General features: G+C 39.4%; 4 protein-coding genes across 4 annotated transcripts; 3 read left to right on the top strand and 1 right to left on the bottom strand.

Annotated features, from left to right (window-relative positions):
• The first annotated feature begins 2568 nt into the window (after positions 1-2568).
• LOC111168245 (inositol polyphosphate 5-phosphatase OCRL-like) lies at positions 2569-7294 on the top strand. Its single transcript, XM_089904104.1, has 6 exons — positions 2569-2732; positions 3432-3552; positions 3648-3809; positions 5011-5750; positions 6865-6981; positions 7086-7294. Exons 1-4 carry the CDS (start codon positions 2582-2584, stop codon positions 5114-5116), a joined length of 540 nt encoding a protein of 179 aa, XP_089760230.1. The 5' UTR covers positions 2569-2581; the 3' UTR covers positions 5117-5750; positions 6865-6981; positions 7086-7294.
• A 165865-nt stretch (positions 7295-173159) lies between these two features.
• TEX13D (TEX13 family member D) lies at positions 173160-178628 on the top strand. The gene is given in 5 exon segments (XM_089904103.1): positions 173160-174662; positions 174664-175102; positions 175105-175695; positions 175698-175982; positions 175984-178628. Coding segments are annotated over 5 exon segments (1740 nt in total). The 5' UTR covers positions 173160-174345; the 3' UTR covers positions 176092-178628.
• Positions 178629-187854: 9226 nt separating this feature from the next.
• SH2D1A (SH2 domain containing 1A) lies at positions 187855-209165 on the top strand. Its single transcript, XM_022561851.2, has 4 exons — positions 187855-188120; positions 200864-200927; positions 205547-205691; positions 206699-209165. The coding sequence occupies exons 1-4, from the start codon at positions 187984-187986 to the stop codon at positions 206737-206739; spliced, it is 387 nt and encodes a 128-aa protein (XP_022417559.1). The 5' UTR covers positions 187855-187983; the 3' UTR covers positions 206740-209165.
• Positions 209166-215556: 6391 nt separating this feature from the next.
• Positions 215557-569228, bottom strand: TENM1 (teneurin transmembrane protein 1). The gene is made up of 28 exons (XM_022561862.2): positions 568829-569228; positions 543846-544084; positions 509973-510125; positions 485260-485459; positions 483899-484109; positions 479014-479115; positions 477157-477351; positions 473293-473493; positions 398397-398582; positions 394808-394954; positions 383358-383574; positions 366018-366137; positions 359287-359548; positions 350612-350879; positions 336538-336681; positions 328842-329091; positions 320619-320639; positions 315224-315456; positions 288198-288352; positions 255794-256160; positions 253869-254379; positions 242571-242743; positions 241184-241419; positions 229102-229398; positions 222630-223017; positions 220565-221785; positions 219841-219983; positions 215557-216645 (listed from the first exon to the last, which is right to left on the bottom strand). Exons 1-28 carry the CDS (start codon positions 569065-569067, stop codon positions 215887-215889), a joined length of 7638 nt encoding a protein of 2545 aa, XP_022417570.2. The 5' UTR covers positions 569068-569228; the 3' UTR covers positions 215557-215886.
• Positions 569229-576716: the final 7488 nt, after the last annotated feature.

Here is a 576716-nt window from a genome sequence, read left to right as displayed (position 1 = left end):
TGGCATAGCCCAGTGGGTGAGCCTCAAAGGAGAAGGGATTTTTCATGAGGGAGGAGGAGAGGGAATGGTCTGGAGATGGCATTAGGACAAATAAGGACATCAGTCTTAAATTACATAGGGTGTGAAAGGCTATAAATAGCCTCTAGTTCAGAGGGCCGCAGCGGGAGCTAGTCTCAGGGCCCAGCCAGTTTGCAGGTGACTCTGATTTTCAGTCTGGATACACTAGAGCACCTGGAGGAGTGTTTTAGAAACTCCCAGTGCCTGGGCTTCACCCCCAGAGATTCTGTTTTCTTGGCCTGGGATGGGGCCCCAAGTGTCAGTATTTCCTAAAAGCGCCTCTGGTAATTCTAATGCATGCTTAGTTGAGAACTACTGAGAGATGCAGGGAGTATTCAGAGGAGAAATTGAAGATAGAGGAGTGTTTGCTGATCACAAAGAGGCCAGAGGGGCTGGAAGGGAGGAGAGTAGAAGGTTGGGTGGTGGGGGTAATTTGTCCTGTTTCCCATGCAACATGGTGAGAGAGCATCTAGTGTTACTTTGTAAAGCAATTTCTGGAATCTTTTGTCCGTTAAATGGGTCAGTTTATTTTTTATATTTGCTAAAATATATCTTCAAGGATTGTGGGACAGAGAGAATGTGTGTTCTTGCTCTAAGTCTATATCAGGTAGGAACTGCTCTTTTTTAATTTTTTTCTACTTTTAATATAAATTATCTGAGAAAGAGAGGACTACTTGTGCCCTGAAGGAGGTTTTCCCATCGTATCTTCAAGGCTGCTCTAATTGACAGTCCTTATTCATGCCCCCTCTTTTTTTCTCCACCTTACAGTGGCACCCCCGTTAATTTTCTTATTGGCGGTCCTCTTGGGTGCCTTCTTTTTCATTTTTTTCCTCTATGTTTATCTCTTTTCTTCTGATCACTAAATATCTGTGAATACAGAAACTTAAAGAAATGCAAAGAAAGAGAGAGTCAAAGGTTCAGAAGTGGATTTCTACCATAAGAAACTAGGATTTTCATTTTATTTTCTCACCTCTTTGTTATTTACAAGTGTGAAAGAGTCCAGCTTGGTAGTCATTAAATGCCTTCTGTCTGTGGAGTCTGACGTCATTGTTATCAATAAAGTGACCGATGAGCCCAGTTTGCCTGGGACTTTCCCAGTCTTAGCTTTCGAAGTCTTGAGTCCTGAGAAGCCCCTCAGTCCCAAACAACCCCGGGAGACCATTGAGAGTGTTGTGTTGGATAGCCGGTATGTGCAGCCTGCCTCTTGCCCTTAAGGAGCTTATAGTTTCCAGGGCCATGAGAAAGCAATAAATGTAATAAATCAGTTAAAATAAGAATGTAAACAAGGACATGGGTTTCCTGGGTCACCATATCCAGACAGTTGATGGTAAATAGAGGGCATTAGAAAAGGGAGACAGTATGTTATATACATAAGAAACTAAAGTCCCAGATAACTTTGCTTCTAATTATACTGTTTTCCAACTGACTGTACTTGAACCAGACCACTCCTGGACATGGGTCATTATGTTGTTTTTATGAGTTTATTCAAGACATACATTTTTCACTTGAGGTAAATGAGGTATAGATGCTTCTTTTCAGAATAATTCAAACCAATCCCATTATGCTTTTCTTTTTTAATTAACTTATAAGTTCAATTGCCTGGGTACAGTCTGTACCTAGGAACAAACCATCATATTTCCTTTTTTCCCTTCACTCTTCAGAGACTCTTACTATATGATTTGGATTTGAAGTGGTAGGAATTTCCAGCTAGGAGATGGGAGGAGGGTGGTTGAGGAATTGATCTTCTGCTAGATTTTGGAGGTTCCTACAGTGACATTTGAGCAATATATCAGAAAGTAGGAAACTGTGATTTCAGTACATATCATATCACTATATTGGGCTGCTCATTTACACAGTTCATCAGCCTTCATTAGATTTTCCTCTGTGCATCACCCCCAGCACCACCACCACACCCAATCCCTTGATCTTATAGGCATGCTTCACACGTTAGAGGTCTGGAATATTTGCAATCTGGACCTTCTCCTATTAAATTGGTAAGTTGAAAATATCCCAAGAAAACATTATTTTCCGTAGCTATATGTATATGGATTTCCATTCTTTTTAGGTGGCTGCAAAATTCGGATTCAGGGGGACTGGACCAGAGAGCGCCACTTTGAAATCCCTGATGAGGAACGCTGTCTGGAGTTCCTCTCAGAGGTCCTTGCTGCTCAGGAAGGTAACTCAAGCCTCAGCAGTTTTCTTTCTACTACTTGCATGGGACATGCTGTACAGAGGCAAGTGGCCATTAGCAAAGTACCTCACCCCTAGAGCCTTGATAGGCGATTTTTTTTTTCTTCAGGAATGGCCCCAGGGATAGGTTAGGGAATAAGTCTATTCAGCTTTAAGGACACTGAGTCAATTTCCAGAATCTTCAGTTTCATTCCTTGGACAGCTTACTGCAGACTGTAATCCTCCTCTGGTCCCAGATGATCCCAGAGCTGCCCTCATTTTCTTAGTCTCTTCCATTGTATTCAAGAATGGCGCTGGCCCCTGCACTTGAGTGCTGAGTGAATGGCCTTTGGTTATGGTATATTCCATTCAATGGAATAGTCATTCCATTCTGACTATGACCCTTATCTCTCCAGCGCAGTCACAACTTCTTGTTCCAGAGCAAAAGGACTCATCCAGCTGGTACCAGAAATTAGACACTGAGGACAACTCTTCTGTTTTTTCAGGTACTGAAAAGATTCTTTTTTTCCCTGGTTGCTATGATTATTGCAGAGTCAATAGATTTTATCTGGGCAGATAAGATAATGTGGATTAATGTCAGTGTCAGATACCTTCTCCTATGGAGTGGTTTTATCAAGTCCGTACCCACTGACTCATGTTCGCTCCTGATCCTTTCTGTGGCACATTAGCTCTTTCAGTGCCAGCTTAGCAGAGGGGTAAAAAGTGCAGGCTCTGGAGCCAGACTACCTGGGTTTGAATCCCCGTTCTCTGACTTACTAGTTACATGACCTTGGTCCAATTACTTTGACAACTCTGAGCTTCTGTTTCTTTTTCTGTAACATAGGAAGATTTTTAATAGCACCTACCTCATGAGGTCTTTGTGACAATTAAGTGAGATAATGATATAGCTCCTTACTATCAACCAGGCGTTGTGCTAAAAGTCTTCTATAAAGACTAGCTCTTATTATTCACGTTCTAAGTTAACGTAACTTACTGTCATTCTAGTTAATATGTCAGTGCTTCAGGGACAGATGTGCTTCTTCCCCCAATCTACGTTATCACTACTCTTATACCTTTCTGTTTGGTAACGCCACTGAGCAAATAGTGATCAAACCAAAACCGCTGATCAAAGCAAAGTCCTATCAATCCTGGATAAGTTGGATGTTATCTCTCCCCCCTTCCACTCTGGGTTCTGTGTCCTTCAGGGCTTCTTGGATTTGAGGATAATTTTTCATCTTTGAATTTGGACAAGAAAATAAATTTGCAGAATCAGCCTACAGGGGTTCATCGGGAACCGCCACCCCGACCGTCTTCAGTGAATAGAATGTAAGTCCTATGTTGAAACAGATTTCCCACGTGTGAGACACACATGGGAATTGTTTAAGGCAATCTCACTTTTGAATTCCTCATTTATTTGCTAGGCTTCCACGTGAAAAGGAAGCTTCTAACAAGGAACAGCCCAAAGTGACCAATACCATGCGGAAGCTCTTTGTACCAAACACCCAGTCTGGGCAGCGGGAGGGTCTCATCAAACACATCCTGGCAAAGCGAGAGAAAGAATATGTCAACATTCAGACTTTCAGGTTAGTCTCTCTTCTACTTACTGAGGCTAAACGTTAGTACATATAGGAAAAAATGGTCTTTGGGTATTTAAGGTATTAGTTTAATTAGCTTAATTCAGAATAAAAGCATAAAGAAAAGAATGGTGAGCTGATTCAAGCCCCTGTCTTTATGCTGGTCAATAACATACGTATCCAAAATAATGCAAGTGCTACAATTTCCCTTGGATTTTCTAATTACTAATGATACCACCTCTACTAACCTTTCTATCCACTCTTAGAGAACCAAGTCAAGCTCACAAGTACTAGAGAATTGTCTCCTAGTACATTCCATAAGCAAGTGTGTTTATCTGTCTGACCTGCTGAATTTCTTCTTGCCAATATTGGAAAATTAAGTCCGCCATTGCCACTAGACTTTAATTTACCTACTTTGGGAAGTTAACTGAAGGAAGTTTCACCCAAGCATCTTGATTGGGAGGTCTATCTTCGATTCTTTCCTCTATTATATTTTTCATTTCATCTTGGTGATATCCTCTTTTCTGGACTCACTACGTGTGGTGTGTGTCGTGTATCCCGATGTTCAAAGCAGCAACGCTTTTCTTTGTTATTTTCGAACAGCATGTACCCTTTTAGTCCAAGATTCCAGTCCCATCTGCTATCCCATTATGCCTCATTTATTCTAATTCAGTCATGACTATATCCCTATGCTGAAACCTCCAGATCTTCAGATTTCCCGTGATGCTTATATTTGTATGTAAACAGTTAAGACAGTCATGAGCTTTCCCTTCTGCTTTCCCCCTTAATACTATATCTGTCTCAACAGAATTTCCTACACAGATGTCCTTGTAATCCTTCGGGAAGTGAGTTTTTGGATTTAACTACAACTCCTTATGGAATAGTTATCCATGTTAGACATCCTTATAGCATGAAGATACCTCTTTCCCATCCACAAGCTCTCCCTTCAAATATGAGTTTGGATGGAATGTAATAGAAAGGAAATGTGGTAGAGCAATTAAACTTGTGTTTTTTAAATAGAGACTTAGTTCCTTTCTGTAGGTTTACCTGATGTAAAATTTGGAGAGAATAAGCCCACTGCCTTTGTCTTCTACAGGCAAGAGGGTTTGGTGTGTGTGTGTGGCAAAACAGTTTGAGAAATTATGTTGCTTATTGTGACCATCCACACTTGACCTTTGTTTTTAAATTATTTTTTGGTATCATGTATTAGATTCTTTGTTGGAACATGGAACGTGAATGGCCAGTCTCCAGATAGTGGGCTAGAACCTTGGCTGAACTGTGATCCGAATCCTCCTGATATCTACTGCATTGGGTAAAATGGCGTCTGGAAGTTCATTTTGGCTGTACGTTTGGTGTTAGTTTATGTGACATTTTGCTTTTTCCCCCCCACCATTTGTAAAAACCTACTGTAGACTATATGTGAGAGTTGACTTGTGGGTCAAATTTGTGAGATCATAAAGGAACAGATACCTAAATTGGTGTAAGGAAGCATCTAATCCTCTCAAAACCCATAGAAAACTATATACTTCATAGAAACTGAGATTTGAGGTTAATTCTAACAGTGACTATTTCTAGGATATATAAGCAAAGCTCTACTGTTATCCCTTATGGAGGTTTTTTTGTTTGTGTTTTGCATAGCCTGTGCATATACCTGTGGCGGGGAGTCTTTTGAAAAGAAAACTACTTGTCCTTACTGATCACCTGAGTCAATAGAGCAGTTCTCTAAAATTTATCTTTTCCGCATTGTTTCATCTAATGTCTCAGAAAATGGGACAGGAGGTAGTCAGAGATAATTATGGGATGTGTGTAGATCCGACATCCTCTTGTTTTCTCAGATTCTAAGAGCTGGACTTGAGCACAGAAGCCTTTTTCTACTTTGAATCTGTGAAGGAACAAGAGTGGTCCTTGGCTGTGGAGAGGGGTTTGCATTCCAAAGCCAAGTATAAGAAAGTAAGCCGCATTGAATTATCTTTTTTAGTATACAACTAAATAGAACTCACTAGAAGTTACTCTGTTATCTATAGCTTGTTCCAAAAGAGTGGTTTAATTGAATTCTTCCCCATGTGTAATACTGGGATAGGGCAGACTAATCCTTTTTATTCCTATTTCCTAGAAAAAAAATTCCCTAAGTTTCCCGATCTTATAGTTTCATTGCTTAGGTAGTTTTTAGGAGAAAAGAAGAATTTTATTGTCCTCATAGCAGTAATTAACTCAAATAATGACACATAAGATAAGTGATTTTTGCAATGAGAGTTTAAGATTGAAATTGTTCGCTGACATGGTCAGAACTGGATGCTTTACAGAAAAGCAGTTTGAAGCATGTGGGTGCATAGGGCAAGCTTTGGAATTGGAGCAAGAACAGGAGTGTTGTGGAATTTCAATGAGCTCGAAACTTGGTTGTAAGTCAAGAATAGAGTTGACTTTAGCAAGGTGGCCCAATTTGTTGGTCTCTAGAAGGCACGTGGTAGAAGCTACCAGAAGAGTTATTTTAATTATGGGGCTACCATACCAAGCCCTTTAAAAGGAGTCATTTGTCTAAGTAATTTTCATCTGCATCTTCTAGCAGCTGATATAGGTGATAAGACTCCTGAAGATGTTATTCCTCTCATATAGACTAATACACATTTCAGACATATTTCTAGTTCACAGACTTAAAAGTAAAAAGGATTGTTATTTTATACATTTTAATTTCTTAGGAAATTGTAAATCAGAAACTAGGAAGAAGAGGCAAAAGGAACAAGCTGGGATAGAGGCTTTGTCATTATTATTCGAATTTTTAATGCTGCCTACTCACGGTAGGCTAAAAAGTGATTAAAATAATGAATCTAGAGCTGAGTGTACTCGTTGTCTCCAAAGACTTTTAACTCCTACTGGTCAGAGCCAGATTAAAGCTTTCCCAGAGAAATTTTGTTTTCTGTTTATGAGGCCCACTGGGAAATTAGAGGATTTGGATTCAGATTAGGGCATGGTTATATCTTCTTGGTGGAAAATTAGTTGTGGGAATTCGATATGTGGCAAAGAGTGGTATTAACATGAACCTCTTCTAATTCCCTGCAACACATAGGTTCAACTGGTCCGCCTCGTTGGGATGATGCTCCTGATATTTGCCAGAAAGGACCAGTGGCGATATATCCGTGATGTTGCTACAGAAACAGTTGGGACTGGAATCATGGGGAAGATGGTGAGTTACTTTGGAAATGAGCTCAATTATGATTTATGTCCATGTGAAGTTCAGGTGCTAGTTGCATCTTTGTACTAACTGTGGATAATTACTCTTGCTAACAGGGAAACAAAGGTGGGGTAGCTGTGAGATTTGTATTTCACAACACTACCTTTTGCGTTGTCAGTTCCCACTTGGCTGCCCACGTGGAGGACTTTGAGAGAAGGAATCAGGATTATAAGGACATCTGTGCACGAATGAGTTTTGTGGTCCCAAATCAGACCCTCCCACAGCTGAACATCATGAAACATGAGTGAGTGGTTAAGTCTTCCTTAGCCTTTGAATAGTGGAGGTGAGAAGAGACTAAACGTGGTGAGAAGCTATAGAAATGTGAAGAGTGAAGAGATTATTGTTTAGGGATTGGGGTCAGGAAGAAGGGGGCGGGTTTGAGGAATAGCAGATGCATTGAGTCAGAGGAATTAGATTTGCTATCAGAGGAAAGGTTAGTTCTGTTAGTGGGCATCTAGAGTAATGGTAGAGGGGGGTCTGTCAGTTGACATCAGTTTTTATTATTTTTTATTATAAAATAGAAATGTTCATTGTGAATGTAATAAAAGGTAAAAGTAAAAAATCCCTCATTTCTTACCTCTGCTCTCCCCAGCCATTCCCTCCTTCCGAAGAAAAACACTGTGGACAATTCAGTGTGTATCCTTCCAGATCTGTGCTGTCCATTATGACAGCCAGTAGCCATAGGTGGCTGTTGGGCACTTGAAAGTAGCTAGTCCAAATTGAGATGTGCTGTGAGCATATACACTGAATTTAGTAGGGAAAAAGTGTAAAATATCTCAACTTTTTAAGTATTGATTACATGTTGAAATAACAAAAGTTTGCATATATTGAGTTAAATGGGATTTTTTTTTTAAAGAAGGCATTGGGGTTTTTTTGTTTTGTTTTTTTAATTTATTTTTGGCTGGGTTGGGCCTTCGTTGCTGTGCACGGGCTTTCTCTAGTTGCGACGAGCGGGGGCTACTCTTCGTTGCGGCGCATGGGCTTCTCATTGTGGTGGCTTCTCTTGTTGCGGAGCACGGGCTCTAGGCGTGTGAGCCTCAGTAGTTGTGGCACACGGGCTCAGTAGTTGTGGCTCACAGGCTGTAGAGCGCAGGCTCAGTAGTTGTGATACACGGGCTTAGTTGCTCTGCAGCATGTGGGATCTTCCTGGACCAGGGATCGAACCCGAGTCCCCTCCATTGGCAGGCAGATTCTTAACCACTGCCCCACCAGGGAAGTCCCTATCTCTTCTGAATAGTGCTGTTGTAGACTTTTCTCTATGCACACACAAACACACACATACTCATTATATAGGACTGTATTATCCTATTTATTGTGAATCTCTTTCCAAGCCAGTAAATAGAGATCTACATTATTCTTTTTACTGGCTGTGAATCATTAAGAAAAGGGGCTGTGGAGATTTAAAGACACCAATGGATAATGTGAAAGGTTAGTGAAGAATGGGACTTAATAAGGATAGAAACAAAAATCAGTTGAGGAATGGATTGTTAGTAGTAAATGGTTAGTTGTAAGGAAATTAATACTAGTAATTGAAATTCTGAGAGGGTGATGAGATTTGGAATAGTGGTTTGAGATGTGAATTAGTAGGAAAACAAAAGATAATTTGGGGGTATTAGGATCAGTAGAGAGTGGGGTAATTGAGGAAAGAGTAGGGAAAGGCAGTGCTGTTGGCCTCTTTCCATATTGTCTCAACAATTAGGATCATATAGAATTCTGTTTCACAGTGGTAAAACCAGACCTTGACATCAGTAATCCATTCTTCTGCCTCAGTTATTCTGCTATTGATTCCTTCTAGTGTATTTTTCATTTCAGTTATTGAATTGTTCATCTCTGTTTGTTTGTTCTTTTATTCTTCTAGGTCTTTGTTAAACATTTCTTGCATCTTCTCGATCTTTGCCTCCATTCTTTTTCCAAGGTCCTGGATCATCTTCACTATCATTATTCTGAATTCTTTTTCTGGAAGGTTGCCTATCTCCACTTCATTTAGTTGTTTTTCTGGGGTTTTATCTTGTTCCTTCATCTGGTACATAGCCCTCTGCCTTTTCGTCTTGTCTATCTTTCTGTGAATGTGGTTTTTGTTCCAGAGGTTGCAGGATTGTAATTCTTGCTTCTTGCTCTACGTCTGCATATTTATTTCTGTCCTATCCCTAGGTTCTTCAGAACCTTTCTTTTTTTTTTTTAGATTCCATATATATGTGTTAGCACATGGTATTTGTTTTTCTCTTTCTGACTTACTTCACTCTGTATGAGGTCCATGCACCTCACTACAAATAACTCAGTTTTGTTTATTTTTATGGCTGAGTAATGTTTCATTGTATATATGTGCCACATCTTCTTTATCCATTCATCTGTTGATGGACACTTAGGTTGCTTCCATGTCCTGGCTATTGTAAATAGAGCTGCAATGAACATTGTGGTACATGACTCTTTTTTTTTTTTTTAAGAAGATGTTGGGGGTAGGAGTTTTTTAATTAGTTAATTTATTTTTGCTGTGTTGGGTCTTCGTTTCTGTGCGAGGGCTTTCTCTAGTTGTGGCAAGCGGGGTCCACTCTTCATCGCGGTGCACAGGCCTCTCACTATCGCGGCCTCTCTTGTTGTGGAGCACAGGCTCCAGACGCGCAGGCTCAGTAGTTGTGGCTCACGGGCCCAGTTGCTCCGCGGCATGTGGGATCCTCCCAGACCAGGGCTCGAACCCGTGTCCCCTGCATTAGCAGGCATATTCTCAACCACTGCGCCACCAGGTAAGCCCCATGACTTTTTGAATTATGGTTTTCTCAGGGTATATGACCAGTAGTGGGATTGCTGGGTCATATGGTAGTTCTATTTTTACTTTTTTTAGGGAACCTCCATACTGTTCTCCATAGTGGCTGTATCAATTTACATTCCCACCACAGATTGTCTGTTTCTTCTTAACGTGAGTTTTGGTAGATTGTATCTTTCAAGGAATTGGTTCACTTCATCTGGGTTATCACATTTGTTGGCATAAAGTTGGTGGTGGTATGCCTTCCTGTGTTACGTTTTTAATGACTATCAGATCTATAGTTCTTTCTTTCATTCCAGATATTAGTAATTTGCATCCTCTCTCTTTTTTTTTAATTAGCCTGGCTAAAGGCTTACAACTTTCAGTGATCTTTTCAAGGAACCAGCTTTTGGTTTCAGTGATTTTCTCTGTTGATTTCCTGTTTTCATTTTCATTGATTTCTGCTCTAATTATTTTTTGAAATTAATTAATTAATTAATTAATTAATTAATTTTTGGCTGTGTTGGGTCTTCGTTGCTGCATGTGGGCTTTCTCTAGTTGTGGTGAGTGGGGGCTACTCTTCATTGCGGTGTGCAGTGGCTTCTCTTGAGGAGTACAGGCTCTAGGCGCACAAGCTTCAGTAGTTGTGGCACGCAAGCTCAGTAGTTGTGGCTCATGGGCTCTAGAGAGCAGGCTCAGTAGTTGTGGCACACGGGCTTAGTTGCTTCAAGGCACGTGGGATCTTCCCAGACCAGGGCTCGAACCCGTGTCCCCTGCATTGGCAGGCGGATTCTTAACCACTGCACCACCAGGGAAGTCCCTCTGCTCTAATTCTTATTATTTTTTCCCTTCTGCTAACTTTGGATTTAATTTGCTTTTCTTTTTCTAGTATGCTAAAGTGGAAGCTTAGATCATTGATTTTACATCTTTTTTATTTTCTAATATATGCATTCAATGCTGTAATTTTCCCTCTAAGCACTGCTTTTACTGTACTTTACAAATTTTGACAAGTTAGGTTTTCATTTTAATTTAGTTCAAAATATTTTCAAATTTCTATTGAGATTTCTTCTTTGACCCATGTGTTATTTGGAAATGGGTTGTATTTCGGAATTTTCCATGTACCTTTTGTTGTTGTTGTTATTGATTTCTAGCTTAATTCCATTGTAGTCTGAAAGCATGCATTGTATGATTTCTACTCTTTTAAATTTGTTAAGGTGTGGTTTTTGGCCCAGAATGTGGTCTATCTTGGTGAATGTTCCATGTGAGCTTGAAAATAATGTGTATTCTGCTGTTGTTTGATGAAGTAGTCTATAGATGTCCATTATATCTAGCTGGTTGATGGTGTTGTTGAGTTCAACTTTGTCCTTACTGAATTTTTGCCTGCTGGATCTATTTCTGATACAGGGGTGTTGATGTCTCCAACTATGATAACGGGTTCATCTATCTCTCTGTGCAGTTCTATCTGTTTTTGCCTCACTGGTTTGACGCTCTGATTTTGAACACATACACATTAAGGACTGTTATGTCTTTTTGGAGAATCAACCCCTTTATCATTATGTAATGCCCTTCTTTATCGCTGATAACCTTCCTTGGTCTGAAGTCTGCTCTGTCTGAAATTAATATAACTACTCCTACTTTCTTTTGATTAGTGTTAGCATTGTATATCTTTCTCCATCCATTTAATTTTAATTTATATGTGTCTTTATATTTAAAGTGGGCTTCTTGTAGGCAACATATAGTTGGGTCTTGTTTTTTCAATCCACACTATCTCTGTCTTTTAATTGTTGCATTTAGACTGTTGATATTCAAAGTGATTATTGATATAGTTGGACTAATATCCACCATATTTGTTACTGTTTTTTACTGTTATCCTTGTTCTTTGTTCCTATTTTTGTCTTCTCCTCTTTTTTGGCCTTTTGTGGTTTTAACTGAACATTTTATATAATTCCATTTTCTCTCCTTTCTAAGCATATCAGTTATACTTTTTTTTAAACTTTTTTTAGTGGTTGCCCTAGAGTTTACAATATACATTTATGACGAATCCAAGTTCACTTTAAAATAAGACTATACTGCTTCACATGTAGTACAAGTACCTTATAATAACAAGATAATCCTAATACATCCCTCCTGTCTTCTGTATTATTGCTGTCATTTATTTCACTTATATGTAAGCGTATACATATCTCATTTTATTGCCCCTCACTTCATTGCACTTCATAGATATTATGTACTTTAAAAATTGAAGGTTTGTGGCAACTCTTCATCGAGCAAGTCTATGGCACCATTTTCTCAACAGCATTTGTTTGTTTTGTGTCTCTGTGTCACAGTTTGGTAATTCTTGAAATATTTCAAGTTTTTTCATTATTATTATATTTGTTATGATGATCTGTGATCAGCACTCTTTGATGTTACTATAATGAGTTGCTGAAGACTCAGATGATGATTAGCATTTTTTAGTAATGAAATATTTTTAAATTAAGATATATACATTGTTTTTTTAGACATAATGCTATTACACACTTAATAGACTACACTATAGTGTAAACATAACTTTTATATGCACCGGGAAAACAAAAAATTTGTGTGACTTTATTTGTGTGTAGCTTTATTGCAATATATGCTTTGCTGCGGTCTGGAACTGAATTGCAATATGTCCGAGGTGTGCCTGTACACGCACACACATACACACAGGCATAATAGTTGAATACAGTGTTGCTATTATTATTTTGGACAAACTATTATATGTTAGATCAATTAAGAATAATAAAAATTAAAGTTTTAATTTTACCTTCAATTATTCCTTCTCTGATGCTCTTCCTTTCTTTATATAGATCTGAGTTTCTGACCTCTATAATTTTCCTTTTCTTTAAAGAAATTCTTTTAACATTTCTTGCAAGGCAAGTGTACTGGCAACAAATTCCCTCAATTTTTTTTTTTTGAGAAAGTCTCTATTGCTCTTTCATTTTTGAAGGATTCTGTTGCAGAGTACAGAATTCTAGATTGGTGGTTTTCTTTTTTTTTCACTCAACACTTTAAATATACTCACTCTCTTCTTGCTTGCAGTGTTTCTGAGAAGTTGGATGTAAATCTTGTCTTTGCTCCTTTATAGGTAAGGTGTTTTTTTTCCCTTTGATTTCTTTCAGGAGTTTTTTCTTTATCTTTAATTTTCTGTAACTTGAAAATAATATGCTTAGGTGTAGTTTTTTCGGCATTTATCCTGTTTGATGTTCTCTAAGCTTCCTGGGTCTGTGGTTTGGTGTCTGATACGAACTTGGGGAAATTCTCAGTAATTATTGTTTCAAATATTTCTTCTGTTCCTTCCTCTCTTTCTTCTCCTTCCAGTATGCCCATTATGCAAATATTACATCCTTTGTAGTTATTCCACAGTTCTTGGATATTGGGGGGTAGGTTCAATCTTTTTTTTTTTTTTGCGGTACGCGGGCAGTGGTTAAGACTTCATCTTCCAATTCAGGGGGCACAGGTTCGATTCCTGGTCAGGGAACTAAGATCCCACATGCTGTAGGGCGCGACCTAAAAATAAATAAATAAATTTTTTTTTTTTTTTTTTTTTTTTGCGGTACACGGACCTCTCACTGTTGTGGCCTCTCCCATTGCGGAGCACAGGCTCCGGACGTGCAGGCTCAGCAGCCATGGCTCACGGGCCCAGCCGCTCCGCGGCATGTGGGATCTTCCCGGACCGGGGCACGAACCCGTGTCCCCTGCATCAGCAGGCGGACTCTCAACCACTGCGCCACCAGGGAAGCCATAGGTTCAGTCTTTTATCTGCTTGCTTTTCAGTTTTGGAGGTTTCTATTGAGATATCCTCAAGCTTAGAGATTCTTTTCTCAGCCATTTCTAGTCTACTAATAAACCCATCAAAAGCATTCTTCATTTTTGTTAGTGTTTTTGATCTCTAGCATTTCTTTTTGATTCTTTGTTTACATTGTCCATCTGTTCTTGCATGCTGTCTACTTTATCCATTAGAGTTCTTAGCATATTAATCATTGTTGTTTTAAATTCCTGGCCTGATCATTCCTACATCCCTGCCATGTCTGAGTTTGATTATGATTCTTGCTCTATCTTTTCAAACTGTTTTTTTGCCCTTTAGTGTCTTGTAATTTTTTCTTGATAGCAGGTATGATGTACTGTGTAGAAGGAACGGCTGTAAATAGGCCTTTAGTGGTGTGGTGATAGGGTGTGGGGGAAGGGGACGGACTCTATAGTCCTGTATTAGATCTGTGGAAGAATGTTGCCTGCAATATCAGTAAACAAAAGATGCCATCAAACCTTCAGCCACTGCAGCCACCCTCAACTGTGCCCTCGAGGGTATTCAGGATAGAGGAAAGCAGGGTACTGGCCCTTAAGGTGCGTATCAAAGGAATGATTTCAATGAGCCCAGACTCTTACATTTTTCTATACTTAGAAAAGTGCTAAATTCATTAACTTGAGATGTCTGGTTTTCTTTAATTAACAGCAACCTTTTGATGTTCCAACTACCTGGTTTTTGTTGCAAAACCTCCTATATATCCTGGCTCCTCCCTTACCTCTTCAGAGCAGTCCCTCAGAGCTATCTAAGAGGCTGTCTTCTGGGTTTAAGTCCTCAGAAATTCCTCCAAATAAAACATAATTCTCACCTTTTAGGTTGTGCATTTTTTTGGGGGTTGACAGATCTCAGACTTTAAGGGAGACCTGTCCCTCTGGACTGTGAACTTCACATGTACTTCTCAGGGTTTTTTTCTCCCCCCTAGGTGGGACAAGATGGCTTGAGTGGACTGGAGTTGGGTTTTCCCTTTTCCCAGGTGGAAGGCTAGAGTTGGCTGTATTTATTTCCCTTCCCCAGGTCAGTTAGGCTCTGATAAAACCCCAGCAAGTTAGGCTTTAGTTATTAAATAGTTTCTCCTGAGGGCAGAGCTTGTTAAGGAGAAAAGAATGCTCCAGAGTATTTCCTTTTCCCCTCCCCTTGCTGGAAGCAGGAGGGGATTGTTCTCTGATATTCACTATGAGAGCCTGGTAGAGATCCAGGAGGTAAAACTCACAAAAGTCTGGGGGACTCCTGATGGCTGGGTCCTCCTGCAGTTTTAAGGATGACAAAAAATATGTTACAGATGAAGGAGCAAAGTAAAACCCTACAAGACCAAATAAATGAAGAGGAAATAGGCAACCTACCTGAAAAAGAATTTAGAGTAGTGGTAGTAAAGATGATCCAAAAGCTCAGAAATAGAATGGAGGCATGGATCAAGAAAATACAAGAAATGTTTAACTAACACCTAGAAGAACTAAAGAACAAACAGTGAAGAACAACACAAGAACTGACATGAAAAATACACTAGAAGGAATCAATAGCAGAATAACTGAGGCAGAAGAACAAATAAGTGAGCTGAAAGATAGAATTGTGGAAATAACTGCTGAGGAGCAGAATAAAGAAAAAAGAATGAAAAGAACTGAGGACAGTCTCAGAGACCTCTGGGACAACATTAAACACACCAACATTCAAATTATAGGGGTCCCAGAGGAAGAAGAGAAAGAGAAAGGGTCTGAGAAAATTTTTGAAGAGATTACGGTGGAAAACTTCCCTATCATGGGAAAGGAAATAGCCACCCAAGTCCAAGAAGCACAGAGAGTCCCATACAGGATAAACCCTAAGAGAAACACACAAAGACACATATTAATCAAACTAACAAAAATTAAATTCAAAGAAAAAATATTAAAAGCAGCAAGGGAAAAGCAACAAATAACATACAAGTGAATCCCCCAACAAATAACACACAAGGGTTATCAGCTGATTTTTCAGCAGAAACTCTGCAGGCCAGAAGGGAGTGGCAGGATATACTTAAAGTGATGAAAGGGAAAAACCTACAACCAAGATTACTCTACCCAGCACTCATTCAGAGTCAAAGGTGAAATCAAAAGCTTTACAGACAAGCAAAAGCTAAGAGAATTCAGCACCACCAAACCAGATTTACAACAAATGCTAAAGGAACTTCTCTCGGTGGGAAACACAAGAGAAGAAAAAGACTCACAAAAAAAACCCAAAACCATTAAGAAAGTGGTAATAGGAACATACATATCGATAATTACCTTGAATGTAAATGGATTAAATGCTCCAACCAAAAGACACAGACTGGCTGAATGGATATAAAAACAAGACCTGGGGCTTCCCTGGTGGCGCAGTGGTTGAGAGTCCGGCTGCCGATGCAGGGGACACGGGTTTGTGCCCCGGTCCGGGAAGATCCCACATGCCATGGAGCGGCTGAGCCCGTGAGCCATGGCCGCTGAGCCTGCGTGTCCGGAGCCTGTGTTCCGCAACAGGAGAGGCCACAACAGTGAGAGGCCCGTGTACTGCACAAAACAAAACAAAACAAAACAAAAACAAAAAAACAAGACCTGTATATATGCTATCTACAAGAGACCCACTTCAGATCTAGGGACACACACAGACTGAAAGTAAGGGGATGGAAAAAGATATTCCATGCAAATGGAAATCAAAAGAAAGCTGGAGTAGCAATATTCATATCAGATAAAATAGACTTTAAAATAAAGACTGTTACAAGAGATAAGGAAGACGCAGACGTAGAGAATGGACTTGAGGACACGGGGAGGGGGAAGGGTAAGCTGGGACAAAGTGAGAGAGTGCCATGGACATATACACACTACCAAATGTAAAATAGATAGCTAGTGAGAAGCAGCCACATAGCACAGGGAGATCAGCTCAGCTTGGTGCTTTGTGACCACCTAGAGGGGTGGGATAGGGAGGGTGGGAGGGAGACACAAGAGGGAGGAGATATGGGGATATATGTATATTTATAGCTGATTCACTTTGTTATAAAGCAGAAACTAACACACCATTGTAAAGCAATTATACTCCAATAAAGATGTTTAAAAAAAGAGATAAGGAAGGACACTACATAATGATCAAAGGATCAATCCAAGAAGAAGATATAACAATTATAAATATCTATGCACCCAACATAGGAGCACCACAATACGTAAGGCAAATGCTAACAGCCATAAAAGGGGAAATCGACAGTAACACAATAATAGTGGGGGACTTTAACACCCCACTTTCACCAATGGACAGATCATCCAGACAGAAAATAAATAGGGAAACACAAGCTTAAATGACACAATAGACCAGATAGATTTTATTGATATTTATAGGACATCCCACCTGAAAGCAGCAGAATACACATTCTTCTTAAGTGCACATGGAACATTCTCCAGGATAGAGCACATCTTGGTTCACAAATCAAGCCTTGGAAAATTTAAGAAAATTGAAATCATATCAAGCATCTTTTCCGACAACAGCACTCTGAGATTAGAAATCAATTACAGGAAAAAAACCGTAAAAAACACAAACGCATGGAGGCTAAACAGTGCACTGCTAAATAACCAAGAGATCACTGAAGAAATCAAAGAGGAAATAAAAAAATACATAGAAACAAATGACAATGAAAACACAGTGACCCAAAACCTATGGGATGCAGCAGAAGCAGTTCTAACAGGGAAGTTTATAGCAATTCAATGTCACCTCAAGAAACAAGAAAAATCTGAAATAAACAATCTAACCCCCTGCAGTTTTAAACTCTCAGACTTGGCCACACCGAGCTTCCAGCAATTCATCAATTACAGTTTAGGTTTCCCTGCTCAGCACTGGTTCCCACAGAAGTTTCTGCTCAGGTTAAGTTGTGATTCTCCTGCATTCACCCGTTAGTCTCTCCCATTTGGTGAGCAGCAGTCTGCCCTGTGACATCATTTCAGTCACGGATCTAAGAAGAGTTGCTGAGTTTTCAGTTTGTTCAGCCTTTTACTTGTTAGGTTGGAGAGGTGACTTCTAAGTTCCTTACATGTTGGACTGGAAACTGGACCTGTATTGTTAGTAATCTCTGAGATCCTTTAGGTCAGAAACTGTGTCTTGAACTTTGTCATAAACTCAGCAACTTACATAACGCCTGGCACATAATAGGTGCTCAGCTAATACTTGTTAAGTGAGAGAATAAATGAATGAAAGAATGAGTATTGGCAAAACAACTCACAGATGTTCTCAGCGAGATCTTCAAATGTTTTTTAGCCTCCTCATGAACTCCCCAATTCTTTGCCCAAATGTATAGTATCAAATATGGGAAAAGAACTATTTTCCCTCCTAGTGGAGACTTACAAGCTTCTTTCATGCTGGACTGGAAACTGGAAGTTTTGCTTTCTTAAGATTTTTTAGATGCCATTTTAAGATTGCTGCCCTCATTTATGTTTTTGTTTCTGATATTTTGTATGCCCTTGGTGTTTTTTTCCTTTTGATTAATTTTATTTATTTATTGTTATTGGTTTGTAACATTATATGTTTCATGTGTATAATATTACATTTCAACTTCTGTATACCCTACAGTGTGCTCACCACCAAGAGTTTAGTTTCCATGCATCAACACACAGTTTATCCCCTTTACCCATTTCACCCTCCTGCAACCCCCTTCCGCTCTGGTAATCACTACTCTGTTCTCTGTATCTATGTGTTTGTTTGTGTTTGGTTTGGTTTGTTGACTTACTTTGTTTTGGTTTTGTTCCACATCTGAGTGAAATTGTGTAGTATTTGTCTTTCTCCCTCTGACTTAGTTCACTTAGCATAGTAACCTCAAGGCCCAACTATGTTGTTACAAATGGCAAGATTTCACCTTTTTTAAATGCCTGAGTAGTATTCCATTTTGTGTGTGTGTGTGTGTGTGTGTATGTATGTATGTTTCTATACCAACCACTTCTTCTTTATCCATTCATCTGTCAATGGGCGTTTAGTTTGTTTCCATACCTTGGCTACTGTAATGCTGCAGTGAACATAGGGGTGCATATATCTTTTCAAATTAGTGTTTTTGTACTCTTTGGGTAAACTCCCAGAAGTGGAATAGCTGGATCATATGGTAGTTCTATACTTAAGTTTTTGAGGAATCTCTTTATACTGTTTACCATAGTGGCTGCAGCATGGTATTGGCAGAAAAATAGACACATAGATGAAAGAAACAGAATTGAGAACCCAGAAATAAACCTGCATATATATGGACAATTAATTTATGGCAGAGGAGCAAAGAACATACAACAGAGAAAGGATAGTCTCTTCAATAAATGGTATTGGGAAAACTGGACAGCCACATGCAAAAGAATGAAACTAGACCACTATCTCACAAAAATCATACACAAAAATCAACTCAAAATGGATTGACTTGATTATAAGACCTGAAAACATAAAACTCCTAGAAGAAAACATATGCAGTAGATTCTTTGACATTAGTCTTAGCAACATCTTTTGATTAATTTTTATTTTAAATAGTGTTTATCTTATTTTTCTTCTATTTCTCAATTTAACATACAGTAAAATTACTTCATTTTTGGTGTATAGTTCTATAAGGAGTCCATAAACCACTTTCTAGTGTCATTTTCTTGAGTCCCTCCCTCTCCACCAACTCCCTGGTCCTTTCTGGTTCCTAGGGCTCCCCTATTCGGTCCTCTGGCCAGAAAGCTGGGACTTTTGTTACCCTGTTCTGCCATGTACCTCTTGTGACTTTGTCCATATCTGGAGTAAAGAGAAAAAAAGCAATGGTAGTTTGCCTCACCCTTTTGGTACTACATCTTCCTGAAGAGGAAGGTTCCCCTCTCTGAGAGTGTTAGGCCTCCATGGGTCCCTGCTACTGCTACTGTCAGTGCTGTTTCCCCTGCCATCACAGGATTGCTTAAGGGTGCCAATTTTGTGGTACTTTGAATTCTTATTTTCCAAGATGTGTGGTAGCACTTACTGTACAGAGTTCTTAAATAGCTGCTCCATGCATTCTGTCCAGGTTTTATAGCTGCATTCAGTGACAGAGACAGAATGGAGTGTATACATCTTAGCAGGAATGGAAACCAGCCCTTGCTGTTTTTTTAAATCATTTGAGAAAATTTCCCTTTAATTTTTGGATCTAGAAATGTGACAATGGAGTGATGTAATTGACTCAAGGTATTAAAATCATCTATGAATTTCCACCTATATCTTAGTATTCATTGCATGTATATATCCAATCAACCCCCAGAGGCAGATTTACCTAGTTGACCCACAGCTGCTCATAGACACATGAAGAAGCTCAGCTGAGACCAGAACTGCCCAGCTGAGCACAGACTGAACTGCCAACCCAAAAAATTGTGAGCTAAATAAATGATTGTTATATTATTAAGCCACTAAGCTTTGGGGTAGTTTTTTTTTTTTAACATAGAAATAGCTGATTCTGTAAGCAAGTAAAACAAAAGCATTAATCCATTGTGCTGTCTGATTAAAATTTTTTTTCTGGGTGTTTCTGCATGTCCAAGTGTATGATGCACAAAACTTAAAAAATAGCACATCTAATGGTATCACTAATCATTTTGTGCACAGTAGAATATAATTCAGAAAAAAACGTTTTCCAGTAACTTAATTTCTAGCATAAACTTTGTACCTGGGATTTATAGCTTGGGCACATCTCAAAATCCTTCCATTTCAACTACTGAAAATTGTTGGCAGTCTATAAGCATCATTTCAACAAATTTTGTTTAGATTTTTGAACTCCATAGACCTAAAATTATGAGGAAGTTGAAAGCATTCCTGTAAAGTCTGTTGTTTTGAAGTTTGCTTAGTGAGAATCAATCTTTGGCTATCTCACTTGTCTCTAATACCTTCTTCTCTTTATAGTCACTACAATCTTTATCACTAAATTTGGATAGAACACGATTTATCATGGGTGTTGTGCATGGTTTTGAAAATTTTCTTCGTTATAAAATTTTGAGATGGAAAAGTTGACATTTAGCTTTTATTACAGCTTCATACACCATGAAGGATTTTCAAATAAGGCTTCTTCTTAAAACATTCATTATAATTAAATAATTAAAAATCAAATATAGTCCTTAAAGGCTATTTTGCTTACTGTTATGAATGCTAATACAAAAGACAACTCTACAAAGGTTAGAATATGGTATCTAATTTTTATTTTTGTCTTATACTTAATTAAAAAATTATTGGCTCAAAGAAGATGATGCTTTTAAAGTTATTTGGTCACTTCATTTTTCTTAATAATTGTGTTGACTTCATATATTTCCCTATTTAACTGTAAGTTCCTAATAATTATTTTGGTACATAAAATTGAAAGTTTTCATAATCATCAATAAGTATCATAGCATTTTACTCCTGCCATGATAAATATGCATTTCTACTTCAAATGACTGAGAGATTTCAACATATAAAGCATATAGGGAGATTTTTCATTCCAACTGACATCTAGAATGCTTACCTATATTTGAAAATAAATGTTTAGCTATTAAAAATAAATGCAGGTGATATTCTTTGTTCATTTTTTCTGACATTTGGAGACTGATTATAAACGATGGTAACATACAAGATTCCATTCTGCACGTGTTCCAGGATGGCAGAAGTGATATTGAGGTCGACATTTGGCCTTTAAAAGAGTGAGGCCATAGCTGAGAGATTTTGGCCAAATACTTCAGTACTTCCCTACAGTTGACATTCAGTAATTCCCTGCTCCAGAACTTTCCTGGATTATGTGACTTGAAACAGTTGTGGGATGATTTTTATCCATAGCAGCACACAGAGGAACGTCATAAAATCCTGCTTCATTCAGCTCCACTTCCACATAGCATCATGTGTTTTCATTAACACCCCATACCTGCCCCAAGAAACACTAATCTCTTCCATTTGTGAGCTGGGTTTTTTTTTTTTTTTACATCTTTATTGGACTATAATTGCTATACAATGGTGTGTTAGTTTCTGCTTTATAACAAAGTGAATCAGTTATACATATACGTATGTTCCCATATCTCTTCCCTCTTGTGTCTCCCTCCCTCCCACCCTACCTATCCCACCCCTCTAGGTGGTCACAGAGCACCAAGCTGATCTCCCTGTGCTATGCGGCTGCTTCCCACTAGCTAGCTGTTTTATGTTTGGTAGTGTATATATATCCATGCCACTCTCTCGCTCTGTCACAGCTTACCCTTCCCCCTCCCCATATCCTCACGTCCATTCTCTAGTAGGTCTGTGTCTTTATTCCTGTCTTACCCCTAGGTTCTTCATGACATTTTTTTTCTTAAATTCCATATATATGTGTTGGCGTACGGTATTGGTCTTTCTCTTTCTGACTTACTTCACTCTGTATGACAGACTCTAGGTCCATCCACCTCATTACAAATAGCTCAATTTCATTTCTTTTTATGGCTGAGTAATATTCCACTGTATATTTGTGCCACATCTTCTTTATCCATTCATCCGATGATGGACACTTAGGTTGTTTCCATCCCCTGGCTATTGTAAATAGAGCTGCAATGAACATTTTGGTACATGACTCTTTATGAATTATGGTTTTCTCAGGGTATAACTGTTCTCCATAGTGGCTGTACCAATTCATATTCTCACCAGCAGTGCAAGAGTGTTTCCTTTTCTCCACACCCTCTCCAGCATTTACTGTTTCTAGATTTTTTGATGATGGCCATTCTGACTGGTGTGAGATGATATCTCATTGTAGTTTTGATTTGCATTTCTCTAATGATTAATGATGTTGAGCATTCTTTCATGTGTTTGTTGGCAGTCTGTATATCTTCTTTGGAGAAATGCCTATTTAGGTCTTCTGCCCATTTTTGGATTGGGTTGTTTGTTTTTTTTGTTCTTGAGCTGCATGAGCTGCTTATAAATTTTGGAGACTAATCTGTCAGTTGCTTCATTTGCAAATATTTTCTCCCATTCTGAGGGTTGTCTTTTGGTCTTGTTTATGATTTCCTTTGCTGTGTAAAAGCTTTGAAGTTTCATTAGGTCCCATTGTATTTTTGTTTTTATTTCCATTTCTCTGGGAGGTGGGTCAAAAAGGATCTTGCTGTGATTTATGTCATAGAGTGTTCTGCCTATGTTTTCCTCTAAGAGTTTTATAGTGTCTGGCCTTACATTTAGGTCTTTAATCCATTTTGAGCTTATTTTTGTGTATGGTGTTAGGAAGTGATCTAATTTCATACTTTTACATGTACCTGTCCAGTTTTCCCAGCACCACTTACTGAAGAGGCTGTCCTTTCTCCACTGTACATTCCTGCCTCCTTTATCAAAGGTAAGGTGACCATATGTGCGTGGGTTTACCTCTGGGCTTTCTATCCTGTTCCATTGATCTATCTTTCGGTTTTTGTGCCAGTACCATACTGTCTTGATTACTGTAGCTTTGTAGTATAGTTTGAAGTCATGGAGCCTGATTCCTCCAGCTCCGTTTTTCGTTCTCAAGATTGCTTTGGCTATTCGGGGTCTTTTGGGTTTCCATACAGATTGTGAAATTTTTTGTCCTAGTTCTGTGGAAAATGCCAGTGGTAGTTTGATAGGGATTGCATTGAATCTGTAGATTGCTTTGGGTAGTAGAGTCATTTTCACAATGTTGATGCTTCCAATGCAAGAACATGGTATACTCTCCATCTATTTGTATCATCTTTAATTTATTTCATCAGTGTCATACTTTTCTGCATACAGGTCTTTTGTCTCCTTACGTAGGTTTATTCCTAGATATTTTATTCTTTTTGTTGCAATGGTAAATGGGAGTGTTTTCTTGATTTCACTTTCAGATTTTTCATCATTAGTGTATAGGAATGCAACAGATTTCTGTGCATTAATTTTGTATCCTGCTACTTTACCAAATTCATTGATTAGCTCTAGTAGTTTTCTGGTAGCATCTTTAGGATTCTCTATGTATAGTATCATGTCATCTGCCAACAGTGACAGCTTTACTTCTTCTTTTCTGATTTGGATTCCCTTTATTTCCTTTGCTTCTCTGATTGCTGTGGCTAAAAATTCCAAAACTATGTTGAATAAGAGTGGTGAGAGTGGGCAACCTTGTCTTGTTCCTGATCTTAGTGGAAATGCTTTCAGTTTTTCACCATTGAGGATGATGTTGGCTGTGGGTTTGTCATATATGGCCTTTATTATGTTGAGGAAAGTTCCCTCTATGCCTACTTTCTGCAGGGTTTTTATCATAAATGGGTTTTGAATTTTCTCTAAAGCTTTCTCTGCATCTATTGAGATGATCATATGGTTTTTCTCCTTCAATTTGTTAATATGGTGTATCACGTTGATTGATTTGCGTATATTGAAGAATCCTTGCATTCCTGGAATAAACCCCACTTGATCATGGTGTATGATCCTTTTAATGTGCTGTTGGATTCTGCTTGCTAGTATTTTGTTGAGGATTTTTGCATCTATGTTCATCAGTGATATTGGCCTGTAGTTTTCTGTCTTTGTGACATACTTGTCTGGTTTTGGTATCAGGGTGATGGTGGCCTCGTAGAACGAATTTGGGAGTGTTCCTCCCTCTGCTATATTTTGGAAGAGTTTGAGAAGGAGAGGTGTTAGCTCTTCTCTAAACGTTTGATAGAATTCGCCTGTGAAGCCATCTGGTCCTGGGCTTTTGTTTGTTGGAAGATTTTTAATCACAGTTTCAATTTCAGTGCTTGTGATTGGTCTGTTCATATTTTCTATTTCTTCCTGATTCAGTCTTGGCAGGTTGTGCATTTCTAAGAATTTGTCCATTTCTTCCAGGTTGTCCACTGTAGTGGCATAGAGTTGCTTGTAGTAATCTCTCATGATCTTTTGTATTTCTGCAGTGTCAGTTGTTACTTCTCCTTTTTCATTTCTAATTCTATTGATTTGAGTCTTCTCCCTTTTTTTCTTGATGAGTCTGGCTAATGGTTTATCAATTTTGTTTATCTTCTCAAAGAACCAGCTTTTAGTTTTATTCATCTTTGCTATCATTTCCTTCATTTCTTTTTCATTTATTTCTGATCTGATTTTTATGATTTTTTTCCTTCTGCTAACTTTGGAGTTTCTTTGTTCTTCTTTCTCTAATTGCTTTAGGTGCAAGCTTAGGTTGTTTATTTGAGATGTTTCCTGTTTCTTAAGGTAGGATTGTATTGCTGTAAACTTCCCTCTTAGAACTGCTTTTGCTGCATCCTGTAGGTTTTGGGTCGTCGTGTCTCCATTGTCATTTGCTTCTAGGTATTTTTTTATTTCCTCTTTGATTTCTTCAGTGATCACTTCGTTATTAAGTATTGTTTGGCTTCCATGTGTTTGTATTTTTTACAGATCTTTTCCTGTAATTGATATCTAGTCTCATAGCGTTGTGGTTGGGAAAGATACTTGATACAATTTCAGTTTTCTTATATTTACCAAGGCTTGATTTGTGACCCAAGATATGATCTGTCCTGGAGAACGTTCCATGAGCACTTGCGAAAAATGTGTATTCTGTTGTTTTGGGATGGAATGTCCTATAAATATCAATTAAGTCCATCTTGTTTAATGCATCATTTAAAGCTTGTGTTTCCTTATTTATTTTCATTTTGGATGATCTGTCCACTGGTGAAAGTGGGGTGTGAAAGTCCCCTACTATGAATGTGTTACTGTCAATTTCCCCTTTTATGACTGTTAGTATTTGCCTTATGTATTGAGGTGCTTCTATGTTGGGTGCATAAATATTTACAATTGTTATATCTTCTTCTTGGATCGATCACTTGATCATTATGTAGTGTCCTTCTTTCTCTCTTCTAATAGTCTTTATTTTAAAGTCTATTTTGTCTGATATGAGAATTGCTACTCCAGCTTTCTTTTGGTTTCCGTTTGCATGAAATATCTTTTTCCATCCCCTTATTTTCAGTCTGTATGTTTCTCTAGGTTTGAAGTGGGTCTCTTGTAGACAGCATATATATGGGTCTTGTTTTTGTATCCATTCAGCCAATCTGTGTCTTTTGGTGGGAGCATTTAGTCCATGTACATTTAAGGTAATTATCAATATGTATGTTCCTATTCCCATTTTCTTAATTGTTTTGGGTTCGTTATTGTAGGTCTTTTCCTTCTCTTGTGTTTCTTGCCTAGAGAAGTTCCTTTAGCATTTGTTGTAAAGGTGGTTTGGTGGTGCTGAACTCTCTCAGCTTTTGCTTGTCTTTAAAGGTTTTAATTTCTCCATCAAATCTGAATGAGATCCTTGCTGGGTAGAGTAATCTTGGTTGCAGGTTTTTCCCCTTCATCACTTTAAATATGTCCTGCCATTCCCTTCTGGCTTGCAGAGTTTCTGCTGAAAGATCAGCTGTTAACCTTATGGGGATTCCCTTGTGTGTTATTTGTTGTTTTTCCCTTGCTGCTTTTAATATGTTTTCTTTGTATTTAATTTTTGACAGTTTGAATAATATGTGTCTTGGCGTATTTCTCCTTGGATTTATCCTGTATGGGACTCTCTGTGCTTCCTGGACTTGATTAACTATTTCCTTTCCCATATTAGGGAAGTTTTCAACTATAATCTCTTCAAATATTTTCTCAGTCCCTTTCTTTTTCTCTTCTTCTTCTGGAAGCCCTATACTTTGAATGTTGGTGTGTTTAATATTGTCCCAGAGGTCTCTGAGACTGTCCTCAGTTCTTTTCATTCTTTTTCCTTTATTCTGCTCTGCAGTAGTTATTTCCAGTATTTTATCTTCCAGGTCACTTATCCGTTCTTTTGCCTCAGTTATTCTGCTATTGATCCCATCTAGAGTATTTGTAATTTCATTTATTGTGTTGTTCATCGTTGCCTGTTTCATCTTTAGTTCTTCTAGGTCCTTGTTAAACGTGTCTTGTATTTTCTCCATTCTATTTCCAAGATTTTGGATCATCTTTACTATCATTATTCTGAATTCTTTTTCAGGTAGACTGCCTATTTCCTCTTCATTTGTTAGGTCTGGTGGGTTTTTATCTTGCTCCTTCATCTGCTGTGTGTTTTTCTGTCTTCTCATTTTGCTTATCTTACTGTGTTTGGGGTCTCCTTTTTGCAGGCTGCAGGTTCGTAGTTCCCGTTGTTTTTGGTGTCTGTCCCCAGTGGCTAAGGTTGGTTCAGTGGGTTGTGTAGGCTTCCTGGTGGAGGGGACTAGTGCTTGTGTTCTGGTGGATGAGGCTGGATCTTGTCTTTCTGGTGGGCAGGTCCACGTCTGGTGGTGTGTTTTGGGGTGTCTGTGGACTTATTATGCTTTTAGGCAGCCTCTCTGCTAATGGGTGGGGTTGTGTTCCTGTCTTGCTAGTTGTTTGGTATAGGGTGTCCAGCACTGTAGCTTGCTGGTCGTTGAGTGAAGCTGGGTGCTGGTGTTGAGATGGAGATCTCTGGGAGATTTTCGCCGTTTGATATTATGTGGAGCTGGGAGGTCTCTTGTGGTCCAGTGTCCTGAAGTTGGCTCTCGTACCTCAGAGGCACAGCCCTGACTCCTGGCTGCAGCACCAAGAGCCTTTCATCCAGACGACTCAGAATAAAAGGGAGAAAAAGTAGAAAGAAAGGAAGGAAGAGAGAAAGAAAGAAAGGAAGGAAGGAAGAAAGAAAGAAAGAAAGGGGGGAGGGAGGTAGGGAGGAAGGAAGGAAGGAGGGAAGGAAGGAAGGAAAGAAAGAAGATAAAATATAAAATAAAGTTATAAAATAATTATTAAGAAAAAAAAATTTTTTAAAGAAAAAAAAAGACGGACGGATAGAACCCTAGGACAAATGGTGGAAGCAAAGCTATAGAGACAAAAATCTCTTACAGAATCATACACATACACACTCAGAAAAAGAGGAAAAGGTGAAAAAATCATAAATCTTGCTCCCAAAGTCCACCTCCTCTATTTGGGATGATGTGTTGTCTATTCATGTATTCCACAGATGCAGGTACATCAAGTTGATTGTGGAGCTTTAATCCGCTGCTTCTCAGGCTGCTGGGGAAGATCTCCCTTTCTCTTCTTTGTTCTCACAGCTCCCGGGCTCAGCTTTGGATTTGGCCCCGCCTCTGCGTGTAGGTCGCCGAGGGTGTCTGTTCTTCGCTCAGACAGGACGGGGTTAAAGGAGCCGCTGATTCGGGGGCTCCGGCTGACTCAGGCCGGGGGGAGGGAGGGGCATGGAGTGTGGGGCGAGCCTGCGGCGGCAGAGGCCGGCGTGACGTTGCACCAGCCTGAGGCGCGCCGTGCGTTCTCCCGGGGGAGTTGTCCCTGGATCCCGGGACACTGGCAGTGGCGGGCTGCACAGGCTCCCCGGAAGGAGGGTGTGGATAGTGACCTGTGCTCGCACACAGGCTTCTTGGTGGCGGCAGCAGCAGCCTTAGTGTCTCATGCCCGTCTCTGGGGACCGCGCTTTTAGCCGCGGCTCGCGCCCGTCTCTGGAGCTCCTTTAAGCAGCGCTCTTAATCCCCTCTCCTCGCGCAGCAGGAAACAAAGAGGGAAGAAAAAGTCTGTTGCCTGTTCGGCAGGTCCAGACTTTTCCCTGGACTCCCTCCCGGCTAGCCGTTGTGCACTAACCCCCTGCAGGCTGTGTTCACGCTGCCAACCCCAGTCCTCTTCCTGGGCTCCGACTGAAGCCTGAGCCTCAGCTCGCAGCCCCGCCCAGCCCGGCGGTGAGCAGACAGGCCTCTCGGGCTGGTGAGTCCCGGTCGGCACTGATCCTCTGTGCGGGAATCTCTCCGCTTTGCCCTCCGCACCCCTGTTGCTGCGCTCTCCTCCGCGGCTTCGAAGCTTCCCCCCTCCGCCACCCGCAGTCTCCGCCCGCGAAGGGTCTTCCTAGTGTGTGGACACCTTTCCTCCTTCACAGCTCCCTCCCACTGGTGCAGGCCCCGTCCCTATCCTTTTGTCTCTGTTTATTCTTTTTTCTTTTGCCCTACCCATTTACGTGGGGGAGTTTCTTGCCTTTTGGGAGGTCTGAGGTCTTCTGCCAGCGTTCAGTAGGTGTTCTGTAGGAGTTGTTCCACGTGTAGATGTATTTCTGGTGTATCTGTGGGGAGGAAGGTGATCTCCGAGTCTTACTCTTCCGACATTTTGCCCTCGTCCGTGAGCTGGGTTCTTTTTAGATTAATAAGCGGGACAGTAAGTGGGGAGTGCACCTGTAGTGTGGAAAGAGAGATCCTAGAAAGAGATGAACGAACTTGACTAAGAGAGGATATGAGAAGAACCAGGGAGGACTCTGGTTTTCTTTAGAGAATAGAAGGCTGCAGACGTAGGGCATCGTTTGAGTTATTAAACGATTGTTGGAGGTTACTCATTGTTTCTAATTTCCCCTAGGTATGGGTGTGAAAATTGTTAAGTTTTAAGGAGAACAGTGTTTGATGGAAGAAGCCACGTTAAATGTTGAAGAAAGTTGCTGAGGCAGGATCTCAGGAGCAGTGAGGAGGAAAAACCAATGGAATGATGATATTCTCTGAAACCAGCAAACATTCTTACTAGGCAGACTTTCCAGTTTGATGCCTTTATGGTTTTGTAAAAAGTGAGAATCAGTTTGCTATAACAAAGCACAAAAAGATGGGTTTCCTTCAAGCTCCTGGTTGTCTATTGCAGATTAAAAGGAAGGCCTGCTGAATGCAATGGGGTTTCCTGGATTGGATCCTGGGACAGAAAAAGGACATTAGTGGAAAAAACTGGTGAAACCTAAATCTGGAGTTTACTTAATAGTAATGTACCAATGTTGGTTTCTTGGTTTTGACAAATGTACCATGGTTATATAAGATAGTAACCTTGGGGGAAACTGAGTGGAGGTAAATGGGAATTCTCTGTACAAATTTTCTGTATATCTAAAATTACTAAAAAAACTTAAAAATAACTAAAGCTGGGGGTAAAAAAAGAAGGCTTCAATTTGAAAGAAGGATGCTGGGTTTTGGTAGAGAAGTGTTGCCTTTGGGGCAAGACAGACTCAACAGAGGTCAGATTAGAAAGATGAAAGGACTGCTCTAGTTATGGACTAGAAAGTAAGGTGATGGAACACAATTAAGGAAAGAAGTAGGCAGACTCGCATCGGGGTACTTAGTATAAATTTTAAGGAAAATATCTCAATAATAATATGCATATTATAATGAAATAGTAATGGTTGGCCTAATACAAACTCATTCTCTAACATAGGTTATCCTTTAGTCATTAGCCAATGTTCAGTTCACATGGAACTGACATTTGCCACCTTTGGTGAGAGTTACAGGACACCAGATATATTTCTTCCCTTCTTCCCTATAGATGTGAGCTGCAGTTAAACTCTAGTTTTTGAGTGAGACGGTTCAATTTTTTTCTTCTTAGCGTGTTGTTTCATAGTATCAAATTCTGCATTTAAAAAATTAAACAGCTTCAAACATGATCATAAACCACATCCACCTTTTTTTTTTTAAAACCACATAATACAAGAAGCATGCTTTGGTAATGAGACTAGGCCTTCTTCGTATCCCCTGAGTCTGTAAATGATGGCTGGGCCTTAGATCACAACTTCTTGGATTTCTGAATGGTTACTACGCGTGTAATAAGTCACAAGACATTCCACCACCTAGCCTTCTCTCTACTGCTAGGTGTGTAAATTGTGCCAGCCAACCAGTTTAGTTGCCTCACTCCCTTTTGGTAGACCTGGATAAGAAAGGTGGACTGGATAAGATTTTGGTTTTAAATAGTAAATAGTGTCTCAAGCCAGCTTAAGCAAAAAACCTATACATTGTCATTTACAAAAAGGAAATGGTGGAGGCCTCATGGTATCTACAGGCAAGAATGTAGGTGGGTCTCAGGTGGAAACTAGAACCAGGAACCAGAAAGCCAGCAAGGAACCCAGGAATCATACTCTCTTTTGGCCTCTCATCTTTGCTTCTCTTTGCAGAATGACTTTCTTGGCTTCTCTGTCTACACAGAGACTGACTATCTGACTCTAGGCCCCATGAAAAATTCCCCAGAGAGAAAAATCTGATTGGCTAACTCTGGCAGACACGACCCTTAGTCTAATAAACTGAAACCATGGAGGCAGAGTCACATAGTGTAAGTGTGGCTTCCTATCCATATAAGTAGAAGAATAGTACTGAGAGAAACAAGAAGTACTGTGAGCTATGCAGACACCTCAGAGGTTATCTACTAAAGGAATTGGTGATAACCATAATGCAGAGCAGAAAGCAGAGATCTGATTGTTGTGTGAAACCCACACAAGCACACAAACCATGTGGTATTGAACATCCTCTTAGAGTTAAGCATCAAATGTTGCTTCAATTCCTCAAAGAATATTGAATATTTACTTTGTGCATAGGTTTGTCTAAGTACCATGGGCAGAAAAGAAGTTTTAGATAAGGTCTCAGCCCTCACTTGAGTTAGGAAGATGTGTCTATGAGAAAATAAACCAACACTACAAGGGAGTATAATATTAAATATCAAGTAGTACAGATGTTAAGTTCTACTGGAGTTCATGTCTAGAACGAAAACTTTTTGTTTATCTTTTGATTCAAGGTGCATTTTATTAATGGGGCAAATACATACTGGTGTTAGTTTTATCTTATATAGTATGAAGACTGTAGGGGCTATGGAATGGCATAGGGTTAAAAGTCCAACTACTGTGTCTCAACAAGGAAGCTGTTTGAAGAAATCTGTGCAGCAGTGATCTAATTAAGCCCAGCACCTCCAGGTCCTGCCCCACCATAGGTGGGCCAAAAGACACAGTCTCATCTCCTCTGGTCATTTTTATGAACATTGCTCCACAAATTCCTTTTGAAAAAAGCAATATGCTATCTGGACTACCCTATTTGAGTGCAACTGCTCTTTGGAATACCGTATGATCAAGCATACCTTAGCATAGATTGGTTTATCTTATCCTAGAGAGTGGTAAACTTGGATGAGAAATCTGAAAAGATCTTGAGTATAGAGTATGGGCAATAGCCCCTTTGGGGGTCTGTGGTGGTGAATGATGAGGCGTAGAATGAGATGGTGAGAGGCCACTGGAAGTTACCTCACTTAGTTCAGCTTGTTGCCAAGTGTTCTGAAGTCTCCCCTAACTTCGGTTCCCAGAAAGCTTCTGTAAAAGTCTTAATGGCAAAGATTAAATCCTCTGTTGTCTTTTTCTTTTTTTTAATTTTTATTTTATGTGATCCTCTGTTTTCTTTTTAAAGTCCTATAAAGGCTTATACTCATACCAACTTTCCTCATTCTTGCAGAATCCTGTAAATAAATCTTCAGTTGACTGAAGGATCAAGATTAGGGAACATACTTCCGTCAGAAGAGCCAGTCATCTGTGTAGCCTCTTCCTCCCACCCCAAAATAGCTCTCTGACTGGTCTGATGCCAGGAAATTTCTTATTAGAGTCCTTGCTTTGGGGTATTATTAACCAAGCCTGGCTAAGATGGTGTTCAGTAGTATTTGTTGTAAGATATGGTGATGACATCAGGGATTAGCATGAATGTCTCTCAGTTTAATGAGATCAGATTACCCATATAAAAGATGTTACGTGGGGGAAAGCTGGTAAAATATGTCATGGTTCTATTTATTCTATGACAGTGTAAACATAGGACATTTTATAAGACCAAAATAGAAAGTAAAAACGGACCACGAGCACAATGTCAGAGAGAGGCTTACCACTACCACATCACATTGCTTCCCTTCTCTTCAATGACATCCTAGCCACCTGCCGATTGATGTCTGCTAATAAGACCAGTGGTGGAGGCTGAACAGCTCTGCCAAAGTGAAATATACAAAGCTACTGCTCATCCCTCCTCAGCTGTTCCAAACAAGTCATCAGAGGGTGGAAATAACTCAGTGGCTAGATTGCCTGCTTTGACTGGTTCAAAGCAATTTATCCAGATAAACCTTCCTATTTCCTCCATCATTCTGTGAAAAATACCATCAGAAAAGGTCATGCAAAGTAAATACACTAGGTTTTAAGGAAGTCTTTATATATTCCACTTTGAAGAAATATGTTTAAGGGAAACAAAATGAATTATGGAGTTTTCACTGCTGGTTTTAACACAAATCAACCATGTCTTCATCACCTGGTAATAACCTCACCTTTTGTTTCTAAAAAATTAGATAGTGGTTGTATATGGTGGAAAGTATGCTGATAAATCAAGAGGAAAAATTTGTAAATTTTAAAATGAAATATTGAGGTTAAAAAATTACACGGAGAACTTGGAGAACAACTTGACAGAATTCAAATCAACCTTTGTCATTTTATAATACAGTACAATTGACTCCAAGGACTGTGTGTCTGAACCAGATTAAAATGACTAGGCCCTGGAGAGAAGGGATTTGAATGCATAAGTACTTTTCTATGTCAGCCATATTTTTAGTAAAATTCTGAGAAGACTTTAAAGCTCACATTTGCTACTAAAATTTTTATTTTTTAGAAATGTAGCTCATGCAAATAAAGGTCTCTTTGGGCCCAAATGAACATTATTTTATGAGAGAAACTGTCTCTAGTTTCAAAACTATACCATAACATACCTATCAGTATAAGAAAACAGTTCAATTATTTTTTAATATTTGTCCAGTCAAAACGGCACCGTATCTGACTTAATTCCATTATAAGAATTTCAATACCCTGCTATTACAGTATTGATACCCTGCTGCTTTTATGGTATGCCTTATTTTACAATAGCAATGAATTCAGAAAAATACACATGGAAACAGAATCCTATTACCCTCCACTGATATTGTCTAATATGGTTCTGCTGATTAAGGAGACTGCTCAGTTACCCCTCCCCCCTTTTCCCTCTTTTGTCCCCATCCTCACCCCTGCACAGTTCAGTAAAGTGTACTAGACCAATGGGATGGGGTGGGAAAGAGTGAAAAATTGCTGAATGCAAACCACCTCAGGGTAGTATAAAAACACATTTCACATAAATGGAATCATATATGACCTTTTGTGTCTGGCTTCTTTCACTCAGCGTAATGTTTTCAAGATTCACCCATGTTGAGGCATGTATCAGTACTTCATTCCCTTATATGGTTGAATAATATTCCATTATGTGGATATACCACATTGTATTTATCCAGTTATCAGTCAATGTACATTTGAGTTGTTTCTACTTTTTGGCTATTATGAATAATGCTACTATGAAGGTTTGTTACAAGTTTTTGTGTGAATGTTTTCACTTCTCTTGGACATATGCCTAGGAGGGGAGTTGATGGGTCATATGCTATCTCTATGTTTAACTGACTCAGGAACCACCAAACTGGTTTTCACAGCAGCTACACTATTTTATATGGTCATCTGCAATGTATGAGGGATCCTATTTGTCCACATCCTCACCGACACTTGTTACTTTCTGTGTTTTATTTTATTTATTTTTATTTTTTGCGGTACGCGGGCCTCTCACTGTTGTGGCCTCTCCCGTTGTGGAGCACAGGCTCCGGACGTGCAGACTCAGCGGCCATGGCTCACGGGCCTAGCTGCTCCGCGGCAAGTGGGATCTTCCTTGACCGGGGCACAAACCCGTGTCCCCTGCATCGGTAGGCGGACTCTCAACCACTGCACCACCAGGAAAGCCCTCTGTGTTTTATTTTCTTTAATAGCCATCCTAGTTGGTGGGAAGTGGTGTCTCATTGTGGTTGTGGTTTTGATTTTCATTTCCCTGATGACTAAAGATGTTGAGCATCTGTTCATATGCTACTTGGCCATTTGTATATCTTATTAGGATAAATGTCTATTCAAGTTCTTTGTCCATTTTTTAATTGTTTTTTTGTTGTTGTTGCAGTTGAGTTCTAAGAGTTCTTTATTCTGAATACAATACCATTATCAGATATATGATTTGCAAATATTTATCTCTCATTCTTTAGGGTTTCTTTTCACTTTTTTGCTGGTATTCTTTGAAGCATAAAGTTTTTAATTTTAATGAAGTCGAAATTATCTATTTTTTTCTTTTGTTTCTCGTGCTTTTGGTGTCATATCTAAGAAAACATTGCTAATGAACATGATTTACTCCTATGTTTCCTTCTAAGAATTTTAAGATTTTTTTTTTTTTTTTTTTGCGGTACGCGGGCCTCTCACTGTTGTGGCCTCTCCCGTTGCAGAGTACAGGCTCCAGAAGCGCAGGCTCAGTGGCCATGACTCACGGGCCTAGCTGCTCCGCGGCATGTGGTATCTTCCTAGACCGGGGCATGAACCCGTGTCCCCTGCATTGGCAGGCGGACTCTCAACCACTGCGCCACCAGGGAAGCCCAGAATTTTAAGAGTTTTTGCTCTTATATTTGTCATTGATATATTTTGAGTTGATTTTTATATATGGTGTGAGTTAGGGGTCCAAATTCATTCTTTTGCATATGTCTATCCAGTTGTCTCAGCACCAATTGATGAAGAGATTATTCTTTCCCCATTGAATGGTTTTGGTACCCTTGTTGAAAATCAATTGGCCAGAGATATGTGGGTTTATTTCTGTACTCTCAGTTCTGTCCCGTTGGTCTGTATGTCTGTGCTTAAGCCAATAATACACTGTTTTTGATTACTGTAACTTCATAGTATTGAAACCAGGAAGTGTGAGTCCTCCAACTTTGTCCTTTTCAAGATTGTTTCAGCTATTCAGGGTCCTTTGCAGTTCCATATGAACTTGAGGATTGGCCTTTCCATTTCTTCAAGAAAGGCCGTTGAAATTTTAATAGGGATTGCTTTGAATCTGCAGATCACTTTGGATAGTATTGCCATCTTAAACAATATTGCCTTCCAATCCATGAATATGGGGTGTCTTTCCATTTAGTTAGGTCTTCTCTAATTTTATTCAGCAATGTTTTGCAGTTTTCAGTACACAAGTCTTGGACCTCTTTGGTTTAATTTATTCTTAAGGATTTCATTCTTTTGGATGCTATGGTAAATGCAAATGTTTTCTTAATTTTCTTTTTGGATTGTTCATTGCTAATGCATAGAAATACAATTGATTTTTGGATGTTGATCTTGTATTCTGCAAATTTGCTGCATTTATTAGCCTAAGTAGATTTTTCTGTAGTCTTCGTAATTTTCTGTATACAGGATCATGTCATCTGTGAATTAATTTTTCTTCTTCCTTTCCAATTTGGATGACTTTTCTTTTTCTTTTTTTTTTAAACTGTAGCTTTTTCTAAAAAATAGATTTATTTAATTAATTTATTTTTGGCTGCGTTGAGTCTTCGTTGCCGTGTGTGGGCTTTCTCTAGTTGCAGCGAGTGGGGGCTGCTCTTCGTTGCAGTGCGCAGGCTTCTCATTGCAGTAGCTTCTCTTGTTGCGGAGCACAGGCTCTAGGCATGTGGGCTTCAGTAGCTGCAGCACGCAGGCTCAGTAGTTGCGGCTCACAGGCTCTAGAGTGCAGTCTCAGTAGTTGTGGCGCACAGGCTTAGTTGCTCCGTGGCATGTGGGATCTTCCCGGACCAGGGCTCAAACCCGTGTCCCCTGCATTGGTGGGTGGATTCTTAACCACTGCGCCACCAGGGAAGTCCTGGATGCCTTTTCTTTTTCTTGCCAAATTGACCTGACTAGAACTTCCAGTACTATGTTGAATAGCAGTGGAGAAGAGATGTCTTTGTCTTGTTCCTGAATTGAGGAGGAAAGCTTTCAGTCTTTTACCACTGCGTATGATGTCAGCTGTGAATTTTTTATAAATGCCCTTTATCAGGTTGAGAAATTTCCTTTATATTCCTAGTTTTCTGAGTGTTTTATCCTGAAAGAGTGTTAAATTTTGCAAATTTTTTTCTGCATCAGTTGAGATGATTGTGTAGACTTTTTCCTTCATTCTACTAATGTGGCGTATTACTACATTGATTGATTTTCTTATGTTGAACTACCCTTGCACTTGTGGGATAAATCTCACCTGGTCATGGTTTATAATCCTTCTGATACACTGCAGAATCCGGTCTGATAGTATTTTCTTGAGGATTTTTACATTTATATTCATAAAGGATATTGGTCTGTAAATTTCCTTTCTTGTGATGGCTTTGTCTGGCTTTGGTGTCAGGGTAATGCTAGCCTCAAGAATTAGAAAGTATTCTCTCTAATTCTATTTTTTGGGGAGAGTTTGAGAAGGGTTGGTGTTAATTATTTTTTAAATGTTTGATAAGATTCACCAGTATTGACATCTGGTCCTGGGCTTTTCTTTATTGGAAGGTTTTTTTCCCCTTGTTTTTGTTTGTTTGTTTTTTAGGCCATGCTGCAGCATGTGGGATCTTAGTTCCCTGATCAGGTATCGAACCCGCACCCCCTTCATTGGAAGCACAGAGTCTTAACCACTGGACTGCTAGGGAAGTCCCTGGAAGGTTTTTGATTACTGATACCATTTCTTTACTTGTTATAGATCTGTTCAGATTTTCTATTTCTTCTCAAGTCAGTTTCAGTAATTTATTTTTGTCTTTTTTTTTTTTTTTTTTTTTTACTCGGGCCTCTCACTGTGGTGGCCTCTCCCGCTGCGGAGCACAGGCTCCGGACGCGCAGGCTCAGCAGCCATGGCTCACGGGCCCAGCTGCTCCGCGGCATGTGGGATCTTCCCGGACCGGGGCACGAACCCGCATCCCCTGCATTGGCAGGCGGACTCCCAACCACTGCGCCACCAGGGAAGCCCAGTAATTTTTATCTTACTTATTTTTTTAAGTATTATTTTTTAAATTAATTAATTAATTTTTGGCTGAGTTGGGTCTTCATTGCTGCACGCAGGCTTTCTCTAGTTGTGGTGAGCAGGGACTACTCTTCGTTGCAGTGTGTGGGCTTCTCATTGCAGTGGCTTCTCTTGTTGCAGAGCACAGTCTCTAGGTGCACGGGCTTCAGTAGTTGTGGCACGTGGGTTCAGTAGTTGTGGCTCGCAGGCTTAGTTGCTTCACAGCATGTGGGATCTTCCTGGACCAGGGATCAAACCCGTGTCCCCTGCCTTGGCAGGTGGATTCTTAACCACTGTGCCACCAGGGAAGTCCCTTTTAAAAGTGTTTTCAACATATGCATGAAATCTACTTTTCATTTCTGATCTTATCTTCCTTATTTATGTCTTCTTCCTTTTTTCCTTGAATAATCTCACCAAAATTTTGCCAATTTTATTAATCTCAAAAAATTTGGATTTGTTGATTTTTTCTATTTTATGGATAGTTTCTATGTCACTAGTCTGTATTTTTTTTGTTCTCTTTCTTCTGCACTTTGGTTTTTGTTTTAATTCATTGATTTTCAGCCTTGTATATATATACATATATACATATATATATTAGGCTGGGCTATGTAAAATTGTCTTTTTTATAGGAAAATGATGATCAAATATTGGCAGTTTGATGTGATTCATTCTAATACTTAAGGCTAAAAAGGTTTGCTGTAAGCAACATTTCCCACAAGTTAAAAAAAATGATATTACAAAGTTATTTATTGTTTATGAGTGCATTTATTGGTAGTAAAAGTGCAAGTCATACATGGGAAATATACACACCAATTTCAGGGTAGTAGTTACCTCTGGGAAGGAAAGGAGGTAAAGGGATATATGTGTAATATTTTATTTCTTACAAGGAAAACTTTAAACTATAAATAAAGATGTAAAGCAAATAAGGTAAATTATCAATATCTATTTAATTTTGTTGGTGGGACAATCCCACAAGATTTGATACTTTTTGTTATTCAGTTCAATGTATTTTCTTATTTTAATATAATTTATGATTTCTTTCTTCCTTTTTTAACCTTTGAGTTGTTTGGAAGTCTATTTTCAAATTCCTAAGCATATGGACATTTTCTAGTTATCTTTGTGTGCGTGTGTGTGTGTAAATAAAGAGAGAGAAAGAGCGAGAGATGTGGTAATACATCTACATTTGAGGAATCTGGGTGAAAGGTATATGGGAATTCTTTTTTAGCATTCTTGCAACTTTCTTATGTCTCAAATTATGTCAAAATAAAATGTTCCAAAAATCTAAAAAAAAAAGATTTGCCTTTTCTAGAGACTCATGCTGAAAATGAATTTTGCTTCACATAATATTAATCCTAAAAAACTTGTATTTTAAACTTTCTCCTTTTAGATCTTCCTTTTATAATACATTAAACAAGTAGATATGCTAAACTATTCCATTACTCATATTTGATATTCACTATACCTCATGACTATATGCAACTATGGCATATTGGGTTCTGTTGGTGAAATTAGCCTGTTTTTTTCTTATTGGGATAAATGTGTCATGTTACTAAATATTATTATTTGATTTTCACAAATCTCCATAAGAATTATTAATATCATTTTATATAGTCAATATTCACTTACACTTACCTATGTACTCATACGTATATATATATTTTTGATCATCATTTCTTTCTAAATCTCAGGTTGTTTGCTTTTTTTTAACATCTTTATTGGAGTATAATTGCTTTACAATGGTGTGCAGTTTCTGATTTATAACTAAGTGAATCAGTTATACATATACATATGTTCCCATCTCTCTTCCCTCTTGCATCTCCCTCCCTCCCACCCTCCCTATCCCACCCCTCTAGGTGGTCATAAAGCACCGAGCTGATCTCCCTGTGCTATGTGGCTGCTTCCCACTAGCTATCTCTTTTACGTTTGGTAGTGTATATATATCCATGCCACTCTCTCACTTTGTCACAGCTTGCCCTTCCCCCTCCCCATATCCTTAAGTCCATTCTCTAGTAGGTCTGTGTCTTTATTCCTGTCTTGCCCCTAGGTTCTTCATGACATTTTGTTTTCTTAAATTCCATATATATGTCTTAGCATATGGTATTTGTCTTTCTCTTTCTGACTTACTTCACTCTGTATGACAGACTCTAGGTCCATCCACCTCACTACAAATAGCTCAATTTCGTTTCTTTTTATGGCTGAGTAATATTCCATTGTATATATGTGCCACAACTTCTTTATCCACTCATCCGATGATGGACACTTAGGTTGTTTCCATCCCCTGGCTATTGTAAATAGAGATGCAATGAATACTTTGGTACATGACTCTTCTTGAATTATGGTTTTCTCAGGGTATATGCCCAGTAGTGGGATTGCTGGGTCATATGGTAGTTCTATTTTTATTTTTTAAGGAACTTCCATACTGTTCTCCATAGCGGCTGTACCAATTCATATTCTCACCAGCAGTGCAAGAGTGTTCCCTTTTCTCCACACCATCTCCAGCATTTATTGTTTCTAGATTTTTTGATGACGGCCATTCTGACTGGTGTGAGATGATATCTCATTGTAGTTTTGATTTGCATTTCTCTAATGGTTAATGATGTTGAACATTCTTTCATGTGTTTGTTGGCAGTCTGTATATCTTCTTTGGAGAAATGTCTATGTAGGTCTTCTGCCCATTATTGGATTGGGTTGTTTGTTTTTTTTGTTATTGAGCTGCATGAGCTGCTTGTAAATTTTGGAGATTAATCCTTTGTCAGTTGCTTCATTTGCAAATATTTTCTCCCATTCTGAGGGTTGTCTTTTGGTCTTGTTTATGGTTTCCTTTGCTGTGCAAAAGCCCTGAAGTTTCATTAGGTCCCATTTGTTTACTTTTGTTTTTATTTCCATTGCCCTAGGAGGTGGGTCAAAAAGGATCTTGCTGTGATTTATGTCATGGAGTGTTCTGCCTATGTTTTCCTCTAAGAGGTTGATAGTTTCTGGCCTTACATTTAGGTCTTTAATCCATTTTGAGCTTATTTTTCTGTATGATGTTAGGGAGTGTTCTAATTTCATACTTTTACATGTACCTGTCCAGTTTTCCCAGCACCACTTATTGAAGAGGCTGTCCTTTCTCCAGTGTACATTCCTGCCTCCTTTATCAAAGATAAGGTGACCATATGTGTGTGGGTTTACCTCTGGGCTTTCTATCCTGTTCCATTGATCTAGCTTTCTGTTTTTGTGCCAGTACCATACTGTCTTGATTACTGTAGCTTTGTAGTATAGTCTGAAGTCAGGGAGCCTGATTCCTCCAGCTCCATTTTTCTTTCTCAAGATTGGCTATTCGGGGTCTTTTGTGTTTCCATACAGATTGTGAAATTTTTTGTTCTAGTTCTGTTAAAAATGCCAGTGGTAGTTTGATAGGGATTGCATTGAATCTGTAGATTGCTTTGGGTCGTAGAGTCATTTTCACAATGTTGATTCTTCCAATACAAGAACATGGTATACTCTCCATCTATTTGTATCATCTCTAATTTCTTTCATCAGTGTGTTATAATTTTCTGCATACAGGTCTTTTGTCTCCTTAGGTAGGTTCATTCCTAGATATTTTATTCTTTTTGTTGCAGTGGTAAATGGGAGTGTTTTCTTGATTTCACTTTCAGATTTTTCATCATTAGTGTATAGGAATGCAACAGATTTCTGTGCATTAATTTTGTATCCTGCTACTTTACCAAATTCATTGATTAGCTCTAGTAGTTTTCTGGTAGCATCTTTAGGATTCTCTATGTATAGTATCATGTCATCTGCAAACAGTGACAGCTTTACTTCTTCTTTTCCAATTTGGATTCCTTTTATTTCTTTTTCTTCTCTGATTGCTGTGGCTAAAACTTCCAAAACTATGTTGAATAAGAGTGGTGAGAATGGGCAACCTTGTCTTGTTCCTGATCTTAGTGGAAATGCTTTCAGTTTTTCACCATTGAGGATGATGTTGGCTGTGGATTTGTCATACATAGCCTTTATTTGTTGAGGAAAGTTCCCTCTATGCCTACTTTCTGAAGGGTTATTAGCATAAATGGGTGTTGAATTTTCTCGAAAGCTTTCTCTGCCTCTATTGAGATGACCATATGGTTTTTCTCCTTCAGTTTGTTAATATGGTGTATCACGTTGATTGATTTGCGTATATTGAAGAATCCTTGCATTCCTGGAATAAACCCCACTTGATCATGGTGTATGATCCTTTTAATGTGCTGTTGGATTCTGTTTGCTAGTATTTTGTTGAGGATTTTTGCATCTATGTTCATCAGTGTTATTGGCCTGTAGTTTTCTATCTTTGTGACATATTTGTCTGGTTTTGGTATCAGGGTGATGGTGGCCTCGTAGAACGAATTTGGGAGTGTTCCTCCCTCTGCTATATTTTGGAAGAGTTTGAGAAGGAGAGGTGTTAGCTCTTCTCTAAACGTTTGATAGAATTCGCCTGTGAAGCCATCTGGTCCTGGGCTTTTGTTTGTTGGAAGATTTTTAATCACAGTTTCAATTTCAGTGCTTGTGATTGGTCTGTTCATACTTTTTATTTCTTCCTGATTCAGTCTTGGCAGGTTGTGCATTTCTAAGAATTTGTCCATTTCTTCCAGGTTGTCCATTTTATTGGCATAGAATTGCTTGTAGTAATCTCTCATGATCTTTTGTATTTCTGCAGTGTCAGTTGTTACTTCTTTTTCATTTCTAATTCTCTTGATTTGAGTCTTCTCCCTTTTTCTCTTGATGAGTCTGGCTAATGGTTTATCAGTTTCGTTTATCTTCTCAAAGAACCAGCTTTTAGTTTTATTGCTCTTTGCTTTCGTTTCCTTCATTTATTTTTCATTTATTTCTGATCTGATTTTTATGATTTCTTTTCTTCTGCTAACTTTGGGATTTTTTTGTTCTTCTTTCTCTAATTGCTTTAGGTGCAAGGTTAGGTTGTTTATTCGAGATGTTTCCTGTTTCTTAAGGTAGGATTGTATTGCTATAAACTTCCCTCTTAGAACTGCTTTTTCTGCATCCCATAGATTTTGGTCATCAAGTCTCCATTGTCATTTGCTTCTAGGTATTTTTTTATTTCCTCTTTGATTTCTTCAGTGATCACTTCGTTATTAAGTAGTGTATTGTTTGGCTTCCATGTGTTTGTACTTTTTACACATCTTTTCCTGTAATTGATATCTAGTCTCATAGCATTGTGGTCAGAAAAGATACTTGATACAATTTAAATTTTTTTAAATTTACAGAGGCTTGATTTGTGACCCAAGATATGATCTATCCTGGAGAATGTTCCATGAGCACTTGCGAAAAATGTGTATTCTGTTGTTTTGGGATGGAATGTCCTATAAATATCAATTAAGTCCATCTTGTTTAATGCATCATTTAAAGCTTGTGTTTCCTTATTTATTTTCATTTTGGATGATCTGTCCACTGGTGAAAGTGGGGTGTTAAAGTCCCCTACTATGAATGTGTTACTGTCGATTTCCCCTTTTATGACTGTTAGTATTTGCCTTATGTATTGAGGTGCTTCTATGTTGGGTTCATAAATATTTACAATTGTTATATCTTCTTCTTGGATCAATCCCTTGATCATTATGTAGTGTCCTTCTTTGTCTCTTCTAATAGTCTTTATTTTAAAGTCTATTTTGTCTGATATGAGAATTGCTACTCCAGCTTCCTTCTGATTTCCATTTGCATGGAATGTCTTTTTCCATCCCCTCACTTTCAGTCTGTATGTGTCCCTAGTTCTGAAGTGGGTCTCTTGTAGACAGCATATATATGGGTCTTGTTTTTGTATCCATTCAGCCAGTCTGTGTCTTTCGTGGGAGCATTTAATCCATTTATATTTAAGGTAATTATCGATATGTATGTTCCTATTCCCATTTTCTTAATTGTTTTGGGTTCGTTATTGTAGGTCTTTTCCTCCTCTTGTGTTTCTTGCCTAGAGAAGTTCCTTTAGCATTTGTTGTAAAGGTGGTTTGGTGATGCTGAACTCTCTCAGCTTTTGCTTGTCTGTAAAGGTTTTAATTTCTCCATCAAATCTGAATGAGATCCTTGCTGGGTAGAGTAATCTTGGTTGCAGGTTTTTCTCCCTCATCACTTTAAATATGTCCTGCCACTCTCTTCAGGCTTGCACAGTTTCTGCTGAAAGATCAGCTGTTAACCTTATGGGGATTCCCTTGTGTGTTATTTGTTGTTTTTCCCTTGCTGCTTTTAATATGTTTTCTTTGTATTTAATTTTTGATAGTTTGATTAATGTGTGTCTTGGTGTGTTTCTCCTTGGATTTATCCTGTATGGGACTCTCTGTGCTTCCTGGACTTGATTAACTATTTCCTTTCCCATATTAGGGAAGTTTTCAACTATAATCTCTTCAAATATTTTCTCCGTCCCTTTCTCTTCTTCTTCTGCAACCCCTATAATTCGAATGTTGGTGCGTTTAATGTTGTCCTAGAGGTCTCTGAGACTGTCCTCAGTTCTTTTCATTCTTTTTTCTTTATTCTGCTCTGCAGTAGTTATTTCCAGTATTTTATCTTCCAGGTCACTTATCCGTTCTTCTGCCTCAGTTATTCTGCTCTTGATCCCATCTAGAGTATTTTTAATTTCATTTATTGTGTTGTTCATCGTTTATTGTTTCCTCTTTAGTTCTTCTAGGTCCTTGTTAAATGTTTCTTGCATTTTGTCTATTCTATTTCCAAGATTTTGGATCATCTTTAGTAACATTTTTCTGAACTCTTTTTCAGGTAGACTGCCTATTTCCTCTTCATTTGTTAGGTCTGGTGGCTTTTTACCTTGCTCCTTCATCTGCTGTGTGTTTTTCTATCTTCTCATTTTGCTTATCTTACTGTGTTTGGGGGCTCCTTTTTGCAGGCTGCAGGGTCTTAGTTCCCGTTGTTTTTGGTGTCTGTCCCTAGTGGCTAAGGTTGGTTCAGTGGGTTGTGTAGGTTTCCTGTGGAGGGGACTAGTGCTTGTGTTCTGGTGGATGAGGCTGGATCTTGTCTTTCTGGTGGGCAGGTCCACGTCTGGTGGTGTGTTTTGGGGTGTCTGTGGCCTTATTTTGATTTTAGGCAGCCTCTCTGCTAATGGGTGGGGTTGTGTTCCTGTCTTGCTAGTTGTTTGGCATAGGGTGTCCAGCACTGTAGCTTGCTGGTCTTTGAGTGAACCTGGGTCTTGGTGTTGAGATGGAGATCTCTGTGAGGTTTTCACCGTTTGATATTATGTGGAGCTGGGAGGTCTCTTGTGGACCAGTGTCCTGAACTTGGTTCTCCCACCTCAGAGGGACAGCACTGACTCCTGGCTGGAGCACCAAGAGCCTTTCATCCACACGGCTGGCACAAGGTGGCCATCCCTGGTTTCACATCAACATGATCTCAGGCACAAACCTTGTTTTTCCATTTTGTCTTTAAGTTACTTGTTGAAACAACCGGCCCGCCGTCCCCATGACTGTCGTGGCTTCGGCCGCCGGGGCCCCTCCAGAGCCGGCAGCCTCAGTGAGGCCGCCCTCCCCTCAGGCTCCGGGGCAGTTCCGTGACGGCGGAGGGAAGAGACCCTGAGCCGTTTCCTTTAATTTTGAGAACTGTCAGTCCTACAGAGAAATTGACAGCCTGTATACCCTTTACCTGGATTCACTAACTGTTAATGTTTTGCTACATTTTCTTTCTTCCTCTCATTTTCTCCCCCTCTTTCTCTTCCTCCCCTCTTCTTCCTGTCTCCTCCTTTTTTTTCCTCTTCTTTTTCTCTTTCTTGTTAACACTAACCCAATTAAGAGTACATTGCAGATATTATGACACTTCACCCCTAATTCTTCAGTATGTATCTGTTGAGAACATAGACATTCTCCTGTATAACCACAAAATAATTATTACAGGATGCTAATGTTAATACAGTATTATTACCAAATATTAAGTCCACATTTACATTTCCCCAATTATTCCAATAATGTCCTTTACACATTTTTTAAAAATCCATGAACCACCCCAGGACCATCGTACATTTAGTTGTCCTGTCGTATCTTTCTTTATATGTATTCTGCTTGGGAATCATCGGGTTTCTTTTATCTGTTTATTGCTGTCCTTCATAGGTTCTGGAAAATTCTCAGTCATTACTTTCCTGTATATTGTCTTCGTCCCATCTTTCTCTCTTCTCTCTCTGGAACTCTTATGAAATACAGTAAATCCTCATTATTTGTGGATTCCATATTTGCAAATTCACCTACTGGCTAAAATTTATTTGTAACCGCAAAATCAATACTTTGTAGTGTTTTGTGGGCATTCGTGGACATGCGCAGAGTGGCAAAAAATTTGAGTCACTTGACGTGCTGTTCCCAGCTGAGGTCAAACAAGGTGATGCTCTGCCTTCTTGTTTCAGCTCTCCTGCTATAAACAGGTGTCCTTTTTTCAGCCTATTTAGTATCATGTTTCTTGCACTTTGTTTAAAATGCAGTGTTGATTTTGTTGGTTATTTCTACTAGTTCTTGCTCTTGGAGTCTAGTTTCCTTGTGTGCTTGGTCATCTTGGACTGTGTGTTGCTCATTGTATTTAATTTTTTTTGTAAGAATAATTTGAGATCAAGAGTTAAAGGTGTTTTCTGTTGGTGGGAATATAAGTTGATGCAGCCACTATGGAAAACAGTATGGAGGTTCCTTAAAATACTAAAAATAGACCCACCGTATGATCCAGCGATCCCACTCCTGGTCATAATATCCAAAGAAAACTCTAATTTGAAAAGATACATGCACCCCAATGTTCATTGCAGCACTATTCACAATAGCCAAGGCATGGAAGCAACCTAAGTGTCCATCAACAGATGAATGGATAAAGATGTGGTCTGTATATATTTATATTTATATTTATATACACACACACACACACACACACATAATGGAATACTACTCAGCCTTAAAAAAGAATGAAATAATGCCATTTTCAGCAACATGGATAGACCTAGAGATTATCATATTAAGTGAAGTAAGTCCGAAAGAGAAAGACAAATACCATATGATATCACTTGTACGTGGAATCTAAAATACGACACAGATGAATTTATTTACAAAACAGAAACAGACTCACAGATATAAAAAACTTATGGTTACCAAAGGAGAAAGGCGGTGGAGGAGGAGTAAATTAGGAGTTTGGGACTGGCAGATACAAACAACTAAATATAAAATAAACAGCAAGGTCCTACTGTATAGCACAGGGAACTATATTCAATATACTGTAATAAACCATAATGGAAAGGAATATGAAAAAGAATATATATATACATATATATGTATATATATATAGATAACTGAGTCACTTTACTGTACACCAGAAACTAACACAACATTGTAAATCAACTATACTTCAACTAAAAAAAAAAAAGAGTGCTTCCCTCGTGGCGCAGTGATTGAGAGTCCGCCTGCCGATGCAGGGGACACGGGTTCGTGCCCCGGTCCGGGAAGATCCCACATGCCGCAGAGCGGCTGGGCCCGTGAGCCATGGCCGCTGAGCCTGCGCGTCCGGAGCCTATGCTCTGCAATGGGAGAGGCCACAACAGTGAGGGGCCCACGTACCACAAAAAAAAAAAAAAAAAAAAAAAGAGTAAAGGCCTCTTCCTCCGAAGAGGATATGGATTTGTTTCTGTTAGGCACTTGGGGGTACCAGCAATATGGGACTGCCTTAAGTCTAGTTCAAGGATTGAAGTTCTCAGAATGACCCAGAGAGTCAGATTTGGGCTGTATCCCTATGTAAGGACTGTCCCAATTCTGGTTCACCGTTTCCCTGAGGGTGTCGCATTTTAGGGTCTAAGCTTATTGTGGGGAGAGTCTCCTGTTTGTGAGGGCTCTGGGCTTTGACTTATGTCCTGCTGCCACTTGTTCTGTGAGTTTCCAATGTGAAAATTTGAAATTTTTGGAATTGTCAAAAACCCCCAGGGAAAAAGTTCCTTTTGTTCTTATTCACCTCTCTGGTGAATATTTTCCCTTTACTTTTGGTCTGGTAGTTCCACACTGTCTTGTTGGGTCTTTTATGCTTTTAAGATGGTGATTTTTATATTTTTATCCAGGGTTTTCAGTTGTTTTCAGTAGGAGGGTTGTCCAAATAATCTAGCCCTCAATGACCAGAATTAGGAAGCTAGCATTTAATTCCATCCCATTTTATTTTCTATCTCTTCTGCAAGGTGAGAGCCATTCCTGTCTGTTCTTTCAGGCTCAATTTCTCATCTCCTGTATGTGAAGATATATTTCCACAAGAATAAGCAGTAGTTATAAGGCAAAGGACAGTTCCCCAGGGCAAAAAACCAAAAACCTGCAGAAACATAAGGTAACTGTAGTTCAACTACACCCAACGATTTTTGCAACACTTTACATTACCAAACAGAACTCAGTTCATCAGTCTAAAAACATCTTCATTCAGGTTGCTTCATAGTTTCCTTCAAGAACAAAGCATCTGGGCTTCCCTGGTGGCGCAGCGGTTAAGAATCCGCCTGCCAATGCAGTGAGAAGCCCATGCACCGCAATGAAGAGTGGCTTCCTCTCGCCTCAACTAGAGACAGCCCGCGCGCAGCAACGTAGACCCAATGCAGCCAAAAACCAAACCAAAACAAACAAACAAAGTATCATTATTTGCTTTGCATGTATGGAACTGAAGGGCCCGTTCAAGGGTTCTCCCCAACCTCTCCCCAGAAAGGAGCAGTTTGAACTAAAGATGGATTCACATTTCCAGTTTCCGAGCTCTGTGCTTGTTTTTTGTAAATAACAACCTTCTCAACTTTTATGTACCAATATTTTCAAAAAATTCCTAGGCCTCACAATTTGTTCTAGGCACCTTGCTAACTTTCCATCATAACAGGCAGAGTCCAACTGACTCTTTCCTCCATTGTTCATGTTCCCAACCTTGGATAGTTTAAATGGAACAAAAGTTGATAACCTGCAATGCTGCCTTTCATAAAAGCTGCCTGTTGCTGAATAGGTCTTGCCAACACATTTGTTTATAAAAAACAGGCACCTCTGTGGCAATATGTTATTCCAATGATGCTATTTCCATTCTACCAGTACATGCCAGAAATGCAATTGTTTTGGTTAATTGCCCTTAGTACAATGGAGTCAACTGTTTAGCTTTACATTTTTTGGTCTTGTGTTTTGGCTGGCTAAGAAGCCCAAGCTGAGGTGTTTACTGAATAGGAAGAATATGAATAAGAAAGAGGGTGGTACTTGAAGGGGCTCTCTATTGGGTTTTTGTTTTTGTTTTTGTTTTTGTTTATGCGGTACGCGGGCCTCTCACTGTTGTGGCCTCTCCCGTTGCGGAGCACAGGCTCCGGACGCGAAGGCCCAGCGGCCATGGCTCACGGGCCCAGCCGCTCTGTGGCATGTGGGATCTTCCCGGACCGGGGCACGAACCCGTGTCCCCCGCATCGGCAAGTGGACTCCCTGCGCCACCAGGGAAGCCCTCTCTATTGGTTTTAAATTTGAAAATTAGTGCTCACTGTCCAGCAAGTTTTCAGTCATTATTTGATATAAGTACAGGGTATTTCAAAGAAGCATCTTAAAATATTGAGTTTTAGAACAATTCGTTTTAACACGAGGAATTTTGTATAGTGGGCATAGATGGGAAAAGGAGGGAGAGTGTCTCTGTGTAATAGGAAATCCATCAGAAAAAAGGATGAAGGGAGGGAGGGAGGGAGTCAGCTCCTTCTTAGGCAAAGGAAAAGAATGGACAATTTGGTTAAAGCTGGCCACCTGCCTCCTCCTGTCCCTCCAAGTCTGTAGGGACATTAGTTGAGGATATTCTAGGTTATGACATGGTAACAAATAACTCCCAATGTTAGTGCCTTAATGCAACAAAGATGTATTTGTCTCTCATATCCAATGTAGGTCTGAGGGACTTCCTAGCGCAACTGTACCTCTATGTGGTAACTATTCCCTGCAGACTGATGGGGACCTTGCCATCTGATAATCGTACCCTCTTAAACATCTGGTTGTTTTAACCTTAGTTGATGTAATATTGGAAGAAAGAGAGTTTGAGGATCTTGCACAAGCAATTAAATACTCTGTTCCAGAAGTGATACATGCCACTTCAGCCCGTAAGCCACAGGCCAAACTTGTCATATGGCCCTGACCAAGTTCATGATGGATGGAGAAGTGTAATCTCCTATGTGCTTGGAAGGAGAGGAGAATAAGACATCAATGAGCGTGAGAAGTCTCTACCACAGAGGTGCACAACTGAGGCTCTTTCCCTGTCTTGCAAGTTATTGTGTCATAAAACATAAGTGGGAATGTATGGTTCTTAGCCACAAGATACAAGCCTGTCAGATGTATGGCTGTGGCACACGGTGTAGAGGAAGGAGCCATTTGTTTTTAGAAAAACTCACTCCCACTCCTACTGCCATTAGGATAAAGTCCAAGTTCTGATTTCATGGTTTGCAAGGCTCTCCACTACCTTGTTAAAAAGAAAAGCTCCAGGCCCAAAATAGCGTCACTTGTGCTAAGGCCTATGATACCAAACCTAGATTTAATGCCTAACATAATTGCAATTTTGACATTCACTGGAAATGTAATCTTCATCACCCAGTCTGGAACTTTCTGGTCAGCACTGACAAGGTCATTTGTCATGTGGGCTCTCTCCATCCCCTGGAGAAAAGACAGTTTATTTGTCTTCCTCACCAGGATGTGAGCTCCATAAGGGCAGAGACCACCACGTCTGTCTTGTCCAATGCCTAGCACATGGCTTAGCAATTAATGGGTGTTCATAGACGTTTGTGAATGAATTACTAAGTAAAGGAGTGAATGAATGTCAGACATTCTGTAACTCCTGATGTCAGGATTTTCCCGGTACGTCAGCCTCCAAAGAAATTGCTGAGTTTTCCTGGGAAGGAACTCCCACCGATTTTCTTGTTTAATTTGACCCATATATGCAGCACAATCTTCCAGATACACACAGGACAAAGCAGCCAAGTTCAGGGGTTGGAGGATGAGGCAATAGGGCAGTGGTGGTACTTGTGTTCCTGGTAGGTTAGTAGTATTGCCTGTGTAGATGAAGGCTAATTTTTTCATACTTGTAATTACAAAATTTTTTAGACAATTTCAACACAATGTAATAAATGTTATCATAAAGATATGTGCAGGAATCACTTTCTAGTGATTAGTTATTCATTTACACTAGTATAGTTATTCATTTACACTACCTACAGCATTTCCTCTTCATTTTGGGGCCCTCAGTGTCATGGCCATTGCCTCTTGCATCACAGAGATTTTTTTTTAATTAAAGTATAATTGACCTATGACACTATGTTAGTTCTAGGTGCACAACATAGTGATTCCTAAAATTTTTCTTAATATCACATCTGTCTGTCTCAAGTGGAATGCCAATTCCATGAGGACTGGTGCCAAGTTTTCTACTACTTTTGGAGGCCTCCGACTTTGCTGGTCCAGTGCTTACCAGTAGATAAAGCAGCAGCCCCAGGGGCTGATTGAAAGTTTGTGTGCAGGGAGATTGATTGAATGCTTTGTTTAGCTCACCTTGCCAGAGGTAGCAAAGTTTTGCTGTTGCTGATTGGTTGCTGATGATTTTGAGGCTCACTGGCAAAGATAACCGGATGAGAAGCATGCTCTTGCCCTTGTTTTATAGTGGTGTGGGGTGTCCTCTTGAGTGCAGGCACGGCCATATGCTAATACTGGGTTATTGTTATAACAACTCTGCTGTGGGAATAAAGTTTCTCCCCAGGTCTTTGTTATTCATTTTAATGTGTAAACATGTCAACTACAGAGTCTCCTTGGAAAATCCCACCAGCCACTTCTGAAAAGAAAAAGGGGCGCTTTACATCTGGAGGAAGAGATTACTCTTGTCGTACCCTCTGTATAATGAATGTCACAGTTTTGATTTTACTGTGCCTTTTAGTCTTCTCCTGGAGTTTAACTAACCATGAACCCCAGAGAACCTATTGTGGCTTCACCTAATAATTAACCCAGGTAGGACTGGTGCCCTCTCAGCTCTATAACAATCGGAATCCTGGAAGGTAATCTGTAAGCTGATACAATTCCCTTCCAGAAACCCTCCAATCCTGTCTCTTCCAGACCAGAGGCATACTGAACTACACTGTAGGTCTTGTAAAACAAAAATTCGAGGGCTCTCTGAGTCATGATTCCTTCAGTGACTGTTCTTTTGCTAACAGATCCTGTACCCTTAGTCAAGAGGTGACCGCCTGACCTGAAGTGGACTAATAAGAATCCTTCCCCAGAATTTTTCATACTAATATAGGACATGAGCTGTAAAGATATAAGCCAAGACCTGTTTAAAGCCTTCTTCCCTACCTTGTGTGTAGAAAAGGCAGACAGCAGGAGGTAGAAAAGTAAACATTCCAAGAGAAGCAGCGATGAGAAATAGAGAAATGGAGATCTAGAGATAGTGAGCGAGAGCCAGCTAATGGTATTCGTGTCCCTTCAGCCAGTCATCACTGAGGTCAGCTCCATCCCTGCCATTTATACATTTTTGGCTCTTGAGTCAATAAAGGTACTCCCCCACCCCCATTGCTTCTTTGGCTCCGGTTAGTTTGAGTTGAACTTCTACCACTTACAACTAAATGAGTCCTGATTAGTAAAGTGGTTTAAGCAACTCTCTCTCTTCTTCTTCTTATTTTAATGTGACTTTATGTCAGTGTTTCCCAACTCTTTTACATCACAACGCAAATGGAAAGTGATTACATTTGTATGGCACCTGGGGGTAAGCTGGAGGGGATTTGTGGGTGTCTATATGGGACAACATTCATTACTTGTTTGTATCATTCAATTACGGTAAGAAAAATGAATAGGAAATATTCAAGAAGATATTAAATATGTATGTCAAACTTTTAAGTAAAATATTTTCAAAAACATTTCATGAAAAACTTGAGGTTGCTTCCTTCAATATAACATTTTACATCTGGTGTTGTGCTTGAAATGATTATGTACAATTCCCTATCAAGATTTTAGTGATGACTCTTTGAATTCTTCCAGGTCACCACTGACAAGGAATTTTGTTCCCACAAGTAGGTGATAAAGACAGTTTCAACTGTGTTTTACAGTCATTTCCAAAATTTACAACAGTTGAAATTATCTTTAGAGTCTAACAGCTTTTCATTTTCTTTCACTGATAAATACTATGATGAAATATCTTATGATGACACAAATGGATTTCAATTGCAATCGAACCTTTTCATGTCGAGTGCGGTATTTCAAAATAACGATGATGCTACAATTCGCAGCACACACGTGCAGTCACATGTGGCTAACTTGGATGCAACTAAAAGGGTGTATCAAACAGATGTTAAGTATGTGGCATGTGAAGATATGGATTTGAGTACGGTACCTGGAGGCTGTGCCACCCAGCAGCCCCCCTCCTCACTCTCTCCCCTAACCTCCTTCAAATCCCTGTCTGGTGGTGCAGCACCTCCTTGGGTGCACTCAGCGAGAAACAGTGGAGCAGCCGGAAGTGCCCTCAGTGCTGGCTGCCCGTGAAGACTGTAGGACAAAATCCCAGATTCTGTTCTACAGGCTCTGTCTTCTGAAGGAAAAAAAGCTCTATCAAGGCTGCTAGCAGCTGGTGGTGACTGGCCTGGGGGCTCTGGCTCCCCCAAGCCCTGTCTGATTGCTCCAAACCCTGAGAAGATAAAAAATTCTTGCCCACTTCTCACCCATTGGCAGCACCCAGTGTGCCAAGGCCCGTCGGTTGGGAAGCTCTGCTTTATCTTTCACAAGAACTACACAAGAGGATAGGAGGAAGTCTCACCATTTTAGGCCTTCAGAAGAGGGGTGTCCCCTTGCATTGTCTCTCTCAACCCCTCTGTCTCTCAAGTCCCCCCAGTACTTGTTCTGAAGTCCCTCCAGCATTCTAACCCTCTTCCTCGAGAAACTTATCTCCTCAAGAGAAAGAGTTGCAGAGTGTTCTGGTTTCTTCATCTGAATGCAGATGGAGGCTTGCTACTACTCCGGCTTGACAGGCTCTGAGGCTGAGGCCTACGGGTGGCGTGACCTGCCCACACCTGAATATAACACTTCTGCTGCTACCCCCTCCAATACCCAGAGAAGCTTCTGTGCCTGTGCAAGCTTCAACCACCATGACACCAGGGATGGGGTTGGACTGCTGGACTCCTAGCAATGCCATGTTGTAGAAACAGCGACAATAGCTGAAGAAAACATTTCCTAGGTGGACCGAGCAGGCTTCCAGCTTTCTTTCCTCAAAGCAACAGAAACCAGCACTGACCCTTTGAAATGAATATGTAGCCCTGAGATTTGTTGAACTCTTGTGAGAGGACGCACCCTAGAGAGGGCAGAAGTGTATTCCAATGATAGGTAAAGTGAGGGGCTAGGGAGAATTTAATTAGAAAAGTAATAGAAGTTTAATTGTTTTACTTCACGCTAGATAAATGGTATATACTTTTTTTTACACTTTTAATTTGTTATTTTCCAAAACATAATTGCCTTAAGTTATTATTGGCTTCTGGCACAACTGGCCATAAGGGAGATGTGATGACATATTAAAGGAGTGGAACAAAATGGGCTGCCCTCTCTGTTAATCTTGCCTGTTGTGGACATCAAATCTCATTCCAAACCTCATTTTCTTTGGGAAGCTAGTCCTTGCACTGTCAGCTTCTTTAATCCTGGGTGTCCTTGGACAAGTAGAACAAAACTTTTGAATTTTTTTTCCTATTTGTTCATCTGCTCAGATGTATAGGATTTAGTCCACCAGCTGACCACTCAATGTACTGAAGTGCTCCCCATTCTGTGGCTCTGGCGTGCCTGGAGAACGTGAAGAAAAGAGCGAAGTACAAAGGAATGTTGCACCGAGTCAAGGTCCTGGGAGTTGCCTTCTTTTCTTCTCCTCGGAATTATAAATATCATTTAAGTCATGAAACTGCTACCCGGTAAGCAGCCAAGATACCGTCTACCGTCAGCGGGGCTGGTATTCCAGTTCACCAATTGTACTATTCATTTCTTGTTGACCCTCATGCTTCCTCCTCTATGCTCCCCTAAGCAAGTTAAGCTTTTCGCACCATAGCATTTAGCACCCTGCTTACTTTGTCTTCCCCACTATCCTAAAAGCTCCATGAGGCCAGGGCTTAAGTCTGCCTTGTTCTCCACTGTACTTGCCACACCTGGCGTAGGCTCTGCCTGGCATAGAGTCAGCATTCAATACATATATATATATTTTTTTAGTATTTTTATTTATTTATTTAGGCTGTGCCGGGTATCAGTTGTGGTATGCAGGCTCTAAGTTGTGGCATGCAGACTCTTAGTTGCGGCCTGAAAACTTGTAGTTGTGGCATGTGGGATCTAGTTCCCAAACCAGGGATAGAATCCAGGTCCCCTGCATTGGGAGCACAGATTCTTACCCACTGGACCACTAGGGAAGTCCCCTCAATATATATTTATTGCATGAATTGAACCAAACTCTATTTGGCTTGGTGACCCAAGAAAATACATTCCTTTCTCTAAGCCCTATCTGTAAAATGAGGGCTATGGGGTAGATACTCTCCAAGGTCCTTTCAAGTCCTGACATTTTAGGGTTTACTTTCCTCAAACCTCAATCCAATCCCAGTCACATTTCTAACTGATGACTTCACCTTCCATTTTGTAATCCCCAAATTGTCCAGTGAGATCTTGCAATATATCCTGTCCATTTCAAAATTAGTTTGCATAGCTGCCTCTTCCCCCTTTATTACCTCTTGTTTCAAAGAAGAAAGCTTTCTCCTTCTGGCCAAAGCTCACTCCTTCATCCATACTCTCTACCAATCCCTGCCATTCTCCTCTGGGAGCTTACTTTCATCCATTCATTCAATGAACATTTGTTGAGCATCTACTATGTGCCAAACCCCATGCTAGACACCAAGGATAGAACTATAAGTGTCTAAGCCCTACCTTCAAAGGCTTTATACTCTTCCTCTATCATATCTCTGCAGATGCTCTCAAATCTTTATCTTCAGCCTAGATACTTTTCCAAAGCTTCTAGCTTTTTTTTCCATACGGATGTCCCATCAATCCCTCATATTATATATGACATAGCCCAAACTAAACTCTTCTCCTCCAAACTGTTTTCACTTCTTGTTGATATTCTTACTTGTGTTAATAATTCTATCATGATTTGAGTCATGCAGATTTGAGGTCCCAGAGTTACAGTTGCCTTCCTTCTTTTTACTACCTGTGATAGGTGAATAATGCTCCTCACATGATATTCACACCCTAATCCCTGGAACCTGTGAATGTTGTCTTGTATGGCAAAGGGACTTTGTGGATATGATTAACAATCTTGAGATGGGAAAATTATCCGGGTGAGTCTGATATAATCACAAGTGTCCTTAAAAGGGAGAGGCTGAGGGAAAATTGACACAGAAGAGGAGAATGCCATGTGACTGTGCAGGCAGAGATTGGAGTGACACAGCCACAAGGCAAGGAATGCTGGCAGCCACCAGAAGCTGAAAGAGGCAGGGAACAGATTCTCCCTTGGAAACTTCAGAAAGAACCAGCCTTGCCTAAGCCTTGAATTTAGACCCATAAGACTCCTTTTGGATTTCTGGCCTCCAGAACTATAATAGAATAAATTTCTGTCGTTTTAAGCCACTAAATTAGTGGTAGTTTGTTACAGCAGTAATAGGAAATTAGTACACTGTCCTACCTCAAATCCACTGCTAAGGCCTTTTGAGTCTCCCTCTACCTGTCTTCCAAATCCATTCTTCCCCACAGCATGGCTACCACTAAGGCCCAGTTCAAGTTCTCATGACCTTTCCCCCATGTTACTGAAATAGCTTTCTAGCTAGTCTCCCTTTCTTTTTTTTTTAATATTTATTCATTTATTTATTTATTTGGTTGAAGCAGGTGGGCTCCTGAGTTGCGGCTCACAGGCTCCATAGTTGTGGCTCGTGGGCTCCTTAGTTGCGGCTCACAGGCTCCTTAATTGTAGTTCGCCGGCTCCTTAGTTGTGGCATGCATGTGGGATCTAGTTCCCTGACCAGGGATCGAACCCGGGTCCCCTGCATTGGGAGCATGGAGTCCTATCCACTGCGCCACCAGGGAAGTCCCTAGTCTCCCTTTCTTAAGTCTTACCTCCTCCGATTCATCTACCAGACGAATGATGTTTTTTGTTCTAAAAACAAAGTGTGGATCCTAGCTGTCTTAAGTATTCCAAATATTTTGGCTGTAAATCTCTACTTGAATACATCCAGAGACGAGGAGCTTCCTGACTTATGATATAGTCAAAACGATTATCAGATAACTCAAGTTGTTTGACAGTTATTCCTGTAACATTTATTAGCCGGAAGTCTACCCATCAGGCCATTCCTGGTTTCCAGCCTCTACTTCTGTCCTTACTGTGCAGTTCATTCGGCAAGGCTGAACTACCTTTCCCAGAATTTCCTTCCCTGTGTAGGGAAGACAGATTCTTGTGTGACATTTGCAAGGTGGAAATGAAGCAGTAGCCATTTTGTAGCTCATACATGTTGTTCATCTGTTGACTCACTTCATTGGTATGAGGCAGTCTGGGCCTGCCACTGCCCTACCTTCCCACGGATCTCTCTTCAGCATCTCCAACTCCTGGGACAGGTGTGTGTGTTTCTCAGGACACCCATACTACCAAAGTAAATGGTGACCAGAACTGACGTGGGTTTTGGTTTGTCCTCCCGGGCTTCAGCTTGTGCTTGTGGGTTTCAGCGTGTCCTTGCTCTACTGCATTTTACATCCATCTTCCCTTGCCAACTGCCTGCCCTGTGGACTTCAAGCTGGAATATCCGATGCAAAGACCACAGCCTGATAGAGATCCAGAGAATGCTTAATCAGCTTTCACAATTATATAATGTCAAATCTCTGCAGCAAACCCATATAACCTACATATATACAGATATATATGTAGGTATAGTGGCTCCTAGTGGCTAGGGCCACTCCTAGCGCCTCTGCTTCTTGAATTAAACCCTGACTGATGCACTCCCCCTGCTGGGACCATTTACTAGGGGATCATCCAGTTCCTGAGCTACAGTGTCAGCTCTGTCCCAGGCTCTAGGACCCACCCTGACCACAGGCCAGAGGGAATTCGGTGATGGTAAGCCAGCACTCTGACACTCTTCCTCAGGTCACTCTTGCTTCTGGGCCAGCCTCGAGTTCAGGTCCCACTTCTGATAACTGGGCAGCTGCCTTCTTCTTGAGACCCAGTCTCCTCCAGGTGTGATAACTGGGGCCTGAGTGAGGTACACTTTTGCTCTCACCACATTCTCACTGCAGCCCACATATGAGGCACTAAGAGGATAGAAACCACAGAAGCTTCTGAGTGGGGACTCATGAACCACATCTTTAGAAGCACTGTCATTGATTTACACAACTCCCATCTCCTTCGGCACTTATGTGTCTCCCCTTAAGTCAGATTCCTAGAAGAGGGAGTTAAGTTGGTCTAGCTTGGGTCACATGCGCATCCTTGTGATTGGCAGTACAACAGAATGCTAAGAGGTGCAGGGGATGCAGATCCTCGGTGGACAGAAGTGAGATGTTCATCACATGTCTGCCAGTTTAGTTTATCCCCAGACCTTCAGCTCAATCCAGAAGTTCACCTTTCCTCAATTATGTATATCCCATCACAGGGGGCCTAGCAAATTTCCAACTATAGCCCTTCCCAGTGCTGTTTGTGGACTACATTTTTTTTTTTTTTTGCAGTATGCGGGCCTCTCACTGCTGTGGCCTCTCCCGTTGTGGAGCACAGGCTCCGGACGCGCAGGCTCAGCGGCCATGGCTCACGGGCCCAGCCGCTCCGCGGCATGTGGGATCTTCCCGGACCGGGGCACGAACCCGCGTCCCCTGCATCGGCAGGCGGACTCTCAACCACTGCGCCACCAGGGAAGCCCTGTGGACTACATTTTGCTGTGTTCTCAAGGTATGAATTATTCTGCCTTTTGGAATAACGTAGAATAAGTCAATTCCTCTTTTATACAACATTCCTTTCAAGAGTTTAAAACAAGCTTCAGACTCTGCTTGACCTCGTTCCTTCCCTCTACCTTGGAGCCATCTCTTTTTCATGGTCTACTTTAAGTCTGCTTTTTGACAGCAGGAACTATACCTTAAGGCTTGGCACAGAGTAGGTGCTTAGTCATTGATCCATTAACGTGGTTTCTATACTAATCGCTCTCCTGGTCAGTCTTCTGGAGGCAGTCAAATTATCATTGGTTTCAGTCGTGCACACAGACTGGTGCAGAAGAGAGTTGGAGGGATTCTTTCTTTGGCTGGGATGCTATGCTTATCTGAACGTAGTCCACTGAGCTCAGACCACGTTTGAGAACATGATAGCAATAGCTCCATGATGACTGCTGAGCTCACTTCTACTCCTCACAAACCCCACAAAAAAAGTCCAGAAGCTTGCTTAATTGCATTTTCTTGAAACTGCTTCAAAGGGATGCACTGGCAGCAAACCAGTTGTGCCTGTGAAAGAAAACATCTTAGCGCCCACCAGCGTGTCTGCACCGATATGCTGCCCAGGAATGTTAATTCTAGAGAAATAAGGGAAAATGAGCAAAAAGAAGAAAGTAAAATCCCACAATTCTGCCATCCTGAGGCAACCACCATTAATACTTTGGGTACAATATAGTTTATAACCTTCCAGGTTTGAATTCTGACTCTGCTAATGCTTTTTGACTTTGGGCAAGTTTTTAACTTTTCCTAGCCTTAATTTCCTCATCTGAAAAACTAAGATAATAATGCCAATCTAGCAGGGCTGTCGTGAAGATCTGACAAGATAATTTATGTAAAGCACTTAACCCATAGTTACGCTGAAAATTGTAACTATTATTATTTTACCAGGTTATTCCAATTCCAAGTAACAGTCTTAACCACTCTTCTGATCTTTCTTGTGATGCTTTTCTTCCATAAAAAAAAGAATTGGAATATAGATGGAACAAAATTGGCCATAAGTTGATGATTATTGAGAACGTGGGTTCATTGTACTCTTCCCTCTACTTTCTATATGTGTGTGGGAGTTTTCCATAAGAAAATGTTTTAAAAAGACAAAAAACAGTAAGAAACCCTGAATTTAGATGTTGCCCCAATTTCTTGTTACAAACTCGTTTTCTACAGCTTAGGAGCTAGCAGGAAGGGACCTTGCAAGTTGGGGCTTGCAAGTATGAACTGGGGCCCAGAAGTAAGGGTATTTTGAGCTGTAAGTGTGTGCCCATGAGCATTAGTTTTGGATTGCATAGTTTATGGATATTGAGGTGAATGAGTGACTTTCTCCCTACAGGGCATAAAGCCTATGAGAGGTGGTCGGGGCAGTATAGAGGTCTGTGTAAAGAGGCTAATATGGTGGTGACCCGACTGTGATGTTGAGTAGTTCTTGCTATGAAGACCCTCTGGTACTGCCTAGTTGCTGACCTTCTTCTGTCTCCCTTCCATCCTGTGAGCTTCTCCCTATCAGCTCTGAGGGCCTATTGTTAACTTTTCAGGAATTTTGGGAACCAGATAATGTCACGTCAGTAGCTTGCAATTGGCCATGGTGGGAGTATTTATATGATGGAAATAAGTAAACCGTACGAGTCAGATTTGTTGTTGTTGTTGTTCTGAAGAGCTGGTTGTTAAATATTTACCAGTGTACCACCGACCAGACCATTCCAGTAAATTCCCTTTTTACTCAAATGAGCCAGAGTTGGATTCTGCCACCCCTCTCCTAGCTTCTCCGAGTAAAACAATTAGTAAAAAGGTATACCTCGAAGAGAGAGAACAGCTTGTTACTGCTGCTGCTTCGAAGAGCTAAACATGGCATGGGACTCTTTTAGAGTCGGTGACTCCGTAGATACCGTTAAAGTGCTTAATTTCCTTTTCTAATTGTCAAACAGCTCTTTGGGGGAATTCTAAGTGACAGGTACCAGCACTGGAGGCCTCAGAGAAGGCAAAATGCACAGCCTCTTCTTCTTTTTTTTTTTCACAGCCTCTTCTTGAACACCTCCAACCTGATACATTCCATGGTGTCATAACAAGCCTCTGTCCTTCTCTCTTTCCCTGTTCGCTGAGAGTGGAGGACTGGGTAGCACACGTCTCAGATTTAGTGGTTCACTGGTTCCTACTGTCATTTCCAGTTTTCTCTCTGGTTTTCGAATACAGTTTTCCTATGGCATTGAGGAGACCTGGGTTGTACACTTAACTTTGTCACTAACTCACTATGTCAACTTGGGCGAGTCGCATCTCTTGAGGTTGTGATCTATAAATTCACGCTGGGCTCTGGCATTCTCTAATTATGCTTGTTGCTGCTAGAGTAATGGGGCTACTACTGATTTCCCCCATCCCAATGTATGTTAATGTTGTCTAAAAGCTTATCTTAAACAAGTTTTTGAACTAGATGATTTTTTTTAGTGAGCTGAATTCACTGCTGTTCTAAAGGTTCAAATAACATAGAGTTACATAGAGTAAAATGTGAGAGTCCTTCATTCCTTCCCCATTCCCCCATTTCTCTTCTTAGAGGTAGCTATGGTTATTAGTTTGTGTGTTTCCATCCACTTCTATTAAAATGAATTTACGTACATACATAAATACATATACATGTATGCAGTACACACACAGGCAAATGGGATTATACTACACATCTTGGTTTATTACTTGCTTTCACGGGCTGAATCTGAGGATATCGAATCAGAACAATAGTGGAGACAAGGGACTCATCTTCAATGCCCCATTTCCCTCTACATGGCTATTTTGCTGTCTGATTTTGCTCTCCCCTCCAAGTCCCAAATCCTCTCACCCTCCCCCCTGACACTATAAGATAAGAATATTTGGCCTCCCCATCTGAGATTTGGGCAGAGGAAGAAGCCAATTGCCGATGATGTTAGGTTGGAATTTCTGTCACCATAGGGCATATATTGCAGGGTCTGTGATGCCATAATTTACTTAACTACTCCCCTATTGGGCACCCCTGTTTGCCTTCAGATTTTCACTATTACAATCTTGCAAAAAACATCCCTGTAAATATATCTTTATGCATGTGAGTGAATCCATAAGCTAAATTCCTTGAAGTGGAATTACTGAGTTAAAAGGAATTCACATTGAAAACTTTGAGAGATTATTACCAACTACACACTAAAAGTTATTATTTCATATACCACCAATAGCATGTGAGGGCCTGTTTCCTCACACATTACTGTCAATACTCGATATTCTCAATCTTCTTAGTTTTTGCTAACTGATAGACCAAGGATAATTTCATTTTAATCAGCACTTCACTAATAACTAGTGAGGTTGAACACCTGGTATTCATGACAAGTGATCACCTAGTTTTCATCTTAAGAATTGCCTGAGGGCTTCCCTGGTGGCGCAGTGGTTAAGAATCCGTCTGCCAGTGCAGGGGACATGGGTTTGAGCCCTGGTCTGGGAAGATCCCACATGCCGCAGAGCAACTAAGCCCGTGTGCCACAACTCCTGAGCCTGTGCTCTAGAGCCCATGAGCCACAACTCCTGAGCCCATGTGCCACAACTACTGAAGCCCACATGCCTAGAGCCCGTGCTCCACAACAAAGAGAAGCCACCGCAATGAGAAGCCCATGCACCACAACGTAGACCCCACTCGCCGCAATTAGAGAAAGCCTGTGTGCAGCGACGAAGACCCAACCAGCCAAAAATAAATAAAGAAAAACAAATTTTAAAATAAATTTTTAAAAACTCTTAAAAAAAACCCAAAACCATGAAGCTACAGTAATCTTAACAATGTGGTACTGTCATAAGTACACACATAGAGACCAAAGGAATAGATTTGAGAATCCAGAAATAAACCCATACATTATGGTCAATTCATTTTTGACAAGTCTGCCAAAACTGTTCAATGGAGAATAAATAGTCTTCAATAAATGATGCTGGGACCACTGGATACACACATACAAAAGAATGAAGCTGGACCCCTATCTTAAAACATATACAAAAGTTAACTCAAAATGGATCAAAGACCTAAATGTAAGAGCTATAAAATGCTTAGAAAGAAACACAGGTGTAAATCTTTGTGACCTTGGATTAGGCAATGGTTATTTGAATATGATACCAAAAGCACAAGCAACAAAAGAAAAAAAAGGAGATAAATTGGACTTCATAAAAATTAAAAACTTTTATGCTGCAATGGATAATACCAAGAAAGTGAAAAGACAATCCACAGAATGAGAGAAAATATTTGGAAATCATATATCTGATAAGCATCCAGAATATATAAAAACTCTTACAACTCGACAACAAAAAGAAAAACAACCAATTAAAATGTGCAAAGAAATAGACATTTTTCCAAAGGATGTATGGAAACAGCCAATAAGCACATGAACAGATGCTTGATATCATTAGTTTTTAGGAGAATACAAATCAAAACCACAATGGGATACTACTTTATACCCACTAGGATAGCTATATAAAAACAAACAAACAAACAAATCCGAGAAAATAACAAGTTGTAGCAAGGATGTGAGAAATGGGAACGTTCATACATTGTTGGTGGGAACTTAAAATGGTACAGCCGCTGTTGAAAACAGTTTGCCAGCTCCTCAGTAAATTAAACAGAATTACCAAATGACCCAACAATTCCACTCCTAGGTATATCTTTGAGAGATTTAGAAATATATGTTCACACAAAAACTTGTGTTTTTGGATAGCCCAAATGTCCATCAACTTATGAATAGATGAAAAAATGTGGTATATCCATACAATAGGAATATTTCAGCCATAAAAATGATGTATGTATTGATACGTAATACAATGTGGATGAACCTTAAAAACATTATGCTAAGTGAAAGTAGCCAGACACAAGAGGTCACACATTGTATGATTTAATTTACATGAAATATCCAGAATAGGTAAATCCATACATTTATGTCAGCGGTCCCCAACCTTTTAGGCACCAGGGATGGGTTTTGTGGAAGACAAGTTTTCCATGGACCTGGGGTGGGGGGATGGTTCAGAGGGTAATGTGAGCACTGGTTCAGGCAGTAATGTGAGGGATGGGGAGCTATGGGGAATGGCGGGTGAAGCTTCGCTTGCTCGCCCGCTGCTCACCTCCTGTTGTGTGGCCTGGTTCCTAACAGGCCTCCGACTGGTACTGGTCTGTGGCCCTGGGGTTGGGGATCCCTGATTTATGTAGATTGTGGATTTATGTAGAATGTAGATTAATGGTTGCAAGGGGCTTGGGGTAGAGAGGAATGGGTTACTTATTGGGATGATGAAATGTTCTGGAATTTGCATAGTGGTGATGGTTGCACAACATTGTGACTGTATTAAAAACCCTCTAATGAAAAGAATTGCCTGTTTACATCTTTTGACTATATTTCTATTGTATAGTTGGTGTTTTATTAATTTGTGGAAACTCTTTATATTTGGTGGATATTTATCCTTTGTTTTATATGCTGCAAATATTTTCTCCCAGTCTGTTGCTTGTCCATTAAATTTGTTTGCATTATTTTTTGCTGTACAGAATTTGAAAATTTTTACATAGTATGATCTGTTAATATTTTCCATTATGGCTTCTGAATTTGAAACTTAAGAAGATATTTTCCATCCCAAGATTATAAAAATGTTTTCAACATTCCCCTCTAATCTTATTGAGCTTTTTATAAAATGTAGATTTTAAAAGTAGAATTTTTATATGTTTAGCATAAAGTGGGAGTTTAACTTCATTTTTTTCAAATGGTCCCACACAATTCATTGAATAATTCATGCTTTCCCCACTGATTTGAAATGTTCCCTGTACATATTTTGATAATAACATTGAAAATGTAGTCGTCTTTCACACTTAGGTCTTTCGGAGATTCTTCTGTAACAACTGATGGTCAGTGTAGCCTATTCTATTTGAATTATAGACATAAAAACAATGATATTTATACCTATGCAGTTATTTTAACTATTTTCCCCACAAGGCACTTTTGTATCTCTTAAATTATTTGATTGTCTCAACATTTTTCATGGTGGGTGTATTTGTTTGCTAGGGCTGCCAAACCAGAATACCATAGACTTGGTGGCTTAAACAACAGAAGTTTTTTTTATCATAGTTATGGAGACTGGAAATCCAAGATCAAGGTGCCAGCAGGGTAGGTGTCTGATGTGGACTTTCCCTTTGGGTTGAAGATGGCTGCCTTCTTCCTCTGTGCTCACCCAGCCTTTCCTAGGTGTGTGCATGGGGAGAGAGAGAGAGAGAGAGAACTCTCTGGTGTCTCTTTTTATGAGGACACTAATGCTATCAGATCAAAGCCCTATCTTTATGACCTTATTTAACTTTAATTACTTCCTTAGAGGCCCCATCTCCAAGTACAGCAACCCTGAGGGTTAGGGTTTCAACATAAGAATTTGAGGGACACAAACATTCAACCCATGATATTCCATTCTTTGTCCCCCCAAATTCATGTCCTTCTCACTTGTAAAATATATTCATCCTACCTCAGTAGCCCCCAAAGTCTTAACTCATTTCGTCATCAACTCTAAATTCCAAAATCTCATCTAAATCAGATATGGGTAAGGCTCAGGTATGAGCATCCTGAGGCAAAATTCCTTTTCAGCTGTGAACCTGAGAAACTAGACAAGTTATGTGCTTCCAAAATACAGTGGGACAGGCATAGGACAGACATTCCCATTCCAAGAGGAAGAAATAGGAAAGAAGCAAGGAGTGACAGGTCCCAAGCAGGTCTGAAAGCTAGCAAATTCCATTAGACCTTGAGGTTTGAAAATAAGCCTGCCATCCAGACCAACTGGGGTTTGCAGTGTTGTTCCCATGGCCCTACGTGGTGTTCTCACCCCTGAAGCTCTGCTGGGTGGTGTTCCAGCCCCTGTGGCTCTGCTCCAGGTTGTGGCAACCTGGTCTGTTGAAACTTGAGAGGTGGGCCTACCCTCAAAAACTGAGGAGGAATCAAGTTTGTCCCCTGGGACTATGGTGGGAGTGGTGGCCCTATGATCTCTAGCCATTCTTCTCTTCTGTGGAGGGATAACACACGTTTCACAGTCAGGTAGCTCTATGATCCCACCCTATAGAACTCAAGAAGTTCAACGGCCTTCTTTCTTTTTTTTATAATTTTGTTTTTTTTTTTAAACCCCACATTTGTTTATTTATTTATTTTTGGCTGTGTTGGGTCTTCTTTTCTGTGCGAGGGCTTTCTCTAGTTGCGGCAAGCAGGGGCCACTCTTCATCGCGGTGCGCGGGCCTCTCACTGTCGCGGCCTCTCTTGTTGCGGAGCACAGGGTCCAGACGCACAGGATCAGTAGTTGTGGCTCACGGGGCTAGTTGCTCCGCGGCATGTGGGATCTTCCCAGACCAGGGCTCGAACCCATGTCCCCTGCATTAGCAGGCAGATTCTCAACCACTGCGCCACCAGGAAAGCCCGGCCTTCTTTCTTTTTGAAGCCTCTCTCCCCCTTCAGTGGGCACTGGCAGTGTTTCTGCTTGTCTAATCCAACATCTCTTTATTGAGTGATAGTCTAGCCACGCCGTACATGTTCTCCTCAGAACATCCATTTTCATATTTTGCAATATGAGGAGGGTGAGAATTTTCCAAATATTTAAGTTCTGATTCCTTTTTGTTTAACAACTTCTTCAATTTCCCTCTCCTCTCACATTTTACTATAAGCAGTCAGGAGGACCTGGGCCACACCTCCAACATTTTTCTTAGCAATCTCCTCAATTATATAGCCAATTTCATTGTTCATAAATTCTATCTTCCACAAAACACTAGAACACAATTCAGCCAGATTCTTTGCCACTTTATAACAGAGATCACCTTTCTTCTAGTTTCCAATAACCTGTTTCTTGCTTTCCTTCTGAGACCTCAACACCATGAACTTTAATAATATTTCTACTGACATTCTGTTCATGAATATTTATGTGTTCTCTAATAAGATGGAGGCTTTCTCTCCAGCTCTCCTCTTTTCTTTCTGAGCTCTCCCCAGAATCGCCTTTAACGTTCACATTTTTACCATCAGTCCCTTTAAGGCAATCTAGGCCTTTCCTAGTCTGCACCTCAAAACTCCTCCAGTCTCTACCCATTACCCAGTTCCATAGCCACTTCCACATTTTAGGTAGTTGTTACAGAGGTACCACACTTCTTGGTACCAAAATCTGTATTAGTCAGCATTCTCCAGAGAAACAGAAACAAACAACTGCCCTCCCTAATGTGGGTGGGCCTCACCCAATCAATTGAAGGCCTGAATAGAATAAAAAGTCTGACCTTTGTGTGAGTAACATAGAACTCCTCCTGCCTGAGCCTTTGAGCTGGGACATCTGTTTTTTCCTACCTTTTGACTCAAACTGAAACACTGGTTCTTCGTGGGTTTTGAGCCTGCTGACTTTCAGACTGGAGCTACACCTTCAGGTCTCCTGGGTCTCCAGCTCACCAACTGCAGGTCCTAGGACTTCTCAGCCTCCGTAATGGTGTGAGCCAGTCCCTTATAATCAATCTCTCTCTGTCATTCATTCTCTCTCTCTCTCTTCACACATACACACACACACACACACACACACACACACACACACACACACACTATAGGTTCTGTTTCTCCCGCAAACCCTGACTAATACAGTGGGTGAAGCAAGTATTATTAACCTCATTTTGGTGATGGGTAAGTTAAAGCCCAAGAGTGGTTAAGTCTTACTAAATAAAGATCATTAAATGAGTTACAAACTATGACTAGGTCTTTCAGGTCACAGCCTCTTGTCTACTCAGTATCCCTACTGAGAATGCACATGGTGAAGGTCATTGTACCTGCCTACATTTTATAGTGTATCAACTCTTCTGAAGCAATGAAACCTCCTCTCAGTTCCTTGCATTATATTGATACTGGATAGCAAAAGCCCCTCTCACTTTAATATCCCTTTGAATGCAATTTCCCTGTTTTGGGGTCAATGACTTGTCCCCCATAGAGAGTCCCAGGAGGCCTGACCTCTAGGGCAATACTTAAAAACATTACTTAGTAATTTTTCTTATTAAGAACTTACTTTTTAAGTACTTTCTTACTTAGCCCTTAGAAAAATACTTTATTCCTTTCTCCTTCCTTTCCTGCATCCATTCTACCTACTTTTGGCCAGAGGACGTCAATTTCATTTAGAGAGATTCTCTCTATATGTAATGGATAAAGTCTGGCAGGAATATTAAAGATACCTTGTCCTCTCCTAGCTCAGGAGCAGTGATGTGGACCCAAGCTGGGTCAGTTAGAAGCTTCCACTTGGATTTGGCTAGTGAGTAGAGTGATAGAGACTAGACAAAATGCTAAGCAGTTCTTGCACAACACCTTCTGGAGTTGCCTGGTTTCTGCCCTAGTTTCTGGAGAGCTTGGTTCGCCAGCCTTTTCTTAAGCCTTGTTTGCTCCCCTGTATCTATCCTTCAATTAAATCCCTCTTTTTTCCCTAAGTTAACCAGAATTGGATTTTGTTATTCACAACCAAAAATCCCCAATTCATATAGTAAAGGTGATTCATTCAGCAGATATTAAGTATTTACTATTTTTCAAGCACTGTGCTAGTCAGAGGGGAGGGCTTTCCAAGTGCTTAACAGGCTGATCTCTTTTTGTCAGTAAGAGAGAAAACCCGGGGTTAACTCTACATGCCTTCATTTTAAGTGCCAGAAAAGAAAGAGACTCTAGGAAACTCCCAGTGCTTCACTGAGAGTTAATTATTAACTACCATTAAATAAAGTTTAATAGAAACAATAAAAACATGAATGTTGGAATTGTAATACTTTTCTCTAACTGAAATATTTAGTTCAGAGCTGTAATAATTTTTAACTTTGTAATGAGTTTCTTTGGACGTCATATGTATTGTTATATTCTGGTGAGGTTTGAGTAGATCCCTGTTGCTAACCACTCAGGAACACAGTACACTGTGTTGCCTGTATGAGAAGTAGCTCCATCACAAAACAACGTTGATTATTTGAAGCATCTGTGCTTGTGATTTATTAATAGCCATGAGGCAAAAGATACTCAGTATTTCAGGCATTTAAAAGATGAAGGGGTAGTTTGAGGGAACGGGTGGTTTGGGGGAGTTAAATACTGATTCCTCTCTACTGCACCCCATGGAAATATACAGTTTAAGCTCTGATATTATCTTAAAGATCTTGGAATTCTGAATGCTGCTTCATTAATAAAGATTTTAGCAATTTTGGGGGCTTAGTAATTGGCTCCGACATGACCTTTTCATTGGAACATTTAGGCTCTCCTTTCAGATTCCAGACATAGAACTGGTGTAGATTCCTTGGCATAATTGATTTGGAGCTCAAATTTAAAGGCACTATTTTCTCTAGCAGAAGCATCTGAATTCACAGCTCACATATCTCCTGATCAGTGGCCAAGTGTCTCTTTGAACTGGACTTTGGTTTCAACTGCCTGTGAAAGAACATGACTCTCCTGATCGCCCACCAAGCATTCTTCTCATTGCACTTTCATGTGCCCTTGAAAGAGCCTATCTTTCCAACTGGCCCTCACATGGGTATGCCTTTCAAATTGGGTTTCCATCTCTCTTAAAATTCTCATTTAAAATGCTCTTGGTGACGTGAAGCTAATATTTATTACAAATCTTTGGTGTGGATTTTGTGGTATTTAATTTCTTTGTGTTCAGAGAAAAAACAAAATTAAAATTAATAAATTTGAAAAACTAATGCAATTTTGGAATGTCCTCTTCATCCATGACATTTTATTTTAGCAAAATTCATAAGGTGTACATTTCTTAACTCATACAAACCTTTCAAATGATGGGCCACATAATTCACTAAGAAAGGAAAAAATAACCAAGGCACCCTCCAGGGTCCCCAAAGTTAGTTTTGTCAATACAATGCATTCTAAATCACACCATCTTAAACATAGCCTGCAAATTTGGTGAAAATCTGTGTAGCTGTCTCCATACCACAAAGAAACAGACAAAACTGGATGTTAATTACATATAGATAAGACATAGGTAATCTGTCCAATCAGTGATGACTCTGGCCCTTTCTTCCTTGACTCCTGCTACTCCTTAGTAACTCCACCAGAGGGCAGGCAGTAAACGAGAAAGGAAAGGAAAGGCCTGGCGGTGAGGCCCTCACGACACAAGGAAGGACTCAAGCTACCTAAACCCATTTCTGTACTCACTCCCCCATGGTCCTGGTGGGTCTAGCTTATTTGAGTGAAGTTCTTATTTCAGATAGGGACACTGGGTCCAAATCATGGCTCAGTCAGTTCAGGTAGTCAAGAACTATTTATTGAGTGTCTGCTGTATGCGAGGCACTGTTTTAGGCACTGGGGATGCAAGACAGACAAAAACATTAGCTTCTGGAACTAACATTCTAGTATTGTATTTTCATAATCCCTGTGAGCCTCAGTTTCCTAATCTGTACCATGGGGGCAATAATACTAGTTTCTGTGAGCATTTAAATGAGATACTTACACATCTAATGAAGTTTCTGGATTTATTATAATTTACAGTTTGTATACAGCTTTGCATAGTGTTTATAAAGTTTTGTGTCTGGGACTTCCCTGGTGGTCCAGTGGGTAAGACTCCATGCTTCCAATGCCCAGGTTCTATCCCTGGCCGGGGAACTAAATCCCACATTCCACAACTAAGAAGTCTGCTTGCTGCAAGTAAAGATCCCACATGCCGCAACGAAGATCCTGTGTGCCGCAACTAAGACCCGGTGCAGCCAAAATAAATAAATAAATAATATAAGAAAGAAACATTAAAAAATAACGCTGCTTTAAAAATAAATAAATAAAAGTTTGTGTTCTACTTTACATTTTCATGAACGTTTCCCTATGAACATTTCTTTTCTACTCAGTATTTTAACAGTAATGTAATATTTCATTGTGTCAATTTATCATAATATTTAAACGTGACTCTGTTCTATTGTATACTTGGCTCATAGCAGGTTCTCAGTAAATATTTGTTGAAAGAAGACATGAATACCACACATTTATATTATTTGCATCTTTTCATTATCACAAATAATACTCTTTTTAGCTTCTGAATAATCGTTCTGGGAAAAGTTCTAAAAGTAGGGTTATTATATCAAAATGCATGACACAAGGCATGAATATTTTCATGATCCTCAATATATATTACCCTAATGCTGCCATGAAGACTGTACTAATTTACAATTAATGACAACCACATTGTGGTTTAATTTGTATTCTATAATTATTCATATTATCTAAGTTCTTTCATATAGTTACTATTTGGATATCCCTGTTGTAAAACTTATGTGTTTGGGCTTCCCTGGTGGCGCAGTGGTTAAGAATCCACCTGCCAATGCAGGGGACACGGGTTTGTCCCTGGTCCGGGAAGATCCCACATGCCATGGAGCAACTAAGCCCGTGTGCTACAACTACTGATCCTGCGCTCTAGATCCCGTGAGCCACAACTACTGAGCCCACATGCCACAACTAATGAAGCCCGCGTGCCTAGAGCCCATGCTCCACAACAAGAGAAGCCACTGCAATGAGAAGCCTGCGCACGGCAACAAAGAGTAGCCCCCAGCTCACTGCAACTAGAGAAAGCCTGCGTGCAGCAATGGAGACCCAACGCAGCCAAAAATAAATAAATAAAAGAAATAAATTTATAAAAAAACAAAAACAAAAAAAACCTTATGTGTTTGAGGGGCAGGACACTTTGGGGGGAAGACAGGGAAGACCCTACATGTAGGATGCTAATTGAGCAGGGCGAGCCTCAAAACTACCCCCTAAGCCATCAGGCCAGCAGGAGCAGAGAATGAGGTGACAGAGGAAGAGTGATGCAGAAAATAAATCAGAGGGACATTGAAGAGATATGTTACATTTTTGCCAAAGACTTACAGATGACAGATAAAGACTATTACCACAAAGGAGTACCTCTTTGTTACATCACAGCAGGGGTGGGGCTGTTTTGTGCAATGAGCACCTGTGACATTGGAAGTGAAGTCTGCAAACCCTGCTGTCTCAGTTGGACTTGAGAGAGCTGATGCAGCACTGGGCATGGAAATGTTGATGAATTAGTTGATGAATTGGGGCCTGGTTAGCAATGTGATTTGCATACCTGTGGTTTGGGGTTAGGCGTACCATATCTTTACCTCTTTGCCCTGACGAATACAATTGGTTGAGAGGTTGAAATTAAGCAATGAGCCTTTGATCTGAAATGGTTTGGTAAAATAAGCAATTATGTGGTTTTGAAAAATAATGTATTTTGAAATGTTTTCAAACCTACAGAAAAGTCACAAGTGCAGTACAAAGAACTTCCACATCCCTTTCATCTAGTTTCCTAAGTGTTAACATTTCACTGCATTTGTGCTCACTTGCTCTCTTTCTCCCTCTATAGTCCCCAGACTGACCCAGCAATGTTTCATTTTCCTCTCTGGTCCAGGATTCCATCCAGGAACATGTGTTGCATTGAGTTGTCATATCTTTCAGGCTCCTCCAATTTGATTTTTTTTTTTTTTGGCCACGCTGCGCGGTGTGTGGGATCTTAGTTCTCGGACCAGGGATCAAACTTGCACCCCCTACAGTGGGAGGTGGAGTCTTAACCACTGGACTGCCAGGGAAGTCCCCAGGGTCCTCCAATTTGAAATAGTTCCATAGTCTTTTCCTATCTTTCATGTCCTTAGCAGTTTTAGAAACTTCCGGTTTTACATTTTGTAGGATGACCCACATGTTTCCTTAGGACTAGACACAGGCCATGTTTTCTTCTCAGCGCATCACATCAGAGGGCACACAATGCCAACCTGTCCTGTCACTGGTACCATTAACCTTGATCACCTGGGGTCATGTTGGTGTCTGCAGGTTTCACCACCATAAAGACACTACTTTTTTCTCTTTGTAACTAGCATTTTGTGGGGAGATATTCCCAGATTATGCCAACGTCTTGTTCCTCATCAATCCTCCACCAGCCACCCTTAGCCTCCTGAATCAACCACTATTTGTCATGGTGGCCAAATAGTGATTTTCTAGTTCCATCAATCTTTCTACATTTATCAGTTGGCATTCTACTATAAAGAAAAAACAGGATTCTCTCCTGTTCCAACTATCTATTGCTGTGTATCAAAATATTCTCAAACTTAGTAGTTTAAAACAATAATCATTGATCTAGTTCAGGAATCTGCATCTGGGCAAGGTGATGTATCAACCAGTGCAGTCGACTGGGTCTGGAGGATCTACTTCCAAGGTGGCTCACTCACGTGGCTGACAAGTTGGTGCTGACTTTTGGCTAGGACCTCAGTTGGTCAGCCTGAACCACTACATAAAGCCTCTCCATGTGGCTGCTTGATTTCCACTGTAGCATTGTGACTGAGATTCAACAGCAAGCATCCCAAGAGAGTAAGGTGAAAGTGCTTGGCCTTTTTCTGATACAACCTCAGAAGTCACAGGGCTTCACTTTCATTGTACTCTCGTTTAAAGAAGTTACAAGTATCCACCCAGGTTCAAGGGGAGGGGACATAGCATTTACCACTCAGTGGGAAAGTTGTTAACATCACATTGTAAGAATGGCATGTAGGATAGAATATATTGTGGTGGGCTTCTTTGTAAAATACAGTCTGCCCCACTCCCCATTTGTTTATTCATTCGTTTATATCAATATGGACTCGTGGATTCCAATTTTATATAATCGGTTGTAATCCATTACTATCATTATTTATTTTGATGCTCAAACTGTCGCACATTTGACTATTGGGAGCCTCTTCCAAGGTGGTAGCTGTATTCTTTTGACATGTTGCCATTATTTTTTGCGCATTTTCTTTGGTGGAGGGTGGTACATATAAACCATGATCTGGGTACTTGGTGTGCTCATTGCTAACAGGCTGTCATTGCCTCTAGGTCCTCTTATAGATAGAGCTAGTCTGTAAGAGGGCCTAGAATAAACACACACACACACATACACACACACACACACACGTAGATAAATACATTTCCCCATCTGTCTGAGTATAAATGTTAAAAAAGCATGGGTTCATATCAAAACCTCCAATTTCAACTCAGAATCTTGGGGTTCAGTCTGGTCTTGCTCCTTTCCATGATTTTTCTATATTCTCCAACAGTAAGAAACCTGGTGTTTATTATCTTCAATATAATCCTCACTTATTTGCTCAATTAATATAACCAGTCTCGCAAATACACTAGCTTCTCTCCTCCACCTACCACCCCTGCACCCTGCCACCAGCACTCTGCATTCTCAGATATCAGCAGGCATGTTGCCAATGTGCTTCAATGTGGCATCCTATACTGCTTCAACAACCCATATCTTTGGGCACTAACAGGCACACCTCCAGTGCATCTCTGTGCAGCTCCCCTCTTCTCCCCCTTACCATCCCATGCCCTTGGGTGCCACTGGGGATAATACTGACATCCCTCCATACAGCACCTCCTGTATCCCTCCCTAGCACTATATCCTCAGGCACCAGCAGGCATACCACTGATGGGTCTCCACGTGGCAGCTCTCTTCACTGCCACTGACTCCTCCAAGCTTGGAAGGGAAGATGGAAAGGGAAAGTAAGCAACTGTGTTTTAACATGATTGAAACTGGCCAATACGTGGTCCAGAGTCCTCTGTCTTTGAACATCCACACTAGCTCCTTTTTAATCATTTAAAAATGCAAACTTGATCTTGCTGTTCTGTTTCTTAAAACCCTTGGATGATTTCCCGGCCCTAAGGCTAAAATCCAAAAACTCTAATATGACCTACAAGACCCTACATAATTTGACCAACCGCCTATTTTTTCCAGTATAATCTCTGTTTTATTTCTCTGGGTTCAGTCAGTTTCCCAGAGCAGAGTCTTCCAATCTCCAACTTGGAGTGTGTAAACTTTGGCTGCCAGTATTTTGGGGGAACTGAGCCAAGGAAAGGGCCCGGAGGTCTCAATGATCAGAATGCAGACTTTAACTTAATCCCTATTTTCAGAATGTCATCTCGTGCTTGGTTTAAGTGTCTCATCCTTTACTCAGATGGAGGAAGGGATCTGGGAACTAGCTGCTCCTTATAAATATGTTCAATCAGTCATCCTGATTCCAACTGCATACTCCCATTTTCAGAGATACCTGGTACATTTAATTCTTGAGACTTTTGGGGTTTGCAGTACAAATAGCTTCCTTAGGTTTCAGCTTTCTCTAGTCTGCTAAATCAGTTACTACTCGTTTATCCATTTTCTAGTTTCCACATTTTGTTCGAGGTAGGTGGGGGGAGGGTGTTGTCTTGCCTGTTGTAGCCTCTCTTCCCATTTCCTTTGTCCTCATGGTGTTTGGCCTTTTAATTCCTTTACTGTCTTTTTTGTGGGGGTCTCAGGAAGGAGCTAAGTGCATGTGTTCAGTTCACCAAAGTTAACTGGAAGTGGAGTTGTCTTAAATAGCAAACACACTGGTTCCTTTTAAAGCAGATTCCATGAACACAAATTGGATTTCATAGAATCATGAAATATTGTATTATAATTAGAAGCATTCAGCCCAGTGGTTCTTTTTTTTTTAATAGACTTGATTTTTTAGAGCAGTTTTAGGTTTACAACAAAATTGAGAGGAAGATACACACATGCATAGCCTCCCCCATTACCAACATCCTCCACCATAGTATTAGTACATTTGTTACAATTGATGAATGTACATTGGTTGACACATCACCACCCAGAGTCCATAGTTGACCTTAGGGTTCACTCTTGGTGTTGTGCGTTCTATGGGTTTGGTCAAATGTATGATGACATGTATCCGTTATTATAATAACAATCAGAGTATTTTCACTGCCCTAAAAGTCCTCTGTGCTCTGCGTTCATCTGTCCCCACCCCCACCTCCGGAGATCACTGATCTTTTTACTGTCTCCATAGTTTTTCCTTGTCCAGAATGTCATATAGTTGGAATCATACAGTATGTAGTCTTTTCAATTGGCTTCTTTCACTTAGTAATATGCAATAAGCTTCCTCCATGTCTTTTCATGGCTAGACAGCTCACTTATTTTTATTTATTTTTTAAAAACATTTTTAAAAATATTTATTTATTTATTTGGCTGCGTTGGGTCTTAGTTGTGGCTCACGGGATCTTCGTTGCCATGTGCGGGATCTTCATTGCGGCGTGTGGGATCTTCATTGAGACATTCAGGATCTTTAGTTGCAGCATGCGGGATCTTTAGTTGCAACATGCGAACTCTTAGTTGCAGCACGTGGGATCTATTTCCCTAACCAGGGATCGAACCTGGGCCCCCTGCATTGGGAGTGCAGAGTCTTAGCCACTGGACCACAAGGGAAGTCCCAGCTCATTTATTCTTAGTGTTGAATAATGTCCCATTGTATGGATGTACCACTCCTTGTCTTTTTACCACCAGGTACCTCTTTTATTATATATTCACCTTCCCTCACCAAATACCCATATTTGAAAAGAGTTAGACTTCCAAAACTCAGTTTGAGAAACTATGGTCTAGTCAGAGCCCTCATTTTACAGATGAGACTGAGCCCCAGAAAGGAGAGGTGATTCGCCAAAATCTCACAACTACTGATGGGATTCAGGGCAGGCCATCCCAAGATGTGCCACTTTGGCATGCGGATTATTTTCAGCTGAAAACAATCAAGGCCCAAAAGCCTCAGGAAGAACTTTTGAGCTCTCCTCTAACTAAAAGAATTTACATAGAGGACCTGTTCTAGGAAGGGAGATATCACCATGGATAACTACAGCATAATATGAACTAGGTGTGGAGGGCAGGGAGGAACCTAGCAAAGTCTGTTAAAATTTCCCTCTGTGTCCCACTGTTTCTGTTTGGCCCAGCAAACGTTTGTTTACAAACATTTGCTCTTTTTCATCTTCCTGTGAATTGCCTTCCTTCCCTTTGAAGTCCCAGACCCCTACCCCCTTCTCCTTAGTCCAGGATGACACATATACCCTATTTTACCTGACTGTCCTGTGGGCCTCATAGTCCTACGGAGCTCACATAGGCACAAAATTAAATCTGATTTTCTCCTCCTATTAATTTGTTTTATGTCATTTAAATTATTTGACCAACTAAAAGAACCAAGAGGGGAAGAGGGAAATTTTCTCCTCCCTGATACTAATGAGGGGCCACGTTAGGATGTGAACCCAGGTCTCCTGCCTTTTGCTCTAGTGCTCCTTTTAGATCTATGATATAAGATTTATGTTCCCCCAAACTGATAAGCAGGTGAGGGAAATCTTTCCTTCTGACTCCATGCAGTGGTTTTTTTCTCAGCAGTATCATTCGTGGCATTGAAACATAACTTCTTCTGGTGCCTAGGAGGAAAAACGGCCTCCCTCCCATCTTGAGGGCCACAGAGGGCTAAACACACTGGGAATCACTGGAGCTTTCTCAGGGCCCTGGGGGAACTGTTTGCTTGAAATGTAATAAAGGTTCCTCTCCACCAAACATGGAGAAAAAGCAATGCTGGAAACACGGCAGAGTCAGCGTGGGAGGTCTTGTCTCTCCTAGTCAACCAACCAATCATCAGGGATAGATTAGACTCCTACTGTGAGCTCTTCTATGCTAGAAGTTACCAAGGATACATAGGCTTTGCCCTGAAGGGATTTATGATCAAATTGCAGAGACAAAACGTTCCATCCTCTCAACCTCTCTGAAGGCACGGCCTTTGTCTCCCCCATTTCTAGCCGGCCTCAGTGCACCTGGCCTCCTTCTGGATACATGTTCGTTATCTATGGTTTGATTAAAGCTTCTTTGTTGCACTATTTCCTCTCCTACAAATGAGGAGGCTAACGATAAAACCCCTACTGTTTGTATAGGCTTTGTAGTTTACCTGATCGCAGTTAATCTTCTATCTTATCTTTTTCCTCAGCTGCTTTGTACACAAATGTTATTGATTCCCTCCAGAGGCAGCCATGTGTGGTGGAATAAACAGCATTAAAACTGGGGTTTTAGCACATACCCCTTCAACTAACTATCTGAGTGTCATTAGGCAAGATGCTCCCCCTCCCCGGGCCTCAATTTACCTACATGCAGAAGGAGGAAAGGGTTTGGATTCCACAGAATCTGAGGCCCCTTCCAGTTTCTAATTTGAGTGCAGCGCCATTGTGTGGTATTTGCTATGCGTGTTGTTCCAAACCAAAGGGCAGGGACAGGATGCAGTCTGATAACCAGGGACAGAGGAGGAGTGGTTGAGCAGCTTTGCACATTTGTGGGTGCCTCGCTCCCTGTCCTTAGATTTCCCAGGCTGTTTAAGTTCACGATCCCAGGGCACTGCTTGTCCGCCCCCTGCCATACACGCCATGCCATTCAGGGTTTCTTTCCCAGGGTCTGCTTTGAAGCCAGAGAAAGATTTTCAGAGCTCTCGAATCTTCTTACTTCTTGCCCTCTTGACATCTGAGGCCTGAAAAGAACTTGGGTTGCCTGCCTAGGCAGGCTTCCGGAGGCCACAGCCTTCTGTCTTCAGGGGCTGGGGGCAGGAGGATGCCCGAGCGAGCGCAGGCAGTCATTGTTTGGGTATTGACTCAAAGGAGCCAGAGACACAATGCACAGGAAAAAGGATGAGCTCATGACGGCTAAATGAAAAGATTCTTATCTTGGAAACAGCGGTTTCTTATGCAAAACAGGGGGCGGCAATGTGATTGTGCCCCACGGAGTACATTCAACAACAGGGATTTCAAATGAAGAAGCTGTTTTGCATACCTACGGGAGCGGCAATGGGCCAGATTGTTCATTAATTAAAAAGGGGGGGCGGGTGCTGAAAAACCCACGCTCGCACTTGCTGCTGAACCGAAATAATTCATTTGCCTTCCTCTCAGTCCCAGTTGATCAGCTGGGAGACAAATGTCGTTTTTTCAACCGTAGCCACCTCTGGAGAAGGGAGGGGAGGGCAGAGGGGGAGGGAGGACGGGAGAAGGTATGGGCGGGGAGGGGAGCGCGTCACAGATAACTGGAATAGCGGTGATCTCTCAACCATTTCCACTTGGTGGTGTTCAAATGTATTGTACAGAGGTGGGCGGCTTTTTTGTTGCCTTCTCCCCCCCCCCCCGCCCCCAGGAGATTTACCTTCCTAGTTCTGTTTGATTTCATGTGAAAGAAGTCTAAGCGAATCCCCATTGATGGGGTGGAGACGAAAGAAAAGAAGAGGGTGGGAAAGGGAGAGGCTAGGAATGTGTCCCTTAACTACGGTCCCCCTTTTTCCCCAACTCTGACATGTGGTCCCCTGAGTGGATGGACCAGAGCTGTGGCTGTCCCGGAAATTCCAGAATAGAGGTCACCCACTGAATGGGTAATGTCACAAGTGGAGAGCAGGGTTGAGTGTGGTTGCAGGTGGGAGGCAGTAACCCCTCCCACGTAACTTTCCTACCAGCCAGACTGCTCTCCTTCTACTGCACATCATCTTTTGATTTAGGAATAAGATTGGTTATCATTTATCAAGCACTTTCCTATACATTACTTCCTATGTTATGTCCTATCACTATGTTACACCTGGCGTCAGGCACTTTCACTTATGTTACTTATTTGAGCTTCTTAGTTACCCAGGGAGATAACTAGGTATTATTGCTCCTGTCTTAGAAATGAGGAAACTGTGGCTCAGACACATTAAGTGGGTCACCCAAGGTCACAGAAGTTGGAAATAACAAAGCTAGGATTTGAACCCACATCGGTCTGATGTCAAAACCTGTGCCCTAAACTACCGTGCAACGCTGACTCTCCTCCCTTTCCTCCATTCTTCCCTAAATAGTGTTTGCCCAACTGTTAATCAAAAGGCAAACCTCCCAAGGATGGCATTCTGGCAAGCAGGGCAAGGATGGAGGTCCTTCCTGAATGTGCGACATTCCCCCCAAAGACGCATACCTTCAGTATAGAAGACAAGCTAAGGAAGACAAGCTTGGTAGACCTTTTCTCTACCATAGGCTCACAATATGATTCATGTTTTTTAAAGTCCAGTTTATGGAGGTATAATTTTCATACAGTAAAATTCTTTCTAAAGTGCTGTTCAATGAGTTTTGACAAACATCTACTGTTGTGTCACCACCAACACAATCAAGATATAGAATATTTTCATTACCCCCCCCAGAAGTTCTCTGAGCTCCTTTGCAGTCAATCCCTTGCCCCTATACCCAACCTTTGGCAACCACTCATCTATTTTCTATTTCTGTAGTTTTGCCTTTTCCAGAATATTGTATAAATGGAATCATATCTTATGTATACTTTTGAGTTTGACTTTGTTTAGCATAATGCTTTTGAGATTCATCCATGTTTTAGTTCAGTCCTTTTTATTATCAAGTAATATTCCACAGTATGATTGCACTATAATTTTATACATTCATCAGTTGATAGACATTTGGGTTGTTTCCAGCTTGTAGTGATAATTAATAAAGCTGCTATGAATATTTATATACAGGTTTTTACATGAATATATATCTTCATTTCTCTTGGGTAAATAACTAGGAGTTGATTGCTGGTTATAGGGTAAGTGTATACCTAACAACAACAAAAAATCCCTGCCAAACTTTCCAAAGTGGCTGTACCATTCTGAATTCCCTTAGCAATGCATAAAAGTTCTAGTTGCTCTGCATCCTTGCTAATACTTGGACAGTCTTTTTAATTTTAGTGATTCTAATAGATGTGAATTTTAGCTGACTGTAGTTTGACTTTGCATTTGCCTAATGAGTGATGATGTTGAGGGTCCTTTCATGTGCTTATTTGCCACCTGTGTCTCTTCCTTGGTGAAGTATCTATTCAGATCATTTGCCCAATTTTTAATTGGGCTGTTTGTGTCCTTATGATTGAGTTTTGAGTTCTTTATATAGTCTGGGTATATGTCCCTTATCAGATGTGTGTTTTGCAAATATTTTCACCCAGTCTGTGGCTCACCTTTCATTTGCTAAGCCTACCTTTGGAAGAGCAGAAGTTTGTCATTTTGATGCAACTCAATGTATTAATTTTTTCCTTCTATTGTTCATTCTTTCTTTGGTTGTATCTAAGAAATCTTTGCCTAACCAGAAGTCACAGTGTTTTCTTTTTGAATATGTTTTATTCTAGAAGTTTTATAGATTCAGCTTTTACATTTATGTCTATGATCCATTTTGAATTAATTTTTATATATGTATATGATATGAGGTAAGGGTTGAGGTTCATTTTTTGGCACATAGATGTCAAGTTGTCCTGGTGCCATTTTTAAAAAATAAATAAGTTTATTTATTTATTTATTTTGGCTGCGTTGGGTCTTCATTGCTGTGCGCGGGCTTTCTCTAGTTGCAGCGAGCGGGGGCTACTCTTAGTTGTGGTGCGTGGGCTTCTCATTGCGGTGGCTCCTCTTGTTGCGGAGCACCGGCTCTAGGCATGCAGGCTTCAGTAGGTGTGCGGGCGTCAGTAGCTGTGGCACATGGGCTCAGTAGTCGTGGCTCACGGGCTCTAGAGCGCAGGCTCAGTAGTTGTGGCGCACGGGCTTAGTTGCTCCATGGCATGTGTGATCTTCCCGGACCAGGGCTTGAACCCATGTCCCCTGCACTGGCAGGCGGATTCTTTAACCACTGTGCCACCAGAGAAGTCTAAATTACACTGATTGATCTTCAAATGTTTAACCAGTCTTGTATTTCTGGGATAAACCTTACTTGGTCATGAGGTATTATCCTTTTTATGTATCGCTGAATTCGATTTATTGATAATTTGTTGAGCAGTTTTTGGCCTGTGTTCACAAAGGATATTGGCCTGTAGTTTTCTTATAACACCTTTGTCTGGTTTGGTATTTGTCTGGATTGGGTTTTGAATTGGAGTTATTTTTCAAGCGGAGGGACTGAATTTAGGGCTGGTCTGATGCAACAGTGTTATAAGAAGGCCAAGTTTCTCAGAGGCACTCAGTTTGCCTTCCTTTACTCTGCTGAGCCACACTACTGACCTTCCCACAACTGCAGATGGTGCTGCACCCTCAGTAGTCCCTGTGCTGCTCAGAGCGCTGGAATTTTCTGTCTCCCTTCTCTGCTCCATTTCCAAACCAACAACATGATGCACAAAACAATAGAGACCTGCTCCCTATGTGTAATATTTACCTAATCAGTTACATCAAACATCAGAGGCCCAAGAGACCCGTAGTCATATCTCTGTCTATGCTTTGGGTCAACTTGAATGTGCTCCAGGGGTGCCTGTGCACATGGTCACCAGGGTGCAAGGGATGTCGAGGGAAGATTGCATCCAGCTTGTGAATGGGAGCACTTTCAAATCATCACCTGTACTTAGCAAAGGTTTGAGAGTTCTCTGTAGTATCCTGAGTATTTACCAAGCATTCTGATGCTGAGTAATGATTACAGCTGTACATAAAATAGAAAGATTAGAGTCTCAGTTCCCTGCTTAATATGTAAATGTATCCAGTTATGTGTGAGTGCTTTTAATGAAGTAACTTGCGCTTCTGTTTCCTACACTGGGAGTGATCGATGCAAAAAACACTCTATAACCCCATCAGAAATTAGCAGCCCTTTGAAAGGGCTCTGTGGTGCTTGCCTGGCCTGGGGCTAGGAGGCAGTAGGAATGGGTTTTAGCCCTGGCTTTACAGTTAATTTCCACTTTTTTGGGCAACAGGAAGTAGACTGCCTTATCCCCAACTGAGCTCAGAGAATTGTTGGTGATGGATTGTGAAAGAACTTCACTCACTTATTTACTTTAGATTGGTTCTCATTCCAACATACAGGAATGGATAATAAAAATAGTAGCTACCACGTGCTGTGCTAAGTGCTTTGCTTATATCATTTCCTTCAATCATCATACCAGTCTTGGAAGAGACGAATTAATATACCCCTGCTTCATAGATGTAGAAACTGAGGTTCAGAGAAGATACGTCCTTTGCCCAACGTCACCTTGGTAAGTTAACAGCTAGGCTGGGATTGGAATTCAGATTTCCATGGCTATACCTCACTGTCTCCCAATACTGAGGATGCTGACATCTGTCTGAATTTTCTCACATACCCGTAACGGGATGAGCTTGGAAGGACAAGGAGCGTTCTGTGTGTCTGTGATGAGGACCTAGTTGCAGACAGTGACTAGGGTTGAGCACTTCTTTCTGCACCCTACCACACACACACTGTTCCCAGTCTTTCAGGAGAAGGGCCATGATTTGAAGTCCATCTCTTCTGAAGTCTGGCTTAAGAAGCATGAATGAGTTCCACCTGCTATCTCTGTAGCAGAGAAAGGTCTTTCTCTGCACAGGCCTCTCAGTGGCTGTGGGAATGCTGCTCTACTGAGTGTCTCTAATTGGAAAACAATTATATATAGCACTTATTAAGCACCAGACACTTCTCTAATCCCTTTATACATAGTAATTCCTAGAATCCTTATAACAGTCCTGTGAGAATCCTTATTATTCCCATTTCACAGATGAAAAAACTGAAGCACAGAGATGTTAAATAATTTGCCAAAGTCTCCCAGCTAATAAGAGGCAGCTCTGGGATTTGAACCCAGAGAGTTTGGTAACTCTAGACCTGTGCTGGTCCATGGTAGCCACTAGCCATATGTAGCTATTTAAGTTGAAATTTAAATGAATTAAAATTAAATAAAATTTAAAATTCAGTTTCTCAGTCATACCAGCCACATTTCAGGTGCTTAATAGCCACACGTGGCTAGTGGCTACCATATGGGATAGTGTATTTGTAACACATTTCCATCATCACAGAGAGTTATATTGTGTAGAACTCAGCTAGATTCTGTGCTTTTAAATGGCTAAAAGACATTTAAATGGTATGGCCCTCTCAGAGAACAACCTGAGTACAGCTCCCTATGTTCCTGGCTTGGTCTCCTCTTAACTTTCTCTCCAATTTTCTGTCCCATTCCCGCCCCCCACCCCTTTTTTTTTTAGCTTGACTGGTGAAAGGGGAGCATTTTCAGCCCCTTTAAAAACTCTGAGCTAAGTCTTATCTGCTGACTCACTCCCGCTGCCCCCTCCACCACCCCAACCAGGCTCACCTGACCTCAGACCCCTACTTAGGCTTTGATGTTTGAAAAGCCACAGCCTCTGCTCGGGACTCTGTGTTAAGCCTGCAGACCCCTCTGGAAGCCTCAAGTCATGGCAGTGAAAGGAAAGATGCCAAGTGGGTGTTGGCTGTTAAGCCCCTTGCTACTTCTGTCTCTAGACCTTGGCCCTTATCAAATCGGTGCTGCCTACAGGAGGAGAAAAAAATAAAGGAGCTTCCAAAGAAGTGTCAAAGTCTGTAGCAGCTCTCCTCCGCTACACTGATTTATAGGCAATACCACAAAATTCCTCAGGACTGGGGCCAGCAGCCAAGTGATGGACAGTGATTACCAAAGGAGATTTTTGTGGGTTTTCAGAGGCCTAACGAAGTAGGGTCCTCCTTATTAGCAGGTGGCTATCTATAGGGAAACAGACAAAACTCTATGTCCCTCCACCCCTAAAATAAATCTTCCTCTGGACCTTGCAGGAAGTCTGCGATGCTTCCTCCCCTTCAAAGTGAGTGTGCTGTTGACTTGTTGGCCAACACATCATGTCAACGTCAATGGGGCAGAGTGTTGCCTATTCTCCCCCCGCAGGGCCCTGAGATGAGGGTGGGGATGTTTTGATGAGTGGGGAGTGGTTTGCTGAAAAGTTATAAATACGCCAGACACACTCCAGTTACTTCTCTCTTTAGCCTGTGGTCCTGTCTGCAGGCTCAAATTCAGTTGCAAGGAAGGTTTGCAAGGGTTCTTCAGCAGCACAATGCCTCTTATAAATGGATATTTCTCAGGGTGTTCCAGGACCAGAACTTCGAGAATGATAATGACAAGTTTTCAAAAAGAACGGGGAGGCCACGGAATGGTTATCTGTGGGTAGGTCTTGGCATCTGTGGTTGATACAGCAGGTGCTTTGCTGTCATGTTGACAGGAGGTGAGGGAGCGTGGTGGCAAGTATCCTACCAAGTACCCAGCACCTGGGTGAGAGGTGACTTGGAAAGACTACGTCTGAGTCAGGGTTGTCCCCTCTCCTTGTTCTTATTCTTGGAAGCAACCTGTTGCCCTCATGTGTGTTGTTATGAAACCTTTCAAGGCGAGAAACAACAAGTGTTGGCAAGGATGTGGAGAAAAGGGAACCATCACGCACTGTTGGTGGGAATGTAAATTGGTGCAGCCACTATGGAAAACAATATGGAGGTTCCTCAAAAAACTAAGAATAGAACTACCACACAATCCAGCAATTCCACTGCTGGGTATTTATCTGAAGAACACAAAAACACTAACTAAAAAAGATACATGCACCGCTATGTTCATGGCAGCATAATTTACAATAGCCAAGATATGGAAACAACCTAAGTGTCCACTGGCAGATGAATGGATAAAGAAGGTGTGGTGTATATATATATATATATATACAATGGGATATTACTCAGCCATAAAAAAAACAAAATCTTGCCATTTGCAGCAACATGGATGGACCTAGAGGGTATTATGCTAAGTGAAATGTCAGACAGAGAAAGACGAATACTGTATGCTTTCACTCATATGTGGCATATAAAAAAAAAAAAATCAAACAAGACAAAAACAAAGGCATAGATACAGAGAACAGAGTAGTGGTTACCAGAGGGGTAAGGGTGAGGGTGAGGGCAAAATGGGTAAAGGGGATCAACTGTATGGTGATGGATGGGAACTAAATTTTTGGTGGTCAGCATGCTGATATACAGAAGGAGAAAACATAATGTTGTACACATGAAAAATATAATGTTACCTCAATAGAAAATAAATCTAGGGCTTCCCTGGCGGCACAGTGGTTGAGAGTCTGCCTGCCGATTCAGGGAATGCAGGTTCGTGCCCCGGTCCGGGAAGATCCCACGTGCCGCGGAGCGGCTGGGCCCGTGAGCCGTGGCCGCTGAGCCTGCGCGTCCGGAGCCTGTGCTCCGCAATGGGAGAGGCCACAACAGTGAGAGGCCCGCGTACCACACACACACACAAAAATTAAAAATAAATAAATAAATCTTAAAAAAAAAAAACCTTTTCAAAATGCCTTGCTGGCCCATCTGAATAGAAATAATGAGCTCTCATGCCTGATTGGTCAGCTGCAGTTGATAGAGCATTTTTGAGCCCTTGGTCTGTCTTTACTCTCACCTGCTGTCTAGGAAGTTGGGAGGATGACAGTATCATCTCCATTTTTTTTTTTTTTTTTAGCCTCACTGTGCAGCATGTGTGATCTTAGTTCCCTGACCAGGGATCGAACCCATGCCCCGTGCAGTGGAAGCAGGAAGTCCTAACCACTGGACCTCCAAGGAATTCCCCATCTCCATTTTTTTTTTTTTTTTGTGGTACGCAGGACTCTCACTGCTGTGGCCTCTCCCATTGCAGAGCACAGGCTCCGGACGCGCAGGCTCAGCGGCCACGGCTCACGGGCCCAGCCGCTCCGCGGCATGTGGGATCTTCCCGGACCGGGGCACGAACCCATGTCCCCTGCATTGGCAGGTGGACTCTCAACCACTGTGCCACCAGGGAAGCCCATCCCCATCTCCACTTTAATGGTGAGGAGATGGAGGCTGAGAGAGGCCTCAAGGTTTCTTTGCAAGGTAGTGTTTGAATGGTGCCTGACTGGAATCCCAGACATCTGGCTATCTTTCTGGTTCTCAAAGGTTCTAGTAAGCCCATCCTGCTGTCTCCTTTGCTTTTGGGAGAAGGTAGAGAAGTTTGGTTGCTGGGAAGGGGAGGCACCACAGCTGGCATGATGTGCTTCTTCATGGCATTGAGGTGATTATAGGGGTTGACAGCACTAGTAGCTTCTGTAGGCTCTCTTCTGCCTCACTTTTTTTTCCTTAGCTCCTCCCTTCTAGCCCAGTCTCTCTTTCCCTGGAGTCAGAAAGCCCCTCTAAAACCATGCAATCCAGATTGGGACTTGAACCCACGGTCTTTTAATTCAGATCACACACCTGGTCTCAGGACTTAATGAAGCTTGGGTTCTTTATGTCTCATCACAGAAAGAATTCAGTGAGAGACAAAGTGATAGGTAAGAAGTAGATTTATTTAGAGAGATACACATTCCATAAACGGAATGTCATCCATCTCAAAAGGCGAGAATGGCCCTTGGAGAAACACACTCCACAGAGTGCAGGCCATCTTAGAAGGTGAGAGGCCCCAAAATAGGGGGTGGCTAGATTTTATGGCCTGGGTAACTGCATAGGCTAATGAGTGGAAGGATTATTCCAACTATTGATATTTTGGGGGAAGGGGTGGGGATTTCCAGGAATTGGGTCACCGCCCACTTTTTGGACTTTTATGGTTAGCCTCTTCAGAGGCTGTCACAGCACCTGTGGGTGTGTCATTTAGCATATGTTACTGTATTACAATGAGCATATAATGAGGCTCAAGGTCTACTGGAAGTCGAATCTTCCGCCATCTTGTACCTAGTTGGTTCTAACCAGTTTTTGTCATGTCCTATGGCTATGTCATTCTTTTAAAGGTTGTGCCCTGCCCCCTTCCCTGCTGTTTCACCTCTAGCATAACCCACCTCCCACCACTGGCCAAAGTCCAGCGAGGACAGCACAGACGCAGGAATCAGGGCATGTTCTGTGCTGCCCTGTCTTCTGTCTTCCTGAGGTAGATGTCCAGCATGCCTTGCTGATTTCTGATGCTTATGGGGATTAAGCCATCCTTTCAGGACCGTGGGGTACTTGAAATGGCAGGTTAACAAATTTGAGCTTTATCTTGTAGGCAGAGGTTAGCTGTGGAAGGGTCGGTGTGCTGGGAGTTAGAAGGAAACTCTGGGGGAAAGGTGTGCTCTGGGATGTTGTTGTAGAAAGATAAGCAGGAAGCAGGAGCAGCTCTGCAGGGTAAACAAGGTGAAGGGGTCACCTCAGAGGGATGATCCAAGGAAGACTTTGTGCCAGTTAATCACAATAGCTGGTTCCCCACCTTCCAACAAATGGTTACAGAAAGCTGGTCACAGCTCTCAAGTGTGCTGTAATTATCTGTTTACTTGTCTGCCTTCCCAGCTTTTCTATGAGTTTTGAGAGCAAAGGGGCCTAGTTTTATTCCCCATTTCCTAGCACAGGGCAAGACCTGGAGTAAATGCTTGTTTGAATGATGGGAATTTCATAACTTTGCTCACAGATACTGCAAACAAATGCCCATCAAGGACTGCCAATCCTTAGCAATCTTTCCTACTTATATATTAGGCACCTGGGTAGAGCCATTGGGGTCCTGCTTAGTGGGCTGAAGTAGGCCTTGACTAGCCAGAGAATAGTTGGCTAAAATGGAGTCCTGGTGCCTGGCAGAGGTAGTTTTTTCCCTTAAGGGCCTGTTAAAAGTTATTCTGAGGCTTGTTAAAATGGTAAAGAAGACTTTCTTCAAGACTGTTGCAGTAGGGGAGAGAGACTGAACTCAACTTTTTTTTTTAAATAAATAAATTTATTTATTTATTTATTTATTTTTGGTTGCGTTGGGTCTTCATTGCTGCACGCGGGCTTTCTCTAGTTGCGGCGAGTGGGGGCTACTGTTTGTTGCGGTGCGCAGACTTCTCATTGCAGTGGCTTCTCTTGTTGCAGAGCACAGGCTCTAGGCGTGCAGGCTTCAGTAGTTGTGGCACGTGGGCTCAGTAGTTGTGGCACATGGGCTTAGTTGCTCCACGGCATGTGGGATCTTCCTGGACCAGGGATCGAACCCGTTTCCCCTGCAGTGGCAGGCAGATTCTTAACCACTGCACCACCAGGGAAGTCCCTGAACTCAACTCTTAATATAACAAGGACAAGTGGAGTTTAAAGCCAATGAGCAGGGTGAGGGGGTAAGTGGATGCAAAATTACTAAGAGGAATTTGATTAGATGTTGTTATGGACTGAATGTTTGTGTCTCTCCCATTCATATGTTGAGACCCTAATCCCCAATGTGATGGTATCTGGAGGTGGGGCCTTTGGGAGGTGATTAGGTTTAGATGAGGTCATGAGGGTGAGGTCCTCATGATGGGATTACTGTCCCTATAAGAAGAGGAAGAGAGGCCAGAGCCCCTTACCCTGACTCCTCCCTCTTCCCTCTTTCCCTCTCCCATGTGAGGACACAGTGAGAAGGAGGCCATCTGCAAGCCTGGAAGAGGGTTTTCATCAGGAACTGAACCTGCCAGCTTCTTGATCTTGGACTTTCCAGCCTCCAAAACGGTAAGAAATAAACGTTGTTTAAGCTATCCAGTCTGTAGTAGCTTGTTACAGCAGCCCTAGCTAAGATAGACTAAGGGTGAGGGAATTCTTGCTGAGCTGGCTTAACAGTATTATTACTAAAGGGAAACCAAAGACTTAGAAATCAAAGGTGAGGGGTAGGAACTTGATCAGACATCAAGGGTGATCAGGTATCTCAGGTGGGGGAATTTTCCGCTAAACTGACTTTGCAGGACTCTTTGCCAAAGACAGGCCAAGGACAGGGCTGAAGAGGAGGTCTAGTTGAAAAGAGGGCTTAGAGGAGCCTGACTAAATGTTGGTCAAGGAGGGAGTCTCTTTCAGGCCTAGTCTGCTGGGGCATAGCTTTGCTCATTATGTCTGGCATCTGCCACAGCACTGTGACCTCCATTTGCCCAGGCAAATTTTGCATGGGTAGGCACACCTGGTGGGAAACCTAAGCTGATGCCGGTGGTTGCCAGGTGGAGCCGTCCATTAGAATCACCTGCGGAGCAGCTTTAACAATACCTATGCCTGGGCCCCATACCTGCTAAATCTGAATTGATGTGGGGATGAGGCATCTATATATTTAAGAAGCTTTCCTGGTGACCTTCATTATCAGCCAGGTTGGGGACCCAGAGGTTTACACGATGGATTGACCAAGAGAGTGATAGAAAGGGAATGGGAACTGATTGTTGGGGAGGGGGTGGGGAGAATGCTGGAGGGGATACGATGTCTACTTTGCCCCCTCTCCCCATAGACTTGGGTTCTCTCCACATTTGCAGGGTGCCAGGAATTGTGTACTCAGCAAAATAGCAAAGTAGGTGAACAGTGTTTGTAACGTCTGCCACTTTTGCTTCTCAGGTCTTTGTTTTTTTCTTTAACCCCTTTAGAGCATCTGTTACCCCTCAGACATCTGGTACCCTCACCTTCTCTCTACTGTCTTCTTTCTGAAAGAAGCTGTTCACTAAGGTTCGTACTTTTGATGAGGCAGATTGGCATTTTTTAAAGGGGGCAGATCCAGAAGTTAAAGAACTGGATGTTCCAAAGTAGGAAATTCAGACATCTGAGAGGTGGCGGCAAGGTTGTGTGTGTGTGTGTGTGTGTGTGTGTGTGTGTGCGCGTGCGCGCGCGCGCGCTCACGTGTGTGTGTGTGTTCGTGTTCGTGTTCGTGCGTGTGTCCAGAGGTGGTGAGGGAAAGGCTCTCTAGTATCCCTACAACTGACACAGACATAGCTGCTTTCTTTTCCTGTGCCTAAGGTTGGCTCAGATACGTTGTCTATGCCCCAGATTCCTAGGACTTTCTGGGAGCTATCAGGCAGACTTCTATCTTTTTCCTAAAAGAACAGAAAAATGAAAGGTTTAAAGCTAAACACTGACTCTCAGGTAAGATGCAACCCTTACTGAAATAGCACTATGTCAGCAGAACACGGTCTCATTGGTTCATTATCAAGCAAGGTCAGGACATTATTTCTGGCAGCTTCTGAAAGCCACAGCCTGTTAGAAAAAAGTCTTCTTCCTGAGGGTTTAATATAGCTTGCTCTCACTTGCTCTTCTCTGGAGCGCACGTGCTCTCTCTTTTCTTGGGCCTCCTTTTAAAATGCTAATTAAATTTGTTTGATCTCTGTTGCCCCCACCCCTAGCTAATTTTGGAGATCAAGAAAGGGAGCTTGATATCTATAAAAGATGTGCCTGTTTTTCCACCTGAGCTACCTTTGTATTTCATTCTGTTTTATTACAGGAAATTGTGAGGGGGCCCTAAACACTAACATACATAACATTGATTGTATTCTGCATAACAAATTGGATTAGGATAATTACCACACAGATGTTAAAAAAAACGTTGAATGCAAATCAATGCAATTAGTCATGACTTAATATACTATAATTCACACATTGGAATGTCTTATTGTGATTATACTATTTTAGAACAAAATGCTTTAACAAAAAAAGAGGAAGAAAAGAATTCTTTTACTCTGGTGCTGCACGTGCTCTGAACGAGAAATTGTTTTATGCTAATTTGGAATTTCACTACTCAGAATTCTTATTAACTAATCAGATCCTTCAATTTCTCTTGCCCCCTTTTATATAGAGAAAGCTGCTTCTTTAGCAAGACAATTTCATGCGCAATTCAACTTAAATGCCACCATTATGAACAAAGGAATTTGCACACGGATGCTTTTGACAAACATGGCTTTAGAAAAGCAAGCCTTGGGTGGTGGGGGGCAGGGCCACCCCCCCACCACTGATAGCCCGGACCCTGAAACAAAGCAGACAGAAAGTAAGCAGTTGGAATGAATCCAAGTCAGCCAGCAAATAGGCGGATCTGTCACAAGGGCAGTAGGCTCAGAGCTGCCACAAAGGGTTGTACAGCTTGTGCCTAGCTGAGGGGGCCCATGGGGGCTGAACTCCAGCCCAGGATCCATGCACCAAGCTGCACAACCAGGTGACCCAAGGAAAGGATGCCTTTTTCCAATTCACACAAAGGTGCCTTATGGGTACAAGGCAGGAGTTTGGTCAAAGAGAGGAAAAAAATTCTCATGGCCAGAAACTACAGAAGCTGGGACCTCTGGAATCTGAACTGTGAACTTGAATATAATTCCTAAATTTTCTGGTTTATCCTACAGCACCCCCCCCACCCCCCTTGTTTAGAATTCCCCGAGATCTAAGTTTTACACTCTGGAGTGCTTGCTCTTTGTAATTGCTATCATGTCAAAGCTTTGCACACCCAACTGAGCTGGGGGACCCTTGAGGGTGTGTGTAGGAGGAATCATTTTCCCTCTATTCTTCTAGGTTCTTGGCTTAGACTCCCCACCCTGGAATAAAAACAGATTAACAGGAGAAAAACAAGTTTAATAACATGTGTACCTCTTGTATACCTGGGAGAGACCGGGAAAACTAACTCCTTGAAATGGGCCAAGCCACCACCTTAAATACCATCTCCAGCTAAAGACAAAAGATGCTGAGGGGAGGGTGGCCAGTTATGGGAGGATATCAGGAAGAGCACAGTAAATGAGGGTATGGTTGTTATGCAGATTGAAGTGACTGCCTTCTCCATTGATAAGCATTTCTAGAGATTTAGTCATCTGGTGGTACAAAGAGGGAGACACCCTTATAAATGGAGATTTCCCTTATAAATGTAAATGTCTGTTACAAAAGGGTACCTTCTGCTCAGTTTTTAGAGTTTTCCCAGTGTCTGCTGTTGAATAATCAGCCTAAAATAATCCTTGTGCTGAAGAGGCACATTTCGGGGTGGCAAATTGTGCTTCCCTTCAAGGGCTAGGCTTGTGTCATCATCCTGCCTGGAGTCTCCCCACCTAGAGTTGCCAGATTTAGCAAATAAAAATACAGGATGCCCAGTTAATTTGAATTCCAGGTATACAACAAATGCTTTTATAAACATACAATAAAACAAATATATCCCATGCAATATTTTGGACATATTTACACTAAAATTAGTGGTGTTTATCTGATATTCAACTTCAACTTGGTGTTCTGTGTTTTATCTGGCAACCCCACCTCAGCACGGAGCACAGAGCTTGTGGATTAAAATACATTTAGGCCAGTGGTTACCACATTGAGTGTGCACCAGAATCACTTGGAGGTGATTAAGACACAGACTGCTGGTTCCCACCCCCGGAGTTTCTGATTCAGCAAGTCTGGGGAGGTGCCCCCAAATTTGAATTTCTAACAAGTTCCCAGGTAATTGGGTGCTGCTGGTCTGGGGACCACACTTGAGGAACCACTGCTCTAACACAGCCTCAATAAATACATCCAATGGGAATGAAGCTCTTGTTGCCAAGTTGATACTAAGCAAGCAGAAAGCTTCGCAGACTGCTTGCAGCAGGTCTGGGGGCTCCCAGGCAGTGCTCCTTCAAGGGGAGTGTAGTCACCCGTGCTGCCCTCAGCTACCTCCCTGCATAATCCCTCTTGACTGTGCTAGGTTGATGATAAGCAAAATTGTGGTTTGGATTTGTTGCTTCTGGTCTTGTTTGTACCTACATCAACTTTAACTCCTCTACCTCTGTCCCTTCCTCTAGGTGCCAGTGTCTTTCCATTCTCTAAACCAGGGATGTGAAGACACTGATTCACTTTGAGGCTTTCTTCCTTTCTTCTGGGCAAGTCACCAGAATGGCCCTTTAGTTACAAAAATAGAGATGACTATATGCCCATTGTCATAGGATACTGACACTTGTCAGGGGAAATTTGTATAAGGAGTATCAGAATTTCTATTTGAGATTGAGATCCCGAATTTCTGACTGAGATCCTGACCCTTTCTACTTGAGGCCCAAAGTTATTGTAACATAAGTGGGATGGACTAGGGTGGCCCTGGCCCATTCCAGGGTTCGAGAAAGGGTAACAAAGCTCCAGAGATAAAAAGCACTATGAGGGTAGAAGGAGCCAGAACCAGGTGGCTGGCCTCTGCACTGGAGGTCCTGTGGTACAAGGGGGATTGGGAGACATTTCTGCCAAGTCTTTGAAGCCACTGATACCAAAATCTGCCTCAACATAGCCCCTCCCGGGAACAAAGTTAAGCCACAAGCAAAGATCCATGTGTATGAAAGAGTTGGAAGAGCTGCAGCCTACTTTATCTAGAAACATTTGTCTGGGGCAATCAAGTCCCATCATCCTTATGGGACATAACCAGCCCAGCAGTCAAGGTCGTATACAGTCATCCCTCAGTATCCATGGGGGACTGGTTCCAAGACCCCCACGGATACAAAAATCTCAGATGCTCAAGTCCCTTATATAAAATGGTGGCACAGTATTTGCATATAACCTAGCACATCCTCCCCTATACTTTAAATCATCTCTAGATTTCATATAATACCTAATACAATGTAAATGCTATGTAAATGGTTGTAAATACAATGTAAATGCTATGTAAATAGTTACCAAGGCGTTGCAAATTCAAGTTGTAGTGTTTGGTACTTTCTGGAATTTTTCTTCCAAATATTTTCAATACGTGGTTGGTTGAATGTGCAGATGTGAAACTCACTGATACAGAGGGCCAACGATCGTGGTCTCAGGGAGTGTGTCTGATACCCTGTGTTCTAAGGGACCCCAAGATAAAGGCTGAATTTTCTGTCAATATGGGCATATAAAAATTCAGTCATAATAATTTGAACACTGAAAGAAATGTTAAAATTTGTACTTTGAGTTGGTGAAGTGGCAAGTACTTCTTATGCATGATATATATATATATATGTTGTCACCTCTCTCTTTTGCTCTCATGGTAGACACTGTTATGTGATCACAGCCCTCTTTCCGATTGACCCTGGGCATGCCTTTTGTATCCTTCTGTTATTAGTTAGGGTGTTCTTGGTTGCAAGTGACAGAAAAACTTAAATCCTTATCTAGCACTTACTATGTGCCTGGCACAGTTCTAAAGGCTTTATAAATTTTCAAATTCACAGACTCTTTTAAATAAACCATAGAAGGTAGAGTTATTATCCCAATCTTACAGATTAAACCAAAAGGGGATTTTTTTTTTTTAGTATGGATTCAGGGGTGTCTCACAAAACCCAAGTGAATGTAAGTGAACTTCAGAGATGAACTGGGACTATGGGATAAATACTGCTTGGGTTCTCTCTCTACCACTTGTTTCTCTACCTCTTTGTACTGTGTTCATTCTTCTCTCTTATATTAGATCAGCTTTCTCTTTCTAGTCCATATGGAGGAAAATCTGGTGGCTAATACCACCCAAGTTTTATATGTTTTGAATCTGACCATCCAGAGAGAGAAACTGATCTCTCTCTTAATTCACACATCCTCTTGGAGGGAACTTATTAGTTCAGTTTGGGTTAGGTGTCCAGCCCTGGATTCAGTCTCTTGGGGATAAACTTTGGCTAACCAAATGTAACTCATAAGAGAGGGATTTACAAAACCATGGACAGAGGGCTGCAAGTCATGTTGTAGGAACAAGTAGTTCCTACTGATACCATGTGGAAAGACGAAGGAAAGGGAAAAGTCCTTGAAATGAAGTATACGGAAGACAATAGCTGTTCACAAAATCTTAACTCACCATTCCATCTGCCTTCTACCCAGTGATCAGAACTGGTACATGGTACTATTTGTCATCTCTCCTCTGACGTCTTCCCTTTAGGATAGGTAATGAATGTGGTCGCCTCATTTACATTCATTGCATTGGTCCAAAGGGAGGATCCTCATATCTGTCCCAAGTTGGCCCTGTTCTCTGCCCCTTTGGCCCTTTTCTGTTCATGTCCAATATTGCTTGATCTCACCCTGCAGGTGAACTCAGTCAACTGAATGCACTTTGAATGAGCTTTTCCTAGACATGGTGACAGAGCTGTTATGGACAAGGAAATTACCCCAGATAGGGATATGGCAATTAGAGGAGTGAGGCAGGGTGGACGTGTCATTAAGAACGTTTGTCTGTCTGGCAATTTAAGCAGGACCTCATAGGGTAATAGTTAGGCCCAGAAACTGAATTTTGTTAGAGATGCTTAGAGGTCAGTAATCTCCTGGGGATGGACTCATGCTAACCAGATTTAAATCACAAGCGATAGCCATCCAAAGCCAGAATTCCAACTTATTCATTTTCAGGGATACAGATACTGTTAATCAGACTGGAGTTGGCATGTCAGCCTGTCAGGCCAGATTTGAAAGGGAAGTTTAATGGTAGTAGAAGGTTGTTTGGGGAGAAAGGAATGAGAACTAGGGGAATTCCTTGAATTATCTCAACGGCATCTGCCATCCACCTGTGATAGCCCCACCCTAGGAACAGATCAGAGAACAAAGACTAAATACTCATATTTGTTTACGAGAATGAGCTTTTCTGGACCAGTTGAGCAACAATTGAGAGCTTCTTGTTCTTTGACTCACCACCTTCTAGATCTCCACACTAAGCTCTTCTTTGGTTAACACATCTATCCTCAGCTTCAGTCAAATTATCATGCAATAATTACCTCAAACAAGTGTTCTGAGAAAGGAACCTAGTTCTGCCGGATGATAACTGATGGTTGCAGCTAAAAATGTTTTCCAAGTCAACACGAGTTAAACTTAAGTAGGTTTCTTTTCCATAGGATTTCTCAGAGCCTTTAGTGAACTAACATGCACTGAGAATTTCTAATAGAAGGCTGGAGATCACAAATTTATTTGACCACTTAGTTGTATTTTTCAGAAGAAGTCATGACGGCAAGTATATTGGTTTCCTACCATTGCTGCTAACAAATCAGCATAAACTTCCGGGCTTGAAATGACACAAATTTATTATCTTACAGTTCTATAGTTCAGAAGTCCTGAAATCAAGGTGTAAGCAGGGCTTTGTTCCTTCTGGAGGCTCAAAGGGAGAATCTGTTTCCTTGCTTTTTCCAACTTCTAGAGGCCACCCACGTACCTTCTCCATCTTCAAGTCCACAGAATAGCAACTTTAAATCCCTCCCCTCTTTTTTCCCCTCTACTCTGCCATCACATCTTCTGACTCTGACACTCCTGCCTCACTCTTATAAGGACTCTTGTGATTCAGGATAATCTTCTCAAGATATTTAACTGAATTGCACTTGCAAAGTCCTTTTTGCCATGTAACCTAACATGTTCATAGGTTTTGGGGATTAGGATGTAGATATCTTTGTTGCGGGGTGGGGTGGGGGTCATTATTTTACCTACCACAGGAAACAATGGGAAACACTGGACTGTGGTATTAAACACGCAAATACAATCATAGTCTTTGGAGACTGTGCTAAGGTCAAACTTCATTGAATTTGGGGGAGTTCCTGACATTTCTCAGCTAACTGTTTAGAGGTTAGAATGGGCTCCTATACATCTCACAGAATTCTCAAAGGGTACTTACTACCTGTACGACCTAATGCTCTCTTCTTGCCGGGCAGTGGCAAAAGCTCCTGGATGGAAAAAAAGGAAGGGCTTGTGCACTGAAGAAGGGGACTTTCCCCAAGACTCCTTCCCAGAAACATGCAGTTCTCAGAGACCAAAGTCATGTAAAGGAATTCCATGGCAATGGGTTAAAGTTACTTGTTTAATCGAAAGTAGAGATAATCTATTATTTGAAATGGAAATTAGGGCTCCAGAATGTCTTAAATGAGAGTGTTACCACGCTGGGAAACCCCCTGCCGACTTGTGAGCCAGAAAGTAAGGCTGCAAGCAGGTGACCTTTTCATGCCACCCAGACATATTTGTGACAGGTGCTGCTCTGCGTTTGCAGAAATTGACACCCAAAGTTCTTCACTTTCCTGCAGAGAAAATTTGATCTCTTTTTCTCTTCCTCTAAAGATATTTTAACACATGATGGTAATAATTCTTGACTTTGATCTAGTTTCTATTGGGTATAGGGTCCCCAAAGCTAATGATGTCACCAGAAACCAAACTGAAGATGGAGTTACTGAAATTCCGTTAAACACTAATTTGACTACTTAAGCACCTGACTGTGCTAAAGATTCCATTGCAGGGCTTCCCTGGTGGCGCTGTGGTTGAGAGTCCGCCTGCCGATGCAGGGGACGCGGGTTCGTGCCCCGGTCCGGGAGGATCCCACATGCCGGGGAGCAGCTGGGCCCGTGAGCCATGGCCACTGAGCCTGTGTGTCCGGAGCCTGTGCTCCGCAACGGGAGAGGCCACAACAGTGAGAGGCCCGCGTACCGCAAAAAAAATATTCCATTGCAGAGGGCAAGTAACTCAGATTGTTGAGAAATAATTCCACATGAGGCTTTGGGTCTGCTTGGGAAAATACATGCCAGAAGTTCCCAGACATTTTTGCTCACCAAATCTCAATAGCCTTTTCTTCACTCCCATGTTTTTCTTGTTCCCACTGACTACCCTAACTTACTAGATTTTAAAAATATTTTGGCTCCAGTGACCAAGCCCTATGCTAGTTTTCCTTCTATCCCTTTGGCCACACCTCTTGTACTTCCCGGTTCTCTTTTTTTTTAAAAAAAATTTGTTTTTATTTTTGGCTGTGTTGGGTTGTCGTTGCTGTGTGCGGGGCTCTCTCCAGTTGTGGCGAGGGGTGGCTGCTCTTGTTGCGGAGCACAGGCTCTAGGCGCGCAGACCCCAGTAGCCGCGGCACGTGGGCCCAGCAGTTGTGGCTTGCGGACTCCCAAGCACAGGCTCAGTAGCTGTGGCGCACGGGCCCAGCCGCTCCGTGGCATGTGGGATCCTCCCGGCCCAGGGATCGAACCCGTGTCCCCTGCACTGGCAGGTGGACTCTCAACAACTGTGCCAACAGGGAAGCCCTCTCTCTTTTCTTCATTCAAATTATGAATTCTCCTGAAGACACAGTCATTGGCACTCTTCTCTTTATGTGTTCTTTCATCCATCCATCAAACATTTTTAATGTTTATTTATTTATGTTTGGAGACTTAAATTGCACTCTGGGGATACAGAAATGTATTAGATACAATCCTTCTGAGAACTCAAATTAGGGAAGGAGACGGACAGGAAATCAATGAACACAATATAGTGTAATATCTACTATGAAATATATGTGAAATCTTTTAATGGAAATCCATGGCAGAGGCATCTATATGTGTTTCCAAGTGGGACGCTTTCAGGTGCAAGTAACAGAAAACTCAAGATGACTTAAACCATAAAAACAAATATTATTTCTTATAAAAAGATATATCTAAAGGTAGAGAGGTCCCAGAATTGCTCAGTTCAGTAGCTCAAGGACCTCATTAAGAACCCAGTCATTTTCCATCTTTTCATCTGCTATCTTCAGCATATCCCTTGCGGAATTGCAAGATGGTTGTAGCAGTTCCACATATTACATGTAGAAATGATGGTGTTCATCTAAAAAGGGTGTTTCCTGCAGTGTGTTTAATTTTATGAGTAAGAAAACCCATCTTCCATACCCCCACCCAACTTCCCCTTGGGACCCATCAGCTATAGTTACCTAAGTCAATTACTGACAAGGGGAATGAAACTACCATGATTGGTTTAGATGAGTGGATCTCAACTTTGTCTGCATATGAGAATCACCTTGGAGAACCTTTTAAAAGCCCATGCCCCAGGACTTCCCTGGTGGCGCAGTGGTTAAGAATCTGCCTGCCAATGCAGGGGACACGGGTTCAAGCCCTGGTCCGGGAAGATCCCACATGCCATGGAGCAACTAAGTCCGTGCTTCACAACTACTGAGCCTGCGCTCTAGAGCCTGCGAGCCACAACTACTGAGCCTGTGTGCCACAACAACTGAGGCCCGCGTGCCTAGAGTCTGTGGTCTGCAACAAGAGAAGCCATCGCAGTGAGAAGCCCACACACTGCAACGAAGAGTAGCCCCTGCTCACCACAACTAGAGAAAGCCTGCATGCAGCAACAAAGACCCAACGCAGCCAAAAATAAAGAAAGAAATAAATTTATGAGATGCAGACGTAGAGAATGGACTTGAGGACACAGGGAGAGGGAAGGGTAAGCTGGGACGAAGTGAGAGAGTAGCATGGACATATATACACTACTAAATGTAAAATAGATAGCTAGTGGGAAGCAGCCACATAGCACAGGGAGATCAGCTCGGTGCTTTGTGACCACCTAAAGGGGTGGGATAGGGAGGGTGGGATAGGGAGGGTGGGAGGGAGACGCAAAAGGGAGGAGATATGGGGATATATGTATAGCTGATTCACTTTGTTATAAAGCAGAAACTAACACACCATTGTAAAGCAATTATACTCCAATAAAGAGGTTAAAAAAAAAGAAAGAAAGAAATTTATGCAAAAATAAATAAATAAAAGCCCATGCCCCAGCATGTCTTAGAGCAATCAAATCAGAATCTGACTGTAGGATCTGGACGTCAATGTTTTTAAAGTTCCCCAGATGACTTCCCTGTGCAGCCAAGGTTGAGAACCATTGGCCTAGACCACTCCCTCTGATTTTTTCCTCTGCAGCAGAGGCATGCCTAGCCTCCCTTAAGAGCACAAGTATCTGCTATAGGACAAAACTGGGATTCTGTAAGCAAAGAAGAAATGAGGAAAAGCTTTGTGGTAGGCAAAGCACAATGTCTGCCACAGTAACTAATCAACATTCATGATTTCAACTAGCACTTCTATGTGGAGACTTACGCTTCTGGTTCTGACTTCATCTGAGTTCCTGACCTATTTCAACTGTCTCCTGGCATTTCTACTTGGAGTTTTTGTCTGCACCTCACTCTCAATTTGTTCCAAACCAAGCGTTCCAGCCTGCTTTCCGTCCTGACGACATTATTTCCATCATGTGGTACCAGCATTCTCAGCGTACTTCAGGCTTAAATTCTTGGAATCTTTTCTTATCCATCCTATTTTTAAAGTCACCCTGGTTTTTTTTTCACCCTTAAGCTGCAACATTTTAATTCTACTCCATCATATCACCTTCTATCCTTGTTCAGGCTGCCCTACAGCACTGCATGCTTGCATTCTGTAACAGCTACCTAGCCGGTTTCCCGATTCCAGTCTTTCACTCTTTGGGTCATTCTGCATATCACTGTAGCTTCGTATTCCTAAGATAGTGCCTTCTGCATGTGATTCTGCCTTTTGATGGTTACAGATTCTTACCTGTTTTCAAGGCCCTTCAAATTTCAAGCCCTCCACATCTTTTAAGGCCTGGTTCAAGCCCTAGTTCCTCCAGGAAGCATTCCCTGTTTACTCCGATCCTCTTGCGTTCAGACAGCTCTTGGTTGAACTCCTGACTCTGCTACTTACTATCTATGTTTCCTGGGCAATTTGCATAACCTGAGTTACGGATTCTCATCTGTACAGTGGGGATGATACTAGTTTCTACCTTGTAGGGTTATTAGAAGGATTAAATGAGTTCCTTTTCTCCCTGCCTCTTTTCTGACCTCTTATGTTGCCTACTCTTTACTACATAACTTTGCCTTTTATTATCTAATGCCCTGTACCCTGGCCTCATTGTTTCATGGATATAAGTATCTTTTCTCCCCAACTTGATAGTAAAGCTCTTTTAAGGGCAGGCACCGTACTTGCCACTTGTCTCTGATGCCCTCTGAATTCTCCTATGGTACACTGAGCCAACACAGAAGGTATTCCACACATGCTTGCTAATTTTGTAAGTATTTAGTAGCACAAACTAAAAGTACTATAGGAGCTGGGAGGAAAGAACTGTTTGCAGCTTAAGGGGATGGAGCTTCCATACAGAGTTACTTCCTTTTTGCTACCTCCCTTCCTGTCAGCAACGTTCATGCTTGCTTCCCGGCACTGAGTTTCAAGCCAGAATCTTATTTGGATGGAAGAATCTCCACCCCAGTTTGTATTGCTTCCACCCTTGGGGCAAGGTGGAGGCCTGAACTGCTGTGGCACTGAACTTGCATTCAGCGACCTGTTCATCATATCAGTAAAGGCCAATGGCTTTGCCTTCCGGTAGGGTGGGTGGAGTAGTTTTATGTGGTAGTGGTATGATTTTTCTCCTTTGAATCTCTGTTTGGCTGTTGCCTCTGAGTGTTACCAAAGTTGTTGCAAGATGATACTGCAAATGGGGATTAAGAAAAGTGTGACTCTGGGAATTCCCTGGCGGTCCAGTGGTTAGGACTCCAAGCTCTCACTGCTGAGAGCCCGGGTTCAATCCCTGGTCTGGGAACTAAGATCCCACAAGCCGTGTGGCACGGACAAAAAACAAAAAAAACAACAAAAAAAACAACAAAAAAAACTGTGAGTGACTCTTTGGAGAAAAATGTGTCATGTACTTTGCTCTGTGGCTTTACACTGTTTGGTTTCTTTTGTTTAGTTGTTTGATTCTTTATCTCAATTGTGATATTCTCCTTGCATGGAACCCCGTTTGAACCTGAATCTACATAATTGGAAGTTGAGTTGAAAAAGCTCTGGGAGGAGAATTAGAAGACCTGAGTCTGTGTGTACCTTTAGCCAAGTTACTCCCTTTCATTGTGCCTCAGTTTCCTCATCAGTAAAATAAGAATAATGCCTGCCTTACCTATCTCACACTGGTATGGAGAGAATAAGATGATTAGCTGTGTGAGCACGCTTAGGAAAGTGAAAAGCCTTAACAGCTTAGGATGTGTTATTTTAAATGGAGTTTAAACACAATCTGGCTTCAGGGGAACATTCTTTAACCACTGGGAGTTGGTAAATTTGCTTGTGTGATTAAGCATAATATTTATATTATTGTCTAAAGGTATTTGATGGCTTCCGCAGCCTTTTCCTTACAGCGTTTATAGTTCTGCATGTGTGGTGGTGGTGGGCTTCTGGAACCTGTACTCTATATGATTGTACTTTGGTTAGATGTGATTTATTTAGAAATCCTCTTTTTTGCACTATAACTAAATCACACCCTGCCCTTTTCACTGTTTTTGCAGGTTTTAATGTCATAATTAAATTCATTTCAAAACATAATAATAACAGTGAACATTCTTTGAACACTTACCATGTATTGTAAACTGGCCTTAGTCAATTTAACTGTATCTGTGTTTGTTTGGAGATAATGGGAGCTGTCAAAGAAGTTTGAATTTGAGATGGGTGACGGTCTCACTTTTTCACAATCTCCCTATGAAGTTATAATGAAAGAAAGTCTTGGATGATGAAATTTTGTCATACACATTAACATTTATTAAATGAATATTCATTAATAGCAGTGACAAAATATTTCATGCAACCAGTTCTATAAGCTTGATAATGTCCCAGCAATTAATATCCCTGTCATTTAAAAGGCTTTGACCACAACATGCCTAAGAAAGGTCACAGAAAGAAGGTACAACCACACTTCAGAAGAAGGATTTTAAAAAATTATTCCTTTGGTTAACGTAAAATTCAGACAACATAAAATTAACCGTTAATCATTTTAAAGTGTACGATTTGGTGACATTTAGTGCATTCACAGTATTGTGTAAGCATCACCACTAATTCCAGAACATTTCATCATCCTCAAAGAAAATCCTATACCTATTAAGAAATCATTCCCTACTCACTTTCTCCCTCCCCCCTTCCCAGCCCCTGAAAACCACTAATCTACTTACTGTCTCTATGGATATACTTATTCTGGGAATTTCATATAAATGGAATAATGCAACATGTGGCCTTTTGTGTCTGGCTTCTTTCCTTAGAATAATGTTTTCTTTTTTTTTTTTAATAAAGATTTTTCCTTTATTCTGTGCTGTGCCTTTCAACTTGTCACAGTCTTTTTTTTTTTAAGGTCTAAAACATTTATATTAACATATTTCCATACAAATAACCCAAAGAAAGTTTAGTATTAGTTGTTTTTGTTTGTTTGTTTATACTGCAGGTTCTTATTAGTCATCAATTTTATACACAACAGTGTATACATGTCAATCCCAATCGCCCAATTCAGCACACCACCATCCCCACCCCACCGTGGTTTTCCCCCCTTGGTGTCTATATGTTTGTTCTCTACATCTGTGTCTCAATTTCTGCCCTGCAAACCGGTCAATCTGTACCATTTTTCTAGGTTCCGCATACATGTGTTAATATACGATATTTGTTTTTCTCTTTCTGACTTACTTCACTCTGTATGACAGTCTCTAGGTGCATCCACATCTCAACAAATGACTCAGTTTCGTTCCTTTTTATGGCCGAGTAATATTCCATTGTATATATGTACCACATCTTCTTTATCTATTCGTCTGTCAGTGGGCATTTAGGTTGCTTCCATGACCTGGCTATTGTAAATAGTGCTGCAATGAACATTGGGGTGCATGTGTCTTTCTGAATTATGGTTTTCTCTGGGTATATGCCCAGTAGTGGGATTGCTCGATCATATGGTAATTCTATGTTTAGTTTTTTAAGGAACCTCCATACTGTTCTCCATAGTGGCTGTATCAATTTACATTCCCACCGACAGTGCAAGAGGGTCCCCTTTTCTCCACACCCTCTCCAGCATTTGTTGTTTGTAGATTTTCTGATGATGCCCATTCTAACTGGTGTGAGGTGATATTTCATTGTAGTTTTGATTTGCGTTTCTCTAATAATTAGTGATGTTGAGCAGCTTTTCATGTGCTTCTTGGCCATCTGTATGTCTTCTTTGGAGAAATGTCTATTTAGGTCTTCTGCCCATTTTTGGATTGGGTTATTTGTTTCTTTAATATTGAGCTGCATGAACTGTTTATATATTTTGGAGATTAATCCTTTGTCTGTTGATTCGTTTGCAAATATTTTCTACCATTCTGAGGGTTGTCTTTTGGTCTTGTTCATGGTTTCCTTTGCTGTGCAAAAGCTTTGAAGTTTCATTAGGTCCCATTTGTTTAGTTTTGTTTTTATTTCCATTACTCTAGGAGGTGGATCAAAAAAATCTTGCTGTGATTTATGTCAAAGAGTGTTCTTCCTATGTTTTCCTCTAAGAGTTTTATAGTGTCCGGTCTTACATTTAGGTCTTGAATCCATTTTGAGTTTATTTTTGTGTATGGTGTTAGGGAGTGTTCTAATTGCATTCTTTTACATGGAGCTGTCCAGTTTTCCCAGCACCACTTACTGAAAAGACTGTCTTTTCTCCATTGTATATCTTTGCCTCCTTTGTCATAGATTAGTTGACCATAGGTGCATGGGTTTATCTCTGGGCTTTCTATCTTGTTCCATTGATCTATGTTTCTGTTTTTGTGTCAGTACCATATTGTCTTCATTACTGTAGCTTTGTAGTATAGTCTGAAGTCAGGGAGTCTGATTCCTCCAGCTCTGTTTTTTTTCCTTCAAGACTGCTTTGGCTCTTCGGGGTCTTTTGTGTCTCCACACAAATGTTAAGATGATTTGTTCCAGTTCCGTAAAAAATGCCATTGGTAATTTGATAGGGATTGCATTGAATCTGTAGATTGCTTTGGGTAGTAGAGTCATTTTCACAATATTGATTCTTCCAATCCAAGAACATGGTATATCTCTCCATCTGTTGGTATCATCTTTAATTTCTCTCATCAGTGTCTTATAGTTTTCTGCATACAGGTCTTTTGTCTCCCTAGGTAGGTTTATTCCTAGGTATTTTATTCTGTTTGTTGCAATGGTAAATGGAAGTGTTTCCATAATTTCTCTTTCAGATTTTTCATCATTAGTGTATAAGAATGCAAGAGATTTCTGTGCATTAATTTTTATCCTGCTACTTTACCAAATTCATTGATTAGCTCTAGTAGTTTTCTGGTGGCATTTTTAGGATTCTCTATGTGTAGTATCATGTCATCTGCAAACAGTTACAGTTTTACTTCTTCTTTTCCAATTTGGATTCCTTTTATTTCTTTTTCTTCTCTGACTGCCGTGGCTAGGACTTCCAAAACTATGTTGAATAATAGCAGGGAGAGTGGACATCCTTGTATCGTTCCTGATCTTAGAGGAAATGGTTTCAGTTTTTCACCATTGGGATGATGTTTGCTGTGGGTTTGTCGTATATGGCCTTTATTATGTTGAGGTAGGTTCCCTCTATGCTCACTTTCTGGAGAGTTTTGATCATAAATCGGTGTTGAATTTTGTCAAAAGCTTTTTCTGCATCTATTGAGACGATCATATGGTTTTTATTCTTCAATTTGTTAATATGGTGTATCACATTGATTGATTTGCGTATATTGAAGAATCCTTGCATCCATGGGATAAATCCCACTTGATCATGGTGTATGATCCTTTTAATGTGTTGTTGGATTCTGTTTGCTAGTATTTTGTTGAGGATTTTTGTATCTATATTCATCAGTGATATTGGTCTGTAATTTTCTTTTTTTGTAGTATCTTTGTCTGGTTTTGGTATCAGGGTGATGGTGGCCTCATAGAATGAGTTTGGGAGTGTTCCTTCCTCTGCAATTTTTGGGAAGAGTTTGAGAAGGATGGGTGTTAGCTCTTCTCTAAATGTTTGATAGAATTCACCTGTGAAGCCATCTGGTCCTGGACTTTTGTTTGTTGGGAGATTTTTAATCACAGTTTCAATGTCATTACTTGTGATTGGTCTGTTCATATTTTCTATTTCTTCCTGGTTCAGTCTTGGAAGGTTATACCTTTCTAAGAATTTGTCCATTTCTTCCAGGTTGTCCATTTTATTGGCATACAGTTGCTTGTAGTAGTCTCTTAGGATGCTTTGTATTTCTGCGGTGTCTGTTGTAACTTCTTTTTCATTTCTAATTTTATTGATTTGAATCCTCTCCCTCTTTTTCTTGATGAGTCTGGCTAATGGTTTATCAATTTTGTTTATCTTCTCAAAGAACCAGCTTTTAGTTTTATTGATCTTTGCTATTGTTTTCTTTGTTTCTATTTCATTTATTTCTGCTCTGGTCTTTATGATTTCTTTCCTTCTGCTAACTTTGGGTTTTGTTTGTTCTTCTTTCTCTAGTTCCTTTAGGTGTAAGGTTAGATTGTTTACTTGAGATTTTTCTTGTTTCTTGAGGTAGGCTTGTATAGCTATAAACTTCCCTCTTAGAACTGCTTTTGCTGCATCCCATAGGTTTTGGATCATCAGTGTTTTCATTGTCATTTGTCTCTAGGTATTTTTCGATTTCCTCTTTGATTTCTTCAGTGATCTCTTGGTTATTTAGTAACGTATTGTTTAGCCTCCATGTGTTTGTGTTTTTTACGTTTTTTTTCCCTGTGATTCATTTCTAATCTCATAGCGTTGTGGTCAGAAAAGATGCTTGATATGATTTCAATTTTCTTAAATTTACGGAGGCTTGATTTGTGACCCAAGATGTGATCTATCCTGGAGAATGTTCCATGTGCACTTGAGAAGAAAGTGTAATCTGCTGTTTTTGGATGGAATGTCCTATAATATCAATTAAATCTATCTGGTCTGTTGTGCCATTTAAAGCTTCTGTTTCCTTATTTATTTTCATTTTGGATGATCTGTCCATTGGTGTAAGTGAGGTGTTAAAGTCTCCCACTATTATTGTGTTACTGTCGATTTCCTCTTTTATAGCTGTTAGCAGTTGCCTCATGTGTTGAGGTGCTTCTGTGTTGGGTGCATATATATTAATAATTGTTATATCTTCTTCTTGGATTGATCCCTTGGTCATTATGTAATGTCCTTCCTTGTCTCTTGTAACATTCTTTATTTTAAAGTCTATTTTATCTGATATGAGGATAGCTACTCCAGCTTTCTTTTGATTTCCTTTGTCATGGAATATCTTTTCCATCCCCTCACTTTCAGTCTGTATGTGTCCCTTGGTCTGAAGTGGGTCTCTTGTAGACAGCATATATATGGGTCTTGTTTTTGTATCCATTCAGCAAGCCTGTGTCTTTTGGTTAGAGCATTTGATCCATTCACATTTAAGGTAATTATCAATATGTATGTTCCTGTGACCATTTTCTTAATTGTTTTGGGTTTGTTTTTGTAGGTCCTTTTCTTCTCTTTTGTTTCCCACTTAGAGAAGTTCCTTTAGCATTTGTTGTAGAGCTGGTTTGGTGGTGCTGAATTCTGTCAGCTTTTGCTTGTCTGTAAAGCTTTTGATTTCTCCATAGAATCTGAATGAGATCCTTGCTGGGTAGAGTAATCTTGGTTGTAGGTTCTTCCCTTTCATCACTTTAAGTATATCATGCCACTCCCTTCTGGCTTGTAGAGTTTCTGCTGAGAAATCAGCTGTTAACCTTATGGGAGTTCCCTTGTATGTTATTTGTCGTTTTTCCCTTGCTGCTTTCAATAATTTTTCTTTGTCTTTAATTTTTGCCAATTTGATTACTGTGTGTCTCGGCGTGTTTCTCCTTGGGTTTATCCTGTATGGGACTCGCTGCGCTTCCTGGACTTGGGTGGCTATTTCCTTTCCCATGTTAGGGAAGTTTTTGACTATAATCTCTTCAAATATTTTCTCTGGTTCTTTCTCTCTCTCTTCTCCTTCTGGGACCCCTATAATGCGAATGTTGTTGCGTTTAATGTTGTCCCAGAGGTCTCTTAGGCTGTGTTCATTTCTTTTCATTCTTTTTTCTTTATTCTGTTCTGCAGCAGTGAATTCCACCATTCTGTCTTCCAGGTCACTTATTGGTTCTTCTGCTTCAGTTATTCTACTATTGATTTCTTCTAGTGTAGTCTTCATTTCAGTTATTGTATTGTTCATCTCTGTTTGTTTGTTCTTTAATTCTTCTAGGTTTTTGTTAAACATTTCTTGCATCTTCTCGATCGTTGCCTCCATTCTTTTTCCAAGGTCCTGGATCATCTTCACTATCATTATTCTGAATTCTTTTTCTGAAAGGTTGCCTATCTCTACCTCATTTAGTTGTTTTTCTGGGGTTTTATCTTGTTCCTTCATCTGGTACACAGCCCTCTGCCTTTTCATCTTGTCTGTCTTTCTGTGAATGTGGTTTTTGTTCCACTGGCTGCAGGATTGTAGTTCTTCTTGCTTCTGCTGTTTTCCCTCTGTTGTCACAGTCTTTTTGTTTGCTATGTAATATTGTTAGGATAAAGCTGAGACTGGGAAGCATGGAGAAAGGTAACTGGAGAAAAGGAAAAGGTGAAGGAATCATTGCTCTGCACAGGCACAACTAAGGCACAGATTTCTTCACAGGACGCTGGTCCAGAAAGTCAGCATAATGTTTTCAACGTTCATCTATACTGTAGCATATGTCAGTACTTCATTCTTTTTTATGGCTGAGTAATATTCTGCTGTATACATATTCCACATTTTAAAAATTAATTTTTATGGAAGTATAGTTGATTTACAATGTGTTAATATCTGCTGTATAGCAAAGTAATTCAGTTATACATAATTTTTTTAACATCTTTATTGGAGTATAATTGCTTTACAATGCTGTGTTAGTTTCTGCTTTATAACAAAGTGAGTCAGCTATACATATACATATATCCCCATATCTCCTGCCTCTTGCTACATTCTTTTTTAAATATTCTTTTCCATTATGGTTTATCATAGGATATTGAGTATAGCTCCCTGCGTATATTCCACATTTTTTAATCTATTGATATGGCCATTTGGGTTGTTTCTACATTTTAGCTATTGTGAATAGTGCTGCTTTTAACATTCACATGCAAGTATTTGATTAAGTTCCTGTTTTTAATTCTTTGGGGTATATACCCAGTAGTGGAACTGCTGGGTCATATGGTAATTTTATGTTTAACGTTTTGAGAAACTGCCAAACTGCTTTCCATTGGACTGCCACATTTCACATTCCCACCAGCAATCTATGTGGGTTACCATTTCTCCACATCCTCACCAACTCTTGTTATTCATATACTTTTTAAATTATACTCATTCTAGTGGGTATGAAGTGGTATCTCATTTTGGTTTTAATTTGCATTTCCCTAATGATTAATGATGTTGAACACCTTCTCATGTGCTTGTTGGCCACTTGGATATCTTCCTTGGGGAAATGTCTATTCAGATCCTTTGCCCATTTTTTTCATTGGTTTTTTATCCTTTGGTTGTTGGGTTAGGCCTTTCTTGTTCTTCAATTTCTCCATTACTACCTTCTTTTATGGTTAATTGGTTTTTCTTCTAGAGTACAATTTTGATTCCCTTCTTGGCTTTTCTTCCCCTGTATATTTTAAAGTTTCTTTCTTTAGAGTTTACCCTAGAGATTACAGTTAATATCTAAATTTTATACCAATCAAGTTTGAATTAATACTAATTTCGTATTAATAAAATCAATAGTATACAAAAACTGCTCCTTTAAATTTTTGTGCCCCTGCGTTGTGTTGTTTTCACAAATTACATCTTCATATATTGTGTGCCAATTAACATGGCTTTGTAATTATTATTTTACACATTTTTCTTTTAAATCATATGGGGACAGAAAAGAATGATAAAAAGGAGTTAGAAATCATATATGCAATATCACTGGCTTTTATGCTTACCTATGTAGCTTCCTTTACTATTGTTCTTTATTTCATCATGTATCTTTGGATCATTGTCTAGTGCGCTTTCATTTCATTCTGTAGGATTCACCTTAATATTTCTCGTATGGCAGGTTTACTGGTGATGAACTCCCTCAGTTTTTGTTATCTGGAAATGCCTTAATTTTTTCTTCACTTTTCAAGGATAGTTTTGCTAGATGTAGAATTATTGGTTTACATTATTTTTCTTTCAAAACTTTAAATATGTCATCCTACTTCCTCCATGGTTTCTGAAGAGACATTGGCTATTAATCTTTTGAGGCTCCCTCATATGTGATGGGCTGCTTCTATCAAGATTCTCTCTTTGTCTTTTGACAATTTGACTATTATGTTTCTTGCTGTGAAGCTTCTTGAATTTATCACGACTGGGTTTAGTTAAGCTTCTTGGATGTGCAGATTCATGTTTTTCATCCAGTTTGGGAAATTTTTGGCTATTATTTCCAACATTCTTTGTGCTCCTTTCTGGCTCTACTCTCCCTCTGGGAATCTGTTTATGCATATGTTGGTATGTACTGGAAGGTGTCCCACAGGCTTCTTAGGCTCTATTAATTTTTCTTTACTCTTTTCTCTTTCTGCTTCTCTGACTGAATAATCTCAACTGACCTATCTTTAAGTTTGCTATTTCTTTCTTCTACTTCCTCAATCAGCTGCTAAACCCCTCTAGTGGATTTTTCATTTCAGTTTCCATTTGGTTTTTTATAATTTCTATCTCTTCATTGATAGTCTCTATTTATTGAGACATTGTTCTACTGGTTCCTTTAGTTCTTTGTCCATGGTTTCCTTAAGTCTTTGAGCATATCTGACAGTTCACTTAAAGTCTTTGTCTATTAAGTCCAACACTTAGGCTTTCTAAGGAATGGTTTCAAGTTTTTCCCTATGGATGGGCCATACTTTCCTGTATCTTTGCATTCCTTGGAAATTTTTTTTGTTGAAAACTGGGCATTTTGAATATTGTAGTGTGGCAATTCTGAAAAACAGATTTTCCACTCTACCCAGAATTTGTTGTTGCTGCCTGTTGTGGGTTTTTCTAAACTTTTCATAAAGTCTGTACTCTTTGTTATTTGTGGCCCTGAAGCCTCTGTTCTGTTAGTTTAGTGGTCAGCTGGTGTTCTGACAGAGTTACCTTAAATGCCTACAGCCAACAAAAGATAAAAGGAAGAAAAAATAATAAAGAAAGAAAAAGGACTACTCTCCTAGTCTTTGCAGGTTGGTTCTGTGTTGGGGTTCTCCTTCAATGCTTAGCCAGGCTGATTACAACTCTTAGTCTTTACTTCCTACTTGTATAGAGCCTGAAAGCTAGCCAGGCATTAAAGCTTAGGGTCTTCTTTGGCCTTCTATGAATATGCATCCCACGTAGGGCATGTGTATGCATTCCTCGATTCCCTGGTATACATGGGAGCTTGTTAAAGCCTTTATTCCCACATGTAGCTCCTTTCCCAACCTCTTCCTTCCAAGACTTCCTGGTCTATTTCTTGTTGCAAATGTTCCTTTTCCCAGACTGCTTCAGCTAATACCTGTACCTTTTTGAATGTTTTTGCCCAGTAAACTGCCCTAGCACTGGGAACTCAGAGTTGGGCAAAACAAAGGGTAGCTGGGCTCTGGTTCTTGAGAGAAATGCCTTACAGGTCAAGGCCCAATTTTTTGAGAATAAGGTCCGTATTGCTCCCTCTGGCATTAGCAATCTGCATCAGAGGTGCAGGCTGTGGTTTGCACAGCCACTGGTAGTCTGATGTGTGTGGGGGGGTGGGTGGGTGATTTAAAACAACACTGCACTCTATTACCACAAAGCAACCTCCTCTTCACATCTCTCCCTGGTTACTGTCAGTTTTCGATTTTGTATTCAAGAGTTCTTCAAAAGTTGATTTTGGCAGTTTTTGCTGGGTCATTAGTTGCTATTTAGGGAGGATTCTTATAGTCCTCTATTCGTCTATATTCAGTGACATTCCTCCCAGAAGCAGGATTTTTGTGCCTTATAGTAGACATTAGACAACCAAGAAAAAAATTTTAAATCAATGGCTGGAATAAGGCTCTTTAGATATTTTCAAGTCTTTCATTAATGGTACAGAGAGGTTACGAGATTCGTTAGATTCTTATACCCTGTTCATGCAAGGGTGGGAGTGTCTCTAAGATATTTTTTTTAACCAGTTAGAGCCAATTTTTATATTTATCATTCAAGTTAGCAGGCATCAATGAAACAAGTTTTTGACACTTGGTATGCTAATTACCAAAGTATAGGTTCCATGTCGGAGATATAGGTAACAGAAACACTTGTGGTCATCAGCTCTGTATAGTGGCCCTTTCTGCTATAGCTCTGGCTCCCTTCCCCCGTCTGTATCCTGATGAGGGCACATGACTGACCCTAGAAGTAAAGCTAAAACCTACTGTCCCATATGTAATATCACACTGTGTATGTAGAAGTGTTATAAAGTAGATGGCAGACATCGTACCACATATATTATGTTTATTTTTTTATTTTATTTTTTTTAATAAATTTATTTATTTATTTTTAATTTTTGGCTTTGTTGCTGTGCGCGGGCTTTCTCTAGTTGCAGTGAGCAGGGGCTACTCCTCACTGCGGTGCGCGGGCTTCTCATTGTCGTGCCTCCTCCTGTTTCGGAGCTGGGGCTCTAGGTGCACAAGCTTCAGTAGTTAGGGCACGTGGGCTCAGTAGTTGTGGCCTGTGGGCTCTAGAGCGCAGGCTCAGTAGTTGTGGCGCACGGACTTAGTTGCTCCGTGGCATGTGGGACCTTCCCGGACCAGGGCTCGAACCCGTGTCCCTTGCATTGGCAGGCAGATTCTTAACCACTGCGCCACCAGGGAAGCCCACATATATTATGTTTAATACTCACAACAACCCCATGAAGTAGTAGTATAATTATCATCCCTATGTCATAGAGTAGGAAACTGAAATTTAGGGACATAAAGTTATTTGTTTAAGAATGCCCAGCTAGTAGTGCTAGAAGTTGGATTTTAACCCAACTCCTTGAGACTCTACATATCTTAAGTATTTATGTCCAAAAGCATCTATTTTATGGTATTTTTTTGGTCATGTGAAGAATGCTTTTAAAAACTTCTGAACACCAAATGTTTTTAATGGTTGGAGGCTAGCCCATAGGTAGAATATGGTTGCCTGGCTTCATTACCTGCCTTTGGTCCTCTTACATGCTTGCCACATAGCAAGTCTCAGGTCCAAAGAAAGATTATGGGAAATGGGAGCACTGACCTCTGTTGGGGGGTGTCTGGGAGGATGTAGTTATGGCTTTCGTGCTTGTGTCGTCCTGCAATGGACGAGGAATTGGACTGGAGCATAACTTTCTTTTTCCCCTCTGCCCTGCCACTAGAGTACTGCAGTGCTTGCTGAGAATTTTTGTTCCTCTGGCCTGTCACAGGGCCCTAGGAGCATACACAAGATGAGATGCACTTACGTTTGATAGACATGGAGAAGGACAGTCTTTTAGGACAGACTACTAGTGATTGTTGACTGGAAATAGTTAGGAACATGAATTCAGTTTTGCTCTTGAAGTATCAGACAGGTATGTGTTCTCATTATGGTTTTCTGAATGGACTTTCCACTGACTGTGGAGAGCATATTCAGCTTTCTGGTAACATCTTCAAGTTAACCCCAACAGAGTTAACTTTTAAGAAGTGGCAGAAGACGTGGTCATCTACAGAATGAGATTTGAGGAAACAGCTGGCAGTGCATTACTCCCCCCAGTTCTGCTGCCAGCCGTTCCACCATTTCTCAATTTGCACCTAGCAAAATGCCAAATTTGGTAGATTCTACTAAAGCCTTTTCAGAATAGACCCCAGCCCCACCCCCGAAAAGTGACTTCTTTTCCTTTTCATCAACTTTTGGAGGGCAGACAACAGCACAGGGATTGTCAAACTTACACCGAGGGAAATGAGGACGTCAGGAATTATCCAGATGGCTTGAAATGAATGCAGGTGTGCCTGGAACTCTGCCATTGCTCTTCATCTTGAAATGGTAGTCAGTAAATGCACTTTTGGTGAACAATTCAAATTTTAAATATGCCAGTGGAATATGCTAGCTAAAGGAACCCAGCTATGAATCTGTTTATTCAGCAGATAAGTGTCCCTGTTTCTGAAATTTGCATTTTTATTTGGGTTCTTTAGATTCTTAAAGTGGTTTCAGAACTGTCATCACAAAAGAGAGTTAAAATAAGTACAAAAGCTTATTTAGATGGTGTGAGTTGTAGGGGACCCAGAAGGAGAGAAGAGGAAAGATTTATGCTGATGGGCTACGGGGTGCGTGTGTCTGCGTGTCTGTCTGGCAGGGAGAGGTAACTAACATGTTTACTCTCTGCCAGGCACCGTGCTAAGTGTTTTTCATGTATTATTTCATTTAATTCTGATGTCAACTCTAAGGTAGATACTGTTAGTCTCCTTTTGCTGCTTAGAGAGGTCACAGTACAGTAGAGATTTGATTCTAGGTCGCAGGAGACCCAGACCCAGATCCAGCTGTGTGACCTTAGGCAAATCACTTCTCTCAGGGCCTCAGTTTCCTCACCTGTAAAATGAAAGATTATCTTTTAAGTACTTTTAGCTGTGACAGCCTATGATTCTGCACCTGCGCTTCTTTCTACTGTTTTCTGGCTGTTGTTTCCTAAAGAGACAAAGGCCAGAAGTCAACAATGACCGACTTGCAAGTAGGAATATTTCAAAATGTAGCCTTACTGTACAACTGAGCTAGTGTCAGAGACAGCAGGTTACCATGGACAATATATTTGTTTAGGTTTTTGTGTTGTTATTAGCGGTGGTTTTTCATTATGTTGATATGAGTTCTCGACACTATTAAAATGCTTTTTTATCACCATTAGCTTTTGTTTTAAGAGAGATGGACACTTACGACATTTATAATAACTTTTTTCTTGACTAAATTTGGATTCCTTTAGTGCTTTTATTACCCCAAAGTGCTGTCCTTGTTAACTGGTATGATATAGATTCAGTCATTCAGCCACACAAATTAATTGAGCATCTGCTATGTGCAAAATATTTTTCTAGGTACTGGAGATATATCAATGAACAACAAAACCCCCCCACATTTCTGCCCTCATGGAGATTATATTTTAGTGGACTGGGCAAACAATAAACAAAATATAGTAGTTCATTGTACAGTATGTTAAATAAGTTCTATGGCAGAAAATAAAGCACGATGGGGGTTTGGAGTTCTGAGTACAGTTGCTTACTATCTCCCTGGAAAAATCAGTGCTGGTTCTCATCAGGGCTTAGGTAACAGGAAATTCTGTTAGGTAACAGGAAATTCTTAATTCCTAGGCAATTAAGCGTGGACCTTGGAGTCAGATAAACCTATTTGAATTCACAACTCTGCTCCCAGCTTTACGACCTTGGGCGAATAATTTTACTTCATTGAGCCTTGTATCACTCAGTGTTGAATTAGAGAAGCAGAACCATTAGGAGTGATATAAAACAGAGGATCTATCATGGGAATTTGACCTTAGACAGTTGTGGGAGCGGATTAAACAGTTCACATCAGGCCATTGCTTCCGCATTTGGTGTTGGGCCTGAAGTCAGCAGGACAGATAGTCAGGAAAGATGAATGTGAAGTAGAGGAGAGCAAGGTCAAACTAGAACTTATAAGGACCAGCTGGAACCCATGAAACAAACTGGAATCCACATCAATCTCTCATAGTGTTTTAAGTCTCCAAATTCGAAGATGGGGCTGTCCTGCAGGAGAAGGTGGTGTGCTTCATTATGGAACTAAACTCACACCTGGCCCCTGAGTCAGACGGGCTGAAGGAGGAGGCTTAGCAGTCGCTGGGGGCTCAGACACTGCCCCACTCCAAAAGCAGAGCCAGTAGAGAAGAGGCAGCATGCCTAGGCTGGAATAGCACCTGGTGCCCTGCCCCTACCATCTGGGCATAAGAAAATGATGGCTGCCACTTCACTTACATCTTTCAAATTTCATGCAAAATCTCTCTCATGGCCCTGATAAAATTATTTGGAATAAGGAAGGAAATTCTAGAGACCCTAGTTCCAGCTTAGCTAGGTTGACAGGATACGAATCCACCACAAGCCTATTTCTTAATTGGGATAATAATACCCAACTCATAGGATTGTTGTAAAAAAATTAATGAGGTAAAATTTGTGTAAAAGTATCTAGCGCATAGTGGGTTGTCAGTTTTCTTCCTTTCTCCTACCCTTTGGCCAAGGGATAGCAGAATTTCTGGCATCAGGGCCTGTGGAGAAGGTTTTACTGTTTTGGGGTTGTTTGGGTAGTAGTACTGGGGGAGACTGGGAGGGGGACTTTTTAATCGCTAAACAGTTATATCAGATTGCAAGCTGTCTGTTATGTCTACATTTGAGGTTGGCCCTGTTTGAGGATATGAAATGAAAGAGAAACTGAATGACCTGGACCACTGAAGATATATCCAGCATAGAAACATACACACATGCAATGAAGATGGATTGGAAAAGATCACATAAGTTGGTGGAAGGCCAATATTTAATTAAGTCACAGTCTAGGACTGTCAGAGCTGGTAGGGAATGATGGGGAAACCGAGGCTCAGAGGGGGGCAGTTAATTTGCTAAAGGTGTAACTTGTTTGACCCAGGAACATTTTTTACAGGATTTTTTTTTAGAATCGTGCAGAAACAGTTAAATACATTTTAAGGATGTTGTTGAAGACTCCATCCACTCTATTATTCAGCGTCCTCCATATGATATCCCCACATGAGAAATTTTAGAACTAAGTGCCAGGAAAAACTTTTTTTATCCTGAGGAACTGGTATGCTTTTATTCCTCATGGACAATACAAATCTGGTAAATAATCATGCATGATCATATTGCTTTGGCTGCCAGGATGTTCAGAGCCAAATTTGAAGCTCCAACTTTATTAACCATGTAGGATTCTATGGCTTGAACATCTATGTCCTATTCTGCCCTCTGGCTTTGTTGCTTTTTTTTCCTCCCAATTTTGATATTTAGTTAATATAATTTTTACATGTAATGTGTTATATGTATAAGTTTGTATACATAAGTATGTATAAGTTGCCTCAAATCCTCTGTGGTATGAGGAAGGACATTAACATATAAACAGACGAATCCTATATTATTTTACCTCTGTGGTATAGTGAAAAAGCACTGGATTTAAAATAGCTTCTAGTCTAAGCGCTATCATTTTAATAGACTTCTTAGAACTTCAGTTCCCTTTGATCAGTTTGGATAGTGTAACCCCTGGCATCATTCAGATGATTATTAAAGAGGAGAGGTATCTGAAACCTATGTGATGATTGTCCCTGATTTATAAAAGGTGTGTGTGATTGATTTGAAAGAAACATTTTACTCAATTCTGGATAGGAAACAAGGATTAGAGTAAGTTTCAAGATTAGTTAGAGAACAGTACTTAAAGTAAAATATATTCACTTATTTGATTTGATTTAAATTTTTTTTAGTTTTTCAAATTATCATACAGTAAAATTGACTTTTGGGGAAGTACACAGTTACATGAATTTTAGCACATGTATAGATTTATGTAAACCATCTCCCCAGAAACCTTCCTTGTGCTATCATTTTATACTCACACTCTCCTCCCACTCATATGCCTTGATTTTATTTTAAAATGTTCTACCCAATATTTTAAGAGAATACATTAAGAAGATGAATTTGATTCAACCATTCATTTACTCTAGAGTTCCTACCAGATGCTCACCTCCATGGTAAGTTCTGCAGGCTATGTAAGAAGTATCATATGCAGACCAGGGCTTCAAGGATGTTACAGTATGGTTGGCAAGATCAGCTTAACACATTGGAAGCAATTAGAGGACCATAGAAGACACTGTATAAGCAAGTGCAAATCTGGCACAGATCAGGAGATGGGGAAACATCTGTCTAGGCTGGACTAAAGGCTTCTGCAATTGATGACACACAACTTGTATGTGTATGTATCTTTCTGTGTGAGGACAGGTTGGAATGTATTTAGAAATGTAAAGAGTTAAGTTTTGCCTCTGAAAGTGATATAATAGTCTAAACAGATGAAAGGGAATCACATGCTTGTGAGAATATTTACAAAAGTCTTCAGACTCTACAGTCAAGGAAGTCTACCTAAGTACAAAAAATTATTATTTTACTTTTATAAGACGTGGAGAGACATATGACTGCCAAATGGCTTTGCTCTGTGTCCAGAGAAATTTAACAAAGCTGACATCCAGATATCTATTGCAGAAGTCTAACTAGAATTTTCCGTTATGAATACAGTACATGTAAATTCTGAACATATGGCTCCCATCAGTGATCTATGAGGAGGTGATGGAATGTAGGTTGGGGAAGACAAGAGGAAGGCCAAGTCTCTGACTCTGAAGTGAGAGGCAGCTGGACACCATATGTGTGTGTTTGGACTTGGAGCCAGCTTTATGTCGAGGGCATAGGCAGTCACCTAAGCCTCGTGATTTGTAGGGTGTGGGGAAAGGATCTTCCTTTGTCAAATTCTTCCCCTACAGGCAAGCCCCAAGGCCTGAACTTCCCATTAGAGAAAGAAACAAAATATTGTTTGTTCTGGAGCCCCTCTCAAAAATATAGGGAGCTGGATGGGGAGGGACACCAATACATTAAGGTGGAAACAGTTATCAGAGACTTGCTGGGGAGGGGTTTATCTAATTAGTCTAGCAGAACTAGAGGGAAGAATAGGACCCACGGGATAGGGTAGGTGTGTGTGTGTGTGTGTCTGTATCTGTGTGCACGTGTGTGCATGCTAAGAGTCAGTGTGTTCGCAAAAGCTGACCCCATACAGATTACAATGATAGTATTTAGTGCACATGTATATATCTCAACTCATTGACCATATGTTTGTTGTCTGCAATGGTTTACTCTCTGAGATATTAGGTTGATTGCAGAGATCTGCTAAGAATTGATCAAGAAGATGGCCCACTGAAGCGTCACTGTCCTGAACATCTCAAGGGGCTTTCTTTTTTTTTTTTTTTGAGGATGAGGAAAAAGTTTATTATCTTGATTACTGTGGCAAAAGTTTCATGACTATATACATATGTCAAATCTTATAACATTATACATATTACTTACTTTCAGTCATTGTATGTCAATTATACCTCAGTAAAGCTATTAAACCCACACATATAAAACACATCTTTTAAAAGCCTGGTCATGGGCTGAATTGTCTCCCCAAAATTCATATGTTCAAGTCCTAACCCCTAATACCAAAGAATGTGACTGTATCTGGAGACAGAGTCTTTAGAGAGGTAATTAAACTGTAATGAGGTTATTACGGTGGGGCTGAATCCAGTATGACGGGGTCTTCATAAGAAGAGGAAATTAGCCATGTATACAGAAAAAAACCTTGTAAAGACACAGGGAAAGACAGCTATCTACAAGCTAAAGAGTGGAGTGTTAGAAGAAACAACACTGCCAACATCTTGATCTCAGACTTCTAGCCTCCAGCACTGTGAGAAAATGAATTTTTGTTCTTTAAGCCACCCAGCCCCATGGTGATATATTATGGAAGTCCTAGCAAACTAATATACCTGGTAAGAGATTCCATAATTTATATATGTAACTCACGCTCTCCATGTGGCTATAGCATGAGTGCTTTCTTTCCTATCTCAATGATTTCCAGAAAGTGGGGGCAAAGTTAGGAGTGTGAAGCCCATGACGTGAATGGAGAGATTAGCCATTACAGAGTTGTCACTTCTCTACAAATAACCTAGATACTTTAGGTTAGAAGCAGGACTGTCTGGTGTGTGTGATGCCTGCCAGAAGCCCCACCCTTTCTAAGCAAATGAAGTGATGTGGAAAGCACAGCTTTCTGATTGTGTCCTCTATACTGTGTACTCTAGGTATGGCCCAGCCTTGCATCCTGAAAACTGACCTTACTTCTTAAAACAAAATTGCCTCTTGGGTCTTCTTTCCAAGCTATTTTTAGCAATCAGTCCAACCTCACTAAGCTGGGAAAACATAAAGCTCCCAGTTTGAAAGTGAAGGAAAATGTACTCTAAGAAGCTATGAAGATGTTGGACTTGACTACTTGAAATGTACAAGTAAAATCAGTCCAGAGTCTTGTCTAACCCTCAGAATATAGAAGGAGCGTTGGACCTACAAAGAAGGAACTTTATGGAACTTAAAATCTAAGGCCAAAAGGAATGCCATGGGGGGGGGGAAGGAATGCCACGTGCATCGACACCTCTTTGACCTAAAATAGTTAATTTATCATCTCACAATCCCATCTCACTTTGTTAATTCTACAACTGAGCCTTTTGTATTCAGAAAGAAATGTACTTTTCAGGATGGTTTAGGGTGCAGAAAATCAACAAAACCCCATGTGGGTGCGGCGTTGGCTTTTCTGAGTTTAATGTTGGATGGAAAATTCAGATTACTTCTCCATGAGTCATCTGAAAAAATTGGATTTGCCCATTTGCAGGTGGAAAATTTAATGTGCCCATTAATTTCTTCAGATGATGACATTTAAAGGTGAAAGTGATAATGGTGCTGGGAAGGTGCCTGGCGATCATGATCTTTATGGTGCCGGGGCAGAGAACTACTGTTGCGGTCATGTGAATGGGCTTTGTCAAAGGCAGAAGCCAGGGTTCCCGTATGGTTTCCCAGTAGATTGATAATGGAAATTTCCCATTACAGCTGGTGGGCATGTGATGTATAAGCGATTCATAAATACAATTCTTGGGACCTGGAACCTACTTTCTGCCAGATGAATGGGTGTTTGTAACTTTGGGGCGGTATCTAGGGTTGGGGCCCCGCTGGCTTTCTCAGCAGCCTGCTCCATTTCCAGGGAAGTCAGGAAACTTTATTTCCAACCATGTCCCTCTTACTTGAATTTTGCTCATTTCTCCTTGATCAGTGTTTCATTTACAATGAGAACAGCTTCTCAGCGCTGTCCCCGTCCAACCCCTTCATGGACCATTGGACCATACTCCTCAAGCCTTCTCTAGGCTAAATAACTTTCTGTAGTGACAACATAGGCTTTTCTCAATTCACTCCAGAAGAAATGAATCTTTAGGTTTCTTGCTTTTACAATAATAATGATAATAATAATAGCTAATAATCATCATTTTTAAAAAAGCTAACATTTATTGAGGGCAAATTGCCAGGTAGTGTGCTAAGGATTTTACATGTATTAGTTCATTTTATCCTCCCAATAATCCAATGGGGGTAGATATTATTATTTTGCCATTTTAAAGATTGGAAACTGAGACTGAGAGTTAATTTGCCCAGAGTTAATTTACTCAGTTTAACCCATATCTTTCTGTGATGCTCTATAGCTTCTCTAATTACTAAGAGTACTCTGGTTTTCTTGTATGTTAATTTTTCAAATATATATATATTTGTGTGTATATGCATAACACATACATATATGTGTATATGTAAGTATGTATGTAAATTTGCTAAATGAGTGCCACGCTACTTTGTGCCATGCTGAGGTAGTAACACTTTTTAAAGGAAAGACTAGCTGACCTTCATCTGTACTGAAATTATTCCCTCAGGAATATTCCATTTCTTTTTTCCATTAATAAGCTGCCTTGAAGAACAAATTAGTTCTATGAAGGATGCTACATTAAGTTTCAAAGTGCTAAATCCAAAGGAATTTTAATATTTTCACCTTTATTCTATCCACATATGTCATAGTTGATAAAATTTTGCAGTAGCTCCTACTCTGTGCGTTGCCTCCCAGTCCTAGGAAATGTCATGTGGTAACTAAGAGGAACCAATGCGTATCCCCAGTGAATGGACCACAGGCCACTTTGCAACCCTTTATAGTCTGGTAGGAAGAATAAACTTAAGCATACACTGTAGGTGAAAACATCCCACGCTGCATGTGGCTTTTGTGCACTAAGTATATTTCCAGAGTTGCTCCTGGTCCTTGGAAGACTGAGGAATACAGATAGCAAAGTGGACATTTTCAGGGGGTTTAATAGTGTCTGGGAAGTCAGGGGTCCAGGATAAGCCATTCTGTTTAGGATTTGAAGGCAAGGACCCAAGGAGGATTAGAGGAGTTCTTGAAGTGGAATTCATTAGTTTTGTATTGGAATTGAGCTGCTGGCCCCAGATTGGCGCTGCTGTGTGCCATGTTAGGCTGGGGGCAGAAGGAAGAGAAGCGACACTTGAATCCTAAGCTTGGCTTTGCCATTTTGTAAGTATGCAACCTTGAGCAAGTAAAGTCTTCCCTCTGGGCCTCAGTTTTCACACTTATAAAGTGGGCATGAGATTACATATATCTCATAGGCTTGCTGTGATGATTAAACAAGTTAATAAATGGGAGACTGCTTTGAGTCTATAGGGAGCATTAGAAATGTTAGTAATTACTAACAATTATATTTTAGATATGTTGTATTCTATATGAAATTTCTTTATTAGCTTTTCTTTCTCAGAAACGTCTATTACTTTCATAAGAGTGTCTCACAGTATGGAATTGAAAATATTGTTTTAGCACCTGATAGTATTAAGTTTAGCCACTGATCCTATTTTGTCTTAGCTACTCCTTCAGCCCACTTCTGAGCAGACCTAGGATGGCCTTCCCCTGGTTAAGGACACTGTGTGAGCTACTCAGCTCTCTTAATTACTCACCCTACCACCCACTTAGTCATTTGGCTTCAAAGTTTATGGCTTGCACTTAATCAGTAACCTAGGCCAGTGGTCTCCAAAGTGGAAGAAAGATGTATGGACCCCCAGGGGGTGTGCAAGATGACCTATTTGAGTATGAGGAAAACATTAAAATTTATATTGAATTTTTATCTCAAAAAGAAAGAAATTAAGCCTTACTAAAGTTTAATCTTTGGATTGACACTGCTCCCCTCACTTGGATCTCTGAGTTAGATGTGTCACATATATCCATCAGCACCGTGAAGGAAGAATGAGTGCTTCACAATTCAAAGTGGTTCTCAGCAGTGGCCTCACTTGTTCTTGCTTTCAGTATATTACAACACGCTGTGGTCCACCTGTGCAGGGAGAAGGTTATGGCTCATATAATCTTAAATAATAGAGTCTTTTGAATACTTTGTAGGGAGAATGACCATTGGAAATCTTTTGTACCACCCAGAGGGTTCACGAGTTATCTTGAGGAAAAGATTTGAAAAGTAGTTGAACTTAGAGATGTTATACTCTTTTCTTTTAAACAAAAACAAGTGTTCCACATTTGCTGACTTTTACTTGCTAAGTAGTTGGCAATAATATGATATAATACTATATATGTAATATATAATAATATAATATGATATCCAGAAGAGATTATTTAAAAAGAAAAAGACTTAATCTATCCCTTCAAGGTGACTTTTAATGAGTGAAAAGTAACTGCTTTTAAAAAAAAAGTGTCTTTTAAGTGGTTTTGTTGCTTTGTCACCTAAGAAAGATCTCTGGTATCTGCATAATTTTTAAAAATTGAAAAAATATTTCTAACCTCTTTAAAACTTTTCCAGATGAAGAATTTTGTAGGCATAACATCAGGAAATATGGAAATTTGCTAGACAAATTACAACAAAAACACTTGAATGATTGGAGTATGAAATCTTTAAAACTGCTTTTGTGATGATACATTAAGCACAGACAATGATGTACTTTTTCTCTTTGGATCTATGTATCTTTGTGTCCTTTCTTTTTCAACCAAGATATCCAGTAAAACCTAGTATTGAAATAACCTAAATTTAGAACCAGTCCTTCAAATGGATATAAGATTTTAAAAATTAAGAAACTGTGTTGTCATATTGCTCTCATTTAATAAATTAAGCTGAATAATACTTTTAAGTGAGAAAGAAATTATTTTTGTACCATTAATAAAAATAGTCTTATTTCACTTATTTTTATGGAGGTATAGTTGACTTGCAATGCTATATTAGTTTTAGGTGTACAACATAGTGATTCAAAATTTTTATAGATTATATTCTATTTAAGGTTATTACAGAATATTGGCTATATCCCCTATGTACAGTATATCCTTGTAGCTTATTTCCTTTATACATAGTAGTTTGTACCTCTTAATATACTACCCCCTATCTTGCCCCTCCCTCCTAAAGTTTTATTTTAAATACGACTGATTTTATCTTTTCTCATCCTATTAAAATTCATATTTTGTGTATGTTTATATCATGATATATGCAATCCATTAGTATAGTTGTAGTATGTATATATAATTTGTAAATAAATTTATATTTACTTTTTTTTTGGACTATACACCTTTTTTTAACTTAATTGTGTTAAAAATTTGGAGGCCACTGAACTAGACTAACTAGACTACCTACTTGCTCCAGACACTTGATAGGGAACATAACCTTGAATTGTCTGTCCTAGCTCTTATCAAGAGCCTGGTTGAGATAACTGACATTAGGTAAGGGACATGTTACCCACTCCCACCCCCTCCACTCCTATAGGTATTATGTGTTCTATCCTTGGCTCAAGGTAGACCACTGAAAGGCTACATATCTAGGAGGTCTAAAGATGGGTTAAAGTGAAAGAGTAGAAGCTGGGAAGGTACTAGAGAATGAATATGGGTCAGTAACCAGAGACGGAGAAATGTACCGCCGTATGGTGAGACTGAAATTTTTTGACGCTCTCCATCTCCAGTTTGACCCACCTTTAATCCTTAGAAAGGTCATTCCAAGATAATATTCTACAGCACGTCTCATTCTCCTTATGAACCTGCCTCCAGTCACACAAAGCACACAAGACCATAAAGAGGAATGAGAAGTGCTGAGCAGTATTATCAGGTATTGTTCCTTAATTGTTTTATGCACGTAAGCCTTGGATAATGGAGTAATAGTTAAAAGCAAGAACATCAGACAGACCTTCATTTGAATCCTGATTCCACGGGTTGATTGCTGACTGTGACTTAGGGCAAGTAATTTAACCAATTTTTTGGTTAATCTTTTTTTTGAATCGTAGTTCCTTCATCCACAAAATGAAGATACAGTTGTCCCTTGGTATCCATGGGGGGGTTGGTTCCAGGACGCCTATGGATACCAAAATCTGCAGATGCTCAAGTCCCCGATATAAAATGGCGTAATATTTGCATATAACCTACGCACATCCTCCTGTATACTTGAAATCAGCTCTAGATTACTTCCAATACCTAATACAATGTAAATGCTATGTAAATATTTGCTGATGCACAAAAAATTCAAGTTTTGCTTTTTGGAACTTTCTGGAATTTTTGTTCCCTGAATATTTTCGATCCATGGTTGGTTGAAACTGCAGATATGGAGGGCCGACTGTACTAAACCTATCTTACAGGGTGGTTGAGAGGATTAAATTCATGTAAATTCATGGGAAGCATTTAGTAACGAATCTGGCACAGAGCAGGTACTTAAGAACAACAGCATTATCCCCCAGATTGTTACCTCCTGATGGTTGGGACTATGCTAGATGCTCTATGCTTCTTTCCTATCCCCACACTGCCTAACACAGAGATCAGAGTACACTAGGTGCTCAGTTAGTACTTGCTGAACTGAATAGAAATAGTGGGAAAGACATATCAGGACAAGGTTGATTTAGGAATCTAGTGCAAGCTGAGATTAGAAACTTTCAATCAATTTACCTCCTTCAGCCCACCAAAATACCTTCTTCTGGGACAGCATTCTGAATTTTTTCTAACCTCAAATCTTAGTGCAGCATCTCTTTTCATAGATTTATACGTTTCATCCCTTTAGGGGAAAAACAAAAAGCTTCCCATTTCCATCAGTGGTATCACTTTTTATTGGTAAAGTTTGAAATACTTGGCTCTATCCTCTCCTTCAACCCTAATAGGCCAGTGCTAGCAATATCATTATGCTTCTCTCTGCATAAACACCATCTTCCCTGTTTGCCAGTGAAGCCCAAAGTCCTGAATCTGGCACTGAAGGCCTGACGTTTAACCTGGCCACATCTGACCTATCCAAATCTGTTTCCTACCATGCCTCCTGCTCCAGCCAGATGGGCCTTGCCATTGGGCTCTAAGCACTATGCACAACCCAAATTCTTATCTTTTCCTTTTGCTAGGGAGGGATCTCCCATTTCCAAATGTGACACTCTACCTAGCTACTGAATGCCCACTGAGTTCTTATACAATGCTCACTAGCTATACTGCTCAGATTCTTAGCTAAGTGTTGTATGTTGTATATTTGTTTTCCACAAATGAGATTTGACCCCCCCTGAAGGCAGGGAGAGTTATCTATTGCCCACAGTGCCATGTATTCTGCAGAGCACATAGTAAGTGATTGATTAAGATGAAAGAACCACGAAAGTGCTTTGTAAACCTACATATATATCAGAATTCATTCAGGCATATAATAATGGTTTACTGAACACTTGCTGTGCTGGATAAGTAGGATAGATCTAAGGAATGTGTAAGTATTCCTTAGGGACTCTCAAAGACTCCCGGGGAGGGAAATCTGGTAAAAGATTAGATTTTCGGTAGTTAAGTGGGATAATGCTCAGATTTGGTCATTAAAAGGTTGTGTGACCTCACAGATCAGTGAAATCAGAGATAATTAGGGGGCTTTCCTGGTGGTGCAGTGGTTAAGAATCCACTTGCCAATGCAGGGGACACGGGTTCGAGCCCTGGTCCGGGAAGATCCCACATGCCGCGGAGCAACTAAGCCTGTGCGCCACAACTACTGAGCCTGCTCTCTAGAGCTCGTGAGCCACAACTACTGAGCCCGCGTGCCACAACTACTGAAACCCGCATGCCTAGAGCCTGTGCTCCTCAATGAGAGAAGCCACCGCAATGAGAAGCCCGCACACTCCGACGAAGAGTAGGCCCCACTCTCTGCAACTAGAGAAAGCCCGTGCACAGCAACGAAGACCTGACGCAGCCAAAAATAAATAAATAAAATTTATTTTAAAAAAAGAGATAATTAGGTTGCAAATGTACTAACCTAGTTGAAAAAAGAATGCACCCATCAGAAGGGATTTGTTAATATCTGTATTACTCACCATTACATCTTACTGCCTAGAACACAGAGTCTAGCACACAGAAGGCTCTTAAGGAACACTGTTGAATGACTAAAGGTGAGACTTCTGGGAGATTCAATTTACTCTGGGTACGCTGACAAAATAAGGCTCCCGAGATCATAAGCCTGAAAGTCAGACAATGGTAAATTCACTAAGTTGCCGTTGCCCCAAAAGAGTTCTTGGAAAACACCCAGCCAGGTTGCTAAAGGGCCCCCAATCTGTCCTTTTCTATTTGAAACGTCCTTAAAAGCACCTTTTGGCAATAATAACACCTTTTCCTCTCATCTGCGAACTAGAGTAACTTGATATATTTTTCATACATAATTAAAACACTGGATCTTAGTTTATCTTCTTTTCCATATCTGGCCTACATTCACTGTGTTACATTTTGTAAGTACCACTCTGAAACAACCTACCTTAGTCAGTGTGTATCTCTTACTTGCGGTATTTGACACTCAAAAATTTTCAGTTAGCCGCCTTCTTCACTTTTAGCAACCTCATAGTAAACCACACCAAAATATGAGAAAACAGTTGCTCATTCTGTCACCTCAGAAGGCAGGTCATTTGGCAGTCATTTAGAAATACATGTAAAAAACTCGAGCCCAAGATGGGCTTGAGGACTAATTACTATTGCTGTTTTTGCTACTCAATCTAGGGAGGGAAAGTTCCCAAAATGATTTGGGAATCATTTTCATTCCACTGCTCAGAGCCAAATCATCTGGTTTGTGTGCTGAGTTCAAAAAAAACACTGCTGCATAGTTTCCCCAAGGAACAAGCCAGGGAGAGAGAATCTGAAAGATCACAGTAGGTTTTAGGTGAGAACTTACAGAACTTCCTCGAAAATAAAGGTTACATGTGATAAAAATACTGTTTTCCAGCCATTGCCTCTGTGTTTTCTCTCTTGTATTAAATGGCAACGGAGGCAAAATGCCACTTGCCTCTCTGTTCTCTCTTGACCTATTTTTGGTGCTATTTCCTTCACTTCAGCCTTTTAAGTTGCTGTCCTTTAGTGGAAAGAGTGTGAAAGCAAGCATGGGGTGAGGACTGATATCTTGGGGGTTACAGGATGCATTTACCAGGCCGTATCAGCATTGGTCCTGTTACTAACTCTGGGAACAAGCATTGTGGCCTGTGTTCTGCTTGGATTGCTCTTCCTTTGGCTCTTGGCATGTTGAACTCCTAGTTCTTCATTCCTCAGGTTATATGTGTGGTTATGTCTTCAAAGAGGCCTACCCTGACCATCCCTTCTAATGTAGCTGGTCTCTCCCCAGCCTATTCGCTCTCTGTATCATATTCCTCTAATGTCTTTCGAAGCAACTTATCACTATCTGAAATAATCTAGTTTATTACTTATTTTTCCCCTCTTCCCTCCCCACTAGACTATAACCTCTATGCAGGCAGGGACCATGCCTGTCATGTTTAGCTGCTGTATATAACCAATGCTTAGCACAGTGCCTGGTGCATTCTAGGTGATCAGGAGCTATTGTTTGTTCAATGAATGAATGAGGAGGACAGAGGGCAATGCAGGATCGCCACAGTGTTCCTTCTTCCTGGAGTGGACAGCCACAAAACAGAGATTCTGCCAAGAATCTACATTTTTGATGTAGATTCTATCCACATTTGTTGATTCATGTGGGAACAAATGAAATAATCAAGAGACTGAACGGGTTTATTAGTGATTCTGAAGTTGGATGTGAAACTTGAAGGGCTTGGGAGTTATAGGTAGCATTTTTATTTCTTTCATAGGGTGAAAGGGATGACCTTGGCAGAGAATGGAAGATACAAGAAATTAACAGTTGACCACATTCACGATGTTGAGCAGGATCTAATTTTCTGGACTGTGCCTCATGGTAGAACAATGAGGCTTCTGCTTAAGGATGAAATGTATCTTGTGAAGACAGAAAAAATAGATTTGTTTAGGAGACTCATGAACCTCCTCAGTGTAGGGTTGCCATATTTAACAAAATCAAACAAACAGGAAACCCAGGATGCCTAATTAAGTTTGAATTTTGAATTTCAGATAAACAATGAATACATTTTTAATATAAGTATGTGCCATGCAATATTTGGTGTCCTGTATTTTATGTGGCAACCCTACACTCCAGTTTTCATCCAGTTCTCATTACTCTATAGTATTCACAAGAATATTATAAGAACTTTATCAGATTCCCATCCTCATGTCATGTGACCAGCTTTGCTGAAAGTTTTGGTTCTGTCACTGGGCCAGGTTTTGTACTGGCTGACTTTACCTTTCCTCATGGGTACAAAGAGCACAGAAACCTGAGATCTGGACCCTGAAGAAAAATTTTAGTCTGGCTTAGGGTCTTGCTGCTATCCTCAGCTGTGTGAGCAAGCCAGGGCCGTTCAGGAGCCTTCTGAGGTTGTGTGCTCCTGACCGCATATGTGCCCAGCTTAGATGAAACCCTGTAGTGGCAATCATTCATTGCTTTAGACATATTTTGTTGCTATGGTTTTTAAAGTAGAGTATAACAATCTTAGTGTGGAAAAAACTAGTTTATTGTAGGAATTAATTTGTGCATAATTTTCTAGGTAAAGTCAAGAATGCATCTTCTTCAAAGGTAAACTTAATGACATTTGGTTTATAAATGCCATCATTCCTCACTGTCAGTCCTCTGTGAATGCTCTAGCCTCTGACATTCAAGAGAGCAATAAAGAAATCAAACATGCCTACCTAACCTTTAGGAAAATATTTTAAATTATGATTTAATTTTTAATCTCCCATGGCAGCAGTAAAATAAATGATATAAATCTCAACAGGACCAACTGTCTGCTTTGCAATAACACTTAGGGTATGGCCTAGACAGTCAAGATTTCCTCTTAATCATAAACCAGTGTGGCATGGGCTGGGAAAAGGGAGGGTGATAGATGTGAACATTCTGCATTTCCTGGGGACCATATATGGTCTTTCACAGTGGTGGAGAGTGGAGAGATGGTTTTGACATGTCCTGTGTTAACAGTTTGGGTTTTCAAATAATGTCTTGTTCTTCCTTGCCACTAAACTTCTCCCTCTTGCCATTAAATAAACAAATACCAAAAACCTCAAAACACAAAAAACAACCACCACAACAAGAATAAGGTGCTTCCAATGCAGGGGCTGTGAGTTCAATCCCTGGTCAGGGACCTAAGATCCCCCATGCTATGTGGTGCAGCCAAAAAATTAAAAAAAAAAAAAAAGAAGAAGAAGGCAAGAAAAAGTGTGGCTTTTCTGTTTAAAAGAAATGAAAGAATTACTCAGTAGTCTAAAAAGATGGGATTTGGGGTTTATAGAGTCCACTGTGAAATCTCTTACACAAGTAGCTGAGGCCTGGAGCACTAAGCCACAAATTAAATAAGTTGGTTTATTGTGTTGAAATGATACTAATACAATATATTGTAGATGTAGTAACTAGTTTCTCAGTGTTTCCACAATTTAAAAAGCTAGAATCAAAAACCTGACACCCTTAGGAAGCAAATTTATTAGCTTTATAACATCTTGTGTATAATATATATTACATAAATGAATGGTTATATGAAGCTTAGGTTGTGAATACTTTGAGGCAGGCCAGAATCGGGCTCATATATACATGCTCAGTACATGTATGTTGACCATGAATGTCTTATACATAACTGCAGTTTCAAGACAAAGTGATTAGATCTATGAGCAGTTGTCTATCCTACGAAATCTCTCTGGAACCTCTGGCAACTCAGCTAATCTCTTAGATTAAATTGACATGGTTTCTCAACCTAGGCACTGTTGACATTTTGGGCCAGATATTTCTTTATTGTGGGTCCTATCCTTTGAATTGTAGAATGTTTAACGGCATTTCTGGCCACTACCCACTAGATGCTAGTAGCACACCCCTAGCTGTGACAACCAAAAATATCTCCAGATACTGCCAAGTATCCCCAGGGGGCCAAGGGGTTGGGTTGAAATTGCCCCCCCTTGAAAACCACTGGGTTAGAAGATGGTAAAGGTTCAGGTTTCCATAAATTGACTATAGTTCTGTATAGATCACAAGGTTCTGCCACACTTACTTTGACAGACAGGATCCAAAGACTTTCATGATTACAAGAGGAGGAGGCTCAAGATGAGAGGCCAGCCCAAAAGTCCACTAAATGGATAAATAAAATGTGATACATCCATATGATGAAATAGTATTCATCCTTAAAAAGAATGAAGTACTGATACCTGCTACACTGTGGATGAATCTTGAAAACATTATGCTAAGCGAAAGAAGCCAGACATAAAGTCACATATTGTATGACTTCATTTATATGAAACATCCGGAATAGATAGATCCACAGAGACAGAAAGCAGCTTGGTGGCTGCCAGAGGCTGGGGGAGGGGAGATGGGGAAAACTGCTTAATGGGTACCGGGTTTCCTTTTGGAGTGATGGAAATGTTTTAGAACTACACAGAGAAGGTAGTTGTACAACATCGTGAATGTACTAAATGCCACTGAATTGTTTACTTTGAAATGGCTAATTTTATATTATATGACTTTCAATCGATAAGTTAAAAGGAAAAAGAAAGGCCGGACAGATCCAACAGAGGCTCCACCAAGGGAGAAGGGAGCAGACTGGAGGAAGTAGAATTGCCCAGGTTTAAAAACTGTTTCATAGAAACAGTGAAAAAAGTGGTTGCCAGGGGCTGGGAGGTGGGGAAATAGGCAGAGATTGGTAAAAGAGTACAAACTGTCAGTCATAAGATGAATAAGGTCTGAGGATCTAATGTGAAACATGGTGACTATAGTTGACAACATTGTATTGTATAATTGAAATTTGCTAAAAGAGTGGAACTTTATATACACACACACACACACACACACACACACACACACACACACACATATAGTGATTGATGTTTAACTAGATGGGAGGAATCCTTTCACAGTGTACATGTATATCAAACCATCACAACGTACACTTTAAATATCTTACAATTGTATTTGTCAATTATACTTCAATAAAGCTGAAAAAATAAAATGCAATCTTGATAACTTTTCTCTTTCATGACACATTTCTTAAAGGGAACTATGAGAATGTGTGGGTGTAGAGGGAATTGAAGAAATGTGCCTGTGAAGAGAAAAACATTGGTTGAAGGGAGTTTGAAATGAAATGTATTTTGAGTGATCTCAAATTCCATACTGGGAGTTTAGGTGGCTCTTTCAGCTCTTTATGGGGAAAAAAAGGCTTTGGAGTACATTCTTTTCATTAGTATTAGACCAAGTTATTTTATATAAATAAGAAAAAGAAAGGCAAATGGGGGTTTTATGCTTTGGGCATGCTATTACATTTTTCTCCTTCTGATGCCATCTGTCTTCCCAGCAGATTCAGGAATTAGAGGGAGAGGTGACGTAGAATTTTACCTACATAGAATCACAAACATGCATATTTGATCCACTGATGCTTTTCAGACTTCCTCTTTCTTTGTTTTTCCCAGTAGTATTGAAAAGTATTGACTTCATATCAGATCTAGAAAAAGTTGGAGGGAGCTATGCACCGACGTGAAAAAAATCACCTGATGAAAATATAATTCCTTCTACATAAGGAGATCCAAAATTGAATATAGATAAACACCTTTTATTGTTTGATTTAAACATTCCATTTCAATGGTAAATTGTATGAGCTTTGTTATTCTAGTGATGGATGTCTATTAGGAATAAAGACCCAGTGATTGGTTTTGCCTTTTCTAAATTCTGAGAAGGAGGTCTCAGAGGTTTCTGGCACATTTCCTACAGCAAAGCACCGGCTCCTTCTGAGAGGAAGGTTGGTTCTTTGGGCTGGTCATCTGGGGCACTCCACCTCACTGCAGACTGCCTGCCCTGGACTAGTAGAGACTTCAGCTGGCTGCAAAACATGGCCATCAGAGACACATGCTCTTGCGTCTCTCAACAGACCAGAGATCAAGAAATGAGGCCCTGGACAAGGAACCTTGTGTTCAAGCAAACAGTAGGCATTGTGAGCACAGTAGAAGCCTAAGCAAAGTTCTGACAGTGTTTCTTGTCCCTGAGAGAAGACAAGCCCCCTCTGTTTCCAACACCTTTGTAGAGGCCTTAACAGTTGAGAGGCAGAGCCGGGAAGGGAGACGGCCAGACCTTTCAACTCTTCTCCAGTTCCAGGAAAATAAATAAGAATGATTGATTTTTCAGGAAGGGAGCCATGTGCAAAAGAGGGCTCCAGGACCCCAGAAGAAGGCAAGGGGAGGTGGGAGGAAACAGATGTGTGAATAATAGCAAAGGGACCCAGGAGGCTGTTATGCCTTGTCAATGATGTAATGCTCAATTGAAATGACTCCTAACTAGAGCTGTGCAAGCTGTCCCTTGTCCTGGGAGTAAAGACTGTTCCCATGCAGGTGCACGTTCCTAAGTCCCAGACAGCAAGTCGCAAATAAACTTGTGCGTGCTCCAATCTGTGTATGTCATTTTGGCCCAGTCTGGTTCTTAACGCCGGGATGCTGATTACTCTGGGGATAGAGATGAAAAAAGCTTTGCAATGTGATTCAGGAAGAGCCCACGAACCAGGGCTGGAGAGGGCTGGTGACAGACCTTGAGCAACAGGTTTCTAGCTCTCCCAGTCTTATGCTTTCTTACCCTGCTTTCCTTGGACTGAAGTTCCCCTTTGATAAGACCCAGAACTTTTCTTATCTGTGGATTTCTCCTAGAAATCCCCGACAGTGTGCAGATTGTCCCTAAGGGCACAGATTATCCCTAAGGGCTGGACTACACACTTTATGGTGAGAGCTGGCAGATGCCATGAAAGAAAAAAAAGAAAAAAACCTAGTAGAAAACCTACCACTTCCTTTCTTTTTCCCATCTCTATAGATTCATCTTATACCACTCTACCCCCCACTTATTATGCTCTTGTCTCCCTGGCTTTCTATCAGTTTCTAGAACACTCCAGGCTTTATCTCACTACCAGGATTTGGCACTAGCTCTTTTCTCTGCTTAGAAAGCTCTTCCCTAAGATCCTTGATGGCTGGCTCCTACTCATTCTTCAGTTTTCAGGGCCTAGCCGGTGCCTAGTATGTACCTGGCACCAAGGAAACGCTGATTGGGAGCAGACTGTAGTGGGATGACTGTGTTTCTTTTGGCCTGGTGATAGGAAGGGGCTGCAGAGAGCTGGTGGAGGGGCCAGGATTGCGGGTGAGAATGAAGATAAAGATGGGGCTGTGAGGCAATTTGTAGCTAGAAAGAACAAATGGAGAGAGTAGAGTGAGCAGGGGAGGGGCAGCGCGTGATCCTTGGGTTGAATCTGTTATCCAAGGCGGGTGGAGTTCTAGTACTGGGAATTCACTGATAGGTGCTGCTATAACCTGAAGCAAGGAGTAAAACACCTGGTCAGACTCACTTATTGACATAATCTAAGAAAGCCAAATAGCAGCCCCTGGGATTGCTAGGGAGAATTTCATTTACATTTTTAATTAAGAGGCTGATTATTGAATTATCATCTCTTCTTGGCTGATCTCCATCTTTGAGAGATCTTTTTCCAAACTCCTTCCCACTCATGGCTGGAATAAGTGTCCTTCCTCTGCATACTTCACGGTACTCTGTGCCTCTCTCCAACAAGACTCTCATGTCACTGTGCTGTGCTTGGCTGGTATGAGTCTGTCTTCCCCATCTGGCTGTGGGCTTGGTGAGGGAAGGGTCCATATCACTAGCAGGTGCCTGGCAAGTGTTAGGGATTTGTTGCTGGATGAATGAATGAAACATTCTCTGAACTTCCATATAGCTGCCCCTATAGTATGTGTATATATGTGGGGGGGGGGCACACAATGTCTTACCATACCCACTCACTCAATCACTCATTCATTCAACAACCCTTTTTCTCTTTTTTAAGCAATGAACTCTATCAAGACTTCTACTAAGCGCTAGAGCTACAAAGGCAGATAGTGGAGGAGACAGACAAGCTAACAGGTTATTGCAGTACAATGTGGTGAGTGCTAAGAGAGGGAATGTAAAAGGTGCTCTGGGGCACAGACAGGAGACTAAAGAGCATTCCAGGTGAAGGAAACAGCATGTGCAAAGGCCTAGAGGAAAGACAATGTGGAGCAATTGAAAAAAAACTGGTTGGAGCAGACAGTAAGTCTATTGTTTTTAGATCTGCCGCCAGCCAGAACTTGTGGCCTTGGAAACTATGTCTTTTGGGTGTGTCATCACCCAAAAGTGAGACAGATCCTCTGACCACTAGGCCCACAGACCACGTCCTCAAAGAGCTCACAGAGATGAAATGCACCTGCCTCTCACCCCATACAAAACACCAAAAACAAAACAACTTACCATAAACAAAGTGAAAAGACAAGTATTAGTATCCAGAGTATATTGAGAACTATAAATCAAGACCAGAAAGGCAATCAACTGAATAGAAAAATGGGCAAATGAAAGGGAATTCATAGAGTAGAAAACACGAATGGCCCATAAATAGGAGAAAAAATGCTCAACCTCACTAGTGATCAAGGAAATGAAAATTAAACACAATGAGAAGTCATTTTGTACCCATCAGACTGACAAAAAGTGAAAGTCTGACAGTACCAATTATTGGCTGGAATGTGAATCAAAGAGAATTCTCACTCACTCCTGTTGAGTAGGAGCATAAATTGGTTTTGCACACTTGAGAGAGGAATTTGACAATACGTAGTAAACTTGACACTGTGCACATAACCTAGCAATTATACTTCTGGGTAAATACCTAGATAACTCATGTACATATGGACAAAACCCATTCATTTTAGCATTGTTTCTAATGGTGAAAAATTGGAAACAACCTGTATATTCATATGTAGACTTCTAAATAGCAGATGAAAGGAATGATCTATATCCATTTGCAACAAAATGTTGTATGAGAAGAGCAAGTTGCCATATATGTACATTTTAAAACATACCAAAAGTATACTCTTATTTATGGATGCATGTAAATGTATTTAAAGTATAGAAGATGTTCTGGAATAACATACACCAAATTTATGATGGCAGTTGCCTCTGAGGAGGGGGAAGGATAATGGTATTGGGAGTGTGGGTCCAAGACAAGCTGAATTTACCTGTACGGGCTTTCTTTCTTTTATATATAAGCAGTAGTGTGCTGATAAATGTCTAACAACTGGTTCTCCAGGAATTAAAAAAACCCTGATTTATAGCATTTGTAGATTTCCGTGGTATAATACTCCCACCATGGAAAATTTCAACCTACCAAAGATTTAGCAATCAGCTCTCAAAATTCCCCAAAACTTAACAAAAAGCTCTTGAGAATAAGTTATGAACTGGCTGCAGTGCAACAGTGTGTGTGTGCATGCGTGCAAACTTGAAGCATTGATGACAATATTAACAATCCTCAGTTCTGTATAATGAAAATATATGTATTTTTAATATTATCCTCTGAAGTTTTATATACATTTTAAATTTCTTAGAAAAAAAGACAATTTACAAGAATCAGAGTGAGTAGAAATACCTGACAGTTTAAATTGTAATTGGAAGTAGAATAAAGCAGGGCTTTGTCTTAGATGCCCTTCTCTCTACCTTCCATTTAAATAACTTGATAATTGAATATACTGAATAAACACATAGTAAGTCAAGCACCTTCTTCTCTGCTGGTGACATAGTTTTATGAACCAGAAGGAGCCTTCAGAAACAGCAAACTTTTACAATCAAATTAAAAAAAAAAAACTTGTAAGAAAAAACCCCAGCAAACTGAACAGAATGGTGTGAATAATTCCCCAGTATCTCTCACAGGGCCTGACACTTTGTTGATGTGCTGTCAGAATATGTCTCATTCCATGGATGCATCACAAAAACAATTGCTAGATTATTTGGACAATATATTTTTTAATGAGCTTCAAAATCTTAGAGAAGTGATGATATATTATCCTACTGTATATATGCTGTTACTTCTTTCTGTTACTGCAACTGAAAGAGGCTCAACTATTAGTGTGGAAGGAACAGAGCAGTTAAATGTAATAAATAATAGTGCCTTGGTTCCCCATTCCCCTGCTATTTAGTGAGTGCCGAGAATGAATCTAGTTCCTATGGCTTTAAAACAGTTGTGAACTAATCAGGCATGCACTCCACTGAAGCATACACAATGAGGAAGTTATTCTTTCCTTAGTGATTGAATCTTTCCTTTGATTTTTGGAGATCAAAATGGGAAACCAGGAATCCAGAAAGAAATGCCTCAAAATGCCTCCTTTCTCCCTCTTTTATCAACCATTTATAAAATAATTTATTTTAGAAATAATATTCAGAAATTAATTCTATAAATAAGCTATATGATATCTGTTAAAAATATATTTATACTTAAAATTAATATTTTATAAACAAATTCTGTTTATAATATTACAAATAAAATTTATAAAAAATTACAAATTTATTTATAAATTAGGAATAAATGTAGATTTATAAAATATACATTTAATAAATAATTTATTTGTAGATTTATAATGTATATATGAATCTTCTATATTTTCTAAATAAATTTGTAATTTACAAATAACACTGGAATAAAATGAATATTAATAAAGGATATTTGTGCTTTAGAATTAGATATAAAGAGAATTATTACTTGCTATGATAATTACATGTAATAAAAAGTCCTGTTATATTAAACATTTGTGTAAAATCAAACATTATAAGTAAAATCCACCCATGGAGGTGCCACACATAGGTTGCATGTTCTTGACCATTTCTAGCTTATGCAGCATGCTTTTTAGACAGATGCTCCTTCCATAGATCCAGGTTCATTATAAACAAAGATATACTCACATTCTTGGTCAACTGGGAGTCCAGACCTCACTTAGCACATGCCACTGAAGAAGCTGAATTTTCTTATCTTTAATGCAGCCTATGCTTCCAAATCTTCAAATTGGATAGAGCACAGGGAATTGTTTCTAATACATTAATTTGGACTGTACCACTTATTTTCCATGTGATGTTTTCTTTATTAAAAATACTTTATTTCTTGGAAAGATATACCATGCTCTTGGATTGGAAGCATTAATATTGTTAAAACGGCCATACTACCCAAAGCAATCTACAGATTTAATGAGATCCCTGTCAAATTACCCATGACATTTTTCACAGAACTAGAACAAATAATCCTAAAATTTATATGGAACCATAAAAGACCCAGAATTGCCAAAGCAATCCTGAGGAGAAAGAACAAAACCAGAGGCATAACCCTCCCAGACTTCAGACAATACTACAAAGCTACAGTAATCAAAACAGTGTGGTATTGGCACAAAAAACTGACATATGTATCAATGGAACAGAATAGAGAGCCCAGAAATAAACCCACACACCTACAGTCAATTAATCTTCAACAGAGGAGGCAAGAATATACAATGGAGAAAAGACGGTCTCTTCAAGTGGTGTTGGGAAAGCTGGACAGCTGCATGTAAATCAATGAAGTTAGAACATTCCCTCACACCATACACAAAAATAAATGCAAAATGGCTTAAAGACTTAAATATAAGAAAGGACACCATAAAACTCCTAGAAGAGAACATAGGCTAAACATTCTCTGACATAAATTGTACCAATGTTTTCTTAGGTCAGTCTCCCAAGGCAATAGAAATAAAAGCAAAAATAAACAAATGGGACCTAATCAAACTTATAAACTTTTGCAAAGCAAGGAAACCATAAACAAAACAAAAAGAAAACCTACGGACTGGGAGAAAATATTTGCAAACGATGTGACTGACAAGGGCTTAATTTCCAAAATATACAAGCAGCTCACACAACTCAATAACAAAAAAACAAGCTGGGAATTCCCTGGCGGGCCAGTGGTTACGACTCTGAGCTTTCACTGCCGAGGGCCCTGGTCAGGGAACTAAGATCCCACAAGCCATGCAGGGCAGCAAACAACAACAAACAACAACAACAACAACAAAAATCAAAAAATGGGCAGAATACCTAAGTAGACATTTCTCCAAAGAAGACATACAGATGGCCATGGCACATGAAAAGATGATCATTATCGCTAATTATTAGAAAATGGAAATCAAAACTACAATGAGGTACACCTCACACTGGTCAGAATGGCCACCATTAAAAAGTCTACAAATAATAAATGCTGGAGAGGGTGTGCAGAAAAGGAAAGCCTCCTACACTGTTGGTGGGAATGTAAACTGGTGCAGCCACCATGGAAAACAGTATGAAGGTTCCTTAAAAAACTAATAATAGAGTTGCCATATGATCCAGCAATCCCACTCCTGGGCATACATCTGGAGAAAACTCTAATTCGAAAAGATTCATGTATCCCAATGTTCACAGCAGCACTATTTACAATAGTGAAGACATGGAAGCAACCTAAATGTCCATTGACAGATGAATGGATAAAGAAGATGTGGTATATACATACAGTGGAATACTACTACTAGGCCATAAAAAAGAATGAAATTATGCCATTTGCAGCAACAGGGATTGACCTAGAGAATATCATCCTAAGTGAAGTAAGTCAGACAAAGACAAATACCATATGATATCACTTATATGTGGAATCTAAAATATGATACAAATGAACTTATTTACAAAACAGAAACAGACTAACAGACACAGAATAAAATTATGGTTACCAAAGGGGAAAGAGGTGGTGGAGGGATAAATTAGAAGTTTGGGATTAGCAGATACAAACTACTATATATAAAACTGATAAACAACAAGGTCCTGCCATATAGCAGAGGGGACTATATTCAATATCTGGTGATAACCTATAATGGCAAAGAATATATATATATATATAACTGAATCACTTTGCTGTATACCTGAAACTAACACAATATTGTAAATCAACTACACTTAAATAAATACTATAACTTCATTTTCATGTTTTACTAATTGCAATTTTAGAAAATGTACATAATGCTGATTGTAGGGGGAATTCTTGTTTTGTCCCTGACTTTAAAGGAAATGCTTCTAGTGTTCTACCCTTAAGTAAGATTTTGGCATTTGGATTAAAAAACATTTTTATCTTAATAAAGAAACATCCTTGTATTTCAAGTTTATCAAGAGATTTTTTTCATTCTGTTTTTTAGAAGTGAAATTAATCAAATGTACTATTGCCATTGTGTTTATAAACACAATATTTTCTTCCTTTGCTTCAATGATGTGATGAATAGTATGGATAGGTTTCATTATATTTGTTATATTCCTGAAATAAACCATATTTAGCAACATATTCTTTTTATATGCTGTTGGATTCATTTTGCTGGTACTTTATATGGAATTTTTGCACATATACTCATAGCTAAAATTGGTCTTATGTTTGTGTGCACACACGCTATCAGCATGGAATAAGGATTATGATTACTTTGAAAAATAAATTGGAAGGTTTCCATGTTTATCCTTGTTTTTCTATTTAATAACTGTCATTTTGATTTCTTCTTTTTCTTTTCCTGTTAACCTTTTGCTTTGCGTTTCTGTTTTATCCCACCTTCAATGTGACTATTACCTGGTATTATTTCACTCAACTGTGAGCTCTAAGAGGGTGGGGACAGGGTCTATAAAAGCAACCTAAGTGGCCATCAATAGACAAATGGATAAAGAAGTTGTAAGAGACATATTTATATACGCCACACAAAATGGAATATTGCTCAGCCATAAAACTGAAATCCTGCCATTTGCAACAACATGGATGGCCCTAGAGAAGTAAAATAAGTCAGAAAGAGAAAGACAAATATTTCATGATTTCACTTATATGTGGAACCTAAGAAACAAAACAAAGTGGACAAACATAACTAAACAGAAAGAGAGTCATAAATACAGAGAAGAAACAGGTGGTTGCCAGAGGGGAGGAGGTGGGGCATGAGAGAAATAGGTGAGGGAGGTTAAGAGGTACACACTTACAGTTACAAAATAAATGAGTCACAGGTATGAAATGTAGAGTGTAGGGAATATAGTAAAAAATTATCTAATATCTTTGTATGGTGACAGATGGTAACTAAATTTTTCATGGTGATCATTTTGGAAGATATGGTTGAAGCACCTCCTGTACCCTTCCAGGGCCCCATTTTCCTCCATCCTTCCCTGCCCCCCCAACCCACCCCATGCACTATCCTGAACTTCATATTTAACATTTCCATGCATAGTATGTACTTTCAATGTATACATATCCATAAATGATATTTAGTATTAGTTTTCTATAAAACTACATAAGTGGCATCATCGTGTATTTATCATCTTGCAACTTGCTTTTTGCTCAGTCATGTTTGAGAAATTTTCCATGTTGACACACGTAGCTCTAGTTCACTCATGTTGACTTATCTGTAGTATTCAACTGAATGACTATATCACAGTTTACTCATCCGTTATCCTGCTGATAATCATTTAGGTAGCTCTAAGTTTTGTTATTGTAAGAAATACAGCAATGAACATTCTTATACTAGTCTCCTTATGTACATATGTAAGAGATTCTCTAAAGTATTTACCTAGAAGTGGAATTGCTAGTGCTCCCTCCCCCTCCTTCTCATCAAATGCTTTAGTAGCTTATTAACAATTATTTAACTTCAGTTTTTCTGAGACTTTATAAGAGTGCCTTGTATTAGAGTTTAGACTAAATCAATATAACGGAGATACAAAATATGCTGGCCAAACAAAATAGAAGTATATTTCTCTCATGTAGTAGTCTAGAGCTCAGTTCAGATAGCTGGCTCTGTTCCATGAGTTGTTTCAGAACCCCAGGTCCCTCTGTCATAATGCTCTGACATTCCCTAGGGCAGGGAGCCACAAACTATAGTCCTAGGTCAAATCCTGTCCACCACTTGTTGTTTTATTTTTCCCCACCACTTGTTTTTTTGTTGTTGTTTTGTTTGTTTTGTTTTTCTTTGTTTTGGCCACGAACTACGAGTGGTCTTTATATTTTTAAATGATTGGGGAAAAAAGACTATTTTGTGACATGTGAAAATTAGATGAAATTAAAATTCCGGTGTCCATAAATAAAGTTTTATTGGAACACAGCCATATCCATTTGTTTCCATATTGTCCAAGGCTGCTTTTGAGCTATAGTGACAGAGCTGGGTAGTTGGGACAGAGGCTGCATTGCCCACAGAGACTAAAATATTTATTTTCTGGCCCTTTATAAGAAAAAGTTTGCTGATTCTTACCCTATAGTGTAGTCCATGTCTACATGGTTCAAACTGGATAATGAGCATGACTTCTTCACTCTAGCCATGGAAAGAAGGAATGAGGGGTGGAGGATAGCCAGTTTCCTTTTCAAAGGATATAGTCCACTGATATCTCATTGGCCAGAACTTAGTTATCTTTTTGCTCTAATTTCTTCAACTTTATTTTCATTCTAATTATTTTTTTTCACTCTGTTACCCAGTTTTAAATTTCTAACAGCCTTTCCTTTTGTTCTCCAAATGTTCCTTTTTTATAGAGCCATGTTTTGTTTTGTGGATGCAATCTCCTTTCTTATCTCTATTAAGATATTAATATTTCTTAAAGTTTCCCTCAAATAGTCTTGTTTCCTCCAAATTGCTTTTTGAAAAATATTTTATTGTAAATCAAAAGATGCAGAAAATAAACAAAACAAACATATAGTTCAATGAACTACTATAAAGAGAACATTCTTGTAACTATTACCCAGATCAAGGAACAGAACTTTGCCAGCTCCCCCAGAAGCCCTTCCACGATCCCCATCCCAACCGCAACCCCCTCATTCCTGTCCTAAGAAACCACTATGCTGACTTCTAGAGTAATTGCTTCCTTGTGTTTTAAAAATAGTTTTATCATTAAAATATGCACATTTTGATATATCTTTTAAGTTTGTTTAATCTTTAGGCTCACCCTTTATCCCTCTCTTTTCTTTACAATTTAACTCTCAATGAACTCAGAGAATAAAATCTGTCGTTTCCCAGTCTGGTTTTTGCTGATTTCACACTCATGGTGGAATCCAACATGTTTCTCCGTCCTCTGTGTTTCTGGAAAATTGGCAGGTGAATGCAGAGACTGGATCAAACTCAGGTTTGATTCCTTTGGCAAAACTATATATAGGTGGTGTTCGGCAAGAATATGGGAGGCATATAGTGTCTGGCCGTCTCTCTTTTTGTGATGTTAGCAGCTATTGATGCTTAATGCTTATATCTATTAAGCCGTAGAAGTTGCAAAATGGTGATATTTTAATTTTATAATTTCTTTTCCATTCATTAGTTGGAATAGATTTATGAAGAGCAATCACATTCATCTACTATTGGGTTAACCAGTGGCATAGTTCCTGTGATTTAAACATATTAGACCTGTTTCAATTCTCTGTAATTTTTATCAGCTTGGCTAAGCTGGAACTATGTTTTTCAGAATGTTCTTCCCTTTATGGTACCAGGTTAGAGTTGGCCAAAAGAGAAATTTGTTTGAGATTTGGAAGGGAGAAATGAAGCAGCTATTTCACTCTCTGAAGGCTGTTGTCACATGCAGTGAGAGCCAGATGCAGAGGTGCCTGCCAGTTCCAGCTTGTCCTTGCTTTCCCCCAACTCAGAGTCCTGCTCGTCTTCCCAACTGCCAGACTTGCTGACTAAGGGCTATCCCTGGCTAGGGCTGTGAGTTGCCAGGTAAATCAGGACACCAGTTAAACTGAATTCAGAAAAACAATGGATAATTTTTTCGTATAAGTATGGCTCATGGTATACACACACACTACCTATATATGTATATATATGTAATTTAAAAATATAAAATATATTTATATGCAGAATATGTATATATACATATACACACATGCACATATGTGTGTTTTATACACATATTCAAAACATACATATATATATACATATGTGTCTTTATACACATTACACACACAGATTTCCATAGACTTCTCCATCATCAATCCTGTGAATTCCTACTCTGACAGCAGGACATGCCTGGATGTTTTGTGTCTTTCCCCTGATCTTCCAACTCTCTTTCTGATCCTTACTGTCCCAGCCTCTTTCACAATTATGTAAAGTTATATTCCTACAACAAATCTCTTATTCCATAATACATATAATTGTTCAGCTTTCTTGACTAAATCCTTTCTGCAAATACAACCACATGTTTCATTCCTTGTCCATAGGCCAACTCTAAAATTAGAAAACTAAGTAAAAAATTATATATGTTCATATAATTGTCATTCGATACTGAGTCATGTAATGTTGGGCCAAGAAATGCCAAGTCAATCTGTGTTAAAAGTACATCACGTTGGGCTTCCCTGGTGGTACAGTGGTTGAGAGTCCGCCTGCCGATGCAGGGGACACGGGTTCGTGCCCCGGTCCGGGAAGATCCCCCATGCCGCGGAGTGGCTGGGCCCGTGAGCCATGGCCGCTGAGCCTGCGCGTCCGGAGCCTGTGCTCCGCAATGGGAGAGGCCACAACAGTGAGAGGCCCGCGTACCGCAAAAAAAAAAAAAAAAAAAGTACATCACATTCTCTATGGATCCTACTATCAAGGTGAAATGAATTTTCTGTATGTGTGTATTTTATAGTATTTTCTTACATCAGTTGAATAAAAGTTATACTAATTTAGTTTGCTTGATGTTTGTAATATGGTTTCTTGTACATTTAAAATTTTTTTCTGGTATTTTATATTGGCTTTATTTCCTTCCTTCCCTCCTTCCCTCCTTCCTTCCTCCCTCCCTCCCTTCCTTCATTCCTTCCTTCCTTCCTTCCTTCCCATGATTGGCAATGTTAGGTTTTTTTTAATTTTTAAAAACTTTTTATGGGAACTCCCTGGTGGTCCAGTGGATAGGACTCCACACTTTTACTGCCAAGGGCCCAGGTTCAGTCCCTGGTTGGGGAACTAAGATCCCACAAGCCGCAGAGCATGGTCAAAATAAATAAATAAATAAAATCTTTTTATTAAAATATAGCACATGTAGAGAAAAGTAAAATGATCATAAATTTATTACAAAGTTAACAAACCCACATAACTACCACCAGGTCAAAAAAAGTACATTACTAATCTCCCAAATGTTTCCATCATATAGCCTCCCAATTACCACTCCTCATCTTCCTCCAAAATAATCACTGTCCAGACATCTAGCGTTACAATTATTTTGCTTGTAGCTACAGTAATCAAAACAGTACAGTAGTGGTGCTGGGAAAACTGGACAACTACATGTAAAAGAATGAAATTAGAACATTTTCTAACACCATAAACAAAAATTAACTCAAAATGGATTAAAGACCTAAATATAAGACTGGAAACCATAAAACTCCTAGAAGAAAATACAGGCAGAACGAACACTCTTTGACATAAATTGTAGCAATATTTTTTTGGATCTGTCACCTAAAGGAAAGGAAACAAAAGTAAAAATAAACAAATGGGACCTAATTAAACTTAAAAGCTTTTGCACAGCAAAGGAAGCCATCTACAAAATGAAAGGGCAACCTGCTGAATGGGAGAAAATATTTGCAAATTATATTACTGATAAGAGGTTAATATCCAAAATATATAAACAGCTCATACAACTCAACATCAAAAAAAAAAGAAAAAAAAACTTGATTGAAAAATGGGCAGAAGACCCAAATAGACATTTTTCCAAAGAAGGCATACAGATGGCCAACAGGCATGTGAAAAGATGCTCAACATTGCTAATCATCAGAGAACTGAAAATCAAAACCACAATGAGATATCACTTCACACCTGTCAAAATGGCCATCATCAAAAAGACCACAAATAACCAGTGTTAGTGAGGATGTGGAGAAAAGGGAACCCTTGTACACTGCTGGTGGGAATGTAAATTGATGTAGCCACTGTGGAAAACAGTACGGAGGTTCCTCAAAAAACTAAAAATAGGACTACCATATGTATGATCCAGCAATTCCACTCCTGGGCATATATCTGAAGAAAACTAAAACACTAATCCAAAAAGATACATGCACCCCAATGTTCACAGCAGCATTATTTATAATAGCCAAGATATGGAAGCAGCCTAAGTGTCCATCAACAGATGAATGGATGAAGAAGATGTGGTATATACTACACACACACACACACACACACACACACACACACAATGGAAATACTACTCAGTCATAAAAAAAGAATGAAATTTTGCCATTTGCAACAACATGGATGAACTTGGAGGATATAATGCTTAGTGAAATAAATCAGAGAAAGAAATACCGTATGATATCACTTATATGTGGAATCTAAAAAATAATACAAATGAATGTATATACAAAACAGAAACAGACTCACAGATATAGAGAGAAAACTAGTGGTTACCCGTGGGGAGAGGGAAAAGGGAGGGGCAATGTAGGGATAGGGGATTAAGAGGTAGAAACTACTATGCACAAAATAAATAAGCTATAAGGACATATTGTACAGCAGAGGGAATATAGCGAATATTTCACAATAACTAAAAGTGGAGTATAACCTTTAAAAATTGTGATCACTGTGTTGTACACCTGAAACTTATACAATATTATAAATCAACTATACTTCAATTTAAAATAAATAAATAAATAAAATGATTTGTTCAGTTAAAACAGAAAAAACACTGCTCAAAAAACCCTCAACCACCAGCAGTTTTTTAAAAAAAATTAATGTTCAGTATACTTGAAAAATTATAAATGAGTATGGTTAAACTGAAAAAAAACTATTTTGCTCATTTTGGGACTTTATATGAGTGAAATCATACGGAATATATTCTTTTATGTCTGGCTTCTTATATTCAATCTTTGTGAGATTTCATCAAACGATTGTGAATAGCTGTCATTTGTCCATTTTCATTTCTATGTTGTATCCATGGTAATATTAGTTTTGATCAATTGGTTAAGTTGCCCGTTCTTTTTTTTTTTTTAATTGTGGTAGGAATACACATGACATGAAATTTACCATTTGAGAAAGATATTTAGTACTTTTACAATGTTGTGCAATTATCACCCCCATCTAGTCTTAGAACATTTTTGTCACCCCAAAAGGAAACCTCATACCACTGAGCAGTCACAACCCATTCTCCCTTCTCCCAAGCCTCAGGGAAATGCTGATCTGTTTTCTGTCTCTATGGATTTGCCTATTTCAGATACTCCATATAAATGGAATTATATGTAGCCTTATGTATCTGGCTTCTTTCTCTCAGCATTTGAGTCCAAGATTCATCCATGTTGTAGCATGTATCAAGACTTTATTCCTATTTATGGCTGAATAATATCCCATTGTATGGTTATTCCACATCTTGTTTAACCATTCATCAGTTGATGGACATTTGGGTTGTTTCCACTTTTTGGCTACTATGAATAATGCTGCTATGAAGATTTGTTATAAATTTTTGTGTGAACATATGTTTTCAGTTCTCTTGGGTATATTTCTAGGAGGAAATTCCTGGGTCATATTCTATGTTTAACTCTATTGAGGAATCACTAAACTATTTCCCACAGTGGCCACCATATTCATTCCTACCAGGAATGTATGGGGGTGCTAATTTCTCTACATCCTCATTAGCATTTGTTATTTTCTCTTTTTTTGATTGTAGCCATCCTAGTGGGTGTGAAGTGGTATCTTGTGGTTTTGATGTACATTTCCCTAATGACTACTGATGTTGAGCATCTTTTTCTGTACGGTTGGTAGTAATTTCCCTACTTTCATTTCTGATTTTAGTAATTTCCATCTTCTCTCTATTTTCTTAATCGAGTTAAATGTTTAACAATTTTGTTGATCTTTTTTCAAAGTTCAGAAAACCAACTTTTGATTTAATTGATTTACTTCATTGTTTTTATATTATCTATTTCATTAATATCTGCTGTAAACTTTATTTCCTTCCTTCTGCTAGCTTTGAGTTTAGTTTCCTCTTTTTTTTCTTCTTATTGATTATGGTGGAAAGCTAGGTTATTAATTTGAGATCTTCCTTCTTTTTTTATTGTAGGTGTTTACATATATAAATTTCCCTCTGAGCACTGCTTTCACTGCATCTTGTAAGTTGTTATGTTGTTTTTTCATTTTCATTCATCTTAAAATATTTTCTAACTTTTCTTCTGATTTCTTCTCTGATCCATTGGTTATCTGGGAGTATCCACAAATGTGTACATTTTCCCGAGTTCCTTCTGTTGTTGATTTATAGGTTCATTCCATTATGGTCAGAGAAGATACTTTGTATGATTTTAAACTTTTCAAATTTATTGAGACTTATTTTGTAGCCTGCCATATGGTTTATCTGGGAGAATATTCCATGTGCACTTGAGAAGAATATGCATCCTGCTCCTTTTGCATGAGATGTTCCATATACATCTGCTAGGTCTAGTTGGTTTATAGTGTCCTCATTTCCTTATTGATCTTTTGTCTATTTGTAATTAAAAGGGGAGTACTGAAGATTGCAACTATTATTGTAGTACTATTTCTCATTTCATTCCTATCAATTTTTGCTTTATATATTTTGGGGCTCTGATGTTAGGTATGATATGTTTACAACTGCTATATCTTCTTGATGGGTTGACTCTTTTATCAACATATAAAGTCCTTCTTTGTCTCATAAAATTTTGACTTAGAGACTATTTTGTCTGATACTTATATAGCCAACCCAGCTCTCTTTTGGTTACTATTTGTATGGAATATCTTTTCCCATCCTTTCAATTACAAATTGTGTCTTTGGATCTAAAGTAAGTCTCTTACAGACTTCATATAGTTTGGCCATGTGTTTCTATCCATTCTGCCAATCTCTGTTTTTTAATTGCAAAGTTAAATTTCTTTACATTTAATGTAATTATTGATAAGGAAGGACTTCTGCCATTTTGTTTTCTATGCCATATATCTTTTTCCTCCTCAATTCCTCTATTACTGCTTTCTTTTATGTCTCATTGATTTATTTCAGTGTACCATTTTAATTCCTTTCCCACTTATTTTCCCTATGTTTTTAGTTATTTTCTTAGTGGTTATCCTGAGGATTACAACTGACATGCTAAATGCATAACAAAGAAATTGAATTAATACTAACTTGTCTTCACTAGTATGCAAAAGTTGTATATAAAACTCCCATATCATACAGCTCTGTCCTTTTCCCTTTACGTCGATATTGGCACAAATTACATCTTATACATTGCATGCACATTAACACAGACTTATAATTATTTTATTCATTTGTCTTTTAAATCATATAAGAAAAAAGGAGGAGTTACAAATGCAAAATACTGGATTTTATATTTACCTCTGTATGTAAAGAACATTTACTGGTGTTCTTTATTTCTTTATAGGGCTTTTACTGTCTAGTGTGCTTTAATTTCAGCCTGCAGGACTCCTTTTAGTATTTCCTAGAGGACAGGTGCACGAGCAATGAACTCCTTCAGGTTTTGTTTATTTGTAAATGTCTTAATTTCTTCTTCACTGTTGAAGGATAGTTTTGCCAAATATATAGAGTTCTTGGTTAACAAATTTTTCTCTTTCAGCACTCTAAATATTTTATAGTCCTGCCTTCTGGCCTACAAGGTTTCTAAAGAGAAATTGGCTGTTGATCTTATGAGAATCCCTTATACATAATGAGTCACTTCTCTCTTTCTTATTTCAAGATTCTCTATCTTTCAACAATTTGATTATAATATGTTTTGGTGTGAGTCTCTGAGTTTATCCTACTTAGTGTTTGTTGAGCTTCTTGGATGTTTAGATTCATATATTTCATCCAATTTTGGAATTTGGGGGCCATTATTTCTTCAAATATTCTTTCTGCTCATTTCTCTCTCTTTCTTTCTGGGACTTCCATTATGCCTATGTTGGCATGCTTGATGGTATCCTACATGTCCCTTAGGCTCTGTTCATTTATCTTCATTCTTCTTTTTCTGCTCCTTAGAACCTATCTTTAAGTTCTCTCAACCATTTTTCCTGCCTGCTGAAATCTGTTGAACTGCTCTAGTGAATTTTTTGTTTTAGGTATTGTATTCCAGAATTTCTATCTGTTTCTTTTTTTGTTTGTTTTTTCAAACATCTTTATTGGAGTATAATTGCTTTACAGTGGTGTGTTAGTTTCTGCTGTATAACAAGGTGAATCAGCTATACATATACATACATCCCCATATCTCCTCCCTCTTGCGTCTCCCTGCCACCCTCCCTGTTTCTTTTTTATAATTTATTTTGCTTTATTGGATATTCTCTATTTGACACAGTATTCTCTTAGTTTCCTTTAGCTCTCTGTCCATGATTTTCTTTAGCTCTTTGAGCATATTTATGACATTGATTTAAAGTCATTGTTTAGTTAAGTCCAACGTCTAGGCTTTCTCAGGGAGAATTTCTATTGATATCATCTTTTCCTGGGAATGGGCCATACTTAGTTTCTTTGCATGCCTTGAAATATTTTGTTGATAACTGGACATTTTGAATATTAATGTGGTACATCTGGAGATCAGATTCTCCCCCCTTCCCATGGCTTTTTGTTGCTACTTGCTTTGGGTTATAGTTGTTTGGTTGTTTAGTGACTTTTCTAAACTATTTTTGTACGGATTCTATTCTTTGTTTTGTGTGGCCAATGAAGTCTACAATCTATGAGCTTGGTGGTAAGCCAGTGTGTTGACAGTCTTCTTAAATGCCTGGGGCCAGAGGAGGAAAAAAAAATCTGCTGCCATTCTTGACATATTAGCTTTGTCTTGGGCACTCTTTGAAACATTAGCCACATTGTTTACAACTCTGCCTCAGCTTTCACTTCATGCTTATACAGAGCCTGAAGGTCAGCCATAAGTGAAACTTACGGTCTTCTCTGGCCTTCTCTGTTTAGTCATTCAGCCCTGGGTATGTGCATGGCCTTCTCAATTCCCTGGAATATCTGGGAGCTTTCAAAATCTGTTACATCCACACATAGCTCCTTTCATAACCTCTTCCTTCCTATATGTTTTGGTCTATTGTCCCCATTGCTGCCCCTTGCCACAATCTGCTGCAGCCAATACCTGTGCCTTTAATTGCTTTTGGTAAATACTACCTAAGAAGCTGTCCCAGTTGTGAGAATACTATGAGTCATGTGAAACAAAGACAAGCCTTTGTGCCTGTTCTTCAAAGGGCTGCCAGATAGGTAGAAATGGACAAGTCTTTGAGAATAAGTTTTGTTGCTCCCTCTGGTACTAACGACCTACTCCAGGCGTGTGGGCTGCCATCTTTGGAGCCACTGCCAATCTGGAGATTGGGGGATGATAGGCAGGCAATTTAAAATGCTGTATCTCTTTCTTTTACCATGTAGCAGTCACTTCTTTCTTCATCAAGCCTTCTCTGTATGTTTTAAGTTTTTGAGTAGATTCCAGAGTTCTGCAAAAGTTGATTCTGACAGTTTTTGCAAGCTCAATAGTTGCTTTTGTGAAGGGATGGAGCAGTGGAGTCCCCCACTCTGCAATTTTTGGCGCTGTCACTACCCTGTCCATTTGTTTTTAAAGAAAAATTACTGGGTAGCTGATGTGGGTTTTCTTTTTGTTGTTTTGGAAACCAGGTCTGTTTCCCAGGTAAAGCAGGTCTGTTTTCCAGGTAGCTCTCTTCTCTAACGGCTGACTGGGAATTCTGACAGGGAAGTCTTTATGAGGTAAGGCAGGCTTGGCAAGGTTTATTTCAGGGTTGGTAAGCTGGGAACTGATTGTCTGGCTATGAGCCCTCTAAATGCCCAGTGAAAAGGGCATTTCTCTGAGAAGCTGATATCCAAACTAGAAGTCTTAACTTTCTCTGTGGCATTCATTAGTTTTTAGATAAAAGCCCTCTAGTTTTTGTTTTGTTTTTAATTTTTTTGCTTGTTGGCAGATGCCAGTAACTGGTACTCTGGGCAAAGAATTTGGGGAAGATTTTGGTGGTGGAGACTGATGCAGCTGTTCTGTTTTACAAATCTCCAATTAATTCCCCAGTTTAAATCCCCACTTCTCATTCCTGCTCCCTTCTGTACTTGCTGACTCAGAGCCCAGAGTATCTCCAGGGTTCTGCCAGGCAGGCTGGCTCCCATCTCCTCTGTAGCTTCCTCATAATATATTCTAGACTGTGGTTTCATCCATCTGTTTCACCTGCCAACTTGCTCATATCCACTTTCCTTCTCCCAGAAATTTGTTGGAACCTCTTTTGTTGGCAGTCCCCTCACCTTCAACTCATTCTTTTTCCTGTTAGAGGTTCAGTCCCTTATGTACTGCTGTACTTTTATTTTAGTGGACTATAGGAGGGATTGTGAACAATGCATATACATAGGTCAATATCTTGAACTGGAGTCTACAAATAGTTTTGAGCACCTTCTCTATACCAGATACTATGCTAGGTTCTGGGGGTATAAAAGTGAGTTAAACTTATTTCCTGGTGTCAAAGAGCTCATAGTGTAGTAGTGAATGCAGTCCTATGCAAAAAATATTAAGATAGAACTTTCCTGTTTCGGTTTTAGATGAGAATACAAAGTTGAAAACAAAGGGAACACATATTTAAAGCAAGGTGACACACCATCTTTATGGAATTTGCTAAAGGATGACTTCCAAAACATGATTTGTGGCCCCTTAGCCAGAGAATTGATTGAGAGAAAAGTAGTAGAAAGGATGATTTTGAAGAGAATTTTAAGAATGCCTTGGAGTCTTTCCTGCTCCTGGGGGAGTGGAGGAGGTACTTCCCACTCACTTAAGTGGAATGAGGCTACAAGAGAAACAATCCAATGGCTTGATATGTATTCTCTGGGGATCGACATTTGCAGGGACTGGCTACTGACTTACATCTGAAAACAAAATCTTAAGGTGAGAGAGGCTGTGGCTAAATCAGCCTGTGATAACAGAGGAAAGGGCTGCACTTGCAGAGAGCTGTATTTCCACCAACATATGGGCAAAGCTGTCTATTTCTGAGGGGCCAGAAATAGTCCCCATGGTAGGAATTTAGAGTTGGGTCATCTTATAAGGGATGTCCCCTAAGAATAATACTCAGAGGTGTGAAGTGACTGCAACAGAGGAACGGACTGACAGAAACCAGGGACAGAGGAGTTGAAAGAGGCTGTTGCCAAAATAAGTTCATGTGCCCAACACACAGTGGGGCCAAACCAAAATGTTTGGAGTTTGGAGCAGAGAAAGGTTTATTGCAGGGCCAAGCAAGGAGAATGGGTGGCTCATGCTCAAAAGACCTTAACTCCCCAATGCTTTTGGGGAAATAGTTTTTATAGGCAAAATTTGGGGTGAGGGCTACAGGATGAATCACTTTTTTCTGATTGGTTGGTGGTGAGGTAACAGGGCGGTGCTCCAGGAATCCTGTGCTCAGCCTGAAGTTACCATCCTCCACCTGGATGGGGACATTAGTTCCTGCAGAAGAACTCAAAGATATATATATATTGGGTTGGCCAAAATGTTCCTTTGGTTTTTAAGTAAAAATAAAAGACACATTTTTCATTTTCACCAATAACTTTATTGAACAATGTATTCACCCTTTTGCTCCACTACCTGCTGCTGTTTTTCAGGCAACTTCATAATTCTATCTTCCCAAAACTTTTTATCTTTTTGAGCAAAGAACTGTTCCAGGTGCCTTTTACAGTCTGCCAGGGAACTGAAATTTTTTCCATTAAGAGAATTTTGTAAAGACCTAAATAAATGGAAATCTGAAGGTGTAACATCTGGTGAATACGGCAGATAAAGCAGAACTTCCCAGACAAGCTGTAACAGTTTTTGCCTGGTCATCAAAGCAACATGCAGTCTTGCGTTATCCTGATGGAAGATTATGTGTTTTCTGTTGACTAATTCTGGATGCTTTTCGTCGAGTGCCGCTTTCAGTTGGTCTAACTGGGAGCAGTACTTGTTGGAATTAATCGTTTGGTTTTCTGGAAGGAGATCATAATAGAGGACTCCTTTCCAATCCCACCATATACACAACATCACCTTCTTTGGATGAAGACCGGCCTTTGGTGTGGTTGGTGGTGGTTCATTTCGCTTGCCCCACGATCTCTTCTGTTCCACATTATTGTACAGTATCCACTTTTCATCACCCGTCACAATTTGTTTTTAAAATGGAACATTTTTGTTACGTTTAAGTAGAGAATCGCATGCAAAGTATGGTCAAGAAGGTTTTTTTCTCTTAACTTATGTGGAGCCCAAACATCAAAGCAATTAACATAGCCAAGCTGGTGCAAATGATTTTCAGTGCTTGATTTGGATATTTTGAGTATGTTGGCTCTCTCCCGCATGGTATAACATTGATTGTTCTCAATTAATGTCTCGATTTGATCACTATCAACTTCAACTGGTCTACCAGATGGTGGAGCATCGTCCAGTGAGAAATCTCCAGCATGAACCTTCACAAACCACTTTTGACATGTTCTATCAGTCACAGCACCTTCTCCAGACATCACAAATCTTTTTTTTTTTTTTTGCGGAGCACAGGCTCCAGATGTGCAGGCTCAGCGGACATGGCTCACGGGCCCAGCCGCTCTGCGGCACGTGGGATCCCCCCGGACCGGGGCACGAACCCGTGTCCCCTGCATCGGCAGGTGGACCCTCAACCACTGCGCCACCAGGGGAGCCCTGCACAAATCTTTTTTTTGTGTTTCAGTTGCGTTTTAATAAAGCACAATATGCCAAAAATGTTGCTTTTTCTCTTTCATCTTCAATATTAAAATGGCTACACAAAAATTCACCAATTTTGATACATTTTTTAAAAATGAATGCTGAAATGACAGTTGTCACAATACAATCTAACAAAATTGTTTCGAATGAAGTTAAAGACAACTAAGCGCTACTAGAGCCATCTTATGGAAAAAAACGAACGAACTCTTTGGCCAACCCAATATATATACATACTTTTTGGCCACGCCGGGCAGCTTGTGGGATCTTAGCTCCCCAACCAGGGATTGAACCTGGGCCATGGCAGTGAAAGCGTGAAGTCATAACCACTAGACTTCCAGGGAACTCCCTCAAAGACATTGTTATGTATAGTCCTTGAGGAGGAACTAGGACTCTGCTTTATTGCTGTGCTATTGCTTCTTGACTGCTCCTCCTTTGCTCTTGACTGCATTCCTTCCCTTCCCTGATTAGCAACTGTTTGAATTTGCCCTTTGGTACTCAGGGAAGGTCTAGGAGGCTGAAACCTTTTTCCTGCAAACAAGAAACAGGACACAGAGAGGCTTTTGTACCGAGGAAGGCCCCACAGGGTCCTGCTCAGTCTCAAGGCCAGCCAGAGGACGTGTTGCCCAGGCCAAGGAAACTGCAGGTGAGAGATCTCCAGTGACAGGGGAGTTCCAAGTAACCCCCTGGAGAAAGTATCAGATTTGGACATCTGCAACACTCTCCAATGCCAGGTTAAAATTGAACCAGTGAAGGAAAGCTTGTTTAGGTCCTTCCTTCTAGTCCTTCCCTGTGCTTCAACCCTGGAGGCAGGGTTTGAGGCAGTACAGTGAGTGGGAGAGGAGGGATAAAAGAGAAAAATGGATGAGGGGGGAAGCCAACCACACTCCATACCCTTCCCCCACTGCAAGTCTCCTGGCTGAGTTAGACCTGAGCTGGGAGAGGGGAGAAGCTTGGAAATAGGTGACAGACTGAAGCTGTGATATATTAGACTGGACTGGAATTTTTAATGCCTAAAAAACAAAACGATTTTTTAATATCTGAGAGTGACTGAAAAAGGTATGAGCTCTGTCTGAAATTTCATGCAGGGGTGGGGAAAAATGGTTCCACAGAGCTTGTGGTGTGAAGCAGTGGTGTGAAAGAACTATATTGCTTTCTGCTTACACCCTACTGTGTCTAGCTCATTCAATAAACTAGTTTATATAAGTGCCACACTATATGTATAGTCAAGGTTCAGTGAGTGGTAGCACATAGGAGAAAGTAATAAACTCTTCCCAGGGAGGCCAGGGAAGGCCTGACACCTTCTCTCAGAGGAGTTAGTGCTTGAGCTGGATTTTAAAGTACAAGAAGGAATTTTCTGGGTGGGGATGGGGTGGGAGGACATTCCAGGAAAAGGGAATGGTATGTACAAATGTAGGTATATATGCGCGACTGCATGTGGTTTAGTGATTTTGAATTACTATAGTATAAACTGTGGTTGGGTAGGGAAGGAGGTAGGCTAACATGTGGAAACATGCTTATGAAATGCCTTTTTTCTGAAAGCGACAGAGGGCCAGAAGAGCCAAGTATTTTAAGTAGGGGAGTGACACGATCATGTTTGCATTTTAAATGATCACTCTTGTCACAGTGTGGTGGGTAGATTGGTAGGGACTGTGGATACTGGGAAGCAATGCCAGGTTAAAACTGACCCAGTCAAGGAGATCTCTTGATTATGTACAAATATCCTAATAATAGACCCATCTAGTTTTAAAAACATTTCATCTAAATATAGTAGGGTTCCCAGCTTGAGTCCTGGCTGGGATTTGGATTTGTCTGGGCTTATGCAATGAACTGCAGGGATGGGCAGCTATAAGTCTTTTAGCATGAGGCCCTATGAGTACTCTTTAAAGAGAACTCATTCTAAGGCAGTGATTCTTAACCTGGGCTTCAGGAATAGAATTCATGGGGTCTGTGAGCTTGGAAGGGAAAACAATTACAGCTTTGAAATTTAGCATTTTCCCCCAATTATGAACATAGGCAACAAACCACAATGGAGTAGCAGTATCTGTCACTCTGTCATGGAAACAAATCATAGATATTTTTATACCACACTGCGATTTTTTTCAAATGTCTCAAAATATTATTTACTCATGCACTACTTTGAATTATTGTGGTGTTAGACTTGCTGCTAGATCATTTATTAACAAGCTCATAAAAAGCATATATATTACCATATAAAATTTGTTTGATAGGGACTCCCTGGTGGTCCAGTGGTTAAGACTTGTGCTTCCACTGCAGGGGGCGCAGGTTCAATCCCTGTTTGGGGAACTAAGATCCCACATGCCACGCAGCGAGGCCAAACAAACAAACAAAAAAACCCAAATTGTTTGAAAAACTGTATTTCAACATAATTGGTTTCCTTTGTAATCTGATGTATTTTATTTTATGCATATGAGAACATTATTCTAAGAAAGGGTCCATAGAGTTCTCCAGACTGCCAAAGGGGTGCATGGCATACAAAAAGGTCAGGAACTCCTATTTAAGGAAAATAGAATCACTCAGATTTGTCTCCCTGTCCATTTAAATGTGAGACTGAGTACTGTAGGGGAGGAAAAATTATTTCCCCTCTACCCTCTACATTCTTGGCTGAGACCCCTCCCTGTAATGAAACACAGATTAACATGAGAAAAATGAATAGAAGTTTAGTAGCATGTATTCCTCCTGCATACATGGGAGAGACCCAGGAAAACAAAGTAACTCTGAAATGGCCCAAGTCAACACCTTAAATACCATCTCCAGCTAAAGACAAAAGATGTTGGGGGCAGGGGAAGTTATGGGAGGTTGCCAGGAAAAGCACAGTAAACAAGGGTAAGGTTGTTATGACACTTTAAGTCATTGACCTCTCCATTGGTAAGAGTTTCTAAAGATTTAGTCACCTTCCCCTCCTTTTCTTGGGGGAGAGACAGAGAGAGGTGAGTGCTTTACAAATGGAGATTTCCCTAATAAATTCTAATATATGTAAATTTCTCTCATAAAAGGGTAACTTCTACGTGGTTTTCAGGGCTTCTCCTGTGTCTGCTGTTTTTTTAAAAAAAAACCAACTTAAAATAATCCTTATGCCAAAGAGGTATAGTTTCATGTTGCAAATTCTGCTCCCCTTTGGTAGCTTATGATGAAAACGATATCTGCATGCTCCCAATAAGAATGATGAGGCTTTTAGTTCACTTATAGTATCCACTCTTCCTCCTTTCACTAAAAAAGATAATAGGGCATAAGCAGCCTTCTTCCCCACTTGTCCACACAGCACCATGCAGATCTGACATCTCTAGACTCCAGTGCCTCAGCTTCAATGAGACATCGAGAAGCCTGGTAGAAGATGGCAGAAGATGACTAGAGGGGGACAGTGGTGCCTGGCTGATGCCATAGTGCCCAGCGAAGAGAGTGGGTACGGAAGGTAGAAGCAGAAGAAATGGCAGAAACCACATGGCAGTTGATTAGACAGTGGTTAGAGTTGTTTGTGCTCGCAGGTGATATCCATTCCCCAGGAATGCCTAGAGGGCTCTTAATTGAAGAAGTTGGGGTTTTGGGTGCACTGAGTGGAAGAAACAGTAAAATTTGGTGATTACATTTAGTTCTGTAGTATCCACAGGCTAGAGGGGCCTGAAGAAATTTGTGTTCTAAAGGTATTTGTTGTGAGAGTAACAGCCATCATGTTGGCTTTTATTATTACTTTTTTATATAAAAGATAAAAACCAAGTGAGGTCTCCTTTTTGTGTTCAATATTCCATTAGCTGAACATCCTCTACATGTGTTCACAGAAATATTTTATGACCTGAGTGTAACTTCAGAGGCTGAGAGCATATTTCCCCCAGCAGTTGCTTTAGAGCTCACTCGAGTAATCACTTCCCAGCTTCCAGAACAAATCTTAGTTTTCTTGAACGGCAGTATCATCATTCACTGATGTATATTTGAATGGAAAAAATGCCAGGTGTTTCAGCTTCATCCCCCGCAGGTTTACAATTAAGCTGTCAGTAGTTTGCTGTTGGTTTTATGAGGTTTGTTTGGTTGGTTTGGTTTGTTCGTTTTATGAACAGAAAAGGAATTCTCTAATCCTTTGGGTGGAGATGTGCCACTGGAAATGCTGCTACCCTGTGACAGAAAAACGCTGGGTCTACCATCAGCGGTGTCCACTGAGATTTATCAATTGTAAACTGAGGCTCCTGCATTACAAATGCAGGGTATTCCCTTTTTTTTTTTTTTTTTTTTTTTTTGCGGTACGCGGGCCTCTCACTGTTGTGGCCTCTCCCGTTGCGGAGCACAGGCTCCGGACGCGCAGGCTCAGCGGCCATGGTTCACGGGCCCAGCCGCTCCGCGGCATGTGGGATCTTCCCGGACCGGGGCACAGAACTCGTGTCCCCTGCATCGGCAGGCAGACTCTCAACCACTGCGCCACCAGAGAAGCCCTGGGTATTCTCTTTTTCTGCAGGGTATTAATTAAAACTAGGCCATGGTATTAAATAAAACGATACGTGACAAGTGCTTAGAACAGAGCTTATTGGTACAGAATGAGTGCTTGATAAACGTTAGCTATCATCGTCATTATCACCATCACTATCACCATCATCACCCCACTCAAGAAGCATGAATTTGAATTCTACTCTCTAGGCTGCTGTTCTTCTGTATAGAGTATATATGTGAGCAGAGGGGCAGTGGAAGCGAGGAGTTACAGACAAAGAAAGTCTTCTCACTTAGGTATGTGTTTGTTTGCAAGGTTATAGTTAATGCAAAAGGAGATAAACTAAAGGCTCAGCCTGGTAAGGGCTTAATTTGTTTAGGAGACAATTTCCCTAACCTTTTTCTGTGGAAAATTAGTCCTGCATGATTCCCTAGGAGGAAAGAGTTCCCTTGTCAAATAAGTTCGTGAAGCACTACATACTTTAGTTCTCTCTCAATCCCCACTTTGGAGAGTCATAATGTCCTTTAGCACATTAAGAGAGCTGAGAAGTCCACCAGGAAAAAAAGCTATTTAATTTTTAAACTCAGTTTGACAAAATTCCTTGGCCACATAACTCCTTTTTCTGTCACACTTATTAACATCACCAAGCACTACTGTTCTACATATAGTGGGTGTCCTATCCAATATACAATCAGCCCTCTGTATACACAGGTTCCAATTTCATGGATCCAACCGACCACTGATCAAAAATATTAGAAAAAAATTCTAGAAAGTTCCGAAAAGCAAAACTTGAATTTGCCATGCCAGCAACTATTTACATTGTGTTTACAACTATTTACATAGCACTGACAATGTATTAGGTACTACAAGTAATCTAGAGATGATTTGAAGTCTATGAGAGGATGTGTGTAGATTATGCGCAAATACTATGCCAGTTATGTAAGGGACTCGAGTATTCACAGATTTTAGTATCTAGAACCAACCCCCTGAGGATACCGAGGGCTGACTGTAACTATATTTTCTACTCTTCAGAGAAAGAAGCTGCCAGTTACTTTCCGTACAAGCAGTCAGAAGGGTACCCTGGAGCAGATCTTTGAGAGGCCATCTCAGTTATGCAGATGTTCACCAGACAGATGTACATATGTCTGGGGCAAGGGTGGGCCAGTCACCATGGTAAGTCCAGGGAGGGAAGAGAATTATATGTCTAGCCTCTCTGTCCTGAGATTTGGAGTTAGGAGGATCTATCAAGGTAGAGAGAGTGGCCATTTTTAAGGCCTAATGCCAGGGAAGGATAATAGGACCCATGAAATAAATTTACCAACAGTTTAAAGAAAGGCTGGTCTGGTGGGCTGTCGCTGGCACTGAGTAAAGAGGAGTGCAGGGAGTGGCAGCAGAACTGACAATATAATTTGTGGCGCCCAGTGCAAAATGAAAATGCAGGACCGCTTGTTCAAAAATTATTAAGAATTTCAAGACAGTAACAGCAAAGCATTAAACCAGGGGTGAGGCCCTTCTAGGCATAAGGCCCTGTGCAACTGCACAGGTTGTACACTCATGAAGCCAGCCCATGGTCTTGGTTTTCTGAGGCTGTGCACAAGAGAACTGTTCTTGCCCTGGCTCCTCTAGAGCTGCCTTACTAGGGAGGAAGGAGTTAGGTGTAAAATGAGATTGCTGGCCACTAAGAGCTATAACTAGATCCACTGAGGTCAGTTCCTTCATTTTCTATTGCTGCTGTAACAAATTACTACAAACATTAGTGACTTAAAACAACAAGAAGTTAGGATCTTCCAGTTCTATAATTCAGAAGTTTGAAATAGGTTTCACTGGGTTAAAATCAAGGTACTGGCAGGGCTAGTTCCCACTGAAGACTCTAGGAGAGAATGCATTTCCTTGTCTTTCCTAGTTTCTAGAGGCCACTTGCATTCCTTAGCTCATGGTCCCCTTCCTCCATCTTCAAAGCCAGATTATGTTGCATTTTTCTGATCATTCTTCTGTAGTCACATCTCCCTCTGACTCTACTCTTCGGCATCCTGCTTCCCCCCCCTTTTTTTTTTTTTTTTTTTTTTTTTTTGCGGTACGCGGGCCTCCCACCGCTGCGGCCTCTCCCGTTGCGGAGCACAGGCTCCGGACGCACAGGCTCAGCGGCCACGGCCCACGGGCCCAGCCGCTCCGCGGCACGTGAGATCCTCCCGGAACGGGGCACGAACCCACGTCCCCTGCATCAGCAGGCAGACTGTCAACCACTGTGCCACCAGGGAAACCCCTGCTTCCCCTTTTAAGGACACTGGACCCACCTGGATAATCCAGGATAATCTCCCTATCTGCTGATTAGCAAATATAATTTCATCCACAACATTATTTCCCTCTTTCTAGGTAACCTATCATATTCACAGGTTCCAAGGATTAGGACATCTTTGGGGCATTATCCTGCCTACCAAACTCAGGGAGAACCAAACCAAACTGGACCTTGCCTTTAAAACAAATTATTGGTTTTAACATATAAAACATGCCCAAATTTTAAGTGTACAGCTTGATGAATTTATATAAATATATGCCTGTGTAGTGTGTAAATATACACCCGCATAACCACCACTCAAATCAAGATACGAAATAAATCTACCATGCTATCACATGCTCCTTCTCAGTCAATATCCACCCCCAAGAGGTAACCGGTATCCTGTCTTATATCAATGTATCGGTTGTCTATCACAAACCACTCCAAAACTTGGTGGATCAATACAACAAAACAACCATTTTATTTGCTCATAATTCTGTGGTCAGGAATTTAGGCTGGACTCAACTGAAAATTCTTCTGCTGGTCTCACCTGTGGTGACTCATTTGGTTGCAGTCATTTGACAGCTTGACTGGAGCTGGATGGTCCAAGATGGTGTCATACATGTATCTGGTGGTTGGTACTGGCTGTCAGCTGGGCCCCACTCTCCACATGGGTATTTAATCCTCAAAGAGGTTAGACTGGGCTGCTTCACATGGAGATCTCAGGGCAGCAAGAAGGCACAGCAAATTGCCCAGAAGTTGTACAGCATCACCCCCACTGCATTCTTTCAGTCAAAGTAAGACACAAGGCCATCCCAGATTCCAGGAGTGGAGAAATAAACTCTACTTCCTGATGGCAGAAGCTGCAAAAAAGCTTGTGGCCATTTTTTTCACCACATTACAATTCGTTAATTTTGCCTGTTCTTAAACTTCAGATAAATGGAATCATACTGAAAGTATTCTTGTTTCTGGCTTCTTTTGTTTAACATTATGTATGTGAAATCCAACCATGTTTTTGTGTGTGGCAGTAGACGGTCCTTTTCTATTGCTGCTGCTCATATTCCATTGTATGAATATGCCACAATTTATTTATTCATTCTACTACTGATGAACATTTGACTTGTTTCTAGTTTGTGGCCATTATAAAAAAGCTGCTATTATATTCTTGTGCATGTCTTTTGAAGGGTATATGCACTCAACTATCTTGGGTATCAACTATCTTGGCTATGTACCTAGGAATAGAATTACTGGATCTGGGAGTAGGCTAGTATTAAGCTTTAGAAAATATTGCCGAATAGTTTTCTGAAGTGATTGCATTAATTTACACACCCATAAGCAATGTATGAGAGCTTTGGTTGCTCCACATCCTTGTGAACACTTGGTACTGTCAGACTTTTAAATTTCAGCCATTCTAATAGGTATTTAGTGGTATATCATTGTTTTGATTTGCATTTCCTTGATGACTAATGATGCTGAACATATTTTCACGTGTTTAACGGTCATTTGGCTATCTTTTTTGTGACGTGCTTATTCAGTATTTTTGTGACGTGCCATTTAAAAAATTGGGTTGTCTGTCTTTTTCTTGTTGATTTGTAGAAGTTCTTTCTTTAGTCTCCCATGAGTCTGTTATTGTATATATCAACTGGGCCACACAGCAGGAGGTGAACAGCAGGCAAGCAAGTGAAGCTTCATCGGCTGCTCCCCATCGCTCACATTACTGCCTGAACCATAGCTCGCGTTACCACCTGAACCATCCCCCCAATCGCTCGCATTACTGCCTGAACCATCCTCACCAACCCCCACCAATTTTTCGTGGAAAAATTGTCTTCCACGAAACCAGTCCCTGGTGCCAAAAAGGTTGGGGACCGCTGGTATATATGTATTACAAGTGGCTTGTCTTTTCCTTTTCTTAATGGTCTCTTTTGATGGACAGAAGTTCTTAATTTGAACAAAGTCCAAATTATCAATATTTTCTTTTATGATGAAAGTTTTTTGTGTTCTACTGTGAAATCTTTACCCGCCCCATTGGATCCTAAATGAGTTTTATAGCTTTAACTATTACATTTAGGTCTTTGATCCATTTTAAGTTCAGTTTGGTATATGGTGTGAGGTAGGGGTCCAAATTTATTCTTCGGCATGTGTTTAGCTTTTCCAGCATCATTTGTTGAAAAGACCATTCTTTCCCCATTGAATTGTCTTGACATTATGAATGACAGCTTCTCCACAACACTGAAAACTGACAACACAGTAAGGAATTATCATGTCAAAAATGAAGGGAAAATGGTAAAGAGCATGGAAGCTCAATATTATAACAGACAATACAGAATTTAAGGTAAAAATCGTTACTAGAGATGAAAAGGGAATCTTCATACAAATAAATGGTTCAATTCACCAAGAGTTATAAAAATGTAAAACATTTATGTTCCTAATAACATAGCCTCAAAACATAAAGGCAAACATTGAGAATACTACAAGGAGAATTAAACAAATCCACAATCACGGTGGTAGAGTTCAACATACTTCTCTCAATAGTTGACAGTACAGGCAGAAAAAAAAATTCTCTCTCTCTCCCTCTCCCTCTGTGTGTGTGTGTGTGTGTGTGTGTGTGTGTATAAAATTTGGACAATACAATAAATAAATGTGTTTTTAATAAACTTTTAATTTTGGAATAACTTTAAATATATAGAAAAGTTGCAAAGATAGTATAGAGAGTTCCCATATCCTCTTCACCAAGCTTCTATGCATATGAACATCTTAAGTAACAATAGTACATTTGTAAAAATTGAGAAATTAACATTGGTAGATATATTGTTAATTAATGTGCAGACTTTATTCAGATTTCACCTATGTTTCCACTAATGTCCTTTTTCTTTTTCAGTATCCAATCCAGGATACCACATTGCATTTAGTTGTCATGTGTCCTTAGTCTCCTCCAGTATGTCACAATTTGTCAGTCTTTGTCTTTCATGACCTTGGCTAAATTTGAATGATCAAGTATTTTGTAGAATGTCCATCAATTTGGGTTTGTTTGATGTGATATTTTCTCATGATTGAAATTTCATGATTTCTCTGGGGTTATGGGTTTTTGGAAAGAACACCATAGAAGTGAAGTACCCATCTCTTGCATCTTATGAGGGGGGTATGTGATTTCAATATGACTCATCACCAATGATGTTAACTCTGATCACTTGGTTAAGGTGGTGTCTGCCAGGTTTTTCCACTGTGAAGTTACTATTTTCCCTTTTTCATAGTCTGTTCTTTGGAATTGAGCCATTAAGTCCAGCCTATACTCAAGGAATGGGGTGTTATGCTCCCCCTCCTTTAGGGTAGGGTATCTACATAGTTTATTTCAAATTCTTTTGCATGGGAGATTTGTCTCTTCTCCCCCATTTATATGTTTATTCAATTATTTATTTATATGTATAGAGACTCATGGATATTTATTTTATTCTGAGTTATAATCCAATATTATTATTTATTTTGTTGCTCAAATTGTACAATGAACAAATTTGAGCTAATGAAAGGATATTGAATACTATACCAAAAACTGCAGAATATAATTTTTTTCAGGGACATGTGGAACACTTTTCAAATATGATCATGAACTGGGCTGTAATGATATGCCTAATATTTCAAATAATTAAAATCACAGAGAATATACTTTCCAACTTTGATATAATTGAATTAGATATGAATTACAAAAATATATCCAGAAAACCCTCACATTTGGGAAATTAAGAAATAGATTTTGAAATAAGACTTGGATCATATAAGACATTGGAAATTAAGAGATATTTTGAACTTCACAACAATGAATATATTACATATCAAAATCTGTGGGATGCAGTTAAAGTAGTACCTGGAGGGAAAGTTACAGCCTTAAGTGTATATATTAAAAAGAAGAAAGGTTGAAATTTAAAAAGCTAGGCTCATAAAGTTAAAAAAAATTAGTCCAAAGATTGCAGAAGGAAGAAAACAATAAAGATGATGTGAAAGACAAAATCACTGGACATTTAAGGAGATGATTTTATACAAGCTATTGCAATCAGGTGAATATTCCTTAAGAATGTCTCAAAAGGAAGGGGTCTGGGGTTTTATAGAAGCAGGTAAATAAGGGAATTGTAGGTAAGTCTTATGAGATTCACGAGGAGTGAGGAAGATGGATCTTACTTGAGGTGTTGAGGAAGAGTGGAGAAGGTATGTCTTCTTTAGGGATATGTGAGGGCAGGGTGGTCCTTTGCAAGTTAGCAGGAGTACTAAAGGGTGGGAACACAAAGCTCAGATAATGTTCAACATTGTCAGTAAGAACAGAAATTAATGAAACAGAATATAAAATAATAATACAACAGAGTAGACCAGCAACACCAAAAGTTCTTACAAAAAGAACAATAAAGTTAACAAATCAGTAGCAAGACTGATCAAGAAAATACGAAAACAAAAAATGAGACATCACTACGTATGCCACAGACATCAAGTAGATAAGAGTGTATTATAAAAGACTATATGGAAAACATTAGATGAAATTGGAAAATTCCTAGAAAAATATTACTTATCAAAACTGACTCAGGAAAAATTAGGCAATTTTACTCCTACTCATCCTTGCATGCCATGTTTCTATAAATTGAAGAAAATTCATGAAAAGTTGTCAGGTTTTTGTGAACACTCCTTCTTTCCTCAGTACTAATTATGGGAATGGGGGTGGGTTTGGAAGCACCAGATACTCTTTTCCCCTGGTTATCTCTTTTGAAAATTTACAGAATAAGGTTCTTCTCCTTTCCTTGTCTGGCTGCTGTTGATGAATTTGGGGCAGTGAAAACAAGACTATTTTTTCTTAATTAGCAATCTTAATACAGAATACAGCAGAATGAAGCAGAATTACCTAATTTCAACCCTCTTCCCTCCCAATTCTTACATGGTTCTTCTATGACAGCCCTTAGTAAAAGCCAAACACATATTCTGTGGTAATGTGTAAAGGGGAGCAGCTAATGCAGCCATATGTGTTGCTTTCTAATAGTCTAAATTAACATATGGTTAAAGATGAAAAAAATCTTGAATAGTGAGTGTATGGTCAGAATGTAGCTGAGACCAGTGGTCTACAAACTCTAATTAACAGATCAACTGCATCAGGATCACCTGGGAGCATTTTGTCTGGGGCCAGGCCTGGAGATATGCATTCTATAAGTCCACTGGATAATTCTGGACATTGGGATGGGAACCAATGGCTTGGGAACCACTATCTTACACTGTTTCTCTTAGACATCAGTTGTCTCAGCTCTGCTATTATGTTTAAGATGACTCTGTTTAGTAAGTTCTGAAATGCAGAAATTCTGTGTTTGTAATCAGACTGAACTATAAACTGTTAAGACCATTCTGGAGAACAATTCAGCAATGTATAATGAAATTGGAGGTACCTGTATGGGGAAAACTCCACTTCTAGGCATATACTCACATATATACACCACTAGACATGTACAGTGTTGTTGATCACAGCTGTTGCTAATGGTGAAAAAACTGGAAAATGCACATCCATAGAGTGAACTATTAAACAGCAGTTAAAAATGAATGAACTGATTTATAGTTATCAACATGTGAGGATTTAGAAAACATCACGTAAAGTAAAAAATGCAAGTTTGAAAACAGTTGATACCATTTACCACAGAGGTAATACTATATATTATTTATGGGTAAATACATATTTATAAAAGCATACCCAGGAAGATATACACCAACCTTGGGTTACTTTCAGAGAAAGAAGGAGGAAGGGAGAGAGGGAGAAAATGTGATGGAGGAGAACTTTAGTTGTATCACTAACATTAAAGTTCTTTAAAGAAAAAGATTGAAAACAAGTATGCCATCTTCACCAAAGTGTTAGATCCACCACTTCCTAGCTGTGTGATCTTGGGCAAATTACTTAATCTTTATGAGCCCCAGTTTCCTATCTGTAAAAAGGGATAATACTTGTACCTGTAATTCATAAAGTTGTTATGAGGATTCAATGAGGTAATATATAGTGTTTTTTTTTTTTTGCATAGTCACCATGTGAGCATTCCCTAAATCACAGCTGTTATTACCAGCAAGAAAGTGTCCAAAGCATTCACTCAGCTTTGGTCAGAGCAGATGGGAAAAAGTGCATTCCGGAGAGAGATGCTGGGTGGCACTTCAGAGCAGAAACACCTCTGGTGAGTGTACAGTGCCGAGCGTGCCCTTGAGCAGAGAGAGCAAGGCAGGAATGTTGCCCTCTCATTGTGCTGCTCTGTTGGGTACAGTGTCTGTCTCCCCTGAAGCGTTTTTATAAGTCTGTGTTTCTTGGGGTGGTGGGTAATGAGTGCCCCTATCTGGTACAAGGTTTTAATGTCAAATTTCCATAGAAAGAGGTGGTGCCTCTAGAGTGGTCTGCTGTCTTCCTAGCCACCGACTTGTGAAGGGCAGGACAGTAGTGGAGTGTGGAACTCAGACCCTGGCAGAGCTGGTGAAGAAGTCACCATCCTCTCTTCTCAGCCTTGAGGCAAGTCTGGAAGGATAACTGATTTCTTCTACCAATGGCTTTATGTCCTTCTCAGGTTCGGGAACTCCGGATAAAGTCCTATCAGCACTGCCTGTTGCCCATTCCCTTCTAATAGCTAAATGGAATCCACTGAGCAAGGGTCAAAAAGGTTATGGAAAAATCACAGGGATACCTTAAGTGGCATTTAAAAAAAAAAAAAAGGCTGTGAGGTGGTGTGGGGTTAGGCTTGTCAGTGCTACCCTCACCAGAGAAAAACAGAAGTTGACTTCACCTCTTCCTGTTATTCAGTCATCAGCTATAGCCTATTGACCTTTAGGTATCCAGTGCCCTCAAAAGTCTCCTCCTTGCCTTCAGATCAAAACCAGAGCAGTAGTCATTTTACACTCTAGTATAAATGAATTTATATTAATAATATAAATGTATTTTGGAGATGGTGCTATTGGTAAGCTATTTCTAAGAACTGCTAGGGCAAAAAGGGCCTGTCAATTTTCTCCAATTCTAGTCCAGTGATTTTTCCCAAAGGCTGCATCCCCAGTTTTTCTGTACCAGTCAGCCTATGCTTGTCCTGAGATAACTAGTTGCTCACAGATCTGCCACTTACTTGGTTCCTCCCCTTCTGCTTCAGCCCCCTGCCTTCTGTACCAACCTTAAGACTCTCAGATCCTTGGGGATTGAGAGTCCATTCCTCTTTGTTTCACACCGCGGCACTTGGCTGATGGCTCATCTGTCTTTGCCCTCTCCTCCAAGTGTGGTGATCCAAGCATGACTTGCCAGTCAGTTAGTCAGCTGGAGCTTAATGCCCCAGAGTTCCTGCCTCCTTGAGTTCTCCAGGGCACCTTGGAATGTGAGCAGATGTAAGAGGTTGTGTATATGAGTGTGTTTGTGGTGGGAATGGGGGTAGGAAGACATAAAATTGTGAGTGATTTCAGGGAAAATGTTCAATAGTGATGTTACTTACAGATACTTGAAAACTAACATGGAGAAAGGAAATACAAAAATCCAGTTTGTCTGTGTAAAATGAATTTACAGAATCTGCTTACTCTTCGTGGCTAATTTTACCAAATAGACAATAATAACTATGCAAGTTGTCAATATGGGTCAGATGAAATTAATTGTAAGCTATATTTACTTACAATGTGATATATTATGTTCAGCTATGCTCACACTTGGGTTGATTATCTACTATGGTTTCCTGCCCATGTATTGTGCTCACATGGGGAAAAGAATTCAGGGAACGTGGCTCTAGTATTTCTGAGATTAACTGCCCAGGTGCCTTGTCTCTTTTCTTTTGGCATCTTCTGGGCAGCTATATCGCAGAGGTCACTGTGGGTGCAAAGTACAAGAAAAGAAAGCCTATGTAATAAAAGGTGTAAATTTTCCTAAAGCCGTATAAAACTGTTCCTCAGTACTCAGCATATATAGCTTATATTTACTGTATATGCTTTTTCTCTATTCTGTTTACCACCTCTGATTCCTGGGAGATTAAATCTTCACAAGCGTAGATACATACTAATATGATGAACTTTAAAATGTTATTTTCCTTCCTTTATCATCAATGATTATCATTTAAAGTTGTTATGAAGGCTTTGTGACAGAGGTTACACTAAAATTGAAAGTATATGAACTTACTGAAAATCATGTAAAAATTAGCTATGTTTTTAATGTGGTTTCTCAGATTGATTAATTTATGCAATTGAATTGTTCTATTCTCTTGTAAACATATATTCACACTTTGCAAACTTGCACACCTGCAAAGTAAAGTGTGGTGGTATTTGTGATGTTATCATTGTTTCATCAAGAATGATAACTCAGTCAGGTTACTTTTAAAATCTCACTTTACAGGCCATTATCTATCACTTTCCTGTTTCAATACAGTGGAAATTGATTCCATAAAGGTCTTAAAGGTCAAATGTATCTTAAATTTAATAATTTAAAAATACCTTGGCATTTATGAAGTGTTGTTGCATTAATTTAAAAATAGTTTGACGTTGTTATAAAGTTTAACATTGTATGAAAGCACTTCCCCACAAGATACATGCATCAGTTTGGCTATGGTGAATTTTTTTCTTTAGGGATGTGTATGTCTTTAACAAAATTACTATTTTTGGGGGGGCGGTGGTCGCGTCACAGAGTCCTAACCACTGGACCACCAGGGAATTCCCCAAATTACTTTTTTAAAAAATTGAAACCATGACAAGGACATCCCTTTATAGGTTTCAGTTTGAATTTTAAACAGGATTATAGAAGTCATGGAATTGTCTGTTTCTCCCTCTTTCTTTCCCCCCATCTTCCATTATTCTGTTGTTCCTTCCCTTTGGCATTTATAAGCGCTATCATGTAAGTAGAACTATGTTAGGTGCTAGCGATCCAGAAATGAAAGGATACAGTCTCTGCCCTGGAGCGACTAGGTCTAGTTGGTGAAAAAGAAGAATAAAAAACTAATTACAGTATGGCTTGTAGAGTGGTCTTCCTGGAGGAGGTGATATCTGAGCTGGAAGGATGAATGAGAGATGACAAGGAAATGAAATTAATCTTACTTGGATTATTAATGGTTTGGGGCTATGATAGCTTTCTTTATACCAAAGATGACAGAGTAGGGAACCCCAGGGCTCCATCCCTCCATTAAAGCAACTAATGAGCTGGCAAAACCTGTCAGAATCAACTTTTACAGAACTCTGGAGTCTAGTTGAAAACTTATAACAACCAGGGGAAAGCTTAACGAAGAAAGAAGCTGCTGCATTGCAGCAACAGAGTTCTCTGGTGTTTTAAATTGTCTACCAACCCTTCCCCACATACCAGATGGGAGGCAGCCATGAAGACAGCAGCCTGTACCCCTGGTGCAGGTTGCCAAGTACCTGAGGGAGCAATTACAGACCTTATTCTCAAAGAATTGTGGTTGTTTATTTCAATCTGTCTAGTGGCTCCTGGAAGGACTGGTACACAAGGGCTTGCCTTTGTTTCACCCAGTTCAGAGCATTCCCAGGTCTGGGGTGGCTTCCCAAATGGCATTTGCCAAAAGCACTTGAAGGCAAAAGTATTGGCCAGAGCAGCTTGGGGAAAGGGATAGCAGTCAGGACAAGCAAGAGACAGATCAAAAAGCCTGGTAAGAAAGAATTTGGGAAAGGAAATCTACAGGGGAGTGAGAGTTTTTAAAAGCTCCTGCTTAAGTCAGGGAATTGAGAAGGCCATGCATATGCCCAAGACTGGACACATGTTCAGAAAAGGCCTAATCCTCAGAAAAGATCCTAAACTTTCACCTCTGGCTAACCTTCAGGCTCTGCACAAGCAGGAAGTAAAGGTGAGGGCAGTATTGTAAATGGCCTGGCTAAGCACTGAAGGCGTGTCCCAACACAGACAATCTTCAGGGAGTGGGGAGAGTTTTAAAAATTCTTTTAAAAAATATTATTGGGCTTTAGGTGTTTGTAGATACTCTGTCAATACACTAGTTGACCACTAAACTAATGGAACACAGACTTCAGTGGCCACATATGATAAACGGAAATTTTACAAAAATAATTTAGAAAAGTAACTAAAATGACAATAACAAGTAGCAACAAGAGACAAAACCAAAAAATTGAGTTAATTTTTGTATATGAGCTGAGGTAGTAGTCTACCTTCATTCTTTTACCTGTGGATATCCAGTTATCTCCAAACCATTTGTTGAAGAGACTATTCCTTTCCCATTGGCTGGTCTTGGTGTCCTTGTCAAAAATCAATTGACCAGAGATGACAGATTTATTTCTGGACTCTCAACTCTATCCCATTGATCTGCATGTCTATCTTTATGCCAGTATCACTCTGTTTTGATACTCTAACCTTGTAAGTTTTGAAATCAGGAAGCATGAAAGCATGAATCCTACAACTTTATTCTTTTTTTTTTGCCGCACTGCGTGGCATGCGAGATCTTAGTTCCCTGACCCGGGATCCAACCTGGGCCCCCTGCAGTGGAAGCACGGATTCTTAAACACTGGGCTGCCAGGGAAGTCCCTATTCTTCTTTTTAAAAATTGTTTTAGCTATTAGGGTCCCTTGAAATTCCATGTTAATTTTAGGATCAGCTTTTACATTTTTGCAAGAAAAGAAAAAAGTCTGTTGGGGCACTGCATTGAATCTGTAGATCACTTTGACATCTTCCAATTCATGAACATGAGGTGTCTTTCCATTTACTTAGGTTTCCTTCACATTCAGCAATGTTTTGTGGTTTTCAGTGTATAAGCCTTGTACCTCTTTGGTTAAATTTATTCCTAAGTGTTTTATTCTTTTGATAGTATTGAAAGTGAAATCATTTTCTTAATTTTCTGGAAATGAAATCGCTCATTGCTAGCGTACAAAGATACCACAGATTTTGGCATGTTGATCCCGTACCCTGCCACTGTGCTGAATTTGTTTATTAGTTTTAGTAACTTTCTTGTGGATTCTTTGGGAATTTCTCTATATAGGATCATGTCCTTTATAAAGAGAAACAGTTTTACTTATTCCTTTCCGATCTGGATAGCTTTTCTTTTTCTCGCCTAATTTCTCTGGCTAGACGTTCTAGGACAATGTTGAATAGCAGGGGTACAACTGGCATTCTTATCTGTTCCTGATCTTAGCGGGGAAGCTTTGAGTCTTTCACCATGGAGTATAATGTTAGCTGTGGGTTTTTCATAAATGCCCTTTATCAGGTTGAGGACATTCCTTTCTATTTTGTGTTTTGAGTTCTTTTTTTTTTTCTCATGAAAGTGTGTTGCATTTTTTCAAAAGTTTTTTTGGTATCTATTAGATGATCATGTGGGTTTTTTCCTTCATTCTAGTGATACGGTGTTTTACACCAATATTTATTGAGCCATCCTTGTTTTCCTGAGATAAATCCCATTTAGTCATGTTTTATAATTCTTTTAATGTGCTGCTGGATTCCATTTGCTAGTATTTGGTTGAGAAGTTTTACATCTATATTTATAAAGGATATTGATCTATAGTTTTCTATTCTTGTGATGCCTTTGTCTGGTTTTGGTAACAACATAATATTAGTCTCATTAATGAGCTAGAAAGTGTTCCCTCCTCTTATATGTTTAGAAGAGCCTGAGAAAGATTCTGTTAATTCCTCTTTAAATATTTGGTAGAATTCACCAGGGAAGCTGTTTGGTCCTGGGCTTTTCTGTGTTGGCAGGTTTTTGGTTACTTACTCAATCTCTGTACTCCTTATAGGTCTGTTCAGATTTTCTATTTCTTCTTGAATCTGTTTTGGTAGTTTTTGTGTTTCTAGGAATATGTCCATTCATCTAGGTATCTAATTCGTTGGCATATAATTGTTCATAGTATTTTCTTATAATTCTTTTTATTTCTGTAAGGTTGATAGTAAATGTCCCACATTCATTCCAGATTTTAGTAATTTGAATCTTTCTTTTTTTTCTTGAACAGTCTGTTTGTCAATTTTGTTGATCCTTCTGAAGAACCATTTATTGTTTCATTTTTTTTTCTACTGTTTTTTCTCTTCTCTATTTTGTTTATCTCCATTCTAATTTTTATTTCCTTTTTTCTGCTTGCTTTGGGTTTAGTTTTCTCTCCTTTTTCTAATTCCTTAAGGTGGGCTAGTTAGGTTATTAATTTGATATGTTTCTTTTTTCAAACATAGGCATTTGTAGCTATAAATTTCCCTCTGAACACTGCTTTCAGAGTCCCATTAGTTTGGGTATGTTGTGTTTTTGTTTTTATTAATCTCAACATATTTTCTAATTTCCCTTGTTATTTTTTTCTTTGACCCAATGGTTATTTAGTAGAGTTATTTAATTTTCACATATTTGTATATTTTGCACATTTCCTTGTTATTAATTTCTGATTTCATTCCATTGTGGTCAGAGGACATACTTAGTATGATTTCAATCTTCATAAATTTATTGAAACTTGTTTTGTGGCCTAACAAAAGGTTTATCCTGGAGAATCTTTTATGTGCACTTAAGAAGAATATGTAGTGTGCTGTTTTTGGCTTGACTGTTCCACAGATGTTTGTTAAGTCTATTTCGTTTATAGTATTTTTCAAGTCTTGTATTTCCTTCTTGATCTTCTATCAAGTCTTTCTATAAATTATTGAAAATGGAGTACTGAAGTCTCCAACTCTTACTGTAGAACTGCCTCTGTCTCCTCTCAATTCTGTCTACTTTTGGCATGTATTTTGGGACTCTGTTGCTAGGTGCATATATAAGGTGCACATATATTTATAATTGACATACCTTCTTGATGGATTGACCCTTTAAATTTTTTATTTTATTTTATTGAAGTGTAGTTGATTTACACTATTGTGTTAGTTTCAGGTATACAGCAAAGCGATTCAGTTATATATATATACTTTTTTCAGATTCTTTTCCATTATAGGTTATTACAAGATATTGATTATAGTTCCCTGTGCTATACAGTAAATCCTTGTTTATTTTATATGTGATAGTGTGTACCTGTTAATCCCATACTCCTAATTTATCCCTCCCTTTCACTGTCTTTCCCCTTTGGTAACTAAAAGTTTGTTTCCTAAGTGGATTGACCCTTTGTTTAACATTATATAATATCCTCTTTTTTAATCCTAATTTTTGTCTTAAAGTATACTTTGATATTTGGAGAGCTGCTCTAGCTCTTAATTAATTACTGTTTGTACAGAATAGCCTTTTCTATCTTTTTACTTGCAACCAATTCAAGTCTTTGAATCCAAAATAAATCTCTTATAGACAATTTACATTTAGATCATGTTTTTTTAGAAGTATCCATTTTGCCAATCTCTGCCTGTTAATTGGAGTTTAATCTATTTGCATTTAATATAATTACTGATAAGGAAGGACTTCTGACATTTTGCTATTTGTTTTCTAACATGTCTTATATCTCCCCCCATTCCTCCATTACTGCCTTGTTTTGGGTTTCATTGATTTCTTTTTTTTTTTTTTTGTAGTTTACCTTTTTGATTTCCTTCTCATTTTCTTTTCTGTATATTTTTTAGTTATTTTCTTAGTGGTTGCTCTGGGGATTACAACTAACATGTTAAATTATAACAGTATATTTTGGATTAATACAAACAATTTCAACAGTATACAAAACTTTGCTCCTGTATAGCTCCACCCCCTTTATGTTGTTACTGCCATAAATGACACCTTTATACATTGTGTGCCCATGAAGACAGATCTGTATTGTTTTATGCAGTCATGTTTTAAGTCCTATATTAAAAAAGAGGGGTCACAAAATACAGTAATACTGTCTTTTGTATTTACCTATGTAGTTACCTTTAGCGTGTGCTTTATTTCTTTGCGTGGATTCCAGTTACCATTTAGGGCTGCCTGCAGAACTCCTTTAGCATCTCCTGTATGGAAAACACAGATCAAGAGAGAAGCATTTAGTTTAAAATAAGAGAGACACCGTCTGAGAACAGAGTTGATCAGGTAAACATGAGAGTGAAATTACAGGGAGAGTTCAGGAAAAATTCATGGCTCAGTCCCCGGATTTTCTTGATGACAGGGATTCTAAGTTTACCTGTGCAGGATGCTGAGGGAAGCGTGCCGACAGTGGGACTGACTGTATTAAAGGTCTGAAGTGTATCTAAGAACTAAGATGAAGCTGAGACGAAAGTAGAACTGCACCCACCTATGCAGCTCCACCCAGCTAGAAATTCATTCCACCATGCTGGATATTGTCCTTCTGAAATTCTTAGAAACAGTAAAGCCTTCTAGACGTTCACTGCGGCACCCACTGCAGCTTCCGGCCTCTGCCACGTCTGGGTTCACTGCGGCACTCAGTGCAGCTTCCGGCCTGCTCACCCGGTAGGAGGGGCTCTGGCAGCGAGGTTGGTCCCAGCAGGCCTTGCGGGGCGACTCGCAGCTCACGTGTGACCTGTGGCGCCTGCGTCTGCCTTTTGGGGGTTGGCGCAGTGAGGGGATCTGCCTTACTTTCTGTGAGGAAAGCCGGACCGTGACAGAGGAAAGAGGCCGAGGAGGAGGCCAGGACTGGGCTAGAACTGAAGGAGGACTGAGCCGGGAGGTGAGGGGCTTTACCGGCGGTGGTGGCAGCGGCAGCGGCGGCGACGGCGGCGGCGGCGGCGGCGGCGGGCGGCATCTCCCGTGAGGCGGTTGGTTGACTAGGCCACAGCGGCCATGGCCATGGGCTTTGGGGACCATGCCAGCGGGTTCCGCCACAACGAGGTGATCAGATTCATCAACAATGAAGTCCTCATGAACGGGGGAGGCCCTGATTTCTACGTGGCCTTCTGCTCGCGGTCCTGGAATGAGGTAGAGGATCGGCTGCGCGTCGTTGTCGCTGACCCGCAGGTGCCGTGCGCTATCAAGAGGGCCTGTGCCTGGAGCGCGCTGGCCTTGAGCGTGCGTGTGGGCGCGAGGCAGCGGGAGCAGCAGGCGTTCCGGGTTCAGTGGCTGCAGGAGCAGGTAGGGGAACGCGAGGCGGCTTCCTGGGCCCTCTGAGCTGCGGCGCCTGCGCGAGGAGCGCGAGGAGGTGGTCACGTAGCTGCGCCTCACGCAGGCCACCTTGCAGCAGGCGCTGAAACAGCGCGATGTGCTTTGTGGGCGGCTGCTCCTGGTCGAGAGGTCGGCACAGGTCACCCCACTGGCCCAAGAGTTGCTGCCTGGGCCTCGAGCCAAGCAACTTGGGGCTGCAGAGTGGCCCATGAGCGTAGAGCAGCAGAGAAATGTGGTAGCCATGGGGGAGCATGACAGGCTGTATTTCAAGAGCCAGATGCCAGCCCCGACAGATGTCCTTTATGTGCCGGGACCCCCGAGTCCCTGGGCCCAGGCCGTGCAACCCCCTCTGCCAATGCCGATACCATACCCATTTCCATTCCATGCACCATTCCCGATGGGATTCCCATTCTTGCCACCTGTACCACCAGCAGTAGCCATATGGAAACAGAAGCTGGAGTCGTCCCATTTCAGGTGCCTCCTCCGGGGATCTCTCCACCTGGCCCGTGGGCTGCAGTGGTCTTTCAGGGGGAGATGGCCCCACTGTGGAACCAGAGGAGCTACAGCCAGGGGGAAGGTCCTGAGATCCTGCAGGGTACAGTTCCCTTAGGGGATATCAGAAGTCTTAACCAGGAAGAAGGTCTATAGAGGCCCCAGGGGATGGTCCCCCTTAGGGACAGCTGTGGTCTCAGTCAGGAAGAAGGTCCAGAGAGGTCCGAGGGAATGGTCCCTCTTGGGGATAGTTGGAGCCACAGCCAGGAAGAAGGCCTAGAGAGACCCCAGGGGATGGTCCACTTGAGGGATAGCTGGAGTCTCAACCAAGAAGAAGGTCCAGAGAGACCCCAGGGGATGGTCCCCCTGGGGGCCAGTGGGAGCTACAGCCAGGAAGAAGTTCCCAAAAGATCCCAGGGGAATGTTCCCCGGGGGGACAGCAGAAGCCAGAGCCAGGAGGGAGACCTAGAGAGGTCCCCGAGGACCATCCCCCTGGGGAACAGCAGAAGTCACAGGCAAGACAATCCAGAGAGGCCCCAGGGGACTGGCCCCTGGGGGTCAGCAGAAGCCAGAGCCGGGAAGGAGGTCCACAAGGGCCACAGGGGATGCCCCCACCACTGTTCAACAGGAGACATGGCCAGGAAGGAGGTCCAGAGAGGCCTCAGGCAACTGCCCAGGGGGACAGCTGGAGCCCTAGTGGGAGAGAAAACCCAAAGAAACAACAACCTCAGGGGTAGAAGACCAAGCGGCCAAAAGGGAAAAAAGCCTCAGAATCACACCACCAGGAGAAGTCTGCCTCAGGCTGCAGTTCAGTGAATTGGGAGTGCCCCGTGGTGTAAAGCAATGAATTTTCCATGGCACAAGGCCTGCTATGAATGCAAGAAAGTCTGCATGGCAGTTGAGAGTGGAGGCCCCGACCCAGGACAAACCCACTGATTTCAGGAAGGTAAGTAAGAATGGAAACACTCCAAAGAAAAACCAGTTTTATAAGACCCCTTCCTGATTAAAAAGTAACTCATTTACTTCACAGAAAATTTGTAACTAAAATTATGATATAGAAAATTAAATAAAATAATTCATTGTCCCATTACCCCAAATAACAACTTTTTATCATTGAGTACACACATAGATACATATGTATTTATATGCTTTCTTTTTTTTTTTCATTTACTTGAGCAAAGACGGATTGCTTTTGAGTATCACACTCACTCTTTAAGGAATTTCTCCTAATGCATTTATGTTTGCAGGTGCTGAATTCTGGGTGGCTGAAGCTGATTGGTTGACACCCTGCAGAAGCTGAAGTCAAGACTGTTTTTTTGAGGGAGACGCAAGAGGGAAGAGATATGGGAACATATGTATATGTATAACTGATTCACTTTGTTATAAAGCAGAAACTAACACACCATTGTAAAGCAATTATACCCCAATAAAGATGTTAAAAAAATTTTTTTTAAAAAGACTGTTTTTTCCTTTTTCACTCTTTTCTGTTTTCTTATTAACCTTGTTTTCCAGAAAATGCCATGTCTTTGGCTGGGAGCAGCCATGTGTTTTTGGTTATAAGCTATAAGGAATTTTAGGAGCACTGATTTTCCTTGAAAATGCTATCGTTCCTTTGTAAACTACTGCGGTGTTCATGTTTGCTTCTTGTTCTCGTTTTCTAAGTTTTATAGGTGAGGGTCTGTCTTTATGTCTCTGAGCCCCACGGAATTTGCTTGTTGCTGAAGAATCTGAACCTATCCCATTAGAAGATCTTCCAAGAGCCTAAAGAAAAAACTCTTCGTTTCTGACTGACCCACACTCAGTGAGACCCCTACTGACTGGAGCCAAGAAGAGCGAAAAGTCAGGGAAGAAGAGATGCTTTGGCACTTGGGGGAAAAGGGGGGCAAAATAATTTTGTTAGGGTGTAATTTCTCTGTTGGGACAAGGAATTAATTCATAAGATGTGGTGGTTGCAGTGTTAAATTGTATAGATGATAGCAAACGTGATGAATTTCATTTAATTCATTAAACAGTTATTGCCTGATATGTGTTAGGAGCTGGACTTATATGTTATTATCTGGTGCACACATTATAACCTGATTTGGTGAGTTTGGTTAGATAACAGGAGAGAGCCTAATTTGGGATACAAGTTATATCAGGAGTGACTTCTTTGCCTTGCATGTAGTGTGACCTTTGGGTAAGCCCAAATGAAGTAACATCGAGATATTTCTGCAGTTCCGGGGGCAACAAAGAGACTTTAATGGAAGGACTTGATTGCTGAACTGCTCATCTCACTGGTCCCATGTGAGACAAGTGAGTAGTGGCAAAGAGTGGAAAAGTGGCCTAACAAAATTGCAGGCAGGACTTTTCTGATACTCTCCTCATTTCCTCCCTTGAGAGGGACAGCTAGTTTCCTGGTTGCCTGAAAGACCACTGGGCGACTGTCTTAAAGAAGGACAGTGCTTGGGGGAGTGTTTGAGCCCTCAGCTTCGGGCAGCCACCATCCCAAGCCCCTTTCTGGTCAGTGGATGAAGAACAAAATGGATTCCAAGGACAGACATCGTGCTATGGATGGCGCTTCTCTTGGGAGGACTAATTGGATTAAAACTAGAACTGGACTGCGACGAGCATGCTTGAGAATGCTCGTGGGCCCTTCTCTTCCACTTGGTGTGTTCTCTGCCAGCTTCTCAGAGGCAAGTGGAGCCCCGGGGCTGGGAAGTCAGATCAGCCTCCAGTCTGAGCAAAACGTGTCCTCGAGTTCCCCCAGGAGATTCCAGCTCACCAAGCTCAACCTTTGTCAGAGGTTTCCTGATTCTAACTAGTAATAAAGAGTGTGCACTTACTTGCTGTGTCTTCTGTGTAGTGTGTACCTCGGGGCAGGTTTGCTCAGAAGCGGCAGTTTGAATCTGCATTTTCCCTCCATCCCACTGAGGTTACGGAAAATCCAATCTCATTCACTATTGAAGGGCCCCTCCTCTTCCTGTGAGTTACTCAAGAATGGGGGGGCAGAGGGTATTCTGCAGGGTCTTCAATCCATTGTTATTGTCCCTGCTCCGCTCACTGTCCAAGTCCCCACGGTTCCTTGAAGGTGGGCATCTCTGCTACTCCTGGGCCCGTGGGGCACGAGAGGTGAGGAGAGGAGGGGGCTTCTGCCTAGGCCGGGAGCCCTAATGCCTGGTGTCCAGCCTCCCTACAGGCACCGAGAAGCCATTTCCCTGAGGCCCTGTATCCCAGAGGTCCCTTGAGCAGAAATTTCCCCCCTGCATTTCTGCCCTGCAAGGCACTGCCCCCTCCCTCCTATGCATAATCCCATCAAGGTGCTCAGGATTCTGGAGAACAGCCAGGCTTAGACAGTCAGCTAACAAGACAAATGTTCCCTGAGGCAAAGGGGGGTAGAGTCTGGCTACCTGCTTGGTGTAGAGACAGGGAAGGGGCAGAGAACAGACGTGAACCTGACCCACCAGCATTCTCTCTTCCCTCGGAGTCCTGATTACCAGGAGGCCTGGGTAACTCGGGAGGGCGCTGGGGAGGAAGGGAACCATCAGGGACATCGACCCAAAGCTAGACTTTCTGGGTTGGAGAAAGGCTTTGTGATACACTTGTGTATGCTGATAGCTCTGTAGAATTCTGGGAAGATGAGACTTGGGAATTTTCCAGCATAATCCATTTTGGTGTACCAGCAGATCATTTTAGATCTCACTACATTTGCTTTAATTTATGGTTTCAAATGGACTCTGCTATTCATTGGCATGCCTTTAGGTCTACATGAAAGCACTCACCCTGTGCATAGCTTTTATATAGTTTAATATGATTACAGTCTTTCAGGGCTGACTTTTTCCAAAGCAACCTGAATAACTGAGGCTGTCAAATCACTACTTTCTCCTGGAATGGGTACACACAAGAAAAGGCAGGAGGTTTCTTAGGCAAGAACCTGGGCTTTGGAATTAGAGAGACCTGAGTTCAGATACTTGCTCTGCTATTCACTAGCTATGTGAACTTAAACAAGTTATTGAACTTCTCTGAGCCCCAGTGAGTGGTTGTTCCCTTTCCCTGTCCTCAGGGTTGTGCTCTGGATGCTGTGGTAATGAGTATAAGGGATTATCAATGGTCGTAAAATCATTAATACCATTGAGTGCTTACTATGTGCTAGGCACTCTAAGCACATTACCATTTTGGTGACTGTAAGGTATAATAGGTACCTGTATTATTAGTTCTTCAAAGTGAATATTATTACCCCCATTTTATAGATGTGGTAACTCAAAAATTTGGGAATTTGTGAAGCCTGGCTTCAAAATAAAATTTTACTGATTCTAATGTCTGTGCTCTTTCCATTATATCACACTGCCTTAGCCTTTTACCCTTACTAAGTAATGTATTTGTATGTTAACGTGGATTATCAATGTCTAAGCCCAATGAAATGACTATAATGGAGAGACTTTGAGGCATAGTGACAGTCTGGTGGTCAGGAGCTGCTCTTTTAGAATCTCTCAGGCTTTGGGATATGTGATCATCTAGGCTGCCAGTAAGTAGGACCACTTATCTCAGGACTGCAAAAAATAAAAAGGGGGGGGGGAATGGTAATTTAGGCAGTGGGAGTGGCTTGTATCTGATTCAGCAGACTGGCCTTATGAAAAGATCTTTGAGCCGAGCTCAGTACTATTAAGATAGAGCCATCTTGACTGCTTATCTAAAGTCTGTCTGAATTACTCAGTTTTTAAGTGGGTAAGGTGCCAGCAGTAACAGTCCAATAGATATGCATATGTACTTTTCAGTGAGGAAGTAGGGGGAAAGGAGACTTCAAAAGCTCCAGACTCATGTTGCAAATGGTAATGGAATCGATGTTTTATTTTTTTTTTTACATCTTTATTGGAGTATAATTGCTTTACAATGGTGTGTTAGTTTCTGCTCCATAACAAAGCGAATCAGCCATACATATACACATGTTCCCATACCTCTTCCCTCTTGCGTCTCCCTCCCTCCCACCCTCCCTATCCCACCCCTCCAGGTGGTCACAAAGCACCGAGCTGATCTCCCTGTGCTATGCGGCTGCTTCCCACTAGCTATCTACCTTACGTTTGGTAGTGTATGGAATCGATGTTTTTAAAATCATGGTACTTTACAGATCAAGCAAACAGCATCCATGGAAAGAAGACTTCCTATGCACTAGGCAGCGTGTTAGACTCTGTGAAGGTGATCATTATTGCCCTCAGCGATGTCCTGTCCTGTTAGAAGAAATAAGACAAATATACACCAGACACCATTTATCAGTCTTTTATCTTCAATTTTTCCAACATATTTTCTGGCCTGTAGATGTTGGTTTTCGAAGGATTCTGTGCATCAAACAGCATTATTTAATAAATGATTATTTTCTCAGTTAAAATTAAGAAAGCTGGGAATTCCCTGGTGGCACAGTGGTTAAGAATCTGCCTGCCAATGAATGGGACACGGGTTCGAGCCCTGGTCCGGGAAGATCCCACATGCCGCGGAGCAACTAAGCCCGTGCGCCACAACTACTGAGCCTGTGCTCTACAGCCCACCAGCCACAACTACTGAGCCTGTGTGCCACAACTACTGAAGCCCGCGCGCCTAGAGCCTGTGCTCCGCAACAAGAGAAGCCACTGCAATGAGAAGCCCGTGTAGCGCAACGAAGAGTAGCCTCTGCTCGCTGCAACTAGAGAAAGCCCACGTGAAGCAACGAAGACCCAACGCAGCCAAAAATAAATAAATTTTTTAAAAAAATTAAGAAAGCTTGTATAAAGTTTCCTCACACAAGGTTGATATAATTCCAACTAAGAGCAGTCACTTGCCATTTAAGTTTAGGATTTTTGTGAGGATTCAATTAATATTATTATTATTATTACATGCAGCCTAATCGCAGGCAAATGGACCATTTTACTAGGTTGTTTGTAATACTGACAATGCCTCAGAATCCATCATTACTGCCTTCTTAAACTTCTATGAACCTTGGGAACACAAGTTAGGAAAAAGTTGTATAGAAAGCTAGTAGTTTTAATACATGCTAAATACCAGTAAGTGCTAAAGGATTTTAGAGAAGTCCAAGTTCAGTATGGACCATTTTAGTTTGCAAAACTTCCATGATAGCCAGATGGTTTCAGATTGTGCCCTCATTTGATGAAGCAGTTGCTAGAAAAGTTGAGTTTGTTTTACTTCAAAATAATATGCAATATTACAGCTTCACTTGTGACATTCTGCAGCTTTTTGTTTTTATGTTTATATCTACTATTTTATGTTTTATTCTTCATTCTGCACTACATTACAAAAATAATTGCACACAAGGCAGAAAGTTGTGATTACTTTTCTGGTAGGCAGCAATAAACCATACTCCAATGTTTATAAAATGATGACAAAGAGCCCTCTGAGGGTTTTGTCTGTAAGTAAAAGTTTTAGGATATTTAACCTCATTTACTCTTTTGTTTGATATATATTTACTTTGATCATTTCAGTGAGCCATATTGGTTCCAGGAAAGAAAAGACTGAGCAAATATTGAAAATTTCATGCTTTTGCACTAAAATGCCTGATATTGTCTAGACAGTTTTGAAACTTCAGAACATATATGACCTGCTTTGTAAAAGACTCATACTATTGAACTCCCCGTTGATCAATGTTTCTAACATTTTTTCATGACATATTTATTATTGAGAAGGAAAAGAAAAATAATGCCAATGTTGCATCTGTAACTACAAAATTCATTCAGAAATCCACCATTAGCTATTTTCCTTGCTGGGATATAATTTTTTTTAAGATTTATTTATTATTTATTTATTTTGTTTATTTTTGGCTGCGTCGGGTCTTGTTAGTTGCGGCACACAGGATCTTCGTTGAGTCATGTGGGATCTTTCGTTGCGGCACACGGGCTCTTCGTTGTAGTGTGTGGGCTTCTCTATAGTTGTGGTGTGTGGGTTTTCTCTTCTCTAGTTGTGGCACGCGGGCTCCAGAGCGCGTGGGCTCTGTAGTTTGCAGCACATGGGCTCTAGTTGAGGCGTGCAAGCTCAGTAGTTGTGGCGCACGGGCTTAGTTGCCCCACGACATGTGGGATCTTAGTTCCCTGACCAGGGATCGAACCTGCGTCCTCTGTATAGGAAGGCGGATTCTTTATCATTGGACCACCAGGGAAGTCCCTGGGGTATAATACTTCATTTGTATTTACAAAGCTGCTTAGGGAAACATTTATAAAGTCCATTTCATTCCATTCTTTTGCCAAATTTTGGTGTTTGTGGTGTATAGATCAAACTGGTCATCCATGTTTCAAAGCATCAGAGATTTCCTAAAAAATGTTCAGGGAAAAAAAAGTATGCATAAAATAGTCTTTTGGACTTTAATCTTTTAGTTTAAGCATCAGTGGTAGAACTTTCTTTTTGAGCTTCCAAGAAAGAGAATAGATTTTTACGAGGAACGCTGGAGCCTCCCTTACAAAGAGGTGATATTTTCTTGTCCTGATATCATACCTTGAGTGCCCACAGCCAGGATGAAGGGAGGTAGAAAGAAGATTCAGACACGATCCAAAGGCAATGGGTTTGATGAGACCTAAAGGGCTACATGATGATTTATTTGTCTGTCAGGTGCTGAGATGTGAGTTATGAACGGTTGTTTCTATAAACCCATATGAGGCAGACCACAGGATTGTCATTGATAAACAGTGGATGTGAAAGAAGTCAATGTCAGAAATGATATACTCCTTGCAACAAATTTGCAAAGGGTTCTCTACGAAGGGAAAGAGGAAGGGGAAAGCAAGGGAGCTAAGTAGGTGCAGATTCTGTGTTAGGATCTGGGTATGTAAAGAGGAATACGACATCATCCCTGTCTTCTAGGAGTTCACAGACTAGTAGGAAAAGAAACTTTGAGTGTCTCTTAGTTTCCAGGCACATCACATATGTCATTTCATTTTATCTTCACAGGGAAAGATAAGTAAAAACTGGCTAGGAGTGGCCTTCATTTGGTGTAGAAAAAGAATTGGGCAATAAGATTTTACCAGTATATCCAGGTCTTCCCAGGATAGAAGATGCCCAGACCACTTAAAAATCAAACAAACTACTCAGGGATCTATTACTTTGCATGGATAAGCTGATGATCCAGATCCCAGATCTTAAAGCCTGGATGAATAGACCTTGACTCTGGAAGAGCCTTCCAAGGCGTACTGACCAATGAGGCCCAGGATAGAGCAGTGTATCTGATCTCATAAGGCATATATAGATAGACATAGACATGCTACAAGTCGGAGCATGGGAACATTTGACACTTGAGAAGTGTGAGAAGAATATTCTAGAAGTCAAAATTACAGTTGCTAGATAGGAAACTGAAGCCTGACCAATCCGGTGCAGTGACCTCAGAATTAATATTGGGAGACAGAAGAGGATATGGTGAGATGCACAGGCTCTGAAGTCAGCTGCCTGTGTTCAAATCCCAGGCCTCACACTGACCAGTTGTGAAACCTTGAGCAGGCTACCCAGGATCTCTGAGTTCTGGCTTCCCCATTGGTAAAATGGGGATAATAATAGTATTTGCTTCATAAGGTTGTTGATATAAATAAATGAGATAATATATGCAAAGTGCTTAGCAGGAAAGCCTGGAATGTAGTATTCAGTTAACATGTATTAGCTATTATTCCAAGAATAAAACCTCAGAAGCAGGCAGAGTTTCAGCTAGAATTAGGGAGTACCTTCTGAGTCATGAAGGAGCTAAACTTAGGACAAGTGAAAGGAACTGTACATAACAGACAGAAAGATAAAGACATTGCTGTCTTGAGCAGGTTGTGCAGGTTTAGAATGTAAGTTGAGTTAAATGTCCCATTACTGTGCCTCTAGAGCCCCATCCTTCCCTCTGTTGCAGCTCTTATTGAGTTAATTGTAATTGTTTGCTTGCTTGTCTGTCTTCACTAGACTATGAGCTACTTGAGATCAGGTATATGCTTTTCTTCTCTCTAACCTAAGTACCTACCACAGTGTCCATCATACAGTAGATGCTCATAAATGTTGGTTGAAAGAATAAACATATTTTTAGAAGGCTTAAATAAACACAACACTGTTTCTGAATCTTCACTTACAAAAGGGCATTAGGAAAATTAACCTCATAGGTAAACCAACATATCAAAAGGAGGTGCTCTTTTTTTTAAAAGATGTAATTTTTTTCTTTTCTCATTTTTGTAAAGGAAGTCAATTTTAGTAAGAGAGAATGTGTAAACTCACCACAGGTGACAATATCATAACACTGTCACAGGAGAATTCACACCTATAGATGAGCTAGTTGAAGAACAAAGTTAGTTTTGAAAGGTTAGAGAAAAAGATTTTGAAATGTCAGATCCACTCTATAAAACTAACCACCCTTGCCATCATCCTTTTAATCTATCTGGGTTTGAGAGTAGCCTAGGGCATTTGAAATGAAGGCAATTAGCACCTCAGACAGGGCATCCACAAACAAAATGCTGTCACCTCTCAGAGACCTTAGGAGGTGACAAGTTTAGATAAGAAGATACTTTTGACCTTGGCTGACAGTTTGTCAATGCTTTTATATTTGATTTAAATGGCATTTATATTCTAAAAGGTTGTAGTTTGCTTTAAGCTGTGAAGCTCTCTTCCTCTACCTCATGGTTTTTATTTCTTAGGTTATTTAAAAACAACAAGAACAAAAATCTTTCCTCTATTGGGTAAGACCTGAGGAAACAGCTCTTGCTTCTTGCACACAAATGAGTTCAGTCCATTCCCCCCTCTGGTTCTCTCTAAAGTATGCTTGGCTTTCATTTAAAGCACAGAATGTTAAAGTTGGAAGTAGCCTTAGGGGTCATCTGGTTCAACTCCATTTGACAGATGGAGAAAATGAGGCTCAGAGAGAGGAAGTGATTTAGTGGCAAAATATGGAGTATAATCAGACTCTCATAATTGCTGGACCAGTGCTTCCAGCTCATCTTGCTATTTCAAGAGTGGGCCAGAGGCACATAGAACCAAATTTGTGTGTGTGCATGTGTATATTTTTTCCTCTTATTTTCTTGAGAGCACTAATTTCACTCATTCATTCACTCACTCAGCAAATACATTTAGCATCTGATATGTTCCAGACACTGAGGATACAATGGTGACCAAGGTACACAAAATCTAGCCATCATGGACCCTATGTTCTAGTGGGGGAGACAGACAATAAACAATCAGATAATTCTGCTTCTAAGGGAGCTATATTTGTATCACGGGGCCCATTCTTCCTAAGTCTTTCTCTATTGGTGCCTCTGCTATCTCTATTGCTCCCCTCTTGTATTTTTTGCCCTTTCCTCTCTTGTGGGTATGGTGAGAGAGAAGAAAGCCATTACAATTCTTCTTTCTCTGTACTTCAAGCTCAGCGTGAGGTTTTGAATTTGCTAAAGTCAGGTTTAGTACTGATGTAGCACTAGGGTGAAGATAGTATTTTTCATCAACACTGCAGTAGTGGGCTGGCTCAGCTGTCAGGCTGCTTGTGAGATGACAGCGAGGGACGGGATGTGAGAGTTGTACTATTACCTTATAATTTATCTGTTCCTTTTTTATACAGTTTTAGTTGTGCTGAACCCCATCGTACCTGGCTGCTTTGACAGGCGTGCTATTTTAGCAACACAGGACAAAACAGAGAACGAAAAGAAGAATGCATGGTACGCTTTTGCTGTCAGCTTGAGGTTGCCCTGTTCCTAAATTTGTGGATGATTTGTTCAGGGTTGTTCAGAGACAAAAAAGCTTAGGTTTTGTTTTTGCCTATGTGACACTGAATGTTCTCACAGTTCACCTCATAGGTGGGCTGTTGTCCATAGGGAGTGAATGTGGGGATCCCCTTCCCTATCTTCTCCTTTCGGGTTTGAAATTCCACCACTCTGGGCTAATCATTTGCCCACTCAAAACATAAAGAGTTCAGGGTGGACTAACTTCTCAAGTACTTAACATTGGTGTATGCATTCACTTATCAGATCAATTTCTTCCTTGACCCAAAGCATGAAAAACGGTGAGAGGTGGAGTTGGCCATAAGCAAGTGAGGTAGGCAGATAATGAGACAAATCTTGGCTCAGTTCCCCAGAGCCATCCCCCAACATCATCTTGAATGCTGTTTTATTTTTTTATTCTTGGTGTTGCAAATGAATGTAGGAGGCTTATGTTTACAGTTTATCTACCAAGGTTGATAGATGCTAAGGCCGAGTATGCATCAATCAAGGAGAGTAACTACGAGCTGCCACTGAAATCGTAGAGGATTGTTTTCAACCCTAGCAGATGGACAGCAAATATCTGGCTTTTGGCGTAAGGCAACTCTGCACATCTGATCCATCTGTAGGACTAGTGAAGATTTAAAAATTGTTCTCCTGGGCTTCCCTGGTGGCACAGTGGTTGAGAGTCCACCTGCTGATGCAGGGGACGCGGGTTCGTGCCCCGGTCTGGGAAGATCCCACATGCCGCGGAGCGGCTGGACCCGTGAGCCATGGCCGCTGGGCCTGCGTGTCTGGAGCCTGTGCTCCGCAACGGGAGAGGCCACAACAGTGAGAGGCCCGCGTACCGCAAAAAAAAAAAAAATTGTTCTCCCTATTGGGCTCCCAGCTGTACCAGGTTCTCAAGGAGCTAGGTGCTGATGTTGTTGAAGAGATACAACAGACAACATAACTTCGGCTACTTAAATTCCAATTTAAAAAATTATTTTACATACTCAAAAGGAAAAATGTAGAAGACTGTTCAGCTTCAAACATTAAACAAAGTCTTGTTCTAGTGAAAAAGGAGGAAGTTTGGGGGAAATATTAACTGCACATCTTGAAATAGAAGAGAGAAGGAAATAAAGGTTCTAAAAAATTTATGATAGTTTAGCATCAGCTGAACTAAAACCATATTCTCTATTAACAACAGATGATAAAAGTTACAACACAATTCTCAACACTCACAGTGTGATTTAAAACAAGTTCAATGCCCCAAATGCTAAAAGGTGGGCCCTATACATCAAAGGGCACATACAAGTCCACATAAAGACAAAGCACCAATTAAATGGTTTATTCTCTCATCTAAGGCCCAGCAAATAGATAAATCTGGAACATTTTTGGATGCAGACTGATTTTTGTACCTCAACCAGCACTTTGGGATCTTGGACAAGAAGGTTGGGAAACTTTGATTTGTTCAGGATCAAGATTGCTGGAGATGACTAGGGCAGGGCGAGAGGAGGCACTTGTCCCAAGTCCGCTGTTCACTTACTACTTCTGATTCTGTAGGAGCCTCTTGGCTGTGCTCAGGCGTGTCTGTTCACCGACAGTACTGAGAGCTTCTGTGTTTTGGTCTCAGAACTTTGGGGCCTTTCATTCTCTGTCAGTATGTTTCTGCCCCACATGAAGGTCATGTACAACTTGCCTCTATCATCAACCCCTTTGGGGACTGATTAGTTAAGCTAATTAAGTTAAGTCAGTTAGTTAAGCTAAGTCATGGTGGCCCCCTGGGAAAACCGCAAGGACAGGAGCATTACCAAGCATTCCTGTCTGCGTGCGTTGGGAGTACAGGCCAAATCTTGCAAAGTCCAATGGTCCTCCCCTCTCTGTCCACCCCTCTCTGTCCACCCGTCCATCCGAACCCTGTGTTGCGTGGGTGGGCCTGGGAGGGGGATGGAACCCTACGGCAATAACCAAGCTGCTAAACTGCTGAGCTGGTTTTAATTGAACCGTGAGAGGGAGGTTTTCAGGCAGGTAGACAACATCCTGTTGTTCGGGCGCTTCTCTCTCTTTTTTGCACATCTGGCTGAACTGGGAGGCGGGTGGCTGACTCGTGTTGGGTTGCGGCAGCAGCAGCAGCAGCAGCGGTGGCATCTGTCCGCTGCCGTTCCACGCCTAGGTCCTCCCAAGAGTTCCCCAGGCCATGGAGGCGGTGGCTGTGTATCATGGCAAAATCAGCCGGGAGACGGGGGAGAAGCTCCTGCTTGCCACGGGTCTGGACGGCAGCTATTTGCTGAGGGACAGCGAGAGCGTCCCGGGAGTGTACTGCCTGTGTGTTCTGTGAGTACATGGTGGGAGCCTCCACTGCCCACCGCGCGGCCCCAGGCCCGGCGGATGCCCTTTGGGGTGGGGAAACGCAGTGTAGAATTTACCTTTGCTGCCAAAAGGACTCAGGCTCCCGATTTCAGTTTTGACCTCTAATAGAGGCCAGCAAGGTGGAGGCCTGCGATGATGGTGGAGCGGCCAGCTTTGGGGCCACCAGCTCCTCAGGGAAGGAGAAGCCTCTCTCTCCAGCTCTCTTGAAATGGCTTTGGAGGTGCCTTCCCAAAGGAACGTCAAATTCAAGGAGAGGAAGAAGACTAAGAAACTGAATCTATTACTTTAAGACATCAATACCAGTTAGGTCAGGATGCAGAGAGAGGGATGTTTCTGAATAAAACCACCTCTCTGGATCTACTTACTGAGTTTTCTTTAGAGGAGTTGGCAGGCAGAGGGGGGTTTCAGAAATAGGGCCTTTCTTGATAAAAGCTTGGACTGACAATAGTCATAAAGGGAATGGAGGGAAAACACCCTTGTATGATTCAGTTTTGCTCTTTACCTAAGCATCTTAGTCTAACGCCCCGTTTTGAATCAGATGCACCTTCATCTTTGCTTCAGGGCTCCAGAGTCAGGCAGATCTGAGACCTAATCTTGTGCTGGTCTGATGCTGACTCTGGCAAGTTAACCTCTCAGCCCCTCAGTTTTCTTGTCCATAAAATGTAAATAATATTACTACCTACCTCATAGGCGTGTGAGGATTAAATGCCATAACGCAGGTAGAAAATTTAGCACTGGACCTGACACATACTAAATGTTCAGTAAAAGTAAGCTGTTGTTGTTGTTGTTATTATTATTATATTATTATTTTTTCAGTCTGTTTCTTTCGGTACTCAGTATTATTATTATATTCTTTGTTTTTTTCAGTCTATATCTTTAAGTACTCACAGGGCATTTCTACGGAAGTACCTAGCTCGATCACTCTTTGTTAGCAGGACAAAAACATCCACGAAAACACGAGCCCTGCACAGTAACTTCTAGACAGAAACAAAATGAGGGAAAATGCTTAGTAGTAATTTCGGTGTCTGATGATACACTGCAAGGTTTTGAAGTTCCTTCTGGGTCATTGAAGAGAGATTGTATTGAGCCTGGTGTTAGAGGATTTTCATTGTTTATTGTGTTTTTTTAAATGGTCAAGACATGTTTGTGGCAACTCTCAGGCCACGCTAGATACATTTGTTATAAAAGCTTCCAGGGCAATACGTGCAAGCTATTGAATCTCTTGGGCTCAGATCTTACGTTTCCTTTATATTATTGTTTTTCCCAAGTGGAAACTGGAGACAGTCAGTGAAAGCCAACTAGTATTCCTAGGCTCTTTTCTTATCAAAAGAAGGTGAAGGAGTGAGTAGACTGGTGAAAGGGGCTTCTTTAGGGAAGCTGACAAAAGAGGTAATGGGCCCCTTAACCTAGAGGTAAAAAATAAGGTACAAAAGAAGCCTAGGAAGGGGTGGAAGAGCAGGGGGGACAGTGTGTGGCAGGATGCTCCTAAGACTTCAGACACACTGGCCTCTTTGTTGTTTCTCGAGCTTGCCAAGCTGCTCCCTGCTTAGGATCTTTGCACTTAACTATTCCTTCTGCCTCTTCCCTCAGAGAGGACTTCCTTGACCATCCTATCTAAAATAAGTGCCCTCTCCCTGTCCCAGTTACACTCCATCACTTTATTTTTCTTCAGGGAACTTTAAACTATCTGACATTTGCTTGTCTACTTATGTCTTGCTGGGCTTTCCTGCTAAAATGTAATCTCCGTGAGGACAGGGACATTGTCTCCCACACCAGGAACACAGCCTGGCACGTAACAGGCATTGTGAGGCACGCAATAGGTGCTCAATAAACGGTTTTGAATTAATGAATGAACTGTCAAGACAAATACTGTTCTTTACTGCAGAAAGCTTTTGGGCTGATATCAGGAGGCCAGGGTGTGGACTCTGGGGAAATCACTCAACTTCTCTGGGTCTTGGTTTCCATATTTGTAAAACAGGAATAGTAATGTATGTTCTACCTTCTGCATAAGATTACAGTTGGTAAAAGATGCAAGAGAGAAGGATAATCTTAGCCTTTTTCCCACGTAGGCCAGAACTGCATAAGGTATTAATTTAGGCAGGTGGGAATTTCTCAAGTTAAGTTTTCATAAATCTTGCATAAATGCAGTTTTTATGACTCTTAGTTCTCCGTGCACACCTCCTTATGAAGTAGCAGAAAATTGTTGGCAAATTGGGAGTCCCCCTAGCATATCTTTCGATGGGCACACTGAGGCCTGTGAGTCCTGGAGGGTGATGGCCAGACCGCTCCAGAGGAAAGACACAAGGATACATTGCCTTTTATGACAGTTTCTCAGCCTTTTTTGAGCCAAGGATCCCTTTTGATAAACGTAAACATTTCATTTCCTCCTTTTTACTACTACGCTGTAGTAACAAAATCAAATTTTATTTTGAAACAAACCACATACTCATTTTAAACCAAAACATCTATGGTTATGATATACAGCAGAAATAACAATGTAAATGGTGTCATATATATATGAACAGCAAGGTATAGCTAACAAACATATATTTGACTGTAGGGTTCACTCAGAATAGTTTCTCAATCTGTCTTTTGTTTCTTCTCATTATCCAAGAAGGTTTGGTTGAGCTTCAGTTTCTGTATTTTTATTGTAGAAATAACACATTGCATATGCCTTTCGAACTCTACTTTAAACTATACTTTCTAACTAGGTTTGCTCCTTTCCCCAGTTCTGAACCCCCAATCCTGGCCTTTAGATAAGGCCTTTTCCTCTGTTCATTTTGGGAAATTGAATCTCATAAAGTATTAAAGAAATTTTCCATTTATAGGATTGCTCACCTTCATTTAAAGCGAGAAGTTTTTCTTCCAGTTATTTTCAATAAGTAAATCTAGATTTTGGTATAAGTCTATTAAAAATAGTTCCTAAACACTTATTCATATTGTAGAAAGTTTTTAAAATGTAGATAATGGAAATGAGGGAAAATCATCTATAGTTTTATAACCTAAAGACAATTATTGTTGAAAATTAAGTGTTTTTTCTTCTGTATTTTAATAAAACAAATTGCTTTATAAACATATGTGCTCTTACACTATTGTATTCTGCTGCATTTTCCACTTAATGTGAAAAAAACACATTTTTATATAATGTTCTTACAAATGATTTTAAAACATTATTTTTAATGATTTCATGATAGTCCAACCAGTCCAACTATATTTTCCTTAACCAGTCATCTATTTTTAGACATTTGAATCATTCCAGTTTTTTGCTATTATAAATTCCGTCATGATTCATATTTCTATCCATAAAGGTTTCCTTGTATTTATGATGACTTCCTTATAATGAATTTCAAGATGTGCAATTTTTAGATCAGAAAACATGAACAGCTTAAGATTCTTGATGTATACATGATCACCAAATATTTTTTCCTAAATGGTTATTCCAGTTTATATATATGCTCACCAGTACTGCATGAAAGTGTCTGTCTCACCGCACCATCCCTAGAAATGGGTATTCTTGTTAAAAAAAAAATTCTTCTTGAAATTTGGTGTCTCACTCTTTATTTCATATTTCTTTAGTGATTGAGTGTCTGTATGGTTGGTAAACTTGTATTTCCTTGTTCATGAATTGGCTCTTTGAGTACTTTGCCTATTTAACCATTTGGATCTTACTATTTTTCTTAACACACTATGAGGTTTGTTTTTTTTTTTTTTTTTTTTTGCGGTACGTGGGCCTCTCACTGTTGTGGCCTCTCCCGTTGCGGAGCACAGGCTCCGGACGCGCAGGCTCAGCGGCCATGGCTCACGGGCCCAGCCGCTCCGTGGCACGTGGGATCCTCCCGGACCGGGGCACGAACCCACGTCCCCAGCATTGGCAGGCGGACTCCCAACCACTGCGCCACCAGGGGAACCCTTTTTCTTTTTTCTTTTTTTTTTTTAATGAGTGTTTATATACTAATCCTTGATCTATTGAAAGTATCTTTTCTCAGTTTGGTGTTTGCCATTACTTTTCTTTGACACACAAAAAATTAACATTTTTAGTAGTCAAGTCCGTCACTTGACTACTTTGTGTTTGATTTCCCCCTTTGCTTCCCAACTTAGAAAGTTCTTTGACCTGCAGAGATGTCATAAAACTTCACTTCAATTTTTGTTTTAAATTTATGGTTTGGTTAGTTTATACTTAACTCTTTAATTCCATTTGGAATTATATTTTTATGTGGAGAAAGGATCCAATTTGATTTTGTTTCGAAATAGCTAATAATTTATAAATAGAACTTTCATTCCTGATTGATTTACTAGCCTACTTTAAATTCTTACATATGACAGTTACTGTTTTGCAGTTATCTGTTTGACTCAATTGATCTATTTATTCTTATACCACTAGCGCTATATATAGTATGATAATGTTTTAATACATTTAAAAAATTATTTGCTGTTCTTACCTGTTGGTTCTTCAAGATGAAATCTAGAATGATTTTGTTAAATGAAAAAAAATCCCATTGGGGTTACCTTAAACTCATTAATAAGTTAAAGAGGAATTGTCATCTTTAAAGAATTTAGTCTTCCTATCCAAAAACCTGATATGTCTCTCCATTTATTAATTTTTTCATTTACATCCATCAATAGAGGTTTGTAGTTTTCTTCCCATAGGTCTTGCATAGTTTTTGTTGTTTATTTCTAGTTATTGTGAGTATGAATGTATGTGTCTATTTTTTTGTTTCTATCATGAATGGAATCTTTTCCCACTATATTTTCTTTTGCAACAGGAAAGCTACTGACTTTATGGGGTTTTTTTGTATCCATCCAGTATATTAAATGTTCTTATTAATGCAAATAGTTTAAATTTAATTTAATTTAATTTTACTCTTTTTGGTTTTCAAGGTATATCAAGTGTCTTTTCACTAAGGTACATGTGAGCTCTCACATTTCTCCCCTTTTCACCCCTAATGTAGACAGCCATTGGGAAAGTCCTAAATGCCCACTGGGATAGTTTGATGGTGATAAGAAAAAAACAAATTTAAAATATTTAAAATAATTACTTTGAAGAAATAGTTTATTTCTGTACATCCTCTGTACATATCTCAGTTTGCTACTTTTATCTGATGGAAGATTTGGAAAAAGAAATGCTATTATATTCTTTAGCCTCAAGGACACATAATGAAGTCATTTGACATATACGTCTTTAGATAAAAGGATAATTATCTTTTTGTCCTTTAAGATTTAAAGGATGACTGGGAATAAAGTGCCTATCAAACAATTGAACTGGAGAAATGGGTGAAGGAACAGTGACAAAATAAAACTCCAGCGTATCAGTTGTAATTGCAGGGAACAGAAGAATGAGAAATTATAAAACTTAGTTAATTTTTGAATACAGTTGGATATGTGTGTTGGCACCGCATTTATCTTCATGATAATTGAGGCCACTAGAATTACTTTGGATTATCTAAGTACAATCCATTAATGGCAGAGCAAGCCTGAAGGCCAGCCTAGGATTAAATGTGCAAATACACAAACCACCAAATGGACAATTCACAGGCCAATAAATCAAGTGCTGACTCTGGTTGACAATGTAAAATTAAGTTGCAAGATTAGTCTGAAGATGTCATTTAGTTTAAAGCAAAAGGGAAGCCTAGGTTGACCTCTTTTGGGCTCTCCCCATCTTGTCTCTATGCTTTAACCCCTTCCTTTGCCCTTTCTCTCCGGCCGTAAGGCCAAGCAGACTCCCTCCCTTTTTGAGAACTATGCTTTTGGATTCACCTTAAGAGCAATTTGTTAACTCATTCCCTCTGATATAAGAGAGAGGCAGCATAGAAAGATGGTTAAGAGCCCATATCTTACAGCCAGACCCTCTGGGTGTGCATCTCAATTCTGGCCCTTAACCAGCTATTTTACCTTGAGCAAGTTACTTAAACTTTCTGTTTCAGGTTCCTTATCTGTGGAAAGGGTGACGGCAATAATAATACTACAGTACTTACCTCATAGGGTTGTTATGAGAATTATTGCATGAGTTAACATTTATAAAGTTAATATGTAGTAGGTGTTTGTTAATATAAATAAAAGCTCCATAAATAATTGTGAGACAAAGTTAGACCATTGTACGAGTACTTAAATAAAACGTTCTGTGGCACTTCAAGGGAAGAAGAGATTATATTTATTGTCATGACTCATCGAAACTGGTATTACATAGTTTTACCATCAAACTTGAAGCTGAATGACTTTTGATCTGAAAATTCAAATTCACTGAAAGAATGAAGATTGGGCCATAGGAAATTCAGAAACTTCTTGGATCAAAGTGGCTTTCTATAGGATACCATTCCTCTGGGTATAAAAGCTCTGAAATATTTGTTACAAAAACAGTCACATTATAATTGTGCCTTGAATTTTGCATGTAACATTCGTTTGTATAGACATAGACAGCCTGGGCACTAGCTTGCTTTATTTGTGGTGTCATGAAGAAGTCAGATGTACCTAAACCTTTTCTTTTGTGTAGTCCTTGAAGTGGTATAAAGAAGGAATTGATGTGGTTTTGTCAATTGTAAAGCAAGACCTGTCCCCAACGCTGACCCTTTGAGAAAAGAAAAAACAAGTCAGGTTGCTTTCTTCTTGTCTCTTTCTAACCAGAACACTTTTTTAAGAGTTGGGGACAGCTTTTGAAAAAATAAAGGCAAATTTTAATATTAGCAGGGACTGAATCAACACATGCTTTGTAGTCATTAAAATGCAAAATATATTTTTTAAGAAATTAATTTTTTAAGAAAATTAATTAATGGCAACAACAACAACAGAAATCTCTATTGTTTTCTACCAATTATTTATTTTCTAGATTTTTTCATGATAAATTTAAAATTCCAGGCTTATCATCAAGTGTGACAAAAAGGTTTGATGGAGGAAGGAAGTTAAAATTACACTACATTCTTGGTTTGTCTATATTAATGGGGAGTCAGAGGAAAAATAATCCTAAAAGGGATGTAACAGTTTTTAAAGACGAATGATATTTTTCTGATTTGTGATTCGCTTAGGCTAGATTTGTAAAGCTCCAAGTTGTAATTTTACTTCTGTTTCTTTAAAAAAATGTTGTTAGTCATTTGTATAACTTTATAAGGGAAATTACAAGACTTCCCTGGTGGTCCAGTGGTTAAGACTCAGTGCTTCCACTGCAGGGGGCACGGGTTCAATCCCTGGTTGGGGAACTAAGATCCTGCATGCCGTGGTGTGGCCAAAAGAAAAAAAAATGGAAAATTAATATGCAAGGATGCATTTATATTAGTTTAAATTTACTTCTAGTTTATATACATATGGGGATAGTTTTGAACAGTAATCAGAGTGGCGGCTCTCCTTGTGTCCACTTCTTTCACATACCATCATTTTATATCAACATGGTCCAGGTGTTTAAAATTTTTTGAAAAATGTAGCTCTCTAATACCTTTGAACTTTGGTATAGTTTTGAACCATTCTTTCTGCTGCCATTTCCTTATTTTGAGTAACATTCCTTAGGTTAATTCCATTTTTCATTATTAAAATAGAACTACTATGAAAATCTTTGTCAAATTGCTTTTTCCATTTGATTCCTTAGAGTGTATGAAGATAAAGAAGGTCATTAGGTAAAAAATACGCACAGTTTTATGGCTCTTGTTATAATTTGTCAGTTTATTTCCTAAAAGAGTGATTTTTCAGTGGACAGGGAGAGAGTATGTGTAGTTTGGAAAAAACATAATCAATATTTTCATTTACTTTTGTATTATAGAATTATTGTTTCATAATACAAGCTACAGAAAACAAAACTATGAAATCTTGTTGGGGAAGAGGGAGTAAAAAGTTCAGAAACACTGTTCTGTGAAGACCAAAAGCATTGAAAAAACTTCAGCTTTTATTTAAATAAAATTTCATTCTTAAAGCATAGACTAAAAAAAAAAATTGAGTGACTATGGGTGTGGTGAAAGAAGCCAGCTTGACTTTGGAGAAATTGCCATCAGTATTCCCAGTGAGGTGTGAGCATTTTCCATGCATTTTAATCAATCCTTCTGTAACTTTAATGTTCCTACAAATCATCTGGAAATGTTGTTAAAATGCAGATTCTGACTCAGCAATTCTGGAGTGGGGCCTGAGATTCTACATTTCTAGCAAGGTCCCAGGTGATGCACTGTTATTACCCTGGGAACATAATTTGAATCGCACTGTTTTAAATCTCTTCCATCAGTGATATATGAGAGTATATCAACGACAGTTGGCTACAGGGGATCTTTGGTCAGTGACTTCAGCAACTTGGAAGTGGAAGAGATGAACTGCTGGCTTGTTTGAGGGGTGAAACAATTTTGCTCATTCAGAAATTTGAGGAGTTGTGGAGTAGGAAGGAGATTGTTAAAATTGGATGGGTTGATCACAACGAGCTTTATGTGCCACTAGCACCAGGTTGTTCAAGACTGAAGGAGGTAAGGACTTTTGAAGTGGTACTCAGGTTCCTGCTGCTTAACTGAAAGTGCGATAAGATCAGATTCGTTAGGAAATCATTTTCAAAACAGACTCATTTATTTTGACTAAATGAGGCTGAATGATAGTAGGGAGATAGATTCATTGTATCTTTTAGAAACCCACTGTTTGAGAAAGTGGAAAACTGGTTGCCTATGATTTTGTTTGCATCGTTGCTGAAATTTTAAATAACGCATTTCCACAACACCTTTAATGATACTGAATTATTGCTATTAATCTCTTCCCATAGGGAAAATGGAACTAAAGGCCTATGCTATTTCCCTGCTCCTACCTCCATTTTGCTGTGTGACTTTTTTTTTTCTTTTCTTTTTTCGGCACCTTGTGGGTCTTAGTTCCCTGACCAGGGATTGAACCCGGGCCCTGGCAGTGAAAGCACCGAGTCCTAACCACTGGACTGCCAGGGAATTCTCTGCTGTGCGACTTTAAGAAAACCACTTAAACCCTTATGTTTGGAGTCCTCATGGTGAAAAATGGAAATCAAAGCTCTTGCTTGTTCCCTGTAGCGTACTTACTGAAATCAGTGAGGTACATTTCAATTGCTTAAAAAAACAAAAGACTTTACAATGTAATATTTTATATTTATTTAGCATATTATATATGCTAAAAAGTATACTATATGCATATATCAAGCTATTTCATATATGATCTAAATATTCTGGCAAACCTTTATAACAAAAATGAAACATTTCCTGTAATTGCACCAGCAAATTAAATTGACCCTTTTTTGGGTTTCACAAATCAAATGAACGTGATTAGAGTGTTTTAGACCTAATTTTTTCATCCTTTAGGTAATAGTACTGATGGATAGTGATTAAAAATATAGTAATTTAATCCACATAAAGACTTTTAGTTCTATAGGGGATTAATGGTAAGTGAGGTCAGTTACTCAAGCTTGACCCTGTTTGAGATACTTTAGGTTCTTTTAGGTTTAAACACATTTAATTTTACCAGACTTTAGCATGTATTTTTTTTTCTTTTTTTAAAAAATTTTTTGGCTGCACCATGCTGCATATGGGATCTTAGTTCCCCAACCAGGGATGGAACCTGCGCCCCCTGTATTGGAAGCGTGGAGTCTTAACCACTGGACTGCCAGGGAAGCCCCAGCATGTATTCTAATCAAAGATATATTTTGACCCAAACTTGTGCCAAAGAATAGCAATCAGAAAATGTCTGAAATAAAACTCTGTGAAGATTCAGATTCATAATGTGAAGTAATTCAGCATAAAGTTTACCATACTTTTCTAGGAAGCAAAGGTTTGTTAGGCAAGTTAAGTAGCAGTACCATAGATACTAAAATATAATAAATAATCTATATCCATTACAGTGTGGGGATCAAAGCCAGGGCTCTAGAGTCAAAGACGCCTGATTTAAATCCCACCTTTGATGCTTGATTTGTAGTGTGGCTTTGGTTACTTAACTTCTCAAAGTCTCAGTTTCCTCATCTATAAAATCAATTTCACAATATAAAGTTCGTAAGATTACTGTGGGGCCCAAAAGAGCTAATGCAAGTGCTGTGGGCTGAATTGTGTCCTTGTCAAATTCATGTATTGAAGCCCTGACTCCCGATGGGGATGTACTTGGAAATAGGGCCTTTAAGAGGTAATTTAGGTTAAATGAGATCATAAGGGTGGGTCCCTAATCCAATAGCGTTCTGGCCTTATGAGAAGAGAGAGAGCACCCTCTCTCAATGAATGCACACAAAGAAAAGGTCATGTGAGCACACAGCAAGAAGGTGGCTGTCTACAAGTCAAGAGAAGAGGCCTTGGAATGAAACCTATGTTGCTAGCACCTTGATCTTGGACTTCCAGCTCCAGAACTGTGAGAAAATAAATTTGTTTAAGCCGCCCAGCCTATGGTATTTTGTTATGGCAGCCTGAGCAGACTAGTACAAATTTTGGTACTGAGAAGTACAGTGCTGCTGTAACAAACACCTAAAAATGTGAAAGTGGCTTTGGAACTGGGTCATGGGTAGAGGCTAGAGGTGTTTGGAGATGCATGCTAGAAAAAGCCTACCAATACTGTGAACACAGTATTGGTAGAATGATGGATGTTAAAGGTCATTCTGATGAGGTCTCAGATGGAAATTAGGAACGTGTTGTTGGAAACTAAAGAAAAAGCCATCCTTAATTATAAATGGCAAAGAACTTGGCTGAACTGTGTTCTAGTATTCTGTGGAAGGTAGAACTTGCAAAGTGGATATTTAGCTGGAGAGATTTCTAAGCAAGGTGTTGAAGGAATAGCTTGGTTCCTCCTGACTACTTATAATAAAATGCAAAAGGAGAGACATGAATTGAAGAAGGAATTGTTAAGCAAAAAGAAACCAGAATACAAAAATTTGGAAAATTCTCAGCCTACTCATATGGCAAAAAATAAGGAAGCTTGGTCTGGAGAGAATACCAAGGGAATGGCTGGATAATCACTCCTTAAGGAGATTGCCCATGATGTTAACTAGTCATCTCAACAGAAGCCAGGAATAGAATTTGGACCAAAGCATCAGAGACACTGTCAGTTTGGACCAAAGGGAATAGGGCAGGACAATAGTGCAGTTTGGCTGCAAACATGCTTTATCTTTCAAGAAAATGGAAGAATGATCCTGAAGTTGTTTCAGAGATCATCAGGGTTACCACTCCCACCACAGGCCGAGAGTGCCTAAGCCCAGGTGGGCAAGGCTGCTTCCACCTAGATTTCAAAGGTGGGATCAGCTGCCCAACAGAGCCAAGTGGGTGGGGCTGCCCATGCAGAGCCATGGGGGTGACAGTGCCACCCAGTGGGCCTGGAGGGCAGAGCGTCAATCCAAAAAGGATTATTCTCAAGCATTAAGATCTAATGGAATTTGCCTTATGAGATTTCGGACATTTTTGGGACCTGTCACCCCTTTTCCCCTTCCGATATCTCCCTTTTGGAATGGGAATATCTGTCCTATGCTTGTCTTCCTGTATTTTGGAAGCACATGACTTGTCTGGTTTCACAGGTTCACAGCTGGAGAAGAATTTTGCCTCAGCAGCAGTCATATCCCCAAGTCTCACCTGTATCTCATTAGATGATATTTAGAAGAGACTTTGGACTTTATTTAGACCTCAGAGTTGATGCTGGAATGTGTTTAAGACTTTTAAGGCTGTTGGGATGGAATGAATGTATTTTGTATGTGAATTTGGAGGTACCAGTGTTGGAATGCTATGGACTGAATCATGTTCCCTCTCCCCCCATATTCATATGTTGAAGCTCAACCCCCGATGTGGCTGTATTTGGAGATAGGCCTTTAGGATGTAATTAAGGTTAAACAAGGTTGTAAGGATGGGGCCCCAATCCAATAGGACTGGTGGACTTATAAGAAGAGAGATCTCTCTCTTCACACACACACACACACATACAAAGAAAAGGTCATGTGAACACAGCTAAAAGGTGGCTGCCTACAAGCCAAGAGTAGAGGCCTCAGAATAAAACCTATGTTACTGTCACCTTGATCTTAGATTTCCAGACTCCAGGGCTGTGAGAAAATAAATTTCTTTTGTTTAAGCCACACAGACTGGTATTTTGCTATGGCAGCCTGAGCAAACTAATACAACATGTAAAACTCTTGGCATGTAGTAGAAATCAACTATACAGATATACAATATGCGTACACAGTGAATAATGGGGGAAAACGTTTACCCCCATCTAAAAGGACAAGCTAATTTCAAGTACTTTAGCAGGACTCCTTTTTAATTCGAATTACTATTAGTACTATATTATAATGTATTATAAAGTTATATAGTAATAGTAATATCATAGGAATATACCACATTTATATTTATAATTAATATTATTATTAAGTGGGCCTGATAGTACCTTATCCCCAGTGAAATGTTTTCACCTTAAGGCTCTGTATGTACTCAAAAAATAATATTACTATGCTTTGTTGAATCTGTTTAATAATTCATAATTTTTACCAATTACAACAGGTCTCTAGTTTCTTTCTGTCCCAACAGTCTCTCACCTTGACAAATCCTTAGAAGTGTGAGCTCCCTCGCTTGAAAAAAAAATGAAAATGTAAAGAAGGCGTACTAGAAACTGTGATATGCAAGCAAGTTAGATTCCACAGGCTTTTCTTTCTATGAATGAAGTGGTGCAATATACGTGTGTCCCAGTATATGTGTCATTTATATGTAATAGTTAAAGCTCAAATTTAGAGCATCCATTGTTCTTTTGGAATTTTTCAGTAATGGAAGTTTATTCTTTCACAGGTATCAAGGTTACATTTATACATACCGAGTGTCTCAGACAGAAACAGGTTCTTGGAGTGCTGAGGTATAGCTCTTTTATTTATTTTTGCTTCTGGGGGTATCAGGGAGGTATTTGAAATTTAGACTGCTTTTATAAAAGAGCTGTCAAATCCTACATTCCCAAAATATTCATCAGATTCAAATCACTAAAGCTCTAATCCAAAATTGCTCATGGATCATTAAGAAGCCTTTAGAGAATTTTGGTCCCAGTTCTGTTCAGCCACCACTGTATGGAGTGGTCTCACTTTGGGGGAAAGATAACAAAGTTAAAGGATTGTGTCAAACTTTTGGTGCCTATGTGAAATTTTAGAAAGCGTATCAAAAATATATTAAAAAATCAAATCGACAATTATTTACCAAATGATACTAATGCAAGTGTTGGTTCTATGGGGGATTAAACAACATGACTCCTGTTTTCTAACAGCCTGTAAGACCCTTGAGAGATACAACATGAATTAAACAGCAATGTGAGAGCCTGGTGTTTGCTGTCAGGTGGATGTGTGTTCCAGGTCTTATCTACCCCCAACCCCTTTCTGAGAGGTCTATGACCTTGGGTAGGTTACCTAATTTTTCTTTGAACCAGTTTCTTCATCTGTAAAATAAGCCTAAAAATAGTCCCTTATTCATAGGGCTCATTTTGAAGATTAAATGAGATAATGCATATAAAGAAAGCTCTTAGTCACAGGACTAGCAAGCAAGCCCTCGAAAATGGGAACTCACCCAAGTTGCTGAACAATATGATTGTTTATAGTCAAGTGCTATCTAGCACAAGCATTTGAAGAATAGAGAATTTTCCAAGTATTAGGGTAATCAAGGCTGCTCTTCTGTGGAGGCAGGACTCCCAGCTTAGCCATATGGGAAGGACAAGGATAGGTAGAAAAGAGAGAGAGGGAACATTCCAGTGACTCTTAAGCTATGCTCCACAAAATCCTAAAGTTCTTTCATTTGAGTGCCTTGGAGTTGCCCAGGGGGTTACAGAAGGATAGGAGGATGTGTGGGTATGCTTTGGGTCCCCAATTTGTCTTTAATCTGAGCAGTCCCTTTTATTTTGCTTATCAACTGGGGCTCTGAGAAAGATTTCATTAGAAAAATGGGTTCTTATGGCTTTGAAAACATTTGAAAGTCACAGTACCATTGCAAGAAATGCCTGTAGAGTGAATCTCTTTCCACATACCAGGGTAGTATCAATATATTAACATGCTAGCAAAGTAGAGGTCTCTACAATGGAAACTTCTGACTTCAAATGCTTTCTCTGATTTCTGACTTTTTATAAAAACAGTCCGTCTTTATAATGAAAGGACTTCATTATGAGTTGTTTGAAAACGTAAATGCTAATATCAACCTCTATTAATAACTCAATCTATGCATTTAAGAAACTCTGAAGTCTAGACTTAAAAAAAAAGTAAAATAGCTCTAACTTTTACAGATGCACTGGTGAACTAGAAAGCACAAATTGCAGACTACAAATGTTTTGAACTACTGAGATGAATTAGGGCAAGTTTTCAAACACATTGTTGCTTTATATCAGGATAATTGATGCTACCATTCTAATTAGAGGAAAAGCAGTACTATTTCTAATCAAAACTGTTTATACCCGTTTATTTTTAAAAGTTCTCTGCATCACTGCAGAGATGATTGAATAGGTTATTAAATTTCATTTATTATGAGGAATAGTAGTGTATGATATATACATATATAGTTGTATATAATTTGACCAGAAATAGCCCTTCTCCCTAGAGAAGTAGCCTTCAGCTGCTGAAGAATATTCTTTATGGAAAGGATCTTAAATTAGTAGGGCTTAGGTAACGTTTTCTTTAAACTTGTTTTCTTCCATTTCAAGTATAACATCATATGCAGATTGTTACATGTTTGTGATCATGTTAGGGAAGAAAGGGCTTATTGAACACAAATGCTCTCTCATTCTGTTGTCTGGTCTGACCCGTTTATCTAATAATATTGTAATTATCTGCACCAAGAGAGCAGAAGATTGGCATGTTTTCTCCAAAGGGAAAACAGTTTAAAAAAAAAAACTCTTTAGATTTATTTTTGAAATGCATATTGCATTTTTTTCTATCTACTAAATTTGCCTTCTAGTTATGTTTTCCTATGGTGAATATTAAACTAGTGTGTATTCTTAGAGCTCATATCATCTGACTGGAAGAAATTTCTCTGGAGCATATTGAAGACCAGCTATGATCCAAAGCATGTTTCCATGGATAACTGTATGGGAAATGTGCAAATTTGAACAATAGCTGAGTTCAGTGACAGGATGGGAGATGTCAGTGGTACAATTCTTGTGGTAAATGTATTTTCAAAATGGGGTAAATAACAGATAATTTATATTGCTCTTTGGAACAATGCTTTAGTTTGCCACATTGCAGGAAAAATCTTGACAGTAGCACTAAATTTTCTGTGCAAAGATTGTGCTAGAAATCTAGGTGTGTCTGCAGTTTGTTTCAAAGAGTGGAGTGAAATTGAACCCTGGATCCACTGAACTACGAAAGACAAATATTATGTGATTTTCTAGCTTTAGGTAGACTTTTAGGTTTTATCATTGCCTAGTATATTAATTTATCTCATGTGACTCAGGCTAAGATTTTGCCAAATTGTTAATTCAGAGAATTCCACGTACAGTCACCTATCATTTATTAATATGTTCATTGTCTGTGGTACATTGTAAAAAATGTACTAACATCTCCCTGCTGACTTCAGTGCTTTTGGGCTTTTCTGGATATTTGATCATCAGTAGATCAGTGGATGTTAAATAATTTTACTTATTGACCTAAGCAAAGCACTATAAATTCAGACAGTTATTTGCCAGTGCAACATTGCATGCCAAATTCAAATTGCTTTTTTACCTTCAGTGCTATTATTCCTCTCCATTGGCATGGAGAATCAAGTGTTAACTGCATACAAATTCTCATAAAAAAGATGCTTCTGTTGATAAATGGTTTTACAAGCCACAAGAACAGGTAAAAAGATGTGTGGTTTGAAATCTTTCCACACCGGGGGAGTGGATTAGTTTCTCTTCTGGTTGGTGACTCTAACTTCACTAGAACCTGTTTGGTCTCTAATCTGCCTAATCTGAAAGGAAAGAGACTGGGTCCTGGGATCTAGAGCCAGTTCTGCCTCTGGCTATCTGTGTGACCTTGGGCAAGCTGAATTATCTCTTTGTATTTCCATTTTCTTATCTGTCAAATGGGAGTAACCAAATCAGCCAATAACTGCCAGGAGATGGGAAAGTGCTTTGAAAATGAAAAAGTACTCCAAGGAAGACATAAGAAGGTTATTTTGTGCCTATGGCCTGCCTTTGACATTTGGAGATTCTATCCTGGAGCCAAAGAACTGTTTGGATCCCTGTAAGAATGGCCATATTATTTTGGATGAGGTCTCAATAGAGTTCTGGGAAGGTGTTTTGACTGTAAGGTTGGAGCTGAGTGGGAGAGTATTCTGTATCTACTGAGTAACTGTGTGAGCCTATGAGCTGACACTAATTTAAAGCTAAAAAGAACTTTTTCAGTGTTTTCAGTGAAAAACTCTTTACCCCAGTGTAGGAAATGACCAAGAGTTATAGTGGACAGTGTGCTGTCTTTAGCATTTTGTCTAGCTGACACACGTCTGTATGCCAGCCTTCATGTTTTCTCATTAAATGCTAACAAACAAATAGCTCCCACCTCAAAAACTTTCTAGATGGAATAGCTGAAAAACAGCTTTCTAAAAAAACTGGTCATTGTTCAATTGCTTATAGCAATACTATTTTATTTCATGTAAAATGACAGTTTTGAGCTGACGCTTAAAGCTTGGCTCATAAGCTTTTGCAGGAAATTGTTGTTGATTTCAAGTAGTGTCTTTACAAGAGAATTCATGTCAGGAGAGGAGTACATTTTAATAGTCACCTGCAAATAATGATCCCTTCAAAACCAAACAAATAAATAAAGGTGACCTTAGTCTTTCATTTTCGTGTCATAGAGAAAACCTTGTCACAGTGAAGTGTTGACATAAAGAGCAGTTTGGGGGAGGATAGGGAAGTTTCCCAAGGAGGAAAAAATTTAATGTGTAGGATGAGGCAGGACATATCGTGAAGTGAAAGAGTGTGAGGACTAACTAGCCCTGCATTGTGTGCCTCATAACAGCCAGTTTTTAATTTCCTGTGTAGCATTTTATATTGTGGAATGATGGCAGGGAGGATGGGTTGTAGTTGTTGTTTTATTTGTTTGCTTTTTTTTTTTTTTTGGTTCTTCAGGCTTTTTATTAATGACCTGTAGGATCTGTGTTTTTTCTCTGTTTAACTGCATCCTCTCTGTTGGTGAATTCATTGTGGGTAATGGCCTGTATACCCTTAGAGGTTCGGGATGTATGATGGGTAGCAGGCAGGAAGGGCAGGGCGATGAGCAGCAGCTTGTACAAACTAATACCACCCTCGGGAGAACTGAAATGACAGCTCATTAGCTCCTCTTGCAGGGAAATTCAGCCAACCAAAGTAAGCTCTTCTAGAATGTTGTTTTTCCTTCTTCCTTATGTTTTCAGATATTTGAACAAGTTACACAAATGTTACCTCTCTAAGCATCCCTTGCACGTTTTGTAGGCCCTTTTTTGTATCATTATGAGGTAGATGAATAATCTGCTTGGCCTTTTATTTTCCAGACAGCACCTGGGGTACATAAAAGATTTTTCCGGAAAATAAAAAATCTCATTTCAGCATTTCAGAAGCCAGATCAAGGTATTGTAATACCTTTGCAGTATCCAGTTGAGAAGAAGCCCTCAGCTAGAAGTACACAAGGTGCTACAGGTATGGTTTACTGTTTATTTTTGACAGGTTTGGAAGCTTAGGGCTATGAGTCACCCTAGTCATAAACATATAGTTATAGAAAAATGCAATAAGAAGATGGAGCCAGCAGCCCCAGTGAGAGGGGGCTATTCACATACTATGATTTCCACATGCTATACTATAAACTTTTAATAAAACTCTGCAAAAATATAAAAAATTCTATGAGCCCACAACATTTTAATCTCTCTTATCCCGTCTTGTTTTCCCCAGCCTGTTTTGTCGCTCCATGAGTACCATTTCACTTCACTAATTCAGACACAAATAATTTGAAAGACGGGACAATTCAGAGAACATCTGGACTTGTCCTTTACTTTTGCTTATTATCAGGTAGTGTTTTCCCTTCAGGGATGGAAAGGCTAATGTTAGCTTGGTCCACGTGATCCCGATTTCTGAATTTGTGGTGCTTGAATTAATAAAATTTTATTGTAGCAAAGGAAAGGAAGTTAGTAGACTTTATTTTTCCACTAGCGCAAATTGTTACATCTCCTGAGCAAAGCTATTTTAGTGGACATGTCAGGCTAATCACCGAATACTAGCCAATGTCCTCAGCTGTCAGATTTGTGATAGTTGATATCTATTGAAGGGGGTTAATCATCTGTCTTGAGTAAGAGGATACGCGTTGATTGAAACAATAAATATTTATGATAAAATAAAATGAGTTGTTATTTCCTTTTTTGACAGGGACCCAGGCTCAGGCATAAACTGACAATTAGACTCAGACTCAAGTGGTGAATTAAATTAATGAGTAGTTAGCTTTTTTAAAAGAAATGTAAATAGAATTCCAATTTACAAATTGGCTCAGTATGCCATTCTCTATAACAGTTTTAAATACTTGTTGCTTGAGCTATATCATTGGATTGTATCTTTGTGAACTTTATGCAGTTGGAAATTTTATGTTTGAGTTAACCTGCAATTTTAATAGCTTGTAAGTTTATCTCTTCTTGATTTTTGTTATTATTTTTCTTTAGGGAGAAGAGAAGATCCTGATGTCTTCCTGAAAGCACCATGAAGAAAAATAAAACACACCTTGTACTTTATTTTCAATAATTTAAATATATGCTAAGTCTTATATATAATTGATAATACAGTTCAGTGAGCTACAAAAGTATTTCTGAAACCATCATAGTCCTGTAGTGGAAGCATCTATAGCATGATGTTAAAGCTGAAATGGACTTTTCGGATAATGAGGAGCTTTGAAATGAGGATTGGGGAAAAATAATTCCACAGGTTATTTTCAGTTATTGTATTTACAAACGGGAAATGACTTAAAACATAATGATACTTTATAAAAGATTAATGTCAATTCTTGCCAAATATAAATAAAAATAATCCTCAGTTTTTCTCAAAAGCACCATTTTTAGTGAAATATTATTTGATAGCTACTGATTTTAAAATGTCTTGCTTGATTATATGGCAGGAAGCTGGTTCGTGTCCCTCGTCTTTGTCATGTGCGGTTCTACATTAGGTATTATGCTCTCCAATAGCTATAGTGTTATAGGCTCTCTGGGGATATATGAAACTGTGCACTGTGTGCTAAAAACAGGTACTAGATAGAGAGTGAAGAATTTCTGTTTAATTCTGAAAGCAACCTTCTTGCCTAGTGTTCTGACGTTGGACAGTAAAATCCGCAGACCAATCTGTAGTTTAAAATTCCCGTAATTTAAAATATGCTCTAAATGTTTATTATATTTGATGCTATAGGATTTGAAATTATATTACAAATCTGATGAAGTGGACTTTTCTTCTTTTCATTTACCTCTGCCCCAGTAGTTGTCACTCCATGTAAAAACAGCAGCTGCAGCTCATCAGCTGTGGCTCATGAGTAGCTGATTTACAAGCAGTCTCCCTATCAGGTGGCCCTACAAGACCATTGGAAGCTTACAGGTTACATTAATTTTTAACAATTCCAAGTAATTGTAACCTAAGTGAGAGCCAAGATTGTAGGCAGTGATGGGTATTGGTATTTTCTTCTCACATTTATATTTTCATGACTCTTACAATTCAATTATATGTCAAGTTGCTTTGGGCCTCATAGAATTCATTCACTCAGCAAACACAATAGGCACTGGGGTAGAGAAGTAAAAACACCTGGCCTCCACGCGTAGGTAGCCCCCTGCCTAGTTGGATAAGAAAACAATAGCAATAAAAGACAATAAAAGAAAATAACAATAAAAGACAAGAAAATAACAATAAAAGGTGGTAAGTACATGGTAAGTCAGGGTCCCAACATGTAGGTAGATCTTTTTTTTTTTAAATGTTCTACTCCATTTATAGTTATTATAAAATATTGGCTATATTCCCTGTATTGTACAATATATCCTTGTAGCTTATTTTATACAGAATAGTTTGTACCTCTTAATCCCCTACCCCTATATTGCTCCTCCCCCCTTTTCTCTCCCCACTGGTAATCAATAGTTTGTTCTCTATACCTGTGAGTTTGCTTCTTTTTTAAAATATTCACTAGTTTGTTGTATTTTTTAGATTCTACATATAAATGATATCATACAGTATTTGCCTTCCTTTGTCTGACTTATTGCACTTAGCATAATACCCTCCAAGTCCATCCATGTTGTTGCAAATGGCAAAATTTCCTTCTTTTTTATGCCTGAGTAGTAGTCCATTGTATATATATACCACATCTTCTTTATCCGTTCATCTGTTGATGGACACTTATGTTGCTTCCATAGCTTGGCAGTAAATAATACTGCTGTGAACATTGGGGTGCACGTATCTTTCATATTAGTGTTTTTGTTTTTTTCGGATATATACCCAGAAGTGGAATTGGTGGATCATATGGTAGCTCTATTTTTAGTTTTTTGAGAAACCTCCATATTGTTTTCCACAGTGGCTGCACCAATTTACATTCCCACCAACAGTGTACAAGGGTTCCCTGGGTAGATCTGTCTTTAAAGGAAGAATGAGTTAACCCAATACTCTGGCCCATGGTCCATAGGAAGCTGGTTCATTATAAATTTCATTATAAACCAGTAACTTGGAATTCTGGGTTGTATGTGAGAGGTGGTGAGCTTGGTTAATAATTAGCGAACTGCCAAGAGACAAAGCTACTCTCTCTGCTGGCAACATCTGATTTCTGAGCATTTAACCTGGATGCTCTGGGAGTGCAAAAGTGGAGTATGGCCACAATGATGTATTGTGCTCCAGTTACCATTTCTAGAAGTAAAAGCATCACTTTAATTTGTAAAGGAATTCAGAAAGCTGACTTTCCAAATAAAATGCATATGTTTAGATACTTTTTAATTATTTGTAGCTTGGGTTTAAATTTTAATAGGTGTAACTAATTTTTACTCTAATTTGTTCATTATGGAATAATCCTAAATATAGGAATTGTTTGCATGTTCCTTTACCAGGGCCTTTTTTGAATTATTTATGTTTTCTCATATTTTAATAAAGTATTTGAAATCTTTATTTTTCTAATTTGTCTTAAAATATTCCTTTCAAAAATATTCAAAGATAGGTGCTATTAATATACTAAATAAAGCATTGATGAAGGTCATCTTATCTTATTGGACTGATTCACTGAAAAAGGTAAGTGCTTTTCTGTTTTGCTATTGTCAAATTTTCCAGTTGATGTGCCTACCCACTGTTTTCTTTTGCTGGCCTTTTATTCATCAAGTTTTTTGCACTTTTTCTTTCCTGGCATGAGCATCCTTGCTATTTCCCAGTACATAATAGCTTGCACCTTTACAGAAAGGTCATATCCTTGCCATATCTAAAATATTGCCATGTTAACATATACCTGTAAGATGCTGAGTAAAGGTAGAAAAATGCACATATATTTCTAAGTGCACACCTTTCTTCAGATAAAAACGTGTGTCAGCAAGCCCACAAGGAACATGACAGTTTATCAAATACTTGTTCATTTTCTCTGAAATTTGTTCTGAAGAGATAAGGTCAGTAGGGAGACAAGCTTAGGTAATTGTCCATTTGGCTGTTACAGGCAGGGAACTTTTGTGGTAGTACATAGGTAGAATAGGTCTACAGAGGACGCCTCTGATTAAGTCTTCTGGTATAAATCAAGGGCTGGATTTAAGATATTATTTGTGGTAGAATGGATAGAAAAGTTAAAATGTGAGAACCAGCTTTAAAATCTGTTAAGAATGTTTAGACATCAGCTTATGCTTTATTTGATTCACTTATTGAGTTCAGAATCCAAAGTCTATTAATAATAAAACCCAGATTTGCCCTTGAGCATTTCAAGGTTACAGATGCCTAGTCTTCCTGTTAGTGGGCTATAAATTCAACTTTGTCACCTATGTTTGCCCTTGCAGTAAATGGGACACCATAATTTTGCAGTTTGCAGCTCAGGGTGAAGTTAAACTGCCCAGTTTGGACACTTTCATAATTTGGGGTCATTGGCCCAACTTGCAGTAAAAGGCTGAATTTTCATCATTAGGTCATTTGCTTTTTAAATGAATATTTTTATGTGGAAAGAATATAACCTGATCGACTGGAGAGAGCCCATCAACATAGCAAATGAGACTTGAATTTGCTTTTCGGCTTTGTCACTGATTATGCCCGTGACCTTAGGTAAGTCAGTCCGTTGCTGGTATTGCATTTGCCAAATAGGAACAATTAAGTCTTGCTCACCTCACAGGATTATTGAGATACTAGAATTATATAAATTTATGGTAGTAATATTACTAAATGTTTAAATAGCATTGATATTTAAGGATCTCTAAAAGTGAGGGTGAATAGGGAAGGAACATGGAGAAATCCCTTATCTCCTTTATAATTTTCTCAACGTAGGAGCTCTACTTTCTTTTTGTACTGAGGGTGGGATGCATATTTTGAAAAACCAATCTCCTGGTGTTACTAATATCCCCCAACTCCACTCCCCACCCCCATTGCTTTTTGCTGATTGGTGTGTTGAAACAATCAGGATTGTCTTCTGCTCTGTCAGTCTTCTCACTGTATCTCTGTATATATCAGTGAATAAAAGGCAGCAGCGCACTTTAGAGTGGTGTAAATTCCAGGATTCCAAGCAAGTTTCAGTAACAGGCTGTTTGGACTATAGGTACCCCATTACTATCAAGATGAATTTTGGAAGATCTGTTGGCCAGCCTTCCCAGTGTCACTCGTAAATGTCTTTTTGTGAAAAATAAGTGCCAATGGCCATTGTAACTGCCCAGGACTTCGGGCCTCAGAAGAGTTGTTTTTTAGTCTTTCCTGATTGCCTCCCCTGCCCCATTCATTCTTTGCCAATGCGTTGGGTTGCCCTGCTCTCCTAGCTCCCTCCCACCCCTGTTTTTCAATTCTTAATTTTCTTTCTATTGCCCAGAAAGGCATCAGCAGGAGAGAGAACCTTTATGAGTCCTAGCCTAGAGGCATTTAAACTTGAAACAAACAGCTACTCTTTTTTTATTTTTATTTTTATTAAATGGTCATTTGTGTCAGAGATCCTATATGTATGAAAACTAAAAGTGAAGAGGCGTCTGCTTAGGATTAGTGCCTTTTTGACTTCTGCACCTATATTTTCAAGGTGATGTGGTTTTATTGCTCCCTTTTAGGGAGCCACTTTTCAAATCTCAGGTGACCAGACTGACTTGAAAATGCAGTTTGGCGCATGAATAAAATGGGACACAGTGTTCATTTGCAATTTTATTTTTTAAAAATGAAATATTCAAAGTACTTTTTTCTTTCAAATATCGACACATAATGTTTAACTTTAAATATTTACAGCATGTTGTGATGCTCTTGTAGAAAAATGCATGCTTCTGGCCTGAAAGCCAGAGCAAAATGCAAAAGACCATTTAACTGCAGCCAGAGAACATGAACCTGTACAGTATCCAGTCACTTTTCAGCACAGGATTGAGAGCAGGAATACAAAACTGGAACCTATTGTTTCCTAGCAACATGGCTCAGGCCATTATAACACAATTTCCTGTATGATTAGAACCTCTAACTGTTGTTATATAGAAACTGAAAATCTTGGCATACACTGTAAACATCTTTACTTCTCATGAGAAAGTAAGCAGCTAAAAAGAACATTTTTCTGACGTAAAGGCTATACTTCTCTTTTTCACCTTCTTTCTTACTGATGCTTTTGCCAGAAGAATAGTAAAGATTTAGACATTGTCATGAATCATACAAGTAAAATATTTTCAAGGACACAATCTGATATACTAACATTTATTTAAGAGGTTAAAGTCCACCACTAAATCTAAGGAAAGATTTTTTTAACTGCCAAACACATTTCCTTTGACAAATAATGTAAGATGACAACTGCCAAGACAAAATCCACAGCAAGTTTAACTCTAACTATTTTCAGTTACTGTTTAGGAAGTAATTTCTTCTTACACACAGTAGTATATTTGGTCCTTAATAGCTTTCACGTGAAGGACACACTGAAACAGTCACTATTTTGTGGTTGAATTCTTTTTTGTTGTTGTTTGTTATTTTCTGGTTTTTTTCTTTGTTTTGTTTTTTTGTTTTTTTTGCAGAATAAAGAACCTTACAGAAGGCTGTGGAAGAGCAGTCTGAGATCTGAAGTACTAGTCAGGTCAGCTATGTGTACGTGAGTTCCTCTAAGAACACAAGAACGTTGCATCCAACCTGGAGCCTTCTGTTTTTCCACAAGCTATAATACTCTCCAGTCTCTCCAAAAGTTCCTTTCAATACTTGATTACTGTACTTTTGCTTCCATTACCACTGAACTCCATTACAGTTGCCCTTACAGGAACATATCTTTATAAATGCAAAAACTTTGCCCTGACTCTCTTAGGTGCTATTACAGTAGGGCCTGGTCTGGTTAAAAATTTTTTTAAAAAAAGGAAAGAGAGGAAAAAAAGTAGAAACAACATGATAGGATGTTTGAAACTGTGTCAATAGTAATGAAAAAGAACAATCTTACAAAAATTAGAATTAATTGTATACCTCTCTACATAGCATGTGAATTCCAAATTATACATCGTTAAGTTTTCATACATTTGGCTATGTTGTATATATTATATTATATATATAGTCTATATATTATAGATCTTCTAGATAAATTGACAGTAAAGGACACGCTTATTTTATACATTATTTTGTTGGGTTAAAAATAAAACATATGCCTATTTATATGGTGAGTGTTTTACTAAAAATTAGTATGAATTGGGCTTTATATCCCTTTCCTTCAGGAATCATGCTTCTAATCAGTAATGATTAGAATGACAACTAAAAATAAATATATTTAAATGTCTGTTCAACTGTGAACTTTTCAGCTCATTTGGATCTCTAGACTGTAGTGCAAGAGTCAAAACAAAATAAAACAAAAAAAGCACAAATAAAATGGGCCTAACTAGGAAAAAGAAACAACCATGGAGTATTCCCTGCCTCCGGCCCAGAATATTCTTCATAGGAGAGCCCGACTGCTGTGCTCTCACTTGAACTTACTTGAATGGTGTGTGGCTGTGTAGTGTCAGCCACCTGTCTTCTGGGTATGAGAAACTCATATATTTCTCTTTAAAATGCTTTTACTTTCATCAAGAAATACAAATGAATTGTTCTTTCATTAATTTAAACTTCAGAACTACAAGTCAATAAAGGCATCCTTTGTATTCACATGACTAGGAAGTGATGTACTCAATATCTCCATGTTCTTATTAAGAAATGCCAAAATGTTTCTCTTAGATTTACTACTCATTAGTGCTAACCTTTTGGGTTTTTTTCTCTTTCCTCCTAAAAAACTTTGGAAGTGGTAAAGAGAACAGTAATAGTTCAAGGCAGTATTAAAACCACAGCTCTAAGTGATAAAAAGTGCATTTTCTGAATATAATACAAATATAACTTTAAGAAACTAAAGGCACAAATTAAATATGTATTTCAAACTAGAAATGCACAGTTCATGGTAATTACTATTAAGTAAAAGCTTCAAATACTTGTTTCTAATGGATATTTAAAGCAGTTTGAAAATGATACATCATCAGTGAATTGCAAAAAAGTATAATTGCTTAAAGTATAAGCAAAATAGACTCTAATATTGACATCTTGGATTAGTGATAAAATACATCATCACATTTATGAATGCACTCTTTATATACAGTTCGTAAGTTACTTTCCCATTGATTTAAAAGAACATCAGAGGTTCTAGGAACTTAAGGTCCAGTTTTAGGCTGGTGTGGAGGTATTCAAATTTTCAACAAGTTTGCTAGTAATTTAGATCCTCTCCTGAATAAATACTATACCATTAACACAGGCCTGATTCAGGGCAAAAAACCCCAATATGAGTTCATCATGAATTCTTTCTCTCTCTTGGAATACATGTGTAATCCCAACCTGAAGGTTTTGAAAATGAAATGTCTGGATACACCCTCCCCTACTGTCAGCGGGCCCTTGCCTTTCTCTCACTCTACTTTGTGTAGTTAGGAGCCAGACTCTTTAAAAACCTTAATGTGAGCCTGGATTCTGACTTTGCATATTTTCAAAAAAAGACTGTCATCACAAAGCAAGGCAATGACCCCACACTGCATTTAGGTAGTGGCTGGAAAGAATCCAAACTGCGACATTCCATCATAAATTCTCCTTCAGACATAGTGAGTGTCCAGACCTGGTGATGAAAGTGCTGAAGCTGGCTCAGGAGAATTTTCCACAGGCCACATTGTGCTGTCCTGTATTTTCATTTGTGGTAACTTACAATTGCACAGCAGTTTACAAACTGTCTCTTTGTCACTGGGCACAAAACTCCCAGCTCACCAAGGGGCTTCTTTTATGACAGGATTCATACAGATTGAGAAACTGCAGCTGATATTAACACTAATCCTGATCTTTTTCTGCATTTTAAATGATTGTAGAACAAAATAACCCTTCCTGGAAAATAGCTATTTTCCTAGGCAGGAGAGATGATTAAATCAAAAATAAATGGGCAAAGACAGAGAACTAAAATAACTAACCATATAAATTATCTTAGTAAAAAATAGTCTGCCTCTCTATAATTAGTTGAAATGTTTTAGGTTGGAAAGGACTCAATTAAATTTCCTATGGCTGGGAGATGTTCAATACAGAATTGCACATTTGAAAGATAAATCTAAGTGGGGTGAAACAATGTGGCAGCAACTTCCCGTGATGTTTGGTTTGGTCTTCCCTTTGGTACTTTCCTTTCACCTTAGTACTATGTCTATTTTTTTTTAAAGGTTTTTGGCTCTTATGAATTTCTGCAGTAGTAGTGAGTGTAATGTGTCGGCATCCCAGGCATGTATGCCTGTGAAAGCCTATTTTTTTTTTTGTACCAGAATCACACTTTGTAGTAAATTACCTTTCATGTGCACAAAACCATTGGATTAGTGTATAAATACTGAATCACGAATGTGAAACTATGACCAAAACACACCCTATATATAAATGAGAAATTCCTACCCAGGTTAATAAAAGCTATGTTTTCATGACACTAATACAGCTGGACAACTGAGTACAAAATGTAGTCAAAACAAGTTGGGTGGGAGGAGTTACATTGGCCAGCTGCCTTGGTATCATGTACACACGAGCAAATAGTGGCAATTGGGTTTGGTGACCACACCCACAGGGAAGCGTGGTAGACAGAACCCAGCCACCACACGCCAAAACACAGCACAACAACATGGCATCTATTTCAACAAGCAAGGAGGAATCATCAGGGATGAAGGGCAAATGGGTCCTGACTCTAGGAGATGGTGGCCGAGGACATTTTACACTTCTTTCAAAGTTTCCTATAACAGATCTGGAACATGTGAAAGAGCTGGCAGTCTTTCGAAATGCAAGGTTCAGATATGATTGCACCACCTTTCAAATAGCCCGAAAGTTCTGCCAAAAGCTGAATATGAAACCACGTGTCACAATAGACATAGAGAACCTTGGGTTCTTTCTTTATATTTGAACATCGGCATGGTTCCACAAATTGAAAGCGGTGCTTGCTGAAAATTTTTTTGTTTTTAGTTGTTTGAGTTCTACTTGTGTTATTTTGAATACTGCCACACAAGAACTAAAAATCTCTGTCATTTCTTGAAGAGTTTAAACAAACAATATTAAAATACCATCTTCCGTCACATTGAAAGGCAGTTGGATATGTTTCTCCTCCATATTTACACATACAGAGTTCTGATCTAGAAAACCAATACAATAAACCATTTTATGTTTTAAAAACAGGCAGTCTTTGGTGACGCAAAGGCAGAGATTTTTTTTGTTACCTCCTGCCTATTTCGCTCTGTCTCATAAAGTGAATATTGTTGGCACTGTCAGAAAGTTCTAAATACTGCTCAACAGACAAAACAAAATACCCATCATAACTTTGTACTCTCCCAGTGCTCAGCAGCTGCTGCTTTTCCCCCTCTGTCCATGCCCGGATACCCTCTTCCCCTTCTTGCAGCCTTCTTTGCTCCTTAGTCCAGGCCTGGGCCACAGCACGCTGTCTGGCGATCTCCAACACGTGATTCTTTTCCTCTTCGACAGTTGTCCCATACCGGATGTTGAAGCACAGAGCCCCGTGCTGGAGCTGGATATCTGCAAACCGTTTAGTCCTCCCATTCAACACCGAAGTCATCTGGGACACAGTGACATTGACACCATTCTCCAGAATGCGCCTCCCCCCAGTGTTCCCGATGAGCACCAGGTCTTCCTCCAGAGACCCAAGCTTAATGAAGTAGTGCGTGTCCCTCCCCTCTATGGTAAAATGTAGGTTTTCCAGGTAATGAGCATTATTGAGAATGGCAGCCAGCCGCCTGCTATCTTCATTGGCTACTCCTATAATATCGGCTGTTACTATGCCATCCTTGATGGCGAATTTTATACCTTTGCCGAAAACAGAAGGAACAGCAGCAAACCTTGGTTGCTTCCCTCCTTCAAGGCACCGTCCATCATTATATCGGGGAGTCATAGGAAGTTGGTCCAAGGAAATGAAATTCCTGAGCTGTTTCTGGAGCTCACACTGGATACCCAGGATGGTCTAGGAAAGAAGAAAGGCACAGAGCAAAGGCAGCAGACGATTAGACACCTAGCATACGCTTGGTCACTGTAGAAAGCAAAGGCTTGCCAGGTTGCTTCCTTCTCTCTTTAACTTGCTGGTTTGTGATTTAAAAACAAGCCACATTTGGAATCTCTTCACCAGAGCTTTGGAAAAGACTAACAGGTGACTTGATCACCTGGCATATATTTCTTGATATCTTGGTGAGTTAAGAGTTAGGCATAAGCAAATACGTTAAAACTTGATACCATAGAATCACAGAGCTAAAAGGCACTTAAGTGGGTCTAGTTCCCCCCAAACAAAGACATTTTATTTTTACCCATTCAACGGACACTGACTAGCTGTTTCTTATTGGATGTAGAGTAATACATTAGCCACAGTGAGGTATAAAGAGACGGTATAAGGCATCATTCTTGCTTTCAAGTAGCTTATGACCTTATAAATCACAAGGGCAAATCAGCAAGTCCATGGATCTTTTTATGTGGATTTAAAAAAAAAAAACCTTTTTACTATGGCAGATTTCAAACATACTAAGAAATAAAGAGAAGAGAATAATGAACCTCCAAGTATCCATTGCAAGGCATCAGAAATTTTCAAAATTTTGTTAAACTTTTTTCAGGACGTTTAATTACAAAAAGCATTTACATGTTATATGTATTTACAAAAAGGGATAAGCCTATAGTACTTATTTAGAATTTCGTTTCCTTTATAATTTTTATACTTGAATTTCAAGCCCTCTCACCCCAAGTTTCAGTTTTATTTTGTTAAAGCCAATTTTTATTTTCTTTTTTGGCAAACACAGATATTCCTCTTTCTTTCAGCTGAAAGATAAAGTTCTTTCTTGTTGTCATTTGTACCTCATTAAGTGATGGAATTATCTGCCGAACCTTGAATGTTTTGGTATTCCTATTTTTCCAGAGACTTTCTCTCTGTAATATTTATTATTTTGCTTCATTACTCCTGTATACTGTTTTTTCTTGTTTTTTTTTAACATCTTTATTGGAGTATAATTGCTTTACAATGGTGTGTTAGTTTCTGCTTTGTAACAAAGTGAATCAGTTATACATATACATATGTTCCCATATCTCTTCCCTCTTGCGTCTCCCTCCCTCCCACCCCTCCCTGTCCCACCCCTCTAGGTGGTCACAAAGCACCAAGCTGATCTCCCTGTGCTATGCGGCTGCTTCCCACTAGCTATCTATTTTACGTTTTGTAGTGTATATATGTCCATGCCACTCTCTCACTTTGTCACAGCTTACCCTTCCCCCTCCCCATATCCTCAAGTCCATTCTCTAGTAGGTCTGTGTCTTTATACCTGTCTTGCCCCTAGGTTCTTCATGACCTTTTCTTTTTTCTTAGATTCCATATATATGTGTTAGCATATGGTATTTGTTTTTCTCTTTCTGACTTACTTCACTCTGTATGACAGACTCTAGGTCCATCCACCTCACTACGAATATCTCAATTTCGTTTCTTTTTATGGCTGAGTAACATTCCATTGTATATATGTGCCACATCTTCTTTATCCATTCATCTGTTGATGGACACTTAGGTCGCTTCCATGTCCTGACTATTGTAAATAGAGCTGCAGTGAACATTTTGGTACATGACTCTTTTTGAATTATGGTTTTCTCAGGGTATATGCCCAGTAGTGGGATTGCTGGGTCGTATGGTAGTTCTATTTTTACTTTTTTAAGGAACCTCCATACTGTTCTCCATAGTGGCTGTATCAATTTACATTCCCACCAACAGTGCAAGAGTGTTCCCTTTTCTCCACACCCTCTCCAGCACTGATTGTTTGTAGATTTTTTGATGATGGCCATTCTGACTGCAGTGAGATGATATCTCATTGTAGTTTTGATTTGCATTTCTCTAATGATTAATGATGTTGAGCATTCTTTCATGTGTTTGTTGGCAATCTGTATATCTTCTTTGGACAAATGTCTGTTTAGGTCTTCTTCCCATTTTTGGATTGGGTTGTTTGATTTTTGTTATTGAGCTGCATGAGCTGCTTGTAATTTTGGAGATTAATCCTTTGTCAGTTGCTTCACTTGCACCTCTTAGAACTGCTTTTGCTGCATCCCATAGGTTTTGGGTCGTCGTGTCTCCATTGTCATTTTTTTCTAGGTATTTTTTTGATTTCCTCTGATTTCTTCAGTGATCACTTCATTATTAAGTAGTGTATTGTTTAGCCTCCTTTTTTTTTTTTTTTTTTGCGGTACGTGGGCCTCTCACCATTGTGGCCTCTCCTGTTGTGGAGCACAGGCTCTGGATGCACAGGCTCAGTGGCCATGGCTCAGGGGCCCAGCTGCTCCACGGCATGTTGGATCTTCCCAGACCGGGGCACGAACCCGTGTCCCCTGCATCGGCAGGCGGACTCTCAACCACTGCGCCACCAGGGAAGCCCATGTGTTTGTATTTTTATACTTTTTCTTTATCAGAATAATTTTTTTTTTTTGGCTGCATCATGAGGCATGCAAGATCCTAGTTCCCCAACCAGGGATTGAACCTGTGCCCCGTGCAATGGAGGTCAGAGTCGTAACCACCGGACTGCCAGGGAAGTCCCATTTATCAGAATAATTTGTTATTCCCATGCTCTTAATGCACTATGCCCTGAATTATTTTGCCGTTGGAGATCTGATGTTTTAGGTCTCTTAGTGAACAATTTTCTCTATATAGAATCCATAATAGCCCCTTTTTTATTTTAAAGATTTTTTTTGATGTGGACCATTTTTAAAGTCTTTATTGAATTTTTTACAATACTGCTTCTGTTTTATGTTTCGGTTTTTTGACCATGAAGCATGTGGGATCTTAGCTCCCCGACCAGGGATCGAACCCACACCCCCTGCATTGGAAGGCAAAGTCTTAACCACTGGACCGCCAGGGAAGTCCCCCTCCATAATTGCCCTTGGTAGCCCATTTTAGAATTGTTAAAGTTCAGTTCCATTTTTTTCTTCTGCAGCAGTCATCAAGTCACACATTAGTCTTTTCTTTTCCCAAAGCTCCAATTCCCTGATCCTTTCCTCATGGAGGCTTTTTTCTACCTCCTTATTAATCATGGACATTTAAGTGAATATTCAAGAAGACTCAAACATAAGTAAGCAAATATATGTTTCATGGTGTTGGATGCTCTTCTGTTTTTTTCAGCTAAATAGAGATGGTAAAACATATACTAACCTTTCCAGGATCCCACTCTTGAGTTTTTGTCTGAAGCTGTAGAAGCTCATAAGTTAATTCCAAATTTTCTAATTCTGGTTTGGGAAATCCAGGTAGTACATTGTGTAGTTGGAAACCAAATAGCTCCAACCAACTTCCAATGTCTGTGAGACACAAATTTAAAAGAAAAAAAGATTTTAAAGCCCATACTTTACAACTTTTGTGGAAAGCTTGAAAGATGCCTCTCCTGCCTTTGATATGTTTAGCCAATGGTAAGTTAGGGATAAACTCCCCCTTATGTCACCCACTCCAAAACATATGATCCTTTCCCCAGGGAAAGCTTTTGATTCATGGATAATCACAGAGATCAGCTCAGTTTACTGTGTGGAAATTCTCAATGTGGTAGTGGTAATAAGGCCACACAGAGTGTGATATTAGATTTACTTGATGCAACAGAATCCCGATATTTTTCTTCTATGAAATTATTTGTAGAAACTTTTAAGAGTGAAAACTACAAAAAGAAAGCTTAAAAGCAAAGAGAAAATGTACTGGGATGCAAAAGCATCATGTTTTATGCCAACATACACAGTTCTGTTCACTCTAGAAGACTAAGGAAGAGGGTGACTGCACAATAACTTGTGGGCTAGCTGGCAGGAAGAGGAAGCATATTTACAAAGGCATTGAGGTTATGTGATAAACGAGTTTTCTCTTTACCTTAGCATAAAGTGTTACACCGTTTAAATACCTGTGGTATACTTTGCAACATCTTGAATTTTGCCAACTGGATAGTTATTTTCAAAAGAGTAGAGGTTGAATGGTTTAGGAAGGAGGTTCAACTGTTTCCATATGTGATGATTAGGCGTCGTCCATCTACCAGCAACAACATCATAGTCTCTTTGCCCCAGGTGCACTAATTTAGTAAGGAAATCATAGAGTCCTCCATGAAAACCAATGATGACCTGAAAGTCAGGGTAAGTGTCATGATAGATATCTCCATAAGGCGTGTACAGTATCTCTTTTATCACCTGACCTCGACTGCTGAACACGGCTAGCGGGGTTCCTGTATTATCACAGGCTACGTAATATTCTTCACCACTGCTTAGCTCCATGGCAATAAGGTGACCTTGGAGATCATAATACAGGGATGTAATCTCTGAGCTCGTGTGGTTGTACAAATGAGTAACTCTTATGGGGTTGGCAAGGTCTGCATAAAAGAACTGGAGGTGCTGTCCTAGGCTGGACTTACTGGCGACACGTCGCCCAAGCCCATCGTAGTAATACTGCACAGTCCAGCCAGAAGCCTTATTGTAGGCTTTCTGCAGCAGACCATTAGAATTATATTCGAATATGTCATTTCCCCTCTGCCTCAGAAAGCCATCTTCATCCATTTTATACTGAATTTCTCCTAGTCTGGTGATGCGATCTCGGAGGTCATATCGGAGAGGAGTAAGACGAGCACTATTCCCGTGGCTTAAGAGGTTGATGTTGCCATTCAGATCATAACTATAACGCCACTGGGTTTTATCATTTACAGAAACAGTTTGAAGTTGCCCATCAGCATCGTATTCATAGAAATATCTTGTTATATTGGCATCTACTCCTACTCTGATATCACATATTACCATTCGGCCCATATTATCGTATTGAATAGTCATCCAGTAGGCAATTGCCTTTAGGATTTCATACTGGACTTCAATGACTTGTCCATTGGCGTTGAAGATCTTGGTGTGCTTCATCACTGTAGTAGTTATGACCTGATTTAAATCGTAATTAATTACACTGAATTTTCCAAACTGCTCTGTTCTACCAGAGACATCGACATATCGGTACAGATCTATGGGCAAAGGGGTTTCATTTATCACAGCTTGCATGCTGGTGACGCGGAAGTTGTTGTAGCTGTAGTCAAACCGAGCATTCACAAGGCCTTCTTCACTGAATCTGAAAATCTGGCGCCCAATAAGAGGTCCTGAAGGGATCAAAATAAAAATAATGAGAACAAAGCTAGGCGCTCAATACTGAACAATCAGAAAGTTCTAGTGTTCTTTTCTTTAGTATGGATGCTTTTACATTCAAAATAAAATATTAGAGATTGACCTCTGATATCTAATGCCTGGGCATCTCATCTCATAGATATATATATTCTCATAGTTGTGGTCACCAAATATGAAAAAATTTTAAATACTGTATATTATAGTTATAGAATAATTTAACTATAGGAACCTTAGAAGTAATAACCCATCCAGTAGTTGAGGTGATGAAACTGATATTATAAACATGTTTTTTAAAAAACAATTACTGACAAAAATACTTTATTTAACCTGTGCTACAAAGTCAGAGGGTCAGGTTTTGACCAATTCCAGCATTCAAGTAACTGGATTTGGGCATTTTATAAACCGAAAGGATGAAGTATAATCAAAAGTTTGACTTTTAAAGACATGTTGCCATCAACTGAGGCTTATAGAGGTTATATAGGGCTTGAGTTAGTTTCAGTGAGACTCATATCTTGCAGCTGCATCTTTGGGAAGATTTGGTGGTGAGTAGGGACCGGTACACAGTTAGACTAGGTACCTAGAACTCAACTTTCTTGAGAGCTGAGACATAGAAAGAGAAATGTACTGTATGTTTTTAAGGAATCAGCTTTCATGTCACTTATGTTTTTCATTTTCAATGGAAGATAATTTGATAATGCAAGTGAAATTTGGTTGAATTGAAGAATGTCTATAGGTTAATGCTTATATCTCAGACTGTGGCCAGCAAAAATTTCATAAGACTGATGTGGTTGTATACATCACCACCCTTTCACAACAAACCTGTTTGCCTGTATCTGATTGTGCAAATGAAGCCATCGTGCATCAGGTGTATTGTCTTAATCACTCCAGAAGACTCTTCATATGTTAATGTGACCTGGGTGGTATCATAGAGAATCTCGGACAGCCTTGCTTGCTTGGTGTACTTGTATAAAACTCTGCGCCCTGTCCCCAGCTGCAGGGTCTGTAGTAGTCGGCCATCTCGACTATAGTCTTGGATAAAAGAAGTGCTACTGTCTGGTGGGGAGTAGATGTTCCGGTAGTAGCCCACAGAAAGCATGGTTTGTAAACTGTGGCGCACCATACTAGGCATGGTGACTGAGAGCAGACAATCCGATTGGTCATACTCAAAGATATAACGCCGCTGGCTATGTAAGAGAAGCATCACAGACTGAAACGAGACAAAGGCACGACAGCATAATAGTACCATTGGAGTTCAGGAGATTAAAGAAAATACACATTCATCCATTCAACACAAATTTATGGAGCACTTACTGTGTGCCAGGCACTGTGGTGGACCCTAGTGGATACAGTAGTGGGCAATAATGTGTCTATCCTAAACTTACAGTTTAATGGAAGAGAAAGACAAATAACCAGACAATTATAATATAGTGTGAAATGTGTTATGACAGAGGAAGTACAGGGCGCTTATGGGAAGCGGAAGAAGAGCAGCTAACTCAGACTTAAGAGGTCAAGAAAGGCATCCTGGAGGCTGGGACATCTGAGTTGAGACCTAAAGGGTGACTAGGGGTTGGCCAGATAAAGGCAGGGTGGTGGGTGGAACAGGATGGGGAGAGTATTCCTGACACAGGGCATAGCATTGTGAGGGTCAGGATAAGAAAGAGAACATGGCTTTTTCAGGGAATGACAGGAATTTTGTGTGGCCAGAGTATGGGTGTGTTGGAAGGGGTGGGTGAATGGCAAGAGCTGAGGCCAGGCAGGTAGGCTGGATCTAGATCACACTGGGCTTTCTAAGCCACGCTAAGGAGTTTGGACTTTAACCTGCTGGCAACAAGGAAAACGCTGAAAGCAAATCGAAGGACAGGGCAATCCAGTAGGTATTCCAGAAAGGTTACTATTGCTTCAATGTGGAGGTGGATTGGAGGGAGGTAAATGGGGGGCAGGGCATGCCACATATTAAGTATTAGTCACCAAAAAATACTTATTGACTTTATAGAGTAGGTGTCTTTCTGAAAAGTTGTATATAAAATATTACTATTACGGTAGTCCCCTCCTTATCTGCAGTTTTGCTTTCTGAGTTACCCACAGTCAACTGCTGTCTGAAAATATTAAATGGAAAGTTCCAGAAATAAACAATTCGTAAGTTTTAAATTGCACACTGTTCTGAGTAGTGTGATGAAATCTCACGCTGTCCTTCCCAGGATGTGGATCATCCCTTTGTTCAGTGTATCCACGCTGTATATGCTACCCGCCCGATAGTACAGGAAATATCAGTATATATAGGGTTCCATACTATCCACAGTTTCAGGCATCCACTGGGGGCCTTGGAACGTATCCCCTGCAGGTAAGGGGGGACTACTGTATTGCTCTGCAATTCATGTTTTAAACTATATTAGGGAAACATGCCATTAAAAGTGAAGAATTCTCTGGTTATGCAAGCCCTCTCCCCCAAACTGATCTGTATTTCAGAAACAGTTATTTGTTGCGGTATAACGCCTTGCACGTTATGGGTGTTTCATTGATATTGGTTTATCTTATTTTAAGTATAGACATAAAAAGAACACTATTGTAGGGAGAACTCAAACCCTATTTCTAATTGAAAAGCATTTAAGTCTCATCTTTCAATAAAAATAAAAATTGTTCACCCCTGGAAATTCTGATATATCTTCCTAAGGGAGCTTTTACCCCTCGTTTCTTGAGAATTGGCTTATCAAGCAAAAAGATTTAGTTGAGCTTTATTTTCTGAAGTTTCTGTTATGAAAACAATAGGTATCTTTTCATTTTCTAAATATAAATTACATAGTTATGAATATGAATTACATAAGCATATATAATGTACTTTTAAAACTTCTAAGTATGAAATTATACTCTAATATTGAACATGCTTCTTGAAACTGCACGTCATCCCTGCTCTGAGAATTGATATGGAATCGCATGTCAATACTGTGAAGTCAAAGTCAGCACTTATTTGCTTGTTCGCTTATCCTTTCCTTCTTTTCCACCAAGTACTCTGCCCGGGGATACAGAGCTGTGTGGAAATCCTATCACCTCATCACCTGTGGACACCCTGCAGCTCCAGAAAATCTGCTGAACTGAAGGCTGGAGACTTGGAACTCCTGCGTGGGCACGAGGACACAAAGGGACCACTGAGTCCTTGACCAAGGCAGAACTCAACAGAACCGGGGAGGAAATTGGTGGGAAATGCCTTTGCATCACCTCTATGCTGAAAGCCAGATTTCTCAGCTACTTTCCACTCTCTTCTGTCAATTTGCCATGAACAAATGACATCTGTCACCTGCGATGTGGGCCAGGGACAATCACCATATGGCCCGCACACATTATCTAGTACCAGCCTGCCTGGGCCAGGCCTTTTCCAGTCGCTGTACCAGCCTTGCCAAACATTTATAGCACATCGCCATTGTGTTCTCTCCCTGCTCTCATCCTCTGCGCTGCAGTAAACTACTGCCTGACCCTGTTCCTGGGTGGTGCTGATGCTGCGCTGTCTCGAAAGCTCCCTGGTCTGTTTTAAAGCTTCCTGCCAATGGCAAAAATGTGGATGATGTGATTAGAAATCTCATGAATGTAACCGTTGCGTTGCCAGACTACCATTTAGTTCTCACTTGCCTGCTTTTTCACTTTGGGTGGGCATTATTATCAGCTTTTTCAAAAACAATACTTATGAGTCCATCCAATGCCCATAGTGCAGCTATACGGTAAAAGGCCATTTCTTATTCGTTGAAACAATGGAGTGGGAGACTTTGTATTTTTTAAAAATTGATTGTGAGCTCCGAAAAGACTGTGACATCATTGTAAAGAAGAAAACAAGAACAATCATGGCTGTATACTCATTTGAACACGAGTAGAAATGAGAAATGGCAGAAATTTGAAAAATTAAAGCATTTGAATGGCCACCAGATGGCAGTCTGGGGCCACCTGGAAGCACAAGCCAAAGGCTGCATTCTCTCCCTCGAGGCAGCCTTTGAAAATTTCAGCCCCAAAGAGGCAATTTTGTGTAAATGTATCAGACTAAAGTATCTTACTAAATGATTATAAAATATATTTAAATGTATTTAAAAATGAAGTTCTTAAGAACGATTTTAGGAAACGGAAAGATGTAAATGTAAATTTACTGTAATACAAAATTTTAGCCCCACAAGTCTTCAAAATATAATTAACTCAGGGAAGGCTCATAAATCAAGATAGAGAATTAATGGCCGCACAGAGAAAACTTAAGAAACAATAACTGATTTTTAAAAATAGAGATGAGATCATTTAAGCCACCGCAGCTATTAGCCAAATAATTATTTTTCTCCTAATGGCTACAAACCATTGCGCATGAAAATGATACGAGTAGTTTTTACTTACTCTAGAGGAAGTCAAACAATTTTTACAAAATTTCTGCACATTAAGGTGAAATATCTGCTGTTTGATTTTTAATATATCATGGTATAGGGGTGGCAAGCAAATTTACAGAGGTACTACCAGAAGTATTTTGAGGTATAAAAAGAGACTTATATTTTAAAGTTTGAGAACTCTTACTTCAAAATATACTACTAGAGCCAGCCTCTTTGTCTTGCTCTGCCCCAGACATAGTGAAAGAATGTTCCAGCGAAGGCCATGTTCAAGAGAGGACTTAAAAAGAGCACGGGGAGGCACAGAACCTCATCACCTCACTGGAAAAGTTACATGTTAAGTGGATTTTGGTAAATTGAATATTCTTTACCTTTTCTTTCTAGAATCACAATTTCAAAGTTGCTTTAATTTCCTTCCTTTTTTCCTTCCTTCCGTTCTTTCCTGTTTTAATTTACCTTCAAGTAGCAGTAACTGCCAGCCTTTAAGTTCTTCGACTCATATAAATACTAGAATAAATACTAGAACGCATGATTTAAATGGAAAGGAATTAACTTCTATTGAATGACGATGTGCTGGGTGCTTTATATTGTTATTTCATTTAATCGCTGCTTCTATTCAGTGAATTAATTATTATCACTGGTAATAATAATGTTAATAAAATCAATCTCGTGATAGATGATTTTTGGAAAGTAAAGAACCATTCCATAATTATGTGTTTTGTAGGTTCTGAGTTTTGCATAATAGCATTGCTTAAGTCACGGGCTATCTTGTAATTAGAGAACAAATTAAATGTGAAATCAAGAAAGGGAGAAAAGTCAACTAAAAGGCACAAGCGATTTGGCTGTCTCACTGGTCAGTTAACTAGTCTTTGGAAGTCACTGGGGCTTTTCTCCATACATTGTTTTGTGACAATAAGGTCTTATTTCTGTCTACTGCAGACACTGACAGTCTCAGGGAGCTCTCTTTGTTGTGTTTTTTTTTTTAAAGAATTATTGCCAAGTAAGTTTCTGTAGCAAAACGGACGTATGCGAAGTTTGCTTCACATCATTCTTTGATGAAATAACTGTGCTGAAATAATCAGTCAATCCAGAAAAGGGGAACAATAAAATTGCTTCATTGGTGTCAGAGAAGAGGCTAAATAACTATATGCAGGGCTGAAATTTAAGTTTCAACAGGCTCTTTTGTCATCGTATGGACAGCCTAAAGGGAAAGTTCTACGAGACATAGAAGCAACTGTCTACAGGCAGTTAGCTCAGTGGCTAGACTGTGGCGCTAATGAGGCCGGGGCTCTGAGTTCAAAACCGTACATACTTTTTTTTTTTTTTTGGCTGTGCCCGGCGGCTTGCGGGACCTTAGTTCCCCCGACCGGGGATTGAACTGGGCCCTGGCAGTGAAAGTGCTGAGTCCTAACCACTGGACCACCAGGGAATTTCCTCAAAACTGTACATACTCATAATGCGTGCCAGCTCCTTCACTAGTCACACGTAGACCTGTGGGAGGATCAGTGCAAACCTATCCTCATTCCTGGAAAAACTAATCAGCCTACATTCTGCTAGAATCAGTGGCATCTTTTTTTCATATGATGGTCATCATTACATGCCTTGCCTCTGTGAACGTACACCAAATCTTTGGATTCAGTTAATTTTTTTTTTTTGCGGTACACGGGCCTCTCACTGTTGTGGCCTCTCTTTGTGGACAGTAGTCATACGATTTTGCCAATCATCCTTGTTACTAAAATTCAAAAGATAAAAGATCTACTCTGTAAAATTCAGATGTTCCCAATGTAGAGTACAGATTAGAGATTTCATCGATTTCTTCAGCAGAAAAGGACAGGAGGTGGATACAGCAGAGAACTCCCTCCTTTACCCTGGCTCCCAAGTGGAGCTCTGCTTTATCTCCTAGGCATTCCCAACTTGGCAAATTCCCCAGCGAATGGCTCTGGGAAATAATACAATAGTTTTATAATAACATACAACCGCGGGCACACTTTTTTTAAAAAAAACTTTCAGGGGTATATCAGAAAGGCTTAGCATCATTTGTTGCAAATAGTGAAATTTTGCGATGTGAGCTATGAATGCCCATGACTTTTCTAAGAACTTCTAGGGGTGACTTTGCACTGACTACCCTTGAATCCTCAAGGGAAGGCATCTTCCAATTTTCCCAGAAGTTAATTCAGGACTGATAAGTTAAATGGATAGATTTGGGAAAAAAGAGACAGTATCTTAGCACATCAGAGATTGAGATGGTAGATAGAGATCAATTTCTCTTATTGTCTTCTGATACTGATCTGGCTAGAAATCATTTTGCTGTGGGGGGCTGATGTTTGACAAATGGATCCAGTGATGGGATTAAAATCCTTGCCCATTCCAAGCAGACAGAGGCCACGAGCTCCTATTACAGATGCTACTGGAGAGTCATTACATACAAAGGACTATTACCAACGAGGCCCCACTGCTACCATTTCCTCAGACCGATTACTTGGGAAAATTAGTCTTCAAATGTATACCGCTAAACTTTTACTGACTATTCTAACAAAAGTAGAAGTCCTTATCCTCTGCGTAAGAGGCTCTTTTCCAGAGCTGCGATACATTAACACGCAATTTTATAATTTTCTACCTATTTTACTTCAGTGTGAGCTTTCTTAATAATAAAGATACATTTTCAGGAGCATGAACAAATATGCTCAAATGAGGAGAAATCGAAGCCATTATCCTGACTTCAGTTTGAAAGAGTACCTGGCAGAGCGTGGGGTTGGGGAAAGTTTTCAGCTGAAAAACAGCTTATCCTTACAGGTATAATTTGTTGTTGTTACTTCTATAGAGCAGAACAGCCAGAACACAGACTTTTCTCCTGCAGGTCCTCAGCAAGGTGGGTAGTCAGTGCCGCTTTCAATATTCTCATTCGGGAACTCAGAACTAGTTTATTTCCCCTACATGCTTACCTTTTCTAAGTAGGTATAGCTCCAAATTTTCCCATCAGCCCAAGTTCTTGAAATGATTTTTCCACTCTGGTCATATTCCATTTTTTCATTCCACGTCCCTCGTTGAATAAACGTCACCAATCCTGAAGGTGAATATGTGATATTCACTTCATTATATCTGCTTATGGGAGACCACAGAACAGGTCGTCCAGTCTGGTCATAAAGAATTCGAAGGGTGAATTTCCGATGGTCGTCATAGATCTTTCCTGTGCGAGTCATATGATCAAAATCTATGGAGAGCAGGTTTCTGTTATGGGCCTACAAAAAAGAGATAGGAAATACATTTGAAGCACTGCCTTAGCTCCCCTCATCAAGTGCATTCACAATCGAAAAGCTTTTTCTGTTTCTCCAGCAATGGGGTGTCTCTTGCCTTTGAATCCGCCTGGCTTCTCCTCGGATGACACTTGTCTTCATTCTCCCAGCAGACTGTACAATCTTGGAAGGTTGGGGCTATGTCTTAACTACTGGTATGTGCTAGCTCCTCAACATACGGTTATTGATTGCTTTTGCCCAACTCAAGCCTCAAGTGTGCTGATACAATTTTCAGTGATTATGTAATCTTATTTTATGTGAGTCAGATGCCTACCAAGGAACAGGATTTCCTCCCCCTCTTTTACGAATGAAGTGGCTAAAACATAGAATGGTGAGTTATTTACATAATTAGAAATTAGAAAAAATGAATATAGAGAGCCCCCTCTAATTTATACAGAGAATCCCTTCTTTGGCTTCCTGTTCCTCTGGGCATGGAGCTTTATTACTTCACATCTATCACAGGGGAACACAGAGCAACTCAGATTGTCTCCTGAGATGGAAGCCCACTCAGCAATGTTTTACCAGAAGGTAAATGTGGCAGGTGTTGGTAGGCCCCCCAGTATTTGTGAGGGTGGCACCACTCAGTGAGGTTAGAGCATGGAGTTCAATCTGGGTACCAAGTTTAGAAACAATTAGTAGCTCGGTTTGGTTCTGGTCTTAGGCTTCCTTGACTGCATGCCAGCATCCCCTCTGTGTACTTCACGGCCCCAAAGTTGTCCAGAGAAATCCTGCCTCTGAGGAAATTCAGCCTGGTCTACACAAGATAACCAAAGAACTAAATGGCTTAGTTAAAAAGTTTTTAAATTGGACAAAAGGCCACTTTTACTGGGTTTTCAAAGCAACTGGACAACTGACATGATCTGTTCTACTCTTCAGCTAGTAATGCCAATGTTTGGCACTCCCACCAGTAACTGCTATGGCAAGCTGATGACAACACAGAGCTGAAGAAGGCTCTGGAAGACAAGGGTTTTGAAGTAGGTGGGTGGGAGGCCAAGGGGAGGGCTTTAAAAATTTGTTTTATTTATTTTAGTTTAGCTCAGTTAAGTTTTCATTTCAGTGAGTCGTTTGTTTTGTTTTATTATAACTTTTTATGTGGAACTAGTCTGACTCACAAGAAGTTGCAAAAGTGGGGAATTCCCTGGCGGTCCAGTGGTTAGGACTCCAAGCTCTCATTGCCCAGGGCCCAGGTTTGATCCCTGGTCGGGGAACTAAAATCCCACAAGCCTCACAGTGTGGCCAATAAAATAAAATATGTAAATTGTTGGAGCTATTAAAAAAAAAAGAAGTTGCAAAAATGATACAGTAGCCGTGTACTCTTCACCCAACTTTCAAGGAAAAGACTTTTCTTTTGGGTGAAGGGGGTCCAAGCATATCTGGAAGGAACCTTCTAGGTTCTTGGCTGAGACCCCCCCCCACACTGCCACCCTCACCCTGTAATAAAAACAGGAGAAAAACAAACAAGTTTAATAACATGTATACCTCCTGTACCCATGGGAGAGACCCAGGGGAACTGAGTAACTCTCCAAAATGGCCCAAGCCACCACCTTATATACTATCTCCAACCAAAGACAAAAGATGTTGGGAGGAGGGAGCCAGTTATGGGAGGTGACCAGGCAAAGCACAGTAAACAAGGGTAAGGTTGTTATGCAGATTTAAGTCATTGCTTTCTCCATCAGCCTAAAATAATCTTTATACCAAAGAGGCATATTTTGGGGTGGCAAATTCTTCTCCCCTTCAAATAAAAAAGGAGAAACTTTGAGAAGTATAAACAACAGTGGCTCTCGGGAGTCAGGAGACTGAATTAGCTGCTTGTCTGTGCACCAGCCATCTCTTGTATTCGGGCCTTAGTTTTCTTATCTGTGAAAAGGGAGTGATATTTACCACTCTACACCACACACCTGTGTTAAGAATTAAATGAGATTACATATACGGGTACCTGGTGATGTGTAAAAATAATATTAGTAATTGTTGTTTTTAGATATCATTACTTTTTGCATTTTAGTTAGGCTTCTGAATGGGCCCATGTGTCAGATTCCAAGGACTGTAGCTTGGTGTATTACATTTATATCTGTAGGAATTGTCAACACGATCCTGAACAGAATATTCAATATCTGTTTAATGAGGTAGGGAAAAAAACCAACATTAGGATTTGACTACAATAATCATAGTTGGACTAAATGGATTCACTAGCTATTCAACTAAACTTCATGTTCACTTATAATTTTTGTGGTCAAGGATTTCTTTAAATATCTGAAAGCTATATACTGTGTCCCCAGAAAAATGCACATAAGTACATAAACAAACATTTTAAACAAAATCTCAAGTGGGATCTGAAACTCAAACATGAAACCTTTAGGGGTCTTGAGTCCAATTTCAAAATCCTGGCTCAGAAAGAGGTTTTCAAAAATTTTTTGTTAAAATTTTTTTTTGCTATTTAAAAACTTGAGATATAACTGACATATACCATTATATTAGTTTCAGGTTCAATATTTGTATATATTGTGAAATAATTACCACAAAAATCTAGTTAACATCCATCACCATATGTAGTTACAACTTTTTTTTCTTGTGATGAAAACTTTTAAGATCTATTCTCTTAGCAACTGTCAAATATACAAAACAGTATTATTAGCTATAGTCACCATGCTGTACATTACATCCCCAGGACTTACTGATCTTTTAACTGGAGCTTTGCACCTTTTCACCCCCTTCATCCATCTTGCCCACCCTTCACTACCTGCCTCTGGCAGCCACCAATCTGTTCTCTGTATCTATGACCTCTTTTTTTTTTTTTTTTTTGATTCCACATCTAAATGAGATCCAGAGTTTTTATCTTAGTGCCCTGCATGACTGCAAAGCCAGCATTCTCATTTCAGACTCTGGTTTTCCTTTGCTCAGTAATTTTGTGCACTTTGCTTTTTAAAATAACCTCCTTAACTTCTACCCCCATTATAAAAGTGATATTTTTTCATTGCAGAAAAATTGGAAAATCTAGAAACATACAAAGAAAATAATCACCTGTAATCCCATCCTTCAATGTGAATCATTGCTAGTACTTTGCAGCATTTCATGCCCACTTTTGTTTTGCATAATCTATGCCCATACACGTAAAGAATACAATTAGAATTATAAAGTTTTGTGTCCTACTTTTTCAGCTAATGTTTTGTCTTTGAGCATTCCTCATGCTATTAAATATTCTTAAAATGTGGATTTTAGTGGTTACATAATATCTTCTACATGATAAGCATTTATTTTTCCTTTCTCCTATTGTTGGAAATTAGAGTTTTTGTTTTCCATTTTTCTTTTATCTTTCATGTTCTGTTGAACATTTTTGTAAATAAATATTTCCTTAATACAAAACCCTATAAGGGAAATTATGGGGTCAAATGATAACATTAAAGACTCCCGATGCAACTCGAGATATTACTTCATGGTGCACAAAGGTTTACAAATTTATGCTCTTATTAACTAGCAGTGGAAGAGTTCAACTCATTCCATCCTTACCACCATTGAGTATTGTCATTGTTAGTATGCTTTTCCCAATATGAGAGTGGGAAAATAGTATGTTACTGTGGTTTAAATTTGCATTTATTTGGTTACTAATGAGGTTGAACCCTTTTAAACGTCTATTCGCTACATGTACGTCTTCTATGAATTGTCTGCTATTTTCAACGTCTTTTGGCTTCAGTTTCTTCATCAGCCAGCTGGGGCTAATGATACTTGCCGTTAATTTTGAGCTTCTGCAAGGAAAAAAAAAAAAAAAAAAAAAGGACAGCAAATGTTCCACGCCATGAATTCCAGAAGACTAGTGATTAGATACTCCAATTATTTGGGAGGAAGTCTTGTCAGTTGCAGGGGTAGGTTTCATTCAGGGAATAGAGCCACAGATTGGGAAACATGACTCTTTAACCATCTGTAGCCAATGTGTGCAGTGCCGTGGTGCATAAATACACAGTAAACTGCTGTTATCACCTAAAAGGTGATAGAGAAGCGCGTATTTCCTGTCTTTTGATACACAGGGCTTGGAAGCCTATACGAAACCAGGTGTTCTTTCTTCTACTACCTTTCCTGTGGTTTTATAGCCACATATCTCTAACTGTAATACTGTTCATTTACAATAGCTGTAAAATATCCATGTACTCCCAGAGACGGTTGTAACTGTTACAATTTATGTTATAATGATAGTTAAAGAGCCAAAGTAACAAGTGATTTTCAGTTCAACTAAATTTGTGGTTTTATTTGCCTGATAGATTAAGTTTACTATTCAAGAACACATTTCTTAATAAAGTCATTACAGCTACACAAGCAGGGACCACTGTTAAAAATCCACTACAGGCACTTCCCTGGTGGCGCAGTGGTTAAGAATCTGCCTGCCAATGCAGGGGACACGGGTTCGAGCCCTGGTCCGGGAAGATCCCACATGCCACGGAGCAACTAAGCCCGTGCGCCACAACTACTGAGCCTGTGCTCTAGAGCCCGCGAGCCACAACTACTGAGGCTGCGAGCCACAACTACTGAAGCCCGCGTGCCTACAGCCCGTGCCCCGCAACAAGAGAAGCCACCGCAATGAGAAGCTCATGCACCACAACGAAGAGTAGCCCCCACTCGCTGCAACTAGAGAAAGCCTGCGCACAGCAACGAAGACCCAACGCAGCCAAAAATAAATAAGTAAATAAAATTTAAAAAAAATCCACTACAAAGTGAGCAGAAGAAAACTCTGCCTAATGTTCTTTCCCTGCCTGTCAAGACTTCTGCAACCATGCTTCTGTTTCTGGATAATGCACTCGGATATTCAGATGTTGCTGAAACGCTAGTTTTAAAGTCAGGTTTGGAAGATAATGTAAAATTCGGCTAAGAGCTGAAAGGGGATGAAGGAATTGAAGATGCCACAGCCCCCACCCTGCGAGTCTCCTATGGAACCCACATGTGAGAAGGCTGGGAGAAAGAATGCTAGGCTGACCACCTTTGACTGCTGGGGTCTTGAGCAAGGGTGGGAAAGCAACACGTTCATACAAACTCTTGTTTGCCTGAAAGACAACAATAGCCCTTGACCTAAGTGTGGGTCATCAATCCTTATTTTGGCTCTTCCTCCAAACAATCATCTATACCAATCTTTGCCCTGGAAAAGAGAGGGGCAAAGAAAAGGTTGACATTTGAGAATAGCCCCAAGTTAAAAAGAGTCTCTTTGGACATTGGGCAAGACACTTGAGTTTGACAACTGATGAGTTGTATGTTGGGGTAAGAAAGTTGGACTTGGTAATTTTTTTAATAAGGAAAGTATTTATGCTTTAATTTATTCTTTGGTTTTCTTTAGGCTTTTTTTAGCTTTGCTGAAGAGAAGTAAGGAGAAGGGCTTGCTTTTTTGTCCACACTTCGACCAGAAAGGGAAGAGGAAAGAGTATGCACTGGGGAGCCATGGGTTGTGTTGCCAGCAGAAATCAAAGTGCCTGCGAAGGGTGGGTACAGGCAGAAGCTCCAAAGAAAAGTGTCCTCTGCCTCCCCTCAGATCCTTTCCTTGCTCTTTCCTAGGAGTTTGAGTTTTAATTGCTTAAGAGAAAGTCCTTTCAACCCCTTGCAATTTGAGACTCATTCAATTAGTAGGATAAAAATATATTAGGTTGATAATATATAAAGATATATTAGGTTGATATATAGATATATAAGATATATAAAGACATATACATATCCATAGGCAACTGCTGATATTTGAGTGTTTTGGGCCTACCAAAAGGGCAGTTTCCTATGGTTCAACCCAATACACACACACACACACACACACACACACGTGCTGAACTCTAAGCTCCAATCACGGCAGTTGATTTTCTTCAGAATAAAGGAGGAGAAGGCTGAATTTTCAAGGATGCTGTCTAGCATTTCAACTCACAAGGCAACTGAGGTACATGTTTGATTTTTGCTGAAGAAGTTGAAAGGTGAATAAGTGAGATGGGCCAAATAACCACATTACAGTTTGGGAGATGCACTGCATTTAATTTCCATGAAGCTGTGGGAATGGACAGAGTCACAGCTGCTTTTAAATTGGTACACGCTACTCTATTCTCACTGGTTTTAAGGTAATTAGTATGTGATTTTTGGAAATCGATCAATACAATTCTACAGATTTTATTTTTTATTGATATTGCTACGCTGACAATGAAAACTGACTTAGGCTTGCTTCTGTTTCACAGAGTTGCCTACAAATGAACAGGGCATGTATGCAGGGTTAACATCAGCCTCCACGGCTCCACCGGGAATTTCTTTATACCTGTTTTTCTTCTTTTTTCCTCCCAAGGCACTCTCTTTACCTTGCCAGACCACAGAATCTTAGTGCCAGAAGGAATCTTACGACATGGGCTATTGACCTGGACTGCCTGGGTTCAAATCCTGTGTCACCATTTACTAGCTGTGTGCCCTCTGTGTGCCTTGGTTTCTTTATCTGTGAGAATGTTAATAAGAAAACACACCTGATAAGGTGTTATGAGTAATAAATGAGTTAATATATGGCCATACACAGATAATATTTCAATGAATGTTAGTTGCTATAATTATGATTAATGGTAATAATACTACTAGTCATAATCATAGAGATTGTATAGCTCATATCCCTCATTTTATAGATGGGAAAAGTGGTGTAAAGTTATGGGCATACCAGTTCTTCTTCAAAACCGTACTCATTCCTCTCACTTGATTTCTGCCATACCATTTAACTTGGACACTTTGTGCACTAAAATAATTTGCTCTTGTTTAATTACTTCCCCGTTGGCGAATTCATCTGGGTAACCGTACAATAGGCATTTAAAATTTTTAATACCAAATCATTAATGCTTATATAAAAGTGAAATAGTGTGTGAAATAAGACTTTCTGTCTAGCTATCTTTGTGGAGTTGACCCAAGATTAACAAATATAGTAATTTGTTAAATTTACAAATCACAGTAAATTTCTGTGATTTGAAGGCCCCAAGAATCCCCTGACCCCAAAAACCAACACTGCCCAGTGGCCTTGATGCCTTAAATCTCCTGTCGCCAGGCGACTCCTTAGGGGTGAATACACTGCTACTTGGGACTGACACCCACAGATATATTTAAAAAATAGATGAATCTATCTGCAAGCAGGCTCCTTATCTAAATTTTCACAAAATGAAACCCTCCAGCAAACCTAGGGAGAACGAAGTTAAAAGTGTGAAGCAAACACATTTTCTGAGAAAGGAAGGAGACGCTGGAACCCTCTTGGCTGTCTCCCACATTCCCCATCATTTGTCAGCCTGGGACCTTGTGTTTCACCTGGGCTTGTTCCCCCTTTCAGAGCTCAGCTGGCGTATGAACAGTCACATGTTGCATTTCAAAACAAATCTACCCTGTTCTCAGTTATCTTTGAATGGAGAGAAAAACAATCAATCGTGAGGGTTTTTAGATTAGTCTTGGCTTCATTTTGCTTGTAAAACATAATCATCTTACTTGATTTGATGACTTTGGTTTGAAGTGCTAAGCTTCTTGGTTTTTTGTTTTTTTTTTAAATAAAGGAGGCTGCAGTTCTGGAGTTTTGCTGTAACCTCACATCTCAGTCTGCGAAATCTTGTAAAGAGCTCTGAGGTCCAATGCTGGGATAAGTCTCATTTAATAGCGTTATTATCCACGGACACAGCAAGGTGCAATCTGGATGTAGTTCCTAAACCAGTGTGCTTTTGGTGAATGTCTAATTTCTCTATTGTCCAGGGAAATGTATGTATGGGGACAGACTGATGCAGCAGATGAGAAGGTACATAGACTGGATGGGAAAGTACTTTGTAAGGAAGATGATTCAAATACAACTCAGGTTGGGGGGGAAATGGCTTTTTAAAATAAATGAAATTTCAGGATGTTAATGTGATTTATTTCACTTAATGGAGCTGGTGCCGGATGGCCCAGAGGTAACAAATCCCTCGCCTGCTCAGGCTAAGCAGGATATCATGTTTCCCAGCAGTTTGTTTCCTCACCTTGAAGAGGACCCCGAGTGTGTATGAAAAAAGAAAATCACCGATGGTTGGAGAAAAGCAACTCTTGTTGCTTTATCTTCAAGAGAGGTCTATCATTTTCTGATTTTTTTTTTTCTTTCCACCTAGAAGGTCTGGGGTGGATGTGATAGGTAGCTTTGGGGAATATTTGATGTCCGTCATTTTACCAAGGAAGCCTTTAAACGAACCTGTCATTCTGTGCCCGAACAATTAGTGTTTTATGACCTGCTGCCCAAGCACATTTGCAAATTACAAGCACACCTCTGTGTGGTTTTTCAAAGAGGAGCCCTATTTCCCCCAGGGCAGCAGGGGTTTCTATGTTGTGTGACTATCTGAACCTGTTATTCTGTCTGAAGAGCTCTGGAACGGCAGCTCCTCCAGGAGAAATAGAAGATTCAGTGCAAGGTCTCCAGGTACTTGAGGGCACCAGAGAGCCTTAACCTTTACATGGATGTTTACAAATGGGTCACCGCATATTTGGCCCAGAGAGAGAGAAAGTTACATCTCATGTGTCATCAGCTTGCCCCTTGAAAGCTACCATAAGTGAAGGGGGCACCATCTATGAAATAATAAAGTCAGTAAGGAAAAAGAATTTGCCTGGTTAAAACTGGATCCACACCTGCCTTTGGGGAGCGTATTCATTCCATTAAATTGGATATGCCTAATCTGGGGAAACTGAGGCAGTAATATAAGCCAAAGTGCCTAAGGATGGGGACAGCAGGTAAGGATTACCCAGTTAAACAGCCTCCTTCCTGTTGCCGCCTCCACACTTTGCCTGCCCAGAGGCCAGCCAGTTGTCCCGCACCACCCACACTTGCCAGTACATTAGAGTGGATTATTTGTCTCTTTTTGTCAGCACTGAAATGAGGAGTCAGGCCCTGCCAAGGTGGCTCCACTGAGCGGGGCAGTGATTTATAGATTAATTATTTTAGGGAACAAGGCAGCACAGCACGATGTAGTGGAAAGAGTGCTGCGCTAGGCGAAGCCCTGCATTTTAGTGCTGGCTCGGATCCTTAATAGCTGTTTGACTTTGGGCAAGTCACTTAACCTCTCTGGGCCTTAGTCTCCTTATCTGTAAATTGGAAATAACAATAATTGATGGTTGTTGGACTTCCCTGGTGGCACAGTGGTTAAGAATATGCCTGCCAAGGCAGGGAATGCGGGCTCGAGCCCTGGTCCAGGAAGATCCCACATGTCGCAGAGCAACTAAGCCTGTGCACCACAACTACTGAGTCTGTGCTCTAGAGCCCGTGAGCCACAACTATTGAGCCTGCGTGCCACAACTACTGAAGCCCGTGCTCTGCAACAAGAGAAGCCACCGCAATGAGAAGCCCACGCACCGCAACGAAGAGTAGCCCCCGCTCGCTGCAACTAGAGAAAGCCTGCACGCAGCAACGGAGACCCAATGCAGCCAAAAATAAATATAAATAAATAAATAAATAAATTTAAAAAATTGATGGTTGTGGTGATCAAATAAAACCCTGACTATGAAAGCATTTTATTGATTGTAAGGCACTAAACATATGTAAAGGATTGTTATTGTTGTTAGATTTCTAGGGACATGTACAGTAACACCACCTAGCCATTCTTCAGTCCCAGGACCTCAGGAAGAACCCTAGAAGTCATAGAGGAGAGGGCCCTGAATTTGTTGCCCTTATAAGCCGTTCCACAAATCTGCTCAACTCTACCACGGGATGGGAAACGGGTCAATTATCAATGGTACTAACTAAATAACACTTCACTCTACTCAACACAAAAGAGCCCCCGTATGTTTTATGACCATTAGCTTCTCAGTATTAAGAACAATTTTGGATATGAGGTGCAAATTACAATTTACAGTCTCTCTCCATTATCCGTGCATATGGAAGGGAGAAAACAGGGTGGGTGATCGTAGAAAGTAGAAAATACTAAGGTCACATAGTATAGAATGAGCTCTCCTAAAGAATATAAAATCCCAAAGTCACATAGTGTATGATATGATTCACAATGTTTTATTCAGACTATAAGCTGGGGAGGCACTAAGAGACCACTTATTTGATATAATTGTTCTGGGGTGAATCCATGAGGTTGGTGAGCCATATGTAGATAGTTCTGGCTTTTCTCTAGTATGACATTTCATTTCACAGGTGAAGAAAATAAAGGCGTTCCTTAAGCCAGTTGTAAGACTTCCCCATCGAGGGTTCTACCTAGGAGATCTCATTTCTAGAAGAACTCTGATAGAAACCCTCACTGCTCTCACACAGACAGGTTTGACTATTTGGACTGGTTTCACCTCCCAATTCAGTGGCATACCTAGTAAATATTCTGGCCAATGGAATCAAAACATACAAATTGACTTGTGCATGTAGACAACCTTAGTAGCTGTTATTACAAAAAACAAGCATGGAAGTCTGTGTCTTTGTGTTACCAACAGAAGTGACTGGAAAGTGAGCGCTAGTGTAGATCATTTTGTCCGTATCAAGCCATGGGACTGACTTGACGGCTTGTCACTGGAATTGGGTGGTTGTTTGGCGTTGCGTTGCCACAGCCTAGAGGTTACCACATTTTTACTGTGAGTGAAGAAAATGCAAGTGTTCCAGGTATCCCAGGCACGACACAGGTGCTCAAAGCAGGCCTCAATAGTGAGTGATCTTCTCCCTCAGGCTGGCAGTTGCTCTCGGGCTGATATTGAATGTTACTATACTTGGAAGGTTGGTCACGTCATCCTAACATTGGTTCATGTTCAAGAAGGGACAGGTAGACAGAGCGCTGTGGTGTCTGTAGGCTTCGTGTGCTGCAGAAAGGCAATTTTGATTGAATGATCCCTGGTTAACTGTGGTGAACAGTGCTTGGTAAGAACTTGAAAACCCCCAAATCTTTCATTTCCCCCGGGCAGCTGTCTCTGAGCACCATTAGCCCAATGTGAGTACTAGTCCTTGACCCCTTTGGCCCTTAATATGTATATTCATGACAATGATATCATTCACTGTTTTCGCCCTTTATCTTGCTTTTGTCCAGATGTTGCCTGATGTCTCACATCCTTCTGTGTGTGCCTGCCCGGCCTTTCCAAATGAAGTATCAACTACCCCAACGCAGGGGTCTGGGACAGCTCAGTGGACCTGCTGACCATCTGCAGGCCTTGTGAGGGATTCTGGAGGGCCTCCCGACTAAACACATTTCTCGATCCAGATGTTCTTGGGGCCTGAAATTGCTATTGTCAGAGCACTTTAGCTGGCTAATGACAAAGAAAGCTCCTATTAGGAGGGGGAAGGGTAAGCTGTGACAAAGTGAGAGAGTGGCATGGACATATATACACTACCAAACATAAAATAGATAGCTAGTGGGAAGCAGCCGCATAGCACAGGGAGATCAGCTCGGTGCTTTGTGACCACCTGGAGGGGTGGGATAGGGAGGGTGGGAGGGAGGGAGACGCAAGAGGGAAGAGATATGGGAACATATGTATATGTGTAGCTGATTCACTTTGTTATAAAGCAGAAACTAACACACCACGGTAAAGCAATTATACTCCAATAAAGATGTTTAAAAAAATAATAAATAAATAAAAAGAAAGCTCCTATTAGAATGTTCATTTCAGGGTACTGAACCATTATCAGCCTTTAGCACCCTCTCTTGAATTAGTATATCATATAAGCTAGTCAGTCAGCTAGAAAAGCTTTGGAGAAATGGGACTTCCAATGAGGGAGGCTCTGCCATTTTCAAAACTAAAACACCAATTCTATAGCTTCTATCAGGTCGAGCCTTACCCTCAGCCTTCTTTCAAAAGCGGAAATGTTGCCTTTGTTCTGCTCCTTCCGCTGCCGCCACTCGATGAGGTTGGCGTTGTGCTCTCCGGGCAGTGAGATGTTGCATTTGCCCAGGGTGGGGTTGACCGCCCCGGACAGGATGTGGGGCTCTGAGCTGAGGCTGATCTCCATCCCGCTGGCAAAAGTGACACGTAGGGAGCCGTCTGGACTCACCCGATAGGTACTCTGGGTATTTTCTGCAGACAGAGGAGCAAACGAGGAAGGGGGGAAGAAAGGGAAGCACAGAAGCAGAGGAGAGACAAGTTTAGCTTTAGGAGGTAAGGTTGGGAAAGGATGAGCAGGTGGGGTGCCGTGGACCTAACTGCCCTCTGGGCTAGACAACCACTCTGACAGGCCAACACACTCTCTGTCCATTTGGGTCTCGTTATTTTCACAGCTGGGCTGTCTTGTTTCTTGGATAAAAGACTCCTGTGTAATACTGCAGGCTGTTTTTGTTTCGAAAAACTTTCTCACTTTTAAAGAATTCCCTCACAAACTCCCTTTCTGACTTGGTGGATTGGCCTCCTCCATTTGATATGCTGGGAGCTAGAACGGGCAGAGTATGAAGTTTAACTCAGTATCATCACTGCGGGGGGACACCAGCACAGTTGCCAGACTCCACAAAATGATACGCTGACAAAGGTCGCCACCGATCCTTTTAGAGTGGCTCAGCCTAACAATAGAAAGAGTCCTTAATGACTGGGCAGAGAGAAAACAATTTCTCTGTGTCCACTTCCCTCTGCTTCCAAGATATTCTTTCCAAATCCACCTCCCTCCCTCCCTTCCTCCCTTCCTTCCTGTTTACTCCTCTATTTCTCGCCCTCTCTCTCCTCACTTCCCTCCTTTCTTCCTTCCCTCTCTCCCTTCCTTCTTTTTCCTTCCATTCCTTTACTTTCCTCTCTTTGAACAGAATGAGCTTTTAATTCTCTCATTTCCCTTATATTCCTGCTTGGTGTGTATCCTCATTCATCCTTTTTATTCACCCATGTCATCATTGCTCTAGAATGCTAATCTCAGATGGGACACAGACTTCATTTCTTTAATATAACCCAATTGGAGCTTAAAGAGCTTTACAAACAGCTGCGTGTTGGGAAATGACTTGATGGAAGAGTAGATTTGGCAGGGATTTAACCTCATAACTCCCACTGGGATGTGGCCCAATGTTGCTATAGGAACTTTGTGAAAGGTGTGACTTTGTCTGGGCTTCAGCCTCCATAGCTGGAATATTGGGAGAAGAAGTCATCTTCTCAGCCAAAAGTGAATTCTAGTCATTGATGGTGTGCAGAGGTTTGATGGTAGAAGTAAGAGAGATGCTGTTAGAGTCTGGCGAAGTTGGAAATATTCTTACCTTGTTTTAAAATATATATGGTACTAGTTGCTGTCAAATTGGTTGACATGAGGACGTTTTCGCGGTTGGAAGTATCTAGCTCCACTTTTGTCAGCTTCTCCAGGTCACTGTGGAAGCTGCTGACCTCTCCAGTGGGAAACGTTGCATTGGTCAGATGCCCCTCGGGGTCATACCTGAGGAATGTAACCAGTCCCAATGTTGAAGTCTCTTGGCAGTGATAACAGGCTTTTGCAAAATAAAAATCACTTGGCAGCTAATACAGTTTAACTTTGAGTGATAACAAGTATTATTAACCTTGTTCAATAAGAAGAAAAAGGTCAGAGAGATGATTAATCAAACGAAGGTATTTTTTGCTGCTTCTGAATTCTTGATGACTTCCTTGAGCTGTGCTGTTTTACAGAAAAAATATATCTGGTAATGAATCACTAGGGTGGAAAACTGATTTATGAGTCATGTCCTGCTGTGTGCAATGTTGCAGGGAGCCCTCCGTTTGCAATTTGGGTCGATCCCATCAGATGTGATGGGTCACAAGGACCAGCAGAGGGTGCTGTTGACAAAGAAAAAGGAGGCATGACTGTCCGCCGCCCCGCCCCGCCCCGCCCCGCCCCCACCAGCCTGAGAAGGCTAATAAACTGATTTTGCACTGTGATAGGAAAATTATGTTTGCTGCTCTTTAAGTTGCCAAATTTGAAATGAATGAATCATTCTTCCAACAAAATGACCAAGCACAGAAGACAATGGAAACATGTTCATTAAAACATTCTGGAGCCCCCTGATCTCAGTGTCACTTAATTTTTTAATCTTTTTATAATATAGTACATAATGTGTTGTAATTTGCCTATATGAGTAAGAGACTAAAACAAATAATTACCTGGGATAATAGGCAATAACCTATATCTAGAAATATAGTCTTGTGAGTTGACTTTTTTAAAAAAATCAGAATTATTGGCAATCTCACTGTCCTCCAAATGGAACTGCCTCCCTGAAGGCTTTTGATGTGGAGCTGTTCTTTTATTGCCAATAGAACCATGAAAAATAAACGCTTCATTAAAAGTAAGGACACGCACTTGGAAACCCATTACTGTTTTCAAGTTGTAAATTACAAAATAGTTAAGTACTTTTTTTGCTTTTAAAATGTTAAACAATTATATTCTTTTTACCCAAAGTGAGCAGGATACAGCCTGGACACAGTGGTGGAGTCTGGCTCTACTGCCTTCTCCCTCCAAAATTATGCAAAATGGCCTAGTGATTCAGTGTTAATCCACTACGCTTTAAAGAACTCAGCCTGGATAGCTGCTGAAATTTTAAAACTTAGACCAGCCTTTGGTAGGCTTGGGAAAAGGGGCTAGACATTATTTTATAGGACAAAACTGAACTTGAGGCTATACACAATGCCATCTCAAGTTCAGTTCTGTGTGTACACGAGTGTGTGCACGTGCACACACATGATATCAGTTAAAAGAGTCAGGCACGCAAATAAAAATAATCAAATAGGTCATTTGACATCATAGATATGGCAAGCCCTAGTTGTTTAATTGGATGCACGCTTTGCTTAAATGGATTTCAGTCAAAACGGTTATTGGCATGTTGCAGCTATGCTGCTAAGGCCTCATTATCGAGGAAAGGCTGAAGGGTGCTGTTTGCGCCTGGGGTTAATGGCAAAATCCTCCCCCCTGCTCAGCCCGTTTGCCCGTGGCCTGCTCGGGGCTCTGTGGCTGCAAGAAGAAGACCCCTGATGAGAAAGGGGCATGGAAGGGCCTGAACACCTAACACAGCTCCAACTTTGCCTGGTCTTCCTTCCAGAAGAGGAAAACGATATCCAGTTTTGATTCTTGCAAGGTACCAACCTGCTTTTCCCTGTAGGGAGGAGTTTCCAGGCAGCAGACAGAAGGAAGCTGCTGCAGGCCCCCCTCACTATGGAGACTGTGGTCCCACAGCCTGGACTACTCAGGCAGTTCCTCTCTGTTTCACATCCATCACCAGCAACTCTGCCTCATTGGTTTCCCTTTCCTGATTTCTAAAGGGTTTCCTCAGCACTTGGCAAGGTCACTCTTCATTATTCCTCCAGGAGATCTGACCTAAGATGCCACGCATGCAGGTTTCCAACGGGCTTTCCAGCTCAGGGCAGTTTCTTTCTTTCCCAGTCACATAGCCCCTTGTTTGAAAGCAAGATTTCATTGAAAGGTGATGGCAGTGGTCGTGCCCACTTCTCAGGGCAAGATGACAAGATCAGATGCTAACTGAGCCATCCATGAGCAGAGGTCAAAAATCTGAATGAACCTCAGCAGTGGCCTGTGGTGTAATTCCCTGGATAGATGTAGCTGGGAGGCTGCTGCCTGGCTCCTTGTCTGCTGAGAGAGGGAGTGCAGTGGGGATAAGATAGAACTTCCCACAGTCCTGCCCAGGTGCTAGAGAGCTAGAAAGTTGTATTGTCTGATTTCCTTTCTGTGGCTGGATAAGCCTCCTTATTTGAAAGTGTACATTTGACTTTATCATAAACAAAGCACTCTACCTTGAGGGCGTTATGCTAAGTGAAATAAATCGGACAGAGTAAGACAAATACTGTATGATCTCACTTATATGTGGAATCTGAAAAAAAACAAAACCAAAAACCCGAACACAAAAAACTCATAGAAAGAGAGATCAGATTTGTGGTTACCAGAGGTGGGGCGGTGGGTGGAGGAATGGGACAGAGGTGGTCAGAAGGTCGAAACTTCCAGTCATAAGTTACATAAGTACTGGGGACGCAATGTATAACACGGCAGTAGTTAACTGCTGTGTGGTATGTATGAAAATTCCTAAGTAAGTAAATCCTAAAAGTTCTCATCAGAAGGAAAAACATATTCTTCTTCTTTTTTTTTTGTATCTATATGAGATGACGGACATTCACTAAACTTGCTATCATCATTTTGCAATATATATAAATCAAGTCATTATGCTGCATGCCTTAAACTTATATAGTGCTGTATGTCGATTATATCTCAGTAAAACCGAAGGGAAAAAACCCAAACAAACAAAGCACCCTACCCCCCAGTACGCTCACCCACCCCAATTCTGCTAGTCACAGCCAAAGCAATGGCGTCTGGTGGTGTCTGCAGTGTGGCGCCTCTCCTGGGCTCAGTCAAAACCTACAGGCCCAAGTCTCTTCTGTGGGGTCATGCTCAAAGGAAGAGCAGATCCCACAGCTTTGGAAAGATTGCTCCAAACTGGATAAGAAATAAAGGAAGCCTTTGAGTTCTTACGGCTTGCTTGAGGTTTCTTTTTGTTGTTGTTGTTGTTGTTTCCCCTCCATCACAGGGGACTGCATGTTTCCAGACTGAATGTCAAAGAAACAAGTTTAATCAAAATGTCTTACGCTGTTCTGTGGGCTTCCCTCTGGTGCCTGCATCCTTTGGTGCAGAGAACGCAAGTCAATACGCTGCAACTGATCCCTTCAGGCCATGACAGGGTTGTAACTTCCACCGCCCTGCCCCCATTCCCCCTCCCTACCCTGGGCTGCAAATTCTGGTTGGTGAATTGTGTGATCAGGCATTGACTGTTGCCTTCATGGTCATCAGGAGTGAGCTTGGGAAGAGGAGATTTGCCATCGCCTTGTCCCTTCCCGTCCCTGATTTTACAGAGTTCCACTGTGTGCGTGCGCACACACGTGTCCCCGTGGATCAAAGGAAACATTTGTAAAGGAAATTCAGAATTCATTCTTGTCCTTGAGGAACATATAGTTTATATTAGGGGAGATGATATTTACACATTATTAAAAATATATTTGGTCTGATATTTTCTCGTAAGGGACAGCCTGCCCTTTCCCTTGAGGACAATTTAAGCCAGAGCTAAACCGGGCAGGGTAAAAACGAGTAGCTCTTCCATCTTTGCTCTTCTTAAGAAAATATTGAAGATTATAGAAGAAAAATTCATTACTTATTTTTTTTAAAGGAAATAGACCCTCTTTGCCCTCTCATGCCGGAAACCTGACCAACCTAATAAGCGTTCTTTAGGAAATACTGGATTTCCCTTTCTTCACCAATAACTTCATGTGGCTCCCTATGATTCGGCCCAAGTCCATAATGCCCTTCTATCTTCACTTGTCCTTCACTCAATAAATATCAGTCCTGTGCTAGGGACTGGGGATACTGTGGTGAATGAACTTCAAAGTCTAGTGGCGTAGGTAAGATACGCACACAAATCACTCTGATGCCAGAATATTGCCATATACTTCTGTAAACAAGGAGCTGCAGAAGCTCAGAAGAGGCAGAAGTTACTTCCAGGCAGGCTGAGCAGAAGAGAAGGAGGTGGTATTTGAATCCTGGAGGGTAGCTGGAGATCAGTCCCTTGATAGGTAGAGACTGGGGACGGGAGGAAGGCATTCCAAAGGCAGGCACACCGGTGGCTGGGATGACCATCAAGGGAAGCGTGGTGCTGGAGCACACAGGTCCTCTCGGAGGGGAGTGGGAGATGAGGCCGGAGAGGCACGTTGGAAGCAGAGCACGGGGAAACTGGGGTGTCAGGCTCTGGAGGAAAGCATGCAGTCAGTAGACAATGGAGAGGCGTAGGAAGCTCTTCAGGGGGAGAACGGTATGATTCAAGCAGTTCTTCGGTGGCAGTGAATCTCGGAAGGGAAGCTATGGAGCAGGGAAACCTGTTGGGAGGCTAACGCCTCAGTTTGTGTAAGAGAAGATGGTGGCCTCTTGCCTTTATGAAATGCGTTGTGATCGCCTATCCTTGGGACCAGTCTTCCTTCCTAGGTTGTAAACTCTCACATCTTTAGAGAGAGGACACAGTGTCTCATCACCTCTGTATTTTCGGTGTGTGGCACAGAGCAGACTCTCACTGCATATACTTGTTGAATGAGAGAAACAGGATCTGCCAGTGGAAATGGGAAGGAAGGGGTGGGTATGAGAGTCAGCGTGGTGAGAGGATAGACAGAGCCACCCCAGGTGGTGTGGAGGCTTAGCTTACACGGACGTCCTGTGAGGTGCAGCTCATCTTCCCAGCCAGGCTCTGAAAGCTCGTTTGGCCAGCAGCCTCTCTTCCTTCTGTTCAGTCCCTTTCTCTTTGGTAGTTCTCTCTCCCCAGCATGAGCCACGACAGTTCTCTCTGCCCATTCCTGAGCCTTACCAAGGGCATAAAGCACAGGGGGAAGGAACTGAGCAAAGGTGTCCAGTCTGTCTCTGGAGTCCTGAGGGAACTGTTGGCAATTCTACGTTCTTCTTACTTAAATGAAATCCCTCACCTGCCCAGAGGCAGGGGCCTGGACCATGTGGTGCCTGAGCTCTCTCCCTACTCTGAGATTCTCAAAAGCACTGGAAACACTTCCATGTGTTTGGACTGACTATTCACTTACATAACCAGTTCCGCATGGGAATCACATCCTCTGCTTAGGCAAATATCTCACCCAGAGACGTGGCTTGTGTACCTTGCCCCGCCTCCCCGCTCCCCGCCCCCGTTCCGCTAATCTTATCAGGGAGGAGAGAGAACCTCCCATTAGCCATCTTCCATAAGACTGAGCATTTGTAAAACAGCCTAGAAGGCACCCAGAGCTATCGTGAGGGCATTTCAAGTTGTCAGTAAATGGCGTTTTCTTGGGGGGGTTGGGGGTGGGGAATGTGCGAACCAAGTCCCGGGATAGAGAGAACACAGAAAACCAGGGATCAAGAGATCGTGCTCCCACAGAGGTCAAGGGCCTGAGGAACCGTCAGCTCGGCCTGCACTGGCAGCAGTGACAAAACTGACACTTTGGCCTCAGTCTGGGACCTTTTCAGTTGAGCGTAGCAGAAGCCTTTACCGGGGAAATGCCTGCGAAACAAGCAAGGGTGTCCTGGCTATTCTTGCAGCCTCTGCCGGGGCAGGGTCATCGCCCCTCGGGCCAGAACCCCTGCCTCGTTCCTAGTTCTGCTTTGACAGTCACCTCCCTGTTAGCCATTTCTCTGTGGTCAGCTTTTCCCCTGACACTCAGGACACTTAGGCGCAGTCAAGCATCAAGTACTAATACTTGGGGTGTGCAACTTTGATCCTGGTCCAAGTCAAACGGAATTATGGAAAGCAATGAACTATTTAAACAACATCACACTACACAAGACAAGCCCACATACTACCACGGCACCAGATGCATTTTAAAATCCCATTTGGACTGTCCACACTGTTCAGGGTCATCTGTGTCATTTCTCCCTGCCGTTGTTGCTGATAACCGAAAGTTGAACGGATTCCTGGCTTAGCTACCTCTATGCAGCAGTCTTCCATCCTTCCAACAATTTTGCTTCTGTTTCTCTTTTCCTGTTTCTCGTCTCAGAACAGAAATCTGATGTCCACCTTAGCAAAGGATTTGTCACCTTTTGGCCAAAGAAGGCAGCCTCTCTCTCACCTCTGAGCAACGCTCAAGTTCTTTTAGGAGGGCCTGGTAACAGTGGCCCAAGGCCGCCTTCTACTGACCTCAGCATGGCTGTAACCCTGACTGGAAGAGTAGGTCCGATTCGGTGCTCCCTGGCTTCAGAAGGAGAAGGAAAACCTCGAAGGAGTGCTCAGAACCGGCTAAAGCATTGGAGGATAAAAGTGAAAGAAGCCAGAGTTTGTACAGAGTAGACTGGGAAGAATTAGTTTCATTTTGAAGGTTGGGAAGTTGCTCATTCCCATATGTACAGGCAGGAACCGACAGGGACAGCATTCCGTTGGGGACAGAATGCACTGCTTCAGGAGGAAGAGGAACCTTCTCCTCTCCACAGAGGGTTTCCGCATAATACTGGCTGGAGTTGAGAAGGTGGGAGAAGGACGAGACGGATATTCAGCCTCCCTTTCTCTTTCATGGCGCTCTCATACTCCTCTTGTCCTGCTACTGCAGCAGAAATCTTCTAGCTCCCCAGACTTCCCATGGTCACTCCTGTAATCCCAAATCCTCTTCCTTTTTCTGGAAGGCAGTGGGGTAGTAGTGGAAAGAGCAGTGGGCTAGAAGCTCAAAGATCTGACTCTAGACCCAGCCAACCAGCAACATGAACGGGCAAATTAGTCCCCTACTCTAGGCCTCCATTTCCTTATTTGTAAAGTGACCTCTGATGTCTCCTTGTGGCCATAAAATTCCATGATTACCCCCGCGTGAATGCCTGTGTTTCTCATCTCTTAATGCCTCAAGATTGGTTACCCCAAAACAATGATGTTAGATGCTACCTTTTTCTCACTGCCAGCCGAGTCCTGGCAACAGGCCTGGGCTCCGCTTGCTGTAAGTATCCTCCGGGACCACAAACATCCGACTACAACACTCTGCTCTCTATCTGACATCATCAGTTCTCCCCTCTGTACTGGATTATTTTCACCAGCACACAGATGTACCACTATTTCTTTCATTTTAAAAACCTCCTTCTGATTACTCTGTTCCCCCTCTGCTCCAATTTCTCTGCTCGTTACAGCAGTGCACTTCAGAAGGGTTCTTTACTCATTGTCCCCAAACTCTCCTCCCAGTTGCTCTCTTTATTATTACGATTATTATTATTGAAATATAATTAACATAGCATAAAAGTCACCATTTAAAAGTAGAGAGTACACAATTCAGTGGCTTTCAGTACATTCACAATGTGTGCAACCATCAGCACCATTTCTAGAACATTTCCATCACCCCCCAAATGAACCCCGTGCTCACTGGCAGTCACTCCCCATTCACGCCTCTCCCTAGTTCTTGGCAACTGCTAATCTGTTATACTTCGTCTCTATGAATTTGCCTTTTCTGGATATCTCATATAAACGGAACTATATAATATCTGTCCTTTTGTGTCTGGCTTCTTTCAGTTAGCATGATGTCTTTGAGGTTCATCCATGCTGTAGCACGTACCAGAACTTCATTCCTTTTCATGGATGAATAATATCGCATTGTATGGATATACCACATTTCGTTTGGTTATTCATGACTGGATGGACACGGTCCTCTACACTTCTTGGCTATTATGAATAACGCTGCTATGAACATGTGCGTATCCATTATCTCTTAAACCCCCTCTGCTAAAGCTTCTGTCCCCCAGGGCCCACAGCACCTGTTCTTGTGAAGGTAAACAATGATCTCCACAGTGTTGGATGGAACGGTCATTCTCCGTGCTTATCTTACTTGACTTATCAGGAGTATTTGACACGGCTGATCACTCCTTCCTCCTTGCGTCACTTGTTTTACTTCGCTTCCAGGACGTCCCACTCTCCTGGTTTTCTTCCTACTTCACTGGACTTTCTTTCTCAGTCTCTTTTGCTGGTTCCTCTTCATATCTTCAACTCAATGTTGGGGTGCTCTAGGTTCCATCATCAGATCTCTTTTCTTCCTTGACTACACTCACTTTTCCATGAAGATCTCGTGGCTTTAAACACAATCAAGACACTGGTGGACGCTAAATTTGGATCTCCAAATTTCACATCTCCAGCTGCTCCCCTCAATTCCAGACTCATAAATCCGATTGCCAACTTGATATTTTCCCTTGGATGTCTAAACTGATCATATCCAGCCCTGAACTCCCACCCAATATCATGTACTCCTTGCCTGGTCTTCCCCATCCTGGTAAATGGAAAGTCCAACACCCACTTGCTCAGGCCAAAAACTCTGGAGTTATTTCTGACCCTTTTTTTTTTTTCTCATACCCCACATCCCATCTGTCAGTCCTGACAGCTCTATTGTCAAAATATATTTAGAATATTATCACTTACTGCCCTCACTCCCTGGTCTAAGTCACCATTTTGCCTGGATTATTGCAATAGCCCCCTCCCTCCATTAGGCTCCTCTACTTCCACCATACAGTCTGTTTTCAATACAGAGTGATTCTTTAAAAATGTAAGGCAGATTCTGTCACTCCTTTACTTGAAGCTCTCCAGTGGTCTCACCTTTTACTCAGAGTCAAAAAGTCTTTACAGAGGCCTGCAAAGCCCTATGTGAAGTGGCCCTGGCCACTTCGTTGATTTTGTCTCCCTACTATGATTGTGCACTCCACTCCAGTCACAGTGGCTGCCTTACTATTCCTTGAACATGTCAGATTTGTTCCTGCTGCAGGGCCTTTGCACTTGCTGTTGACTCTGCTTGCAATGTTTTCCCCCTTCCTCCCCAGCAGATACCCACACGACTCACTCCCTCACCTCCTACAGGCCTTTACTCAAATGTCACTTTCTGAGTGAGGCCTTCCCTGACCACCCAGCCTGAAATAAAAACCCCTTCTGCCCCCAAATCTTGATTCCCCCTGACCCTGCTTTATTTCCTCCGCAGAGCTTATCACCATCTGAAGTTCTGTGCATTTTACTTGTCTCCCTCCAGTACAATGTAAGCGCTATGAAGGTAGGGATTTGTATCTGTCTTGTTCACAGCTATATCCCCAGCACCAGAACACTGCCAGGCGTATACTAGCTGCTTAGCAAATATTTGTTGAATAAATAAATGAATGGTTAAACGGTTATTTTGTGGGGGGGTTTTCTCTAGTTTTATTGAGGTATAATTGACAAATAAAATTGCATGTATTTCAAGAGTACAATGTGATGATTGGTAAATAAGTGAACGGTTGAACTGGTTATTTTGAAAACTAGTTAATAATTCTGCCATTTCTTGTTGCTTAACTGAATTTAACCATTAGCTTTCAAAATAGTTGTTTGTCGGGCTTCCCTGGTGGCGCAGTGGTTGAGAGTCCGCCTGCCGATGCAGGGGACACGGGTTCGTGCCCCGGTCCGGGAAGATCCCACATGCCGCGGAGCGGCTGGGCCCGTGAGCCGTGGCCGCTGAGCCTGCGCGTCCGGAGCCTGTGCTCCGCAATGGGAGAGGCCACAGCAGTGAGAGGCCCGCGTACGGAAAAAAAAAAAAAAAAGTTATTTGTCTAATTTCAGCTGCAGTGTGATCTTGCGTGAATTTTTGAGAAAAGATATTCTCATTAGAACTTTTATCTTTCTTAAGGGTAGTATATTTCAAAATGTGGGCTCTTGAGTCAGACTGTTGCAGTTTGAATCCTGGACATCTGTGTGAATCGGGACAAGCTCACCATGCTGGGCCTCAGTTTCCTCATCCATAAAATAGGCAAACCAGGAGCACGTATCCCATGTTGTTATTTTGGAGATCAAACAAAATACTTTATGTAAATCACCTACCCTAGGACCTAGCACATAGTAAACCCTCAGTGAACAGTAGCTTTTATTACTTTTATTAAGATGTAAGAGAAATTTTTCCAGAAATAGAGGAAGACCTGCAACAGAAACTGAATACATTTTTCTCAGTGAAACTAAAATAGCTGTCCAGCTCTTTTGTATAAGTGGCATTTCTTTGGGAAATGATCCAAAACTTGAAGGCCAACTGTTTTGTCCCTTTCCTCAGGAGGGTTTCGTGGGATCTATTCTCTTCATATTCCCTACATTCTCACGGAAGAGTCACACCTGGAACTCCTCGTATTTAGTATCTCCGCTTCTCACGTTCCTCAACTTGAATGCCATTTCAGGCTCTGGGTTCAGTTCCATGCATTATCTTCACTTGGTAAACTGGTTAAAAATTCAGCAATTCCCTTCGTGGGGAAGATGCTTGCCGAGCGCTGGCAAAGTAGCTTTCTAAATGGGTTGACTTGCAAATAACGTTGTCCAGCCTTAAAAGGCAAGGACGATGGTCTCTATGTCCATGACAGGACACCTCCTAGTAGCCTGCCGTCAGACACACCTTCTGTTAATTTCCAGTTAAACAAAGTTATCACAGACCCGGTCTGTGAATACCCAAATGTATTGGAGTCTTTGCCTTGTGCAGGGAAACTGAGGGGAGGGCGCAGGCCTGTACTGAAGCTTTTGACTCCACATTTCCCAGAAGCAGCCAGTGGAGTGCAGCTTCTCCTGTTTCAGCATTTGCCCCACGTCATTTCACAACTTAAACTGAGTTGGGCTGGGCTGGGCTGCGCACACATTCATTCATTCATTAAACCCCACAGCGATCAATAAATACTAGTTAAGCTACACGGCTTCTTTGCTACTTTAGAACTATTTTCTAGTTTTGTCATTTAAATGAAATTTTCCCTTGTTTTCCCAGCTATGCTGTAAATTTCTCGAGCACATGGACTTCCGCCTCATTCTTGTCTCGTGCAGCGCCATGCTTGATTCTTCATTCAGCCTATGTTTTTATTATTATGCTCTGCAAAAGTGCTTGCTCTGGAGAAATGGGTTCGAAGCCTAGGAGTTGGGTAAAATTTTCTCCTTGACTTTTTTTTTTTTTATTGTGGCTGTTAGGAGAAAATAGCATGCAACACTCAGCAATTACTAAGTCATCTTCCCACTGTAATACAATTGCAAATACAAACCTAACAAAGCCCATGTTGAGATTTAGAAACTTACTCATAAACGGTTGTCCATCCATTTTCGTTACTTTTGGTAGCCAGAAGCCCCGTGTTTCCTGGATAGGTCATCAAGGCCAGATTGTAGCCTTGGGCTGACACTCTTTTCAGGACTCCGTTGCTGCTTATGGTCAGCCAGTACACCTGCCCGCCAGGCACCACAAGCCAAAGGGGCATCCCGCTTGCGTCTCGGCGAATGTGCACAGAATTGCCATTGTTGCTGGTAATCGCACCCAAGTCACCTTCGGCATTGTAGGTGAAATTATACACATAGTCCCTCGTTATCAAGTTCAAGGTGTGCAGGTGGGTTCCATTGACAGTGAACTGGTACAGTTCCTGATCAGCAGGTGATGCAATCTCATAAAGGTTCATGTCATTCAAGTGGGCTTGGTTCCTGCTAATGGTACGAATTCGAACATTCCCAAGGTCTGCCACGTAGAGGGTACCATCAGGTGACACTGCTAAGGAGGAAGGGGCTTTCATCTTTGCATCTTTGGCATAGCCACCATCACCTGTGGGAGAAAGACCCTGATGTTAACAGTTGTGGTCACAAGCACTTATACAAACATACCATATACAGAAATCGCTGTGCATCAAGAATCATTTTAAAGGGAACAGTCAGTGAACCAACATTTTCCACATGCCCCAGCTGGATATCTGAAACCCATTATTCACAATTCTTGAGTCAGTGCCACTAAAGATGAACAGTGAGATGCAATTCTCTCAGTTAACACCGATTTTGTGAAATCGTCAATCCTGCTCTTCTGTATCTAAAGATACAAAATCAGCAAATGATGACAGCCACCCCAAATCTAGCCAGAGACTTACGCCTGTCCATGCTCATAGCATCTATCTCAGGGCTTTCCAGTCCTACTGTGCCCAGACACCTTTCTTCTGTTAACTTTCATTGTCATATTGTCAAAGTACACTAAGTCTGCAAGTGTGACAATGATTCAGAACATCAAATTTGATAACTGGAATAAACATTCCAGTTTTGCCTTGAAAGAAAGATATCAATTAGCAAAATAACTATAAAACTAGTTGTCTAGGAAAACACTGGAAATATCAATCAAAAGTCATATTGACCAAGTTGCTCACTCTTGATTCCTCTGTCCCAAGGAAAGGCAAAGGTTAAAAGAACCATTTGGGCGTGGATGAGCAGTTTAATAGGGCGGCATGCAGCATGGAGGGATGTCCACGTACCAGCAGTAAATGCATCTACTGACACTTACAGGACTGTTTACTGTCTGGAATATCCACTCTGTGTTTTGGAGAAAAGGCTCTTTTTTCCCCCCCTATTTCAATTGAAGTAAAGGGCACTACTGGTTATGGAGAAAATTTTGGATTAAAAAAAAAACAACGTAAGTAGCAGACTGATGTCCTGAGAACCCTCCATTGTGAGATTTAACTTTGCCCTTGTATCCTGAAAGCAGTCTGCTTCTAGTCCCTTTGGGTTTCAAATAGCACACACTGTTAATCTGGAAACCAGTCACTTATTGGAAGTAATTTTTTCCTTAGCTAAATCAGTAAATGTAGGTTTTACCTAGCTTCCCTTTATCCAAAGTACAAATAATATCATGATCTTACATTTGTAGAGTGGTCTTAACTTCTTAGAGTACCAAAACTTTTATTATACTAGTTTATCTTCAAAACAGCAAGGTGATATAACTGAGACACGTGGTCTCTCTACTTAGCAGATGAAGTGAGTCATGAAGGGGTTTTATGGCTTTCCTAGGGTCACTCAGTGAGTCAACTGCAGAACAAGGACAAGATACTAAGCGATCTGACCCCCAATCCATTGCTTTCTCCAGTGCCTCACACCAATGTTTACAAGTAATACTTTTGTTCTTTTTTTGACTTTTCTGATGCACGTTTTTCTTTTGAAAACAGAGAGGGGGAGCTACTGAATTGCTAAAAAGGTCATACCTGAAAAACAGTCACAGTTGGGATCAATTTTGCAGTCACAGTCAGTGGGGGCACCAGCCATGATGGAGATCTCCCCATTGGTGGTAACTTGCTGAATGCGGTTTACTTTCCTCTCGTCTGTTTCAGCTATGAAGAGCAGCCCGCTGTGGGAGACGCTGATGGCCCTTGCTGACTCCAGAGTGGAGTGAATTGCTACCTTGCTGACCAAGAAATGATCGATGCCTGGCACCTGGCAGTGAATGGGGCGCCCTGCAATGATCCGCACTCGCCTGTTCTCAGAAATTTGAAGCACAATGTTGTTATCCAAGACGTACAATGAATTGTCCAAGGGATTGACTGCAAGGTCTGTTGGCCACTCTAATCGCACCTGCAAAAAGAACAGAACACACACCATTAGGTTACAATATCTTTCCGGGGCCGTTTTACCTTGAAAGAAAAATTGGCTTATTGGTTCCCCGTCTCATGAATTTCAGCAATGTTGGTGTTATCCGGCAAAGTTCGGAAGGACAGTTGATTAAGTGCTCTGGTAAACACATTTGCCGTTTATGCCATTTCCAACATAATGTGAAGTATTTTCTGCTATAATTCCAGAAGGATCCTTCTCAGAGTGTGGTCTCCGGACCAGCAGCAAGAGCATCACCTGAGAACCAGTTAGAAATGCAAATCCTCAGGCCCCAACCTAGACTTATTGAATCAGAAACTCTGGAGTTGGAGCCCAGCCAGCCATGTTTTAACAAGTCCTCCACGTGATTCTGAAGCACAATAAAGTTTGAGGACCACTGCTCTAGGGCTTCTGTGGCACTATGAGATGCAAATCTCTCTCACTGCTCTGTAGATGCATGGAACAGCAAAGTCATAGAGGCATCTGGACAACAGAGTGCTAGAGAAACCCGATTTTACTCTATCAGCAACCTTTGGGGACAGGACCTTTCCTTGGCACAGACCTAGCATCTGTCTTGTGGAGTACTCAGGTACAGTTCATCAGCTGGGGATTTGGAATCCTAAGTTGTAATGCACTGCTCATGTGGCTTGACCTGGTTCACTCCACATCCTTCTTTCCTCAGCAAAGAAACAGGTTGGTTTGTTCTTTCATTGGATGTTTGCTGAGCACCTTCTCTGTGCTAAGCCTTGTGCTAGGCTTTGGGCATTCAGAAGATCTCCAAAATGACAAGAGGTCAAATGCCTCATGGTCTACAAGAACCCTTGGAGAGCCATCAGGCAATTACTCTCCATGTCATGAGAAGGAGGCAGCAGAGAGGACGTGAGAGCTCTTTACCCAGACTAGGAGTCAGGAGGCAGGTTATTTCCAGAGAAGGTGGTACCTAAATAGGGTCTGCAATGACCAGTAGGAGAGGAATGAGGTGGAAATGGCAGGCAGCAGAGTTGAGGGCAATCCAGGGAGAGGGAGCAGCATGGGTAAAGGTTCAGAGATTAGAGACAGTATGGCCCATCCAGATACTACAAACAATCCAGTAAGGCTAATACAGGCTGAGTGATGGAGAGGTGATCGGTGAGAATCAGGAGGTAGACAGTGGCTAGGTATCAGGACTGAATTGTGCCCCCCTAAATTCATATGCTGAAGTCTAACCTCTAATGTGACTGTATTTGGAGTTGAGGCCTTGACAGAGGCAATAAAGGTTAAATGAGGTCATAAGGGTGGGGCTCTCAGGTCCTTATAAGAAGGAGGAAATACCAGGAATGTGTATGCACAGAGAAAAGCCCATGTGAGGACACAGTAAGAGGATGGGCGTCTGCAAGCCAAGGAGAGAGATCTCAGGAGAAGCCAAACCTGCCGACACCTTGATCTTGAACTTCCCACCTCCAGAACTATGAGAGTATCACTTTCTCTTGTTAAAGCCACCTGGTCTGTGGTGTTTCGTTGTGGTAGCCCCAGCAGACTAATACACCAGGTAATGGAGAGATGTACATGTCCAGTTTTATTCTGATGGCTTTAAGTAGGGATGTGACATAATCATATTTGGGTTCTAGAGGGATCACCCTTTCTGCTGTTGAGATCGTATTGGAGGAGGAGGTGAGATGGGAAACAGGCCGCTAGTTAAGAGGCTCCTGCAGTGGTCCAGGTGAGGGATGATGGTGGCCTGAATTAGGTTGGCGACAGTGGGGATGGAGAGAAGTAGATGGATTTGAGACACATTAAGGAGTTAGAAGCAAAAGGACTGGGGTGTGTGTGTGTGTGTGTGTGTGTGTGTGTGTGTGTGTCTGGCGTGCTGGTGCCAAGTGCTGTGCTGGGCACTGGGACACACAGGCCAAGCAAACACGGATCTACTCTAGTTCCTTTCTTGACACAGGAGTCAGCCCAATGTCTACCCTGACATCTCCTCGACAGCTGCTATTTATCACAGGGCACTTCTCAAGAGAACTACGTTACGTGCACTCTCGACTCCACCACTCACTTATTCTGTACTTTATTTCTCTTCTCTTATGGCTAGGCAAAGGCAGAAGAGTCTGCCCCATTCCTGGCCAAGATAGTAACAGTAATGTAGCTGCAATTCTTTTTGCCTTGAGTGAAAGCCCGAGGAAAGCTTTGTTTTTCTTATTGAATCCGAAAGTCTGAAAACAAGATATATGCTATCATCGCATTCTGAGGCCCACTATTTCCAGGGGCCTTCCACTCAGTAATGAAGTGGACAAAGGCCAGTCTGAGATAAAGCCCTTCCCTCTAATTCTGTCTCTTAATGGAGGGCAACTGGTGATGTTATAAAGAAGACAAAGGTTGTCTTTGACCTCTCCTCTTGTACCACTTGGGTCTCTTTGTCCCCTGTCTCTGAGTGTCTCTCCCAGACATCCAGCAGCCTCAACCTGTCCTCCTGTCTCTACATGCCCTCAGCCTTGACATAGGCTGGCCTTCTCTGGTCAGTACCATATGCCTCTGGACAGCTAGGAATTTGAATGCTAATGGAGTATAAAGCTGAGCTTCTGTTATGCATGTTCTACAGAGCCTTTCAAACTGAGGCCATTGGATAAACATTAAACAAACACCAGCCTTAACAGCTCCCAGAGCAGTTTGCTGTGATGTGCTCCTCGGCACGCCTGTCTGAGGCCCTTGCATGTCAGCGCCCTGCCACGGAGAGGGAGAGCAGGGAGATGGAGCGCCTGCGCTGTGGACCCCTCCACAGCCCTCACTCTGGACCTCTATACACACCATCGGGCTGCTACAGAAGCTGTCTGTGTGCGCTGGGCCTCTGGAGCACAGTCCCCCAGGAAATAAGCTGGGGCTGGCTGAGGAAGAGGAAACCAATTGATTTCAGTCCAACACTCGTATTTTGATCAAGTCTGAAGTCAGTGACCCAGAAAAAACAAAGCTGGCAGAAATGACGTTCTAATTATCCCCACTCTGAGAGCTGAGGCTGGGGCAGAGGCCGGGGACGGCACACACCTGGCAGAAGTCAGAGCAGGCCATGTTTTGGACTCTGCTCTCTGCTGTCAAGGCCGCCTCTGAGATAAAGGCTGGTAGTTGGAAGACGAGCTGTTAAATTCTCCAACTCGCCCGAGCTGATTTAAGTCAACGCTATTGGTGTCATGTTTATTAGGTTTAAAACTGCCTCAAAAATACACCAGCTAGTGTGTCTGTTTGTTTTCTGTTCCATCAAATAAGTCACCCTCTGGCAGTTTCCTGTGACTAAAGTGGCCTCTGTGCTTCTGAGACACTTTCTGTAGGAGCTACACAGAATCCCTTTAATTCCCATTTGATTTGTCTCTGAAAACGCCTCAGATGAAAGATGTGTGGCTACTTAGTAGTCTAGGGTCTGTCTTTTCAGAAACTGGACCTTTTCACCTCTCGTAGGTTGTTAGTTCCTTCTATCTGCTTCTCATGTTAGATACTCTCTTTTCCACGTAATTTTTCAAGGAACTGGTGCTTTATACCGAGGCATTTCCATAACACACAATGTAACGTGCGGATTGGAGTCTTGGCCTCATTCCGGCTGTCAGAATTAGCATCTGTTAGTTGCAGAGAGACCCCAGAATTATAGACTACTGAGGTGGGACTAAGGTTAACCCCTGAGGGCTGTTGGCATTTGTCCAGGTGGAGAGAAATAAACATTTCTTTTGGGGGTGGTGGGAGAATCTTTGCACAGTAACCCAGCCTGCAGGGAAACCATTTGGCCTAATTTGTGGTCGGTGCCCCACCTTGTAAAAACACATTAATTTGCTTGAAATGTCAAAATGTATTCAAGCTAAACTAGCATTAAAGGTCACTGGTGTTGCCGCCAGCTGGTAGAATGTGCCCATCTCCCAACAACCTTCCCTGAGAAATAACCCACAGCAGAAAGGGGCTCTTGGTCTGGATGTCAAGTCTTGACAGCACCATGTCTTCCTCTGCTAATTGAAAATCTGCCTTGAAGGCACTTGGCCCTCAGGTCAGCCAGTCCCACGGCTGGTTTAAAGAGTCAGCTAATTTTGACCTAAGTAGTAGTTTATAAAGCAACAGAATCCTATCGGGGAAAATCCATGCGTAACAGCAATATCTAAATATGAGCCCTTGATTAGACTAAACTAGAAAATTCCTCAGTTATCCCACACTGTAGACACAGACCATAATTCGTAAACTGAGGCTCTCCCTAACAGTTTCAAGGCTGGTTCCTTCCCATACTAGCGTGTAACCCTAGGCAAATGAGGTGTCTTCCATGAGCCTCTGATTTCTTCATCTGCAATAAGGAAACGAAGCTGATGGTAGTCTATCTACTTTTCAGAGATATTGTGCGGATCAACTGTGACAAGGAGGCAAGGTACTGAGCCCAGTGCCTGGACAAAGCATGGGACGGCAAATGGCATTAACATGAAAAATGGTCTCAAAGTCATAAACCTTTAGCGCTAGAAGGAACCTAGTCCAGTTACCATTCAATATAGTTCCTTTTCAGCTCCGTTTCCCAGACTTCAGTTGTCCACACAACAGCTTCATGAATTTTGCCTTAGCTGTCCACCACTTGCACTATTATTGACTTAATATTTTTCTTTAAATTGACTTACTTTCTAAATATAAATAGGTGCTGCCCCTTCCTTTGAACTGGTCCTAAACAATAACATCTGTAAAATTACAGGCCCACTCATCTGAGCCTTTAATATAAGTAACTACTGTTTACTGAGTGCTTCCTATGTATCAGGCTCTTCACGTGGATTATTACTTTATATGCTTAGAGCAATCACTTGAGAAAGAAACTATCAATATCCCCATTTTCAGATGTCTGCGCTTCGCCTCTATGCCGTCTGATTCCTCACCTAGAAGAGTGGACATGTTTCTTCACGCTCTCCTCACCAAGTCTGGCCTCCCCTTTACCTGGTTAGATTCAACCTAAAGGTTGATTTCAACCTTTTGTTTTGTTTTGTTTTGTTCCTGAGAGGGTCAAAGCTCATTAGGAGTTGAGTGATTTGTCTTTCTCTCTGTCATTTGTTATCTTTCAGTTCAATGCTTTGTGGTGCCTACTCTGTCTCAGGCACTATTACAAAGGTAAATAAAAAAGGTCCCTGCCCTTTATGAGTTCACGGTCAAGTGACAGAAGGCAGATACAGAAACAGGCCATTTCAATATCACGTGGTTAAGTGACACGATAGACACATGCCCAGGGTGACATGGGAACACAGAGGAGGAAGCTTGGGGCAATACTCCTAGAAGAGAAATGTAAACTTAATCTTGAAGGATGAAGCAAAGGTACTGAGAAAAAGCAAGGTGGGAAGAGTGATCTCAGCAGAGGGAAAAGAATGAACAAAAGCACAGAAGCACGAAACCATATGGGAGTGTGGAGCTCACCGCAGTCTGGGATTGCTGGAGCATAAGTAGGGTAGGCAGTGGTGGTAAATGAAGTTTCAGTGTTTGCTGGGGACTAATTTTAAGTCTCTCCACTGAGGCACTATTGTCATTTGGGACCAGGTGATTCTTCGTTGTGGGGCCTGTCCTGTGCAGTACAAGATATTTAGCAGCGTCTCTGGCCTTTATTCACTAAATGCAGGTAGCACCCTCCCTTGAGCTGTGACAACCAAAAATGTCTCCAGACATTACCAAATGTCCCCTAAGGGGAAAACTGTCCCTTGTTGAGAACCGCTGCATTAAGCCATGAAGGGCTGTGTAGGCTAAGGACTTTAGACTTGAACTGAGGGTGTTGAGGAGTCAATGAAGATCTTTAAAGTTGGGGGTTGACATGGTCAGACTAGGGCTTTAGAAAGATTACTTAGGCTGCAGTTTGGGGAGCAGGCTGGAGGGAGACCAGATTGATGCAGGAGAATCAATTTGGAGGCCAGATCTTCACCAGTACATTCACACATCTACACAGCTGTCCCTCCACGCCTCTCGCAAGTATCTGATGCTGATTCAGACAGACAAGGTCCCTGCCTTCATGGGCTTAGAGTCTGCTACACTGTTTCTCATACTTTTTTGGATTTACAAAGTCCTTCGAGAATCTGATGGAAGCTATATACTCTCTCCGTAGAAAAAGGCTCAGATGTAGTAGAAGGAAGTGGTTAGGAGCTCAGGCTTCAGAGTTAAGACTTCCTGGGTTCAAAATTTTGTTATTTGCTAACTCTGTGACCTTGGAGCAAATCAGTTAACCTCTCTGAGCCTCAGTTTACTTATCTAGAAATTGGGTATAGTAATAATACCTTCTCAAAAATTTATTATAGGAATTATACCAAAAAAAATCTACATAAAGCACTTAGCACAGTGCCTGGTACACAGAAAGAGCTCTGTAAAGGCTACTTTTTATTATGGAACATGCCTGTATTTCTTCTCATTCCTGTCTGACTATGGACATGTTCTATTCCTTGGCTATCTCATGAACCCTTATTTGATTTTTTTTTTTTTTTTTGGGCTGTGCCTCATGGCTTGTGGGATCTTAGTTCCCCAACCAGGGATTGAACCTGTGCCCCCTGAAATGGAAGTGCAGAGTCCTAACCACTGGACCGCCAGGGAAGTCCCTCTCATGAACTCTTAAGTGCAGTCACATCGTCATGCTCTTTCAAGGTTTCCCTTGCTTCTCTGTCACCGGCCATTCCCTCCTTGTTCATTTATTCCATTGCTTGAGAATCCTTTTAAGCTATGTGTCCTCCAAGAAACATTTGGCTTATATTGGGATATATTATTTCTCATACATTTGTCAGCCAATTTCATGGCTAATATTTCAGCTTATTACTTGGATTCCCCACTGTTATTTGCAACAGTACTCTTGGTGCAGTTCCAAGTGTAGAACATGCTACTTTATTTTCCTTTCTTCTGCCAATAAATGGCTCTTTATCCCATTTTAGGCATTATGCTAGGCACTAAGGAGCCAACTCTAACCAAGACAGACTAGGCCCTGCCCTCATGTAACTGACAACCTTTGGCTGACTTCATTTCCTTCATTTTCTAATAGATACAGGGTGTTGCTAGTGACACAGAGCAGTAGAGTACTCCTGTTCCACTCCATCCATTTTAAGAAATTACTTTCCATGGAAAAGCCTCAGAAACACATCATGACTGTTACTATATTTTGCCATTGCTACCAAGTGCTAATAACTTCTTTTCCCCAAGTTCAACTGTGCTGAAGAAACCAGCTGTTTCCCAAACGGCCCTGTCTCACCATCCTAAACAGGACACTTCTCATCTCCCTCCTTTAGTACATTTCCAGCCTTGTGGCTCATCTGAAGAGTGACTGTTTGCTTTTGATCTCTGAGGCCTCTTCAGCAGGAATTTCCAGGGAGCGTATGATTAGCGCTTCTGTAGTGCGCCAGCCTGGGGGAAGATGCAGTGACGGGACGCAGTGCTCTCTGCCAGGTGTCCTGCCAACTCCACGTTAGACTTCCCCATTCTTCTAAAAGCTGACAACTGCAGACTGTTAGCATCACTTTCTGTCAGTTTGCAAACGGCCTTCTCGTTTCTTGACACTGATACTGTCTGAGCTTCTTCAAATTTATAAAAGAGGGAAAAAACCGTCTGGAGAAAGTTTGGTTTTCTGCAGTTGGAAAGCACGATGACACCTTTGAGAGCGATGGCCCTTATTGATCTTGCTTTTAAAAAGTGGAAATTATTAGAAGATGAAATACACTAAGACTACACGGACTCGTCAACCGGCAAATTATTTCCCATTATCTCAGATCCACATTCTTGTGTTTCTCTGAATAACGGCTGGAGAGTTTGAGGAACCCCTCAACCTCTGGTCAAATGTGTCAGCCTGGTCTGTGTCCATGGCTGCCCGATCAGAATAACTGACACGTAAGTCACATTATTCATTGCAGATGAAGAGCCAGGATCAATCTAATCAAGAGTTACAATCAGACTGATCTTTAGAATCATTTTGCTGCAGAGCCTATAGATTAAATCACACCTACCCCAATGTTTCAAAAACACTGTGGAAGTTGAGCAGAGCTGGTATGTTTCATCTTGCAATAATTCGCACTTTTTAAAAGGAAGATCAATAGGAACCATCACTCTGAAAAGTATCATTGTGCTTTCCAAGTGCCCCAAACCAAACTTTTTCCAGATGGCTTTTAGAAATTTGAAGAAGCTCAGACAGTATCAGGGTCAAAACAAAATGCTGAATTTGTGGTTACTAAGATGCCTGGGGCAGAGACTACTAGTTCTAGACCTACCCTATCATTCTTTCACTCTCTCCTCCTCCTTTAGTGCACTAATCTTAAAATTTGGGCATACTGCTATCTAGAATCGAAGGCATTCCAGCCTGATTTGCAGTTACCTGTAGCCATGTGATAAAGTTCAAGGCAATACGATGTAAGAGGAGGTGTGGAAGTATCCACACTTTTAAATTGATGCTGCTTAAGGACAGCTGACCCAACTGGAAGGAGCCTCTTGTTGCCCTTTCTTCCAGTATGCAATATGGATAGAAGTGGTGGGAATTTTAGCAGATGTCTTAGACCATGAGGTGGCCATGAAAATGGAAGTTCTGTGCCGGGTGGGCAGGGCAGAATTATAGGAGCCTGGGTCCCAGACGACCTCGTGGAACTGCCAACCAGTCCTGGACTATACTAGTGTGGCTGCTATCCTGCTTATGTCACTGCTGTGTGTGTGTGTGTGTGTGTGTGTGTGTGTGTGTGTGTGTGGCGGGGGGAAGGGGCTCTATTATTCTCAGCCAAATCCAATCACAACCAAGAAAATGTTCCGTTAGGCTTTGTTTTTGACTGGCGCTACTGACTATACCAATATGGTCAATCCGGTCTAACAAATTTCTAGGTTTACATCTCTGGATAGATCACCAGTGTTTGCAAAATTAAATTAAGTTGACATAAATTAATGTCCCAAAGAGACTGACACATGTGCCAAAGTCCACTAGGGCAGCCCTTTGTTATGAGGATGACTAATTGCTTAAACTTAGTGATTAACCTCAAGCATTCCTGAATACCCAGGGCTCCATCTTTGGGTACTTCAAGCTGTTCTTCCAGGTCCATGACTCATTCAGATCCAATGCTTCTCCATTATACTATAAATATTTGTTTGCCTTCCTTTGTCTTCTATTAGGTCTGTGAGTCTTCAAGGGCAGGAATGAGGTCTCATTCATTTTTGTATTTCCAGTATCTGGTATTACAGTTGACAAGTGTTTATTGAATGAAAACATTAGTGCCTCACTGACTGTAACATCTTCAGTCCATGAATGCATTTTAAAAATTGTAAAACACAAATTAGCTCTAAGAAAAACTAATTTTCATCAACATGTTTCAGTCAGTAAATCTGCATTTCCAGAGACCCACTGAGGTTAGTGGGAGTTGCCATATTTCCTCAATCTTAAGAAGTGTATTTCCTACCCCTTCCATATTTTAAATTTTCTGAAGTGAGGTTGTGTCTTATAATCAATGCATACATTTAATGGAGCATCTCTCCTCACCACCTAAAGTTATCAAATTGATGCTATGTTTTAGAATACATGGTGTCTTAGAATTGAGGAAATATGGTATTTCCATTTTGGTCTGCAGACTTCGGGGATCCCTGAGACTCTTTCAAGGATGTCTGTGAGGTCAAAATTATTCTTAATACTATTTGCCTTTTGTACTTTCTTATGAGTATATAGTGGAGTTTTCCAGAGGGTGCCTGAGGCTACTATAGCTTTGTGTTTAAAAAAATTCACACTTTTACTTTCTAATAAAGTAAATAGATAAAACCCACATAGAGAAAAGCTCTTTGAAGTCTCCAACAATTTTTAGGAGTGTAAAGGGGTCCTGACACCAAAAAGCTTGAGAATAGGAAAGAAACAGTGAATGAAACCACTCTGCTACGTAAGAGTTTCATTCAAGCTCATTAAGAAAAAAGCACGTATCCCTTCCAAGATGGCTCCTGGGGCCATAAGTTCTGTCCAAAAGCACACTGACCGAGTGGCTGAAAATCTTTCCTTCCTCTAGAGACCCAAGGCCTGATGGGTGCTATAAAAGTTTGTTCTCAGAGGCTCCCTCAGAGCAATCAGCACGTACACACTCTGTATGAGTCTGCTGTGTAATTGCCACTACCTCATCTTCATAACAGGCATAATTGCTCTGAGTTTCCGTCACCCTTTCTTGCATCTCCTCTCTGAAGCCTCAATTTTGGAAATGGCACTTGTGAATACACAGAATGTTTAACCACTTCCAGTTTTTAATTTACAGTCAAAGTCATCTATCAGCAGGAGATGAAGGCCCAGTGTGAAAACTACAGCATGTCCTTCAGACTCCACAGCTAATTTGTTTGTAAATTTGACTGTTATTGTAAGAACATATTGTACATGATGCTACTTGCCGATTTACTATTTGTATGTCTCTGTACCTTGGGCTTTATCATTACAGTCAAAGAACTTAACACTTTCAGCACTTCTGCGGGTGGGGAGAGGAACATGAAAGTTTTACTGTTTTTCTGCTTTTTCTTTTGTGTCTCTATTTCAATTTAATTTTACATGTATTTCTTAAATTCCCAGTGTATAGCCAGCACTGTGGGAGATACACATACAGAAGGGGAGATGACCAGAGAACAGTCCAAGGTAACACGAAATCCAATGTAAGACCAGGTGATGAGACCATGCATTCTGAGAGAATCTGGAGTAAAGAGAAGACCATCGTGGGTCTTCATGCAGTAGCGGGTGGGGCTCTTGTCGACAGCCAAGGCTTTGCCTGCGTAGGAGCCAGGGACTTTGAAGAAGGCCCCGGAATCATCTGGTAGCGTTCCTTCCTGTTGAGCAGTTGCAGAAACTTGTCTGTTGCAGGTTGTTAATATTATAGTATTGGCTCGACGGGATAGACCAAGCTTCCAATTCCCTTTGGCACCTAAAGCAATTTACAGGCCAGAAGTATGACTGCACTGCTTTTATGAAATGTTCTGATTTCATTGATCAGCCACTCTGAGATTATGTTTTCATTTCTGTAGCTACTGCTAACCCTGTTTTCCGGTATAATATTTCAGGAAGGAACTATTAAAAAATTTCACGATGGAGATCTTTAGAAGTGGGCAGGGTTCTAAATGGGAAGAGAAATGTCACAAGTCACGACTGCTCTACTCAAAAGTTTATTTCAAGTTAGACTAGAATTCCACCACAGACTGTGTCTCATCTTAACTCTGTAATGTTTCCAAATGATAAGGACACTAATAAGAACAGATGGCCTAATGAACATTTAGAGGGAAGATTTAACTGGTCTTATTTTCATTAGGCCTCCAGTGCACTTCCGGGTTTTGCCCACCACTTCCCTGTGTGTAATACAAAACAGCACATCCTCAACAGATGGCCCAGCTCAGGCTTCATGCTTCTAGAACTCTGGAGACTGGCCACCTGACCACTTACCATGTGTACAGAATCATTTAAGGAAGCAGGCAGGCTACGGACTTGAGCCTGAACAAAAGCAAAAATGGTGATGCATATTGAGTACCCGAGCTTCAACAACAGGGGAGTCAGAATCACTAGCAAACAAACTGAGCAGCTCTGGTTGAGGTCTCCCCATAACAGCTTCTTATGGATTCAGTAATGATGAAATCCTCTGTGGCAAACAGTCCACTCTAATTAACATTTCATCCAAACCGTAAGCATATGTGAGTGACTCCGGCAGCAACAATGACATGGAAATCCAACACCTCGTTGCACAGTGTGTTAGTTAGTGAGCTATTGTCTCCCAGCTCCAGACTCACTCCTTTAAAGACACTGCTTTAGATGAACCGGTTTGCAGGGCAGAACTAGAGACACAGATGTAGAGAAACAAACGTATGGACACCAAGGGGGGAAAGCGGCGGGGGGGTGGGGGGCTGGGATGAATTGGGAGACTGGGATTGACATATATACACTAATATGTATGAAATAGATAACTAATAAGAACCTGTTGTATAAAAATAAATAAAATAAAATGCAAAAAAATAAATAAAGGGCTTCCCTGGTGGCGCAGTGGTTGAGAGTCTGCCTGCCGATGCAGGGGACGCGGGTTCGTGCCCCGGTCCGGGAAGATCCCACATGCCGCGGAGTGGCTGGGCCCGTGAGCCATGGCCGCTGAGCCTGCGTGTCCGGAGCCTGTGCTCCGCAACGGGAGAGGCCACAACAGTGAGAGGCCCGCGTACCGCAAAAAAAAAAAAATAATAATAAAGACACTGCTTTGTGATACTGGGCTTGGGACTCTGCAAACTACATTTCTCTTTTTACCAGCTGGATTTTTGATCCATCCTGACAATCTGGGAAATAAAGCGACTCTGGAAGGCTAGAGGAGGGAGAAGGCACTCACTCTTTCCTGCTTGCTTTCTGTTCCAGTCAGTGTTGCTGTAACAGTAGCCCTTCAACCTGGTGGCAGTGGCTGGCTGCACTTTCCAGCTCCTCTCCGTAATCGGAGAATTGGTCTCATCATGCTCCCTCTCAGGGGCTGGAAGCAGGCTGACTGGTATCCTCTTCTCAGAGGAGTAGGTCCCACCTCTCTAGGTTCTGACAAGTCCAACCCCTTTCTTTTGTTTCCCCAGCCCTAGAGGTGGTGACTGCCTCCTGCAGATATTACCTCTTTTCTTGCAACCCTCTAACACCTGTGCAGCCCATTCCCTATATTAAATCTCTCTGTTAAAATCACTAATTTCTGTTTTTCTGACTGGATCTTAACTGAGATTCACAGCATCAACCCATATACAACGACAAAGGAAGAGCAATACCCACTGCAGGGCAGTGGTAATAGAAAACTAGTAAAAGTGAACCAGAACCAGCAAAGACTATCTGGTACTGAGAGAATTTATTAGTCAGTAGCATCCTTGGTGTATCTACTGGCCTGTGAAGCTGCCATGTCCAGAAAATAGCCACATAAAATAAATCCGCTGTGTTTGGACTTTAATGAAGTCGGTTGTGATTGACTTTAACCAGAGCTTCTCTGACTCTCTGGCGCTGCCATGTTGATGTCCTTACTGTTTAAACGCTTCTCACCCTTGTGATTTTTGAGGATGACACTCCCCATGACAGCTAACAGAACTTTCTCTTTGAATTGTGTTTCCATTTAATAAATATGGGTTGGCACTGAATCATGCACTTCCCCCTCCCACAGTTAACAGAGAGCAAGGCTATATTTAAAGATAAAGTCTGAAAGATAGTTAGGCCAATTGGCTCACATTTGGACTTAGCCCAGGATGTTGGCCATATAAGCCCTAGATGCTAACCACTGAATTTGCCAACCAGATACCTCTGCATCTTAGAGAGTTTCAGGTTTATTTCAGGTTATGGCGCCTGCCAGGCAAAATGTGTGCAAGACTGAGTGGTTCAGAAGTAGTTTGCAAGCTTTGCATCTTGTGACTCTCCCTGAACTCTGAAGATGCTTTTCCTCTAGTGCTTCATAGCTTTAATAAGAGCTAACATGCCATTGTCCTTTGTGTGGAAAGAGGACACTGCTGAGGGAGTTTTATTTATGCGATAAATTACGTTTTCGATATAGAATTGAGCACGGTACTTGACTTTTATTTTAAGGCCCCTGACAACTCTGGCTATTTGCTTGTGTGCAGACATTTCAGCAGAATTTGGATGTGCTGGAGTTGAAGATGTTGGCCTGCTGTTCTCCACTTCTTATATAAACAACCGAGCGTTCACTTTGGAGGGAGCAATGCAAATATCTTGGGTAATAGGCTATTCTACCCTGATTGTGATTTTACCTAAGAGATGTAGGCCTAAAAAGTGCAGTTAAAAGAAAAAGAGTTTGAATGAATTTGGAGAAGGGAAATGATTGATATTTAAAGAAACTCTGGGACTTCCCTGGTGGCACAGTGGTTAAGAATTCGCCTGCCAATGCAGGGGACATGGGTTCGAGTCCTGGTCCGGAAAGACCCCACATGCCGCACAGCAGCTAAGCCAGTGCGCCACAACTACTGAGCCTGCGCTCTAGAGCCTGCGAGCCACAGCTACTGAGCCCACGTGCCACAACTACTGCAGCCCTTGTGCCAAGAGCCTGTGCTCCACAACAAGAGAAGCCACCGCAATGAGAAGCCCGCGCACCGCAACGAAGAGTAGCCCCCGCTCGCCACAACTAGAGAAAGCCCACGCACAGCAACGAACACCCAACACAGCCAAAAAAAGAGAAAGAAACTCTGTGGGTAATTTTATTGTAATGCTTCTCCCAGTTTATAATTTTGTTAAATTTGGGTTTTTATACATTAGACTTTTTAAAACTGATTGACATGCTTGGAACCTGAATATCTTGATTAAAAAAAAGAAAAAGACAAAGCAACTCATAGACTAAACTTGCTTCAAAAATTCTAGGACACTGCTCTCTTTCTTATTATGAATATATTAGCCTCATAACTTCTTTCCTTTTGATTTTCCACTTAGCTGGGAGCCTCTGTTTTGTCTTGGGAGAGTCATATTCTTTGTATTGACCTAGAAAAACCCTGTTGTCTTACTTATCTACTTTCATATTTAATTTTTTTGTGAAATTGACCCACCTAGGATGGCCACCCACTGAATGAGCTGCTCTTTACCTCTTGATTTCAAAGTGATGGAAGATGATCTAAAATCTATACATTTCAAATTCACAGACGTATGAAACTCACACTACATTCCAACCCTAGCTCCACAGTCCACGTGACACTTCTTGAAAGTAGAAAGAAAATGAAGGATTTGGGGCACCACTCAATGACTGCAGTGAACACGCTTTAAGCAATCTAGATAGAGCGTCACATTAGCATTAGGGACATGAAACATTCTGTGAAGGTCACAGTAGATTAAGATCAGTCTCTGGAGCATATGCTTGATACAGCCCATCAAACTCATATACAGGTTTATGCATGCCTCTCTGCAAAAGGTACCCCTATGTACAAAGGACGGAAGGGAAGATTACACAATTTCTATAGCAGTTCCAAACTTCTTGGTCCTTTTATATCTTGGTTCTGTAAATTATCACTTCAATTTTCTGTTCTGTGAATGGAAGGTCAAATACTACTACTGGTGCTGCTACTGCTCATCCTGCTAATTTATTGAGCACTTATGAGCCAGGTACTTGGCTAAGTGATTTTTTATATATCAGTATTATCTCATTTAATCCTCACAACTTCCCTATAGAGAAAAGTATCACTGTCATCTCCATTTACAGATAAAGATTTTTTCCCAGAGGCGCACTTCTAGCAAGTGGTGGAGCTGGGATTCAAATCCAGGTGGTCTGTTTTCCCAACCATTCAACTTTACTGAATTTTTATATTAATATTATTATGAAGGAGAATCTACCCTAAAGGCCTGATTTTTGTTTCCTGCACCCTCTATTAAAGGATTAGAGAAAAGTTTGGCTCCCCTTTGCAGTTCCAGAAGGTGTTTTCCTGCATTTGACAGAGCAAGGAGAGTAGGTCTGGACTGAATGAGCAATAAATAACATTATCCAGGAATGCATTTAAAATAGAGACTGACAATCACAGATATTACAAAATCAGAATAAACACCTTGCAGACTTATTTTGTTCTTGTGTCCTCCCATTTTAGAAAGTGTATGATGAATCAACAGAAAATATTTCCTGAAGATGCCAATTAACATCTTACATCATCCCTTATATTTGTAAAGCAGTTCATACTTTTCCAAGTGCTTTCACATTAAAAAAAACGATGACACTTAATCAACAATTGGGTCATTTACTGAATTAGCCTTCACAAGGAGGAATAATTAACCAGCTCTAAAATTCTAATGTGTGTTTTCCAAGTGTAGTGCTGAATGGGAAATGACAGAGAAACCTCTTTTAGGTCAAGAAGTAGACAAAAACGATTTAATTTTTAAAAAATGTATTGCCAGAGGGAGAGACCTTCAAGAGGCAGAGGAGTAAGAGGTAGAGATCACTTTCCTTCCCACAAATACATCAGAAATACATCTACATGTGGAACAATTCCTACAGAACACCTACTGAAGGCTGGCAGAAGAGCTCAGACCTCCCAAAAGGCAAGAAACTACCCACATACCTGGCCGTGTGGCTGACAGGGTCTTCGTTCTCCAGCCGGGTGCCAGCCCTGTGCCTCTGAGGTGGGAGAGCCGAGTTCAGGACATTGGTCCACCAGAGACCTCCTGGCTCCATGCAATATCAAATGGCGAAAGCCCTCCCACAGATCTCCATCTCAATGCCAAGACCCAGCTCCACTCAACGACCAGCAAGCTACAGTGCTGGACACCCTATGCCAAACAACTAGCAAGACAGGAACACAGCCCCACCCATTAGCAGAGAGGCTGCCTAAAATCATAAGGTCACAGACACCCCAAAACACACCACCAGACGCGGTCTTGCCCACCAGAAAGACAAGATCCAGCCTCATCCAGCAGAACACAGGCACCAGTTCCCTCCACCAGGAAGCCTACACAACCCATTGAACCAATCTTAGCCACCATATACCCAAAACAATGGGAACTACGAACCTGTAGCCTGTGAAAAGGAGACCCTAAACAAAGTAAGTTAAGCAAAATGGGAAGACAGAGAAACACACAGCAGATGAAGGAGCAAGGTAAAAACCCACCAGACCAAACAAATGAAGAGGAAATAGGCAGTCTACCTGAAAAAGAATTCAGAGTAATGATAGTAAAGATGATCCAAAATCTTGGAAATAGAATGGAGAAAATACAAGAAACGTTTAACAAGGTCCCAAAAGAACTAAAGAGCAAACAAACAACGATGAACAACAAAATAAATGAAATTAAAAATTCTCTAGAAGGAATCAATGGCAGGATAACTGAGGCAGAAGAACAGATAAGTGACCTGGAAGATAAAATAGTGGAAATGACTACTGCAGAGCAGAGTAAAGAAAAAAGAATGAAAAGAATTGAGGACAGTCTCAGAGACCTCTGGGACAACGTTAAACACACCAACATTCGAACTATAGGGGTCCCAGGAGAAAAAGAGAAAAGGAAAGGGACTGAGAAAATATTTGAAGAGATTATAGTTGAAACCTTCCCTAATATGAGAAAGGAAATAGTCAATCAAGTCCAGGAAGCACAGGGAGTCCCATACAGGAAAAATCCAAGGAGAAACACGCCAAGACACATATTAATCAAACTATCAAAAATTAAATACAAAGAAAAAATATCAAAAGCAGCAAGGGAGAAACAACAAATAACATACAAGGGAATCCACACAAGGTTAACAGCTGATCTTTCAGCAGAAACTCTGCAAGCCAGAAGGGACTGGCAGAACATATTTAAAGTGATGAAAGGGAAAAACCTACAACCAAGATTACGCTACCCAGCAAGGATCTCATTCAGATTAGACGGAGAAATTAAAACCTTAACAGACAAGCAAAAGCTAAGAGAATTCAGCACCACCAAACCAGCTTTACAACAAATGCTCAAGGAACTTCTTTAGGCAGGAAACACAAGAGAAGGAAAAGACCTACAATAACAAACCCCAAACAATTAAGGAAATGGCAATAGGAACATAGATATAGATAACTACCTTAAATGTAAATGGATTAAAAGCTCCCATCAAAAGACATAGACTGGCTGAATGGATACAAAAACAAGACCCATACATATGCTGTCTACAAGAGACCCACTTCAGACCTAGGGACACATACAGACTGAAAGTGAGGGCATGGAAAAATATATTCTATGCAAATGGAAATCAAAAGAAAGCTGGAGTAGCAATTCTCATATCGGACAAAATAGACTTTAAAATAAAGACTATTACAAGAGTCAAAGAAGGACACTACATAATGATCAAGGGATCAATCCAAGAAGAAGATCTAACAATTGTAAATATTTATGCACCCAACATAGGAGCACCTCAATACATAAGGCAAATACTAATAGCCATAAAAGGGGAAATCGACAGTAACACAATCATAGTAAGGGACTTTAACACCTCACTTTCACCAATGGACAGATCATCCAAAATGAAAATAAATAAGGAAACGCAAGCTTTAAATGATACATTAAACAAGATGGACTTAATTGATATTTATAGGACATTCCATTCAAAAACAAGGGAATACACTTTCTTCTCAAGTGCTCAGGGAACATTCCCAGGAGAGATCATATTTTGGGTCACAAATCAAGCCTCAGTAAATTTAAGAAAATTGAAATCATATCAAGTATCTTTTCCAACCACAATGCTATGAGACTAGATATCAATTGCAGGAAAAAATCTGTGAAAAATACAAACACATGGAGGCTAAATAATACACTACTTAATAACCAAGAGATCACTGATGAAATCAAAGAGGAAATCAAAAATTACCTAGAAACAAATGACAATGAAAACACAACAACCCACAACATATGGGATGCAGCAAAAACAGTTCTAAGAGGAGAGTTTATAGCAATACAATCCTACCTCAAGAAACAAGAAACACCTCAAATAAACAACCTAACCTTACACCTAAAGCAATTAGAGAAAGAAGAACAAAAAAACACCAAAGTTAGCAGAAGGAAAGAAATCATAAAGATCAGATCAGAAATAAATGAAAAAGAAATGAAGGAAACGATAGCAAAGATCAATAAAACTAAAAGCTGGTTCTTTGAGAAGATAAACAAAATTGATAAACCATTAGCCAGACTCATCAGGAAAAAAGGGAGAAGACTCAAATCAGTAGAGTTAGAAATGAAAAAGGAGAGTAACAACTGACACTGCAGAAATACAAAGGATCATGAGAGATTACTACAAGAACTCTATGCCAATAAAATGGACAACCTGGAAGAAATGCACAAATTCTTAGAAATGCACAACCTGCCAAGACTGAACCAGGAAGAAATAGAAAATATAAGCAGACCAATCACAAGCACTGATATTGAGACTGTGATTAAAAATCTTCCAACAAACAAAAGCCCAGGACCAGATGGCTTCACAGGCGAATTCTATCAAACATTTAGAGAAGAGCTAACACCTATCCTTCTCAAACTCTTCCAAAATGTATCAGAGGGAGGAACACTCCCAAACTCATTCTATGAGGCCACCATCACCCTGATACCAAAACCAGACAAAGATGTCACAAAGAAAGACAACTACAGGCCAATGTCACTGATGAACACAGATGCAAAAATCCTCAACAAAATACTAGCAAACAGAATCCAACAGCACATTAAAAGGATCATACACCATGGTCAAGTGGGGTTTATCCCAGGAATGCAAGGATTCTTCAATATACACAAATCAATCAATGTGATACACCATATTAACAAACTGAAGGAGACAAAACCATATGATCATCTCAATGGATGCAGAAAAAGCTTTTGACAAAATTCAACAACGATTTATGATAAAAACCCTCCAGAAAGCAGGGAACAGAGGGAACTTACCTCAACATAACAGCCATATATGACAAACCCACAGCCAATATTGTTCTCAATGGTGAAAAACTGAAACCATTTCCTCTAAGATCAGGAACAAGAAAAGGTTGTCCACTCTCACCACTATTATTCAGCATAGTTTTAGAAGTTTTAGCCACAGCAATCAGAGAAAAAAAAGAAATAAAAGGAATCCAAATTGGAAAAGAAGAAGTAAAGCTGTCACTGTTTGCAGATGACATGATACTATACAGAAAGAATCCTAAAGATGCTACCAGAAAACTACTAGAGCTAATCAATGAATTTGGTAAAGTAGCATGACACAAAATTAATGCACAGAAATCTCTCGCATTCCTATACACTAATGATGAAAAATCTGAAAGAGAAATTAAGGAAACACTCCCCTTTACCACTGCAACAAAAAGAATAAAATACCTAGGACTAAACTTACCTAAAAAGACAAAAGATCTGTAAGCAGAAAACTATAAGACACTGATGAAAGAAATTAAAGATGATACAAACACATGGAGAGATATACCATGTTCTTGGATTGGAAGATGAACATTGTGAAAATGACTATACTACCCAAATCAATGTACAGATTCAGTGCAATCCCTATCAAACCACCAATGGCATTTTTCACAGAACTAGAACAAAAAATTTCACAATTTGTATGGAAACACAAAAGGCGCTGAATAGCCAATGCAATTTTGAGAAAGAAAAACGGAGCTGGAGGAATCTGGCTCCCTGACTTCAGACTATACTACAAAGCTACAGTAATCAAGACAGTATGGTACTGACACAAAAACAGAAGTATAGATCAATGGAACAGGATAGAAAGCCCAGAGATAAACCCATGCACATATGGTCACCTTATTTTTGATAAAGGAGGCAAGACTATACAATGGAGAAAAGACAGCCTCTTCAATAAGTGGTGCTGGGGAAACTGAACAGCTACATGTAAAAGAATGAAATTAGAACACTCCCTAACACCATACACAAAAATAAACTCAAAATGGATTAAAGACCTGAATGTAAGGCCAGACACTACCAAACTCTTAGAGGAAAACATAGGCAGAACACTCTATGACATAAATCACAGCAAGATCCTTTTTGACCCACCTCCTAGAGAAATGGAAAGAAAAACAAAAATAAACAAACGGGACCTAATGAAACTTGAAAGCTTTTGCACAGCAATGGAAACCAGAAACAAGATGAAAAGACAACCTTCAGAATGGGAGAAAATATTTGCCAATGAAGCAACTGACAAAGGATTAACGTCCAAAATTTACAAGCAGCTCATGCAGCTCAATATCAAAAAAACAAACAACCCAATCAAAAAATGGTCAGAAGACCTAAATAGACATTTCTCCAAAGAAGATATACAGATTGCCAACTAACACATGAAAGGATGCTCAACATCACTAACCATTAGAGAAATGCAAATCAAAACTACAGTGAGGTGTCACCTCACACCAGTCAGAATGGCCATCATCAAAAAATCTACAATCAATCAATGCTGGAGAGGGTGTGGAGAAAAAGGAACCCTCTTGCACTGTTGCTGGGAATGTAAATTGATACAGCCACTATGGAGAACAGTGTGGAGGTTCCGTAAAAAAGTAAAAATAGAACTGCCATATGACCCAGCAATCCCACTACTGGGCATATACCCTGAGAAAGCCATAATTCAAAAAGAGTCATGTGCCACACTGTTCACTGCAGCTCTATTTACAACAGCCAGGACATGGAAGTGACCTAAGTGTCCATCGACAGATTAATGGATAAAGAAGATGTGGCACATATATACAATGGAATATTATTCAGCCATAAAAAGGAATGAAATTGAGTTATTTGTAGTGAGGTGGATGGACCCAGAGTCTGTCATACAGAGTCAAGTAAGTCAGAAAGAGAAAAATAAATACCATATGCTAACGCATATAGATGGAATCTAAAAAAAAAAAAAAGGGTTCTGAAGAACCTAGGGGCAGGACAGGAATAAAGACGCAGACATAGAGAATGGACTTTAGGACACTGGGAGGGGGAATGGTAAGCTGGGATGAAGTGAGAGAGTGGCATGGACATATATACACTACCAAATGTAAAACAGATAGCTAGTGGGAAGCAGCCGCATAGCACAGGGAGACCAGCTCTGTGCTTTGTGACCACTTAGAGGGGTGGGATAGGGAGGATGGGAGGGAGACGCAAGAGGGAGGGGATATGGGGATATATGTATATGTATAGCTGATTCACTTTGTTATAAAGCAGAAACTAACACACCATTGTAAAGGAATTATACTCCAATAAAGATGTTAAATAAAATTAAAAAATAAAATAAAATATTGAAAAAAATATATTGCCATATTTCAGAGGAGAACAGAATAAATGATTCAGAAATAGATGTTCTGGGCTTCCCTGGTGGCGCAGTGGTTGAGAGTCCACCTGCTGATGCATGGGACGCGGGTTCGTGCCCCGGTCGGGGAAGATCCCTCATGCCGCAGAGCGGCTGGGCCCGTGAGCCATGGCCGCTGAGCCTGCGCGTCCGGAGCCTGTGCTCCGCAGCGGGAGAGGCCACAACAGTGAGAGCCCCGCATACCGCAAAAAAAAAAAGAAAAAAAAGATGTTCTTTTCCTCAAATCTAGATATGGCAACTAGAAGAATTGTTTATTTAGTGCTATTTTGTAATTTCCAGCCATAAACGCTAATGGATCACTCCTTTACAGGTGAGTAATGTGGAGAGTCACTAGGGACTCCTAAAGTCAACTTTCTTTATGGTTCTTAGTGCTGTTGTCAAATCAGAGTCTGAACAACAGTAACTGCCATCTCATGTTGTGTGACAGTATAATTTGATTGCTATATAGTTGGAGGTTTGTGAAACCTTCTTTCCACATGCCACTCACCTAACTGGTCGGGCGAAGGAAAACAAAAGCCAAGGTTACATGTAATGCCATATGACCTCTCTCTTCACTTCTGATTAACACCAACAATTTACAGTTGCAAGTGCTTTTCAGAAAACAAAGGTCTTTCATATTTGTTTTCTTGTTTAACTATCACAATAGCCTTAGGAAACAATACGGGCTTTTATCCCACTTTCTATTGTTGAGGAAGCTCAGACACAGAGACTTTAAGTAACTTGCCTGAGGTTGCACTGCTAATAAATGGTAGAATCTGGACTCACACCCAGGACTGGCTATGTTCTTTCTACTAGACATGCTACCTTAGTCAAAGGGAAGTGGGTGATTAGGAAATTGTCCAGAGAACTGGTAAAATATGGCTTAGTACTCCTGAAGAAGTGAATAATTGTTCCAAGCTTATAAACGTGTCTGACAGGAAGTTTGCTCATTTTTAGTCAATTGTCATCACTCTCTAATTTAAGTACTTTCACATTCAAGGTTATCGATATTTTGAGCTCTTTGAGAAGAGCATGGCTAAGTTAGCAGCGCCTTCCTGCCACGGTTGGTGTAGACTAAGCTTCCTCTTTACCTTAGAGAGTAGCGCTTCCCCCTCCCCCATTTTTACGTTCGTGAGCCTTTGGATCTGCGGGAGGGACTGGCTGTGACTGATGTGGGTTGACAGAGTGCACGTGGCTCAAATGAATAGAGCAGAACATTCCTGACTTAGGATGCTTATATCTGGACTGCTGCAAGAACCGACTGCCGAGCAGCAAGACTGCTGCACTACTGATGCTGTCCAGGCATGAGAATAGGGAAAGAAAGTGAGAAAATCCATTGGAGGTTTGGTCGGGATGAGTTTATCATTATTATTGTAAAAAAAGTCAAATAGTCAAATAACTTTTTTGGTTTCATTTTACTACTCCCTGGGCCTCATTAATCTGCTCTTTGAGCCATTCTCCACTCCCTAAACTTCTCTTATCCTTTCTGTCACCTCTCTTTTACTCCCACCTAGCTGTCCCTGCTGCCCACTGGCATTGCTGGCTCCTGATAGAGGTGTTTACAGATATTTCAGATTAACTTGCTTACATCTTCCCTGTTTTGCCATTTACCGGCAAGTCACTCCTTCCTTCCACCACACATCCCTTGGTCTGAATTATCTGGAGTGTGGCCACAGACCGTTTCTTTGCTTTGACAGTGAGATAAGTTCCATAGTCACTGAGGCATTGGGAGGGGGTGGTGGAGGGGGTGGAGGGGGTGAGATTTTCATCTCTGGTGCCAAGAACTTTTAAAGTAAACTTTTTTTTTTTCTCCCCGGGAAACCCCTTTATTCAAGCAAACTTATTATAATTCATATTTTCTTGATTCCCTACAGAGCTTCACAAAATTCAGAAGTCTGTCCCTGCAGGGAATTTCACTTGTAATGGCCTTCATTCCAAAGATATAATTCTGTTCTCTTTCAGTGTGCACATGGGAGAGTGATGGAAGTGCATGAAGAAAGGCAAGTAACCCCTGAAGAACTTGAGTTTCAGTAGCATCCATATCACTCAGGGTGATGGAGGATGTTCTGTAGAAATGAAAAGGTTGGCAGGGGAGAGAAGAAGAGACGATGAGGCACATTAGGCAAGAGTTTAAAAAGGGGAAAAGAAGGTGCCTTTTCTGTACTAAAATGACTGTTTCTTTTCTTTGTTCTCCCTGGATTGTTGTAACTTTTCATGCATGAATGTTATTATATATAGTTTTTCAAAACAACAGGAAATGCTGAATCCACTTGTATAAAATTGAATTGACATGTAGATTTCAAAGAGGAGGCTTATATTTCTCCTTCTATCCAGTTGTGGTTAGGGTATCTGAGACTTGCAAAAAGTTTAAAGAACAATAGAAAATAGCTTTTCTTCAGGCACATAGAGACCTGAAGTCTATCAGGGAAGGCAAAGGTCCTCGGCTTGGGGCAGGTGGTATAATGCAGATGGATGAGAGAGAGGAAAGTTTTGTTTCCTTTGTTAAACAGAATGACCACAAAGAACATTGAGTCAAAGTTACTAAAGTCCAAGATGGGTGAAGGGACTGTAAAACAGCACCAAACTTCTTTAAACTGAGTTCAAGTTTCCTGGACAGAAAGAATTACCTCTTAGAGAGAATTGCAAACGAGTTTTTAGAACCAAGTTTTACAATTACTGAGAAATACTGGGCAGTAGAAGATATGTTGGACGATTAGAGGTGGTTAAACATAGGTCTGACCTCAAGAAGAATCCGAAGATGTGCCCCACAAACTGTAAGGAGGGAGCCTGATGTTGATTTAGGAAAGGTCTTGGAATGGGTTATTAAACAGTTGTTTCTTAGTTCTTAGATGAGGAAATGGTGTTTATAGATACTATGGCTGGAAACAAATTATGTCAAGGGATTCTTATTTTCTTTTAAACAGAGTTACCAACTTGGTAAGGTTTCTCATGATACCTTTGTGGATGAGTTAGGGGAAATATAGGTGAGTGTAGTGGCTTTCAAGCTTGTTTTGACTGTGACCCTCAGTAAGAATTATATTTTAGACCATTATTCAGGATATACAATTGAAATAAAAGTTTCATGAAACAATACTTATTTACCCTTACCACACATGATACACTCTGATTTTTTTTGTTGTTGTTCTATTTCATTTTTCTTGAAAACTAGTCATAGCCCATCATATTGCTTTCCTGATCCACTATGAATCACAACCCATAGGTGATAGTTCAAACAGATGGATTCACAGTGTAAGAGATGACTACACTAGGGGTGCCACAATTTCATCTTAGCCTATCTATCCATCAATTTTATCATGGATGAAGACATAGAAGGCATTCTTCAAGTCCATAGGTGACACAAGGCTGGGAGGGGAAGTGAAGATATTGGATAATAGCAGAATACAAAGATAGGGACTGAATCTAATGAGATGGAATTGAATACAAACTAACATAAGATCCGGTACTATGATGTATGTGTAGTAAGGGTAAGTCAGTATTGTTTCATGAAACTTTTATTTCAACTATATATCCTGAATAATGGTGTAAAATATAATTCTTACTGAGGGTCACAGTCAAAACAATCGAAAAACCAACAGTGCAAGTACAAGATGAGGAGATGGGGATGAGACACATGTGAATTTTTAGTCCTCTGTAATCACATCGTACGTCAAAAGTGTCCAAAAATCCAACTCAACTTTAACTGTGGTTTCTTAACCTGTGCTCTTTATTTCCCTAGCATTTTGCACAAGTGCTTTGGGGGTTGCCATGTAAACTACCACTGGGTGGGAGTGAGCTTGAATAGAGAAGGTTCTAGGATACTACTTCTTGTTTGAATTTGCTGTTTGTATCAGTTTTATAAATGGGGACTTCTTCTGTTTGAAGTAAATGTTCTTTGGCAAAAGTCCTTCTGAAAACCACCAGGCAAAATGACCCGAAACAGAGAATACAGAAAGAGGGTTCTGAGTTAGTCAGAGCACATCTGGATTATTTTACTCATTTCTGGAAGCCTCACTTTCAAAGAGATATTGATAAATGGGAACATGTTCAGAGAAGAATGAGGAGAATGGTGAAGGAACTCAAAACCGTGGCAAGTGAGGTACAGTTAAATGAATCAGGGATGTGACTTAGGAGGCCTGAGAGAGTTGTTCACATGTATTGAAAAGGCTGTCATGTGGAGAAGGCAGTTTGGTATAATAGTTTGGTGAAAAGAATATGAACTTTGGCATCAGGTCAACCAGGTTCAAATTTCAACTCTGCCACTTATTGGTTGTGTGACCTTGACCAAGTTTCTCAACTCCTCTGAACCTTGTTTTTCATGTTTATTAAAAATAGGGGAACATAATACTTCCCTTGAAGGACTGTCATGAGGATTAAATAAGATAATATATATGAAAGTGCTCAGTATAGTGCTTGGTTCACAAATATATTTATTTCATAGAAGACAGATTAATTCATACCACGAGGCCTAAAGAGTTGCAGTAAAGACTAGATGGTGAAAGTTAAAGGAAGATTAAAAAGTTAGAGGGATCCCAGAAGAGCTTTCTATCAGTCAGAGACATTCAAGGATTGAATGCGCTGCTGGGGAAAGGTAGTGAGTTCCCTATCCCAAGAGGCATTTGAGGAGACGCTGGACTATTACTAAATGGTGAGAATATTCTGGAGGGAATGACTGGGGAGAGGAGGAGAATTCCCAGTAGACTAGCTCAATAGATTGAATGCATGGGGTCAAGGTTGGCTCCTCCAAAGAACCAGATACTGTTCTTCTTTCATAACCATGAATGATGCCTCCTTCCACTTGTTAGGCCCATCAGACAAATGAGTGCTTTGGGGAAGCACTTTGTAGTATAAAGATGATCCAACAAGCATATACGGAGGACTGGTTATGTATTGGATACTCCAAGTGTGCACATTATGGGCAGTGGGTCAACAGGATTATCTGCATACAAGAGGTCCATGTTGCTCGTGTATCTGCTATTGGGCTGATTTGGGGGAGAGCATTGGGCTGGCCCCAAGGAGTAAATCAGCTCTCAAATTTGCTAGCATGCCAAGAGACTTGGTCTAACTCCCAATTCCATTCTAGTCAGGCACAAGATGGAAGTGAGTTACCAGAGCAAGATGATTCAAAAGGAGCAACGGAAATAAAGAGCCCAATCTCTTCATAATCAACTCATCTCCTGAAGTGAAAGGCCTGGTTGTTTATAGCAGTGCTGACAATGGGAAGTTATGCTTCAGAGTTTATACCGAGAGTTGTTTCACATTTCAGTAAATCAAAAAAAGATATTGATTTTGAACAAATGGCTGAATTTATTGTCAAAGCAAATTTCATTTCTTGGGATGATTAGATTTTACTAAACTCTTTCCTAAGTGCCACTAAACACACATTCTGTGAATAAACAGCATATTCCTCAACCAAATGACATTTGTCACCCACTAAATACAATTATATTTGGTCATCTCCAGTTGTCATTGAAAATGCAGAAGTGGGAAAATTGCACACTGGGAGTCAGAAAGTTTTTGCTCAACTCTTGGCTGTATGACTTAATAACTCTATGGTCATAGCACAATACATAATCCTTCTGACTACCAGTTTTCTTCTCTTTAGATGGGGAGGGTGGCTTCTTCTCTCAAGGGTGGTTGGGTAGTGGAGATAAAATGGAACAGTGTGAGTAAGATGCTTCGCATAGTTCCTGGCACATAGTAAGCGCTCAATAAGTAGTAGCAGTTATTATTAGAATTAACAGAAGGAGAATATTCATAATCTGCTGAGGATTAGGGCACGCTTTTGAGGGTTGATTCTTCCCAGGGGCTCAGGTTTGCCTCAGAAAAGAACAGAAAACAAAGGCATCACGTCCCAGCTTCCAAAGGCATTATACTATGCTAGCATGAATGGGCCTTCCCATGTTGGGGACTTTTTTTTTGTGTGTGTGTGTGTGTGTGTGTGTGGGATTTTAGTTTCCCGACCAGGGATTGAACCCAGGCCCCCCAGGCAGTGGAAGCGCTGAGTCCTAACCACTGGACAGGCAGAGAATGCCCAGGACCTTCTGGTTTTGAAATGTAGGGAGAGTAACAAGGAACTTTAGCAATTGGGTTATATTTCTGTAGAGAAACCTTCATGATGTTGTAAGGGCCCTTGAGAAAACAGTTGATCCATCTTCCTGATTCCAGAGAGGCCTGTATTGCAAGCATTCATAGATTACTGCTATCCAACATTTGCTTTAAAAGTTTCAGAAGGTGGGGATTCTATAAGATCTTTGGATAACGTATGATACTGCCACATTGTCTTAGAATCAGTAAGCTCTTCATAAGGTCTGATTCAAATCTTCATGCTGCAGCACAGGCCTCTATTTTTTCTCTTGCCTCTGCCTGTCAGCAGAATCTGCGTGCTCTCATTTAGACATTTGTCTCTACCCTCACCCATCAATATATTTTGATTTACTGAAATATAAAGCTGAGCACTGTAAGCTCAGCTGGACCACTGTAAGTACTACTATAAACAACTGGGGCTTTCCTCTTGGAAGGTGTTATGAGGCTCCCTACTCAGCTTTCTTCCTTCCAGCTCAAGACAGCCCATGTTCTTAAGCAGAGTCATGGGAAACCTAAGTCCCCAATCTGCCACCATTGTCTAAACAGACAGTGGAAACTCTGTTCGTAGAGGCTGAGCACCTGGGAAGCTGTGCCACGCGCTGGCTTCCTCCCGGTAGACACTTTGACCCAGAGCATTTCCTTTGGTGTCTTCCAGCTTTTGTCCACCTGTGCCGCACCTGGATGCTGATTTGCTTCAATGCCAGATCCTCCCCCTTCCCAGCCAAACATCTCAAAAGAGTGATCTATTTTCACTTTCTTCATTCCTCACCTCCCAATCTACCACTGCAGTCCAACTCCAATTAAATTGCACTGTACCAAAGGCACTCTTATCAGAGTCATGAATGCTGTCCAACCAAATTGTTTCTTAAAACAACAACAGGGCTTCCCTGGTGGCGCAGTGGTTAAGAATCCGCCTGCCAGGACTTCCCTGGTGGTGCAGTGGTTGAGAGTCCGCCTGCCGACGCAGGGGACGCGGGTTCGTGCCCCGGTCCGGGAAGATCCCACATGCCGCGGAGCGGCTGGGCCCGTGAGCCATGGCCGCTGAGCCTGCGCGTCCGGAGCCTGTGCTCCGCAACGGGAGAGGCCACAACAGTAAGAGGCCCGCGTACCGCAAAAACAACAACAAAAACACACCTTATTTTACGTGACCTCTAAGCAGCATTTGATATTAACCGTTCCCTTCCTTTTGAAAAGCTTGCTTCCCTTGTGTTTTTGGACCACATGCATTCCTGGTTTTCTTCCTACTTGTCGGGTCTCTTCATCTCACTCTCCTTTTTGTGGGTTCCTATTCCTCATTCTTCTCTTGAATATTGTTATCGTTGGAGTTTGGTCTGAAGCCTTCTCTTTTTTTCTGCTTATGTACCCTCCCTGGAAGATCTCACCCACTTCCCTATTTGCCATTACCATGGGATAAAACTGATAATCCCAAATCTCATCTCCATTTTAGGCCTTGATATCCAATTTCCTGCCAGATGTATTTACCTGAACATGCAATGGTACCTCAAACTCAGTTTGCCCCCAGATAAACCCCTCACCCAACCCTCACCCAAACCTGCTTCTCCTCTTCTTGTATTTCTTATCTCAGCGAATGGTACCACTATACACATACATCCTTAATTCCAAAATTGTCAGTCAGCAAGTTCTTTGATTGTAGCTCCAATATTTCACTAATCTGTCTCGCTTTCTTAATCCACACTGCTGATACTTTAGGCTTGGCCATTATCATTGCGTGCCTATGTAACCCGCATGAAGCTGGGCAGCTTCACGGTCAGGGTCATCACGGAGTTGTATCTCAAAGAAATATCACCTGAACAGCCAAAAAAAAAAACACTGGAAAGCAATTTAATTTGCACTGAAGTTTCTTGAAAGGGGACTAATCATTTATTTATTGATGTTTTGTCCCTGTCACACCTACATTGCTTTGACTGCCTCTTAAGTGGTCTCCCTGCCTCTAATACTGTTTCCCTCCACTTGATTCTCTATACTACAGCTAGAATGCTCCTTTAAAAACGGATTTCCATGTTTAAGACTATTTTAAAAATGCATTTTCTTGCTTAATGCTCTCATTGGCTCCCCATTGTCCGCTGGATAAAACTGGAACTCCATCACGCTTATAAGGTCCTTCACCACATTGTCCGCACTTAACTCCTTCATATTCTTTGTACCATATAGTGTCTTTTTCATATTGGTATATGTGTTAACTATGCCTGCTGAGCACTTACTATGCATGTCCAAAGAAGGTACAGTGGGAAACTCGTTGGATACATAGTTTGGCAACAGAGAGCGAATTATATATTAAACATTGTGATGTTAAATTCCAGGAAGGGAATGAGACCACAGAGAGGATTAGAAGCATTAGGGAAGGGTCCCGTGGAAGAGGTGAGGTGTAAGGAGGGTAGGGAAGGGGATTTGGACCAGCAGAAGAAGTTCCAGTCTGAAGGATTGGGGCCATGAGAAGCAGGCTCCTAATAAAAGTGGAAGGTCATACTCTGGACACTGAAGTAGACATCAGTCCAGACTCATTGTCCTGTGCCAGCCTAAGAGGAAAAATGCCAGATACTCTTTAGGGTGCTTGAAGCACACAACACGAAGAGATGGCCAGCAGCGGAGATAGAAGCCAAATAATTTGGACCTGAAGCCTGATTTCTCTCCCAGGCTGTCCTGCTGGTTTCGAACATGTACCCTGACCCACCCCACTTAACTCTCCATCTCCTCCCCACCTCCCCCCCGAAAATGACTGTTTTTCTCAAGCTGATGTTGTTTAAGGAAAAGGGAAGGGGGATACTGTCAGGGAAACTGAGGCTTGGAATGAAATGTCATAGAGAAACTGTCTCCTGTTCAGTGGGCTGCACTCTGCATGCCAACCTGAAAGGGATGAGGTAGCTTTTACGGCGGCAGTTATGGCTTACGAGGTGTCGTGTGAAAAAGGACCCTTCTCATGGTGATGAAGATCCTATGTTTGCTCTATTTAGACAAAGAATTCTCTTTTCAGCGTAACTTTCCACACCGAAACACATAAATTGTTTAGAGCTGACTGACTGCAATACTAAGTGTTCTATTTTAAGTTAAAACTATTCCCACAAGTGAATCATATACGTGCATCTTCTCTCTTTCGTCCCCCTCCTCCATATAAACACATTCACGCCCTTCCTCACTGCCATAAATAATGCTCCTTTTGCTTGCCTCCCGCAGGACTTTGCATCGTGGAAAGTTAGGCTGCTCTAGGACTTGATAGCCTGACCCACTCTTATCTCTCTTAAAGAGGGTTCATTCATTTTGTCAGTTTTCCAGGCCTTCCAATTCCGATTTTATTTTTGTAGTTGACTCTATTTGACTATTTTCTGAGGTTCTGGGGTGAGGCAGGGGCATCCTAACCGTGGAGAATATTGCTGGTTGCCTACTGAAGAGTAATCCTTCATTCCTTGCTAACAGAACCCTGATTTGGGTTCTAGAATTAGGTAGCAGTCTGCTCAGGGAGGTTGACCCAGTTCCAGAGGGTCTGAATCCATTTTGGAGATCCCATTTCCCCTTTGCCAGTGACTCACTTCTGGCCAATGTGACACAAGAAGGAAATCTGCCTAGTCTGTTTCCCTCACTGAACATACCAACTGCTTGTGTCTGCAAACTAAGAAAGTCATCCACAAGGTGCTGGGACTGTGCTCTATGCTCTGTAATCTCTACATGTCTAATCCTGATTTTGCATAATTCTGGTAAAATCAGAATTTTGAACTCAGACGGGAACTACACTGAATTTTCCCTTTTATTCTCATTGGCAAAAGGCTCTCCTAAATACATGTAAAATAGATCTGAGGGAATGTTGCTTTTACTTCAAAAACAAAACCCCACAAAAAACCGCCCTAGAAATAGCTATTTACATAGACATGAATAATAAGTCATGCTCATATATTCATTAAAAAAGATTTCCAGACTTTAGTAGTCAGTACTTTTCCAAATGTGAGTTATTGTATTATTCAAAAATAATAAAATTACATATCTTGGACCATAGTCAATAAGTGAAATTGGCCTTACCCTCTAATTGATTCAAATTTGAGAGACTTTAATGTTCACGCCAACATTCCACCCAGTGGTACTCGCATCCTAGTTTACTCTTTTCTCTCAACTGAGTTTTTCTGAGGAGGAAAAAAGTAACTTACATAAAGAGAAACTTCTGCTATCTGGTGTTATAATGGATACGCCAGGCTTCCTTTCTACCTAATTTCTGTATGAGAAAATTGTTATCCGTTTCCATGATGCCAAATGGTGATAGCGCTTGAAAACCATTGGTGCCTACCTGAGTGATGTCCATTCCCGAGTCACAGCTCAGTGGCTGTGTGGAAGTCAGACCGTTTGAGCCGATTACTGTTGTGATCACAGCATTCTCATCAATTCTCCGAATCATAGTCCCATCCACAAAGTAAATGAATCCATGCCTATCAACTGTGATGCCTGTTGGGGAAGAGCAATTGAGCATTAGTAGTCTAGAGGGCCACATTTGCACCAAGATCAGTATTTTGAAAGAAGCCATAGAAATGAAAAGGCATTTTAAAGACATATGGATTCAATTTTGCTCAGCACAGACAGAACAGTAACGGGAGAGGTTTGTTTGGACACACATTCACTCCTCTGTGTATTGAGAAGAAACGACAAAATGTAATATGTGGAGAGAAAGCCAGTCTAATAATTTTGTTGTCCAGTTTTACATTTCCATCCCCCGGATACTTGCTTACTCCCACAAACAGGAAAAAAAAAAAAAAATCCTCTAAGACAAATGGTAAGAGACAGGGGAGGCAGTGTATGTTCCATTTCTTTTAGAGGGCAGATGCATAGGCCGCTCCTTATTTTCATAGTTGCATTAGAAATAACTGACTTGGAAAGCATTAAAATTATTTTCATCAATTCACTCTCAGTTAACAGAGTCTAATAATTCTGATAAACTGGACTGAGTTTTTTCTCTGTATTATCTGTTAAGAGGGCAGCTGGAGAGCAAAATTATGGTGTCACAAGAGGAATGGTTAAGCTTCTAGAAAAAATACAAGTCAATAAAATTCTCACAGTAGTTTTACACACTGTGCTAATTACAGTCTTGTTTCTTGGAAAATATATAAAAGCAGTTAGAAGGCTGGGGTTCTAATACTGAATGCACCACTTACAACTGATGTGTGACTTTGAGTCATTCAGCCTCCTCTCTGGTAAAATATGGAAAAGATTATCTGCCTGTGATATTGTGATTTATAATAAAGAATTTTGGTCTCCGTTCCCTTTTCTAGCAGAGCTCCTAAAACTCTTGGGATTGCCTGTGGTGAGAGAGATAAAGGTGACTTTTGTTATGTTAATATGGTGACTTTGGCCGCACTTTGGCCGAAGAATAGGCTGGTTGCCAGGAGAACCAACCTGGTGATTAGAGGATTGGAACTTTCAGTCCCACCTCCTGACCTGGGCTGGAGATTGAGTTCAAAGGCCAATGGCCAATGATTTAATCAATTATGATTATGAGGCCTCCACTGAAAACCCAGAAGGACAGGCTTTGAAGAGCTTCCATGTTGGTGAACACAGGGCGATTTGGGGAGAATGGTGCACCTGGAGAGGGCCTGGAAGCTTCCCCTCCTTTTCCCCATACCTTGCCCCATGCATCTCTTCCATCTGGCTCTTCCTGAGTTACATCCTTTTTATAATAAACCAGTTATCTAGTGAGTAAACTGTTTCTCTGAGTTAGCTGAGCCGCTCTACCAAAATAATGGAACCCAAGAAGGGAGTTGTTGGAACCTCCTATCTACAGCAGTTCTGTCAGAAACACAGGTGACAACCTGGACTTGTGATTGGCATGTGAAGTGGTGTTGGGGGAAGGCAGTCTTGCAGGACTCACCCCTTAACCTGTGGGATCTGATACTATTTACGGGTAGATCGCGTCAGAATTAAGTGAAATCGTAGGACACTCAGCTGGTGTAGAATTGCTTGGTGGTGGTGTTGGTGGTTCTCCCCATGCTGGAAACTGGTCTCAGAACACCTTTTATTGCTTTACTTGGCTAAAGTGACCAACTGTCCTGGCTTGCCTGGGACTGGGGCAGGGTTCAGTTTTAAACCTGCGACAGTCCTGGACAAACTAGGATGAGTTGGTTATTCTATGCCTAGGTTGTAGTAAGTATCTGATGAAATAATGCATTTAAAAAGTGTCAGACACTGATACAGAACATATGGTTCAACTCCTGCTTCCCTTGCTACTTTGAAAATAACCACATGGCATTACTTTAAAATTAGTTTACAATTTAGTCTTTTCCTAGTTCTCCTTTATTCAGACCTTGTGAAACTCAGAATGTATGTTAAAGTTAGGAAGATCTGTGATAACCAGCATGTCCTCTTAGTGCTCATGCGTGCACCCACACACGCACACACACACGCACAATAATTTTCCTGGCAAAGAGTGAACTCATCTAAAGACAGTTTATAAACCCAACTTAATAAACTGCCTTTAGATGAGTTAGTTCATTGGCAGGAGGTTAATATTAAGGCTCGACTTTATGATGTACTTTGATTAATCCTGATGTTCCTCATGAAGTATTAATCCTTAACATCTATGAAAGTTACAGACTCATTTTTTTAAAATAAATTTATTTATTTTATTTATTTTTGGCTGCATCGGGTCTTTGTTGTGGTGCGTGGGCTTCTCATTGCGGTGGCTTCTCTTGCTGCAGAGCACAGGTTCTAGGCGCGCCGGCTTCAGTAGTTGCAGCACGTGGGCTCAGTAGTTGTGGCTCACCAGCTCTAGAGCACAGGCTCAGTAGTTGTGGCGCACTGGCTTAGTTGCTCCGCGGCATGTGGGATCTTCTGGGACCAGGGCTCGAACCCTTGTCCCCTGCACTGGCAGGCGGATTCTCAACCACTGTACCACCAGGGAAGCCCCAGATTCATCTTAACTTTCCCTGAATGCCTCTAAAGTCATCTACGTTTTGGTGAGTTCTCCAAGGAAACCAGCATGTCCAAACAAGGGCAATTCCATGTCAATAAGTCCCTTTATTATTTTGGGTGGCATAAAGACTTAAAGAAGGTTTTTAAAAAGACTTTTAAGACCGCGGCAGGTCAAAGGATGATGGCATAGGAACATTTCTTTCATCTCCAGAATATCTGGACTGAAGATGAATCAAGGGGTATTTCTGCTTTCTATTTTTCTTTGTGTTTTGGCGAAATCAATTTCTTAAATGCCTAGAATTTGGTCTGGTGTGTGGCAGGCCTATGATTTGGGATCACCTTCTATGACCTCTGTATTCAATATCACTGAATGTGAACTTGGAAATTTGGCTGTCATAAGAGGATGAACTGAAAGATCAAGACTCAAATCTGGAGAGAGAAAGGCTAAGAGCAGACAGGCTTGAAGTGTATAAAATCATGAATTATTTACCAAACGCATACTGAATGGCACTGTGCCAAGTTCTGTGCGCGCTAAAGGACGAAGAATTCAGGTACATGGAAAGCAAGACTAAGAGGATACTGTGAAAGTGCTGCTCTAACTGGGAGATGGTAAACTTAGAGAATCAAATCCCTGAAAATTGAAACAGATTCCCAAAAGGTATAGACAAATGTATTCCTCCAGAAACTAGCAGTACAGAAACATACATCTTTATGCTGACATCAGGGAGGACCATTCTGTTCCTTGACTACTACACTCCTCACCCCCGTCAGAGGGTGGAGTTTGGCCTGATCTGGGGAGGATAATCTTGGACTTTCATGGTTTTCCCACTTTTAATTTTTGTGAACTTCTAAACACTGAACTGCTCTCTCTCTGTTCCTGTCAGCTGAACTCCACAGATGAGGCTTATTAAATCCTCGCTGTTGGCCTTCGGGGCTCATTTGGCTGACAGTTTGTAGGATATTCTCCTTTCATATATTTGTGTAGCAATTTCTTTTATCGCGGTCCAAATTCCAAAATACTCCAATTTTTGAGATTCTTTAATTAAATTTAATTGGGTTATACTGATGTTTGGAGTTGAAAAAGAAATAGTAGAAAGGGCTTTGAGGGGCTGTGTGATAGGTGCTTTATTTATGCATCTAGGCATATTTTATATGTACATATTTTCATTTCCTCTCATTTTCCTACCCCAACCAATGAACCAACCAAACAACCAACACACAGACAAATTCCCCAAACAACTAGTTTTACAAACTCTTCGCTGGTGAGGTTTAAAGGGTATTTAATTTTCACTGAGGTTAAAAACCAAACTGGAAATCATGGGTAAGAAAAAGAGAATTATTTCTGCCATTACTTGGCTGGGGAGCGGGAGGGGGCGTGGTCATCTCCCATAATGAGTGTCGGTATAGCCCAGGGATGTTGATGACGCAGTATGATCTATTACTGTTTGTTAGACTGAGTGGGAGGAGGTAGCACATGCCCAGTCTATTTTAAATTTTATTCTTCAGAGACGGGGACGTGAGTGATTTCATAGCACATAAAGCCATCTGGGGCTAGCAAGATCTTACAGATTCAATAAGACGTTCATATTTTGATATAGTTGTACCCAGATTTCCAAAATTTGTTACCCAATGCTGTGGGCATAATTTGTTCCAAGGGTCACGTCTCTTGATGTGCTTACTTGACAGGGTTTTCATTAGCACTTAAAACACAATGGAAGGCACAGTCTTTGAATGAGAAAGGAATTAAACTGCATTGAAAAGACTCACTTCCAGGGTTTAAAATTTTAACCAGTATTCATTTTTAGAGCAAGCAAAAAATATATAGATCTGTGCGATTACCACAAGGTTAGGCAGTGATGCAGGGTGGGTGGGATAGGGGTGGGACGAACAACCAAGGAATACACTTCCCTCAGATGCCCAGACAGCATGTTTAGCTTGGAGCACATTTTTACATTTGTGAGAAAATAAATAAATCCTTGTAAATTAGTGCATATAATGAAAGCACTGACAGACCATAACCTGGAAGTGTGAATGGTGCTGTCTCCATTCATCAGCATTAAGCCCTAACAAGCTCTTTCTATGGAGGAAACTGCTCATAAATAAAGTGCATCTTGTAAAAAAAAATTATTCGCAGTGTCTTATGCAAAGTAGGGGACATTATATAATATCTGAACTGCAGGCTCTTTTCTCTGTGAAGCATAGCTCTGTATGAAACAGCTGCAAATTAACGGGCGAAAGTATTTGACTTCTACCCTTGTCTTATTATCCTCCAATGAATAAATACTATAATTCTTAAGAAGACAATTGCCTAAAGCTGGGGCAGCCTGGATAGTTACTAATAAATTTATCACCTGTTGGGGAAGAGGATGCTGCTGATCGATACTGAAGCAGCAGGGGCAACCTGATGTGGTATCACTGAGAGTCCAGGTGTGGAGGTTAACAGCCTGGAAATAGTAGCTAAAATCCCAAATTAGATAACAGAGAAGATCAGAGTTTTTGGCTGTGCAGAATGCCAATTTCAAATGTTGGCAGAAGGCATCTCTGTATTTAATTTATAAAAATTACAGCTGTTGAGGCCACCTACATTTTTATTATTTCTGTATTAAAAATGAACCTTCTTTCAGAATATAAGCTTTGGAAAGTAGTCATAAAATTCTCTCCATCTACAGCCCTAGCAACCAGAAAACTGAAATACTGCTTTTTTTTTTTTTTTCCTGCCACAATCTGCTCTTTAATTTTATGAGACAGAGGTAAATGGTTAAAATAAACTTTCAGGGAATGTCCTAAGTGCAATATGGCATCAGCTCAATCTCCGATACTGAGTGTGCTGAATTGTGTAGCTGACATTAGCCAGTTGATCCTAAAGTGCCCTTTAAGTCAAAGAGTTTAAATTTTTTGCTTTGTTTCTGTGCATTTCAATTCTCTGAAAATTGGTATCATATGTGTGGTCTATATGGAAATTCTCCACTAGGCAGAAAAGTCCATTCCCCAACTGATCTAACTACTGTCCACTTATAACTACCTACCAAAAATCAGAAAGGGCCAAGTTACTTCTGTACAATAAGCCTGTTATCTTGCTAGGCAGACACCAAATGGAGCTTCTAGAATTTGGAGGGATTACAAATATCTGTGTGTTACTAGGGTTGGAAGGAAGCAGAGCTTAATGACCAGCTGAGATGATTTCACTGTGTGGTTAACAATGAGAACAGGAGTTCTCAAATATGAGACTCTAATAAACCTACCGTAACATTACAGGACAAGTGAATAGTGTGAGTTATTTAATCAGATGACCTCTTTAATTAAAAAAAAGTTACACTATGTTCTAACAGTAAAGGTCAATTTCCGAAGAATTTAAATACAAATTAAAAATGATAAGCATTCAGACTAATATGTCCTTCCTTTCAAGACTCAGAAGGCACTCAGAGACATCACGAGGAATGAGAGAGTCGTGGGCTAGTTGACCAAGAATTGTGATTGAGAGAAAGGCAGGTAAGGCCACTTGTCTTCACTTTCGCTCCTTCTGATTCTCTCAAAGCTTTAGCCCTCCAGGCAAGGAACAGTGAATGAAGAGCTCTCCCACCTCCACCAGCACTATTTTCCTAAAAGTTTACTGGGAAAGCTGTTTTTGTCCTCACTTATTAATTTATTCAGGATTTATTTTGAACCTATTATATATCAGGCACTGTGCTAGGCACTGCGACTACTGCACACTATAAAACAGATATGGCACTGCTCTTGAGAAGCTCAGAAACCAGTGGGGGAGACGGAGAAATAACCAGGCAATTACAGTGCCTTGAGATAAACACTAGTTTGGGGCAAGTCCACGGTACCATGGGAGCAGCCTTGGGGGATGGGCTGGGGAAATGAAGGTCACTAGTGTTTTCGCAGATTATAAATCACACGTAAGCAGAAATCTGAAGGACTATGTTGAATTTCTGATGAGCCCAGTGTGAAATCCAGGTAAGCACCACAAAAAACCCATTAAGGCTGACTATTATCACTAAATAATAACCATTTTCATTTGCTGAGAATACTAAGATATTCCAGGCACTGTGCTGGACTCTTTTTTTTTTTTTTTTTTTTTTTTTTTGCGGTACGCGGGCCTCTCACTGTTGTGGGCCCTCCCGTTGCGGAGCGCAGGCTCAGCGGCCATGGCTCACGGGCCCGGCCGCTCCGCGGCATGTGGGATCTTCCCGGACCGGGGCACGAACCCATGTCCCCTGCATCGGCAGGCGGACTCTCAACCACTGCGCCACCAGGGAAGCCCTGTGGACTCTTTACATACATTTTCTCTTTTTAATCCTCACAGTAGCCCTGTGAAGTAGGTATTATTAGTGTCATTTTTTAGAAGAGGAAATAGAGGTTCAGAGGTCAAATGACTAACTCCAGGTTGCCAATGCTAGATTTAGCTCATGTTCGTCTGACTTTCAAGGTCCATTCTTTTGATCACTATCCCATGTAGCCTAAGTGGGGCTATCAATCACTTTACCACAGGAGTGGTGTACAGAATGGTTTCTGAGGGTCCAGAAACTCCATGAAATTATCCGCAAAATGTTTCGTGTATGTGTATCGTCATGAGGAGATGGTCCATTGCTTTTGTTAGATGGTCAAAGTGATCCATGATCCCTCCCCTGAAATTGTAAGAATTCTTATATTCCTGTAGAGCTCCTGGACCTTTTCAGAATTATTCTTCAAAGATATTCTGCAGCTTCATTCCTACAGAGCTGGTGAGTTTTAGGAAAGCACCCAGAGCTTCCATGTGATAGGGACTTTGGTAACTTGACTATTATTTATGATCTACTAAATAAAAAGGAGACCCCAGAAACAAGGGTCACAAACTCATATGTCATCAGGGGACAGGCAGGTAGCATTAGTCTGTGAGTTAGGTCAGGTGTTACATTATACAAGTTCTAGGGGAAACGAAGGTTAACTAAAAAATGCAGGTCCCACCTAAATGCACTCAATCTTTTTTTTTTTTAATAAAGACACAGAGTGGGACAAATGAATATTTTGAACCAGATTTATTCCCTGAGTTGCCAATTTATGATGCTTGCTAGAGAACAATCAAGAGGAGTATATCGTCAGTGAAGAGGCTGCTGTGAGCAGACAAGATCCATGAACTTAGAATAAATCTAATAACTAGCACTGCCGTTAAAAGTTATGTCCTGATAACAGAGATTTCCCATAAACCGCCTGCCTCCACACATGCATACCTCTCCCACTATCAATGTTCTGCACCAGACTGGTATGTTTGTTACAATTAATGAACCCACACCGACACATCATTATCACCCAAAGACCATAGTTTACATTAGGGTTCACTCTTGGTGTTGGACACTGTCTGAGTTTGGACAAATGTGTAATAGCATGTTTCCACCTTTAGAGTATCAGACAGAGTAGTTTCAGCATATAAAGATTCTGCTTAATTTTTCTGTGAACCTAAGACTGCTCTAAAAAATAAAGTCCAGTTAAAAAGAAGTTATGTCTTGGTTTATAAGCTCTGAGAAACCAAAGATAATCAAATCTAGTTCCAATTCTCCATCACGGGAAAATGAAATCCCTGGATGGCTAGTGACACAATACTTGCTAAGCATGCAGCTTCTTTTGTTCCCACCAAGATCAAAGCTCAGAATTTATGACAAGTTCATCAAATTTAGTCAAATCAAACCAGAAAAGTAGGCGTTCAAGCTGAACTTGACTTTGCTCTTGCTCTGTCCCCCTTCTCTTCCTCATCCTTCCTTCAGGAAGCTCTCCCCCTTTAGTACGGCGGAGACAATGCTATGTATTCAGGTCATCCTATCTGTTTTTCTTTCTGAGAATAGAGCTAGATTACATTTCCCAGCCTCCACTGCAGTTAGGTGTGGGAAGAAGTGATATATGCTACTTCTAGGCCTGGTCCCTAACAAAACCTCTGTTGAGTTCCTTTATGGAGCCCCCCCTCCCTCTAGGCTGGCTGGATGCAGAGTACCCATTGGAGGACTCCAAGGCCTAAGAGATTGACAAGCCACTAGATGGAAGGAGCCTGGCTCCTGAGTCACTGCTAGGAGCAGGGATTTCTCCTATCCCACAGGCAACCTTTTACTGCACTGTGATGTGAGCAAGAAATAAACGACTATTTTGTTAAGCCATTGAGATTGTGTGTGTGTGTGTGTAATATATAGTTGTTAGCTTGGCCTCACTATTACATTCACCAACCACCAATTCAAGTCCTGTTTATCTTCTAAGGTTTTTATGAGATGTTTCTTTTCCAGGAAGCCTTCTCCATAAACCCCACTTTCTGGTCTCTCTGTTTTCTAACCTAAAGAGGCTTCTTCTTTTTTTTTTTCAAATGTGAATTATCCAGTCATGCTCTGTCTAGGCAAAAAGCTCCTTGAGGGCAAGAACTGGATTTTATGCTTTAGTTTTATATCTCAACAAATCCAGTAGACCCGGGCACAAATGTTCAATAAACCTTGTTGAATTACAGGCTTAATTGCCACACATCTATAATGAAGCACATCTATCTTGAATCAAATAAAGCACGCCACGATGTCAAGATCTGCATATGAATTTCTCTAAAAATGAGTTTAGAAAGGAGGCGATGGTAATCTCTTTCTCCAAAGACCTTTAAGAGGAGTACAGCCCCGTATCAATTAGTGATGATGAGAATATGGGAAAAAGGGGAATCGACCACTCAGAGAAAATAGCATAAGGACCATGGATCAAATTAACTGCAACTGAATTTGATCCATGTAGATGGCTACACTGAATAGCTCAGGTTCCCTGCAAATCCACTTTGCTCTATCAACACAACTTTGTGTTATGATCTTATGACCTCTTCCAACCATACTCTAATGTTAGGAGTTCTAAGGAAACAGCAATATCTCAAGATTTCACCTTAATTTGCTTCACTCTGGACCACATAAGGGAAAGCAGAGAGAACACTGGCTCCAGGGTCACATCAGGGGATCTGGGCTTCAGGATGACCTCTGTTACAGAGTAGCTGTAGGACTTGTCTTGATTTCCTAACCCACACCCTACCTACTGCACAGGGTTAAAACAGTGTGAAGCTCACAAGGGCCAATGAAATGAGAGCCCTTTGAAGAGGATGAAGTCTTACAGTGGTGCTAAGTGGTGTCCTAATTGCTCAGTCATTGCTGTAATTCTTTCTGAAAGTGACTTTTCTAAGCCTTAGAACCATAGACAAAGATTTCCACATAGGCTCTGCTTCAACATTTTAGGCTCTTCTATGTTGGACAGACATAGTCGAAGCTTTAAGTCCATAACCCGGGTCAGTGGCAGAGTGCCCTATGTTAGATTCACCACAGAGACAAGGCAGAGGCTGAAAACAATTTTGTTAGCTTAGGGGAAATACTGCACTACTGAACTACTGGTGTAAAAGCCTTCAAGCTTTTATAAGATAGGTAAAGTTTTCATCCAGAGAATCAAATAAATGAAGCTCCAGGCTGTGCAACTGGCTCAGGGAGACCCTGGGCTGGGGGTGGTGCTGGTGTCTCAACATTTAACAGTGACACCAAACATTAGGGATGGTATGAGTTAGTTTTCCTTGCTTTATAGAGGTCTGTGTATGTGTGTGTGTGTGTGTGTGTGTGTGTGTGTGTGTGTGTGTGTGTGTGTGTAAGCGATTGGGTTAAATAGACAGTTCTAGTTCAAGTTGAAATGCATACCTCATGTTTTATTTTTATGCTAGAATTCTTGCTCAAAAGATGCCTATAGGTTGAGATTTAAGGGGACTCAGTACATTTGGGCTAAGATAAATGAGGTTTATTGGACACGATCTGAATATTTTATATCCCCCCCCTTAAAAAATTCTTCAATTATCAAGCAACTGTATCTGGGACACTACTCAGATACATTTTGAAGAAATGCCTTTGTCATCCTAAGGAAACAAACCACCTCACAAGAACCTTACGTGAACAATTAGCTTGAAGAGGGAAAGTTCATTTATTGCCCATGAACCAGCAAAAAACTAATTGCCGTTGTTACACGCTGGGGGAAAATGAGTCTCTTTCAAGATATGTGAACGACCAAAAGGTTCTGATAAAAAAGCAAACTAAGTAGAATACCTTGGCCTGAATACTCAATAAAAGGAGGATATGAGGAATTAAGCCTGACAGTGCTTACTATTCACAATAGTGGGCTAACTCAAGAAGAATGAAAATTTCTGCAGGAAAGTTATTTGCATGTAGTATCTATTCAAAGACAACGCGGAAGGCCCATTTAAAATTCTTCCAACAGCCGTACATCTTGACTAATGAAGCTAACACTAGAAGAGAAGTTCAGGAAGCCAGAAAGGCAGGGTGATGAACACTCTGTGAATACAATTTTCGAACCTTTGAAATGAGGTTTAAAGAGACACTTAGGAGGACCAGTTTGGGCTTAATCAAAAATATATTATTAGAACAACAACAACAAACACAAATATGACAGTTGAGTAAAAGAAAAAAATTAAGCAAAGCAGTTGTCCAATGAGACAAACAACTCTTTGACTTTTTCTTTTCCACGCTCTGACCTACAAGTTTGACAATCTGAGTGCAGAAGGTTACATTGAAAGGTATTGAAAAAAACTGGGATTTGCTGTTCAAAGAGGGCTGGTGACATCTCTGGCCTTGTCTTGATTGAGACTGGGGTTTCCAAGGCCATTTCCCCACCTTTTTTCCTCTAAGTTCAATTACCCAGACATGTTCAGGAGAGCTATGAGAGCAGCACATCAGGGTAGAAGCTATGAGGAGATCCTGTTGTGAGGCTGACTGTGACTTTCAAAAATTTACATAATCTCCCAGTCCTTGGGGTTTTGCCTTTGTCTAATTGCGAGAAGAAAAGCTGAGATGCCCATGTCAGTGGATTACTGTAAAGACCAAATAAAATCACATCAGAACAGAATAGTCTGTGAAATCGTTTTGAAAGGTTAACACAAATGGTGTTAATATTTCTGTTTTTGATTAACTGTTAGGTTTCTGGCATCTTGCTGTGGATTACCTGTTACATGATGACCTGCTTCAGCACAGCTTGACTTAGACGGCAGGAACCCTCTGTGCAATTCTGTCAGCGTCTCCTCCATGCTGATGGTGACGAGCAGTCTGTACAGGGGTCCTGTGTTACTTTTCCAGTCAAACTGGTCTATTCACTGTCTCTGAAACACATCTTTCTCTTTCCCTGGTTATCACTACATATTTGCCTGCACTACTCCTGTGGCTGGAATCCCCTCTCCCTCTCCTAGTATCCAGATCCTACTCATCTTTTAAGACACAGTGCAAAGTCTAGCCTCAATAATTATAATATATAAACTGACTCAAAGACTTGCAGATATCTTGATGGAGGTACTTCCTTGTCGAGTATATCAAACAATTTCATCAATCTTGTCTGATGGTAGAAATCTGAGCCTCTTAGAAGAGATGTGTTATTCCACCGATATAAGTGGCTAGGAATGAGGATCACATCAGGTATACATCATTAAGCTGCAAATCTAAAGCGTGGCCTGTAACTAAGAGTGTGAGGCTTTTTGACTAGACTCAAGAATGCATTTTACATACTGAGATAGGGCCATTTTAACCAACCCATTTCAAGACCACCCCAGCCTTCGTAGGAGGAGCTGAGTCATTCACTTCCCACTTAGGTGGCCTCTTTGTTCTCCACTGCCCTACCCTTACTTCTTTGCCTTGTTCTTTGATCTCGTTCCTTTTTGAATTCACTTAACCTACCAGGAAGAGAGGTTAGAATCTAGTTCCCAGTTTTTCTTTACCCACGTGTCCAGTCCTTTTTCAGATTCCTTTCCTTTCTTCCACATCTTCCCCCTTCTGCTCATTTTCCTCTCCCCTTTTCTCCAAATCCCAACCAGCTCTCCATTCTCTGAGCGCCTCGAGTGCTTACAGTTTATATCACACAACCTAATGCCGATTACTGTTTCCTCTGACGATTTCTCCCTTCATTCCCTAACCAGATCATATTTCACTCACAGGCAGGGATCAAGCCTTTTTACTGCACTTATAATTTCCAAATTTCCCAATGCAGACCAGATTGTCTGCTGCTTGTAAAGCTCAACAAAACACTGAAGGTCAGTGAACATGGTTCTTTTTCTAATAAGATATACCAGGAGCATGACATGGGTCTGACAGAGTAGCTAAAACCAGTGGGAGTCTTATAAATAGTACAGTGGGTCATTGACACTAGTGTCTCATTGACACTAGTTAAATATGTTGAAAGTATTAGTTAAGATGATGGCACCTCTGGACGCCTGCTTGATAACCAGGAGATCTTTGTTGTAACAAGAGATGGTTGCAGTGTGTGACGACAGCATTTAGCATAGTTCCTGCCACACAGAAGTGCTTTATGTGTTTATAGAATAATAAATGACTAAGCTCTATATTAGAAAGAGAACAATTTGAGCAATTAGAAAAAAAAAATTAATAACAGCCAGCAAGTCTAATAAAGAAGGTAAAACAAAAGGAAACAGGCATTTACAGATACTGCTAGATAACATTTTGCAGCTGCAGTGGTTCCTTAATTCAACTGTTCAAAATATATTCAGCATTTCCAGGAACCAGGAAGATATCAATTTAGGGCCAATTCAGAAGGCAGTGGTTTTGGTCATGTGTTAATTGACTAATTTTTTTTTAAACATTCAAATAGATTATTTGAATAAAGACATGCTGTTAAAACTAGACCAGATGTACTTGGGAAATAAAATAGTGCCCAGCATAACTAAAAAAACCCAAACAAACAAACAAAAATGAACACCCCCTCACACACACAACCACATAAAGAAAGGTTTTGAGGGCGCTAAGTGTTGATCTCTGGGTTCTCAAAAATTTCAAGCCTAACAGACTAAAATCAGAAGATGTAAAAGTAGCCCTTCTTCAGACCGCTCTCCCCAGAGATGCCCCCAGTTTCACCTCTCTGGGAAAAGTGGGAGGCACCTTTTGAGGGACCTCAAGCCCTAAGGTAGGGCTGGGGCAGTTGACTGCCTACAGTTCTGGTTTTACTTTGTTCAAGAGAACACAGAGAAAAGGTTATAGAAACCAAAGTAGATAGTCTTGGCAGAAGGCATTCTGATGGGTTTTTGACTGGGGGGTGGTAGTGGGGAGGAGGACAAAGCAGGCCTATCAATCCATTACCATGGCTTCAGTTTCCTTGGGTTAGGGACGCCTTTCACAATGAGGAATGATTCCTGCCTTCTAAGGGAAATTACTGCTGTAATCAGCTTTCTTTCCTGAGCAAATGCTGGTAAAATGGGGCGCCTACCCACCTTCCTTTCCCCCAAAACCTATTATACGGTCTAACAAGCCTTTTGAAAGACCAAATGGAATAGCTAGTAAATGAAGCTGGAAGAAAAATAGAGCAAAAAACACTGCAGCTTCCTGGCTAGGCTTTGATATTTGGGGCTTAAAGACAGCCTCACATTTCAGTTATTAAGCCTTTGATTCCTCAGAGAGAAACTTTAAATGGCCCAGGACTCACTCCCAAGGGAACAGTGACTTTCTTTGGTCAATGATAAAGCTGACTCATTATATCAAGGCTCTTTAATATTAAGGAAGTTCAGTGTCAGCCATTTAGGGAACTCCACATATGGACACACACTAGATGTGTTGGTGAGCTCTGCAGCTAATGGAAGAGCCTCACTCACATCCAATCAGTTCAGAAAATAAGGGATTAATACTGGCCACTGTAGGGGTCCCTGAAGACCCTACTCCAGGGCCAAAGCTGGTGTGTGTTCTGATATGTTGGTTCCTGTGCTTTAAAGGTTGTTAAATATTTTGAACACTGTCTCTGTAGGACTGAAAGCCTTATTTAAAACAAACACTTTTTAAAATGGAATTTTCAGGTATAAATTTGCAAGTTGTTTTCTAAACCCTATTTCTGACTTAACATTTTTTTTAAATTATGAAAGATTTCAAATGGTCGACAACTCAGAAAATCATTACACACTGCCATGCATCTACCACCCTAATTTAATAGGTGTTAACATTTGTTTCATATAGCTCTTAAAAAAAAGAGAAAATGTTATGAATACAGCCAAAACCCATGTCTTTATCTCTGTTCCCTTCTCCCTTCCCTCCTCAGAGGTAAGCACTAGTCTGCGGTTAGTGTGATCCCCTTGCATGTTTTTATACATTTTCTACATATGTATATGTCAAAAAATAATATACAGTATGTTTTTATGCTTCAAAAATGTATGTAGGAGATGGATGGTGGTGATGGTTGCACAACAATGTGAATGTACTTAATGCCTCAGAATCGTACACTTAAAAATGGTTAAAATGGGGGAATTCCCCGCTCCAGCGGTTAGGACTCCACGCTTTCACTGCCGGGGCCTGGGTTCAATCTCTGGTTGGGGAACTAAGATCCCGAAAGCCGCAAGGTATAGCCAAAAAAAAAAAGTTAAAATGGTAAATTTTGTTTTGCATATTTTACCACAAAAATATGCTAATGATATCACATCATATATATTCTTTTGCAATTTTCTCTTTCATTCATGCAACCTTATGTTTTGTGACTTAATGTTTTTACACGGGCATCTACTTAATTCATTTTTACTGTTGTATAATATTCCATCATTTGACCAAACCCGACTGACAGATTATTAGGTTGTTTCCATTTTTTATACTGTAATGACAGCGCAGCACATCTCCTTATACACATGTGTACTTGTGACTTTCCATACATTTTTCTTCAGCCAAGCTCCCTTCAGTACCTCTCTCCAAGTATTTTAAAAACATAGTTGCAAGTTTTCCTTTTAGTTGGACAATGTATTTTGCAGGCAAAGAGAATTAAAGTAGGGCTGTGTATATACAATCAACAAAGTTTGACAGAAGAGAATTTGAATACAGTAAAACAATTTTGAAAACAAAATGTTCACTACTAGTCTTGAAAACAATCCAGTTAATATTAGTTTAAAAAATTGTTGGGCTTCCCTGGTGGCGCAGTGGTTGAGAGTCCATCTGCCGATGCAGGGGACACGGGTTCGTGCCCCAGTCTGGGAAGATCCCACATGCCACGGAGCGGCTGGGCCCATGCGCCATGGCCGCTGAGCCTGCGCGTCCGGAGCCTGTGCTCCGCAACAGGAGAGGCCACAACAGTGAGAGGCCCGCGTACCGTAAAAAGCAACAACAAAAAAACAAAACAACAAAAAAAATTATTTACTTATCCTCCTTCTTATCATCATACTTTATTTAGTACTTGATCTGTGCCAAGTACTGGCTTAACCCATATTGTGTCATTTTATCCTCTATAACCCTACAAGGAAGGTAGGAGCACTGTCTCCATCTTACAGATGAGAAAACAGTGGCTCAGAGATGTTAGTAATAAATTCGAACTCATTCTTACCGGCCTGATTCCAAAGTCTCTGGTTTTAACTACTCTAAACACTTCCTAAGTTTTCCAGATTTCACGGGGCCCAAATGGGAAATACAAAGAGTACGATTTAAAGGTCATTGAAAGGCCTGCCCACTTGCCTTAAAAGTACCTTTACTACAGGAAGGCTTTTCTAGAAGGACACAAACTTTAGAGACCTTAAGGACATATATTGCTAAATCTGACCAAATAAAGTTAGAAAACTTCTACACTGTTAAAAGAAATGACAAACTTGGAAAATATTTGCAACACATAGGAGAGACAAAAGGATGCTTTTCTTAATTTTCAAAAGAGAAAGATCAACGGCTCAGTAGAAAAACTGGCAGAGGATATGAAAGTGAGTTTACTGGAAAAGAAATACACATGGTCACAACAGATATGAAATGACACTCCTCTTCACCTAAAATTAAAGAAATTCAAATTAAAGCTACAAGCTATGAGATACCATTTTCCACTGATCAGATGGGCATATATTAAGAGGTTTAATGATACTCAGTGTGGCTGAGGGTATGGGAAAATGGGCATCCTTACACGCTATTGGCGTAAATGTGTTCAATCTTTTGGGAGGGCAATTTGGTAATATCTACTACTGCCGAAAATTAATCCAGTGTATATACTCACAAAAGTGTTCCAAAACACGTGAATTAGGTTGTTCAATGCAGTGCTACACTGATAAAGGATTTAAAAAAAACAACATCAATCAAGAAGCAAATTACTTAATAAATTATGGTATGTCCATATGTTGTAATATCATACATCTCTTAAAAACAGAGGCAGATGTATACATGCTTTTATGGAAAGATCTTCAAGAAATATAATCAAATGAAAGAAGGGGGGTGAAGAGTAATGTATATGATATGATTCCTTTTATGTAAGAGAAAAATACATATAGAGGTCTCAAAGGAATCGCAAGAAACTGTTAACACTGGTTACCTTAGAGAGAGGGACTGGGGTGTGTGTGTTTGTGGTAAAGAAGCCTAGAATTTTCTTTCTGTGCTTTTCTACAGAGTTCTGACTTCCAAACCACAGACATATATTACTTCCATATTTTTATCTTTCAATATCAACGGGGCTTATCTAGATGGTGAGATTATAGGCCATTTTAATCTGTATTCTTTGTATTTCTCTTTCTTAAAAACTAATAAATATAATTAAAATGTCTTTTACTACGGGCCTGCCAGGATGCCTTCAAGGTCTTCCACTGAGCTTTTTTCCTTGGCTGATGGTATAGCCCCTCCAGCAGGTCTCCAGTAACATGCTCAGATGAGAGCAACCCATTGGCAACCATCAGTACTATGAGACCCTTTCTGGAGAGCTGTCATTTATGAAAGCAAAGAGACCTGGGTCCTCAGAGGTCGGTCATAGGACAGGACAGAATGTGTGTGTGTTTTAAAATAATATGCTTTGTCTTTTGTTGCATTATAAAAATAACAAATGCTCAGAAAATTAAAGAGAACAAAGGCAAATCACTCAAAATTCCTTATGCAGCAACTATCATCGCTAACATTTACTTTATTTATTTTATTTTATTTAAAAACATTTTTGGCCATGCCGCACAGCATGTTGGCTCTTAGTTCCCCGACCAGGGATTGAACCCACGCCCCCTGTATTGGAAGCGTGGAGTCTTAACCACTGGACCGCCAGGAAAGTCCCATTGCTAACATTTAGATAAACTTCCTCTCAATTTCTTTTCTCTGTACATATATACCACCCCTGCCCCCTTACATAGTTTTGTATCCTGAACTTTCCACTGAGTATTATTTTGTGAGTATTTTCCTTATACCTGCAGGTTTGGGGGCTATGGGAATGGTCTGTTCTGGGTGCAGACAATGAGGGGAGTGCATTTTTGATAGGAATATTAAAAACAATAATAAAACTGATGAATAACAGGACTGTGTTTACTATCCCCATTCACTGGAAATTGTTAACAACGCCAGGATAAAATATTCTTCACACTGTCCAGTCTCCCTGTAGCATACATCACTGTATGCCCACACAGCTCTGACTAGGGGAGAGGGAAGGGAAAGGCTGGATTTCTATCTCGGGAAGACAGGCTGAGGGCTGCAGGGAGGGGGCTCAGAGTTAGCCAGGGGAGTCCTTGAAAGAGGGAATGAAGAGGTGACATTTCAAACAGCCTCTCCTTTACTGCTAGTTTGTTGCTTAGTTAGATTCAGTTCACTTGAGAATCTGCTTGACTTAAAAAAAAAAACTTAGCAGTTGTCTTGTGTGCGTATAACTTAAGTCATTAGTACCTTCAAAATGCTGGTCTAAATACCCTCTGTTGTGCCATCTCTAATCCTTGGTCTGAAATGGCCAAAAAACGCAATTAATTGATCAATTATAAAATAAAAATGGGCTTCCTGACTCCATTTCCAGCTGTGTTTTAGCCTGTGATGATGTTAAAATAATGGATTCCCTTAGTTATCTAGGTTTGCTGCATGTTGTCTGAGTTTTACACTCTACTAATTCATCCAGTATGGCTGGAGGATCAATGAAGCTAAAAACATCTTCTGATGACTCCTCTGTTGTGGAGCGAATATTCTTGGTTCCCCGGGAAGTCAACCCACGGTAGATTTCAGATTCCTTCAAGAATCAGCAAAGCATGCTAGACTCACCAGGAAATGACTTCCTCATTTCTTTGATTTTACAGTCAGCTCCATGCATTTGGTAAACTTGAAATTACTGGGCCATCTTGTACTGATGGTGGAGCAATATGGGGCCATGATCAAAGCTTTAGCTCTAATACAGTTTCATGTTTTAGAACCTTAAAAACAAACATTTTGCATTGAAAGAAATTTCCTAATTAACTTTTGAAGAATTTGTACACTAAAACATCTTACCCTGCTGGAGAAGACTGATAGAGCAAACGTACTACCTTCTGCTGAAGAGAAACTGTATTTAGAAGGAACTTGCTATTCTCATAAAACTTTTAATAGGAAGAAGTGAATCAAATTCCTTAATTACCATTTTATGGTTGGTAAAAGGGCAAATTACATGCCATCCATTTCTAAACTTCTAAATGTCTCTGGTGCTTTTAATTAAAGCTGCCATCTAGAAACTACTAAAGCAATTTTACGCAATTAGTTATTTATAGGTTACCACAATACACCACTCAAAATATGATTTTAGTGATTTGCAGTCTGTTAGTGTGTGATCCCTGTCATTTTTGTTTGATGGAGAGGGGGTTCTTTTTTTAATCAGCTGAGGTGATGTGACACTGACGAGCTGTGATAAGGAAAGTTTTGGGGGCTAGTGATCTCAAATAAAAAGAGGAAGAATCATAATCCCATTCTGTCTGTCCTGATTTGTAGGGGTTGAAGTTTCATTCTAGACAATACTGCAGAGAAGTATATCATCGTCATTCTCCCATCTCTCTCCACTTTGCTGCCCTTCTGCCCGATACCTAGCACTGCCCTTCCTCATGCTACCTGGAGTAGTTGCCACCTTGGCTTGTCCCCCTCCAGTGATCTCATCTCTCCAAACACATCCATCCTGTGCTCCATGTCCTTAAAGCCCCCATAAAGTGTTTTAATGAGGAATTAATGTGCTGCTCTCCTAGGCATTATCCTGCATTCAGCACTGAAGTTCACATCTGAAGAAAACCCTCATGGAATGAATTTAATGGTAGGCTGCTAAGGGAATTATTTTGGTTACATGGGTCTTGGTGGGGGGGCTCCTCAAAATACAACATGTTGGAAAGACCCAGCACTAGAATTACTGCATCTCAAGGTCGGGAGGGATCAGCTAATCAAATCACATGTAATACTCGAATCCCACCCTACCTTGACTCCTGCTCCTTTTGTGGCACCATTCTACCCTAGAAATGACCAAGTCTCCTTGGACAATTTGGAACTTGCCTCCTTTAAAAGTAACTTGTTCCACGCTTGGGTCACTATTATAAGCAGCATTAGTATTAGCAACCAAACAGCAAGCCTGATCATAACGGCAGGTAACACTTAATGTGTACACCCCACAGGCTGGGCACTGTGCTTTACAATGCACTTCACCTGCATTACCAAACACTCTCATGTAGGCACTATTACTCTTATTCTAACTTCATAGATGAGGAAGCTGAAGCTCAGGGAAGTTAGGTGACTTACACAAGGTCACACATTTAATGAGTGGTGGATCTGGAATTTGCATCCAGTTGTTTGACTCCAGAACCTGGGCACTTATCTCTCATGGTATTTGGCCTCTAAAGTATTATCTGTTTGCTAGAATGCTATACATGCATGAAAATTAAAATAAATGCAGAAGAAAAAGTCATTTAATGATGTATTTGTGGCTTTATAAAACCTGAATGAACTTAACACAAGTTCCGCCGTATTAACCATGGATGTGACCTGGACCAATTAGCCAAGGCTAGATGTAAGTGCCTTCCTTTTGCCTGACTTCTCCACCAAAAACTTATGGCTTTAGGATTGTGACAGAAAAGGCAGAAAGGTTCTCAGATTCCAGCTGCTGACATAATGTAAGATCTAAATCTTTTGACTATTCATAAGCAGATGCATTAGACCAACTGTGCAAATAACAAGTTAAGCTCTCATTCTGGTTGCATCACAGGTACTAAGTCATCAGGTGTAGCTACCGTAAACTGAGAGACCAATAACATAGTTTAGGAAGGAAATACCCAGGAGTGGAAACAGCACAGGATCACTGAGTAATAAGGAAAAAATATTTTGCCTGAATTCTAAGGCTTTGTCAAACATATTTTTCTCAAGATGCCTCTGATTCTAGGACAAGGATGTGGGAGGAAAGTTCTCACAAGAAATGTCTTGACACTGAGCTGGGAATTTGGCATGGGTGGTAGAATGTTGATCTTACCCAAAAAGCTGACCTCACTAAGTGGTGTTTCCGAACCATTCTCACATACCTCAAGGCCTAACTGTACTTCCTCATTTTTAGCAGAATAGACGCACTTCTCTAGAACACTGAGGCTATCAGAATGGAGTACCATCAACTTTCTAGCACCTTCTATCTACAAAGTTCTCAGCCTTACACCTACACATTATCTTAGGATGGTCTCTGCAATCTCCCCTCCCATTCAAGGCCTGCTCCAGTTTCCTCAAGATCTGGTTTCATCATTTATCCTCTGTCTCCTGCATCTTTCCATTTACCTATCATCATTGCCATGTCTCCCACAGAAAAAGCCTCCCCTGAGCGCCTTGTTCTCTTACTACTTATCACTCTGTCTTTCACATCCAAGCCTCTCAGAAGAATGATCTTCACTAATCATATTTACTTCCTCACCTCTCACTGGCTCATCAAATGCCTGAAATCCGGCTTCCACCTCTACCACCATTCAGACCACCAAAGGCAGGGTCACCAATGAGCTCCTCGTTGCCTCATCCAATGGCTACAAATGTGTGACATCTGATATTGTTTTTCACACCTTCTTGAAACAAAGGATTCCCTTGGCTTCCTGGATACCAAGCTTTCTTTGTTCACTTCCTTTTCTTGTGAAGATTTCCTCTCTGTCTCTTTCATTAGATGCTCTTCCATTGCCTACCCTATAAATATCAGCATTCCCTATGATTTCTTTACCCCAGCCTTGCTCCTGTGCATTTACCCTGTCACAAAAAAATCTATCAAGAATGCATCCATCAAGTGATCATGTCACTTTCCTGCTTCAAATCTTTTGCCTACAGGACAAAATGCAAACTTCTGATTCTGGCCCTGCTCCTATTACCCTCAAATATGTTTACTTTAATAATACTGGATTATTTATAGTTTCCCAAATATACCATTCATTTTACTCGTGCTGCAGCTTGCCTGTAATTTTGGTGAGGGCTGGCCCTGGTGCCAATCCAAATGGTTACGTCACCATAATGGATCATGTACTAAAGGAATTTAGGAAAAGTCTTACTGCACCTTAGTTGCATAGTAGAACCAAAAGAACATTCTCATGTGTGTTTGTTCACTATACTCTCTCCCTCATAGATACCAGTTACATGAACAAGATGTCACTGATGAGAGTTTTACCATCTTTCCACTAACCCCAAGTTTAGCCTTTCAAAATAGCATTTAGATACCAGGGGAATCAGCAGAGCTTCAGGATGCGCCTCGGACAGATCTGGGTAGGGACAAAAACAGATTGCTTTTGTCTAGACTTTATCATACCCAGCTTTCTTAATTGCCAATGAAGTTAAAGGAACTCCTGTGTGATTAGTGTCATGAACAACCTAAAAACACTTTCGGAAGCCATCAAGATTTAAGGATCATTTCCCTCCTTGGGAGTGGCTCCAGGGCTGTTTGCATTTCTGGGGATACTGCCCAATTCCTGCTGAGTTCTGAGGTCAGTTATGCTTAAAGATGCACATGAAAATAGAAATATACTCCTTGGTGAGGTCCAAGAAAACCAAATTAAGTCACTGATTAATTTCATCCTGTCCAGTCGCTCCTTCACCCTCTGTAGCTACTTAAAAAAAATAAATGTATTCAGCTTGTCACAAATTTTATTTTATATCTCCACCTAGTAGCATTTCACATTCTGCTTAAGTACTTGGTCATCTATTACATGACTCATTAGTTTGAGTTCTCTGTAGAATTAAAGAACGTTGCAGTAAAAATAATAAATGGAGCCTAAGTTTCAACTACATCAGCCATGCATGTTTTAAAAGCATCTTGCAAAGTCAGTTCAAACTCGTATACAATGCCAGGGATTAGCACACCATCAACTTCTTTGCTAAACTTTTTTCCTTGCCCCATTACATTGAAGTACTGATGAGTAAAATGGCAAATGTTTCTCTTTACTGGGATTCAAATCAAAGTGTGTAAAACTGGATCAGATAAAGACTTCTTCCCAGGAGAAGTACCCAGGGGCTATCTTATATAAAACTCTATTCAGGGGTACTTCCATTTTTCCTTTAAACACACTTTTTAGCTACCAGTTGCAGTCAGTTTAATGAAGTTAAGGTTTCCTGACTCCATCTCTTAAGAAAAAGTTGAAGTCGCTAACTGCAGAATCTTCCAAAGAGATGTGACAATGTTTCCTGGAGATTTATTTGAACAATTCCATTTACAGATTATGCAAATGCTATGGAGTGCACTATGGGTATACTATCGGGTCAGAAAAATCAGAGGAATAGTTTTAATAGGAAAAGGAAACTGGACTGAAAGTCATTCATCTTCCAAATAAAAATATTTTGTTTTCACTGAATACATGTCATTAGATTGAAAAGCATTTTCCACTATTTCCTACCCTCCTAGAGAAGCCAACAGAGATCATGGATTTTAGCTGAAGGGAAGGCTACCTCGCCCCCCACCCCACCTCATGGGTTTTGGAGTCAGGTAGACCTGGTTTGAATTCCAGTGTTATCTGTAAACTGTCTGACCCTAGATAAATTTCTTAAGGTACCTGAGCCTCTATCTCCTCATCTTTACAATGGGGATAATACTATTTACCTTATGAATTGTGAAGATTAGAGATACCCTGTGTAAAATATCGAACACAGTGTACAGCACACAGTAGACACTAAGTAAGTTAGAGCTATGGTTATTTTAATATATTAGAGCTGGGAGGGAGATCATCCGAAGCCCTTCAGTTTACAACTGAGCAATCTCAGGACCCAGTGTATATATGACTAGTCCAATGTAACAAAACTAGTCAATGGCATCATTAAGTCTATTTCAGCGTTCAGGGAGGTACGGTGACTTTCCAAGAAACAGTGGCATTACATGGATGGAACACGAAAGCCTAGGCTCCCTAACCCAATATTCATCACAATTTGCCGCCATTTCTCAAAAAAAAAAATCCCATGGCTTCTGACCTTTTTTTTTTTTTTTTCTGACCTTTTGCTGACTGGTTTTAATCCCATTTGATAATTTATTCCAATGTTAGGACAAATGATCTCAAAAGCAAATTTTATTTCATCCTATTTTTAGAATAGATTCAGAAAATAAATTAGCTGTCTTGCAGATTAACATTTATTTGACTTACCTTGCATAATTAAGGACATGCTGGAGAGCCTGCCTGTAATTGCAATATGTTGCTTGTTAAAGTCTTAGAGCGAGCTCTCTTTCCTAACCTAGAAATGATACTCCCTAGATGTACATTTCCATTTCTACTGATCTACAGCTTTTCTTTATTAGCTTCTAGGTGGAGAGAAAAATCAAACCTCTCCTTCAAGAAATCCATTAAACATTTGCTGTCTTCTAAGGGGGAGGGATGAAGGAGTTGATGTTCATGGTAGCTGTAAAGCCAAAAAACAAACAAACTGGGCTTTCTTGAGAGAGAAGGAACCTGCAGGAGAACCTCAAAGACATAATTAGCAATTAGCAATACTCTCCTCTCAATATGCCCACCGTGTCCTGATGACTTCCTGCATATTTCCTTCCTCTACGGAAGTCTACGAAATTGCCCTGCAGCATTCCATATAATGAGAACCTCACTTCTGATTCACTGCCAAGGGTAAGTGCTGTCTAGATTCAGCGTGGAGATAGGTGCCCTAGCTAGGCACCTCAGTGTTCTGACCAGCATTCTGAGTGATTTCGAAGATCACTAACAGGGTCCTCAAACACTGTGAATATGGTTGGAGGAGGTGTGATGGACACTTAGTGTGAGTCACACATTCCCTCCCTTTAAACATCCTCATTCACTCACTGGATCAGAGCAGATGTTGCCAACAGCAGCTTTAGTACATTATGTGAAAGCTGTCCTGGATGGATTAGACATTCAGCTGTCTGAAGACTGGGCCAGCTGTTCTTAGGGCCCCTTACTGCTTTGGGATGAATACTGTACCAGATTACTGTAAAAGCCACGCTCAGATAGAAGGTTGCGTAAGTCAAGCCAAAGGAAAATGCGCTACTAGCTATGACAAGAAGAAAAGCTTAGTTTAATGTTAACTTTAATAGATATATAAATTTTGACACTCTCATTACTGACGTTTCCAGAGTTCATGTAAATCCTGCTCATCAGGACTCTATTATTGCTGCTTTCCAAGCCAAAAAAAAAAAAAAAAAGCAGAGCTGCAGTGAACCAATTATTTGCTTTATTTGGAAAAGCTGACATTCATCCTCTGTGTGGCAGGTTGAATGTAGTAGGTGAGATGAGTGGTTTTCACACCAGCAGCAACTCAGGAGGGTGTCAATTTCAGGCACAATACAAGCTTGAGTCCTCCCTATTTCTCATGCAGAAATCCTTATAATACCTGTAAGCGTTTTAAACCTGTGTAAAAGGTGGGACCCAGCCTGACGTATTTCCTTGAAAGATGAGCTGATTATATGTTGCACCTGAGTTATGCATTCACTCATCAAATATTTATTGCGGACCTACTATGTGTAAGGATGGAGCACAGGTACAAGAGGAAAAAAGAAACATTCCCAAACACTTTACCATGATACTTATGGGTGGGGACGCTTATGTTCCCTTAGGGAAAAACGGTCATCCCCTTTAAGTGCCATTGAAATTCCTCTTAGGAATACTTGGGTATGGATAAGAGTTACCTAATTGGTCAATTACGCAAGAAGCATGTGTAGTGGATCTCACACTGTGCAAGATATTGCTGAGGAGGTGGGGAAGAGTCAAAAGAAATATTAGATGTAGTTTCTCATCTCAAGCAGCTCACTTTGGTAATAAAAAACACTCCATTCATGAAAGGACTGGAAAGTAAAAGAAGGCAAAATATAATAAGGTGCTAATTGGGTAGTGGAGACACTCTTAAAGAAATTCAGATTTAATGGGCTGGGTTAGCCAGAGGGGCTTTATGAAAGACACATGCCTTGAGTATGGCGTTGAAGAAAGGGACGGCTTTAAACTCCGACTGTAGTTGAAATTTAATCCCCATACGGCAAATGTCAAATAGCTAAAGAGTAACCTCTTAATATTTGAAATAGTAAGTTGACCATCTAATAAATTAAACACATTGACCTCACTATATTTTTCAGCATGGAAAGGTGTTCATAATACATTATGTATGAAAAGCAGATTACAGAACAGCATTCTATAATATGATTCCATTATTAGAGAATAAAATATATGATATGCATAGAAAAAAGTCTAGAAGGATATACACTAAAATGTTAACAGTGGTTTTCTAGATGTGGTAGGATTATGCGTGACCTCAATTAAAAACATTTTTTGTGTTCTCTCTTTTCTAATTTTTCTGCAACAATTGTGTATTATTTGTGTAATAGTCAAAAAGAAAAAACACATTGGGTTCTTAAAACCCACTACAATGAATACTTCATAAAACCTGCTGAAATAAAAGCACACATACACACATCTTGGAGAAGGAACAGAGAAGAATGATTAAATAATTAAGGAGATAGGGTGGATGATATATGACGACAGATTTAAAAGTTGACTATCCTTCAGCTTAGTGGCCTAAGATGGGAATATGATCCAAGTCTATAAAATCATGAAGCTGACTGGGAGAACACGTTTATTTACAAATCCCAGGCAACAGAATTGAGGGTTGGCCCTTTAAGGTTGAGAAGCTGAGTTTAGAAAAAAATAACAGTAAGGCTGAGCTCTCACAGAAGGCCAAAAAAAAAGGAATTTGTTATACTAGGGGTGATATAAATTGAAAATATAAATAGCTTCAAGAATGATTTAGATAAATTAATGGAAGATAGGTTCATTAAAGGTTGGTTGTTAAGGAAAAGCCAGGAGTGTCTAAAGTCTGTGAGGTACTCAATATATTTGAAAGCGGTAGAAGGTGGCACAGACCTGATCCCCAAACCAGTGCAGGCCACAGTGCTAAAGCCTTCCTCCTGGAGGCTCTTTGCTGGCCAGGAGTTAACCCTTTCGTTGTTGGACTATTGGGAGTTTCCAGGAAGGAGATCATGGGGAGAGGCTGGGGTGTCCGGGAGGCAGAGGGTTCTGGGCTTTAACTATTTATCAACCAGAAAAGAAGCATTCCAATATTTTAATAACAGTTATGACTATACTAATGCATATTGGCTAAAAATTAGTCCTGGGTGTGCCTATCTTCCGAGATAGACTTCAGAGATGATGTCTGTCAGAGGTACATTGGGACGAATGGACTACAGTGTGATAACAATCTTAGGATTCTGCGAAGTCAAATGAAACCTTTAGATAACCAAAGGATTTTTTATTTTTACCTCGAGGGCTGTTCAGTGAAGCTTCCGATGCTCTCCCTCCATCTCCACAGTGACTCTGGTCAAAGGGAAGGCACTGATCTCCTGTTCCTGCCACCACTTCAAAATTCTTGGACAAGTCTTTTGTTTCCACAAGAGATCTCAACTTGTAGACTTTTCGGGTATTGGTGTCTGATAGATAAAGTGATTCAGACACAGGGTCCATAGCCAGATAGTATTTGTGAGCAGGACTTGTGCTAAGGAAGAGAAAAGTAAAGTTATTCAAAGCAATTTGTTCAGCATACACTCCCTGGGGTCTGCCTTTTGTCACAAATGGAAAATTCTCTTAAGAGATAAAAGAATTAATGTATCTTCCTTATGTACCGAGGCGATAGGTACCTCTTTGTTTTTCTAGTAATGGGTCTGGGATTAAAAAATAATTCAGTGCGTACTGCTAACCTGTAATGTTCCTGATATTCCAATACCGTCCATTTGGGGGTAGAGAAAGAAGCAGAAGATAGAAAATCCCAGGAGATCCTTTTTCTCATACATACCTTTCATACCCCCCTCAGTTCTCCAATTACCTACTAGATGACTGCCTGGATGTCTAAGTCACCTCAAACTCAACAAATCCAAAACAGAAGTTATTCTCTTCCTGCCTTCCCCATCCTTCAAAAACCTACTTCCTGTCTTCTGGGCTTCCTGCCTCACTTGCAGTCACTACTGTCCTCCCAGGGTCCCGTTGGAAATTGAAAGGCATGTACAAAAAGTGAGGAGTGTGTCTTAGGGAGGGCTGTGCTGGAGATACTCTTCCACTCCAAGCTTCCTTTTGTTAGCTGACCACCGTACTTCTCTAATACACTTTTTCTTTTTCAGGACATAATAGAAGTGATCATATTTGACCTTGTTTTGGTTATAATTACAATCATCCATACCTCCAAAAGGTGACACTCAAGTTACCTTGATTGGATTTTGGTATTCCTGAAACTCCTCAGTTACATATTTTAAATAGGATCTTGTGTTATTTTTATCTGCATACATGGCTGAGCTCATTCATTAGTTTTGACTATTCCTAATATCATTTTCCCAATAGCTGCAGGAACTTTGGTTTGGGGGACATTTTGCTTGAACTTAAGGTTTATGTACTGCTGATATCATCCAAGCTCCCAACATGGAAGTCTAACCCTTACTCTCCCCTTTTCTCTCCACATTGTGCCTAATTGTGCCTGAAAACAAGCTTTCAGAAGCTTTGTCCCTCCTGCTATCACATTAGTTCTAACTCTTATCATTTGTGGCCTGGAATATTTTCTATAGTCCTGCCCACAGGAGGTGTTTTTGAAATCTTAAATCCATTTTTCCCCCATACTGACTCCAGGGTTATTCTGATCATTTGGTTCCCATCTTTAAAAACTGTACAAACTTTTAAATGTTCCTTAGTGTGGTGCACATTCCTTTCTTCACTTAGTAATTAATTCTCTTTAACCTTTTAAGGCTTTACTCAGGCATCATCTTCTGAAGAAAGCCTTCCGGAAATGTCTAGGCTCGGTTATTTGCACTATGCTTACCTCTATTCTCGGGGATCACACATCATATTACTTTTTAAAAAATGTATTGGTATGCCCCAGTAAACCATGAGAGCTTGGAGGAGAGTAATCTTGTCTTATCTCTAACGTGCTCACTGCACAGCACTCTGCCTCACACCCAATGGTCCAAGCCAGAAACCAGAAGCCGTTCTTTACTGCTCCTTCTTTCCGCCATTCCCCATATCCAGTAAAACATCATTAAAAAAAAATTCTACCTCCTAAACTCTTTTCCAATCTGCCCACTTCTCTTTATCTCCACCGTCATTAGTCCGGACATCTCTCAGCTGCACTCCTTGCTTGGTAATACCATTTCTGTACCGTGGATTTATTCATCAAGTCATTCAGAAGTACTTACTAAGTGCAAACAATGTGCCAAGGAACTGTGCTATGGTCTGGAGACCTACCTGTGTGCCCAATACAGCCCCTTGCTGCATGAAACTCACAGTCTAGTGGGGGAGTCAGATCAGTAAATAGGCTATGACTGTCATGAATCCAAGTGTTACAACAGAAGTAGAAAGGGAGAGAAATGAGCAGATAGGAGGGACACGTGACCTAGCAGCAGCTATCACATTGTATTAGCATTATTGTTTTAAATTATGAAGTCCATACTTTACTCATATTTCCTTAGTTTTTAATTAATATCCTTTTTCTGTTTCAGGATTCCACCTAGGATACCAAGTTATATTTAGTCTTCGTCTCCTTAGGCTCCCCTGGGCTGTGACAGTTTCTTAGACTTCCCTTGTTTTTGATGACCCTGATAGTTTTAAGGAGTACAGGTCAGACATTTTGTAGGATGCCCCCACGGCAACGTTGTCTCATTTTTCTTTTTTCTCATAGTTAGACAGCGATTACAGGTTTGGGGGAGGAAGACCACAAGGGTAAAGTGCCATTCTCATCAAATCAAATCAAGGGTAGTAATATCAACATGACTTACTGTTGATGTTGACCTCGATCGCCTGGCTGAGGTAGTGTTTGTCAAGTTTCTCCTCTGCAAATTTACTTTCTCTCTTACTTTCCACATTGTATTCTTTGGAAGGAAGTCATTCTGCCAAGGCAACACTTAAGGAGTAGGGAGTTATACTCCACCTCCTTGAGGGTCGAGTAGCTACATAAATTATTTGGAGTTCTTCTGCATGAGAACCTTATCTTTTCTCCTCCATTTATTTATGAACTCAACCATTTATTTATATCAGTATGGACTCATGGATATTTGCTTTATACTTTGCCTTAAACTCCAAAGTGACTTTATTTTGTTGCTCAAATTGTTCCAGCTTTAGCCATTGGGAGCTCTTTCTGTGGGCTTATGTGCCCCTCATAAACCCCCATCAATGTCGGTGCGTTTTGTTTTTTTTTGAGCACTTCCTTACTTTCTGGAAGTACAAGATGTTGCAGGCTCATCCAGGACTGGAACGAATCATTTCTCCAAGGACCCCTGGCTCCTTTCATTGAAGAATGGTATTAGAAACTGAGATCTGAGTGCTGGGTGTAAGCACTATTTTTTCCACATCTCTCTCTCTCCAGATACACTGTGAACTCTTTGCAGGCACGAACCTTATTCCGCTCTCTACCTCAGTGCCGACAGAGGGTCTGACAGGGTTGATGTTCAGGAAGTGCTGAACTAAACTGTAGGACACGAAACTAACTAAGACATAGAGGAGTTCGGGCCTTGGCTACTTAGCCAAGCAAAATGGAGGGAAGAAGGTCATTAGAATAATTAAGATACTCTTAAGGACTGGCATGTTCCTGATTGTATTTGTAATTGCATTTGCCCTCTAAGCATATTTATATTAATGATAGTAAGGCTGGCAAATACTGATTTGAGACCCAGTTTATGGTTTTAATTGGAAAAAAATCAAATCCAATCGGAATGCTTGATTTTTTTCTACTTACCTTCATCAAATAAGAGAATCCGGTAGATTCCAGGGACATCTTCAACCCTGGAACCACCATGACAGCTGCTGTAAATAAACTGTAAAGGGTCCCAACAGATTCCAGAATTGATTTGGCAGTCATATCAGACAAAGCATCTCTGTAGCAAAGACTGCTTAAATAGGGGTTTGAGTAAAAGTTTTGACATATTTACTTGCACTTTTTGCCTTCAGAATAAAATTTTTCCAGTGCCCTTAAATCTTTCTAGAATACAGAAGGGGTCACAACCCTTCCCTGAAACAACCTTCAATACTTTGGTAGCCAGTCTGTGGAAGTTTCAACTGAGCCAGATCAATCATGTTTTGTTTAGGAGAAGTCCATAGGCTATTTTTCCAAGAGAAATGTTATTTGCACAAAAGCACTTTGGAATGCATTCCATTCATTTATTATTGAATATCCCCTATGTGCCTGTGAGGGAAGTTGGAATTATCATTCTTCTCAAACCTCAGCTGGGGAAACCCAGACACATAGAAGGCTCGCCCAAGGTCACCAACAAGCCTGTGCTTGGACTAATATTAGATTAGATCATATGTGACTGTGTATGCAAAATAAATACCTACAAGAATAGTCTTGTTCTGAAAGTGGCAAAAAAAAAAAAAATCAGCGTTACTGTCTTCTTCTAACTATGTTGCTCAGCGAGGCTGTTCTCAAACTTTGCACACTGGCCTTTAGAAAATAGAACAGCCCAACGCACCAAATTCAAACCTGATGGTTATTTTCTTGACAGCCAACAGTCAGGAAGGTCTCCTATATTGAGATGTAATTTCTTGCCATTTCATGCCATTTCCCAAGTGCACGTCAGCTCTTTTGAGAGTTTCTTTCTACTTTGTGGAAACATGCCAAACCTGAGAAAGAAAAACCACTGGACTACATTCCAATTTGTTCTAATCCCTTGTGTCTAAACACGTATTGCAATTTGAGATACGTGAAGATTTCTCTTACAACTTCAGTGTTAAACTTATTGTCACCTTCTGGTTCGTTTTATATTCAAGCAATGCCCTTCAACTTAGCAAAGATCCCTTCATTCATGCTAGTTAAAATCACACAGATTGTTAAATGGGCAATTAATGCTTATAATTAATACTGGGCAACATTTTACCAGAAAGCAATTTGATAACCAATTTAATTTGCTTAAGGAATCAGTTATGCCAAAGTAGCAAGGCTGATCTTGTGCACTGGTATTTAGGAAGTGGCATCTCCCAAACAAAATCCAAATTACAAACCCTACCAGCGCCATTTTGATGACAATTGGCATTTGAAAGTGAACAAATTCAATTTTCTCCTTTGCAATTTCAGGTAATTTAGAACAGTTTTGACAAGTGTAATGCATAAACAAATTGAATACAAATACTCATTATGACTAATTTCAGAGTTACGTGCCCTTGTCAGTAAATGGTCAGTTTAAAGTTTATTATTTTTTTGGTGGGATAAAATAGAAACCATGAGGTCACATAAGAGGAAAATGGAAAAATCTTATTCAAGAAGGTCATCGTGGGCACTCTCTCTTAATACACACGTCAACTACATTCCTGGAAGCAGGAAGATTGCTGTGCTACCTCTCTCTCTACCTGCAACTTGAAAACATCGAATCTATTTGAACTTACAGACTCACTTGTGATATCACCTAAGGAAAACATAAGCCTGAAAGTTTTGCTTTCCCATGAAGTACTGAACGGCCAGCTTTCACTTATCTTGTTTTCTTTTTGGTATATTTTGATCCTCCAGCAAATTCCCACTTAGTGGAGCTCTCTCCTTTTGGAAGACACTTACCTGAGTTATAACTTCCAAGTTCATGTTCACATTATGCCTTTAACCTTACTTAAGAAGTTTCCCTGTTAGCGCATTATTAGGAGGTGGCGTCTTAGGCAAGAAGGGGCATTAGGTAGCCACCCACGTGATTTGCTTACCTATGTCTGGTATCTCTGTTTCTAGGGTGCACAAGGTATCCACGAGTGGCAAGTAAAAGCAAACAGAGAGTCATCAGTGTCATTCAACAAGCCAAACCTAACCAGACACACCTATTCAATTCCTAACTCAGCTTGTGGCTATTAGAGGGACTCCACAGGGATCACTTAGATGTGCAAGCCAATCCCTCTAGATGTGGACCCAATCCCTCCAGGCTGCTCCTCCTAAAATGGTGTCAAGGTGACTGAATATCCTGCTTGGTGGGTGGGCAAAGCTCTAAGGCAGTTTTTTCAAAAAGTTCACTCGGGACCATTTTCATTGGAATCGGTTGGGTTCTTGCCACATATGCAGTTTCCTGGGGCTCTCCCCAGTCATATGAATCAGGATCTTGAAGTGGGAGTGGAATTCCCAGGAATTCCATCTTGAACAAACTCAGGTGGTGATTCTGATGCAGAATAAGGTTTAAGAACCACTAGGCTAGGTTTTGAAGACGCAGCCACTGCAAAGGGTCTGACTGTTCTAGGCTCTATTTTGTTTTTCTGTTTTTTTGAATTTTATTTTATTTATTTTTTAATACAGCAGGTTCTTATTAGTTATTTTGAAAGCCACTTTATCAAAATGCAAACTCTTTCATTATCAAGTCTTGCGTGCAACAGACATCCCAAACCCAACTTTAAGCCACTTATATGATTGCAGAGATAAGATAGGGACATGTCTTGTGAACATTAGCACATTATTTAGCAATATTAAACAATTTAACAAATTGAAAGTATAAAAGTTTTCTCTTCGACCATGATAGAATGTCCCTGGCATCAAAACTGCTGCCTCAAAATAGCTTCAATAAAACACCATTTACATCAAACTCCTAGGGCCTTGTGTTGTCCAGTTATCCATGCACCAAGGGGGCAACCGGGGTGGGCAAAACAGAACTATGTCAGAACGCTTTGGGGAGCCCCTGATCTGTAAGCCTCTTGGCACAGGGCACTGCCTAGGCTATTTCACTCTGGGACCTGGTATGGGTCTTCTCACCCCAGGAGCGCAGTCCGTGGACAGGCCTGACTTTGGGTCAAATCTACCCAGAATTAAAAGGCTATAATCATCTGTGAAATATAGTCATTTAAATTTTAAAATCCTTTTAAACCTGGCCCTTATGTCATTTTGAAAAATATGAAGATAACAAATCTTTTTTCTAAACTAGAAAATGTTCTCATTCTTTGGAACATCAGGAAAGAAGAAAAGATACAAAATGATTTCTTTTGAAGTCATCTGCAACTACTGATTCAAGTCTTTTTAAAGAGAATCTTTCTGGGATTTTACTAGTTGGGTTATGGTGAGGATCCACTGACTTTTCTGTTTCATGGGGCCACCTCAAAAGGGTGGGTATCCCCTGGGTTGACACAAAAGATCAAAAGGTAAGGGTGGGGAGATGTGACTAGAAATCTGGCCCCAGACATTTGAACCTCTTTGAGTTTTTTTGTCTTCAGACACTTGCTTGTTTTCATGGTCTCTAAATTACAGGCTGAGTGTGCTTGAGGCTGGCTCTAATCACCATTACAGGGTTGATCTTCCTGAAGGAAGCTGAGTTGTAAAAATACTAAAAGGATCTCATTAAAGCATGGTTTCGTCTACCACAGAGTCTCATGGTACAGAACCATTTGTGTGGCTACAAAGGGTTCTGAAATTCTTAGGTGATGGCAAGGTGTGGGGAGGTGGATGGTCTGAGTTTCTTGCAGCTTCTTCTGATCCTGCCAATAATGTCACTGTGAATTTGGAAAGATGTCCCATATTATGCAGAACAGCTTCTCTCGTTAGCATCTCAGAGGGAGGAAGTGAAAATGACGGAATTTATTTCCAGTGTGTGACCTTGTTCCGTCCCAGAATTACTTTTAGCTAAAGATTTAGGATTGAGCCACCACCAAAGTCGGTCTGCTGTCTAGCTGGCAATGGACTGCATGCTGAGGTGTCAGCGTGTGAGCGCTTCACAAGTGCCTGGGCCCATCAGCGGGCATCACCACCTGGCAACTGACTGACTTGAAGCTTGCGGTGAGTTCGGAGAAAGGAGTGGAATGGCAAATCTTTTTAGAGCAAGAAATGCTCCTGATGGTAGGACCTTTAAGTAGATCTTTGATTTTGTTCAGGACCTACATGATTAAAAGGGTTGTCTATTCTTTTTTAATTAAAAACTTTTTATTGAGATATAATACACAAACCATAAAATTCACGCTTCTAAAAGTGCAATCCAGCAGTTTCCAGTACGTTCATAGAGTTGTGCAACCATCACTATCACTGAATTCCAGAGCATTTTCATCATCCCATGAGGAAACCCCGTGTCCATCAGCAGTCGTTCCCCATTTCCCCGGCTCCCCCAGCCCCAGGCAACCCTTAATCTGCTTTCTGCCTCTATGGATTTGCTTATTCTGGACATTTCGTATGGACAGAATCATATAATACGTATCCTTTTGTGTCTGGTTTCTTTCACTTAGCATCATTTCTGACCTATTCTTTGTATATCCAGTGAGGTGGGGGATGGAGAAAAAAGGACATGCCAACTTCGGAGGTGCTGTCTCGTGACCAGTCGTCATGAGAGTTTGCCTGGCCTGCTCTGTGTTGGTTGCAGCACTTTGCTTGTTCTTCATGCTGTTTTCAGCTTCTTCCCTCATACGTAGCCAGAAATATCTGAAGTCAAAGAACGAACTTCCCTGCCTGCTCATCGTCCCACGGTAGTCTTCCTTTGAAGACCGAGTTCCCACTCCTGCCACTCGTTGACTTCTTAGATCTTCCAACTTCAGCAAACCCTCATCTAAGACTATCCTCATTCTCTGGCTCTGTCCCTTGGCCTTATCTCAACTTACCTGTCTTGTGTTTAGGGTCCTGCTTTCAGCTAGCAGCTCGTTTGAAAAGCAGTCTCACAAACGAATCCATGCCCAGGGATTAATGATGATTTTAGCTTGATGGGTCATTCTAACACAGGTTCCTGTGTTGGGGACTCTTGGAGAGGCAATGTCTCAACTCAGAGGAACACATTTCTTAGAGTGGAAATTGGGGCACTGTGGAAGGCCAGCGAAGATGTTTTGGGGTGACGTAAAGGGAGCCTTTGAGTGTCAATGCTAATACATGAGATTACACTGGGAAGGTAACCACCTATTTCATCTACGTGTAGTTTGTTTCTGTCTTTGTAGCTCCAGCGCTGCTGACAAGAGGAAGGTTCTTGGTCATTTCTCAGATATTTTCAGAGCCCTCACAGTCCACATTCCATATGCCCCTCAGCATGCTAACTGCCCCTAAATGGGTGCTATTCCAGTTCTACTCAATACCTAGTCAATGACAGGAGTTGAGTCCTGAGAACAATGTAGGAAATATTCACCAGTCACTGTAAAAGAAACAGTAACATCTCAAGAGAAATTTTCATGTCACATTGACATTTGTCAAGTCCAAATTACTCAAGGTACCAAGAAGCATCTGCCAGGCTCTTATTGTTTTTTCTTTCTTTCATTTTTAATGAAAGGACAAAATAAATATCTGGAGAATAACAGCATCTTGAAGAATAACAGCATGAGGTTTTTATAAAGAATAAGTCATTTCCAGTTATGCTTAATAAGTTTTCTAATAGATTCATGAAATTAGAAGATGAGAGGGGAGCAAGAGGATATTCATATTTAAATTCTTGCAAAGCACTTGACATGGTGTCTCCTGTTTTTACTTACATAACTATCCATGTAAGTTTTAGAAAACTGAAAAATGACCCTGAGGCCATAATCAAAGGAAGAGGAAACAGAGCCATTAATTGATGAGAAATAGTTGAGGGACTTGGGGATGTAGAGAATGAAGAAGAGAAAGCTCAGGAACCTATGGTAATCTGTCTTTACACTTGTGAAGGTTTCTCAGGTAAACGAGGGAAGCGGCTTCTGTGCTTCAGATGTTAACATTTGCCACTACTGAATGGATGTTTCATGAAGACAATGTAAGGAAGAATTTTCAACAGAGCATTCCAAAGATGCAGTGGACTGTCTAGAGAGATACGTAAGTTTTCTGTTATTGAAAAGGATCAAACAAAGTAGAGATGATCAACCGTCAGGGATGCAGTGGGCACTACGTTGTACCAGATACCTCCATGGACTCTTTCTATCGCTAAGCTCACAAATCTGTGATATCACTTTTGTGTTACTGAAATATGTGTGTGTGTTTAAAATTTTAACACGAGAAGCAAGTCACTAGGGATACCTAGGCCTAAACTATCTCATATGGAAATAAATCTATCTTAAAAAAAAATCTTCACAGAATGTATTTTTGAGACTCCCTCGGGTTTAATTGCATGATCTTATAAGCTTCCTTCCCTTCTTTATTATTTTATCTCAGTTTCTCATTGGAAGGAAGCACTAAGATGTATATGTGCAGATGACATCTGCAGTAAACAGGCAAAGGGATACTATATACTTAAATAACAAGAAATAATATTGTTGCTCTTGGCATGTTGCTAATAATAATCACATAACTGACTTTTCCTTACCCTCCCCATTCAGCCAATGGTGGATCAGCTTGAGGAAATAAATGATCATCCAACAATGAAAATGAAATTATTTTTGAGGTCAGATGAAAGAAACTCAATTGGGGACAGTCTGGATCGGTAGAGCTGAGAGGAAAAATCTATAGTCTTCTAATCTTTGAAATGTCAAGGGGCATCTGGAATTGTTCAATGTGGCCCAAAATGGAACAAGAGGATGAAAGAGAAGGAAATCTAGAAGGGCATCCAGTAGGAGCAAGCTTTATGTCCTCTCAAAATGTCATCAAACTCTGGGCTGAGAAGTATACATCTGTGGATCTTAAAACAAGTGAAACCGTATAAGACATGTAAGAGGATGCTCAAATATTAACGTGAAGCCAATTTTATAGATAGAAAAGTAGAAAACAGAGTAGTTAAGTTATATAATGAATAACCTGACAGAGAGTGAAGATCTAGAATGTTCTGTATCCCTTTCTGTAACAACTTGTTGACGATATTGCTCTTTCATTCACAGCTTTAAATGCAACTAATAACATAATGACTATATATAGTCTGTGTTTCCAAGGAAACAGATGACTCAACCAAATAAAATGACTAATATGGACTGGAGGGGGGGCAATTAAATTAACTGATTTTAACATCAACCAAAAACTGGTACAAAATGAAGTTTCTGTCTATCTACAGTAGAATTCAATGAACATTATGGTTGTTAAGCTAGCAAAGCCCCTTATATCAACTTATTTCTCCCCAGGAAGTTTAAGCCTGGAAAAGTTACAAAGCAAATATAAAAATTCACCAATTGTATGTGAAAGATGCAATGTGTACAGTATAGGCTACCGATCAGGATAGATACTTTTTTTAAAAAAGTGAATCTAATAAGAGCTATATTAGTTTCTGAGTAAACATGACAGATGATGTTTGCTGTCACAGACTGGGTGGATGGTATCGACTGCAGTCAAATAGGGAGTTACCTGTTAATTAGGTCAAAATGATCATATATATATATATATATTCAATCAGCTTATTTCTCCGATGGCCAGTCAGAGGAGTGTCGGAGTAGAGAAGGAAGAACTATTTTTTTCTTCTTGAATCTAATGCAGGGAATCTTAACCATGAGTCTATGAAAGGGCTTCATCCACAGGAGGGGGGAAATGTGGGGAGAGGGAAAATATGTGACCCCTGAATTTTTTGTGAATGTTTTTTTCTGGGGAGAAGGCACATAACATACAATAGATTCTCAAAAAAATCTGAGAATTTTAAAAAAGAATGTTAGGGGGCTTCCCTGGTGGCGCAGTGGTTGAGAGTCGGCCTGCCGATGCAGGGGACACGGGTTCGTGCCCCGGTCCGGGAAGATCCCACATGCCGCGGAGCGGCTGGGCCCGTGAGCCGTGGCCGCTGAGCCTGTGCGTCCGGAGCCTGTGCTCCGCAACGGGAGAGGCCACAACAGTGAGAGGCCCGCGTACAGAAAAAAAGAATGTTAGGAAGAATTGCTCTACAGGAAGTCAGCTCAGAAGAGCCAGCTAGGGAGACTCAGGCTAAGTGAGAGCCTGGGTGTGTGAGCTCATGATGTGCACTCGCCTATGCATTTGAAGAGCTGTGACAGTGAGAGAGAGCAGTGTTTTGGAGTAAGAAGGAATAGAGGGATTGGAAAATACTTCACGCCATCAGAAATGAATTTTCCTTTATACTGAGAAAATCACTGCAATTAGGGTCCAAGTTATTCTACTTTAGTCTTCAAATGACTTTGTGTTGAAGGTCATAAGGTACTTTGGACTAAAATTCAAATTTGTGAACTGTTAAGGATCCTTGACGAGGGAGAATCTCCTTGATGAATGACAATTGCTCCACCTTAGGTAAATTTGCATTTAAATTACAACGGAAAGGACTAAATTTAGCTGGGTTTTCTTTTTTGTTTTTATAGATAATCCTATGGTTTCTTCCTCTGAGGAGTTAGCTATATAGGGGCTAGCTATATAGGTTTTATAGGGTTGGCTATATAGGGTCAGCAAGACAAGGTCTCTGTCTACCCGATGGCCAAGATCTGCATGCCTGGAAATATTCAGATGGTGAATGAATTGTTCAGTGCTCCACCCATGTTCGGCATCAGGTGGACAGAACTTCCCTAGGATTTTGAAAACAACATAGAATGTTGTATAAAACATTTGCAAATCCAGGCATACAGCCATCTTGGCCTTCCTTATTGACTTTCCAGTAAGTAGGTGCCCAAAGGGATATAGTGCTTGTAATGACAAATCCCGGTGAGGTATGACGTCCCGAGGTACGTGAACATTTGATTAGGGCAGGGTGCTATGAATTAGTACCTCTCTAGACTCTGTAGATGTGCTTTATCTTTATAAAATCTTAATTTTACAATCTATTTTTTTATCAGTCAAGGGATTTAACAGCTTTGTTCTCTATGACAGCGTTTGCAATTATAATTAAGAAATGTATTAAAACTGGAGTGAATTAATGTGAAAAATGGATGGGGGCTTGGGACTAGAAGATTTCCCCAGCTAGCTATGAAAGACTAACTCAGTCTGAGAAACGGGAGGTAGATTCCAAAGCAAAGCACGAGAATCTGAAAAATTTCGAGGACTGTCCTTATGTATTCAAATTTCCACGTTTGTGTCAACATGAGTATTAAATGAAAATGACCCAAGATTTTGCATGTGCTTTCACTGGTCTTGACTGTGCTCCATACATACAAGTTGTTCCATCATTGTCTCTATCCTCCCAGTCACTACTTTTCAGGTCAATGAGGTGATGAATGAGGCAAGAACCGTTTTGTGGAATAGTTTATAGAGTGGCGCCAAAGTCTTCTGGAACATAGGGAAATTTTCAGCCTAATGCCCTGAAGGCATGTGTCAGGGATAAAGCTGTGATAACCAATGAGAAGAAAGGCTCTACCAGTTTACCCAGGGAAAGGGAAACAGGTCTGTTTATCTCTACTGGGATGAGAGAGGATGTTTTCCTTTTCTAGGACTCCAGGGGACATATATTTGTGTCTTCTATCCTTAGAAAGGGAGAAATAAAGCTGATTAAGCCATGGTCTATTTACTTGCTATCTTTGTGTAACTTCAAAATATGAAATACCAAAAGGTATGAATTCCTTTCAAAAGGTGTCAAAATACTTTGTACTCTCAAGAAAATTCCTAAAACAGAGGGAGAAAGCCTAAAGATGAATGCTTTAATCATTTTTTCCAATGGATTAGAGCTTTTAAGGATAAAAAAGTAATCCTTCCTCAAAATGCCACACAAACACAGACAGCCATTTTCCTTTTGATGAACTGATCACTTCAAAAGACTGGACCTGGAGAACTTAGAAAATTTAGCCTTTTGGATTTGACAACACCTCTACCTGCTAGAATGATTACTAGATATTTCTGGTCAGTCTTCATAGTGGCCAGAACGGGGGTTGAGTGACTTACCTGAGCACTCAGAAGTACTGAGATCCACGTCAGTGACAGGAATGCACCCAGGGAAGGCCACACATACAGCGATGTCAACACTTCCTGGTTCTCCAAAGCAGTGCTCAAAGGTTTCTTCAAGTACGAGTAGCCATGGTGACCTATGTCTGTGCCCCTATTCCTGCATCTTAGCTCAGTACTACAATATGGGCAACTGCATTTTCTGCTCCTTCTGGCAGTGCCTTGTCTCTTCCTGTTTTCTCATTCTTGCTTTTTCCTTATCCACTAAGCAAACACAGAGATTAGAGGAGACTTACCTTAATTCCAAAATACTAACGGAGTTTCCCGAGGGAAATATTCGCCTTACAAAATTGAAGTCACCAACATACACACTACCATCAGGGCCAGAAGCTAAGGCAACGGGAGCAAAGAGTTTGTTGTTGTGGGCGAGGCCATTGCAGTTGGTGCAGGCAACACTCCGTTGGTGTCCATTACCCATTATGGTTGATATGACTGGAGGCTGCTGGGAAATGAACATATTTTCTCCATTCCCTTTATGTATGATTCCTAGATCCAAGGGAAAAAAAAAGAATTAAAAAAATTACCACACAGTATTCTCAGTGATATTTTAATTTCTCATTGTTCAAAGCAGGAAGGAGCGTTGGCCTGCTATAAAAGAACTTGAGAGTGAAGCGCATTGCCCCAGGTTTTATTTAACTGCACAGCTACAACAAATGGCAGCATAACACTTTGCCTCAGTTTGCCCATCTGTGAAATGGAGTAATATACCCAGTCCCTTTAATGTTGATTCTAAATGCCTCAATGAAGCATTTAATGACTAACTTTTAATGATCTCCTGTTCACTTTGGGCTCTGTGAATCATCCGTGGCTGATTTTTCATCTCTGGCTGGCTTTCTTCTGATGCCTGGTGCACACCTGTCTGACTTCAAACCACCCGCACTATGCAACGGGTTCGTGAAAAGGGAGTATCAGTCAATTTTAATATTAACCTTAGTAAAACACAATCAGGAAGGTAATCTACTTCTGTGAAAAGAAAAGAAATCATATTGCTAGAATGCACTTCAAAGATATAAGAAAAGGACTTGATTTTTCCACTCTTTTGGACCATATCTCACTATCATCAGTGCAGGAAATAGAGATACTGACTTAGGAGAATGCTGGAAAATACTCTGCAGTCATTTTCTTTCGGCAATCTCATCCATTCTCACGGCTTTAACTCCCATCTCTCTATGCTGAAACTTTCTCCTGTCTAGTCTAGAGTTTTTACCTGACATGCAATTTCCTAGTAGATCTCTTTACTTGGATGCCTCACAGGTACCTCAAACTCAACAAATTGAAAACTGAACTCGTTATTTTTATTTTATTTTATTTTTCTGCCCTCCCCTACCAAACCCTCCTCCTCCTTCTGTGTTCCCCACTGATCTTCCGAGGTATCACTAGGCGTGTATTTACCCAAGTTGGGAATGTGGGCACCACTGTGGCTCTTCTTTTCCTCACTCTCTAAACCTAATTAATTACTAAACCCCCATTGAGTCTATCTCCTAAAATATGTTGAACCAGTTTCATGGTCTCTGTTTCTACCACGACTGCTTTCGTTCAGTTTGTCTTAAGTTCTGGGTCTCCTGGTCTCCATGCATACCCATCTCCAAACCACTGTCCACACTCCTGCCATAGAGATTATTTCAATCTGTGGCTTAAAACCTTTTAATAGTTCCATACCCTCTGTGGAGTAAGGGGTCCATTTCTTATTATTAAGGAATACAAAGTCCTTCATGATTTGGTGCTTGCCTCTTTCTTCAGCCTTCTGTCTCATTGCCCTCTCATGTGTATCCCGAGCTTCAGCTACAGCAAACTGTTTACAAGTATTTTCACATGCTTCCATCCCTCTCTTTTTAAAAAAATTTATTTATTTATTTATTTATTTATTTATTTATGGCTGTGTCGGGTCTTTGTTGTGGCACGTGGGCTTCTCTCTAGTTGCCGTTCAGCATGTGGGATCTTAGTTCCTCGACCAGGGATTGATCCCACGTCCCCTGCACTGGAAGGTAGATTCTTAACCGCTGGACCACCAGGGAAGTCCTTCCTCTCTGCTTTTGTACTTCACTAGTCCCTCTATCCTGAATGCCTTCCTCATCTTGTTTGTTTGGGAAACTCTTACCTATCCTCCAAAGCTCAGCTCAGTTCTTCCCCAATGCTCTATCCAGCCAGAATTAGTTACTTCCTCTGCTGTATGTGCAGTTTTCCATAGCTCTGTTATAACACTTGACACATGTATGATACTGTTTTCATTACTTCTCTATCTTCCCCATTAGAACACGAGCTCCTTGAAGGCACACCCTCTGTCTTACTCCTTCCTGCGTTTCAGTGCCCATCCCTGTGGCCAAGTTGTTATAAGTGCTCAGTAAATGTTGAAAATAAGCTTTGAGTTTCTTATAGTTTCCTTGTCCAAATTCCAATGATTTTGAAAACCTGCTGAGCCTGGGCAGAAAACCCAAGGAACAAGTACTGCTGTGCTAAATAGCTCAAGTCTGCCCAGAATGAGCCAGGACAGGTAAAAAAAAAACAAAGCCATGTGGTGAGAAGGCATGCCAATGTGTCAGGCTGAAGTAACTGACAGCAAGTGAATGAATGCAGTTATCCTGTCCAGTCTTATTTTTTCTCCCATGACCCCTGCTATCTATCTCCTCGGACCACCTGTTACTCTCCCTAAACATTTCCTGAAATGTCTCCCTCGGTTTTCTTCCAACTTTTAGTCCCACAGTCCTACAACAGAAACTACTGATCACTCTGAAATAGGAACGTTGCTGGCAAAAATAGATAAGAGGGTAAAACACGCACAAAACCATGGCACCAAATATGAACCTAGAAGGGGCCTTCCAGGAAACAGAAATCCCATACTCATATAGCCTTTGGATTTCAAATCTAAAGTAATTTTACTTTCCCTCCCAAGGTGATCTCTGGCTATTTTTTCAACATATGATCTGCAGGACCAGCTATGAGCTTATGCCCCAACAAATTGGTCTGTCATTGTAGAACCATGAGATAGATATCTTGAGGCTCACTACTTTCTTATTTATTTTATTAATAACTTTATTAGGCAGTAAAGAAATTTCTTAAGATTTAGAGTAGTTAATTAAGTTAGATTAATAGGACGGAATTTCATTTCTCAAAAAACACTTAATTGCAATGTGATCAATACTGCAATTTAAATGAATCGGGAGAAAGTGAATGAGAACTGGCATGGCAGTTGCACAACATCATTGAAAAGAAATCTCCTGATGATCACTCACTGAATATCCTACCAATGAGACTATGATATGTTCTTTAATAAATGAGAAAACCAACTGTTTAGCATGTCAGTATTTCAGCAATGCACTACAGGGTATATCATTCAAAAATATTTCCAAGTATGGGCTTGGAAATAGCAGATTTGCTATTAACATCTATTTTCACAGATAGATCTCCATTTTTTTTATATTAATATAATGGTATAGTTAACAATTACCTTCAAAATGACATGTTATTACCAGGCTCCTGGCAATTTAAAAACTAAGATGGCTATTCTAAACCATTCTTCTAAGCCTGCAATTCTAAAACTCCTCTTTTCTATTAGAAAGCCCAGCACTCCATCAAAGAAGAAGAATGATTAAAGGAAATAAAACATAAGGCAATGTACTTTCTGATTACATCTCAACAATTGATGTCTTGCTTTCATGCAAGGTACTAAAGTGCCCGTGTACTGAAATTACCATTCCTGTTTAAAGCTGAAGCAATCAAAACAAAAATGGGCAAACCCCTTTTGTATTGCCCTGGAAAGATAGATCATTTTGAAGGGTGTTTTTGTTGTTTCAAGAATCTGTTTAACCTTCCATTACATAGAACCGGGGCATACCATCTAGCAACAATGATTTAACACCAATTCTTCTGCAAAAGGTTGCTTTGAAAATATTTTGTTTATGTGCCTGGAAATCTTGATCAATTACTGCTGCCTCCTTTCCAAGTTTATTCTGCCACACATGCTCATTTTGAAAACAGAATCAAATGATCCTGAGACTACACACATTATTTATATGAAGGCCAACTTCCTGCTAAGGATTGGGTGTCTTGTTTACAGTCAACAAAGAAACCCCACTGGCTGGAGCCCTACAGCACATTTTAGACCTCCTCCAAGGTTTCCTTTCCTCTGCCAAAAAGTCAAGCCTGTTGTATAGTAAGTTAAGCATACTTTTAAACACACTACTCATACCTTCCTGCTACCTTGCTCAGAACTTCTTTTGAAGCTTATAAATAAGTTTGAAATAAAAATTCCCCTTGGGAGCCAGTGGGTGGTGCTTTATGCTGATTTCAAAGAAGAAACCATTTTTCAGGCTTATGAACAACATGGGACCCAATACATATTTCTCTTAGGACTTGACTGAGAGGATATAAACACAAACTGGGAGATATGCCAACATGATCAATGGAAACTTACTTGTCCTCCCACTAAAACCATTTGCCAACAAACTACTGGCCTATCTTGGAGGCTAAGTTAAAGGAAATTCTTTATCCATTTCAGACGGATGACAATACCCAATTAGAACCCTGGATTGTTTTTTCTAATAATTTTAAACACTCAACTGGCATAATTTTAAAGAACTGATTTATCTTAAAAGAATAAATATGTACTCTCTGTAATCACTAAGAAGATGTATTTTGAAGGAATAATATTGAAAAACACAAGTTCCTAGTTTTCTTTTTTTAATCTCACAGTGAAAGCAGGAACCATCTCCATATATCAGGCATCATATTTGGAAACAATGCTCCACAACCAATGGTTAATTGTCAGGTAAATACAATTGCTGCAACTGAAATGACAAATGGTCTGAAAACACTGCCTACTAGAAACTACCCGCTGCATAATGATTTTGGAGCCAAAGAAAAACTGCAGAATTGAATGGCAGCAGACATCCAATCTAATTACAGGTGTCTTTTTAACCAGCGAGAGGAAATTGGGGGAAGATAGATTCTTGTTTCTAATCTGCTATCTGTCTCAGATCAAAAAAGCGGGGTGCCTAAAGAGTTAGGCTCTGGCCTTAATCACTCAGAAAAGACTGTCTGACCTGAGGGGGAAAGAGCATTGCTTTCTAATTGGTCCTCTCAAAGCTGCTCCTTCACACTTATCATTCCTGTTTCTAAAACTGCATTTATGGGTGGGATTTAGATTCTGAAAATGTCCCAAGAGAGGTGTTCGTGTCCAAGGGCAGGCTGAAAGGCACTGGCAGAGCTGCCTTCAGATCTGTTTCCTGGCAAGTGTGACCAGTTCTTGGTGAGAAATACAATGTGCCTACAAATGAGATGATAAAATGAACAAATCTTCCTTTTAAAAAATCTATCTTAAGTAAGGTTTCTTTCTCAGAATAAAATTCTCAGAAAGAGACAGAAAGTAGATCTAGTGGGGTTGGGGTGAGTACAAGGGATCTTTTGGGGTGATAAAAACATTCTAAAACTCTGTGGTGGTGATGGTTGCACAACTCTACCATTTACTAAAAAGCATTGAAGTGTACACTTAAAATGGGTAAATTTTGTGGTGTATAAGTTATACTTCAGTAAGGCTGTTAAAAAGATTCCCAGAAATAACTTGGTACCTATTACCTAAAAACCAATTACTGGTGAATTAGGGGTGAAAAGGACACATCTGTGGAAACCAGGGGGGTCCCTAAAGCCAACTTTCTGAATGGCTCCCCTCTGTTCTGAATTTTTAAACCTGGGTGAAGCAAACGGTAAGAGAATATAGGACTGGGAGCACACAGCTGGGGGCTGGATTGAGGTCATTTCCACTTTGTGTTTAATGTCAATGACAGGCATTTGAAAGAGACAATCCATACAAGCCAATAAAAGTGAGTGGAAAAGAAACGGCTGCTTAAAATGTCAAACTCTTTCAAATCAAAACAAAAAACCTAATAATTTAATAAGTGGCATCTGCCCTTTCGTTTTTATACTTTTAAAACTGCGATTCTCCTTTTGACAACAGAAAAAAAGTTGACATTTTATATCCGTGCCTGAATCTTTGCTCTTAAAAAAACAAACGGTTGGAAGTGGAATTTAGGATCTTCCTTGAATGGGGGGAAGAAGGTATAACAAGGGCATATAGCAATGGACTCCATCTTCAGGGCCCACACTGGGACTCTGGTAGGTGGTCTGATTCTGTGGTTGAAGCAAACCTGCTTAGCTTTGCCGATCAAAGTTTCCCAGCCTGTGCGGCTGGTTGGATTGGCTGATTTAACTACGGTGCAAATGAATAAGACCATAGGTGTGATTATAAAATGGATCTCTTAGCCTTGGTCAGTTCATGGCCTTACAAGATAACCCGGCCTTAGCCAGCTATTTCACAAAGGTAAGAGGGATACAAGGGCAGCTGGATGGAAGGGTGTAGCTGCCTCATATATACATTCATTTCCCCAGTCCTGGAGAAATAACCCAAAGTACACATTCTACTAAAGGCTGGTCAGAATCTGCCTCTTCAGGTGAAAAGGAATATGATTTCACAGTGAAAACTTACCAGTAGATGTTCAAATGACGCTGGATGGAAACACCAACGATTGGTTTCCCAGCAAAAGGAGGTGAAGTGACTTGGATGAAGCATTTATAACCAGGGTAGCAAAATCAGTTTGTCTGAGAGAAGCATGGACTTAAGGGCCACCTGTGGTCTCCTCTCCTGATTTATTTAACATTTAAATTACAAACTAGGAGAGAGCGACAGCAGGAAAAGCGGTACGAAGAAGGCAAAGGTTGAAGATCAGAGTGTCCTGATTCTCACTGCTTTTCCCTCTTTCCTAAGTCCAGGACTTAGGAGGCTTAAAACTAAGTGAAGTCCAGGGCTGTAGTCTTTTCCCAGATTCTTTCTCTTCTTCCCCTGCGTTCCTCTTACCTCTTTTTCTCTGTTACCCATTACTGTCCCTTTACTCTACCCCTAGCTTCTTACTGCATATACTGACATTTATGTGGATAAAAAACTGGCGTAGAGAAAGAGCACATGGACAGTTCTTGGCCACTTACTGTGAGCCCTAGGGGAAAGTAACGTGACTCAGCTCCGGAGTCTTGATTTTTAAATGGGGTTAAGGCCACACTGCAGGGTTGTTGTGTTTAAAATGGGACAGAGTTCACTAAAACTCTTTGAAAACTGTATCACTTAGATCATTCATTAATTCTAAGATGCACATTTTGCTTCCTATTTTCACATCTCTGGAATAAGTATGTATCTTGCAATCAATGTGTGTCACTGTTTAATTGACACCGTTTTCCATAAAATAATGGTGTACTTATAATCGATGGTGTCTTGGATCATATGAAATACGGCAAATATTATTCCAATTTTTAGAAGTTGGTTACAATGTCAGATAAACTGGTTAATCACCTGGGATAGTGCAGTAATGACAGATGATTTTTAAAAAATAAATTTATTTATTTAATTTATTTTTGGCTGCACTGGGTCTTTGTTGCTGCGTGCGGGCTTTCTCTAATTGCGGCGAGCGGGGGCTACGCTTCATTGCGGTGCGCGGTCTTCTCATTGCGGTGGCTCCTCTTGTTGCAGAGCATGGGCTCTAGGCGCGCGGGCTTCAGTAGTTGTGGCTCGCGGGCTCTAGAGCGCAGTCTCAGTAGTTGTGGTGCACAGGCTTAGCTGCTCCGTGGCTTGTGGGATCTTCCTGGACCAGGGCTCGAACCCACGTCACGTGCACTGGCAGACGGATTCTTAACCACTGCGCCACCAGGGAAGCCCCGACAGATGATTCTTAAAACCCAGTTTCATATTACTTTGTGAAGAGGTCTCACTCTACTAGCACTAATTTGAAATCAGATCCATTTGAAAAGAAATATAATGTGGTCATCTCTAGGTGGTGGACTTATAAGTACTTTTTCCCTTGTACTTTTCCAAATTTTCTGCAATAAGTATTACATATATATGTATATAGCATTAGGAAAATAGTATTAATAAATGTCAAAAAATGTGCTTACCACTTTGAGGATTCAAAATATGATGCTTATTCAATGACCAGCCTCCTAGGTTAGAAGCATCCATCTCGAAACCTTGTAAGATAACAGTCCTTTTTTCCCAGAGAATAAAGTCGGGGCACATTTCATATTCATATCCCACAGACACTGCAAACAAAGAGTTAATAACACATTAGAACATGTAAAAAGATTTGCTTCATTTTTGCACTGGTTGGTAAGCCTCTGGCTAACACATCTGCTATTGAATTCTGATTTGGGTTGAAATTTGATCACAAATACTTTTCACCTAGCATAGCATCGGGCATCCAAAAGTGACCAGTCAGTGCATATTGGATAAATATATGAATGAGTGACTCACTGAGGCTGTCGTTAGGTATGCACCATATGTTTTGGACATCAAGCTTTAGTATGGGCTTTTGGGTAAAAGGCTGCGTTGTAAAACTGAAGAAATAAGCTCCCTGAAGGCTTAAGCTGTGGTGATACAATTTCTTTCTTTACCTTTGTAGTAGAAGTGCAGGGAAAGTTGTTTTCTGATCTCTTTGGAGTGCAAAATGCACTTAGGAAGCTGGCTTTGGAGTACTGGGTCACTTATACAACAACTGACTACACATGAGACTAATAAAAATCGATTCACCCATTTATATTTTCTCCCATGCTAACTGGCCTTTAGTTTGCCAAGAAGTCTGAGTTTGCTTAGAGTGCTACAAGCACCGTGAGTGTAAATTCCACTTTGTGCATGTTAGACTTTGGTTTCTAACCAATGGGACATCACCCAACATTTGGCTCCAACCCTTATGAAGCACGGATGTCGTGCATTAAACTGGGAACCCCAGTATGGCGCTAAAATGGGAAGTGCAGAATGTGATAACTTGGGTGCCTCTGCTCTACTGAAATATGGAGAACTCAAGTATACCAAGTCCCAACCATTTTCTCAGTTGGTAAATCTGCTTACCTGTTGGAACCCCAGAGTTCTGATTCTTGAATTCAAAATGCTTTGTGTCCTCATAATGTTCTAAGCCTGAGAGTCTTGGCTCATTACACTGCATAGCCCAAAGCTAGCTGCTTTTCCCCCTTTCTGGCAGCTTAAAATATCCCTAGCTGGTCGTGTGCTATTGCTTTCGAGTACCTGCCTCTACCTGACTCTTCAGATGCCCCTGGAGAACTCATTTCTTTCTTTGTCATCTGGTTATTAAAACTGGTAATGAAAATGTGTGCTTAAACAATGCCAGTGCAATAGGTCCTAAGAGGAAAAATTCAAGCAGACTAGTTTTGGATTTGGGCATTAGGTGAAGAGAAAAGATGGTAATTTTAGTCCAACTGATTTAGGTGTGCACGTGCATGTGTGTGTGCAAGCACATGCACAGATAAGCCAAAAAGTCCTTATGATTGTTACCTTTGGGGGGTCATCTGTGGCCAATTTTAAACCACAGGCTGACTTCTCTTTGTCCCCCCTCCATCAAAGCTTTAAAAGGGACCAGGACCATCTTCACGCTTAGAAGGGCCCCATACTTGGTTTAATGTTCTCCTGTCACTGTCTTGAAATCCTTAATACTTTTTTAACAAGAGGCTGGGTATTTTCATTTAACACTGGGCCCTGCAAATTACGTAGCCGGTCCTGATGGGGATGCCCTTCTACCCTGCCATCAGCTGGTGAAGACTCTTGGAATGCAAACTCATTTTAGTATTAGCCCTAACCAAGCACTATTAGCAAGGGAGATCAATAGGAAGCAGGAAAGACTAATCATACAGTGGAAATGATTTCTAAAGGGAAATTAGTTTGGGATCATCTGGTTCAATGCTGTTCTCTATTAAGATGGATAGAAACACAGAATTTCAGTGGTGAAGAGGATCTCAAAGGTAATCTAGTTCAGGTTACACGTGTGGCACAAATCATTGCTGTCTACAATCTCCTTGATATCTTATCACGTCCCCAGTGCTTTGCTAAAACAACTCTGGTATAGTGGAAATAACTGGTTTCAGACCTAGAGTCAGAAGAGACTTCAGTTCTTGGGTCTGCCATTAACTAGCTGTGCGGTTGCAGGCATATTATTCCCCATCTCCGGGAGTCTGTTCTTCATTGTAACAAAGGAGGAGGGGAGAGGATGGACTAGAATTGGTGGTTCTTAGACCCTTTTGGGTCAGGGAACCTTTTGTTATGAATGTGATAAAAGTTATGGATCTTCCTCCTAGAAAAACGCATATGCACGCAAAATTTTATATATAATTCTAGGGGGTTCACGGATCTCCTGAAGTCTAAATAAAGATCTCAGATCAAAGACTGCTGTACTAGATAATTCTTACAGTCCCCCTTTAGCATTTCACTCTATGATTCTAAAGTACATTCTTTCAAGACTGCATTTGATCAGTTCAAGTTGGGAAATCAAACCCAAAAGCCAAAGAGAGCACTGTATCTCATGTTGGAAAAATCAGGGGGTGAGAAAGCACACTTAGGGCCATGTTGGTGTGAAGAATAACACAGTTTCTGCTTCTCTTGCCAACACTTAAAAGTCTTGATTAATAAATAATCACAACGATAATGATTACAAGTTCCCTTAAAGCCACATCTCCTTCCCTGCTATTGTCAGGATCTGCCTCTTATACATTTGAAGCCTGATGTGCTCCCCTAGGATCTCTTCTTCGGAAGTTGATTGTGCAGCTTTGCAAGTTAAGTAGTGTGCCCTGGTGACCTCCGATGGTGGTTTGGAGCCTGCTTTTTCCCTCTCAGGAGCAAAGATCCTCCCAACTCTGTGGCAGGAAATGCTTATATAAAGTATCCTCAGTGCAATGGTAATGAGACATCCTCTTCACCTCCTCATGTCTGAATTGCTCTCTAGCCCACAACAAAAAAGTGCACTGGCTGCAAACCCCACAATTATATTATTTTTTCCCCTAGTCATAGCAAATAGCAACAAGGCGGCCACTTAATAAGTTCCCTCTAATTTTTATTAGATTTACTTTCTCTTGAGAAAACTCTATGAGCTAATCATGTTATGATTTATACTTAAGACTTGTCCAAAATTCCAACTGACTTTAATGAGAATGGCTGTGTGTGGCTCCTTGCTCAGAGTAACAAGACAAGGTTTCTTTCTGACAGCAGCCGCTTTAACAGAATCCTGGAACTTGCAGTTGATGTATGAGAAGGCAGACGTTTCACCCCACGGAGTTGAGCTGCTCTCCAAATGCACAAGGAACTGGCAAATACAGTAGCAACCAATCCTAGACTTCCTCTCACGGGAGCAGACTGTTCAACGCACTGAACGCCTACTCTTTTTCATATAATTAAATATGGGGGAAAAAAGGGCTACTCAGGGGCTGGCACTGAAAAGGCTGAGCCCCGACATTACACTCTGCCTGGTACTGTGACAGCTGAGTCTCAGTTAACTAAGCAGAGTGGACCCACTACCACTTCCCAGGTGGCCTGGTGCCTATCACATCTGATCATCAACACAGCATGGTGTAGGCAAAGGATTCAGCCTCCAGCATTCTGGAGTGGGGCCTGGGAAGAACAGTGTAATAGGAAGGAAAGAATAATTATTCATCAACATTTCAGAGGCGCTATGGAGGACAGACCAGTCTGGCAGTGAGTGGAGATAGGTGGGGAAGGAGGGGGTCCCGGGCTATACTTCCTAGGGGCTGGTGTAGTGGTCCCATGCTGGTGTGTACATATTGGGAAGGCAGCTGAGAAAGAGCCGTTAATATGGCAGAATAATTTCTCAGAACCATGTGACTGCCTCTCTTGTGACACCCTTAATTCCGTCTGGATTTCTGTCTTCCCATATTCTCTCCCTCACCTTGACACAGAGATATTAATGGGATGTTCCTTAACCAAGAGTCACTGATTGTCAAGATAGCCTTGCTACTTTTGTAGAGGATGCCGTCCTCTGGTCACAGGATTTGCACCTGACTTCGCTGTTAGTCATCTTGCAACAACACTGGCTTATAAAGAAGACTTTATTCTACTGGCTTATAAAGAAAGACTGCAGCTTGCTCCCCCAAAGCCATTTGACATTAGAAAAATAGTAACTGAATTACACTCTACTTATCAGAGCAGCAGCATTAGTGTGATGCGGGGACTGCAAGAAGGTGGAGGGCCACAGCGCTCCTGACACCCGATTCAGTGACTGTGACATTCACCTATAAGGGCTGCGATAGGAGACTGACATTAAATAGCCAAGGTAAAGATGCCATGCAATGAAGCTGATGTGCAAAGTGTGACAAGACTAAGCAGATGATTTTCAACAGCTTCCGAGTTCGTAGCGGTTGCATTCACGAAGGCCACATATAATTAAAAGGTAAGTAACAACAGGACCGAAACGTTCTTACTGAAAAGAAATCATTAAATAGAACAAGAAATATTTCCCATTCTTTTAAAATAGTAGATTAATAGAAAACAACAACAATAAAAGACGAGAGGCCTAACAAACCAAATGAAGGCCACGGCCACAATAGACAAAAACTACAGATAAAATGCTATCTACTGAGAACGGGTACCTGCTCCCAGAATGACTTCTACTTTCTCCTATTCTCTAGTGATTTCTCATAGGATAGGATAACCCCAGAGACTCCTCAATTTGACACAGTGCCCAGTGGCCTGAAATGCTTTGTTTATCTATTATTCCTGGCTTACTAAGAGTGTCAGAATCAGGTGATGAATTTTTACCAAGTGCCTTTTCAGTACTTACGGAGATATTCACATAGTTTTCTCCTTTAATCTGTTGAGGTGGTAAATTCTAGCAATACACTTCCTAACGCTGAACCATCTTTGAGGTCCTAAAATACACTCTACGGTACTTGGTTATGATGTATTATTTTTTTAATGAGTCACTGGATTTGATTTGGTAATATTTTACTTAGGATCTGCACCGTACCAGTTTACAAAAATAACCCTACCAGTTTAAACATCATAGTGCTAAAAGCGACACAGTAGTTGAATGAAGAGAAAATACAGGTAGAAAAGGTAAAAAGCATCCAGGAGTGAGGTAGCCACACAGAGTTTTGGCCAAGAGGTCCTGTACACTGACAACTTATCTTATGAATTTTTTTTTTCGGGCTGCTTTGTCCGAGCCTAGCTGCATAAAAGCGAACCCAGAACCCAGATGACCTGTGTACCACAGAAGGCAGGGTGAACAAATTCACGATATTTAACGAGTACCTCCTGTTGTCAGGCACTGGGAATGAGAATGAACAAGACAGAACAAGATAGCACTCCCGCCAGCGGAGCTCACGTTGCTCACATTCTAGTGAGAGGGACAAATATGAAACAAGACAACATGTACACACACAAATCATAACTGCTATGGTGGGAAAGTGCAGGGTATCATGAGACAGTGTAACAAGGGAATTTAAGTTGGAATGGAAAGACAAGGGAAAGCCTCTTCATGTAGAAGGGGTTTTCCTCATGAAGAAGAGGGAAGAACATTCTAGGCAGAGAGCATGGCATGTGGGCAAGGCTTTGAGGTTTCATATCTTTGGGAGATTGAAAGAAGGTCAGGGTAGCTAGACAGTCAATGTCTGGGGAGTGCATCAAAAACAAATGAAGGGGCTTCCCTGGTGGCGCAGTGGTTGAGAGTCCGCCTGCCGATGCAGGAGATGCAGGTTCGTGCCCCGGTCCGGGAAGATCCCACATGCCGTGGAGCGGCTGGGCCCGTGAGCCATGGCCGCTGAGCCTGTGCGTCCGGAGCCTGTGCTCCGCAATGGGAGAGGCCACAACAGTGAGAGGCCCACATACCGGAAAAACAAAAAAACCAAAAAAACAAACAAAAAAAACAAATGAAGAACAACCCCTTCCCCTTCCCCGCTCCCCCGCCCCTCACCCAGTACAAAAGAAAACAAAAGGTTACTATCTTCTAGCAGTATTGAGGCATTTTTCTTTGGGAGGGGGTTTAGGAGATGGATTCACCTTGAAAATGGACTAGTTATCCTTTGAAACAATGTGATTGATTAACGGGGATACAATACTGTAATGGAAAGAAAGGTGCTGGTTATTTAATGACTCAGCAAACCTTCGCTGAGCAGTTCTACATGCCAGACAGGTGATTTGCTAAGCACTGCAGACACAGTGGATATTACACAGGGCAGGATAATTCGTCATGTCAGAGAGGCCATACCCTGAAGGGTTACCTGCCTTTTGGAACTTTCATCCATGGCCTCCTTAAAATAATATCACCTTACATTTGCATAACACCTAACAGTTAAATACATTTTTGTGTATATTACCTAATTTGAAGACTCATGCAAGCTCATGAGGAAGATATATTTACTCCCATTTGACAGATGAGATAATAGACTCAGAGAGGTGAAGTGACTAGTCCAAGGTCATCTGACTAGTAGTAAATGGCAGAACCAGAGCTCAAACCCAGTCACTTCTTAGCAAGTGCCCTTTACTTCTATGCTAGATCACAGCTATTAAGGGAAAGGCCCATGATTCAGAAGTGCTTTAAATAAATAACCTTTCATTTGCTCTGAGTTTAAGGTATAAGGATTGGAAGCTAGGGATAACCTTGAAGCAGAAGCACCATGTATCCTGGTTGGCCCAAAACAGTATCCAGTTATGCTATTGTTAACAGCATCCTCTTTCACTCTCAAGAGTATATAGGTTTGAATGACAAATTATATATATCGTCACCTAATCTTGAAGAGATATTGCCATAATGCCCTGAGATGGGTTGGTAGAAGGGACTGGGAGGCGAGAACAGTCATAAATGCTGACTTGGAAAATAAACCATATGGTTTGGTAAATCATTTAATTTTTCTGTCTCTTGACTATATTACCTTGCCAATAGTTTTCAAATTCTTATGCCTGAAAGTCATTTAATTGTGACCCAACACACATGTAAAGATACACACACACACACACACACACACACACACACACGTATAAGTGAAAGGAAGTTTTCCCAAACCATACTCTCCTCATAGTTTTACATTCTGATCTATTCTATTCTATTCTATTCTATTCACTTATGTTCTATTCCATTCCATTCCATTTTATTCCATTAAAAAATACTGATTGACTCACCAAATGGATTTGACAGTCTAACACTGGGTGTGACCAGCAGTTTGAAATGGGCACAGACCACTTGCTTACCAGAGTGTCAATCAAGGGTCATTTAAAAACCCTGATAAGCTCTAGGTGCTCTTCGGAGGGCAGATCTCACATTTTATCAGAAATATTAAAATGGATACAACCCATATCCAACATTAAACACATTTCACGTGTGTGAAAACTGAGTTGGAGTTGACAAGCTGACATAATGCTCCATTTTGCAGACATTTATTTAAACGATTTATTAAAGTTGATCCCTGGTTTTCTTTGCACATTTTGGTGCCAATAAATTTATTTTTCAGGTTGTGAAGATTTTTGTAGGTCCTTGAAAAACTCATATCCTTGGTGCTGTGCCTATAAAACTGAATGGATAAAACAGCCCTGCTCTCAGTTAATGATTACGAATTCATGAGTGGAGAGAAATGATGAAAGATTATTATCTCTGCTAGCTTCTTTGACAGAAAGCCACTGGGGCGTTGAATTGGGTACTCAGTAAAGTGGGTTGGTCCCTTTAGTGAAGACAGGCAGCAGTAAAAAGGCATGCAGAGCTCAGGACTGGGAGACCTGAGTTTGAATCCCTGCTCTGGAACGGTCTTTCGGCAAGTCACTTGTTGTTTCTGAACCTCAGTTTCCCGCTCTGTAACATGAAGATCATATTCATTGTGCCATACCTATCAGGCAGGAATGTTATAAGGATTAAAATGAGAAAATGTATGTGAAAGAACTTTGTAAATTGCAAAGCACTACCCATTTATTATCGAAATATTCAGTGGATGCTATTTTTGTGGCTGCCCAGCCTGCTTATGTTTTACTGAAGGGAAATTTATGAACACTAAAGCATCATTCTTGGGGATGTTTTGTGTGCACAAAGCAAACTTAGCTTAGCACCTATTACCATTAATGTTCCCCTGTTTCTCTCTAACACAATTTAGACAGACTCCGTTGCGTCGTGAACCTTTAGGAAGTCTAGTTCTCCCTGAAACACCACTCCTTCTTGCCAAACTACTGTACTAAATAATTATGCAATTGTTGTTGCCAATAACCTTGAAGAAAAATAGAATTGTTTATAGCAGTGCTACTAAAGGCGGATGGCTGATTTCCTGCACTTCCAGGACTCCAAACCACTGCAGTTTAATTTAATTAAAATGAAGACCAGGCAGAATGCATTATTATATATTGATAAGGTATGCGGACACAGGCGGACATAGGGAATTATTTTGACAAAATTCATATAATGGATGCAGATCAGAGGCCCTGAACAAGCCAGTTTGTCAAATTAAATAAGCCGTCTCTAGAATTTTAACAGCACTGTGAACTTAAAAATGATTTTTTTTTACACTGTTTTGTAAGCAGCAGAGTTGGGAAAGAAACTAAATAATATACAGTAACTTCCAGACATCATACCTTATTTAGAGCCAGAGAATAAAGCACTAAGGGCAACTTATTTCAAATGCTCACATGGAGTTTTTAGCAGGGGAGTCTTCTGTGTATCAGACACCAAAATCTTTAAGCCGGATGAACTAGTGATTGTGGTTTTTGTATTGCAACCCTGAGGGAGATTTTATTCTTCTTCCACTTGATCAATATTGTACTTGGATTAATCAATCTTATCAGCTGCCATTGATACTTCTCCAAGGAATTAGTTCACACAACCTCTGTTGGTAATTTATTCACTCTGGTATTATCGCTCTAGTTGCAAAATCTGTGTCACTGTAAAAACTGGTGGGATACCCTAGGATCTCAAGTACTCCTTTTCTCATTTTGCCTGTCTCTCAACAATCTATTCTTCTTTTGTGACACTCTAGGCCTTAGAGATCACACCAATTTCCCACAGCTGAGCCATGGGGGAAACAAGAGTCCCACATTTCACACTAAGTGGGCATTTCAACTTAGATATTCACCATCATTTCCAATTCAGCTTGTTTAAATCTGATCTCTTTCTCCATCACCCAGAAACAGGTGGGAGAGGTTCATATTTAACTGGCATGGGAAGGAAGAAGAGTGGGAGACCTTTCAAGCCATAGTTTTAATCAAAATCCTAGCTATAACTGGGACTGTAAGAATAGTGGTCAAGGTTTGTTTCCTATTGCTGTTGTAACAAATTATGACGAACTTAAAGGCTTCAAGCAAGACAGATTTATCATCTTATAGATAAGGAGGTCAGAAGTCTGAAAAGGGTCTCACTGAGCTAAAATCAAGGGGTCAGTGGGCTGAGTTCCTTCTGGAGGCTCCAAGGTTCCATTTCCTTGCCTTTTCCAGCTTCTAGAGGCCACCCACATTCCTTGGTCCTTGGCTCCCTTCTTTTATCCTCAAAGCCAGCAAAACTGCATCTTGCTGTGCCTTTCTTCTATAGTTATATTATCCTCTAACTCTGACCTCCCCTCTGCCTCCCTCTTCCACTTTTAAGGACCCTTGTGATGACAGTGGGCCCACCCGGACAATCCAGGATAATCATTCCATCTCAAGGTCAGCTGATTGGCATCCCTAACCCCATTTGTAAACTTAATTATCTTTTGCCATGTAACATAATATATTTACATCTTTGGGAGGTGGTGGCTATTATTCTTCCTACCAAAAGCCTATACTAGGATTTCTGAATTTGAGCAAACCTGAGAAGTGTCATATATAGCACCATTGTTAATATCTGGTGCAAAATTTAGTCTGTTTCTTCTAACATCAGTTAAGTGATTAAAAAATATGGCTAGGAGTACAACTAAATGTTTGCTTCTTTGTTTAGATTCAATCGTATCTATTAAGGTGTGAATTCAATGGTAACATACTTGATCCCTTTGTCTCCATCCATTTATCACCTGAACTATTTATTGTCTGTTATGTTCTTAAGGCACTCACAATCCATCTTCAGAGAAGTAGATTGTCCATCTTCATTCTACCACTCATCCTAATGCTTTACCACTGTCAAGAAAATTCCCTTAGTCTCCGCGGAGATGGAAAGGGAGACTAGGTAGTAAATAAAATCCCTTTAACCATGATTAAGTTATCAGGAACACTTCCTACAAGGTAAATAATCCATATTCCATCTTAGGTACCACACCTGAAATTATTTTGGCTGTTTTCCTTGGGATCCTTGCCAATTTTCTTTCTCTAATATAAAAAAAAATGTCCCTTAAGTACACATAAAACACCACGAGGAACATTTCTTCCCTCTCCCTTGGACACTTCTGAGTGGGTCAATTGTCTCTTGCTTTTATTACTGTTACTAGCCTTAAAAGGGAACCAACAATATATATTTCAGCATTTTAATTAAGGCCATGTTTATAGTCAGAATGCTGGAGCAAGTTTTGACCAGGAACTTAACTGTAGAAATAGGAAGTAAAACAACATCCATAGGCAAACAATACGGATGAAGCCTTCATCACTGGCGTGTATACTAGAACATCTTTGTTTTTGTTTGTGTTTTAGTTGTTTATTCAATCACCCATGGATATATCAGAAACTAAGTCATTAAGAGTGCTTAACTACAACAAGGAGGAAAATTTTAGAATCTTCAGCACTGGGAGTATTTAAAAGGAAGATGTATAACACATTTTTATGCATAAAGTGAGGTTGATAAAATAGTGCAGTCACTGTGGAAAACAGTTTGGCCACTCTTCAACATGTCAAACAACTACCATATGACCTACAATTCTACTCCTAGGTAAATCCCCCAAAGAATTGAAAACAGGTATTCAAACAAATACTTGTATGCAAATGTTAATAGAAGCATTATTCACAATAGCCAAAAAGTGGAAACAACCCATAAGTCCACCAGTTGATGAATGGATAAATGAAACGTGGTATATCTGTGCAACGGAATATTATTCAGTCATAAAAAGGAATGAAGGACTGACACCTGCTATGACATGGATGAGCTTTGGAAACATTACGTCAACTGAAAGAAGTCAGATACAAAAGACCACACATTATATGATTGCATTTGTTTGAAATATCCAGAAAAGGTAAATCCTTAGAGACTGAAAGGAGATTGGTGGTTGCCAGGGCCTGGAGGGGAGGGAGGAGTGACTAGTGACTGCTAGTGTCTATAGGGCTACTTTGTGGGGTGATGAAAATGTTCTGGAATTAGATGTTGGTGATGGTTGTACAACATTGTGATAATACTAAAACCCACTGAATGGTACATTTTAAATTGGTGAACTTTATGGTATGTGAATTATATCTCAATAAAGCTTTTACTTTTTTAAAAAAGTCAGGCTGAGTTGCATTTATGTGAACCCTAGCAAGAAATGACTGCTAGACACTGTCTTGGTCAGCTCTTCATCAGAGTACTGGGTAAGTTGCTAAGTGTCACAACTTAAGAAAAAAGTAAAAAAATAAAAACAAAAAAACCCCCAAATCTCACAACTTGGCAAGGGTTCTGAGCAAAGCCATAAAGAATTGGAAAACAAAGCCCTATGGAGAAAAGTTAGAGGAATTTTAGATTATTCTAGTGAAGCAAAGGCTTTAGGATAATATCCTGGAGAGGGGAATATGAGGCTTTGAGGAGGCATCAGCCAGGCTGTGATATTTGACTCCTAGCAGGAGTCAGATATCACACTCAGAAGTGTTCACAGTAAAGAGCTGTATGAAGGGACTATTTAAAGAAGCATGAGCAGGGTGAAGGGAATCAACAAGGGTCGTGACCCACCCAGGGACTGGCAACATTGGGAAGCTGTCTGGGCTTGCAGAGAGGGGTAAGGGGAGGGAGTGATACAGGAGAGCAGAGAGAGCCTGGGGATTTGGAGGAGGGGCTACTCAACAGGAGCTCCCATCTTCCAGTGTAGTCACTGCTAGAACTGCAGTGAAGCAGGGAGAGGGATAAATACCCTGACCTCTCTCTCCTTCCACCCTGCTGTCTCCTGATGGTGCCATCCATTGACCAAATCAAGAGGGAAGCCAGAAAGCAAAGGCATCCAGGCAATGTGGTCCATAGAAGCCAGTCTTTCAAAGCACAGAGAAGGTCACAGAAGAGACTGTGTGTGCGTGTGCGTGTGTGTCTGGCAGGGCAAATGGAGAATAATTAACACAGTACCTACCTGTTAAGCCCACAGCTCCCTTATTAGAGAAGCTGAGGCAACAAACACCTGCATAGGCGCCATGCTTTATACCTTGTGATTCCAATATGCTGACCATACCAGCAACCAGCACTCACCCACCTCATTTAATCCTCATAGCATAATAACCTGTAACATTCTCTTTATGATACCCATTTAATAGATGGAAAAACTGTGGCATTTGGAGATTAAGTAATTTACCCAGTGTTGCATAGCTGCTAGTAAGTAGAGAAGGGATGATGTGAACTCAGGGAGGGAGTCTGGCTCCAGAGTTATTCTCTTCATCACTACACTCACTGGACTAGGGATTGGGCAGGACTCCACAGGCTGGCCAGCAACCTCATTGATAGTTAGCCGAACGGTAGAGCTCTGCCTTCGGATGTTCTCTACTGCATGGTGATTGGCTGACAAAACCCAATATTGTAAGAGAGATCTGAAGGCAAGATACAGAGCAGGACACCAGATCATGGAGTTGGTAAGAGCTGAGAGAAAAAGAGGGTAGTTAGTACCACAGGAGAAGTAATGAGCTCCATCATCACTATGGCTGGGTCACCATGGTGGGAAGCAGTGGACTCTTGCTGCAGAGGGGACACCTAGAGCTGTTGCTTAGCTGATAGAGCAGATGCTGGTCTTCTAGGACTACAATGTATCCCGAGCCAGGCTGCAATTTGATGAGGCCCACCTTTGAGGCTGCTGATGCCTTTTCTTGTTCTTTCCTTACTTTCCCCTGTGTCGTTACAATAATTCCTCACTAACTGAGGCAATCTGAACCACTCCACGGTCCTTGCATTCTAATAAAGCCCAACAGAGATGAGTTGATTATTTAAATATATGAGGGTCTCTTGGGCAAAGAAGAGTCACCAGTCTGTTTTTTTTTTCCCCTCCCTATGCTTCCCTCTGGAAAGAAAGAGAGGAAATCGACACACTGTAGTCTAAGAAATATAGGTCATTTATATGCGAATTATACCATGATAGACACTTCCAAGGGAGAATATGAAAAGATCTCCTCTAGAGAACTTTAAAAATAGTCTTCTCATCTGTCCAAGGGTGGTTTCCATGAGCTACTGCCTGAAGGCACAAGAGTCAATGGCTCCCAACCGTGGTTCCGAAGGCCTGTCAGGTCTCTTAGGAAGTTTTCACTGTCTTCTACAGACTGAGAGAAATAAAGACATCGGTGTCTCTCTGCCTATCTGTCTGTCTCTCTGAGCATCAGTATTAGATTGCTTACTACCATTTCTTAAGACAGACTATTCCTTTTTTTGATGCTAAGGTATTCCTCCTTGATGAAATTATGGTACTGGTAGGCAATAGTAGATTGTAGGTGCTTTTTTTTTTTCCTTTAAAAAATACTCTTACTTGGCAAAATAAAAAGTTGGCAAATCTGTCTCAGTCTCATTTTTAAAAAATGCCGTTTGTCTGAAGGAATTAAATATCTGAAGATCACAGACCCCCAAGGACCTCTTAAGGTCCCCGCTATTTGTAAGATTCTAGGTTTTAAAGTCAAAAAGGACTAGGAAGGCAGGATGACTTTTTATTTAACCTACCACAGTAACAAGTTAATGGAGTCTAACTATCCTAGACATAAAAAATAGTACGTGGAGATGCCTGTAAGTTAAAATTTTGTATTTTCTAAGTGGAAATGACAGTCTAAATGTCAAATATGAAAACATGACCTGAAGAACGCCACATCAAAGGTCACAGTTAGAAGGCAACACTCAGCTCTGGAGACAGTTACAAGTCAGATATTGTGTGATTCCACTGGTATGCAGCCATCATGAAAGAGGAACTAAAATCGTTTTGAAGCAACAATGTGTCAAAAGGGAACTCTAAACAGGCCCAAAGGGAGTGTTTAAATGAAAAAGTGCCTTAGATCCCTCAAATAGAAGAAAACCCATAATTATTCCAAATACAAATTAATATGCAGCTAGTACTTTCTGTTTTGTGAACACAACACTGCTATTTACACAGAATTATTTCAACATACCCAAAGCCTCTGCCAGGCCCCAAACCTTCTGTCCATAGATGTCAGTCTTGTTCCAAGCAAATGTGTAGACAAGATTAATTGCAGCGGGAAACCACTTCTGTGTGAGTCGCCCTTCCACAGCTACTGTGAGGTGTACTTTTATCATCCCCACGGGGATGGTTGAATGTGTTAAAAGGATCCGAAGCAGGGTTTTATACCCGGGGGTGCGGCTGCTTAGGTAACTCAGCCTGACAAAGCTGGAAGGAATGGGGATCTCCTCCTGTACAACCTGAAAGAAAAAAAGTCACATTGGCTCTTATCAGCGGTCACAGGTAGGCAAGGATACTGCATGCTTTTGTCTTAGAAACATGCCAGAGGAGAGAGCTTAAAGGGATTATGGATGTCAAGGCATTTGGTCTAGAATCTTTGTGAGGCTACATGACCATAGGTTTCGAATTTTGCACCAAATCTGCATGCGGACAAGACGTTTAGCCTATCCTGAGGATTGCTCTCCTTTTTTTCCTGCCAGGAGAGACTGTGAAAATAACAATTTTGGTTTTTCAACAATGTTCCAAAAATTGCTTTGTAGGAGTTGGAGAAGATCACACTGCTGAAGGTCAAGGATTTCAGCGCTATGGGTTCCATCAAAGGTTTTTTCTCATATATTCAGACACAAAAGCTTGTTCGATGTGTTAAGTTATATATCACAAACCACTGTTGTAGCTCTTATTCAGGTTAGGCTCTCTAAGAGGAAGGACTCTGGAAGCAGGCCCAGCAAGTGATATTTTATGACAGAGATTATGGTGTCCCTAGAACTAATCTTTCCTGATGCCATCAAACTTGCCTTCTTTGGAGCTTTGCAATGACCCCGAGGGCCAACTTTTTAATCAAACTTTGCTTGCATATTTCTCTGTGTTTGGATGTATCAATAGCTAGCAACAAGTTTTTCCAAGCTGGCACCTGTGACTGAGAAGCAAGTAACTCCCATTAACTCCTCTGCAAATCTTTTACAAACGTTGGTCCCAGAGTGAAAATAACTCTTGGCTTCCTTAATTAATTACTATTACTTATTTGTTTATTAGCATGGATGGAGTTAACCAAAGGGGTCACTAAAACTACATCTTGTATTCTGTGACTTTCAACTTTTCAAATACAGCTGAAGAAAGAGCCCATCCTATTTAACACATTTAAGGGGAAATGGATAGTGTGGATATTTTGGTGCCCTTATTCACTTTTATCTTAGAACCTTGTCCCTTCTTCCTTTTCCAAACTGGTGCACATAGTAGAACTTATTGTTAAACACACTCTATCTCATGTAGTCCAGGATTTCTAGTTATTCTTTTCTTTCTGAGGGCACAAATCCCTTTTGTCTATTCTTTGCCCAGTTTTTCTTCCTTTACATTAGCTATTTTTTTTTGTGTGTGTGTTACACAGGACTCTCACTGTTGTGGCCTCTCCTGTTGCGAAGCACAGGCTCTGGATGCGCAGGCTCAGTGGCCGTGGCTCACGGGCCCAGCCGCTCCGCGGCACGTGGGATCTTCCCGGACCGGGGCACGAACCTGTGTCCCCTGCATCGGCAGGCGGACTCTCAACCACTGCGCCACCAGGGAAGCCCTACATTAGCTATTTGATACCAAAGCTGTCCACTGGCTCTATCTTCTTAGATGCTGGCAGAAGTACAATAGTGAAGGATAGCATGACACTCACCACTGTGGTATTTCATTTCCCTAAGGAATCATGCAATCCTAGAGCAGTTTGAAAACTTGTACTGAAAGAGACCCATGCTTCCTAATATCTGTGAAAGGATTGGTGTACCCGCCCAAGGTACTCATTAAGTACTATCTAGTTTTTTCTTCCTTTCTTCAGGAAAACAATAGAAAAGACAGGAGTGGCAACTCTCCAGACTCCTTTTTGTGGAGGGTACTATTTTTTGTGAGCCTTTCTCAAGTGGTCCTCTGGGAAGTGCTAACAGCTGGTGGGGATGTTGTGATGGAAGAAAAAACCAATTCAATCTTTGACTGTTCATTTACCTCTTCTTGAGCATACTTGAATCCTGGATCTGTCTGATTTATGAGTCCATTTTTGTGGACATTAAACTATCATTAAAATATTAAAATTAAAGTACCATTAAAATGTTTCTATAACATAGTGAGAAAATTGTACTATGGATATCTGAATGACTTAGAATTGAAATGAAAATACTGAATGATCAATAAAGAAAAATCCTCAGGCTGCCACTTCTGGGCTGCGCCCTAGCCCAGCAGCTGAGGTGTGGTTGTACCCTCATGGATGGTGGAGGTGGCAGCGAGCTAGAGCCCGCTTTGCAGTGCGTGGCCACGTAGAGGCCGGGCGAGTCCGGGCACCGGTACCCGGCCCAGGCTCGGCGAGCCGCTCTGCGCGCGGCGGGGATCATGGTATACTGAAAAAGCACTCAATCAAGAGAAATCTCGGGGGAGCTGGAAACTATCAAGTTACTGAGGCCAAACAGGGGTCTGAAAAGATAGAGTTTTACAGGAGGAGCTTCAAGATGCTGGAAGAGTAAGACGTGGAGATCACCTTCCTCACCACAAATACATCAGAAATACATCTACATGTGGAACAACTCCTACAGAACACCTACTGAACACTGGCAGAAGACCTCAGACCTCCCAAAAGGCAAGAAACTCCCCACGTACCTGGGCAGGGCAAAAGAAAACAGAAAAAACAGAGACAAAAGAATAGGGACGGGACCTGCACCAGAGGGAGGGAGCTGTGAAGGAGGAAAGGTTTCCACACACTAGGAAGCCCCTTCGTGGGCGGAGACTGCGGGTGGTGGAGGGGGAAGCTTCGGGTTCACGGAGGAGAGCACAGCAACAGGGGTGCGGAGGGCAAAGCGGAGAGATTGCCGCACAGAGGATCGGTGCCGACTGGCACTCACCAGCCCGAGAGGATTGTCTGCTCACCCGCCAGGGCGGGCGGGGCTTGGAGCTGAGGCTCGGGCTTCAGACGGCTAGCCGGGAGGGAGTCTGGGAAAAAGTCTGGACCTGCCGAAGAGGCAAGAGACTTTTTCTTGCCTCTTTGTTCCCTGGTGCGTGAGGAGAGGGGATTAAGAGCGCTGCTTAAAAAGAATTCAGAATAATGATAGTAAAGATGATCCAAAATCTTGGAAATAGAATGGAGAAAATACAAGAAATGTTTAACAAGGACCTAGAAGAACTAAAAAGCGAACAAACAATGATGAACAACAAAATAAATGAAATAAAAAATCCTCTAGAAGGGATCAATAGCAGAATAACTGAGGCAGAAGAATGGAGAAGTGACCTGGAAGATAAAATAGTGGAAATGACTACTGCAGAGCAGAGTAAAGAAAAAAGTATGAAAAGAATTGAGGATAGTCTCAGAGACCTCTGGGACAACAATAAATGCACCAACATTCAAATTATAGGCGCCCCAAAAGAAGAGAAAAAGAAAGGGACTGAGAAAATATTTGAAGAGATTATAGTTGAAAACTTCCCTAATATGGGAAAAGAAATAGTTAATCAAGGCCAGGAAGCACAGAGAGTCCCATACAGGAGAAATCCAAGGAGAAACACACCAAGACACATACTAATCAAACTATCAAAAATTAAATAAAAAGAAAAAATTTTAAAAGCAGCAAGGGAAAAACAACAAATAACACACAAGGGAATCCCCATAAGGTTAACAGCTGATCTTTCAGAAGAAACTCTGCAAGCCAGAAAGGAGTGGCAGGACATATTTAAAGTGATGAAGGAGAAAAACCTACAACCAAGATTACCCAGCAAGGATCTCATTCAGATTTGACGGAGAAATTAAAATCTTTACAGACAAGCAAAAGCTAAGAGAATTCAGCACCACCAAACCAGCTTTACAACAAACGCTAAAGGAACTTCTCAAGGCAGGAAACACAAGAGAATGAAAAGACCTATAATAACAAACCCAAAACAATTACGAAAATGGTAATAGGAACATACATATCGATAATTACCTTCAATGTAAATGGATTAAATGCTCCAACCAAAACACATGAACTGGCTGAATGGATACAAAAACAAGACCTGTATATATGCTGTCTACAAGAGCCCCACTTCAGACCTAGGGACACATACAGACTGAAAGTAAGGGCATGGAAAAAGATCTTCCATGCAAACGGAAATCAAAAGAAAGCTGGAGTAGCAATTCTCATATCAGACAAAATAGACTTTAACATAAAGACGATTACAAGAGACAAAGAAGGACACTACATAATGATCAAGGGATCAATCCAAGAAGAAGATATAACAATTGTAAATATTTATGCACCCAACATAGGAGCACCTCAATACATAAGGCAAATACTAACAGCCATAAAATGGGAAATTGACAGTAACACAGTCATAGTAGGGGACTTTAACACCCCACTTTCACCAATGAACAGATCATCCAAAATGAAAATAAATAAGGAAACACAAGCTTCAAATGATACATTAAACAAGATGGACTTAATTTATAGGATATTCCATCCAAAAACAACAGAATACACTTTCTTCTCATGTGCTCATGGAACATTCTCCAGGATACATCACATCTTGGGTCACAAATCAAGCCTCTGTAAATTTAAGAAAATTGAAATCATATCAAGTACCTTTTCTGACCAATTACAGGAAAAAATCTGTGAAATATACAAACACACGGAGGCTAAACAATACACTACTTAATAACCAAGAGCTCACTGAAGAAATCAAAGAGGAAATCAAAATATACCTAGAAACACATGACAATGAAAACACGATGACCCCAAACCTATGGGATGCAGCAAAAGCAGTTCTAAGAGGGAAGTTTATAGCAATACAATCGTACCTTAAGAAACAAGAAACATCTCAAATAAATAACCTAATCTTACACCTAAAGCAATTAGAGAAATAAGAACAAAAAAACCCCAAAGTTCGCAGAAGGAAAGAAATCATAAAGATCACATCAGAAATAAATGAAAAAGGAATGAAGGAAACGATAGCAAAGATCAATAAAACTAAAAGCTGATTCTTTGAGAAGATAAACAAAATTGATAAACCATTAGCCAGACTAATCAAGAAAAAAAGGGAGAAGACTCAAATCGATAGAATTAGAAATAAAAAAGGAGAAGTAACAACTGACACTGCAGAAATACAAAGGATCATGAGAGATTACTGCAAGCAACTATATGCCAATAAAATAGACAACCTGGAAGAAATGGACAAATTCTTAGAAATGCACAACCTTCCAAGACTGAACCAGGAAGAAATAGAAAATATGAACAGACCAATCACAAGCACTGAAATTGAAACTGTGATTAAAAATCTTCCAACAAACAAAAGCCCAGGACCAGATGGCTTCACAGGCGAATTCCATCAAACATTTAGAGAAGAGCTAACACCTATCCTTCTCAGACTCTTCCAAAATATAGCAGAGTGAGAAACATTCCCAAACTCATTCTACGAGGCCACCATCACCCCGATAGCAGAACCAGACAAAGATGTCACAAAGAAAGAAAACTACAGGCCAACATCACTGATGAACATAGATGCAAAAATCCTCAACAAAACACTAGCAAACAGAATCCAACAGCACATGAAAAGGATCATATACCATGATCAAGTGGGGTTTATCCCAGGAATGCAAGGATTCCTCAGTATATGCAAATCAATCAACGTGATACACCATATTAACAAATTGAAGGAGAAAAACCATATGATCATCTCAATAGATGCAGAGAAAGCTTTTGACAAAATTCTACACCCATTTATGATAAAAACCCTCCAGAAAGTAGGCACAGAGGGAACTTTCCTCAACATGATAAAGGTCATATATGACAAACCCACAGCCTACATTATCCTCAATGGTGAAAAACAGAAACCATTTCCACTAAGATCAGGAACAAGACAAGGTTGCCCACTCTCACCACTCTTATTCAACATAGTTTTGGAAGTTTTAGCCACAGCAATCAGAGAAGAAAAAGAAATAAAAGGAATCCAAATCAGAAAAGAAGAAGTAAAGCTGTCACTGTTTGCAGATGACGCAATACTATACATAGAGAATCCTAAAGATGCTACCAGAAAACTACTAGAGCTAATCAATGAATTTGGTAAAGTAGCAGGATACAAAGTTAATGCACAGAAATCTCTAGCATTCCTATAGACTAATGATGAGCAATCTGAAAGTGAAATTAAGAAAACACTCCCATTTACCATTACAACAAAAAGAATAAAATATCTAGGAATAAACCTACCTAAGGAGACAAAAGACCTGTATGCAGAAAACTATAAGATACTGATGAAAGAAATTAAAGATGATACAGATAGATGGAGAGATATACCATGTTCTTGCATTGGAAGAATTAACAATGTGAAAATGACTATAGTACTGAAAGCAATCTACAGATTCAATGGAATCCCTATCAAACTACCACTGGCGTTTTTCACAGAACTAAAACAAAATATTTCACAATTCATATGGAAACACAAAAGACCCCGAATTGCCAAAGCTATCTTGGGAACGAAAAATGGAGCTGGAGGAATCAGGCTCCCTGACTTCAGACTATACTACAAAGCTACAGTAATCAAGACAGTATGGTACTGGCACAAAAACAGAAATATAGATCTATGGAACAGGATAGAAAGCCCAGAGATAAACCCACGCGCATATGGTCACCTTATCTTTGATAAAGGAGGCAAGAATATACAGTGGAGAAAAGGTAGCCTCTTCAATAAGTGATGCTGGGAAAACTGGACAGCTACATGTAAAAGAATGAAATTAGAACACTCCCCAACACCATACACAAAAATAAACTCAAATTAGATTAAAGACCTAAAGGTAAGGCCAGACATTATTAAACTCTTAGAGGAAAACATAGGCAGAACACTCTATCACATAAATCACAGCAAGATCCTTTATGACCCACCTCCTAGACAAATGGAAATAAAAACAAAAATAAACAAGTGGGACCTAATGCAACTTAAAAGCTTTTGCACAGCAAAGGATACCATAAACAAGACCAAAAGACAACCCTCCGAATGGGAGAAAATATTTGCCAATGAAGCAACTGACAAAGGATTAATCTCCAAAATTTACAAGCAGCTCATGGAGCTCAATATCAAAAATAAAAAAAAAACCCATCCAAAAATGGGCAGAAGACCTAAATAGACATTCCTCCAAAGAAGATATACAGATTGCCAACAAACACATGAAAGAATGCTCAACATCATTTATCATTAGAGGAAAGCAAATCAAATCTACAATGAGATATCATCTCACAGCAGTCAAAATGGCCATCATCAAAAAAATCTACAAACAATAAATACTGGAGAGGTTGTGGAGAAAAGGGAACCCTCTTGCACTGTTGGTGGGAATGAACATTGATACAGCCAGTATGGAGAACAGTATGGAGGTTCCTTAAAAAACTAAAAATAGAACCAGCATACGACCCAGCAATCCCACTACTGGGCGTATACTCCGAGAAAATCATAATTCACAAAAAGTCATGTACCAAAATGTTCATTGCAGCTCTATTTACAATAGCCAGGACATGGAAGCAACCTAAGTATCCATCAACAGATGAATGGATAAAGAAGATATGGCACATATATACAATGGAATATTACTCAGCCATAAAAAGAAACGGATTTGAGTTATTTGTAGTGAGGTGGGTCGACCTAGAGTCTGTCATACAGAGTAAAGTACGTCAGAAAGAGAAAAACAAATACCGTATGCTAACACATATATATGGAATCTAAAAAAAAAAAAAAAAAAGGTCATGAAGAACCTAGGGGCAAGACGGGAGTAAAGACAGAGACCTATTAGAGAATGGCCTTGAGGATACGGGGAGGGGGAAGGGTAAGCTAGGACAAAGTGAGAGAGTGGCATGGACATATATACACTACGAAATGTGAAATAGATAGCTAGTGGGAAGCAGCCGCATAGCACAGGGACATCAGCTCGGTGCTTTGTGACCACCTAGAGGGGTGGGATAGGGAGGGTGGGAGGGAGGGAAATGCAAGAGGGAAGAGATATGGGAACATATGTATATGTATAACTGATTCACTTTGTTATAAAGCAGAAACTAACACACCATTGTAAAGCAATTATACTCCAATAAAGATGTTAAAAAAAAAAGAAAAATGCTCAGGAATCCTAATATATGAAGTTTCAAAAATGTCTTCCTCTGACTATAAAGCTTGAACACTTAGAAAGCAGTTTTAGAGAAAATGCATAGGCTTGACAACTACCTTTACTAAACACAGCTGAACAAGAGGAGTTGTCATGACTTCTAAGAACAATGACAGCGGACGCAATTTAGACAGTGGGAGAAAACTAGATTTCTTAAGGAGCTTTAATTTCAGAACCACAAATGGTCCCACCTCATTGATTATAGTGTTATCACTATTGAGCCAGCAAGCTTTGTTCTTTTGAACACAGTGTTCATCAGGTCAAGGTTTGGGGTCTAATCCTCATGACAGCTAGTTCATCTTGCTTTGTTCCATGGCCAGAGATAACACCTTATAACCCCGGCCAATCACCTTGCAAATGTGTGCCAGAGAGATTACATTTGAAGGCTTCTCTTGGAAAATGAAGGGCAGCACATTTTAGGGCTGGCAGGAGTACCAGGAAAAGGAATCTAGCCATTATACACTGTTGAGCACGCCATGGATACTATGACTTTATACTTTCAAGGTCAATGTACCCACCTGCAGCTCAGGAACAATAGTTCCCCTCTCTGGACAGGACCCTCCAAATGATGTGAGTGGTGAAGGAAGCACAATAGGGTTTGGGCTGATAAAGTTGGAGATATCGCAGGATGGTGGGTCTGATACAACTCTCTGCATGGTCACTTTCTCCACCACAATAAACTGATTCCAAGGCAACCAGAGCGTCCTCTTCTCAGGTAGAAAAGGTGACCGATCAAAGATTAAGACGACAGAGATACCACCGACAGCTACGAGGTCAAAGCTGAGAAGGAAAAACAGAAGATAGTTTCAACCAAATGAACAACTAAAATAAAATTAAAGTTTAAAAAACAGGTAATTTCAGTGCTCTTTCCTTCTTTTGGGATGCAACTATATCCATTTGTATTCTCTATTTTATTCCTTCTATTCCATCTAACTAAATATTCATTCCATGGAGTGTTCTTTTCACTATCCAGTAGACTTGGTGAGAAAAAATTCCACATCACCAGTTGATATTCACTTAGGATTTATAAATCAATTTTAATGCTTTCTTAAACAAAATCACTGCATGTATTTCTGCAAAGCCAAATCTGACATCACTGCTCCTCCCTGTGCTAGAGAGAACTGAAAGATGGCCATTGAACATTAAGCAACATCTGTAATATGCTGCATTATTCATCTTAAAAAAATTCCTATAATGTAACTCAATAAAAGTAAGGAGCCGAAAGGTTAAATACCTTGTTCACAGTCACAAACATAGTGTCAGAAACCTGATGGTGACTTTGAGATGGCATTTGGAGAGAGATACCAGCTGAGGAAATTTGTTCAGTGAAATTTTCTTGAACAATACCATGCTTGAACCCTCCATATCTGGCTGCCCCCTTTGGCGCCTGATTCTACTTGAACTCTAGATTTAGGATTTCTGGTTCGCTCTAGAATGCCTCTTCGTTTCCTGTTGTAAGGAAGTCTGCAATGGACCCTGTCCATCTCCACTGACAACTCCTTCCATATCTCTGACTAAACAAGACTACCTCTTCTGTAAGTCCATCTCTTGATGTGGTCTCTGAAATGACTCTTCAGCTGGAGCATAATAGACTCAGATTTCAGTTCATTCTGCACTAGATGGCTCTACCTTCCTGCTCTTTTAAGAACAATGATGTCTTTGAGATAATGTACTTGAAAGCATTCAAAAAGCATAAAATACTATGTATACAAGATAATGATAAATTATCATTATATCTTAAAAATGGATAAAGGGCAATGGATACTCCTTAATATTCAAAGCAACTTAAATCCACAGGAGAGAGATGTAAGCAATTCTGTGTTTAAAAAAAAAAAAAAAGAACTTTCTTAAAACACTTTTCAATGGTAAAATGCTCATAGTGAATCAGATTTAATTATGGATATCTCACCACTCCCTTCATATGACATTTATTATATTTATTATAGTATTACCAATTGTGTCCTGTTGCAGAAATCTTTCATGTAGAGATAAGTGGACAGTAACAAAGGATAGCTAATACTGTATTTTTTATTGTTGCTTTTTCAGTCAAGTAGCTGTAATATTAAGGCAGTTTCCAAAAAGAGGATTTGAAGAACTGCATTAGCTTTAGAAAATAATTCAAGTTTAAAGTAAAAAAAGAAAACCCCAAACAGCTTATGGTTTAAGACAGAGAGGCTGAATTCATGATAATACAGGAGGAGTTTAAGGCAAGCGTAGTGGGGGAAAATCCTACATTGCTTGTCAAGAGACCTTTTCTCTGGTTCACATTCTACACTGATTCAACTGTGTCCTTGGGCAAGTTTATTTGCCTCACCCAAACCTCAGCTCTTGAGCCCTTAAAACTGAACTGCTTATTTATTTGAAAACAAAAACAAATGCAAACACGAAAACAAAATAAACTACCCAAACAAGAACATATGTACCTGGGAATTATTCTCTACTTCTAGAAAGATTAAGCAGACAGGCCAGACTTCTTGTTTTGTAGAAAGAATGTGATTTTGGCTTCATACACACCTGGGTTCAAATCTCAAAATTCAAGCTTTGCCATGTTAACTTTGTGTCTTTGGGCTAATTATTTAACCTTCATGAACTTCAGTTTCCTCATTAGGAAAATGGGGCTAATATGGTCTATCACTCAGCTACTACCATAAGCGAGTAAATAAGATAAAGACTTAAGAACCAAGCATATAGCAGGGACTCAACAAATGTTAACTTTCTTCTCAAATCAGATCCATTGCCCTATTAAATTTACAGATGTCTTCTCTTGTAGTTCAGATGAACTCTAGGCCAGTTTTTGATTATCTCCATAAGCAGATACTGAGTTTTAAGTTCTCCTGGGAACTTCCCCTAAGCATCCTGTGTTGGGTTAGTTTTATGTGTCACCTTTGTTGGGCTACAGTACCCAGTTATTTAATCAAACACTAATCTAGGTGTTGCTGGGGAGGTATTTTGTAGATGTGGTTAATATCTACAGTTAGCTGAGTTTAAGTAAAGGGGATTACCCTTGATAATGTGGGAGGGCCTCATTCAATTAGTTGAAAGAGCAAAACTGAAGTTTTTCAGAGGAAGAGGATTTCTGCCTCAAGACTGCAGACGTAGCATCTACTCGTTGCCGAGAGATTCCAGTCTGCTAGCTTACCCTGCAGTTTTTGGAGTTGCCAATCCCCACAATCACATAAGCAATTCCTTGAAATCTCTTTCTTTCTCCCTCTCTATATACAGTTAACCCTTGAACAACGTGGGGGTTAGGGTTACCCCCCAAGCACAGTTGAAAATTTGCTTATAACTTTACAGTTGACCCTCCATATCCACAGTTCCACATCCATGGATTCAACGGACTGCGAATCATGTAGTACTGTAATACATGTTTATTGAAAAAAATCCACACGTGGACCCATGCAGTTCAAATCCGTGTTGTTCAAGGGCCAACTGTATATATATTATACATACATATAATATATATTATATATAATATGTATTATACATATAATACATATGTACATATTATAATACACGTGTATAATATACACACATATGCATGCGTATGTACATGCATATATGCATACACACACACACACACACACACACACACACACACACACACACACAGAGGTTCTGTTTCTCTGCAGAACCCTGACTGATTTCTCCTCTTCCCACCTAGCTATTATATATAGTAAACACTGTCTGGGTGGCTCATTAATTGCCATGGTGGTGGAAGGTGGATCTGTAGCCAACAATCCATCTAAACTATTGCAATACCCAATAGAATGCTGTCTGGATGATTAATTCCTTTGGGATTTCCCCCACCACAAATGGTCTCCATTGGCAAGAGTCAATAAGAACAGGTTACAAAGTCACGTGAGAGTTAGCATAAAACACCCAAGGGAGAGGGCATGCTTGTCTGGAGACCGTTAATCCATAATAAGTCAGACCCGTCCTATTCATAGATGGAAGACTATTGTAGCTTATGTAAAATGCTTATTTCTGCCTTATGGTATCCATAAATGAACAAACTCTTACCCTGAGGGGAATCAGAGGAAACCCTCTCTTCATCTCCCAAAGTCTTCTGAACAAAGTTCTTGAGACCTTTAATGCTCTCAAGAATCTTCTAAGAATGTCAATGCTTCACCTATTTTGCTTATCATTAGCTGAACTATTAATATGAGCATCTGTTACATATCTAAGTTGAAGGTGGTAAATCATAGAAGGTAAGAGCAAGATTACTTGGGTTCAACTTTTGGCTCTACCCTTATTAGCTGTGTTAATTTGGATAAGTTTTCTCGTCTGCCAAATGGGGAGGATGATAATAATGATTCCTATCTCATAAAGTTGTTATGAGGATGAAATAGAATATGTATGAAAATGCAAGGAATACAGTAGATACTCATACATCATCTTTCCTTTAGAATTGCCTTTTTTTTCTTTTCTGCTACTTTGGCCTCTCCCAATCTGCATACCTAATCTCTTCTTACTTTTAGAGGGACCCGTCTTCCACTCCCATCCTTCCTTCTGCTTTTTATACATCACTTTGGTCTCATGACCTAGACTCTTCCTGGTTCCCTATGGAAAGTTGTCAGTTAACTTGTGCAGATGGATGATAATGTGGGTAATTAGTTCTCCAGCCACCATAACATATTTGCATATAACAGGGAGTTTGAAAGAGTCAATAACTTAACCCAAAGCAGTGATACCATTGATGGGAACAAAAGGCACAGTGGCAGAGAGGTGGGATTGAGATTTGGAGACAGAAAGCCAGAACTTTACAGCATTTTGCATATCACACCCTGTCTACTAGGTATCTAAATGCTAACCTCAACCTTTCTATAATCCTTTTGCCCTCAGGTATACAGATGGTCCCCAAGTTACAATGGTTTGACTTAGGGTTTTTCAACTTTATGATGGTGCAAAAGTGATAAGCGTTCAGTAGAAACCATACTTCGAATTTTGATCTTTTCCCGGGCTAGCGATATGCGATAGAAACTCTCTTGTGATGCTGGGCAGCGCAGCGGGCCACAGCTCTGTTGGCCACGTGATCACGAGGGTAAATAACTGATATGCTTACAACTCTTCTGTACTCACACAACCAGTCTGTTTTTCACTTTCAGTTCCGTATTCAATCAATTACATGAGATATTCAATACTTTATTACAACAGGCTTCGTGTTACATGATATTGCCCAACTGTAGGCTAATGGAAATGTTCTGAGCACATTTAAGGTAGGTTAGGCTAGGCTATGATGCTTGGTAGGTTAGGTGTATTAAATGCATTTTCAACTTAAAATATTTTCAACTTACGATGGATTTATCGGGATGTAATCCCATCATAAACTGAGGAAGATCTGTAGTTTCTCTGGATATTCTACTTCTGAAATGTACTTAACTCAGTCTGAGGTAGCAACCAGCAGAGACATATAAATGGAAACTCTCATCACACTGTCACTTTATGTCTAAGAGATGATAGTGGGACTGTCTGGTTGGTATTTGGGGCACATATTTTGAATGCCTACATCCTTTGTGGAGCCTGAGGGAAGAGTTACTGCCAGAGGGGACTCTGGCTAATATCTGTCATCTATATAAACCTAGTTCTCACAGTGAGCTCAGTGGGAGGGTCCTGGTATTTTACTTAAGATTAAAAACACAAAAATAATAATAAAAATTGTCATTCTTTAATGCTTTCTGTAAACTGGAAACAGAAAGTTTATAGACTTTTTAGACATCACATTTCTTTTAGGTTCTTTTGTGAATATCGAATAACTCACTGAAACCTTTGTACACAAGCTAAAAAACCTAAGGCACATCATTTCTCCATAAGAAGCCAAATGTCCCTGTGGGCATATTCTATTTAAAGAAATAATCCATTTCTCAATTTCTGGCACATGGTTGAACCTGCTGGCAAGGGAGAGGCCAGTTTTCTGTACCAGCTACTGGTGCGTGAACTACCAAAATTCCATCATTCAATCTAATTGAGAAAAAAGTCCATTTGAATTAGTAGAGAGCTCTGATTATAGAATATTTGAAAGGAAATAGTTTTTATTGCATATATATATATATATATATATATATTCAGACTAGATGCTCCCAGAGTAGTTCTGCTGAGCTTGTTATAATGAATAGACAGCTCATTACTAATTAGCAATATAATTTGCATACAAATAATTCATATAATTTCCTAAAATCTTAAGTTTTTCTTAAATAGGTTTAAACTCTTCCTTATTATCTTCTTTAACTATTTTTTGTAAGCCTTTTCTTGAGAGGCAGTTGAAAAAATAAATTCAGCATAGCCCAAGTTGAACAATTAACAATTCTGAAGTGGCTAGGACTAATAATAACATCTGATTTTAGGTTCTTGAAATGACATAGTCTCTCACACTGTGATAAAGCTTCAAGGCAATAGGTCTCTTTATATGAGTACTGAAGCAGCTTGTTATCAGTAGGACATTTCAAGGGTAGCCACCTGGAGTCTAGGGTACCTCAAAGCCATCATTACAATGTTCCTGAGAATCATAAATAGGTACCTTTAAGCTGGACACATGGACCTATTGACTCAAATATTCTAAACGAATGTCTACCTGAAGGATGGCAACAAAAATGTTTTTGTGAGCAAATCCTTTTCCAGGAGGAAAAGATTTAACTAGTGGTCTTGCTTTCCAGGTCTCTGAGAACCTGGGGAAGCCCTTAGAGAACAGCTTGGTGGTTGGTGCTTAAGGTTAAATCACTATGGTTATACAGACACCAAGGGAAATTGGTTAAGCTGGCCATGCTTTTCGACCTGTTATAGCCACTAGTAAAACAGGCAGTCTAGGGAGGACACATTTTTTTTTCCTTTAATGTCTTAATGTGGTTGAATTGTATACCTTTGGAAGAAACCTTTTGGACAACTTTATCTCTGAAATATTTTGAGGCTATCATGGAAAGAACAGCCTAGGTGTTCAGTGCTTCATTACCTGCATCATCTTACTGGATTTTGAATCTGGATTTATAAATGATGAAGGCTTAGATGAAGGCTAGACAACTTTCCACATGGCCAGGGTTTCAGGAAGACCTGACAGTAATAGTACAGGGTTGGTTAGGAGCTAAACTTGGTTTGATTTAGATGGGGAATAGAGGAAATAAATAACACCAATGACTTTTTTAGATACAGCTTGAAGGAAGATGGGCTTATAAACACTGTATCACTTGAGCCCTGGTTTGACTCATGGCTAGAAGTCGGTATTTGGCCCACACAATGATCAGAAGCAATATTGACGTACCTTCCATCTTGCCGGCTGATGGTAAACCCATAATCACTGTGGTGCAAGAAACTAACATTCACCCCTACTAGAGGGGTTCCATCTACAGCCATCACTTGGCCTCGAATCACACAAGCACGCCTGCAACACAAGATCAAAGGCAAATATAAAAGCATGTTGAAACTAGATTCTAGAAGCCAAGTTGGAGAAAGTTTGGAAAACACAGTTCAGTATAACAAAGAAAACAATAATTTCACCAACGAGTAGTAACTTCTAATAACATTTTGGTGACGGTATGAATATCTTTTTTTACCAATAAAAATTGGGATTATACTCAGTATAGTTCTGAATCCTGATTTTTTTTTCTTTTTTTTTTTTTTTTGCGGTACGTGGGCCTCTCACTGCTGTGGCCTCTCCCGTTGCGGAGCACAGGCTCTGGACGCGCAGGCTCAGCAGCCATGGCTCACGGGCCCAGCCACTCCACGGCATGTGGGATCTTCCCGGACCGGGGCACGAACCCGTGTCCCCTGCATCGGCAGGCGGACTCCCAACCACTGCGCCACCAGGGAAGCCCATGAATCCTGATATTTTAAAGTTGGCAGTGTATTATTAACATTGTCCAATGTAATTAGAAATTCCTTAATATATCATTTTGATATTAGATAATATAGCCCTAAAACAGTATTCCTTGTTTAATCCATTCCCTATTTTAGGATATTTAGTTGTTTCTTATTTTTTTCTGCAATGAATTTCTTATTATTTCCTTGGGAGATAGTCCTAGTCATGGAAAGATACTTTTCTCTTATTAAAATTAATTAAAATGAAAATTAGTTAATACATAAATACACTGTAGACGTGACTAAAGTCCCTGCTGACCACCTCCCTCCCAGTTCCTGGTCTTCTCCCCAGAGGTAATCAGCAATATCATTTTGTTGAGGGCATTTTCTATGCATTTACATACATAGGTGTGAACACTTTTAAGGCTTTTAATACATATTGCCAAATTACTTTTTCTGGAAAAATAATTTTAAAAAAAAAGCAGACTTAGTTGGGCAAATTTTAACAGTTAAAGTCTGCAAAAGAGACATGGTCCCTGACTATATAGCACCATGTTTCTCTGGCCTGATTGAAATAAAATATTTCAGGAGATTTTCCCTTTAAACAAATGAGTTTCATCTTTGCCAAATAAGAGGATTCCATTAGACTAGCCCTTAACAGAGCTGTCTCCCAGGGACATAGTCCACTAAAATGAGTATACTTTCAGCTCTAGCTTGGCCAACAAGTTGTAACTAAGTTTAGGAGCTTGGCAGTTAAGAAGGCCCAGGGGCAACCCCCAAGCACAGATTTTTCACTTGTCTGTTGTTTTTTGGGGTTGGGGGGAAGGGGGTCTCACCAGAGTCCAGTCCTAGCCTTGGCAGCCCTGAGCTCTAGAACGTGCATTTTATAGCTGGAGCTGGTAGGGTTGAAGAGGTTGGGCAGGGTCAATGATTTTTCCTAGGGCATTAATGTCATTTTTTTCACCAAGTGAGATCAGGGTATCCAGGCAAGCTCAATCTTGGATTAAAAGGGGCCATGTGATTTGGGCAAACATGACTTTCCAAAGTAACCATAATAATTCCACCCTGGCATTATACATTCTTTCAATCAGCAAGTCAAGGCAATGTGTCTAAAGGCTCTTGGCCACAAAGATCGTTCAAGAGAAAAAAAAACTGTGAAAAAGCAAAAGACAGTCACCAGCCAAAGCTTGGGTTTTATGTTATGGCCAATAAACATCACCACTAAATTCTACTGTAATCAGAACTGGGATATGTTATACTGATAGGATTTATCCTGCATCACCTAACGCCTTCCCCCAACACAAACTATAAGCCATTAAGTATTGCACAAAGCTAAGCTAGTATAATTGTTGCTATTAGTGTCTTTATTGAACTCTTCAGACTGACATTCCTAGTTCTGACATAAATTAGTGGGTTTCTTCTTTCCAATGAGCTGTCCATCTTATGAATTCTGTAAATAATGGTTCTGAATGGCACGCAAATGGCACACTGGCACTTGCTTTGCCTTGTCTGATTCTTCCAGTTCCTTTTTGGGGAGATTTTGAAATCCCATTTGTTCTAATAGAGAAGATATTTGAAAGTCACCAAGTTCTGGATTTTGAACTAATCCTGACAGATCTGGTCCCTGGTTCTAAATCCAATGTAACAAGACATGAAAAGAGAAGGATGTCTCTAGTTTTATACAGTGACATTTTGAAGGTCTTTACAAAGCAAAATTTGACAAACTGGGTATAGATTAAGTAGAAACCAGCTGAGAAAATCTCCTGCAAACTACATAGGGATCGGAGCCAGAGGGGCTGAGAAGAAACGTGCATTAGTGAGGCCACCTTCATTTGAAGATCAGTTCAACATTGCTTCCTGAGCCCTATGTGCTGATGGCTTTTGGGGGGGTGTGGTAGGGGGTAATTATGAACTTGCCAAGGCTTTACCAGTTAACAAGGTGGGCTTTTCAACAATGATGCCTACTTAGGTGGTCGCTGATTCCCTACTGGCAAGACAATTCTACACGCGCTTATTTTATTTGTTCACATTAATCTAGACATTGTGTCTTCCCACAGCTGTACTAGGCTCAATTATTTTTGTTTTTATTTTGTCAAGCCTAGTTGACATTATTTGCTCATATTTTAGGACAGACACAGATCTGTCTCTTCTCTTCGCTGCTCTTTTATTTTCTATACAGCTTATATTTATGAAGGATCCAGGCTGGTAAGTGAAAGCCTCATAAAAGTCATCATTATTCTGTGCACTTCTCTTGTATTCTTCTCTTCCTTCATTCTGTATCTCATTCTGAGTAGACTTGTCTTTTGACTCCTCTTCTCTTTAACATTACTCATATTTTATGAAGCACACAGATATGTGTGATAACGACTCATCAAAGTCATCATTATTCAGACATTGTCTATCTGTTCTCATTCATTTCACTCATCATTCATAAATAATACTCAGACTTGTCTTTCAACTTCCCTACTTTTTTTATTCCTCATATTTTATGATCCACACCAACTTACAGCATACGATAAAGCCCCATAAAACTTATTATTTTACATTTATCAGCATTGAACTCTCTTTGTAACGTATTGGATTTTAAATGTTCTAAGATTCCCTGTATCTTGCTGCATTTGCTTCCATTATTTACACACTCCATGTCATCCATTTTTCACAAGAATAACTCTTAGCTCCTTTCATTCCTGGGTTACTAGTACTTACTATAATCTTTGACCAACATCAGTCATCCTGCATCAGTATAAGTTGTCTAAATTTCCGGACAGTATTATTCTTTTTTAATTGGCAGTAATTTGGATTGGCACTGCATGCAGAAACCTAGGAAAAAAATCTTCTCAGGCAAACTCTCCATTTCAAAAAGAATGCTCTCAAGTCTGCTCGCTTCCCCAGGCTACTCGAGCTACAGATGGCCCTTAGGGAACCTTCAGATATAGTCTTGGCAGATATGGTGTATTGTGCCACTTCATACAGCACAACTGCCACTTTGTGCGCTCCAGCTTCTAAACTCAACTTTCTTCATTAATTGTGGGGGGTAACCTTGTATCTGCTTTATTTTTCCTGATTTATGCAACCACTAAAATATACTTTCTCCCCCATGTACATAATCTGTTTGTTTATGTTTCCAATATCCAAGGTGGCCTGCATAATTCACCTTTTTCCTAGGTTAGATCCTTGCTGAAGTAGTGAGGCATCTATGGCTGGGGTCTGTCTTCAGTCATCCCACAATCTTACTTTCCGTGTTTTTTGTCATGCCCAATTGCGGTGCCTCCCTGTTTCCTGTCCAGCTTCTTCAAATCACCATTTAAGTGAGGCTGTCATACTTGGCCTGTCCTTGGGTCTGTCCTGAGGAAACATCTTGAACTCTTAAACCTTTGCCACATGAAAAAGTTCAACGTGAGTCCTAAACCTTTAAGGACCTGTCTTTTCCTGAAACTTTTCCATTAAGTAATATACGGAACTCTTGTGAACCTTCCAAACTAGATCACAGAAGCTACTGTCTGGACTATCATGAAGCTGGCCCTGCACATGTGTATAGCAGGTATGTGCCCAGTGTGACTGTCTTTTGTGTTGGTTGTGTGTGTGTGTTTGTGTACTCTCAATGGCGGGTACTGCATGCTTTCCATCTTTGTCCGGGGCTCTCCTTCTTTGATCCACAGACTTGGATGGGATATTTTGCTTCCTTGAACCTCTAAAAACAAGGACTTCTCCCTGCTATTGTGGGTTAGAGCAAGATAACTTGAACTTGGATGAACGTGTCCAATGTGACTTTAAAAACATGTATGGGGAAGATCACCCCTCACAAGTGTCTCTTTTCTTCTTCTCTGGATAATACAGGCCAAGCTGTCGACCTGCTGTCCCTATGCTAAAGCAGCAACCTCAGAGGAACTGCTTCTCCCTTTAACTAAATGCTGAATCCTCTAGGTGTTTGGAGCTTGGTCTGAAGAACAGGGCATCTTGGAAAACGCAAGTCAGTACACTTTACCGAGAGCCTTATTTAACTAACAAGCTGCTTGTTAGACAGTTCTGATGCAAAAGGTCTAATTCATTCTGTATTTGCTATTTTCGTGGCATAGTCAAATTATCCCTAGCCTTCAATAAATTCTTGGTTTCATTTTCCTCTTCCCTTCTTTGTTGTCTTTTGTCTTTGGTGTCAAATTTCCAATATTCATTCAACACCTCAGGCAAAAAACATTAACCTCAAGCACAAAAGTTGGTTTGAAAAACAAGGCTGAAAACTAAATTGCTGAAAGAAGATGTAATTTACTGCATGGTATTTCTGATTAAAATCTTTCGTAAGGAAAATGAGGCTCAAGGGCTAGGGAAGTTATAGCTATTTGCTTTTGTTGCTAATAGGAGCATAAGCAACCTTTGAAGGGTAACATTCAAAATCAAGGACCTGGCCAGCAGGGGATCTAGCAGCAGGTGGACAGGTTAGGTTGTTTTTTCCACAGGAACAGATGAAATCTTTTCCGCAGCTGACAGCTCTGGTCAAGAGATAGCATCGACAAGGACTGGGCTGAGAGAGGCTATGTGAATCCTCTGCTCAGTGGTGTTGGAATCCTGCCCTGTAAATTCCTCTATGAGTTGTCAGTTGGTTCAAATCTCCAAGGGACAGAAACCTGCTGCATATGAGGTGTGGTTTCATGGTTCTCCTGACATCTTCTCCGCGGGCTTATTATACCGTAACGTTCCACAGCTGTAGATTGTGTCATCTGGGCTAAATCACTGCTGCTTCTGGGGGTGCTACTGGAATGCAAATACCTCTGAGCGGTTGGGACAAAGGGCTTATGATGCCCTCTTATCCACTGTGGCACACAATGAATAAAGGATCTTCTTTTAAGAGTGTAATTTTGGGACTGTAGTACTGGTCCTCAGTCCTTTCTGGTTATCTTTCTCTCATATACACCAGTGACTCTCAAACTTGATCATGCACCAGGATCACCTGGAAGTCTTGTTAAAACACAGGCTGCCGGGCCTGCCCTCCAGAGTTTCTGATTCACAGGTCTGGAGTGGGGCCTGAGAATTTGCATTTCCTGCAAGTTCCCAAGTGATGTTGATGGTGCTAAAGAGGGAACTTTAGGGAAAGCAAAAACAGCATATACTCAGTCAATTAAGGTGCATGAACTCCTGAGGAAGGAGCCAGGAGGCGTAAACCACATGTATAAAGGCAGGCAAGTCACCAACCGGTTCACAATCTCACCATTATGAAATCTGAGGCATGAATTTTTAATACTTCCATACAAACCTCTGGAATAGGGTTTGCAAAACTGCAGTTTGGGGAGTCATGTTGAAACTGTCATGACAAAGTAGTGGTTGGACTACAAGATAAACTGTAGGATCCCTTCAAATCCAGAGATTATGAAATGGAAAAATATGTCTTAACCTGATTTATCTGTCCCAAATAAATGTTAATTTCTTCCCCAGCCCTATTATTCTCATTAGTGCTCATATCTGTGCTATCGCACTTGTCATAGCCTGTCTTGGATGAGAGTTATATGGGTCTGTCTTTCTTATTAGACAGTCACTCCAGGGTAAGGATGGTATGATCTTCCTCTGTCGTTCCCAGTGCCTGGTGTACACAGCATGTGCTCAAGAAAGCTCCACCGAATTTCAACTCAAATTTTTTTTTTTTTTTTTGCGGTACGCGGGCCTCTCACTGTTGTAGCCTCTCCCGCTGCGGAGCACAGGCTCCGGACGCGCAGGCCCAGCAGCCATGGCTCACGGGCCCAGCCGCTCCGCGGCATGTGGGATCTTCCCAGACCGGGGCACGAACCCGTGTCCCCTGCATTGGCAGGCGGACTCTCAACCACTGTGCCACCAGGGAAGCCCCAACTCAAATATTTTTATATGAAGTTGTAAAATACTTCCAGCCTATCCCACAGCACTACTTCAAGGGTTTCAGAGACCACTTTGAGGTTCCTGTGTAAACAGTTCATTTATTAGAAGCCAGCATTCTGGATTGTGAATTACGACCTTCTCATCATGAGAGTTTTGTCTGATAATTGACTACTTCAGGGAATTAAATAGTACCCCTGTGACTGGAAAGAATGAATGGTCCTCCTCAAATGCTTAATTTATGAACACTAACCCCATTATTCCTTTATATACAACTATGTAATTACAATTTGGTATTTCATAACTCAAATACATTTGAGGGTTCTAATGTTCAGATATTTTGGGGGTTTCCACACATCACATGCTAGTTTTTTTTTGATGTATGTTATCTAAGCTGGTACAGTACCATGAAAACATTTACTTCTATAGCATAAACCTGTTTTCATGTTCTGCAAATGTGAATGCAGTGAATGTTCATATGCAAACCCAATAAAATCTCATTAGTTTTTAGTTAAATAGAGCAGGCTGATTTAATCCTACTCAGTTGGTCACTAGCCCAAATAAATAATACCTACCAAATGGGTAACATTAAAGGCAGCTAGGAGCATTACCCATCAACATTCTAGGACTTTGGGAAAGGTGGTGCTATTGCAAATGCAGATAGCTTTTTAAGAAGAATTATTTTCCTCATGGCTAGTGATGTTTCAAGTAAAACAAAATGGGGGCACTCACCCTGAGGTAGGGTGCCTATTTTCCCATCTGCCCTGGTAATTGCTTGTCAAAAGTAGGCTTGCTTTTGATGCCTGAAATCCCCAAAGTAATGGGAAAAAGATCAAGTGTTTTGAAGCAATAAGAAAACTGACAACACAGTCACATTTTCAGGACTGCAGAAGTGCCAGTTTGCTTCATTTAGACACATGATTATTTTTGTCCAGAATTTGAATCCTGAAATATTTGCCCTGGAAGCCCTTGTAACTCTTGAATAGTCTCAAGTTTTATTTTATTTTTTTGGTTGGTTTGTTTTTGTCCTGTTTTCCACATTACTCAAATGGTTTATCTTTGTAATCAGCCTTATGGAGTTTTGTTAACCTCATTAACCTTTCCTGTCACTTTTCTGTGAATCTGCCCTTCAAATAAATGGATAGTCGTTAAATACAGGGCAAGTCTGTCTTGTTGCCTATAGCCTGGCCATGGATTACTCTTCCCTCCAGGAGGAAAAAGTGTGGCCTAACTGTCCACGCCAGTTCTAGCTCTGGCTTGTTAATAATCATCGATGTGACTTTTCCTAAGAAATGGGATTACTCTCAGCCTCGTTTGTTCCTTATGGAAAGTGAGAGTGATAGTTCTTCCCTGTCTTATCCCCAGTCACCTCACAAAGATGCTGTAACAGTAAAGTAACCCAGTAAAGTGACTGTCTTTTGAACTGGACCTTTCAAATTATATTCTATTATGCACCCTAGATATATAAAGTATATATATATATAAATATATGTAAATACATGTGTTTGTATAAATAAGATATTAAGCACTTACTATGAGTCAGGTACCATGCCAGGCACTTTCCTTATTTTATTTCACTTACCATCAATATAACCCTGAGTAGGTACTACTATTAGCCTGTTTTAAAAAATGAGGAAACACATTCAGAGAGGTTAAAAAAAATTGCTCAAGATAACGCAGCTAGTAAGTGGTAGAAATGGTGGACGTCTTTTGACCTGGACTCTAAATGGCCTAAGCTGTAGACTTTTTTAGTCAAGATGTAAATAATGTGGCTACAGATGAAAAGAAAGTGCTTTTCATCCACAGGATGTCACTACTTTGTAGACATTTACCAGCTGCTGAGCACTTTCTACGTGCAGGGTGTATGGTGGAGATGCACCACAAGATGTCATTTGTTCTTTCTCCCTAGACTTGCATTGACTCTGCCCTCTCCAGGGACAAGATAAGATGACAGAACTAGCTAGAGTCACTGCAAGCAAATCGTATGGCTGAGAAGTAGGTATTAAGGATTTGATCCTTTCGAATTTCAATCCTAATTGAGCAGTAAGTAAGATAGGTAAAATATTAGAAGACACCTATTCACACCGAGATAAGCTGTAGACAGCTACTGGTACTACTAATCACCATTATTAAGCACCTCAGAACATCTGAGTTTCTAAATATCACAAATAATCAATTGAACAGCTTTTGAAAGATTTGTGCTCAGATTTCTTTGCCCAAGAGCATTTGCAAAGAAGTGAAAGTCACACATTCCTTCTTTTTTGGTACCTTTAGGTGTTGACTGCTGATTTCAGGAGCTAGCCAGCACTATAAATCTTGGAACCTTCAGCACTTTGTAAGTTTTTAAATGTGTCTTGAACATGTTTCCTGAACTTTAGCATTAGACAAAATAGTTGTCTGAAAATCAGGAGATCCCAACTTCACACACGTAACACCTTTCACATACACGAGATCAAAGTGCTTTATTAGCAAGTAGCAGAAATCTTACTTCTCACTTGGGACAACTACAGAAGTGATAAGCAAAGGAGGTTGCTTAGGAAAAGCAACATGGGAAGACAGACAGACTCACAAGGAATCATGGCAGAGCCAACCCACTCTTGGGTCCCTTTTCCAAATGTGGGCAGGTTATGTGCAGTGCCTCACTTTAGAAAGAAAGGTGAACACAAGATAGATTTGCAGGTGCTGATGCCTTAGAAAGAGCTTCCCCCAGTCCTTAGTTTATTCAATTTATTCAGCAATTGTTGCATTGTGTGTTTATCAGCCCCTAGTTGTGTACCTGGCATAATGTCTTTCACATTCTTAAGATTAAAAATACACAAAGATTTGCCATTAGTAAGTATACTTGGAGGTCCTTAACTACTAGATTCATGAAAAAGTTAAACACAAAGCATATGAATTCAAATTTGTTCCTCAGCAAAATTATGAATGATTAGGTACAGACCTTCTGGGGGATACCTGTACATAGACTGTGAATGTTAACTCAATGAATGCTTTAATGTTATAATAACATTGCATTTCCTTATAAATATTCTAAAATATAAGCTTTCCTTACCTCCTCTTTTTCATAATTCCAAATCAGGATGTGGTTTCTACGTATCTGATTTCTTTTAGGGTCAACACTAATTGATGACAATCTGCTATTTTTAAAAATTCTTTTCATGACTTAAATGGTCGAGGGCTGTTGCTGATTTCTCTTTCAGAGGCCATTCAGTTTGTCTGAGGTATTCAGTTTTTCTCAATGTATTCCTGAAGGACAGGCACCCCATCCATTTATTAGTAAAACCTGGTACAATAACCAGTATGTAGTAATTCCTTGAGAAAGGTTTGTTCTACCTTTCTGTTTCACACAATGCCACAGAATCTTGATTCAGTGGACCCTAAAAGTGACAGCCAGGCTCTGGATTGTGTGATAAGCTGCTGCAGAAGGGTCCAGGTGGCAGGAAACATTCTTGCCAAGATCATCTAACATATAGATGAATGCTATGAGCTCTCTGCTCTACTGTCATCTGGCCAGAGAGGATTTCCCGGACCACTCTGTCTAAAATGGTCACTCTCTGTCCCTAAATTTTCTTTATCTCGTTTGACAGTACTTATACCTACCTAACATTTACCTTTTTCATTATTGTCAGTTTTCCTCACTAGACTGTATGGGGAAGGCAATTTGTCTGCTGTAGGCCAGAGCCTAGGACAGTGCCATTACGCGAACCAAGTAAACACTGCCATGTTCATCAATCTCAAGAGTGAAATGATTAATCTTCCCCAATGTGGATTATCTTGAAAGAAACTGTAGGGTCTACCATTACAAATGACACCAAAGTGTGGTTAAATGGGAATTTTTTTCAGTGTGGTAAATGGGAATTTTTTGGATGATTGTTTTTTCCCCTTGAATTCATCTGTTTAACACAAACATTTCAAATTGTACTAAAATTATTTATAGGCCCAGATGTCAAAGGATGAAACTTCCTGCAAATAGTTAAGCTGCTCAAAGTCCAAATAAGCTTTGTATTTTTTCTTCCAAGTCATCCAGGAGCCTCCTCAAGCTCACCTGAGTCAATTAGTCCCATCCCTGAGTTTCTGCTGAAAACTTCCAGGTCAGTCTCACTTCTGTAATTGTTTAATGACTTGGTCTCATTTGCTAGAATACCTTGTCTTACATCCATTACGGTTACCTGACTGCTTCATCAAAGCAGTCGAATTTGGGACCCTGAGTTGATGAACCCCAAGCTCCCTGATGTTCCATTATCCACAGAATTTATTGCAATTTGTAATTCATTTAACTCTTTATGTATCTACTTGATGCTTTGACTGCTTCTACCACTAGAATGTAAAGGGAGTTCTGTGAATAAGGGGACTCTGTTTCTTTTGTTTACCTCCATCTGCACAGTTCCTGGCACAGAGTGGGTGACTCAAGAAATATCTGTTGAATAAATGAGTGAATACATATCCTCATCACTTTATAAAAATGAGTTGATAGGAGGATATTAGATTACATTAGAGACAGCAGAGGACTTTGGTATCTCTTGTAGAGAAATGTAAACTTCTCAGTTACTCTGGAAATACTAATATTTCAATAAAATGTACATTTTAAAAAACAGGAATCTGTATCTGTCAAGTATGGTTATTCTTAAGTCTTCATCAAATCCGAGATCAACAGCAATGATCATCTTCCTGCAACCTTCGCCTTAACCTCATTCTTGATTTAATAACTCATTTTGCCATTCACAGGATTTCAAATGGTATACGTTCCCAGATCAATTAAGCGCAGAAAGGCATAATTTATTAAACAAGTTATGATAGTAATCATGGCTGTTGCCAGGTACCATGAATAATCAGGTGCATGAATCAAGATTTCGTTACTGAATGGGGTATAGTAAAGGAAGGGAAGGACTTGGGTAAGTAAAGGGTTTGCCAAGAATGCCATGCTCAAGGCATTTGCGGTACCTCAATTAGTTTTGGGGTGCTCGTCTTTGGTTTTCTCATGAGCTGGAGCAGCAAAGTGAGCCAGTTCACAGCAGTATTCCTATGACTTCCTGATAGTGCTCCTTATTTTCTAATTTTTCCTTGGTTTCAAATTTTGATTATCTAGCCCACTGAAGGCAGAGAGGATTATTGATGCTTACACAAAGTTATAAATGATGTCAATTATGGACAGGCTCTGGCAGTGGTGGAATGTCTCATAAGTTAAAAAAAAAAGAGTAATTACTTTGCTACTGTTATATAATCACTTCATCTTTTATGAATTTGTTCCTGTGCTATTTGGAGAACAGTAATCTTACCTTTAGGCTGCTTCTACATTTGGGAATTGACTTATTTGAGGTCCTAATATCATCTGTGTGTTCTAGGCAACCAAAAAGAGTTTTTCATTAGCAAATATGAGAAGAGCACTTCAATATCACTACAACTAAGCCACTCACTCATTCGCTCATTTTCTTACCAATTTTCTGCCAGATGCTGTGTTCGGATCTGGGGATACAGTGGTATGGCAGATTAAGGATGGCCACGAATTCTTTGATACTTCTCTCCGCTAGAGGTAGGATTTATGACCCTCCCTTTGAATCTGGACAAGCTCTGTGACTACTTTGATGAACAGTATATAACACAAGGGACACTGGGACAATTTCTGGACCCAGGCCTTAAGAGACTGGTATCTTGTTGTTTCCTGTCTCTTGGAACGTTACCTCTTGGAGCCCCGAGCCACCATATAAGAGCTCTGACAAACTCGAGACTGGCTGCCATGCCCATAGGAAACCCAAGTAGAGAGGCTGTAGGTAGAAAGAGGGATTCCTGGCTGCTGTCCAGCTGTTCCAGCCCCCAGCTATTTGAGTTATACCAGCTGAGAGCCCAAATATCATGGAGAAAAGAGAAGTCATCCTGGCCATACCCTGTCAGAATTTCTGTCTTTTTTCCCTACCCGGGAAAAGAAAAGAAAAGAAAAGAAAAGAAAAGAAAAGAAAAGAAAAGAAAAGAAAAGAAAAGAAAAGAAAAGAAAAGAAAAGGGGAGGGGAGGGGAGGGGAGGGGAGGGGAGGGGAGGGAAGGGAAGGGAAGGGGAGGGGAGGGGAGGGGAGGGGAGGGAAGGGGAGGGAAGGGAAGGGGAGGGAAGGGAAGGGAAGGGGAGGGAAGGGAAGGGAAGGGAAGGGGAGGGGAGGGGAGGGAAGGGGAGGGAAGGGGAGGGAAGGGGAGGGAAGGGGAGGGAAGGGGAGGGAAGAAAAGAATTTCTTTTTTCTAACCCACAGGATCATGAAATGTAATCATAATAATTGTTTTAATCTGTTATGTTTTGGAGTAGTTTGCTACACAGTGATAGATAATCAAAACAGGGAGAGAACAAATCAGACTTGATCCTTGTCCTCAAAGAACTTAGATTTTAGCAATGAGGACAGTTCAGAACTTAAATATTGCACATCCCAGTGTGGAGCAAGAAACTGAAATACAGCAACTTCACAGAAAGTTAGCACTAGAAGAAACCTATCACCCTGCTCAACCTCTTCATTTTGTAGCGTGTTAACAGTGCTGTCATGTGCTTAGTGCTGGATTAAGTTTGGTCCCAACTCTAGAACTTTTCAACTAAGGCTAGGGATCCCACCAGGAGCAGGCACAAGAGGCAGCCACACCCACACCCAGCAGCATTGCTGCAAAGTTTTAGATCTTTAAATTGTTCTTAAAACTTACTCTAAGTGACAAACAATCGTCAAATGCCTCTCAACATACACATCTTTCTCATAGAAAGTGGGCATTTTGCTTCTACTATGGTGGGACCTGGGGGTTTATTACTCTAAGATGTGAGGCAGAATGTACATCAACTTATTCATGAGGTGTCCACAGGTCCCCCAGTGAACTAAGGGGGGAGATATCCTTCCATTAATGTGGTTTTTAGTTTATGTTCGGTCACTTTTTTTCTCTTTTTAAACCAACACAGCGAAGATTCAAAAATTAAGTAAAGAGTTAAGATTGGATTTTTAAAGACTCTCAGGGAAACAGATCAGAAAGAAAAAAAACGAACACTTGTGGCCTTTCCATGAAAAGCTATAGAAGCTGTGCAGTCCAGAGGTTACGAACTCAAAGGCCAGCAGGGCCAGGCAGGACCTTGAAAGCGAGGGAAGTGAGTCAGGTGCAAGGGAAACAGTGAATGGTGAGCTAGAGAGGCATGTCATAGTCATTCCAGAGGGGTAACTGGCCCTCAGCTCTGGATGGCCTCTACCAGAGATGTCAGGCTTTGTCAATTTTCTAGAGAAGGAAGGCATTCCAATTTTTATGTTAGATCTCTTAGTTTCTAAATGTTGGGCCAAACAAAATACATCTGTGGGCTGATATTAAGCAATGCCTGATGTAGACACTTGACATGGACTGATGTGGGGATCAGCCTCTCGTGGCTACAAAACAGACAAATGAGTTTGGCCAGACCTTGCTGTCAGCGGTTGCACTAACCCCGGTAGGATTTTGTTTTTTAAATGCACTTCTCCATTAGTGATGATGAGTGAAATGTCCGGCTTTGCAAATTACTGCTGTCGTTTAGTTTAATGTACTCTTGTTTTTACATATTTATAAAAACCTTTTACATTATTAATAGTGATTAAATGCTTAGACACTGAAGATCAATAATGCTTCTGTTCACCTATTTACGTTATTAAAAAGTAATAAGTCATACAGGGCACGTAGAATATGTGGTTTACTTTGTAGTCATGTATGGAGTCGACTGAAAACAAGAAACTCAGGCTACAGGGTAAAATGTATTTAAGGAAAAAATGGTAACTGACTTGGGCTTGCTGGAGACTCTACCATGGGCAAGTGGCATGTTCCCAGTGACATTACACCATCAGGGACACAGGAGGTCTAATGTTCCATGTGCTCTCACATGCCAGTGCAGCAAACTCAGAACAAGAAAGGCTAGTCTCACTTGGATGCACAAGGATGCACAGTTATTTAACCTTTATCTGTCCTTGCAACAGTTAGTCACCTACATGCCACCATCTTTAGCGCAAAGGCCTCTGATGGTGGCAACACTCAGCAGCAAGTCCTCCATGCGGGTCACATTTTGCCAGTAGGCAAATGAGCCCCTTGGCAATGCCTTCTTCATCCACCTACTCAGCTATCACTCAATTATGTGGCAAAAGCCAAAGAGGAGAATGGTTCCCCTGATTATAGTACCTAAGTGTTCTAGATCTGTCTGAGGAGAGCAACCCCACAGTCACAGACGGATAAGGGTCATAAGTCTTCAGCAAAGCTTTCTAAGTAGCCAAAGTGGCTCAGCATAGTGGTTTAGAGGTCAGGCTCTCAGTATGAATCTGCTTGGTTTCAAATCCTGGCTCTGACACTCACTGGCTGTGACCTTGGGCAAGTGACTCACTTGAAATCTCAGTTCTTGTTTTCTCACCTGAAAAGTGGGGATCATAATGGTGCCTACCATATCGGGTTTTTGTAAGGATTAAATGAGATAACACATGTAAAAGCTTAGTAAGAGACCTGACACATAAGAAGTGGTTAATAACAATTTAAACGTAGCAAAAGGCCTGTTCTACCAGTTGTTCAAAAGTGTTCTTCTACCAAGAAGCTCATTACCATTGACTCGGAGTTTGTAAATAATGTCACTGAAATGTGTTAAAATGAGCTGGATTTTACAATATCGCTCGGTTTCTAAGTTTCTTGTGTTAACGCAGATGCCATTCATCCAGTAAAAATGAGATCTGAGTCACTAGGCTCATTTAAGGACAAGTTGAAATGGGGCAGCAGTGGTATAACAGAAAGATTATAAGAGTTGCTACAAAGAAACTTGCTGGCTGTGTGATGTTGGGCAAGTTATTTAATCTCTCTGAAGCTCAATTCCCTCACATATAAAATGCACCAAGACAATACCTACTTCACAGGGATACTGTGAGGATAAGATGAAATAATGTATGTTTGAGAGCTGCACAAACTAAAAAGTACTATGGAGATGTAAGAGCTTGTACCTATTATTACTTATACTCTACATGATCAGAATTGGATTGATTTTATCCAGAGATAACCCGAATAACACTGCATGCATTGATTTTTTAAAGGAAATATAGTCACATTGCTTGTCCTCAACCGTTTCCCTCGGAAAAGGCCTGCACCTTTTCTGACAGATTAGACATGTGTGTCAGAGCGGAGACCACTGGGAGAAGGAGTCGTTCTGAATTCAAATGTGACTTACAGGCCAAATGATAACTTGGAGCCTTTTACAAAAGAATGAGGAAAACTCAATCAAACTAGGAGGAGAAGGGCATTAAGTACCACAAGTAATAGGCTTGTTCACTCTGTGAGTGGCTGGCAACGCTGCTGAAGCATGACGCTGAACCGCAGGGGCTGGAGTTTCCCTTCACTTTTCTAAGTTTATTGCTCAAACGCCCTCCTCTGGATCACAATGACTTGGTTCCTGTCTCTCTCAGGTCCTGACTTTCTCCCTTTACTTGAGCTCAGTGAGTCATTTAATACATATCTCCGTGTCATGGCGGTGGTTATTTCATTTACCTATTTTTTTTTCTTTTGGACTGACTTTTCCTTAAGCATGAATAATGCTTTCTGTTTCCTTTGTTCATCTGGTGTGCAATAAGTAAGGCTTCACTATCTCAAGAATTACTTTGACTACAGCCATCTGAAATTACCCCAGAGTTGTTAATGAGCTGGGGGAAATACTACTTCAAAATGGGGATGACTGAGTCTCTTGGGAGAAGGCAAACTTTGACTAGATCCCCTGGCAGAAAAGGCCTTTCTTGTGATGCATTGGCAGTTGGTTTGGGGTTCTGTCAAAGATTTAAAAGGTTAGAACTGCACATAATAAACATAATGAGAAAGTTTTAAGTTTCACTAACAGTTCTAGTGTACAATCTGTGAGAAGGATGCTGAGTGTTTTATATTTCCACGCACATCATTTTTTTTCCCTTTCCTAGTGTGTATAGGTCAAGATTGAGTTGTGATTTTCTTAGATTATCACTCATATCAATATAAACTCTTGACCGAGTTTTTCCTGGGGCCTGATAACACCCACCAGGATGCAACTGAGTGGGTGGGATGTAGACAGGAGCTCCTTTCCAAGTTTTTTTTTTTTTTAAATTTCTGTTTGTAATAGTCTAGAAGCTAGTGAAATATGAGAAACAGTCAGAGTGAAGGGAAGAGTTTATATTCCATGCTTGGGGGAGTATTTTTCTCTTTCTTCCTTTGGTCCTTGTTGTGTCTGAAGTGAACCTGCAGCTGCCACAGCCATCTTGCTACCAACCTAAGAATGAAGCTTATGCTGAAGATGGTAGAATAGAGAAATGGAAAGGACCTGGGGCCTAGATGATGTTACTGAACCCTTAGGTCAGCCAACCCCCAAGCCCAACTGCTGGACTTTCTATTCTGAGAGATAAACATCCTTATAGTTTAATAACAATATTTAAACATGTTGAATTGTGGCATGAACAAGGCATGAACATTTTTAAGAGATCAGAAATGTTGACTTCAGTGACTTACTTATATCTAGTGCTAATGACTAAAATATATCATTGCTGAAGATGAAGCTGAGAAGAACAACAAGCAAATTCATGTTATTACACTTCAAATAAGTAAGTTAGTGTTTTAAAATTTCTTCATCTTATGGGTTGGACTTCGGCCTCAGGTCTTTAGTGACAATTCACGCATTTGAGCTTGCCTAGAAGACAGATTTTCACAAGTCTTGCATTTCACATTGGGACATCAGACTCACCCAACTCTTTCATATGGAAACATTTTACACCATGGAATAAAACTTAAAATTTGGCTTTTGAAATTCAAGAATTTTTTAAGGGATCAATCCAAAAGCTGAACAATAAATTTGTAAATTATACTTCTGTTTTTGTCATTAAAAGCCCCATTTATACTTTACTACGAATAATACACATCATGTGTTGTGTGTGTGTGTGTATCTTCCTTTCATGGTTAAGGAAAAACATGACCACTGTTCATTAAGGAATAGAATAAATACATATATACCTGCTGTCAAATGAGATCTCTGGAGGAATGACATGAGTACTGTCCTTGCCAATGAGGAATTTGATTCGATCATAGAAGAGTCTTGAAGTGTGCTGAGAGAAGAGCGGTTGGCTTTGCTGAATGAGGTCAAGAGGATCTGGTGAGCCTTGGCAGAGAGGACTTACATAACAGTTGCTTTGTTGACAACAATCGGGGTCCACACAGTCAGTCAACCCATCTGAAAAGAAATTTTTGAAATTTAGTGTCAAGAGAAACAACATAGTTAATAACATGCACGAATGGAGAAATATCTAGAATATAGCCAAAGGTAATGGTCTACATTTTGAGTTTAGAATCTATTAAATTCACATGTCTCTCATGAATTATCACCCACTCTGAATTTACATGGCACATCAGTGAAATTCAAACTATTTTGTTCATAAATCTTTCCTGAATCCTCCAGCAGTACTACATTGTTTAGCATTTGAAGAGAGTACTCTGTTAGTTATCACTCTTTTGAAGTTTCTTTCTTCCTCCGCAAGACCATTCCTCTGGGATTGCAACTATTTCTTATAATTTTTTTGAATTTCTCACATCATGTACATTTATGAACACATAATTAACAAATGCTTGCCAACCTGAATTTGTATTTTTAAAAGATTCTCCCAATATATTTGTCTATTCCTAATTCCCACAATAGAAGCTGGTATTCTGATGGTGACAAAGTGTCTAAAGCAGGGCAGTGATTTTCAAATGTGTAGTCAATTACCTGGGGAGTTTATTAAATTTGTATATTCTTGAGTCCCGCCTATTGAAGCAGAATTTCTTCAGAGCCCAGGATTATGCCATATTTAATGTGAGTGATTCCGAAGCATACTAAATTTTCAGAACCACTTTTTTAAGACTCTGTAGAAGTGACTAGAGCTTACTTGTTCCTAACTGCAGTTATTTGAAGCAAATACTAAGAAATTTCCAGTATACAGTGATGAATGGCTCTCTTTCATTTCCTAGGCCTTCACCATTTACTCCAGACTCCTGAATCCATGGTTGTTCCAACAAAGAAATCACATAAAAGCTTCATTCTTTGGTAGAGGAATGATGTGGGACACAGGGGTTACAGGAGGAGGGGAGACTGTTGAGAACCTGATATAGTTGTCCCTCGGTATCTGAGGGTGATTGGTCCCAGGACGCCCGCGGATACCCAAATCCGAAGATGCTCAAGTCCCTTATATAAAATGGCACAGTATTTGCACATAACCTACGCATATCCTCCCGTTTACTTTAAATCATCTCTAGATTACTTATAGTACCTAATACAACGTAAATACCATGTACATAGTTGTAAATACAATGTAAATGCTATGTAGATAGTTATGAGGCACGCGCCAAATTAAAGTTTTGCTTTTAGGAACTTTCTGGAATTCTTTTTTTTCCAAATATTTTTCATCCATGGTTGGCTGGATCCAAGGATGCAGAACCTGAGGATACGAAGGTCTGACTGTAGGTGCACAACACTGTGTTAGGTGTTTGGGGAAGGAAAGAGGTAAAAAAGAACCCTTTCCCTGTTTTTAGGAGCTCAGAACTTAGGAGGAATAGGTGCATAAAACAGCTGACTCTTACGCTAGTTAAACCTGCAATAAGTGTTATAAGAATTACATGCAAAGAGAAGGGGTTGGAGTGATTATTTGAGCATATGGACACTTCATTCCACACCCAATAAGCAAAAAAAAAAAAAAAAAAAAAAAAAGTTAAAGCCCTTCCATGGTCCTTAAAGCAGACCAGTAGCTCTAATTCAGATTTTTCGTTTGTTTGTTTTGCGGTACGCGGGCCTCTCACTGCTGTGGCCTCTCCCGTTGCGGAGCACAGGCTCCGGACGCGCAGGCTCAGCGGCCATGGCTCACGGGCCCAGGCGCTCCGCGGCATGTGGGATCTTCCCGGACCCGGGCACGAACCCTCGTCTCCTGCATCAGCAGGCGGACTCTCAACCACTGCGCCACCAGGGAAGCCCTAATTCAGGTGTTTAACAAGGGTAAATATAAAGATGCTCATCTTCTTGGCTTGCAGCGGAATAGGGAGGTTCAGATGGATCACCCGCTCCTTAAGGCTGATGATGAAAGTTACTGGCACCGGTTTCCCGCCGCTCTTTTGCTCGCTCTCTCTCCTTTACATGGCTGCCCCTGTTGAGCTGGAGGGGGAAGTACCACAGCTGGGGGCAATGAAAGTCAGGAACACCAAGAGAGCAGGCGTTTGGAACAGTAGCCCTAGGGCACCCTGGAAATATTCTTCCCCACATGAGGTCCTTTCAAATTCCCTGTACCATAGACACTACTTTGATTTAAAATGCAGTTTGCTGCTTTCTGGCCTCTACCCTGTTTGTTCAGTGTAGTTCTGCCACTGATTTTTACTTCTCTGTATATATATTTCTTTTTCACTGATGAATAACTTTTGTGTGCATTAGTTTCCCTAAGAAGTTCCCTTCTGCTCCCCTTTCTCCCCTCATTCAGCAAATTACATTAACAGATTTTCTATAGATTTTAGATGCCACTATCACCTCTCTCTCCAATACATTGTTCTCAGCCTCCTATTAGCACATTATCTCTTTACTCTGCCAATTAAACATCTGGATGTGCTGGAAAGCTGGCAAAAATATCAATCTGATTTAAACAGTTTTCTGATGTCTGGAATTGATGCATAATATACTAAACAATGAAAAACTGCTTTTCAGATGGCCAGTCACCTTTATCTTTCAATCGGCAGCAAGTGCAGTAGTAATAATCAGATTGGGCATTCACAGGTTTCGACCTGTCAACCACACAATTCTAACTTATTTTTGAAAAGAAATAGATTTTAAATAAATAGTAATGCCCCAACGATCTTCAAAACCGGATTCCAAAACTAAACACAGAGCCAATTCAAAATTGGGACTCACATTCTCATCTAGTTATGTGCTATAAATTCCAAGTTAATGTTTCATATTCACTAATTGCCTATTATACAGGGCTGACCCTCTAAGACCTCTGTTTTCTGAGAACAGCAAGACTTCTGTTGAATCTAGAAAGGCTGCAGGCAAGCAGACCAATAATGGTATGCAACCCCGAATTATAATTCATAGGTAAGCCCAGTACATGGGCAAAGATCTACTTACCAATTATCACACTGGATAACACTCCATACAGTATGTCTAGACTGTTACAAAGAAGTGCAAATGATATCACACTGCTTGTGTGGGTTTCCTTTTTTCTTTTTTCTTTTTTTTTTTTGGCTGTTAATGGTTCTTTTATCACCCTGAATTGGAAGCTGTGGCACCCTTGACAGCCAGGCTCAAGGTGTCAGATATGGACATATCAAATGTTAGCTTATTTTACTTTTAGGGCCTGTTCCCTTTAAAGGAATAAAAATAAAAGCTAGCAAAATAAAAGGGAGGTTAAATTGTCTTGAAGGACTAAACAAGGCATTCACTGGTCCTTGCTTTGCCAGCCAGTTAGGGACTATGCCAGCTGGCTCAGTTGGGGTTGATGAAGGTCAAGGACACTGGTTTCTTCTGTACATGATCAAGTAACTCACTATTAAACTTTTACCTACTAGATGTATGCCCTTGGTTGAAAGCAGGATTGGACAAGGGAATATGAACAATATAGGGAAAACCCACGTTTTCCTAATCCTTAAAATGAATTTACAAATATATATCCTCTTAGGGACAGCACCCATATTATCACCTTGATAAAAACGGACAGCTAGTTCCATGGCAGGCTATCCAAAAGGATTTGGCACCACGTATAGATTAGTTAATATTTGTCAGGTATGGCACTAGGTACATCCTCATGTAGTATTTTAACTAAATCCTTGTGACAACCCTGTTAGGTAGACATTCTCATCTCCATTTTACAAATAAAGGAAGGGAAGCTGAATGTGGTTGGAAGAAATATGGGAGTCATATTAACACCCAGTGCTCTGACTACAAATCACACGTCCAACATCACCATCCAAGAGGTATGACTAGTACTACTGACCTAGGCTGTAAGACCTCCAAGTGACTGATCAATGTAGGATTTAGAACACATGAAGTGGTTAAGGTGAAAGAATCAGAGGACTTTGATTCTAATCTTGACTTTGCCACTTACAATGTACACGATCCTGGACAAATCAGTGCAACTCCTGGATTCTCAGTTTCCTCATCTACTAGGTGGGGTGAGTAGAATTGTTGTAAGGATCACATGCTCTCATAATCATATCAGCATCGTGCTTAGAGTTTAGTAGCTAGCACTCTCGATAAATGTTAGCTCTTGCCATTAACCAAATTATAGACTGTACAGGCTACAAGGAGTCTAGGGATAGAGTCCTGGGGTAGATGCCAATGGTCTGCAGTGGCAGCTGAAAATGTTCAGACTCACTTTTATTTAAGTTGCCTTATCACTGGCCAGAGGGCAGTTAACTTTTCTGTAGCATATTCAGGTCGTTAGAATGTGTTCATTTTGTGAACTCTGCTTGGTTAGGTTGTCAGATAGGTAGGAATCTATGTGGCTCTAAACAGACACTAATGCTACAGTAAATCTTTATTCATTGAATTTCACAAATTCAGAATTTGTTATCATTTGGACAGGGGCTGGACTGAAGCTTAACCTTTTCAGCATCGATAGAATAGAGCGTCTACCAAGCAAATTAATAGTGAAAAAGAAATTGAAGGGCTGATCATTCCAGTGATTCAGTTGAACAAAATCTTCTCGGGCATTTTAGAAACCTACAAACAATGGACTCATTACAAATCACTCATAAATTTTTACTAAAGCAGGCCCTCTACTAGGCACTCCTGGTAGCTTAGTTGTTGTCATTATATGCATTGAAGGTAATATGACTGTATTTCCTTTGGAAATAGTCTCTAATTCATCTTTCTTCATTTATTCAGGCTGACTTTCACCCTAGTATTTTGCTGTATTGGTGAAAAGAAAGTGGGAGAAGTTCAAGTGCACTTAGTACTGGAACTGCCCAAATCATTGTTATTGCTATAACCTATACATTTACTTTTTCTGCATCAGGAAAGTAAATTGTTTATATGCCACTAATGTTCACGTCCTCCCCACCTGCCATCAATGGCTTCCCAAATTGCTCAGAATAAAAGCCTGTGTCCTGACCAAGACCTACTTCCTTACAGTCTGGTTCTTTACCATCTCTCTCTTACCTCTCTGACCTTACCTCCCATTACCGTATCCCACAACCCCCTTCCCCACTGTTCCTACGCCTGGAATCTTCTTTTCTCCAATGTCAGTATGGCTCACCCCTCACCTCCTTTAAGTCTTTACTCAATTGCCACCTTCTCAGTAAGGCTTCCTCTGGCCACATTATTTAAAATGCCACCTCTGTCGCACACTCCCTATCCTTTTTTAACCTGCTTAAAAAACAATTTCTCCATAACACTTACCATCTTCTATCAGACTATTTAAAAAAATTTTTAGTTTATTGTCTGCCTCTCAAAACTAGAATATAAGATCCATGGAACACAGATTTAGTCTTTTTTATTCATTGCTATTTCCTCAATGACTAGAATAGTGCCTGACCCCAAGTAAGCTTTCAATAAATATTTATTGAATGAATAAATGGATGTCCTAAAAGTCCTATTTTTAGGACATTTATAAATGCACCTAGAGATTAATAAATGTTCAATGAATGCATCAAAATATGTTAAGTTACAAATAGATTCTTCATTGATACCACATCTTTATCACACACTTTATATTACTGTATTTCAAACATTCTCATTCATTTTCACCACTACAAAGTAGGAAGATGTCAAGTATTACTAGTCTTAGTCGATAAATAATGTGACAGATCCATTATAGAGGGGTTAACTGAGTTATAGAGTTTAGATGTTCCAACTTCCACTCGTATCTGGAATCACTTGGCAGTTTAGGCTCTCATAACTAAGTGATGATCTTCTAATAAATGGGTTCCTTGGAAATGAGGGGGGTATGGTCAGAAGAGAATAATTAGCAATATGCTTTCTGTTGCCAGGTCTTTTTTCCCAGCCAAATCTTAAAAGTAAATACAGAGAGGGGCCCTTAAACAGAGCAAATGTTACCAATTCATTGCTCCTTCTATTTCATTTTCCTATTTATTAAACCCTGCAGCATGCTGGTGACATTCAAAACATGAGGCTTATTGATCCATGAGCTTATATGTGTTCATAATTCACCCATGGTGCTGATTTCTAGATCTAGAAACACTGCATCATAAAACAGCCTTGCAAATAGCTATTGTTCTTAATGAATGGTGACTTGTTATGAAGAATGATTCCTGGAAGATCATTCTCTTTTAGGCAATTAACTTATTGATTTTACCAATGAATATGAATATAGACCACCAGAAGAGTTCATATAAGAGAAGCTTGGACAAACATGTGACAAACACTTAAAAGATCAGGGGGAAAAAGAGTGTTTTGATTAACCACTCTTATTGTACATCTTTTTAACCTCCGTGACAATCGTTCCACAGTATCAGAAGTCACCTTCCTTCCTCTATGACTTGAGGGACTAAACTGTAATCTTTGATAGCTGAAGATCTTTAAAAATTTACAATGTTCTGTATAATCAGGCCAGTGCCTACCTTTATATTCTCATCTCCCACCAATCTCTCCCTGACTCATTGTATTCCAGCCACAATGACTTACCTTTCACTTTCTAGAAGAGTCTAGTATATTTCCACCTCAGGGCATTTGTACATGCTGTTTCCCTGGCCTGGAACATTCTTCCCCTGACTCATGTGAGGCCTCCCCTTGCCATATAGACCTGGTTAGGTCCTGCTATACATGTTTATAGCACTCTTAAAAACTTTACAGCACTCTAAACAATTGTAAATATATAGTTATTTGTGTGGTTTCTTGTTTAATACCTAAACCATAAGCTCCATGAAGGCAGAAACTTGTTTGGCATTTTCTCCTCAGTGTCAAGCACAATACTCAGCACAAAGTAGCAATGAATGAATGGAAAATTGGGTGCCCAATCTGAAATGTTTGGCTGAAAGGTAAACAACTCTTTGAGTCAAACATTTGGATCAGCGCTATCCAATAGAACTTTCCCCATTGATAGGAATGCTCTAGATGTGCACCAACACAGTAGTCACTAGCCTCATGTGACTGTTGAGCACTTGAGATGTGGCTAGTGCAACGGAGAAATGGAATTTTTAATGTTATTTAAATTGTATTTAAAGAGTCATATGTGGCTAGTGGCTACCATATCAGACAATGCAGATTTTGGTATCTCCAAATAGATGTTGGATGGTCTATAAACTTAGCCAAAGAATACAAAGAAGTTGGAAACTTTTATGAAGTCCAACTTATCATTTTTTTCCTATTGTGGTTTCTCTCCTAGCTTTTATGTTTAAGAAGTCCTTTCCAATCTTGAGATCTACCACCTACGTTTTCTTCTAACTGTGTTTGAGTTTTCTTTTGCCTTCAACTCATTAATCGGCTGCAGTGTTTTTATTTATTTTATTCTTTTGGAATAAGATATGTATTGAAAATCTAAGCTTTTTTTTTCCTTAATAGTTGTCTCAGCACCACCTATTTCATAATGTTTCTTTTCCCCACTGATTTTTGATACTGGTTTTATAATATCCTAAATATTTGTACTGGGGTGTGTTCCTGAAGCTTTTATTCAGTTGTACTGATCTGTCTATGCTTACATCAGTACCATTTTGTTTTAATTATCATAGTTTTAAAATATTATTTTAACATCTGATAGTTCTAGCTTGCTCTCACTATTCTTTGTTTTAGCTATTCTGATTCAGTTAATACAATGTCTAAACTTTTTTTCTCATGTCAATTCATATGTGCATGTAATGTATGGTGATTATATTTTTCAAACCCTAAATCAGGACACATGATGAACACATGAAAAATGTGGTCACCATAAGGTTAAGTCTCCTCTTCCAAGCACAAGGTTGTGTCCACGGTATGTGCTTGTTGACTAAAGGGATACATGAGGTCAAGACATTTGATAGATTTGTGATTTCTGTAGTAATTAGTTCTTAAATATACAATGTAAAAGACAGTTTTCAATTTTTTTGCATGTTAAGAAAAAAATCCAAGGGTTATTTGTTCTTAGTTCTGTTTTTATTATTCAAGGAGCTCTTAGGTAGCTCCTAGACCTGTGTCACCCACATATTCAATGAGCCCAACTAGTTACTAAGAGTCACAATGCATTGAATCAGAGTGTAACTAAAGTCAAAGCTTCAGGAAGTAGCAGTAATACTAATGAGTATTCAAAGCTGATTAGAATGCAAAAAAAAAAAAATCCTGCCGTTGTTTAAGTATCAGCAATGATATGTAGTAATCAGGAAGCAGCTACTTGAAGCAACTGCTTGAAAGTGATTTTTTTTTTTTGACTGGGAAGATTTCTTAAGAATTAACATTTAAAAAATTAGGACCACTTTTTTTTCCCCAAAAAGGTTCAATTGGCACTTTCTGATTTAATTAAAACTCACACACATACATGCACAAACAAGTATGCAAATATTAATCATTAGGCATATACAATCATTCTGGATGGCTGGAAATGAATCCAGCCATTCTGGATAGCTGGAAAGCTGAGACCACCAAATGCAGGGCATTTAATATATTCTTAGGGATGTTACTTAAACAGTATAAAAATGGATATTGTCCAAAATCTTAGTCATGAGGCTTTCAGAGGTTATTTAATCCATCTTTCCATCTCAAAGTAGAACTAAATATTTATTTGTCATCAGTATCATCTTAATCCTACCAAATGAAAAGATGGTAATTGAATATCTCAAGGAGCCTCCCCCTGCTACTCCCTAAAGAGACAATCATAAAAATACACTAAACTCACATCAGCATCTTTGATTTTTGATTCCCACGTAGATACACAATTTTAAAGGAATGTTCATAGGTCAATACACATTCAGCAACATCTTCTATACCTTTTGTATCTATATATACCACAGATATTGAAAACTGATAATCCATTATTTCATTAATATTTAATTGATCCATTCCTTAAACATTTTTGGCTCCCTTGAGGTGACCTTGACACCACAGAAAATGCTTGATAATTATTCAATTATTTTTATCAAGCTGTACTTTATTAAGCAGGAAACTTATTTTAGCTCAACCCTGAGTCAGAAATTATGCTTGGGACTTCCCTGGTGGTACAGTGGTTAAGATTCTGCCTGCCAGTGCAGGGGACACAGGTTCGAGCCCTGGTGCAGGAAGATCCCACATGCCACGGAGCAACCAAGCCCGTGCGCCACAACTACTGAGCCTGTGCTCTAGAGCCCGTGAGCCACAATTACTGAAGCCCGCGTGCCTAGAGCCCATGCTCTGCAACAAAGAGTAGCCCCTGCTCACCGCAACTAGAGAAAGCCCGCGTGCAGCAACAAAGACCCAACACAGCCAAAAACAAATAAATAGAGAAGGAAAGAAAGAAAGAAATTATACTTGCATAGGTTGTTAATGTATTTTCTGAGCATAACATTTTAATCAATATATCAAGTGAGAAATCTCCATTACTGCCTCCGATCTTTTTTGGAATGAAGCAGACCACCTGGGTTTACACCCTGGCTCTATCGTTTACTTTCTATATGATCTTGAGCAATTTATTTAACTTCTCAGTGCCTCCGTTTCCTAATTTGTAAAGTAGTGTTAATAGTAGTTTCTACCTCATGAGGATTAAGTGAAATTATTCACATAAAGGACTCAGCACAGTGCCTTGTACATAGTAAACCCTGAATACAAGTGAGCTAATATTATTAGTAATTATATTGGGCATCAAACTATGGACTCTGGGTCATACTTAACATGTAACAAGGAAACAATATAGACAGGATATGATTTAGTGCTTGATTGTATGGTGCATATGATAAACACCATGGTAGGCTGGGGTGGTGGATGTCAGAGGTATCATGGGAAATATGGCTTGAGTTGGGACTTAAATGATGAACTGAGAATGATGGGTGTAGAAGATGAGTCTTGAAAAAAACAAAAAAAAATGAGTCTTGGCGGACCACAGAAGTCAAGTAAATGGTTGATTAGTGTACCATTTAATTGAAAATCTCACTCTGGCCTCCCCAACAAAAATTTCAAATTAGATAGGAAGTAAACAGTCTCTTCAGAAAATGGTCTGTTATCCTAAATTTAGTGTGTGTGTGTGTTTGTGTTTGTGTGCACGTGTGCGTTGATTGGTGTAGTTTATCATCCTTTAAGTAGAGCACATGAATTATCTTGTTTAATTCTTATAACAACCCTATTAGACAGTTATTACTATTATCAGCCCCATTTTGAAGATAAGGAAATTGAAGCACAGAGATAGCAAGAAACTTTTCCCAAACCCTACAGCCAGAAGTACATAGCAGAGCTAATATTTGACCCCAGAAATTCTAACTTCAAAGCCCTGTGCTCTTAATCAGAAAGTTGCTTCTACTTAAAATTCATAAGGTCTTATAACTTTTAAAGGTAAACTGTTAGCCAGAACAATAAAAGAGGACACTTTTACACCTAATTTGGTGCTTAAACGATGATTGCTACCTTATTGTTTTAAGCCCCATTTGGATTCAAATGACAAGGTATATAATTGTCTAAGCACAAATAGAAACCTTGAGGAGTCAAATTTAACAACCTTCTTCATTTTAAGCCAATATACAGAAATTAGAAATAATTTTTTTTGTCAATTTCATGTTTTATTGAGTAGAAAGTAAGAGGAAAGTGAGGATTTGTTGTTTTAGGCTCATTCAGAGGTGATTTGGCTGTTTTGAGGCCTGACTGTACAATGTATTAGATGCCTTTGTTTGCTTGATTAAAACAGAAGTGGTTACCCGGAGGCCTTGGAGCCACATATGGCTTTCTAAAACATGTGCAGCTCTGGAATTAAATGTAAAATACTCTACTGTGAATTGTCATGATGCTGTGTCCTTTGAAAGACGTAAAGTGGTACTAAAAGGTAAAGACACAAGAGGGAGCTCTAAATAACTAAGAACAAAGAAAACTACCTCGCGATGTGTATAGTGCAAGCTACACTAGCATCTGACAGTTTAGACAGTGGTACGCTGATTTAATTTAGTAGGATAAATGCCACAGATATGGGAGGCAGCATGGCTGTAACAATTAAGAAAACAGAAACTGAAGTCATATAGCCCTGAATTGGAACCTTGGTTCTGTTACTTTCTAGCTGTGTGATCCTGGAAAAGTCACTTACCATCCCCACTCCAAGTATTAGTTTTCCCATTTGTAAACAAGGAAAATAGTACCTATACCTGATAACGTTATTGTGAGAATTAAATGAGATATAATACATGGAAAGAGTTTGGAGTATTGCCTGGTTACTGTAAATATTCAATAAATTGAGATTTACAAAATAGTATGACTTTATAAGGATTCCTAATTTTCACTCTTGGCCAGATTGGTCATCACTATGCTAGAGGCTGGGCTATTCCTTTCTTTTATGAACATTTAATAAATGACTCACCTCCATCATTGTCCAAGTTATCTCCACAAAGCATTTCCATGACAACATTGCAGCCTGTCCCACTCCAACCCACCTGACACACACAGTGCCAACCATTTTGATCCAGGGTACATCGCCCATTTCCAAAGCAGAGCCCTGGGCAGCCATCTGAAAAGACAGCAGAGAGTAACAAATTCAGAGACATCAGAATGGGTTTGGCCAACAATGATGTATCTGCCTAGAGGGAAAAATCGAATCATCTGGGCTCCATTCAGATGAGGTGTTGAATAAATGGAAGAGGGGCTTGCTTGCTTATACCACCTTCCCAGGGAACTTGTTATCCCTTACTCTGCTGTGCTTTTCCTTAGAGAGCCAATTAAACGTTATTAATGCTAACCCCAATTCCCAACCTCTGATTCAGACAGGATAAAAACTATGATGGGGACAAGACATGTTTTTTGTTTCTTTTCGAAAAAGGTATCTCCTCATCTCAATCAAAACTGGATGGATGATATTGTATCTAGTTATGACCAAAAAGTTGGGAAAAGACAGCAGTTTCTATGAAGAGATACTTCTCCTAACTACTGCTACTCTGTGCTGATTTTTCCCTTGTGATATGTTGCTTCAGGACTCAGGTATGTTGGTATACAGTTCAGACCATTAATTGCCCACATGGTGCCTTAGAAATGTGCTGCAGTTACTTTACACCTATTCAGCTCTTCTCTTCAGGATTATTATTGATCTGAAAGCTAAGGATTGATTTTTTTACTTATCTGGTATCTCGCTCAGAAACTAGCATAATAGTATACCTGTAGTAAGTGCTCAACAAATGTTTATGGAATTAATGCACACCAAATTTAGACTTTCAGAATTCTAGAGAATAATTGGATAAATATAGTCAAGAGGAAATTATAATGCTTAAATGACTTCTATCCATTGATAACCCTAACCACAAACACTAACGACGGTCTCTATTTAGACTTTTAATTTCTCAGGGATGACCTACTCTTTCTACCAGTGGTTCAGAGATAGGCTATTCCAAAGGGCAACTCTGCATGTCCCAAGTGCTCAGCGGGCAGATGAACAGAGAGAGCAATAATGGCACATAGCTTCTGGAAATTTCCCCAGTAGCAACACAGGACCAGATCTGGATTTTACAGGAGAGAGTCCAATCAATATTCTTTCCATTTTCTGTCTTTGAAAGAAAATTCCAGAAGTATAAAAAGCAAAAGAATTTTAAAAAAAATCTGTAGAAGTAATCCAGTGTTTCTTGCAAATGGTTTTCCTAGCAACTCTCAACAGACCAGAGGAAGAAAAGACTTTAAAATAAAATGACAGATGGCTGTTAGAAAATATGAAAAGATTATATATATATTCCTCACGCACATGTATAAGATTAAGAAAGAAATTTATCTAGTTCCATTCTCATGCACATACAGTGGATAAAGAGAAATTAGGGATAATTTGAGTACGACATTTTCAACCTTCTGAGGCTGAGGTAATGAAAGGCACTAGGAAATCTGACAGAAAAACCCTTGCAGTCTCTATCGAATGCAGATCCCTGGTGGGGATGGATGATGAGGTACTAACAGGGGAATAATTCTTCTGCCCTTGTAAGGATACTCTACACGGACTTAAAGCTATATTGTTATGTTAGAGAAAAAGTTCAGCTGTCTACCTAAACCTAGTTTATTTAATAATTACCTCTCTGTCATATAAACAGACACACACACACACACACCCCCCTCGACATCAAGACAAAGAAAAATAATTCTTAAAACTGCTTATCAGTCTATTAAACTCTAAGGCAAAAAATGAATCTTTGATATTGGGAAAGCAAATTACTTTTAAGTCTATTACAGCATGAACCTGACAATATTGCACTTAAGTAAGACTGCCAACATTAAAAACAACAACAACAAACAACACCCAAACCCCACCAACACTTCCTTTCCCACATGCATATTTTCGGTTTAAAATATTTTTCTGTTATAAAACTAGAGAGAACGGGCTTACCTCGGACAGCATCTAAGTAGTGAGCTAAAAAGGGGGGAAAAGAGTGATTGAATGAATTTCTGGGAGACCAAAGCTATACAACAAGTACTAATGGTTTACCATCTGTTGCCTGGGAGAACAGCAAACTGTGAATTCTGAAATGCCTGCAGCTCAAAAGTTAGTACACTGGCCTGTGTGGTTTGTGAATAATATTTTCTGTGGGAAAGATATTAATGGCTTTTCTGCAAGAAACTCTATTAGGCTTCCTAAAAAAGTGTCATATTTCATTAAAAGTATAAGAACTGCATTTTTACATTTCAGTAATAACTCATGAAGGAGTGCTAGCTTGAACTTCTTATTAGTAATATCTTTAGAAGGGAGTTCTGGAGTAACCACCTTTGGTAATCATGACAATATTTAAATCCTCCTGTGTGAAGGCAATAAACTTACTCTAGTGCAGGAATGTAATTACTTAAGCTGCATCTGAATCTCACCCCTCACCACCTTTTTAATGAATCTTAAGTATTTTCCACAGTCACAGAGCAAGACTGACTGTAGTTGAGTAGTAATGCAGTTTATTAAAATTATGTTATATATATTATATATACTATACATTACTTTGGCAGGTTCCAACCATTATAACAAAAATCACCTAAAAATGAAAGCTGTAGTACAGTCTAGAGGGGAAAAAAAGCCCATAAACAATGAATTGTGTATCCAGAGGCCCACGCTTGCTTTTGCACTGTATGAATTTTCTGTGTGCTCATAGAATGACACTGGAACATTCTGTTACCCACTTTCCTTAGCTGAACAATGGTAATCATACTTGTCCCTCTGTATACGCAGGGAACCTTGGTGGCAGATACATGTGTGTGTCAAGGGCTTTGATATTTTTCTCAGAAAAAAGTATTTTATAAATGAAACTTTCATTATTATTAGTGTTTTTTATGGTGTGAAGACCACGTGATAGATTAATTATTACATAGACTTTCTCACACCCACAGGTGTTCTCCCAGGAAGCAGCCTGAAAATTAGTGAAATTGGTGACAAGGGACGAGAGAGGGTAGATGCCTCGGTACGAACTCTCTATACTACCCAATAAACAATTCAACACAGATGTTCTATTGATAGCAGGTCAGGAGTGTCTTCCTTATACACATTAAAGATAGCCCTTAATGACATTGAATGGCCCCTGATAAAGTAGTCCCATTTAATGAAACTGCCTCTAAGTGCTTTCAACCAAAACAACCTATACTTTTCAAAAGGAAAAATGGCCAGTGAATGTTAACTTTACAACAAAAGCACTTTTCTTATTAACTAATGACACTATATTCTAATGTATCATCTTTCATTTGAGTAACGCAAAGCACTTGAAAGCAGAAAATATAAAGAATAATGAAGTAATGAGAAAGGAAAAGACACAGAAATAAGTAAGATATTATCAACAAAACAGGAAACCTCCCAGTTAAGGAAACTTTCAAACTTATGGCCAGCCCTCCTACTTCTTCCCTCTTCCCATCTCAAATTCTACAAACAGCTTGGTGATTGACTTGCTAGACTGCTTTACTTCTTCAATTCATCCAATTTACTTTGTTCAAAGTATGGTGGTACTTACCGATTGTACAGTGGTCGCCCTCCCATCCAGGGCTACACTCACATTTTCCATCTTTGCATTGGCCATGCTCAGCACAATGAGAATGACAGGAGCGTTCTTCACATGTTGGTCCTACCCAACCTTCTTCGCATTGGCAAATTCCCCTTGAGCAGACTCCATGGCTACCACACTCCATGGTACAGAGTTCTGTGGGGAATTCAAAGAAGATGTATTTACATATTTATTACAACCAGAGCCTACTCTTTCAAAAACACATTAGAATTATCAAAATCTCAGTCTATACCTGTATTTAAAATATATAATCAAAATGGCACAAAGCCCTCTAGCATTTGAGTGAATGTACAAGGAGCTCTGTTAAAAAAGGTAGTTATATCTCTATGTATAAAATAAACTCTAAATCATATTGCTTTTGAGCAGTCCACAAAATGATAACAGCACTCAAGGCTTAGAAATGAAGTCAGTGCCAATCAAATGTCAGGTGGTTTTCACTAAACATTCATTAAGATTACAGGTAATGTTGTAGGGATTTTGTGATGCTACAAGAAATCACTGGGGAAAACACACAGTGCCCTAATTTCATTCGGGTTTTACAATCAGAAAGATGATAACTTTCTAATAAAATTCATAATATACAAGAGGTAAAGCTGCCAGTGACAGTAATCAACTGCTTTCTCTGATCATACTAACAATATTTGCATTTATTTTAAGGATTTAAAATGACTCTTGGTTGATTAAAATACACAGTCTTCTTATCTCAAAATGCCATTCAGTATTTAGCCAGTATAATCAAGGTGTATTATTAGCTCTGCCCAGTTTCTCTCTTCTGTATCCCTGACTTTTTTTTTGAGAAACACTGAATATTAACAAAATCATGACAGTAGAAAACCAAAATAAAAGTTTGGCTAGCTTGTTTCTTCATAAAATTCCCTTGCTGGAGGAGCAGAAGGGAGATAAAAGCCTATCGAAAGAATGCAATAGGTTTTGGGTACAATTGGCCACATATCCTTGAATGAAAAAGAGGGTGTGCTGGAAGCCAAGTTGTCTATCTTTCATAGTCTTAAATTCTGAAACTGGTTTTATATATTGATAGATATTGACATATGATGATGTAAGCATTACCCTATATTACATGTAACAAAGCTCTTCATATGTAACAAAGGTTTCTACACTATAGGTAGCAGAGTTATTTTTCAGTAGGTGAGAATATTCTTCTGATAAAGCCATGATTATGAATTTTATTACTATCTGGATCAATATATTCACTAATTCATTCACAAGTATCCTTTGAGGGTCAAGATTTCATAGAAAGAGTAAATGGTTTGGAATAAGAATTCCTCTGCATAAAAGCTGCGTATCCTTAGGCAAATTACTAACATGCTTTCTTAATCTCTGCTTGTGTAACTACACAATGAAAGTAATAATATTTACACCTGACAGGGTCATTGGGCAGTTTGAGATATATTTTGGAGGTAGAACCAATATGAATTCCTTAAGAGAGGATATAGGAAATGAAGGAAAGGGAAAAATAAAAGTTTTGGCTTAAACAAATGGGTGAATAATGCTGCCACTAACAAAATGGAAAAGGATAAAGGAAGAATAAGATGGAAGATCAAACAGATTAGCATTGAGATAACGTATAGATAGCCAAATGAAGATGTCAATTAAGCACTAAGATATATGAATTTGACAGGCCAGGGTTAGAGATATGAAATTGGCAACCATTAGCATATAGGTGGTATTTAGCATCTAAGTTTGAGACCAGATGATATCCCCTAAGGAATGAGCCCTGAGGTGTTCTGTGATTTAAAGATAAGGTAGAAAAAGAGGAACCATCAAAGGAGACTGGGAAGGAGAGGGCAGTGAGTGATAGGAGGAAATCTTATAGATTGTGGTACAGCTAAAGCCAAAAGAGGACACCTTTTCAAGAAGAAGGGGGTAGTCATCATAGGGACAGAGTAAAGGGCCAAAGTAGGTGATTAAACAGTTAATCCCACTAGGGGATTATAAGTAAAGAAAAAAGTATAGGAGACCCCTGTAAGTTAATGATCACTCAAGAAAGCAGGTTTGCTTAACCACAAAACCAAGCAGGCTTGCTTAGCAACAAAACCAGGTAACAGAAACATGAGACATGCCCCCAAATAATAAAACAATGGTGGCATGAGACCCACATCCTTCCCAGTGAGCTAAGTTAATGATTACTAGGACACGCTCCTCTGCATGCACTAAAAACAAAAATATAAGGAAAAGGTGACATTATACTAAAACCTGAAATGATTTAACATATTTTAGTATATGTTATTGCCTTTTTGCTCACTTCCATTGCACCATGACAGTCCCAGCTTGACCATGTAGGGACAAGAAAACTCCCCCACCCGACGTGGAGGAGGAACTGATGACGATGGAATTTTGATGTCTATTCAAGAATGAGGAAGAAGGTGGTTTTCTCCCCCTCCCCACTTTTCCTTTGATCATAAAACTGTAGCCCACTAAGTTCTTGGGGTGCGGCACCCTCTCGTCCACCTGCTTGTAAGCCTCACAAGTGTCCTATTCTAATAAATCACTTCTTATCTATCACTTTGCCTCTTGCTGAATTCCTTCTGCGTTGAGTCATAAAGAACTGGAGCTCCTCGGAGCCCCTGAAGTGCCACCTAATGGTTTCAGTTACGTAAAAAATATTGCTCAGAGGTCAAGTGAGACATGGGCAGAGAAGTACCCATTGGATTTACCACATGGAAATTGTTGGTAACTTTAGAAACAGCTGTATTGATAAAGTGGTAGTTGTAAAGCCAGACTGCACTGGGTGGAAGAGTGAATAGAAAACTGTGTGTGGGATCACCAGGTTGTGAGAAAAGTCTAGGACCCAGACAATACCAAAAAGGGGGGACTTAGCCTAATAAATGGTAGCTCAAGTAGGTTAATCTTGAATTAGCACCAACACTCTATATCTTGATTTTGAATCTATGATTGATAATCTGGATTTTAAAATTCAGTTCTTATAGTGAATCTGATATTGTAATTCTGCTCCCCTTAATGGCCTCCGTCAAGACACTAAAAGTTGAACTGAAAGGGCATTTCTAAGATTAGAAAGCTAAGTGGTCAAAGCCAATCAAGCCAGAGCTGACTGAAACAATGAGAGGCAAACATTTTGCATATATTGCTTTATACAACTATAAATTTTAGACACAGGAGTACATCATTCTGATGATTTCCTGAAAAGTAGTAGGACTAGATGAAATAGTATTCATCTAGTATTCATTCACTGTTCAGAACTAGATGAACAGTATTGGCAAAATGGCAGACTAGGCTATCTTTAAACCACCTTGATACAAACCCTTAGAAATGGTGAATATAATGTAATAATTTTTAAAATTGCATGTCTTAGTTCACAAGAAAGAGAAATTCTCAAGCACTGGAAGCAAAGAGGATGCTAACAGTCAAAGACGTAAGCATATAAGTCAACCCTCTGGCAGCACAGAGGGGTTATTATACCCAGTAATGACCAGGGGCTTGGGTATCTGTGTCCACAAAGGGAAAAGAGATGAGGTCTTTGGCCCATTTAAGATGGGGAGTTGGACGGAAACTCCTGCAGAAAGCAAGGACAACCCCTGAAAAGCTGCAATCTCAATGAGATGGGGACTAATAAACTATCCACTAGCTCAGAGAGATGGCAAAGAAGCATTGACTATATAATAGTAACAACAACAACATCAACAACAATAACAATTGGGGGGTTAGAAGACAGTAGTGAAATAAAATATTATCTTATCATAATATGTGCAATGGAGTACCCTGTGTTCAATATTTCTAAAGCCTTGTATTTTTCAGGAGTCAGGTAAGAGATACTTTGTCAAGTATGCATATAAAAATGTAAAGGTGGAGCTCTGTTTCTAGTGATTGTGACCTAAATAATTTTTACTATTCTCTTCTGATGAGAACTAGAAAATCTAGACAAAATATATTTTAAAATTTGTTGGATGTTACTACTAGAATTCACAAAAGGGTAAAGAATTGCTGGGTCAAGTTCCAGCAATTATATTTGCTTATTATAAAGCTAGGAGAAAATGAAAACCCAGAGAGGTGTCTGATATTTTTGGATGCTTCTTTTCTAGAAGTGTCTGTCGTAGATGCAGCTGGAAGTTTCAAAGGTTGGGTAAAGCTTTTGTCAGTCTCATGGGGACAGAAAAAATACTTGACTGGATAATGGCTAGGAAATTTCCAATACTGAAGAAAACACCAAGCCAAATATTGAAGCAAAACTGAAGGAACAAAAAAGAGAAAAAGGCAGATTCACAATTATAGTCAGAGACTTTTATGACCCCCTTTCTCATTAACTAACTGACAGAACAAGCAGACGACTTAGAAAGAATATGGAATATTTGACCAACATGATTAACAAATTTGATCCAATTGATACATACAGAACACTGCATTAAATAACTACAGCATACACAGAAATTCCAAGTGCACATAGAACGTTTACAAATATTGACCACATGCTAGGCTATAAAGCAAGTCTCAACGTATTTCTAAGTACTGAAATTATATATAGCATGTTTTCTACCTACTATGGAATTAAACTTGAAATCATTAACAAAAGATAATTATAAAATCCATATAATTTGGAAATTAAGAAATAGACTTCTGAATGAACTACAGAACAGAGAAAAAATCATCATGGAAATAGGAAAATATTTTTTTTGTTTTTTTTTTGTGGTATGCGGGCCTCTCACTGCTGTGGCCTCTCCCGTTGCGGAGCACAGGCTCCGGACGCGCAGGCTCAGTGGCCATGGCTCACGGGCCCAGCCGCTCCACGGCATGTGGGATCTTCCCGCACCGGGGCACGAACCTGTGTCCCCTGCATTGTCAGGCAGACTCTCAACCACTGCGCCACCAGGGAAGCCCAGAAAATATTTTGAAATGAATGAAAATGAAGGTACCACATATCAAATTTTGTGTAATATAACTCAGTCCCTATGTATAGGAAAATTTATAAGTTAGAACGGAAAACCACCTGGAGAACAATGACCCAAGCATCCAATTTTAAAAAATTAGGAAAAGAAGAGCAAAGTAAACTCCAAGAGGGTATAAGGAAGAAAATAATAAGAGCTGAGATTAATTAAATAAGAACAAACATATGCTAGAAAGGATCAACAAAGCCAATACCTGATGATTTGCATAGACTAATAAAACTGATAAATCCCTGATGGGGACTGACCAAGATGAAAATACAGAAGACCCAAATAACTAATATCGCGAATGAAAAAGATGACATTGTTGCAGATCCTTCAGACATAAAACGTCATAAGAGGATATCACAAACAACTTTTTGTCAATACATTTAAAACTTTCAGTGGAATGGAAAAATCCCTACAAAAATACAGCTTACAATAATAAACACAAGAAAAACAGGAAACTGAATAGTTTCTATAAAAAACCTTAATAAACAATGAAAAATATTCCCTCGCCCACAAACAATTACAGTCTCAGATGACTTCATTTGTAAATATACCAAACTTTTAAGGAAGAAAAATTGCCAATCTTGAGTAAACTTTTCCAAAGAATAGAAAAAGAGAAAACACTTCACAAATATGCTTTATGAGTCCAACATAACCTTGATGTAAAATTCTGACAAGTATATTATAAGAAAAAATACAGGCCAATCTCACTCATAAATATGGATGCAAAAACTCTAAACAAAATATTAACACAGTAAAACTGGTATTACACAACAGGAAATTGTATAATGACCAATTTGTGCTTATTCTAGAAATGCAAGATTACATTAAAACTTGAAAATCAATCATTGTAATTCATCATATATATGGAATAAAAGAGAAAACTCATATGATCATCTCCACAGATATATAATGAGTATTTGATAAAATACTAAACATTCATTTGTGATAAAAAATTATAGCAAATTAAGACCAAAAGGAACTTTAACTGATAAAGATTAGCTGCAAAAACCCCCCACAGCAAACATTATTTAGTACTGAGATGTTGAATTCTTTTCTTCTACTACTGAGACTGAGAAAAGATGCCTATGATCATCACTGCTATACAACATAATTCTAGAGGTCCTAGCCAGTGCAATAATGCAAGAAAAAGAAAAAAAGTATAAAAATTGAAAAGCAATAAATAAAATAATCATATGGTAGTTCTATTTTTAGTTTTTTAAGGAACCTCCATACTGTTCTCCATAGTAGCTGTATCAATTTATATTCCCACCAACAGTGCAAGAGGGTTCCCTTTTCTCCACACCCTGTCCAGCAATTATTGTTAGTGGATTTAAAAATATATATATTTATTTTATTTATCTATTTTTGGCTGCGTTGGGTCTTTGTTGCTGCTCGTGGGCTTTCTCTAGTTGTGGTAAGTGGGGGCTACTCTTTGTTGTGGTGCACGGGCTTCTCACTGCGGTGGCTTCTCTTGTTGCAGAGCATGGGCTCTAGGCGCGCGGGCTTCAGTAGTTGTGGCATGCGGGCTCAGTAGTTGTGGCTCACGGGCTCTAGAGCACAGGCTCAGTAGTTGTGGTGCACAGGCTTAGCTGCTCTGTGGCATGTGGGATCTTCCTGGACCAGGGCTTGAACCCGTGTCCCCTGCACTGGCAGGTGGATTCTTAACCACTGTGCCACCAGGGAAGCCAATTAGTGGATTTTTTGATGATGGCCATTCTGACCAGTGTGAGATGATACTTCATTGTAGCTTTGATTTGCATTTCTCTAATGACTAGAGATGTTGAGCATCCTTTCAATCCCACTACTGGGCATATACCCTGAGAAAACCATAATTCAAAAAGAGTCATATACCACAATGTTCATTGCAGCACTATTTACAATAGCCAGGACATGGAAGCAACCTAAATGTCCATCAACAGATGAATGGATGAAGAAGATGTGGCACATATATACAATGGAATGTTACTCAGCCAAAAGAAGAAACGAAGTTGAGTTATTTGTAGTGAGGTGGATAGACCTAGAGTCTGTCATACAGAGTGAAGTACGTCAGAAAGAGAAAAACAAATACTGTATGCTAACACATATATATGGAATCAAAAAAAAAAACCAAAAACGTTCTGAAGAACCTAGGGGCAGGACAGGAATAAAGACGCAGACGTAGAGAATGGACTTGAGGACACGGGGAGGGGGGAAGGGTAAGCTGGGACGAAGTGAGAGAGTGGCACTGACATACATACACTACCACATGTAAAATAGATAGCTAGTGGGAAGCAGCCATAGAGCACAGGGAGATCAGCTCGGTGCTCTGTGACCACCTAGAGGGGTGGGATAGGGAGGTTGGGAGGGAGACGCAAGAGGGAGGGGATATGAAGATATATGTATACGCATAGCTGATTCACTTTGTTATACAGCAGAAACTAACACAACATTGTAAAGCAATTATACTCCAATAAAGATGTTAAAAAAAGTTAAAAAAATCATTATTCACGGATAGTATGATTGTGCATGTACAAACTACAAAAATAATCTGTATAGATAAATTATTAGAATATGTGAATTTAGCAAGATCTCTAGATACATGGTTAATATAGATAAAAAAGTTATTTCTATATATGAACAGCAAACAATGAGAAAAATTTAAAATACCATTAACAATAGCATCACAATATCATATACCTAGTAATAATTTTAACAACATATTTGCACGATCTATACTGGAAAACTATAGAACTTTATGAGAGAAACTAGAGAAGACGTGGATAAATGGAAAGCTATAACATATTTGTGAATTGAAAAATTCAAAATTAAAGATGCCAATTTACCCCAAATTCTTCTGAAGATTCAATGCAACCCCAATCAATATCTTGGAAGTTGTGTGTGTGTCTTTGTACATTTATGTGAATTTTGATCAGCCAAAGAAAGAAGCAGAATAAAGTGAGACGATGTACTCTAGCTGATAGCAAGACTTATTATAAAGCTATGTTAATTTAGACAGTGGGCTTTGGTACAATGGCAAATAGACCACTGAGAGTAAATAGAGTCCTAAAACAGATCCATACATATAAGGATACTTGATTTATGGTGGTACTGTAGGCAAGTGGGAAATGACTACTGTTTAATATGAAATGGTTCTGGGAGACTGAATATCCATTAAGAAAAAATTCATCTTTACCTCAGCCCATATACAAAATCAAATCCAGATAGAATGTACTAAACATAAACTGATAAAGCTTCTAGAACATAAGAAAACAATTTCATGATCTTAGGGTACAAAAAAATTTCTTTTAACTGTACACAAAAATGCTAACCATAAAGGTAAAAGACAATAAATTGGACTGTATCAAAATTAAGAATTTCTTTTAATCAAAAGATAAAGAAAAAAACATGCTATCAGTGGTAGAGTATATTCACAGTGGTTACCAGGTGTTTCTTACTTGGATAGTTCACTGTACTGTACAGTTAGGACTTTTGTCCTTTTCTCTGTGTGTGTGTTATATTTTAATGAAATGTTAAGAAATTAAAGATAATGACCACGGGCTTCCCTAGTGGTCCAGTGATTAAGAATCCGCCTTCCAATGCATGGGATGTGGGTTCGATCCCTGGTCGGGGAACTAAGATCCCACATGCCACGGGGCAACTAAGTCACATGCTGCAACTACTGAGCCCACGTGCTCTAGAGCCCACGTGCCACAACTAGAGAGCCCGCATGCTCTGGAGGCCACACGCCACAACTAGAGAGAAGCCCACACACTGCAATGAAGAGCCTGTGCGCCGCAACAAAAGATCCCACATGCAAAAACGAAGATCCTGTGTGCCGCAACTAAGACCCAACGCAGCCAAATAAATTAATTAAAAAAATTAAAACCTCCCTTAAAAAAAAATAAAGATAATGACCAAAAGAAAATAAACAGAATATATAACTTCCTAACCAGAAAAAGAGAAATAAGAATGAAGATAACCCAGTCAATCAGAGCAAAGGCCGAAAAAGGGTAAAAGTCAATGAAAAAATAAATGATGTAAATAGGAGACACAAAAGAAGATTATAGGATATAACTCCAAACATGTCAGTAATCCTAGTAAATAAAAACAAATTGAACTTGCAATTTAAGAGTGAGACTCTGGAACTGAGTGAAGAAGAAAATCTAGTTATGTTCCTTCTGTTAATAAGAGATGTGCTGAAACACACTAATACAGAAAAGTTAGCAAAAAGGGAAAAAAGGCACTGTAGTAAAGTACCAAGAGAAACTTGATATAGTTATAATATTATCAGATGAAATAGATTTCAAGGTATAAAATATTATTATGGACAGAGTCATTATATAATGATAAAAGGATTAATTCACCAGGAAGATGTAACAATCCTGATCCTGTAAGAAAATACAGCTTCAAGATATATAAAGCAAAACTCGACATACTTATAATAAGACAAATTGAAAATTTCAACTTCAGGAATAAGAAGATAAAAAATTAGTGGATGTAGAAAATTTGAATAGTACAATTAACAACTTTAATGGACATATATAGAACCCCAAACGTATGACTATACAATACATATTCTTTTCAAGAACACACAGAATACCCACAAAACTGACAATTATTAGTTCACAAAGCAAGGCTCAACAAATGACAAAGATTCTACACCACATAGATCGTGCTGTTTCAGCAAAATGCACTAAAATTAGAAATCAATAAACAAAAAGCAAAAGAAAAAATGCAGAAAAGTGTTCCTTAAAAATACACTTTAAAATAATTTATGAATCACAGAAAAATTATATTGGAAATTAGGAACTGAATAACAATGAAAATACTATTTATAAAAACCTGTGGGATACAGCTTAGACAGTAACTTAGAGGAAATGTACAGTCTTTCATACATTTAGTAGAAAAGAAGAACAACTGAAAATTAATGAAGAAAGCATCCAACCCAAGGAGTCAGAAAAAAGACTGCATATAAGTAGAAGGGAGGAAACAACAAAAGAGCTAAAGTTAATGAAATGAGAAACAAAGAAACAATAGAGAAGATGAACTAAACCAAAATCTGTGTCTTTGACATGAATAATAAAATAGAGAAAGCTTTGACAAAGTAGAACAAGAAATAAAGAAAGGAAATGAACAAGTAAGCATTAAAGATTAAAATATAAAAATAAATGAGAGAGTGCTATGAACAACTTTATGCCAGTAAGTTTGAAACCTTAGATGAAGTAAATTATTTTTCAAGAAAAAAAAAATGAATTTGAGAAGAAATAGAAAGCCTGAATACACCTTAAAGACATTGAAAATGGCCCAGATGGTTTTACAGGTGTATTTAGCCAAACTTCTAAGCGACAGATAGATAACCTCTATTTTAAGTCACACCAGAGAACACAAAAAGAGAAAAGACTTCCTGAATCATTTTATGAGACTACTATAATCTAGTTCTAAAATAAGGTAAGTAAAGAAGAAGGGACTTTTTTGTAGGCCTATCTCACTTATAAACATGGCTGCAAAAATCTCCAATAAAAGATCTGAAAATCAAACCAGCAATGCACACACACACGCACACACACACGTGTGCACACACACACACACACACATAGAAAATTACAACCAAGTAGGCATGAATGCTAGGATGGTTTAACTTTTGAAAATCTATTAATGCAATTCATCATTGAATTAATCTGTTTCACTTTAATCTCATTTCATAATGTATTAAAGAAAAAATATCATCTTATATATGGAAAGATTATATATTATATATTTATAAAATAACTCCTATTTATGATGTAATCTCTTAGCAAAATAGGACTAGAAGGGAATTTACTGAATATGATAAAGGCGATTTACCAAAATCCTAAAGTAAGCGTCAAATGTAGTAATAAAATAATAGAGTTCCCTTAAAGTCAGGAGTACTACAATTAACTGCTGCTTCGAATTCAATGTGGTACTGGAGAACTTAGCTAGCACAATAAGGCAACCAAAAATATAAAATGTTTAATGTCTGGAAAGGAAGACACAAAATTGAATATACAGGTAAACTATGGAAACAGGAAGAGAGGATAGCAAAGTTATCGTAAACAAGATCAACAGAAAAAAATCAACAGCCTGCCTATATATCAGGAACAGCCAATTAGAACATGTAATTTTTAAAAAAAGATCTCATTCATAATAATAACAAATCTAGCAAAAAAAGTTCAACATTCTTTTATATAAGAATTTAAAACTTTCTGAAGAACACATACCAAGACTCAATCAATGGGGAGATATACTGTGTTCATGGCTCACACACCTCAATATCATTAAGATGTCAATTTTCCTCTACTAGTTCTGTAAATTCAACAACCATTTTCATAGAGCTTGAAAACCTGATCCTAAAATCCATATGAAACAGAAAAGACTAAGAACATTTTGAAGTATATTCATTGATGTGTGTATGTGTGTCCAGCCTAAATGTACATCAATAGGAAAATGGATATATAAATTTTGGTGTAGTCATACAATGCAAAAATATACAGAAGTTAAGTTGAATAAAGTAGAGGTACATGCCTCAAAATGGATAAACCTTAAAAACATAATGATGATGGAAGGAAGCAAGTTATTCATATGAAATTTAAACATACGCAGAACAATATAGTTTTATGGGTATATACATATTTGTGAAAGCCTAAAAATATGTACAAGAATGATTAAATTTAGGGTAGTGGCTTCCACTGCAGGGAAGGGAGGGGACTGGAAGCACAAAAGGATACACAGGGACTTATTTGTATTTGTTACTTTTTAAAGCTAAGTTGTGGGTTTACAGTTGTTCATTATGTTGTTTTATGTGTTTGGAATATTTAGTAATAATATCCAAAAGAAAAGAAATAAAGAATAGATAAGAAATGACTGTCTTAGGACTTTCCTGGTGGTCCTGTGGGTAAAACTCCTTACTCCCGATGCAGGGGGCAAGGGTTTGATCCCTGGTCGGGGAACTAAGATACTGCATGCTGCAGGACGGGGCCACAAAAAAAAAAAAAGAAAGAAAAAAAAAAGAAACGACTTGTCCACTCTGGCTGCCTCTGAGTCTGAATCTCCCAAAATTTCTAGGAGGCACTAGATTGCAGAAGAGTCAGGGACAGCATTCTCTCAAAGACCTTACATATTATATTGATGCCATACTCAGCAGTGAGCTATTCTATCCATTTGGGGAAATCTCCATAATTTTCAACTTGTAATCTTTTTAAAACTTTCCTGTATTTGTTACACGTGTGTGACCTGAGTGGTGTTATCAGTGTTTCTGTCAATATTTACTATGTTTTTCTATTTAGGTTAATTCCAACAATTTTGTACTTCAATAAAATGTTGTAAACAGTGCAAGAAAAAGAAAAAGAAACAACTGTCTCTAGGGACCACTCTGTTGAATAAATAAGTGGAGATGTGACTTAACCTCAACACGAAACCCCCCACAGACATAAGCCACAACTACTAATCTGATTGACAGTTTCAGCACTGCAAGGATCCAGGCGGGAAGCGATATCTGCATGAGTAAGGTAATCCTCTAAGAAATAAATTACTACACATGGAGAAGCAGATCTTCAACAAGAAGCATTCCTCACTTTGAACTGCATCAACATTCCTGCAATTGCCTCCATTTCCAAATGGAGTTTCTGGACTCATCTAAGATGTTTTTCAATCCCAATCTTTTATGATTAGCAGTGGGGTGGGCGTGGGAGGACTAACAGAAAACAGATACTGGCAATTGTATAATTTATAAACATGCTAGAAATGATATTTGCTCTAATATATTTGTCTTATGAATAGTTCTATTCCATGTGTAATATTTTCTATCTGGTTGAAAATACATTAACATTACAGGCTACAAAATATGACAAAAGAATGCTAAAATATAAACATTCTTTTGTGCAAATGTATTGGAAAAGAACATGAAAAATATAGGCAGACACTTTAAAGTTCTACTGAGACATTTCATTTTTAATAAGTTTCTTTATGCATGTCAACAATGAACAACACTTGTATAAATTGAACTAGGATACAACTGGAACACTTCTTTGTTGCATGCTGACAAAGAACAATTTGATTAAACAGTAAATCCTTCAGAGCCTCCCTCAGAACCATTTCTCTTAGGTTTACTTCTTAGACAAAAGTTCCCAGTAAAGTAAATTCTGTTATTCTTAGCACTTTGGCTGTGCCCAACATTAGACAATGATAATATTGGGCACCCTGAAATATTAAATCTGGGTATTAGTTAGGCTCTAAAATACACATTTATGTAACATTTTCAATAATTCAATATGGCATTCTAAACAAATTCTGAAATATTAAATCTGGGTACTAGTTAGGCTCTAAAATACACATTTATGTAACATTTTCAATAATTCAATATGGCATTCTAAACAAAGAAAGGACACCTTTGATGTAAAAATTCATGAAAATTAAGGAAGTATTACATGTCCACTTGTTCAGCATCTACTAGAATCAGTTAAAGATCAAAGGAAATCAGGCTGGGAGCATAAGGAAAATCAAGAATTGGGAATGAATGAACCTGAATAGATAAGAGACCTTCTCTTTGATAGACTATCATACAATTTTTATTGGGGAAACTATGAGATTTTCTCATTGTTTTATGTGATTAATATGGGAAATAAGAGTAAGGAAAAAAAGTAAGTTGATTTGATAAGTGTGAGCAGTACCAAGTCAAGCAGGTTAAGGGCTGGAAAAGTTTTTACAGTGTATCCCAGGCTCTTCACTAAAATCAAGCAATGAATCAACCAAGAATAATAAATATTATTAAGAATAAAGGTTTGTGTACTTGGTATTATTTTTCAAATATTTGAATCGTTTTTATTTTACTACTACAGGTCCTTGCATTCCTCAGTGGCAGACATTCTACTTGAGAGTGGGACTATTATAAATAACTGTTAACTTTGTAGAACACATGTTCAGGCTCGTACACATGCAGGTTCGCACATAGACATGCATACACGCACACTTTTTGGTCCCTGTTTCTCTGAAAAGCAATTGGGAAAATATTATCTATTTTATTGCACAGAGTTAAATTCAATACCACCTCCACCCGATCTTCATCAGTACGTTGCTATGACAAAGATTTGGTTTTACTGTGGGCCATGTATCACATTTTCTGTGTTTCAGGTATAATAGTGTATCTCTCATTTTAACACAGAAACCTATGACATAAGCATAACACTTGTCTTTCAGCCCCAACATTACAATGAGCTTCAATATATTTTAGTAATCTGAACACTGTCTTACATTTGAACAACAATTTGATTGAAGAGACTACAAATGATACATGTCAGCTAGCTCTTTCTGTACAAATAGCAACATAGAAGCAGCAGTAACAACAACAACACACTCCATCCTATAAAACTCTTGAGATGAGTCTCAAATTCTCGGATAAGAACTAAATCTGAAGGAATCTAGTATGTGAAGATCAAAAGTTGAATTGACTTTCAGCTTAATGTTTCATGGAGTATGGTTATCACATGGCTTTGGATTTCCTTTATAAACTGGTGAACTGCTCTTTGGTAAATGTGAAAAACCTGACAAGACAGAAAAAATCATGCCTGGCTTACAACTTTTGAATTCAATAAAATACTCAACTGGCTTTTTTCAGTAGCTAGACTCTTTCCTTTGGAATAAATCCTGTTTGCTTTTCGGCCAAATGAAATATTCTCCCATAATTCTAGAGATCATATTTTGTTTAACTCAGTGATCAGAAGCTGGAAACACTGAGGCTGAGGTGAATTTCTACTTATTCATAGATACAGATGCAAAACTGTCTCAATCCTTTGATTACGAACCCAACATACTCGTCTATCCAATAATATCCCCAATTGGCAAAGAATGTTGATATCTAGACACTTGTCTCACAACTGCTTTTCACTTGACCCAATCAGGTACCAGATTGTCAGGGTAATACCATCACCCTTAAGGAGAAAATATTAACTTTGGAAACTCCAAACATATGATTTGTAGCAGGCTCTGTGCTCTGAACTGATTGTTCAGCTGTGGAAAAGTTTGTGTCAGTCTATCCACAGTTTTGTGCTTAGGCTTTCTTACCATCGTTGCTACCTATTTGCAGTCTGTGACCACCTAAAAGGGCAAGCCTAACTGGCTCATCAAGGTATCAAACTCATGTCCTTGGCCTCAATAAGACAGTGCCCTCACTCATTAAACTATATACAACTACTACTGGAGCAATTATCATTACATCCTGACTCAGAGTGGCTACTTAAGAAGTATTTATTGGTAAGTCAGAAAGCTGTTCTTTATATATAACGTTTAGCATTCTTTTTGGCATGATTAGACATAATGTTAAAATTGTGCTAAGGAGAACTTTCTCTTCCTTCTGATTGATATTAGACCTCTTCTTGCCTCTTGAAAAAATTTTGATATTACCTCTCTTCTCCCCAAAATGAATTTCATTAAGCACATCTAAAACTCCTGCTTGGTGTTTTTCTGAGGCAATAAGCCTTCCAAGTGAGCACAGAAAGGTCTGTGTTCCCTGAAGCGCTACAAATGATGGACTGAGAGATCTTCAGACACGTCCAAGCTCCAAAACACATCTGATAGCATACTTCAGGGGTGAAGCCAAAGCTGCTTGCTGGAAGGACACTTCATGCAGACTGGAAAATTTACCCTGAATGAAAGAAAGCTTATATAGCTGTTTTTACCCCATTCAACACTCTTGCTAAGGGCTCTCTGGATTTAGAAAATGAAGTCTAATTGGAGTCCGCAAGAGAGACAAGGCTAGCAGTCATCAGGCAATCTCTGAAACTGTGGTAGGCTCCACCTGCATCCTTAATGTGTAAGGTGTGTTCAAGGCATTACACAGGCACAGAAAGCAGCTTTCTGTCAAAGACCTGGGGAAGGGCTGCATACATATTTACAAAGCTGCCATCATTGCCCAGCAGACCATGCACCTACAGTTTATTTTTACCCCTATAAATAAATATGACACGGAGAAATGAAATGTAAAGAATCCAGCGTCAACAAAATCCTCTGCACGATGAAGACAAAGCCATATAAATGTCCTTATATATCATCTGAATGCACAATTTAGTGCTATTTAATACATTTAGTTTTTAATTTATAATTTTACTCTATGGCAATCACTAAAATGTTTAAAAGGCTGTATGGTTATTAGTGTCATCTGAACTTCAAGAGACATACTTTATATGTTTCCTAAAAGCTACCATATTCATTCTTCTAAGAACTAATAATGGGATTATTATTATACAAAGAATTTGACTTCATGTCTATCCTTGTGCCACAATATCAACATTCCAGAGAGGTTGTACTGTACTGTGGGAAAGCTATGGGTAGGGAGTATATTAACCTGGCTATATTAAGACAAACTTAAAGTCCTTGACTTACTTTCAATTCCACAGATATCGTGCTACATATTTCTACTTGGCTAGGGCATCATCACCTTAAACTCAAAATATTTATAACCTACCTTTTAATTTCTACTCATAATCCCATTTTTTACCCTGATTTCACTTTTTTTTAACATCTTTATTGGAGTATAATTGCTTTACAATGGTGTGTTAGTTTCTGCTTTATAACAAAATGAATCAGTATACATACCCATATGTCCCCATATCTCTTCCCTCTTGCATCTCCCTCCCTCCCACCCTCCCTATCCCACCATTATAGCTGGTCACAAAGCACCAAGCTGATCTCCCTGTGCTATGTGGCTGCTTCCCACTAGCTATCTATTTTACGTTTGGTAGTGTATATATGGACATATATACACTGCCACTCTCTCACTTTGTCCCAGCTTACCCTTCCCCCTCCCCGTGTCCTCAAGTCCATTCTCTAGTAGGTATGCGTCTTTATTCCCGTCTTGCCCCTAGGTTCTTCATGACCTTATTTTATTTTTTTTTAGATTCCATATATATGTGTTACAATACGGGATTTGTTTTTCTCGTTCTGACTTACTTCACTCTGTATGATGGACTCTAGGTCCATCCACCTCACTACAAATAACTCAATTTCGTATCTTTTTATGGCTGAGTAATATTCCATTGTATATATGTGCCACATTTTCTTTATCCATTCATCTGTCGGTGGACACTTAGGTTGCTTCCATGACCTGGCTATTCTAAATAGAGCTGCAATGAACATTGTGGTACATGACTCTTTTTGAATTATGGTTTTCTCAGGGTATATGCCCAGTAGTGGGATTGCTGGGTCGTATGGTAGTTGTATTTTTAGTTTTCTAAGGAACCTCCATACTGTTCTCCATAGTGGCTGTATCAATTTACATTCCCACCAACAGTGTATGAGAGTTCCCTTTTCTCCACACCCTCTCCAGCATTTATTGTTTGTAGATTTTTTTTTATGTTTCCAATTGAATTTATTTATTTATTTTTATTTTAACATCTTTATTGGAGTATAATTGCTTTACAATGGTTTGTTAGTTTCTGCTTTATAACAAAGTGAATGAGTTATACATATACATATATCCCCATATCTCTTCCCTCCTGCATCTGCCTCGCCCCCCATCCCACCCCTCTAGATGGTCACAAAGCACCGAGCTGATCTCCCTGTGTTTTGTGGCTGCTTCCCACTAGCTATCTATTTTACGTTTGGCAGTGTAATTCTGTCCATGCCACTCTCTCACTTTGTCCCTTCCCCCTCGCCGCATCCTCAAGTCCATTCTCTAGTAGGTCTGCATCTTTACTCCCTTCTTGCCTCTAGGTTCTTCATGACCATTTACTTTTTCTTTTTAGATTCCATATATATGTGTTAACATATGGTATTTGTTTCTCTCTTTCTGACTTACTTCACTCTGTATGACACTCTCTAGGTCTATCCACCTCACTAGAAATAACTCAGCTTGTTCCTTTTTAATGGCTAATATTCCATTGTATATATGTTCCACATCTTCTTTATCCATTCACCTGTCGAGGCACACTTAGGTTGCTTCCATGTCCTGGCTACTGTAAATAGTGCTGCAATGAACATTGTGGTACATGACTCTTTTTGAATTATGGTTTTCTCAGGGTATATGCCCAGTAGTGGGATTGCTGGGTCATATGGTGGTTCTATTTTTAGTTTTTTTTTTTTTTTTGCGGTACGCGGTCCTCTCACTGTTGTGGTCTCTCCCTTCATGGACCACAGGCTCCAGACACGCAGGCTCAGCGGCCATGGCTCATGGGCCTAGCCGCTCTGCAGCATGTGGGATCTTCCCGGACCGGGACACGAACCCATGTCCCCTGCATCGGCAGGCGGACTCTCAACCACTGCGCCACCAGGGAAGCCCTATTTTTAGTTTTTTAAGGAACGTCCATAGTGGCTGTGTCAATTTATGTTCCCCCCAACAGTGTGTGAGGGTTCCCTTTTCTCCACACCCTCTCCAGCATTTATTGTTTCTAGATTTTTTGATGATGGCCATTCTGACCAGTGTGAGATGATATCGCATTGTAGTTTTGATTTGCATTTCTCTAATGATTAATGATGTTGAGCGTTCTTTCATGTGTTTGTTGGCAATCTGTATATCTTCTTTGGAGAAATGTCTATTTAGGTCTTCTGCCCATTTTTGGATTGGGTTGTTTGTTTTTTTGATATTGAGCTGCAAGAGCTGCTTGTAAATTTTGGAGATTAATCCTTTGTCAGTTGCTTCATTTGTAAATATTATCTCCCATTCTGAGGGTTGTATTTTCATCTTGTTTATGGTTTCCTTTGCTGTGCAAAAGCTTCTAAGTTGCATTAGGTCCCATTTGTTTATTTTTCTTTCCATTTCTCTATGAGGTCGGTCAAAAAGGATCTTGCTGTGATTTATGTCATACAGTGTTCTGCCTATGTTTTCCTCTAAGAGTTTGATGGTGTCTGGCCTTACATTTAGGTCTTGAATCCATTTTGAGTCTATTTTTGTGTATGGTGTTAGGGAGTGTTCTAACTTCATTCTTTTACATGTACCTGTCCAGTTTTCCCAGCACCACTTATTGAAGAGGCTGTCTTTACTCCACTGTATATTCTTGCCTCCTTTATCAAACATACGGTTACCATATGTGCATGGGTTTATCTCTGGGCTTTCTATCCTGTTCCATTGATCTACATTTCTGTTTTTGTGCCAGTACCATACTGTCTTGATTACTGTAGCTTTGTAGCATAGTCTGAAGTCAGGGAGGCTGATTCCTCCAGCTCCATTTTTCTTTCTCAAAATTGCTTTGGCTATTCGGGGTCTTTTGTGTTTCCATACAAATTGTGAATTTTTTTGCTTTAGTTCTGTGAAAAATGCCAGTGGTAGTTTGATAGGGATTGCATGGAATCTGTAGATGGCTTTGGGTAGTACAGTCATTTTCACAATGTTGATTCCTGCAATTCAAGAACATGGTATATCTCTCCATATATTTGTATCAACTTTAATTTCTTTCATCAGTGTCTTATACTTGTCTGCATACATGTCTTTTGTCTCCTTAGGTAGGTTTATTCCTAGGTATTTTATTCTTTTTGTTGCAATGGTAAATGGGAGTGTTTTCTTAATTTCACTTTCAGAGTTTTCATCATTAGTGTATAGGAATGCAAGAGACTTCTGTGCATTAATATTGTATCCTGCTACTTTACCAAATGCATTGATTAGCTCTTGTAGTTTTCTGATAGCATCTTTAGGATTCTCTATGTGTAGTATCATGTCATCGGCAAAAAGTGACAGCTCTGTCTTTTCTGATTTGGATTCCTTTTCTTTTTCTTCTCTGATTGCTGTGGCTAAAACTTCCAAATCTATGTTGAATAACAGTGGTGAGAGTGGGCAACCTTGTCTTGTTCCTGATCTTAGTGGAAATGCTTTCAGTTTTTCACCATTGAGGGCGATGTTGGCTGTGGGTTTCTCATATATGGCCTTTATTATGTTGAGGAAAGTTCCCTCTATGCCTACTTTCTGAGGGTTTTTATCATAAATGGGTGTGGAATTTTGTCGAAAGCTTTCTCTTCATCTATTGAGATGATCATATGGTTTTTCTCCTTCAGTTTGTTAATATGGTGTATCACGTTGATTGATTTGCATATATTGAAGAATCCTTGCATTCCTGGGATAAACCCCAGTTGATCATGGCGTATGATCCTTTTCATGTGCTGTTGGATTCTGTTTGCTAGTATTTTGTTGAGGATTTTTGCATCTATGTTCATCAGTGATATTGGCCTGTAGTTTTCTTTCTTTGTGACATCTTTGTCTGGTTTTGGTATCAGGGTGATGGTGGCCTCGTAGAATGAGTTTGGGAGTGTTCCTCCCTCTGCTATATTTTGGAAGAGTTTGAGAAGGATAGGTGTTAGCTCTTCTCTAAATGTTTGATAGAATTCGCCTGTGAAGCCATCTGGTCCTGGGCTTTTGTTTGTTGGAAGATTTTTAATCACAGTTTCAATTTCAGTGCTTGTGATTGGTCTGTTCATATTTTCTATTTCTTCTTGGTTCAGCCTCAGAAGGTTGTGCATTTCTAAGAATTTGTCCATTTCTTCCAGCTTGTCCATTTTATTGGCATATACTTGCTTTTAGTAATCTCTCATGATCCTTTGTATTTCTGCAGTGTCAGTTGTTCCTTCCCCTTTTTAATTTCTAATTCTATTGATTTGAGTCTTCTCCCTTTTTTCCTTAATGATTCTGGCTAATGGTTTATCCATTTGTTTATCTTCTCAAAGAGCCAGATTTTAGTTTTATTGATGTTTGCTATCATTTCCTTCATTACTTTTTTATTTATTTCTGATCTGATCTTTATGATTTCTTTCCTCCTGCTACCTTTGGGGTTTTTTGTTCTTCTTTCTCTAACTGCTTTAGGTGTAAGGTTAGGTTGTTTATTTCAGATGTTTCTTGTTTTTTGAGATAGGATTGTATTGCTATGAAGTTTCCTCTTAGAACTGCTTTTGCTGCATCCCATACACTTTGGGTCATCATGTTTTCATTGTCATTTCTTTCTAGGTATTTTTTGATTTCCTCTTTGATTTCTTCATTGATCTCTTAGCTGTTAAGTAGTGTATTGTTTAGCCTCCATGTTTTTGTATTTTTTACAGATTTTTCCCTGTAATTGATATCTAGTCTCATAGTGTTGTGGTCAGAAAAGATACTTGATATGATTTCAATTTTCTTAAATTTACAGAGGCTTGATTTGTGACCCAAGATATGATGTATCCTGGAGAATGTTCCATGAGCACAAGGGAAGAAACTGTATTCTGTTGTTTCTGGATGGAATGTCCTATAAATATCAATTAAGTCCATCTTGTTTAATGTATCATTTAAAGCTTGTGTTTCCTTATTTATTTTCATTTTGGATGATCTGTCCATTGGTGAAAGTGGGGGGTTAAAGTCCCCTACTATGATTGTGTTACTGTGCATTTCCCCTTTTATGGCTGTTAGTATTTGCCTTATGTACTGAGGTGCTCCTATGTTGGGTTAATAAATATTTACAATTGTTATATCTTCTTCTTGGATTGATCCCTTGATCATTACGTAGTGTCCTTCTTTGTCTCTTGTAATAGTCTGTTTTAAAGTCTATTTTGTATGATATGAGAATTGCTACTCCAGCTTTCTTTTGATTTCCATTTGCATGGAAGATCTTTTTCCATCCCCTCACTTTCAGTCTGTATGTGTCCCTAGGTCTGAAGTGGGTCTCTTGTAGGCAGCCTATATACGGGTCTTGTTTTTGTATCCATTCAGCCAGTCTATGTCTTTTGGTTTGAGCATTTAATCCATTTACATTTAAGGTAATTATCAATATGTATGTTCCTATTACTATTTTCTTAATTGTTTTGGGTTTGTTATTGTAGGTCTTTTCCTTCTCTTGTGTTTCCTGCGTAGAGAAGTTCCTTTAGCATTTGTTGTAAAGCTGGTTTGGTGGTGCTGAATTCTCTTAGCTTTTGCTTGTCTGTAAAGGCTTTAATTTCTCCATCAAAACTGAATGAGATCCTTGCTGGATAGAGTAATCTTGGTTGTAGGTTTTTCCCTTTTATTACTTTAAATATGTCCTGCCACTTCCTTCTGGCTTGCAGAGTTTCTGCTGAAAAATCAGCTGTTAACCTTATGGGGATTCCCATGTATGTTATTTTTCCCTTGCTGCTTTTATTATTTTTTCTTTGTAATTAATTTTCGATAGTTTGATTAATATGTGTCTTGGCGTGTTTCTCTTTGTTTTTATCCTGTATGGGACTCCCCGTGCTTCCTGGACTTGATTAGCTATTTCCTTTCCCATATTAGGGATGTTTTCCACTATAATCTCTTCAAATATTTTCTCAGTCACTTTCTTTTTCTCTCCTTCTTCTGGCACCCCTATAATTCGAATGCTGGTGTGTTTAATATTGTCCCAGAGGTGTCTGAGACTGTCCTCAATTCTTTACATTCTTTTTTCTTTATTCTGCTCTGTAGTAGTTATTTCCACTATTTTATCTTCCAGGTCACTTATCCATTCTTCTGCCTCAGTTATTCTGCTATTGATCCCTTCTAGAGAATTTTTAATTTCATTTATTGTGTTGTTCATCATTGTTTGTTTCTTCTTTAGTTCTTCTAGGTCCTTGTTAAACGTTTCTTGTATTTCCTCCGCTCTGTTTCCAAGATTTTGGATCATCTTTACTATCATTACTCTGAATTCTTTTTCAGGTAGACTGCCTATTTCCTCTTCATTTGTTAGATCTGGTGGGTTTTTACCTTGCTCCTTCATCTGCTGTGTGTTTCTCTGTCTTCTCATTTTGCTTAATTTACTGTGTTTGGGGCCTCCTTTTTGCAGGCTTCAGGTTCATAGTTCCCGTTCTTCTTGGTGTCTGCCCCCAGTGGCTATGGTTGGTTCAGTGGGTTGTGTAGGCTTCCTGGTGGAGGGGACTGGTGCCTGTGTTCTGGTGGATGAGGCTGGATCTTGTCTTTCTGGTGGGCAGGTCCACGTCTGGTGGTGTGTTTTGGGGTGTCTGTGGACTTATTATGATTTTAGGCAGCCTCTCTGCTAATGGGTGGTGTTGTGCTCCTGTCTTGCTAGTTGTTTGGCATAGGGTGTCCAGCAGTGTAGCTTGCTGGTTGTTCAGTGGAGCTGGGTCTTGGTGTTGAGATGGAGATCTCTGGGAGATTTTCGCCGTTTGATATTACATGGAGCTGGGAGGTCTCTGGTGGACCAATGTCCTGAACTTGTCTTTCCCACCTCAGAGGCACAGCTCTGATGCCTGGCTGGAGCACCAAGAACCTGTCATCCACAAGGAAAAAGAGAAAAAGGGGAAAAAATATATATATATTGTTGCTTCCAAAGTCCACCTCCTCAGTTCGGGATGATTCGTTGTTCATTCAGGTATTCCACAGATGCAGGGTGCATCAAGTTGATTGTGGAGATTTAATCCGCTGCTCCTGAGGCTGCTGGGAGAGATTTCCCTTTCTCTTTTTTGTTCGCACAGCTCCCAGGATTCAGCTTTGGATTTGGCCCCACCTCTGCGCGTAGGTCACCTGAGGGCATCTGTTCTTTGCTCAGACACGTACGTGGGGGAGTTTCTTGCCTTTTGGGAGGTCTGAGGTCTTCTGCCAACATTCAGTAGGTGTTCTGTAGGAGTTTTTCCACGTGTAGATGTATTTCTGATGTATCTGTGGGGAGGAAGGTGATCTCCACATCTTACTCCTCCGCCGTCTTGAAGCTCCTCTGGATTTCACTTTTGTTATTACTGTGATAATATTCCTGGTTTCCAAACTAGGAACCTTGTCATTATGTGTTCATCTTCTTTTTCCCTTCTGCTCGTATCTAGCCAGGTCTTTCAATTCTTCTGTTTAATTTTCCCCTTTTATTTCTCTCTCTGAGAGCCAGTATAGCATAGTAGTTAAGAGTCTGGACTCTGAAGCCTGAATTCGTGGGCTGGAATACTAGGTGAGCTATGGATTAACTATGTGACCTTGGGCAAGTCACTAAATCTTTCTGTGCTTTGGTTTCCCATCTATAATATGGGTTGCTGTAAGGATCAAATGAGTAAATATATGTAAAGTGCTTACAACAGTGCGGGGTAGATAATAAGTGCTATGTATGTGTTAGCTATCATGATGATCTCTGCTTATCAGGGCTTTCATCATTTGTCCTGAGTCTCACAAAAGCCTCCTTATTGGTTTCTCAAATGTTCTGTTCTCTCTTTAAACACGCCACAGCCAATTATCTTCTTTCTTTCACCAATTTATTTTATTTCTGTCCGTTTGATCTACCAGAAATTGACATACTCTCTCTTCCACTGGTCTGCCTCTCGGATAATTGAAAATAGTTACGTGATCTCAAAGTTTTTCTCCTAACCGTTCCTGAGTTCTTTAGGTGTTCTTCGTATTACATGGTTTGTTTACAGTTAACATCTTGGTTTCTCTTCTCTGGACAAAGCACAGCTCTGGTCACATATTATGTGTAAAAATATTTCATAGTTTCCCAAAGCACACTAATGTCCAAAATCCTTAGCCTAGAAATTGAAATTCTTCCCAACCAAACAATGCACATTACCTTTCTGACTTTAGCTTTCATTATTCTCCTATTTGCATCCTTTGCTACAGACAAATTTGACTACCAGCCCTGTTCTGGAATCACCTTCCTCTTCATGCATCTGGAGCTACATCATGTTTTCCCTTCCTTCAATGCTCTTCCCTCGGTCTATCTCTATCTGCCCCAATGGTCCTTCAGCTTACAGCTTGAATGACACCCTCTTAAGGCAACAGTCTATGGTCCATGATGCTCCAAGGCAGGGATGATATGACCCTTTTTGTACTCCTACAGTGCTTTGTTCACACATCTATTATGGCTGTTACTGCATATAATCTGTTACTGTAGCTCTGTATACATATTCTCCCTACTGTATTATAAGGTGATGAAGGCAGCAGCTGAGTCTCAATCTTTCTTCTCTCTCTTACATTTCCTAACACATGATAAGCACTCAATAAATACATGTGGAATTATTTCATTAATTCACTTAGTAAACATTTATTGAGTACCCCATGTAGCTCAGAGTATAACAAGACCTTAATGTATGTTTTTTTTTTTTCCCTCTTTTTTTTTTTTTTTTTTTGGCGGTACGTGGGCCTCTCACTCTTGTGGCCTCTCCTGTTGCGGAGTATAGGCTCCGGATGCGCAGGCTCAGCGGCCATGGCTCACGGGCCCAGCTGCTCCGCGGCATGTGGGATCTTCCCGGACCGGGGCACGAACCCGCGTCCCCTGCATCGGCAGGCGGACTCTCAACCATTGCGCCACCAGGGAAGCCCCTGTTTTTTTTTTTTTAAGAACTTTCTGGATTGGTTTATTTATTTGATTAATTTATTTATTTATGGCTGCGTTGGGTCTTGTTGCTGTGCCCAGGCTCTCTCTAGCTGTGGTGAGCAGGGGCCAGTCTTCGTTGCGGTGCGTGGGCCTCTCACTGTGGTGGCTACTTTTGTTGCAGAGCATGGGCTCTAGGCTCACGGGCTTCAGTAGTTTTGGCACACAGGCTTAGTTGCTCCGTGGCATGTGGGATCTTCCCGGACCAGGGCTCCACCCGTGTCTCCTACATTGGCAGGTAGATTCTTAAACCACTGCGCCACCAGGGAAGCCTCTTAATATATGTTTAATACATTGATTACTGATAAACATAAAAGTGTCTGACTGAAATTCTCAGTCTGGGTGACTACAAAAATGTTGGCACTATTGAGAGAAATCAGGAAGTCTAGAAAAAGCAGTGATTGATTGGGATGAGCATTGTGTTTGGTTTTGGATGTGTAGAATTTAAAATGCTGGCAAAAGATGCAGAATGATAGATATTTACGAAGCTGGCACATTGCAAGCTCCATGCTAAGTGCTGTTGTGGATACAAAAAGAAAGCAGGCACTCTTGGGCATATATCTGAAAAAGATGAAAACTCTAATTCCAAAAGATACATGCACCCCAATGTTCATAGCAGTGCTATTCACAGTAGCCAAGACATGGAAACAACGTAAATGTCCATCGACAGAGGAATGGATAAAGAAGATGTGGTACATATATATATATAATGGAATATTACTCAGCTAATAAAAAGAATGAAATAATGCCATTTGCAGCAACATGGATGGACCTAGAAATTATCATACTAAGGAAAGTAAGTCAGAGAAAGACAAATATCATATGATATCACTTATATGTGGAATCTAAAATATGATACAAATGAACTTATTTACAAAACAGAAATAGACTCACTGACATAGAAAACAAACTTATGGTTACCAAAGGGGGAGGGGAGGGATAAATTAAGAGCTTGGGATTAACAGATACACACTACTATATATAAAATAGATAAACAAAAGGACCTACTGTATAGCACAGGGAACTATATTCAGTATCTTGTAATAACCTATAATGGAAAAGAATCTGAAAAAGAATATATGTATATGTATAACTGAATCACTTTGCTATACACCAGAAACTTACATAACATTGTAAATCAACTATACTTCAATTAAAAAAATTTTTTTTAAAAGGCAGGAAAGGGGAGTGTTAATTCTTAAGCACTTGGCTGAGATTAACAATAAATCAAAGTAACGAGATAAAACCAGTGGCTATGGGCCACTACGTTTCTCTCTTATAGATACCTGAATCTCTATTTTCATTCTTATCCTCATTTAGTGAGGACTTCATTCTATACAATCGTTGGTTTGAAAGGCCTAGAATGTGAGTATAGTTAAGTTTTGCCTAAACTTCAAAAGTCAGTTCTCACAAGTTACAACCTCCCAAGTCACTTGCAAACCAGCAATAGACACACTAGACAAATGCCTTTGCTCTTTTGGAGGAGCAAAATTTTGTTTTAATTTGAGGTTTGGTTTCCAACTTTTACGAACACAAGAGCAATCCAGATTCAAAGGACAGAGGTGGCTTCCACTCACTCTGTTGTCAGCTACCTCCTGGGGAAAACAGTGTTTTGATCCACCTCTGAGTCAATCACCCCCAGAAACCAAAGTGTCCTTTAACTTGAAACAATATGAAATATAAATGATCAACAAATAAGTTACGATTATGTGAAATATTCTTTTATCGAAGTAGAAAATATCAGCTAACTTGAAAATTATAGAATGTATTCACAAATAAAAAGCAAATATTTTGATCACTCATATTATAAGGGAAAATAACCCCTTAATCTTTTTCATTTTAGCATCTAAGTCCAGGCTGAGATTTATTTGGTTGGCTCTTATAAAAGGAAATGAAAATCAAAATTCTTATTTAGGTTCTAATATAGTCAACCACATTTCAGATTTTCTTTAACAAGCCTAAATATTAAAACAGCTTTTAAAAATGAGCACATAAAATAAACAAATCATCTTTATCATGAAAGCACTCTGATTTTACTTTCCTGCATATTTAAATGATGACCCTTTTAGAGCTATCCAAACCCTGTAACTGTCAAATTCTTAACTTTCCACTTTTTAATAAAAATGATTTCCATAAAGTTAGAAATTAATCTAACCTGACTCTCAAATCTAATATACTTTAGTGCTGGAAGCTGTAAAAATTCACCTATCTAGTTTTAATAAAGACAGTTTTTTTCAATTTAAATATACATTGCATTTAATAAGCTTGCATGATAATTTCAACAATGTTCATGGGTTCTTTAAATTACCTTCCTGCTGTGTCCAGGATACAATCCAATTTCATTTTTGAGCAACTGAGTTAAGAAAACGTTTCAAAATCACAGAGTGATTTCTGAATGACACAAAGTGAAATGATTAGAAGCCAGCCAATCAAACTGGATCTTATGCCTGACTTAAAAAAGTAGTTTGCCTATATTTATGTAAACTTAAACTATGTGATTATTTGGATATATCTAAATGTTTGACTGAAATCTCTTACCCAAATATTTGTCTTTGGGAGGATCAGTATTCGTTCCTTTTTTACTTACTTTTAACTTTCTATCCATTCATCCATCTCATAAATACCTGTTGAATGTGCACCACGAGTTAAGCACAATGTGCTAACTGGTGAAATTACAATAAAGATAGATATGGACTCTGCCTTCATGAGCATAAAATCTACTGCATAAACATTCAAAGAACTATGTAGCTAGAAGCCGCAGTAAGTACTATGGAGGAACAATACAAAGTGCAATGAAAGAATGTAACAGGGTGACCTAATTTAATTTGAGGATGTCAGGATTTTGACCTCATTCAGGTACTGGTATTTAAGTTGAAACCCACAGGATGCGTGGGTATATGCATGTGGTGATGGGGTAGATAAAACAGATAATGTGTGTTCGAAGCAGAGTAAGACAGAGGAGTAGAATGGTGTGAGGTGAGACTGGAGAAAAGACAGAGGTCAGAGAATTCAGGGCCTTGTAAGCTTTGCTAAAAATTTTGGACTTTATAGTAGTAGCAATGGAAAAGTATTGAAAGGTAGTAAGGAAGTGACAAAAATCAGATTTGTATTAAAAAGGTCTCTTTGGATACAATATAGAGAGTGGGGTGGAAGGAAGAAAGAGATTCAAGGAGATCATTTAGGTGACTATCATAAGAGTCCAGGTGACAGATGATGGTCGCTAGGGCTAGGGTAGGTGCAATAATACTTAGTGAATTATTAGATAAAACGGGTAAAGGATATGGAGGTACCATGAATGATGTCTAGATTTGGCATGGGTAACTGCATGGGTAGTTAGGCTATTTCTATCAATATAGGGAATAATGGAGGAAGAGCAAGTTTTCGGGGGAAGATCATGAGTTCAGTGTTAGACATGTTAACTTGAGGTGCCTGTAAGTAAAGATATCAAGTAAGCAGATGGGTTTATGGGTCTGGAATTAATAGAGGTTAGGACTAGAGATTAAATTTGTGAGTCACAAGTAAAAATAGTAATTGAAGCCAAGGGAATGAATGTAGACTAAGATGAGAAATGAATGGGGCCTAAGACTGAGGAACTTTAACATTTAAAGGTCAAGTAAAAGAGGCAGATCCAGCAAAGGAGAGTGAGAGGGATTTGCCATAGACGTAAGAAGGAAACCAGAAAAATGTAGCATCACAGAAACCAATGGAAGTGTTTTCCATAAATATGGAGCAGTTAGCTATGCCAAATGCTACTAAAAGTCAAGTAAGATAAAGATTTAAAAGTGTCCATTGTATTTAGTAAAATGATGATCACTGGTAAATTGAGTGACAGCTGTTTTGGTGCAGTGATGAGGGGTAGAAGCCTGAATCAATAGGTTGATGAATGACATTATTAAGTATATATCATATATATGTATTATATATACTAAGATATATTAAGAGTACATATATTAAGGATAAGGGAATTAAGGCTAAACTCTTTCAGAGAAGAGACGTACAAATATGAAAAGGGAGAAAACTAGAATAGACATTGTGTTGTTGGATTGGAATTGGAACTATTAATGGAAATTCATAGTTTTCTATAGATAGATAAAGTAATAGAGATGTAAATAAGTATATTATGCTTGTAAATGTATGTGTATATTCCCTAGCCCTGTTCACTGTGAGGCTCTAGCAATGAACATACCTAGTGCCCAGAACTTGACTTCTAAATACCATTACACCAAAAGGAATCAAGCTCTTTGAAGAAATCCTGATTCCAGGGCTAGAACAGGGAAAATACAAAATGAGACTGGCACATCTTATTGTGCCAGAAAGTAATGAAGTGCTCAAAGAATGATGAGGATATGTCAAAAGGACACAAAAGCCAGCTTAAAGGGGTTATTACTGGCCAAAAGGAAACAATTTGAGTAACAAAATAAAAATAGCAACAAATATAATTTGTTGAATTATAGGGGAAACCATGAGTTCAAACAGATATAAAAAAGTGAATGTATAAATTGAAAGTTTGATGAGTAATAGAATATATACACAGTTTCAAAGTACCTCCCCACAAAATGCTTATTAATTACAAGTGGAAAGGGGGAGAGTACAATGGAGACGCCTTGCAGATACCATTTTAAGTATTCAAAGTTAACTTCACTGGTAGTGGGACAAATCAATAATGGACACCACCTGATGGGATACAATGAGAAGAACACAGCATTAATTCTGTGATATTCTTGCCAAAGATGCATAACCTAAATCTCATTATGAGGAAATATCAGGAAGCCTAAAATTGAGAATCATTCTACAAAATAACTGGTGTACAACCTTCACAAATGTTAGTCATGAGACTCAAGGAAAGACTGAAGCACTGCACTGTTCCAAGATGAAGGAAAATAAAGGGACGTGACAACTAAAATGCAATGCTTCATTTTGAACCAGATCCTTTTGCTATAAGAGACATTACTGGGACAAATGGCAAAACATGAATGGGGTCTGAGCATTAGATGATAGTGATGTTTGAATGTTAATTTCATTATTTTGATAGCTGCATTGTGGCTCTGTAGAAAAAAATCCTTATTTTAGGAAATAGACAATAAAAGAATTGGGGGAAATGGGTCGACAACTTAATCATACATGTTCCAGGGGGAAATTCTTTACTTAAAATTCTGTACTTAAAATGTTCTGTAATCTTGTGACTGTTTCAAAATGAAAAAGAAGTATGAATGGGAGGAAGTGGAGAAGTGAAGTTGAATCATGAAAGGGAGGAAAGAGATGATTGGCTAGCTAGCAGAGAATGTAGGATTCCAAATGAAATTTTTTTCAAATGAGAAAGACAAGATCATGTTTAAAAGCTCTTGAAAAAGATATAGCAGAAACTTTGGAGTTAAACTTATATGTGAGAGAAAATGAAACAGGGGTAGGGTCTTGAACACAGGTAGAAGGACTGACGTTTGACAGGCAGGAGGAAGAAAGAGGGCATGGGCGCAATCTTATTTAAGATTTGATGGCAGGAAATTGAGAGAGTTCTCATGTGATGACTATTTTCTCTGTGAGGCAGGAGGCAAGGTCATCCATTGAGAGTGAATGGACAGTGAGGAAGTTGAAAGTTTGAGAAAAGTATTGCTGCGCAATATTACCGTTGAGGGCCCAGGTGAGGTTGGTGATCATGAATTTTTCTTGGTACCAATCTACACAAATGGTGATTTTTCTCCAACAGAGTTTGGCTGCTGGGTACAGACAGGGACAAGGCTACGGGTGACATCGTTCCTTGTTTGAGTTTTGCCAGGGAGGCCCAATGGGGCAGGGGATTTTAGGGTATTTGCAAGAGGGATTGAAATGATAGACCATTTGCATTGGAACTCGGGGGAAATAAGTATTTGTGCATTCTCCCTTAAATGAACTATTTATATAGAAGTTCTGTAACCTTTTACTGATGGGGAAAAAATAAAACCCACTGAACCTATAATTTAGTAAACTTCTGAGGTGTCAGAATAAATCTAAAGTTGAATACTCTCCAAGCTGAAAATCTTACTCTTCCCAATAAATTACAGTAATGTCCCCTAGTTTGCTTATCATTTGAAATCACTAATGAGAACTTTAAAGCACTAGCACATAATTACAGATTTTAGGTTGAGAAGGTCCTATCTGTTCAGTGTCATTACAAATGGGTTAAATATATTGATTCTGGAGTCAAAGGACAGCTACTCCTTTGCAGCTAGTGCCTGAAATCTCAACAACTAAGGTATTATCCCCTTACAGTTCAGATACCTCCATGTCCACATGAACAGCTCCACTGTTATCTGTGTTATTTATTGGGGCTCTGAAGAAGATTTAACTGGAAGCTTCTGTTGCCAAAAATGGAGTTCAAAAGTCACTGACTGATCTAGTGAAAAGAACCCCTAGCCAGTGTGTCAGTTTTCTCACAAATTTTAATCTTAAGGCTGACATTATTTTCCTTACCAGATTTTTAGGAGAATGCACTAAAAAGCATTGTTAAAATAAATGATAATAAGATTACTGGGAATTTGCAAGGAGAAAATTAAGTCTTGAATCTGAGGTGCTGCTCAGGGTAAAGAAGACTTGGGGGGGATGGCAGGTGGGTGTCCTAGGCAGAATGAGGGTGCTATGTGTAGAGGAGAGGAACAGGACAGAAGAGCCACACAGGGGAAGGCAAGAGCCTAGGGAGAGGTTATAGGCCACTGAAGATAAACTTTGCTATTTTCACAATTTTGATGAAATTATGTCTTTGAGACAAAGACAAAATGATACAGCTCTTCTATAGATTGACTGTGTCCCCACCCCCCACCCCCAATTCATATATTGAAATCCCAATCCCCAGTGCAATGGTATTTGGAGGTGAGAACTTTGGGAGGTGATTAAGTCATGAGGGTGGGTCCCTCATAAATGGGATTAGTGCCCTTATAACAGAGACCACAGAGAGCTAGCTCACCCCTTCTGCCACATGAGGATCTGGCAAGAAGGCATCATCTATGAACCAGAAAGCAGGCCCACACCAGACACTGAGTCTGCCAGTGCCTTGATCTTGGACTTCCCAGCCTCCAGAAATGCAAGAAATAAATTTCTGTTGTTTGTAGGCTACCCAGTCTGTAGCATTATGTTATAGCAGGCTGAACGAAAAAGCCCTTTCCCTGATGTATCACTCGAAGAGTTGATGAAGGCAGAGGAAATGAAACTACAGATGTTTTACCTAGTGTGGTGAGTAGAATAGTATGTCCTTGTCATAACCCCTAGAGCCTATGAATTTGACCCTATTTTGAAAAAGGGTCTTTGCAGATGTAATTAACTTAAGGAGTTGGAGATAATATCATCCTGGATTAACCTGGTGGCCCTAAATCCAATGATAAGTGTCCTTCTAAGAGACAGAAAAGGAGAAGAGAAGGAAGACCATGTAAAGATGGCTGCATAGATTGGAATTATGTCATAAGCCAAGAAATGCTGACAGCTACCAGAAGCTGCAGAAAGCAAGAAAGATTTTTACTCTAGAGCCTCCAGAGGGAGTGCTTCCCTGTTGGTATTTTAATTTCAGACTTCTAACCTCCAGAACTGTGAGAGAATACATTTCTATCGTTATTTAAACAAACAGTGGTTCTACTGTAGCTATCAAGACCACATAAAGTATTCTCAGCCTGTACACCTCTTGGCACTAAGCAAGAATAATGATAGTAATAGCCATTGCTAGTATTTATTGGGAATTTTAGATACTAGACACTGTACTAAATGATTTAAATGAACTCTTTTCCTTAGTTCTCACAACGGCTCTATGATAGAGGCACTGTTATGAACCCCACTCTACAGATGAAGGGACCAAGGCTTAGCAATTTGCCTAAGGTCATATAACTACCAGGCAGTAGAGCAGGGATTTGAACCCATACAGTCTGACTCTAGAGCCCACACTTTTAACTCCTATACTGGACTGCTTTCAAGAGTAGTTTGTTTGTTTGGTTGGGTTTTTTTGTGGTATGCGGGCCTCTCACTGTTGTGGTCTCTCCTGTTGCGGAGCACAGGCTCCGGACGCGCAGGCTCAGCGGCCATGGCTCACGGGCCCAGCCGCTCCGCGGTATGTGGGATCTTCCCGGACCGGAGCGCGAACCCATGTCCCCTGTACCGGCAGGCGGACTCTCAACCACTGCGCCACCAGGGAAGCCCCTCAAGAGTAGTTTGGATGCCCTACAGCAGTTGGTAGGCACTTGTATTCTGATTGGCTGGATAAGAAAGGGAATTTCATTTTTAAGTACAATCTAAATTCAGATAGTCATTGCTATATAATAAGCGCAAGTGTACATCACAATGAAATGGAAGCTTTACAAGACTTCTTATCACTTAGTTCAAGTGACCACAGGTGACAAAAGCAGAAAAATTGTAACTTTTACAACACCATACTTACCCGCAGCCAACATTAAATTGGGATGTTATTCTAATGTGTCCAATTTTTCTTTTTTTCATTTAAGCTATTTGCTCTATAATATATGCAAATGACACTTTAATAAAATCATTACATTATCAGAATAACATTTTCACCCTTTAATTTGACTATATTCCTCTTTTATTCTCACACCTTTGCACTAACATCTGTTGTAAATTTATTTAATCTACATAAATTATTTAGCATAATGGAAAAAAGACACAGTGATATGGTGCCATCTCAAAATCAGCAGTTCCCCCTCAAAAATGAAGGCACCTCTGCTCTTCCTTGACATGTGGATTGCTCAGCTGTCACAGGAAATTCTTCTACTTAGACACCTTCCATTTCCTTGGCATTATCTCTTGATTATATTATTTATTTCAGAAGCTAACAATGACATAAGAGAGTACTAATGTGCAGTAGGTTCAATCTCATTTTTTTTTTTTTTTTTTTTTTGCGGTACGCGGGCCTCTCACCGTTGCGGCCTCTCCCGTTGCGGAGCACAGGCTCCGGACGCGCAGGCCCAGCGGCCACGGCCCACAGGCCCAGCCGCTCTGCGGCACGTGGGATCCTCCCGGACCGGGGCACGAACCCGTGTCCCCTGCATCGGCAGGCAGACTCCCAACCACTGCACCACCAGGGAAGCCCCAATCCCATATTTTTAATATCTCTCTATGTATGAGATATTCAAATGTTGCCTTCCTCAAACAGAATCACATTGCTTTTTTCCAAAATTTCATTCCTTCAAGGGATAGAGTTCTTTACTTTTCTGTATTAAAACGCCTCAAATGATCAGTTTTTAAAGCGTTGGGGCAGAAACTCATCTTTAGGTACAAAGTCACTGATGTGTGACGTAGAATCAAGAGACCCAGCTGGGAGTCCCAGATCTGCTAATTATCATCCACATGAACTTGGATATGTGATTTAATCTTTCTGAGTTTACGTCTTCATTTGCAAAAGGAGTACGCTATCACCTACCCTAATTTACATGAATATCAAAAATATGGTGTAAATATGTGCAAACACTTTGAAAGCTTAAACAATAAACCAGAATAATCTTGATATACAGGATAGTATGAGCTTTCATGATGGACAGACTTAGATTTGAATCCTGGATCTGCCATCTTCTTGATGTGTGGACTTGCAGAAATTAATCTTACTTTCCTAATCTGGCAAATGAGATAAAAATAGCTACTTAAAAGGGTTGTTTTAAACAGGTGATATGGGGACTTCCCTGGTGGTCCAGTGACTAAGACTCCATGCTCCCAATGCAGGGGGCTGGGATTTGGTCCCTGGTCAGGGAACTAGATCCCACATGCCGCAACTAAGAGTTTGCATGCCACAACTAAGGATCCCGCATGCCACAACTAAAGATCCCACACCGGCAATGAAGATCCCAAATGCCACAACTAAGACCCGGAGCAGCCAAATAAATAAATATTTAAAAATAAAATAATAAATAAATTAAATATTTATTTAAAATAAATAATAAAATAAATATTAAAAAAATAAACAGGTGATATGTATGAAAGTATTTAGCACACCGACTGTCATATCACATCATTCCCTTCCTATCTCTCCCCTTTATGCCCTTTCTATTTCTGAAGAACACCCCTAGACCCAGGACAAATATGATAACCCATTTAGGACCAATATTTGGTTTCCTCTACGTGGAGCTCATAAAAAAAGCCCTGAGCATGTAAAGAGAGGAACCGGTCATGTGTATACCTTAGCAGGACTCTCAGGGTTTTCTGGAGACTTTATCAACAACTAAAATTGTTTTCTTTGATACCCTAGTTGGCCATCTCAAATAAAAAATAAAAAAACTCCAGCCTGAAAAGAAAAAAAAAGCCCTGAGGACGGAGCCCCAGGAACTACTGTGAAGTCAAAGTGTCAGGCTCCAAATTTTCTTAGAAAAATCAATTTGAGTCCAACCAGAAAGGAGGCTGCATTTTGGAAAATTGGCCTTTAATATCTAGAGTATGAGTTTTCAAAGTGTTCTCTAAATTCAATACCACTTTCACCATACTAGATGGGCTTTTCTTTCACTACAGATAATAAAAGGGGTGAATTTTACTACTTTTGACTGGGTGGTTTTGTGTGTATAAGAACAGTTTTGTCCTTTCTTAGGTACAACAGAAAGTTTCACCTTAAAAATCACACATAAAACAACTTTTTTTCTCCTTTGGTCTATTGCTCAAATAACTCCAGGTGTGATCTATATATGGAGTCAAGGGGCAAGAGAATTGCTGGTGAGCTTTGGGAGCAAATTCCATTTTCTAATCTTCAGTATCTTTTCCCAATATTGAAAGCACAGCTACCTAAAATTTATGAATACCCTTCTGGTTTTGTTTTGCCAGTTTCGTCTTTGGTAATGTTTGCTCTTCTCAGTGTTGTATTTTCAGCCTTTGAGGACTGATGTCACTTGTCCAGTAACCTAACAATGATTTTAAACTCCATTTTCCCATAATGAAAGATTATTAATCCTTGGGGTGTTTACTGTAATACAATGTATTGGATAATATGGAGCATGATCTACTGTTCCACTGGAATGCCAATGTCATGCATCATTAATAAATGCACAGTTCCCATTAAGTGAGAGGGTTTTAATTAGCATACATACTTTTGTCATCATATATCAAACCAAGCAGACTTTTTTTCATCTTGTGTTACTTTTGCTGACTTGAAAAGCTGAATTCTTACTGTGGCAGTGTGTATTAACGTCTGAAATTTATAAACCACTTCAGTACGGAAATGACAATTCGATTTTCTCCAAGCTTTCTTAAATGAAGCAATGTGATGATGTTTTTCTTCTTAAAAATAATTTCTGTGGCACCTTTGCAACAAGACCATATACTGTCACCCTAAACCTGGTGCGTTTGGATTATATAAGTTTAGCTAAGTATGGCCCCCAGGCCGCCTGCTGGAGATGCATTAAATACGTAGATTCTTGGGCCCTACTCCAGACCTACTGAATCAAAATGTGAGGGAGGGGCCTGGGAATTTGCCTTTTAACAATATTCTAGGTAATTTTTATGCATTCTAATATTTTAGAGCCACTGATTTGGAGGAGCAAGCACTCTTCAATCCCTCTCTTCTTTCCCTCTCTAAGAGCCTTTATCATCTTCTTCATCTGAAACCTTTCTCAGTAACCTCAAGCTGCCCAGCTGGCTGTTAAGAGATGTGTAGATGTTCCACTGAGAATACAAGATTGGGAATAAGAAGGTTCCAGTCCTCATTTTGCCTCATTATCCATATGACCTTGGACAAGTCTTAATATTTCTGAGCTTTATTTTCACCAACTGCAAAATGGTAGAAGGTAGGAAAGGAAGGGGAGGAAGCAAGATTGTTAGATGAGTTAATGTTTAAGATTTTGTCTGGATCCAACATTCCTGTATTTTATGAATGTTCTAGCTGCTACAGGGAGAGTAGCGGAGGGAAAAAGAGGACAGGAGGATAAGCTGAAAAAGTCACTAGGTTTGCAGGAGTGGAATGAGCATGAGTTTTGGAATCAGACAGACTGCAGTTTAGGTCATAGCTCTAATATACTATTTGAGTCATCTTGAGCAAATTACATTATGCTCTGGGCTTTAATTTGCTTGCTTATTAACGTGAGGATAATATACCTTATAGAGCTCATCATAATGAAAAGAGTGAGAACAATATCTGCAACAGCACCCAGCAACAGGTTCCCAATACATAACAGATGTGATAAAGAAGAGAAGGAAGGGAAAGAGGAGGAGGAGGACAAAGGAAACAAGGAGGAAGGAAAGGAAGGGAATGAGACGAGGTGGTGGGCCTTTTTGTGCTCTGGTAGATTTGTTTGATAACAAATATTGGTTGGGAACTTATGATGTGCCAGGTACTGTTCCAGGCACTGGAGATACAGCAAAGACCAAAACAGATCATTTCTACCTCGTGGAGCTTATATTCTGAAATGTATGTGTATGGGGAGGGGGTATGGGTAAGGAAGACAATAAATAAATGAATATGGAATATTTCAGGTGGTGATAACTGCTGTGATTAAACTGAAAGCAGTGTAAGGGGACAGAGTGATGGAGGGTGAGGAGTTGCCATTTTACATAGGGTGGTCTCTCTAATAATGTATCAATTATTAATAATGTTTCAACTGAACAGATAATTGAAGTGAGAAAGCCTTGAAGCCCTTTTGGGGAAGGGCAGAAGGAATAGCAAATAGAAAGGCCCAGAGTGTTGAGGAATAACAAGGAGGACAGAGTCCAAACTATGTAGCTGGAGAAGGGTGAATGAGGGAGAGAGGAGATGGTGTGAGAGAGGCCATGGGAGTGGGAGGGAACAGATTGTGTAGAGCCTTGTAAACTGTGGTAAGGCAGTCAGCTTTTACTCTGAAATGGGAAGACAATAGAAGGTTCTGAGCAGAAGAGTGACATGATGTGACTTACAAAGGACCAGTGTGTTAAGAATAGACTCTAGGGGGACAAGGTGGAAACAGAGAGACCAGTGAGAGGCTATTGCAATAATCCAGGCAAGAGATGATGGTGGCCTGGGACCAGGAAACTAGCTGCATAGGCAGTGAGAAGTGGTCAGATTCTGGATATATTTTGAGGATGGAGCCAGTAAGATGTGTTGATAGACTGGATGTGGAAGGGAGAGAGAATGATGACTTCACAGTTTTTGGCATGAGCAACTGGAAAAACAAAATTGCATTTCCTGAGATGGGGAAGACAGTGGGCGTAGCAGGCATGGGGAAGATAAAGTACATAGGCGAATCAGTTGATATCGTGAGAAGAGTCAGTCAACTAACATTTAGTGAGCAGTTCCTGCGTGAGGAGCCCAGGAACAGGTGCTCTGGGATTTTATTAGTAAAGTGCTCTTGTTAGTATTATAAGGGAACTAGGGACTGCTGTCTTTAGCTTTAGCACAGTGCTCAGAAAATTATTTGGGGAATAAGCTGCAGTTTTCCTCATGCAAGGGAAGTCCACATTCAGCGTTAATATACATCACTTTTCAGCTTTCCAAAGCCACATTCATTATCTCTGAACTTCAGCTTTAACCAAATCAAATGAAAACTAGTACAAGTTGAGGGGCTGCAACTTTGCTATTTGCTTACTCACAGTGATGCCTTACCATCGCTCCAGTAACTGCCTTAATTGCTTTCTGGAAATAATCCTACCCCATCTGGTGGGATGTTTCTGAAGCGTTAAGTGCTCCAAGAAAAAGAGCTTCTATGCTTTACAGTAAGCGCACTGCCATCAGGAGCCTCACTGACTGTTTTGTACTTCAGTTTGTGCTGCTTCCCAAAGAGCTGAATGGAACGCTATTGTGTCATTTAAATCTAAAGAAGGCATTTGCACGCTGATGATGTTATCTCAAGTCCTAATCTGTGCAAACATTGATCTGCTTTGAACAGAAAAGACATCTCCACTCAGACAGCAAGGACTGAGCTCAGATTAATAGTCAGGGGAAAGGACTAAAGCACCAGGAAGGGTAAACTTTTTCTTTTTTTTTTTCATTTTAGGATGCTTTATCAGATTTTCTTTCCAGATTTATTTCTGCTCCAACGAAGAATATTCTTTTTGAGCTAAATCCAATTTGTATATAAAAAATACACACCCATATTGATTTCACTCTGGTTTAAGATGGTATTTTTGCAGTGCAAAAATCTAATCAATACAGTCTTATGAGTTGGACTGGTAATGGTAAACATACTAACAGATATTTCATTTCATGGGGCCAAAGCTCTGGAAATTGATACTACTGAAAAGGATTACTCATTCACCATTGGGTATAACTTTGTTTACCCAACCATGATATAGGTGTAAAGCAGAAATACAATTATGCTGTGGCCAACACACAAGGGGTTTTTGAATAGTAGAACTTGCCTTCCGCAGTCCCCCCTAGGGCCCATAGATTGTACAAGTTGGCAGATCAAATAAGGATATTGTGGGAAATCGTTTACAATGAATGAAAAAAAGCTTAATCTGATAGGGTGGAAAATTAGACTGACATAGTTGTTGAAGAAATAAGAGTATCCCAAGCCAAGATCAACTTTTTAAAAATGAAGCTTTTAGAGGAGATGGATTTGCAGATCCTTGAACCAGTGCTGTTATTTCTTCTCTCACATGTTCTCTAAAACATTCGGTTTTGAGTAAGGCATGCTACAAGTGAAATTGTAAGACAGTTGTTGCCAGGGGTTCAAATTGCAGCCAACAAGCCTTTTAACATGCTTAATCAAAATTGTGGCAACACCAAAGGAACTGTGTTCCATCATTTCTAGTGGACTTGGGGTGGGGAAATGAAATTCATCAAAAGATATAACTCAGACTTGCCTCTGTCTCATGCTCACGTAACCCTTGGTTGCCCTCACTGGAGTTAAGAGTACTTGAAACCTAGAGTGCAGAAGCACACAAAGAGTTGAGACTGGGAGAAATAATTCAGCTGGAGTACAGGAAAAAGCAACATTGTCCCTAAGGATTATGACTCTCGAATAGAAGATTGATGCTTAAAGCCAAGGAAGCATGAAGGTAAGGAAAACATATGGCTATGGCTGTAAATATACCGTCACCATAAGAGGTAGATATTAAAAATTCAGACATAAATTTTACCCTGGAATCACCCAAGGGCAGTCTAGGCAATAACGATTAATGCCGGTAAGCACCATGTTGTGTTCACTGTGGGTGATCAGAAGATAATAATTGATATTTCCTATAATCGATCTGTAAGTGAGGGCTTTCTCACAATAGCTCACAATGCTTTCTAATTCTCTAACCCAAGTTAACATAGGCACATAATCACCTCATTAGAGATGGATAGCTATTTTTGTTTTGATAATTGAAAAAAAGAGGCCCAGAATAATTTGTTGAAAATCCTATAGCAGTTTGATTGTATTGCTTTAGACTCCTTCAGAAAGTTGACAATGTATAAGCTCAAAATTTCATCTGATTCTGCTTATAGTGTGCAAAAATAGGAGCTAATAATTCAGAAATGAATAGGGAAAAAGACTGTCTTCCATGACATACAAATTTATACAGTTTAGGAAGTAGGTATTTTGCCCTTTACCTTTGAACATATGAAATAACTGTAAGAGAAACATGTATTTTAAATGTCCAAATTTCAGTGTCCTTGGAATCTACTTTGTAGTAATTGTGTCATAATACAGAAAAGCTATGAATTCTACCTTTGTTTTTTGGTCTTTTACAGGCTTTGTAAAGTTTACCGCCATCTAAATTCTTTGATTACGACATGTCTTGCATTTCTTCCTATAAGTGTGTGTAGTCAAATCTCAACAGAAAATATTATTTCTTGGTGGATCCTTAGTAAAATGAGTCAGCCAGATTTAGGTATACTAGTGGCTTGGAAAATGGAGGGATGATGCCTCCTTTACATAAGATCTTTTCTACCAGGGGAGGTACTAGGCACTTGGGAGAAAACACTTAGGAATTTGGTCTTTTGTTCTCCCCTTTAGAGACATTTTCAGCATTATATTGATTTGCAAACATTTATATTGGTTAGAGTTAATAAAATGATACTATAATTAAATAATTATTCTTTCACATCTAATATATCATTTTATCTCCTAAACATTCTATGAAGCATGCAGCTTACTTATTTCTGCTTTTTAATTTTTATTTATTTATTTATTTTAATGTCTTTATTGAATTTGTTACAATATTGCTTCTGTTTTGTGCTTTGGTTTTTTGGCCCCAAGGCATGTGGGGTCTTAGCTCCCTGACCAGGGATCAAACCCGCACCCCCTGCATTGGAAGGTGAAGTCTTAACCACTGGAATGCCAGGGAAGTCCCTCTGCTTTTCTAAACAAGAGGAAATTGAAGCTCAAAGAAATGAGTGACTTGACTAAAGTCACAGTGTTGGTCAGTGGCAGAGCTGGAACTAGATCTAGGGCTCCTGACATTCAGCTCTTTCCATTATAGCAGTGGCTCTGAAAGGTCACTCTTGTACTAGCCAGTATAGGTTAGATCAGGTAACAAATGAGCCCTCAGCTCTCAGTGGCTTGAAACAGCAGAAGCTTATTTCTCATTTATGCAACATGTCCAAAGTAGTTCAGGAGGTGATGTTCTGATCACTATTTAGAATACTGCCATTATGACATGAGGCTTTTCTTTTAGGGTTTTCCAAGACAGAATAAAAGAACTTGGAGAATTATGCAGTGGTTCTTAAGTGCTTCCCCTTGGAAGTGTTACACCTAACATCTGCTCATATTTCATAGGCCAAAGCAAATCATGCGGTCACACCTAATTACATAGGGGCCCCGTGCCCCATAAGAGAAAACAGCTGGAATCTTGGTGAACACTAATATGTCTACCACAACACATTCTGTTCAAATGAAATCTTAATTAGAACCCCGGTTTATATAAAACAGATACAAAATGGTGAAGACATAAAAACCTATTTAACTTCCCCTTGCTTTTTAAAAAAAAATTTTTTTAACATCTTTATTGGAGTATAACTGCTTTACAATGGTGTGTTTCTGCTTTATAACAAAGTGAATCAGCTATACATATACATATATCCCCATATCTCTTCCCTCTTGCGTCTCCCTCCCTCCCACCCTCCCTATCCCACCCCTCTAGGTGGTCACAAAGCACCGAGCTGATCTCTCTGTGCTATGCAGCTGCTTCCCACTAGCTATTGGTTTTATATTTGGTAGTGTATACATGTGCATGCCACTCTCTCACTTTGTCCCAGCTTACCCTTCCCCTCCCCGCGTCCTCAAGTCCATTCTCTAGTAGGTCTGCGTCTTCATTCCCGTCCTGCTCCTAGGTTCTTCATGACCATTTTAATGCACAGAAATCTCTTGCATTCCTATACACTAATGATGAAAAATCTGAAGGTGAAATTAAGGAAACACTCCCATTTACCACTGCAACAAAAAGAATAAAATACCTAGGAATAAATCTACCTAAGGAGACAAAAGACCTGTATGCAGAAAACTATAAGACACTGATGAAAGAAATTAAAGATGATACAAACAGATGGAGAGATATACCATGTTCTTAGATTGGAAGAATCAACACTGTGAAAATGACTATTCTATCCAAAGCAATCTACAGATTCAATGCGATCCCTATCAAACTATCACTGGCATTTTTCACAGAACTAGAACAGAAAACCTCACAATTTGTATGGAAACACAAAAGACCCCAAATAGCCAAAGCAATCTTGAGAAAGAAAAATGGAGCTGAAGGAATCAGGCTCCCCGACTTCAGACTATACTACAAAGCTACAGTAATCAAGATAGTATGGTACTGGCACAAAGACAGAAATATACATCAATGGAACAGGATAGAAAGCCCAGAGATAAACCCACGCACATATGGTCATCTTATTTTTGATAAAGGAGGCAAAACTATACAATGGAGAAAAGACAGCCTCTTCAGTAAGTGGTGCTGTGAAAACTGGACAGGTACATGTAAAAGAATGAAATTAGAATACTCCCTAACACCATACACAAAAATAAACTCAAAATGGATTAAAGACCTAAGTGTAAGGCCAGACACTATCAAACTCTTAGAGGAAAACATAGGCAGAACACTCTATCAGATAAATCACAGCAAGATCCTTTTTGACCCACCTCCTAGACAAATGGAAATAAAAACAAAAATGAACAAATGGGACCTAATGAAACTTAAAAGCTTTTGCACAGCAAAGGAAACCATAAACAAGACCAAAAGACAACCCTCAGAATGGGAGAAAATATTTGCAAATGAAGCAACTGACAAAGGATTAATGTCCAAAATTTACAAGCAGCTCATGCAGCTCAATATCAAAAAAACAAACAACCCAATCCAAAAATGGTCAGAAGACCTAAATAGACATTCCTCCAAAGAAGATATACAGATTGCCAACAAACACATGAAAGAATGCTCAACATCATTAATCATTAGAGAAATGCAAATCAAAACTACAACGAGGTATCACCTCACACCATTCAGAATGGCCATTATCAAAAATCTACAAACAATAAATGCTGGAGAGGGTGTGGAGAAAAGGGAACCCTCTTGTACTGTTGGTGGGAACGTAAATTGATACAGCCACTATTCAGAACAGTATGGAGGTTCCTTAAAAAACTAAAAATAGAACTACCATATGACCCAGCAATCCCACTACTGGGCATATACCCTGAGAAAACCATAATTCAAAAAGAGTCATGTACCACAATGTTCACTGCAGCTCTATTTACAATAGCCAGGACATGGAAGCAACCTAAGTGTCCATCATTGGATGAATGGATAAAGAAGATGTGGCACATATATACAATGGAATGTTACTCAGCCATAAAAAGAAACGAAATTGAGATATTCGTAGTGAGGTGGATGGACCTAGAGTCTGTCATACAGAGTGAAGTAAGTCAGAAAGAGAAAAACAAATACTGTATGCTAACACATATATATGGAACCCCTTGCTTTTTTAGAAGATAGTAAGGTATCTTTTAAGGAACCTCAGGATTTAGTGAACACAATTCAAAATCACTGCCCCAGTACACATACAAAGCAAACATATACAATGAGTATCTTTACATTACAGATAAGAAGACCAATAATCTCTTTCAGGGTCATGAGATAAAATGGAAGCTATAATGGGAGCAAATCACAGAATGATCTATTCCTTGTCTCTTGTTTTACTCACTATACTTTGGTTCTCCCACTGTGATACCCAATCCTCAAGAGTATTGTGACTTTTTATGTCACAGTGTATTAGGTGCACATAATGTTACCCATAGTGAATGCTGAATCTCAAGTGCACAGCATGGTTTAGAAACTAAATTCCAAAGGAGGTACACATTTTTAGATCCATTTTGAACTTCACAGCTGCCTCTTACCATTAAGCAACTTGCCTTATATGCAAGAGTAAATGTTTTAATAAAATATGCCTATAAGTTTTTATCCTTGCTGAATTTTAAAATATGATTTGTTCAGAAAACAAAAATTCTTTTATTGGATTATGGCTGGAAGAAAAATGATCATTTCGAATATAAGAAAGGTCATTCAGTGTCACCAGCTTTTATGAGGAACAGTTTCAATCAAGACAGAAAAAAATCAAAGAGTATGTATATTTCAGGAGCACTTGTTTAGGCATAGAATAAAAATGGTTAGAACGGTGATGTCAAGGCGTGTGTGTGTGTGTGTGTGTATGTGTGTGTGTGTGTGTTGGGGGACATATCAAAACCACCTGGGGGAGCTTTTTCAAACTATACCCACTCTATCACACCCATTCTGATAACTACCCCCTATTAAGAATCTATACTGTGAAAAGTTATCCTTACTGAGAGGAGGAGCCTATCATAGCCTTCAGGTAGATCAGATAGAATAAAAAGTCTTGAAATCTAGTAGGTTGAAGCAATATTCTGCACTGCAAATATATGTGACTATGTTTTTCCTAGGAATTAAACCCAGAATTCTCTTTCCAACAGTGTCATCCATCCATCTCCAATTGTGGTGATAAAAAGCATGCCAACAGCAAATCCCCAAGAGAGAAGACATTTCTTATTGTGCTATGCATTTGAAATGACAACTGATGACGTAACTATACACAGAATAAAGATATTTTTGTTCAAGGCCTATAATTTCCAAGTTGGGGAAATAGAGGGAAGAGGAGGACCTATTAACCTGAATGTTCTCCCTTTCTCCCTTCCTGCCTCTCTCTCACTCGCATCCATCCATCCATTCATCTACTTATCTATCTATCTATCTATCATCTAAGCACATTCCCACATCAATTTTGTGTTCACACATGAATGCAAAGACTTTTCACATATAACACATATGCAGTCGATCATACAAGAGATTAGCAAAACAATCTACTAGTCCCTCAGTCCATTTTCTTCCCAGAGCAGGAAAGAAAGGAAAATCCATATTCCATTCTATTGCCTAGATGTTACCTTTCTTTGCTTTCTACATTCTGTAAAGCTGAGTGAAGGCCTTAGCTCAAAATTCCCTTTTGGTGTTGAGTGAGGGGTACTATTTGAAGCAAGTTTGCTACAGAAAGATGCTGCCTGCTAAGATGATCAACAAGTTACATGTGTATAGAACTTTACTCTTTACCAAGCACTTTCTGATCCATTATCATAATGCCTCAAGTCACGGACATCACCTTAAACTTTCCCTGCTTCCTATGCCTGAGGCATTATGAGGAAAAAATAGAAATGACCAGGGCAAGAAATAAAGTTGAGAAAATCCAGGAAAGGGCCACCTGCTGATCCCAGTGTACTTGATTTTAATGTATATGTACACTGAACTTATTACGAAAATAAAATAAAAGAAGAATAGAGTAGTATCCTAGTTTCAATAAACCATTAACAAAACCAAGTGTCCTTGAAAATTCAGACAGAATCCAGGCACAGAATGAAGAGACAGTGGGAAATGGAAGAACCAACTATAATATAGGTCAGGTGGTCATGAAGTATTTCATCCTTCAAATTATTTTTGTAACCTTTAAATCTGCCCATCTCATCCTCTGTTTCATTTTACTGCCTGATAACATGTCACCTGAATCACAAAACTCTTTTCCCCAATGTATTTTCTGTAGCACTAGATGGTTGGGCCTTAACAATACTAAAAACTCCAAGACACTATATCACCCTTAGACCTGGGCAACTAGGGTCTCCTTTGAGCCCATTTTGAATGGCCCCACCTGGCCTTCCTACAGCCACACTCCTCCTTTGAGGCAAGAAGTTCACTGGGCCAATGGTATATGCCTACCTGGAGTTTGCATCTCCAATCCCCATTAGACCACTTCCTGGGCAGCTGGGAGCCTGGAATTCCCTGTCTAAATGGCCTGAGCCTACTATGTAGGACTCTGCCTAGTAGGAAATGTATTGCCAATATGTGCACCACTAAGCTTGAGCAATGGCCAAAGGACAATTGTTTTTTGGGGGTGAGAGGGCATGGTATATGGATAGGGTGTATCCAGGAACATCCGTATGAAGCCCCTCATTGATAGTCAGTGCTGGGAGGAGACGGAGGTCTGGACATAGGCAGGTCTCCATTTGTATCCTTGCTTGAGGCTCCACAAATATTAGCACAAATTTTAGGGGTGGCCATGTTTGCCCCTATTATACTTGTAAAGGATGCAGCCCTCACATAAGATTCTCTTTTGACAGCCTAATATGTGGAATGCCAAGGCAATCTAAAAAATTAGCCGTGGTATAGATGGTTGCACCTAAGAAGTTAATATATCTACCTCCCAAGAAGATTCATGCTATGCTTGCTGCCCCACGAAAACAATCTCCAATTCTTCCACTTCTAGGTCATGCATATACAACAAGACTACACTGAAATGGGGTGGCTGCACATAGGATGGCATAGAGGAGGAAAGGAGCCAGGGTTTATTCAAGCTAGAAGGGAGGTTACCCAGATAGCATTTTAGACGTACTGAATAGTAACTAGAAGGCAGAACCAAGGATGGAAACTAGGAGGAATTGAACATGCTTCAAACTGGAGGGGATTTGGTTGAAGGTATAAATGTAGAAGGGGGTTAAATATCATAATTAAAGAAGTTTGAAGAAAAAAACAAGAATTGAGGTATGAGATGGTCAAAGCCAAATGGTTTAGGATCTAAATCTATAAAATCTGGGCACAGAGTGGGTAATTTCTTTTTTGTGTGTTTTGGTTTGCTTAGTGCATTGGGCCAAATGCCCCTATCTGGGAAGTTATGATAAAGGTATTTCCAAGAGCAAAGTAGGGTCTCTTTGCTAAGAACAGGCCAAAGATTTAATATTAGGCCAGTAACTATGAACTATGTGACATGACGCCTAGAATCCATCTTCTCTACAGCATTCTTAATTCCTGTTTCATCCACAAAAGGAAGAAGAAAGCAATGTGTATTGATGATAATACAAAGATTTATATTTACTTTTTTTAAAAATTACAAATGCACTGGAAGTTTCCTGGGTACTCTTTATTTTTTAAATTAATTAATCCATTCATTAAGTTTTATTTTTGGCTGCATCGGGTCTTCATTGCTACGTGTGGGCTTTTTCTAGTTGTGGCGAGCAGGGGGCTACTCTTCATTGCGGTGCGTGGGCTTCTCATTGCGGTGGCTTCTTTTGTTGTGGAGCACAGGCTCTAGGTGCACAGGCTTCAGCAGTTGTGGCACGCGGGCTCAGTAGTTGTGGTGCACAGGCTTAGCTGCTCTGCAGCATGTGGGATCTTCCCGGACCAGGGATCGAACCCGTGTCCCCTGCATTGGCAGGCGAATTCTTAACCACTGTGCCACCGGGGAAGTCCTATATTTACTTTTTAAAAAATGTGTAGCACTGGGTATAGCAGGACAATCAAAACAGTTGAGTAAATACTGGTTGAGGTAGCATTTCATGCCTAGATCAGACGCGTTTCTGCATGAAAGTGTCGTGGCTTCAAACCCCGAATTGAAAGGCTGTTGAAATTCAAACACACTTTACTGATACTCAAGCATGATCTCAGTTATTAAACAACCTGTACACAGGGTGAACTGGACTCGCTCAAGAAACTTAGTATTGGGCTTCCCTGGTGGCGCAGTAGTTGAGAGTCCGCCTGCCAATGCAGGGGACATGGGTTCGTGCCCCGGTCCGGGAAGATCCCACATGCCGCGGAGCGGCTGGGCCCGTGAGCCATGGCTGCTGAGGCTGTGCGTCCGGAAGCCTGTGCTCCGCAACGGGAGAGGCCACAACAGTGAGGCCCGCGTACCACAAAAAAAAAAAAAAAAGAAACTTAGTATTTACTTGAGGCACTTCATGGACCGGGTGAACTTGAGCAAATCATGTATCTTCTCAGGACCTTGGCTTCCTCATCTGTCTAATGGTAAGAATATTTCCTTACAGGATTGTTGTATCAAATGCAATAATGATTGGGAAAGAGCTTTGAAAAGTGCAATGCCACACAAAGGTAAGCTAGCATTTTTTAAAAGCCAAAACCTCTTACAAAAGCTAACAACTTCTAGGAAATAAGGTGGAAAAAGAAAGATAATTCATATATTACCAAAGTGTTTTCTCTTACTTTATTTTTTTATTTTGGTTTTTGGTAGTGTCATATACTCTACTATCACAACTACTTAATGACGTTTTTTTTTTTTTACTTAATGATTTTTCAATACCGATTAACTTCTATGAAGTCTGGATCATTCTGTAGGGAAAAGATATTTATTGGGCACCTACTGGAGCCATGAAATAAACATTTTTACATGTTACATCATTTAATCCTGGCATTATTGGCATTATTATGTTCCTTTAGGGATGAGGACATAAATATTCCTTGCCATCATTAGTTGTCGACATTCAGATCTGAATCAGCCATTGGTGGATCGAAAAATTAAACCGTTTCAATAGAAATTACTTAGAGCGTTCTTCTTTACGCTTTGTCACCATGATTAGGAAAGAACTAAAAAACCGTCCTTGCTGTGACTTGCCAGACTTTGGACATGTCTCAGTGTTAGTATGGCACCATCAGCTCAGTTATTTCGTTGGGCATCTTAATGGTTGAATTGACCACATATCTGTTCTGATAGATTGCATAGCAACTGGCTATTAATATGGCCGAAAGCCCAAAATCAACCACAAAATGGTCAATTCCGGGCTGTGTCTAGACTTCTTATATAAAGAAGATGCTAAGCATCTGTCTTCTGTGTCCAGAGAAGACTGAACAAAAGTTAACTGCCTTAAATTAAAATATGTGAAATACTAATTAGCTATGAGCAAAAGTGGAGGCAGTGTTCTCAACGTGTTGTCCTTCTATCATCTGCATCGCAATCATCTGGGAAGCTTGTTAAACATGCTGATAACTGATCCCCATCCCAGGCTTCCCATAAGAGAATCTGTGTGGAGGGGGGAGGAGGGGGGAGTGCAAAAATGTGTATGTTCAATAAGCACCCCAGTCATTTCAGATGCACATTCAAGTGAGCTTTAAGAAACATATTCAACAAGGGAGTGAGTCCTTATTCTCGGTGAGGGTGCTATGGTAGAAGTAGAATGCATGGTCTCTATGTACCAGACCACCTCAAGTGTGAGTTCTATGAAGGGAGGGAATGGGTTTGGATTTTTTCACCATTGAATCTGCATCATGTAAGCACAGTGCCTGGCATAGAGTGAGTATTTGTTAAATATCTATAGAATGAATCAGTGGAAGAACTTACATAGGAATTCAGAGAAGAGGAAACAAAAAAAAACCCTACCTGCCCAAGGTATTTCTATCTGAAGGAGGGAGGCTCTACCTTATTGAGAGTCCTCCCCACTTTTCGCCCTGGTGCTAAGAAAAAAAAGCATCTGACAAGGGAAAGTGGTCTTTAGAAGAATCCTGAGACTCCTCAGGATATGAAGTTCAGTCGTTAGGCTGTTTGTACAATTTTTAGACTTCCTTTGGATCATGCCAAAGTTCTGAGTGTCATTACTACTGATGTTAATTAGGTTTCCTTCTTTAAAGCAGAAATTAAGGTGCTTAGTATCTTGCCATACATCCTAAGAGGTGTCACTGAATAGGTGTCACTAAATAGGAATGCCAAGGGTGACTTGAGACAAAAGGATACTAAGGGATTTCTAATCATCCCTCCCTAATTTTCACGCCTGACTAGATTGAACAGTGCCAAGTATGAGGAAAATGATATATGTGTAATAAAGGTAGGCTTTCTGGAGAAGGTTTATTTTTGAGATAACTGGAGCTGAAGCAGAGGGGAATTGAGAATTGACTAGATATAACACAAAGAGGAAAGGGGGCAGGGAAGAGGCAATATTTCTGACCCTCCTGCCGGTAATATCAAGCAGCAAATGATCAAGTAAAGGTTGGCAGGCTAGCCTCTGCCTTGTAGGTTGCCTCGTTGTAACTCTAATACCTTTGACATATCCTATCTCTCAAATCAATGAATGACTGCATTAGGACCTTCTGGTTCAGCTTGGACTGGTTCCAAAAACCTAGGGCTTTCCATCTTGCTGCCCTATGATTTTTACTTTAAATTCCTCGGAGACTTGAATTAAGCTTTTGTTCCTGTTATGATGACGATTTTTTTTCCCAGAAAGGAAACTAGTTCACCAGTTAGTTTCCCCCCTCCCTGAGTTCTTTTAGAGTCTATAAGAAATACTGAGATTCCTGGACAATGAGACCTTATTTATAAACTCACCAGAAGAGGCAAGAGGCTGTGGATGAAATGAAAGTGAGGGTCATATATTAAGGAAAATAATACCTGGCTTCTATTCACAAACATATTCATCCTTGAGAACTTCCCCTATCATTTCCTGTGTCATCACAGGAAAGTAAAATCTTTAAGTAAAAATATAGAACCTAAGAACCATGAAAAATCAGTATATTTAAACCAGTACCATTCAAACTTCTTTACGCTGTGGAATTACTCCTACTCTGGGGAATTCTATTCCACCCATCATTTTCCTACTTATTCAGAGAGACGTGGTAAGACTTTCATGCTGCTTGGGCTGGGATGAAACTTTTTGGAATATATTGGTTTATCCATCCTATCCTTATTGATTTATCATACTCCAAATTCTTATGTGTACTCAGTTGCTTTCTAGACTTTCTATCCCATTCCATGATGTGTCTATTCAGGCATCAATACCAACTTGTTTTATTTACTTAAGTTTTATAACACATTTTGACACCTGGCAGGGCATTACTCAGTAGTTTGATACTTTTCTTCACAGTTCTGCACATTTTGTATTATTTAATCTTAAGAATTTTTTTTGCTTCTGTAAGCATGATTTTTTTCCCTCTATATTTTGTCTCTCCCTGCAAACCCTGTTGCCACCATCCTTTTTAGCTTTAGCCTAATCTTCCTAGTTTTTTTCCTTGTCAAATGCCATGAACATCTATTTTAAACATTTGCCTCCATTTCTATATTGTATACCCGTTTCCTAATTTTTATTTGTCTTTAATTACATGCTATTACAAGTAATTAAAAAATACATTTTCACTGTAAAACTTTTGACTACAGATAAAACAATAATACATCTTGAGCCACCAGTCGTAGTTACTTCTCAAGAGGGTAACCACCAATAACTCTTTGATAAAATTCTCTGTGGACATCTTTCTATGCAATAAATTGATATACGTACACAGAGATACATGACTAAACAGTACTTTAACCTAAATGGTATAATATTGTGTATATTTTTCTAGAACTGGGAAATATTTCTAAGACAATATTATTGTTCACTTAGAACTAACTCATTCTTTTGGTATATAGCATACCCTAGTCTGGATGTTATATAGTTTTATCTTTACAAATGGACATTTAGATAGTTTGTACACTTTTTTCTATTGGAAACACATGTGCAGTATTTCTCTAGGATATTTCTTAGAAATGGAATTACTGGGGTGAAGGCTATCTGCATTTTAAATTTTGATAGATACCGACAAGACTGTACCAATTAATACACCCACAAGGAGAGTGAAAGAACACTTGTTTCTAGATACTTTTGACCAATATGAGTGAAAAAAGAAGTCTCTTTTTCATTTTTATTTCCCTGATTACTAGTGAATTGAGCATCTTCTCCAGTTGCTTTCCTAAAGACTATCAAGATGGATTTGAACAGAATGGCCCATAACAAAGGGTATAATGTTCAGAGGCCAGAGTTATACCATGTGCTCTGAGGGCACAAAATAAAAGATGTAATCAAAGGACGAAGTAATTTCAAGATTATAATCAGTTAACCCTTCTGCCTTTAGGAGACTGCCCAGATTGTTCCTGAATCTTCATAGGCAGATGAACAAATTGCTGTTCAAATCACCTAAAAAGGAAATGCCATGATTTGCCATCATAAACAATTCTGATTTTTAAATGATCTCCTCCCCCTATGAAATTTTCCCAGATGGCCAAACTTGATTTCTTTTGCTGTATTTTACTTATATCTTTTTACTGTCTCTCTCTCTCTCTCTCTCTCTCTCTCTATATATATATATATATATATATATATATATTTTTTTTTTTTTTTTTTTTTTTTTTTTGCAGTACGTGGTCCTCTCACTGTTGTGGCCTCTCCCGTTGCGGAGCACAGGCTCCGGACGCACAGGCTCAGCGGCCATGGCTCACGGGCCCAGCCGCTCCGCGGCATGTGGGATCTTCCTGGACCTGGGCACGAACCCGTGTCCCCTGCATCGGCAGGCGGACTCTCAACCACTGCGCCACCAGGGAAGCCCCTTTACTCTATATTTTTATGGAATTGGGAACACCTGGTCACTATACCTTATCTGAAAGCTTTACAAGTACTTGAAGACTATTACTAAGTCTCTTACAAACTCTCTTTTCTCTGAATGAACAAGGGCCTTAACTTATCTTCAAGTATCTTTTTGCCCAGAATTTTAAATTATGTTGCTCTCTACATTCCTAAATCCTGTGAGTCCCTAATACAGAAAAGAGTAAAGAAGAAAAAGACAGCCCCCCAGTCTAGTGAAAAATGCTACTGATATTTTGGCATCTTTCCTCCTATTCTGTACTTTATGTACTTTATGGACATATTAGATACATTTTTTTAGTTTACTTTTGGACTTCCTATATCTTGAGAACTTTCTAATATAAATTAAAAATTCTTTGTAAACATTGTAACTATATTCCAAAACGCACCCTAATTTACCTAACAATCCTGATACTATGGCACGTTTAGGTTGCAGCTGATTTCTCTCTCCTTTGAATAACAGGCATACTGTTTGGATTACCATTCTGTTTGTATGTCCCATTCTCACAACACATAGGATTCAGCACATAGTCGGTGCATAATATAAGCCTGTTGCCTTACACAGAGCCTTAGTAAGTTCTTTTTTCAGAGCTGAAATCATTCTTCTTATGGAGATGATTACTATAAATGGTCAAGGTCACAACCAAACAAAGCACGCAATATCACCAGTATGTACCTGAAGAATAAATAACAGGAGGAGTTCCCTAAAAGAAGGGGGTAGATCGTATCTTGTCACTCTACTCGACAGGAGTTGCTAGAGACCCAAGGAGTTAGGAGAAGGATAGAATAGAACAAAACTGTAGGTACCTGTATTGACAGAGACTGGGTTCAATCCATATAATACAGAAATCCAGATAGAGTTGAAGATTTCTTAATCCTCCTTATGCAGGGGTAGCTGAAGATAAATGTTTTCAGCATGGAGATGTTTCAAATTATTAAGCATTATATTTGGCCCTGATAGTAAAAATGGAGAAACCCTTTGGGCAAGCTAGCTTACACACTGAGAACAGCCTGAATAAATGAAAGATCCAGACAAGGGAGGATGCACTTAAGTTTATTTGTATTGCAATTTGGACTGTTTAACAACATACCTGCTATTTGATTTCAGCCAGTTAACTTCTGAGTTATGTGTGGCAGGTTGGTTTTATTCCCATTTTTTAACACATGAGCTACTAGCAATTAAGTAACTAGCTACATGTCTCTGAAATGATTTTGAGATCACTTTTATTTTCAGTATACTGCTGGGGTCAGCACTCCTTTCCCTCCGAAATCTAGTTTTATTGAAAATATTAGCTTGAATCGTATGAAAATATCACATTTATAGGTCAAATATCAGCAATTTCATACAGTTCAATCTAATATTAGGGGTGGGGAAAAGAGGAGATGAGTAGCTTGACCATTTCCTCCAGGCTAGTGTCACCACCTTCCTTTGCAAAAAGATCACAGGGTCAAGTCTTCCACTGATAAGAGGTTTGCAAGTCCTTTGCAGAAGGTACCTCTTACACTGATATGTAATATAAGCAAAAGGACATCCCACCAGAAACCAAAACAGAGCAGCAAACCCTGGGCACAGCTCAGTTTTCAAGAATATTTTAAATAGACATATGTTTTATTTTCATTGACAATCCTTGTCCCTGCCAAATCAGGATGACTGACACCATTAATTTGCAATTTCCTAAATTTCAAGAGGTTTTTTCTTTTTGATTGCAATACATATAATGGTTTACCTAATTATTTTTTTTCAAGGTTCGGTTTTTGATGTTTAATTTCAAAATCAACTTAAGATGTCTCGAGCTCCATTAATACACTGTGATATTGCTTCACTCATTTTCTTGTGAGGCACTTACTTTAAAAAAATTCATCTTTCTAATGACTTTAAATTACTCTACAGTGCACATACCAATTTACAACTATTACAGAATTTTACATTTTTTTCCCAAAGCACTTCAGTTTTAAAGATGTTCTGTATTTGGAGGTAGAATGAGAGAGAGTTAACTTTCAAAAGGGCATGAATACAATTTGCAGCCTCTAAAATTCTCTACCCTCTCTGATGTAGAATGTAACCTAAGTAAATAAATTCTTAAGTGTTCAATGGGCACATAAAATAAGCTTAGGCTGAGGATTTTATAAAATAATTTTCTTTTCATTCAAACTAATGACAATATTCTTTATAAATGGACATACACTGTGTGCGTGAGTGGAAGTGTGTTAATGTGTGCAAGTGTGCAGGGGTGTGAATGAGGGAGCAAGCATGTGTTCGAGTGCATGCATGAGTGTGCGATGGTATATTTCAGTATATGTGTGACTGTGCAGTGTTAAAGACTGTGTGCATGTTATTTTTGGTGTCTTCCCCCAGTGGCTAAGGTTGGTTCAGGGGGTTGTGTAGGCTTCCTGGGGGAGGGGAGTGGTGCCTGTGTTCTGGTGGATGAGGCTGGATCTTGTCATTCTGGTGGGCAGGACCACGACTGGTGGTGTGTTTTGCAGTGCCTGTGACCTTATTATGATTTTAGGCAGCCTCTCTGCTAATGGGTGAGGTTGGAGAACTATGAACCTGCAGCCTGTGAAAAGGAGACATCAAACACAGTTAAGTTAAGCAAAATGAGAAGACAGAGAAACACACAGCAGACGAAGGAGCAAGGTAAAAACCCACCAGACCAAACAAATGAAGAGGAAATAGGCAGTCTACCTGAAAAAGAATTCAGAGTAATGATACTAAAGATGATCTAAAATCTTGGAAATGGAGTGGAGAAAATACAAGAAACGTTTAGCAAGGACCTAGAAGAACTGAAGAGCAAATAATGATGAACAACACAGTAAATGAAATTAAAAATTCTCTAGAAGGAATCAATAGCAGAAAAACTGAGGCAGAAGAACAGATAAGTGACCTGGAAGATAAAATAGTGGAAATAACTACTGCAGAGCAGAATAAAGAAAAAAGAATGAAAAGAATTCAGGACAGTCTCAGAGATCTCTGGGACAACATTAAACGCACCAACATTCGAATTATAGGGGTCCCAGAAGAAGAAGAGAAAAAGAAAGGACTGAGAAGATATTTGAAGATATTATAGCTGAAAACTTCCCTAATATGGGAAAGGAAATAGTCAATCAAGTCCAGGAAGCACAGAGAGTCCCATACAGGTAAATCCAAGGAGAAACACGCCAAGACACATATTAATCAAACTATCAAAAATTAAATACAAAGAAAAAAAATTAAAAGCAGCAAGGGAAAAACAACAAATAACATACAAGGGAATCCCCATAAGGTTAACAGCTGATCTTTCAGCAGAAACTCTGCAAGCCAGAAGGAAGTGGCAGGACATATTTAAAGCGATAAAAGGGAAAAACCTACAACCAAGATTACTCTATCCAGCAAGGATCTCATTCAGATTCGATGGAGAAATTAAAACCTTTACAGACAAGCAAAAGTTGAGAGAGTTCAGCACCACCAAACCAGCTTTACAACAAATGCTAAAGGAACTTTTCTACGCAGGAAACACAAGAGAAGGAAAAGACCTACAATAATAAACCCAAAACAATTAAGAAAATAGTAATAGGAACATACATGTCGATAACTACCTTAAATATAAATGGATTAAATGCTCCAACCAAAAACACAGACCGGCTGAATGGATACAAAAACAAGACCCGTTATCTAGGTTGCCTACAAGAGACCCACTTCAGACCTAGGGACACATACAGACTGAAAGTAAGGGGATGGAAAAAGATATTCCATGCAAATGGAAATGAAAAGAAAACTGGAGTAGCAATTCTCATATCAGACACAATGGACTTTAAAACAAAGACTATTACAAGAGACAAAGAAGGACACTACATAATGATCAAGGGATCAATCCAAGAGAAGATAAAACAATTGTAAATATTTATGCACCCAATGTAGGAGCACCTCAATACATAAAGCAAATGCTAACAGCCATAAAAGGGGAAATCAACAGTAACACAATCATAGTAGGGGACTTTAACCCCCCACTTTCACCAATGGACAGATCATCCAAAATGAAGATAAATAAGGAAACACAAGCTTTAAATGATACATTAAACAAGATGGACTTAATTGATATTTATAGGACATTCCATCCCCAAACAACAGAATACACATTCTTTTCAAGTGCTCATGGAACATTCTCCAGGATAGATCATATCTTGGGTCACAAATCAAGCCTTGGGAAATTCAGGAAAACTGAAATCATATCAAGTATCTTTTCCAACCACAACGCTTTGAGACTAGATATCCATTACAGGACGAAATCTGTAAAAAATACAGACACATGGAGGCTAAACAATACACTACTTAATAACCTGAAATCACTGAAGAAATCAAAGAGGAAATCAAAAAATACCTAGAAACAAATGACATTGAAAACACGATGACCCAAAACCTATGGGATGTAGCAAAAGCAGTTCTAAGAGGGAAGTTTATAGCAATACAATCCTACCTCAAGAAACAACAAACATCTCAAATAAACAACCTAACTTTACACCTAAAGCAATTAGAGAAAGAACAAATAACCCCAAAGTTAGCAGAAGGAAAGAAATCATAAAGATCAGACCAGAAATAAATGAAAAACAAATGAAGGAAATGACAGCAAAGATAAATAAAACTAAAAGCTGGTTCTTTGAGAAGATAAACAAAATTGATAAAACATTAGCCAGACTCATCAAGAAAGAAATGGAAAAGACTCAAATCAATAGAATTAGAAATGAAAAAGGAGAAGTAACAACTGACACTGCAAAAATACAAAGGGTCATGAGAGATTACTATAAGCAACTATATGTCAATAAAATGGACAACCTGGAAGAAATGGACAAATTCTTAGAAAAGCACAGCCTGCCAAGACTGAACCAGGAAGAAATAGAAAATATCAACAGGCCAATCACAAGCACTGAGATTGAGACTGTGATTAAAAATCTTCCAACAAACAAAAGCCCAGGAAAAGATGGCTTCACAAGTGAATTCTATCAAACATTTAGAGAAGAGCTAACACCTATCCTTCTCAAACTCTTCCAAAATATAGCAGAGGGAGGAACACTCCCAAACTCATTCTACAAGGCCACCATCACCTTGATACCAAAACCAGACAAGGATGTCACAAAGAAAGAAAACTACAGGCCAAAGCACTGATGAACATAGATGCAAAAATCCTCAACAAAATACCAGCAAACAGAATCCAACAGCACATTAAAAGGACCATACACCATGATCAAGTGGGGTTTACCCCAGGAATGCAAGGATTCAATATATGCAAATCAATCAATGTGATAAACCAAATTAACAAATTGAAGGAAAAAAACCATATGATCATCTCAACAGATGCAGAAAAAGCTTTTAACAAAAGTCAACACCAATTTATGATTAAAAACCCTCCAGAAAGTAGGAATAGAGGGAACTTACTTCAACATAATAACGGACGTATATGACAAACCCACAGCCAACATCGTTCTCAATGGTTAAAAACTGAAACCATTTCCTTTAAGATCAGGAACAAGACAAGGATGTCCACTCTCACCACTATTATTTAACATAGTTTTGGAAGTTTTAGCCACGGCAATCAGAGAAGAAAAAGAAATATAAGGAATCCAAATCAGAAAAGAAGTAAAACTGTCACTGTTTGCAGATGGCATGATACTATAAAAAAAAAAGTCTGTGCACCTGCACCCAACTACATGTTTGCAATGTACCACAATGTTCATTGCAGCACTGTTTACAATAGCCAGGACATGGAAGAAACCTAAGTGTCCACTGATAGATGAATGGGTAAAGAAGATGTGGCACATATATACAATGGAACATTACTCACCCATAAAAAGACACGAAATTGAGTTATTTGTAGTGAGGTGGATGGACCTAGAGTCTGTCATTCAGAGTGAAGTAAGTTAGAAAGAGAAAAATACTGTATGTTAACACATATATATGGAATCTAGAAGAAAAAAAAGAAATGATTCTGAAGAACCTAGGGGCAGGACAGGAATAAAGACGCAGATGTAGAGAATGGAGTTGAGGACACGCAGAGTGGGAAGGGTAAACTGGGATGAAGTGAGAGAGTGGCACGTACATATATACACTACCAAATGTAAAATAGATAGCCAGTGGGAAGCACTCGCGTAGCACAGGAGATCAGCTCGGTGCTTTCTGCCCATCCAAAGGGGTGGGATAGGGAGGGTGGGAGGGAGACGCAAGAGGGAGGAGATATGGGGATGTATGTATATGTATAGTTGATTCACTTTGTTATAAAGCAGAAACTAACACACCATTGTAAAGCAATTACACTCCAATAAAGATGTTAAAAAATATAAATGCCTTTTAAAAATCTGAAATAAAGAAAAGAGTGTGTGCATGAGTACAAGTATGTTTAAGAGTGTGTGCATGAGTGTTTCAGTGTATGCGTGTTTGTGCATTTGTGTGGCTGTGAGCATGTTTGACTGTGTGTGACTTACTGGTTTAAATATGTGCTTGGAGATTAAATGCTATGTGCACTTTTATTTAGGCAGTCAGTAGAGTGTGCTCTAGCCTCAGCATAGAATGGGGGAAATGCCCCCCACCAAGTGTATCTGTAACACATCTATAAGATATTTGCATAAACACGCACAGAATTTATACCTTGCTTGAAAATTTGCAGGGAAAAAACAGCGATATTTAAATTTTGCCCCAGGATTTTGCACCTGGTTATATCAGTTTAATAGATGTAAATCAGCTGCCAAAGTTGGGAAATGTTCCTTCCCTGTTGCTTTAAAAATTTTTTTGGATTACTTTATTCTCTCTGGGCTCCTTATTCTTAATGACACATGTCACTTTCACAGCGACTGAGGATACTTTGAGATTGATAGTTAAGACTGTAATTAACATCGTTTCCACTTCAGACCACCTTGAGGGCGCCAGGCACATTTCTGGGACCAGATAGATGCCCCTTCATCGATACATTTCCCTTTTGTTGGTTAAAGTATGCCGCTCTAGAAGGTAGAAGGCAAAGTCCTAGGGGCCAAACCTACCATGTCATGAGTGCCAGGTTCAGTGCTAGAATCTTTACATACATTACCGCATTTAATCTTCATGGCAACCTTGCAAAGTAGTGTTAATTCCATGTTTGAGATGAGGTGTTGTTGCTCAGAGAGGTTAAATGAGTTGCTTAAGGTCATGTGGCTAATTAGGGGTGAGGCTGGCATCAAACTCAGTCTGTCTGACACTGAATTGTGTTCTTTGTATTACCCTGTGCTGAACCTTTTTGACTGAATCTGAAAGTATGACCTTTACAGAATTTATATCTTCCCTCCCTGGGCCTGGGGTTTATTTGATTGCCTGCTACTCTCTGGCCCTCAACTGCCTTCTCTAATGATGCCTAAAAACTTGATTGATATCAAGTTCACATCTATCTACCTTAGAGGTAATGAATAAATTCATGAACCATACTTCCAATGATGTTAAACCTATGTGTTTTTTTAAAAAATATTTATTTATTTTGGCCGCTCCAAGTCTTGGTTGTGGCACTCGGGCTCTTTAGTTGCAGCATGCAGACTCCTTAGTTGCAGCATGCCAACTCAGTTGTGGCATGCATGCAGGATCTAGTTCCATGATCAGGGATTGAACCTGGGCTCCCTGCATTGGGAGTACAGAGTCCTACCCACTGGACCACCAGGGAAGTACCTTGCTATGTGTTTATTTCAAAGTATACTGGCTTGATTACACTTGTTTTAGAAACTATTTACTAACCATTATGTGCCAGAGATATTACACCCATTTTACAGATACTGACATTGAAAATTCAAGAGGTAAGGTAATTTGCTTAAGACTACATAGCCAGAACCAGCCAGCTCTACAGTCCTGTTGACAGCCCTGGATGAGCTTTTCTGGCAAGGTCTGGGTAAGTCATTGGATCTAATCAAGCCTCATTTTCTTCATTTATAAAATGGGAATAACAGTACTCTCACTGCAGGACTGTTACAAAGATGAAAGGCAATATGCATATAGCATATTGAACATAATAGTTAATACGTGATAACAATTATCTGAGTCATTACAGTTAATGATGAGTATGGGCTTTGGCAATAAACAGACCTAGCTTCAAAGGTTCTGCCTCCAAATGGCTATGTGATCCGAGGCACACTGCTGAACTTCTCTAGGTTTTCATTTCCTTATCTATAAAATGATGATAGCATTCTATAGCACCTTTTCCCAAAGTGGTTCCAAAGAACACTTCTATCTCTGCAGGATATAAAGAAATGTTAGGTGAAACCTGGGTTTACTGATCAAAATTTTGTGGGAAGCTCTGGTAGACAGCTTTCCTTACGCAGGGAATTTTTAGAATCTATAACATGAGAATGTGCTTTGTGAATTTTCAAGTGGGAGCTAACATGTAGATTTCTCCTTTTACTTTTTCACCATAGAATGGTTTTTGTTTGTCTATAACATCTTGCAGTAAACAGTTGTACAGAAAATACTTTGGAAATACTGACTTGTCATGAAGATTAAATGGATAATATTTGTAAAGCACGTAGATAGTAAGAGCTCAATAAATGTAGTATCTTTGTCACTATTATTATTATCATAATCATCATTATAGTCATTAATGAGCCCCACCATGGTACAGATTACCTGGGCCAGAAAAGGTATGTCTAATACATTTGCAGAAATAGGGGGTCTTCCAACTTTGCAGACAGAGGTTTTTGTCTGCCAGATTAGGTTGAATTTGTCCAGTGTTGGTAGAAGCTTCAACAGACAATGTACTATATAATGATTATATTGGATGTATCTACCTATATAAATAGAGTCCTCAGAGTCACCAAAGTGTTCTTTGATGACCAGGATTTTTCTGGTACATCCCAGGCTGGAATTCCACAGGTAGAGACCCTGTTGTTACACTGTCTTTTCTGATTGGTTTAAACATGTTCATGAGACCTTGTGTTTAACATAGGTGTCTTCCCATATATGACAGTTTTGCCTCTTTCCCTCTCCACTTAGCTAAGAAACAATAACAACTACAACACTTAGCAGAGGTAAGGTGAACCGCTATTGAATGTCTGACTTATATACTGGACTGTCTTCCTTTTGGTCCTGATTCAGTTCGCTGACAATCTGGACCTTGTATATCTCCTGTCAAGGTGCACACAGTTTGCTTAGATATACAGCCCTTTTAAAATCATCTTTAAACTTTTATCCATTCTCTGCTCCTTTTGGTAGAATTAGTCATATCTTAAGAGTTGAATTCTAGGATGGTGGTGGATCCTATTGCTTTCTACCAGAAGTCTTCAGGGACTATGTGGGTTGCTTCCCCAGGAACCAATCTTTTAGAGAGAGATACATTTTTAGCGGGAGATGTATTAACCCAAAAGGAAATTTCCTCACACATAAAAAATGTTTTTATGCACCAAACCTGCTGGTACTGAAGAGTAGGATGTGGGATAAATGTACAAGAAACTTTGTCTGTATCTAGCCTGGAGGCCAACATTATAGATTTTATTTGCTATATAGGATTATTGACTAGGATTAGCTTCTCTTTCTCACTACCTTGCTTAGATGGATATTACGAAACAGGCAGAAATTAATAATTTTGTCACTCTTTTAACCCTTGGTATAGCTGTTCTAGAGCTTTCTTGCATTTATGTTTGGACTAACAATGCCAGGAGGCTGAGAGGATTGAGATGGACTGGGAGCTATCACACTCCATTGATTCCCAAGGACCGTTTCAATCCTTCCCTCATGGTCCTTAAGCGAGGGACATCTCTCATTATGAATGGGTTGATGATAATTAAAATGGATACACTCTCTGTCTCTACTGTCCTAGTATCTGGTTTGCCAAGAATGCTGGATAGAGAAAAACAAACGTGGTGACCTTCCTAAATAAAAAGAGGCCATTGGATTTTTATCAAAGTCAAGCTGTGTTTATGAAAAGCTTATTGCTAAGTAAAAACTCAGATTTCATATGACCTTGTGGAAAGATCTGAATTTGGTTGTTCCGTAAAGAGGCCAGGGTCTGTGGTAGTTACACAGGTATGTACTTAGAGAGCAAGGTCATGGCATCTCAGATGACAACTGACAACTTGGTGATCCCGAGCCACCTCTGTCTATGTTTTAGTAATTCCCCCTTATATAGCACACATGATTTTTTAAACAATCAAGCTAAATAAAGCAGCTGAGGAAGATTTCATGGTTGAAGAACCACCCAAGAGCCACTCTGAATGACAAGCTCTAATCCGTGCCAGTTTGTTTATTATCTCTATAGGTTTTCTGGCTGGACTCAAGAGTGTTCTAACTCATTTTATGACGTAAAAACTCTTTCGTCCATCCAAGTTAGAAACCTATTACTTCATTAGACATATTATTTAAAACATATGCTGGTTTCCTTCTTGAGAGATTAAAAGTTTGGGCTTCACAGGCCTATGTTCTATACAAGAAGTAGGTTATCATTAGGCATTTAATTATTCTACTGTCGTCCCACATTTGTATTCTTTATCATATTTTGCAGAACTCTGAGTATAATGACTTGATGCTTCTCCTGTCTTAGGAAATATAAGTATAAGCATTCATTTATACTTCTTTCTTATGGGTTTACTGTTATAAACTAGAACTGGATTTAATAATGGTTACCCTTGGTGTCTTAGTGCCAAAAAGGATTGTTGATCAATTATACTAAAACCCAAGTCATCGTTTTTGGTAAACCCTTTTCCACATATAGCTGACTTTGTTGACAATCCTATATTACAAGGTACTTATTCAAGTTACCTTGCTATCTGAATATGTTCAGTTTAATTTGGAAGATACATTTAGTTATATTATGTTCAGTTTAATTTAGAAGATACATTTAGTTATATTTTCCAGGCTAAACTTAATACTGCCATATGCTAGAGCAATGCTGTCCAATAGAAATATAATGTGAAACTCAAATGCAAGCCACAGATGTAACTTTAAATTTTCTAGTAGCCACATTAAAATATTTTTAAATACAGGTGAAATTAATAATATATTGTATTTAACCCAACATGTCAAAAATATTATCATTTCAACATGTTATCAATACAATAACTAATAAGGAGATACCTTAATTCATTTTCCATACTAAATCTTGAAGAGGATCCGTAGGTGAAGTGTCTCACTGTCCCAATACAAAGAAAGTTTCATTTCCATTGAGCTATGGGTTTGGCTTTATGTTGAGGACATGGTGAGTCATGGAAGTGATCTTGTTGCCCTGGTGTGTTGGTTGGAAGCTAGAAAACTACAGTGAAATTTGATGTTATTTAGCTGTGCACATGGCTTCCTTAAATAAAGATTACATTTCTTGGCTTCCTTTGCATCTAGGTGTGGTCACATGATTTAATTATTGGTCAATGAGATATAAATAAATGTTCCCAGCAGCAGCATCAATGAAGTCTCCTTAAAAGAGAGGAGACAGGCCCTTTTCTCCTCCATTCTTTCACCTTGCCTGAAATGAAGATGTGGTGGCTGGAGCACTGGCTGCCATTGTGTACTATGAGGATAAGGGTCCCATCTTAGGGATACTAGAGGTGTGAGCCAGCAGAAACTTTCTTTCTGGAGTCATCATATAAGCCTTGGTCTGCCTACCTCTAGATTTCTTTTGTGTGAGAGTAAGGTCAAAGTTGTATCTTGTTAAACCTACTCTCTTTTTTGCCTCCCCTGAGGGAGGTATTTCCTGTTACTGAACCTAATCTTAGCAGACAGATCAGGAATATAAATTTTCCTTGAATGTGATTTTATGATGAATAGCAGGACTTAAAGTAAAGGGAGTGAAGAGATAGAATAAATACTTTTTAGCCAACTTTTCAGTGAAACATCTATTCTACAAACACAAGAAATAATACCATTTGGGAAGGGACCAAAAAAAATGTAATGACTTTGGAATAGAAAAAATTTTCATACTCCTTTAAATTAATTCAGCTTTACCACGTCTGAAAATGAATTTCTTTGAGACAGCTACTAATCTATCTTCTACTTACAAAAGATTTGTCTTTGAAATGTGTCTTTACAATGAGAATTGAAATATAATGACAATAATGGCTACCATTTATTATTATAATTTAATGTCTACTATGGGAGAAGCACTATGCTAGGTGTTTCAGATATATTATCTCATTTAACCCTTACAACTACCCTACAAAGTAAGAATTACTTCCCCATTTTACAGGAGAGGCTCGAAGAAACCAATTAACTTACTCAAGGTCACACAGCAACTCTTAGAAGCAGAGCTGGGATTTGAGTTCATTTCTGTCTGAATTTTTCTATGCTGAATCTCTGATGATTTTCATAACACTGTTTTTTTTTTCCAACACTGGCTCAGATCACTTTCATCAACCTACTTCTCCCCTAAATCATAACATTCTGATAGTCAAGGAAGAGACAGATGCTGGGATCCTGCCCTGTATATATGCTCATTGCCAATTTTCCAGAGATTCAGTGGCAGTGCTGACAAAGGAAAGGTAACATCTGTTGAATTTGAACAAGGCTCTCTGAATGGTATATTGGACAAAAGGTCTAAACCAGAAATCACGAGACTTGTCTCTCATATTAACTATATGTCTAATTAGCTACTTGACCTTACACAAAATCATTCAACCTTTCTGGGCCTCAGTTTTCTTTTATAACAGGAAGGGCAAACCTAGGTGATCTCTAAGATCTAATCTAGTGTCAATATTCCATGATTATGCCAAAAGTCTGTCAAAGGAGAAATAAACAAAGATGGTTGGAAATGAAAGCAGGCAGTAGTATTTAGAATGCTTTATCTCTCACTGCTTGACATGCAGAATTCAATTTTAAAAATGAATGGACCTAGCAGAGAACCGTGGGAAGCTCTCTTTGATTGTTGAAATTGTTTATTCTTGACTCTACCGTTAACTTTGACTGCTATGGCTTCAGAAATATCTTTTGAACAATACTTCTCAGAACATTCTTCCAATGCATACTAACTGAACCATTTTGCTAGCTGGAATAAACTCTTCTAGGTTTGTTGGACACTAATGTGTTCACACATACCACAGTAGAAAAAATTCTTGATTTAATTAGAACTTAAATATTTTTTCTCCACTTAAAGTGAAAAACGTTAATTATTAAAAATAAATTGAAATGCAAATTTAGCTGAAAAACACATTTTGCAGGTGTATAAATTGAGATCCATAGTGGCTGATTAGCTTAAGAGTATATGGAGAGTCAGAGGTATGCCAGTACACCAGAGGCATCTGCTGATCTGGGTGACCTAGAGTTCTGGTGAGGGTCCAGAGTGGGAAACAGATTGTTAGCTGAACCTTGGGCCTGCACAGGATCAGGGATCCATATTAAAACCAATCTAGATGAAAATGTGCCTTGCAGAAACAGACTAGAAGGAAATAATCTGTCTCAGGCTTGGGTCTGAGGATGTTAAATAACAAGCCTCCTCTGATACTTCATGGTGACTAGCCAAGTTTCATGTGGGTTTGGGGCCAGAATTTGTACCATCTGGATGGTCCGAAAAACTGTAACCTGAGATTTTTAATTTAAACTTTAAATTAGGGCTTCCCTGGTGGCGCAGTGGTTGAGAGTCCGCCTGCCGATGCAGGGGACACGGGTTCGCGCCCCGGTCTGGGAAGATCCCACATGCCGTGGAGCGGCTGGGCCCGTGAGCCATGGCCACTGAGCCTGCGCGTCCGGAGCCTGTGCTCCGCAACTGGAGAGGCCACAACAGTGAGAGGCCCGCGTACCGCAAAAAAAAACCAAAAACAAACAAACAAACAAACAAACTTTAAATTAGTACAAATAGTTACCATGTTGTACACCTGAAACTAATATAATATTGTAAGTCAACTATACTACAGTAAAAAAATAAAGTTTGCCCTGATCTGTAGTGTAGACAGGTTCTGACAGAAACAAACGTAAATCTTCCCCAGACTCAGAATTTAAACATATTTGAACCAACAATTAAAAAATAAAAGAAACAAAAAAGCAAGCCATCATATACAAGAGTTGACAGAAACAAGAAACCACAGACCCAGACCCACAAAGCCTTAACATGATCTATTTCCAAATACAGCATATAAAATAACTATGTTTAGTATGTTTAAAGAAAAGAGAGTAAACAAAAACAGGATTAAGGAGCAAGAAATTGCCAAAAATTAATGAGGCATATTTGAAAAAAAACTAAATTAAAATTTTAGAAATTAAAAGAAATCACTGAAATTTAAAATCTAATGGAAGGGTTAACCATCATAATAAACACAGATGAAGAGATATTTAGTGAGCCAGAAGACAAATTTGAAGAAATCACCTATAAAACAACAGAGAAACAAAGAAATGTAAAATCGGAAAAAGAATAAAAGACATAGAGACCAGAGTGGGACAGTCTAATGGAACTTCTGAAAGGAGGTAACAGAGAAAGTGGGAAAATCAAGATTCGATGAGATGATGACTGAACATTTTCTATGATTTATGAAAGACATGGGTTCTTTTCTTTTTTAACATCTTTATTGGAGTATAATTGCTTTAAATGGTGTGTTAGTTTCTGCTTTATAACAAAGTGAATCAGTTATACATATACATATGTTCCCATATCTCTTCCCTCTTGCGTCTCCCTCCCTCCCACCCTCCCTATCCCACCCCTCTAGGTGGTCACAAAGCACCGAGCTGATCTCCCTGTGCTATGTGGCTGCTTCCCACTAGCTATCTATTTTACATTTGGTAGTGTATATAAGACATGGGTTCTTATATTCAAGAAGCTCTGCAAGTCACAAGCAGGATAAAAACAAAATTAATCCACACTGATCCTTAGGATAGGACACTGGGCTGTGAATTCTATTGCCAGCCTCAACTCTGAAGCATACACAATAAAGTAAGTTTTTCCCTGTGTCTCACAGCAAATTAGTTCCTTCAGTTATAAAATGAGGAAACTTATTACCAACCCTGCTTAGACCTTATGGATGTTACGAGAGTAATAGAAACCTGTTTGCTAGGTTATTGGGAATGTGGAAGTACAAGTACAAGTCAAGTTCTTTATAGCAGAGGCAAGTACCCATTCAGAATTTCTATGAGCTCCACCTTATTAAGTTTCCAGGTAAAAATGTATTGTCCTTACTCTTTAATGAAGGACTAATCTCTGTCCTTCCTATGCCTCTTCTTCTTTCCAATGACTCAGAAGAATACATGTAGAGCAAATCTCTGGAACAGTCCTGGAGGTATCTTGTATCATTAAAGCTCAATATGCAATCCACATTCTAATAGTGACCCCGGCTTATGGCCATAATAATGAAATGAAGAAAATGGATACGTAAGTATTTGGAGAAAAAATTAAAACCAACAGATAAACGCAGGAAGTTTTAATTACAGGAAGGAAAGTATCCTTCAGTTTATTTGGGGGAGATGTATGGGGTGCTCTTCAATATCTCTAATCATTTGATTTTGCACAGGACTGGGACAACTTATCCTGATCCTTGCCCATGTCCTGGCCACCGACTGTGCACAATTGATTTCTGGCTTCCTTCGAGCTCTCTCAGCCATCTCCACTAGAGAAGCAGGTGACAGGTCAGACTGTGGAGGTGTGCACCCAGGTGGCCATTTGTCCTGCAGGATCTCACCTACAGGGCCAAATACACCTTCTAGATACACCCTTTTCTGGGTCTGTTTTCATTTCATGTAGATAAATGTGAATTGAGAAAAATGCCAAATAGAAAATGAACTGGAATTCAGAATAAGACTTTGGGTAAATGAGATGAATGCATTTAATAGTGAAGCACAGAATTTTCCTGTTTTCTTTTGATGCCCCTATCGGTCTGTCCCAACGCATTCCTTATTATTAACTGTACTTTAACCATGTAAGTAAGCATGCATCTTCACACTCATGCTTACTTAATTACATTTTCATGCTTCATAGTTGCCACCTTATTTTAATATATGTCCCTGGTTTGAAAAACAATTTTAAAGCTTTAATGTCCTGGAACAGTCAGCAGAGTTAGCTCAGATTTACAGAGAGGAAGCTGCAAATGTACCTCCTTTTTCAAACTTGTCAAATTGTCAAAAGTTTCGCTGGATTTTTGCATTGCAGCCTGCTAATGATGGCAGAACAGGCATGGTTTTTATTGTCTCAGAACAGAATGTAAAAGACGTATTTTGAAAACATTTGATATTTGATGCGCTTTGAATCACCACACTGTGTATATAATCTTATGGCTATTAAATGAACTCTCTTTTATAAAAATAAGGGATTTTTGAATCTGAGAATATTTTGGGGTTCAATTTCTATTTTCACTTGAGACAAAAAAACTTAGGGGGTGTCAAACCATCTCTGAGTAGGATGTGTTGCTAGGAAATCATGATAATCGTATGATTTTTTTTCCATTTCATATCTACCTCTCAAAAATATTTATGTGGATTCCATCTTACACACTTAATTTGAATTGAAATTCTATTAAGGATGCTCTTGGGTTATATTTCTAGTGTCACCAATGAACTTCATTTACTGATTCAGTAAATCTACAGTTAATGTTTTGACCTCACTGTAGTGTTAATGGTGTAGCCACTATGTTTCAAGCAGGGGTTTGTTTTATTAAATCAATCAAATCAGAGTCACCTTAAGGTTTACCCTTTATTTTTTTACTGAGTAGAAAAAGAATTACTTTAAAATAAATTTGATCAGAGGTTGTCATACTTTGAATGCAAGTTAAAAATAATTAGGAATTAGTCATAAGCCTTTTGTCCCTGTACGCTAAAAAGTACTTCCCATCATGTTTTGGTGACTAGTTGTCTATATTTGAGCTTTTCTTTAAGTCCAGGGAATTTGTAGCATTATAATATATTAACATTGTTTACTAATTAATAGAAACTTTTCTTCTGAGAACTCAGCTACTGTGCCTAAGAAATTCAAGTGTGTTCCCCGAACTGAAGAGGGAAAAGTACCTGCAATCCTAGGTTCCTAATCTGGGTACATTGATTATCTCTTTTCTACTGAGATACTTAATGGTAGTTACTTTATATATGAGTGGATTTTTCTCTTCAGTGGCATGATGAATGACTATATCGTTGTGCCCGCAGCATGTACATTAGATTTTGAACAAAGCTTCTTTATCAAATGGCAGGTACAACCCTGCTGTTACTGTAATATCTGTAGGAAAAATACAGCGTACGCACTAATCATTTCAAATGGCCTAATCAATACCTGGAAATTGCAGGAAAGTGATGCATTGTATATGATAGGTATGTAGAATCTGATGAAAATCTTTTGATTATTGGCACTTTCAATAAAGGGGAAAACAAATAATGTTTTAAAAGCATATGATACTTGTGTAATCAAGGAAAGTTTTCCTAGCAATAATAATTATATGAGTCTTTTACAACTTCCTCCTCTAATTATCCGTTTTATTAGTAGATGCATATCACCATCCATCAGGCAACACTTAAAAACATAACGAGACATTGTTATATATACACATGTATATGTGTGTGTGTGCATATATATCTCTACAAATAGAGGTAGATTCTCAAACAGTATGGTCTATATATCAAAGTATGTTTGTCCTTATAATGAAAACAAAACTATTTACAATTAATATTTCCTCACCATAAACAATATGGAGTTAAGAGAGTTTATGGACTACATCCATGAACCATTCATAATCAGTGTCAACAGCTCAATAAACAGTATCAAGAATCATAGATCTCAGTGTTGAAAGGGGCCTCAAGGGTCATTTGGCTAATCTTCTACCATTTCAAAAACGAGGCAGCTGAGACTCAAAGAAGTTAAATTAGTTACTCAAAGTCGCTGTGCTGTGAATAGACACACAGGTGCACACGCACAAATACACACACGCAGTGTCATCTCTCTGATGGACAAGATGGCCACATGTCATAGGATAGCCTGAAAACAAATATCCTTATAACAAAGCCTCCTGGGATCTTCAGGAACTAACCCGGCTTGGAAGGGGTACATGATGATAGTACCTCAGATGATTTCTGTTATATAGCAAAAACAAAAAATATATAGCAAAATATATATATATATATATATATCTGAGGTTCAGAAATACTTCAGGGCGTAATGTTCCATCTCTCTAGCTGATTAATCCCGTTCTAAGATCCAGTATAATGAGAGGTAATCATGGTAGAAAGAGCAGAAGCTGTCCTCTCTTTGTGAATGCTTACCTTCTATGAGCTTTTGTGCTCCCCTTCAAAGACTATGTGACCAGGAGAAGCCAGATTTTATGAAAGACATGTAGTAGATGCATTTTACAATGCTGATATTAGAAGCCAAGGCCAGTACCTTCAGTATAGGCTAAATGTATTACTGAGATTTCATGGCAAGGAGTTCTATTTTAAGGGAGTATGATTTGACCTGCGGTATATCCAAATCTAAACTATGTTATAACTAGCTTCTATTGTATTCCTCTTGAGGTATTTTTAAAGACTAATGAGTTAACCTTTGTGAAGTACCATGAGACCTTCAGGTTAAAGAATCCTGTATCAAGTATCAATTCACTGCCACTAACAATACTCAGCGTACCTAGAAAACAGACTGAAAATAATCAGTAAACCATTCACTGCAGTCCCCTTGGTATCAGAGCAGCACAGTTAACATGCTAACAGCTAAGCGTCATGCGCTTAGAGGAAGAAAATGATCAATGGCAAAGAGCATATCCACCACCTTTGAAGTGACATGATCCATTATAAGAATCAGATGTTAAATTGCATCCTGTACTGAGCACACTCAATTAAAAGTCTGCACAGTGAGATCATCTCGATGGTTAAGTATGCTCTGTGGGAACAACCTTTATGGAGCTTAAAAATCACAGAAGGACTATTCATACCATGACACCGGAGATCTGGAAGGCATTTCCTCCCCCTATTTTTCAAGTTGGTAGTTTTATTAGGAAGCCTTTTTCCTGAAAGGCTGCAAAGTTTTGGATCATACTTATTCACTCTTTTGTTTCTTTGAGCAAGAGATGCTTCCAGTGTTTTTTCTACTGGGTCTAGAATGGATGAACGTGGCTTTAGTCTGCATTCTAATTTAGTCTACGTTTAGTCCACATTGTATCTGGACAAGAATGTATCATTCATGCACTTGATATTTGATGCCCTTCATCTCCTTGAACTTTCCCTTTTCAGTAAGCTAATCTATACACCTGAGTCCCTGGCTCCTTGTCTAACTCTTCCTTTGGTGGGGGTGAGGGTGGAGGCTAGAAGGAACGCTAGATGTAGAATGAAATCAACAGCCCTGGTTTCTACTTGCACGTTTGCAAATTAGCCAGGTCTATGGCCTTGGACAAGTCATTGAACCTCGCTGGTCCTCAGTTTCCTCGTGTTTCAAAAACTTGTACACTTCTTGTTCATCGTTTACTGTCTATCTCTCCCAGCCAGACTGCAAGCTCCACTAGTGCAGGAATCTTTGTATTCCTCACTGATGTATCCCAAGAGCTAGCACATGGCACATAGTAAGTGCTCAAGGAAAATTTGTTTAATAGAAGAAGTGTAGAGATATGTGGTTCAATGTTTCACAAATGTGGTAGCCTCTAGTTCACCTGTCTCAGCACCCTTAAGGATTCTAGTGCACTAAAGCCAGAGAGGCAAAGCAGTTTGCCCCTAGATGTGAGAGCTAGGGCACCATTCTAACCTCCTCATTTAATTGTCCATTGGCCAAACATTTATTGAGCCCCTATTATGTCCCTGTCATATATGTGGAATCTAAAATATGACACAAATGAACCTATCTACAAAACAGAAACAGACTCACGGACATATAGAACAGACTTGTGGTTGCCAAGGGGGGGTGAGGGAGGGATGGATTGGGAGTTTGGGATTAGCAGATGTAAACTATTATATATAGAACGGATAAATAACAAGGTCCTATCGTATAGCACATTCAATCTCCTGTAATAAACCATAATGCAAAAGAATATGAAAAAGAATGTATACATATGTATAACTGAATCACTTTGCTGTACAGCAGTAATTAACACAACATTGTAATTCAACTATACTTCAATAAAATAAAAAAAAATTTAAAAAACGACTTTTCCAAAGTCTTCTTGGCTGTAGGGTTTCTTCTCAAATAACCCATGCCCCCCTCTTTGTGCTCTGCAGTACATGGCCTTGGACACAGCCTAGCAATGATACCTCTTTATACATGGTGAATTAGGTGATGGGCTCCCAGAGGACAGTATAGTACAATGGTTCAGTGCATGGAGCGTGAAGCCAGAATACCTCAGTCCAAATTCTGACTCTGATACTTGTTATAGGGGTGACTTTGGGCAAGTTATTTAATCTCTCTGTGCCTCAGTTTCCTCATGTGTAAAGTGGGCCTAATTACAGTACTTATCTCATAGGGTTGTTATGAAGATTAAGTGAACATAAGTCCAACAATTAGAAAAGTGCCTAATACACAATACTTGTTATGTAAGTGTATGCTCTAGGCCATGATACTATATCTGACACATGGAAGGATGGAAGGTATTTAATAACATTTAGTAAATAAATTAATAATCAGGTTAGAGCTATACTGTACAGTCCCCTAATATGCAGTTACTTCCTTTTTGTTAACTATCTTCTAATTGTTCAATGTGTGTGCTCCACTAGCTCCTTGTGTGCAAGGACCACGTCCATCTTGTTCATCACTATATCCCCAGCACCAAGCACCATGCCAAGCACATAGTAGGCACACTATATTTGCTAAGTGTATAAATGAGTGATTTTTAAGATTTGCATTTTAGTTATTATTACACTGTCTTTAGCATTTTAATCATTTTCTGAAATTGTAAAATGCAATCCTTTCTCCCATATTATTTCTATGTGAGGCACAAAATTTTGTACAGTGAAGTATTAGGTTAGAATTAATTCCCTTAACAGAGCGATTCTCCTGTTTCTTTATAGTACAGGATTGCAGATTTTTGGTTCAAAACTATTTCAGGTGCTCACAGAGCACCTGTCCTTCTTGCTTATCACGTGCCATTTTACATCCGCAACAAAATTCATCAGCAGAGGCTTTGTAAGAGCTATTACTTATTAATTCTACTCACTTAATGAGCACATGGTCTGAGGATAAGAAAAAAATATATAAAGAACGATCCCTTATTTTTGGTTTAGGTGGAAAAACAAGTCACGTACTCAAATACCTACATCACAATGCCTTTTTTTTTTTTTTTTTTTTTTTTTTTCCCCCGGTACGCGGGCCTGTCACTGCTGTGGCCTCTCCCATTGCGGAGCACAGACTCCGGACGTGCAGGCTCAGTGGCCATGGCTCACGGGCCCAGCCGCTCCGCGGCATGTGGGATCTTCCCAGACCGGGGCACGAACCCGTGTCCCCTGCACTGGCAGGCGGACTCTCAACCACTGCGCCACCAGGGAAGTCCCACAATGCCTTTTTGATTCTCTAGCAATGAGTGCGATAGGATTTCAGAGGATCCTGTTGATGTGATCAGGAAAAGTTTTATAAAATGGCTAAAACTGTAGTTGGTCTGGGTGGATGAGTTGAATTTTCACAGGTGGAGAGGGACTAGCATTCCTGCTGAGGAAAGGGCATAAAGAAAAGTGGGGGTAAGGAGAGCATACAGATCACTTTAGTGCAAGGAGGGATTTATGCAGGAAGCAGAAGTAGAAGATAGGCTGGAGAGAGAGATATGGAATAGTTTGTACTGGGCTTTTGGTAACAGGCTAGGATATCTGAAGGTTTTCTATAGACAACAGAGAACTGTGGATGATGTTAGGGTAGAGAAGCAAAGTTGTGGGACTATTAATTGGGCGGGAACATGGCAGTATAGAAATAGAGTAAAGTGCCTGGCTAGGTTGAGTTTTTACATGATGGGACACCCAGTATAAATATTCTGCAGATGGCTGGAAAGGGAGGACTACTCAAATTTGGGGAAGACATAGATTTCAAATAATCTGTATAGAACTGATAACAAAAGACTTGAGAATGGATGAAATAACTACAGGAGAATACAGAACGAGGACAGAAGTTCAACTACAGAACTATGACAATGAAAAATACGATTAAAAGCCCAGCAGTATGTTGTATATGAAAATCCAGTAAAATACTAGCCTAGGGAATACCTGGAAGCCCTTTATAACCCACGAAGGCATACAGATCAGAGTTTAAGAGACACTACCTTAAGGTAAAGACCAGTAAGAACTTGGGAGTGAAGGAAGAAGAACAAGAAGAAAACTCTGACATACCTGTTGAGCAGTCAGATCCTGTCCACTTGGGATCGCAGCTGCACGTTCCAGTGTCCAGGAGAAAAGTCCCGTGTCCTGAGCACTGCTCTTGACATATGGGAAGTGGCGTTTCACAGTTGATTCCTCCCCAACCAGTAGAACAGTGACATTCTCCTTTTACACAGATGCCATGGCCAGAACACATTGGGTCTAAGCAGTCCTCTGAAGGCCCCAAAAAGGAGGGAAAAGGTTGAAAGTAAACAGGTGTGGCCAGTTTACCTTAGGACAATGAAACTGAGATACATTGATTTCCTAATATTATATCATTTATGCTGTTTTAATTAGGCAATAAAATGACTCATGTAAACGCTGTGTTCAAACCAGAATATTATTAGCACTTAAAAACATGGTAGGCTATCATAAAGGTTGCAACCTAAATTTAGAGGAAGGAAACCACACATATGTTATGTGAAATTATGAGCAGTGTATAGTACTCCCACGCAAATGGGTCGGTGGACCAGTGTGGGCCTTCAATAAGAATTCCTTGGCTTTGTAAGAAAGATCAAGAATTTTTAGTAAGTCATTCCTCGTCTTTTCTGAAATTGGAATCATAGTTCCCAGAAATGGCTTTTATTTGATGTGTCTAGAGGAGTTTTTATATATATTTAAGTTTGGATTATTTAAGGTATTAGGTGAGGTGACCGCTGTTTCATGAAATCATACAATATAATCAATTTCTTATAGTTTCTCATTTATCCCTAAGAAGCACTGAAAATGAAACATTTTTAACGTAATTTCAAAATTCTTTTCCTCGTGGCTTCTCTTTCTACCAGGATGCTGTGACATAGTTTTCAATGCTTTAGAATATCACAGACTCAATTATATTTGTCTCGGATTCTGTGAAGTCTGGAAATTTTTGGACACATTCTAACAAACACTCTATTTTAGAAGTAGATTCCTATGTTTGCCTTGGGGAAAATCATTTTGTGCTTTTAATTGAGTGACCATCCCACGGGAAATGGGAAAGTTGATTTCCAAATTTTTGATCTTCCCATACAAATAAGATGAGACCAAAATAACTTAACCATGATGAGGATGTATGCTTTGGATTACTTTTCCAGCAATGGAAATAGACTAATACAATCTGCCATCATCTGCAAGACTGGCCTACTTTCAGGGTGTGGCATGTACCATGGAACAGAGTAAGTCTAACTAAGCAGTATTATAATTAGTGTTATTGCCATTATAATTAGCCCATGATCTCAGGGTCATTAGCACAATGCTTTAATACCTGAGCTAATCAGCAAATAAACACCAGAAGGTACATCTGATTTCAGCCGCTCATTATTTGGAGGGAGAGGAAAAGTCTAAAATGTAGAATATTGTTTCAGAAGGAGGTAATTTTATTACATCAAAATACAATAATCTTAATAAATGATATAGTATTTAACTTAATATAGTTTCTTTTTTTAGAAGGCCACCTTCAATGAATAGGCAAGTCATACGTAAGTAAGAGGCACAAAGTCATATGGCTGAAAGGACCAGGTTGCTAGTATACATGAATGAGATGGGCTGGATGTAAGAAAACAGGGTGTCAAATGAGTTGAAAATTACACCCCCACGAAAACCTGCCCATGGATGTTTACAGTAGCTCTATTCATAAGTGCCTAAATTTGGAAACAGCCTTGATGTCCTTCAACAGATGAATGGATAAACAAACTGGTATATCAAGACAATGGAAATTCAGTGAAAAGTAAATGAGCTATCAAGCCATGGAAAGACATGGAGGAGACAAATTCATGTTGCTAAATGGAATAAGCCAGTTTTAACTTTTCCATACTGTGTGATTCGAATTATATGACATTCTGAAAAAGGAAGACTACAGAGACAGTAAAACAGTGGTTGCCAGGGGCTGGAGTAGGACGAGGGATAAATAGGTGGAGCACAGAGGATTTTTAGGGCAGTGAAATGATTCTGGATGATACCATGATGGTGGATACATGACATTATCCATTCAGCAAAACCCATATAATGCACAATACCAGGAGTGAACCCTAAGTAAACTATGGGCTTTATTTAGTTACTAATCATAATGTACCAATATTGGTTCATCAATTGTAACAAAGGTACTTTACTAATGCAAGGTGTTAATAATAGGGGAAACTGTGTGTGTGTGTGTGTGTGTGTGTGTAGGGGTGAGGGCTATATGGGAACTCTGTACTTTTTGCTCAATTTTTATATCAGCCTAAAACTTCTCTAAAAAATAAAGTACATTAATTCAACAATTAAAAAAACAAACAAACAAGGTGTGCTGGGAATAAGTGTCCAGTTTAAAGGAAGCTGCCGCTAATTGGCTACAATCATTGCCACCACATAGGAATGTGGGTCCAAGGTTACCAGATTTTCTAGTTGTTCAAGAGAAGCTAGAAACAGAGACTTTTATATGACATTTCTCTATTTTAAATTTTGGGAAATACGTCACATTAAACGACAACGAAAACACCACCACTACTTTGTGAATCAAACAAAACCCATCCATGGGCCCAGTTCAACCTGTGAGCTCCTGGCTTGTGATGTCTGACTTAAAATATTTTTTGTTAAAAAACTGTATTTGAAAAGTTTATACCTTTAAACATGGTATTCCTTGCTATCTTGGTTATTCTGTAAATTTTCTTAGTGGCCCCTAGAAGGCAAAGATAAGCTAAGTCTTTTTTCCAACGACTTACAAGATTTAAATTAGAAGGGTCTAAATTAATTAGGTTAAATGTTTTTCAGGGCAGACTGTAGATGTTGTGACAGACACCATTTTTTGGTGAATGTCTGTGTGTCCATATAGCATCTGAATGTACAACTTAAATATCATGATTGCAGATGGATTCCCATAAAAACAGCTTCCAAAAGTAACTCAGGAACTCTACTGCCTTCCCTAGGCCCAATGACATTCATATTGGAACAGATACAATCTTTACACCAAAATTCTACTATGGCTAATGGGAAGTGGAAAGCTAAACTCTGGCTTGCTCATGGAGTGGAATGAGATTAAACTCTTTAAAATGCTGTGTAATCGTCTCAATGAGCCATCTTTAAAAAGCAATTATAGTGCATTTTCAGCAGTCTCTTTCCTGAACAACAGTTGTGATGAGACCATCTCCCATGGTAATGGTTTAATATTATTTCTGAAAACAGTCTTATTTGAGGAATGTGACATGAAAAAGGTCTGATTACTAGTAAATTTATTTTCCAATGTGTCTTCTTTAAATTATAAAACTATTACTATTTTGAAGTATGTTTTGTAAATGATAAAACTATTGTGTGTGTATGTGTAAAGGCTCCTTTGGGGGTGAATTTTAATATAAAGGCACTGCCTCAAAACTCATTAGTGGTAAGTCTACTTCCTTAGGCATGGACGTCAAGTTTCAGCAGGAGGTATGTAAAAATAAACAATATAAAGCAATAATAATAATGGTAATTACAAATCACTCCCAAAGAAAACATTCGTGAAATGGTTCCAAGTGTGCACGTATTATTTTTATTATGTGCTTTAAAGTAAGATGTAGCCTAGTGCACTCTGTAATAATGAAAGCATGTAAATTAACGCCTAAAATCATCAGTATGGAAATTCTCAAGTTATAAAACAGTGTTAAAACGAGGGGGGAAATGCCATTTTTCACTACTGCTCTGCAAGGGCCACAGATAAAGCCTCATGTTAATATGAGAGGCTGTCAGAAGAGACACGAACTCCCCCACTCCATGTACGAAGGAGACATGTTGAGCATTTAATGGTTTGCAAAGACCACTTACATCTCTACTAGAAACCCAGAATGACACCTTGGACAATTCAGTGAGAGAAAAGCCTGGAGCAACAGATTAACACAGGGCTCTGACCTTCCTCGCATATTTCTCCTTTGTATCCTGGCACACAGATGCAGACTCCCATGATGCAGGTGCCGTGGCCAAAGCACGTTGGGTCAATGCATTGCTCTTCTGGAACGTCGCACTCTGGTCCCTTCCAGCCATTTCGGCAGACACAGTGTCCTTTCTCGTATTCTCCGTTCCCACCACACAGCACAGGGCACGAATCTGAAGGTTGGCAAATGAACTTGTAATGTTCGCATAATGCTTTTAAAATCTCCAAAGAGCAATTCTCTATCGATTCTCGTATAATATTTCTGGTAAAAAAAATTGTACTATTTCTGTCTTACCATTTATTAAATTGGCACATGTTCGTGATTACAAACAGAATTTTCCTCTTATGGGACTGGGGGAAAGATAAATTATAAAAACATCCTGAGTGGAGAAATTATTTCAAGTACTTGCTTTTGATTCCACCATACTCTTAAACAATTATTATTATCATCATTATTATAAGCTAGGATTTTTCTCTTTTATGGTTTTTCTTCCTCAAGCAGATGTATGCTACTTTCAGGAAGAAAACCCTGAAAATCTGTAAAACTAGTAGGGAGTTATTCGTATTATAGAATGTTATCTTTAAAAAGTTGTGCATTTAAAGAGATTTATGCTGGACAGATGTCTGTGCCTACCCCACACTGTGCAGACCTTTATTAGAACACTCACTCCGCTTTGTCACTGTTATGTCTCCTTATTAAAAATATGGGCTTTCTGAGGGCAGGGCCTGTACCTTGTCTTATTCATTTTTTCAATACCAGCCATCACCTCTACTTCTACCTCTCACCTCCTCAAGATCTATCAGAGAACTTGGAACCTAGCAAATGCTGTAGAATTCTCTGTTGAAAACAAATATCGTATATTAACGCATATATTTGGAATCTAGAAAAACGGCACAGATGAATCGGTTTGCAAGGCAGAAATACAGACACAGATGTAGAACAAAGGTATGGACACCAAGGGGGGAAAGCGGGGGTGGGTGGTGGTGGTGGTGGTGGGATGAATTGGGAGACTGGGATTGACATGTATACACTGATATGTGTAAAATAGATAACTAATAAGAACCTGCTATATAAAAAATAAATAAAATTAAATTAAAAAAAAAAAGAATTCTCTGTTGAATAGAATTTAATGTAAAGAAAACGGAGTGGCTGAGAAACCTGAGATTAAAGCATTAGCAGACTGAGAACTTTACGAACACATTGCGAATGAGCAGAAAGCATCTCTAAAGTAATAACTGGAAGTCTATGGGGAAAACACAGTGTGATTTATCTACAGCTTTTCAAGAATTAAACTATGGGCAAGTCTAGTTTAAGTCTAGTAAAGTTTGAAAGTTTAACTTCTGCCTTTCCAGTCTTTCCTTTCTAGGCTACTCACGGATTTGGTGACTGTCTACCCCCTCCTGTTTACCTTGGTGTGTACAACCGGTTACCCACTCTGCCCTTTCTTAAAGTTCATCCATTATAAATGAGTTTATGAAGGGAATAGAAGTATCATGGAGTGGTTGGGTCAGAGGATCCAGGTACAAATCCCAGCTGTTAGATAACCTTGGTATTTCACCTCTCTGAGGTTATTTCTTTGCCCATAAAACTGTGATAATAGATCTACATCGTAGGACTATCGTAGGATGTAGGAATTAAAAGAAGTACTGCAAAGTGTTTAGAACAGTGCCTGGCAGAGCAAGTGCTCAGCTTTTGGTAGCGGCAGTTCGGGTGTTGTTGCTATTGCTGCTGCTACTGCCACTCCTGTCCCTTCTCTTCCTCCTATTGCTACTAATTCTGAGTTCTCAAACGACATTGAGCTCCCTAATCAATCAGTGTAACAGAGCAACCTCACCTCTAGCACAGTCAGGCCCAAGGAATCCTGGGAAGCAGTGACAATGGCCAGAGATACACTCTCCATTTCCATTGCAATTGGTCGAACAGTCATCCATTATTTCTGTTAATAGAGAGAAAAAGGAAAAAAAGAACAAACCTATAGATTGTAGAGTCCTTAATTTTTTTCTAAATTGCGAAAACTCTGGGCCTGTAACAATCTTTGCCCTCTGCTGTCCACAAAGCACTTACTATTTAAAATCAGATGCCAAAGATTTCTGTAAGATGTCATATGCAGTACCGAATTATTAAAAGCGCCCTGGATTTGCTGAATTGGCTATTCAGGAATGAAACTAAAAACCAACCTCACCTCTAAAGTGCATAAAGGGTCTAGATGAGTTGTATTCTTATGAGACATTCACGATAAAGCTAAAAATGTACAAGGATTATAAGTCATTTCTCAAAAGCAAAATGGACTTTAAAATGTAACCCAGAAAACGAAGTCTATTGTTTATTTTTCAACTTTAGGTTGTAGCAAATAAAAATTTCTTCTCTTGCACCTAAAATGTTTAATCTACTATCTTGACAGCTTAAATACGATAATCAGTATTTCATTTTCATTAATAAGTGACAACGGAAAGCTTTTAAAGTTAAGTGTTCATATTAAATTCACCACCACTAAAAGCATTAGAACCTAAGTATTTTGTTGAGAAATGCTTTCTTGACTGTAAATGCTTATCAGTTCTTTGCCACTAATTTCCCTTCAATCCATTCTTAGAGAAGAATAGGTTTCAGGGGGAATTGAGAAGGCTTCGAAGGTGCCCATAGGTAGTTGTGGTGACATAAAGATGTGCAATGCAACAGTACTTTGATAAGTCTTGTGTTAAGTAACTTGATTGAAGAGGTATAAAGTTATACAAAAATCAGTCTCTGATGAGGATGTTAAAAACTGTTTTTAGTTTAAAACTGTATTTGAGTATGATAGCATCAAATTCCAAGTCCGTGAACTATTATGATATGCATGTTTTACTCCTGTAGCTTAAAAAAATAATCTTCTCATTACTCTTTTCTGGAAGTTTTCCATAACTTAGCACTCCTGGATTCTGACTTTTATGTTCTAGCCCATTACACTCATAATTCTCGTATGTACCAGTTTTTTCTTTTCAATCCAAATTATCTACTTCATCTAGTTTCACTTGGATAAGCTATTTCCAATTAGAGGGAAATATTCTAGTAAGTAGTCTTGGCATCTTCCATTAAACTATGAGAATTTATAAAGAGAGTTGGGAAATAGCATTTCTTCAGTTGTGGCCTTTTGACCACCTATATCAGTAGGATCACCTGAGGCACTTAAAATGCAGATACCTGAGCTTCACTCCAGATTTACTGAATTTGCCTCTGAGGGATGCAGCCCAGTAATCTACATTCTAGCAAATACCTCAGGTGACTCTACAGGTGATGACCGAATTAAAGCATTGAGAACCAATGCTTCAGATAGTAAATTTCCAGGTTAGAGGAATTCTAGTCTAGACTTGGAGTTCTGCAATAAAAGCAAGAGGAAGAAAGTGGTATCTAGTCCATTTAGGTGATTCTTAGAAAGCTGAGAACGAATCCAGTGGCTGTGTGGATAGCCACCCTATTATCAATCAGAGATTATTCTTCTGACATCTGTGTGAATACATCAGATTCCTTTCTGCAGGTTTATGGTGGCCTGTTTTCTGATTCCTGTGCTAGAAAACTGAACTGGATAAGAAACTGACACGTGGCATTTGCTGAACAACTGGGCTGGCAGGAATGTAACATTTGACAATGAGTTAACCATTTTTAACTCACTAAAACATTAGTTATTTTCAGAAAATCATTAATTTATTTAAAAGGTCATTATGAAAAGGCACAAAGGGTCTTTTTTTCTCTTTTCATTCAGAGATGGAACAATTATTATCTATTTTCTTATCTTGCTTTCTTGTACCAAAAAGTAACGGCAGTTCTTAAATCTACATTTGGATTTCCCCTGCCCTGGATGGTTAATAGGAGGCCATGGAGGAAGCTTTCAAAGGTAAATATACTTGAATTTAATTTCACACCAGGTCCTATTGACAACTTTACGGAAGCAGCCTTGTGGGAATGTAGCTATTATAGAAAAAATGTTGAATAAAGTTTGCTATCAAAATGAATAAAACTCCCTACATCTTATGGACTTATCTAAGAACCGTTCCTGGGCCCATAATGCTGCACAGAGCTTAACACCTGCAATGCAAATGAGAAGAGAAGGCAATATAGGAGGTTTTGGAAGCTGCCATCTCCACTGGGTATCAAAGAGACATAGGGATAGCCTAGGGGCTCCAAAAGGAGGATGGCTACAGCAGAAACACATAAATAACTAGTGATGAAAAAGAATGTGCTTTTCTGTTTATACTGGCCTCCAGGAAGTTTGCCTTCTATCTTTTAAATCTTACTTCAGACTCACTTCCTAGACACCAGTTCATTAGAGTTGAGAATCATTTTAAAGTTCTATGCTTCAAACCCTGTTTTTACGCTACAGCCTAAAGCCCCTTGGTTTCTGCATCTGCTCTGATGATGGGTTTTGCTTCTGGCAGGTTTTCTCATGGGAAAAGCCAAAGCTAACGAATAATCGTATGGAATGAGTATGGTCTAAAGGGCAGGGGTTTGGAATCAGAGATACTGAGTGTCTCCAATCTCAATTTTGCCACTTGCTGGCTGTGAGACTTTACCAAATTATTTACTCATCCCAAGCCTCTGATTCCTTACTTGCAATGTAAGTAGCACTATACCTATGCTATTGAGGTTGTGATGAGAATCAAACAAGATAACTGAATGTAAAGCATCCAGCAGAGTGCTTGGGGCAGAATGGCACTCCATAGATGGTATATATTATCATGTTATTGAGCAGGTTGGCTGAGATTAGGGGATATTGATAACTCTGTCTATACAGCTAGAAAATAACATAATAATATAGGCCAGTAGCTAGCCTATATTAGTCATTCAATAAATGTTGGTTATTAATGCTGTTTTGATCCCTATGAGTAGCAGACCAAATATAGTTAAGATCAATCAACTGATTCTAACATTATCATGAAATAGACAAAGGAGCAACATTTAGAAAAGTTCATACAGACCTTAATTTGTTTAATCAAATACATTATCCTCTTTTTTACTATGATTAAGATAAAGTACAAAAACATACAAATAATGGGGAGAATTTAGAGTGAATAACTTATATACCTTTGACATTTTGGGAAATTTACTTGGATTCTCTTTAAGTGGAATTATAGGAGAAATGTTTCTGTTGCTTCTAATCTTAAAGACAACAGAAAAGTAAAGAAACTGACTTGCATTAGGAAAAGCAAATATGTTGTTGCAGAGGAAACTAACAACTTCACCTCTGGATAATAGAAAATTATATCTCAAAGGTTAGGTTCTTTGGGGGGAGGAAGTAAGGAACAGGAAAAAAACTTCAAGCATGTTTCTGGGTCTACTGATTTTTGAAAGGTTAATAGCTTGGTTAGTGTTTTAACTTGAGCTTAGGGGTAAGGATAACAGGAAGAGAGAAAATCTTCTTCACAAATGTTTTAAATCTTCTAATTCCTCTGATTTCTTAGGAGAAACTCAACCTCTCATAACTCATTAGTATTTGCATTATCAAAACTAGGTCTTGGTGGACAAATATCATGAAAGGTGTGTCTGCTGAATTTGCCCCACTGAATCTGTGAGTGGCAAAACAGTGTCATGACTTAAAATACTTTTTTTTCTAATTTAACAAACACTTTGTCTTTTGAAGATGTAAGATCAGTGGAGTTTTCTCTAGGGGGAAAATCATCAGTGCATTTTTATTGCCTTTCTGATTACTTCAGAGGAAAGTTTTTGATAATCTTGCAGCGGGAATACCATTTTCTACTGACAAAAGGTCTTCAGCATCAAGTAAAAATAAAACATAATTGTTATAAAGAGCAGATGGTATATCTATTAACAGTCAACACAATTTCCTAAACATATGGTTGAACAGGTTAACTAAAGGATAAAGTGGTGAGAGGTGTATAGAAAACTGACAGCTGCAAGATACTGTCCCTTCTTTTAAAAGACATGTGTTTTAGGAAAATTCACACAGTAAAATACTGTGTCTGTGAGTTGTTTACCCTTAGGGCTCTAAATTTGCTAAAGATCTCGGCTTTATTCACACAAAGGGTTATGAGGAATGACTTCACCCAAAAAAATGACAAGAGCTTGCTGTCTCTGATTAACTAGGGTGAAAGTGAATAACAGTGTGTGTAGACATTGTATTAAAAAGAACATGCTTTAAAAGGCTCTGAGTGCAGTGAAAGAGCCATTGTGATGATTTTTAAACTAAACAGTTCTAAAGAAAGAACTTTGAATGACCCAAGTTATTATCCTTAAGACTCTTCTCTAGTCTTAAGTTGTATTTTTAAATCTTAATGGTTCTAGCATCAGTTGTTGTAAAGAAGAACTGGATTGATGCTAGTTTTTTCATTTAAAAAGGTATTTATTCGCTTTTTCTTTTTTAATAGAACTTGAATTAACAGGGCTTCTCTTGCTTATTTCCCTTCTTCATGAAGTTGTTCATCTATGTATTCTCGGTAACAGTATTAATATTATCCAGGTAAGTATTCCTGTTGAAAACATATAAAAAGGAGCGTGGCAAGTAACCTAAAATAGCAGCAAATAAAGGAGCATTTTAAAAATCTTAATCAGCATTTAAACAACATTACTGACAACAACAATATAAACCTTTCTCATTGTGATCTATCCCGAGTAATGACTTTAAGGTAGAATGAGCAATATGCTTAAATAACATCTGTATCACTTTCACCACTGACTGTGTCTTTCTGGAGTTATACTGTCAATTCAAAATCATAGCCAAGGCAGCTTACCAATTGCTGTAGTTAACACAAATACTTGCTCCATCTTTTTTCCATCATTGTAAAATGCCAGATACCAAGGCCCTTGGTCCATATACTCTATGAAACCTGTTTCCTGCAGTGAGGTTAAGATCAGGTTCCGAGGGGAGTGCTGGGTATCATCAGAGCTCTTGGAGTCCTGTTTGACCAGTTGTTTTCCATCCATTAGTTTTACAAAATCAAACTGGAACAAATACAAACACAAATATGAGCCGCTACTTTTACTTCTAAGGCTGATAAACATCTCTCACTTCAGTTGTGCTACTTCATACTTCTTTGCTTTGGAGGTGGGCAAAGTGGGAGAAGAGGTTATTCATTCTTAAGAATATCTAAACCCAAAAGCATATTATTAATTCTGAAAAAAATAACTCTCTACTATATTTATAAATGTTATAAACCTTTCGGTTTTAGAGTATTAAAAATAACTGTTTAAAAATAATAAACCAAGAAATATAAAAATTCTTATTTAGTATTATGCAAGAGAATCTTGATATTTTACTAAAGTATCTGATAGAAGATACTTGAAAATAGACATTCCCCTTGAAATGTTACCATGACCTTCTTTACAAATTAAAAAGAGTTTTACAGTTTTTAAAACAAATAAATGAACAGTTGAAAATTTGAGAACATTCATCATAATTTACTACATTTGTGGTAACATATTTAAATATTCAAAGACCCTGTCCTTTTTTTTTCCTAATCGGTGGACAAGCACATGGCACATGTATCCCAAGCCCCAGATGGTTGTGATTCCCTATGCTACTTCTTAGATGGAGCAGGGCCTCAAATGGGTTCATGTAAGGAAGAGATAAGGGAAGGAAATTAAGGGAAATGATGTGGCAAAGGTTTATAAAAGGGTCTTGTAAACCATAGAGGTTTTACATATTTGTGTTTTTATTAACAATAACAAGGAAAAAGTTTTACCTGCAAGACAAAACGTGCCTTTTTGACTCATTTCCCTCTTGATTCGCATTCCTTTATTGGGACCACAGGTCAGGAATGTATGGAAGCAGCGGAGGAGGTGTGGGCACCAAAGCTAAGTAAGAGGAGGGGGCTGGGAAGGCTCATGACCATCCTGTTCCAGGAAGCAGAACTCAAGTTGCAAGAATATTTTCTTAAACTCCCTTTTTTGAATCTGCTCTGCTAAATGCTAGTCCTTGTTTCTCAGTACCATTTTTTTCATTCGCTTGACTGTGATTATTCTCGATATTTGCTCATTACAAAAACTGTCTGCCTTCACCTTTGACTCCCACATACTTTGCAAGTCACAACCCCTAAACTATTCATCTCACCACTCTCTAAAAGGGTCAAGAAATACCTATAATATCAAATACCTGAGTATGTGTAGGTGGAATGTTTCTTCTGCCATAAATTCCCAGCAGAGAGTCCTTGGCTAAAGAAATATTGAATTTCAGATATATAGGATGGTGGATAGTAATCTGGAAACGCCAGAATAAGCCAGGTGGAATGGTCTGCATGACCTGTGCACCAATGTCAACTTCTCCGGTGTCTATTGCCCGTCCCTTCTGAAACACTGGTTTTAAAAGTAAAGAAAATTATACATAATATTAATCTTAATTTATAAAGCAATGGTTTTTAGATTTTCAAGAACAGGTATATCAAAAAGACTTACTCAGCTCTTTCTTCCTCCTCACCCCACCCATCTTTTAAGACTTTACCCAAATTTAATATCTTCCAAGGAGCCTTCCATAACCAACCACTATATCAGTCTCTCTTTCCTCTAAACTACTATTGCATTTATTTCCATCATTTGAGTCATTTTAACCATTATTTACTGAACTTTGTCTTGATAGCTGTAGGAGATACAAAGATGAGTAAAATACAGCTCTCGCTCTTAAGGAACTTTGAATATAAAAGAGAAAACAGGACAAGTACACAAATATCCACATTGTAAAGAAAAATACCTGAGCTGGGTATACAAAGGAAGGAAAAGGTTTTGGTTGGAGGATACTCATCATTCCTAGCTGTCTCAGTCCCCTTTATATTCTTTAATTTTCTCCTTAGCACTTATCACCACCTAACATAGCACATGTTTTATTTATTTATTGTTTATCACCTGTTTTCTCCCAATAGAATATAAGGTCCATGAGGCTGTGGCTGTTTTGTTTATTGCTTTATCCCCAGTAACTAGACAAATATAGGCAAACAGTATGTGATCAGTACATATTTATTCAATGAATGAATGAAAGAATGAATCAGAAAAGCCTATGTATGGGAAGTGGTACTGAAGATGGGCCTTAAAGGATGGAAAGGGTTTCAACAGAGCTGTTGGGAAGGATTTCCCATGTGAAGGGAACAGCTTGAACCAAAACAAAGAGAGAAACCGTAAAGCTAAGGTGCAGGGTATGGGTATATAGAGAGGAGCAGTTGGAGATAGGGCTGGAGGGAAAGGACGGCATGATATTCTATAGCTCCTTGAGAGCCAGTCCTAAATAGTTTACTTAGTAAAGGATGGAAAGCCATTAAAGGTTTTTAGGAAGAGGGGAGAGGTTGGGTACATTAGAAAGGCTAATTTTGGGACTTCCCTGGTGGCACAGTGGTTAAGAATCCACCTGCCAATGCAGGGGACACAGGTTCGAGCCCTGGTCTGGGAAGACCCCACATGCCCCGGAGCAAGTAAGCCCATGCACCACAACTACTGAGCCCGTGTACTGCAACTACTGAAGCCCGTGCACCTAGAGCCCATGCTCTGCAACAAGAGAAGCCACCGCAACGAGAAGCCCGCGCACCACAATGAAGAGTAGTCCTCTCTAGCTGCACCTAAAGAAAGCCCGTGCTCAGCAACGAAGACCCAACGCAGCCAAAAAATTAAATTAAAAAAAAAAAAAGGCTAATCTTGAGGCAGAAAGTAGGATGCTTTAGAGCAGGAAGGCACAAGAATGATATAGGAATTATGGGGCAATAATTCAGGTGAATGACATGAAGATCTAAATTTAGGGTAGAACCAACAGCTCATGTGGAAAAAGTACATTCCAGTCAATTGTAAAATTAATAAGTGGGACTACATCAAACTAAAGAGATTCTGCACAGCAAAGGAAACAATAAATAAATTGGAAAGGCAACCTACACAATGGGAGAAAATACTTGCAAACCATATGCAGCCATCCCTCAGTTCTGTGGGGAATCAGTTCTAGGATCCCCACGAATCCTAAAATCTGTGGATGCTCAAGTCCCGTATATAAAATGGCAAAGTATTTGCACGTGACCTATGTACATCCTCTCATATACTTTAAATCGTCTCTAGATGGCTTACAATACCTAATACAATGTAGATGCTATGTAAATAGTTGCTCACTTGTGGCGAATTCATATTTTGCTTTTTGGAACTTTCTGGAATTTTTTTCCCTGAGTATTTTTGATTCGAGGTTGGCTGAATCCACAGATGCAGAACCCGAGAATATGGAAGGCTAAATGTATCTGATAAGGCATTAATATCCAAAATATATAAAGAACTTGTACAACTTAATAGCAAAACAGCAAATAATCCAATTTTTAAAAATGGACAAAGGACTCGAATATATATATTTTCCAAAGAAGACATATTAATGGCCGATAGGTATATGAAAGGTGCTTAACATCACTAATCACTGGGGGAATGCAAATCAAAATCACAAAATCACCTCACCCCTGTTTGGTTAGATATTATCAAAAACACAAGAGATAGGGCTTCCCTGGTGGCGCAGTGGTTGAGAATCTGCCTGCCAATGCAGGGGACACGGGTTCGAGCCCTGGTCTGGGAGGATCCCACATGCCGCGGAGCAACTGGGCCCGTGAGCCACAACTACTGAGCCTGCGCATCTGGAGCCTGTGCTCCGCAACGAGAGGCCGCCATAGTGAGAGGCCCGTGCACCGCGATGAAGAGTGGCCCCCGCTTGCCACAACTACAGAAAACCCTTGCATAGAAACGAAGACCCACCACAGCAAAAATAAATTAATTAATTAATAAACTCCTACCCCCAACATCTTCTTTAAAAAAAAGAAAGACAAGAGATAAATGTTGGTGAGGATGTGGAGAAAAGAAAACCCTTGTGCACTGTTGGGAGAAATGCAAAATGGTATTGCCATTTTGGAAAACAGTATGGAGGTTCCTCAAAAAACTAAAAATAGAACTACCATATGATACAGCAGTCCTACCCCTGGGTATATATCCAAAGGAATTGAAATCAGGATCCCAAAGAGATATCTGCACTCCCATATTCATTGCAGCATTATTTATAATAGCCAAGATATGGAAACAACCTAAATGTCCTTCAGTGGATAAATGGATAAAGAAGATGTGAGATTTTATATATATATATATATATATGTGTATATATATATATATATATATATATATATATATTACTCAGCCATAAAATATTACTCAGCCATAAAAAAGAAGAAATCCTGCCATTGGCAACAACGTGGATGAATCTGAAGGGCATTATGCTTAGTGAAATAAGGCAGACAGAAAGAAGTCGATTTCATGGAAACAAGAATAGAATGGTGGTTGCCAGGGCTGGAGGGAGGGGGAAATGGGGTGATGTAGGTCAAAGGGTACAAATGTTCAGTTATAAGATGTTTCGAGGATCTAATGTACAGCATGGTGACTATAGCTAATAATATGGTAATGTATACTTGAAAAATGCTGTCAGTAAATCTTAAGCATTTTCACCACACACACACACACACACACACACACACACACACACACACGAGTTGACTGTGTTAACTATGCAAGGTGATGAATGTTTTAATTATCTTGATCTTGGTAATCATTCTACAATATATATGTATACCAAATCATCATGCTGTATACTTTAAATATATATAATCATATTTGTCAATTATGCCTCAATAATGTTTAAAAAAATCACATATTATCTGGGAAGTGTAAAACTGGATTATCCTGAAGAATGGTACAAATATCAACTAACTTCAGATTATTATAAATTTTAAAAATCTTATAACTTCAAGCATAAATACTAAAAATGAAAAATTTATTTTTTGAACTAGCATAGAGAAAATAATACTGAGATAAAAATCATTTATCTAAACAAAGGTTAGAAGGGGAAGACAGACTAGATGGGACAATTAGAAAACATAAAAGAAGATGGAAGATAAATTTCATATATCTATATCTATAATTAAAAATAAAGAGTAATGAACTAAACGTTTGTGTTAAAAGGTAAGAACCACCATTTGGAATTAAGAAGTAAAATCTAATTATGTTTCTTACAAAAAACATATCTAAAATATAAAGAGAGTTATTTATAATAATAAAACAAATTATTTCCCCAGGAAGAAAAGACAAAAAAAAAAGAAAAAAAATGGAAGAAGACAATGTAAAGGACAGTTCTATAGCAGTGCTTCTCAAACTGGAATGTGTAGGGACTTCCCTGGTGGTCCAATGGTTAGGACTCGGTGCTTTTCACTGCCGGGGCCCGGATTCAGTCTCTGGTTGGGGAACTAAGATCCTGCGAGTTCCCAACTAATGCCCATGCTTCGTGGTCCACAGCCCACATTCTGGGAAGCAAGGTTCTGAGGACCCTGGGAACCTACGTGTGGGGAATGCGGTGGGGTGGTCAAAATTGTAATTTTGTGTGACTTAGTGACAGTAGCAAAAACAGGAAACCTAGAAGGAGCTGGTTAGTATGAGACAATGTTAGTGTATCAGGTCTTTATTATTTCTTGCCATATTTTCTAATTATTTCAGCTGTGCTAGCTTAATATAAGTTTCTTGGGATTCTTTATTATGTGGTGGTGGGGAGGGAAGAGAGAGAAGCAGAGAGGCAAGAATTAGTTTGCCTTGATTTTAAGCAAGGAGGATTACATCTCAGGAGGGCAAGTTCAATTTGGCCTCATTTCACTCTGCCTTTATATTTTGCAGCCATCAACTCCTTTTCCACACCAAACACAGTTTAAAAACACACATGGTCTCTGTCCTTTGTGTTCACCCACTATAAAATTAACAGCCCATTAAGAAACACACCTGCAGTGGCTTTATTCAGAGGCCAGTGCCTTGCAGCTTTTAACTCCCTAAAATACCTCCATTATTGCTTTCTGTGTTAAGGCTAAGAGTAATAACTATTTTAAGAATGTTCACTGTTAACTGTTAATAATAGATTTCAAATGCAATTTTGAACATAATTATGTATTACAGGACACATAATTTTGTGGAATTGACATTTATAATAAAATATGCCCTTTGAGATGATAAATGACCAACTGAGGACCTTAGTTTTCAGTGGAAGTTACTTTTTTCCATGTGAGGCAGAACAGTTTGGTCCCTAAAGGGCTGATTATACATTTAACTCCTAAGGTCCTGGAGCGGACAAATCTCTTCAATCAGCAGTAATTAACAGACCATGTTTATGTGGACACGTCTGTTCTCAATTTAATGTTCAGTTTGTTCAACTGCTATCCTCATTAGGGGCTTTTATCACTTGTTAAAATGCATCATTTGGTCATGCAAACAATATTATAAACATAAGAATTTAAAATGTTTTAGGTTCAATTTCTCCAAAGAAGACATACAGATGGTCAAGAAGCACATGAAAAGCTGCTCAACATCACTAATTATTAGAGAAGTGCAAATCAAAAGTACAATGAGGTATCACCTCACACCAGTTAGAATGGGCATCATCAGGAAATCTACAAACCACAAATGCTGGAGAGGGTGTGGAGAAAAGGGAACCCTCCTGCACTGCTGGTGGGAATGTAAATTGATACAGCCACTATGGAGAACAGTATGGAGGTTCCTTAAAAAACTAAAAATAGAACTACCATATGACCCAGCAATCCCACTACTGGGCATATACCCTGAGAAAACCATAATTCAAAGACACATGCACCCCAATGTTCATTGCAGCACTATTTACAATAGCCAGGTCATGGAAGCAACCTAAATGCCCATCAACAGACGAATGGATAAAAAAGATGTGGTACATATATACAATGGAATATTACTCAGCCATAAAAAGGAACGAAATTGGGTCATTTGTAGAGAACGCGGATGGATCTAGAGACTGTCATACAGAGTGAAGTAAGTCAGAAAGAGAAAAACAAATATTGTGTATTAACTCATATATGTGGAACCTAGAAAAATGGTACAGATGAACTGGTTTGCAGGGCAGAAATAGAGACACAGATGTAGAGAACAAACGTATGGACACCAAGGGGGTGGCGGGGGGTCGGGTGGTGGTGGTGTGATGAATTGGGAGATTGGGACTGACATATACACACTAATATGTATAAAATGGAAGACTAATAAGAACCTGCTGTATAAAAAAAATTAAAAAATAAAATTCAAAAATTCAAGAAAAAAACCAGCATGACACATGACAAGTGCTCAATAAATGATCATTATTATTTGTATCTAGAAATATCATCATTCCTGGTGCTGTGCAATGTAGATTTTCACCATAGTATTTAGCTCATTAACAGCAAATAAATTCACTTTGAAATTTAAAAAAAGTGACAAAAAATGTTTTAGGTTCAGCAAACGGTATTTTAAAGGTGCTGTGAACAGTCTCCAATGAATATAGATTCTGTCATTTTTAAAAAATCAGGACAAAACTGGCTGATGGACATTAACCTTTATATATGAGCTTTACCGAATGCTACACCATCTCTCCTTCTGTATTTTACAGCATCATATATTGCATAATAAGGCCACTTAAATGTTATTCACCAAATCTAAAGAAACTCATGAAGTTGTGTTGTTGGAGTTTCCTAGTTATTAGCATTACCAAATATCCAAAGCATATATACATGTCATTTATAAAAATGATTTTAAAAGAAGATGGTCTTACCCTTTGAGAGCCTGCATCACAGTTAAGACAAGGTAGGTAAAGAGACGTGACAACATGAATGAACATGTGGGCTATAACTTAAATAAAAATAGCAAAGCAAGCTTTTTGCAGTGATTTGGTATTAGAGAAATTCTCACAGCTTGCAGATGGAAAATTTCTCAGCCCCTAACCTTTTAGAGCTTAGTGCATCAGAAAGGAAGATATCTCCCTGTTAGCAATTTACTTCACTAAATACTGTTCCTTTTTCACTTCTCCCAAAATTAGTTATGGATTACAATGTAGTGATTATTGGTTAATTTATTATTTCATTATTTTTCTTAATGTAGTTCAAAGGAGGAAACTAAAGAGAAATAAATTACATGCAAAAAAACAATATGTAATGTGATTTCATGATGAAATTCTGCATCAATATAGGTAAGTGGAATAAGTTTGGACAAACTTAACACTGATTCTGATCCTTCATTTGCAAATCGTCAGTGGCAGAGTTAAAATACAGCACTAAGGGTACAGATTTCGTTTTAATTTTCATTTTAATACTCATGTTTTAATTATCACTTAATCACTTATTTTACTGAAGCATATCAGAAGGCCCAAGAGGGTCATATTCTTCAGTAACAGGCACTTCCTTGCACAAATCCAAGATGAAGTGCAGACAGCCACGGATTATATCAGACTGTGAAGTACTGTAGCTATCACAGTCTCACCAATATCCACCAATTTAGTTTGAGCTAAACACTCTCTTTATAGGTTGCAACACAGGCATCAACTGCAGAGTAGGAAAAAACAATGGCAGGTAGGCTGGGTTAAAGGATGGCAAACTGATGGTGCAAAAGGAGAAGGTCAAGCTACCTGAAAGATAAAATACAAAGGCTGGAATTGGTGACAGACATCATATGTAGTGGTTCTATTGACTAAACCAAAGCTTCGTTCAGACACATACCTGACTACTAATAACGTGATTTTAATAGCATTGTCCTTATAAGAGAGGGGGTAAATAACTGGACATATACATGTATTTGTTTTTTCTACTTAATATAGCTAGACTGGATTCAATGCTTCTGTGCAAAACTCAGTGGGACATTAGTAGAAGATACTGACACATGGTTATTTAAAAGATTCCACTATCAGGTCCTTGTGTAAAAATGACTAGTTTAAAGGCTTTGGTTGTGTCCATAACAGCAATCTTAGAAGTCTTTTAAAGACACTTGCAAATTCCATAAAAAGTATCTAAGCTAAAAAAGTACCGTTTTAACTGAAGGGAATGTTGTCCAAAGAGATGAAAAAGAAATATGCCTTAAGATTCTATTTCCCCTTCACTTCATCCTACAGCACAAAATACACAATCAAGTGGCTTTGGTACGTCTTTCACCTGAATTAGTCCTAGTGTGTCTCTCATGTTTTAAGTACCATCTTCTTTGTGTTCTTTCAAATACAATAATTGTTCCACAGTAACAAGTCATTGTGAAATTTAGAATATCAGTGCCTGGAGCAAAATGGGCCTATTCCCTGTGATCCAAAGGTGTTAAGAGATGAAAAGGGGATGGGGAAAAACCTAACCTGTCCATCTATGTGGCTTTGTATAATTTTCCTTATACGAACCATTGAAGAAAAGTATGTATTCAACTCTCACTTTCCAGATGGTGTACTACACATGCCTTTTATATTGTTACACCCAGGAGTACGCAGGAGAAAGAAAAGGAAGAATGAACCTTGTACATAGTAGGCGCTTGGTAAATACTGTTTCAGTGAATTAATAAAATAGTAATCTTGATAATTCATTTAGTACTGTTGATCATTTATTTTGACATTTCAGTACAAGGTTTGGTGTGAGGAAGAATTGAAATCATCTACATACATAGACCTTTGGGAATTGACTGTGAATAAAATATGTTCAGCAATGAAATACCTCTGTCTTACTGACAATGATAATAGCTGATTGTGTAGAAAAGTCCATTAACTAACCTTACACCTGAGAAATACACTACTGTATAAGTGTAAATAGTTATGTCCACACACTGACAGGCTTCAGATTCCAGTACAGTATCTTATCGAGTATTGCATACATCTTCTCAGACAGAAATAAAATGGCATTGTTAAAATCTTACCCTTAATTAAAGGACTAATTTTGAATTGCATTTTGACTCTATAGATCTATTTTTGAACACATATCAGCATTATTCATAACAGCCAAAAAAGGTGAAAATCCACAAAGATCCATCAACTAATGAATGGATAAACAAAATACGTTATATCCATACAGTGGAATATTATCATACAATGGAATATTATAAAAAGGAACAAAGTAGTGGTATGTGCTACAACATGGACAAACCTTGAAAACTTTATGTTAAGTGAAGGAAGCCAGAAAAGAAAAGGCTACACATTATGACCGCATTTATAGGAAATGTACAAATAGGCAAATCTATAGAAACAGAAAGTAAATTAGTGGTAGCCAGGGGCTGGGGAGAGCTGGGGATAGGAAGTGACTGCCAGTGCCTATGAAGTTTCTTTTTGGCGTGATGAAAATGTTCTAGAATTAAATAGTAGTGATGGCTACCCAACTCTGAATATACTAAGAATCACTGAACTGTAGACATTAAATCAGTGAATTATATAGTATGTAAATTACAGTTGGCCCTCCATATCCATGGGTTCCATATCCGTGGATTCAACTAATGGTGAATCAAAAATACTCAGAAAAACAAAATCCCAGAAAGTTCCATAAAGCAAAACTTGAATTTGCTGCACTCAAATATACAACTATTTACATAGAATTTACATTGTATTCGGTATTATAAGTAATCTAGAGATGATTTAAGGTATATGGGAGGATGTGCATAATTTATACACAAATACTACACCATTTTATATAAGGGACTTGAGCATCCACAGATTTTGGTCCCTGGGTGGGTCCTGGAACCAATCCCCATGGATACCAAGGGACAACTGTATATGGATGTACATATTCCTGTCACTTTAAAAAAAATTCTAATCATACAACTGTATATCTCAACAAAGCTATTACAAAAAATATGGTTGGAAGGTATAAATTGCCATGGATAACCTACACACACATTCACACAAACTATCATGCACTGTCGTAAGAGTTTTGATGTGTTTCCAAATGGTATTAGAAGGTCACCTGTTACCTAGAAGCTGAACTGTCTCCTGGCCAGTACTTTTAGGACATGTAACTGGTAGTTCACAGCAGGGACGCCTATTTTCTATATTTTATACAATGTTAGATGTTTGTTATAGGTAGGTTATTATGATCACATCCTTCTGGACTTTGGGATAGTGGCAGGAGGGCAGGTCATGGCTCATTTTCTGTAGCTTCCCCCTTTGTACCTTAGAATATAAGTTCCCAGAGGACAGGACAGTCACGTCTGTCTAAATTCTTGACATCTACGTACCAGGCATTTAATAAACACAATTATATTATGACCCTCCTATCCCATAGCTGAGAGTAATGAGGGGGTGACATATCTTCTTGTGCCAGGTCTTGGTAAAGAGAAGCAGCCAGCGTAGGCACCAGTTCTCATGGGTTGTCATATTGCTACAGATTTTGATACATTTTGAGAATCCAGAAAATCTATAATTATATCAAATTAAAACTTTGTGACTCCCCTGGTGGTGCAGTGGTTAAGAATCCACCTGCCAATGTAGGGGACATGGGTTCAAGCCCTGGTCCGGGAAGATCTCACATGCCACAGAGCAACTAAGCCCATGCACCACAACTACTGAGCCTGCACGCTAGAGCCCGCATGCCACAACTACTGAGCCCGTGTGCTGCAAGTACTGAAGCCCGTGTGGCTAGAGCCTGTGCTCCGCAACAGGAGAAGCCACCACAATGAGAAGCCCGCACACCACAATGAAGAGTAGTCCCTGCTCGCCGCAACTAGAGAAAGCCCGCGCACAGCAACAAAGACCCAACGCAGCCAAAAATAAATTAACTAATTAAAAAAAATTAAAACTTTTCTTCACAAATAAAACTCATTACAGAGAGTAATAATAATAATAGTAATCATAATAGATGGTAACATCTATTGAACGTATTGTGTCCTCTTTTTGAACTCCTACCTCTTATTTCCACAATATCAAAGTGTCTCTCTCATACACAGTGTGCCATACAATTGGTGTCAGTTTATCTCTGAGGCTCCTCCCTCCCCTTCTCTCCTCCTGAGAGACTTTGTCCCTTTACCATCTCCTTTCTTACTAGCACCCTCCATGTCTCCCTCTCTACTGGTTTCTTATTCTGTATATTCAAACAACCACACATCTCTCTTCTTTAATAAAAAAAAAAGGAATAAAATGAAACAACTGCCCCTTCATCTAGTTATCAAACTATTTATATCCTTCCTTTCCTTGCCAAACTGTCTCCATCTGCTGCCTCTATTGCTTCATTATTCATTTACCACATAGGTTATTACCACCTGCATTTCCCCCTTACCACCCTATCATTCCAGTCTCCTAAACATGCGCTCTTTAAGGTCAACTAGGATTGATTTTTCTTGTTTCTCAAGGCTCAGCTCAAGCTACTTCTATAATAACAATCATCTTTTCATCTTCTTTCTTTTAAGTCTCTTAGTCACCTAACCATCTTATTTCTATTTCTGTACAACAGTTGGTTGCATGTTATTTTGCACTGTGTGTGTATGTATGCATGTTTCTTCCAGCTCTACTATTTAATAGGAACTTTCTCAAGGGCAAAAGCTATGTCTTCTGCTTCATTTTTTAACTCTCCACAGTACTTACTACAGTTAAAATAGCACCTTGACTCAAAGTAGCATTAAAAATCATGAGCTTCTACTCTATGTTTCTGAATACTAAGATTTCATTTTTCTTCCCTTGATATTATTTTAATGGAGAGTTTGAGGTGGTCAAGAATCTCATACAATTCAACTTTTTACATGTATTCTTCCCTCTCACTGAACCACTGGCAATGGCAAGACGGTATCCGTATACAGTCCTGGTGAAGACACCTTTGGTAGGATATAAAATGGAAATAGGAAAAGGCAACAAAAATGACTAAGGGAGCATAGGAGCTACAAGTAGTGTACAGAAGTAAAACCAAAGACTCTTAGTATTAGAAGAGCAAAGGCTAAGAAAGGATTTGTGATTATTATCTATGGGATTGCCAAAGTTATGCATAGGAAATAATGCAGACTTGTGCATTAGATCCTGGAACTTTAGCACTTTATTTTCAAAAGTAAATTTTACATACTAGAGTTACCTTGACTTCACGAAAAAGCTACTAAATGTTTGAACTTCCTCCAAAAATAATACAGGCCGAAAGATATAACTGGACACTCAACAGGATTAGATATACACATGGTTGATAAATTTCTACAATGGACTGCTTCTTTCAAAAAACTAAGACGTTATAAACATGCTATGGGAAGATCCCGTAGCTTTCAAAGGACTACTCCAGGAGGATAAATATGTCATTCTATAGCATACCATTTAGTGCCTCTGTCAGGTGTAGACTATTGGGGTAGAGGGACCAAAAGGCAGACATATTTCATAGGCATCACAGGAAAGGTAAGTTTAAAAAAAAAGTTTAAAAAAAGGGAAAATGAGGATTAAAATGAAACAAGAATGAAACGTAAAACATATATGGCCAAGAACATTTAACATGAATTTTTTATACTGTAAATAAGTTGGCCTTTTAGCATAGTGAACGCTTTCCATAAATCTTTTTAGAAGTCAGGTCTCCAGTATGCTTTAGAAAAGCTTTTGTTAAAACTGAGGTATATTGATAAAGTGATTTAATATAGTTGAAAACAAGCTGCAGCACTCTAGCTGGGCCCCCTGAAACCTTGTGTTAGAGAAACATCTATATAGCATTATAGGAAACATTTACTGTAATTTGCCATCAATCTTTAAAACTAATAATGTTATGCTCCCAACACTGTTGTCTTTGTCAGTGCATTACTACTATTTTATTCATGTGGTTTGTTGTGCTTATATGAATTATTCGCAATTCTACAACAATATCCTAGGCTCTAATATCCTCTAAGTAAAAGATACTGAAACTATGGGCTGACTCAAAGGGCAACTGAGTGCATTTTAATATCGACAAGTCCTATGGACGAATATTGAAGAACCACAGAATTATAATGCAGGACTGTGTTCCATCTGAATGCACAATGATTACCTGGGTGGGGATGGTGCAGTTTTTTACTCTGGTACCACAAAATGAATCTTCACTTACTGACTGGGTCTGTGAAATAAATATCAGTGAAACTGTAAGTAAATTTAGAATTCAACCTGTTATTCAGGGCCCACAACTGTTATAGCATAAATTGCCTCCAAATGTATCTATGCTGTAGGTGGAAAGAAAACAAAACAAAGCCAAAAAACAAGCAACACACACACACACACACACACACACACACATACACACACACACCTCTTCAGCTAAGTCTACAAGGAAAGGAGGTCAGAAAGGTGCATTTTGTGCTGTTGTTTAATTTTCAATTCCCAAGGGTACTTGCGTGTGTACAAGTGTATGTGTTCTCCTTTGAGGAGGGGGGAGTGCTTAGGGAACCTAGATCTTTGGTGTGAAATGTAAGATTTGCAAAGTACTCTTCGGGAGAGGAGGGAGATACAGATGGCAGAGTAAGAGGACATGGAGCTCACATCCCCCTACCAACACATCAAAAATACATCTACATGTGGAACAATCCTCACTGAAAACTAAATGGAAACTGGTTAGAAGGACTCCTATACAACCAAGTTTATAAGAAAGATACACACATAATCGGGTAGGATAGAAAGAAAAGTCTTGGCTTGGGACCTGTGCACCTGGGAGGGGAACTGGAGGAAAAGGGATATCACATAGGCGGATACCAGCCCTGGGGAGTGAGCAGGTCGAGCCACAGACTGGACGTCTCAGTCCATGAGTACTATGCGGAGAAGACAAGCCCCCTTAGCTGTCTGGAGGACCACTGGATCAGATAGAAAGTCTGGTGAAGCCTGGACTCTGCTTGTGAGGTCTGCCCCAGCAGTTGCTGGGTTTCCTGAGACCACCATGCCATGCACCACAGCCTGAGCTGAGTGAACGCTCTGGCCCCGGTCACTCCACGCCATAGCACGGCACTGGATCTGGGGCTGATAGGACCGGGGAAAAGATTAGATCACGGGCCACCGAGGTGATCCAGTGCGGGGGCAGAGCTATTGTTAGCACTTACTCAGGCAGCGCCTCAGAAGAAGCCCAGATCTCTGACAGCAGCCGCTCTACCGCAGCTCACTACTTGATACATGCAGAGAGTCCAAGCGGGTCCCGCCAGACCTGTGGAGCAATTCCACAAGGGGGCAGGGGTGGTGGAGGCAGTGGGCAGTGATCAACTGTGAGAAACGAAGGGGTCTCGTACCCGAGGCTGCATCTGAGTGAAGCCTCAGACAACTACACAGGCAGTGCATCAGACCTCTGTCTGCACATGGGCCCCGCTTATTTCAGCACTCCCCTCCTCTGGGGCAAAGGTCTCAGTGTGGGGAGAGTGAAAATCACACAGTTGAAACAGAGCCAGCTCAAGTCAAACCCTTGGGGCTTCTGCTCCAGCAACTTGATTAGACCCTGCCCCTGACAGGGCGGTGATAACCACTGAGCAGAGAGGAAGTCCCACCTCACACCCTGAGCAGCTCTAGTTCCTCCATTTCCAGCCTTACACCCTACCAAGGTGAGAGCTGCCAGCACACCCTGAGGAAAGATGTGATTTGCATCCACGTCAAATCCAGTCCTCCCATCAAAGGCGCTGGGCACTAGCAGTCTGTATGGGGCTGCTCCCACATAACAACACTCCTTCAAGACCACCATAGGTAACTGTTTCACCTAAATTCATACAGATGGAGAAAGTTAAGCAAAATGAAAATGCAGAGGAACTACTTTCAACTGAAAGAGCAAGAGAAAAGTCCTGAAAAAATGAATAATGAAACAGAAATAAAGTATCAGATAATAATTTATCAGATAAAGAATTCAAAACATTGGTATAAAAATGTTAACTGAATTACAGAAAAGAAATTATCTAAACAATGAACATTTTAACAAGGAACCAGCCCAATCAGAAATGAATAATCAAAAGCTGAAACAAAAAACGTATTAGAATGAATGAATATCAGACTAAGTGATACAGAAGAACGCGTAAGTGGTCTGGAAGATAGAATAATGGAAATCACCCAATCAGAACAGCAGAAAGAAAAACAAATTTAAAAAAAAAATGAAAGCAACTTAAGAGATCTCTAAGATAATATCAAGCTTTCCAACATTTGCACTATAGGGGTTCCAAATGGAGAATAGAAAGAGAAGGGGATCAAAAATGTATTTGAGGAAATTATGGCTAACAATTTCGCAAACCTGAAGAAGGAAACAGATATCCAGGTACAGGAAGCACAGAGGGTCCCAAACAAGATGAACCCAAACAGAGCCACAGCAAGAAATATCATAATTAAAATGCCAAAAGTTAAAGATAAAGAGAGAATCCTAAAGGCAGCAAGAGAAAAACAAAGATTCACATACAAGGGAATCCCCATAAGGCTACTAGCTGATTTCTCTGCAGAAACTGTGCAGGCCAGAAGGGAGTGGCATAATATATTCAAAGTCCTGAAAGGGAAACACCTGCAACCTCAGGTACTTTACCTAGCAAGATTGTCATTTAGAATAGAAGGACAACAAGTAATAAAATGGCAATAAGTACATACCTATCAATAATTACTTGAAGCGTCAATGGACTAAATGCTCTGATCAAAAGACATAAGGTGGCTGGTTGGATTAAAAAAACAAGACCCTTCTGTATGCCAACAAATTGGACAACCTAGAAGAAATGGACAAATTTCTTAAAAGATATAATCTGCCAAGACAGAATCAAGAAGAAATGGACAATATGAACACAGAGACCACCAGTAGTGAAATTGAAGCTGTAATAAAAAAAACTCCCAGCAAACAGAAGTCCAGGACCAGACAGCTTCACAGGGGAATTCTATAAAACATATAAAGAAGAACTAATACCTACCCTCAAATTATTCAAAAAAAATTGAAGAGGATGGAACACTCCTAAATTCATTCTACGAAGCCACCATCACCTTGATACCAAAATCAGACAAAGACATGACCAAAAAAGAAAATTACAGACCAATATCTCTGATGAATATAGACGCAAAAATCCTCAACAAAATATTAGCAAACCAAATCCAACAATACACAAAAAGAATCAGACACCATGATCAAGTTGGAGTTATGCCAAGGACACAAGGATGCTTCAAAATTCACAAATCAATCAATGTGATACACAACACTGACAAAAGGAAGAATAGAAATAGAAATCACATGATCATCTCAATAGACACAGAAAAAGCAGTTGACAAAAATTTAACATCCATTGATAAAAACTCTCATCAAAGTGGGTATAGAGGGAACAAATCTCAATATAATAAAGGCCATTTATGACAAACCCACAGCTAACATCATACTCAAGGGTGTAAAACTGAAAGCATTTCCTCTAAATTCAGGAGCAAGACAAGGATGGCCACTCTTACCACTTCTATTTAACATAGTACTGGAAGTCCTAGCCACAAAAATCAGACAAGAAAAAGAAATAAAAGGCATCCAAATTGGAAAGGAAGAATTAAAACTGTCACTCTTTGCAGATAACATAATACTTTATATAGAAAACCCTAAAGTCTCCACCGAAAAACTATTAGAACTAATAAATGAATTCCACAAAGTTGCAGGATACAAGATTAATATACAGAAATCTGTTGCTTTTCTATATAATAATAATTAACTATCAGAAAGAGAAGGAATAAAATATCAAGGAAAAACTTAATCAAGGAGGTGAAAGACCTATACTCTGAAAACTATAAACATTGATGAAGGAAACTGAAGATGATACAAAGAAATGGGAAGATACCCCATGCTCTTGCATTAGAAGAATTAATATTGTTAAAATGTCCATACTACCTAAAGCAATCTACAGATTTAATGCAATTCCTATCAAAATATCCAAGACATTTTTCACAGAACTAGAACAAATAATACTAAAATTCATATGGAACCACAAAAGACCCTGAATTGCCAAAGCAATCCTGAGGATAAAGAACAAAGCTGGAGATATCACACTCCCAGAGTTCATACTATAATACAAAGCTACAGTAATCAAAAACCACAGTACCGGGTCTTCCCTGGTGGCGCAGTGGTTGAGAGTCCGCCTGCCGATGCAGGGGACACGGGTTCGTGCCCCGGTGCGGGAAGATCCCACGTGCCGCGGAGCGGCTAGGCCCGTGAGCCATGGCCGCTGAGCCTGCACGTCCGGAGCCTGTGCTCCGCAACGGGAGAGGCCACAACAGTGAGAGGCCCGCGTACCGCAAAAAAAACAAAACAAAACAAAAAAAACACAGTTACTGGCACTAAAACAGACACATTGATCAATGAAATAGAATAGAGAGCCCAGAAATAAAACCCATGCACCTATCATCAATTAATCTATGATAAAGGAGGCAAGAATATACAATGGAGGAAAGACAGTCTCTCCAACAAGTGGTACTAGGAAAACTGGACAGACACATGTAAAACAATGAGATCAGAACATTTCCTCATACCATATACAAAAATAAACTCAAAATGGATTAAAGACCTAAATGTAATACCTGAAACCATAAAACTCCTAGAAGAGAACATAGGCAGAACATAATTTGACATAAATCATAGCAATATTTTTTTGGCTCTGTCTCCTAAGGGAAAAGAAATAAAAGCAAAAATAAACAAGTGGGGCCTAATCAAACTTAAAAGCTTTTGCACAGCAAAGGAAACCAGTGACAAAATGAAAAGACTGCCTATTGCATGGAAGAAAATATTTGTAAATGATATGACCAACAAGGGGTTAATACCTAAAATATATTAACAGCTCTTACAACTCAATATCAAAAAAAACCAAACAACCCAATCAAAAAATGGGAAAAAGACCTGAACAGACATTTTTCCAAAGAAGATATACAGATGGCTAACAGGCACATGAAAAGATGCTCAACATCGCTAATTACTAGAGAAATGCAAATCAAAACTACAATGAGATCTCACCTCACACCTGTCAGAATGGCTATCATCAAAAAGTCTACAAATAATCAATGCTGGAGTGGATGTGGAGCAAAGGGAATACTTGTACACTGTTGGTGGGAATGTAAATTGATGCACCCACTGTGGAAAATAGTATGGAGTTTCCTCAAAAAATTAAAAATTAAACCACCATGTGATCCAGCAATCCAACTCCTGGGTATACAAATGGAAAAATGAAAAGATACACGCACCCTAATGTTCATAGCAGCTCTATTTACAATAGCCAAGACACGGAAGGAACCCTAGTGCCCATCAACAGATGACTAGCTTAAGAAGATGTGGTATGTATATACAATGGAATATTACTCAGCCATAATAAAGAATGAAATACTGCAAGCTGCAGCAACACGGATAGGCCTAGAGAATATTATGCTTTGTGAAATAAGTGAGACAAAGACAAATACTGTATGATATCACTTATATATGGAATCTAAAAAATAATACAAATGAACATATATGCAAAACAGAAGGAGATTAACAGATGTAAAAAAACTAATGGTTACCAGTGGGGAGAGGGAAGTGGCAAATTAGGGTTATGGGATTAAGAGATACAAGCTACTATGTATAAAATAGATAAGCAACAAAGATATATTGTATAGCACAGGGAGTTATAGCCATTATCTCGTAATAACTTTTAATGGAGTATAATCTGTAAAAATACTGAATCACTATGCTGTACACCTGAAATTAATATAGTATTGTAAATAACTGTATTTCAAAAAAATTTTTTTAAATAGAAAATGCAGAACACTATGGAGACAGGTGAGAAGATTAAGTATACATCTGAAATTAAGTAGCGATGGTAACCAGATGTTAAGGATACAGCAAGAGAAAATTGATAAAACATGGTGGATATGGTGACTATTTATATTGGTAGTGGGACTAGAAAGGGTATAACTAAAGATGACTATCCACATGGGGAAGATATGGTAATATAGGTAGTGGGAGAATAAAAGACTTAAAAGGAATTACAAGGACAATAAAATATCAATTAAAAAAACAGTGCAGAAAATGGCAAAAAAAAAAGTATTCTTAGGGAAGGGATGTGGCTATTAGCATTGAGATCTCTAATCAAGACAGCTGTTACTTAAACAACTGGCCTTGAGAATAGAATTTTTTAAAAAAGAAAGAAAAGACCCAAAAAAGGGTGCTGAGATAACAGTTAAGAGATTGGATCCTAATCTCAGCTCTGCCAGTAGTTATGTCTATTATGTAAGGCAAGTCACTTAACCTTCTTGTGTTCTCCTTTTCAACTGTAAAACAAGGGTAACAATAGCTGCTACAGCATAAAACTGTTACGTGGATAAAAGACATTAAAGTATTCTGAAACTGTAAATGCTCTCTAAGTGCGTACGATTATTGTTATATACATGTCAAACCCCGAAACTTATAATGCAGAAAACTGGGAATTAATTATTTGAATGACAACAGAATTCTCTGCAAGTACTTTAAATGGGAAACCGCGGTTTACAAATTTTACAGACACACATTTCAACCACTTCCCAGGAGTATATCCCCTTTTGCAAAAATAGGTCAACTTTTACTTGGAATGGCTAATTTTTCTTTGTTAACTGCATAATTCGGATTCACTGACTCATACTGTATACAGCTAGAAGGGACCTTAGAGATAAGCTAGTCCTACGGAGCATCACCCCGTCTTGCCAGAGCCTTAGCAGCTGGGAAGAGAATGGAGGAAAAGGAAGGAAAGGGTAAGGAAAAGAGAGGGGTGGCAGGAGTCTGCTCCCCTCCCTCACCTTATCTGGAGAAAGGTGGCTCTTATCTGCTATATATTTCTAATTGCTAGGTAAGATTTCATTTGCAAAAAGTGTTTCACTTCCCATGACCTCTCCCCCACAAAGGGTTGCAAGCTGAAGGGGAGAAGAATTTGCCACCCCAAAATATGCCTCTTTGGCTTAAGGATTATCTTGAGCTGATTATTTTTACGAAACAGCAGACATAGGAAAAGATCTGAAAAGTGAATAGGAGTTACCCTTTAGCAAGTTAAAAATTACAAGTTAAAAGTTTCCCTTTGCAAGATTTATAAGGGAAATCTCCATTTGTAAGGGTGTCTCCCCCTCTCTACCAGGAAGAGAAGGATAACTCTAAATCTTTGGAAACTCTGATCAAAGGAGAAGGAAATGATTTAAATCTGCATAACACCCATACTCCATGTACTGTGCTTCTCCTGATACCCTCCCTTAACTGACTCCCCTCACATCTTTTGTTTTCAGATGAGATGGTATCTAAGGTGATGGCTTGGGTCATTTCGGGGAGGTGCTCAGTTTTCCTGGGTCTCTCCCATGAAAACAGGAGGTGCACATGTTATTTAACTTGCTTGTTTTTCTCCTATTTATCTTTCTTTTTATTACAAGGGGGTCTCAGCCAAGAACCTGAAGGGTAAAGGTAAAATTATTTTTCCTTCCCTTCAAAGCCAACTCCCTTTTTTTTCAGAGGAGAAACTGGAGCCCAGACAGGTGAAGCTATAGTCACAGTTTGGTCCTGGCTGAAGCATCTTCACGACAGGCTATAGATTGTGTCATATGAATCAGTTATACGTTGTTTACATGGTCGTATATTCAGCAGACATTGACTAGAAAATGTCTTTTTTTTCCTTCAACTTTGCGGAGATAGATTTTGTAGGATGAACTTAAAAGAAATGTCACTTCCTCCCAAGGCCAGCCTTTTGCAAAAATTGTAAAGGAGATAAAGGTTGTCTTTAGTGTCCTTTAGTTTTCTGTCTCTCCACCCACCCTTTTTGTTCCTGGGCATCCAACCTGCAGGAATTCAGTACCCTCATCTACCCAACAAACTTCTTCCTCATTCAGATTGTTACTGACAATGTTGGATTTTACCTGAGCCCCATGCCCCTGGAAAACAGAGCTGGTTAAGAGATTACCCCAACCTTTTGCTTTCAGATATCCTTCCACGCTTTTATGATTTAGGAAGTGGCTTACCACAAAGCAAACAAATAAATAAGCAAAAATAACCAAATTGAAAACCCTTTTCCCTAAGACTTATTAGAGAAGGCTCTCTGTCCATTCTTAGCACTCCTGTAAGAATTGCACATGACTCCTTTGTTACCTGTGACAAAGCCAAACACAGACCTTTCCCCTTTTGCTGGAACCTGCTGAAAAACCACATACAGACCCTCCAATTCCCATTCTTTCATAAATAATTATTGGAGTTTAGAACTGTTTGTTCCCCTTCCCCTTCAACTAGCTAGACACAGAGAAAACATTTCCTGTTCATCGGACTCACTGAGATTTGCGCTGAGTACAAAACAATTCCAACTGTAAATCATCCCGCTTGTAGCTCATGTACTCCTCCTATAAAAGCCTTAGGCAAAACTGATCTTTGAACCTGGGGTGCTCTCCCTATTGCAATAGCCTGAATAAAATTAATTTTCTTACCAGCTCAGTTTCTGTCTTTGATTCCCCCTTAGAAAACCTCTTTAGGAATTTACATGTTTAGATTGTGTTACATTATTACAATAATAGAAGAGAAAACAGAAGAGGTGGAACCAGGAGTCCTTGGTTCTAGTCCCAGTTCTCTGTGTGTTTTTTTTTTTTTTTAATTAATTAATTTATTTATTTTTGGGTGTGTTGGGTCTTCGTTTCTGTGTGAGGGCTTTCTCTAGTTGCGGCGAGCGGGGGCCACTCTTCATCGCGGTGCGCGGGCCTCTCACTGTTGCGGGCTCTTGTTGCGGAGCACAGGCTCCAGACGTGCAGGCTCAGTAGTTGTGGCTCATGGGCTTAGTTGCTCCGTGGCATGTGGGATCTTCCCAGACCAGGGCTCGAACCCGTGTCCCCTGCATTGGCAGGCGGATTCTCAACCACTGCGCCACCATCTCTGTGTGTTCTTGACCCCTCTGGACCTCAGTTTCTTCATCTTTAAATAATGATATTGGATTTGATTATCTTGAAGATTTTAACATTCTCTACTGGTTGATAAATTACACTGTAATTATTTTCAGTTCAATTTATGGACCTTACATGACTCAGGTCTAGGAACAAGTCTTTCATTTGTTCATATCCCCTGCTCTGTTTAAACCAGCTGTTACATGATATTTACAAGTTAAAGAGAAAGAGTGAGTTATGACTAGTTTGTAAGCTTCCAAGGTAGTAGGGCCTGTTTTAGTGCAATACTTTCAATTTTACATTAGTGAACAACTGATAACTGATTTTTCTGGTAGATTCTGACATATGGTTGTGACTTATATCTTCTTTTTGAAATTAAATTTAAATTATTCAAATAAATTTAAAAGAGAAAATTTTAGCATACTAAATAATCAAATATTCTTTTTTTCTTTCATTTTGAAAATTAAGTGGTGAGAAAATTCTTTAATCTCCTAATGAGAAGCAGATACATATAGCTACTGTTAACGGGGAACCAATTCCAGTAAAATTTGATTATTTTTAAAGTGCTATTCTACTTATCCATGGCTTTGGTGATGAAAGTGATGATAATTTAAAAATAATAGATGTTAAATTGGTAAGTAAAGATAAATCAAACTTTAAAGAGAGAAAACATCTAAATCCTAAGGAGGCCATCATTCATAAAAAAGTTGATGTCAGTTTGAAAGCAGGATCTATAGTATCTAATAGGATGCCAATACAAGGTAATTTTCCAATCATCTGACCCAATAATAATTATTTTGCTAAATTAAACAATGTCCTTTACATCCATTGTCTCACTTACTCCTTACAGCCACTCTATGCGACAGGTACTATATTATCATCCATATGTTGCAGGTAAGGACACTGGTTCAGCAAGGCTGTGTCAATTAACTGCCTGAGGTTGGAGTGCCAGCAAATGACAAAGTCAGTATTCAAAGCCAAACCTGACTCCAGAGTCCAGGCTCTTAACTAGAGTGCTACACTGTAAAGTGCTACACTGTAAAGAAAACAGTGTAAAAAGAATTACCTGGTTTTCGAGTTTAGAACTGTATTTATGGAGTTGTGTGATGTCTAGAAAATTGTAAAAGGATACAGGTGACCATTTGAAAATATCCTTATAGTATATTCCATCTTCTGCAAGGTTTGGTTTAGTATACACAGGACTTTATAAAAGAGGAGCTATGTTTTTACTTGGTAAGTAATACACAGTAAAGACCTAATAAAACAGAACTATGATGTGCAGCTATTGCTAACGTTTTGTCCAGACTTCCATAAAAAGTCAGTTTAAGATAATAATTTGGTATATATGGCATGAACCTTTAATGATTTTTCTTAATAAAGAAATTGGTTTGGCCTGCTTGTTGTTGTAATTGAGCAGAATCTTAAAAACATTTTCCATTTATGAAACTTGTCACAACACATTAAAATACAGAATTTACCTAAAATCTATCATGAATAGACACTGGGGCTTTGCCTTCAGGGTGTAAAATGTCTTTTGTGGTTTTCATATATGTTTCATGTGCGGATTTCAGTATAATGCAGAAGTTAAGAGACAAGTCTCTGGAATCAGACCACCAGTTTCTAGCTCTGTGACCTTGGGCAAATGACTTAAACTCTCTGTGCTTCTATTTCTCATTTGGAAAATGAAGACCATAGCATTACTTTCATGATATAAATACATGTTTAGTGTCTGGAGTAAATCTTGGCACATGGTAACTGTTTAATACAATTTAGTCATCATCATCGAACTATTTTTTGGAAAGGAATTCTAGAAATCTGAATTAGAATTAAAAAAATGAATATGCTCTGATGACAACTATGTGATGACCTTCTGCTGTCTTGTATGCTTCATTTTCATCAAACAGATAATTCATGATTTTCAGTGTGACTGGCAAAAAAAATCCCTAAGCATATGATACCAAATGGTGGCTCTTGTACTTGCAGATATAAAGGAATCAAATAGCAGGAGGGAAGGTAAGGGAGAAAATGTCCAAGTGTATTCAGACCCTTTCCTCTGCCATTTCTGACCCCTGCACTACTCTCAGTCCCTCTCAGCAGCAACAATGAAATTGCTGGGAAAGTTCAGCCCAGGCTAGAAACAGTAATTCTAAAGGACATAAAGCAAACTGCACTGTGAATTGAAAACTGGAATAAACCATAATGTTTTCCTGAACCCTAAGCATTAATTTTTACTGAAGCATAGACCAAAGCAAAGTTCCTTTTTCAAAAGCAAACAAAAATAAAACAAAACCCACAAATAACTCCCCAGAAGGAACTAAAAACACAAAAGTAGTAATTGAAACAACTATAAAAATCTCTTATTTTCAACTAATGAAACAAAACTGATTTTCCACCTCTATAAAATTATAAGCTTCTTAATTTAAGGGTAGGCTTTGGATCATTCATTCATTCATCTTTTTATATTTAATCTAAAAATATTTAGGATAGTACTGGCCATACGCTTTGTTTTCAATTTCTACTTTTTGAATTGACATCCCGATATTTTACATGGCTCAAGGCCCTCTGTACTGTATCTTATATCAAGAGAAATCACAATACAAATTTTCAGTTATTTTCAATATTTGAATATTAAGACTAAGATCATTCAACATGAATAAAATGTTGGGACTGCTGGTACAGTACTGTGACATTTATTGTAAATGTCAGGTAGTTCAAGCTTATGTTGGTTAAATTTAACAATTCATTACTCAAAGTGCTTTTTTCTTTTCCCCAACTAGGAAGAATTCATGTTTCCCAACTAGGAAAAAAATTCATATTCTCCCACTTTGACATAAACATTCGCCCTTGTATTACACATAGAAGGCATTTTCTTATTATAAACAGAAGAAATTTCCATATACCCTTTGTAAAGTGTTATATATAAATGCTGGGCTTGGACACAGAGAACTTAATCAAAATCCCACGTTGCTTCAGGGTACTTATATGCGAAATGCAATTTCCATTGTATTGAAACCTCCATCCTGTAAATATTTATCTATTTTCAAAATTGCCAACATATTTGAAAGGTTTAATTGGTTTATATTCAAGGCACTAGAGAAAGGAAAATCTGCTTTCACAAGACATTTACATGTATTTATTCTGTCCACGTAGAGTATTTCTTTCGAGTGATCATGAAATTTAATGTGAAGTGAAACCATCCCAGGTTTGGTTCTGATGACTAAATTAGAAGAAGAGTAATAATCAATCAGTCACTTTGATCACTGTACCTTTTTTCTCTGATTTATTGGAAACTTTTCCTCCAATTGGAGAGTAAGTGGTATCCATGGATTCAGTCCCTCTGTTCCCCTTGCTAACTCCATTCTCATAGAGTTGTCCTTCAGCTGGTTGCAACTGCCAAGTCAGGCCGAACAAATGTACTGCTGCAAGAAAACAAGCCATACATGAACTTATTCCAGACTTGTCAAAAAGTTCTCTAAACCAGCTGTTCCTTTCCACCCAAAAATGCCATGACTGGTTTTCTTTCAGTTAGGCCAAGCAACCTGGAATTGATACTCACATCACACATGTAGCGACTTTCCCAAACAGTGCTTAAAATTTTGAGGCTGAAGCTATCCCAGTGATAGCAGAAGCTGAAATTCTGGTCAAGCAATTACAGTGGGATTGGACTCTGCTCCTCAGTGCTGTGACCCCTTCCTCTTCCATTTCCCTTAGTCGTGTAACTCTAGTTTGCACACGGAAACCGCAGAGTAATGGTGGACAGGCTATCGCGAGAACATGAGAGACCTTCTCTATGGCCCTTGTTCAATTCAATTCAGCAAATATTTCCTGAGTGCCTAGTATGCATAAGGTCCTATGATAGCTACTGCAGATGTTAACATCTAGATGCCTATTAGGGTAGGAGCTGAAGGTAATACAAGTATAAAATAATGATAATACACAGAATAATTGAGGTAATACAGGTTCAAATTGCTATCATATGGCTTCCCTATATGATAAGCCCGTGCACAGCAACGAAGACCCAACGCAGCCAAAAATAAATAAATTTATTTTTTAAAAATTGCTATCATAGGATTAAAAAATACTCAGTGTTGATCAGCATGCAGGAAAATGGGGACTCTCATACACTTTTTTTTTTAAGTCAATCTTTTTTTAGATTGACTTAAATCTTTTCTTAGATTGCGCGGGGGCTTTCTCTAGTTGCAGCGAGCGGGGGCTACTCTTTGTTGCGGTGCATGGGCTTCTCACTGTGGTGGCTTCTCTTGTTGCAGAGCACGGGCTCTAGGCGCCCAGGCTTCAGTAGTTGTGGCGCGAGGGCTCAGTAGTTGTGGCTCGGGGGCTCTAGAGCGCAGGCTCAGTAGTTGTGGCGCACGGGCTTAGTTGCTCCACGGCATGTGGGATCTTCCCGGACCAGGGCTCGAACCCGTGTCCCCTGCAGTGGAAGGCAGATTCTTAACCACTGCACCACCATGGAAGCCCTCTCATACACTCTTTTTTTTTTTTTTAACATCTTTATTGGGGTATAATTGCTTTACAATGGTGTGTCAGTTTCTGCTTTATAACAAAGTGAATCAGTTATACATATACATATGTTCCCATATCTCTTCCCTCTTGCGTCTCCCTCCCTCCCACCCTCCCTATCCCACCCCTCCAGGTGGTCACAAAGCACCGAGCTGATCTCCCTGTGCTATGCGGCTGCTTCTCATACACTCTTGATGCGAGTATAAAAAACCAGTCACCTTTTGGAGGGTAATGTGGCACCATTTATTAAGAAAACTTGAAATTTGGCTTAATCATCTTTTAGGGAACAATTCAATTTCTATGAATTAGCTATGAATGTGTACCAAACTACAAGTCTATCCATTGAAACATTTAAAAACTAGTAGAAAGTTATGATCAATCTAAATATTCATCAAAAGGAGATTAATTAAATAACTGATGATATAAATAATATAAGATTAAGCAGTTATTAAATCTTGTTGCAGAAGACTATGTAATGGCATGGGAAATATTTATGATGCATCAAATGAAAAACATCAGGCTACTAAACAGTATGAATAGTATGATCTATATTGTGTGTGTGTGTGTGTGTGCGCGCGTGCGCGCACATATGTTGCTGTGTGGAGAAAGAAAGGGCTGAGAGGATGTATTGCAACATAGCAACAGTACGCGGGGTTTATGGAGGATTTTAATTTTCTTCTTTATGATTTCTGTATTGTCTATATTGTTTACAATGAACATGTGTGATGTTTGCCATCTGGGGAAAAAAGAAATTTTTGTTTTAAAAGAAATGGTTTAAAGGAACAATAGATAAAAATTGGCTTGGTTGATCAGGGATGATTTAATGAAGGAAGTAGGATTAGAGATAGACCTTGAAGGATATGTGGGGCAGGTGTCAACAATAGGTGGGGTGAGGGGGCAGGTTGAACAAAATATGACTTTGTAAAGCACAAGATGTATTTGAGGCAAAGGAAGTTGATGGGGTTGGTTGGAGTTTAGCTACATATAGAAGTTAGTGGAAGTTAAGGCTGGGAGGGTCGATAAGGGCCATATTGTGGAGGGCACTGAATGCCACACTTAGGTATTTGGATTCAATTTACTGGGCAACAGGGAGGCACTGCTATTTTCTGAGCAGATGAGGGCTATGATCAATTTTCTTTAGGAAGATTAATTTAATAGCAATGAGGAGCACTGATGATTTCTAGGCAAATAAATGATATCATCAGAGCACCCTTTGTAGAAAGATAAATCCAGTAGTAGTGTGGAGAAGGATGGATTGGAGGCCTAAAGATGTGGCAAGAACACAAATTGGGATGGCATTGCAATAATCTAGGTGAAAAATTATGAGTGTCTCATTTAGGGCCGTGGCTGTGAGAATGCCAAGAAGGCAATTCCTTAAGGAGAAATTTTATAAATGTCATTTCAGGATTTGGCAACCAGCTCTGTGTATGAGTGGGTGGGTGTGTGCTTGCACGCTTGTGTATGTGTGTAGGTGTGCTGGGGATGGGCATAGGAAAGAGTGACAGAAAGGGAGGAATCCAAAACGGTTAAGGTTTTGAGCCTGATAACTGAAAGCACTGTGGAACCATTAACAGAGTTAGGGAATTCGTACTTAGCTCAGCACTAGCTACAAACAGTTGGTGCTGGATATGTGTTTGTTGAATGCTTACTAGTTGGTCTGGGGAAGGGTGACGTGATGGGAGGAATACAATGAATTAATATTTGGAGATTCCAGGTTCCAGGGACTGATGGGCTATCTAGATAGTCATGTCAGACACAGGAGTTTGAAGTTCTGGAGAAATATTAGGTCTAGGACAAGACTAGAATCACACATGCACATAAGCAACAGTTGAAGTGAGAGCAAATGAGATTACTGAGTGGAGAGAATGTTAGGAGAAAACGGTGCCTAGGACAGAAGCTGGGGACATCCTTTTATTTGTTTTCTTACTGCAATTTTCAAATCAACCAAATCTTACCAAAAGACAAAAAAAAAAAAGTGTGTCTGTTCATAAGCCATCTCATATTTTTCTTTATGTTCCTAGGCAGACTGAAAGGGGCTAATTTATATGTCTAACACAAATACATAGCATATGAATTAGCAACCGAGAACAGGAAAGCTAGCCAGATAGCCTATTTAAAAATCATTCATCCACTTTTAGTTGAGCTAAAGAGATTTCTAACACGTACCTTCCAATTTATCCTTAAAACTTTTAAGCATTTAATTGGTTTCTACCCTTTTCTTTGGATTAAGGCCAGTACTGCCTGATGAATTTCTCTTGCAATTACTGGAAACAAATGAAACTCAAATGATACTGGTTCTGAGTTAAGGTACAGTATGGCATGCTAATAGAGCTATATTAGGGACATCCCTGAGATTTCCTTGCCAAAAGACTCAAAGTACAGTTGGTTTAACATCCTCGCTCCAATTAAAGGTATTTATCAGCTTTATAGAAAATTCAGTCTACTCAGTCCCCTAATAATTTGAATATGATGGATATTAGAAGCTATATTGAAAATGTGTTTGACTTTCTTGGTTCTGTTACTTTTTTGAAATTAGATGGGCCATAAGGAACAAAAGGCATAGTAGTTCGCATTTTGCAGATCAAGGGGGCTATTTTATATACTTTATTTAAGTTAAGCCAGTTTCCTGAGGGCACTTAACAATGAGAGAGAAAATACATGTGCTGAGAATCACTTCAAAATAATAAAATAAGGTTTAATTTTTCACCATCAAATGAAAGGGACTGCTTCTAGCCAATCATGACAGATAATGAGGTATGCACAATTAGTCAAATACCTTTTGAGGGTGGTAAAGCTTTATAATTTTTTGAGTTTACTTATGCCTTTTCTAGGCAATGAGCTGTTTGTAATGTACCCATCTTTTTGGTGATGTCCCTATGTATGAATACATAATGAAAATTATTTGCTACAGACTATGGGTACTATGGCAAGGCTATGGGTCTTTTCTCTCCTCCAAACTGAACTTCCATATACTGAGTTGTGAAAGGAAATCAAAGAGTGCATTTATGTGCAGGGTAGACTGAGGTAACTAAATAACTCTAGTGTTTGAGCTCTGTTAGAAATAAATAATACTTTGTTCACACTAAGACCAATACATAAAACTATGTTGAACTTTGGGATATACCAACACACCACTAGAAAGATATGGCAATACTTCTACTATGGGGATGTATTTATTGATTCATTCAACAAGTATTTTCAAAGCATATGCTGAGCACACCAGGAATGTTGGGAATACAGGAAAAGGTAATAAACAGCCAGGACTGCAAAGGTATTGGCTGACCCATATGGATGTTGGATGTAAACAACCAATATATCCTGACCAGGACCTACTGGCTGCGTATCAGCCTTGGATACACAATGAGGAAGATACAGAGTCCTTACCTTCTAATAGATCACCATTCAGATCTATGCTATGTATTTATAGCCACACTTTAAGCAAGTCCCCTAAACCCAAGTATAAACATTATGAGCCCACCCATAATGAAATAAGGGTACAACTGGTAATGAACAAACAGGGCAGTGTTAAGTTATATTCATATATTGATTCAACAAGTATTTCTTGAGTGCCTACTTTGTGCCAGGCACTGTTTTCCTAAGTTTAGAGCAGTGAATTTAAAAAAAATCTCTACCCTCCCAGAACTCATGTAAGAGGGTGGTAAGTTAAGAGAGGCAGACAATGAATAAATATATGATGTAATATAATATGGCTATATAGAAACAAAGAAGCAAATAAGTGAAATAATGTCCAGTAGTTACGAATGCTATAAAGGAAAAAAATAAGTCCGAGTAGTCAGGGAAGGTCTCTTGGAGTAGGTAATATTTGAACCAAGATTTGAATGAAGTGAAGGCATATGAATATCTAGTTGAAAAACCTCCTAGGAAGAAGGACCAGCGATTACAGAAAACCCTGAAGTCTTGTACGGAATATGTGAAGAACACTAAGGAGCTCAGTGTGGCCAGGGCTCAGTTAGGAAACAGAAGAGTGGTAGGAAAACTCAAAAACAGGATTGGAACCATAATCCTGTTATCTCTGTGCTCTAACCAACTTCACAAACTGGTCACCAATAAACTACAAATGAATAGAAAGTAATAAAACTAAAATCACACATGCCCCAACATATACCTACAAATGAGCACTACTGGTTATAGTAGGTCTAATATAACTACTCCTGACCCCAAACAAAGTCAGATTTCTTTTTCCTAAAGACATATATAAAAATATACATACTCAATGAGCAAGGTTGGACACTAGCCAGATCTCTCAGGAAGTACCAGTTCCATTATTTGCACTTCACTAAAGTTCAATGGCCGGACAGAATGTGTCTGCCTATTCAGATATTCCAGGAGTAATGCCTTTTCAGCTGAGTAAGAATGGCAGTCCCTAATGCTCTCCTCACAAATGTTCCTTAGTGCTGAGTCCTGTAGATTTTATAATTCTTATCCTTCTTGTTTTATCCAATTGCAAAGAGCTATGCTCCGAAATTATAAATTTATTACAAAGTTAAGGTAACAAATGGAGTATCTTGCTGTCCCCAAGTGTCAAACTCAATCAAGCATCTTGGATCTCAAGGCAGCCTGACTTCATAAGAAGCCCTTCTTAACTTGCATATTTCTATAGGCTGGAGCCTCAAAGCCTCTCTGCAGTTATTTTTCTGTACTCTCTGTTAGGATGTTGGTCTTTGTTTCTCTTAAGTAAGACTGATGGTCTCTGGTAATGTTTATAATTGATAATGCTTCCCCATTCCATGCCCCTTCAAAAGGCAAATATTCACTTATAAGGGAGAGACTGCAGAAGTGCTTCAGAAGTAGATGTAGGAAATACATGCTGAATGACCTAGGTCTGTACTGTCTAATACGGCAGCCACTCACCACATGTGTCTATCAAGCATTTGAAATGTGGTTAGTCAAAGTCGAAGACTTCGTATGAAAGTAAGAATGCAAATTATCCAATTAATAATTTTTATATTGATTATATGTTGAAGTGTTAATATTTTAGATATGTATTTCATTAAATTAAAAATCTATTTAAATTAACTCCACCTGCTTATTACGTTTTTAATGTGGCAACTATAAAATTTAAAATTATATATGTGGTGTGGGTTGTATTTCTATTGGACAGTACTGATCTTGACTATCTAGAACATTTCACAAAGAGATATGGTGTTGCTCTCTTAGCACCTCGTTATAGAACCCACCATGCTATGTTGAAGATACCTATTTATATGAATGCCTCATCATTTTAAGCACTGAAAGGGCAGGTACCATGTCTTCTTCATCTTTTTGTCCCTGGTACCTAACTCAGCACCTGGTAGTCAAGAAGTGCTCTTGCTTAAACACTGTTGATAGGACTGTAAAGTGGTAAATCGGCTTTGGAAAGCAATTTTGTGATTGCTATTGATTGTCTATCAAAATTTAAATTGGGAACGTTCCTTGACCAAGGAATTCTACTTCTAGGAATCTGCACTAAAGAAAGAATCACATACAGGAGTGCCTTGCTTTACTTCATTTTGCTTTATTATGCTTCCCAGCTATTGTATTTTTTACTAATTGAAGGTTTGTGGCCACCCTGTGTCCAGTAAGTCTATCAACACCATTTTTCCAACGGCATTTGCTCACTTCGTGTCTCTGTGTCACAATTTTGTAACTCTCACAATATTTCAAACTTTTTCATTCTTATTATATTTGCTGTGGTGATCTGTGATCAGTGATCTTTGATGTTACTATCTTAACTGCTTTGGGGTGCCATGAACCGTGCCCATATAAGACAGCAAACTTAATAGATAAATGTTGTGTATGTTCTGACTGCTCCATTGGCCATTCCCCCATCTCTCTTGCTCTCCTCCTGCCTCCCTATTCCCTGAGACACAGCAATATTGAAACTGGACCAGTTAACCCTACAAAGTCCTCTGGGTGTCCAAGTGAAAGGAAGAGTCACATGTTGCTCACTTTAAATTAAAAGCTAGAAATGATTAAGGTTAGCAAGGAAGGCATGTTGAAAGCTGAGATAGGCCTTTTGTGCCAGTTAGCCAAGTTGTGAATGCAAAGGAAAAGTTCTTAAAGGAAATTAAAAGTGCTACTCCAGTGAACACGTGAATGATAAGAAAGCAAAACTGCCTTATTGCTGATTTGGAGAAAGTCTTAGTGGTCTGGATAGAAAATCAAACCAGCCACAATATTCCCTTAAGCCAAAGCCTGCTCCAGAGCAAGCCCTCCTCTTTTAATTCTATGAAGGCTGAGAGAGGTGAGGAAGCTGTGGAAGAAAAGTTTGAAGCCAGTAGAGGTTGGTTTGTCAGGTTTAAGGAAAGAAGCCGTCTCCGTAACAACAAAGTGCAAGGAGAAGCAGCAAGCGCTGATGTAGAAGCTGCAGCAAGTTATCCAGAAGAATTAGCTAAGATAACTAATGAGCTGGATACCTTAAACAACAGATTTTCAATGTAGATGAAGCAGACTTCTATTGGAAGAAGATGCCATCTAGGACTTTCATAGCTAGAGAGGAGAAGTCAATGCCTGGCTTCAAAGCTTCGAAGGACAGGCTGACTCTCTTGTTAGGGAGTAATGCAGCTGGTAACTTTCAGTTGAAGTCAATGCTCATTTACCATTCTGAAAATCCTAGGGCCCTTAAGAATTATGCTAAATCAACCCAGTCTGTGCTCTATAAATGGAGGAACAAAGCCTGGATGACAGCACATCTGTTTACAACATGTTTTCTTGAATATTTTAAGCCCATTGTTGAGACCTACTGCTCAGAAAAAAAGATTCCTTTCAAAATATTCCTGCTCACTGACAATGTATGTGGTTACCCAAGAGCTCTGATGGAGGTGTACAATGAGATTCATGTTGCTTGCATGCCTGCTAACACAACATACATTCTGTAGACCATGGATCAAGGAGTAATTTCAACTTTCAAATCTCACTATTTAAGAAATACATTTCATAAGGCTATAGCTGCCATAGATAGTGATTCGTCTGATGGATCTGGGCAAAGTAAACTAAAAACCTTCTGGAAAGGATTCACTGTTCTAGATGCCATTAAGAACATTTGTGATTCATGGGAGGAGGTCAAAAAATCAAAATTAACAGGAGTTGGGAAGAAGTTGATTCCAACTCTCATGGATGACTTTGAGAGGTTCAAGCCTTCAGTGGAGGAAGTAACTGTAGATGTGGTGGAAAGAGCAAGAGAACTAGAATTAGAAGGGGAGCCTGAAGATGTGACTGAATTGCTGCAATCTCATGATAATACTTCAACAGAAGAGGAGTTGCTTTGTATGGATGGGCAAAGAAAGTGGTCTCTTACTACTAGAGCTAATCAATGAATTTGGTAAAGTAGCAGGTTACAAAATTAATGCACAGAAGTCTCTTGCATTCCTATACACTAATGATGAAAACTCTGAAAGTGAAATTAAGAAAACACTCCCATTTACCATTGCAACAAAAAGAATAAAATACCTAGGAAAAAACCTACTAAAGAAGACAAAAGACCTGTATGCAGAAAACTATAAGACACTGATGAAAGAAATTAAAGATGATACAAATACATGGAGAGATATACCATGTTCTTGGATTGGAAGAATCAACATTGTAAAAATGACTATGCTACCCAAAGCAACCTACAGATTCAGTGCAATCCCTATCAAACTACCAATGGCATTTTTCACAGAACTAGAACAAAAAATTTCACAATTTGTATGGAAACACAAAAGACCCCTAATAGCCAAAGCGATCTTGAGAAAGAAAAATGGAGCTGGAGGAATCAGGCTCCCTGACTTCAGACTATACTACAAAGCTACAGAAATCATGATAGTATGGTACTGGCACAAAAACAGAAATATAGGTCAATGGAACAGGATAGAAAGCCCAGAGGTAAACCCATGCACATATGGTCACCTTATCTTTGATAAAGGAGGCAAGACTATACAGTGGAGAAAAGACAGCCTCTTCAATAAGTGGTGTTGGGAAAACTGGACAGCTACATATAAAAGAATGAAATTAGAACACTGCCTAACACCATAAACAAAAATAAACTCAAGGACTTCCCTGGTGGCGCAGTGGTTGAGAGTCCACCTGCCGATGCAGGGGACACGGGTTCATGCCCCGGCCCGGGAATATCCCACATGCCACGGAGCGGCTAGGACCGTGAGCCATGGCTGCTGAGCCTGTGCGTCTGGAGCCTGTGCTCCGCAACAGGAGAGGCCACAACAGTGAGAGGCCCGCGTACCGCAAAAAAACAAAAAAACAACTCAAAATGGATTAAAGACCTAAATGTAAGTCCAGACACTATAAAACTCCTAGAGGAAAACAGAGGAAGAACACTCTATGACATAAATCACAGCAAGATCCTTTTTGACCCACCTCCTAGACAAATGGAAATAAAAACAAAAATAAACAAATGGGACTTAATGAAACTTAAAAGCTTTTGCACAGCAAAGGAAACCATAAACAAGATGAAAAGACAAACCTCAGAATGGGAGAAAATATTTACAAATGAAGCAACTGACAAAGGATTAATCTCCAAAATATACAAGCAGCTCATGCAGCTCCATATCAAAGAAACAAAAAACTCCATCCAAAAATGGGCAGAAGACCTAAGTAGACATTTCTCCAAAGAAGATATACAGACTGCCAACAAACACATGAAAGGATGCTCAACATCATTAATCATTAGAGAAATGCAAATCAAAACTACAACGAGGTATCACCTCACACCATTCAGAATGGCCATCATCAAAAAATCTACAAACAATAAATGCTGGAGAGGGTGTGGAGAAAAGGGAACCCTCTTGCACTGTTGGTGGGAATGTAAATTGATACAGCCACTATGGAGAACAGTATGGAGGTTTCTTAAAAAAACTACAAATAGAACTACCATACGACCCAGCAATCCCACTATTGGGCATATACCGAGAAAACCATAATTCAAAAAGAGTCATGTACCACAATATTCATTGCAGCACTATTTACAATAGCCAGGACATGGAAGCAACCTAAATGTCCATCGACAGACAAATGGATAAAGAAAATGTGGTACATATATACAATGGAATATTACTCAGCCATAAAAAGAAACGAAATTGAGTTATTTGTAGTGAGGTGGGTGGACCTAGAGACTGTCATACAGAGTGAAGTAAGTCAGAAAGAGAAAAACAAATACCGTATGCTAACACATATATATGGAATCTCAAAAACAAAAAAATGCTTCTGACGAACCTAGGGGCAGGACAGGAATAAAGACGCAGGCGTAGAGAATGGACTTGAGGACACAGGGAGGGGGAAGGGTAAGCTGGGACGAAGTGAGAGAGTGGCACTGACATATATACACGACCAAATGTAAAATAGATAGCTAGTGGGAAGCAGCTGCATAGCACAGGGAGATCAGCTTGGTGCTCTGTGACCACCTAGAGGGGTGGCATAGGGAGGGTGGGAGGGAGACAGAAGAGGGAGGGGATATGGGGATATATGTACACTTACAGCTGATTCACTTTGTTATAAAGCAGAAACTAACACACCATTGTAAAGCAATTATACTCCAATAAAGACGTTAAAAAAAAAAAGTGATTTCTTGAGATGGAATTTACTCCTGGTGAAGATGCTGTAAAGATTGTTGAAATGACAACAAAGGACTTAGGATATTACATAAACTTAGTTGATAAAGCAGGGGCAGGTTTTGAGAGGATTGACTCCAATTTTGAAAGACATTTTACTGTGGGTAAAATGCTATTAAACAGCATTATGTGCTACAGAGAAATCATTTGTGAAAGAAGAGTCAATCAGTGAGGCAAACTTCATCATAGCTTTATTTTAAGAAATTGCCCCGGCCACCCCAACCTTCAGCAACCATCACCCTGATTAGTCAGCAGCCATCAACATCGAGGCAAGACTCTCCACCAGCGAAAAGATTATGACTTGCTGAATGCTCAGACGATGGTTAGCAGTTTTTAGCAATAAAGTAGTTCTTAATTAAGGTATGTACATTGTTTTTTTAGACATAATGCTATTAAACATTTAATAGTCTACAATATGGTGTAAACATAATTTATATATGCACTGGGGAACAAAAAAATTCATATGACTCACTTTATTGCAGTGGTCTGGAACCAAGCCTGCAATATCTCTGAAGTATGCCTATACATGCATAAACGGGCATGTACAAGGAAGTTCAAAACAGCATTGTTAGTATAATGATTTTGTTAATATAGTAAAGAAAAAAAAAAACGCCACCAATATATCCATCTATGAGAGAATGGTAAACCCATAATATAAAATCCTACATAAGAATCAAAAGGACTGATACTGACAGACTGTCAGATTAGAGGACACTAAGAAGACATCACAATTAAATGCAGTGTGGTATACTAGATAGGATCCTGGAACAAGAAGAACAAATAGTGTAAAACTGAAGAAATCCGAAATAAACTCTGAGTTAATAGCACCATACTAATGCTAATTTCTTACTTTTAACAACTGTACTATGGTCATGCAAGATGTTAATATTGGCAGAAACTGAATGACAGGTTTACAGGAATTCTGTGCTATATTTGCAACTTTTCTGTAAGTCTCAATGCATTTCAAAATAAGATGCCAGAAAGAAAAAAAAAAAAGAGAGGGAGAGAGAGAAAGGACTGACCCAGTGGTGTGATAGAGCCAGCTTCTACTGGTTTACAAGAGCCAACTGTGCACATCTCTTCCAATTCCACCTTCAGTGACTTCACATTGGTAGTTGAAATCACCATGGTGGGTGTTTTAACACTCCAGGAATCAGCAAATGTTGCACATCAAGGCTTTTTTGCCCAGAGAGCTGGTTGTTAAACATTTATCAGCACACCACTAGATGACCTATATGTACTGACATAGAAAGAGCTCTAAGATTTGTATAAAAAACAATGTAGAACAAGGCACATCCAATGACCCTATTTAAGTAAAAGAAAAGGTATCTCTATGTATGTAAATGCATAGAAAGAGAAATGGAAGGATTAATATCAAATTATTGAACTTTAGAGTGGGGAGCTGGGGGAACTTCAACATTTTCATAGTATTGTTAGAATCTTTTACAGTGATACTGTATTCACATATTGTTATACAATAAAAAAATAGTAGGTGCTCAACAAACCTTTTAAAAAGCTGAATGGATAGATGCATTCTTTTATTCCATCTCTTTAATTTTTGTTTTCTGTCTAAAATAGGGCTTTTCAAAACATTTTAAAGCAGTAGAACAATCCAGCAATTAAATATGAATAACCCTCAAACCCATCAAAAGATAAAACAGCACTCTTTTGACTGAAAGGAATTGGGAGTCCAAAAGCTCCACAGATACAGTTTGAAATGTACTGGCCTAAAAAATTATCCTTGAAATATCTGAATCAGGAAAATTTGGGTGCTGGGAACAATTCTTTCTAGGCAATTAAATTTGTTGGAATAGTTTCATAATACCAGTGTCAGAAGATATGAAACCTTCCATGTTACTCTGTATCTCTTGGTGTTTTGTGTCCACTCTTTTACAGATAATATTCCAGTCCACTTAATAATAAGGTAAATAGAGCTCTGATAATAAATACACAAGTAACCTTGAAATTGCAATATTTGCAAGGCAAATACAAGTTTGCTTTCAAGAAATTCATCTTGCATCTCAAACTGCACACATATTCAGCTAAGGGTGCTATATTTTTTATTACAAGAAATTTTTTGGTGCTATTTTCAAATTTGACTAAATAAATTTATTTTGAAAATTTGAAATCTGTCTTACAGATAAAAGTCCTGCCCATTATGGATGATGTCATAAGCTTCAAATCATGCCAAGACAAAAGCATGTGATATTTTTCAAGGTAATTTGTTTTTCCTTTTTCTCAGCAATTTTTTCCCCCACTAGTTCCCTTACATATCTTGCTTCATATTCCTTCAGGCTAAGGGATGCTACTGCTTTTGTACTTGCAAAGCTTGTCAAAGCTACAGATCTACTTGTATGTTGGACAGTTCCCTTCCTGAAAAATATACCAGGTACATTACCCAGATGGTGACCCCTGATGGCTTCAGGCTTTCAAGTTAACTCCTGTTGGAAGCAATTTCACCAGACCAATACTTCAGTGGACATCGTGTGAAGCAAGAGGCTTCCACAATAAGGAACATCACTGCAAAAATAAATGCTACCTGAATTAAATGCAGTGACTGCTAACATTACAGAAACCAGGTTATCTTTCCATCTTAAAATAAATCCCATTTTTATTACATTAAACACCAAATGGTGTATGAGTGAACTATAGCCCTTTGATAAATCACCTTCAGATCTTGGCTTTATCCTGGTAATAACCAGATTATATGCAGGATTGAAAACCATTAGTTTTCAGAGAAACATTTTTTAAGAACTAAACAGAGGAAGTAATGCATGTTTATTTATGGTACCTTACTTTTGCTTCAGCAGTTTCATTCAAATTTTCTCTTTTTTTCCTAGGGTTATACATATACATTTTCTACTAAAAATATTATCTGTGGTTGCACGACATCATAAACATAAATAAAACATACTTAAATGTTCCTTTTCAAAGCAATTTGAATGGAGTCAGTATGGCTGTGAGATTCCTTTCAAACCTTTTTAAAAGCTGTCATGTTGGGTATGGGTAGAATTTCCTTTGAAAGAAGGACTTCATTAATTTTAAAAAAAGTGAAGAAAAAAGCGTTTTATAATTTGAACAGTTTTACATAACACATTTTGCTAGTCTGCCACAGTGAAACAGTAAAATTAAATGCCAATTAAAGAAAAGATTGAGACAGTACAACAGAGGTAATGACACCTTTCTTGTTGCTCCACATGTTTGAATCCCTACATTTCCTCTCCTAAATGAAATGAAACATTCTCTACTGCAGCATACATTTTTTTTTTGCCTTAGTACAGTCCTAGTTTTATCCAATATTGAAGCTAGAAAAGATTCTATCAAGGTAATAAATCATTTTAATATCCCAGTTCTATATTATATTATCTTAAGACTTTCATTTACTATGTATTTTATATTTTCCATTCCAAGGTTGCAGCAATATTTATAAATAACATGTCTATTTGGGTACCTTATCACAGGTTTAATATATGGTCTCCATTTGCAGTTGCGTAACGGGCCCATCTGTGTATTCCTTATCAGACAGACACAATTATTTAGTGTTTTCATCTCAAGTCACAGCACCAATAAATAAGTGCTCTCCATAACTCAAATCTTATTTACTTTTGTATTATTATTTGCTTTGTGGAGTCAGGAGAAATAAGCAGCATAATGACGGGACACCTTTTTTTTCCCCCAAAAAACCCCACCTTAATGAATAATGCAGCAAAAATGTCAACTTAGCCAGGACTCGGCAGTTTTGATTCTTCCTTAAAATTTTCTTTTTCTTTCTCATTTTACTTCGTTTTCTGCTCAGTGAAGTCTCCCTTTCGCTATGGTCCAAGTCATTGCCTATCACTTCATCATTACTGATGATGGAAGTCTCTTAGATTCCTAAACAGTCTCTCATCCTCTTTCCTGGTTGAATGCTTATTGGTAATAATATGCATATTCTTTTAAAAAGATCCATATAAAACTGGTGACTGGAAAGTGAGAAACAGACTTACACAGAAGCTCTCTCCTCCTCTTACTCATTTGACCTGAATGTATTTAAATTTAAAAAATGGGAATGTATTCATTGATTTATGTCCTCAACCCCCGGTAGCTGATGCTTTGAAACTCACTTTCCTGATCTGGCATCATGTTGTCACAGCCATGGATACCTGGCATGTGTTCTTCTGCAAACTTTTAGATTTTGAGATGTTAAAACCCTTTCCATTACCTGCTTATTCAGAGTTAGCATTAAAGAGTAGGGCTCAGATGAGGTTGGGGAGTCAGAATATATAATAGAGAAGGTGGAAAACAGATGAGTAGGAGAAAACTACAGCTGGGTATGTACCAAGCCCTTCTAGCTGCCTTATAAGATTTGATCGGATGGGGCGATACAGAGAATGAACTGGTGGAGATTATAATGGACCAGTTTGTTCTGAGTTTTCTGAGGTGGCATCATGACGGTGTTCTTCTGGAAGAGTCACCAATGTTTGGGCTTGATTCATGATCAGGATCCTCAAGCCTTTCCCTCCCTTCATGCAATAATTATTTGCTGGCCGACTACTAGGTATTAGACACCGTCCTACGTGTTGAAGATACAACAGTAACTGCTTGGTTACAAAAACGCTTGCCCTCCTGGAGCTTTACACTCTATCTAAAGGGAGGCAGTTGTCATGTGTCTGGAGTGGAAACGTCTTGTTTCAAATCTCAACTCTGCTACAGTTAGTATCAGAGGGACCTTGGGCAAGTTACTCAATCACCGTGTCTCAGTATCCTCACTATAAAATGTGCATAATAATAGCACCTTCTCCATAGGGTTCTAGTGAGGACCTTGTGAGTCAGTACATGTAAGGCACCTAGAAAAATGCTTGGTACATAATAAATGCTCCATAAATGTTAACCATTATTATTAGGCCTGGTTAATTGTCCCCTTAAGCTAGCCTTTCCAAAACTATCTTGGAAGTGGAGAAAGGCAGAAGGTCATTTGCCCATTGCATCCTTTGCTTTCTTGCCCTAAATGAGGTTTGTGTAGTTGCATTTTTTTGGCAAGAGCAATGTAGAGGGACTCAAGTCTCTAACTGAACTTCAGCTACCATCTTCACACAGCTCTACAGCAGAATTCAGACAAACACACACCTCACCTGATTTCCTAATTCCAAATCCTCGACTTAATTTAGAACAGACATTCATTTCTCTCCTCACCCTCACCAACATCCCCCAAACCTGCTTGTTTCTTCTTCTCCATCATATTGATCACTGGGATTTGGAAGTTGTAGATTTGGGGTTCTCTTGGTAAAAGGTTTCCAAAAATCAGAGCATCCTTAAAATTTGTAAAGTCATCATTTCTTTACTAAGAAATGTAGAGTGCACTTTCTACAAAGAAAGTGATTAGTCTCATTCTATGAAACATAATGGAGATTTCTCACATAGCCATATAGTATGAAATGGGTCCCAAGAAAATTTTCAGCTGAGTTACCCAGCACAAGTATACATTCCTGGGTGATGGATGCAACTCTAGCAAATTGATCTGTGCAGGTAAGGGAATCTGTATGTAACATAATAAAATCATGGTATGTCAGAGCTCAAAAAGACCACAGGCTAATAGTTTAGAAAAGAGGGAGGGAGTAACTTTACAGTAGAGAAACCCAGAAACACAACCTCAGCCGAGTGATCAAGATTAACATCATCAGTGATAGCATGTACATTGATAGCATGTATCCTTGACATGATGCGATGATAATGCACCTCTGTAGTCTTCCTCCTCCAAACCTATAACCCCAGTCTAAACATGAGAACAACACTGGCAAAACTCAAATTGAGGGACATTCTGCAAAAAACCTGACCACTGCTACTCAAAACTGTCAAGGTCATCTAAGAAACTGTCACAGACTAGAGACTAGGGAGACATGACACATAATGTAATATCCTATCCTGGATGGGATCCTGGAACAGAAAAATGACATTGGGGAAAAACTGGTGAAATCTAAATCAAGTGTCAGGTTCAGTTAATAGTAATATTCAATGTCGGTTTCTTAGTTGTGACAAATGTACCATGGTGATAGAAGATGTTAACAATAGGAGACACCAGATGAGGAGTATATGGGAATTCTCTGTACTACTTTTGCAACTTTTCTGTAAATCTAAACTTGTTCAAAAATTAAAAGCTTCTTTTGGAAAAAAACAAAACAAACAAACAAAAAAAGACCACAGACCAACCATTTGGTTCAATCTCATTTTACAGAAGAAGAAACTAAAAGCTGGAGAGGAAGTGCTTTGCCCTAGGACACACAGAGACCAGTTTCTCTCTTATTCGGGACCAAGAGAGGATGTGATCCATTTCTGCTAGTCACTGACATTTTGTACTGAAGTAATTTGGTTGGAATATTGGGCTAATGAGGCCAATGTTATAGGTTAAAGTTTTATGCCAACCAGTTGCTTTTGCATAGAGGAAAACTCTGCTCTTTGCCCACAGAATGATTACTCAAACTAATTTCGTCCATCCTTCTCAGGTAAGTGCATAGGAGAGAACTGGAAGCTCTCTAACAATCTTTCATCAATTCAAAATACAAGAACATGAGTAGAATCATCTTTTTATATGGACACTGATTATTTTACTGGATTACTGGGTTACATGTAAGTGAAGTATACACCATATATTTTCTACTGGTTTTACAGTCTGTTTTCTTTTTTATCTCAACCTTCTTAGCATTTCTGTTAAAACTGATCATGATCACTTTGCTGTCCAAGCCTTGTTTTCTATTTTTGAAGCAGATTCAAGTTTTGCTTTAAAGAAAAGGTAGGCTATAGGAAGTTTACTCAACTTCATATAATTATCGAAAATGGGTCTAAATTTTTTTTTACTATTTCCTGAAATGTCTTGCCAGGATTTCAGGAGATGTGGGAAAAGAATATGGCAGTCTCTCAGTTTTATTTTTTTTCCCTATGATTTAAAATTGTAATTTTGATTCTTTTTTAGTCAATGTTAAAATATGCAGTTTATGTCAAAATCTTTAATATATAAAATTCCGTATAAATCAATAAATATCAGCTAACCCTCTAGTAGAAACACGGACAAAAGGTATCAATAGGCAATTCACAAAAGAAGAAATGCAAGTTAGCAGTGACATTTTAAAATGTTCAACCACACTGGTAATTTTAAGATGCAAGCTAAAACACTGAAACATCATTTTGCCTATCAAAATAGCTTTTTTTTCTTTTTTTATAATTGACGATATCAAAAGTTTTCAAGGGTTCAGAGAAATGAGCATTCTTGTGTACTGCTGGCAGGAGTGTAAACTGTTGCAAAATGTTTGGGCAAATTGGCAATATATACCTAAGGTGTTGGAAATGTTTTTAAACATTTTGATCCAGGAATTCCATGTTTAGAAATTTATACTAAGAAAAGGATCTGAATAAATTTTAAAACAACGATATTCAACATGATGTTGTATATAACAGCAAGATAAGGAAAAGTACTTAAATGTCCAGCAAATAGGGATTGATTATATAAGTGACTGTATACAGTAGAGGATGATGCTGCAATTAAAAATAATGTTGTAGAAAAATGTTAAATAATAGAAAAAGATGTTCCCAAAGCAGGTTATAAGACAGTATTTGTTATATGAGCTCATTTTTAGAGGCCAGTTAGTGTAATAAGGGCACCATAGGCTCTTTTTGAAAAGTCAGACAGACCGTAAGAGTGATGGTCCTTCCTCTAACTAGCTGTGCGGTTGAAGGTAAGCTGCTTAACCTCTCTGACTGTCAGTTCTCACATATAAATTAGAAATAATAATACCTAATTTGAAAGATACTATGAGTATGCATAAAGGGATCTACATGAATTACAAAACAATTCAGATCTATTTCTAGAAATTAAGTGCCTTTTATTTTTAAAGTATTACAATAGACTCAGATTCTTTTTTGTTGTTGTCGTTCAATGTATAATCCATTACCATCATTACATACTCAAATTTGGCCAGTGGGAGCTCCTCTAAATTGGTTTCTGTGTCATTTTGACATGTCTCAGCTCTTCCTTGCTTTCTAGCACAAGATATTCCAGGCTTAATTTGCACTGACTTTTTCTGACAGACCTAGAATCAGCCATTTCTCTAAGGAGCTTTCAGTAGAAAATGTATTTAGAAACCAAAGTCTAGTTTTAAGATATGCTCATTACTACTGAGGTGTCATTGTTTTTAAGTCCTTTCAGGGAAAAGAGCAAGGATATAGACACATAGAACAAAACCTTTAGATTTTATCTTTGTTAATGTGTATGTGTGCGTGTGTGTGTGTGTGTGTGTGTGTATGTATGTACACATATACACACGTACATATATCTGTATGTATGTTTTTAAAAGAATGAGTGCATATTGATATTCCCAATTCTAATCCAGCACCACAGAGCTCTTTCTCCCTAATCCCATAATTTTATCTCCTTTTTCACAGAGTGAACCAAATTCTCAATAACATCAATGTATTTACTCATTTGCTTATTGTACAAGACACACAAAATAAGTATTAGAGTTACTGCACCAATGCCACTACCAGAATTAATCCTACTAAGTTCAAAGTTTGTGGTTTTTTTCCTTAGAATATATCCTCCTGAGGGTGTACAGAGTTGTGTATTAAAAATAGTGAATCTTCCTAATACGTAAAGAACTCTTAAAAATTGAGACAAAGAGGACCAAAAAAAAAAAATCAATAGAAAAATGGACAAAAGATATGAACATACAGTTCACAAAAAAAGATCCCTAAACACATGAAAAGATATTCAGCTTCACTGAATATTCTTTCATAATAAGAGAAATACAAACTAAAACTACCCCAAGGTACCCTTTCTAACCTATCTGATTGACAAAGATCCAAAAACTTGTGACACACTGATGGGAAGTCCATCAGGACATGGGCACAGTCACACACTGCTGGTGGGTGTACAGAATGCTACACCCCTGTGAAAGATTCATGCAAAGTAGCCACTTACCATGTTTTTAAACTTTCCTCTGTATCAATGGATATTTCCCGTCATTTCTTATTTTGCATACATTTCCCCCTTTCCTCTTGATTTAAGGTAGCTTGTGGTCTGCCTGTTTGTTGATTTTTAACACCACTTTTCTATTACTTTTCTGTTTTCTACCTCATTTATTTCTGCTTTATTTTTATTATTTCCTTTCTTGTACCTTCTTCTAGCTTATTTTATGGCTTTTTAAGCTTTATTTTCATTCTTTTATTTTTACTGATACAAATTTTTTCTTATAAATGGTTTACTTATATCCCATAAATTTTGACATGTGCTGGGTTCATTATCATTATTTCTTAGAAATTTTATAATTTTAAAGTTTCATTTCCCCCTTTACCCGAGACTTAAGATTTTAAAAATTTCCAAATTTTCATTTCACCATGATCTGGGAATGATGTTTGTGTAACTTCTACTTTATGAAACTCACTGAGGTTCCTGTTGTGACCTAATACATGGTCAAATTCTGTGAAGGTTCCATGAGTACTTGAGAAGAAGATATATTCTCTATTATCAGGGTGGTAAGTTCAATATACAGCCATAGATCTATCTTATTGATTTTGCTTTTTTAGGTCTTCTATATACTTAATAAGTTTCTATCCATGTGACCTGAGTGATGGGTTAAAATATCCTATTACTAATTGTTTTTGTTTATTCCTCCTTGAGCTCTTACAGTTTCTGTTTTGTAAAGGCAGTTGTTATTTGTGCATAGATAGTCATAGCTTTTTATAGAGTATCCTCTTTGTTGTGTTTAATGGTTTTTGGCCTGAATTCTACTTTGTCTGATATAAAGATTATAAGCTTTGCTTTCTTACTGCTTCTTCCATTTGCCCGATAAACCTTTTGTCTATCCTTTAATTTTTAGCCATTTCTGACTCCTTTCATTTCAGGTGTGTCTTCTAAACAGCATAGAATTAGGTTTTGCTTTGTGAGCTCTTTTGAAAATCTTTTCCTTTTACTAATAGGTGATTAAACCCACTTACATTTACTGATATGACAGATATGTTTAGCCTCAACATATTATTTTGTTATATTTACAGTGTTATGTTAATTTTATTTATGTAGTTTGTTTCTTTGGTTTTTTAAAAATTCCTTTTGATAAATTGGAAGATTGGGATTGACACATACACACTACTATATATAAAACAGATAACTAATAAGGACCTACTGTATAGCACAGGGAACTCTACTCAGTACTCTGTAGTGGCCTATATGGGAAAAGAAAAAGAATGGACATATGTATATGTATAACAGATTCAGTTTGCTGTACACCTGAAATGAACACAACATTGTAAATCAACTATACCCCAATAAGAATTTTTTAAAAATTTTATTTTCTTATTTAAGAAGGTCTGTATTGTTGTTCTATTGATTACCTTTATGCTATTACTTTTTATAAAGCTCTTCATCCCCCTTCTGCTCGCTTAGCTTTCTACTATTTGGTTTGTCAGCTTGAAATTATACTCTGACTCTCTATGTGACAATCATTGAGCTTATTTTACTTTTTTATTTTCTTCTCCCAAGCTTTAATTGTAATAACTACTTTATCAAAAATACGTAACATTTTAATACAATTCTCCATCGTTGTCCTCACCTTTGTTTTAACCTTAAATCTACAATTAAGCATATTATCATTCACCAAAAGCCCTTCTGCCAAAGTTTCCCTCATTAACTCTTAGGTGGATTAAGCTTGCTCTCTAGATCATAAGTCAAAAAACTACAACTCTTGGCCAAATCAAGCCTGCTTTCTGTTTTTGTAGGGTCTGAGAGCTAAGAATAGCTTTTTTTTTTTAAGTTTTCTTTTCATTTTTTAAAAATTTAACTAACTTATTTATTTATTTGGCTGCCCAGCACAGCTTGTGGGATCTTAGTTCCCCAACCAGGGATCTAACCCGGGCCGCTGGCAGTGAGAGCACAGAGCCCTAACCACTGGACTGCCAGGGAATTCCAGCTTTTACATTTTTAAATGGTTGAAAAAGATCAAAAGAATAACAGTATTTCAGGATACATGAAAATTTTATGAAATTCAAATTCCAGCGTCCATAAATAAAATTTTATTGGAACACAGTCACTCTGATTCATTTACAGATTGTCTACGGCTGCTTTTGGGTATAAGTTGAATTGTTGTGATAGAGGCTGTATGACCTGCAAAGCTTGAAATATTTACTACTATCTGGTCTTTTTTTTTTAAATATAAATTTATTTATTTATTTATTTATGGCTGCGTTGGGTCTTCGTTTCTGCGTGTGGATTTTCTCTAGTTGTGGCAAGCGGGGGCTACTCTTCGTTGCAGTGCACAGGCTTCTCATTGTGGTGGCTTCTCTTGTTGTGGAGCATGGACTCTAGGCACGCGGGCTTCAGTAGTTGTGGCACGTGGGCTCAATAGTTGTGCCTCGCGGGCTCTAGAGCGCAGGCTCAGTAGCTGTGGTGCACGGGCTTAGTTGCTCCACGGCATGTGGGATCTTCCTGGACCAGGGCTCGAACCCGTGTCCCTTGCATTGGCAGGTGGATTCTTAACCACTGCGCCACCAGGGAAGCCCCCAAGGGCATTTTAATTGATCAATTCTGCCATCGCTAGGCCCCAGCTCTCACATCTTCTTTTCTATTTAGTCTTCGTTTCACTCTTGGCTCTGGCATGGGCTACAGAGCTAGTTCTGCTTCTTTTGAGTATTTTTTCTCTCCTTATGTGTAATTTGAAGTGTGTGGAATTCCATCTCCTAGTTATGCTATTGAAGTGGGTTATGTGTGGTTTTATTTGCTCTCCTTGCTGATCTGAATTTCTTTCTGGAGCATGGTGTGGAGAGATTTGAATTTAAGGGGCCAGCATTATTCTACGGGAACTCAGAACTCACTATTAATATCTACTTTTACATTTATATAACACATATGCAGAAACATATACTTGAACATTGTGTACCCAGTATTTACAAGACATTCATTTGAAATGAGGCTCTAATAATGAAGATGTGTTATAAATTTACCTGTCACTGTTCTTTATGTTCAATTCCATGCATCTATGAGATAGTTGGCCATGGTTAGGGCTACCATTAGTAACTGTGAACAGGGTCAGATTTTAATAGGGTGATTGTGTTATATTTTTCTGCCCTTTACATAATTTCTCCTCCTAAACTTCTAATGATAGGAAATTCATAATGAGTATCTCATTTCTTTGGCTGAAAGTAGTGATGGCAAATATATTCCAACTTCTGAGTAAACTCAAATTGCAGAATCTAGACTCAGCAGGAAAGAATGTTTGTTGCTTTGATTACTTATATCTTCCACGGGTCTGGGACAGAGAAGCAATGACATTAATGTCAGGGATTTGCCATTCTTGGCGTACGACTCTGTCTTCTGTTAAAATGCAAATAATCTTGGGGAGATATAATACATTTTCTTTGTCACAGCCCTTTTTACTTCAGTGTGAATTATCTTATTACATAGGTTGCAAGCGTAAATGCCAACTGAGAAGGAAGGCAGGTAGTGTAAAAAAGTGAAGAGGGCAGTATGGCTACTCTGATGGACTGGAGAATTCATGGGCCTTTTGGGAGCAGACCCTATTTAGCTGCAGTCAATGGTTTTCATATTATTTTTGCAAAACAAAAGACTAGAATAGTGTGTAGCACATAGGTACTCAAAAATGTGTGGATGAATGCGTGAATGCACATCTGGGAATGTCAGATCTTTTTATTTTTAAAGAGAGGCTAGAAATTTTATGTAAACCAGAGATTTTATGTAAAATCTCTAGACTTAAGTCTTTAAATTAGTTGGCAGCATTTAACAAATTCTATGTGTGTCAAGCAAAACCTGCCTAGTTTATCAGATTCATTTCTGAGTTCAGGTTTTGTTAGGGGGTAGAAGGCAGGACTAGGTTTCTGATTTGGGGGATGGAGAAAAAAGGGAGATTGAGACTGTGGGCTTTAGTAATGAAACAGAACAGAGCTAAAAGGTTGAAATAGTAACTGAGCCCATGACCTTGGCCTCATTAGTGGGAATGCTGCTGAGACAGTCAGTAAGTAATCTAAATATTTTTCTTTCCTACCTACTCAAATCACAAAAGATACACACACTATTATTTCCAATAAAAATAGAACTATATTCACCAGTTTGCTGTGTATGCTAACAATTAATTCTGTTTATTTTGGGCCAAAAGACATACCCATCACTGGACCCCATAAACTCATGTCGTATTTTTTTTTGTGAATGTTTATTTATATATTTGATCTTGATTGCCCATTGCATCTCTTATTTTTAAAATTTAGCTTTTTTTCTCCCTCTGTTGATGGGTTCTTATCTCTACATTTTATATTTCACTGTTTCAAAAGACTAGATTGGTGCCTGTCGGCAAGGAGACTTACGCCAGCTAATCCAAGGGCAGGATTTGGTCAGGGAGACCAAACTAATAACATACAGCAGATAGGAATAGAAACCAAAGACACTAATGGTTTATTTGGGTTTTGTTCAATCTTGGAACAGGCTGTATTTTAGCCATGACAAAGGAAGACTCTATTGTGCCATCTGGCTTTCAAAAACTCCCACAGCCTTCTATGTTGGTTAAGTCTTAACTAGTGCCATGTCTGCAATATCCTATATGATAATCCTTGAGCATGTGTTATTACAGCCTGGAGTAGCACCGAGCATGTACAATGCTTTACCACATTTTCCCACCGGCATAAAAATTTTCATCTCCCCAAAACCAAATAGTTCAACTAGGTTCAAAAGTCATCTGACCTTTCAACTACTCATGGGTTGACTAATGCTAGCTTTACCACCAAGGTGAATGATATAAAAAGACTTATTGCCTCTCTGTGAGGCGGTGGGGAAACTACTAAACTGTTTGATAACTTCAGAGGGTTTGGATTTATCAGAATTCTGTCTGGAGGCAGCACATGATCTTTTAACAAAAACTGCTTCATTTCAAAAATTTCCACTTTCTTTCATAGCAAAGTACACTTGTTCCTAATTTCTTAATAGCGGGCATCTCTCTTAAGGACTGTGTACCCAGTATTGGCTTGGTTGCTTGCTATGAGTAAAATCCAAAGTCTAATATGTACTCTCTCTTGATATTATTTTCACTTAACCCCATAATTTTATTAGTTAATGTTGCAAAGTATTTGGACCTATGGAATACAGAAAAGACACTGTGGTATTGTTATTTGCTATATTTAACATCTATGTTTAATTAAAATAAAGTTCAAGATCAAAGGGAATCTAGGTTCTTCCTTCAAGGAACAAAAGGCAAAACTGAATTAAGGTTGAAACAGTTATCTACAACATAAAAAATGGGGCTAGTTGATTTGGTGAAACCTATGAATACCAAAAGACAAAATCTGCCTCTTCTGTACCAGGTGGTAGAACAGCACAGATTGCTTGCTGTCAAAATCCCATGTGTACTCATTTTTGGCCATAGCCACAACTAGTTTATCTGAGAACTCACAACCTCCTCTGATGTTCCATGTACATATGCTAGCCTTCAGTCTCCTGGTCATTTGATCAGGACATGAAGCTCATTTAATATAAAAGAAATGAAATGGAATCAAGAGTTTTTGTTTTTTACAAAGCACCATATCATAAGTCTTTTCTTGCAGTTAAAAATTTCCTGTTGCCAATTCAACGTGATAATGAGACATTTGTGAGGCCCCTCCTTAGAAACTCTCATGGTAAGCAATTACTCTAGATGGTAACTATAATTTCTTATATAAGGTCTACACTAATTAGATTGGCAAAGCTATAATGAGGTTTTAATCAGCAGAAAATTACAGTGGGTCATCTTGGACCCTCTTAATTTGTTCATTATTATCCCACAGAGATCAACAGGATCCCCAAGAAAGAAGCTCTTGAGGAGCCATACTGTGATCTAGAATTCCACATGGGTCTTGTCTATATTGGAGGATCCAATATAACGTGGTGCTCTTATTTAAACACTATCCACACTTTGGTGAGCTTGTGAGTCTACCCAGGGAAGACCACCTTGTGAGATTATCCCTAGCTAAGAATCTAGTCTTCCCTGAACAAATGATTCATCTGGAAGGAGGTCCTCATATATGTTCCTTAACTGGGTCTAAAATATACAGGGGAGTCACATTTTTATGCTCCAAGTCTGAAATCTAAAATTCTGATACACTAGCCTCTGACCATCTCATTTTAGCTATTCAGCTTGCTCACAGCTATAACTACCCTACGATATCATTGATAGTTCTAGACACTTGGACCCACCTCTTGTTTAGAATGCCATTCGTTTCTTCTTCCTATTTGCCTTCCCTACTAAGTTTGATACTTTGGTTGACCACTTTAAAAATGTTATTAGCAGCACCTATAATTTCCTTATCTGTTTTGTCTTCTTTCTGCACTCGCCCTGCAAGCCTCCGTTTTGGTGCAACTTGGTCCTGTCTGCCAATTCCAACTTCCATACTGCCATTAGGGTGATTTTTCTAACTGTAAATCTGAGCAAATCATTTTCTTGCCCTAATGAAAGACCATAAAAAACTTCCCATTTGCTCTTAGGATAAATTCCAAGCTCCTTACCATGACTTAAAATGCCTTTCGTGATCTGCCCCTGCTTATCTTCATTTCCTGCTACTATATCCTCCATTTGTGCTGCCTCAGGTTTTCTAATATATTTGTATTTAATAAAACATATTATGCTTTTTCACCTCTCTTTAAAGGGAATATAGCTAAGCTCCAAATGTATGTGTCTCCACCCTGTAAGATGCCACCTCTTTGTTTTGACTGTGATAAATCAGATACTCTGCTGGTGATCCTGGCCCTCCCCATTCTGGCTGTTCTATATGAAAATTCAGTCACATTTCTGAAGTTTAAAATGGGTTAACCTGCCATCTGTTTCAAAGCCATTGCTCTAATTTAGTTTATTCTTATTCACTTCAGAGTAAGTATAGCTTAACGACTTATGCAATGTGGGTCTAAAAATATTCATATAACATATCTATATATGTATCCTATATATATAATTTGGATGAGCAGAAACTAAGCTAAACAGGAGTGAAATTTCCTTTATGCAAAATAATTCAAATTATTTACTTTTTTTTTTTTTTTTTTTTTTTGCGGTACGCGGGCCTCTCATCACCGCGGCCTCTCCCGTTGCGGAGCACAGGCTTCGGACGCGCAGGCTCAGCGGCCATGGCTCACGGGCCCAGCCGCTCCGCGGCATGTGGGATCCTCCCGGACCGGGGCACGAACCCGCGTCCCCTGCATCGGCAGGCAGACTCTCAACCACTGCGTCACCAGGGAAGCCCTCAAATTACTTACTTTGAAAGAGATTTCTTGAGAGAGAATTTTTCCCTTGAATTTGCAAGATTGATTCTTGCTGTTGTAAAACTTCTTAAGCATGTAAACCTCCAAAATTACTAACATGCTGCCCGGTCCTCTTTTACTATGTATGCCTTCCAGTGGATCTTTATCTATTGGGCTGGCCAAAAAGTTCGTTCGGCTTTTCCATACGGCGGTACCAAAAACCCGAACGAACTTTTTGGCCAACCCTATATTTCACAAAGCCTCATTTAATTTCTCTACCCAGGCTTAGACAGTGGTGTATGGGAAGTACTTAGTAGGGTGAATACCTCTCCTTGAGACAAAACAGTAATCTCTTGATGCAAGACTTACGTTTAGTATCCATTACTCACTCACCCAAGAAATTATCTCTTTATGTCTTAAACTACAGCATGCTAGAGTTCCAAAAAAAAAAAAAAAAAAATAGAAGTATAGTATTTGCCTTTCATTAAAGTGCCTTCATTTTCAGCAATAGGTGCTAACTATGGTTCTGAAATTAGTTGTATGTGGCACAGGTTCTTCCTGTCATTTTAGTATGTTTAATTCAGACTGAATCTATACTTTTATTTATGACAGGTAAAAGTGCCACTTAACATAGTGGGGATAAAACTTACGGGACATATCACACCAAAAAGGTGATGTCAGATGCAAATATAAACCTTTTTTAAAGAAGAGTTCTGATAAATGCATGGATGGCAGATTTATAATTAGACTGAAGTTATACCACCATTTTCCAGATCCCTGCCTAGAGAGATGGCTAGAAAGTTGGTAGATTCATGGGTAGGAGGCAAAGTCAATGCTAACGCAGAAACTGCCATCATTATCGTAAATGGGTCCACAAGAGTGAACTGAAAGTAGTAATAAGTATAAATGTGACACCAAAAGGATTGATAATGGTCTATAGGATAAAGTAAAGTGCTTTTTAGCATTTTATGCTGAGTCATTTCTTGAATGTTATAAGCTATAATGCATTTTAAAGAAAATGTGTTTCAACCTAGATATGGCCTCCAGATAGAAATACAAAACCATCTGAAGGGCCAAAACACCAAGGAAAAGGGAAATTAGTAAAATAAAGGCAAAGTTACAGATATTATAGACCAGGCAGAAGGAAACAACAAACCCACTAGAGGATTCTTGTGAAACAGATATTCCAGCTCTGAAAAAACTGTTCTAGATGACTTTGGGAGGAAGGAAAACAAAAGTAGTTTATGTTAGGATAAACTGTATGCTCATTATGCTTATCTCAGCTCAAATTAATAACCCTAATAATAATCCTGTTCCACTAATAATAAGCATTAATCTTTACTTAGATCTGCTAAGCAATGTCCTGGGTGTTTTACATGTTTCCCTTCATTTAATTAAAAAGAAAATCTATCAGGAAGGTATTATCAACATTCCCACTTTATAGACGAGGAAACTGAGGCACGGAGGCATTAATGAAGCTACTAGTAAGTGAAAGAGATGGTTTTTGTTAAGTGTATTTATCTATACTTAGCAAACTTTGTGGGAAGGGGCATTGTCTATCTAGATGTGATGGGGGAAAAAAAAACTCCATTTCAATTCTCTCCATTAAAAAAAAACTAAGTTCTTGAATTTTCCAAAATCAAAATTTGCCTTACTCTATTTTGTTTCTTCCCTGTATTATAAAGTATTTGCATTTTTTTGTGTGTGATGGAGGCAAAATAAACACACTCCACTCCTCTCATTCTATCACTTTCAGCATGTTCTTACTCCACCGTCATAACAACCCTAGAAAGTAGAGCAATTTGGACTAGTATAAAGGAGGCAGAAGAAAGCACTAAAATCATTGTTACTCAATTTTGATGCAGAGAGCAAGGTGCAGTAGGCCCTTTGCCCTCTCGAATAGTTTCATCCCTAAACTTTCAATCACAGAATTGGGCTCAATATTCTATCTCTCCTAATTCTGTATTAACAACCATTCTGGTCAACTTTCTACATGTGGGCTATATAGTATGTCACGGCAAGGAGATTCATGGACTTAAATTATTTCATTTGTAGAGTTTGGACACTACCTGCATCCCCTGAAGGTGGTATGAGTCACTACTAATTTCATGGCAAAAGAAAAAGAACATTGATATCATTAACTGATGATATTGGGTTTGAGAGACAGAAATCCCTACTCCCCAAGTCATTCAATGCAACAGTCCATTTGACCCCAGGCACAATGTATTCTTGTGAGTTCCTATTGCCTCTTATACAAACTGCTGACTGTGGAGAAACTTGATCAAAACATCAAAGATTACCAAAGAAGCCGAGTTTGTGCCCTTCACAACCATTGATGAAGCACCTTAACCTCGCCTCCTCTTGATGCCTTGCAAATGGTCATCTGTCTTCCTGACTACTACTTCATATGGCTTATTTGTAAATTCAAGCAAATGTGCTTCTGACTGGCACTGATACATCACTGATGCCAAAATATCAGAGAGGATGAAGCGTAAGGACATATTTTTTGATTCAGATGGAAAATATTACAGATTTATGGGTAAGTGATGACAATAGCCATTCCATAATATCTTCAAATAATCAGTATCTTTCCATGCCTCCCTTCACTGAATTTTATGACCTCAAAACTTATTCAAAGAAATTACTTACTTGCTGACCCAAAATGTATAGTGGGTAGGAGTGGGGATGGGGCTGGTTGCCTGAATAATCCAGCTCTGACTTTTCACTTGTTGGATTTGCACTGCTTTCCAATGACCACTTACAGAGCCATAATGCACAGAACATCTATTGATGTCCCATTGATATTGATGTGATTTCCCGTAGTGGATTGAGGGCAGCACAGCCTATAGCCATTCGTATCTAAAGGTTACGTATAATGGATAATAGAGGAACATGAAATAGCAGAAAGAAATTTGCACGGGAAACAGAAGCGGTAAATAGGTTCAGTGAAAGATCTTACTTGGGTTATACAGAAACTGCAAAGGGGGACTGAAAAAAAACCAGATGACTCTTATAGACTCAGCAAGAGTTGAGAGTGAAATGGTTTCGTATTTTGAAATATAATACTTTTTTATTTCAACCACAGAAAGCCATTTAAAAATCATCTTGTATGTTACAGTTCTTATGCGACATCTTTCACTTGAATGCCTCTTTATGAATTCTTACTCTGCCCTCCTGAGGTGGTCAGTGATGGATGAGGTAAGTAGAGGAAGAGATTTTAACTGATTATCCAAAGTCACATAATGTCCAGTCCATGACAGAACTCAGAACAAAGTTCCAGTGTTTGCCATCAACATCTCCTCATTTCGAACCCACTCAACCTACTGTTCTAGTATTTAGCCTGATACTTCTGCATTTTCAAAGTCACACAGAAAAGCATTTCAACAGATATCTCTCACTGATCCACAAATCTCAGCTGCAGTAACTACTGCAATGGATGACCTGGTAAATCTAATTTAATTTGTGATTTAATAAGAAAAAAAATGGTGGATTTATTTAGTAGACCAAGAAGTAAATGATCTGTAAGTTCTGCTGCAGTGCTAGAAGGGCAGCAAGGCCTAGCACTCAACAGCATGTCCTCTGGGGTCAGTCTGCTGCTCTGGCTCAAAGCTCAAAGCTCAGGATCCCTACTTCTTAGTGCTGTGACCTCTATGTGATCTCTTACCTTGGCTGTGCCTCAGTTTCCTCATTTATAAAATAGATTTAATACTGATAGCTACCTTAAGGACCGTTCTGATAATGCAATGAGCTAATACAAGTAGAGTGCTTAGCATAATGTGTTTTTTTCAATAAACTTTTACCGACAGGGTTGCTATGGGCCAGGCACTGTTCTTAGTGCTGGGGTACAGCCATGAATAAAATGGCTAACTCTGAGAACCAGTGAATTTTAATAGTGAATAATGATTATACAGGTAGTTATGGTAACAACAACAATAATTAACATTTATAGTATACTTACTGTGTTTTAAGTCCTATTCCAAGTTCTTTAGTTATATTAACTCATTTAATTCTTATGAAAACCCTATGTTACAAGTACTGTTTTAAGACAGTTTTACAGATGAGGAAATGGAGGCCTTAAAAGGGTGAATAATTTGCCCAAGGTAACATGCCTAAGAAGCGGCAGAGGTCTGAAAAATCCATGCTCATAACCGTTGTACTATACAGCCTTACTGTCATATCAGATTTATATGCCATTGTTTACCCTATTAAAAAAGGCAGTCCTTGAAATAACTGAAACATTCTGCTTTCACTTTTTTTTTTTCTTCTGGCCGCACCACATGGCATGTGGAACTTCCCCGACCACAGATCAAACCCGTGCCCCCTGCAGTGGAAGCGCAGAGTCTTAACCACTGGACCACCAGGGAAACCCTCCACTTTTGCTTCTGAAATGAATCAACATAATCTAACTAAACAAGTCTCAGAGTATATAATACAATTTTTTATATGAGTGGCCATATAATAAATTTAAATAGAAACATAGGTTTGAACACAGTATAAACCTATTAATAAGAAGCTTGCTATACCTGGATTTGTTTATTCCAGAGGTAAAGTCTTGAATCTAAAATATTATCTCTCTGTATAGTAAAAGTTAATAGAAGCTAACCTATAAGATAAGAGTTGGTCTCATAATTGAACAGTAACATTTTAAAGGGCCTCTAATGTATTTCAACTTTTCAAATTACTCCTTGCTTTGAATGATACCATATTAAAACCCTGTTTATATTACAGTACTTTCTCATCTCCAACCTCCATTCCTTCAGCGCTATTCCTCATTAAACGTTATTACAAAACAAATAAACATACATGTTGGGTTATCCTGAAATGTCTGAGATAAAGGACACATTTTGATATTATAGGTTAATATTATCCACCTTTAATAGAAGCATTGTTCAAACATATTCAGACTGTACGATGAAAATAGAAAAGAGATAATCATGAACATCAATATAGGCTATGATCCTATACTGTTGACATTATCAGTGACTCCCCTACAAAATATATCTGTTTATTTAACTTACTACCCTTTGTTCTGTGACTCTTATAAAAACTGGTTATGGGAAATTTCTTATTGTTCACGTTTTTTAATAAATCAGACTCAACAAAACTTACTTTTTTATAATTATAAGAAACTCTAAATCCCTTTTTAATCTATCTCTCAGAATCATATTCAATGTATCTTTGTGGGTAGTTCCCCTTCAATTAAGAAATCAGGCTAAACCTGAAAAGAAGATACAAGTGACGTACTTAGAATTCTTTTTCTACCATGATATGCTATTCTTCTAGGAACAGTGCTCCCACAAAATACATGTTTTTTAAGTTAATTTACATCTTAGACTGTAAAACCACTCAGACAAGGAAATTAATGTTCAGTCAAAATAAAATGCCAGCCAGAAAAATCAATACAATTTGCTATCAAGTAAGGGTGACTTTAATCAAGATGCCTCAAGAACAACATTTTTCTTAAAAGTGGAAAGTGTGCCTCACTACTGTTTTCTCTTTTACCCTCACAAACACAGTAATCACACAATTCTGTAGCCATTTACCTAGTGAAAATAAGAAGACATTTTTTTTAGTCCCAGTGTAAAACTCTGCATTCTTGGAAAGAGATTATGCCCTGGATTTTCCGATAGCTTCCAAGTAACTACTACTTTAATGAAATTGCTACCTGAAAGTTCGGTAGCAGTATTATTGTTTAACTATAATTTAAGAAGCTATTGTAGATTGGTACTTATGACTTCTAATGAGGAAACCATAACAACCTTTTAATTGAAGGGGAAATAGTTAACTACAGTAATTGCAATCAATAAGACTGTGCTAGTAGCATAAATATTTCTTCTCAAAGAGCAATCCTTACACTCCTCAGCAGTATTTAAGGTTAGGAAGTACCAAAAAATAAATAAATAACCTAATTAGAAATCTATTTGTTTTTTTTTTTTTACATCTTTATTGGAGTATAATTGCTTTAAATGGTGTGTTAGTTTCTGCTTTATAACAAAGTAAATCAGTTATACATATACATATGTTCCCATATCTCTTCCCTCTTGCGTCTCCCTCCCTCCCACCCTCCCTATCCCACCCCCTAGGTGGTCACAAAGCACCGAGCTGATATCCCTGTGCTATGCAACTGCTTCCCACTAGCTATCTATTTTACGTTTGGTAGTGTATATATGTCCATGCCACTCTCTCACTTTGTCACAGCTTACCCTACCCCCTCCCCATATCCTCAAATCCATTCTCTAGTAGGTCTGTGTCTTTATTCCTGTCTTACCCCTAGGTTCTTCATGACATTTTTTTTCTTAGATTCCATATATATGTGTTAGCATACGGTATTTGTCTTTCTCTTCCTGACCTACTTCACTCTGTATGACAGACTCTAGGTCTATCCACCTCATTACAAATAGCTCAATTTCGTTTCTTTTTATGGCCGAGTAATATTCCATTGTATATATGTGCCACATCTTCTTTATCCATTCATCCGATGATGGACACTTAGGTTGTTTCCATCTCCTGGCTATTGTAAATAGAGCTGCAATGAACATTTTGGTACATGACTCTTTTTGAATTATGGTTTCGAACCAGGGACCTTTCGCGTATTAGGCGAACGTGATAACCACTACACTACGGAAAGAGCTCTCTATTTGTTATCGATAATACTAAGCCTTAGTTCAAATTTGTAGGTCGCAGAGTAGAGAGAGAAACCCACCGCCCCCCCCGCCCCGGTCCCAACTCCACCACAAGCAAAACAATACTTTGATTAAGAAGAAAAGCGAAGCATGGAAAAAAGGGCTTACCAATCACATAGGCTAGTAACAAGGCCAAAGTCACTGTGATTGCAGTGGCGCTCAAGGCCGTGCACTTCCAATTGCAGCACCTGTAGGGTTTGTTGAAGGTAAAGGCAGGTCTGGAAAAGGTGCTTCGAGGAAGTGGCCTGGGAGGAGGCGAGTACACAGTATTGGATGTCAGAGGGTAGTTCTGACTGGCTGCACTGAAGATGGCCGAGGAACCAGATCCATGTTTGAACAGGAAATGCCTGCGGAAAGGAAACAAAAGTTTGGGCTATCAAAACCAAAGCCACTTGCTACAGAAATACAAATTCCACTAATTTGAAACAATCATGCTATGACAAAGCACAGGACAACTAGGAGGAACTCAACAAAATTTTCTTATACCTAACACTTAACTACAAAGTGCCACTGGTGATCTCCTTTTTGTTTTCCTATTTTAGACTTTTAAGAGGAGGAAAGAGGTCTTCTTTTCCCTGACTTGTTGACTAATGAAATTCTCAAATTCTGAGCATTAACATTCCACATTTGATGGTATTAACTATACTGCTCCCTTTCATTAAATATAATACTCAAAAAGAGAAAGAGAAGTATCATCAAGCGTTTTGATAATATCAATGGCCTAGAGACCAGTATTTTATTTAGAGACCAGCTTTCACAGACATATTTTCACGCAATATTTTATTATAAAAATTGCCAAACACACAGCCAAAGAAAGAATTTTATAATAAACACACATCTACTCAAGAGAAATATCAAGTAAAGAGATTCAGTAAATCTGGAGTAGGTCCTAAGCATGTATATTTTAATAAAACGTCCTAGGTAAGTTTGATGTGCGTATCCAGTTGAGCAGCACTGGCCTTAGAAATGCTAGATTCAAATTTTAAAAGATTGTTATCAAATAAACAATTTTAAAAATTAAAAAAAACCCAAAACCACAGATGTACTTGTCAACTAGATTCTATACTTAACATATGACTATATTCACTCTATCACATATTTATCCACCTCTCCATTCCTATCTTAGTCCGTCTTTTTTTAAAACATTTCATTTCATTTTTTATTCAAGCATTTCAAAGTAAGCTGCATACATCGGTACACTTCCCTTCACATATTTCAACTTTCATATTATTATCTAGAGTTCAGTAATTTTTTTTACAGATTTTTAATGTAAAATTTATACATGATGGGTTTGAGTTTTTTAGATTCCACATATGAGTGATATCATACAGTATTTGCCTTTCTCTGTCTGATTTATCTCACAGCATAATATCCTCGAGGTCCATCCATGAACTTGTTAAAATGAAGAGGAGAGTGTTGGTTACCGGGAGCTGAGAGGTGGGGGATAGGGAGATGTTTAAGGTTACAAATTTGCAACTAGCAGATAGATAAGTCTTGGAGGTCTAATGCACAGTATTATTATAGACAATAATAATGTAAAATAAATATCAAACTTGCTGAGGCAGTAGACCATAACTATTCCCACCACAAGAAAGAAATGATAATTATGTGACAGAGGTGTTAGCTAACACTACAAATGGCAATTGTACTGCAATATATAAATGTACCAAATCAACATGTTGGACACCTTAAACTTATAAACTGTTATATGTAAATATAATATAAAAAATTATACACAATGAAATGCACAAATTTTAAGTGTACATTTACTGAGACTTGACAAATGCAATCACCTGTGTAACCTAAACCCCTATCAAGATACAGAACATTCCCATCACCCCAGGAAGTGTCCTCCTGCCTTTTGAAGTAAATCCCTATTCCCTAACCCCCAGAGGCAACCACTATTTTGCATTTTTTCTACCCTACATTACTTTTGCCTGTCCTGGAACTTCATATTGCTGTCATGTTTGAATTACTAGAGGATGATTATTGACAGCTCATGACTATTGTAATATGGGTATTTCATAAACAGTAGTGATTTATTCACATGTAAGGAGTTGGCATAAAAATATGTTTTTGTGCAATACTTTACCCTTATCGGGTACTAAGTGCCATGCATTGTGTTAAACACTCATTATCTCAGTTAGTGTTCATTCATATGAAATAGGCTACATTATTATCTGCATGGTGTATTTAAGGAAATGGAGGCTGAAAGAGGTTAAGTAACTTGCTTAAATCCACCTAGGAAATGAATAACAAAGCCAGAATGAGATCTCAAGCCATTCCAGCTCCAAAGTCCTCAATCTACTATGCTGCCTGGGCAGTAAAATGCACTGCTAAACAAAAAACATTCTGGTGCCACATTTTCATGTAATACATCACAAGACCCTTCCGCTGAGCAAAGAGCCAACATCACCTTGTACATGTCACATACGCCCAAATGCATAAATCATTAAGAATATTTTAAGACTGATTTTAGCTTCCATTTTTAAAGAACAAAAGCATACATGTTTAAAGGAGAAAACAACTGTCAACATGCCAGTTAATGAAAATATCCATATTAGAGAGTTTTGCTTTAGTATATGAGGATAAAAGTTATTTAAAGGGCAGGATTGCTGAGGGGAGTGGAGATTCACAAGCCTTTCTGGAAGATAATTTGGCATTACGTAACAAAAGACTTAAAATATGCATATTCCCTGTCCAAAAATTATGCCTATAGGAATTTATCCTTAGGAAATGATGTGTATGACAATGTATATAAAAAGTCATTCATTGAAGTGTTACTTATAACAGCAAAAGATAAACACCCAAATGCTCATTAATAGATAGTTGGGTAAGTATATTATTTTATAAACATGCAGTAGAATACTATACAACCATTACAAATTGCACTGTAAAAGAATATCTATTCACTAGGAAAAGTGTTTACAGATATCACCAGGTAAAAGCAAGTAGGTTTCAAAACAATATGGGCAATAGAATACAATTTTTAAAATAAAAAAATATATATGCTCATGGAAAGATAATAATTTGTGTTACCTTTGGATAGTAGGGGTATTTTTTGAAGTTTTCTGCCTTGAGCTTGTATTGTTCTTGTAACTAGTATCAAAAAGATTGGGAGTGGGGTCAGTGGGAAAAATGCAGTGACTAATACCAACCACATGAATGGGGTCAGTGGGAAAAATGCAGTGACTAATACCAACCACATGAACAGTGGGCTCTATTTATGTGAACATAATTTATTAAGCACCTAGAAAAGCCAGGCACCAAAGTAGGTACAGTATATGCAATATTTTGATCCTAATACATCTGTGGGGTTGATATTATTATTATAATCTTACAGATGATGAAACAGAGATCGAAAGAGGTTTAGTAGGAGCAAAGTGGTAATGATAATAGTTATCATAATAATGATAATAAGAGGTAACATTCATTAAGTGCTTACTTGTGCCAGACATTATTCTAATTAATTCAGAAAGCATTATATAATTTAATCTTCACAACAATCCCATTACAGTAAGTATGTACATTTACAGATGAGAAAACCAGTGCACAGAGAGGTTAAGTAATTTGTCCACGGTCACGCAGCTAGTACTGGTAAAGACAACTTTCAAGTCCAAGCAGTCTGGCTCCAGAGCCATTGATCTTAACCACGACATTACAGTACAGTATATCAGGGTTCTGCAGTTAGTGGACACATGAAGCTTTGAATCCAGGCCTTATAGGGCACAGAAGAAGCATGCTTTGTGTTGATTTTGGCATGTGGATGATATTGGATTGAGCCACACTTTTACCCTTTTTCTCTCAGGCCTTTGGGACCTGAGAGAAAAACGTGAGAATGATGGCTACAGAATCACAGAGTTAGAGGGATCTCAGAAATCAGCTAGCAGCCCAACACCCTCATTTTGCAGTTAGGGAAATGGAGGCCCAGAGAATAAAACTGGATTATTTAAAAGAAACATCAGTAGTTAATGATATCAATGTAGTTAGAATCGAGGGCTTGCAAAATAGTGTATTTCCACCACACTGTGCTACCTGCCAACCAGTCTTCACCAGATTACCACCAGGTTCTATCTAATCTTCTGGGTTAACTGACCAGGGCTAACCAAATACAATCTATTCAAATAGTACTTCATAATACATATCTATTTTTCCGTATGTCACATGTTCTCATAGTAAGTTTTAAAGACCATCTTAACTTTTTTGAATGAATGGGGAACCATTAGAAAGAAGCTAGTCTTCAGTCGTTAAGACTGTAAAGGAGTTATTGCTGCTTCTAAAGGCACTGAACGTATCCCCAAAATGGACAAACAGTATGTAGTAGAAATAAGAATAAACATATTTTATTGAAAAAGTGACTCACAGCATTATGTTTCTTCCATTTGATTGTACTTCCTCTTTAGTCCCTGAAATAATCACCTCCATGTCATAAGGAGGTAGATTTCTTCTTTAATGTCTGGTTATCTCTCCCAGCCTATGTTTTCCCCTTTGGCCATCTAATTTACTAGTTGAGGAAGAAGTATAGCACTTTACAAACAGCAGAGTGGAGAAGCCTCCCCATTTCCCCACCACAACTTTGTGGTGACACTGGAGGCGATAATATGTCACTTGCATATAACTGATCCTACACAGCAACACTCTGATATGTTCCTATGGGATAGAAGAGAAATCTAGCAGTATGGGGCTTTTTTATTCACTGTTTGGAGATTAAAATCTTCGATCCTTTGCATATTTATGAAGGAGAACAATTGGATTTTTGAGACAATGTAAGTGGCCCCATATGCTGGATATTGATTTTGTTTGGTATATCATTAAGAGGTAGAAGAAAGACAAAGAAAGACAGAGAATTGTTGGCTATTATGATGGCAATTACAAGCAATAATCAATATCCCTGAGCACTGTAATTTCATCTTGATATATACCATAGGATTTCCAAATGCAGTTCCATAAGTAAAATATTACAACATAATGAATAAATTCGACAGTTGCAGCAGAGCAACATTTAAACTAATTCATATTTGAGTGGAATCCAAATCAGTCCTCAGTGAGGGTAGATAATAAAATGAGTTCATATACTAAGGTTCCTGTTTTCTTATTAACAAACTGAGATTAAGATTCTCTGCTGAAAGTGATCTATACTTTGATGTGCATCATGAACAACAGCAATGCAAATGCTATGTACTGTCAAAGGCTTTGCAGTCCATTGTTGGAAAGCGAAACTACTGCCTAAATGTGTTTTCATAGTCCCTGAAAAAAGTAGGAGCATAAAGACAAATGCACACTGCTAGACTTCAGCTATGTGCTCATAAAATCACATCATCTGTCTAAGCACATTGCTTTTCCCAGGGGACCTGAGGATATACTAAAATGTTGCTATCAATTTCATACAATTAGGTTTTTTTCCACAGAGGAAATGATAAAAATGCAGTTCAAGAGTTTATGTGTAAGTAGTACTCTCCTTTGCATCTGTTTTAATATTCAATTTCAAATTTAAAAAGGAAAAGTAAGATATTGCCAAAAGGAAATGGGCATATAAGGAAATTGAAAAAAAATATATATCTTTAAGACTGATGAGACCCAGTGCTGGTAAATGGGAATTTAATAAATGTTCCTGTAAGAATTTTAAAATCATCTATAAAAAAAGGGAAAATGTACTTTCTCTTTTTAAACCCTACATACAACATAATTCTGAGGGTACCTGTTAGCACTAAATGATGTGATTTAATATGGCACTTGAAATTCTATAGGAAAGAGACAGAAATCTACAGCTTTCTAACAACAGATGCATAAATAACCAATGAATTTTTTCTTTTACATCTTGTAAACATACTTATGAGTCTCTAAACCTGCATTCCCTTAGCTACAAACATTAGACTAATTTTTATACCCAGAGGAAGGAATTCAACGTACCTCCAGTTAGAAGCTGAGGTTGATTTAAAAAAAATAATAAAGAAGAAGACTGCAATAAAAAGGCCTTGATTCAAGGTGTTAGGGCCAAATCACATTCAGATAGGATAGTGGAATTCAGGCATTTATTCTTTTTAAAAAATTATTAAATGCATTTTTATTGTGATAAAAACCACAGAACACAAAATTTACCATCCTATACCGTTTTTAAGTGTATAGTTCAGTAGTATTAAGTATATTCACATTATTGAGAAAGATCTCCAGAACTTCTTCATCTTGCAAATGTGAAACTCTACACTCATTAAACAACTCCTCTTTCCCCCTCTCCCCAGCCTCTGGTAACAACCATTCTCATTTCTGTTTCTACGAATTTGACAATTTTAGATATGCCATATAAGTAGAATCACACAATATCTGTCTTTTTGTGACTTGTTTACTTCACTTAATTTAACGTCCTCAAGTTTTATCCGTGTGACTGGATTTCTTTCCTTTTCAAGGCTGATGACTTGTACATATATACCATATTTTGTTTAGCCATTCATCTGTCGATGAACATTTGGGTTGCTTCCGCCTCTTGGCTACTGTGAATAATGCTGCTATGAACATGGGTGTGCAAATATCTCTTTGAGATCCTGCTTTCAATTCTTTTAAGTATATACACAGAAGTGGGATTGCTGGATCATATGTCAGCTCTATTTTTATTTTTTTGAGGAACCTCCATACTGTTTTCCATAGTAGTTGTATCATTTTACATTCCCACCAACAGTGCAAAGGGTTCCATTTCTCCACATCCTTGCTAACACTTGTTATTTCTTGTCTTTTTGATGACAGCCATCCTAATGGGTATGAGGTGATACCTCATTGTGGTTTTGATTTGCATTTCTCTGATGGTTAGTGATGCTGAGCATCTTTTCATATGCTTGTTGGCTGTTTTTCATATCCTCTTTGAAGAAATGTCTATTCATAGGTATTCATTCTTATGCCTCCAAAAACATGAGAAAATAAAAGAAAACGTCATGCTGAGTCAGCCCCATTTTCTTCTCTGACAAGAATATCTAGTGAATATCTAGTGTTCTTTTGTGGCAAAGCGTGGTTACTGGCAAGATATCAACCTCAACATCTCTAGTTTTTGCATAATAGCCTATTCTTGATATTCCTTTTTAGGATAAATGCTCCTAAAAAGAGTATTTATCCAAACTCTCTCTGAGCCTAAATGGTATTATCAGCTTGGACAACCTCTTGGGGGTAACATTTTTTTTTTTTTATTAACAACTATGTAAAGGTGGATTTCATTTTATTTGCCCTAGGTTTCTTTCTTCCAAATTTTAAGTCACCCTGTCCACATGTCCCATTCAAACCTTATATGCCAAGTGTTCATAAAAAAGTTTATAGTCTCTCCATGTTGTTCATAATTTTTAAGAGATTTTTTTTTTAAATATACTTTCAGGATATATATATCTAAACCTTAATTTTTCTAGGCTTAAGCCTTAGTTCTATAATCTATTCTTAAATGGTAATACTCTATGGTCTAGATTGGTATTCATGTGATTTTCCAAGTGAGGTAGTTAGCAGCTAATGGGAGAGCTCTTTTAAAAATCTTTTTTGTGGCTATTATTCCCTCTTGTCTTTTAATCAGAAGTAGTATCTACCCTACCTCCTCAACTGCCTCTGGATTGTATATTCCGTTAGGGCAGGGACCAAGTCAACTTCTAGGTTCCTTGTCTCATACTTCAAAGGTACTCAATGAATATATATTGATTTGCATGATGTTTTTGCTTTTTCTAAAAGGCTCTTGATTCTCTGTACAGAATGAATGAGGCTTGGGGACTCTAAAATAACTGTTTCACTCGTGAGCAAATATCTCCTGGTTTCCTGAATATAAAAGGACAATTACAAGCTTTCATTTTATTTTCACATAATCTAAAGGAAAAAAATAAGTCAAAAAAATAGTTGAGTCACATTTCGTCTCTATTTGAGACATCTGAGTAAGGAAAGAATTACTGTTAATAAAAATACTAATAATTAGAAATAATCGCTGTGAATGATAATGGCAATAGCAATGACCACTTACTGAACATCTATGTGCCAGGCACTCTGCTAAAGTAATTTCTGGGGTTTGTTTTCTCACTGAATCCTCAAAGTAACCCTATAAAGTAGATGATATTATCCACATGTCATAGTTTAGGAGGCTGAGGTTGAGCTACTAAGTTTAAGTACATTTCCCAAGGTCACGCAACCAGTAAATGATAGAATCTACTTCAGTTTTTCTGATTACTAGGATGCAATCTACATGAGAGTAGAAATTTCATTTGTCTTATTTATTGCTGTATCCCCAGCATCTAGAATTGTGCCTCACAAAGAGTAGGTGCTCAATAAATATTTTTACTTCTATGCACGAACAATGAAACTCATTTACTTAACCACTGTGCACATACTAACTCATGACATCCCTGATGTCACTCTTACTGCTAATCATTGAGGTAATAAAATCTTCTTAAATCACATGATCATCTGGCATTTCTCTGTTCAGAATGAACATATATGAGCGTATTATTCCACTGAATATGTTTTTATGGATATATTTATTTCAACTCTTTTAATTATAGAATTGACAAATGATATTAGGAGGATACATACTTATGAAAGTGAACTAATTGTCATGTCTCCTTGTTTAGAATACATCAGAACATTTTTCATTCAACAGTGTATCAGACTTCCCAATATAAATTAAACATTTCTGTAACAGGACATTTAGAGATACATTGGAGCTAATAGGGTTGGAATATATCTAGAGAAAGAAAATACTACGTATTCTATAATGTTTGACCAAGATGCTTTAGTAGACTCCAAAATAAATGAAAATAAACAATTATCCTCCACTTCATAATAATGCCCTTTCAAGTCGTCCTCTCATTCTCTTTCTCTAAGTTAAATCCATGCTCTATAGATGTACTTTTTAATTTAAAAATTGATATTAAAAAACCCTACACCACTTGAAGGGTAAATATCAAATTAGTATTTTCTATTAATGTACACGTTCCTGTATTAAAAGGATAAGGCCAACATATAAAAATTATTTACTTGGATTAGTAATCTTACCATTTTTTCATTCTCTTTGTATTTAAAGGTAATTTAGGTCCCAAGATATGGTGTGGAAGCTGTAATCCTTTCAAACTAGAAACAATCTGGAAAGCTAGTGATGGGTGAGACTTTCAATCCTCTTATGATTTTATACATCTTCTCCATGAAGGCATAACAAAATGCCACCCCACAGTTTTCAAGAGTTCATTTCCCACCAGGGAACCATTTTAAATGGGAACAAACATGGAACCTAGGCAAAATTTATTAGCACACGTTTAAAATTAAACCAGACCCCAAATTTTCTAAGATTTAAGAGAATTTCATTCATTTTATAAAGAAATTCAATTATGCTTCCCTTTACAAAAGCTGAAAGTCCATTCCCAATTTTACTCACCAGAGCAACCTGCTGATTTTGTAGAATTGGTCTTCACTGGTTACTTGGCTTATTTATTTATTTCTCTTCTTAGAGGAGTGGATAGCGGGCAGAGTATTATATACCTTAATTACCTTTTTATTCACCCTCATTTTCCTCAGATATGTATTATCCTCGTTTGTTTTATGAGCCAGTTGACATGGTATACTTTTCTGTATCATTTCTTTTTATTGAATTGTAATCTATATTAGCAAAGACATTTTATTTTAAAGAGAGAGTGTTTCAAACTAAATACAAAGGAGTATAATAAGGACAGAACCTGAGAGTTTACCACTGAGCTCTTCAGGTTAAAAATCTAGATTATCATTCTCATGCAACTTTTAAAGGATGTTGATCAGCACTTGCTTTCATTAGCTTTCACTTCTCTGAAAGTCTTACTCATACACGTATAATAAAGGCAAGAATGTTTTTTATAATGCTATAAAATAACATAAGAAATGCCACTCAAATCAGTCCTCTAACCTATTCAGCATAACGTTTCTCTAAGGGAGAAACTGGCAAAGGGCACGGCTGTCCTCTGAAATATCAGCCTCAAAAATCAAAGATGTGGCCTGAGGCAGAAACTGTCCACTCCTGACCAACGTCCATGTTCTCCTTTTCTCTTGGGCACACAGATAGACTACATTTCCCAGTCACCATTTCCATTAGGTATGGTCATGTGACTAAGTTCTGGGTAGTAAAATGTGAAGGGTGAGAAAAAGTGGTGTTTGACACTTCCAGTCTTCAGCCCTAAAAATTTCCAACCCATGATTCTCAATGTCCTTCTGCATAAGAGAGCAGATTCAAATATGGAAGGAGTCTAGTCCATTCATTCCATGGAATGTTATGAAGTCATAAAAAATATTAAGAATTTTTAACCATAAAAGCATATTAGATATGCTGACCTTTGTCCCTCTGCAAAGAGCCCTGGACAGAGCATCCCTATCCATGACCTTCCCAAACCCACTCCCCACTGCTCACGGTCAAAGTTAATTGGACCAGAATTGGACATCCAACCTCAGAGACAATGATATTTTCTCTCCCTCCCTCTCTTCCCCTCTCTCTCTTCCTCTCTCTCTCTCTTCCTCTCTCTCTCTCTTTCTCTCTCTCTCTCTCTCCATCTTTCTCTCTCAGAAATCTAGACACAGAAACCTGTCAGCTAGGAAAGCCAAAATGCAAGGTCATTTTGAGCCAGAGCTGAAGTTGCAGCAGAACAGGGGAACAGATTAAAAAATCCCATTTAGAATGAAGCCTGAGAATAGAGCATGTTGTGCAGAGAGAAGCATGCATGTGGCCCCAGAAAGAAACAGAACAATGGGGAGAGCGCTATCTCTCATTAGGCCTTGTTGTACTCACCGTCCTTTCCCTGTGAGACTATCCTGTATCATTTTTTAAAACCTCCTTTTTACTAGATTTGGTTTTTTAAAGCATTTCTGTTCCCGTTAACCAGATAATTTCTAAGGCAATAAGTGATTTTCCATGTTGGGAAACAAAACCTAGAATTCATATATACAGCACAACCACAACTACGTGCTGTCCCTTCCCACACAAAAACAACAACAATTCCAATTTCAAATCCCTATTCTGCAGAAATCTAACCCCAAAGAAAACGTATGGAAATCTCAGTAGTAACTATCTTTGGGTAACAGAATTTGTAGATATATTCTTCTTTCTGATTTCCTGTGTTTTTCCTGTTTTTGAATGAAGGTCTGTTACTTTTATAAGAGCCTTCATAATTTGGCCTCTGCAGGCCTCTCTGACTCACCTCAGCTATTGTCTCCCGTGCTCTCTAAGCTCTGAACATCCTATGTCATATACGGTTTCCCAAATATGCCATTTTTTTTCAGGCTTCTGTGTTCTCACGTAAGTTTTTTAGAAATATCAGAAGAGCTAAGAAACGCCCAAGAGTGGTGTAGATATAAAGATAAGAAAGAGAGAATAAAGTGTGAATATAGGAAGAATGAAGAGTGTAGGGGAAGAGAAAGGAATAGAATAAGAAAGGAAATTTTATAGAGAAGTAGATGATGGATAGATAGATGATAGGTAGATAGATATGGCTGTATATGCAAGGGTAGGAGATCATTTGTTAGTTGCTTTAGGGGTCACTCTGGCCTCCCTTGTTATAGGCTGTCTAGCTATTAGTCAGCAATGATAGACTGACTAAATGGATTTAGTTTAGTGGTTGTTTTAGTCCGTCTGGGCTGCTATAACAAAATACCATAGACTGGGTGGCTTATAACAAACAGAAATATGTTTCTCACAGTTTTGAAGGCTGGACGTCCAAGATCAGGGTGCTAGCATGGTAGGGTTCCAGTGAAGGCCCTCCTCTGGGTTGCAGACTGACAACTTATTGCTGTGTCCTCACGTGGCAGAAGGGGGTTAGGGAGCAATCTAAGCTCCCTTTTATAAGAGCACTAATCCCATTAACAAGGGCTCTGCCCTCATGACCTAATCACCTCGAAAATCCCTACCTAATACCATCACCTTGGGTGTTAAGTTTTCAACATGTGAATTTTGGGGCGATACAAACATTGAATCTATAGCGGCGGTTTCCAACCCCAATTATGTTATAGACTGGAGAATTATCTAAACCCTCCAACAAAGGCTTAAGAAGAAAGGAATAGGAAGGGGGAAGGTGGGAAGGGAAAAAAGAAATTGCAAGAGTCTGAAGAGGGGTGAGTAAAGTGAGCAGGTAAGGAAACAATAGATTTCGTCTAACCATTAATCTAAAAGGGTGTTTCTCAACTGGGGACAAATGGGCCCACATTTGGCAATGTCTGGGGACATTTTTAGTTGCCATGACTGAGGAGCGGGGACCCTGGCATCTAATGGGTAGAGGTCAGGGTTGCTGCTATATAGCCTATAATGCACAGGACAGCCTCCCACAGCAATGAATTATCCAGGCTGAAATATCAACAGGGGCAAGGCTGAGAAACCTTCGTTGAAAACTATTCCTCCGATTGGAACAGGCAGTTTTGAAGTATTCCATGTCCCTATGGGAAGGAATCTGTCATTCTTTAAAGACTCTCAGAGAAAGATTTTCTTGCCTTTCTCCCCAAGCTCACAGCCGTTCCTCCCTTGAGACTACCTGCACTTGGGATTGTTCTATTATCCAAACAAATATCCTGAACCCTAGGGCCAGAGAGCATATACAACTCACTCATAATTACCTCCAACATTTACGCTGCTGACCAAATAAGAAATCTTTATGAAATATGGAGAATAGAAAACATTTTCTACTTTCAATTTTTTTAAATTGCTTTTCAAACTGTACCCCTCATGAACCTGTCATGAGACATAAATCCAAAACCTGAACTACTGATTAAAACATATACAGTTGGGACTTCCCTGGTGGCGCAGTGGTTAAGAATCCGCCTGCCAATGCAGGGGACATGGGTTTGAGCCCTGGTCCGGGAAGATCCCACATGCCGCGGTGCAGCTAAGCCCATGTGCCACAACTACTGAGCCTGTGCTCTACAGCCCACGTGCCACAACTACTGAGCCTGCATGCCACAACTACTGAAGCCTGCACGCCTAGAGCCCGTGCTCTGCAACAAGAAGGGCAACCACAATGAGCAGCCCGCGCACCGCAGAAAAGAGTAGCCCCCGCTCGCTGCAACTAGAGAAAAGCCCGTGCACAGCAACGAAGACCCAATGCAGCCAAAAAAAAATAAAATAAATAAATTTAAAAAAAACAAACATGCACAATATATAATAATCACAGCAACTGAAATAGCATTAACTCCCCTCAGGTTAGGCCACCTAAGAAACAGTCAAATTCAGCTTTGTGCCATGCTCTAAACTCAGTGATTATATTCCCACTTGAGCATAGAAGAATTTGTGGAAACCAGGTCTTCCTTCCACAGAAATATTCTCTCCCTGGTTCCCTGCTGAGCGGATTGAAGAGCACAAAGGAGAAAGATTGGTTCATGTTAATTATTCAGGGACAACACAGAAAGATCAACAAGGTAAGACCAACTTCAAGAGTATAGTGATTTCATGTACTTCTTTGACCTCTAAACATACATCTCCATTTGGCAACTATATTATTAAACCTGAGCCTATTTTCTCTCTGCATTGTTGTCACTACACAGAAAAAAATTATCATGAATTTACACAATGCGATACAGAAGTGGCTGATTGGAACTTAAACCCAAAACAGACTGTATTTTTACCTTTGAATAAGAAACACAAAAATGAAGTTATATTTATATCACAATTAGACAGAGAATGACAATATGAAAGAAAATATTGAAACTACTGCTGCTTCACAATATGACCCAAGGCAAGATAAATTTCTGCATAAGGTGTTGCATGTTGAATCCTTTCTCTATGAAGGGTTTTGTTCTTAAATTCATTTATTCAGCAAACTTTTACTGAACACCAATTATGTATCAGGCAAAACGGAATCATAGACTAGTCTTGCATTGGCCTAAGACTGCCTTCTTGATTATACTTGCCTGTCATTATCGCTACCCTCTGACACACAGGGATATATAGTGTTTTCCTCATTTCCTCTTGGCTACTGGAAATCCTGAAAGGAATCATGATTTCTCAACTTAAATTTATCTGACTTGTTTGGGGACCTCACCTAGAATTAGTAATCTTGCGATTAATTAGAATCCAACTAACTGGAAAGCTCAGTAGAGTCAAGGAGCAAATGACAAGAAGGCAAAAGCCATAGAATAACAGTTAGTAAAGCCAGAAACGACTTCAAATATCATTTAGCTTTATTCTCTCACTGGACTGTTGAGTAAAATGAAGTTGGGAGAAAGAAAGACACGTTATTGGGGCTTCCCTCGTGGCACAGTGGTTAAGAATCCGCCTGCCAATGCAGGGGACACGCGTTCGTGCCCTGGTCCAGGAAGGTCCCACATGCAGCGGAGCAACTAAGCCCGTGCACCACAACTACTGAGCCTGCGCTCTAGAGCCTGCGAGCCACAACTACTGAGCCCGCGAGCCACAACTATGGAGCCTGCATGCTGCAACTACTGAGCCCATGCCCTAGAGCCCGTGCTCCGCAACAAGAGAAGCTACCGCAATGAGAAGCCCACACACCACAATGAAGAGTAGCCCCCGCTCACCACAGCTAGAGAAAGCCCACGCAGCAATGAAGACCCAACGCAGCCAAAAATAAATAAATTAAATAAATAAATTTTAAAAAGAGAAAGAGACATTATCAAGGTCACACAACTATTTAGTGGCAGAATTGGACTTGGACTCATGATTTCTAACTCTAAATTCAGTGCTTTTTCAACTACTCACAAGAGGCCATCCAAAATTTACAAAGGATATCCCGGGACTGCTAGACATTTTGTCCTATCTACAATATCTTTTACATCTAGAGTGCTGTACAATAAAAAATCATGTTCAAAATGACAACCCTCACTTACAGTGAGATTTTCAATTATAAAAGTTTAAATTATGATCATTTGGATTAAAATGGAAAGTAGATTCACATTTAAGAATGATTTTCAACAAGAATGGTAATTTTTCAAAAGTTCTATTTAACCTTAAGCTAACCACCAAATCCAATTAACCAGAACCCCCAGTTTTCTGGGCATTTAGGCTCATCAAGATTTTAATATAAATAGAATAAAACCTAGATTATGTCTCCAGGCAGGGAAATTTAACTGAACTATAAATATTCACCAAAAGACAAAAAGGGATGACTTGGGGTTCTTTATATTCCAGAGGCAAATAGTTATAGTACAAAGAATATTGGATTGGTTGCATGGAGACTTGCACTGTAGCTCCAAATCTTGTAAAAAACTGCCATGGGGAGAAGTGAGTAAAATTTCCCAAGACCCAGTTCCTTTATCTTTAAACTGGGCATGATTTCTATTATGTCTACCTCCCAGGGTTGTTAAGAGTTTAAAATGAGATAACGAGTGAAAGGACTTTGGACAGTAGATAATTATACATACATATTTATATATACACATATGCCTACATGTGTGTGCACACACACATGCACATATATACAATACATTATCTAAAATCTGAGTCTTTTGAGTATTACAAATAAGGAAAAGTATTTAGCTACAAGCGTATCTACTAAAAAGCAACCAGCCATGGTGTTATAAAACTAAGTTAATGATACTATTCAGTATGGTAAGTGACAGATTTGAAAGATCTGACTGTCATAGACCAAAACCAACCAATTATTTTAGTTGAAAGGTTGAACGGTGGGGGAAATAGCAGATTGCAAATATTTTATTTGAAAAGAAAATCAATTTACTTAGGAGACTAATATAATGCCACAAAAGAAAAGAATCAATGATATCTTGATATTATTTTTATATCGTACTTGATATTTTGATAGTTTAATCGGAAATAGTCATAAGTTAGCATTTATGTTATCAATGAGGCCCTGGGCATACGTCACTATTGAGTACCTTCATCAACAACAGGGGACTGCCTAGAGTTTTGTATGTGCCAGGTGGAGACCAGAAGTCTGAATTATAATCTTGGGTTGGCCAATAATAGCTGCTTGCCCTTGGAAATGTGACTTATATTTGAAAGTCAACTTTAAATAAGCAGGGTATAATACCTCCCTCTAGTATGAGATTAGCAAAGACAAACTTTTTGCACCTAAGGGATGCATTATTCCCCAAAGGCAGTGTCATTACCAGTTGTATGCCCTTGTTGAGACTTGGCAACCCAGGATGCCTGTACCACTGTGGGATCATGCAGTTTTCCTCATCATTATGTGATCATCTCTGCAGGTTTCCATATTCTTTACCATTAAGGAAACTTGATCTCTAACTTGGTCTGTAGGTTTCCTTCTGTCAATCACATCACCATCCTGGTGACTACTGTGTACCTCCTTATTAAATGTAGTTCTCCCCTTTTCTTTTTCCTCCTTCCAATTTATAAGGACGTTTTACCCAGATTCAGCTTCTTCTCAATCTACTGTTCCATTTCAAAACAGTACTCTACCTTCTATTTCCATTTTCTCCCCTCTTACCAATTTTTCAAACCCATTGCAGTCTTGCTTCAATTTTACCCCTGTACTGAAATTAGCTGCTTAAAAATCAAGAAGCCTGTAATGGACAGAATCAATGATGTTTTCTCATCCACATCCTATTTAATTCCTCTGAGACATTTGGAAATCATGATCACTATCTCCTTGAAATTTTCTTCTCCCTGGTTTTGTTCTATTCTATGATTACTCCTCAGTCACCTGTACTGGCTTTCTCCCCTTCATGGACTCCCAAAAAGGGTTTCCACGGTTTGGTTTACTGTCCTCTTCTTACACTAAACTCTCCTATAGGCTTTTCAGTATTTCCTCCATCATTCACGGAAATTCAGTTATTATGTCTACCTATGAAATTCTTAATTATCCACATCTATCATGAGCTGGCTTCATTACATACTAACTGGTGACCTTGTGGTACATTTTTCAACTTCTATAAACCTCAGTTTTAAAAACCGTAAGTTGGAATAAATGTGATAATGGCTTGGCACAATATTTGGCACACAGAAAGCATTCGGTAAGTGGTAGTAGAAAAACGTTTTCCATTTTCCTTCCTTTCCTGGGACACAGATCCATACTTGCAGCTATTTATTAGATATTGGACATTTCAAACTGGATGTCCCACATACATGTTTACAAAATAAAACTCACTGCTTCTACAAACTACTGTTTCTGATTTCAGAAATCTACTCCATCTGTAGTTCCTTGCTCAGTTACTCTATCAGTCTATCCATATACCCTATAAAAATTTTGTTGAACTATATAAGCCAAGAACTAAGGAGTCAAAGTAAAAAAAGGGCATAGTCCTTCACTCACGTTGCAACGGGGAATAAAGACAAGTAACTGAAATATTTCGAGTGCAAATATACAATGGAATAAGGTCTTCACAGACACATGAACAGGGTGCTATGAGACCATAGATAAGGGGCAATTCTATGAAAGTTGCTGTGGGGAAGTGAAGGCAGGTAAAAGAAGACTTCTAAGAGGTATCTTTGTCCCCTCTCCCCTGTCTCCCATATTACATCTAGCCAGGCCACAATTCCTACAGTATTATTAGTCTCAATATAATCAACATTTTAGGGTAAAAACTGTCTCCCCCACTAGAATGTAAACTCCATAAAGACAGATTTTGTCTATTTTGTTCTCTGATGTAGCCCCAGCAACTAGAACAGTGGATGGTACATGATGGGCACTCAGTAAGTATTGGTCAAAGTTTGTTAAAACTCATCCATGCTAGAATTAATTCCTCATAGTGTTTATAATGAACCGTTTTTCATTAAAAATATTCACATTGTACACATTCTTATACCTTCAGATATCACACCAAAAAAATTAACAGAATGGTGAAGCAGATGTTACTGTTTATCTGCTTATTTGTTCGCCAAAGGGGGCAATTGTTTTTGAGCTTTCCTGCTCTTTAAATGGAATACTCAGTACCACACTTTCACAATTCTTGCAGAGACATTTCAAAGACCTCAGGACTTAACCTGATCTTGTCTTTTGCTTTTAAAGCTACAAACATTTTTGTGTTGTGGAATTAATAAAAAAACAGCTGAATTTTCCCAAAGGGAGATGTTTCGTAGAATGTCTTTGACACACACACACACACACACACACACACACACACACACACACACACGCACCCCTCTGTAGAAAATAAGGAGAAAAATTGACAGGAAAATCATTTTTTGCTACTTCAAATATATTTTATACTTTTACTAAAATATAACAGACAAGTATCTATTAACTCGACATGGCAATGAAAATATTTATTATGATTAACTGGATAAATAACTTTGTAGTCAATGAAGAACTAGTTTGTCTCTGGATCAAAACCGGATATTTTTGTTTAAACATACAACCCAGGATAGGGAAGTATATATGATGAGGGAGGGCAAAAAGGTTAGTACAGAGATTCCTCTAAAATGTATTTTTTGTTTGCTATACTTATATATTTCACCGATCAACTCATTTTTTATAATTCCTTAAAAATATCTGTTCAGATTCACATTTAGATTGCTAAAAAAATATTCTCCATATTAAAACCAGATTTCACCTCACCTATAGTTAAATTCCTTTTCTTTATAAAATGAAACACATTATGTTTGCCTATGGTTTTAATTTTCAATTGAAACTATAGTCAATTCAAAAGCATTTAAAAAAATAATATCACTACCAAAGTGACTAGAGACTGTATCATGATAATCTCTAAAACATTGCTCTTCACTGTCCAAGAGCAATAGACTACTATAGATATATTGTTATTCTCAATATGTAAAATATATTTTAAAGGCTACAGAGTTCTCCTTCATGTAAATTTAACATATCCCACATCCATGATTTGGTGTAGGCTGAAAAGCTTGGTTGATTCCTGTTCATCTGTAGTAAACAGGATTTATAGGTCATAGATTAGTCCTACGAAGTCTTTTCTTATCTTAAAAAGAATCTTTAAATCTGTGGCTGAAGATAGATTTTGCTAACCCCAGTGCTGTTAAAGGATTCAAGCATGCGATATTGTTGGATCTAAGCACTGAATATGTATATTCTGAGCTTGGAAAAAAATGATCACTGAATCTATTTTTCCACAGCAAACACCCTAAGGGAAAAAAGAAAACCTACTTATAAATGTTAGGTAGATTTTAGTAGTACTATAAAATAAAGATAACTACCACTAGAGACCTTACATTTATGGGTTACTATTTAAAGAGTATTATCCCATAGATATTTAAATCACTGCCATCACCACTAATGAATATTTCTTCCAAATGATTTTTATTTCCCCAAGATAGACACTAGCTGTATAAGTCTGGTAACAAGCATTGGTCATGTAGATTTCATTTCTCTTTCCATTCCTTGTCAACACCTCCTCCGCCAATGGCCCTGGCTCTTCTTTTGTAAAAATAACCCATTGGCTCCCGTTAACTGTCACACTGGCCTAAAGCCACCAAGGGCAGTTAGCCTCATAACAAGCTACAGCCATCTGTCAGAATATGCTAAAAATCAATGAAGATAGTTGCTACCCATTATTCTGGGCTGACTCCTCCACACAATTCTGATTTGTCGTTGTGAGTTGAAGTGGTGATGTTAATATCAGATCCAAGTTCTCCCTAGTATTGAATATCACAGCAAAACCTTTAAGCAGGATTCATTTTGGTGAAGAGATCAGGGAGTCTACAATAAGCCACTTGGCCAGATGGAGGAAAGATGCTCCAACACAGTTGCTCCAAAAGTGTTCTAAGAGTAAGTGTAGTAAACATGAGTGGTTTCAGCTCCATAGACATCCACTAGACGTATCCTTTAACTAAAGGCCAACATCTGACAAGTTTTCAATCTCCACTGTTGACAACTCCACCTCCCAGAAGGTAGAGAAAATGATACGGATATTTGTTTCTCTCACTGACTAAAAAAGAGAAACTGGTGAGTCGAAGGCAATAGAAACCTTCAGAGAAAGCAACCATTTTAGCTGAGAGTTCATAAGTACTTTATGAAGCAAAATCCTAGACTTTAGGAAAGCAGTTATCTAAAGTGAAGTAGGTATGATTGCACGCCCGGAGACACTCTAAAAAAGGGAGATGAATTAAGAGTCAGTTGGGGAGCTTTGCTGACTATTGAAACCAGTGTGCCTGCACTGGGTGCTCTCCATCCAGTTTTGATTTCTAAAGAACATGTACTGAAATAAAGGGATGAAAATCAAGGATAAATAAATAGAAGAGGGCGTGGTGAAAAAAAATGCCAAGAAGATTCATATCCAAAATGACCCTAAAGGTTGAAAAATACCTGCTAAAGATGACAGAACAGTTTTGTTTTTTGTTTTTTTTTTTGTGGTACGCGGGCCTCTCATCGCCGAGGCCTCTCCCGTTGCGGAGCACAGGCTCCGGATGCGCAGGCTCAGCGGCCATGGCTCACGGGCCCAGCCGCTCTGCGGCACGTGGGATCTTCCCGGACCGGGGCATGAACCCGTGTCCCCTGCATCAGCAGGCAGACTCTCAACCACTGCGCCACCAGGGAAGCCCGACAGAACAGTTTTTAAAAAATACGTTTAGAGCAAGAAGAGCAAGGATAGGATAGACATGCACCTCATGGAATAATATCGAATGACTGTATCTTTTTTGTGAAAAAGAATGATTCTAGACTTAAAGGGGTAGTCAATATCATAACCATAAATTGAAGCCTAAGATAGGCAAGGTGTCCCTAAGAAGGCACTCAACTGTTCTAAATGAATTAAAATTACATTGCAGAGTGGTGAGAGGTCTTGTGGATTGGATGGCCCAGTCATAGTTGCTAAAGTTTTGGGGCTGTGGTATGGGTGACATATGTCAGAAGACTGGAGACCTTAGTATTGGCTTTGGTTTTGAAAAGGGACAGAAAGCACATGGCGTCCTTAGATTAGGCAAGGGACATCATGTTGATTGAGTGCAAACTCCTAAAACAGTTATTAAAACGATGATTTGTTAACGCTTAAGAAAAAAGTAGTAACCGTCAGAAGGCAGCATAAATTCTCTAAGAACAAGTCATGTTAGACAAATCTCATTTCATTTCTATTTTTGATATCATTATTGGATTGGCAGATCAGTAAAAATGTAGGTACTCTATCTGGATATCAGCAAGGCATTTGACAAGGTCTCTCATGATATGCCTGTGAACAAGATGGAGAAACGTGGGTTGTATGCTAGTAAAAGAATGCTGCCTGATGGATAAATGTCAACCTGCTGGGAGGTTTCCAGTGGCATGCCACCAAGCTCTGACCTTAATATTATCCTATATAACATTTTTATTAATGACTTACATAAAAATGAGGAAAACATATCTAACAAACTTACAGATGATACAGTTATGAGAGCAATAGAATGCAAATATTGGGATGGCCAAAAAGTTTGTTCGGGTTTGCAACATCTTACGGAAAAACCCGAACAAACTTTCTGGCCAAACCAATACTTTGGATGGCAGAATTAGAATTCAGCTACATATCCACAGGTTAACAAGATGAAATCAAATTAGGCCAAATCAAACCTCTAAATCTATTTACACCTACATCTTCCCAATTCCAAACACACAATTAAAATACCCACCAACTCTATAATTATAGAATAACTAAAATGTGGCTTAGCCTCAGAACTCGTTTAAAAGTTTTAAGAGTTTAGTTACTTAATGTTTTCGGTATGTATCAGTAGTGTTATGTGTTCACCAAAAATGCTGATATTGGAGTAGACGGCATTAAGAGAAACTTTTAGTTAGAACAGGGGAGACATCTGATTGTTGGTCATAGCACAAATTCCTGAATGAGTCAGTCAAGTTGATTGTCGGCTGAGACTTCCATCTAAGGTACATCAGATCTGCTCCCAGCTCTTGCTCAGGGGCAGCCATAGGTGTCCATACTGTTGCTTTTTAAATCACATGATCTTTCTCTCCCCTTAGTCTCAACTGACTGAGAGAATAACTGACAGGGCTTGCCAAGAAACTTAAACACTGCCTGGTACAGAAGGGATGAACTGGGCTAATCAAATTCACTCTCTTAAGGTTTTTTTTTTTTTTTTGCGGTACGCGGGCCTCTCACCGCCGCGGCCTCTCCTGTTGCGGAGCACAGGCTCCGGACGCGCAGGCTCAGCGGCCATGGCTCACGGGCCCAGCCACTCTGCGGTATGTGGGATCTTCCCGGACCGGGGCACGAACCCGCGCCCCCTGCATCGGGCAGGCAGACTCCCAACCACTGCGCCACCAGGGAAGCCCCTCTCTTAGGTTTTTAAACCTAGAACTAGCAGGAGAATTAGGCAGGTAGCAATGGAGCAGGCAGTGAAGGGATAAAGTAAGAGGTGCTGGGAAGTATACTTGGAGTCACGTAGTGCAATGAAAACCTGACATTGCTATGAGAAGGTAGAAACTATGTGGTAGACAAAAGAAATATTAAGCTGACAATAAGCTATTGGGCAAAGAAAAAGACAGAGAGTGGCAAAACTGCAGAGAATTGCTGAGTCTTATTGGTGCCAGAGATCTATAGGCCTTATCCTTCCTTGTGGGTTGACCAGTATTTCCTGGGTTCCCAGGGAGAGATAACAGTCTTAAAAAGATGTTCTCAATTATTTGAGGCAATTTGAATGACCTCTGCTCCTTTCAACCAAAGAGCCTAATAACCTATACCTGCATTCAACCTTGGCTGTGACACTTCAAGAGCAGTCTGGACAGACTGAAGTATGTTCTAAGGGAAGAGACCTTAGATGGAGGATTGAGGATTGATTCTCAATCAATGGAGGATGGAGGATTTGAAACCAGTTAATGTGAAGAGCAAGTGAAGGAACTGAGGAAACATTTAGTAGAGAAGTATCAGCAACAGTGAAGGGCTGTCAGGTGTGAGAGGGTTTTTATTTATTTTGTGAGACCCTAGAACTAGACCTGGGAGGAATGGGTAGAGTTAAGAGGTGGGAGATTTTGGTTCAATAAGACTCTTCCGGTAGTTGTCTGAGATGAAATGGAATGCCTTAGGAATGAGTCCATTCCTTATTTTGGAGATATTTAGGCAGAAGCAGGTAACCACTTAGTAGGCAGAGCAAGATTACCTTTAAATTCTATAATGCTTTATGATGTATGAGGCACATTCTGTTACACTAGCTTGATCTTCTTAACAATCTGTTGAGACAGGCATTTTTATTTATTTATTTATTTTTAAAATCGAAGTATAGCTAGCTTACATATCCATTGTTTTATTTATTTTTTGGCCACGCTGAGCAGCAGGCGGGATCTTAGTTTCCCAACCAGGGATCGAACCCGTGCCCCCTGCATTGGGAGCGCGGAGTCTTAACCACTGGACTGCCAGGGAAGTCCCGAGACAGGCAATTTTATATTCATGTTTACAGATGAGGGAGCTGAGGCTCAGAGCGGTATGTCACACAGCTCATAATTAAGTGCCAGGGTACTCACGGAGTTACCTTCTATTGACTACATGTGAAATGAACACTGTAAAGGATATATTTGGAAAATCCTTGCTGATCAAGCTGATAGGGTTTCTAGGTTTTTTAAAATTCAACTTTGTGACGTTGAATATATTTTCAAATGTACTAAAAAGGTACTCTCTCTCTGCTCAGTCTCACATGAAAACTTATGTTCTTCTCTGCGTCTTATGAAACTGAGACCAATTAATACATTCCTTGCATAGATACAGAAGGTCCGTGGGTGCAGTTTGTACAAACATGCCTAGATGTACATTTCAAATAAGAATAGTTTTCTCTTCCCATTTGCCTGAGCCCATTCCCCACCCTCCTTCCAGATTTCCTGTTATTTGGCTTCTTAGATGAAAGAAGTGTGTTTGCTTATCAAGATTGCTAGTTAACCAGATTGGCCCACTGCTTTCTTAGCTATCACTAGGCCCTGCAAAGGAATTAAAAGAAGAGTGAGTAAATCAGCACTGTTAGTGAAAACTCCTTGAAGACATACACTGCTCTCTGCTTCTCTCACTTCATTCACTTCCCTGCCTTTCAATTTAAAAATCAAAAAAAAAGGAACGATACACAAACCTTATCACTAGCACAGTGATAATTCCGTTATCTTCACCGTTGGTGCTGACCGCTACTTTACCTCTTGGGAAAGATTAGAAATATCAGTTTATGAAGCTATTTAATCTAGTTAGTGAGGGATGATATAGAGTTTCCTGGGTTTGGGCCATAGTGCCATCAGTTTGTTGGTGGTGACATATTTCTCATGCTATGGTTGGCATTTAAGTTAATATGCTGCTAAAGAAAAATAGTCTTATAATGTGAGTTTATTAGTCTTCCCCTTTCCATTCCAATTCTCAGATTATTGGGATAGAAGTTGATCAGAGTTGACACCAGACATTGCTTATGAAGTGATGTATTATACCCACAGTGTTTACACACAAATGTATTTAGAAAAACCTTTGGTGGTAGATCTAAAGACGACATATAGAAGACAAGGGGAAGTCCTTCAGTTTAACAAGATAACAGAATACTCTGTTTTATTAGTTAATGTTTTTCTACTTTAATAGAAAGTTGTAATTTTTGACTTGAGAGAGTAACTAGAAATGATGAATAATTTCTCAATTAATCGCATCTAGTGCTAAAGTCTATTATGATCAAGGCACATAGAACTGTGGAAGAGTAGAACTTTAATCACCTGACAAAGACTTGAGGAGGAATCTGGAAACCTAATATATGAAGCAACAGAAAAACAGAGGCAAACTTTTTGCTCAAAAGATCAAACTTCATCCTAAAGGCAGAATCAAGTTTTTGAAATTACACATGGACTTCCGATGGAGCAAATCGTTTTTAAAAATGTTTGAAGGCACCTTACTTTGTCAAAGAATCTTAAAATAAATAAAATGTAAACTATCGCTGTTCCTCCAATTGTGTCTGGATTTTCCTGTAATATCGCAGCATCTGAAAACAAGGGACAAATGTCTTTTCCTTCGAGGATACAATGACAGTTGGGTAATTGCTTGGTTTCCTATGTTTTTTGTGGGTGTCCACCATAGGGGTGTTGATGCCTCTGTGGTTTCCTCTTTACACGGGCGTCTGCTTTGGTCTGTGGCTGTGCCTGGATCTAGACTGTGTGCCTGTGGAGGGGTCTGCCTTTTTGCCCAGGCATCTGGGTGTGTATCTGTGTGAGTCTTTGTGCGTCTCTGCAGATGTCTATGCGTTTCTGTACTCAGTGGAATCATCCTGTGCCAATATTTAAGTTCAGTGGGATCGATAATAGCTCAAGTACCTGGTCTCCAACGGAATGTTGCTATTCAAGACCCAGCTGTTATGCAGATGAACTGAATCCTGTGTACTGGTTGGGGGAGCTGGAGCGGCTGGGCTGGGCTGGCTGCGGGTAGTCATTGATCTCCTCTGGAGAGAGTCAGCGGCAGGGGGCGGCTTCCTGGCGCAGGTGCAGGCGTGCGGAGGCGGCGGCGGTGGCGGGAGGGGTCTGAAGGTGAACTGGTTGTGTGAGCTGCTCTGCATGTCTAAAGAGGAGAGAAGGAGAAAAACACAAAATAGACACAGACTCTCTCACTTGGCAGGCAAGAAAACAGCACGGCAGACTTATCAGGATTTCAGAATAATATAACCTGTGGGGTGGGGGGAGAGTCTGAAGTTCAGTCTACTTGTAAAAATGTCACTTAACTTACAAAAACACGTGCAGCACGCTTATGAAATGTAAAACATTCACAGTCGCATTTACATGTAAATTCTTCAGGGCTATAGCAGCTCAAAAGTAAATGAGGCTGCCTCACACAATTTGTCATCGTTTCTGCTACTGAACAAATAAATCATCAACAAGACACTGAATTACAGAACAGAAGTGAGCCGATTTCCATCGGTTGCAAAAGTCTCACTTCGGAAAACACCAGTGAAAGGGACAAATGTGTTGCAAGGAAGATCATTCCACACTTCAAATAAAAGTATAAGGCCACCTTCTAGCTTTCCTCAGGAAAGGATGCTAGCCTGCCTACATGGGAGCAAATCCATACTTCGGAAAAACAGCTCACAAGTGTGTAACTGAACTGTGTGAGACTAATCTCTCCGCCAGCCCCCCAACTCAGAGTGCTACTTATAAAAGTGAGGCTAGAAGGAGTTTGTTCAGGTTGTTACGCATATTTCCATGGCCATGCAAAGCACAGTCCACACTCCACCCACCTTTGCCACACCCTTCTAGAAGCTCTACCATATTAGCTGCAGCTTAGGCAGCAGATAAGACTGTTCTTTCTGCCTGTTTGCAGAGGGGGCAGCCTGGGACAGCAGTCCTCAGACTTCTGTTGTTATTGTTTGGTATTTTTCCTCCGTTTTCCTGGCAGGCACACGTACACACAGTAAGTTAGAATTTGGCCCATGAGAAATACCCCAATTAAACCTCTTTGAAAAGAAATCACTACTGTAGTTGATAACCACCTCTCTTTCACGGGAGAAACACAGCAGATGTCAAGTGATTTCTTGTAACACCAGCATATTCCAGATGAACTTTGTAGACAGCATGGCTTTGTCCCACCTCCCAAATGACTGAGAGTTGAAAAGCAGAAAAATGCCACAGACTTTCGATGCCCAGCAAAGGGCTCAGCTGGTTTGTGCCGAGACTCACTTTGCAGTGGCTGATCATAGAAAGAAAAAAATCACTCTTTTCAACCCTTCCACCTCAAACTTGAATTTTGAAGACACAGGCATCATTTTCGTATTTTAAAACGATACGAGTGCCCCAAGAGCATGACAAATTCTTGGCTGTGTTTTCTAGTACAGGTGGCTCTCCCTTTAAATAAGCTTGCTATATGATGAACGCAACTGTACAAAAGATAAGGAGTGGTGATCATTCATTTTATACAAAAAATTCCTTTAGAAAGTCAGCTACCCTTGTATATTTAAAAGGAACTAAAATGCTTCATGAATTTTCTAAATCACCCCCATTACTCCAGGCACAGCCCAAATCCCATATCCACTAAAAATATCATCACAAGCACTTAACATCTAGTTAATTTTTTTAAACCTCTGGGCTCATACTCATAACCTTAACCAGAAGCATGCTTTCCATCCTTGGGGCTCAAAGAAGCATTGAATGCTGGAATCCAAAACACCTGGGGAGACTCTAATTTTGTAGATGAGAAAACTGATGCCCAGAGAATTGCCTGTCCAGACACTTGGCAAGTTAGTGGCATGGCCAAGATCAGAACCCACACCTCCTGACTCTGGCCAATGCTCCGTTCACTGTCTTGCAGATCCCTGTAATACAAGTTCTCTTTACTTCCTTAAGATACAGAGATACAGATTCCTCCACATTTTCTGGATTCTTCACTTACGACACGCCACCTGCACTGCAGTTATTTGCTTCTATGTCTGCTCCCCTCTTAGACCGTTACAAAGGAATGCACACTGGTGTAATGGTGTGAGCACAGTATAGTGGAAAGGGCACAGAACTTGCAGGTACGAAAAGCCTGGGTTTGAGTTCTGCCTCTACCGTTTAGAAGTTTTACCCCCTCATATGTTAAATGGAGATAATAATCCTTTTTCCTAATAATTAACTTTAATTCATGTAAAATGTGCTCAGACGTAGTATGTCAGTGACTGTCTTTTGAAGGTAGCAGGAGTATAAAATTTTAAGACTGGAGAATTCCTTGGTGGTCCAGTGGTTAGGATTCCGCCCTTTCACTGCTAGGAGTCTGGGTTCAGTCCCTGGTCAGGGAACTAAGATCCCGCAAGCAGCGCAGCACGGTCGAGAAAAAAAAAAAAAAGAGAGAGACTGGAATTGACCATAGGAATCACTAGTTCAGCCCTCCCTCATTCCCTCTCCATTTTACAGCTGAGGAACCCAAGGCTCAGAGAGATGAAGTGATTTGTTCAAAGTCATTCGCCTTGTATGAATTTGCCTGCCTATGTCTGATGATTCCCAGCCCAGGACTCTTTGCATTATACTACTCCAGAAAATAAATGACTCTCTTCTCTGACTTCAACACTTACTATTTTTATCATAAAATTGGCCTCTGAGTTTGTAATTTTACAACATTCCCTTGCTATTCCATGTTTTTGTCCTATCTCCCCAAAGGGACAACATGTTTCTTAGAGCAAATCACCTTCTACCTTTCTTGAATGCCACGTAAGATTGAGCACAGTGCTGGGTACAGAGTAAGATCCCTAAAAGTTTTTTTGTTTTTGTTTTTGTTTCTGTTTCTTGCGGTACGCGGGCCTCTCACCATTGTGGCCTACTCCCGTTGCGGAGCACAGGCTCCGGACGCGCAGGCTCAGCGGCCATGGCTCACGGGCCCAGCCACTCCACGGCATGTGGGATCTTCCCGGACTGGGGCACGAACCCGTGTCCCCTGCATCGGCAGGCGGACTCTCAACCGCTGCGCCACCAGGGAAGCCCCTCCCTAAAAGTTTTTATTGATAGCAAAGTGTTTCACTGGTCTGTAGGACCTAGAGAACCACCCTTAAGGTTCCCTTGGCTCTTTCATTCTGATATAGCCACTGGATTTCTAGACAGCTCATAGAGCACTAGGTATCCCCCTTGGAGGTCTCAGTGACATCTCTCCCAGAGCCATGGGGAAGGACAATGATACCCTGAAGAGGGTGCTTAAAATCATGCCCTCCAAGATGCAAAGAGAGCAGCAGTGACACACTCTACAGATCTGTCACCTAAATACATGAACTTAATGATGCAAGGAAGGGAAGCAAAAGGTGGGAGCCCAGAGTTAGAAAGAAAAGGAATCAGTTTTAGGTCTTGTGTTCAGAACACCTTCCAAGCAACACGTGTGACATCTACTAGCCTAGTGAGTAGGTGTTTCCGTCAGTACAGTTGTTCGAAAGAAAGAAAGGTCCTGTTCAGTACAATTGTTCAAAAGAAAGGATCACTCATTATCATTTGGATTTACTGCTTGTTGGATTTCCTCAAAATCTTTGCAACTCCTTTCTAACTATGAAAAATGATAAAAATTCTACTTCACTGAAAAGTACAATCATTCTATTATTATAACATATTATATCATTTCTTCCACAGGTAGTACTGCTTTGTATGGTCATTATGATTATATATATCGATTATATGTATTGAAAACATATATTTTGATTATATATATGTATATTTTTATTTATATCTATTTTATTGTCTATTTTTGTTTCCACATTTTAAATATGCAGAGGTTTCCCTACTTGTTAATACTGTCTTTAAAATTCAGAATATTGGACTGAGTGGAATATATCCGGACCTTTTTATGAAATGCAAATCATCTCGGCTTCATTCTTTTTTTCACCTCAAGAAAAAGATGGGGAATGCACTGGTTCCCTCCCAAATGAAGTAATTTAATCCTTGGGCTCCATGAAATGGGACTTCTCAACATTAAATACTAATAAAAAATACATTAGGGTTCAGTGTCAGGAGCTCTAGAACACCAGTTCCAAGGGGTTAAGAGTCACATGCACTCACTTCCAAACGTATCTGGCAACCATACATTTCTGTGCCCAAGAGAGAGACGCAAGGGAGAAGGGGGGAGTAGTGATTATGCAAATATGGGTATACAGACGTACTTATAAAGCTTTCTGAAAGTAAATTAAGTTTTCAGATGGAAAGGTCTAATTCACATAATATACTTGGGTGGGAGCCAGTTTCAGGTTTAAGGTCCTAAAATAACTTGGAAAGAAAATCTCTCGGGGGGTGAGGGGGTAGGAGTCCTCCAAACTCTATATCCAAGGCATTTTAGGTGTGGCAGAGCTGTTAACTGAAGTATAAGCCTTCAGGAAAAACATTATCCTTGTTGTCAAAAGGTAAGTGGGAGAAGAAAGCTGTCATGCATAGACTTTTTTTTTTCTCTTTTTCTGCAAATAAACCTTCTTCTGGATCATGTGTTAGAGAAACTTTTCACCAGAAATTAGAATATATCTGCCCAGAAACACTGTGTGGGAACTTCTCAAGGTATCCGCCAGGGTGTTTTACCCCTTTCATTTCATTAACACATATGGTCAATTCAGCTATAAGGTGATGTTTGCATTTTGAAAATTCATTGCATATCACAAAATCATGCATGGGTAAGGGGCTTATGGGAAAAATGGGGTTTGGGCACAATATCTGAATGTGCTTGTGAAAGTGGGTGTCAGAAGGGTTGCAACCTGTGAGTTATTGTGAAGTGGTGGAAGGAGGGTTATCTGAATCAGACAGAAAGTTCTAACACCAGATGTGGATGGGCAAGGCTTCTAATACATGTGGTGAACGAAGATAGCTGGTGGATGTTTCAGATGTAAGCATGTGTGCATTTTGTGTATTCCTCCATGGCTCTATCTGCTGTATGCAGTTTCCTGCACTCACCTAGTATTTTTAACAGATGGATCGCACATATGCAAACATGCAATTTCTCTTACGTTCAAATTGTTCTCAAATATACCGATAGCATGGGAACAAATTAATGTTTTCAAAACATGCACTGTAGCAGAACTGACTGTACAGGCAAAATAACTTTCGGTAGGTGTTAAAAAAAATATTGTCATTAATATGGTAAAGTCAAATAGACAATTTTTCTTGAACAATTTGACCAAAGTGGACACAGGCCTAGTTTTTTAAACTCCATGTACTTAATTAATTAATTGATCATTCTTTTCTATAGTGACACTATGACAATATCCCCCAAAATACGTTTTTTCCTAAAGTCACTATACAGTATACATTGCAAAAGGGGGCGCATATATTCCTATAGTTCTAGGAAAAGGTCACAGAAGGTCAGAGAACATGTCTGTACTTTCTCACTTTAGTCTTTGTTTCATTACCCCATTGGCCAAAGCAGGGATAGCTCCACAATGCTTTGACTGCAATTCTGGAATTGAAAAAATGTCTGAAAATGGAGGGGTTTTTTTTCTAACTCATTGGTGGGAAAACCTAACCAGAACTGATATAAGGTTATTTACAGTCTTTATGTATTTCATTTAGTGAATTCTCCTACCTTTAGCTACAAAAATACTGATGCATTTTATTAAGAGGTGCTGGCCCACATCCCAATCCAGGGGTTGCACAACAGACAGTATATATTTATACCATTGCTTTTATAAAGTCTGAAAAATTCTAAATTCTGAAACAAGTGGACCCCAAAGATTTTGGATAAAGGATTATGGGGCTGTATTTAACCACCTCTCTGAACTCTTATAAGGCAAAATTAATTAATACTTCTGAAGACCTTAGTAATCTACCTGAGCAAAGAACATCAGGGCACCAAGGGTTATGGCCATAACTACTTATGTCAAGTCTCTTGAGGCCAATTGTAAGCCTTTGGTTCCTTGGGTTGGTTTTCTGAGCTGTTCTCCCTCCCAGGAAGGAGAGAGGATATTAAAAAAACAGGTTTAAAAGAAAGAAGAGAGGTTTATTAGTAATATTAACTATTCCTACTAATTCTAAATGTATCAATATATTACTACTTTATAGTACTTGTCACAAGGAGCTTTCACAACCGGTGAGGACATAGTTTATACATTTGCATGTTATGGCTAATATCCATTAACTTGATAGTGTTCAGGGATCATCAAATTAGTCTTAAGTGTATCTGGTTGTGGACATTTCTGTTCTTAACCTTATAATTATTATTAGAGGCTCAAAGAATATGAAGGTAAGAAAATTGATTTTCCAAAGAAAATTGAACAAGTATACCTTATTACTCTTCTGGCTCAAATAATACTGCCTTAATATTAATATGCTAACAACCTTTAATAAAAGCAGATTCATTAGTTAAATAAACCATTAGATTGAGAACAGAAATAAAGTCTATTACATAGCTAATGCTTAATCGGTATTTGTGTGTATGTATTGGCATGTGAATGAGTGAGACACAGAAAACAACAGAAAGAGGCAGAAGGAAAGAGAAACAGAGAGAATTTGCAATGAAAGCAGATGACTGCAGGAAAGTCACAGAAGCCCTGCGGGGAAAGCCAACAATAATAAATTATAATGTCATCCAGTTTACATGGTTTCAATCGGGTTCTGGATTACTGCCCTCTGCCTGCTCCCGAGCCCTGCAGTGTTTTGTACTATCTTTGAGATTGTAAAGTCCATCCCTTTGAGGACTTTGAATGGTCCTCTCACTAGGCCAGCAAGTAAGAGAGTATGCTCTATTAATTTTTGTCAGTTAAGTTGATCTTCGTTACAACCACTAGAAATAAAGGTCAACAGTGAAGCACCTACTATCCTTTGACATGTTTGTGCTGAAACACATATTTGCACTTCAGTCTCTCCATAAGCTGATGCTTATCTTCAAAGGATGTGCTAGTCTACCTCCAGAAAACCTAAACTTTCTATCTTCTAGGTCTCATTAATCTCTTTTCCTGTTTTCCAGTGTGTTGTACAAGCATAACAAAGAGTTAAATATCCACAAGGCAGCCCTCCCGCAATCCATTTCTCCTTGTCTCTGTTTTTGGGGGAACCCAACTGTGCTGCACGCTGTATTGGCTCTACATAGTGCAATTAGCCAATCTCAGGCATAATAGTCAATATTCCTGCCAATAAATGCCTGGTCTGTTAACTCAGTCAACTCTCTGACATAGATTAAGACAAACAAACTAGGACTTCACAACCAAAAAAAAAAGAGAGGACTGTGGCTAAATGCTATTTTGCTTAAATTACTAATGTAAATGTTTAAACTATCTGATTTTCTTGGTTGTGAAAATACAAGAAGAATACATCTTTGCTTATGTTTTTAGAGTAATTTGGCAATGTTAAAAAAAAAGAAAAGAAAAATGAATCCAATACATTTATTACCTATTTATTTTTCTAAGCAGAATGGTAAAAAGCTCTACTTCATGGCACAATTTGGAATTTTAAATGTCAAATTCTAAATATTAATATATGATATTAACAATTAAAATTAGTGGTCGGCCAAAGCCTTTTCCACTATGGTCTTGAAGGAAACTCTGTTATTCATTATGTATGAAACATGAAATAGATAATTGCCCTGTTTTATCTTATGCTGACAATGATGCTGTGGCTTCCATTATTAGTCAGTGAAGTATATCAAAAAGAAAATATAAAAAAGTAATGATCCTTAAAAGTTCATATTTAGTTTATACTCAAACTAAAGTCGTATGTAGGTATTTCAATTATTTTCAGTCCCCAAGTTCATTATTTATTTGCAAGTAGGTAATGGAGGGTTATGAATTAA

The sequence above is a fragment of the Delphinapterus leucas genome, chromosome X (assembly GCF_059928025.1).
Source record: "Delphinapterus leucas isolate spDelLeu-1000000601 "Yukka" chromosome X, BTC_Dleu_Yukka2, whole genome shotgun sequence".
NCBI classification, from domain to species: Eukaryota; Metazoa; Chordata; class Mammalia; order Artiodactyla; family Monodontidae; genus Delphinapterus; species Delphinapterus leucas.
The sequence above is the reverse complement of the archived record's forward strand: the minus strand, read 5'-3'. Positions and strand labels throughout refer to the sequence as shown.

What these genes read in the sequence shown, in the direction of transcription:
- TENM1 (XM_022561862.2), bottom strand. Translation starts at nt 569,067, where the DNA reads ATGCAGAGCAGCTCACACAACCAGTTCACCTTCAGACCCCTCCCGCCA. An exon ending in TGTGTTAACTACAGCAATTG is followed by an intron (nt 479,116 to 483,898) that starts GTAAGCTGCCTT and finishes CTCTATTAACAG; the next exon opens with AAATAATGGATGACTGTTCG. An exon ending in GGATGGACAACCGTTTATGA is followed by an intron (nt 242,744 to 253,868) that starts GTAAGTTTCTAA and finishes TACATTCCTCAG; the next exon opens with GTATGACCCCGAGGGGCATC.
- SH2D1A (XM_022561851.2), top strand. Translation starts at nt 187,984, where the DNA reads ATGGAGGCGGTGGCTGTGTATCATGGCAAAATCAGCCGGGAGACGGGG. An exon ending in GTGTACTGCCTGTGTGTTCT is followed by an intron (nt 188,121 to 200,863) that starts GTGAGTACATGG and finishes ATTCTTTCACAG; the next exon opens with GTATCAAGGTTACATTTATA. An exon ending in AAGTACACAAGGTGCTACAG is followed by an intron (nt 205,692 to 206,698) that starts GTATGGTTTACT and finishes ATTTTTCTTTAG; the next exon opens with GGAGAAGAGAAGATCCTGAT.
- LOC111168245 (XM_089904104.1), top strand. Translation starts at nt 2,582, where the DNA reads ATGGTATATTCCATTCAATGGAATAGTCATTCCATTCTGACTATGACC. An exon ending in CCGTCTTCAGTGAATAGAAT is followed by an intron (nt 3,553 to 3,647) that starts GTAAGTCCTATG and finishes TTTATTTGCTAG; the next exon opens with GCTTCCACGTGAAAAGGAAG. An exon ending in GTCAACATTCAGACTTTCAG is followed by an intron (nt 3,810 to 5,010) that starts GTTAGTCTCTCT and finishes ATCATGTATTAG; the next exon opens with ATTCTTTGTTGGAACATGGA.